The 462159-nt window shown below is 41.6% G+C and overlaps 8 protein-coding genes, 5 long non-coding RNA genes, 4 other non-coding genes and 7 pseudogenes across 52 annotated transcripts, besides 13 other annotated features; 14 read left to right on the top strand and 10 right to left on the bottom strand.

Moving 5' to 3' along the window:
* On the top strand, nucleotides 17331–17799 carry H3C13 (H3 clustered histone 13). Its single transcript, NM_001123375.3, has one exon. It carries the CDS (start codon nucleotides 17343–17345, stop codon nucleotides 17751–17753), a length of 411 nt encoding a protein of 136 aa, NP_001116847.1. The 5' UTR covers nucleotides 17331–17342; the 3' UTR covers nucleotides 17754–17799.
* Nucleotides 17402–17691: an enhancer, noted in NCBI's record as "active region_1654". NCBI's record gives its function as "activates an Ori minimal core promoter by ATAC-STARR-seq in GM12878 lymphoblastoid cells {active_cell/tissue: GM12878}" and the evidence as "EXISTENCE:reporter gene assay evidence [ECO:0000049][PMID:35858748]".
* On the top strand, nucleotides 18654–48335 carry H2BC18 (H2B clustered histone 18). 2 transcript variants are annotated; one of them, NM_001161334.2, is made up of 2 exons: nucleotides 18654–19077; nucleotides 47764–48335. In NM_001161334.2, exons 1-2 carry the CDS (start codon nucleotides 18701–18703, stop codon nucleotides 47789–47791), a joined length of 405 nt encoding a protein of 134 aa, NP_001154806.1. In that variant the 5' UTR covers nucleotides 18654–18700; the 3' UTR covers nucleotides 47792–48335. The 2 variants fall into 2 exon arrangements, with proteins under 2 accessions (NP_001154806.1, NP_001019770.1); NM_001024599.5 differs by lacking the exon at nucleotides 47764–48335 and having other exon boundaries at nucleotides 18654–19145.
* Nucleotides 18915–18994: an enhancer, noted in NCBI's record as "active region_1653". NCBI's record gives its function as "activates an Ori minimal core promoter by ATAC-STARR-seq in GM12878 lymphoblastoid cells {active_cell/tissue: GM12878}" and the evidence as "EXISTENCE:reporter gene assay evidence [ECO:0000049][PMID:35858748]".
* FCGR1A (Fc gamma receptor Ia) lies at nucleotides 30415–48330 on the bottom strand. Of its 12 annotated transcripts, NR_166123.1 has the most exons (8): nucleotides 48250–48330; nucleotides 47834–47854; nucleotides 46767–47021; nucleotides 42407–42658; nucleotides 40686–40970; nucleotides 39394–39787; nucleotides 33504–33551; nucleotides 30415–31156 (listed from the first exon to the last, which is right to left on the bottom strand). NR_166123.1 is itself a non-coding variant. In NM_001378804.1 (6 exons), exons 1-6 carry the CDS (start codon nucleotides 48278–48280, stop codon nucleotides 39507–39509), a joined length of 1128 nt encoding a protein of 375 aa, NP_001365733.1. In that variant the 5' UTR covers nucleotides 48281–48330; the 3' UTR covers nucleotides 39349–39506. The 12 variants fall into 12 exon arrangements, 9 of the variants coding, with proteins under 9 accessions (NP_001365733.1, NP_000557.1, NP_001365735.1 ...); NR_166122.1 differs by lacking the exon at nucleotides 30415–31156 and having other exon boundaries at nucleotides 32539–33551; NR_166121.1 differs by lacking the exons at nucleotides 30415–31156; nucleotides 33504–33551 and having other exon boundaries at nucleotides 39349–39787; nucleotides 40686–40872.
* Nucleotides 37147–37911: an enhancer, noted in NCBI's record as "OCT4-NANOG-H3K27ac-H3K4me1 hESC enhancer chr1:149764669-149765433 (GRCh37/hg19 assembly coordinates)". NCBI's record gives its function as "activates a minimal SCP1, AML or CMV promoter by ChIP-STARR-seq in naive H9 embryonic stem cells {active_cell/tissue: H9 hESC(naive)}" and the evidence as "EXISTENCE:reporter gene assay evidence [ECO:0000049][PMID:30033119]".
* Nucleotides 37147–38080: a biological region, named in NCBI's record as "OCT4-NANOG-H3K27ac-H3K4me1 hESC enhancer GRCh37_chr1:149764669-149765433".
* On the top strand, nucleotides 37804–48134 carry LOC124904411 (uncharacterized). Of its 3 annotated transcripts, XM_047438182.1 has the most exons (3): nucleotides 37804–39066; nucleotides 42886–43402; nucleotides 47764–48134. In XM_047438182.1, exon 1 carries the CDS (start codon nucleotides 37816–37818, stop codon nucleotides 38488–38490), a length of 675 nt encoding a protein of 224 aa, XP_047294138.1. In that variant the 5' UTR covers nucleotides 37804–37815; the 3' UTR covers nucleotides 38491–39066; nucleotides 42886–43402; nucleotides 47764–48134. The 3 variants fall into 3 exon arrangements, with proteins under 3 accessions (XP_047294138.1, XP_047294139.1, XP_047294136.1); XM_047438183.1 differs by lacking the exon at nucleotides 42886–43402; XM_047438180.1 differs by lacking the exon at nucleotides 47764–48134 and having other exon boundaries at nucleotides 42886–45365.
* Nucleotides 37841–38080: a silencer, noted in NCBI's record as "silent region_1289". NCBI's record gives its function as "represses an Ori minimal core promoter by ATAC-STARR-seq in GM12878 lymphoblastoid cells {active_cell/tissue: GM12878}" and the evidence as "EXISTENCE:reporter gene assay evidence [ECO:0000049][PMID:35858748]".
* LOC105371406 (uncharacterized) lies at nucleotides 52281–97409 on the bottom strand. Of its 4 annotated transcripts, XR_007066595.1 has the most exons (4): nucleotides 96493–97409; nucleotides 94929–94991; nucleotides 52967–53015; nucleotides 52281–52348 (listed from the first exon to the last, which is right to left on the bottom strand). It is a non-coding gene; the product is annotated as an uncharacterized LOC105371406 (long non-coding RNA). The 4 variants fall into 4 exon arrangements; XR_007066596.1 differs by lacking the exons at nucleotides 52281–52348; nucleotides 52967–53015 and adding an exon at nucleotides 53303–53393; XR_002958361.2 differs by lacking the exons at nucleotides 52281–52348; nucleotides 52967–53015 and adding an exon at nucleotides 82174–84198.
* Nucleotides 56702–56902: a silencer, noted in NCBI's record as "peak406 fragment used in MPRA reporter construct". NCBI's record gives its function as "represses an SCP1 promoter by STARR-seq MPRAs in K562 erythroleukemia cells {active_cell/tissue: K562}" and the evidence as "EXISTENCE:reporter gene assay evidence [ECO:0000049][PMID:32103011]".
* On the top strand, nucleotides 74233–74303 carry TRR-CCT8-1 (tRNA-Arg (anticodon CCT) 8-1; annotated as a pseudogene).
* On the top strand, nucleotides 76281–76837 carry UBE2D4P1 (UBE2D4 pseudogene 1; annotated as a pseudogene).
* On the top strand, nucleotides 82190–111347 carry PDE4DIPP7 (PDE4DIP pseudogene 7; annotated as a pseudogene). Of its 13 annotated transcripts, none has more exons than XR_007066583.1 (8): nucleotides 82836–83407; nucleotides 83587–84124; nucleotides 101411–101646; nucleotides 102743–102794; nucleotides 103954–104141; nucleotides 107926–108148; nucleotides 109478–109612; nucleotides 110737–111122. The product of XR_007066583.1 is annotated as a PDE4DIP pseudogene 7, transcript variant X4 (transcript). The 13 variants fall into 13 exon arrangements; XR_007066591.1 differs by lacking the exon at nucleotides 109478–109612 and adding an exon at nucleotides 102516–102640 and having other exon boundaries at nucleotides 110912–111122; XR_007066584.1 differs by having other exon boundaries at nucleotides 82190–84124.
* Nucleotides 82555–83495: an enhancer, noted in NCBI's record as "H3K27ac-H3K4me1 hESC enhancer chr1:149719079-149720019 (GRCh37/hg19 assembly coordinates)". NCBI's record gives its function as "activates a minimal SCP1, AML or CMV promoter by ChIP-STARR-seq in primed H9 embryonic stem cells {active_cell/tissue: H9 hESC(primed)}" and the evidence as "EXISTENCE:reporter gene assay evidence [ECO:0000049][PMID:30033119]".
* Nucleotides 89930–90509: an enhancer, noted in NCBI's record as "NANOG-H3K4me1 hESC enhancer chr1:149712065-149712644 (GRCh37/hg19 assembly coordinates)". NCBI's record gives its function as "activates a minimal SCP1, AML or CMV promoter by ChIP-STARR-seq in primed H9 embryonic stem cells {active_cell/tissue: H9 hESC(primed)}" and the evidence as "EXISTENCE:reporter gene assay evidence [ECO:0000049][PMID:30033119]".
* Nucleotides 90510–91090: an enhancer, noted in NCBI's record as "NANOG-H3K4me1 hESC enhancer chr1:149711484-149712064 (GRCh37/hg19 assembly coordinates)". NCBI's record gives its function as "activates a minimal SCP1, AML or CMV promoter by ChIP-STARR-seq in primed H9 embryonic stem cells {active_cell/tissue: H9 hESC(primed)}" and the evidence as "EXISTENCE:reporter gene assay evidence [ECO:0000049][PMID:30033119]".
* Nucleotides 90703–90776, top strand: TRN-GTT8-1 (tRNA-Asn (anticodon GTT) 8-1). Its single transcript has one exon. It is a non-coding gene; the product is annotated as a tRNA-Asn (tRNA).
* Nucleotides 111348–118399: 7052 nt separating the features above from the next.
* TRV-CAC1-7 (tRNA-Val (anticodon CAC) 1-7) lies at nucleotides 118400–118472 on the top strand. Its single transcript has one exon. It is a non-coding gene; the product is annotated as a tRNA-Val (tRNA).
* LOC100189498 (transfer RNA-Gly (CCC) 6-1) lies at nucleotides 122189–122463 on the top strand (annotated as a pseudogene).
* On the bottom strand, nucleotides 125308–128815 carry LOC644634 (uncharacterized). Its single transcript, NR_145442.2, has 2 exons — nucleotides 128011–128815; nucleotides 125308–125846 (listed from the first exon to the last, which is right to left on the bottom strand). It is a non-coding gene; the product is annotated as an uncharacterized LOC644634 (long non-coding RNA).
* Nucleotides 128565–129187: an enhancer, noted in NCBI's record as "H3K4me1 hESC enhancer chr1:149287863-149288485 (GRCh37/hg19 assembly coordinates)". NCBI's record gives its function as "activates a minimal SCP1, AML or CMV promoter by ChIP-STARR-seq in naive H9 embryonic stem cells {active_cell/tissue: H9 hESC(naive)}" and the evidence as "EXISTENCE:reporter gene assay evidence [ECO:0000049][PMID:30033119]".
* RNU1-68P (RNA, U1 small nuclear 68, pseudogene) lies at nucleotides 130728–130873 on the top strand (annotated as a pseudogene).
* On the bottom strand, nucleotides 150543–155884 carry FAM91A2P (family with sequence similarity 91 member A2, pseudogene; annotated as a pseudogene).
* On the bottom strand, nucleotides 151501–224012 carry LINC00869 (long intergenic non-protein coding RNA 869). Of its 4 annotated transcripts, NR_111950.1 has the most exons (9): nucleotides 223470–224012; nucleotides 183960–184425; nucleotides 175116–175325; nucleotides 169935–170170; nucleotides 169605–169722; nucleotides 166378–166503; nucleotides 165891–165942; nucleotides 161714–161835; nucleotides 151501–155693 (listed from the first exon to the last, which is right to left on the bottom strand). It is a non-coding gene; the product is annotated as a long intergenic non-protein coding RNA 869 (long non-coding RNA). The 4 variants fall into 4 exon arrangements; NR_111951.1 differs by lacking the exons at nucleotides 151501–155693; nucleotides 161714–161835; nucleotides 165891–165942; ... (2 more) ...; nucleotides 169935–170170; nucleotides 175116–175325 and adding an exon at nucleotides 183356–183643 and having other exon boundaries at nucleotides 184079–184425; NR_111953.1 differs by lacking the exons at nucleotides 151501–155693; nucleotides 161714–161835; nucleotides 165891–165942; ... (2 more) ...; nucleotides 169935–170170; nucleotides 175116–175325 and adding an exon at nucleotides 183356–183640 and having other exon boundaries at nucleotides 184239–184425.
* Nucleotides 183976–184631: an enhancer, noted in NCBI's record as "H3K4me1 hESC enhancer chr1:144301087-144301742 (GRCh37/hg19 assembly coordinates)". NCBI's record gives its function as "activates a minimal SCP1, AML or CMV promoter by ChIP-STARR-seq in naive and primed H9 embryonic stem cells {active_cell/tissue: H9 hESC(naive and primed)}" and the evidence as "EXISTENCE:reporter gene assay evidence [ECO:0000049][PMID:30033119]".
* RNVU1-30 (RNA, variant U1 small nuclear 30) lies at nucleotides 194011–194264 on the bottom strand. The gene has a single exon (NR_189629.1). It is a non-coding gene; the product is annotated as an RNA, variant U1 small nuclear 30 (small nuclear RNA).
* Nucleotides 194383–194622: an enhancer, noted in NCBI's record as "active region_1652". NCBI's record gives its function as "activates an Ori minimal core promoter by ATAC-STARR-seq in GM12878 lymphoblastoid cells {active_cell/tissue: GM12878}" and the evidence as "EXISTENCE:reporter gene assay evidence [ECO:0000049][PMID:35858748]".
* On the top strand, nucleotides 219427–226449 carry LOC124904409 (uncharacterized). Its single transcript, XM_047438165.1, has 2 exons — nucleotides 219427–223253; nucleotides 223399–226449. Exons 1-2 carry the CDS (start codon nucleotides 222722–222724, stop codon nucleotides 224235–224237), a joined length of 1371 nt encoding a protein of 456 aa, XP_047294121.1. The 5' UTR covers nucleotides 219427–222721; the 3' UTR covers nucleotides 224238–226449.
* Nucleotides 223418–223949: an enhancer, noted in NCBI's record as "NANOG-H3K27ac-H3K4me1 hESC enhancer chr1:147931672-147932203 (GRCh37/hg19 assembly coordinates)". NCBI's record gives its function as "activates a minimal SCP1, AML or CMV promoter by ChIP-STARR-seq in primed H9 embryonic stem cells {active_cell/tissue: H9 hESC(primed)}" and the evidence as "EXISTENCE:reporter gene assay evidence [ECO:0000049][PMID:30033119]".
* LOC124904410 (uncharacterized) lies at nucleotides 224409–266405 on the bottom strand. The gene is made up of 3 exons (XR_007066582.1): nucleotides 262536–266405; nucleotides 227263–227417; nucleotides 224409–224967 (listed from the first exon to the last, which is right to left on the bottom strand). It is a non-coding gene; the product is annotated as an uncharacterized LOC124904410 (long non-coding RNA).
* PPIAL4C (peptidylprolyl isomerase A like 4C) lies at nucleotides 246417–247176 on the bottom strand. Its single transcript, NM_001135789.5, has one exon. The coding sequence runs from the start codon at nucleotides 247124–247126 to the stop codon at nucleotides 246632–246634; it is 495 nt and encodes a 164-aa protein (NP_001129261.2). The 5' UTR covers nucleotides 247127–247176; the 3' UTR covers nucleotides 246417–246631.
* Nucleotides 266406–269984: 3579 nt separating the features above from the next.
* LOC101060227 (uncharacterized) lies at nucleotides 269985–272877 on the top strand (annotated as a pseudogene).
* Nucleotides 272531–272605, top strand: TRN-GTT25-1 (tRNA-Asn (anticodon GTT) 25-1). The gene has a single exon. It is a non-coding gene; the product is annotated as a tRNA-Asn (tRNA).
* A 1785-nt stretch (nucleotides 272878–274662) lies between the features above and the next one.
* NBPF19 (NBPF member 19) lies at nucleotides 274663–355979 on the bottom strand. The gene is made up of 94 exons (NM_001351365.2): nucleotides 355229–355979; nucleotides 354917–355126; nucleotides 352977–353079; nucleotides 351930–352144; nucleotides 350810–350882; nucleotides 350140–350345; nucleotides 348798–348849; nucleotides 344731–344894; nucleotides 343641–343692; nucleotides 342839–343011; nucleotides 342068–342119; nucleotides 341291–341463; nucleotides 340530–340581; nucleotides 339713–339885; nucleotides 338890–338998; nucleotides 338084–338256; nucleotides 337313–337364; nucleotides 336534–336706; nucleotides 335773–335824; nucleotides 334950–335122; nucleotides 334127–334235; nucleotides 333327–333499; nucleotides 332556–332607; nucleotides 331779–331951; nucleotides 331018–331069; nucleotides 330195–330367; nucleotides 329372–329480; nucleotides 328566–328738; nucleotides 327795–327846; nucleotides 327018–327190; nucleotides 326257–326308; nucleotides 325434–325606; nucleotides 324611–324719; nucleotides 323805–323977; nucleotides 323034–323085; nucleotides 322257–322429; nucleotides 321496–321547; nucleotides 320673–320845; nucleotides 319850–319958; nucleotides 319044–319216; nucleotides 318273–318324; nucleotides 317496–317668; nucleotides 316735–316786; nucleotides 315916–316088; nucleotides 315094–315202; nucleotides 314288–314460; nucleotides 313517–313568; nucleotides 312742–312914; nucleotides 311981–312032; nucleotides 311164–311336; nucleotides 310341–310449; nucleotides 309533–309705; nucleotides 308762–308813; nucleotides 307987–308159; nucleotides 307226–307277; nucleotides 306407–306579; nucleotides 305584–305692; nucleotides 304782–304954; nucleotides 304011–304062; nucleotides 303238–303410; nucleotides 302477–302528; nucleotides 301678–301850; nucleotides 300855–300963; nucleotides 300053–300225; nucleotides 299282–299333; nucleotides 298507–298679; nucleotides 297746–297797; nucleotides 296927–297099; nucleotides 296104–296212; nucleotides 295298–295470; nucleotides 294527–294578; nucleotides 293752–293924; nucleotides 292991–293042; nucleotides 292176–292348; nucleotides 291353–291461; nucleotides 290551–290723; nucleotides 289780–289831; nucleotides 288999–289171; nucleotides 288238–288289; nucleotides 287439–287611; nucleotides 286616–286724; nucleotides 285814–285986; nucleotides 285043–285094; nucleotides 284262–284434; nucleotides 283501–283552; nucleotides 282702–282874; nucleotides 281879–281987; nucleotides 281077–281249; nucleotides 280306–280357; nucleotides 279525–279697; nucleotides 278764–278815; nucleotides 277965–278137; nucleotides 277142–277250; nucleotides 274663–276529 (listed from the first exon to the last, which is right to left on the bottom strand). The coding sequence occupies exons 2-94, from the start codon at nucleotides 355089–355091 to the stop codon at nucleotides 276286–276288; spliced, it is 11532 nt and encodes a 3843-aa protein (NP_001338294.1). The 5' UTR covers nucleotides 355092–355126; nucleotides 355229–355979; the 3' UTR covers nucleotides 274663–276285.
* A 3211-nt stretch (nucleotides 355980–359190) lies between these two features.
* NOTCH2NLC (notch 2 N-terminal like C) lies at nucleotides 359191–440403 on the bottom strand. Of its 2 annotated transcripts, none has more exons than NM_001364012.2 (5): nucleotides 440102–440403; nucleotides 400009–400090; nucleotides 375447–375706; nucleotides 367198–367533; nucleotides 359191–366947 (listed from the first exon to the last, which is right to left on the bottom strand). In NM_001364012.2, the coding sequence occupies exons 2-5, from the start codon at nucleotides 400044–400046 to the stop codon at nucleotides 366871–366873; spliced, it is 711 nt and encodes a 236-aa protein (NP_001350941.1). In that variant the 5' UTR covers nucleotides 400047–400090; nucleotides 440102–440403; the 3' UTR covers nucleotides 359191–366870. The 2 variants fall into 2 exon arrangements, with proteins under 2 accessions (NP_001350941.1, NP_001350942.1); NM_001364013.2 differs by having other exon boundaries at nucleotides 400009–400082.
* Nucleotides 440404–440602: 199 nt separating this feature from the next.
* Nucleotides 440603–447845, top strand: LOC105371403 (uncharacterized). Of its 2 annotated transcripts, none has more exons than XR_922106.2 (2): nucleotides 440603–441118; nucleotides 447024–447845. It is a non-coding gene; the product is annotated as an uncharacterized LOC105371403 (long non-coding RNA). The 2 variants fall into 2 exon arrangements; XR_007066564.1 differs by having other exon boundaries at nucleotides 440603–444845.
* Nucleotides 447846–462159: the final 14314 nt, after the last annotated feature.

Raw genomic sequence — 462159 nt, 5'->3', positions numbered from 1 at the left:
TAAACCAACACCCCAGCATTGGCAACAGATATCTTCCTCTCCCTTGGCTGCTTCAGGACAGGGAAGAAACATGCTTGCCCTTTTCTGACTCTTTAGTAACTCTGGCCGAATCTATCACATTATTTTACATCTCTTTACATCTTACTACTCCCCCATCTTGGCTGTGTGTTCCCTACTGGCAGTGATTTTTGTTTATTCATTTTTGTAAACTGACACTTAGTTCAGTGTCCAATATAAGCTCAACAATAGTTTATAAAAGGAAAAGTTCCTGCCTTTGATTGCTTTTAAACACTATTAGAAAAGACATAACCAAATTGCAACATGATAAAACAACCGCAAAACAAGGCTGAGAGAAGTGGTGATTTCTGGTGTCAGAGGGCACAGGACCCTGGGCAGAATCAGAGATACGGTGTCTGTGCAGTTCCCTTTTTAAGGGGATCAGGACATGCTACCTCCAAATGTGCCAGTTTCGACTTAAGAATTATTTTCAGCTGAAACAAACAGCTAAAATCCCTTACCTGTTTAATAGCAGATCCTCCTCGCAAATCTCAAATTTTTAACTCAGTTGTCATAAATCTTCTTCAGCACTAGAAGCAAATCTAACCTCGGAGATGAGAAGTGGTCACCACACCCAAATAGACATTGTCACAAGACTCGAATCTTCCATCTATTCTAAGGGCCCATTTATCTTTTCAAAAGTCATTTGGTTTTCCATATGTCCTTTACTCCTCCTCCTTTTCCCCTGCTGCTAGGTAGATCCCAAATTCTAACCACTCCTTTGAGTTACTCATCACAGAGTGCTCCCATGTATACACTTTTTTTTTTTTTGTTTGACTCAGGGTCTTACTCTGTCACCCAGGCTGGAGTGCAGTGGTGCAATCTCAGTTTAAACCCCCAAGTCTGTGGTATTTTGTTATAGTCCCCCTAGAAATTAATACAGGATTCATGGTCTGCCAAAGTCTCATTCCCTGCTCAGACCGACAATGGATAGTGGGATCCTTTGTGATATGTGCTCTGTGAGTTAGAAGTAGTAACTTAGAGCTGTTGAGGACAATACCTTTGCACCCCATCCACTGAATTTTGTTTTCAAAGATACAGTCTGAAACTCCCAGAGGGTGAGTGCCTTTCCAGTGTGTCAGAGCCATTAGTGGCTGAGCAGACCGCTGAGCATGTAGATTTCTAGGTCAGGGCCCTCTCCCCAAAGAATCATACTCCCTGGTTGAACTGAACCTAAATCAGGTTTAAAACTAGACAGATGCCAACCAACTTAAAATTCCAAAGATATCCAAGACCTGCCCATGGCCCTGGGATTTGAGGACAACGTGTGCATGTCATGGCTATGGCAGTTCAGGGGTCTCTAGCTTAGTGGGAATGTCTATGTCCTACCTTGACCCTTCTGAGTCTTCCGCCCGCATCTGCCCCTCCTATGACAATGGAGTATTCATTCCCCAGATACAGCACCGTGAAAGAGAGGCAGGAACACTGGATAGTCTAAGACCTGGTCTTTCTTGGCTGGTGTGAGACAGTGGAGGCCTCACTACTTGGTCTTTTCTGGTGTACTGTCAAAGGTTGAAGCTGGGGCCTTGTGACTGCCTCCTGTTCTCTGTTCCAGGGATGCTACACAATAGAAGCTCTGGGCCTTGACCATGGAAAGGTCCCATGAATTCTCCACTCAGCCCAACTGAGCCCCCTGCTCTCACACTGGGTGAGGAAACGATAGGCAGTGCGAACAGGTGTATGCACACTCACTGAGGAAGTGCAGCCTGTCTGACCCACTCTCTCTCACCCAGCCTAGGGTCAGGCCATGGCAGGACACTGTTTCCTTAACTATCAGCAGCCATCTTGGGGATTTCCCCACAGGGCCAGGGCAACAGAATCTGCTTCTCACTGTGACCATGGTCTGGAAGGACCATGAGGAATTCTCCAGTGCTGTCGGGGTTTCCGATACTGACACAGACAATTTAGTAACAGCTTTGACACCTTTTGGTAATAGGACAAAGTTAACACTCCTGCCACTATCCTGTGAAGGCCAACCTTCCTAGGCCCCATAGGAAACTTTTGGAATGTCTTTGTTGGGTTGAGAAACTGGGGCAAAGTAGTACCCAATTTTTTCATGTCAATATCAAAATGTAATCATTTCAGGTACACAGAGTTCCGCACTTTCAGATTAGTCTTAAAGAAAAGAAAATCGCCGGGAACGGTGGCTCGTGCCTGAAATCCCGGCACTTTGGGAGGCCGAGGCGGACGGATCACCTGAGGTCAGGAGTTCCAGACCAGCCTGACCAACATGGTGAAACCCCATCTCTACTAAAAATACAAAAAAAAAAAAAAAAAAATTAGCCGGGCTTGGTGGCGGGCGCCTGTAATCCCACCTACCCAGGAGGCTAAGCTGACAGGAGAATCGCTTGAACCCGGGAGGTGGAGGTTGCAGTGAGCTGACATCGCACCATTGCACTCCAGCCTGGGCGACAAAAGCGATACTCCATCTCAAAAAAAAAGAAAATCAAGTAAAGAGCAATTCACATTCTCTTGAAAATTCTCATTATGTCCAGCTGGTTCCGGGGAAAGCCTACCATGAAAGTGGTATTGTTACTTAGACTTAGGGTCCTTTGATCAGAATTGATGATGTCCTCAGCTAAGTCAGTGCTAGGAGTGGGCAGAGATGAAGTGATGGATGTGACAGAGTTGTAGAATATAGATTTAATAAGATTTGGTGTTTTAGGGCGGGGCGTGATGGCTCATGCCTGTAATCTCAGCACTTTGTGAGGCCAAGGTGGGCCGATCACATGAAGTCAGGAGTTCGAGACCAGCCTGGCCAACACAGTGAAACCTCCTCTCTGCTAAAAATACAAAAATTGACCGGGCGTGGTGGCTGACACCTGTAATCCCAGCACTTTGGGAAGCCAACGCGGGTAGATCACGAGGTCAGGAGATCGAGACCATCCTGGCTAACACGGTGAAACCCCGTCTCTACTACATATACAAAAAATTAGCCGGACGTGGTGGCGGGTGCCTGTAGTCCCAGCTACTCAGGAGGCTGAGGCAGGAGAATGGCGTGAACCCGGGAGGCGGTGCTTGCAGTGAGCTGAGATCGCACCACTGCACTCCAGCCTAGGCAACAGAGCAAGACTCCGTATCAAAAAAAAAAAAAAAAAAAAAGAAAGAAGAAAGAAAGAAAGAAAGAAAGAAAGAAAGAAAGAAAAAATTGGTGATTTAGGCATTTGGAGAATGCATGCAATAAAGGAGCTTCTGGCCTGAGGAGCTATGGGGTTGATGTTAGGTTTCAGTAACATGGAGAATGCAGAGAGAAGAAATTGCTTTTATTTTTGTTTTTGTTTTTTTGAGAGAGTCTCTCTCGGTTGCCCAGGCTGGAGTGCAGTGGCGAGATCTCTGCTCACTGCAACCTCCGCCTCTCGGGTTCAAGCGATTCTCCTGCCTCAGCCTCCCAAGTAGCTGGGATCATAGGCGCCTGCCACCACACCCAGCTAATTTTTTGTATTTTTAGTAGAGACGGGGTTTCACCGTGTTGGCTGGGCTGGTCTCGAACTCCTGACTTCAAGTTATTCACCCACCTCGGCCTCCCAAAGTGCTGGGATTACAGGCATCAGCCACCACGCCCAGCCAGAAATTGCTTTTGAAAGCAAAAAGATGCATAAAGTCCCTCCCAACATTAAAAATTGAGATTCCTGTTCTCTACCTAGGAGAACACATCCACCAGTTGTTATTACTCTGATCAGTAAAGGGTCTCAGCTGGAGAAACTTGTGAGTAAGCCCTCAGCAAATCGATAAGGAAAACGAGAGGCAGGGAATTTGATGAGATCTTCCCAGGGGTTAGGGAGAAAAGAAGAGGACTGAGACAGGCACCCTGGGCAAGCAGGAACATTGATGGGAGTTGGTAGATTAGGAGAATACCAAGAGACAGAGGATAGCTGGAAAGGGATGAGGACCACCAGAAGAGAGTATGTCCCAAGGAGGCAAAGGAGGTGTCAACAGGGTCATATTGGGCACTGAAGTTCAGAAATAATGATTATAACTTAACATTCCTTAAGCTCAGTGACTGCTGACTATGCTTGATATTTTGTCTTACACATCACCACAACAATCCTGCAAGGAAGGCAGATGTTTTATCATTCTCACTTTACAGACTGGGAAGCTTTGAGTATTTTGCCCAAGTTCCCCAAACTATTAAGTGTCAGGGCCAGGGACTTTGTCCAAAGTGCTAGGTCTTCCAAAGTTCATGTGCTTGGGCAGAAAACAGCCACCGAGAAGCTTGTACTGGAAACTCAGAGAGGAAATGACAGGAGGCATTGTGACACACAGGGTTGAGGGCCTCACTGCTTCTCCTGACTTCTCTACCTTTTCAGACAGCATTCTTCTCAGGTTCTAACAAGCTTACCCTCTCCTACCTGTTTTAGCAGTTCCTCCCAGATTCATTTATCCTTCCAGTTCCCCGTGAAATTCTGAGTGCCGTCAGAATGGGCATTTTGCCTTGTTCATCTCTTCAAGTCAGCATCCTGGAGCATAGCAGATGATCAGGAAATGCCTGATTGCCCTAATTCCACTGGCCTCTGAATTCTCACTCAAAACGGCATAATACCCAGGCCCCTCCTAGGTTTCAAAGAATTCTCGGGAATTTGCAGGCCAGAAGCAAGTATAGCCTGGACTCTGGAAGGAACTTCCTCCAGGTTGGCCCGAGAAGAGGGAGAGGTAGCTGCCCTGAGCTGTACCCCTTGCCTACAAGTTGCTACAGTCCACCATCAGGATAGTTGTGTAGCCTTAGCTGAAGGCAGAGTTCCCCTCAGTGCTCGAAGATAAATACTTTAGAAAGGAGTGCACATTTGTGGTAGACTGAATAATAGCCCCACAGAGATATCCACATCCCAATCCTTGGAATCTGTGAATATGTTACCTTATATGGCAAAGGGACTTTGCAAATGTGAACAAATTAAGGACCTTGAGATAAAGAACTTATCCTGGATTATTGAGATGAGCCCTTAATATAATCACATGAATCCTTAGAGAGACGAGAGGGTCAATCAGGGAGAAGGGGGTGTGATGACAGAAGCAGACATTAGAGTGATCTGTCCAGGTGCTAAAAAATGCCAGTTTCTAGAAGCTGGAAGAGTCAAAAAGTGGATTATATACCTGGAGCCTCCAGAACAAACCAGTCCTTCAGACATTTGTTTTAGCCCCTTAAAACTTATGTTTGGGCTTCTGACCTCCAGAATGGTAAGAGAATAAATCTGTGTGGTTTTTTTCGTTTTGTTTGGTTTCATGTTTTTTTTTTTTTTTTTTTGAGACGGAGTTTCGCTCTTGTTGCCCAGTCTGGAGTGCAATGGCGTGATGTCGGCTCACTGCATCCTCTGCCTCCCAGGTTCAAGCAATTCTCCCGCCTTAGCTTCCTGAGTAGCTGGGATTACAGGCACGCGTCACCACACCCGACTAATTTTTGTGTTTTTAGTAGAGACGGGTTTTCACCATGTTGGTCAGGCTGGTCTCGAACTCCTGACCTCAGGTGATCCACCCGCCTTGGCCTCCCAAAGTGCTGGGATTACAGGCGTGAGCCACCACACCCGGCAAATTTGTGTTGTTTTAAACCACTAAGTTTATGGTAACTTATTAATGCAACACTAGGAAATGAATACACCGTTCTTACAAAAGTCACTAGGCTCTTTATATTTGATGGGGGCGGGGGGGCGGGGGGAGATCTGAGTGTCATCAGGAGCAGAGTATAAGGTATACTTGGAGGGAAAGAGGAAAGGAAGTGGGCAGCAGAGGTAAAAAGGAGATCAGGAATGGAAAGTCGGGGGCCCCACAGTGAACCTTTCCTTACGGCTGACTAGGCTCCTTCATGGGCCTGACCAGCCTCCTTCACCTGCTCAGCCCAGAATTTGTAGAGAGATCTGTCGTCTTTGCAAGTGGACTGAGCTCTCCTAGACAATTGCTGGCCTCCCCCAGCCATGGACCTCTGTAGAGCTCCCTGGGGTCATCCAGGGCAGGAGGGTGACAGGCTGGCTTCACCGTGGTCATATAGCAGAAGTGGCAAGCTCTTCTTGCTCTTGAGGAAAGCTCACACCTAGATTGTTGCAAGGATGTTGTACAGGTTGAGCATCCCTAATCTGAAGATCCGAAACCCTAGGCTCCAAAATCTGAACAATTTTGAGCACTAATGTGGTGCCTCGGTGGAAAATTCCACACCTGACCTCACACAACGGGTCATACAATGCACAGTATTTCCCCCAAGGAAATAAAAGGCCCTCCCAGCCCCTTTCCGCTGAGATATATCTTTTCTGCACATGCCCGGTTTCCCCAACGTGCACACACCCACAAAGGGTCATAAAATGGCATGTGTGCAGGCCAGTGTCGTCAACAGCACGTTCCCCATAATGCCCCATGTAGGAGCCAAGACCTACGTGCCTTACTCACTGTGGGGTTTTTTTGCTTATTCTCTGCTCTGTGGTATAAAGATATTGTTGAAAATATCAAAAAGGCCTGCAGATACCCCATGAGTAACAGTAATTTTAAAAGAGAAAAAGCAAGGCCAGGCGCGGCGGCTCATGCCTGTAATCCCGGCAATTTGGGAGGCCGAGGCGGCTGGATCACTTGAGGTCAGGAGTTTGAGACCAGCCTAACCAACATGGTGAAACCCCGTCTCTACTAAAAATACAAAAATTAGCCGGCGTGGTGGCACATGCCTGTAGTCCCAGCTACTCGGGAGGCTGAGGCAGAAGACTCACTTGAATCCAGGAGGTTGCAGTGACCCGAGATTGTGCCATTGCACTCCAGCCTGGGCGACAGAGCAAGACTCTGTCTCAAAAAAAAAAAAAAAAAGGGAGAGAAAACATTTATGTTTATCTATAGTACAGAAAGTCAAGTTGTTGGAGAAAATGGGGCATAGTGTAAGTGTGTATAAGGTATTTATGAAACATAGATGGATTTTGTGTTTAGTCTTGGGTCCCATCCCCAATATATCTCATTTTATATATATGCAAATATTCCAAAATCTGAAACCCGAAACAGTCCCAGTCCCAAGCATTTCAGATAAGGGATACTCAACCTGTGTTAGTTTCCTAGGGCTGCCATAGCAAATGACCACAAACTTGGTAGCTTAAAACAACAGAACTGTATTCTTCCACAGTTCTGGAGACCAGAAGTCTGAAATAAAGTACCATGCTCCCTCTAAAGGCTCTCAGGGAGAATCCTTCCTTGCTTCTTTCAGCTTCTGGTGGCTTCTGATGTTCCTTGGCTTGTGGCAGCCTCATTCCAATCTCTCCCTCCATCTTCACATGGCTTCTTACTCATCTCTGTGTGTCCGAATTTCCCTCTCCTTTCTCTTATAAAGATACCAGTCATTGAATTTAAGGCCCATCCTATATCCAGCATGATTTCATCTCAAGATCCTTAACTACTTACGTCTTCAAAGCCCCAGTTTCCAAATGCGTTCACATTTTGAGATGCTGGATAGACACGAACTTTAGGGAACATATTCAACCCACTACAGGTCCTGAGCACTAAGCCTTGTGGGAGGACACTCTGGAAGCAGGTCCAGACTTCCCCGGTCTTGCCTCTTCAGAACCTGCGCACTCTCCACCTCCAAAAGGCCCTTCTATCAGTCACTTACACCTGAGTATAAAACTAAGCATGATAGCTGTGCAATTTTGACCAACCCTCCCATGTTCATGAGTGTAGGTGTTGGGGAACAGGCTGTGTCTCCACTTGGGGAACTCACAGCTTCAGGGGCAGGACAGGAAGATGGTGGTGGTCCTTGGCCAGATGCTTCCTATAATAATGAAAAGCCTGAATGGTTGGACAGCTGGCAGACTGTGGCCTGCATTTACTTGCCTGGGAAAAGCTGGAAGGAAAGAAGACATGAGGCTAAAATAGAGGCTCAGTGTCTTAGTTTCAATATCTGTAAAACAGTAACAATAAATACACATACCTCATAGGATTCGTGCAGGGATAAATTGCTATACAGTCCATACAAAGTACTTAGAGCAGAGTCTCAACATGACAATAAATTAATAGTTATTAGCAATTTCATTATTTTTATGATAAACGTTACTTGATATATATCCTAGATCTTTCCCTTGGAAATATTACCGTCATGCTGGGAAATAAGACAAGCACATGGAAAATAATGGGTAAATTATCTAGTCTCTAGATGCTAATTATGTAGAGATTCTTCTAGACTATGTGGCCAAGGCAGCAGAAATAATTGGGTTCCTAGGAGCTTCATAACTCACAAAAACCTTTCACTAACAGCCTCTCGTTTGAGTCCACAACAACCCTGGAAAGAAGAAAAGGCTTTTTCCCTATGTTAAAGATAAGGAAGTTTCTGGTAAAGATTAGACACCGGGGAACGTGAGTTACTCGGCTAAAACATGGCCAAGGTGGAATTTGAGCCTAGGTTTTGTGTTTTGCTTTTCTTTTTTTGTATTAGATTTGATGCTTTAGGAGAAAGTGATACATGGAATAGATACAAATAATATCAATATGTGTCCAGTACAGCCCACTCTCCTGACCTCAAGTCTACAGTAAGAAATACATTTACATTGGCCGGGCGCTGGGGCTCACGCCTATAATCCCAGCATTTTGGGAGGCCGAGGCGGGCGGATCACGAGGTCAGGAGATCGAGACCATCCTGGTTAACACGGTGAAAACCCGTCTCTACTAAAAATACAAAAAAAAAAAAAAAATTAAAAAAAAGTAGCCAGGCATGGGTGGCGGGCGCCTGTAGTCCCAGCTACTCGGGAGGCTGAGGCAGGAGAATGGCGTGAACCCGGGAGGCGGAGCTTGCAGTGAGCCAAGATCTGCCACTGCACTCCAGCCTGGGCGACAGAGTGAGACTCCGTCTCAACAACAAGAAAAAAGAAATACATTTACATTGCCTCCCAGTCACATTCACAGGAAAATAAAAATTGCAACAAGTTTCACAAAATGATAATTACTATTGGTGATATTTTCCCGTTTTATGATTCTTACAAAAGGGCAAAATGAAAGGAAAAGATGATCTCTACCAAGTAAATTAATTGCACTATGGATTACAACTTATAGTTGTGGTTTTTTGGGAGGTTTTTTTGTTTTTGTTTTTCTGGATTTTTTTTTTTTTTTTTTTTTTTTTTTTTTTTTGAGATGGAGTCTCGCTCTATCGCCCAGGCTGGAGTGCAGTGGCGCAATCTCAGCTCACTGCAAGCTCTGCCTTCTGGGTTCAAGGGATTCTCCTGCCTCAGCCTCCTGAGTATCTGGGACTACAGGCATGCGGCACCACCCCTGGCCAATTTTTGTATTTTTTGGTAGAGACAGGGTTTCATCATATTGGCCAGGCTGGTCTTGAACTCCTGACCTCAGGTAATCCACCCGCCTCAGCCTCCCAAAGTGCTGGGATTACAGGTGTGAGTGACCGCGCCCGGCCTACAACTTACAGTTTTTAAAACTGGCTAGAGAAAACTACAAAGAAGAAAGTTAAAATCATCTCACTGATTTAAAGAAAGTTAAAATCATCTCACTGATTTTAAAAGTCTTCATGTTTCTTCTGAATCTTTCTGTGTATGCACATACAGCCTGTCTGTCTTTGTGAGGAGGTGACCCCCATATCCAGAGCCAGAGTGGAAGGTATCCTGTGACAGATGGTGACTTGAAATGTAGGTTGAGGCCTGGCGCGGTCGCTCACGCCTGTAATCCCAGCACTTCGGGAGGCCGAGGGGGGCGGATCCCCTGAGGTCAGGAGTTTGAGACCAGTCTGGCCAACATGGTGAAACCCCGTCTCTACTAAAAATACAAAAAGTAGTCGGGCATGGTGGCAGGCACCTGTAATCCCAGCTACTCAGGAGGCTGAGGCAGGAGAATCACTTGAACCCGGGAGGCGGAGTTTGCAGTGAGCCAAGATCGTGCCATTGCACTCCAGCCTCGGGGACAAGAGCAAGACTTCGTCTCAAAAAAATAATAAATAAATAAATAAAAAATACATGCAGGTTGAGCTTTGTGGGAGCCAAGAGGGAAAGGCCAAGGCCAGCTGAGCAAATAAAGGAACCCTTCCAGGAGGAGGTGATATCTGAGCTTGGTTCTAAAGAATATTTAGGATTCGGGACATGTTTAGATTGGGGGTTTGGAGAAGATGATGTAATCCAGGCAAGAGGGGACAGCAAAAACAAAGACAGAAGAATTGTTCCTGGACCACATGCAGCATGGGCAAAGGTCAGTCATGAGAAGTAAGCTTTAGCAATGGGGGCCAGTTTAGGGGACCCCAAATGCCAAAGTAGGGAGGGAGTGCTCTATAAACAATGTTGGAGCAAAGGATATGAACAGGCAATACACAGGAGAAGAAATCCGAAAACTATCAAGCTCAGGTAGAGATGCTTGAACTCATGAATACCCGGAACAATGAAAACGAAAGCAATGCTGAGATACCACTTTACACCAGGCAGTCTGGCAAAACTTAGAAAGTTGGATGACCCGAGGACTGGGCCTGGATGTGGGCTCAGAGTCCAGCTACCTTGGTATTGGAAGTCCGGGACAAGCATTCTGGAGGGGAGCCTGACACTCCTTAGTTCAATTAGATGTAAATAAAACTCTGAACAGAACTGCTGGTTTCTGGCTTCTCAGCACTTCTGTTCCTGAGTTTTTATCCAAAAGAAATTCTTATATAGGTCCAAAAGGGAATATATACAACAATGTTCATTGCAGCATTTCTGGTGGTGATGGAGAATTGGCACAAGCCTAGTTGTCCATTGCTGGGAAAGTGGGGAGATAAAATGCGGTGTTGGAGCAACATGAAGTTTAATGCAGATTGACCTCATCTCTACAAAAAAATAAAATATTAGCCAGGCACAGTGGCATGCGCCTGTGGTCCCAATTGCTTGGGAGGCTGAAGTGGGAGGATCACTTGAGCCTGGGAGATTGAGGCTGCAGTGAGCTATGATCATGCCACTGCACTCCAGCCTAGGGGACAGAATGAGGCCCAGTCTCTAAAAAAAAAGAACATGGATGGCAAAGAGATGCAGGTTGAGTTCTATAAGGGTTGAAAATAAAAGGTAATTTTTTTGGGAAATCAATATGAAGTTTATTTAGGTTTCTTGTTTTTCCTGTTTTCCCTGTGAGCCAGATGACTGCCAATTATCCCAAAATTTATATTATCAAAAAATGGATACCTGCTTCCTAGCATTTGGAAAAATAAAATAATATGCCCCTGACATGAATTAATGAATTACCCCTCTAATTACAAAGTACAGAATTCTCTCTCTTTTTTTTTTTTTTTTTTTTTGAGACAGAGTCTCGCTCTGTCTCCCAGGCTGGAGTGCAGTGGGATGATCTCGGCTCACTGCAACCTCCGCCTCCCTGGTTCAAGGGATTCTCCTGCCTCAGCCTCCTGGGTAGCTGGGATTACAGGCACGTGCCACCACGCCCGGCTAATTTTTGTAGTTTTAGTAGAGACGGGGTTTCACCATGTTAGTCAAGCTGGTCTCGAACTCCTGACCTCGTGATCTGCGCGCCTCGGCCTTCCAAAGTGCTGGGATTACAAGCGTGAGCCACGATGCCCGGCCTGGTTTTTTTTTTTTTTTTTTTTTGTCGTTGTTGTTGTTTTGTATGTTTGTTTGTTTTTAACTTTTATTTTAGGTTCAGGGGTACATGGAAGAGTTCAATTTTTAAAATATAGATTAGGCCAGGCGCGGTGTCTCATGCCTGTAATCCCAGCACTTGGGAAGACCGAGGCCGGCAGATTACGAGGTCAGGAGATCAAGACCAGCCTGGCCAACATGGTGAAACCTCGTCTCTACTAAAAATACAAAAATTAGCCAGGCGTAGTGGCGCGCGCCTATAGTCCCAGCTACTCAGGAGGCTGAGGCAGGAGAATGAGGCAGGAGAATCGCTTGAACCCAGGAGACAGAGGTTGCAGTGAGCTGAGATCGCACCACTGCACTCCACCCTGGGGACAGAGCGAGAGTCCGTCTCAAAAAAGTAAAAAATAAATAAAATAAAATATAGATTAAAGGGGGGGGAAATAAGAAATAAAGTAAGATATAAAACACATTACCACTAACATGCACTTCGAGAAGCAGAAATTCGCTAGGACTGAGAAAATCAAAACCTGTTCTGCCATTCATTAGGCTGCACTAACAGAGATAAAGCTAGACTAGAAATGACAGAAAACATTCTTCTCCCAAGGGCATGCTACAGCTATAAAGGCTCATAACTCCCCTCTTTGAGTGACCACTCCTTTCTTATTCACTGAGGAACTTGTACTCAAAATCACAGACTATCAGAACTTTGGCTGCTTGAAATCCTATCAATCAGTAACAATGCAGTATCCCCCTCCTGTCTGGAGGACCTAAGCCACCTTGACACAAAAAACCAGCAGTAATTTTCAACCCAGGTGCAAAAACTTCAAGTAAGGGGTTTCTGAACACAGCATTCCACCTCTATCTCAACGTTGTAGTTTCTGAGGAAACAAGACCCTGGATCCACTGCAAAGTCCCATCCTATGCCTACCCTTTCACACAGCCCTGCTTTGCTTTGAGCCTATGAAAACTACACTCCACTCATCCCCCAAAATCATTGATAACTCTAATTTTCCTCGTTTGGTGAGCACCCTCCTCCCACCACCCTGCCACCAGTTTCTCTGTTGTGTGTTCTCCCTCATTGTAACAAGTCAACAGACTTGGCTTAGGTAGACTAAGTAGTGGTCTTGGGCTAATTGGGATAGGTTGAGTTTTTACTTAGAATTAACATAACTCATTTCAGCATTCCTACGTTGTCGGAGGTGGTTTTGTTTTGTTTTGTTTTTAAGACAGGGTCTCTGTTGCCCAGGCTGGAGTGCAGTGGTGTGATCATAACTCACTGCAGACTGCAGCCTCAATCTCCCAGGCTCAAGCGATCCTCCCACCTCAGCCTCCCAAGTAGCTCAGACTACAGGCGCACACCACCACGCCCAGCTAATTTTTATATTTTTTGTAGAGACAGGGTTTTGCCATGTTGTCAGGCTGGTCTCCAACTCCCAACAAACTTGCCCGCCTCGGGCTCCCAGATGCTGGAATTACAAGCATGGGCCACTACACCCCGGCTCTTGGTTGTTTCTAATCTTTTAAATTACTATCAATGTTGCATCAACATCTTACTTATTTGATATTAGTAGTGTAGTATAGTGACTAAAGGAAGACTCTGGAGTTGAAATCTGGTTTGGCACCGACTGTGTGACTATGAGAAAGTTTCTTAACCGCTCTGTGATTCCTCCATCTCCCAATCTGTAAATGGACATACTTACACTACCTACTTGACAGGGTTTTGTGAGGATAAAATGAGTTAATACATGTAAAGTGTTTAAAACATTCTTGGCACCAAGAAAAAGTATGTAAGTGTTAGAAAAAAATATGCATATATAGGCCGGGCGTGGTGGCTCACGCCTGTAATCCTAGCACTTTGTGAGGCCTAGGCGGGTGGATTGCCTGAGCTCAGGAGTTCGAGACCAGCCTGGGCAACACAGTGAAACCTTGTCTCTACTAAAATCCAAAAAATTAGCCGGGCATGGCAGTGTGCACTTGTAACACCCCAGCGTTGGCAACAGATATCTTCTTCTCCCTTGGCTGCTTCAGGGTAGAGAAGAAACATGCTTGCCCCTTTCTGACTCTGTCATAACTCTTGCAGAATGTATCACATTATTTTACATCTTTCTTTTTTTTTTTTTTTTTTTGGAGGCACAGTCTCGTACTGTCACCCAGGCTGGAGTGCCGTGGCGCGATCTGGGTTCACTTGAAGCTCCGCCTCCCAGGTTAATGCCATTCTCCTGCCTCAGCCTCCCGATTAGCTGGGACTACAGGCGCCCTCCACCACGCCTGGCTAATTTTTTTTAAAAAAATATTTTCAGTGGAGACGGGGTTTCACCGTGTTAGCCAGGATCGTCTCTATCTTCTGACCTCGTGATCTGCCCGCCTAGGCCTCCCAAAGAGCTGGGATTACAGGCGTGAGCCACCGCGCCCGGGCTATTTTACATCTCTTTACATCTTAGTACTTCGTCCTGGCTGTTTGTTCCTTACTGGCAGTGATTTTTTTGGGGGGGCGGGGTGCGGGGGACGGATTATCCCTGGGTGGTCCAGGCTGGAGTGCAGTGGAGCGATGTCAGCTTACTGCAACCTCTGCCTCCGGGGTTCAAATGATCTTGTCTCAGCCTCTGGAGTAGCTGGGATTATAGGCGTGGTCCACCCCCCCACCCCTGTTTAACATATAATCAAGAAATAACCATAAAAATGGGCAACCAGCAGCCCTCAGGGCTGTTCTCTCTATGGAGTAGCCATTCTTTTATTCCTCTACTTTCCTAGTAAACTTGTTTTCACTTTATGGACTGGCCCTGAATTCCTTCTTGCTGGATATCCAAGAACCCTCTCTAGGGGTCTGGATCGGGACCCCTTTCCTGTAACACATATTCCAGTGGAATACGTTACATAATAAAGGCAGAAATTGCAAAAAATTTGAGCTTACAGTACAGGTAGTAAGTATTAGGGACCAGTAGAAAGGAGAAAGGTGCCAAGTTTTATCAAATGAGCAAGATATTTAAGGAATGAGTTTATCTCATAATGGGGTAAGGAAAAAAGCTGAGACTCTCATGGCTTCTTCAACTTGGTCCAGGGCTGCAGACCATTCAAGAGAAATTCAAATCAGGCATAGGGCCTCATCAACCCACAAACCAATTCAGCTGGTCTCAGCTTATGATACTTATAACCCTGAGGATACTTGAAGCCAAAAATGAAACATAAATTATCTTATTGGAACATCTATGTTAACTTAGTCCGTTACTTTTGTATTAAAAGTAAACACATGTACATACAAAACATTATGTGCGTAATAATTCATTTATTAATATTTTCTTTTGCCTTCTTATTTCTTGTTAGGTAAATTTTAATCTTCTCTTGTCTATTCCCCCGTGCTACCTAATGAAATTTCTGTTCTCAGTATTCAAGCTGCACAGCCTTATAATTTCTGCTGAAGGACACTTCAAAAATTTTAGGAGGAATATTCCGTCTTTGTTACAACTGAAGAAAAGCAGAGCTTCTTTTGCACCATAAAGTTGCTTCTGATATAGTGGTGGATTGAGACCTTTCACAGAAATGTCACTCTAGTGTCCAATGTGGGGACTAGGTGAAATTGAACTAACAATTGATCTGAATTCTGTTATTAAAGATGACTTTTAAGGCAACTATACATCTGATTGTTTTATTCTGAGAAATGATACCTATAGCCATTAAAGTCTGATTGAATGCCATTTTCTTATTTAAATGAACACATCCTACATTATGGTCAAGACTGCATACATCATAGAGAAAGTATATTGCAAAGAAATGTGATGCTTGGGTGGGCTGCTTTGGGCTATCATCCAGATTCCATGGGGTAGTTTTCCCTTCTAATGGGAATAGTTGGGTGTAGATGTTTGAGAAATACTAGATGATGTGATTGCTTGATGGGAAAACGCTTTTGTGCTTTAAACTGTGTTGGCTGGGTGCGTGGGGCTCATGCCTGCAACCCAAGCACTTTGGGAGGCCGAGGAGGGTGGATCACCTGAGGTCAGGAGTTCGAGACCAGCCTGACCAATATGGTGAAACCGTGTCTCTACTAAAAATACAAATAAATAAATAAATTAGCTGGGGGTGGTGGCTTGCGCCTATAGTCCCAGCTGCTCAGGAGGCTGAGACAGGAGAATTGCTTGAACACAGGAGGCAGAGGCTGCAGTGAGCAGAGATCCTACCACTGCACTCCAGCCTGGGTGACAGAGTGAGACTCCATCTCAAATGAAAAAAAAAAAAAAAAGGTATCCTCTAAGCCTAATGAAATAGAAAGTTTCATCATTACAGTTTCATTCTTTTGCTTTAGAATATTACACAGGCTTTGTTACTTACCCAGGACAAGCCATAATTTCTCTGAGACTCAGTTTTCTTATCTGTAAAGTGAGAAGAGTAACATCTATTTCACAGAGTAGGGATTAAATGATAAAGTGTATGTAGAAGAACTTTAAACACTGAGTAGTGCCTGCTGTCTGTAAGGCATTATTACAAAACTACCACAGAGAGGGATAACATTTGTTCACATCAGTTACACTTTTGTACATTTTAGATCTCTCGAGAGGAGGATGCTTCTGCCCATGAGAGACTCTTGAAGATATTAATTAAGCTCACAGATTTCTACTTTGTGTTTAGTGTTCAGGAAGTCCCCTTGAAATCACTTTTACTTTACTTTGACTTCAGTAGGAAGATAGTTCATAATGACACCATCAAAGTAAGTTTTAAGCGTTTCGGGCCTGCTTTTCTCAGGTTTGAGTTTTTATAGTTTGTAATGATTTTTTTAGTAAAATAAGGATATGATTAAAAGTTTTATATTAACTACTACAACTTTTAAGTATCAGTTGCTTCTACATAACCACTATGATATTTACTGTTCTGAACAATACATACTTCAAAGCACATGAAATTGAAAAAGCAAAGCATCTTTACTCTCTTCATAGAGAACAGAAAAAAAACTAAACTTTTAAGCATTATAAAATACTTTATTGAATAAAATGTTAGCAAGTCAGCAATTGATGAATAATTTGCTTTGAAACTTGAACTTGTAATCTGGCTAATAAGCACTAATTTACAAACTATTCTACATTGTAAAGGAGAAATGAATTTCTGGTGTTGTCCTTCTTTGATTTAGAAGCTTAACATCTGCAGGACCTAATTGGCCATTGATGTGAGGTTGAGGAAGAAGGAACCACATCGCAGGGAGAAAAGACTAAAGGAAGGCAGAGGCTCTAATATCAGGTCAATATAGGTCAGCACACTACCCACATGAAATGGCTTTGGCTGGGTTCCAAGGTCAAGTAAATAAGATCAATTTTTTCATTCCTTCAATTACATATTTTTTTGCTAAGCTTCGGTCATTCATGGTATACAATGCATCTAACTTGCTGAGCAAAATGCCAGACATGAAATAAATGTTAGCTATGGTAGAAGAGCTACAGTAACAGGTAACCTGAAACAGGCTGATAGCTCATAGAAGGGCATGCTTGAATTCGGGGAAAAAAAAAATCTCTGTTAAAATGGGATGCAAAACACTTTATACATTGCTTTTACAAAAGTTAGACTAATTTAAAGGAAAGTCTTCAAAAACAATCCGTGATCGATAAAATTACAGAAAAAAATCAGGAAAGGGGGAAATAATAAGGGAAGAAAGATTAGCAGAACAATCTTCCGCCCCAGTAAAGAGGATTGAATTTTAACCAATGAGATCACAAGTTTGAAAATTTCCTTTTCAGGCCCAATCAAGAGGAGACTATGTCTATAAATATGACTGCCTAGACCCTCTCCTATCAATGAGACAGCATGGCCCGTACTAAGCAGACTGCCCGCAAGTCGACCGGCGGCAAGGCCCCGAGGAAGCAGCTGGCTACCAAAGCGGCCCGCAAGAGCGCGCCGGCCACGGGCGGGGTGAAGAAGCCGCACCGCTACCGGCCCGGCACCGTGGCTCTGCGGGAGATCCGGCGCTACCAGAAGTCTACGGAGCTGCTGATCCGCAAGCTGCCCTTCCAGCGGCTGGTACGCGAGATCGCGCAGGACTTTAAGACGGACCTGCGCTTCCAGAGCTCGGCCGTGATGGCGCTGCAGGAGGCCAGCGAGGCCTACCTGGTGGGGCTGTTCGAAGACACGAACCTGTGCGCCATCCATGCCAAGCGCGTGACCATCATGCCCAAGGACATCCAGTTGGCCCGCCGCATCCGCGGGGAGCGGGCCTAAGGCATATTTTTAAGTGGTCGATCTAAAGGCTCTTTTCAGAGCCACTGCCGTTTTCATCAAGAGCAGCTGTACCGGCTCTCCATCTGATGTGCGTCTGCCTTGCGCAGCGGTCAGGGGCCAGGGGCACTCGTGGTGGGTGACGTTACAGAACCCAAAGCCCAGCCGTGAGTTGGCCGGCAGTAGAGAAAGCCGCAGAGGCATGGTCCTTGTGGTTCCGGCCGAGCGTTTTCACGCTGGTTTAAGGCTAGAGGTCCGGCTCCCAATTCTGTGGGTAAAGTTTTGCATGGGGGCAAGAGACTATGGGGAGTTTCTAGATGTGGAAGATCCTGAGTGTAAGGGTGGGGCGAGTCCCTTAAAAATTATAAACCCGTTTCCTGGTTTATTTAGGAACTATAAGCTTAATTAAAGCTCAGCATCTTCCTCATTGCATACTACAGGCGGTGTCCAAGCCAGAATAGTAATTTAAGCGGGCGGGAGTAAATATCTGGCGATTTTTAAAAATGGGTGAGGTAGTATTTCAAGGAAGAGAAAAAAATTTCCACAAAGTATAGAATAAAAATGCAAAAACGAGGCAAGAGAGTTAACTTGTCTAGCTGGCGTTAAGATTTCTTCCGTATGCAAGTCTAATGGAAAGTGAAAACCAAGAAAAAACCCCAAGCCGTAGAAACTATCGCTTCACCTAGCTTAAAACTGGTTAGTGTGAAATGGACCATTCTGATAGGATAACAAGACTTTTGTTACAGTGACCATTAAGGAAGCAAGACTAGAATCTATTATTTACATAGACTCCACCCCCTCTGACGACACCGTTGTAAGTTAACCAATGAAAGCGCAGCACTTTGCGAGTCTTCATTTGCATACGGGCTCTATAAGTAGCGCATAACCAGCCCGTTTTGCGGTAGTTCGGATTACTTCTTTAAGTCTCTTTTCTCTTTTTTCGCGCAAAAATGCCGGATCCAGCGAAATCCGCTCCTGCTCCCAAGAAGGGCTCCAAAAAGGCTGTTACGAAAGTGCAGAAGAAGGACGGCAAGAAGCGCAAGCGCAGCCGCAAGGAGAGCTACTCCGTTTACGTGTACAAGGTGCTGAAGCAGGTCCACCCCGACACCGGCATCTCGTCCAAGGCCATGGGCATCATGAACTCCTTCGTCAACGACATCTTCGAGCGCATCGCGGGAGAGGCGTCCCGCCTGGCGCACTACAACAAGCGCTCCACCATCACATCCCGCGAGATCCAGACGGCCGTGCGCCTGCTGCTGCCCGGCGAGCTGGCCAAGCACGCCGTGTCCGAGGGCACCAAGGCGGTCACCAAGTACACCAGCTCGAAGTAAGAGTGTGCAAGGGACGCAATAGATCAACCACCTAACCCCAAAGGCTCTTTTCAGAGCCACTTCAGTAATCGAGAAAGCAGCTGTAAACACTTGTCAGAGCGTTTGATAGCTTTTGGTCAGGTAGGGAGTGTTACCATGGTCACGGATGCATTCGGGTTTAGGACTAAGGAGTTTCCTGTAGTCCTGTAATGAGTTGGCCCTCAGTCATCCCCGTCCAGTCTTACTGAGTTGCTTGTTATCTGTGCTACGAGATTCGAAAGGTTTGACTCGTTCTGGGATATTTGGGAGGGATGGAGGGAAGGAGGCGGGGGGTGGTTCTACACCCCTTCGGCCTTTAACCTGTATCTTTAAAGTCGTTTTCCTTTTTGTTTCTGAAAGTAATGAACGAGATGAGATTTCCCATACAGATGAGAAACCCTCGGTCCGACCTCTTACTATTTCTTAGTGTTTTAATCTGTTTTCCTTACCATATACCTACAGGCGTCTGTCACAAACTTTGTCTAATATAGCCATGTGCTTTCGTCCCTTAGCCTTTTTGCAAGTCCTGACTTAGCCATCCTCCCCTAACTTCCATTCCAGTGACTTCAAACAGGGAGATATATTGCCACCACCCCACCCCCTGTGGAGTATTTGGCAATATCTGTAGATGTTTTGGGTTGTCAGGTGTGTGTGTGTTGCGGGGGAGGTGCTAGAAGTATCCAATGGGCAGAGGCCAGGAGTGCTAAGCATAAGGCACAGGACAGTCCTCTGGGGGGACAAAGAGCTACCTGGCCTGTAATGTCGATCTTTGGTGATTGAGAGACCCCAGCGCCCAAAGACATCCCTAACCTTCAGGATTTAATCCTCTTCAGTCAAACGTTTCCTTAACCCTATCAGCCCATGTTTTTCTTTTCTTGGTGAAAGCTGAGCACTTCATAGGCTGTTTACAGGTCCTTCTCCACAGGAAAATACTTCCTCCAGGACAAGAACCCTGTCTTGGTTCCAAACTTTCCCAATTATAAGAGTCACCTTTGCGCTTGTTAAACCTGCTTCCAGGTGCTTCTCCTGAGGTTTCCTGATTCAGCTAGACTGGAGGTGGGACCTGACGAGGTGGTTGGTTTTTAGTGTTCTCAGGAGTGTGGATGTTTTAATAGGTGTTGGGTCCTCATGTTAATCGACCTGTGGGTGTGTCACAGTCTTTGTGTCACAGATGTCCTGAGAAAGGAAACAATTTGAGGATGAGTGGAGGGGAATTTGTGGTGTAGAGAAGGCCACAGTTAATATGTGGGGTGAATTTCTGAAGACCTCTCAGTTCAAAACTTGAATAACTCAAGACTCATCCTGACAAAAGCCAGTGGATGTTTCTTTTGCCAAATAAAATATACCCTTGGTGCAACTGGAAAATCTTAGCTTATAATTAACTTGACAGCCTTTGAAATTAAGCCATTCTTGATAAATCTTGGGGGAATTAACAACTTTGTGCTTAAAATGAATTTTACTAATTTTTATGATGTTGAAATTCAAATTTACACCCAATTAAAAGATATAAAATGCGGTATACATGATTTTTTTTTTCCACTAGAAAATAAAGATTCCCAGTTTAGTCATCTTTTTCTGATCACCAGACAAGAGGTCAGGGAAAGATAACTGAGAATCCAAAATTTCCGTTGAAAGTAAAGAAATCATATATAGCACATTCTCTGGTAGGAAAGGTTACTCAGTAAGTGAGACGGCCGAGGTGGTCTATTTTCTATACAGTTGGGCCATAAGAGAATTTATCCAATTTCCTCCTAGCTTAGGGTCCTGAAGTCAGGAGTTCCTTTTTTCTTAAGGATTAGGGACCATGTTTTTCAGGGCCTTTTGAAGTTGTTAAAGCATTGTCAACTGGCTCAACTACACAAATGCCATCATTTATTATCCACTGACCAAAAGATTAACTTCCAAATCCTCATCCTGACACTAAAGGCCACCTATTATCTAGCCAAAACTTACCTTCTTCACTTGTTCTCCCCAGTCCTCCAGCTTAGCCTAAATGTTCTACTGTCATGTAAAGCATTTTAACTTTGTCTTCTGTGCTTTTGTTACATTGTTCTGAGTTTTAGTACTCAGTCCTCTGGACTACTTGAAGCTTTTTATCAGTCTGTCAGTTCTTTTAAACTCTTGCTCAAATCTCACTCTGAGAAGCTTTTTCATCTCATTGTAGTTCACAGGGAAGTCTTTCTCTTAAGGCCTCATTCCTTGCATAACGAATAATTGTGTAGCTTTTTAAACTGTAGGCTTATTCCTCAATTTCTTTTTCTTGTTTTTACATTTTCTTGTCTGTCTTCTGCTAGAGACATATGCTTCTCGGTATTTATTCCACAAAGGCTATCCCAATGCCTACTATAAAATAGCTTCTCAATGAAAGTTTGTTGACTGGTTGCCAGTCAACAGAACACTAGAAAATTGATCTGAGAGTGGTGGGTTCTAGTAAATACTCTAGTAAATATTTTTCTCTACTTTTTTTCTAACTTTTTTTCTTACTCCTTTACTATGGATACTCTTTTAATTATTGCCCTTCATAATTATTGGCCCAGTTGAAACAACTGTTATAGATTCAAAAATCCTCAGAGTGGTAAAGTACTACACTTGGCATCTTCCCTTGAGCCGATGTATCTATGTAGCTAAAATGATGAGATTAGAGTGGAGCTTTCTCACCCTGGTTTGAGGTGCTGCAGAAATGGTCTGCTTTTCTAGTGCCTTGAAAAAGGATGAGAAGAGAGGTGCATTCCAGAAGACAAAAGGTGTGTAGTATCAGGATAAGGGGCTTTAAATATCAGATCCAGAGAACACTGCACATGTAGAAATGGGCTTGGCCTGGGTCAGGGCATTGAGATTGGTTACATAATCTTTTCAAGGATTGGTGAATGAGTTGGAGTATGTGTAGAAACCTACAAAGATGACAGTTTAATCTCATGTCATAATTTTTAGACAAATAATGTATTTTAAAACTGGGTGCAGTTCCTAAAGCTGTTCTAAAAGTCAATGCAACTGAATTTGGAATGTAAGCATAGGACAACAGATGGGAAATAAGTACATGACCTCTGTGGGATAAAGTGAGAGTTACCAAAGAATGTCAGTGTTTAACTAGGAACAAGCTTGTTTTGGAGAATTACTAGATATTATGGAAAATTTTTTTCTTTTCTACATTTGATTAACTATAGCTGAACTATAGCAGATCATATGACTTGGCAAAAATAGAAAACTTGATAAAAATCTTCTAGGCCCCACAATGTCAACATGAACAAACTTTTGAAAAGTAAAAGTAGACCGTGTTTTCTCAGTATGTATTATCAAATATATGTTGAACATAAAATTTTTGCCCCTCAGCCAGGTTGTAATATTTTCCTTTAGTTTATCTCTTTAATAATTTTTTATGTTAATCCATTTTATTTTGAAAAAATAATGAGCTAGAGGATACAAAGATGTAAATGAATCTAAAAGAGAGAATTAAACTGGCATAAAGATAAATATAATTCAAGCAAGATATGTTATTCCCAAAAGAAGAGAAAGAAGGAAATGTTATGTGAATGGAGAGTGAAAGGTTGCCTCTGGTTGGAGAGTTCAGGAAAATTCTGTGAGAACTTACATGGTGCCAGCTACTGTGCTAAGTGATGGAGACACAAAGGTATCCATTCCTCAAGTCCATAAGGTTCAACTGGAGTTTTCTGTGTGACGAGTATATCATGTATCCTCTGAAATTATTTTTTAAGTTTTAGTTTTACCCAGTTTTTACTGTAACCTCTTTCAACTTTTTAATTGTCTGATTTGGGTAGATGGAATTCTCATTCCATTTTTATTCTGTGATTAGAGGTTATTAATTCCTCACCCCTCATCCAGGTTGTAACATTTCCATTTACTTTAAAATATTGCTTAAGAAAATTTGTATTTTACTTCAATTGAGATTTTATTTTTTAATATTATTATATTGAACAGCTTTGGCTATCCCACCCTCCTACCTGCAGAGTGCAAAACAATTTATGCACATCATACTCAGTTTACAGCATCAGAACACTCTTGGAGCATTGCTCACCATGGTCCTAGCTTGATTTTCTTGGGGTGTGATTATTCTTTCTTTTCTCTCTTTCTCTCTCTCTCTCTCTTTCTTTCTTCTTTCTTTCGAGATGGAATCTTGCTCTGTCACCTAGGCTGGAGTGCAGTGGCACAATCTCGGCTCACTGCATCCTTTGCCTCTCGGGTTCAAGCGATTCTCCTGCCTCAGCCCCCCGAGTAGCTGGGATTACAGATGCCAGCCATCATGCCCAGCTAATTTTGTATTTTTGTAGAAATGGGGTTTCACCATGTTGGCCAGGCTGGTCTCGAACTCCCAACCTCAGGTGATCTGCCTGCCTCGGCCTCCCAAAGTGCTGGGATTACAGGTGTGTACCACCATGCCCGCCCCCCCCCCCCCCCGCCATGCCTTTTTCTTTTCCCAGACAGGGTCTTGCTCTGTCACCCAGTCTGGAGTGCAGTGGCATGATTACAGTTCATTGCAGCCTTGACCTCCCAGGCTCAAGTGATCATCCCACCTCAGCTTCCTGAGTAGCTGGGACTACAGGTGCATGCCACATGCTTGGCTAATTTTTAGAGTTTTTGTTTTTGTAGAGATGGGGTCTCACTATGTTGCTCAGGTTGGTCTTGAACTCCTGGATTCAAGTGATCCACCTGCCTTGGCTTCCCAAAGTGCTGGGATTATAGATTGGTGTGACTATTAGGCTGGTGAGTGAATAAGCTTTTTCTTATTTTCCAAACGCAATTTATCAGACAATCCTCTTGGCTCAAAATATGTCCAGCATCCAACCACATCTCACCACCTCCACCACTGTTTCCCTGCTCCAAGCTTCCACCTCTCTTGGATATTTGCAATGGCATTTTAAATGGCCTCCTTGATTCTGCTCTCTCCTTCCTATATTTCCCACAAAGCAGCTAGAGTACACTTTTTGAAACATAAGTCAGATCATATCATTCCCATACTCCTCCTCAACAGAAAACCCTCCAATGGCTTCAGCATCAAGGCCCACATTCACTTCTCTGACCCTCTCTCTTACCTGTTTTGCTCCATTTCATCATAATTTTCTCCTTGTACTTCCTTGAATACATCAAGGCCCTTCTATCTCAGGATGTTTGCACTTGCTATTTCCTTTTCTCAAAGGCTCATCCCTAGATACTTGCATGACTGGCTTCCTAATTTCTTGTAAGCTTTTGCTCAGAAGTTACTTTACCAACTGTCATTGAGGTCTTCCCTGAACATCTTAGGTAAGATAACAAGCTCCCCTCCTTTTCTTTCCTCACTTCTTGGTATTCCTTATCTCATAACTTTTTTTTTTTTTGAGACGGAGTCTCGCGTCTCGCTCTGTTGTCCAGGCTGGAGTGCAGTGGTGCAATCTCGGCTCACTGCAACCTCCACCTCCTGGGTTCAAGCGATTCTCCTGCTTCAGCCTCCCGAGTAGCTGGGACTACAGGCAAGTGCCACCATACCCAGCTAATTTTTTGTATTTTTAGTAGAGACGGGGTTTCACTGTGTTAGGATGGTCTCGATCTCCTGACCTTGTGATCCACCCACCTCGGCCTCCCAAAGTGCTGGGATTATAGGTGTGAGCCAGTGCGCCCGGCCTCTCATAACTTTCTTAATTATTCTCCATATACCATCTGAATACTAATGTATTTATTTGTTTATTTCTGAATGAGACTGATATCCATAAAAATGATCTTTCCTTGTATACTCTAACTCCCTGCTTTCTGGGCGCTTGGCTTCTCAATTAAAGGCTAATTTACCAGCTTCTCTTGCATCTGGGTTTGTCCAAAGTTTGGGGCCAATGAGATGTGAATGGAAGTTGCATGTATTATTTCTAGTTTGTGCCCTAAAAAAGAATATGTATGTGTTGCCCTTGCCCTCTTACCCTCTCCACTGGCTGGGGTGCAGATGTGATGGCAGGAATTGGGGCAACTACTTTGGACCCAGAGGCAGAAGCCCTGTGATGAGGATGGCAGAACTGCTCTGTTAGCCCTGGACTGTTACATGAAAGATAAATAAACTTGTATCTTATTCAAGCCACTGTTTTTAAAGACTTATTTGTTGTATTACTCAGATATAGTCTAAGTTATTATATCATTTGTCTCCCCTCCTACCTCCTCAGAATAAGTCCTATGAAGGTAGGTGCTTTGTTTCATACACCGCTCTATCCCTATTATGTAGAACTATATCTGGAATACATTAGGCACTCAATATCTATGGGATGAATGATGGATTCAAGAAACAGAAGTAACTGAGTACATGGGAAATGGGATTGTGTTTATGACAGGTGGAGCTCCAAGAGTTGAATTTAACAAGAAATGATTGAGTTTGAAATCTTTTGCCCTCTAAATTAGGGACAGCACAACACAGAATGAGGATTTGGGTGAAGTTGCAACCACCGAGGTCCACATACCAGTTTAGAAGCCTCAGAGTATAAGTCATTGGGTATTTAAGGACCTTACCTAAGCTAACTCAGAAGCATTATGAAGGGCAGTATTGACATTAACTGCCAGGAATCTCCTAAAAGTCAAGGGATTATACATGAGTCATAGAAGGATACTTGAAGATGGACAATTATAGTCCCATCACTTTATGGAACACTATAAGACCCAAATAAGAGAAATCCCAGTGGTCCACGAACTTAGCTCTGGTAAGTCCCCGATAATTATTTAAATTATTTCAGGTTCAATATCACTGATTGCTGTCACCATTTTCAAGGCTAATATCTAATCTGCTTTGGTTCTGCTAAGATCTCCCTGTTTTTTTGTCGTTGTTTTTTTCCTCTAGAAAAAACAGAAAAGAGAACTATCTCCAGATGGATACAGAAGAGGTGGTAAAAAGAATACACATAACGTGGCTCTCACATGATCACATATCATGCTGAAGGCTCTCAGAGGCAACTGAGGTTGGAGATCATTTTTAGGGTCTTAAGTTCAGAGCTGTATCTGTAATATCAACAACAGATATTCTGGCTCTTACCACCTTGCCCATTTCTCCTCTTAGCACTGTAAGAGTAGTTCTTGCTGAGAAGGCACTAGCCTGTAGTGGCGATGAACATCAGCTTTGAGTATAGCTTCCCCACGTAAGGACTGTATGACCTTGGAAAACTTTCTTTACTTGTTGTGATAAATAAACTTCCTTACAGCAAATTGATCCTCAAGTTATTCCCCTGTAAAGTGGAAAACATAATGGAAACTACCTTCTAGGCTTGATATGAAGATTAAATGAGGTAATGTACCCAAAGCACTTAGTACAGTGGCTGGAACATGGTAAATATTTGATCAGTGTTGTTCTTATTATTGTTATGGTTAGGAAGGCGCTAGCAAGAGCACCATTGTACTTCCAGAGCACATTCCATTTTCCAGCAAGTGGTGCTTTAATAGATTTCTAGTGACTTGAGAGTGACTTCCCTAAGCATCTTGCATTAAGGAAATAAGACCTTCTGTATTCTAAAAACACCATCCAATAAGGGATTTTCACAATTTACTTGTAGGACCTTTGTTATGTAGAACCTTCAGTGTCTGCTATGTGGCCCATTAGGAAAATAATAAATTAGGAAATGAGACTTTATAGTGTCTGTTACTAGTGCTCTATAAAGGCCGATATAACATTTGGCAAGTACCTTCTTTTTCTATCAGATGATGCTTTTAATACTTCATGTCAATACTTTCAGAAAAAAGTGAAATCATTTCATTAAACACTTCTTTCCTATTTCTGATTTTTGAGTTGAAAGCTCTTAATTTTGAGGATTTAACATAAGAACAAGTCAAGGGAATAGAAATTATCTAGAAAACTATTAGCTAGCATAGAGAAAAACAAGACTTACAGCCAAAAGAAGAATGTGCAAATAATTTGGGAAATGTTTAAATAGAAATTTAAAAATGGGGTTGGTGGAGTCATGTTGATGATTTTGGATTTAATCATTTCTGCTTATTAAATTGTTTCCAGCATTTTCTAGCTGAAGTTACTGTTGTTGTCAACTACTCAGCATCCAAAATTTTCACAAGAAAACAAGGTTTTTTCTCTTCAAATTACAGTCCAAAGAGTGGCAAACAAGAAAGATGACAGAGTCCGAAGACCTTAAGATTTCTTTTCTTTGGTCAAGAACTCATTATACAATGGATGATACATCTTAGGTGGTCCTACTAAAAAGAGACACAAGAATCTAGAGACTATCTCACTGTCAACCAATCCAAGGAACTTTGCTTTAGATGGCCAAAGCCAGAAACAGCAAAGTAGAAGAACCACTAGAGCTTTAAGCAGTTCCTTAGTATTTTTCCTTGGTTTATCCAAGCCTGGATACTGGTCCACTTTCCCAAAGTTGGTAAAGAGCTAATACAGCTTGGGATTGATTGGATATTGAGACAGAAAGAGAGGGGGAGAGAGAGATATCTAGGTACTGGAGCAGCACTAGGCACTCAGAAGAAGGAACACTTGGAGCAAAAAATGAAGGATATAGATTAGTGACGTGAGGTCAGGAGCAAATGATCTCAGTTGCTTTACATGATCAAAGGACAATAACTGCAAATTACCAGAGGGTAGGTGAAGCTCCATATCACTTTTTAATATTAGTGTTTTAAACACCTAGGAATAGAATATACCTAAAGATAATAGCTTGATTTCCCCACACCCACCTTTGCAATGTTTTGATTTTGCACAAGTCTTGGTTTCTAGTTTGTGGGATTATCATTTTTCATTGCATTGAAGGAAAATTCTTTAGGCCAGGAGGGAGTCTAAGACTTCAGACACAGCACAGATACGATCCTGGGCAAGGGTCATTCAGTGTTCTTAAGAAAATTCTAAATCCTAGGGTGTGATGGTTAATATTAGGTGTCAACTTGATAGGATTAAAGGATGCCTAGATAGCTAAGTATTGTTTCTGGGTGTGTCTGTGAGGGTGTTACCAGAGGAGATTAACATTTGAGTCAGTGGACTAGGAGAGGAAGACTCACCCTCAATGTGGGTTGGCACCATCCAGTCGGCTGCCAGGGTAGCTACAACAAAGCAGGAGAGAGAAGGTGGGCTAAGCTGGCTTGCAGAGTTCTGGCTTTCATCCCTCTCCTGTGCTGGATGCCTCCATCCATTCCTCCTGCCTTTGGACATCAGACTCCAGGTTCTTTGGCCTTTGGACTCTTGGACTTAACACCAGTGGCTTGCCTGGGGCTTTTGGGCCTTAGGCCACAGACTGAAGGCTGCACTGTGGGCTTCCCTACTCTTGAGGCTTTTGGACTCAGACTGAACCACTACTGGCTTCTTTCTTCCTCAGCTTGCAGACGGCCCACTGTAGGACTTTGCCTTGTAATCATGTGAGCCAATTCTCCTTCATAAACTCCTTTTAATATATCTGTATCTAATCTATTATCATCTATCTATATCTATAGATATATGTCTCCCCTATTAGTTTTGTCCCTCTGGAGAACTCTAATACAAAGGGTTAAGTCTTAAACTACTTATAATTTCTCTCTGGAACTGTATTTCATCTAGTTTGGAATGTTTACTTACTTAAGACCCATATTATATGTAGAATAATGAGCAGGAGAAAGGTATGCTGATTAACTTGTATATATATTAGCCATAGGATTAGTTCCAGCAAAGGAACATACTTGCTTTTTTTGGTTTCTTCAATCTTCTCCCTGTCACATTATGAAAATTTGATGATTTTACTTATTTAAGTGTCTTTGTAGGAGATTTTTCATGGATCTTTTTAAGTGTTTGACCTCTGATTTTCATAATTTTTTTCACATTAGTATCAAGGTATTAGGTAATGGAAATTATTCTTAAATAACTCCCGCCTGCCCCCCTGAAACAGCAAGCATCTATAGAGTAGAAGACAGTTTTCAGATTAGCAGGAGAGTTAACCAAGTAAAACTTGAATTTTGATCCTTAGCCTGGAGAAAAAGGTAAGAAACTTTTTCATTTGTCTAAGAGAAGTTTATTTCATGGTGTTTATGATTGTGGAGATGTGTTTGTGGGGGAAAGTGGCATATTAAATTTTTCTAGACTAGTATGTGCAAATAATTTATAGTGGGGAGGGGGGAATTTGAGTCTCAAAGATAGAAGCGTAATGAAACAGAACTGTGACTGTTCTTCCTGGCATGAGGAAATAACCTATGAATTACAAGCATGCTTGAGTAATGTAGATTGAGTTGATGGGTAGAAATGTGGCCCCTTACAGCACAGAGATGACAAAGTAAATACATTTGGCCCTCCTGGCAGGGTAGAAGTATAATGTGTTCCCAAAATCACCCGGATATGCCATCGTATAGTGTATTAGTAAAGAGTTCAGGCTTCTGAGACGGACCACCTGGAGTGTAACTTGGCTCTGCTCTTTAGGATGTTTTTAATCTGTGTTTTCTCATCTTAAAACTGGGACTATAGTAATGCTTACTTACTTCATAATGTTTTTATGAAGGATAATTGCTTAATGTTTCCTACTAATAAACAATTCAATAAATACTAGTTGGTGATCGTAGGGAAGTCCTGTTAAGTGCTCTGCAAGTTTCCCATCTCTAATGCACAGGTGAAAAATAGCTACTGATTCAAGATTGTGTCCTGAAGATATGTTGCTTTCTTCTCATATTCCACCCCAAATTCCTAGAAATGATAAAAAATTGACAAAGATGGCAGATGGGGTAACAGTGAAGAGTGCCAAGGAGGACTTCTGCAGAAGACAGGAGTGGACCAAAAAATGATCCACATGTTTTGGAACCAGGAGACAAAAGTTGGTCTTGGGGCAACTGACAGGATGACAGTTCAGGTACCACAGTAGGAATATCCACCCATCTCCTTACCTTGGTGACTGAAGTCTTTTTATTTATTTTCTAGAGACCGGGTCTCACTCTATTACCCATGCTGGAGTGCAGTGGCACGATCTCAACTCACTGCAGCCCCAACCTCCTGGGCTCAAGCTCTCCTCCCACCTCAGCCTCCCTAGTAGTTGGGACCACAGGCATGTACCACCACAACCAGCTAATTTTTGTATTTTTTATAGAGATGGGGTTTCACCATTTTGCCCAGGCTGGTCTCAAACTCCTGGGCTCAAGGGATCCACCGACCTTGGCCTCCCAAAGTTCTGGGTTTACAGGTGTGAACCACCATGTCTGGCTGGTGACTGACATCTTTGACCCCAGCAGTGAGTGCGGTCATTTGGTTCAAGGAGGCAGGAAAATGTGCCAAGTAACTGGGCGCTCCCACATCTTGGAAATTTAAAATTTGATTATTGACATAAAAATTCAACAAGGGATAAATCCAGAACAGGATAGATAAAGCCAAGAGAAAATAAATAAGCTGAAAGATTGTGCTATTATGAAATATATATTTGGTCTTCAACCCCATTTCCTGACATACAACTCCTAAAATCCTTAGAAACACCAAAGTGTGATGTCGTTTTGTTTATTAATGAGTTGACTGATGTCTGGCAGCCCCTAGGTAGCTTCAGGATGGGGGCTGGTGACCAGAAAGAACAAGGGGAGGATTAGAGAGTTGGGACTTTCAGCCCACCTCCAACTTCCGGGGAGGGGAGAGGGGCTGAAGGTTAAGCCGATCACCAATGGCCAATGGTTTAATCAGTGATTCCTATGCAATGGAGCCTCCATACAAAGACCCAAAAGGACAGGGCTTGGAGAGCTTCTGGATAGCTGAACATGTAGAGGTTCCTGAAGGGCGGCGCACCCAGTGGAGGTGCATGGAAGCTCCATGCTCCTTCCCCCATACTTTACCTTATGCATCTTTTCATCTGTATTTTTTGTTATAAACCAGTAAACCCAAGTGTTTCTCTGAGTTTCATGAACTGCTCTAGCAAATTAATACAATGCAAAGGAGGAAGCCATGGGAACCCCAGCTTGGAAATGGTTGGTCAGAAGTTCTGGAGGCCCAGACTTGGAACTGGCATTTGAAGTGGGGGCAGTCTGGTAGACTCAGTCCTCAACCTGTGGGATCTCCTGATAAATAGTGTAAAAATTGAATTGGAGTACACTCAGCTGGTGTCCACTGCAGAACTGATTGCTTGCTTGCTGTATGGAGAACCCCCCTCCGCCGTCAGTCTTCTGTGTTGATTGTTGTAGTGTGAAAGCACAGGAAACACATAGTTTGAGTTTCTCCGTCCTCATGATGATCAAGATAAGCCAGAAATTCCTCCACAAAGCCATATAAAAAGATGCATGCAGAGATGAAAGAAAAGTTAAATGATATGAAAAATAGATCCAGATGTTCCAAACTCATGTAACAGGATGAGGAGTTAGAGAGGAGGGGAGAATTGAAAACATGTAAGAAATAAAATACAAATCTACCAAATAAGATTTGCTGATTGTGCACTGCACAATTTCAGGGGCTGTCATTTGAATAGTAAGATTTGCCAATGTGTAGTGTACAACCTACTATTGTGTAGTATGCAACCATAGTCATGAGAAAATAAAGGAATAAAAGGAGGATATTTCACAGGATCTAAATGCATACATACATCCTTAGATTGCAAGGTCCTATTAAATTCTGAGCATACATGATGAGAAGGACCCTCACCTAGATTCACAGTGACAAAATTTGGGAACAAAGAGAAATTTCTAAACACATTCAGGGAAAATGCTTATGAAGAAATGGAAGTCAAATTTACATCCAACTCATTTGGGCTCCACTGGATATAAGAAGACACGAAGCATTATTTTTTAAAATCTAGGGAAAATAATTTTGAATTCAATTAAACTATCATTTAAGTGTGGGTGACTTTTCAGAATTCTATTCCAGCAATAATTTTAAAAAGATCATAAGGGAAGATGTGAGATAATGGAAGCAAAGGTGGTCATGTATTTGGTAAAAGATATTGCTAAACAAAGTGAATTTAGATTCTAGAAAATTAAAAAGAAAACCTGGAATTCAAATTCCAGGTGATGTAGAAGGGTGGTAGGGAAAGCAAGAGTGAAGAGAAGTAAAACAAGCTAAGTAAGATTTATGTTATAAATAAATAGGATATAGATATTATTACTGTAGAAGTTAGAAAAATGTGGGCTTACATGGTGGGTCACACATGTAATCCTGGCACTTTGGGAAGCTGAGGCAGGAGGATCACTTGAAGCCAAGAGTTCAAGATCAGCCTGGGCAACAAAGCAAGACCCCTGTCTCTACAAAAAGTAAAAATATTAGCCAGGCATGGTTACATGCACCTGTAGTCCCAGCTACTTAGGAGGCTGAAGCAGGAGGATTGCTTGAGCCTAGGAGGTCAAGGCTGCAGTGAGCTATGATTGCACCTTTGCACTCTGGCCTGGTGACAGAGCAAGTTCCTCTTTTTTTTTTTTTTTTAAAGTCGGTTTAAAAATACATTTATATATGGCACTAGAAGGGTATATCATATTCATAAAGGTAGTGCTCCATTAAGGAATGACCATGAATTGTTTGCATTTAACAAGGATACATACACATATGTGCATATAAGTCAACAATCACAGTGATAAGTTTAATATACCTTTCTTAGGAATTGACAGATCTAGTTGACTGAAACTTACTGAGGATATGGAGAATTTGAAGAACACGGTTAATAAGATTAATCATAACTATAATTATGCCTATACCATCTTATATTCAAAATAGGAAAGTTACATTATTTTCAAATTCACATAGAATATTGACAAAAATTGGCCATAAGTGAGATGGCAAATTAAGTCTCAACAAGTGCTGAAAAGCTGAAACCATATAGGACCAGGGCATAGTTAACTGATTATAAAACAATAAAATAATCAAACATGCCCTCCTTAAGTTGTACTCTTAGGAAAAAGCACATGGGTTAAAGGGGATATCAGAATAAAAATTATACACTCTTTAGAAATAACAAGAGCACTATAATTCAGCCATACCCTGAGACTTCACAAGCTTTGGTCCCAGTAAGCTAGAATTCAAATCTTAGCCCTATATTTAAATAACTCCTTGAATTGCCATTTCTTATCCCAATTATCTGTCATTCCACTGTGAAATATATTTCATGGCAAATAATATTAAAACCTACATGAAGCAGTCAGGAGAAAATTTGTAGCTTTAAAATGCATTTAAGAGAAAATAATTGGTAGGCAGATCGCCTTGGCCTCCCAATTATTGCCTCTGGAATTGGAGACCAGCCTGGACAACATGGCAGGACCCTGTGTCTCCAACAGATACAAAAATTAGCTGGATGTCGTGGTGCACGCCTATAGTTCGAACTGCTAGGGAGGCCGAGGCAGGAGGATCGTTGAGCCTGGGAGGCGGAGGGTTACAGTGAGTTGAGATCATGCCACTGCACTCCAGCCTGAGCAACAGAGAGAGAATTAAGTTTTTAACTCAAACGCTAACAAAGGAACACAACAAAAACCTGTGGAAAGTAGAAGGCATAAAGTAAGATGAAAGCATAGTCAATGAAACAGATCATACCTTCCTATTCCACCAAAATGGAATTTATAAAACCAAACACCGTGTTCCCTGAAAAGAAAATTAAGAGTTAATCCTTCCGTAAACTTACTATTGAAAAAGCACATAAGTAATACTAGATATAGAAGATATTAAAATGATGTGTATTTTTGATATATATTTGCGAATGTAGACAAAATGTTGACTTTTCCATACAAATTACCAAAGTTGAGCTAAGAAAAGTAAAATACCTGAATAAAGAATTAACAGAATTAAAGAATAAGAGAAACAGAAAAAAAATCAGATATACATATCCTTAAAAATAGCACCAAGGCCAGGTGCGGCAGCTCATGCCTGTAATCCCAGCACTTTGGGAGGGCGAGGTGGGTGAATTATTTGAAGTCAAGAGTTTGAGACCAGCCTAGCCAAGATGGTGAAACCTCGTCTCTACTAAAAATACAAAAATTAGCCGGGTGTGGTGGCGTGTGCCTATAATTCCAGCTACTTGGGAGGCTGAGGCAGGAGAATCACTTGAACCTGGGAGATGGAGGTTGCAGTTAGCTGAGATAGTGCCACTGCACTCCAGCCTGGGTGACACAACGAAACTCTGTCTCAAAAAACAAACAAAAGCAAGCCCAGACAGCTTTACCAAACACTGAGGAGAGAATATATTATACAAATTGATCAAAATAATAGAATAGTATTAAAAGCCACCGACTGAGTGTGAGGCAATGACAACAGATATTATGAAGGCTAAATGAAATAACCCATGAAAGGTAAATAAGCATTTGTTAAAATAATAAAGTTGACTATTAAGTGCCATGATATAGATTTCACAGTGGAATGAAAGGATAAAATAATTGGGATAAGAAATTGCAATTCAAGGAGCTACTTAAGTGCAGGACCAAGATTTTAATTCAGCCATATCCTGAAATTTTACAATCTTTGGTCACAATAAACTAGAATTCAAGGTAGAAAATGATTATTTTCTAAAATAAAGATGGTACTTATAAACCTATATAAATGCTCATTTCTCCTCTTCGAAGTATTTTTCTGCCCTTCCAGAAGAACTGGGCCTTGAAGTCACAGCCAGGCTCCAGAGGACTGCTGTTTCACTGGATATCACGCCATTGCTTCTTCAAAATTATCTTCTCAGAGAATACCACATTTGGGGAATTTAATTTACTTCTCGAGAATCCCTAACCCAATTATTTCTAGTCTTCCTTAGAGATTTTCTTTCTCCATTAACTCCCATATTATGTCTGGGAATCTTTTACTTTCACATATGCTCCCTCTCCACAATTTATTCTTTTTTTAATCTTCTCTAAGTGTTGAGTAGTATACATGTGTGATAGGGAGATGAAGGGGAAAGGCAGAAAACTGAACTTCTTACCCTCATGGAAGTTTTGACCCCACATTTAGAAAAAACAAGAAGTGGAGAATAAAGAGAGAAGGACAGCAAGCAATTTTATTTGTTCCCATTTTCCTGCCAATGTGCATTAACAAAGAAGTCTGTACCTAAAAGACCTTATGCAAGACCAGATTTTCACATTACTAGCTTTGTGTGTGTGTGACATCCTGCTTTCCGTTGCCAAGCTTAATGTATATGTGTCTTAGGGTCTTTCAGTTTTTATACTATTATGGCTATGTTGTGGTAAACTGAGGAAAGGAGAGGCCAATATGGAAAAACAGGAGGATTGTTGTTTATTTTAGGTACGCATGGCTCAGCAGGTTTGCATCTAAAAAGCTGAGCACTGAACAAAGACAGAGTGGGGTTTTTATAAGCGGCCTTACAGACACAAAACAAAAGCAGTTAATCATACAGTGACAGGTCACATAATCTATAGCATAACATAACTTGTGACCTTGCATAGCTGGTGACCTTGTAGTTGCATCGAAAGAAAAACAAAAACTGGCTAAATACAGACATTTGTAAATAATGCTTAAGAGGCCTGGGGAAAGAGTAAGAGTAAAAGAATCTTTCTCTTTTTCTTCCTCCAACCTTGCTCTGGAAGGGAGGGGTGTCTGGAGCCTATTCCTTTGACCTTGGCTATTTGGACAGCGTTATCTTATAACTGTCCTTGAAGTAAGCTTGCTAGGCAGAGGAAAACTTGTTCTCTTCTTTTTAACCCTTGCCTTGCCACATTCTGGGCCTTAGCTTTTACTTTTCTTGGAGTGAATAAATGCAGTACTTATTATTTATTTGTTTTAAATTTCTGCCTCAGCTGTGAGACTGGTAATAATCATTTATTTATTTATTTATTTATTTATTTATTTATTTATTTATTTATTTTTGAGACAGGGTTTCCCTCTGCCACCCAGGCTGAAGTGCAGTGGTGCGATCTTGGCTTACTGCAGCCTCTGCCTCCTGGGCTCAATTGATCCTCCTACTTCAGCCTCCTGAGTAGCTGGGGCTACAGGCGTGTGCCACTGGCTAATTTTTGTATTTTTTATAAAGATGAGGTTTGCCATGTTGCCCAGGCTGGTCTCCAACACCTGGCTCAAGTGTCTGCCTACCTTGGCCTCCCAAAGTGCTAGGATTACAGACATGAACCACCGCACCTGGCCAATAATTACTTCTGAAGATTCTGACAATACCATTTACAATAACACAAAAATGAAGGACCTAAGAATACATCTAACACATCTAGAGAGAATATTATAATATTGTTGTGAGACATTAACAGTGACATAAATAAATGAGAGTTATACCTTGTTTATGGATTGGAAAGTCAGTGTTGGAATGATATCAATCCTCCCTAACCCTCTCCCTCCCGCCCCTGCCCCAAAAAGATCGACAGATTTAGTGCAGTCCCACTCCAAATCCAATAGTTTTCTCAGGAGAATTTGACATAGTTGATCTCTCTTTCTTGAGACGTTTTATTCTCTGTTTTCCCTCCTACCTCACTGGTACTCCTTATCAATATCCTTTGCTACCACCTCTTCTACGCAACCTCTAAAATGTGGCATATTTCATGGCTCAGCCTTAGACCTTTTTCTATCTGTACTTCCCCCTTACATTGTTCTTTCTAGTCCCCTGACTCTAAATACCACATCTATATGATGATTGGCAAATTTGTATCTCTAGTCTAGGATTCTTCATATATCCATTGCTTTTTCAAGAGTTACACTTAAATGTCAAATAGGAATCTTAAAATGTCCAATATGAAACATTCGCTTCTTGCTACCCCGTTCCCCTCCTCCACCAACTTGCTGTCTCAATTCTGTCAATGGAATATTTATTGCTTTGACCCAAAATCTACGTGTTCCCCCCCCTTCTCTTTCTCACATTCCCTACATCTAATCAATAAGAAACTTTGTTGACACTTCCTACAAAACATCTTCCAAATGTGACCACTCTCAATAGCTCCACTGTTACCATGTTAGTCCAGGCTGCCGCTGCCTCTCACCTAGACTCCTAACTGGTCTCTTTGCTTCTACTGTTGTCTCTCTACAGCCCGAGGAATCTGTCTCCAACTAAGCCTGGTGGCAGTGAGGACCGTCAGCCCCCTCCCAGCCAGCTGTCAGCTATACCTCCATTCTGTCTGGTTCTCAGGGCTGGAATCGCTGGGCAGGTCTAGCTAATCCTTGGCCCTCCTAGGAAAATATTCCTAAATCCTGAAGGCATTTAGCTAGGAAAGATCCAGAATGGACCCAACTCTTCCTGTTTTACCCCAAACCGGTTGGTCTGCTTTGGGGATTACTTCTCAGGCTAGGAACCTCTGAGTGTTCTGAAACGGGCCTGAACTCTTACAGAAGCTCTTGTGGCCCTAGGATGAATTTAGAGGTCTCCATACCCAGCCTGGAAGGTGAAGAACGACCCCTAACGACCCACCCTCCCAACCTAATGCCGGTTCTGCTCCACTTGTCCACTCTGGGGAGCTGTGCTTTGGCTTGGAAGCTCTCGGATTGAAGGATGGGCCCAAGACCCTCACAGGTGAAGCCTCGGTAGGTCCCAGGGAGAAGAAAGATTCCTCCACCCCACCACCCCTCTAAGTCCGACCCACCTTTCTCCCCGCCAGCTGCATCAGATCCCTCCAGGGCCTCATTGTCAGTCCTGTAATCTTTTCATCCGTGATAGGATGGGCCGTGGGCCCTTGTGGGTGAAGCTCGGCGGTTCCCGAGTCCATGTGGGGTGGCCCCTGCGGAGCCTGGAGCCTTCTTGCCCGCTGGCTTGCTGATCCCGCCGAGCCAGCTCCCTTCCTGCTTTTGACGGTGAGGGAACCAGCTGGGAGGTCCTCCGAGCTGGACGGGGAGGCGGGCGGCCTCTCCCACTCCCCACCCGCTCCCTCCCTGCCGCCGCCGCCTCCGGCTGCTCTTGCGACAAGCCAAGAAAATGGGGCGCCTGCTGGGAGCCCAGCGCCGTCCTCCCGTTTCCTGTGATCTACCAATCCTCCTCTCCGCGGAGGCTCGGCCGGGCGCACCTGAGGCCGGCAGCATCCCCGGGGCTTGGCGGCAGCTGCAACCTCCACAGACGGCCGCCAGGTGGCGCCGCGCCGGGGCCCGGGAGCTGGCGGGCCCGGGGCGGGGTTGGAGGGACTCAGCTACGCGCCTGGGGAGGCCGCGGGCCCTCGCAGACTACCGAACTTCCATTCTGCCGCCGGGTTTTCACACCTGCCGGCCCCGAGGAAACAATGACGTTGGGATTTTGGGGGGCCGCCCCTTGACTCGGGCGAATGGGACACGAACGGCGACCCCTTGCTCTCTTCCATCCGCCTGCCGCCGTTGCTGCCCACCGACTCCTACAGCTCATTTCTCGCTCCTGCAGCCTCCAGGAATGCAAATAATTTCTCACTGGGTTTTGGCGGGGGCGCGGAGCTGCGGAGAAGCGCGCGCCCAACAGCTTTCGCCGCAGCTGGGTCCCCGGGCGCTGGCGGCTGCGGCCCCCAGATACAGGCGGAGGCTGCAATATGCACATGCGGCCACAGTGTGGCGCCAGGGGCCCGCCGCGGGACACGCTCGGAGCGCGACGCCCCATCCCATCATTTACGGATCAAACCAAATAATCTAGAATCAAGTTGCTGTGTGTGTCATACTCCTCCTGTTTTTTTTCCCTAAACTTTTAGTAGAGTCATTTACATAGTTCAGTTTTTACCTCAGCTATGTTACACAGTGGCAGGAAAATATTTTGTCTCCAAACTACAGCCCAAGTATGAGAGCAGCGTATCCTGAAGCTAATTAGTAACCAGAAAATCAGGAAGGTAAAGCAAATCTCTGGAGGCAAGATCTGGACTCTATGGTATCGCCGCTTCTCCCCACTTGAAGCGTCTCTTTGCAGTGCCGCACTTGGAGATTTGGACTTAATCGTTAAACAAACAGAACAGTTACATTCTGCCTTCCTACAGGGCAGGGGCCTAGGACTGGCAGCATTTTTGTTGTCTCTAGAAATAGAGGGGTTATGAGAGAGCCTCAAAAGAGAGGGCAAGAATAACACATCCATTTCTCATCATGAGTTACCCCCTTGTATGCCTAGAACGCGTATGGAGACATTCTCTTTTAGTAAAGTCAAAGAGAAAAGCCATGAACTAAGTATCCTGAACACAGAGGCGTGAGCCCTCTCAGTCTCACAGTCCCTTAGGAGTCATTTGTAAGTACTATTTCCTTCCTTATTGTCTATACTATTCCCTCTTGTCTCCCTGAAATCTACCCACTCCTGGCTGTGTGTGTGTCTCTTTCTGTCTGTTTCTCTGTCTTAATCTTCTGTACATATGCACCCACTCACCTTTTTACCTTGTTCTGAGAAATAAAATACTATTTTTCAAACTATGTAATAGGATTATCAGGCTAGGCTTGACTTGTAAGTTTTTCAAGAATTCTTTAGAGTAGGCCTCATTTCAAGTCATCTTTGATGACCACATTTCCAAATGTATCCCAGTTGAAGTCAGTTCATTTATTTGCTTTAAGAGTTACATACCATGAGACACACAGTTCTGGTGTTGTTGAACTTTTGGATGTTTGTACGCAGTGCTCACGGGGAGCAAGTGGGCAGGGGACGGTCCAGATCGATGGCCACCCACTGAGCCGCTGCTACGTGGCCCCCTGGGGCTCCTTCCGGTGCACCCCTTCCTGCAGCTGTTCTTCTTTTTGTTCCTGACATTTCAGCTCTTCTTCTAAATGTCTGTCTTCTTGAAGGCTGGAAATTACCTTCTTCTCATGACCAGAATCCAAAGAGATTTCTAAATCCCACTTTTTCTTTCTTTTCAGTTCTTTACGTATTGTCACCCAGAGAACAGTGTTCACTAAAAACATTATTCCCACTGCCAGATAGAAAAGGACATGAAACCAGACAGGAGTTGGTAACTGGAGGCCTGAAACAGAAAAAGACAAAGAGAAGAGATACTATTTAGAGACCAGAGGGGTCTAGCTGAGTTATGTTTGGAAGGGAAGGTTGGCTGAGACCTGATGTGCCTGTCCTCAGGGAGGCACTGGTCATTTCAGGGAGCAGGAAGGAACTGGCGGTAGCTCTAACTGGCTATATGGTGTATAGACAGGGACAGGCTCCTTGGAAGAGCTTAATTGCTGGGCCCTGTCAGTGGACTTACTCCCTAGTTCCAGAGACAACTGATATCTCTGTGCCATTTAATACTTGAAATGAATTTGGGTTGAAGATGAACTTTTTTCCCCCCCAAGGAGACTTTGTTCTAGAGCTCACAATCCCTCTGCCTCAGTTAAATAGAGATACTTGGGGAGGTGGTGATTTGCAGTTTACAAAATCACTGTCTGATAAATCCACCTTGTGAGCTCCTTGAAGCAAGAACTATACTCAAATGTCTTTATATCCCCAGACGTATGACAACAGATAGGAAGAACTTGATAAATTGTTGGTGAGATTGTTGGTGAGGAGGAGGGAGGCAGGGAAGCAGGGAGAGAGAGAGAGAGAAGGGGGGGTCATGGAGTGGAGGGAAGAGTGGGAGGGAGGGGAAAATAAAATGAAGGAGAAAAAAAGAAGGACAGAGGAGAAAATGAAGGAAAGAAATGGAGGAAGGAAAGGCAAAGGAAAAAGAAAAAGAAAGGAAAGGAAATTTAACAGTTTGCGAGGAGAAGAGTGATGTTGTGAATCAAGGATGGAAAGGCCTGCTTGTGGGCTTTTCCTGAAGAGACTTTCCCCTCCTGTCTGGGCCAAAAACCCTTGAACAAACCTCAGTCCCATGGGAGATAAGGGAGTCCCTTCTTCTGTGCCAGTGGCTTCCCGTCATTCTCACTCACCAAGCACTTGAAGCTCCAACTCAGGGCTGCGCTTAAGGACATTTCCATCCTCTGTGGCAGCCTCGCACCAGTATAACCCAGAGTCTTCTCTTCTAGCAGTTAGTATTTGGTATTCAGAGGATGTGTTCCTGCCTCGCAGGGTCTTGCTGCCCATGTAGAAGGAGAAGTAAAGCTGCAAACCAGGCCTCTGCAAGAGCAACTTTGTTTCACAGCTCAGGGTGACCAGATTCCCCTCCAGGAGTGGGGATGTCACAGATGCATTCAGCACTGGAGCTGGAAATAGCTCTAAGGAGAAAGTTGATGGGGGACAAGGTTGCCTGTTTAGCATCCAGGTCCTTTTCACAAAAGACATGCCCTTTACCCCCTTGGGAAACCTGGCCCTAGAAAATGCATCCATAAGGCATTAACCCTTTTTACTTCCAGCAGAGAGCCATTCTTGGGGTGTCCTAATAGACATAATTAGGGTTGCCAGCTTGCTGAGTCCTACTGAGGATACCTCTATACCAGTGGTCCCCAACCTTTTTGGCACTAGGGATGGATTTTGTGGAAGGCAACTTTTCCACAGCCGGGGGGTGAAGTGGGGACAGTTTTGGAAGGTAACTGTTCCACCTCAGATCATCAGGCACGCACAATTCACAATAGGGTTCATGTTTCTGTGAGAATCTAATGTTGCCACTGATTGGACAGGAGGAGGAGCTCAGGCCGTAATGCTGGCTCATGAAGAAGCTCACCTCCTGCTGTGCAGCCCAGTTCCTAACAGGCCACGGACCAGTAAGGGTTGGGAACCCCTGCTCTACAAGGTCCATCCTTCCCTGAATGACCGTGTCATCTGGTCAGTAACCATGCCCTTTTGGCAGTGGTCAACTAGGAGTGAACCCTGACTCACACACTTGCCATTTCAGTGACTTTATTATCATCATTATTATTATTATTATTATTATTATTTGAGACGTAGTCTCGCTCTGTTGCCCAGGCTGGAGTGCAGTGGCGCTATCTCAGCTCACTGCAAGCTCCGCTTCCCGGGTTCATGCTATTCTCCTGCCTCAGCCTCCCGAGTAGCTGGGACTACAGGTGCCCGCCACATTTCAGTGACTCATTATTTTTGTTCCTGACTTTAAAAGATAATCTGGGACAATAATTTCTTTCCCACAGGAGTGAACTTTTTTTTTTCTCAGACAGAGAAAGGTTGCTAGTGATTGTATTAAGAGGAAAGGCCGTGAAAGGGTCAGAACAAGGCCATATGCAAACTGCTTAGCCTGCAGATGCTCAGGAAGAAGTGGCACCACAGAGGCTGCTTTGTCCCTGAGAGGTAGATGGACAGTATAGCCCGTTCTTCATATTTTCCAGGTTTCTCTTTCTATGGGGCTTCCATGAGATTCCATGGTATTATTTTCTAACTCTCCTATCTACCTAGAGTGAGTCTGTATTCTTTACAACTAAAATAATGATGGATGAAATGGATCACCATTATGCCCTGACATTGACATTAGCTCCTGTGATTGTTGATGGGGGTTGCGGTACACTGGAAAGAGTATTGGACTAGGACCCAGAGACCTCAGTTCTGGTTCCAGCTACTGGTCATGGTGTGGCCTTTAGTAATGCAGTTTACCTCTCTGGAGCCCGGTTTCTTCACTTGTAAATTAAAGTGAGGAGTTTAGAATATTTATGATGGTCCCTCAGGGGGAGGGACTATCAGTTCTATGACTATTCCAATACAATACCTTTCACAGTGACAGATATTCCTGCTGATGTGTAGCGATGCTTTCCCATGCCTGAGCAATGGTAGGTGCCATTGTGACTTATGTTGGTTTTCAGAATGGTGAGGTTAGAATTCCAGTGGAAAAACTTAAAGGCTTTGCCATTTCGATAGTAAAGCACATTGTACACCAGCTTATCCTTCCACGCATGACACCTCAAGGCCAGAGGTTCTCCTTCCGTGAAGACTCTGCTGGAGACCTGCAGTAGTAGCCAGCCTGAAAAATATGAACCCAAAATGTATGTATACAGTGGAGGAGGTACAAGGAGGCCCAAGCTTGGCCCTGTGGGCTTCCTATTTTTTCTCCTTGCAACATCCAGCCTCAGAGCTCTGCCAAATCTCAGGCCTATATCCAGTTCCTCAAATATCTTTAGCTTTGGTGGAAAGAAAAGCAATCTTTACTGGCAACTGCGTACACAGCCCTTTCTTATCTTCCCTTTCCAGATCTCAGAAGTTGGTTGAAACAAAAACAGTTCATACAGCATGGTAGGCAGAATTCTAAAATGATCCCAATGACTCACTCCCTTGCATAATCCCCTTGAGTGTGGGTGGAACCTATGACTTGCTTCTAGCCAACAGAATATGACAAGGGTGATGAAATGTCACTCTTGGGATTGCTACATTATGTAAGACTCTATCTTAGCAGTCTGGATGGAAAGTCTCCTCCTGAACTTGAAGAGGTAAGCTGCCATGCCAGGAGAGGGCCTACAAGAGTGCCACAAGGCAAGGGCCTCTAGGAGCTGAGAGTGGCCCCCCACTGATGGGCAGCAAGAAAGCAGGAACCTCAGTCCTACAACCACAAAGAACTGAATTCTGCCAGTGACCTTGTGAGCCTGGAAGAGCTGCAAAAAGAAACACAGCAAAGTCAACACCCTAACTGCAGCCTTGGAAGACTCTCAGCAGAGCACTCAGCTAAGCTGTGATGGGAGTCCTGACCCATGGAAACTGGAAGATCTTAAATGTATGTTGTTGCTAAATTTGTTACACAGCAATAGAAAACAAATACACTCCAACTCTTGACAAATTTGTTAATAGGACCACGCATCCTAAGACAAACACACAGAAGGGCAAACATCCAGATATAAACATCCTACTACATTGATATGAATACTCACATATGTAAGATCAATGATATCACTAGCAAAACAAGCTCCAAGTCAATGGGCTTTTCCTTTCGACATACACCTCTACACATAACCAAAAATGCTTCAACTACTTTTCTTTTCTCCAGAGGCAGTTGGTTTGGCTAAGTAAAAATGGGGTTCTTAGGAGACTAAGGCGGAAAAGAGACAATAGTGCCTTTTCCCCCTCCAGAACTTATCTAAGAATGGAAGGCAGGTGTTTCTATGCTATACATAGCATGAATTTTACAGTCATGGATACTGATATAATGCTTCCAAATAGAATTAATTCTCTTCCCTCCCTTATTCCCACCCACAGCCAGCAGATGCTGAAAGACTGCACTGCCCAAACACTGCCATCTTTGCTTTATATATCCAAAAGAGTGGGAAGTGCTGTCACATCTCCATCAGAAACTGTCAAACACTAGTAATGGTAGAAAATATTTGAATGACACAATTAATAGGCTTGATTTTGTGGATGCTCTACTTTAGAAAGAAAATTCATATGCTTTTCAAACACACATGCAATATTAGAAAAATTAAGTGTGAACTAGGCCACAAAGCAATTTTCAACAAATACTAATGAACTGATACCATGTTTAACACAAATTCTAACCAAAGTGCTATAATATTAGAAATCAATAGCAAAAAACTACCCTCCAAAAAACATCTAAGTAATTCATGAATAAAATAATGTATAATGGAAATTTATGAGTTTTTAAACTTAAATGGTAATGGTAGTATTATATATCAAAACTCACGAGATGCAGCTTTTAGCAGACATTACTAATTTCCTACTCAACAATCATTCCCCTACCTTCATGACTTTGGTGTCAGCCATATGATTAGGGCTCGGGTCCACCAACCAGCTGCATTTTCTTGGTCTTAGCATATACTGATTAAATTGAAATGACTAAGAGTCAGTGAGCTGCAATTGAATTCCCCATGGCTGACTGTGGCAAAACATTTTAAAATAGGGCATAGACGGCACCAACCAAAAATGTTGGTGTATTGTACTGTAGTAAAATTAACAAGTCTTGTTCATTGAAAACAAACAAAACTTTAATATTATAGTGAAAAGAAAAGCCACAGAGTGGGAGAAGATATTTAAGACACTTGAAAAAGGACTTATATCCAGAATATATAAATAACTCCTGTAAGTCAGTAAGAAAAAGACAGACAATAGAAAAATTATCAAAAAGACCTTACAAAAAAGGATACCCAAATAGGTAATAAACGTGAAAAATGGTCAATATCATAGTCATTAGGGAAATGCTTAATTTGCATTTGTATATCCAAAAGAGTGGGAAATTGTAACATACCTCCATCAGATACTGTCAAACATTAGTAATGGTAGAAAATATTTGAAACATGTAAACAAAAATATCCACAGCATTACTATTTGTAAGTGGTCAAAACCAGAAGCAACCCGAGCCCCTCAGCAGAATGGGAAAATATGAAATATACAGTAATAAGAACAAATGAACTTCAATTTACAACATGTATACAGTTCACAATCATAATGTTGAGAAAAATAAACCAGACACAAAAGAGTACATCCTGTCCCATACCGTAGCCCTTTATATGAAGTTCAAAAATAGGCAAAAAACCTATGGTGCTGGAAGTCAGTGTCAGGGGTGGACTAGAAATGGGCAAGAAGGAGTTTCTGAGGTGCTGGAAATGTCTAAAATAGATCTGGATGCTGTTTACTTTGAAAAAATTTACTGTGGCATACATTTATGGCTTGTTGTACATAAGTTATATTTCAATGAAAATTCACATTAAAATGTAATATAAAAAAGATATGATTCTCAGTAAGTCACTGATGCTGAGTGTCCTAGAGTCTGTGTAGAGGTAAAGAAAATGGACTCTTCCCAGCCCTAGTCCTTTTGTTGTCACTTGAACCATGAAACACTTCTGCTTGAATTACCCAAAGTATCTTGTTGAAACAGCTCTGTCAGAGGTTGCAGTGAGCCAAGATCACACCACTGCATTCCAGCCTGGGCAACGGAGTGAGACTCTGTCTCAAAAAAAAAAAAAAAAAAAAAAAAAACGAAACAGCTCTGTCAGCTTCCCTAACCTCTCCATCCTAAGAACTTATTTACAGAGACCTAAGGGACACATGAGGAACATCAAGCCTTCCCTCAGACATTCTCAACATTTCCTTGGCTAAAACACATTTCCTCTAACAGCAACCATGTCTGCATAAAGGCAATTTTGCCTCCAGTGTGGATTGACTTTTGCATTATCATTTTTAACGAAGTTTAAACTCATCACTTCTGAATAACTAAATAATACATTTGGTTATTTTGTCTTGCATATTGAATGAAGCATTTTTCCCTGAAGAATATTGCAGTCTCCATCTCTTGATGAATAGAAACTCCTTACAGGTTTAAGTGGGTGGTGGGCTTTTCTGCTTCCATTTATTAAAATATGACAATAATTCCATGTCCAGAATATTATCTTACAGATACCCTATGAAATGTGCCCCCGGAATGTATGTATAAAGATAATTATTGCAGCAATGCTTGTAAAATCAAAAGAGTGGAAACATCTTATAAATTTGCTAATAGGCAGAATGGTTAAATTAATTCTGGTACAGCTGTGCAGCAGACATTTTAAAGTGGATTTCTATTAATATAAACAGAACTTTAAGGTATTTTAAGTGATAAAAGTAAGATATAGGACAATACTTAGAAAGTGTTCTACCACCCACAGCTTTAAAACTATATATATGTGTGTATATATATATATATATATAGTTTATATATAATAATGCTAATATATACATATATATGCATAATATGTATATATATATTAGCAGTTTTGTTTCTGTGGAAGGTGACTGCAGATCTAGGTTTTGGGTGGGAGGAAGATATTTCATTGTTCATTATTGCTCATTTGTTTGAATTATTATTATTTACTATGTACAGGCATACATTTGGAATAATGATACAATCTTAGGGCCTAAGTCTTACTCTAGACATCCTACTTAGAGCTGGCCTAGCTGAGGTACTGTTGGTACACAGTTTAAGGACCCTGCTGTGATGTTTTGAGTATACTGATTTAGTTTCACCTGGTAGGTACATAGTGCTGAGACCTGCACCCAGATAAATCGACACACACACATCTGGCATCCAGAAAGGAGAGAACGCAGAGGAAGACCTTGTGGTTTCCGGCCCTCCTGGTCCAAGTCATAATTACCTCTGTGGATTTCCAGCTGTATGGGGTCACTTCGCCCTGAGAGACCTCTCTGGCACCTGTATTCACCACTGTCATTGACACTGGCAGAGGTGATTCTGTAGCTGGGGGTCGAGGTCTGAGTGGCTGTGCCATTGAGAAACCACTGTGTAGAGCTGCTCCCAGGCAGATGGAGCACCTCACAGTGCAAGGTTACGGTTTCCTCTTGGAACACGCTGACCCATGGAGGCTGCAAAGTGATCACTGCCTTTGTGGTGTCTACTTGGAGATTACAAGAAGAAAAAGAAAAAGATCAAGTGGAGTAAAGGGGAGGGCTCTGAGCAACTGGTGAGGCTTTTGTGGATAGCACAAGGGAAAAATACATATTTAGATTTATTTGAAAAATAGGCAAGTGGAAACCTACAAAAGCCAGCCTTTAAGAGTGTCCTCCTGCTGCAGAGACCTCTGTTCATTGTTATTAAATCCTCATCTGGGTGTTGGGAATCTGGGGCTCCTGAGGATTAAATTACTGATGTAGGTTTTTCTGTTGGGAGCAATGAAGCAGGGTTTTAGACTTGGGCAAGCCAAGCGGAGCTGTTTTCCTTATCCTCTGAGCTATACTGTCTCTGAGAGTACATTGCAGGGCTTCAGCAGCTTGTACATTGGAAACGGAGGTTCAAACTCCTCTCTTTGAAGCCTTCAGTATTTGCCTGGCTCTTTCTGAGGAGAAAAAACCCACTCTGCTTTCTTGTAAAGGGGACTGGTTTAGGGGATGTTGGGAAACCCAGCAGACTACTTCAGTGTCAGCAGACTACTTTAGTGTTTGTGCAATTCTGGCCCTTTCCTGCTGTTATATATACATTCAGGCATTTCGCTCAGAGGAAAGAGCTCATTCAGAAAACTTTAGAAAGAAAGCTTACAAATCATAGTTTTTATGAAAATCATGCTCTGAATATGGGAGATTTTACATAATTTATAAATCTTTCTTCTTTCTCTGCTTTCCCTATATGCTCTTCTGCAGGTTAATAGGACCCATCCTTTGGAAGTAGGAAAGTGGCATAGAAGGAGAAGCTGAGTTAGAGATCACTCACCCACTTGCCCATCAACTGGAACTGCAAGAGATCAGAGAATAAAGATATCAGTTGGTCCAAGGAAAATAATGAGGAAGAGAGAATTGGGGAGACAGAATTAATGTAGACTCTGAGGGATCAACTCAGATCTCTTGAGTTTCTATTTCTCTTTCTCAAAATCCAGTACTAACAGAACTGAACAAGCTACAGGTGGTTATCAAGGAAACTTCACTGCGGTGCGTCCAGGCTTAATGCTACCTCAGGGTTGCCCTTCCCATCCTTTTCATAAAATAAGCTCTAATAAACCATGGAAGCACAGATACAAGTTGCTTCATACTCATGAGTTCTACCCAGAGTTACCACAGGAAGACAAAACTCTTGACTCACAACAGCCACAGCCTGTACCCTTCTAACTGTCCCCTCTGAGTCCAACTTACCCCAAAGGAGCAGAGTTGTCAAGAACCACATGTTGTCTCCAAGCTGGTGGGAGCAGTGAAATCTGTAACATGCAAGATATTGAAGAGGTTCTGCTGGTGGCTCCAGAGCCAAATTAGAAAAGAGGAAGGAAATTGCCTTTTCTGACCATTTTCATCATGTTGCTTTTCTGGGAAATACATCTCAAATTCTTGAAACATGCTTTTCCCATGCTCATACCTGTTAGCCCATCTCTCCCAGTTTGAATCTCTGATTTTCAGGTTATGAACTCTCAGAATCCAGGGAAAAGGCTAAAGTTGTATTGACATTCTATTCTATTTTTACCCTCTACCGTTTCTGTTTCTTACGGTTAGAATATGGCAAAACCTCACTCTTTATAATTGGTTCAATGCCTGGCTAATGCCTCCAAACAATCATTTGAATCCAGAAGTTTCTATATCAGCCTCTATGAGGCCATGGGAAAAGTTACTCATCTACAAGAGCTGCCCTAATACAAACCAGCCTCTGCTCCTCTAGGGGACACAGACAGGATCAATCTCCCATTTTGGTTAAAAAAGAAAACAAACTCTCTTCCTGAAAGACATCATGAATTTGGAGTGTTTATTTTGGCTAAATCCAAGGTAATTAATTGTTTAATGTGGATGCTATGGAGAAGAAAAATAACTCATGCACATGGATAGCAATATCTTCAAGAAAAGAGTTTCAGAGTACAAGTGGGGAGCTCTGTGCCACCAAACTGAGGTGGCTCCTGAGACAGAGTTGTAACCCCATAAAAAGATTTTTAGGTATTGTGGTAAGAGAGAAAGAGAGCTAAATGGAAACTAAATGAGAGCTAAAAAAAGAGAGCTAAAGAGAGCTAAATGAATTCAATGAGTGCAGAGAGACTTTGGCAATCTTACTAGCAGAGAATGAAAAATGATGACAAATCATGCTGTAAGTTGGTGTACTGGCCCCAGTTTCTCACCGCTCCCTGAATCTACACTCTCTCCACAGCCTCATGAGGGTATGTCTCTGACTCTTGACTGTGGCTCATCATGAGACTTTCATTGGCCAGCGAAATGTGAATGGAAATGACATGGTGCTAATTTCAAACTTAGCACTTAGGAAGCTTCACACATTATCTCTCACCCTCTTGTTCTCCTGTGATTGCTGAGACAAGAACATTTTTTAGCTAGTCAGCCACAGTGCGAAACAGAGCTGTCCTAGACATTGTGGCTTGAGGCAGAGCTGCCTCACCTGCCCTGCAAACTTGTAAGTGAGAACTAAATGCTTACCTTTATATGCTACTGAGATTTGAGGATTGCTATACGAGCAAGAGCTGACTGACACAAATGAAAAGCAAGGAAGAAAGGCCGGGAAGAACTCAGGGTGTTCTGAAGAGACGAGAGAAGCCTCAGCTTGTTAAAATTTATATTCAAAGCCTATATCTGTAACTATTTTACTATTTTGTCTCCAAAGTTTTCTACTGTATGCATGTACCATAATTTATTTCACCAACTTCTCTTCATGAACATGTAGGTTATTTCTAATTTTTTACTGTGTGACCAGTAAAAAAGACTGCTTACTACCAAAATAGTCTTGTGACTACCTTTAAACATTTGACTTATTTTTTCCTTAGGACACATTCCTAGAATCAGTAGTGCTTACTCAAAGGAAATGCGCATTTTTTCCTTTGGATAAGATGCTATCAGATTGTCTATGATCATTATCCTCATCACTGCATAAATTTTAGAGTGCTTATTACATGCCAGACAAATATGCTTGATACATGTTTTCTTATTTAAGCCTCACAATAATCCATGAGTAGACACTAGTATCTCCATTTTACAAATGATAAACCTAGTGAAAGAGGAAATCAGTAATTTGTCCAAGGTTGTAAAAAATAGAAGCAGGATTCAAAATCAGACAGTTTGATTTCCTTTACGTACTCACTGATGGAGTATAACAGTGCCCACCCCATGCCTTGCGATTCCTGCTTTGTAGTAAAATAGCTACTTCTTTGAAAAATAAGTGAAATCATTTCATTGATCAGGATAACATGAGGGAATTAGGATTGTTGTGTAAGAGGAATGTAAGATCTATAGCCTGGAAGGATAAAATACTTTCTTTCTAATAAGTATTGTTGTTTCCAAATGTTGAGGAAATAGCCATTGATGTAGGTTTAAATTCATGTAAGAAGAGCTAGAAAAATGGGGCAAACATAGTAACAAAAGCAGAGTAGTCTTCTAGCATTTGATGGACAATGAAAATCATGATGCTCTGTTCTCACTTATAAGTGGGAGCTGAACGATGAGAAGACACGGACACATGGTGGGGGAACAACACATACTGTGGCCAGTCGGGTGGGGTTGGGGGAGGGAGAATGTCAGGTAGAAGAGCTAATAAATGCTTTGCTTAATACCTAGGTGATGGGTTGATCTGTGCAGCAAATCACTATGGCACACGTTTACCTATGTAATCAAACTGCACATCCCGCGCATGTACCCTGGAACTTAAAATAAAAATTCATGGAAAAAAATCATGATGCTCAGAAGAACAATTAGGAGAATTTACATCTATATATGACATTTGTATTTCCATATATTAATACTTTTTTTTTTTTTGAGATGGAGTCTCGCTCTGTCACCCAGGCTGGAGTGCAGTGGCACGATCTTGGCTCACTGCAACCTCCACCTCCCAGGTTCAAGCAATTCTCCTGCCTCAGCCTGCCCAGTAGCTGGGATCACAGGTGCACACCACCATGCCCAGTTAATTTTTGTATCTCTAGTAGAGACGGGGTTTTACCATGTTGGCCAAGATGGTCTCAATCTCTTGACCTTGTGATCCGCCTGCCTCAGCCTCCCAAAGTGCTGGGATTACAGGCATGAGCCACTGCGCCTGGCCACTGATACTTTTATAATGCCATCATACTCATAGGCTTCATTCTTTTAAAATCACTTTACAAATACAATTTTCTCAAAGGTAGATGCAAAATCTTATTTGCCAATTTTAAGAAAAATTGCTCTCTACTACAGAAAATGATTTATGAACAATTATTTGATATGTTTTTTTTAAAAGATGAGATAGGCTGGGTGCAGTGGCTCATGCCTGTAATCCCAACACTTTGGGAGGCCAAGGTGTGTGGATTGCTTGAGCCCAGGAGTTTGAAACTGACCTGGGTAATATAGTGAGATCCTGTCTCTACTAAAAATAAAAAGAATTAGCTGGGCATGGTAGTTCATGCCTGTGGTCCCAGCTACTTGGGAGGCTGAGGCAGGAGGATTGCTTGAGTCTGGGAGGTTAAGGCTGCAGTGCGCTGTGATTGTGTCACTGCACTGTAGCCTGAGTGACAGAGCAAGACCCTGTCTCAAAAACAAACAAATAAATGCTAAGATAATTTAAATCTCATAAAGAATTGACCAATAATTTATTTTATTTTCATCTCTTTATGAGTAAAAAACAGTAATGCTTTATTTCCTACTCAATTCCTTCTTTGATGATCATGTGTTTTAGAAACTATTCAAATGTATCTGCTAAATTTTAAGTAAAGAATTGCATATAAGTAATTGTCTATAGTACAATTTTGCTTAATATGTTTTGTATACTGTTGTAACAGCTCTTGGACAGGTGAAATGTATAACTTTTATGTAGTTGCTAATGCTTGAGGTGTTTCTCAAATATTCATATAAAGTTTACCCGATTTTTTTCTTCAACTGCCATTCATTATAGAAAGTCCCCCAGTGGTTCAATTTTAAGTTTCCACTAGGAACTCATTAATTTTTTATTCTTAGTTATTCTTACTACTCAATCTTTTATTTTAAAAAATTATCATCTATGATTTTATAGGAATGTTTACAGTTAATTTCTGGAGATATTATAATTTATCTTTTATAAGTTATTTCAATTTGGGATGACCTTGTCCATTTCCTCTTCCCGACTTCACCTTCTTGTGTTGTCATGAATATGTCTATCAAGCCCTTTGCTTATTTTCCTATGTGCCCTTGAGATTCTTTCCTAAGCTTTTAAGGGATCAACTCGTTATAAATCTCAGTCTGTTTGCTTTTGCATATGCAGTTTTCATCTTTCCCCAGATAGCAAGGTCACTCCATTTTGATTTTCTTCCTGTATCACAGCAGCAAGAGGAAAAGGATGGGAAAAGGGTTAAAACATTTATGTAGCTTGTGTTCCTAAAAATAGCTATCATCTGAAATGGAAAAACTCTTCACATGAGCTCATTCCCCAGCTTTTAACTGCCTAATAGTGTGAGTCAGGTGCAGACACTGAAGCGCTATTCTGAAAGACCCTCACTTAGTGTATAAATGTGAGAGGCTACAGTGGCTTGTCAGATCATAAAGTATGAAAGCTCATGATCTTCCCTGTCACCTAACCCAGCACCATTTTTCCTTGACCATCTTGGTGTGTCAGAAAGGCACCTTCAGAGTCATGGTGACAAGGACAGGGGGAGCTGGCTGAGATGGAGGGCTCTAGGTAGAAGAGGTAGAGGGGTCAGAAAGGTACGTGAGTTAAGAGGTTGGCCACAGACTCTTCCTACTTCTTTGCCCTTGTTCCGCCCCAGGGCTCTTCACTTTCTTTTAGAACTTAAAAAAGTTGACTAATATTTTACGCAAATGAAAAAATGTGTAATATATATGTGTATATGGTTAATGATGCAAAATAAGAAAATGAACATTTATAAACCCACAACCCAAATTAACAACAAGAATATTATTAATGATATACCAGATTTCCAGCCAAGATGGAGTAGCAGAGACTGGATTTATCCTCTCACCTGAAACAAAATTAAACAAAATTAAACAAAAGAACAAAATACATGAAACAATGTTTTTTGAAACTGTGGACATCAGGCAACAAAAGACAGTCACCCCTGAGAGATACGGAAGAAAAAAGATGAGCCCTGCAATTGCCTCACCTACTGCATTGAGAGGGTCTCCAGGCTGTGGTACAGGGGAACTCAGGCAGGTCCCAGTGGAGTCCCAGAATTGAGGAGACAGAGCTGAGTCTGGAGAGACCAAGGTGGCTAGAGCTCATGGATCCAAGAAATGGAAATGAAAAAGCTGCACACAGAGAGAATTCCAGAGATCTGCTGAGGGTCCCCACCAAGTATTCAGCAGAGTAGTAATCAGTGTGCTGATCTAGAAGGAAGGGGCTGAAGCACAAGATATAATTTAAAGAGTTTACTTGAGCCAAAGTGAGCACAGCTGCCCAGGACACACTTCCAAGTTAACTCAGGGAGTGCTCAATCAGCTTTTGTTACAAGCAGGTTTTTAAAGGCAAAGGTAAGAAGAAGTGGATGGATACAAAGTTCTTTGATAGAAATTTTCATTGGCTTACAGAGATGACATGGATTAGTTATTGGTTATACACTGTTGAACTATAGGATATGAGTCGTGGTGTCCAGCATATGGTATTTTATGGCTGCTTGGCATCAGTTAGTCTGGAGCCCGTATAGCAAGTGGCTTTACAAGATAATCACTCAAGGGGGAGTGATGTGACTGCAGTTTCATTCCAATGCCTCTCCGAGCCTGATAATTTAAAGGGGCTCACATTCCTCAGATAAAAAGTTTCTTCTTCTTTTTTTTTTTAATTTCACAGGTGCATGTGTGTGAAAAAACTACCCCAGGAAAGAACCACTTGAAAGCATTAGCTAGAACAGTACCCAACAGTCACACAGGGCTGGAAATAGTGCCAGTTCCCAAAAAAGGAGAGCACAATTCACAAGGCATGTGATAGAGAACCCAGAAGGGTCTTACCTCAATTAAGACATGGAAAATAGAAAAACACTAAAAGCCAACTTCTAGAGATGAATACCAGTATGCTGGATGGGATTGAGAGCACATTAGACCACAGAAAACAAGATTAATGAATGCAAAGACAGAGCAATAGAAACAATCCAAAATGAAACAGAGGGTTAAAAAAAAATGAAAAGAGCATCAGTGAGGTGTGGGACAACTTCAAGTGGCCTAATATATGTGTAATTTTGAAAGGAGGGGGCCAGCTGGGCTTCCTGAGTCAAACGGGCTCAGAAAGCTGTAAAACTCACTCATTTTCTGCATCAGAACTTACTTCGGTCCTGAATGAATAATATTAAAGATATATGCTTAAAATATTCCTAACACCAGGATTTGTGCATGTGTTTTCTTCCCAAAAAAAGCTATAAACAGCAAAAATTTTGCTGTAAGCTTCCCTGTGTCCTCTCTCCCTCTCTCCCTTCCCCCTCCCCTAAAACTAAAAGGAATATTAAATGCCTGTTTTTCTATGACCAGCGAACTTTATCTATACTCCCAATTCCAATTCCTTGTAAACATACTTTATAAAGTCCTGTAAGATTGTTTCCTTTGCCATGCTGCTGCAAGGTCATAAAATAAATAAAACCTAAGTTACAATTCTGGTTTTCCTCAAAATCTAAGACATGTCACAAAATAATTTACTGCCTTTGTTTCTCGCTCTGGTAACATCTTCCCTCTACACGTATTTCCCGCCTTAAAGAGTTTCAAAAGCAACTGCATCATCGACCTCTGACTACCCGCTCGAAACCCCTTCCACGCTGAAAAGCTTTGTACTGTCACTCTGCTCAATAAAGCCTACAGCCTTTTTTCTCTTGGTCCGTGTTTCCATCGCCACGGGCAGCCGCCACACCAATTCTTTGGTCTGGCTAAGGCAAAAATCTTTAGCGTTACAATTGGAGTCCTTGAAAAAAGAGGAAGGTGGATATGTCAGAGGCGTTTGAACCAGAGCAACTCCATCTTGAATAGGGGCTGGGTGAAATAAGGCTGAGACCTACTGGGCTGCATTCCCAGGAGGTTAAGGCATTCTTAGTCACAGGATGAGATAGGAGGTCAGCACAAGGAACAGGTCACAAAGACCTTGCTGATAAAAGGATATGGTAAAGAAGCTGGCCAAAAGCCACTAAAACCAAGATGGTGATGAAAGTGACCTTTGATCGTCCTCACTGCTCATTATATGCTAATTATAACCATTAGCATGTTAAAAGACACTCCCACCAGCACCATGACAGTTTACAAGTGCTATGGCAACATCAGGAAATTACACTATATGGTCTAAAAAGAGGAGGAACTGTCAGTTCCTGGAATTGCACCCCCCCTTTCCTGGAAAGGAATAATAATCCAACCCTTGTTTAGCATATAATCAAGAAATAACCACAAAAATAGCCAACCAGTAACCCTTGGGGCTGGTCTGCCTATGGAGTAGTCATTCTTTATTTCTTTACTTTCTTAAATAAACTTGCTTTCACTTTACTCTATGGACTCACTCCAACTTCTTCCTTGCATGAGATCCAAGAACCCTCTCGGAGTCTGGATTGGGACCCCTTCCTGGTAACAGATAGAAAAAATATTTGAACAAAGAATGACCAAAAAGTTTTCAAACTTGATGAAAACTTGTAGGAGACAGGCATGTGCCACCCTAAAATATGACTTTTTGGCATAAGGATTATTTTGAGAAACAGTAGACACAGGAGAATTCTAAAAACACAGTAGAAGTTACCCTTCTGTAAGGGAAATTTACATTTTTAAAAGAAATCTCCATTTCTAAGGCTATCTCCCTCTCTGGGCTGGGAAAAGAAGGAGGACTAAATCACAAAAGGCTCTTACCAATGGAGAAGGCACCAATTTAAATCTGCATAATAAACCTTACTCTTGTTTGATTTTCCTGAACACTTTCCCATAGCTTGCTTTCCCAACACCCTTCTTTCTTTCTTTTAGTTGAAGATGCTACATAAGCCAAAATTCTAGGCCACCTCTTTGAGAGTTACTCATTTTTCCCTGATTATCTGCTTTTCTCTTGTTAATCTATCTTGTTATAAAAGTCCCAGCTGAGAACTCAGAAGGGTAGAAGAAAAATTATTTTTTCTCCCCTACACTATAAATTTATAAATCCAAGATTCTCAATGAACCCCAAGCACAAAAACAAATAAAAACACCCCCCAAACAACAAAAACCATGAAGAAAACAGCATAAAGATTTAATAATCAAATTACTGAAAGTTAGTGAGAGAAAATCTCAAAAGTGATCGGAGATAAAAAGACATGCTACACACAGAGGCACAAAGAAAACATCAGATTTCTTGTTGGAAATAATGCAAGTGAGAAGACAATGTAGCAACAACATCTTTAAAAGGTACTGAAAGAAAAATAAGGTGTTATAGATGTGTAAATTTTTAATTTTATAAGATGATGCCAAGTTAATTTCTACATGGCTATACTACTTTGCCCTGTCATTAATAGGATATAAGGATTTCTATGTCACTAAATCCCTTGTCAACACTTAGTATTTGTCAACAAAAAAGTCAAACTCTGTGAAATATGTGAAGAGATTTATCCTGAGCCAAATATGAGTGACCAATGGCCTGTGACACAGCCCTCAGGAGATCCTGAGAACATGTACTCAAGGTGGTCAGGATGCAGCTTGGTTTTATGCATTTTACAGAGACATAAGACATCAATCAATACATGTAAAAGGTACATTGGTTCAGTTTGGAAAGGCAGGACAACTGGAAGCAGCAGGCAGGGGTGAGGTGGCTTCCAAGTCATAGGCAGATTCAAAGATTTTCTGATTGGCAATTCCTTATTATCAATAGAAAGGAATATCTGGCTTGTGATAAGGGGTTGTGGAGACGAAGGTTTTGTCATTCAGATGAAGCCTCCAGGTATCCAGGCAGCAGACTTCAGAGAGAATAGATTGTAAATGTTTTTTTTTTTTTATCAGACTTAGAGTCTGTTCTACCAGTAATTCCAAAAGGGAGGAGGGTATGATGAGGCATGTTCAGCTCCCCCTTCCCATCATGGCCTGAACTAGTTTTTCAGGTTCACTTTGGAATGCCCTTGGCCAAGAGGAGGGGTCCATTAAGATGCTTGGGGGGTCTTACAATTTTATTTTTGGTTTATATAATGTAAGAAGACTTCTTAGTCCCCATTTCCATTTTTGTAGTTATAAAATAGTACTCTATGGTAGACTTAATTTAGATTTCCCTGATTACTGATGAGGTTGAGTCCTTTTTCATATGTTAATTTACCATTTATGCAGTTTCTTCCATGAAATATCTGTTTGTGGCTTTTATTTTGTTCATAGTGGGCACTTTTGTCTATTTCTTATTGGTTTATAAAGGTTTAAAAATTTAGTCTGATACAAACCCTCATGGCTTACTTCTGTTGAAATTATTTTTTTCTGATTGGCAACTCATTTCCTGACTTTCTTTATGTTGTCTTTTCATGTACAAAAGTTCTTAATTTTGATGAGGTTTAATTTGTCAGTATTTTATTTTATGATTAGTATTTTTGTCTTGCTTATGAAATCTTTGCTGATTCCAAAGTATTTTCTTCTAAAAGTATTAAAGTTTTGCCTTTTACAATTAAGTCTTAAGTCCATGTCTGTAGGTGATGTGAAGCAGGTATCTAATTTCTTTTTTTTCCCTTGTGTATAAGCAGTTGTGTCAGTACCATTTAAAAGACCTAATCATCCTGTTTTTGATATGAACTGACAATTCTATCACAAAGTTTCATATATATGTGTTTTTAGAGCTTAGGCTATTTGACCAGCAATTTGCTTATCTTTGTCTCAATACCACATTGTCTTAATATTATAGCTTTATAATACATCCTTATATATGGTAGTGCACATCTCCTTAATCATCTCAGGATTTTCATAGTTATTCTTGGATTTTTGCTCATTAATGTACACATTGAATCAAGTTGTCAGCTTTCTTAGTATTTGTTGGGATTTAGATGATTTACATTGAATATGTAAACAAATTTGAAGAAAATTTGTACTTAATGACATTGAGTCTTCTAAACCATAAACTTAATGTATCTATTAAATTATGTGGTCTTTCTTAATAACTTCCCATAAATTGCACAGTTTTCTTCATAAATGCCCTGCACAAATCTTACGGGATTTCTTTCTAGGTGTGTGCGTGTGTGTGTGTGTGTGTGTGTGTGTGTGTGTATCTTTGTTAATTCAAATGGTAATTTCTAAAAGTTTATTTTTGATATAATGGAAACACAGCTGATTTAGGGAACACTGATTTTTATATCCAGATACCTTACTAATGTAAGTCCTGGGAGATAGCTATTTGCATGAAAATCTTACACTTTGGGGGATCAGGAGGAGCATGTGCAGTGGTTCTATTCCTTGAAAAAAATTTTTTTTGAGACAGGGTCTTGCTTTGTCTCTCAGGCTGGAGTGCAGTGGCATGATCATGGCTCGCTGCAGGCTTGACCTCCCGTGCTCAAGCGATCGTCCCACCTCCTGAGTGGCTGGGACTACAGGCATGCACTACCAGGCTTGGGTAATTTTTATATTTTTTGTAGAGTCAAGGTCTTCTTATGTTGCCCAGGCTGGCATTGAATTCTTGGGCTCAAGTGATCCTCCCACCTTGGCCTCCCAAAGTGCTGGGATTACAAGTATGAGCAGCTGCGCCTGGCCTGAAAGGTTTTGCACAATGATTTTGTTTCTTAGGGTTTTATCCAGTCTGTAAGGGTAATAGTGATCCTTACTCATAGTCTTGTTCTTTGTCACCACAACTTAGTTTCTCTTCCTCCAGTCACCTCTAGGCTGATTCTTAAGAAGTGAAAACAAGACTTATTGGAAAGACAGAGTAACAGAGAGAGAGAGTGAATGAGTGTGTGTGTGTTTTCCATCTATCTAAACAAGCCTGGAACACTCCAACATTTCAACATTTTACTTAGATGAGAACATCTTACTGTTGTCTCAATTTTGTACATGAGATAAAGCTACAAGAGGTTAAGTTACTTCATCAGGGTCAAAAAATTAGTAAATGGTACAGTGAGACATAAACTAGCTCCATGTCTAGTTCTGTGCAGTAGTGATATAAGAATTATAAGGTTTAACAGAAACAGAATTGTTGCTAATTGTCCCTGAGTATGCTTCCCTCTACACTGTAACTCAGCAGTCTTCTCTCAGGCAATTAGCAGCTTTATCACGTGGAAGAGGAAGAGGCTAAAATTCAGTCAAAATCAGGTCCTCTTTGGGGAAAATTAGTCTTTTGCAGTAGGGGTGTAGAAAGAGAGTCAAGAAATAAAGCATTGTTGGCTGGGCACGGTGGCTTACGCCTGTAATCCCAGCACTTTGGGAGGCCAAGGCAGGTGGATCACGAGGTCAGAAGTTCAAGACCAGCCAATATGGTGAAATCCTGTCTCTACTAAAAAAATACAAAAATTAGCTGGGCGTGGTGTTTTGTGCCTGTAGTCCCAGCTACTTGGGAGGCTGAGGCAGGAGAATTGCTTGAACCCGGGAGGCAGAGGTTGCAGTGAGCTGAGATTGTGCCACTACACTTCAGCCTGGGTGACTCTGTCTCACACACGCACAAAAAAACATAAACATTGCTGAGCCTGGTGGCTCATGCCTATAATCCCAGCTACTTGGGAGGCTGAGGCAGGAGGATCACTTGTGCCCAGGAGTTTGAGGCTGCAGTGAGCCATGATTGCACCACTGCATTCCAGCCTGGGTGACAGAGTGAGACTCTGTCTCTAAATAAATAAATAAATAAATAAATAAAAATAAAGCATTATATCCTCATAGTGGCTTAGCATTTGGTAGGAGTAGCAGATGTTGTACATCTTCTGACTTTTCAGAGGGTGAGCACCGGCTTCTTGTAGTCAAAAGGGACAAAGGGGAGACCATTCTCCTTACAACTATAATTTACCATACTAAGGTAGAACTCAATAAAGACCCTGTTTAAGATACCGTTAGCATTCAAGACTGGATCCTCTGGCCTCCCTTCTTCTCACCTGACTCTATGAAGATGTTGTAATATAGGGTTAATGCGCAGTTTGTGTCAAGGTTTTCTTTTGAACAATTTTCCTAGAAAAAAGGGGGATAGCAATGCTTGTGCCCACTGCTGAGTCACAGAGGCTTGAATCAAATCCCTTCAGCTGCAGCCTAAGTAAACGATGACAAATGCTAACCCAGGAAGGACTGAGGTGGTTTCTAAGTTACGACTAGATTCTTTCCCATTCTACTACTCACTTCTAGATCCAAGTCCTGGCTCTTTTCACTTTAGAGACATCCTGTTTCCTACATGGCAGTCTTCAGTGCTGTCTCTGCAGTTTCAGGAACTATGACCTTTGATGCTGCTGGGGCTCAGAAAACAATACCCCAAAATATGGCACTTTGACATGCTGAACTAAAGAAGCAGCCTCAAGGTATCTCTCTCTGACCTCTCCTCACCCTTACCTACACCTCACCCCCATCCTCTTACTTTCCTGAAGCACTAGCAGGGACTCTCTATGGAATTTCCTCAGCTGACTAAGAAAGATTCCAAAAGAATTGCTGGGCACGGTGGCTAATGCCTGTAATCCTAGCACTTTGGGAGGCTGAGGCAGGAGGATCACTTGAGGCCAGGAGTTCAAGACCAGCCTGGCCAACATGACGAAACCTCATCTCTATTAGAAATACAAAAAATTAGCTGAGTGTGGTGGCATGCATCTGTAGTCCCAGCTACTCAGGAGGCTGAGGCAGGAGAATTGCTTAAACACGGGAGGCAGAGGTTGCAGTGAGTTGAGATTGTGCCACTGCACTCCAGCCTGGGTGATAGAGCAAGACTCCATCTCAAAAAATAAAATAAAATAAAATAAAATAAAATAAAATAAAATAAAATAAAATAAAATAATAAAATAAAATAAAATAAAATAAAATAGAAATGCAATTGTCTTAAAACTCCCTCCCTAGGAATCTCATGAAATAACCAGGAAAGATTAACCACAAGAGAAGAAACTAGGAGTCCTCACCTTGCCCTGACAGACTTTTCATGTATTCCTCCAAGGGCAGCTCAGAGAGAGTACCTGAGAGGCTTTATCTGAATAATAAAACAACCTTTGTTCACAGTAAAGTTCTGTCCTTCACCTTCTGGCCACTGACCCCAGAGCTCAGAGGAACTTTGTCCCAGATCACTGTTCTTTGGGTTCACTCATTCCCCCTGAAAACCATTTACTGCTACACCCTTCATCTCCCCTTTCTCTGTGAGGAAGGGTGTATAACAATTTGGACCTTACTGGGTTGTTGGGTAACCATCCTCCTTTAATTCCCCTGAGCTATACATGTTAAATACATTTTGTATGGCTTTTTCTCCTATTAATTTGTCTATAGTCCATTTTCAGCAAACTTTCAGAGGATAGAAGGGGAAGCTTTTTCTTGGTCCCTACAATGTCAAATTAAACAGATGAGACTAGAAGTCTGGGAGTGCAAGGACTTCTTGGGATCACATCATTGTTTTCCCTGCTTTGGTTAGGAATACTGTCTTACTAGTGCAAATCGATGGCAGTTGGTTCAGTTCAGAAAACTCACATGTGGAAAGGCAATTTCCTGTGTGTCACATTTGTGGGAACTTCACTTCCCCAAACCAGTGAGTTTAAGGGTGATTTCTCTTTCATTCACTTATAGAAGTCATACTCTCTAAAACATCTCCTTTCTCATTTTAGTGATTTCCAAGCTGTCTCTTCAGTCAAATGGACTTATTTCAGTTAAATTACAAATAATTGCTGCTAGGATGAATCCTGACTGAGAGTAATCAGTAATTCTCTTCCTGTCCATCCTCCATCACATTTAGATAAAAATTCAATAATGTTTTTAAATCCCTGTGGGTTGGTTAGGAGAGGTGGGAGAAGATGACAGAGAGATGATGGAAAGGGAATTTAGGTAATGTTGCTGTATTTACTCACGTGCTTCCTTATTCCCTTAGTCAACTCAGTTTCATAAATTTCTTCAGGATCTTTTTCAAGAAGATCTTTCGATTTTTTTTCAGCCTACTCTAATTACTCCTTGTCTATGTTACTGTTCCTATTTGTACAGAGCTCAGACTACCCTATCATGTGTTCCTGCTTTTTCATTTCTTTTTTTTTTTGAGATGGAGTCTCACTCTGTCACCCAGACTGGAGGGCAGTGGTGTGATCTCAGTTCACAGCAACCTCCACCTCCCAGGTTCAGGGGATCCTCCACCTCAGCCTCCCAAGTAGCTGGGATTACAGGCCTGTGCCACCACGCTCGGCTAATTTTTATATTTTTAATAGAGATGGGGTTTCACCACATTGGCCAGGCTAGTCTCAAACTCCTGACCTCAAGTGATCCATCTGCCTTGGCCTCCCAAAGTTCTGGATTGCAGGTATGAGCCGTCGTACCTGCCCCATGTGTTCTTTTTTATAGTCTATTCGTTATATACATGATATATTTACTTCCCCAATTGTGGTGTAAGCATTTTTAGAGGATGCTTACACCACAACTGGGGAAGTAAATATATCACGTTCCTATTCTATTTGTATATTGCTTTACAAAGACATTCAGATAACATATGCTTGATAATGAATACATAAATAAATGTATATTATTTACATTTAGCATCTTCTCTTCCCTCAGTCTTTGTGTATCCTGAAGACAGCTTATATGCAAAATTAGAAGTATGGAAGTTATCAGAGTCTCTCCTGGCAGTTTCTGTATCTGTGTGTCTTGTACACAAACATTTGCTTAATGACTTTATGTTTGAAAATCTTACAACTAAGTGAAAATATGTGAAGTGAATAAAAAGTTTTTGTTATTCTAAACAGAAAAATTAACCCAAGATACCCAAAAGATAGAAAACATATAGATTAAACAAACTAAATTTATGTAAATAATAGATAAAAATAAAATAAATACAGTTTTCACATATGAATTTTTATTGTATTCATCAAAGGAGGAAGAGGAGACTTGGTTATAGGTGATGGTCAATAGAGGAGGACTGGGAGGGGATTATTCTTTCAAAGTCAGTGAAGATTCAGTGCCAGACCAGCATTCAATATCAAATTTAATGTGATTAATAATTTCCTTTACCTTAAGGCTTTGACCAAATAAAAGCTAAACACAAAAAGGCTTTATAGAATATTGAAATGGTGAACATGTACAGCAGATTGAAGAGTCATAGAAGATGCAACCCTCTCATTCACTTTGCTTGGCATGTGTATGAAAAACAGTATTTTGGGTTCATCTAAATATGTCATTGATTTGGTTTGGCTGTGTCCTCACCCAAATCTCATCTTCAACTGTAGCTCCCATAATCCCCACATGTCATGGGAGGGACCCAGTGGGAGGTAGGTGAATCATGGGGCCAGTTACCTTCATGCTGTTCTCATGATAGTGAATGATTCTCACGAGATCTGATGGTTTTATAAGGGGTTTTTCCCCCACTTCGCTCTGTACTTCTTGCTGCTGCCATGTGAAGAAGGACACGTTTGCTTCCCATTCCACCGCGATTGTAAGTTTCCTGGGGTATCCCTGGCCATGCAGAACTGTGAGTCAATTAAACCTCTTTCCTTTATAAATTACCCAGTCTCAGGTATGTCTTTATTAGCAGTGTGAGAATGGACTAATACAGTAAATTGGTACTGGGTAGTGGGGCACTGCTGTAAAGATACTTGAAAATGTAGAAGCAACTTTGGAACTGGGTAACAGGCAGAGGTTGAAACAGTTTGGAGGGCTCAGAAGAAGACAGGAAGATGTGGGAACGTTTGGAACTTCCTAGAGACTTGTTGAATGGCTTTGACCAAAATGCTGATAGTGATATGGACAATAAAGTCCAGGCTGAGGTGGTCTCAGATGGAAATGGTAACTAGTTGGGAACTAGAGGAAAGGTCTCTTGTTATGCTTTAGCAAAGAGACTGGCAGCATTTTACCCCCTGCTCTAGAGATCTGTGGAATTCTGAACTTGAGAGAGATGATTTAGAGTGTCTGGTAGACGAAATTTCTAAGCAGCAAAGCGTTCAAGAGGTGACAGAGCATAAAAATTTGGAAAATTTGCAGCCTATGTGGTAGAAAAGAAAAACCTGTTTTCTAGGGAGAAATTCAAGCTGGCTGCAGAAATTTGCATAAGTAATGAGGAACCAAATGTTAATCGCCAAGACAGTGGGGAAAAGGTCTTCAGGGCATGTCAGAGACCTCCCTGCTGTGTACAGCCTAGGAACTTGGTGCACTGTGTCCCAGCCACTCCAACCATGGCTACAAGGGGCCAAGGTACACCTTGAGTCATGACTTCAGCGGGTGCGAGCCCCAAGCCTTGGCAGCTTTCACATGGTGTTGGTCCTGCAGGTGTGCAGAGGACAAGATCTGAGGTTTGGGAACCTAGATTTCAGGGGATGTGTGGAAATGCCTGGATGCCCAGGCAGAGGTGTGCTGCAAGGGCAGAGCCCTCATGGAGAACCTCTGCTAGGGCAGTGCAGAAGGGATATGTGGGGTTGGAGCCCCGACACAGAGTCCCCACTGGGACACTTCCTAGTAAAGCTGTGAGAAGAGGGCCACCATCCTCTAGACCCCAGGATAGTAAAACCACTGACAGCTTGCACCATGCACCTGGAAAAGACTCAGACACTCAATGCCAGCTGTGAAAGCTGCCAGGAAGAGGGCTGTACCCTGCAAAGTCACAGGGTCAGAGCTGCCCAACATCATGGGAGCCCACCTCTTGCATCAGTGTGATCTGGATTTGAGACATGGAGTCAAAGGATATTATTTTGGAGCTTAAGGATTTAATTACTGCCCTATTGAATTTTGGACTTGCCTGGGGCCTGTAGCTCCTTTGTTTTGGCCAATCTCTCCCATTTGCAGTGGCTGTATTTACCCAATGCCTGTACTCTCATTGTATCAAGGAAGTAACTAACTTGCTTTTGATTTTACAGGCTCATAGACAGAAGGGACTTGCCTTTGGATGAGATTTTGGACTTGGACTTTTGAGCTAATTATGGGATGAGTTAAAATTTTGGGGGACTTTTGGGAAGGTATGATTGTGTTTTAAAATGTGAGGACATGAGATTTGGGAGGGGCCAGGGCAGAATGATATGGTTTTGCTGTGTCCCCACCCAAATCACATTTTGAATTGTAGTTCCCATAATCCCCACATAATGAGAGGGACCCAGTGGGAGGTAATTGAATTGTGGGGGTGGTTTCCCCCATGCTGTTCTCATGATAGTGAGTTCTCACGAGATCTGATGGTTTTATAAGGGACTTTTCCCCGCTTTTGCTCTGCATTTCTCCTTGCTGCTGCCATGTGAAGAGGGATGTATTTGCATCTCCTTCTGTCATGATTGTAAGTTTCCTGAGGGCTCCCCAGCCATGCTGAACTGTGAGTTAATCAAGTCTCTTTTCTTTTTAAATTACCTAGTCTCAGGTATGTCTTTATTAGCAGTGTGAGAACAGACTAATACAGTCATGCAATTCAAAGTTGTTTCACACAATATTCTCTGACTACAAATGGTCATGTCAGGTAAATTGGTGAGTAGTACTGTGTGTCATTCAGGGTCTAAAAGGAAAATGGGCTGGGCATGGTGGCTCACACCTGTAATCTCAACACTTTGAGATGCCAAAATGGGAGGATCACTTGAATCTAGTAGTTTAAGATTAGCCTGGGAAAAAGAGTGAGACACTGTGTCTAAAAAAAATAAAAATTAGCTGGGCATGGTGGCACACTCACTTGAGCCCAGGAGTTTAAGGCTTCAGTGAGCTATGATTGCACCACAGCACTTGAGTCTGGGTAACAGAGCAAGACCCTGTCTCAAAAAAAAAAAAAAAAAAAAAAAATAGAAAATGAACAGTATACCAGAGGGAATTTAACACAAGGAATTATACAGGTATTGGAGGTCTAAGAAGGCAAAAGGGGAACTGATGTAACACAGAGATAGTAAGTGTAGAAAGCGAAGCAGTGATCAACCCTAGGGTTGTAGAAACAAAGGTAAAATGGTTGGGTTGTTAGAACTTGGTAACTTGGATGAAGGGCCACACATAACTGGGAGGATGGCTTCTGAGAAGGAGGTTGCTGGTGGCCTTGGAACTCAGAGGAAGTACCTAGTGTCGCAGGGACTCAGATCTCTGAAGAAGAGGTGTCCACTGGCTGATGCTCATGCCTTTGAGAGGGGGCCATGAGGCTGGCTCCGGGATTGTAAGAAAGGAAAAGAAATGAAACTGGAAACAATGACCACTCTCAGAGTAAAAAATTATGGCTGGGATGATGCTAATTGAAACAAGAAACAAAATAGGAAGCAGCCAGACCTATATCCCTCCTCCAGCCTTTCAGTCTCTTTTTAACACCCCTTACTGACAGAAACTAATAAAGCCAGCAAGCAAAAAAAAGATGTGGTTTGCAGAGTCCTCACCTTAGCATCAAAAAGCAGATTACAGAGGGTGGGCCCCTCTTTGGCCACTTCCCTACATGCTCATTCATACACATCCTCCTACATAGTGTCTGCTTGAAACCATGATGTCAAAATATAATTTCTTATAGCATGTTTATTTATTTTGGGGTGACAAATCATTATAATAAAAAAGGAGTTGTCCAAAAAGTGACATAGCTTTATAATAGCCATTATGGCAAAAAGTCATTAATTGAACAGTCATTACATGAGGGGATCAGGAACTAAAAATCAACGCTCATTATGGTCATAATGTAAAGAAACATCACAGGAAATCATATATATCCACCATTCATGAATAGAGGAAGTCTGATACCTAAGAACAGGAACTGGTCCAAAGGGGTAACCTGGAGCTGTATCTTTTTAAAGACAAAACACCCTCCTCCAGGCTTAACAGAGCTTGAAGTGTGAGAACCAGGAAAAGAGGAGTCAATCTCTGGGAACTTAGCTAATATCTACTTTCATGGACACCCCTACAGTCTAACTTTCATTCATTCATTTAACTATTATATGTTGAGTACATAAAATGTTCTAGGCACTAGAGTGGTGAATGAGACTTAATCCATGCTCTGATGGAACTGATTCTTTTTCTTTTTCCTCGCCCAGGTTGGAGTGCAGTGGTGTGATCTCGGCTTATTGCAACCTCTGCCTCCCTGGTTCAAGCGTTTATTGTGTCTCAGTCTCCTGCGTAGCTGGGATCACAGGTGTGCATCACCATGCCCAGCTAATTTTTTTATTTGTAGTAGAGATGGGGTTTCACCATGTTGGCCAGGCTGGTCTCAAACTCCTGGCCTCAAGTGATCCATTCACCTGGGCCTTCCAAAGTGCTGGGATTATAGGCGTAAGCTACTGTGCCCAGCCAGAATTTACTCTTTAGTGGGTGATTACAACAATTAACAGGTAAAAAGTAAATATATAAAGCTTAAATAAAGATATCAAGAAGTAGTAGGTACTACAAAAGAAAATAAACAGAAAAATGAACGGAGAATAGAAATTTAAACTAACCAGTAATAAGGGAGATGCAAGTCAAGACAATTAAATGTCTTTTTCACTTCCCAGATTGGTAAAAGTATAAATTATTGATAATAGCACCTTGTAAAGGATGAAATAAAATGGATATTTTCATACACTGTCAGTAGGAGTAAATTGGCAAAGCGTTTCGGGGGATATTATTTAGTAGTATAGAAACAAATTTGAATTTGGCACATTAGGTTAATATATTAAGTTGAATCATATGAAATTGCCAATATTTGACAAATTTTGGCCTAAAAAATGAACTTGAAAATAGATCAAATGAAATTATCCACACTGAAACACTAAAAGGAAAAAGAGTAAAATGTTTTCGAAATTTCAAGAACATACTGGTCAAAAGGGAACTGAACCAAACCACAATTTATTTTTCTTTTTGGTAGCTCCAAAATGAAAGAGGCTGTCTGTTATCCACTGGTTAGATAAAGTAAGCATTTCCCTTCTACACAGGCGATGAGGGGATGGGTCAGATAATTTCAGTTGTTCCTTTTATCTGGTTTTTCTATCTCCTGAGAGAGCATCCTTCCTTTTCTGATTCTCAATCCATGTACATAACTCATCTGAGGGATCTTTATAAGCTTGTAAGTCATAGACTTGACTCTTTCCTTTCAAAGTCCAAGTATTTTATTATGTGTGATGTCTCTGGAGTCTATTTGCCACCTAAAAATTGAGAATATGGTCCCAAGCCATCATTTCTGGATATCATTTGAAGCAGGAAATGTGACAACCATTCAAATAGGAAACAATGACAATGACCATTCCCAGAGTCAACATTAGATAATGCATGGACCTGTTGCATGGGATTTATGATGGTCAGGGGTGACCGAAATCAGGTTTCTTGGGTTCCCTCAGTCTAAGATGTCCTTCCAGTTGGAAGGGATCCCCAAATCATTCTACGGTATGGTCACAACCACAAAAGCACCTCTAGGATAAAAAGTGGTGGATAATTTCTCTACACTTCCTCGAAGTTCTGAGTAAGTCTCATCCTGTCCTTTTGAGTTTGAGTCACTTTGGCAGCATAGTCACTTTCCTGTGCTGACTTAGATCCTTTTATTTAAATCCCTGTTCCTGTCACTTGAAGGTGCTTGATGGAAACTGAAGCCCTTTGTTTATTAATTCCATGTGACCTGTTCTTTAGTGGGTAGTTAAACATTTCAAGGACACTGAAAAATACCAAAATACCAAAGAGTGTGCTGTCAGTTGTAGAGGAAACTAGGCTATGCCATCTGATTCAAATAGTTAAAGTTGGCATTGATAGTTCTATGGTAACATTCTTGATTTCCATTTGTGAAAATTTTAGCCCAATTTCCGGCCAATATACACAAATGTATATCTCTATTAGACTATTAAGAAAAATAATAAATGTTTAATTTTATATGATGTGGCTTGATTCTCTTTTACAAAGTAAAATCTGAACATGTGTGAGATTACCAGCTGGGGGTTGTTAGATTTTGAGACCGGAGTTTTTGATCTTGTGGCCTAGAACCGATTGGTCACTGGATGACTTAAGAGGGAAAAGAAAAATTCTGCATTGCTAATAAAATCTGTATTTGTGGTGACCTGACAGTTTCACAGTGGGGGGACTGATTTGTGCTCCAGCTCATGGCCTCATCAACTTAGTTTCAAGTCAGAGCCATAGCAGTAAAATATGACTTTATTTTTTTAAGCATTTAGTATATTTTAAAAGTTGATGATACATTTCTGGTAACACTGACTAAGCTATTTAGGTAATATATAGGAAACAAATATTTTTAAAAGCATCAAGATGATGATTAACACTGAAGAATTACGAGGCCTGAAGTAAAGGAAAAACTGGAACCCAGAGCCGTAAGCAAGCAGAGAAGCCATTTTTTGGCTAAGGACATTTCCTGACCTGCATATTAGGGTTTGACAGCCTTCTGTGACTAATGGGACAGAAATAGAAGACCAGAGTCTGCCCAAGTTGGGGAGTTTATCAGGAGAATAATCCTACAATAAGGTAGGACCTTACATTTCTATAATCTTGGGATAAAAATGAACTATAAAAGAAACATCCCTTATGTTACACAGTTTAAGTTCAGAGCATCTTTCACACCTTTTACTTGATTAAAGGTGGTTCTGGGCTGGAAGTACCCCCAGGTGCTGGGCAAGAAAGCTTTCATTGTAGATCTCAGATTATTCCAAAAATATTTTTCCAGATACAAGATATGGCACATACTCAAAAATAATAATGAACCCAAAGAAACTAAACCAGGTGTGAAAACCAGCAGACATGTCAGGCAGTTGAAATCAAGCCCCCAAATATTAGATATATTAGAAAGACTGCAAAACAATGATGTCTACATTATTCATGAAACAAAAATTTGGAAGAATTTTGCCCACTTGGATGTTTTCTTAGCTTCAAGTTAACGTTCAGGCTCACAAGAATCTCAGAGGCCATACTTGGCACCAGATTAATCCGAGAGATGTAGGATAAGAATTATAGCTTGCTATCAGGGCAGCATCAGGCATGATATTTCTATAGGAGCAGTCCCTGCAGCAGCAGTCCACACAGTACCTAGGAGATAGTCTCTTGACTCTCCACCCCTCATTGTCTACTTGGGGACAGCTGAGGTGCATGTGGCACCATCCTGGAGCCATTATCTCTTGTTAAGAACTTAATAGAGTAGTTTCCAATGCCCATGCCAGGTGTATGCAAGTTATAGGAGTCACTGCATTCAGAGAAGCTCAAAGTCTGGCTTCTTCCAGATACTTAGTTTTCCCAGTCCAAGTGTAGTCCATCAGTTAGGAGTCTTTTTTATGATATGCAATGTTTGCTTAGTAACATAGTTGACATTTTGTCATTAGAAGGCTCTAGGTGGACAGAGCTGGAAAGTTAATTAAGGTCAAATTATCATGCAGAAGGAGAAAAGGGTTTTGTTAACAATTTACACACCAATTGGAAACAACAAAAAAATGACAGAATAGATTTAGAGAGAGGCAAACAGAAATTCGGAAAAAAAAAAACAAAACAAAATTAAGAGCTCAATGGAAGAGTTTAACAGGAGAGCAGTCACAGCTGAAAAGAGAACTAGTAAAGTGGGAGATGAGGAAGAAGAAAAAAATTCAGAATATATAACAAGGAGAAAAAATAATATTTAATACACAAACACAAAAATATAACAAATAGAGTGAGAAAGTCTACTTTATTTTTAGTTAGAGGCTCAAAAGTAGAAGAGAGAGAAAATAGAGGCAATAACTGAAGAGATAATACTTGAGAGTTTTCCAGACAAAATGAAACTCAAAAGTCAACAGATTCTAGAAGGCCTACCAATCAAAGAAGATAAATAAAGGGAACTCCATACCTAAAGACAGAGTAGTAAAACTGCAGACAATAAAAAAAAAAAAACAAAGACAAAAATAGTAAAGACAAAAAACAGAGGAAAAAAAGGAACATTACATTCAAATAAGCAGCAGCGAGACAATTGGCTGCCTTCTGAAAAGAAACAATCAAATGTAAATATCTTCAATATGCTGAAAGAAAATAACTGCCTCCAGAATTACATACTTAGTAAAAATAATCTCCAATAATTAAAGCAAATAAAGACACTTTCAGAGAAAAATAGCTGAAACAGTTTTTCACAAGCAGACCAACACAAAAGGAAATTCTAAATGATGTTTCTCAGGCAGAAGGACCATGATTACATATGGAAATTCAGAGACATAGCAGAAATAAAGAGTAAGATAGCAGCACATATGTTGATAAATCTAAATTAACATTAACTACATAAAATATATGTCTAGTCTTCTGGGGTTTAAAACTATTAATACTTAGACCTAATAAATGATAACAGCATATATATAGAATGAGACTAAATGGAATAAAAGTATTCCAACATCCATATATTGTGCAGGAAGAGGATAACGGTATCAATTATTACTATGTTTAATAAATTAAGGATTAGCTGGGCACGGTGGCTCACGCCTGTAATCCCAATACTTTGGGAGGCCAAGGTGGGCGGATCATGAGGTCAAGAGATGGAGACCATCCTGGCCAACACAGTGAAGCCCTGTCTCTACTAAAAAAATACAAAAATTAGCTGCACCTGTAGTCCCAGCTACTCGGGAGGCTGAGGCAGGAGAATCACTTGAACCCGAGAGGCAGAGGTTGCTGTGAGCCAAGATCGTGGCACAGTACTCCAGCCTGGAGACAGAGTGAGACTCTGTCTCAAAAAAAAAAAAAAAAAAAAAAAATTAAGGATTAAGATTGTAATTTTTAAAGTAACCACAAAAGAATAGAAGCAACTTAAATACAATTAAAGGAAATACAATAAGGAAGAAAGTGAAGCAAAGCATATAAAAAAGTAAAAAAATATAATGTTATAATAGTTAAAAATAACCAATCCAAAACAGACAAGAAAAGACATAGAAACAGAACAAGCAGAACAAACAGAAAAAAATAAAGATGGTAGATTTAAAATTAATATATATCAACAATTACATTAAATGTAAGTGGACCAAATTATCCAGTAAAACAAACCCCCGAAATACTGCTACACTGGATTTTTAAATTAACTATATGATATATTTAGGAGTTGTATCTAAACCAGAAAGTGAGAGAAAGGTTGGAAATGAAAGGCGAGAAAAGGAGCTTGACTGAAAACATTAACAAAAAGGTGGCTATATTAATAGACTCTAAAGCAAAAAACATGACATCAGAATATATCTCTTAGAGAATATAACCATTCCTTTCTAAATACTTTTTATGCTGACTGGTTATCATAGGTGACAATATATGTTAATCTGTCTGCACCATTTTGTTAAGACAAAAAGCTTTGGTATTTTCTTCTTCACTCTCCAACTATAAAGCTATAATAAACTAATAAATCTTTAAATATTCCTTATCTTTAAAATTTTTGTATAAGTGATTATTGTCATGTTATTTAGTGCAGTGGTTTATTTTCATCCTTTCTTCCTAATCTCCAAGTATTGCCAGGTACTTGAGCTTTTCCAATGCACACGTATCAAAGCCAGCATGAGTCCAGAACCTACTGCCTCTGAGAGCTGATCCATGGTAATTCTTTTCCCAACATCCTCTTGGTCTCTAGGACTCTAATGACCAAAGGAAAAGAGATTGCTGTTGCTTGGCTACTATGTTGGTAGATATGATTTAAGGCTACAGGTATGTCCAGATTTACACTGTGGAAAGGTCACTCAGGATACAGTGTGGCAAATGGGTTGGAATAGACAAGACTGGCTGTAGAGAGGCCAGTTTTTGATCTACTTATGTTAATGGAGGTGATGGATGGACCAGCGTAGTAACAAAGTGGGAATGAGTCTGTATAGAGTCCAATAAATTTAAATACTATAATTCTTTGGAAATGAATTGTCGTGTTGGGAGATTGGGAGTGTTTAAAGAAGATATCAAGATCTGATTTGAGGAGCAGGATGCATAGCAGTGAGGATAAGTGTCTAGGCAGGGGTAGAAGCAGGTTTTAGTGATCTGTTGAAACACCCACAGCAACACACTACTCTTTGGGAGATGCTGGCTTGGGGCTGATCATTGAGGTAGAGGGTAGTATATGATGCTGACAGGGAACTCACTGGTGTGTTGAGTTTTAGCATCTGTGACTCTGAGATGCATATGAGGCCTCTTGTAAATTTTGGGGTTGAGAGTAGAAAGTACAGGTTTGTATTTTAGAAAGAGATTTCGGAATAAATGTAGCTCTGGTTGACACAGACAATATGTGAAGGTTTGTTGGCCAGAACTAGTATGTGTCTTGGGTGTTGGGCAGAGAACAGATTGAGCCAAAGCTCTGCAAGGCCAGTGTGAAGGGTGATTTCCTTGTTGGGTTCAAGTTTATGACTCAGCCTGGACCTAGCTTGGCTTCTCAACTAGAGAAGAAGCATGATTCCATGTCATACACAACTCCTGTCTTTGAAAAAATCATAATGACTCCCAGACCCAACATGTGGGGCAAACTTTCCAGATTTTTCTCTTCAGTTTAATCTTTCCAGGGAAAATTGGGGAAAGAAATCTCTCTATTTGAACTTCATCAAAAGACCAATATGTTAATATTTCAGCCATTAATATGTCTTTAAACCATGTTACTCCTTAAACAGCTATTACACGAAAGTGTATTAACTGAGGAAACTGGGTTCTCCCAAACAATGAAACACTGACTGCAAGCATTATTCATCTTTTTATATCATAAATTCCTTCAAATATTTTAGACATTTTAGAAAGCAAATAATAGTATTATAATGATTACAAGACTGATCATTACTCTTTTACAAAAAACGGCCACAAATAACTAACTCCATTAGCATTACCTTCTGTCCTTTCATTTCCTCTTTCTTTGTCTTCTTTTTTTGCCTATGATATTCTGGTATAGCATATTCCCTCTTTCTTCTAATTCTAATTCTGATTCTGCTTCTTATTTCTTCCCTAGATTAAAACTTTACTTACCTATGCTGCCAGTTAGTGCTTCCTTCCCAGAGCCACTAAAGCAACAGTTTGAGGTTGAGGTCCTAAATTGAAGATTTAGGATCAGAAACAAGGAACCTGGATGAATTTCTGATGTTTTTCTATAGGAGTCTGTTACGCAGTTGGAAGGAGCCTTTTTCGGAATTAAAGTTTGATCAAATAAGCTATTTTAATATTTATAGTTTTGTCTAGTAAAAGTATTCTGTAAAAACCTTGGTTTTGGATGTCTACTGTTAGCTTTTAGTCAATACTGCAAAAAGCTTCTTTTGGAACAATTTCTGTCTTTTTCAGTATTGTATTTCAATTGTTTCTCCAGGACCACACATAAGAGCCGGATTTGTGGTCCAGTGGTAGAATTCTCACCGCCTGCATAGGAGACCCTGGTTTAATTCCTGGCCAATGCAACAAGTTTTGTGCTTCACTTCTCTATATTCTTTATACTTCTGCCCTGCACAGGCTATCCCATGTTTAAGGGCCTTGGTTGTGGAGGCTTTTGATTTATGACAATGGTAACCCAAGTGATGGCCAATGCCTGAAGCATAAGATATTCAGGAAATGATCTAATGATCTAGGGACCTTGCAGTTAGAGTCAAGAGCCATTCCTGTAATCCCAGCACTTTGGCAGGTCAAGGCAGGTGGATCACCTGAGGTCAGGAGTTTGAGACTAGCCTGGCCAACATGGTGAAACCCAGTCTCTACTAAAAATACAAAAATTTGCCAGGCATGGTGGCACACACCTGGAGCTACTTAGCATAGTCTATCTTTGAAAGTGGCAAGTGTTTCTGGTAGTTTGATGCAGTTTTGAATATTGGTATGTAAAACTTTTGTTACTTTCATCTATTCTCCAGGTAGATCCCTAGAATCCCAAAGAACCATCACGTCCCTGATTCGCATGCTAGACCTTGGGCTGACCGCTGGGTCACGCCTCACTATGGAGCGAGGAACAAGAAGTGAAGTCCCCTGAAGGAGAGAAGCTGTGGGGAGGAGCAGTCACCTTGGTGGTGTCAGGTGTCGGCAGTCCAAGAAAAGGGGAGGCACGTGGGGAGGAATCCGTGCGGAGATGAGGGGAGCAGTGGAGACGTGGCTTTGGGCAGAGGTGGCGAGTGGACCCTCAGGCCTGTACCCTGGACACCATGAACAGAATTAGTTAACATTGTCACCCACCATGGCCTCCGTGTGTTCCGTGAGCCCATTTGCTTTCCCAAAGGGATTCCTAGCAATGTGTGTCAACAGGTGTTGGCCTGATTTTTTTTTAATTTTTATTTTTTGAGACTGGGCAGTGCAGCAGTGGCTTGGTCTTGACTCACTGCAACTTCCGCCTCTTGGGTTCAAGTCCTTACCTGGCAATACTGTGTTGAAGCCATTGAAACTGTCCCTATAAACTTTATAAAATTAATCAGGGAAGAAGGGAAGGGGAGAAACAAAAATAAACAAGCTTGCAGCAATTTTGCATTACTCTTGAGAGCAGCCTGCTCTTGGACCTGCTTCCTCACAGTTGTTTGGTGCTGTTTGTGCTAGAATCAGGCAGGCCCTAGATTATAGTTCTCCTGAACTGTTCTATAGATAACAACCTGAAGATTATGAAATGTTAAGTTTCCCGTTAGAGATATTCTTTCAGATCCTGTGTACCAGTGAAACTACTGATGTCAGCTGGTCTGAAGGACCCCACTGAGGAACTGACTCAGTATGCAGTTTCCAAATCCTAATGATTTCATCCCCCTTCCCCTGCCCAATCAACAACCTTAATTTTCCAACCCCTCACCCTCCACAATCCCCTTAAAAACCCTAACGCAGAAGTTCTTGAGGAGATGGATTTGAGGGTCTACTCATATCTCTCTCCTTGGCTGCCCTGTGATCATTAAATTCTTTGTTGCAAACTGCTGTCTTAGTGTATTGGTCTATTACTGCACAGTGGGCATATGAACCTACTGCTCTTATAACACCAGAGTTGTTTTCTACTTTGTTTTAACTATTCTGGAAACCTCTGTATTTGTTGAATAAAATTGTAATGCGATATATAATGTTTTGTTTTTTTTGTTGTTTTGTTTTGTTTTTTAGCATTTTTTTCTCTAAAGGAGAATCAGGCTTTCAGGTGAACAATCTAGGAGACTTGATTTACAAAAATGAAAATGACATTACTTATGTGATGAGGCACATTGAAAGAGCCCATAAAGTGGCAGCAAAAATTAAACCAGGATGATCAACTTCAAGACAATATCCTAGTAACATTATTAGATTTTAAAGATAAAACATACTCAGGTCTCCAGGCATCACTGTGGAACAAGTTACAAAAGCAACTGAATTAGATGGGCACTAACATACAAGGCAAGGTAACAGTGAAGCAGCATTTTCAAAAAACTTATATATAGAAAGTGCAGTGTGGCTGGGCCACCCCAGCCCCCAGCAGTGGGGTAGGATGGCACTAAAGTGGATCCAGAAGGAATTAACCAACTTGCAGACGAATCCTCCTGCCCAGTGCTCCACGGGGCCTCTGGGTGATAATTAATGACAGTCCTTGCCAAGGAGGTGTTTTCTTCCTGACCATCCACTTTCCTATGGATTGCCTGTTCAAGCCCCCAAAGGTTGCTTTCACAACCAAAATTTATCACCCCAATATCAATAGCAATGGCAGCATCTGCTTCAACATCCTATGGTCTCAGTGGTCTCCAGCATTGACTGTCAAAAGTTCTCTTGTCCATCTGCTCACTGCCCTGCATCCCCAACCTCAATGATCCTCTGGTGCTAGAGATACCCCACACCTACAAGGCCGACAGAGAGAACTACAACAGACTAGCAAGACAGTGGACAGAAAAATATGCTATGTAAGTGCCTAGGTGATTTTACGGGAGACATTGTCTCCCTTGAATTCAAGGTCTTCCCTTGAAATTCTGGGCTGTGGGCTGGGCCATTCAAAGTGTCATCTGTTCTTCAAACAAATTGATATAGGAGTTAAAAAGAAATTATTTAGGCATTAGGGTAAGGAAGTCCTTGGTAAGGTTCCCTTTTAATGAAAAGCAGCCACCAAATAATTTCTTTTCTAACAAAAAGCAGCCTGTAAAATGGAGCTGCAGACATAGATAAGCAAGCTGGAAGCTTGCACAGGTGACTGCTGGCGGCTGTGCCAATAGGACAAGGCTACCTGGGGGGTAGGCATGTTCAACATGGTGGCTCCATCTTCCCTTTTCCTTTCTAACCACGTGTACAGTAAGGAGCAGACAACATGGTGCGAGTAAAGTAGAAAACCCATTTGCATAAGAAGAAGATTAGGGTTGGGTGGCCAGCTTCTTCCAGCGCTATGTAAATGTCACACCTGGTCCAACCAATCTTTGGGCCCTATGTGAATCAGACACTGCCTCCTCAAGCCAGCCTATAAAACCCTGTGCACTTCACCACAAAACCAGAAGTTCCACTCTGGCAACCCTCTCTCTCTCAGGAGAGAGAGCTATTTTCCTTTCTCTTTCTTTTGCCTAGTAAACCTCCACTCCTAAACCCACTTCTTGTGTGTCCACATCCTCAGTTCCCTTGGTGTGAGGCAACAAACGTTGGGTATTTACCCCAGACAACTATGCCACTTCAAAATGTTGGTCACCCACTCTCTCCAGCTGCAGCATGTTGGTGCCATTCTCAACAATTGTGGCTTTGACAATGCCACATCTTTGATGCCAAATCAGCAGCCATAGTTGTTATGATCTGCAGCCTTCCCGGTTACACTGGAATCTCTCTCTCTGCCCCAGTTTATCTGTTGGTCTTTTGGGGAGCTAGGCCCTGCACCTCTCTCCTACCCAGCCTCTATTGGTGCCACTGCTCACAAAAGTACCACACCAGGTCTTCAGCCAGGCCCCTCACCACATAACCTTTGCTTTTTAGAACTCAGTGCCATCCTGGGTAACCAGGGTTGAGCAGGGTTTCCTCACACCCTGTCTGCTGCACAACCACAGCCTGAGGAGGCTCAGCTCATGCTGGAGGGAATTGGGAACAGTGTCACTGGGAAGTGAAGGCCTTGCCCTGAGGCTTCCACCAGTCTTATTCTCCATTTGCCACATGCTGGCATTTCTCCCCTCAAACCAAGAAGCAGCAAGTGGAAAATGTTAAGATATAAAGTACATAACACCCCATAAGACATGACTATGTTTTTAGAAGCAAGAGGAAAATTATGAAACCTCTAGAGGTTTGGGTTATGTTTATCCATATGATGAGGATTTTCGCCACCCCTGCTCCTCCCACTAGGAGCCTACACTAAGTTCAAGTGTGAGCCATTCACAGACCAGAACACAAGGAGGGAGAGAGACTCCTTGGGTGGATCATGAGGTCAGGAGATCGAGACCATCCTGGCTAACATGGTGAAACCCCGTCTCTATTAAAAATACAAAAAATTAGCCAGGCATGGTGGCGGGTGCCTGTAGTCCCAGCTACTCCAGAGGCTGAGGCAGGAGAATGGCGTGAACCTGGGAGGTGGAGCTTGCAGTGAGCCGAGATAGTGCCACTGCACTCCAGCCTGGGCGACAGAGTGAGACTCCATCTCAAAAAATAAAATAAAATAAAATAAAATAAAATAAAATAAAATAAAATAAAATGCAATTTACTCATTAAAAAGAAGAAAGTGCAAATTAAGGATATTATATCCAATGAAACTCTCTTCAAGGTACAAGGTACAAGGGAATGGCTTTGCTTAAACTTTACATAGGCAAGGCTCAACCATACTATGACTCAAACCTTGACCAAATGCCCTCCTGGACCATGGTAAGGGAAGTAGTCTTGTGAGCCATTATCATAAGACTATTTCTTACTCATCTCTTTTGGGGGCCTCCTTGTCTTGCAGCAGGCTACCAGCAGGCAGTTTCTCACCTGTTTCTGGTAAGCCATGGAAATTTGCATCTTGCCCCGATCCCCTCAATGGTACAGCTACAGACTGTAACTGCCTAGCTGCAATATAAAATTGGCCCCTTCTTGACAGAGCAACCCACCACTTGGGTTGTCATCTAGTAACTCCAGTTTGGTGTCATGCTGTGGAATTATGGGTGTGGGGAGCTGACAACATACTAATCTTTCTTATGCATAGATATCCCCTATTACTTATGCTGTGTGCGTAAGTCCAAGTGTGAGCCATTCACAGATTTGATGCCCAACATGGGACCAGTAAGGTCACAATGCCTTCTAGGAGAAAAAACAGAAAGAACCACATGGGGCCAGGTTAGGGGGCTTGAGAAGGGCCTCCAGGATCTGGTAGCAGATGTTCTCTCCCAAGTAGTAGGTGTGAGAGGAGAGTAACAGTCCTCCTATTGTTCTATGTGTTAGTGAATATTTGGAGGCTGAGCATTGACAGGGAAGACTGAAACCAGCCACCCAAATGGCATTTTTTGTTGTTTAAAGTTCATTGAAACTGAATGGACAGGCTGGGCATGGTGGCTCATGCCTGTAATCCTAGCACTTTGGGAGGCCGAGGCAGGTGGATAACCTGAGGTCAGGGGTTCGAGACCAGCTTGGCCAACATGGTTAAACCTCATCTCTACTAAAAATAGAAAAATTAGCCAGGCATGGTGGCAGGAGCCTGTAATCTCAGCTACTCGGGAGGCTGAGGCAGGAGAATTGCTTGAACCCAGGAGGTGGAGGTTGTAGTGAGCTGAGATCATGCCACTGCACTCCAGCCTGGGCAACTCCGTTTCAAGAAAAGGAAAAAAAAAACCCAAAAAAACTGAATGGACAGCCTCTTAAAACCAAAAGCAATTGCAGAGTTGTGCTTCCTGTGGTGTGCCTGCTCTCTTTGTGCTCCTAATTCTTCTCTTCCCCTCAACCTGACTCAGGTACTTTAACGAAAGAAGTCTCTCTACTGCATCTTGATGGCTGGTCACATCTCCCTGCACTCCTTGAACTCTCAGTCAAGGAGGTAAGATATTCTCCTGGCAGGTGCTGCTGTAACTAAAGTGCATGTGTTAAACTTCTTGATATGTGTTCCTGTAGAGTGTGAATTCAACTGACAGAGTTTGGGTAAAACTTGTAGTAAAGGGGGAAAAAAAGTTAAAGTTATGAGTGAAGCCTCTGAGCCAATTCAGTGTATAGTTGTGAAAATGTGTCATTGAGATTGATGATTTACATGCTTATACAATGAATGGTCTTAAATTGTTAGAGGAGATTCTTCTGTTCAGAGTACCATCATGAGTAAAAAAAGGGCTAATGGGGCAAAAATCCCTTAACATTTGTCACCAATGAATGGGTCAGAATTTAGCCTGAGTGCCTGTAGCCTCTGATGTCTAAGTTTTACCATATAAATAATGTTCTGTTGGTTGGCAAGTCAAAATTTTAAAACTCAACTACTCTGACTGCAGTGTTATCACATCTCTGCTAGTAGGGGTGACTGATAAACACCATCCCACCCCCGCCAAAATCAATAGCTTGCTTGCCAAGTAAAGTTTCTTGGGACTATGCCAATGAATTCACAATGTTCAATTCCTCTGGCAGCCAAAAGGAAGACAAAAAACTAAAAACTCGTGCTCTCACAAAGTAAAAGACTTGATTTCTGATATAGAAGCCACCATTGCATGCCAGATTTGTCACTCCTGCCAAAGTTTGGCCTGTTCGTTTTGGAGAAAATATTGTTGCTTCACTGCTTTCTGGCTTCCATACGTTTTGATAAGAAACCTATGTTATGGTTAAAATTACAAAATTACAGAAATAATACTGAATAATAGTCTTCATTTCCTTTAACCTGAACTCTCCAAAATAAACAATACTTAAAATTTGTTGTATATAATTTCAAAAATGGTGGAATCAGAGTACTAACTGATAGTGTCTGGCCAGAGGACCAGAATTCCCAAACCTCATTCTGCCAATAACCTAGGTTCTCTGGTGGATGTGGGGATTACTGTAAAAGATATATACATAGATAAAACTGACAAGGTATAGATAATCACAATTTACAGCAGGGCTTGTGCCACAGTGGAGGGAATTCCAGTAAACTGTATCAGAGGATAAGGCTCAGTTCAAGACCTTAGGGTTTTTTCTTCTGTCTAAGCGTAAAGTAACCTTTATCAAACTTCTCCAAATGAATCTGATGGCTGCAAGTTCTCTGAGAAGAGAGAACCAGAAAGAAGTCACATGGAGTGGGAATTCAAGGTTAGAAGCTCCCGTTAACACCAGCCAAGTTACCAGTTTTGATGCTCTGGTAGAAAAGGGATAGTAATAGCCACACCCCTTTGTACAATATACTAAGTCCCCATATAGTAACAAACAAGCTCAGTACTTGTCCTGGTATGTAAAGAATAAGAAGAGAAAACCTAACCTGAGTCTAGGTTTCCTCCTTTGTTTATTAAGGATTGGGGGAGAAAGACAGCAGAGAATTTGTCTTTTTTACATTACACAATTACTTCATTCCAATTTTCTGATGTCACTCCAAGTAATGCTAAGGGAGAAGTTTATTAGGCAAGTCCTTCAAAAGGCTATTTTCTTCCCATTTTCACTCCTTTCGCGTATCTTTTTGGGCCAGGAAATGGACAATTTAGTGGGCCAAGGAAATGCCATTTTAATATTACAGCATAGATATCTGAAGTATACAACACCATGCCATAAATTCAGCTATCTTAGCCCTACACTATCTAAGAGGTTACCAACACTGTCCCATTATATTTAATTTACCTTTTGAAATTACATATGGTTATATATATATATACACACACACGTATACATGTATATACACATGTATACGTGTGTGTGTATATGTAGTAATATGTATTACTACATAGTTGAATGTAATTCATCAGGTAGTGTTATACAGTGGGCAACATATTGACAGCACAAGCCAACTAAATCAAAAGTGAGTAATGTAAGATGTGAAACATTATTTATTATAATTTATTATGAAATTATTATTAAATTTTTCTGAGACAAAGATTTATAGGGAAATTGATGATCCAATAAAGAGACTTTCCTCCACTAGTGTCTTTGTCAAAATAAAGTGGCCATCAAAATGAAAATTAAATTATGAAAATTTAAATCAAATTTAAATTTCATCAAAATAAAAATTAAATTATTAAATTATGAACACAAGCCCTCTCTGGTTTTGAAAAATCTGCTTTGGTTTAAACCAGCCTTAGGTCTTCAGGCGCCGTTGCCTTTATTACTGGTGCCTATTTACTCTGCCAACACTTCCAAAGATGGGTTTTGGGACCCTTCTGTGCACCAGGTGTCCCAAGGGCCTAAAGTCTCAAGCATACCCATGAGACTATCCAAGGAACCACATTCACAAAATTTAGACCCAGTGAGAACACTGTGAGCAAAACGTCCAGGCTTACATTTTTATTACATTTATTAATTATTTTTCTATTGTGTCCAATCTTAACTGGAAGAAAAGGGTAGGTGCCAAAACAGGAAAGAACAGAGAGACTATTGAATTCAAGTTTGCTGAAATTCTAGGCAGTTCTTCCAGCTTTGCCATCTCTTGCGGATTTATAGTCTAAGGGGAAATTGACTATGAAGAAATCCTTTGATGATAAATAAGCTTAAAATTATCTCTAAAAGACTGATAATTTCTAGCATTGGTTCCAAATTCTGGGGAAAAGACGCAGTCTCACACACTTTGGGGAATGTAATTGGTGCTTATACGTTGTAGGGCTGTATACATCGGAATCTTAAATTCACAATAAATTTCACCTAGCAGTTCCACTATTTGGAATTTATCCTAGATAAATAGCTTAAATTTTAGGATCGACATTAATTCCATTTCTCCAGCAGTCTTGGAATAATTGAGCCACAGCGGTGGCAGATGGCAAACACAGGAAAGAACAATACCTCACAGTGAGGCCGAGACCCAGTCCCCTGATCTGGAATCAACCAGTCCCGGCGGTGAAAGCGCCAAACTTTAGCCACTAGACTACCAGGGAACCACAAAGCACATACTTTTTTTTTTTTCCTCCTTCAATTGTTTCAGCAGAAATTACGCTGACATTGACCTCTAGAAAGCTCCATCTACCCTTCCTGGTGCCACCCGCCCATCCAAGGAATAGTCCCAAAAGGCTGTCCTCTCCCTGCTTTCTCCAAGTTGCGAGCCCACACGCGACGTGCAGAGCTCTCTCCTTTCCTTCCAGCCAGTGGCCCTCTTCGAACACCTGCCAGGTTTACAAGTCCCGGAGCGAGTTGCAGCGTCCCGGCCGCACCTCACTACCGACCTAAAGATGCGCCTTTGCTAGGCGGCAGCGCGTGGAGAGACTGTCGCTGGTCGGCGGGGCCAGAGCGCACCAGGCTTCCGGGAGGAGGCTGGAGCGGGGAGGCGCCCGGGGTGAGACCGTGGCACCCTCAACATCATAAAGGACTCAGATTCCTGCATTCCCGACATCATAAACGACTCAGACGGATGCGGAAACCGAGACGGCCTGGATGGAAAACTCTTTCAAGGAAGACCCCAGGGCCCTGAACGGAATTCCGGATATTTTCTCTAAAACGTACTACACCTGCCTTTTCCCACGTTAGTTAATGGCAACTCCACCCTCCACACGTTCAGGCCAAAAACTCGACGCAGGTCTTTCTCTCATGACCCACATCCGATTAGTTAGGAAATCATGTTCTTTTTTTGGTTGATTTTTTCATCTTTCTTCCCTCCCTCCATCCTTTCCTCCCTTCCTTCCTTCTTTCCTTCCTTCTTCCTTTTTTCCTAAGTAAGCTAACACAGGATCATGTTTCTTTTTTGGTTAATTGCAGACTTTGATCCACACAACTATTCTCTTTCTTGGTCTGAATTTTGGCAAACGACAAGCAAGGCATAGAGATCGCTTCAACTCGCTACCCGCGGCTCGCCCAGACGTTAGGGTTTTAGGCCGCCGTTAGACTTTGGCCCTGCAGGTCAAAATCAGCTACTCTAGGCCTGTCTTCTCGGAGGCCAGTAGCAGCACCTGGTCCTCTCCGCGCGGCTTCTCCCGCCGGGTACGCAACCCTGCACCTCTTTCCTGTGACCTGCAGCGAAGCTCGGCGGGGGACCGGGTATTCAACTGGCCAGGAGTTCTCGAGGCGCAGGTGCGGGTGTGCAGGGACGCGCGCGGTGAGTTTGCAGTTCCTGCGGGCTCCAGCAACATCCCGGGTCAGTCCGAACTCCGAAGGCGCCAAGGCAGGGAGGGACCGGTAGGTGAAGGGCAGCCGCCCTCTTGCGCCCTGTTTCAGTCCTCCAGTCGCTGTTGAATGGAGTTTCCGTCTCCAGTCTCAGCCAAAGCAGGCAAGGCGGACAACCTCGGCCTGGCAACCAGTGAGTATGCAGTCCCTTCTCCACCCCGTTGGGCACTTGAACTTGTGCCGTTGGATTGTTTCTCCCCAAGCTTTCTGTGAATTCCAAGAATGCAACTGATAACTATTTAAAAACTGCCCTTAACTTGAAGAAAGAATACTTTAAAGTCTTAGCAAAGGAAATGTTCTAGATGGGTTTTAAGTCGAGGACTTTCAAGGGTGGGAGGAACACGAAAATCACTACACCAGGGAACACAAATACTGTTGAGAATGTATCACACACACCAACTACACACTTGAAGCAGGTAGGTTGTACGCTTAGGTTGGGCTCATCCTATTTTAAGTGTACTGTTGGTGGAACTTAACCTGAGTCTAGGATGAATATTTTAATTTTAAGTTTTTAATTTAAATACACATTCCAAAGGATATACAGAAAGCATATAAAGCCCACCTTATATCATTTTAACAAAAACAGCAAAAGAGATAATACGTAAATGACAGCCTCATAAAATGGTCTTTAAGTACTGGTTGTTTCCACTAAAGTTTTTCTTCCTACAAAGAACAGAAATTGCAAACCAAACATTGTACTTCATGCTACTAAGTAACAGAAAAAAAAAGAAATTCTTTGGCAAAAAAAAAAAAAAAAAAACGAAACAAAAAAAACAACTTGAAAATGAACTTTTTTTCAAAGATAATCTAAATTCATTGCTGAATGTTGCAGACATTTTACCTCTAGATCAGCTTTTAAGGTAACTAGAGATTTATTTTCTCCAGAGGGTACAATAGAGGATCTTTGGCTAAGGGGTCAACCGTTATTCATGAGCTCATGTGTCCTCTAGTGAAATGAGAGCGATTAAGTGACAGCATGTCTTGATTTTCATGGTGGCACCATAGGATGTACACATTTCAGGTTTATTGAGCTGTCAAACCTAGAGGACTTACTATTAAGCTGTTTATTACTATAAACAAAACAGTGTGAATGTGGCAAAAGGATACACATATTGATAAATGAAACTGAAGTGAGACACCTAAAACAGATCCTTGTTATATGGTCAATTGATTTTTTTTTTCAAAAAAGGTACTAAAGCAATACAATGGGGAAGAAGTGTCATTTCAACGAGTAGTGCTGGACCAACTAGATATCTACTAGTGAGGAAAAAAATCTCAATCCCTACCTCACAACATACACAAAAGCTAATTTGAGTTGGATCACAGAACAAACCATACAAACTATGAAGTTTTAGAAGAAAATGCATGAAAATGTCTTTAAGACTTGGCAGAAAGCAAATATTTTCTAAATATTACACAGAGAAATAAATAAAACAGAAAAATGATAAATTAGGCTTTGTTGATATGAAATATGTCTTTTCATCCAAAGACACCATTAAGTAACTGAAAAGGCAAGCCATGGACGAGGAGAAAATATTCACAACACATATTTGACCAAGAACCTGTATCCAGAGTATACAATTAGCTCCTACAATTCAGTATTAGAAATGGAAACACCCATTTTTAAAAATGGGCAAAAGCTTAAACAGACATTTCAGAGAAGAAAATATACTAGTGGCCAGTCAGTTCATAAAAGAGTGCTCAATATCATTAGTTGTGAGAGAAATAGACTTAAACAAGATTGAGATACCACTCCGCCATTTTAGCATGGCAAAATTATAAAGTCAGAAACCACCAAATCTTGGTGAAGATGTGGAACACCCAGAACTCATACATTTTTAGAGGGAATGTAAAATGTTATAATCACTTTGGTTTGACAGTCTCCTATACATTTTAACATAAACATTTTTTTTCCTAGCAATTCTTCACCTAGATATTCTTCCAAGAGACTTTAAAACATATGTACACACACACACACACACAAATTATAACAAGAACGTTCATAGCAGTTTTATTCACATACCCAAAACTACAAACAATCTAAGTGTCTATTATCAGGACACTGGCAAATAAACTGTGGTATATTCGTTCAATGGAATACTACTCAGCAATAAAAAGGAATGAACATCTGATATACTCAACAATGTGAATAAAACTCAGAGACTTTATGCAGAAAGAAAGAACTGGACATAACAGTGGGCATACTCCATGAGTCCATCTACTGGAATTCTTAGAAGAAAAACTAATTTAAGATGCAAAACATCAGCATAGTTGCTTTCAAAAATAATGCAGAGGAAAATGACAATGAGGAAGATCATTCTGATTGATTACTAATTAATCGTCAACCATATCCAGACACAGCTAACAATGGCAAACTGAAATAGACTACTTTTTTCTTTTCTTTTTTTTTCTTTCTTTTTTTTTTTGAGATGGAGTCTTGCTCTGTTGCCCAGGCTGGAGTGCAGTGGTGTGATCTCAGCTCACTGCAACCTCCGCCTCCCAGGTTCAAGCAATTCTCCTGCCTCAGCTTCCTGAGTAGCTGAGATTACAGGTGCCTGCCACCATGCCTAGCTAATTTTGGTACTTTTAGTAGAGATGGGGTTTCACCATGTTGGTCAGGCTCATCTTGAACTCCTGACTTCAAGTGATCTGCCTGCCTCGGCCTCCCAAAGTGCTGGGATTATAGGCATGAGCCACCACGCCTGGCCTAAGACTACTCTTATTAGCCCCATTTTACAGAAGAAAGATCGAGGCACATAAAGTTTAAGTTATTTATCCAAGGCCACACAGGGGCAGAACTAGACTTACAAACCAGAATACAGGTGTGGTTTGAGCACAGATCAGACCCAGTCTTTCTTCTTCTTGTGCTCTAATATCTTGAGCACAGATTAGACCAGGTCTTTCTTCTCCTCAGTTTTAGGTCTTTCTGGTTTTCTCACCTTGTAGGGGTGAAAAGAGGAGAGAGAAGGGAGAAGGCAAGGGGGCAGTGGGGTGGAAGCGCAAGGATCTATAGTTGTCAAAGAGCACAGCAGGAAACTACTGTAAATGTTGTTACATCAAGGGTTATACAAGTTTCTGGGAGATTGAACTGTTGGTCTGCAAGTTGTGGATTTTATAGTGGTTAAGCATTGTGCTGAGATCAGGAGATGAAATTAAGAAGAATTATAGATTTAAAAATAAAAATAAAAACACGTTTCTGGAAGAAAATGTAGGAAAATATATTCACAATCATAGGGTAGGAAAGATGTCTTAGAGGTCACAAAAAATAAGAAAATTGGATTTCATCAAAATTAAAAACTGCTTATCAAAAAATTACCACAAGAAAGAAGGTAAGCCTTGTTAAGACTGGGAGAAGATATTTGCAGTATGCTTATTTGAAAAATAACTCAAATATTGAATATTTAGAGAGAACTTTTAGACATTAATAATAAAAGCCAAGCTATTTAAAAATGAGCAAAATACATGAATAGGCTTTCTTCACACACACAAAATTTCTAAATGGCCAAAAGACATAAGAAAAAATGTTCAAAATCATTACTCGTTAGGGAAACACAAATTAAAACTTCAGTGATGAGCTACCTTTATGCACTGCTATGGTCTGAATGTTTGTGTGTCTGCCTCCCCCCACTAAATTTATTTGTTGAACTCCTAATCCCCAAGTTGGTGGTAATAGGAGGTTTAGGCCCTTGGAAGCTGATCAGATCATGAGGACTCTGCCTTCATGCATAGGATTAGTATCTTTATAAAAGAGGCTGGAGGGAGCTTGTTTGCCCTTCCACCATGTGAGGACACATGGAGAAGGCACAGCCTATGAACCAGAGAGTGAGCCCTCATCAGACACAGAGTCTGCTGGCACCTTGAACTTGGATTTCCCAGCCTCTAGAACAGTGAGAAATAAATTTCTGTTGTTTGTAAGCTACTCAGTTTAAGGTATTTTAACAGCTTGAATAGAAGAAATTTGAAAGACAAGAAGTACTGACAAGAATGTGGAGTAACTATACTCTCGTTGCTGGTGAGGAGGTAAAATAGCACAACCATTTTGGACAACTGTTTGGCAGTTTATAATAAAGTTAAATTTAGACCTACTCCATGACCTAGCAACTCCACTTCCAGGTATAAACTGAAGAAAAATGGGTGCATATGTCTACAGAAAGAATTGTACTAGAATATAGCAGCTTTGTTCACGAGAGCCAGAATTGGAAATAACCCAGTCATCCACACAGAAATAACAGTCATCAATAACACCAAAATAATATACTAAAAACATGGATGCATCTCAAAAACATTATGCTGCAGGAAATTAGAAGTCAGACACAAAAAAGTATATTCATTTATGTGAATTTCAGAAGCAGTCAACATTCGTCTGTGAAGATAGAAATCAGAATGGTTTGTCTAAGTGAAAGGAAGGTGGATGGGAATCTAAAGGAGGTTATTGACCTTTCTGGGCTGATGGAAATTTTCTATAACTTGATCTAGGCGATGGTTACGTTTCTATGCCCTTAAGATTTGTGCATGTTACTCTATGTGAATTATACTTCAATAATGTACTATTAGCGCTCCCGTTCCCCCGCCAAATAATTAGGTGGGGGAGGTGGAGGATGGCATCAAGTTTAGGTTCTATTACATTTATTGGGTTTTATATGATCAGATTTTATTGTAAAATACCCTGTTGAATGAGAACTCATACAAAGCTCATTGTCATTGCATCTAAAAAGGCCTTACTGACCTTTGAAATATCTCAGCCAGAAAAATGGTTATTACCACACCATTACGTCAGTTGAAGCTACAGACAAGGCTCCTGAAGAGTCAGGGCTTTACCTTTTGAGATGGTTCCTGCACATGCTCAGACACACGGTCCCTTCTAACCTTCCCCAAAGATTCTGCCGTAGGTTAGTGCACTGTGGGGGTTTCCTTCTCTTGTCCTGACTGCGTCACAGGGAGACACAGTAAACTCTGCTTTCTGACCACAGCTACTGGGTGCAGTTGGTAAGGGGATTTAAAAAGTGAAACTGTAACACATACCAAATCTTGCCAAGAAGGAAGCCAGATGCTACTGTGGCTCCAATTCCAGCCAAGGTTGCTTCGGTCACAATGAAGAGCACTAACTATTATATCATCATGGTGCACCATAAACCTGGGGTTGCCAGTGGGCTGCTTTTAATATTTTTGATGCAAAAATATCCACGATATTTTCCTGTTTTGTTCTTGGATAGCTACAAGTTCTTGTGTTTTTTCTCTTTCATGTCCTTTTTCTATTTCTTCCCATTCAAATACATGACAAAAACAATTCTCATCTCTCAGGATCCAGCCTTTGCCTCTGCACAAGTCTCCTGGGAGGTGTCATTGTCCCTGCTGTTTCCCTCTTCATGTCTCCTTTGGTCCCTGCCCCTTTCCTGATCTTGCCCACTGACCCCAAAAGACGTAGGAAAAATGTTCAAAATCATTACTCGTTAGGGAAACACAAATTAAAACTTCAGTGATGAGCTACCTTTATGCATTGCTATGGTCTGAATGTTTGTGTGTCTGCGTCCCCTCACCAAATTTATTTGTTGAACTCCTAATCCCCAAGTTGGTGGTAATAGGAGGTTTAGGCCCTTGGAAGCTGATCAGATCATGAGGACTTAGATCTCAGTTCTGTTGAGAGCCAGGAGCTGCAGCCGCACAGATGGTGCACTCTAGGCCTCTTTGTGGCCTACCCCATGGGACATTGCACACTTGGAAATCAATTGACTAGAATAAAGCCTTTAAAAAAAGAACTTCCCCCTTTGAAAAATCCTTTCATTTATTTTCCAGTCTCAGAATCCTTCAAAGGGCTAAAAGCTTAAAGATGACAAAGTGTGAAAACGAAGGCCCATCAAATGAAAAAAGCAATGGTTATTTATTCTGACGCAAGGGCGTCAGCCACCGGCATCAGCCACCGGCACTTGCATTTTGACAGAGCTTAGAAGGCAGGTAGAGGAGTGGGACAGCTTTATAGCTGAGGAAAGGGAAGGCTTCAGGTGTGCCCTGATTGGAGACTGCTGGTGTGGGGAAGCTGCCTGTGGGCTAACTAGAAGGGGGACATCCAGTGTGCTTGGTTAGGGGTGCATATTTGGCTTTCCCTGGTTGGTCCTAAGTTGCAAGTGGGAACATAAATTAGGGAAAGTGTCAGTTACTAACCAAGCTCTTGCCATTTGGAGCCGATTGTTATGGATGTTATTGTTTGTTACTACAGATAACTGCCTGGCTCCCTGTGAGTCTGACTTATATAATAGCAGGCTGGCTTCCCCGGTTGTTTATTCGTACATAAGGAAGTTGATTTCTTGGGCAGGTGGCCCCAGGTTGTGGATCAGAGTTATATTTTTACGTATAGTCCGGCCATTGTTCGATTGTATATTCTGTCTCTCAAATGTATTATTAATTCAACAAGTCCTAATTGAGCGCCCTGGGCGTTTCAGCTTCCCTGGGGCCCAAGTCGCTCTAACAGGAGTCGCGATCCCGGCATCTCCGGAAGCGCCGGCTTCTGAGGCAGGCAAGGCGGGGTGCGGGGCGTTTCGGAATCACTCAATGCACAGGTTTCAAACTTGACAAACAAGTAGATTCGTCGCTCTGACTGCTCCGGCTTTCCGAGGCTTTGGAGATTACCCAGTCATTTTGCAAAAGGCGGATGGTGCTAGCTAGCGTTTAGTGACAGCTTACCCTCTTATAGAACGAAATTAGGAGCTCAGCCATGTCTCTGTGGCGCAATCGGCTAGCGCGTTTGGCTGTTAACTAAAAGGTTGGTGGTTCGAACCCACCCAGAGGCGTCGCTGGTCTTTTATAACTCCCACGGTGGTCTGCTCCCTTGAAGACTACATGCCTCACTTCCCCTCCTGTCAACTAGTGGCTGCTTCTCATCCTCCAAGAAGGTCTCTGTTGGAAAGAAATGTAGTTGGAAGGTACAGAAGTTCCTTGGACCAGGGAACAAGAGAAATTTTGTGTGATCTGTTCACGGGTTCTGGGTGAAATCTTGCTTCTCTTTGTGCCTTTGGGCTATTGACAAGCTATTTGTACCTCAATATTTTTTCAACTGTAATATGAGGATGGTAATAATACCGCATTTGCAGGATGTGCCTAGATTTACTAATTGCTCGATCAATAATGTTATCAGTAGACTCAAGATTATTATTATCCTCTGCATTATTTTTGATGAAGGCATTTCTTCTTTTGTTTATTCCATCATCTAACCCTTTACATGTTGTTTTTTAAATTAAGTTTGTTCCATGATTTTACGATTACAAATAATGCTGCAGTCATCATTCTTGTACAAATATCTTTTGCTATTTGTACACGGATTTCTATAGGGTAGAGTTCTGGAAGCGCAACTGCTGTATCATAGTGGTTACAGTACACATTTTTTATTTTAATTAATAAGCCCTGTAAATTTGCCTTCCATAGAAGTGGTACCAATTTATATTCCAATTTGTTTTTTCAACTCAGAGAATCCTTTTCTTCATACTCTTGCTAGCACAATAAACTTTCTATACATCTGTCTGATAAATAGAGGGGCCGAGAGCTGTGGCTCACACCTGTAATCCCAGCACTTTGGAAGGCCGAGGTGGGCGGATCACCTGAGGTCAGGAGTTCGAGACCAGCCTGGCCAAAATAGCGAAGCCCCATCTCTACTAAAAACACAAAAATTACCACAGGTGGTGGCCTGTGCCTGTAATCTTAGCTACTCGGGAGGCTGAAGCACAAGAATCACTTGAACCTGGGAAGCAGGGTTGCAGTGAGCCAAGATCACGCCACTGTACTCCAGCCTGGGCCACAGAGTGAGACTCCATCTCACACACACATACATACAAAATAAAATAAAAAATAAAGGGAGTGTTGCCCTCCTGACTTAACTAAGGGGAGGTACAACAGATGACATGGCGCACATTGAGCAGTAGAGTATCTCCTCATCTCTTCAGCTAAACTTCCAAGATATTTTGTATAGCTATAATTTGTTTCTGTGGTGACCAGGTCTGGAGAAGATATTCTGATATTTATTACTCCACTCTTTCCTCTATAAATGGCAAGGGTGAATTAGTATGCTATCTGTATTAGTCAAGGTTCTCCAGAGAAACAGAATCATCCATCTATCATCTATTTTTATTGATTTATTTTAAGGAATTAGCTCACATGATTGTGAAAGTTCAAGGCAGGCAGACTGGAGACCCAGGGAAGAGTTGTTATTTGAGTCCTAAGATATTCTGTTGGTAGAATTTCCTCTTCTTCCAGGAAGGTCAATCTCATTCCATTCAGGCCTTCAACTGATTGGATGAGGTCCACCCACATGACATGGGGCAACCTGCTCTACTCAAAGTCTACTAATGCAAATGTTACTCTCATCCAAAATACCCTTTCTCAGAAACCTCCAGAATTATATTTGACCACATACCTGGGCACTGTGGTCTAGCCAAGTTAACACATAAAATTAACCATCACACTGTCTCTATATTATTCCTTGACAGTTTTTCTTTTTTCTTGCTATGTCCACAGAGATTTGCCCACCTGAGACATAATCTTAGCTAATAGAATCCTGCACCTTATGGGCATCCCATGCGGACCTGTAATCTCAGAGCTATTGGCATATGTTCCCTCAGTTCATCTGTTGAATCTCATGAGCAGAAATTGAGCTATTTGGCTTTTAGACACTAAATGTAATTCTTAGACAAGTATTTTTTCTCTCTCTCATTTGTACATTGTCAACCATTTTTTTCCATGATCCACATGGAATTCTGTTTTTGACTTTATGAAATGAACATCTGGGGATAGTGGTTAACAGGGATACATTATCTGTTAGGTGGTAGATGACAGCTTATCTAGTCTGTGAGTCTTTTTGGACTGGCTATTTGTTTGTCCTGAGGTTCTTAGTATTTCCTAGTATTTGAGTCTGCAGCGTTGAGAAGTGGTTCACATCTTATCTATCTAATACTAGATAAAATCTTACGGGTCCAACAAATGTCAATATCTGCAAAAGTGGAATATCTTTTGATCTACTATTGATTCACATTTGATCCACAAGGATGATCTCCATACACAATGATTTTCCCTTAGGAACTCTGACTTCAATATGTCGCTCTAGCTAAAGGGATCTTGGAACAGAAAGAAAACTGAATTTCTGGCATCCAATATTCTCCTTTCTTAGACTAAAGTTCCTAAACCCTATACCCATTAATTTCCCATTCTTCCCTCCCTAGCCCCTGGCACAACCACCATTATTTCCTGTCTCTATGACTTTGACTACTCTAGGTATTTCATATAAGCAGAATTATATAGTATTTTTTCCTTTTGTGACTGGTTTATTTCACTTTGCATAATGTCCTCATGTTCATCTATGTTGTAGCATGTGTCAGAATTTCTTTTCTTTTTTAAGGCTGAATAATATTCCATTGCATGTATTTGCCACATTTTGTTTATTCATTTACCTGTTGTTGGACACTTGGGTTGTTTCCCTTCTTTAGCTATTGTAATACTGCTATTGATGTAGGTGCACAAATATCTCTTTGAATCCTTGCTTTCAGTTCTTTTGAGTATATATCCAGAAGTAAATTTGTTGGATCATGTGATAATTATTTTTAATATTTTGAGGAACCACCATATGGGTTTCCACAGTGGCTGTACCATTTTATTAGGTTGGTGCAAAAGTAATTGCGATTTTTGCCATTAAACATAATGACAAAAACCGCAGTTACTTTTGCACCAACCTAATAGATTCCAAACAACAGTGCACAGGGGTTTCAATTTTTCCACATCATCACCAACACTGATAATTTTCTTTCCTTCTTTTTAAAATAATAGCCATCTTGTAGGCCTTACTTTTAATTTCCATTTTGTCCTCGAAATCTTGGAGATTGAGCAAGAAGGAGGGAATGCGCATCTTAGTGAGATCTTCTTAGTTACCACCAAGCCTAATGGCTCAGAGCAAGGGTCTGGATGAGTCCTGGCTCTCACTCTCATAGAGATGATGGGACCTTGGAAAGGTAAGCTCAGCCTTTCAGTGCAATGTTCTCATCTGCAACAAGGGGTTGTAATAATCAACACTATCGGCTGCGCGGGGTGGCTCAGCCTGGAATTCCAGCACTTTGGGAGGCCAAGGTAGGTGGATCACCTGAGATCGGGAGTTTGAGACCAGCCTGACTGACATGGTGAAACCACCCTGCCTCTACTAAAAATGCAATAATTAGCTGGGCATGGTTGTGGGGCCTGTGATCCAGCTGTTCAGGAGGCTGAGGCAGGAGAATCGCTTGAACCCGGGAGGCAGAGGTTGCAGTGAGCTGAGATCACACCACTGCACTCCAGCCTGGATGACAGAGAGAGACTCCATCTCAAACAACAACAACAACAACAACAACAACAACAACCACCAAACAAAAAAATCAACACTATCTTGTAGGGTCGTTATGTGGACTAAATAGGTTACTACACAGTAAAGCACTTAGAAACAATGCCAGTCACATAATAATGCTCTTGAAACAGTTATTATTATTATTACTATTATTATTATGTCTTTGTTTTCATTTCTAACTGTACCAGTGAGAAATTTTAACATTCCCTAAAATAAATTAGAAATATTCAATGGTTTTTTTGACCTCTTCTCCCCATATTAGTGGCCAGGTGTCTGAAAAACTGGTTACTTGAAGTGTCTACTCAAAGTACAGATGTAGAATCCTACAGCAGGATTCTATCCTCCAACAGGATCTCTGTTAGTGCACCAGAGGACTGGATCCAACCTGATCAAATTCTTGGACCTTGGACAGGCCTGATTGTTTAGGTCATGGTAGACAATCTTTGGCACATGATTCTAGCAAGAGCCTTTAATACCCATTCAGACTTACGCAAGTATTACAAGAAAAATGCAAGTATATACTACCAATGGCCTCTTCTCTTTTTTTTGTTTTCTTCAGAAATCAAGGTAGGAAAATTTGATTTACCTGGAATTTGTAGAAGATTTCCTCTTTCAGTTACGATGGAGTTTTGTGGCAAACCAGCACTCCCTTCGAAAAGAAGTAGATAAAATCTGGTTTAAAGGAATTCTGTTTGAAGTCTTTGAAAAGCTAGGACCCACAGGGCCAGCTACAGAAAGCGGGTGGAGAGAGAGAGAGAGAAAGAAGATCATTGGAATGAAACAATTTTTCCCCCTCAGGGTATTTGCTAGTTCTTGGCAAGGGACAAGAGGCTGAGAAGCTGGGGAGAGGGCAGTGGTTAAAAACCAGAGAAAACAGCAGCACTTTAAGTAACCTCATGGGGGTGGGGAGTGGGTAGACGTGTGGAGCTGTCCAGGTATTTTGACTTGAAAAGCCAAGATTCTAGAATGAATTGAGATGTGAACTGAACACTTGGTAAAGGTTTTCCCCTCAAGGCATTTGTGAATTCAGCTCTGTGCTGGTGAGAGGCTAGCAGAGAGTGGCTGAAAGCAGTTTTCATTGGGAAGGATGCAAAGGAGACAGAAATCAAAATTCACTACCCTCCAAAAAAATGGCGCCTCTCAAATTGGGAGTCCTAGAGGTCTATAGCCTAGGAATGTGGGCAAACCAGATATAGACTGAGCCTTCCCATGAGTGCAAGCAAAGGTGGGTGGAATGGGAGTTTGGAAGGCTAAAATCAACCTCATATTAAATGAAATCCCTACACGTTGCTACTGCAAGGGAAAGGAAGCAAGTATCGCATTGGGATATATTATTTATTATGTATTAAAAGGTAATACAACATGAGGCTAAATTTATTAGTCAGACTTAAATGATTATTCTCCAGTTTTAGTCACTATATTCTTGAAAGAATGTAGGAAGTGAAAACCTGGAGAGTTCCTAAAAACGAAGAGTAAGAATCACTAGAAGTTAAAAAAAAATTCATTTAGGAAAAGCCACAAGAATTGTTTTTACTGAAATTGTCTTCAAGAAAATAAAAGCTGCTGAGAAAATGTTTTGATGTTTTCAAGGAGAGGTATACTTAGGTTATTTTGCTGTGGTTAGAAATTGGTTGACAACATAAGCAAAAGGGTAAAAAAGCTGGCTATTGAGGGGGTGGCCTCCCCTGTTATAGAGACCTCCAGGGTGAAATACGCAGCCTTGCATTGAGTGTGGCTATCAGAAGTCAGGGCTTCCTTGGGTTCTGTAGCTACTTCCACATTCTAATTCTGTGATTGTGACTCAAGAGCTGGCACCCTGAGTCTTCCCCATAGCACTATTGTTGATGTCCCAGTGACATGGGATTTGAGCTCTGGCATCTGAAAATGTGTTCCTGCCTTCATGACTCTCAAAACTTGTGGAAGCAAAATGCTTCCTGACCTCTGAAGGGACATTCCCTGGGAACTTCATAAGAACTTTATCTCAGCTATAAGAAACAAAAATACTCATCCCTTAGCTTAGTTTAAACCCCATTTGTTTTCATTCATTTATTGCCTGTTTTTTCTTCTAAACACCTGTGGGACCTCCCCTTCCTTCTCATAACAGCACCCACCCCGACCCCACCCCAGCACTTGCTGCATCTTTCTTTTACCCAGTGGATTGTTGGGTCCTCATGGCTGAGGAAGTTGTAGGCTTCACTCTACTTCCTGGTAGGCTCTGCTCTTGAGATTCTATCGTCCTACAGGATCTCCACTAATAATCTAACCTCTGTAAGCCATAATTTTGTTTCAATTGCTTTAGGTAGTTTTGGAGAAAAGCCTGGCCATTGTGAAGACATAGACATCTTTCTTCTCTGTCCTTCCTTTCAAAGACGGCTGTAAGAGAGCTCTTCATGAGAAAATGTCCCAGCAGAAGGCTGGGATGCATCAGCCCTCAGAGAAGAAGGGACCTGCTGAGAAGGGAGTGAATGAGCAGAAGCCTCGGGTTGAGGAAGAATTCTCTGTATCCTGCAGTGGGCAAGAGACTTCCCACTATCAGCATTAAGTCATTGCTCGTCAGAGTAGCTTTCAGGGCCTGCAGCCAGCCTCCATACCTTAATTGTAGGGCTTTCTCTTAATACCTTCCTGGAAATTTCTTCAGAGAAAAATCTATAAAAGTTTTATTAGTAATGACTTTATATTATTCAGAGAAATTTGGTTTTATTCTAACTAACATTGCATGTATTCACCAAATATATGGCCTTTGTGGTTACCTGAGCTGGAAATCTTCCAGTCATGTGAGTGGTCTCTCTTCTGGATCCCCAGGAGCATGTAGGAATCTCCTGTTTCTTCATATGTTACTCTGGTGAATGCTGAACTGTCCCAGTTCCCGAGGAGGTAGATTTATACAGAGGCCCCTCCATTCTACTCCATCCTCTATGGAAACTCAGGTCCCTGGCTTCTGGAATGGCAGTTTTGATAAGCTGAATTTTAAAAATAAGCTTGCAGAATTGTCAAATAGTGGCTTGTTGGCTAAATTTGTCAGTTTGTTTTTAATGGCCATTTTCCTATAGCTTTTTGGAAGCATTTAAATAATATGGGGTTAATCCATTACGCATTTGCCTGTGAGCGCCAGTTACTGAAATACTAAGTTACTGAAATCAGTAATTTGCCTAAGTGGTTGGTGCACAGCTTTGGAAGTGATTCAAATCCTGCTTCATGCTCCATTAGGTCACTGCCCAATATATTCCACTTAAATTTCACTGACCCAGAGAATAATGTTAGGGCTAAAATAACGCTAGGCCAGGCGCAGTGGCTCACGCCTGTAATCTCAGCACTTTGGGAGGCTGAGGTGGGCAGATCACTTGAGGTCAGGAATTGGAGACAGCCTGGCCAACATGGTGAAACCCCGTCTCTACTAAAAATACAAAAATTAGCTGGGCATGGTGGTGGGCACCTGTAATCCCAGCTACTTGGGAGGCTGAGGCAGGAGAATTGCTTGAACCTGGGAGGTGGAGATTGCAGTGAGCCAAGATAGCGCCACTGCACTTCAGCCTGGATGACAGAGCAAGATTCCATCTCAGACAAAACAAAACAAAACAAAACAAAACAAAACAAAACAAAACACCCAAAAAACTCTAGAGTCAGTTAGTCTCATTACCTCATTTTAGAACTGAGAACACTTAGGCCCTAAGAGATAGTCATTTGATCAAAGTTGCATAATAGCCTCTGGCAGAGATAACATTAGAATCCTGTGCTCTCGATTCACAAAGGCTACACTACACCCACTTCATCAAATATATTTTTAAAAATTATACTTCTGTGATCATTCTTTTTTTTAATGGACTTTTTAAGAGCAGCTTTAAGTTCACAGCAAAATTGAGTGGAAAGTAACAGAGAGTTCCCATATGCCCCCTACCCCTGCACGGACACAGCCTCCCTCACTATCAACATCTTGCCCCCGAGTGATAACATTTGGTACAACTGATGAACCTACATTGACTCATCATCACCCAAAGTCCACAGTTTACAGTGGGGTTCATTCTTGGTGGTGTATATTCTATAGATTTTGACACAAGTATAAATGTATAATGGCATGCATCCACCATTGTAATAAAGAATGACTATTCCCTGCCCTAAAAATTCTCTGTGCTCTGCCTATTCATTCTCCTTTCCCTCCTAACACCTGGCAACCACTGATCTTTTTACTGTCTCCACTGTTTTACCTATCCATAGTGTCATATAGTCAGAGTCATACAGTATGTAGCTTTTTTAGGTTGGCTTCTTTCACTTACACACTTAAGGTTCTTTCATGTCTTTTCATGGCTTCATAACTCATTTCTTTTTAGTACCAAATAATATTCCATTGACTGCATGTACCAAAATTTATCCATTCACCTACTGAAGGACATCTTGGTTGCTTCCAAGTTTTTGCAGTTATGAATAGAGCTGCTATAAACATCATGTGCAGGTTTTTGTGTGAACTTAAGTTTTCAGCTCGCTTGGGAAAATACTGAGGAGCAGATGGTTAGGTCATTTGGTAAGAGTATGTTTAGTTTCACAAGAAAATGCCAAACTGTCTTCCAAAGTGGCTGTACTATTTTGCATTCCCACCGGCAAGGAATGAGAATATCTGTTGTTCCACATCCTTACCAGCATTTGGTGTTATCAGTGTTCTGGATTTTGCCATTCTAATAGGTGTAGAGTGGTATCTTGTTGTTTTAATTTGCAATTCCCTAATGACATATGATGTTGAGCATCTTTTCATATTCTTATTTGCCATCATCTTTGGTGAGGTGTCTGTTCAGGGTTTTTTGCCCATTTTTTATTGTGTGGTTCATTTTCTTATTGTTGAGTTTAAGAGTTCTTTGTGTATTTGGCTTAATAGTCCTTTACCAGATATGTCTTTTGCAAATATTTTCACCCAGTGTGTTGTCTTCTCATTCTCTTGATGTGCCTTTTGCAGAGCAGAAGTTTTTAATTTTAATGAAGTCCAGATTATCAATTATTTCTTTTGTGGATCATGCCTTTTGTGTTATATCTGAAAAGTTATCATATAGCTGGGCTCGGTGGCTCACACCTGCAATCCCAGCACTTTGGAAGGCTGAGGCAAGAGGATCACTTGAGCCCAAGAGTTTGGCTGCAGTGAGCCATAATCACACCATGATCATGCCCAAGGAATGCTTCAGTGAGCCATGATCATGCCCTCCAACAAATAAATAAAATAATTAATTTATTTAGAGACTCTGTCTCTAAATTAAAATTGGTATTGCATTGAATCTTTAGATCAATAAATAAAATAAATAAAAAGTCATCACCAATCCCAAGGTCATCTAGATTTTCAGCTGTTGTTATCTTTTAGGGTTTTTTTTTTTAATCATTTTATGTTTTACATTTAGGCCTATGATCCATTTTGTGTAAGTTTTCATGAAGAATGTGAAGTCTGTGTCTAGATTCACTTTTTTTGCATGTGGATGTCCCGCTGTTCCAGCACCATTTTTTGAAAATACTATCTTTTCTCCATTGTATTGCCCTTGTCCCTTTGTCAAAGATCAATCTGCTATATTTTGGAGTCTTCTGGAATCTCTATTCTGTTCCGCTGACTTATTTGTCTATTCTTTCACAAATCTTATACTGTCCTGATTACTGTAGCTTTACAGTAAGTCTTGAAGTCAGGTCATATCAGCCCTCCGTTCCTTTTCAATATTGTGTTGGCCATTCTGGGTCTTTTGCCTCTCTATGTACACCTTAGCATCTATTAGTTGATATTCACAAAATTTATTTGCTGAGATTTTGATTGGTATTGCATTGAATCTTTAGATCAAGTTGGGAAGAACTGACATCTTGACAATATTTAGTCTTCCTGTCCATGAACACAGAATATCTCTCTGTGTATTTAGTGCTTCTTTGATCTCTCTCAACAGAGTTTTGCAGTTTTCCTCATACAGATCTTGTACATGTTTTGTTAGATTTTACCTTGACATAATCACTTACTAGTTCCAGGAGATTTTTGTTGTCAATTCTTTCAGATTTTCTTTTCTTTTCTTTTTGTTTTTGAGATGGAGTCTCACTGTGTCGCCCAGGTTGGAGTGTAGTGGCTCAATCTCGGCTCACTGCAAGCTTCGCCTCCTGGGTTCAAGCCATTCTCCTGCCTCAGCCTCCTGAGTAGCCTGGCTACTATTTTGTTTTTTTAGTAGAGACGGGGTTTCGCTGTGTTAGCCAGGATGGTCTCGATCTCCTGACCTCATGATCCGCCCACCTCGACCTCCCTAAGTGCTGGAGTTACGGGCATGAGCCACCGCGCCCGGCCTTTTTTTTTTTTTTTTTTTGAGTCAGTGTCTCACTTTGTCACTCAGGGTGGAGTGCAGAGTGGCACGATGTCATCTCACTGCAACCTTTGCTTCCCGGATTCAAGCAATTCTCCTTCCTCAGCCTCCCAAGTAGCTGGATTACAAGCGCATGCCACCACGCCCGGCTAATTTTTGTATTTTTTGTAAAGACGGGGTTTCACCATGTTGGAGATTTTCTATAATACAATAACTGCATCACGTGTGAACAAAGACAGTTTTAGTTCATCTTTTCTAATCTGTATACCATTTATTTCCTTTGCTTATCTTACTGCATTAGCTAGGATTTCCAGTATGATGGTGAAAAGAAGTGGTAAGTGGGGAAATTCTTGCCTTATTGTTGATGTTAGTGAGAAAGCTTCTAGTTTCTAGTATGACATTAGTGTAGAGTTTTTATAGATGTTCTTTATCAAGTTGAGGAAGGTCTCCTCTATTCCCACTTTGTTGAGAGTTTTTATGATGAATGAGTGTTGAATTTTGTCAAATGCTTTTTCTTCATCTATTAATATGATCAAGTGATTTTTCTTCTTTAGCAAGTGGCAGGGAAAATGACAATCTTAGAAGGGATTTTTCACATAAAGATTGTTTTCATTTCCTTCATTCCTTTTACCATATTCAGGACACTAAACATATGCTAGAATTCAGTGTGTGGCCTCCTTTGGTGATACTCTCAAGTTCCTTCTCCTAAATTGCTATAACCTATCAGTTATTCCTATCTACCTTTACTTCTTTTTTTCTACTTTAGGAAGTATCATTCCTTGATTCAGGATCAGGCTCAAGAGTTAACCCACCTACGGCAGAAGATGAAGCTTGGGAGAGTGGCCTCTGCTCTTCTCATCCAGCATGTCAAGAACACACTAAAGACCTTTGAGGAGCTACTCCAGAGCAATAACATTGACCACTATATGGAGCAGCACTACTGCGAGCAGCTGGCCAAAGGAAGCCAGCTGGCAGAGAGCCTTGCCAGAAAATTCAGCACAGGTAAGTTGGCCGCAGAGCTTAGGAAGATTTTCAGTCTCTCCCAAGGTCCTAAGTTCACAGGATCCCACCCCCATTCACATGTCACTTTTCAACCTGGTGTCCTGCTTTGTAATCACCACCTTAAGACCATGACAGAGTCAGGACTGGCTGGAGAGGAGCTCCAAGAAGAAGGGTTGAGGATGCCATGATGATCACCAGCACCTCCATCCCTCATGGAATATGACTGTTAGGGCAGGAGGCATCCCCAGAGATGATGGTATTCATCTGAAACTAATTGGCAGAAAGACAGAAGGAGCAGGGGCAGCTGGTTTTTGTGAAGGGCCCTGAACTGGGAATCCAAAAACCCTACCTCTAGCTTATATGTGTTCCTTACCAGCTCTGGACAGGTTAATATTTATTTTGATTTCTGTTTCTCTACCTAAAAAATTAAGTCAAATAATTCCAGCCCTTGAATGTTGCATGATTGTTCTAGGGATTAAATAAGTAACATTAATCGGCACACTTCAAAAAAATGATAAAGAATCATGCTGACTTTGGCATGGTTCAGGCACTGTGTGTACTAGTACACGGTGGTGAGATAATTAGCTGTTTCAGGAGCATTTTACATGAAATTCCCCCTTGAGAACCCAAGGGCCCATAGTAGCAGAAGGCTTGAGTTCACTGTGCTGTCTCCTGATGGTAGGTGGGACACGGATGTCTATCATCTCCTTGGAGAAGGGAGGAAGTTCTGCATGAAAGCTATGGTGGAACACACAGCCATGGGTTTGGGTGCTGGCCTTGTGCCAGGACTTGGAGGCTTTGGCTGGAGTGGATATGTGTTCCATGATATGTGGGAATAAAGACATTTTTAGCTTTTTGCTGTGACTCAGGGCAAAGCAAGTGGAGATGATGACCTTCATGGTGGGCTCAGGAAAGCCTGCCAGGCAAGCTCTCTAAAGACTCAACCCAAGATCTGAGAAAATTCAGAGTATCCTGGAATCAAGGCAAGCATCAGGTAGTCAAGTCTCTGGTCCCAGATAGACCTCCATGTTTGTTTGCAGTCTGGGAAATGAGACCTGCTTAAAGCATGACTGGCCTTTTTGAATTTTGTTCTCAGATGACTGTACAAGTAAGAAGAATCAAGTAGGACAGGTGTCTTCGACTCTCAGGTAACTCCAAATTTTCAGGGGCTGTCGAAGATGTAATCTGGTGAAGGATCCAGAAGCAAGAGCCAGAAGCTCAAAGAAACAGGAGCATACATGGCCAGTAAAAAACAAATAGCTTATTTATCCATTAAACCATTATGTATCCTTAGTGATAAGGCAGTCTCATTTTTAAAATTTTTTAAAAAATATATTATTCTTTTATTTTCACCAATTAATTCACCAATTTAGTAACATAGAGCTGCTCTAACCTATCCGGGTCTTAGGAGTCTTCTGAACCTCCAGGGATCACCTCTGGTTTCCCTTATTTAAAGACCAGAGTAAGATTATATCTGATTTCTTCAAGGGTGACCCAAGGAGTGCTGGAAGATGTAAAACAGCTACAAATTTTCCTTGCAAACAAAAGTTTATACTGTGTCTCTATACTTAGGGAAGGAGATCTAGAAACTGCAAGACACCAGTGAGGCTACATTGCCTGGGGAATCTGTTTTAAATGGCCTATAGCAAATACTATTTTAAAAATTATGTTCACAGAATGAGTTGAATTCTTTTTTTTTTAACATTTTTAAAATTTTATTTTTGAGATGAGGTCTTGCTCTGTTGCCCAGGCTGGAATGCAGTGGCACGATCACTGCTCACTGCATCCTTGACCTCCTGGGCTCAAGTGATCCTCCTCAGCCTCCTAAATAGTTGGGACTACAGGTGCACACCACCACACCCAGCTCATTTTTTATTTTTATTTTTTGTAGACAGAGGGTCTCACTATGTTTCTCAGTTTGGTCTTGAATTCCTGGACTCAAGCAATTCTCCTGCCTTGGCCTCCCAAATTGCTGGGATTACAGGCATGTACCGCCATGCCCATACCTGGAGTTGAACTCTTATGGGTCTCTGGGTGTTTTGTGAAGGAATCATGAGTGTTATTTAAGGGGCCCATTACGGCTTCGTTTTTCCTTAGGATGTTTGTAGCCAATGCACCGGACAACTGTTGCTCTCTCTGTCCCCGCCTTCCCTCCATACTCTATCCTGAAACAGAAATGATTTGTTTGGCTTCTCCTCTGAAGGAATGATCCTCTTGACCTCCCCTTTACATCTCCTGTGAGCCTCCAGATTAGTACAGCTGTGGCATTAGGTGACCTTTATTTTTTCTTCTTTCTTACCCCACTAGTATCTTGAGGAAGATGCATAATATGAGTAAAGTGACAGAAGTCCTAGAGACCAAGTGGGATGCCCAGTCCCAGACTCAGCCCCAGATCTGGTGCAGCAACCACACCCGGTCTACCCCACATCACTCCCTGAGCAGCACGTCTCCACAGCTTGACAAGGAGGAAGTGCATCCTTCAGTGACTGCAGTCAGTGAGTAGCCACATGGCTCCAGTTTTTGGGGCTCATGCATTGTCTAGGCCAAGAGGTGGCATCTTTGCAGCTGGGCCCTGTAGATCCACCGTGATGTACCTGGTCGGGCACAGCTCCAGGACTCAGTGCTGAGCATAAGCCCCAAGGCTTTCAGGTAGCTTTTCTCCATTCCCAGTCTCACATGTCATCAGTCACTAGATCCCCTCTGGCACATACATGGTGTTGGTCTTGGGGGGCATGGGTTGGGAAGGGGAGAAAGGGGGCAAATAGTTCCTCTTCACTGCACACAGTTATGTCATCTTTCAAACTAGGGACATGAGTGTTGCTAACATTGTGCACCTAATCCTGGAATCCCTGGGGTAAACAGCCACAGTTCCTATTTTTTGTTCATCACTAAATCATCTTTATCATTTATGCATTTACAGATCCCATCCATCATCCTAATAAGTTTGCTGTAACACCCTCTAAACTATCAGTGAATGGGGCCATGCTGTGAGGTTCAAGCTGAGTCCATCACCAACCAGCATGTCCCTCCTGAGAATTTCCCTGAGAGGGTCCTTGGGATAGCCTTGATAGAGACGGGAAGAGGAGATTAAGTTTGAAACCAGACTTTCATTTTTCTCCTGCTCAGTTTTCTCTTTAATTTTCCTCTTGAGAAAAGTGTTTGAAGTTTTAGGCCAGTATGAATCATATCCTAATGTGGACAATACCAAGAAATTATTTTTAGTCCCTGGCTGTATCTGGTGTTTTTTTCTAAATTGGCAATTTTAAGTAATGAGTGAGCCATAATGGTTTTTAGTTGTTGTTGTTGTTTTTGAGACGGAGTTTTGCTGTTGTCGCCCAGACTAGAGTGCAGTGGCACAATCTCAGCTTACTGCAACCTCTGCCTCCCGGGTTCAAGTGATTCTCCTACCTCAGCCTCCCAAGTAGCTGGGATTACAGGTGCTTGCCACCACACCAGGCTAATTTTTATATTTTTAGTAGAGATGGGGTTTGACCGTGTTGGCCAGGCTGGTCTCAAACTCCTGACCTCAGGTGATCCAACTGCCTCAGCCTCCCAAAGTGCTGGGCTTACAGGCATGAGCCACCATGCCCGGCCCATAATGTGTTTTGATCTGGTACTATTCCTGTTTCTCATTTCACAATGAGGAGCAAAGCGGCAAAAAGTTTCCTCTAAGATTATAGCAGCCAAGGAAAGACAGGAACTTCTCATTGATTGAGCACCTATTATGCTCACAATATTGACCACTATACATATATTTCCTCATTTAATTGACACAGTGATCCCCTCAAATAGGTAGTGGTGTTCTGCTTTTATAGTGGAGGACACTGAGGCTCAGCAAAGTTAAGGAACTTACTGAAGACAAAGCAGCTTGGGGTAACGTACACTTTGAGTCTACCTGACTCAAAGCTCAGGTTGTGAGCATTTCACTCTGCAGCCTGAGAAGTCAGGGGCTGCGTACAAAGGGTGCTCACTCCTTCTCAGCACCTCTTTTGCTAGGCTTCTGGAGCCAGGGTTTTTCTCATTCCACTTTTTCTGCTCTGTGCACCCAGCAGAGTTCTGGCCTCTGAACATGGGACAAGACCTTACACATATTACACTTCTATCTAAGAATTTGTAAATAGATGAGCTGCCCTTGATATGTACATCACCTATTCCAAGGGGCCAATGGGACTTTTATGTGCATCCTTGATTCAGTTGCCCAGAGGCACTTGTTTCAACCTCAGCACTGCCCCAAGAGATGGCAGAAGGGCAAGCCCATGCTTCCCTTACCTGCAATCCCTGCCACTGCCTGCAGTGAGGTGTGGCCTCTGGAATGATGCTTCTGGAGAGCACCAGCTTTACTTTTTGCCACAACTGTCTTTCCTGAGGGAGATCGAAGCCCTTCTCTTTCCCACTTGAAGTCACTGTCCTTTCACAGGGGCAACTGTTTATCACCACTTCCTCTTTGGTTTTTGAACCAAAATTTCTAGAACAGTCAACCTGTAGTGCACTGGCATGACAGCTACATTGTGAGGCCAAATTTCCTTCACAAAAGTCTAGTCTCTGTTGCTTTCCATCTGCAGTGTAGGGCATGTTCCCCGTGTGGTATGGCCAGGGAACGTTAAAACACTGATCACTGTTACTGATAAAACTTAGAGCTTCCTATGGCCATGGTTGAGAGTAAACTGATTTTCTGAGATAAAGGAGGTTTGAAAGGGGGTGGTAATCACATTTTGATTGAGTTCCTACTTTAAGTCAGGCATTTATTAAAGACTTAACATAGTTGTCGTTACTCTTTATCTCACAGTGATTCTAATTAGTATCTGATATTTTATAAATTGGAGAAGGAGAGACCTACTGGATACTGATTTAAATATACAGTTCCTAAAAGAACGTGATGTTGTTGAGGGCAAACAGAAACCTCACTCCCACCTGCTCAGAGGAGAAACTTGTCTATTCTTTAGCCCTTGATAATAATCCTTGAAAGGGAAAGACTCTAAAACTTTTCTCTGAATTATGGCCCTGCCACCCCAGCTGGGTTTTTCTCTCAAAGGGAGACAGTGATGAAGGGCCCAGAGGATCTGGCCATGTTCTCATGGCATCATTGAGCTGTAAGATGCCATGTATTTTGTGATTCTACAATCCTCTATGCAAGAGTACACTAGCTATTCTATGGACAGGAGCCAGACAATGTGAGCTGTACTTAAGAATTATTTTTGCAGTGTCAAAAGCCATTCTAGGTGGAATCCAAATCACCACTTGCCTTAGACAGACACCCCCTCAGCTTCACTGCAGGTCCAGAGTCAGCCGAGGCCAGAGAGAGAACCACCAGGAGTGGAAGCAACACTCTCTAGGTTCTCTGCACATTGTCCAGAATTGGAGGCCATTTTCTCCTCCTCCTCCAACAGCCTCAGTGTAGAACAATCCCAGGAAGGAGTAGCTGGTGTGTTTCTGGCAAGGGCATAGAATGTTGAATAAATAGTCACCTGTTTACAGACCAACAAAATGCTTCACCCCTCACTGTCTGAACTCCTAGGATTGGCTGTGAGTCCTGCTATTAGGAGAAACATTTCTGAAGTACCTCCCCAGGATCATTCCAGCATTGGGAATCATAAAGGGAGCTAGGAGAGGGGCCCCATATTTTTCCTGTATGTGCGCTGTGATGCTCAGATATTACAACTAACACTACTGCTTATGTCATAGGCTGAGAAATGCCAGTTACTTTAGGGTGAAATGGGGAGTCCTTGGGAAATGAGTCTGCTGACATCTGCCTTAGTCTTCATTCCGTGGATTGCTTTATTAGCTTTCGAGGGCTTCCAAAACAAAAAAACACAAACCGGGCGTCTTAAAACAGAAATGTATTCTCTCACAGTTCTGGAGATGAAGACGTCTAAAATCAGGGAGTCAGCAGGGCCATGCTCCCTCTGAAGACTCCGGGGAAGGATCCTTCCTTGCCTCTTCCTAGTTTCTGGTGGTTTCTGGGTTGTAGACACATCACCCCAATCTCTGCCTCTCTTGTTACATGGTCTCCTTCTCTGTATGTCTCTTTATCTCTGTGTCTCCTCTCCTCTCATAAGGACATCAGTCATGTTGGATTTAAGACATACCCCCAATTCAGTATCATCTCATCTTAACTTATTATATCTACAAAAAACCCATTTACAAATAAGATCACATTCTGAAGTTCCAAGTGAACTGAATGAATTTTTGGAGGACACTATTCAACTCACTATAATTACCTTTAAAACACTCATTTATGACTTCCCTGTTGGTTTCTCACTCACATTCCTTTCTGGACAGATGCCAGCCCTGCCATTTCTGCTGATTCAGCTGCTTTGCCCAGCAACCAAGGAACCAGGTCTGCCCAGCCCTTCCATCCTTCGAGCGGCACTGGCCCAGCAGAGCAGGACACTAGAACACGGTAGCAGTGGCCCATGGGAAGAGATGAGGCCTCAAAAAATGAATGCATCTGGAGACCTAGCCTCCTTCTCCTCTTTGTACCAACCCAACTCCGAAACCTCTGGTAAAACACAAAGGAGCACTTAGTGAAATCGAGCCCATTGGTAGGAATGACACATTCCTTTCCTGGCCAGAGGATTTTTTGGTTCCTCTGTTAGAACCTGGTTCATAAAAAATGACAGGACAATATGTAGATCAGCCAGACAGTGAGAACCAGCTCAGTGCTTGTTCTTTGAAAGTGCCTTCTCCTAGCCACCCTACCTAGGAACTTACTCTGGGCAGGAGAGTAGGAGAAGTCAGGGACATTCTGAGGTGCTCTACAAGGAGGATAAGTTACCTCACACTTAAATGTTGCCTTCTCTCTGTGCTACAACCTTCTTAGGCCTAGATTAAGACTGTCCTGGAATGCTAAGCTCAGATTTCCATGGGGAAGGTCTTCCTTAGGTCAGGAGCTACTGTCGGATGGGAAACTATTTCTACAGAGTCACCCAGCCCTACACACTCTTTCCACTCTTTCACACACATCTTTCACACACACTGTGCATACAACCACGTGCCAATCCTGCCCCCATAAACATTGCTTTTGGATTTGGAGCCAAACATCCTGGCACCCGGCAGCTAGGAGTGCAGCTATTTAGAGGAATGGCTTGAAGCAGCTCCATTTCTGTGTCCCAGGTAGTGTAACAATAAGACATTTTAAATTCTCAGAGAAAAACCTGACCCTACGCAAAATCTCCCAGTGGGTGAAGCCTATTCTCAGCCTCCTCTCTCTGTGCATCTTTTTCCTTCCTTGGAGATTGTTCCCTTCTCTCCTGTTCCCCCTCTTCAGATCCTGATACCTTCCCAAGCTCTTCCATGTTCCTCTTTGCCAAAACTGGTTAAAGGAGAACATTCACTATCACTCATTATTCACAGCCTGGTTTAATTTCATATGCACTTACCTTGGTCTTTCTCTCTGTGAGTGAGTGAAATCTCAAAGGCTGTTGAGTCGGGATCATCATCGGGGAGAGGGATGAGGTAGAGAGGGAGATTCTCTGGATTGTTTTCCATACCAAGGAGGTAGACAGCCTTTCCCATTACTAGGCCAGTTCTGCCTAGAGGCCTTTAGCAGTTTCTCACCCTGTGTCCATCTCCCTTAGATGTACTTGGTGGTCTCTGTCTGGGAGGAGGCCTGTGGTGTTTCCTTACAGGGGGCCACCCTGTGATTGAAAGCCCAGGACTTTTAAGTAAAGTTGCCTGGTGCTTCCTGAATGCCCAGGAGAGAGGAAGAAGCTGACAGAAGGATAGAGATAGGTAGGGATCTTGCAGAGAGATGCCAGGCAGGCCCCACAGCTGCCCAGGGATGATCAGGCTTCCCTACCTCCTACCTCTCCTATGTCTTGGTGGTTTGCAGTAGGGGCTGACCTGCTGGAAAAGAATCTTGCTGAGATACAGAACCTGCGCCAGCGCCTGGAGGAGTCCATCAGTCTCAATGACCGCCTGAGGGAGAGGCTGGAGCATGTGCTTAGCAATGGTGACCAAGGAAAAGGTAGAAAGGCAGAAATTTTATGTTTCTGTCCACGTCTAAGGAGTCTCAAAAGGGCACATAGCTTCTTGGGGCAGAGTTTTACCGGTTTAAAGCACATTGGTGTGCATGATTTCACTTGTTCCTTACAATTAGCCCAGATAGGGAAGCAGAAGGGTACTATTGCTCCCACTGAGTGGTTTGCCCCAAGCAGGGATAGGTCTAATTCTCAGGACTATCTGAAGTGATGTCATTCTTATATGTCCTTATACTGCCTGGTGCTGTTCTTGGGCTTGTGGCCTGACTGGCGAGTGGTAGCACCAAGGTTTCCATGGTGCCCACTTCAGCAGAATGAGAGCAACGTTCCACCTTTATGCCATTACTACATGCCTTTGATATCACCTGGCTCTTCTCTTGTGCTAATGACCCTTATTTCAACACTCTTCACCCTGGATGCTCTCACTTGGAGACCAGTTCTTCCCCATCCCTTCTTCTCTCGTATTAAAGCCAGAAGAATGATGACCTACAACATCATAACTGAAGCCAATTAGTGGGAAAGACCCTGATCCATACCTGAAGCCACTGCACATGAGAGTGTGTGGCCTACTCTGGTGTGCCCAGCAAAACCTGAGCCTGAGCCATATTGCACTGCTATCCCAGTGCATGAGGTCCGCAGGTTTTCAGATTAGCTGAGACTAAAACTTTAATGGATGCAGGAAAGTACATCTTTGAAAGTATCTGTTACCTAAAGGTATGACTTGTCTGGGTTGTTTTTATTCCCTGTGAAGTATCTACCTCCATCTTCCATGGGTAGGACCTGTAGTCCACACCCTAGTTGTGCAACAGGAAAAGGGCTCAGGGAAGCAAACTGGAGTTTTCAGGCTTCCAGAAGGAAAAAATCAAAGCTGAAGTCACTTCCATATTTCTTCCTTTCTGCAGCAATGCCCAGTTGTAGAAGCAAAGAGAAGTAAGCAGCACAAAAGTTGACCAGATCCACACAGCCTAAAACTATAATAGCTTATTCCCAATCTAGATAAGGCTGCTTCTTAAAAGATCCCACCTACATGTTCGCAGACTCCTGGCTCCAGGAGTAAATATCTCTGGAAAATCTACATGTCATGTTTAAGTTCCTTTCCCAATCTTTGCAGATAATCAGAGAGTCACTAGCTGTCAACTAGAAAGCTTGGTGTCTCTCTTCCTGTCTTTCCCACTTTCACCTGGGTACGGAATAGGAGAGAAGAAATGTAAGTTTTTGTTTGGTACAATCAATGAATCTCCTAAATCCCTCCAGACTTCATTGCAGCCCTGTCTCTCCCTCCCTAGGTACTGCACAGTCCACTGTAGCCCCTCATTCATATACTCAGAGTCACTCTTCTGGCTGTGGCGAGGACATCCTGTGACATGATGCCTAGAGAGTCTGGAAGAATGTTCTCCAGAACTTTTCTAGCCCTATCCAACAGAATTCTTGGGTGGGAACTTGGAGGCATTGGATATTATCTTTAAATGAAGAGATCAAATTAATAAATTATTTTTAAAATTAGTGTTTATATTTATTTATTGAACACCTATAAAGAGTAGAATTTGTGTAGAAAAGAATAAAACCAGAATGGTCTGAAATGTGTGGAAAAGGTTAAAGGAGAAATGAGTTTTCTTTATTAGCTATCTCTGTTTCAGAAGACTAGAATGGGAATTTCACTGCTGTGGGAAGGTAAGAAATATTAATAGATAGTGAGGATGTAGAATTCCTTGACTTCCATTACATGCTTAGGAAGAACAGAAAAACTGTCACATGTGAAAGGATTGCAGAATAAAATCTGAATGTTTTAAAATGAGGACAACTTACCATACCAGGTGAGCTTCACTCAAGAGAATGACAGAACTCGTGAAGAGCACGCTTGCCTCGAGCCTGGAATATAGCCATTCTGACTACTGTGAGATGATATCTCACTGTAGTTTTAATTTGCATTTCTCTGATGATTAGTGATGTGCATTTTTTCATATGTTTGTTGGCCGCTTGTATGTGTTCTTTTGATAAGTGTCTAGCCATGTCCTTTGCCCATTTTTTAAATAGGGTTATTTGGTTTTGTCTTGTTGATTTAAGTTCCTTATAGAGTCTGGATATTAGTCCTTTGTCAGGTGCATAGTTTTCAGATATTTTCTCCCATTCTGTAGGTTGTCTGTTTACTCTGTTGATTATTTCTTTTGCTGTGCAGAAGCTTTTTAAGTTTAAGTCCCATTTGTCAATTTTCGTTTTTGTTGCATTTGCTTTTGAGGTCTTAGTCATAGGCCAATGTCAAGAAGAGGTTTTCCTAGGTTTTCTTCTAGCATTTTTATAGTTTGACGTCCTATATTTAAGTCTGTAAACCATCTGAATTAATTTTTGTATATGGTGGGAGGTAGGGGTCCAGTTTCATTCTTCTGCATTTGGCTAGCCAGTTTTCCCAGCACCATTTATTAAATAGGGTATCATTTTCCTCATTGTTTATTTTTGTCAACTTTGTTAAAGATCAGTTGGTTGTAGGTGTGTGACTTTATTTCTGGGTTCTCTATTCTTATCCATTGATTCATGTGTCTATTTTTGTGTCGGTACCTTGCTGTTTTTGTTGCTATAGCCTTGTAGTATAGTTTGAAGTTAGGTAATGTGATGCCTCTGGATTTGTTCTTTTTGCTTTGGATTGCTTGACTATTCGGGCCGTTTTTTGGTTCCATGGGGATTTTTTTTTTTTTTTTTTTTTTGAGACAGGGTCTCACTCTGTCACCCAGGCTAGAGTGTAGTGGCATGATCTCGGCTCACTTCAACCTCTGCCTCTGGGTTCAAGTGATTCTCCCACCTCAGCCTCTTGAATTAGCTGGGACTATAGGTATGTGCTACCACACCTGCTAACTTTTGTGTGTTTTGGTAGAGATGGGGTTTCACCGTATTGGCCAGGCTGCCCTTGAACTCCTGACCTCAAGTGATCCTCCTGCCTCAGCCTCCCAAAGTGCTGGCATTACAGGTGTGAGCCACAATGTCCAGCCCCATAAGAATTTTATAATTTTTTTTTAAATTCTGTAAAAAATGACATTGGTAACTTGATAGGAATTGCGTTGAATCTTTAGATTGCTTTGGATAGAATGGTCATTTTAACAATATTGATTCTTCCAGTCCACAAGCATGGAATGTTTTCCCATTTGTTTGTGTTGTCTATTATTTCTTTCATCAGTGTTTTGTAGTTCTCCCAGTAGAGATCTTTCACCTCCTTGGTTAAATATATTCCTAGGTGTTTAGTTTATTTGTGTGTGTGTGTGTGTGTGTGTGTGTGGCTATTTTAAATGGGATTAAGTTCTTGACTTGGCTGTCAGCTTGAGCATTTTTAGTGTATAGAAATGCTACTGATTTTTGTATGCTCATGTTGTAACCTGAAACTTTACTGAACTTGTTTTTCAAGTCTAGGAGTATTTTGGAGGAATCTTTAGAGGTTTCTAGATGGAGGATCATGTCTTTGGTGAACAGAGATAATTTGACTTCCCTTTTTCCTATTTGGATTGCTTTTATTTCTCCTGACTGATTACTCTGGCCAGGATTTCCAGTACTGTGTTGAATAGGAGTGGTGAGAGTGGACATCCTTGTCTTGTTCCAGTTATTAGGGGGAATGCTTCCAACTTTTGCCTATTCAGTATGATATTGGCTATGGGTTTGTCATAGATGGCTCTTATTATTTTGAGTTATGTTCCTTTGATGCCTGGTTTGTTGAAGGTGTGTATCATGCAACGGATGTAACATTTTATTGAATGCTTTTTCTGCATCTATTGGGATAATAGTATGGTTTTTGTTTTTAATTCTGTTTATGCAGTGAATAGCATTTTTTTTTGCGTCTGTTGAACCATCCTTGCATCCTAGGAATAAAGCCCACATGATCATGATGAATTATCTTTTTGATGTGCTGCTGGATTCAGTTTGCTAGTATTTTGTTGAGAATTTTTGCATCTGTGTTCATCAGGGATATTGGCCTGTAGTTTTCTTTTTTTATTGTGTCCCTGCCAGATTTTGGTATCAGGATGATACTGGTTTCATAGAATGAGTTAGGAATCCCTCATCCCCAATTTTTTGGAATAGTTTTAGTAAGATTGGTACCAGCTCTTCTTTGCACGTCTGGTGGAATTCAGCTGTAAAATTCTGTCTGGTCCAGGGCTCTTTCAGATTAGTAGAATTTTTATTACTGATTCAATTACATAACTCATTATTGGTCTGTTCAGGATTTCAATTTCTTCCTGGTTCAATCTTAAGAAGCTGTGTGCTTCCAGGAATTTAACTATTTCTTCTAGGTTTTTCTAGTTTGTGCATGTAGAGATGCTCATAGTAGTCTCTGAGGATCTTTTGTATTTCTGTGATATGAGTTGTAATGTCACCTTTGTAATTTCTGATTGTGCTTATTTGGATCTTTTTTTCCTGGTTAATCTAGCTAGTGGTCTATCAATCATCCAAATAACCAACTTTTCATTTCATTGATCCTTTGTATTTTTTTTTTTATCTCTGTTTCATTTAGTTCTGCTCTGATCTTAGTTATTTCTTTCCTTCTCCTAGCTTTGGGTTTTGTTTCTTCTTCTTTTCCTAGTTCTTTAGGTGTGGTATTATGTTGTTAATTTGAGATCTTTCTATCTTTTCAAGGTAGGTATTGAGTGCTATAAACTTTCCTCTTAACACTGCTTTTCTATATTCCAGAGTTTTTGGCACATTGTGTCTCTACTTTCATTTGTTTCAATTTTTTTTATTTCTGCCTTAATTTTATTGTTTACCCAAAAATGATTCTGTTGTTTAGTTTCCATGTATTTGTGTGGTTTTGAGAGTTCCTCTTGGCATTGATTTCTGCTTTTATTCTACTGTTGTCTGAGAAGATGCTTGATATAATTTCATTTTTTAAAAAATTTATTGAGACTTGCTTTATGACTGAGTATGTGGTCAATCTTAGAGAATGTTCTGTGCACAGATGAGAACAATGTATATTCTGTGGTTGTTGGATAGAGTATTCTATAGACATCTATTAGGTTCATTTGGTCAAGAGTCCAATTTAAGTCCAAAGTTTCCTTGTTAGGTTTCTGCCTCAGTGATCTGTCTAGTGCTGTCAGTGGGATGTTGAAGTCCTCCACTAGTATAGCATGGCTGTCTATTTCTTTGCTTAGGTGTAGTTGTATTTGTTTTATAAATTTGGGTGCTTCAATGTTAGGTGCATATATATTTAGGATAGTTAAATCTTCTTGTTGAATTGAATGCTTTCTGATTATGTAATGCCCTTCTTTGTCTTTTTTCTTTTTTTAACTCTTGTTGGTTTAGTCTGTTTTACTTGATACAAGAATAGCAACTCCTGACCTTTCTTGTTTTCCATTTGCATAACAGATCTCTATCACTTTACTTTGAGCCTCTGGGGGCTATAACATGTAAGATAGGTCTCTCTTAAAGGCCATGGAAAGTTTGATTTTTTTTTTTTTCCCAATTTGCCACCCTATGCCTTTTTTTTTTTTTTTGATGAAGTCCCAGGCTGAGTTCAGTGGTGCGATCTTGGCTCACTGCAGCCTCTGCTTCCTGGGTTCAAGTGATTCTCCTGCCTCAGCTTCCCGAGTAGCTGGCATTACAGGCGCCCATCACCACGCCCAGCTAATTTTTGTATTTTAGTGGAGATGAAGTTTCACCATGTTGGCCAGGCTGGTTTCGAACTCCTGACCTCAAGTGATCCACCCACCTTGGCCTCCCAAACCGCAGGGATTACAAGTGTGAGCCACCACACCTGGACTACTCTATGCCCGTTAAGTGGAACTTTCAGGCCATTTACATTCAAGGTTAATATTCATGTGTGAGGTGTTATTTCTGTCATAGTGTTAAGCTAGTTGCTTTGTAGACCCAATTATATATTGCTTTATAAGGTGTACGAGCTTTGTAATTACATGTGCTTTTATGGTAGCAAGTACCATCCATATTTAGAACTCCTTTGAACATTTATTATAGAGACTATCTGGTGTTAATGAATTCCCTTAGCATTTCTCTGTCTGGGAAAAACTATTTCTCCTTCATTTATGAAGCTTAAATTGGCAGAGTATGAAACTTTGACAGGCAGTTTTTTTTTTCTTTTAGGTGGCTAAAAATAGGCCCCAGTTTCTTCTGACTTGTAAGATTTCCGTTGAAAAGTTTGCTGTTAGTCTGATGGGATTTCCTTTATAGATAATCTGGCCCTTTTCTTCAGCTGCCTTTAAGATTTTTTCTTTCACATTTATCTTGGGAAGTCTGATGACTGTATGCTTTTCAATGGTTATCTTGTATAGTATCTTGCAGAAGTTGTCCGAATTTCTTGTATCTGAATATCAATCTCTCTTGAAAGGTTAGGAAAATTCTTTCCTGAATTATTCCTTCAAATATGTTTTCCAGGTTGCTTACTTTTCTTCTTCTCTCTCAGGAATGCCAATAAGTCATAGGTTTGATCGCTTTACATAACCCCATAATTCTCAAAAGCTTTGTTCATTTTTAAAAATTCATTTTTCTTTACTTTTGTCTGACTAGGTGAATTTGAAAGACCAACCTTCAAGCTCTGAAATTCATTCTTCTGCTTGTCTAGTCTATTATTAAAGCTTTCAATGTATTTTGAAATTCCTTTAGTGAATTTTTCAATTATAGAAGTTCTATTTGTATTTTTCTTAATATAGTTTTCTTGTCTTTCATATTCTGTATTGTTTTTCTGATTTCTTTGCATTGGACTTCAACTTTTTCTTGGATCTCATTGAGTTCCCTTGCAATCCGTATTTGGAATTCTTATCTGTCATTTCCGACATTTCAGTCTGGCTAGGATCCATTGCTAGAAACTAGTGTGATCCTTTGGAAGTGTGTAAATACTCTGGGTACACTGGAGTTATTGCACTGATTCTTTCTCATCCGAGGAAGCTGTTGCTTCTTAGTTTTGAATTTGGTATTGTTTGGATGAGGATTTTTAATTTTTTTATTCTTTTTTTCCCTTGATGGTATGACTGTGGTGTATGTTGTGTATGATTGTTTGGCTTCATTTCTGGGTGCTTTCAGGGAGCCCTAGCTTTGTATGGGTTTCTTGGTTGTGGATAGCTTCTGAGCAGTAGCTTTCTCAGATGCTGCTTGTTGTGGTGATGTATTGGAAGTAAAAGCTAACACAGTAACCCTTGTTGGGGGCTGAGGGTACGGAATTCTCAGGAAACTTATCTCATGGACTAGCACTAAGCCCTTTGGTAGCAGGGTTTTTGAATTCAGTGGTCCAGTTTAGGATGCAGTCCAGTAGATGGTGCTTAAGAGTCAGGGCTGTTACGTAGGCTGGTGTCCAGTGGAAAAACCTGCCCTGACAGGATGGTGGGAAAGAGATCATGTCGGGGTGTGCTGAGGTCTCAGGGGAAGGGGCAGAGGTGCACTAGCTCCTCCTCCTGAGTAGGCAAGAATGTGATCCGCTTCCCTATCATGCCCTGTCACAGAGCTCACAACCTTCATTTTATAAAGACTTTGTCCTTTGGTTCCTGGCTGTGGTGCAGCTGAAGTCTGTGGATATGCCACTCTGACAGCTACCACTAAAATGGGGTTTAGGGCAGAGCCTCTTCCCCGAGTCCAGGGCAGGCAACTCCATGGTCTGTCCTCCATTGCCAGGGCACTGCAGCTCTGTATAGGGAGGGAGAGTTGGGCCCGTCCTTCCTGAAAGCCCAAGCAGCACAGGCTCACTTTCAGCCTGGGTGGTGCCACCATGAATAACGTGCATAATGTTCTCTCCTGGTGCACACTCACTGGGTCCTGGAGAAAAGAACCACTGCTATGTCTGCAGCCATATACGGGGTAGGAGAGAGATGATCCCTGCTTTTCCTGCTTTTCCACTCCTGTTCCTGGGTGTCAATGCTGCCCCCTTCTGCGATTGGTGCCATGCCAGTGTTTTCTTCGTCCCTAGGAGGGCTTTGGGACAGTGAGCAAACAACTGTTCTGATAAACGCAATTTAACCCGCGACCCTTGGCTCGCTCAGGTCGTGGGGTTGGGCCGCCTTTGCGCTTTTCCTTTGGATCTGCCCTTCTTCTGGGTTTGTTCTCTCGAGCTAGGGGAAGGCCTGGGTCCCCTCTCTTTGGCTCCTCTTGCCGTATCAGAAACCTCACACTTCTTCCTTTTCCAGAGAAGCTTCAGAGTGCTTTGTTGGGTTTGCTGGAACTCGGCAGGGCGCAGTATGTGGGGATGCGCGCTGTGAGTCTCTGTTTCCTCCGCTGTGACGGCTCTTCCCGCTCCTGTAGGAAAAGGCAATGCCCCTTTTGTCTTGTCTATGTGGGACTCCAAAGGGTCCAGACGAGACAGAAAGGGGGCGAATCCTCTCAGAGTGGGCAGGGGAGGAGATACAATATGGGAATGGGGCGGTAGAGGGGTGGGATTTCATGAAATTTCCTGATTTAAGGCGATCATGAAGTAGGCCTCTTTGGGAGCTTGGCCCTCCAGTCGCTGGTAAGGGTAACAGCCCACCAGTCTCTGGTGAGGTCCAGTCGCGTCCCCCGACTGCATTTAGAGCCAAAAGCAGAACGAGGCCGGCTCTGCGGCCTGGCGTCCAGTGACCCAGCTGTCTGCATATTCCCCAGGGTGGAAGCACTTGGACTTCAGGTGTGAAGGCAATGCGGTCACCACCACAGTAAGAAAAGCAACTAGGGAAAATGGCACCTTCTTCTCCCAACTTTTTTTTGAGACTCTCGCTCTGTCGTCTAGGCTGGAGTGCAGTGGTGCGATCTCGGATTTGGAAACTATAATAGAAACGGCCGATCTAAGATTTTCATGGTTATATTTTGCCGTGCAGGTACTGCTTGTGGTTTCCGTAGTGTAGTGGTTATCACGTTCGCCTCACACGCGAAAGGTCCCCGGTTCGAAACCGGGCGGAAACATAGGTTTTTTTTTTTTTTTGTTTTTGTTTTTGTTAGCCCTTAAATTTAGTGAGTTTACTCGAGGTTGGAAAACAGAAAAGTAGTTGAACCTGTGACTACATTTTAGACCTCATCAATCTATACAGATTGTCGACCAGGCTACAATTTCCACTGGTCTGCCAGGAAGAGGACGTCACAGCAGGCCTGCTTAATATTAACTTTGGTTCCAGCAATTCCTTAAGGTTCTCTTCATTCTCTTTATCGCCTGAATTTTCACAGGCAGACACCGAAAGTGGATGACATGTTAGCGCATTTCCTAAGGGTCCAGCTTGGCTTCGCTTTACTCTGATACAGTTGCAGATCTGGCTGATTTGCGAGACAACAAAAACAAAATGTTTTTTAAAAACGTTCCAAATCTGCATCTGGAACTCATGGAGTCAATATTCCGAAATCACACGAATTATGTACACACATTTGCATGCATACCCCTTCCCCAAATAATCCTCAGAAAACCGGTAAGCGTCCAAACTACTCTCCGGAGGCTTAGGTAATCAACAATTTAATAAATACAATTGCTAATGTATGGTGTACAGATCCTGTATTGCCCACCCTTCTCTATTGCTTTGTCCCCGCGCGCCCTCTGTTTTGCCTAAATGGGTTCCAGGCCATAGCCACCGACTCTCGCTTTGCCTTCTGGCCTCTCGGCAGTGCGCTTCAGCACCATTGCGCCAGGTGACGCTGCTGAGAACAGCTGAGTGGCCGGCACTAGTGCAGCTGGAAGCCAAGGCCCAGAATTCTCAGGAATCTGCACTTTACCCAGGCGAAAAGCCCAAGGGCTCTCCCCACAGCTTCCCAACATCCCTCTACAGAGTTTTTAAATATTAGACTTATTAACCTGTAGAGATGGAGAGAATCAAAGAAATCACAAGGTATCTCTGAGGGAAAAAGAAGAGCACCAGCAGTAAATCACTTAAGAGTATTGAACCAGCAAGCCAGGGATAGGAGAATGGAATGGAAACTGACAGGATGACTGCAGAGGGTGGTACTGAGGGTGGATGCGAACCACTACTTACTATTAATATATTGAGCCAAGCACACTAATGGGGGCATAACCAAAATACTTAATAGGGCACTCTTTTACCCACCATGTGTTTTACAATATAGTTGCTAAAGGATGTATCACCCTACTGGTTCTAGAAGCTTCTGGAGCCAAGGAGCCAGAGCATGAGAGCATAAAAATCCTGTCAATTGAAGCCTTGGGCTCTACACTGCTAAGCCTGGCCCAGAGGCTGGATTGCAAATGCAGGTGCTAGTGTAATGGAATGGATGTTTGTGTTCCCTTCATATTATATATTGAAGCCTTAACCCCCAATGTGAAGGTATTTTGGAGGTAGGGCCTTTGGGAGGTAATCAGGTTTAGATGAGGTCATGACCATGGGATCTCCATGATGAGATCAGTGTCATTATAAGAAACAGAAGAAAGACGAAAGTGCTCTCTTTCTCTCCACCATGCGAGGACAGAAGGAGAATGTAGCAGTCTGCAAGCCAGGGAGAGAGCCCTCACCAAGGAGGTGAATCCGCTGGCAGTTTGATCTTGGACTTCTCAGCCTCTCAAACTGTGAGAAAGAAATTCCTCGTGTTTAAGCCACCCAGTCTGTGGTATTTTGTTATGGAAGCCTGAGTTAAGACAGCTGGTTCACTGGGGAATCCACTGGTGTGAACCTGTGAAAAGTTTGTGACATGTGAAGTAGTTTGCTGCTCCTGGATTTGAGTATTGGCAAGAGCTGTTAGAATGATGAGCATAGAGGGAAGAAGGGTACAGAGAATATGGTATTAATCATTGTACTGAAGAAATAAAGGGACATTATATGGTTCTAGGCTGAAGTTATGTGCAGATTTAAGCTGTGGAAGGGTCACTCAGCATACAGTGTGGCAAGTGAGTGGTGCATACTACACTGGCTGTAGGGAGTCCAGTTTTTTGTTGTTGTTGTTGTTGTTGTTGTTTTTTTTTTTGAGGTGGAGTCTTGCTTTTTCACCCAGGCTGGAGTGCAGTTGTGTGGTCTTGGCTCATTGCAACCTCTGCCTCCTGGGTTCAAGCGATTCTCCTGCTTCAGCCTCTCGAGTAGCTGGGACTACAGATGGGTGCCACCACGCCTGGCTAATTTTTTTTTTTTTGTAGTTTTAGTAGAGATGGGGTTTCACCATGTTAGTCAGGATGGTCTCAATCTTCTGACTTCGTGATCCGCCTGCCTTGGCCTTCCAAAGTGCTGGGGTTACAGGCTTGAGCCACCGCACCTGGCCAGGAGTCCAGTTTTTTGTCTGCTTATGTTAATGGATGCAAGAGCCGATAGATGGAAAAGTGTGGTAATAAAGTGGCAGTAAGCTTGTGGAGTATCCAATAAACTTAAACGCTATTTTTTTTGAATTGAACTGAAATTGTTGTGTTATGAAAATGAGAGAGTTTATCCAAAGAAAGATCTGGCTCGGCAAATAGGATAGATGGTGGTGAGGATAAGTGTGCTAGGCAGGGCTAGAAACAGGTTTTAGTGATCATTGAAACACCCAGGGCAGTGCACTACTCTTTGGGAGATGCTGTGCTTGAGTCTGATCATTGGGTTTTGAGGTAGAGGGTGGTACATATTGCTGACAGGGAACTCACCGGTGTGTTGAGTTTTAGCATCTGTGACTCTGAGATGCATATGAGGCCTTTGTAAATTTAGAAGCTGAGAGTAGAAAGTACAGGTTTGTATTTTAGAAGGAGATTTGGGAATAAATGTAGCTCTGGTTGATATAGATAATATGTTAAGGTTTGTTGGCCAGAGCTGGTGTGTGTCTTGGGTGTTGGGCAAAGAACAGAGAACAGTCAAAGCTCTGTGAGGTCAATGTGAAGGGTGATTTCCTTGTTGGGCTCAAGTTTATGACCCAGCCTGGACCTAGCTTGGCTTCTCAGCTAGAGAAGAAGCATGATTCCATGTCACAGCTCCTGTCTTTGAAAAAGTCATAATGACTCACAGACCCAACATGTGGGGCAAACTCTCTGAATTTTTCTCTTCAGTTTAATCTCTCCAGGGAAAATTGAGAAAAGAAATCTCTCTATTTGAACTTCATCAAAAGACTAATATGTTAATATTTTGACCATCAATATTTCCTTAAACTAGTCTACTCCTTACATAGCTAATACATCAAAGCATATTAACTTAGGAAATTGGATTCTCTCTAACAATGAAATATTGACTGCAGGCATTATTAATCTTTTTATATCACATTTCCTTTAAATGCTTTATACATCTTCAAGCAGACAAATAACAGTATTATGGTTACAAGACCGATCATTACTCTTTTGCCAAAAAAACCAGCGACAAAAGACTAACTCAGTGGACCAACCTTTGTTTCTTCATTATCTCTACCTTGATTCTGTCCTTTTATTTCCTCTTTCCTCTAATTCTAATTCTGCTTCTGCTTCTTATTTCCTCCCTGGATTAGAACTTTACTTACCTAAGCTACCAGTTAGGTTACCTTCTCAGAACCACTAAGGCAGCAGTTTGACGTTGACAATTGAAGATTTAGGATTAGAAAAAAGAAACATGAATGAATTTGTGACGTTTTATTATAGGGGTATGTAATGCAGGTAGAAAGACCTTTTTCAGAGTTAAGAGTTTGATCCGACAAATGAGCTATTTTGATATTTATAACTTTGTTTAGTAAAAGTTTCCTATAAAAACATTTGGTTTGGATGTCTTTGTTAGCTTTGTTTTGAGTCGACACTTGAAAAGGCCGCTTGGAAGTTTCTAAGTCTTTCTGGATACTCTTTTCAATAATTCTCCCAGGGTTGCCAGAGAGAGGCAGTGGTGGTTCAGTGGTAGGGTTCTCGCCTCACACGCGGGAGACCCGGGTTCAATTCCCGGTCAAAGCAAGGGGTTTTTTTGCTCTTCACTATGGCTCTTTACCCTTCTGCCCTGCAGAATTACACTGCATAACCTAATAGTGCATTTAAGGGCTTGGCCACCACAAGCTAAACTGACAACAACGCTGACCAAAGTAGCAGCAAAAGAAATTCAGGAGACTAACCCGGGACCCACGCAGTTGTTGGACTCAACAAACCGCTAAGCAAAGTGGCAAGCACGTAGTGTTTCTGGTGAGTCACTGCAGTTTTGATATTGGTACCTGTTACTTTCATCTGTTCTCTGGGCGGATTCCTGCAAACCCAAGAACCATCAGTTTCCTGATTCGTGTGCTGGACCTTGGGCTTACCGCTGAGCCACTACGGAGAGGAACAAGAAATGAAGCTCCCGGAAGGAGAGAAGCTGCGGGCGGGGCAATCACCTCGGAGGTCCAAGAGGCCTCAGCGGCCCAAAGAAAGGGGAGGTGTGTGCGGGAGAATCTCAATGGAGATGAGGAGAGCAGCGGTGACTGGTCCTTGCGCAGAGTGGTCCTTGCACAGAGGTAGCCAATGGACCCTCGAGGCTGTACCCCAGACACCGCGAACCGAATTTGCTAACATCTTCAGCCACCGTGGCCTCCGCGTGTTTTGTGGGCCCATCGGTGTTCAGTGAGGGATTCCGTGTGTCTGGCAATGTGTGTCAACAGGTGTTGGCCTGAAATTTGGCCGGGCACGGTGGCTCACGCCTGTAATCCCAGCACTTTGTGAGGCCGAGGCGGATGGATCGCTTGAGGTCAAGAGTTCAAGACCAGCCTGGCTAACATGGTGAAATCCCGTCTCTACTAAAAATACAAAAATCAGCCGAATGTGGTGGCGTGCACCTGCTATTCCAGCTACTTGAGAGGCTGAGGCAGGAGAATCGCTTGAACCCGGGAGGCGGAGGTTGCAGTGAGCCAAGATCGCGCTACTGCACTCCAGCCTGGGCGACAGAGCAACTCCGTCAAAAAAAAAAAAAAAAAAAAAAAAAAAAAAAAAAATGGAGCGAAAGAAGGGAGAGGTGTCGATGTCGATGGGACAACGAGACTTCCCAGGAGGCTTGTTGTAGAGGCAGTGGCCAGGTCCTGAGAGATGAGATGTTTTTTAAATTATGTAGCGGAATGGGGAGAGAGTAACGGAGAAGCGCATGAAAGAGAGAAAAGCACGAAAATCTGCAGACGTTCGAGAATAAAGCAGAGAAAATAGTATGAGTGTTTTTACATAAAAAAATATAAGAAGTACAATGGTTGTCAGCAGGCTTTTTGGTCGTGTAGTGGTCAATACTTGCAGCTGTGGTTGCCGCAACCTGGGTTCTAATCTGAGTCACAGTAGTGTTTTCTCTCCTGCGATTGTAGCTAAAAGACCTGTCGTTTGCTTTGCCTTTAATCCTAGCAGCCTCCAGAGAGCGGAGTAAACCGCTGGCCCGGAAGGGCGCCAGCTTCTGGAGTTTAGCCCACAGTGCGTAAACTAGGGGGCGGCCTGGCCAAAATGAAAACTCGGACATGCTCTTTGTCTCACAATGGAGCAGAAAAAATTCCCATAGGTGAAGATGCCGCCTCTCAAGGGCCCTTTGTCTGTAGCTTCCACTGATGAAATAATACGGTTATAGTCTCATCTGGTAGAGAAAACGGCTGTATCAGTGGGATTTTTTAAAAACACAAAACGAGAACGAGCTTTTAATGAGTTTACAATAAAATCTAAACTAGTTGTCATGGTCTACACCGGCTTGCCTCCATTCCCCATCCGCTAATTTTTATGAGAACAGTAAATTATTACTATTACTATTATTTTTGAGATGTAGTCTTGTTCTGTCACCCAGGCTGGAGTGCCATGGCTCAATCTCGGCTCACTGCAACGTCCCGTTTCCCGGGTTCAAGCAATGAGAACAGTAAATAAACTACAGTTCACATAAAGTGCACAAATCTTTAGTGCAGTTCGTTTATTTTTGATGAATGTAATCACCACCCAGCTCAAGTTATAGAAAATTGCCATCATCTGAGAAAGGCCTGTTAGAGCCCCTTTCCAGGCAATTCCCACCCTGTGTCCTCTTAGTTAATCACTATTCTGATGTCTATTCCCATAGGTTACAATTGCCTGTTCTTAAAGTTCACATGAGTGAATGGACATATCTTTTGTATCTGGCCTTTTTTCTGCAGGTATGTTCATTATACTCATGAGATATATCCACGTAGTTTCATAGATCACTTCTCAATTTTGGTGTTATTGAATTCTTGTGATGAATATTCTTCTACAGGTCTTTTTGTGCACTTGAGATTCATGGAAGTACTTCAATTGCTGGGTCACGACCTGAGTACAAGTTTAACATTAGTATAAATTGCCAGTCTTCTAGAATGTTTTTTCACCAGCAATGACAGTTGAAGTGGCACCAAATTCTTGTCAGCATTTGGTGTACTAACTTTTTAAAATGTAGCTATGCTCTCAGACCAAACTGGCCAACATGGCAAAACCCCGTCTCTACTGAAAATATAAAAATTAGCCAGGCATGGTGGCATGCACCTGTAGTCCCAGCTACTCAGGAGGGGGAGGTTGCAGTGACTCAAGATTGCACCAATCGCACCATTGCACTCCAGCTTGGGTGAGAGAGACCCTGTCTCAGAGAAAAAAAAAAAAGTAGCCACACACTGGTGATTGGTTAGTGGTATCTCAGTGTGGAATTAATTTGTACTTGCCTAATGAGCAATACTATGAAGCATATTTTCTTATGGCTTCCAGCATATAAGAAATTCTCCTTTGCAAAGGCCTATTCGAATATTTTGCCCGATTTTATTTGGCTTAGCTCTATATTACTGATTTATGAAAGTTCTCTTATATATTCAGGAGTTGAGTCATTTTTCAAATAAATATATTGCAAATGACTTTTCCCAGTCAATGACTTGACTGACAACTGAAAGCTGTCAACTGAAAAATCACACAATTTATAAATTTAGAAAGGAGATTTTATTTTTTTATAAAGGGTTACAGCCTGCAAGTGGCCATTCTGACAGACTGGGAGGCATAGCTTCCTGCTGAAACCCGAAAAGTAGGTTTCCAGGGAGGGGAGGGCGAATAGTGATTTACGTTGATCTGGCTGGCCACATATACATATTCAACAGGGAATAGGGGGAGCTCTGAATATTTGTGAAGGGATCCTGCTGCATGCATGCTGAGTAAACATGCCTGTTACATGCAACCCATGTTCACTTTGGGGTGGAGACAACATTTAAATACATTATAATTAGGCCCTATGCTTCAAAAGGTGAAGCAGGGACACAAAGGCAATCAAGTGCATAGCTTCTGTAAACTGTCCAGAACCCGCCCACGGCCAGTGGTCTCTTATCAAGAGAAAACTACTGAAATCAGTCTCTTGTCCAATCAAAGCAGTAGTTACGGCTTGTGTAGGGAGGGCTCAGTCAGTTTATGGTAATAGGTGAGCTGCAAGTGCTTCAGCATTGCTTATCTCAAGGCCAGTGCTTGTTTAGCTAGAGAAAAAAAGGAAGAAGAAAAAAAAACTGGCAATTAGAACATAGTGCCTACTGCCACACACATACCACCAAATCCTGCACTCCAAGCTTCTCCTTCTGCACCCTGGACTCCCAACCTCCAGTTAGACAATCCACATCTTCCCACACCTGCCTCAGGCTCCATCAGGCCACTGTGCCTCCCATAGCAACCAGGCCAGGGGGGATCTTGATTCCTATTACGTTTCTGAAGAAGGTGGTCAGGGGGTGTGGAGGATGTAGGTGGGAGGGGGTGAGGTTGAGGGCAGAAGTACACTGTGGTCTTCTGTCTTCTACCTCATTGGCCCAGGTGCTGCTCTCCCTCCGGTTGTCTGCTTTCAGCCCTTCGTGGGAAATCAGGTCTGCACCCTGATCTTCCTGACTCTCATTTTGTGAGGAACCTGAACGGATGAGACGTCGCTCTTGTCCCACAGGTTCTGTCCAAAAGGTGCCCTCCTCTCTGCTTGCTCGGGGGCCTGCCCACTGAGCTCTGGCACTCAGGCTGGGATGCCGCCCAGTACAGAGGCTCTGCAGCCCTGCAGGGGTCTGACTGTTCCACACCAGCAGGATACAGGCCACAGGGCATGCTGTGGTGGAAAAGCATTCAGAGGTGTGGGCTGAAGGCTTCTCTTTCCACAGTCCCTTTGAAGATCCCATGGAAGTAAGCACCCCTTTGAGGAACAAGGTGGCCCAAGGCCTGGCTTCACATGCAGGCTCTTGTGTCCCAGTGGGTCCTCTCTGTGCCTGGTATAGCCGACTGCTTCACACATCTTACCCGGTTTCCTCTCCTCCACCACCCAAGCTCCTCCTCGACCCCCTTGCTCAGCTGTCCTTAGGACAGCAAGATCCCCAGCCCTTGGAAAAGCCCTATCTCCAGTGCTTGGGGAGGGAGTTGGGTTCAGGTCTTCTAACCACAGAAGAACAGAGAACCTGAGGCAGGAGGGAATCCCTTCCCTTGCTGGGTCTCTTGGCACAGCCCATCTAGGGGTCTGGGTCAGGGTCCAGGTATCCTCTACCCTCCTTGAGGACCTGAGTTTTCAGGTCCCCGGGGTTTGTCAACGTAGAGTCTTTCCCACTGTTCATCTGGGAACTGTAGGAATATCCCATGGGGCCCTCTCTTACTCATTAGAGACACCCAGAAAGTACTCCTGCAGAAACTGGGTGCAGTGTACCAGACCACAATAATTCTAATTACAGGATGTGGAGGTCAGATACGTTTTGTGACTATTTTCTCTCTGTCTGTGGCTTGCTTGCCTTTTCACTTTCTTAGTGGTATCTTTTGATGAGAAGGTATGGCTAATGTTGATGAAGTCTAATTTATCATGTCTTTTATATATATTTTTTCAGTGTCCTACTTGTTGGTAGGCTAATCTTTACCTACAGAGTATCCTTGAAATGCTTTATATCTTTAACTTTTAAGTTTTGGTGTATAATGCACCTCAAATTACTTTTGTATGTAGTGTGAGGGAGAATAACATTGTTGGTCTCCCCCACCTCCATATGAAAGTCCATTAATTGAAATGATTTATTTTCTTCTATTGAACTGCTTTCATTGAAAGCTCATTTATTGACTGTATGGCTGTGGATCAGTTTCAGGTCTCTTAACTCAGTCTGTTTATCTATTTGTCCCTCCTGATGCCTTGTCTGTAATAGCTTATAGTAAGCCTTGAAGTCAGATAGTACAAGTCCTTGTTCTTTTGCACACATTGCAATAACTGGGTCTGGATTTAGTCCCGTTAGTCTGAGTGGGACTAATGCCACTATAAAAGGGACCCCAGGGAGCTCTCTCTGCCCCCTGAGGATACAATGAGAAGGTGGCAGTCTACAACCAGAAAAAAGTCTCTCATCATAACCCTACCATGTTGGCACCTTGATCTCGGACTTCCAACCTCCAGAACTGTGAGAAATAAATTTCTGTCGTGAATTAGCCACCCAGTTTATGGTATATAGTTATGGAAGCCCGAACTAAGACAGAGATGGAATCCCATGGAGGGTCTCTAATTTGCTGAGCTGGTCATCAGGTGGGATGTTGCAAGTTAGAAACAAGAAGAGCTGACATTTTGTGCATATGAAAGAAGATAGTGGACAGGCCCATTGTCGTCGGCTTTGTCCGCCTTGGCGAACTGGAGACGGAAGCTAGATTCACCTTCGACAGCCACGGGAGGACCGGGAGGACCTCCAGAGGAGGTTAGGTCGACCTCATGGTAACTTTAGATCCTGAAAACTCACAGGATTTTTCTTGTCTTCCCTTTGATCTCTCTTCCGCCTACTCAACAGGACAGGACTCACCGCCTTTCTTTCCCGTCAGAAAGGGATCCCTTCCGGACAGGACAGAAGTGAGCAGATGGTTTCCCCTACGTGTCTTTCCGGGCCTGGGCGTCTCAGGAGCTCAGGCTGACCTGAGACCTAACTCCTGGCAAGTGGGACCAGCAGGAGCCTGGAAGAGCGCGCGCACCGGGGTGGAGGTTGGGCGCCGGGGGTGGAGAACCGCAGTCAAATCCTCTTCTTCCCCGCGCACCGCGCACCTGCCCCCGGGGATGCCGAACGAATTGGCCCATAAAGCTTCTCTGCAACGGAAAGAAGCCTGAAGCTCCAGGAGGTGCGAGAGGAGCCTCGTTGAGCGAGCCCAGCCCTCTGCCCGGCTGGCCCTGGTCAACAGGCTCGGAAGAGGCCGATTTGGAGGACAGAACGGAAGACAAGACCTAAAGGTTTCGAATCTCATGATGTGGAGATGTTAAAGCCTAAATCCTAAGGTCCGACTGTGAGGGGGAGCGAGGGTGTCTCGAGCTGGATCCACCCTTGAGCCTTCACCTGGAGAGTCCTCTGCACAAGTTCAGAGAGAAGGACTACGCGCAGCAATGGTTCTCAACAGGGGGCAACTTCGCCCTCACATGCCTCTCCCAACCCCGCTGGGACACTAGGCCGCGGCTGGGGGAAGCGGGAGGGAGAATGTTATCCCCCTGGCATGTGTCTAGTCAGCGGAGGAGACAGATGCTGCTAAACACCTTGCAATCCACGGCGGGAGGGCCCCTCCCCCACCCCGAAGTAGCCATTCGGCAGAGGTGGAGAAACTCGCGTGTAGATCAATGCCCACGCACTTGGCCGACGGAAATCACGAATTGGTGACCAATTGGATCTTGGATCTGAGGAAAAAGCTCCAGCTTCAGAGGGAACTCTCGAAGTTTTGCCCAGAGCAAACGGAGGGGTTGCGTTGCCATCGCCTAAAATGGGAAAATGGCAGGCGTCACAGGTTGCAGGGGAAGGTTGGAGACCAGTTGAGTGCCCCGGAGCCTTCCTGGAAAGAGTTTCCTATCCAGCCCGTCTCGGTTTCCGCATCCGTCTGATTCCTTATGATGTTGAGGGTGCCGGGGTCTGGGTCCTTTATGATGCAGAGGGTGCCCCTGTCTCACCTCGGGCGCCTCCCCGCTCCCGCCTCCTCCTGGCAACCTGGTGGGCGGCTCCGGACCCGGCGACCCGCGACCATCTTGTCAGTTGCTGCCGCCTCGCAAAGGGCATCTCTAGGCCAGTGGTGAGCTGCGGCCGCGTGGCCGCAACTCGCTCCAGTACTCAGGACTCCCTCGTGGAGTCCTTGGTGTGTCGCCTGCAGGTTCTTTTTTTGAAGAAAGCAGGGAGTGAACGGCCTTGTGAGACGACTCCAGGAGCAAAGGGCGACTCTCACAAGACCCAAGTCCTCCTAGAGCACAGGAAAGTGTCGCTTCAGGTCGAAGAAGGGAGAGAAAGCAGCTTTCCGCATCTGCATGGTTGTCTAGTGGCTAGGATTCGGTGCTGAAAGCGCCACGGCCCGGGTTCGATTCCCGGTCAGGGAATTGTTTTGCACTGGCCGCCCTCCCGCAGAAATCTTCCTTTACCACGCTGTCAGCCGGCCTGCTCCAAGGGCCAGATGTAGAACAGCCTCCGCAGCGAGGGGCAAACCCGGGCAAAGGAGGGCAAGTCGTGGTGGGCCACCTCTCACGTTTATCTCCGTGTCTGTCATCCGCAGAAGCGGCTTTAGAGAGCGACTGAGCGTCTCGCTCAGGTGTACACAGCCGTGCAGAGAGGCCAGTCCCCGTGGAGCTGCACTTAATAAGCGCACCCTCTTTGCCGTCGCCGCCCCAGAGGTGCCTATCGGGCTGAGCTGTGAATAACTAAGAGAGAGGCCAAGCCAAGTCATGGCGTTTGTGCGTGCCCTGGACGTGGGCACCGGTCAGTCAGCGGAGCCTCCTCACCTCCGTTCGCAGCTAACATGCTCGTTAGGCCTTCGGAAGAGGCGACCGGAGGCGATGCCCGCGAAGTTGGGAGGGGAGTGAGCGGCGGGTGAGGTCCTCAAGGGCGGTCCCTTTTGCTGATTGAGCGGTAGAGGGAGGCGATGTTCGCTGACCCAACAAAGACAGCAGGTGGAGTAGGCACAAACGGAAAACTGTTGCCAGTGCCCTAAGCAGAATGCAGGTGTAAAAATCAGCACTAGGACGTCAAAGCGATGGTACCACAGTCAAATCCCACAATGTCTACACTCTACCAAGCACTTGCGCACGCTCCCCCTTTTCCATTCAGTATTCCCAAGAGGGGTTTGGAAGAACCCCGCGTCCACTGTAAGCTCAGGGGAGAGCGGGAGCCAGGGAGGTGAAGTGCACAGACTGGACAGAGGCGGCGGGCAGAACCGCGGGGGTGAGAGGGCGCGTGGTTGCGGGGCGGGAGCCACTGCTGAAAGGCGGCCTGCGTTGTCGTGTGGGGTGACTGTCGGTGGAATCTTTGGCAGAGAGTGGTTTGGAAGAATGGCGAAGGGGGCAGTGGGTAGGGTGGTGACCCTGAGCGTCCGACCAGGGCGAGGACGCTGTGCTGTCCCTGCAGGGCATGCGCTCATTCCCACTTACCTGGCAGGAAAGAGACCGTGGTCACGAAGGGGGTTCTCCCAGAGTGAAGCTTCTTCATCGCACTCTAGAGTTGCTGATCTCTGTGATTTCTTCAATGTGGGAAACGGTGTTTGTGCTAGAAGAGGGCTGCGCTCTCTACCTAACATAAACGGGGTTCAAAACTGACATCGCCTCACGCCTACCCGAAAACGTTTACGTGGCTTCCTTGTCTCTTTGTTTTTTCTGTCCTAAAGTCGCCTTATCCTCACACCCCCTCATGTTTTTCTTTCACACTCGAGAGTGTCTCTCCGTCTCATTAAAAGCTCCACCAAATATTTGAAATATCTCAACCAGAAAGGCTGCAATGAATACAGTATTTCATTTGTGGAAGCTACAGACCAGCTAGGTTGAGAGTTGCTTGATATTTTCTGCTAAACCGTGAGGCATAGAGCACTTGGAAGGTTTCTCTTTGGGCCTTTGTTTGTGTACTATTGGGTTTCCTTCTTTTCCCCAGACCGTATGGCGCTGTGGGGCCAGCGGTAAACCCTGCTTTCTGGCTGCAGATAAAGGCCGCAGCTGGTGCAGGAATTAAAAGCAAACCAAAAGACTCGTGGGTTCGCCCCAGTGGGTCCAAGATAGAGTCTGACTGTACCAGGATTCAGATTAGAACAGAGGTTGCTGCAGGCACAAGGCAGGGTACTAACCACTATAGAATCCCAATGCGCCCCACACCTACTGCCCGTCGTTTTGCTTCCCCACCCCTCTTTTATTTATTTATGCATTTTTTTTGAGAGACAGAATTTCGCTTTGTCGCCCAGGCTGGAGGGCAGTGGCGCGATCTCGGCTCACTGCCACCTCTGCCTCTCAGGTTCAAGCGATTCTCCTGCCTCAGCCTCCTGAGTAGCTGGGACTACAAGCGTCGCCACCACACCCAGCTAATTTTTGTATTTTTAGTAGAGACGGGCTTTCACCATGTTGGCCCGGCTGGTCTCGAACTCCTGACTTCAAGTGAGTGATCCACCCACCTCGGCCTCCCAAAGTGCTGGGATTACAGGCGTGAGCCACTGCGCCCGGTCCCCCGATTTTTTTTTAATGTAAAAACATTTATGCGATTTTTACGTGTTTATTCTTGGGCAGCTACAGGTTCTTGTGATTTTCCCTCACGTCTTCTCCAGTCCATTCTGATACGTGTCCCATCTTCTCTGCATCCAGCCGCTGCCCTCTGCACCGGCATCCTGGGCTGTCCCATTGTCTCGTCCTGGTCTCCCCTGCTTCTTCTCCCTCCTTCTTTTCAGGTTTTCCCTTTTGACTCCCCTGCCTCTTTCCCGCTCCCGCCCCACCAACCCCATCTACTGAAGCCGAGTTGAGTGAGGGGATAGCAAGCGGAGTAGATGATTGCCTGAAGGCGGCGCAAAAAAACAGAAAGAGCTACCTACCATGAGAGCCGTCGGGGCGTTCAGCTTCCCTTGGGCCCTACTAGGCTCAGGCTGGGGTCGCAGATCCAGGCATTTCCAGAGGCACTGGCTTCTGAAGGAGGCGAGGGTTAATGGAGGGTGAAGGCCATTCGGCCGCCCTTCTGGTTTCAGAGTCAGGCAATGCAAGCGTTTCTAACGTGCAACAACACGATTAGTCGACTCAGCCTCTCCGGTTTTCCGAAGCTTTGTAGTCTGCACAGTTGTCCTGCAGAAAGCGAATGGCAACCCCTAGAGTTTAGTGATTGCTTAATCTATGTTGAGATGAAAGCGACCAACTGAGGTTATCTCCGTGGAGCAATTGGTTAGCGCGTTCGGCTGTTAACCGGAAAGTTGGTGGTTCGAGCCTACCCAGGGACGTGCTTTTAAATGTTGGTTAGTTGTGGTCAGGCGCGGTGGCTCACGCCTATTAATCCCAACACTTTGAGAGGCCGACGTAGGGGAAGCCTCGCCTGAGCTCAGTTCAAGACCAGTGAGAATCCCATCTCATTAAAAAAAAAAAAAAAAAAAAAAATTGCAGTTGTTTCTCCTCAGGCCTATCACTGTATTTAAAAAGTGAGAGATTGTTCCCTTGTGTCTTGTGCATCCTATAAGTACACAAAGCAAAAGGTCCCCCTCCAAGCCTCCTATAAAATAAGATCCCTCCAGATCAAACTAGGTTCCAGATAGGCTGGAGTGCAGTGGAACAATCTTGGCTCACTGCAACCTCTGCTTCCCGGGTTCAAGCGATTGTCCTGACTCAGACTCCTGAGTAGCAGAGATTACAGGCGTGGGCCACCACACCGGACTAATTTTTGTATTTTTAGTAGAGAGAGGGGTTCACCATATTGGCCAAGCTGGTCTCAACCACCTGACCTCAAGTGATCTGCCTGCCTCAGCTTCCCAAAGTGCTGGGATTACAGGCGTGAGCCACCACGCCCAGCTAAACAGTCAGATGTTAAAATTATATATTCGTCTATTAGATGTCATGTCTAGTTTTTTTTTTTTTTTTTTTTTTTTGTACAACCAGATTTTCATCCGATGTCAGTTTCGTTCTGCCTGGAGGACTCCTTCAACTTTTTTTTTTTTTTGTGGTAATGGCTGGTGGTAGTGAATTTTCAGCTTTTGTAGAATTTCACATTGACTTTTCCCCTCAGTGCGGTTTTTTTTTTTTTTTTTTTTTTTTTTTAGAGGGAGTCTTGCTCTGTCGCCCAGGCTGGGGTGCAGTGGCACCATCTCGGCTCACTGCAAGCTCCGCCTCCCGGGTTCATGCCATTCTCCTGCCTCAGGTTCCCGATTAGCTGGGACTACAGGCGCCCGCCACCATGTCCAGCTAATTTATATATATATATTTTTTTTTTGTAAAGACGGGGGTCTCACTGTTTTAGCCAGGATGGGCTCTATCTCTGGACATCGTGATCCACCCGCCTCCGCCTCCCAAAGTGCTGGGATTACAGGCCTGAGCCACGGTGCCCGGCGGCTTTGTGTTTCATAATCTTTTTTTCTGCAGTGTCTAATCTGCTGTTAATTGCATCCAGTGAATTTATTATCTCAGATGTTGTAGTTTTTAATCTCCAAAGTTTGATTCTGACCATTTTTATATGTTTGATACCTCTGCTTAATTCTTTGGACCCATAGAATATTGACATAATAACGGTTTTAAAGTCCTCTGTTTTCTTTTCTTTCTTTCTTTTTTTTTTTTTTAAGACGTAGTCTCACTCTTGCTGCCTAGGCTGGAGTGCAATGGCACAATCTCAGCTCACCGCAACATCTACCTCTTGGAATTAAGCAATTCTCCTGCCTCAGCCTCCCGAGGAGCTGGGATTACAGGCATGCACCACCACGCCTGGCTAATTTTTGTATTTTTACTGGAGACGGGGTTTCATCATGTTGATGATGAAAGGTCCCAAACCTGAGACCTTTCACATGTGAAGCGAACATGTAATCACTACACTACAGAAACCCCTCACAGTTCCTGGCACAAGACATATTCCTGAAATGTTACCATCTGCTGTTTTTAACTACTAGGGTTTCCAATATAACAAATTCGACTGCTTTTCAAAATTTGAGTGATAAATACGCCAGGAAACACAATCCCTCAGGCAGACAGGCTGAACCCTCATTTACGGTTCCACGCCTAGCCCCGAAGCCAAGACCCTAGGGACCCCCAATCTGGCTTCGGGATCCCGCATCTCATGCAGGGTTTCCAGGAACTGAGTGCCCGTGTGTGGGATTCTCCCTGCTGACTCTCTGGCTCCCAGAAGCTTCAGGAGCTGGTGGAGCCATGAGTGTCCCGTGCCACACAGGAGTGTGAACGCCGCCCCTGCAGGGCTGCTGACTGCCCCTCGGGGGCCCTTTCCCCGGCGCTGGCCATTAGGGCTCTTGGCTCTTGACAGGCGATCATGCTTCGGGTCCTCCCAGGAACCATAGGACCCTCCCTGCCTGCTCTTCCACCAGGCTGAAGGGCCTGACCCGCACGCTCTTTCCTTGCTAGCCCTTTGGCCTCAGCACCTCGAATCTTCCAGAGGGCATCCTTCACTGCCACTCTCGCTGAGTCTATTCGATTCAGTGTAAGCTATATTTATCCACACGTTGAAGTTTTAGCAGGTACTATAGCAAAGGCTGTGTCTCAAGGCATTTCACTCTTTGAAAATATAGAGCATCCAACCCAGGCCAAACTGTGCTTCTTGGCCTGCACTGAATTCGTTTGAAGACCAGGGCATGAAGTTCATAAAACACAAGGGTTTCAGAGCCATCACCACTGAAGGACACAGGAGCAGCCTATTCAGATTTCATGATCACAGGATCTCCACCTCCATCTTGAGATTTTTTTCAAAGGCAGTTTTATTGCATTCTTTCATAATACTTGAAACTTTTTATTTGCATTTTTGATGTTCCTACTACTCAACAGATCTTGAAGTGAATTATAACAAAGAGGTAAGGGCAGTTTTCAGAGAAAGGCAGTGTCTGTGAACTTTTCAAGTTTGTCTCACAGCAAAAGATCAACAGGCAGAATTTCCTTTTGCTGAAAGATGTTAATGTGGTTTCTAAGGTGTTCCTTAGACATGAGTGTAAAAACAAATTTGGGGAAGAAAGTGCCATTTTCTCCAGCAGTTGCTTTTCTTACTGCAGTGGTTACCATGTTTCCTTCACATCCAAAGTTCAAATGCTCCCACCCTGGGGAAAGTGACAAAATGTTCATTGGATGCCAGGCTGCAGTGTCCAGCTTTGTTCTGCTTTGGCTCAGACTGGAGACTGGGACTGGACTGGACTATGTCTCCCTCACTAGAGACTGGGAGCCCAGTTCCAGATGAGGCAGGCATCATGGTAACTTTTGATTAGGCAATTTTGTGACATCTTTTTCTGCTTTCTTCCCTCTGAAATCTCTCTCTCTCCCTCCCCACTGACCCAGAGGAGAGGATTCACTGTTTTTCTGACTCAGAACATTCTGGGGTCCTTCCTGGACAGAAAAAAAAAGGCAATTGCCCTTTAACCTACAGGAGCAGAAAGGGCTGCAGGTAACTGGAGACCCACAAACTCACTTCGTGGGCCACTGCACATCTGTGCCTTGTGGGATCCTAGCATACCCAAAACTGTGCGGCTTGAAGCTTCTCTGCCCGCTAAACAGGAAGTATGGGGTTCCTGACTCTTCAAGAAGAGCCACACAGAGAGGTCTTAAGCATGCCTCTGGACCTTGAACACAGGCCAGAAAGAGGCTTGAAGGTGAGGGCAGAGTCAAGAAAGGGTGGAAAGACAGGCCAACCCACTCTCCCAAGGGTACCTTCTTCAGGACAGTGATTTACTCCAATTTAGTGATCAGGAAAGGAGAGGATTGTGTAGAGCAATGTCCGTACTTGAAAACATGAATTCCCACCTAGATGTGGAGTCCGAGTAAAATATCGGCATCAAAAAGAACTCTGGTTGGCTGGGCAAGGTGTCTCATGCCTGTAGTCCCAGCACTTTGGGAAGCCTAGGCAGGCTGATCCCTTGAGCTCAGGAGTTTGAGACCATTCTGGGCAAAATGGCAAAACCCTGCCTCTGTGGTGGCACACCTTTGGTCCCAGCTACACCAGAGGCTGACGTGGGAGAATCACTTGAGCCCGGATGTTCGAGGCTGCAGTGAGCCGTGATCATGCTACTGCACTCCAGCCTGAGTGACAGAGCAATACCCTATCTTCAAACAATCAACAACCTGTGATTTTTTTTTCTCTGCGTATTGCAAGGATGAGAACAAAGAGCTCCAACTAAGATGGAAACGGTACAGATGCGAAAGGATTTAGGGGGAAACCTCTGGTGTTCTGTCAGGGACCACTGGCCTTGCTTGAAAGAAATTTCATCCAGGCTGTCTGGTTTCCTGCATGTGTCTCAGGCCTGCTGTTGGTGGTCCCAGGGGCTGAGTGCTTAGCCCCTTCTCAGCTTGGGTGCCTCCCCTTTTGCCTTCTCCCAGCAACCTGGTCCACTGCCATGGTTCCTGTGGCCATCTCTCCAGAGCCATGCTGTCACCTTGAAAAGGGGCATCTCTAGATCAGTTTTTTTTTCACTAAATTGGAATATGAATATATTTATTAGCATGCTCACAAAATAAATGACACATTAATTAGCACTCTCCTCATATGATAAAGAATACATATGACCCACACTGTGGCAGGAAACAGGGGTAAGGGCTATCAGAGCTGGGACTAAGTGTCCACTGAAGAAATCTTGATTCACCGGAGAGAAGTTGTTTCCTTGGATTCCATCATCTCTGCTCTAGCTACCAGCCAGGTCTCCACAACCTTCCCAGAATCCTTCATTCCAGCACCAGTTCATGTTCTTTGCCCTGGACACTCCTGACTCTTTCAAGACCTGAGTCCACTTTCCCATGTCTCACTCACCCACCTCTGAAATCTTGCAGCACATCTCTTTGGTATGCTGCTGCCTGGCCACCATTGGGGGCACAATTGTCAGGTGGAGGAAGAACATACATACCGAAAGCAAAGAGCAGGGATACATTAGTAAATGGCACTTGGACATAAACTAAACAACCCCACAGAATACATGCTTCCTCCCAAAATGATACATAATCCCCTAGAAGCAAAGGAAACCCTTCGGTCAACATGTATGAATGATTCTGTATGCCAGGCACAGGGGATATATAGTGGGTGGTGTTTACTTCCATTGTGCCCTGCACACAGCAGAAAGTTAGTGACTGGAAGACTGGAAGCTAGAACCAGGTCTATATCCCCACTCCCATCAGGTTCTCCTGGCCCTTCCTGCCTTTGATGGTGCCACCACTCTACTTCCTCTGTTCTGAACATTTGTTCATTTTTCAATAGAGAGTTTAAGAGGATGCAGGATGGCAGAGAAAGGGTGGGCATGGAGAAGGGGGAAAACAACCCTGTAAAACAGAACAAAAACTATACAAAACCCCAGAAACCAGATTTAGTACTATAATATTTTATAGCAATAGAAAGTAGCTGAGAATAACCTCAGGGGGAGGAGTCAGCAGAGATTGTGCAGCAGAGGCCACGGGTTTAGACGCCACAGGTTTAGACTAGGAGCCTTTCAACGGACTGCTGAATGGACTGGATCAGCTGTGAGCCTTCTTTGATGGTGACAGAACAGGTGATGACAGGACTGGAGACCCCACAGGCCCGCCCCAGGGCCCGCCTGGAGTGCGCAAACGTTCCAGGCAGGCCCAGCACATTCTTCTCTTCACACAGCAGTGGGAGTGCAGAATGCTCTCTTGCAGCGTGGTGTCTGCAGCCACCACAATGAACTCACAGATGCCTCTGTTGAGGGTTTTGATGGCCTCATTGGTTCCTGTCTGAAGCTGCTTGTGGTTCCAGTGGCTCCGCACTTCTCAAGGAGCACAGCTACTTCAGAATCTCTAGATCACTTTTGACTTGTGCATCTGGCGGGCTTCGTGAGCATTGCAGACAGGTTCACCTTTTGGAGAAACCTTTGGAAGGCAAGAGGAATGAAAAGTGCTTGCTGTTGTTTCCCCGGTGGTCTAGTGGCTAGGATTCGGCGCTTTCACCGCCTGCAGCTCGAGTTCGATTCCTGGTCAGGGAATACATGCTTTGTAAGGTCTCCAAAAGTGGGCGATCTTAGCCCTTGTTACTGGAACTTGCGATGTGCCCCAAAGCCCACTGCAGGAGAGTTTCTGTAGTCTTGGGTGCCAGAAAACTCTGGTGAAGAAGGGGAGTTAATGGCGACCCTCTCCCTGTTTCTCATGCTGCTGACCGAAAATCTTGTTACCTACTCTTTTCTCCCTTGGGCACCCTAGCACTCCTGTTCTTTTCATATCTCCATTTCTCATACAGCAGTACTGACTTCAGAGGTCGACTAAGCAGCTTGCTCAAGGTTATACAGCCATGCATTGATCCACACCTGGGTGGGGCTCCTGCCCTATTTGCTGGGTTGCCATTACTGACAGAATGAGATCTGCATCTGGTAATGGCTTCTTGCTGCTTTCAGAGTAACTCTCCCACAGATAACGACTATAAACTAGAAAAATTTATTTCATATATATATTATATAATTTGAAGGTGCTGGAAGACTGAACAAAAGCAGGCAGACATATGGAAGAATGGCAGGTAGTGAGTATCCCATTTTGCAAACTTTCAGCAGAGGGCTGTTAACTGAAAAACCATACAATTTGTGAGCTTACAGAGGAGAATTTATTTCTTCTAAAGGGTTACAGCATGTAAGGTGGTCATCCTGACAGGCTGGGAATCGCGGGAAGCCCAGAAGCAGGCACTTTGAGGGAGGGAGGGGCAAGACAGTAATTTAAGTTGAATGGGTGGGCCTAAAATACATATTCAACAAGTTATAGGAGGATTTATGAATATTTATGAAGGGGTCCTGATGCATGCTTATTGAACAAACATTCACGTAATATACAACCTTGTTCACCTTGTTATGGATACTTAGCATTTAAATGCATTACAATTAGGCCCTATACACAAAGGTCTTTTCAGGACACAAAGGCACTCAAATGCACAGATACTGTAAAACTGACAGAACCAGTCCATGGTCGCTGGTCTTCTCATCAGAAGAAAGTTACTGAAATCAGTCTCTTGTCAGTCAAGGCTGTAGTTATGGCTTGTGGAACAGCGGGGTTCGGTATCTGGTGAGGGGTGAGCAGCAAGTGCTTCAACACTCCCTATTCTCAAGGCCAGTGCTTGTTTAGCTGCTAGAGAAAATCCTTGTGGCAGTTAGAACATAGTTTATTCTTTGCATATATGGGGTGTGTGAGTTAATCCTTGCCCGGAATAGTCCTAAGTCCTATTTATAAGTTGGTGTCTTATTGCCATAAAGAGTCTGTTCCGTCAGTCTTATGATCTCTGTGATAACATTAATGTTGGTCAGTTTTGTCTAAATTGCAAAGGGGTGGGAATATAATGAGGCTTGTCTGGCCTCTCGTTCCTTCTTGGCCTGGGACTCAGTTTATAAGGTTTGCCTAGGGTCCCGTTGGCCAACGGGGGGTCCCGTTGGCCAACGGGGGGTCCATTTAGTCAGTTGGGGGACTTAGGATTTTATTTTTAGTTTATAGAACAAACTTTGCTCCCCCTTACTTGGATTAGCTAAATTACAATACAAAACCAAACTGTCTTCCTAGATTAAAGGAACAGAGGACAAAGTTTTAGACAACCACAGCAGTTGGAACATCAAGGGGTTAGGTGGAATCTCAGAAAAGAAACAGCACAGTAGGGTGACTACAGCTACCAGCAGTATATTGTACATTTCAAAGGAGCTAAGAAGACAGAATTTGAAATGTTCCCAACACAAAGAAATGATAAAATGTCTGAGATGATGGATATCCTAAACATCCTGATTTGATCATTACACATCGTAGGCATATATCAAAATATCATCTGTACTCCTATAAACATGTATAATTATTCTGTACCAATTTTTGTATTTTTGGTAGAGATGGAGTTTCACTATGTTAGGCAGGCTGGTATCAAACTCCTGACCTCAAGTGATCCACCAGCCTGGGCCTCCCAAACTGCTGGGATTATAGGTGTGAGCCACTGTGCCCAGCTGAATAGTTTTATTGTATACATTGTGGTGATGATTTTTTTGTTTTTTGAGATGGAGTCTTGCTCTGTTGCCCAAGCTGGAGTGCAGTGGTGCGATCTCCACTCACTGCAAGCTCTGCCTCCCGGGTTCACGCCATTCTCCTGCCTCAGCCTCCCAAGTAGCTGGGACTACAGGCGCCCACCACCACGCCTGGCTAATCTTTTTTTTGTATGTTTTTAGTAGAGACAGGGTTTCACCGTGTTAGCCAGGATGGTCTCAATCTCCTGACCTCGTGATCCACCCACCTCGGCCTCCAAAAGTTCTGGGATTACAGGCGTGAGCCACCGCACCCGGCCTGTGGTGATGATTTAATGTGTCCATACTTATTTCCAATCTCAGAAAATTGTGTTCATTACATATGTACAGCTTTTAGTATACCAGGCATACATCAATAAATTGTTTTAAGAAAAAAATAAAGAAAATAAGAAAATATAGTTATTATAATTGTTCTGCGGTGAATAGATGCCAAATAGAGACAAATACAAAATCTAAGAAAACACAGAATATTTGTTGATAAATAGATTTGTACAATAATATTCATGCACAGCAGCCTTCTTCATAATAGTCCAAACTAGAAATAACCAAATTGTCCATCAACAGTGGTGTATTCACATATTGGATAACACTCACCAGTTACACCCAAATAAACTAGATACATATAATAATATGGATACATTTCAAAGATGTGAAAAAAACGCTAACACAAAAAGTGAATTTATATGAATTTCAAGAAGAGAGCAACATAATCTATGGTGATAAACATCAGAATAGTGATAAACTAAGGGGAGAAGGGTGGGATTGCCTGGAAAGGGACTCTTGGACCTTTTTAAATATTTTTTATTTTTTGAATTTGAAAAAAATTTTTTATAGGGATGGGGGTCTTGCCATGTTGCCCAGGCTGGTCTCAAATTGCTGGGCTCAGTCAATCTTTCCACCTCAGCCTCCCAAGTGCTGGGATTACAAGCATGAGCTACCATGCCTGGCATCCACAGACATTTTTGGGATGATGGAAATTTTCTATAACTTGATCTGGGTGATGATTTCATTTGTCAATATTTAATAACCTGTCCTAGTTAATATATTTGAATTTTACACTGTGTGAATTACATTTCAATAGTCTGCTCTTTAGCATAAACATGGCGGGTGGGGGATGGAAGATGGAGACAAGCCAGTGTAGACCATGGCAAGGAGTTTGGATTTTATTTTAAACTCAGTAAAAGCTCACTTTCATCCCCCCTCACCCCCCACAAAATCCCTCCTAATATCTCAAACAGAAGAACAGCTATGACTCACAATTTCATTAGTGGAAACTGCAGGCAAGCCTCTTTGAGAAGAGGCATTTCACCTTGTGTGGTGGTTCAATGCATGCCCAGATGTAAGGCACCTCCAAAGTTCCCAATGACCTAGTGCAGGTGTGTTTTTGATGGCCCTGGCTGTATCATGCTGGCAATTCAGTGGTAAGCCTTGTTCTCTAGTCACAAATAAGGGTTGCAGCCATTGTAAGGAACAGTAAAAACCAGTTATGACCACACCACTGCATTAGTGGAAGCTACCAACATGGCGGTTTGAAAGGTGACATTTTACCCTTTGGGATATTTTCTGCTCAATGGTGAGACATAGGGCATGTCCTGGGCCCTAGGTATGTGCAATGTGGGGTCTCCTTTTTGCCTGACTGCACTGCATTGCAGGAGTCAGTGGTAAACCCTGCTAAAGGACTCAGTCAGTGCACGGATTGAAAACAAACCAAAAGACAGCTCAGTTTCTCCCCAAAAAGATGCCACACACTGCCATTTTGGATTGGAATCAAGGTTCTGCATTCACAACACAAAGTGCCAATCACTATACCACCGTGGCACGCCATAAACTTGCTGGCAGATGCTGAGTTTTCTTTAACACTTTCGATGTAAACATATTCACAATATTTTGTTCTTGCATCACTTGCTTTCTGACAGGTTGAGTGGTAAGAAGCACAAATTCCTATATTCTGTTCTTTCCAAAAATGTTTAGTTTGATCAGAATGCAGGATGTTGAACAAGATAACTAGCCTATCCACTTCAAAAACTTAGCAACAAGGACAAAGAAATGGAGGGACAGCTCTAGGTAAGTAAAGTGCAATTGAGGAACTTTACTTGGAACCTAGGGAAGCAACATCAGTACCACAAGTCACTTCTCTCTCTCTCTTAAATAAATATTATATATACACATACATATATATATTACATGTGTATATAATATATAATACACACACACACACACACACACAGAGTTTAATTAAGCAAAGAAGAATTCCTGAATCAGAAATTTCCAGAACCAGAATAGGTTCAGAGAGGTTCCAGTGCTACCATGTGGTAGAAGAAGATTTATGGATGGAAAAGGGAAAGTGACTTACAGAAAACAGAAGTGAGGTACAAAAATAATCGGATTGGCTACAGCTCTGAGTTTGTCTTATTTGAACCCAGTTTGAACAGTTGGCCACCTTTGATTGGCTAAAACTCAGTCATTGGCTCAAGAGTAGGTTACAGGTTGTTTACACATCCAGTTAGGTTACAGTTCACTACATATGGAGAAACCTTTAATATATGGATAGAGGCAGCTTCCAGCTAATGATATGTATATATCTTTAAGATATTGATGCATATAAATATTATTAAATTAAAACATTTATGCATATGTAATGTGCATGTGTGTTATATATACACATACATACACACATGCACACACTATGTATGCATAAATATCTATATACATGCACATATATGTGTATAGATGTGACATTTTCTAAACAGAAAATTTCTATCTGGACTGTATATTAGATAATGTTATTGAATAAATGTTAATATCCTTAGGTTTGATAATTGAATTGTATTATAATTATATAGGATAATGTCCTTAATCTCATGAAATACATGCTGAACTATTTAGGGATGAAGTGGAGTTTTTTTGGTCTGCATTTACTATGAAATATGAATGTGTGTGTAGATGTGTGTAGACAGAGAAAAAAGGTAAAGGAATGTTAACTGTTGAACTTGGGTGAATGGTGTAGAGGAGTTCTTTTTTTTTCAATTTTTCTATAGGTTTGAAGTCTTTCAAAGTAAATGATTGTGGAGGAAAATGTAAAACATGGGAGACTGTGAAGAGCTGGCTGAATTCTAGGCTAAAATTTGGCTCTCTCTGGGTCTTGGCCTTGCAGGAGGGGGTGACGGATCTCAGTACCTCTCACTGCTAGAAGAAAGTGTAGGTTGCCAGCCTGGTGTACAAACCTATCTAAAGGATCCCCTCCTGTTACCCAGGATATGGGTGAAGTGTCTTCTTAGTCCTTCTTACATGAATCAGCCTTCTAGCCTGGAAGTCTGGTAGGTAAGTTTGAGGCTAATTTGTATGTTTCAAAGCTTCTGAAGAAGATGTCCCACTTTTACATTGGATTGCAAAAGACAAGTCAGTGTGTGTGAAGAATTTATTTTCAGAAAAAGAAATCCAAAGGAGAGTAAGTTAGTTGAAATCTAACAGTCCCATTGGAGTATACTGTTTTTACTTGTTGGTCCTTCAGAAATCTCAAGGGTGGGAATTTGGCCTATACAGGAAGATTTTTCCAGATGATGAGTAAACAGCAAACTTTCAAGATCATTCTTTGGCAGAGATTCTACTGAGGCAGGAAAGTGGCAGGACTTATTTTGCGGTTGTGGCCCAGTTGATCAGAGCAGGATCTGGTCCAAACAGGGTGCAGTAAAGAAGCTGACCAAAACCAGCAGATGGAGACAAAAGCTACCTCTAGTTGCCCTCACTGCTCATTAGCATAAAGACACTCCTACCAGTGCCATGACAGTTTATAAATGCCATGTCAACATGCCATGGCAATGGCCAGGAAGTTACCTTATATGCTTCTGGAAACTCCTCATCCCTTTTCCAAAAAGTTCTGAATAACCCACTTCCTAATTAGCATCTAATTAAAAGCATCTAAATAAATACAGCTAGCTAGCAACCCACACACTGCCCATGGGTTAGCCTTCCTCCACGAGAAGCAGTACCAGTTTAACAAAAGTTGCTTTCTTTCACCGCTGGGTTGCCCTTGAATTCTTACCTGGGCAAAGCCAAGAACTCTCCTGGGCTAAGCCCCAATTTTGGGGTTGTCCTTCCTTGCATCATCTGGTGACCACAAAGACAAGACAAGATGGGACAGGACATGATATAACACAGGACAGGACAGAGTCAAGAACTGTTTAAGGCAGGACACTTGGTCGTGAAAAGTCCCTTACTGTGCTGACCCTGAGATGCCAAAGTCACATTGTTCAGTGGCCCCTAACTTGGCCTTTGGGGTTCACCATTGCCTCCCCTGCAGTTTCAGCATTCAGTGTGGGGACCATCACTGGCTGATACTTGGGTACTCTGGGTTTTTGGCATTTCGTTGTGGTGAGAGTTCCACTGTCACTGTTGGCCTCTCCCTGGATGCTCTGGGGTTTTCAGCATTGACATTCCCTATAGGATTGTGGATTAGAGCTCCTTCCCTGGAGGAGTGTGGATGTCATCTTCTCCGCCCTTAAATTAAAAGATTAAGATTTTCCATAACAGCCAGTTGTGGGCCCCCTCCTACGTGACTTTGCTCAAGCCCATATTGAACTCTTGGTCAGAGGGACCAGGGGTTCCTGGACCCCTGGCCCAAGTGACAACTACCCATAGTGGCAGACAAGCAGCAGCCACCCAAACATTTTGCCCAAATATTTTTCCTCAGTCTCTGTGGCTGCTGGGTAGATTTTCTGGCACCTCAGTCTGGACAACGCTGTTCATGCTTTCCCTTCCTCCCTTCCATGATCACCTTGTTTCTTTTAACCCCTCTTTGCCCAAACTAAAATGCTTTCTTCACTCTGTGGAATTCAGACCCATCATTTTACTTCGCATTCATATTTCATAATCTACTTTCATAACGCTTGGCTAACTGTACTTACATCTTCTCTGCAGGAGGTGGGAATTTGAAAGGGAAAGTAACTGAGCTTTTGCTAGACTTAGAAAAACTTCTGGGTGTAGTAGAGATCCTTGTTAGACATGGGGACAAAGGCGAGCATCCCAAAGGACTCCCCACTAGGGTGTCTTTAAGGCAATTGGAGCAAATTCAAATGAGATGGCTCAAAGAAAAAGAAACAATTTTCTTGGGAGAACAAGAAATTTGGCCTGAAACTTGTTCTTTACATTATCATACTATTTTACAATTGGACTTATTCAGTAAAAAGGAAGGAAAATGAGGAGAAGTTCCTTACGTACAGGCTTCTATGGCCCCCTACCAGGATTCTGACTTAAGAGTCAACTGCAGGATGTGTCTGGCTCATGTTACTTCCAGGCACCAAGAAACCGCGTGGGATATCCTCGATGCTCCCTTCCTAGCGGCACCCCCTGGAGGGCCCATGCCCTCTCCAGGGTCTTCTCAGTCCCCCAGTTCTGCGAGGGGTCCTGCCAGTTCTCCAGTGTGGGATTTCACCCCAATGTCATCAGAAAACCCTCCCTTTTATTTAGCTAGCTCCAGCCTGTATCCCCCACTGCCCAAGGAAGTAAGCCCAACCAGAACCACCAGGAGTGGAGCTCTCTATCAGCCCCTCAAATTGAATCTGTGTCCATTGCTGGAGTTAGCTGGCAGAGATAGGGGAACAATCAGAGTATATGTGCCATTTCCTTTGTCCAAATTGGCTTTCTTCAAGGAGAAATATGGCTGGTTTTTGAAGGATCCAGGGAAGTTTATAGAGGAGTTTGTCAGGTTGATGATGTCCTTTGATTTAACTTGGCACAACTTGCAAATATTATTGTCCTCTTCCTGTATTATAGAGGAGAAGAGAGGGATTCTGGGTACTGGCCTGTGAATATGCAGTTAGAGTAGCTGCTCATATCCAAGGCCATACCATTTATGTAGGGGGAGATGCAGTTCCACATAGAGACCCTCAGTGGGATTACCAGAAGGGTTCCCAAGAACTTGAACATAGAAATCACATGCTAACTTGTTTAATAGAAAGTATGAAAAGGTGTGTGATTAAGCCAGTTAATTATGACAAGGATAGAGAAGTAACTCAGTGGAAGGATGAAAATCCCATTCTGTTTTAGGGCTGCTTGGTTGAGGCACTCAGGAAATATACTAATGTAGACCCAGACAACCCGGAAGGGCGGGCTCTTCTGGGCATGCGTTGTATTACTCAATCTATCCTTGACATTAGGAGGAAGTTACAAAAGGCAGGAATGGGACCCCAAACTCCATGAGCCAACTCTTAAACATGGCCTTTGGAGTTTACAACAATAGGGACAAGGCAGAGGAAGAGGATAAAACCAAAAGAAATAGCCAAAAAATGCAATTGTTTGCAGCTGCTTTCAGCCTCCTACTGCTTTTGAGCTGCCCATCCTGAGAAAGTGTTGCAAGAGTGGCTTTGGGATGCCCAGACAAAAGCCAGCTCATCATCCCCTAGGCTGGAATCAGTGTGCCTTCTGTAAGCAAGAGGGCCACTGGAGGAAAGACTGCCTCAGTCTCCAAACGGAGTCTGAGCTTCTCGGACCCCTAATGGCTAAGAGAACAGAGGACTGACAGGGCCCAAGATTCCCTACAGCTTCCACCAGACACCTTGCCATCTCTACAGAAGAGCCTCAGGTAATTCTTGACATGGCGGGTAAAAATATTGAGTTATTGGATATGCGAGCCGCCTTCTCAGTTCTGATCTAGTCCTTGGGGCCGCTGTCTTCCCACTCCTGTACTGTAATGAGGATTGATGACCAGCTAAAAGCTAGGAGATTCACCCATTCCTTTAGTTGCACTGTGGGGAACCATGTTTTTCCACAGATTTTTGCTTAGTCTTGAGTGCCTTATTCCTTTACTGGGAAGAGACTTACTTTCCCAATAACAGGCTGCAGTTCCATTTGGAGCACCTCAAGAGAAGGCCACAGGCTGGGAAGGGACACTTCTCCTAGCTCTAAGTTCATGTCTTTACACAGATAAAGAAAAGACGTTCCTTCCATCAAATATTACTTCTCAAGTAGACCCGTCTGCTTGTGACATGGTAGTTCCTGGAAGAACTGCAAATGTTCTCCCAGTCCAGGTTATTTTGAAACCCAGTGTTAATTATCTATGGGAAAAAAAATATCCTTTTAAGTGTGGTGGCCCATGCTTTTAATCTCTGCACTTTCGGAGGCCAAGGTGGGCATATCACTGGAAGCTAGGAGTTTGAGACCAGCCTGGCCAACAAGGCAAAACCCCATCTCTACTAAAAACACAAAAATTAGCTAGGTATGGTGGTGTACATCTGTAATCCCAACTACTCAGAAGGCTGTGGCAGGAGAATTGCTTGAACCCGGAAGGCAGAGGTAGCAGTGAGCCTTGCGCCGCCGCACTCCAGCCTGGATAACAGAGCAAGACTCTGACTCAAAAAAAAAAAAAAGAAAAATCCAGTATCCTTTTAGACCTTTGGCTCCAAGGGCCATCCATCCCCTGATAATGAAGTATGGATTATTACAATCCTGTCAGTCCCAACGTAACACCCCCATTTTTCCTGTTAATAAGCCAAACGGGGAATATAGATTTGTTCAGGATCTTAGGGCAGTTAATGAGGCATTAGTTCCAGTCACCCAATAGTTCCTAATCTTTATACAATAATAACTCAAGTCCCTGAAGATGCTTATTGGTTCATAGTATTAAATTTAAAAGATGTTTTCTTTCACACACCTTTACACCTGGACACCCAATACATTTTTGCATTTGAATGGACTAATCCAGACACTCATGCTGCATCTCAGCTTACCTGGACTGTCCTGTCCCCAAGGTTTTAGGACAATCCCCATCTGTTTGGCAATGCATTGGCAAAAGAGGTATGGGAACTACAGTTAATTAATGGATCCCTCTTACCATATGTGTATCACCTATTAATTTCCAGCCCTACTAGGGGAAGACTCTGAGAAACATACAACTTCAAGTCCTTAATTTTGAAACAAAACAAGGGTATCAGGTATCCCCCCGAAAGGCCCAAATTTCTGTCCAAAGGGTCACGTATTTGGGACACATTCTCACTCCTGGGACCAGGATCTTGACCCAGGGATGAAAAGAGACCATCCTGGCACTCCAGGTCCCTCAAATTCCTTTTTGAGAATAGCTGGATTCTGCTGGGTTTGGATTCCCAGGTTTGGGCTCATAGCAAAACCACTCTACGAACCTCCAAAAGTGAGTGGTTATAAGCCTTTGAATTGCAATGGAGCCTGTCAAAAGGCATTCTTAGCCTTAAAAGAAAAGCCAGGGACAGCCCCTGCTTCAAGACTCTCGAACTTAGAAAAACCTTTCATCCTCTATGTGGATGAATAACAAGGGACAGCTTTGGATGTTCTAACTCGAAGGGTCAGGAATTGCCTCAGACCAGTGGCTTATTTCTCTAAACAGCTAGACCAGGTGGCAGCTGAGTGACCAGGAAGCTTGAGATCTGTGGCTACCATCACTCTATTGGTAGAAGAAGCCAGTAAGTTTACCTTGGGACAACAAGTAGATGCCATACCACCCCCGCCCCCCACCACCCCATGAAGTACAGTACAGAGGGTCCTAGAGGCAAAAGTATACCAATGGCTAATAGGGGGCCAGTTACTTAAATATCAGGCTCTTCTGCTTGACACCCCAGATGTTACCCTTAAAGTATGCTGATTTTTAAACCCTGCTACTCTGTTGCTGGACCTCACATCCCAAGAAACAGATCCCCAACTCATTGACTCCTGGGTGGAAACCATGGAAGAGATCTACTCTAGAAGGTCCAACCTTGAAGACAAGCCCTTGTCTAACCCCAGTGTTGAGTGGTTTAGAGATGGAAATAGCTTTATTCATGAGGGAGTAAGAAAGGAAGGTTAGCTAACAAGAAGTCATTGAGGCCAAGGGTTTACCTTCTCAGAATTCTGCTCAAAAAGCAGAATTAGCTGCTCTAATCAGGACCTTCCAACTGTGAAAAGACTTAAGCCTGGGTTGGATGGCTCACGCCTGTAATCCCAGCACTTTGGCAGGCCGAGGTGGGTGGATCATCTGATGTTGGGAGTTCGAGACCAGCCTGGCCAACATGGCGAAACCCTGTCTCTACTAAAAATACAAAAATTATCCGGGTATGGTGGTGGGCACCTGTAATCCCAGCTACACGGGAGGGTGGGGCACAAGAATCACTTGAAACTGAGAGGCAGAGTTTGCAGTGAGCCAAGATCATGCCACTGCACTCCAGCCTGGGCGACAGAGCAAGACTCTGTTTCAAAAAAGAAAAAAAAAACCCTCAAGAGTCAATGTGTTTACTGACTCTAAGTATGGTTTCCGGGTGCTTCAGGCTCATGCAACCATAGGGAAGGAAAGGGGACTATCAAGAGCCAAGGGATCCCCCATACAACTTTACTCAGATCTTGGAACTTTTAGATGCCATCCAATTCCCAAAGAAATAACAAGTATTCACTGCAGGGGACACCAGAAGGGAGACACTGTTCTTATTAGAGGAAATTCCCTTTTGGAAAGAGCAGCTAAGGCCACAGCTAAGGAAACCCTGGTATTTCAGGCTGCTGCGCTACTACCAGGTCATCCATGTCAGTGGAACCGTACTATACACCCAAGGAAATTAAAGGGACTGAGTAAAAGGCTTCCAGTAAGACCCCTCTAGACGCTTGCTAGAAAAGAACAAACTCTATTCCTGAGGCTGACAAATGGGAAATAATTTAACATTTTCATGATTCCTCACATTTGGGACAGGATTTTCCATTCAAATTAGTTTCCTAAATATTCTTGGGGAAGGGACTGTTCTAATCTATAAAAAGATTTACCAATCAGGAAGCCACCCCATACCCCACTCCCTGCTTAAACTTGTACAACACCACGGAACATACCATAGTGAAGACTGGCAGACAGATTTAACCCAGATGCCACCTTACAGGGGACTACAATATTTGCTAGTATTTATAAACACTTTCACCAGGTGGATAGAAGCTTTCCCCACAAGGACAAGAAAAGTATTGGAAGTGTCTAAATTCTTACTTAAAGAAATCATCCCAAGATTTGGATTACCAAAATGTTTGCAAGGGGATAACTGACCTCCCTTCCCAGCTAAGGTGACCCAGTGAGGTAATGCCTCAGCCTTAAGCATTACCTATCTTCACTCTTCATGGAGATCTCAATCTTCAGATAACATAGAAAGCCAGTTGTGACATTAGCAAAACTCTTTCAGGAGACCTCAGAGGCCTGAGTTTTCCTCCTACTCATAGCCCTTTTGCATATGAGGATGGCTCCAAAGAGAACTTTAAAGCTTAGTCCATTTGAAATGACTTATGGAAGGCCTCCGCCTTTTTTTTAACTTGATCAACACCACAGTTTAATTGTAAACATGTCATATGTGTCAATGATCAAATTGACAACACTTTATAGATTTCATTGTATAATATTAACATCCTAACAGAAAAAGATCCACTGTACTCATTTACAGTTTGGTATTTTAAAATCCTTAAATACAAATTGTATTTGAAACACTGAACACAAAAAAGAAACTTGAATGCCAGAGAAAACTGAAAACATCAAGTAAAAGAAACCAATATTCCGCCCCCCCCAAAAAATATAAAATCATCTGATTACATAATTTAAAAAAGAAATAAAGGAAATCAGATGATCTTATTTTTTAATGATATAAAGTTGCGTTTCTTCAAACCCATTTTAGATGTGAAATGTACCATTTTAAGTTATATGTCTTTTTTGGTATGTGTTCTTCTTTTCCTCTTGGTTTCTAAAGAATGTTTTCCAGGATTTAAATTACATTAAAGAAGTCGGGAAAGAAAGGAAGGAATGTGGTAAAAAGCCAAATTAAATTAACTATTTGGAAAATAATTGGATATAAATTTTTCATGAATCTTCTTTGGCAAGTAACAAAGTCTGCATTTTAAATTTACCTTTTTGTTGAAATGGATCAATACTTGTAAGATTTAAGACATTACATGAGTTAATGTATAAGTAAAAGGAAGCCAAATTCACAAAGCAACGTGCAAACATGAACTTTTCACATTTTTGCTAAAAGCTCTAAAAATGCACTCTCCCTCCTTGAGAGTATGAGAGGTCTTCAGCTCAGAATCAGATGATTACTCTTGCCTCATTCAACACAAGAAACCAGAGGGGACCCCATGGTTTTTCAGTACTTTCCCTAAAATTCATGATTACCATTAGGTTCCATTTCTTCCTCCTTTATCTCTCAAAAGAAATATAGCAGCAAATCACTCCCATATTTTAAGCTTTAAATTCACCAACAACTGGGCTCACTGCCAACAAATACAAATGTTCAATTCTTTATTAGTGTACGTGTCATTACAGTTGGTTTAGATGGTTAATATAGGAATACAGAAAATAACTACAGTTCATTCAAACAAAGGAAATTAAAATGAGATTAAAGAGCCCTGATTAAAAAAAAATACAACTTTCAGCTGAAAAACTGTAAAAGTTACATACATACATACCTAATGGCACTAAGAATGTACAATATCAATTATTGGAAAAATAAGTGAGTGACTCACAGTCATAAGAAATAATTTAATATTAGTATTTTTCTTTTATAGACAAACATAACATACACATGGTTTCTACCTTTTATAAGGCAAAGTAGAAAACTAACCGTTACTGCATTTACCTCAAACACAGCACTGACTGTGCCACAGATAACATGGTCCAAAATATTCAATTCTATACATAGGCCATGGTAGTGGATGTGTGGTTAAGTTTTAGGAAAGGCATATATTTCCAGAAGTAAGTATGTTAAATACACAAATGTCTATAAATAACAAAAAGTTATCAGCAAAAACGCTTAGGTTATAACATTCCCAAACGTTCTAACATTTTAAGTGTTTTAGATATGAGTTGTCTGACCAGTTCATTTGGTTACAGTTTTAAACTAGCAAACCATTGCCCTATAAGAGGAGCTAAACTAAACTGTTAACACTACACAAACTTCCCAAGAAAGGTAACTTGAAAAGTCTAAAAAGTGATTCCAATTATTCTAATTAACATTTGAGATGCTAAAAGAATCAATGACTCAAGAAACACTTTGAAGTAATTCCATTTTTCTTTATCATTTTCTAAAAATGTATTCACATAAATTTAAGATCCAGATTGCTTAAGAGTATGTCTTCAAAGTAGGTTAATCACTAAAGCATTCTGATCCAAAGACATAGTCTTAATGCTTCTAATATGTAATTCTAACCTAAAATCACAATCCTTGGTTTGAAAACATCAAAGGTAAGAAACAAAAAAATAAATCAGGGTGAAAATGTGCAGCAGCTATAGCTACAAGAGTGGAAAATAAATTCTACTTTTTCCATAAAGACTCTGTGAAAATATAAAGCCCAAAGTCAGTGACAACAGAAGTCCACATATAAATGGTGTTTAAAAATAGAAAGTTTTCTAAAGCTTCTCATGAGATGTCAACGAATAGTCATAATCTGAATTAAGACCTTATAAATCAAGGTTAAGTTATACATAACCATGATGATTTACATACCTTCTACAATGTCCAACTGACATACATAATTTAGATACCCATAGGAATTCATAATGCCCTATCATATCATCTCCCAATACTGGATGTTTACTGTTTTATAGTTTTACTACTTTAAGTACCAAGAAGCATTTTCAGAGGAAGAGTTCCATCTCTTCCCTTGATCCCCCAAAGTATAGGTAACAAAATATAAAGTTAAACAAGATTGATGTTTGATAAACTAACATATAAAATTATCATTGCAATTTTCACAGTGACTGCTTTTAAACATAACAGTCATCATAAAGCCTATAAAGTATATACTTAGTTTTATAAAAGAAATGCAGATTGTCTCAAGGTAAAAAAATACAGTGCTGGATGCTAAAAAGCACTTTGTTGCAATAAGATGTGCAATAAGGAGCAAAACTTCAGAAAACATGAATATGTTCCCCAAACTTTTAATATTAGTAAAGCAAGAATTGCTCCGCAGCAGCAGGATGCTTTTTAGTGGCTGACACTATAAAGCTAACGTTAAGAAAGAAAAAAGGCAGAAAGTGTGAGCAGCAAATGGTGTAACCAAATTATTGCAAATGGAGATTAGCAATAAGTGAGGAAGGTGACCATCCACTCCGTTCTGATAAGACACTATCTTTAAATGTTAAATTTTTTGCAGGAAGTGGAACACCCATGTCAGCAAACGATGACTGTGAAAGCAAACTTGAAAAACTGGGCTCTGTGTGAATATCCAATGTTGAAGCACCTTCCTGGAATGAGTGAACAAAGTTAAGGACTTGCAGAGAGAGTTTTCTACTGGAATGTAAGAGGTTTTTGAAGGCTCTCTTTTCTGCAAAGGCCATGTGTAGCAATTTTTCTATATACTTTCCGGTTTAATTCGGAACTGAACAGTGGAATTCCAAAGCACAGCTCGAGAGGAACCCAATCTGCTTCTGTTGTGGCACCAGAGGTTTGCTTTGTTGCTGAATCTATAGTTGCTTCTTCAATGACCATTTCAAATGACTCTGTACTCCCATTTAACATCTGAGCCAGAAGCCAAATCAGGTTTTCCTCTCTCATCAGAAGCATCACTGAGTTTTCTATTTGCAAGTTGGCTGGAAGCATTCAACATGGTGACATATCCGCAGAGATGTTGTAAGTCCACTCTGTTCCTTAGTATCTGCAATGCTTTATGAACACCCATATTGACACGAGTCTTCTTGTAGTTCTGTTTCATCAAATGGAAATGGGACATGGACAGTTTCTCCTATCCCATGCAGACCATGCTCCTGAATTAAAACTGCAGAATGTGTTAAAGCATCATTCAACATCGTGAGCACATTTGAGGTAGGAACTACTCCAGGATCATGACCCCAAGATGTTATTAGCAATCGATCGTAACTCTGAAATATATCTGGCAGTTTTCGAGGTCTTGTACCTTTGGATAATAAAAGGGATGGTGGTCCTTGTCCAGTGATATGATAAACGTAAATGTACTGTTTAAACCAGACAGAGCTGACTTCTGGGATAGCTGGTCCAATATGCTGAGGGGTGCAGCTGCTGACAGGCCGGATTTCATTGGTGAGGGGAGCCATGGAAACAAGCAGTGTGTAATTTTTGTTTAGAACTCTGCTGCCAGTTGCAGGGTCCAGACCAAGAAGGCTTTCACAGCGTAAGAGATCCAGAGGAAAACCATAATTGGGTTGGTCTGGCTGTGCAGTTTGCACAACTAGATCTTTGTTATGACGCAGAAACAGTGTTGTGTTTCTCAGAGTAAGCGCATGCTCAAAATATCTCTGTGCTTCTCTTTCACCAGTGCTCTGAACTGGTGAAAGATTTCCCATCATTAAGAAGGCAGTAAGAGTGGAGTCAAACAGGAATGCGATGTGCTTCGTGTGTCCTGCAGACAGACTCAGGCTTCTTACACTGGCTGTGTCAGCTGGATCTTCTTGACTATTTGTATCAGTGTCAGTTGCCGATGAAGCTTCTTGTACAGGCCTCCTACTTTCCCCTCCACCCCATGACAAGAGCATCTTCTATGGATCTAAGGTACTCTTTAATCTGTTTATGGATGGAACATTCTTCCATGATGAATGAAGTTGATCCAAATTTATTACTTGTCCCTTCTTATGGGCAAAGCCCAATCAGCAATACATTGAAACAGCATTCTTAACCAGGGATAAGTCAATCTCAAGGACATTTGCAAGCTCTGCCACATTTGTGTGCTCATCTACTGAAACAAATATCTTATAGAGTAGAGTTTCAAAATAATCAAAATAAGCACTCGATTCATTACAAAACCTTCAAGGGGTGCAACTGCTATACAACTGTCATCAGACATTGGTACATCCAGATAAATAAATCCTTTTTTATACAAACTATGTACTACATTGTAATCTAGTGATCCAGAGAGTTGAGGGCCTGAATCAACGGTCTTATCAGTAGCACATTTCTCAGGCCAAGTGCATATCTTGATGTCATCTTCTGTGATATATCCAGCCTGCACCACCCACCATGCCTCTATGGCAATTTCCACTGGCTTTATTGGTAGAAGATCACCGGCTGTTTTCCTTCTGAAGAATTTTTTTGATGATCTACACTGAATCATAAGATCAATATACTGGTTTCTTCCTATGCCAAGAAGCCTTAGACAGTCAGCAGCAGTAAAATTGTGCCCACTGTTCATAATATTCTCCATAATCCCAGTGTAATATGAAAATGGTGTTATGCTGAAGCCCTTCACCATAATATCCAATAGACGGTAAGGGTACAGCATGAGATGATCTCGGCTGTAGTTTAGCAGTTCCTCATAGTATCCGCGTTCATCTTTCTTGACATGTTTAAGTTATTTCTGTATCGTAACTGATTGCAGATACTGTACAGGACAACCTGATTTTCATATTCTCTCTGTGAATTTCCAACACGGCTGGGATTTTCTTTCTCCTCTGCCACTCTGAACAGCAGGACCAATACTTCCTGTATTTCCTCCTCCTCAGCCTACTTGATGTGAAGACAAAGATGAAGACCTCCATGATGAGCTATCTCCACTTAATGACTGCCTCACATTGGCCGGCAAATTGTTCCAGGGGTAGTTGTGCCGGATGTGGAACTCCACGTCTATGTTCACGATGCCGCCGCCAGGGCCTGCGGCGGGGGCCGCGACCGCGACCCACCCTAAGCCTCCCGCCTGCCCGCCCGCAGACCGGCGCCTCACACTGCAGAGGCCCTGGCTGCCCCATGACCTGGGCTCCCATGGGCTTAACTGACCTGGGACAGTTAAGCGCGGCCCGGGCCAACCGAGCACTGGGTCGCCTGAGCAGCTCGGAAGGCCCTTTTTAACTTTAGACCTTCTGTTTGATGAAGAGACACATAGATTATCAACTTAGGCCAGGTTCAAAATATGGAAATGAAACGTAACCTCCCACAAGGAAAAGGATTAACTCCCCCATTCAACCAGGAGACTTAGTCTTACTAAAAACTTAGAAAGAAGGATCCCCCAAGAATCAATTACAACCAAAATAGAAAGGGCCCCTATCAGGCATTATTAAACACTCCCACTGCTGTTAAACTCCAAAGTTAATTTTTTTTTTTTTTTTTAAGAAGTCTTGCTCTGTCGCCCAGGCTGGAGTACAATGGCTCGATCTCGGCTCACTGCAACCTCCACCTTCTGGGTTCAAGCAATCCTCCTGTCTCAGCCTCCTGAGTAGCTGGGATTACAGGCACGTGCCACCAGGCTTGGCTAATTTTTTTTTTTGTGTGTGTGTATTTTTAGTAAAGATGAGGTTTCACCATGTTGGCCAAGCTGGTCTTGAACTCCTGACCTTGTGAAATGCCTGCCTCAGCCTCCCAAAGTGCTGCGATTACAGGCATGAGCCACTGTGCCCAGCCTCAAAGATTCTTATGAGTCCTCACAGATGTCAGAGGAAGATACCATGACCTATACTTGCAAACTCCCAGAAGACTTAAAGCTATTGTTTTGCAAATGCACAGATAAATATTAATAACATGATGCTGTGGATGAGCATGAAAGTTTTTCTCTTACTCCTAATTATAATATTTTCTCTCTTACCGCTTTGCCCTGCTGATGGAATTCAATAAAGGAATCTCTACCAGCAGACACTTGATTTTTACCCTTCCTAGGACCTTTAACAGATATCTTGTTATTACTAATCTTTGGTCCTTGCTTGTTTAACCTCCTTGTAAAGTTTGTGTCTTCTAGATTACAATAATTCCATGTAAAGATGATGCTGGCACAAGGCTTTCAACCCATCCCCTCTTCTGACCCAGAAAATAAAGACATCCTGCCTTTGGGTCTTTTAGAACAGGTATCCAGAGATTTTACTTCTCCAGTGCTAGGCAGAGTCTATGCCCATAACATCAGCAGGAAGCAGTTACAGAAGATGAACCTGCACCCTTCTGCAAGCCCCTTAAGATTAAGGAGGAGTATATAATCTCTGATGGGGAAATGAGGTAGGAGACCAGAAAGACTTATTTTCCAGTCACAACCCCATTGAACAGAGCAGGATCTGGTCAAAACAGGGTGCAGTGGAGAAGCCTGCTGAAACCAGCAGATGATGATGAAAGTGACCTCTAGTTGCTCTCACTACTTATGAGCATAAAGACACTACCACTGGGACCATGGCCAGTTTACAAATGTCATGGCAACACACCTTGGCAATGGCCTGGAAGTTACTTTATACGGTTCTAGAAACTCCCTGCCCCTTTTCCAGAAAGTTCTGAATAACCTACCTCTTAATTGGCATGTAATTAAAAGTGGGTCTAAATACAACTAGCTAGCAGCCCACAGGCACCAACTCTGGGCACACTGCCTATGGGTTAGCCCTGCTCTGCAAGTAGCAGCACCAGTTCAATAAAAGTTGCTTTCTTTCACCAGCGGCTTGACCTTGAATTCTTTCCTTGGCAAAGCCAAGGAAACTACAGTCTGGGAGAAATTTCTCAGGCTACAAACCAGTTTTGAGGTTCGCCTGCCCTGCGTCACTACCATTGTTTCCTTGGGTTTCCCAGGAATGTACATGTGTGAGACTGCTGCCCTGCTTATAGATCTGTTTCCCTGCAGGAAACAGGAGTATCTTGCCTGGGGCTTCCAGAGTTGGAGATACATGTAGTTTCACTACTGAGTGCTAACATTTAATTTTGGAATCAAGTGATGCATTCAGACTGGCTGCTATCATTCTGTGGTATACATGTAGTGAACACATTTGTGACTGAGTTTCCTGCTTTTAGCTGGAGCAAGAAAGTTTTGTAATTGTGCTTTGTACAAAAAAATCATAGGCAAGAGAATGTGTGTAAAATAAACTTTATTGTCAGAGGTTTCTAAAGGCTTATCCTTCAAGGAAAATGGACATATGCTGAAGAGCTGATAAACAGTCTACAGCAGTGTTATTCTAACTTAATCTTGATTCCAAGTCCTTGCCATTTTCCTCTAGCTGCTGTTGACTCCAGTTATATATAGGTTGGGGGAAAGGGGATTATTTATGGATCTAGGCATCACTGTCTCTTGGGCAGTTATCACATTTGCAGACTGAAGGGATGTGATTTCTACAATCAAACTATCCATTTGGAATACAAATCTGGAGTGGCTATAAAATTTGCTTCTCAGAGATGGAGCTTTCAGATTTGGACTTTCAATTGTTCTGTTGTTTTAGTTTTTCTCATCAACTGGGGAACTGTTTGTGACTAAGCTTTGTTAAAAGTAGAGAAGAACTTTCCATAGTTCCAACATTAGTTGCTACTTGAAACAAACAAAAACACACACACACATACAACGAAACAATAATCTTTGGTGAGGTCTTGCTGATACCTAACTGAGGCTAGAGTGAGAGCTAAGTGGTGATACAGGCCAGGTGCAAACTGAGTGCAGCTAAGTGGATAATCTCTGGTAGTGAACTACAGTCTAGAAGAAGATAGTAATAATAGATTGAAAAGAAAGTCTCCTGAAATGAACTAGCTGGCCTGTGGTGTAGGACACAGGACCCCAGCCACCTTATGGCTCTAAAAGCCTTGCTCAAAGCCACTGCAGATGAGTTAGCTAGGTCTCTACCACCTCCATAATACTCCTCTGGAGAGAAATAAAGGTCTTTCACACCTCCCAGGAAGGGATTTGCTTAGCCTCAAATGTGCACATTCAGAAATAGCTTGTCATAAGAAAGAGAGGATAGTTTGCAGAGAAATAACCCTTGTAAGTCCACATCCTATTCCTTTTAAATAAGAGAGTGGTGCCAAGGGAAGAGCCCTAGAATGTCAAAGCCAACAGGGTGCTCAGATACCACCCAAGTACAGTTCCATCTTTGGCCATAAGGAGACAATGGTGTCAAGAGGCTAAGGCCATATGATCTGTAGGTGAAAAACCTGGGATGAGAATCAAGGCCTCAAACCTTTTCCACTACATCACAGATTTAGGAGCAGTTAGACGGAAGGCTTCAATCTGGAGAACACTAACAGGTTTTAGAGATTATTGGGTCATGGTGGCTGGGACAGAAATAAGGATTCACAGAAAGATGTTTATAGTCAATGTTCTTTTACAGTAAATGTTCTTTTGGGATTTTCCTTGATAAAAAGGCTGAGCAAAAGTGAAAAAAAATTTTCTTTCTTTCTTACTTTCTTTCTTTGTCTTTTTCTTTCTTTCTTTGTCTTTTTTTTTCTTTCTTTCTTTCTTTTTTTTTTTTTTGAGACAGTTTTGCTCTTGTTGCCCAGGCTGGAGTGCAATGGTACAATCTTGGCTCACCACAACCTCCACCCCCAGGGTTCAAGCAATTCTCCTGCCTCAGCCTCCCAAGTAGCTGTGATTACAGGCAGGTACCACCACACCCAGCTAATTAAAAAAAAATTTTTTTTTTAATTTTTAGTAGAGACAGGGTTCCTCCATGTTGGTCAGGCTGGTCTCAAACTCCCGACCTCAGGTGATCCTCCCAAGGTGCTGGGATTACAGGTGCGAGCCACCACGCCTGGCCAAAATTAAAAATTTTCTAATTGCAATTCTGAACAACTTATGGGTTGTGAAATCAATATAGTGGACTGCTTACTACTACAGGCTTTATTTAAATACCAGGAAGGGTGGATTACACATAATAAAAGATTTTTTAAAAACTGATCACAAAGAATTGTGTATTTCTCACTGTATCTTGTGGTCAGAAAAGTTTGAGAAACTGCTCCACATAGGCAAATTATAGGTTCAATCTATCCATCTACCTCTTTTTCTCTTCTCTTTTTTTCCATGCTATGCAAACAAGACCATGGAGAGAGGAAGGCAAATTCCATCAATGGATGGGGTTAAGCCTTTTCTATGAGGTAGCTGCACATTTGGGACACTCCTATGCTGGCGACTTGACATTCTAGTAGATAGATTGTCCTTTTCATCTTTAGCTACATGTTAAAATTACTTGGGAGCTTTTTAAGACTACTAGTGTCTTCCACCCACCTGGAAGCATTTAAATCAGAATCTCTATGTGTAGAGTCCAGGCACTTGTGTTAGTTAAAACCTTACCAGGCTTTATAATATGACAGAATGGTTTAAAGCTACTGAGTAGACCTATCCTATTTCCCACCATTTTCTTTGTTTCTCTTTCACCATAGGCTTCTTTCCCATGAGAAAGTAAAGATTTTAGTCTCTCTTTTCACAGTCCGAAGTAAATCACTATCTTTCTCAATTGGACTTCCAAGGCAAAGATTTCTCTCCATTTACCTATCTGGATTTTTACAAAGTTGGCCTCTGGATTCCCTTTTCCCAAAGCTAATTCACCACAAACGCACCCCTCAAGTCAAGGAGCTGGGCTTTCATACACCTGCACCTGTCAATCATGGGTAAATACTTTGCAGGCAGGGTTGCATGTGGGATTGACATAAACTGCCAGGTATTGCCAGCTCTGAGCCTCAGGCAAGCTTGTGACTAAGTGACTCCAGTAGTCTGAGGACAGTCCTTACTCAGAAGGGTCTTTGGAAGCAAAAGCAAACATAGGCATGAGAGGGTAAAAAAAAAAAATCCCATGTGATTTTGGCTTATACCTAACAGAACTTGTGCAAGAATGGATATTAAGGTGGGTATTGTACACAACAGAGCTTAGTAAATACCAAGCCTGCAGTTTAAGGGATAGGCTGAAGAGATTTTGCAGGTTTGTAAACATTTTTGCCAATTTGAACATACTTTTGTTTGCGTTTGGTTTTTCTCCTCAGTGGTAAGAGCTAGGCACAATAAGGTAGCTAGGATATTATAATTTCAATCAATAAATTTTTATTTTGCCAAGGACCAAGATGAACTACGATGATTTCAATTATTTAGTACTTTATTTTCATCAGTTTGAAAATTAGGACTTTTGCTCTTTTTTGGCTCATGGCATCTTTTTGGATTTCACACTTTCTCAAAGTCCAGTAACTTAGAATCTAAATTATGATTGCTTATTCTTTCAGTATTCTAGGGGAAAGTTGATTTAATCTTGACAAAATGTATTCAATTAAAATAATTGTTCTCTTAAATCTTTTCTGTCTTTCTTTTCTTTTTTTTTTTGAGATGGAGTCATGCTCTGTCACTTAGGCTAGAATGCAGTGGCGCAAACTTGGCTCGCTGCAACGTCTGCCTCCTGGGTTGAAATGATTCTCCTGCCTCAGCCTCCTGAGTAGCTGGGACTACAGGTGCATGCCACCACGCCCAGCTAAGTTTTGTATTTTTATTAGAGATGGGGTTTCACCCTGTTGTTCTGTTAAATCTTTTCACCTTTTAAGTTTGTCCTTCTCCTCTCCAATTTGCAATAGTGGGGTGTGGCTCACACTGAAATACTGTATTTCTTAGAGCTACTTATTCCTGGAGCCTGGCAGTCTGGGGGCCTGGAGGGGGTGTGTCTAGAAAGCAGCCCTCTCTAAGTTGAGAGTAACTATGAGAATTGTGGGTTATAAGGTTTTGAGCAGCTCTGGCCTCCCCGTCCTCTTTTATTTCTACAGTGGAGTGTGGCAAGAGAAGAGACCCATCTGAGAGTGACTTCATATTGTGGCCTTTCACCACTTACCTCTGGAAATTTGATTCAGGCAAGTCGGGGGAGTCTCCGGTATTCTTCTCTGAGAACTCTGTTTTCATTATACAGCTGGACAATGGAATCTATGATTTGCCTGTAGAGGTTAGAGGTGCATCCTGTTCCAGGAAATAATTACAATTTATGCAAGTTATACACGTTTGCTTAAGAGAATGCTTTCTGCACATTTCATGTTCTTCCTCTCTATCTTAGCCTAGGGAGAAAACCGTGGAGGGCTGGAACGTTAGTGTGATGGGGTGGAAGCTTAATTTTCACATGATTCTCAACAAATGCCAGCACATCACATGTATTATCATGTCCAATGGCTGCAATATGAAGGAGGCTTTTCCAAAATAGTTACTGCTTTGGTATGGGAAGGGACCTGCTTATGGTTATTCTGGCCCAGCACAATGTTATGAAATGATGGCCTCTGTGTGAGAACAATCTAAGAGGAGGGGGGTTGGAGAGAACCACCTTGGGGTGGTAGAATGAAGAGTCACCAAGACATAAGGGAAGCTGATGAGGATGGCAGCAGAGGAGACTCTCATTCTGCTATGTGAGGTGCTCAGAAACCTGGGTTCTACTGAATGCCAATCACATAAGAAGCAGAGAGACAGCAGGCAGTGTACAGCAGCAGACAGAAGACAGCAGACAGCTTAGGAATCACAAGAATGATTTTAGAGGTAGATACCTCTAAGATGAAGGCAAATCTTTAAGCCTATTTATTTACCTATAAATAGGAATGATAGTAGCTGCCCTGCCTCTCTAGCTGGGACATTTGTAATGAATAAGTGAAGTAAAGTATGTCAAAGTGCTTGAAATCTATAAAACTCTGCCCCAGTCACATGCCTTTAGAAAAATACATATTGCCAGAAGCAGGCTGACTTGGGCCTCTCCTACCATTTTCTTCATCAAAGCTGCTGTGATGACGTTCTAGCTTTTCTCACAGGCAGTTGTTGATGAAAAGGGTCTCCTTCAGGTGCTGCCACTGGCTCTGGATCTCATCTTCTGCAGCCATTCCACCAGGACATGGAATGAGATGGGAAGTGAAGATACTGATCACTAAAGGGATAGTCAGGGGTCTCTCGTCAAGATCCCTGCCTTTCACCATTCTTTTGCCAACTTCATCTTCTCATCAGGGAACATAAGGCAACTTCCTTTAAGAGCTTTTAAGGTTTCAAAGAAAGCATGGCCAAGTGCTAAGCAAACTCCACAGGGATGCCTCCCACATGGAGATATGGGAAGTATAAGGCAGGTTGACAGGAGGTGGGAAAACACTGAAGGTCTCTGAGTAGGGCTTTTCTAGCACTAGAAAAGGTATGACCACCTCCTTGAGATGACTTATAGGTACTAGGGAATATCTTCCTCTCTACAAAATATCTCTCCTGAACATATTTTGTTTTTGTTGTTGTTTTTTGACAGAGTCTCATTCTGTCACCCAAGCTGGAGTGCAGAGGCACCATCTTGGCTCAGTGCAACCTCCGTCTCCCAGGTTCAAAGGATTCTCATGCCTCAGCCTCCCAAGTGGCTGAGACTACAGGCGTGCACCACTATGCTTGGCTAATTTTTGCATTTTTAGTAGAGACGGGGTTTCAGCATGTTGGCCAGGCTGGTCTTGAACTCCTGACCTCAAGTGATCCACCCACCTAGGCCTCACAAAGGGCTGGGATTATAGGTGTGCGCCACCGTGCCCGGCCCTGAACATCTTTAACAGATGGTAAAGACCTTCTTCTGCACCTTACTGTGAAATTGGAAAGAGAAATAAGGATGCCTTTGTCAGAAGATGGTATGACTAATTAAAGCCACAAACTTACACCCATCACTGACAGAATGACAAGCCTAATATGGTTTATATTACTGTGAAAGCTCAATGAGTGAATTAATATAATCTCTTTTTATTGCATAGAAGAGTATACAAAGCATATAGTCTCCTAACAATCCAAACTTTTGCCCCCAAAGTAAAGTCAAACATTCAAGTAAGGGAGAGGAGATATAGGTCAAGGTTTTAATCTATACACACACCAGAGAGGCTACCAACCTAAAGGGCTCTTATATACCTAAAGAAGCTCCAATGGCTAGCGTGGAGCTATTCTGGGAAGAGGGCATGCTGGTGGCATTGCTCTTAGATTCAGCCTTTTCTCCAGCAGATAGCCTCGTTGTTTATTTAGATTGAATTACAACACTGAGACGAAACTAACAGACATCTTAAAAATACCTTGGTGCTGCACAAAGATTGAGAACCCTGGCTATTTACCAAAGGGTTGCCAAGATCAAAGTCTTGTCTTTATGGAAATCCCCTGATATTCCAGTAGTCAGATGGAACCTTATGGGAAAGCAAGCACCTGAGGGGAGATGGAGACTGGAGCTTGAAACCCAGGAACCATTATAATTGCACCTCCAAACATATGGACAAGCCTGCCAACATTCTTGGGATGGCTAGAACAGCTTGGGAAAACTGTTCAGGAACTATAATTATCAAGAATATTTCAGGAAGGCTGGGTGCGGTGGCTCACATCTGTAATCCCAGCACTTTGGGAGGCAGGGGTGGGTGAATTGCTTGAGCTCAGGAATTTGAGGCCAGCCTGGGCAAAAAGGCAAGAACCCATCTCTACCAAAAAGGCAAAAAAAATAGCCAGGAGTAGTGGCATGCATCTGTGTTCTCAGCTACTCAGGAGGCTGAGGTGGGAGGGTCATTTGACCCTGGGTTTTAGGTTGTGGTGAGCCAAGATCATGCCACTGCACTCTAGCCTGGGTGACAGAACAAGAGACCCTGTCTCAAAAAATATATATATTTCAGGAAAGATGAGATGTCCCATTTTAAAGAAGAAGATCTGTTAAACAGATTTGTACATGCGCGGCAGTAGTGGCAGAGAGTCTGCCATAATCTCTTCACTCTCTCCATTCTGGCCTGCTTTGAGTATACCGGCTTGCAGATGCCGGTCTGGACCAGAGGGACTGAGGTGAGGACAGGAACAGAGCAAATTACCTGACCCACCAGGGACCTGTACTTGAGAGTTGATCCCAGAGCTGTGTTCAGCCTAATCAGTTTTTTAAAGTGAATGTTTAGGGCCTGCCTGCAGAGAATAACATCTCTCAGTTTAGACAGAGGTGGTGAGCATGTAGAATGTAGGAGCTACTGAGAGATTGATGGAGCTTTATTTTTCTTATCAAAGGAGCACTTACTGGCTATTTCCACAGCCAAGGGGCCTTCCTGTGCATCAAAGAGGAAGGCATTGCTGCTGGGAAGCTGGTGGGAGTCATGGCAGCTGGAATGAGTCAAATACTGTTCATCTAGTGAGTCCTCCAGGACTTCATCCATTTCTTCCTCCTGGACTTCCCTCTTGAGCCAGGTGAAGTAGGCAAGACAAGGGATTAAACCAAGGCAGCCTGGAACCACATAGCTAGTTCTGATCTGAAGCTCATGGAAGAGGCACCAAAACCAAAGGGACCATCACATCAAAGAGGAAGTATACAGTCCACTTTTGACTGGGAGTAAAGTGTGCCTAGAGTTAGTATAGAAGTGAAAAAAGCAAGTGATCAGTGCATTGACCTCATAACACACAGATAAGGCAGCAGACTCAACAACTACTCTACAATACGCTCAGGGCACACAGGACACACAGTGACCCATACTGTCGGCTTCAAAATGCTGTGTTTAAATTTTATTTAATATGATGTGGAGTGGTCCACTGAATACTGGCTCTTGAGACAACACAACCTCCCAGGGCTTTTGCAGATTTTAGACCCCTAGCTCTAAATACTTGGTATGGTTTCAATTTATTTTTCAAGGTTAATTTCTGGCTATAAAATATCTGCCAACATAATTCAGGACAACTGTGCAGAAACCAGATAGGCATCTCACTTTGGTTTGTAACCCTATAGGTTTTAAAGATACAGAAACCAGGGATCCCTGGTTAGTTTACTTTTTGGTAAGACTGACTGGTTAACTAAGTGTGAGAAATTACTAGGAACTAGGAACCAATACAACAACTGCAAAGAGAACAGAGAACCATTTTTAAAAGGACACATTGTATAATCAGTCAACAAAAAAAAGAACAATCAGCAGTTTCTGCTTTTTCTAGATCTGGGACCTTTAACCTCTTGAGTCCTTGCTTCTGGAATTCTCTCTAGATTTGGTCAGTCCATTATCAGCCCCTTCATCATATAGAGTTACCTGGGAGCCAGTGGCTTTTGCCTGTCTTCATTTTTCTTACCATTGTGATTTTCTGCAAACCAAAATTACAAAGACTAGTCAGAAATTAAGCAGGTCCCATTTCACACATTGCACACATGGGCCCTATATGATCAGGGACATAACACCTTACATATATGTTCAGAATACTCTGTGAGATTTATTGCAGGAGGCCTCAGGTGGTGTCTTTAGAGAAGTGGCCTGGCAGGCTTGCCTGAGCCCACTGGACAGGGTGTTCCTGATGTGGTGAATCATCACCAGACGTCAGCTGCCTGAAGCAGAGCAAAAAGTTTAAAATGCCTTTTGTTCCCCAGCTCAAAGAATACTTGCCTGGCTGCCCTTTGGACTTCTCCAGTTGTAACCTTCCTTCCTGCTACAGGCTGGTTGCCAGACCACGACTGTTTGTCCCATTGCTACTCACACACAGAACCTGCTCCAGTCTCTGAGAGGACAAATAGCCCTGTCCTACCTCTACTCCAAAACCAGAGGACTGCCCAGGTGCCTTCAAGTCTGTCCCTGTTGTGCTTCCTCAGATGTTGTTGGGGGTAATTCTTTTTTTTTCTTCTCAGTTTGTTAGTGAGCATTGGGGTTGATTCTGTGAAAAATATTCCAGTATAAATCAACTTTTCTAACACCAGCTTCTACTATATACAGTGCCTGAACTAACCCCAAAAGATTTGGACGGTTTATTGGGACCCAAAAATAAAAAAATAAATAACCCTGAAAGAGAAATACACTCATGAACATTAAGATACTACTTCAACTGATCTGTACAGCAGCTGTGGAATTATGATTTGACCCACTTTACAAATGGGGAAACAGAAATTCAAGAAGGATCAATCACTTGCACAAAGTTAGTAAATACAGTGCTGAGACTAGAGCCTAGGTAATGCTGATTCTTAGCCCATGGGTCTTCCCATTCTAACAAGCTGCCTTCTGTCATACTGTTCTTTCTGACCACAAAGATGGAATGGAGACTTCTGCTTCTGGCCAATTTGGAGTAATGGGGACCTGATTTGTCCTCCACCTTAAACAACTGAGAAACTGGAAAAAGTATTTTAAACTCTACCTTCAACATTGGATATAGTGCAGTACTATAATAAATAAAAGAGGTGAGCCCTATGATTGCTCCAGTTTGCTGCCTGAGATTGTCAACTGTAGAGCAGGGAGGGAGGACCCAGGCAGAGCCTGGTAGTAAGTTTGAAGAAGTCAGGGTGGCTAGACATCACAGGACAGACTAGAGAATAGGTTGCTGCACAGATAGAATGCCTTGGATATCTGTCTTCAATCTTCAGCTAAGTACTGATTAGTACATGTATTTGAGGAAATTATGCAAAGCAGGGCAAAGAACTTCCCAAAAGGAATAATCTCTGTAGCTCACACATAGCTTGCAACACTTGGTGTTTCCATCAGCTAGAGTGAAAATCCCTTTTAATAGAGGGAGCATTGGTTAGAACAGGAGTCCCCAACCCCCAGCACTGGTCCATGGCCTGTTAGGAATGGGACCGCACAGCAGGAGGTGAGCAGCCAGCGAGAAAGCATTACCGCCTGAGCTCAGCCTCCTGTCAGATCAACGATGGCATTAGATTAGCATCGGAGCACAAACCCTATTGTGAACTGTACATGCCAGGGATCTAGGTTGCATGCTCCTTATGAGACTCTAACTAGTGCCTGATGATCTGAGGTGGAACAGTTTCATACTGAAACCACCCAATTCCCAAACCCTACCACCCCACCCCCACCTTGTCTGTGGAAAAATTATCTTTCATGCAACCAGTCCCTGGTGCCAAATCTGTGGGAGATCACTGGCTTAGAATCTTCAAAAGAGTATTGCCCCCAATGTAAACTATGGACTTTGTGTGATAATGACATGTCAATGTAAGTTCATCAACTGTAACAAATGTGCCATTCTGGAGAGAGATGTTGATAGTCTAGGAGGCTATGCATGTGTGGAGGCAGGGGGTGTATGGGAACTTTCTGTACTTCCTGCTCAATTTTGCTGTGAATCTGAAACTACTCTAAAAAATAAGGTCTATTTTCTTAAAGGTCATTTTGCCTCCATAGTGGGAAAAAAAATAGCAGTTGACTAATAGCTGCTCTTATGCTGCCTAAAAAAAATTAAAAAGCCAGCTTGGAAAGATGAAAATTGTTTTTAAGTAACTTTATTGTATACCAAAACAAAGCTCAAAGAATGTTAACACAAAATGCAAAAAAATCCAGCACCCAATAAGTTACAATGCTCAATGTCTAACCCCAAATAAAATAATGTTAGGAATGCAGAGAAACAGAAAACTGTAATCCATGATAAGAAGGGGGAAAAAAATCAATCTACTTAAACTGACTTAGAAAGGACACATCAGGTGAGAATTAAAAAACAATAAAAAGGACACAGATGAGAGAATCTGTAGATAAGCACATTGAAACAAATATAACTGTATACGTTGTATTAAAGAAGCTAGGCCAGTGTGGTGGCTCATGCTTGTAATCCCAGCACTTTGCCAGGCCAATGTGGGTCACATGAGGTCAGGAGTTTGAGATCGGCCTGGCCAATGTGGTGAAACCCCGTCTCTCTGAAAAATATGAAAATTAGCTGGGTGTGGAGGCATGTGCCTGTAATTCCAGCTACTCAGGAGGCTGAGGCACAGGAATCACTTGAACTCAGGAGGTGAAGGTTGCAGTGAGCCAAAATCTCACCACTGCACTTCAGCCTGGGCAACAGAACGAGACTCTGTCTCAAAAAATAGAATAAAATAAAATAAAGAAGCTAGAGGAAAATATGAAATGATGAAGAGATACATAGAAGACCTTAAAAAAAGACATAAATTAAATTCAGATGAAAAATAAAGTCTGAGATGAAAATACACTCGATAGGATTAACAGCAGATTAGATGCTGCTGAAGAAAGATTAATCAATTCCAAGACATGGAAATAGAAAGAAACAGAGAGAAAGAAAAGATACAACAAAAATGAACAGACCATTAGTCAGCTGTGGTAAAATTTCAAAGCAGCTAATACAAATATAACTGGAGTCTTTGAAGGAGAAGATAGAGAGAAAGAATAGAATATACATTATATATATTTGATGTATGTATGCCAAATATAATATATTGTATATGCCATAGGTAAGACTATATATGTCATTATTATTCAAATTTGATGAGAACTATAAGCATGCAGATGCAAGAAACTAAATAAAGTAGAACAATATGTAAAAGAGAAAACTATACAAGGTCTTATCTTAATCAAACTGCTTCAAACCAGTGATAAATAGAAAATCTCAAAAGCATCCAGAGAAAAAAGACATATTATGTACAGAGAAACAGAAATAAGAATTATGGCAGACTTCTTGTTGGAACAGTGTAAGCCAGAAGACAGTGGAATATCACTTTTCAAACACTTTTTTAAAACAAAAACTGTCAACTAGAATCCTACATCCAGTGAAAACATCTTCCAGAAATGAAGGTGAGTTCTTATGCTCATCAAGATGAAGTAATCCACTATACTCTACCTCTCTTACTGATTGAAACTAAGAACTCTCCGGCCAGGCACAGTGGCTCATATCTGTAATCCCAGCACTTTGGGAGGCCAAAGCAGGTGGATTACTCCAGCTCAGTAGTTCAAGACCAGCCTGGACAACAGGGAGAAACCCTATCTCTACAAAAAATACAAACATTAGCCAGGTGTGGTGGCACACACCTGTAGTCCCAGCTACTTGGGAGGCTGAGGTGGGAAGATTGCTTGAGCCCAGGAGGCACAGATTGCAGTCAGCCAAGATCATGTCACTGCACTCCAGCTTGGGTAAGAGAGCAAGACTCTGTCTCAAAATAAAAAACAAAACTTAGAATTCTTGAAAGAATATGAAAAGTGATTACCTGAGTGCTCTAAAGAGAAAACAATAGAATGCAGATTAAGGACCATAGTCAAAACTAAAATAAAATCTATAATGGAGATAAGTTTGCATTTTTTCTCCCCACTTTGGGGCACTTGGGAGGAGCTAAGGGTCTTCAGAGCCTGTAGCCAACTTACCTGTGGCAAGTTTTCTGACAAGGATCTCTGTCAGCTGGCTTCCTTGTACCATTTGCTCACAGAATCTCTGTCTCTGGTAGTAGGCAATGTCAGTGTTCCTGAGAAGGCCCTCAAAAGACTTGACTGTGTTCTTCACATGCTGGGTGAAAAGGTAGCAGACACCTCTCCCTTCCTGTATCTTCTGTCGTAAGTGGGTCAGTTCTTCAGCCTGAGCCTGAATTAAGGGATCATGTATCCTAAGGTGGGAAAGAAGAGTAAAATGTATGAGGGAATGTAGTGAATAATAGGTTATAGAAGTTTCAGAGGAGAGATCTCTTAGAATCCCTGTAAGGAACTCCCAAGTTGAATTCTTTTTTTCTTTTTTTTTGAGACAGGGTCTCACTCTGTTGCCCAAGCTGGAGTGCAGTGATGTGATCTCGGTTCACTGCAACCTCCACCTCTGCCTCCACCTCCCAGGTTCAAGCAATTCTCTTGCCTCAGCCTTCCAAGTAGCTGGGACTACAGATGCCCACCACCATGCCAGGATAATTTATATATTTTTTGTAGAGATGGGGTTTTGCTATGTTGGCCAGGCTAGTCTTGAACTCCTGACCTGAAATGATTCATGCACCTCGGTGTCCCAAACTGCTGGGATTACAGGCATGAGCCACTGCACCTGGCCCAAGATTAATTCTTGTACAAGTTGTGTGACTTGCCTGTGGAAGAAGGAATGAAGAGGCAGCCTTGGGTTTGTCTGTTATTTTACTAAATTTCCTTTAAAAAGATGCCCCTTTGGTTCCCCACTTTAGCCCAAGTACCTTTTCATATGCAGTAACTGGCAGAAAAAAAAAAAAAAAAAGCCAATTTCAAAACTGTTGGGCCGGTATCTCTAGTATTAATTGAAAGTTAAAAAGAAAAATCAGTGAAAAGGTCAAGAGGGGCAGTGTTCTTCTGAATGACATGAAGATAGACTATAATCAGTAAGAAGGCAGTTAAAACTAAAGTTCTGGCCGGGCACAGTGGCTCACGCCTGTAATCTCAGCACTTTGGGAGGCCAAGGCAGGCAGATCACCTTAGGTCAGGAGTTTTGAGACCAGCCTGGCCAACATGGCGAAACCCCATCTCTACTAAAAATACAAAAATTAGCTGGTGTGGTGGTGTGCACCTATACTCTCAACTGCTGGGGAGGCTGACCTAGGAGGATCACTTGAACCTGGGAGGTGGAGGTTGCAGTGAGCTGAGATCACACCACTGCACTCTAGCCTGGGCAACAGGGTAAGACTCCATCTCAAAAAAAGAAAAAAAGTAAAGTTCTGAGTAGTAATTTCATTACTCTGTGGGGATTTATTTTTTTTCTAATTATTGTTTAAATATTTCTCATGGTGATATGGTTTGGCTCTGTGTCCCCACTCAAATCTCATGTTGGATTGTAATCCAACCAGGGACCTGCTGGATAGTGACTGGTCATGGTGGTGGATTTCCCCCTTGCTGTTCTCATGATAGTGAGTGAGTTCTCATGAGGTCTGGTCGTTTGAAAGTGTAGCACCTCCCTCTTTGCTCTCTCTCTCTCTCCTGCTCTGGCCATGTGAAGACCATGCCTCCTTCCCCTTTGACTTCTGCAATGATTGTAAGTTTTCTGATGCCTGCCCAGAAGCAGAAGCCTGTACAGCCCACAGAACCATGAGCCAATTAAACCTCTTTTCTTTATAAATCACCAATCTCAGATATATGTTTATAGCAGTGTCAGAGTGGACTAATACACATGGGTTCCAATGTAGAGTGTGAGCTCTGTGAGTCTAAAGATAGTGCTACCTATTACCCAACTTACAGCACCCGGTAGTATGTACACATACAAGTAGTTATTCAGTTAATGTTTAGAACCATGTAATCCCAGAGCTAGACTGAACATTTACAGTCATCTAACCCATCTAATGCTTGAATTTTCTCCCCACCAGTCTTCTAAGTAGTTATCTGCAGGTCCTCTTTCAAACTCTATTCCTTAGAGTTACTAGAAAGTGTCAGGGGAAGTAAAGACACATACTGGGGAGAAACAGGGGCTCCAGACCTATCCCGCCTTCAATCAAATATCTCTGCTTTGGTGAGTTTTACAAATTTGAGCTTCTATGATTTCATTTCAACAAAGGATTAAAAGAAGTTTCGAATGCTACAATCTACCTTATGTCTGAAACCCTCTAAGGATAGTCAGTGCTGGTCCTGAGCGAATTAATAATTCATTTTCCACACAACAGCTGCTCAATCATCTATCTACCCAATAGCCCTACCAGTTAATACTCCACCTAGTATAATACTTTTTTAAAAAGTTTGGAGGAGAAACATTGTTATCATGAAAGGCACTTTGGAAAGTTTGAAAATATCTCTTATAGAAAATATTAATGACAATCACCACATCTATAAATGGGAACAAATATAATAATTACAGAAAATAGTTGTTCAGAGTTTTATATGTGTTAGAGATGGTTCTAACTACTTGCAATTGTGCATTTAATCTTCATAACCCTCTAAGTAGATACTGTCAGTATTTGCATTTTATAAATGAGGTAGCCTAGGTTAATGACACGCAGAAAAGTGAAGTAAATTTGACCAAGGACACACAAATAGAAGCCACATTGCTAGTATTCCAATGCAGACAGCTGTCTCCATTTTACTAATATGCTATTTAATGGAAAACCCCAGAGACCTAACTAGACCATAGCCTCATTGTGTCTTCGTCTAGTTCTGTGCCTGAGTCATACATTTCTGCCCTTCTCCTTGCACAAATTTGCTCTTTGTTCTACCAGCCTGAGCTGCCCTACTTCAAACAGTATTTATGCACTTCCCACAGAGGTACCTCCTTACCGGAGCCTTGCAGCTGACCTCGGCAATTCGGCCAGCTCCCTCTCCTGAAACTGCACCTCCTCCTCCAGCACAGATTCTATAAGGTCTTTGCACTCTTCACACTCTGAGAAAAGATAGACATGCCTGCATCATGGAAGGCTGGCCATGCTGCTGTGGTCACTGCCTGCAGGGCAGGAGGCAGGGTCTATCTCAAGGATAAAAGTATCCCCAGTACCAGGCTTTACGCTGGGATTTCCATATCTGTATTCCTCAGTCTCTCAACTACTCCCTGTTTTAGAGATGAGGAAAGAAAAGCCTACAGGCTGATAAAGTCACTTGACAAGATGATTCAGCTGGAATGAGGCAGTCAGAATTCACATCCCCTGAGGTCTGACGCCACATCTTTTTCTTTTCTTTTTTTTTTTCTTTTTTGAGATGGAATCTCACTTTTTTGCCCAGGCTGGAGGGCAGTGGCACAATCTCGGCTCACTGCACCTCTGACTCCCGGGTTATTCTCCTGCCTCAGCCTCCCAAGTAGCTGAGATTACAAGTGTGCCCCACCACACCCTGCTAGTTTTTGTATTTTCAGTAGAGACAGGGCTTCACCATGTTGGCCAGGCTGCTCTCAAACTCCTGACTGCAAATGATCCACCCACCTTGGCTTCCCAAAGTACTGGGATTGCAGTAAGTGAGCCAATGCACCCAGCCATGACTTCAAATCTTAAGGCCAATTTACCAAGCCTTACAGCCTCTTAAGTAAAACATGAACATAAGGGCATGAAATAATGACTTCCTGTGTGTTTGGGAAGATACTAAGAATGGTAGGACTGATGGTCCTCCTGTGTCAGGAGTTTCAATAATCCCAAAATATTTCAAAGATTTAAACATTTATCTGTATACAGCTGTGTAAAACTGTATATAGAGGAGAAAGATCCAAATGATATGTGCCCAAAAGCTAATAGGTGGTGTTTTAAAGGGAGAACCAACACATAGTGTTTGTCATGGTACTGTTGCAGTAGGTTTTTAAGAATTATCATCATATGATCATCACCACCATCCAAAGAGGTAGTTCCTATTCTATTACCATTACAGATGAGAAAACTGAGGCACAGTGATGATAAGTTAGATTTGAACCCAGGAAATTTGGCCCTAGGGTATATGCTCTTTAATCACTGCACAATAATACCTTTATACTAGGGTCTTAGGTAATATCTTTCTTCTTCTCTAGCTTGAGAAATTTTTTTCCTACAATTATAATGAGTGAAGGTTTTTTTTTTAAACTAGTTTTTCCACACACCAAAGCTCATCTTTTCACTTCTTTAATAAGAGGGCTTTTGGCTTTACTTTTCTATGACAGTAAGTTACACAGCAACTTTTAGCCACCCCCCCACAATGATGTATTTTAAAATAATTGTAGAAATTGGAAAACAAACTCAATTTCTATGTTAACAAGAATCCTCTTCTAATATCCCTGTTCCTCTCATGCCCTTGTTCCCACGTTTCCTTGTCATTACAGCTTCCCTTCCCTGACTATTAGTAACAGGTTTGGGATTTTACAGTGGATTTAAAAATGTGAGAGCTAACTGTGGAGAGGAAGGGGCCAGCCCCTAACCTGGCCTGGCCTTCTATTGAGAATGGTAGTCTGTTCCACTTGGCCTTGTTCTCATTTTGGCCATATGTCTCATAGCTCTGATCCTGGATGTCCACCTGCAGTTGCTTGCTGTCTGTAAAGTTGATACTCAGAGAGAGACAGAAAGGGTGTTACAAAGTCTCTGATTTTTCTGGAAATACCCTCAATCTAACCAGAGCATGAGGAATGGCTTATCTGAACTTTTGTGGGAAGAGAATCTTGATCCAGGTATCATAAAGACTTTTTTCCGTGTCTGCTATTGAAGTTCACATCTCCACATATCTGTGACTCAGTTGAGAATAGCTAGTTTTAAGTTCCTTCAAGGCAGATAGGGTATACTATTACTTCTATCACCCCTGATGCTGTTGGCACAGTGCTTTGCAAATGGGCGCTCTTAAAAAAGTTTAAATCGAATCCTGAGATGTTTTAACCAACAGTGATGTTACATGTTTGTAGAATCTGATATTCATTGCTGAGAGGGGAAAGACAGTTTCACGCCTAAACCGAGGTTTTAGTCTCTATTCCTCACTACACTCGCCCTGCAAACTTTACACCTTTGTGCCTCAGTTTTTCTGTCCTTGGCAAATTGAGAGTAAAAGGCCCACTTCTACCTTTCTGGGAGTGTAGTTAGCATAAAATTAATTTTGATAGAGAATAAAGTCCGCAGTGTTTCATTTCACAGAGGAAAGATGGGCAATCATTTATCACTTCGGTGACCATGCCCCTTTGGGACCTACTATATTTCTGCAGGTGATTGGCCAGGGAGTAGGCAGTAGCTTTGGATGTCAGGAATTTCTCTGTGAGGTCTTGGAAGTTCTGTTTGCACTTTTCCAGTTCAGAGCGGAAGTACTGATTGGTTTCCAGGATGCTCATTTCTGCCCTTGGACCAAAACAAGTGGTGAGAGATACTGCCATGCTGAAGCTTGTGGAGAAAGTACAATCAGAGCCTAGGGAGAATAAACCCAGACAATTAATAAATTAAAAACAAATGCATGGATTATGGTAATGGTTGCACTACTTGGGTAAATTACTAAAAATTATTGAACTGTACAATTATAATGGGTAAATTTTATAGTATGTAAATTATACCTCAATAAAGTTTCTTTACATTAAATGAAGGGTTTAAACAAGTCAAAAGAAAGCAGATCTGATTCATAAATTACCTTTGGGATAAACTTTGTCAGCATCCTACAACTCTGAGAATCCTTAGCCACAAAAACAAGGCACAAGGTGCCTAAGCTTAGAGTCTAAGGTACTGTCTGTGACTCAGGCTCTGATAGGAATGTCAGAAATCAGACCCGGTGCCAGGTAATGGTCTGGAGTCACAATAACAGAATTAGAAGGTGGGGTGTCATGGAATGTTAGGATCTCTGCCTTCCAGGTGTCTAGGCCATGTGGAAACACAGGTCTCTTCTGAAGGTCACCACCAATGGAGAGCACTGCCTCAGCAGTCATTCTCAGTATTTGTATACCCTTGTGACAATACCACAGGCCTATCTCTTTCTAAAATTTAACCATATTTTCATTGTTTATTATTGCAAATGCATAGAAACATCAAGGAATACATATTTCCCCAAGTTCTATCATTGTCTTAAGAACTGTCATGAAGTCATTTTCTTTCTAATGAAAAATTTAACACTTTTAGATAGTCTTGGTGTTCTTCTTTGGTTCTCCAGTTTTCCACATCATTTATATTATAAGAAAAAAAATCCTGAATATTCTGCTCAGTGCGTGAATAATTGATTTATATGGATTTAGAGGCTAGGTGCAGTGGTTGACACCTGTAATCCCACCACTTTGGGAGACCAAGGTGGTTGGAGCACTTGAGCTCAGGAGTTTGAGACCAACCTGGGGAGCACGGCGAAACCCTGCTTCTACAAAAAATTTTTAAAAATTAGCCAGGCATAGGGCCAGGCACGGTGGCTCATGCCTGTAATCCCAACACTTTGGGAGGCCGAGGCAGGTGGATCATGAGGTCAGGAGATCGAGACCATCCTGGCTAACACGGTGAAATGTCGTCTCTACTGAAAATACAAAAAATTAGCCAGGCGTGGTGGCGGGCGCCTATAGTCCCAGCTACTTGGGAGGCTGAGGCAGGAGAATGGCATGAACCTGGGAGGCAGAGCTTGCAGTGAGCCGTGATTGCGCCACTGCATTCCAGCCTGGGTGACAGAGCAAGACTCCTTCTCAAAAAGAAAAAAAAAGAGAGAGAAAAAAAAACAGAAAATAAAGGTTTTGACTACCTGAGTGGCTTTATTTGTATAACAAGGCCACCTTTGCTAGCCAAACCAAACTAAAAAAGTGATGGTTGTCACCTCATACCCCAGGCTGCAGTTCGGTAGCTAAGGTTCTGCTCCTTTTTTCACCATGACAACCTGGGTTCGGTTCCTAAATCAATTTCTTTCCAGTTTGATATTTGTGTTACTTTTGAACATTTTTTTTCCAGGGAGCTTTCTTAGCAGGATCTTTGTTGGCTTTCACCCCAGCTGTTAGAGAACAGCTTGACTGAATTCAAAATCCAGAAGGTCAGAGGGTATCCTGGGAAGATGGTGGAATGAGAAGCACCTGGAATCTACACAACAACTGCACGGGCAGGATCTGTCAGATGTAAATATTTCAGAACTCTGGAGCCTACTGAAGGCTTGCAACTTCCAGAGGAAGGCCCAGATGGTAAATTGTAGGTAATTTCAGTCAATTTTGGCCCTTAGCACAATAGCAGCTACCCAACACTACCCCCAAGGCAGTCAGCTTGTGTTCCTACAGTAAGCTGCACACATCTTTCAGGATCCAGAATGGGCAAAAAGAATGCTGTCTCCAAACACTGGGGGTCTGGGCCAGGTGCAGTAGCTCATGCCTGTAATCCTAGCACTTTGGGAGACCGAGGTGGGTGGATTACTTGAGGTCAGGAGTTCAAGACCAGCCAGGTCCACATGGTAAAACTCTGTCTCTACTAAAATTAGTCAGGCATGGTGGCAGGCACCTATAATCCCAGCCACTCAGGAGGCTGGGGCACAAGAATCACTTGACCCAGGAGGCGGAGGCTGCAGTGAGCTGAGATCATGCCACTGCACTCTAGCCTGGGTGACAGAGAAAGACTCCATCTCAAAACACACACACACACACACACACACACACACACACACACACACATTGGGGCTCTGTTCTCTAATGTCTGATTGCAGCACAGAGACAAAGAGGCTGGCAGCTACTGCTGTACCTTCCCCCATTGTAGCAAGCTCCTCACCCTAAGCTGAAGCAACTTCCAGAAAGTTTAAAGGGATGGTACCCTTTTTTCACCCTCCCTCAATTTTTCTCTTTTTCCCCTTTTGGGAGCCAGACATTAAAGGATAAAATATTCAAGAATAACTGCATATATAGGTAAAATTAGGGAGTGACCACACACCCAGGGAAAAGTTCAGGCTCAGAAAACATCTGTGAAGACCATAAGTTTATACCTCAGGCTGATCCTTGGCATAGAGACAACCTACAATAATCAAAAAACAAAACAATAACAGAAAAACAGCAAACCCTGAGGAAGGAGGAGAATCTAATTTCTGGAGTTAACCACACTAGTAGATTCAAATGTCCAGTTTTCAACAACAACAATAAAAATAAATAAAAAAAAATGAACCAACAGAAACTCTCACTGAAAAATGCCTGATAGTCAAGTTAAGATTTGGTCATGGGGGAAGAAAATGAAAAGAAAAATAATAAATAATTAAAGAGAGAGAGAAAAAAACAACCTGCTGGATGTGCTACTTGACAGACTTTGAAACAGGTGTCTTAAAGGTACCCAAAGAACTAAAGGAAGATGTAGCATAAGACAAGAAAATAATGCATGAACAAAATGAAAATATAAATAAAGGATAGAAAATCAAAAAAGAAACAAAAAAGAAGTGCTGGATCTGAAAAGTAAAATAGGTGAAATAAAAAATTAACTAGAGGGATTCAAAGTCAAATTTGAAGAAAGCTGAGCAGGCAGAAGAAACAATCAGTGAACCTGAAGATAAGGCAATGGAAATCATCCAGTTTGAGGAACAGAAATAAAAAAAAATTGAAGAAAAGTGAACAGAGCCTAAGTGACCATCAAGTGGACCAACATATGCATTGTGGAATTCCTTTTTTGTTGTTGTTGTTTTGGGGGTGGGGGGTGGGGGGATGGAGTTTCGCTCTTGCTGCCCAGACTGGAATGCAATGGCGTGATCTCGGCTCACCGCAAACTCTGCTTCTTGGGTTCAAGCGATTCTCCCACCTCAGCCTCCCGAGTAGCTGGGATTGCAGGCATGCACCACCATGCCTGGGTAATTTTGTATTTTTAGCAGAGACGGGGTTTCTCCATGTTGGTCAGGCTGGTCTCAAACTCCTGACCTCAGGTGATCCTCCCACCTCGACTTCCCAAAATGCTGAGATTCCAGGCATGAGCCACTATACCCAGCCTTGCATTGTGGAATTTATAAAGAAGAAGGAGAGAGGGGCAAGAGAGAATATTTGAAGAAATAATGGCTGAAAACTTCCCAAATTTGATGAAAGACCTGAATACAAACACAGTAGCCAGGCAAACTCCAAGTAAGATAAACTTAAAGAGACCGACACCAAAACACATTATAATCAAACTTTCAAAAGTCAAAAACAGAGAATCTTTAAATCGGTAAGAGAAAAGCAACTGATCACACGTAAGAAATCTTTAATAAGATTATCAACAGATTTCTCTTCATAAACTTTGGAAGTTGGGAGGACAGGAAATCAAAAGCTGCCAATGGCCAGGAGTGGTGGCTCACATCTATAATCCCAAGACTTTGGGAGGCCAAGGCGGGCAGATCACTTGAGGTCAGGAGCTCAAGACCAGCCTGGCCAACATGGCAAAACCCTGTCTCTACTAATAATACAATACAAAACTTAGCCAGGCATGGTGGTGGGTGGCTGTAATCCCAGCTACTTGAGAGACTGAGGTGGGAGAATCACTTGAACCTGGGAGGCGGAGTTTGCAGTGAGCCGAGATTGCACCACTGCACTCCAGCCTGGGTAATAGAGTGAGAATCTGTCTTAATAAACAAACAAACAAAAAGAACAAAAAAAGCTGCCCATGAACGGGAAAAGGATCAATAAATGGGTATTCCAAAAAGTCAAAAGTCACACAAATATCAAGCCAAAATAAACTGGTTCCCTGACTGGAAATTGAACCCAGGCTATGGCAGCAAAAGCACAGAACTTTAAGTACTAAACTGCAAGGTAGAGCAGACTTTATTGTGAATCCTGGAAGGGATCCAGAGCAGGCAGTTTGAGCTTATGAAGAATTTTAACTTTGTTTTGGATCAAATTTTGCTCTTTAATTTAGTCAAGAGAATTTTTTCCCTACACAAGACAGATAATATTGTCAAGAGAATTTTTAAGGGTAGCTATCACACTAGTATGTGCCTTTCTTTTAATTTGATCTTCCTATCAACTGTTTCAAATAAGAGATCTCTAATTTTTTTTTTTTAATTCAGGTGTCTAATTTAAGGGATCCATCTTCAGGCCATTGGCAACTAGAATATCCAATGGTATAATTATTCCAATAGCAATTCAACCAAATAGCCTCTTTGTGGAAAGCCCAGGATGTCATTTTCCAGGTTAACTTCCTGGGAAGGGCATAGAAGAGGCAATCCCAAAGACTCCCCTCCAAGAAAAAAGTTCAATGTAAGGAGTAGGCCACAGATGGTTAAGGATGATGTTTGCCTCCAGTAACCCACAAATTTGTGGAGGCTTCCAGTCACAGACCTGTGAATCTGTGATACGAGGTAGGCCCTCTTGGGACTGAGCTTTTCTAGGACTAATCAGGCAACAAGAGTTGAGACGGCAAAAGCCTCGAAGGGATGGGACTTCTTAAGACAAACCCCAAGAGCTTGACATAGTTAGAAGAAAAAGTGTACTCGGGTTTCCAGCCATTTTCAGACAGGCCACCTAATATGACCTCAAAATTACCACCTCTTACCCGATAGCGGAAACCAAGAGAAAGTGCTCCCACTTTGTCACAAGTCAAGCTCTCAAGGACATAAAATAAGATAAGAAGGAACCTCAACCAGTACCCCCTTTTATGACAGAATAACACGTAGAGACAAAGACAAAGGAACAGACATTTTCTGGGAAGAAAGGGATTAAACAATATGAATTGGTACCACAAAGTACCAAAAAAGCACACCAGAGTCACTACACCCAAGACTAGTCACACAAATCCTTTTCTCCCATTAATCAAGATTTTGGAGAGGGAAAAGAAACAGTGATTTTTACTGTGCACTTGATCAGATTCCACACAGAGAAGGAGGCTGGGAGCCTGGCTGGTAAAAAATTCTTACCCTTATGACAGCTGATCAGATCCTGGGTTCTTCACTGCAGCTTCCAGAAGAGCAGAGCTTTACTATCCTGCTTACAGCTCCAAAACTGTAGGGGCCAATGGAAACCCTCCCTCTTAACCCTCTGAAGTTTCACTCAAAAATCAACTCGCAAAAGGCAGATTAATTGGAGAAAAGGCATAAAATGTACTAACATGTACATGGGGAGGGCCACAGAGTGATTACCCTACGCTACCCACAATGGGATGCAGAAGCTTATACACCATCTCGAGGTAACAGAATGAATGAGGGCTCAAAGCATGGCCAAAACCAGGTACCATCAGAGTCAGATGTATATCCATTTATTGTGGGCAAGACAGGTTATAGGAGGGAGAGAAGAGGAGGCTTAGCTAGCAAAGGTGGTCTTAATATGTAAATGAAACCTTACAGGTAGCAGCTCTCAGAGACAGTAAACCCTAAAAGTTTCTTTCAGACCTTTACAGCTGTCAGACTCTCAGTTAATCTTTCCTAGATCTGGGCAAAGAAAGACTTGGCTGCATCAATGCAGATTCCCTACAGATGCAAATCTCCCCAACAAAATACAACTTTGCAGGGCTACTTCTGCAGCTGGCTTTCTGAACAGACATCTCAAAATGTGTCAAAGAAATGTATTTTGGGGTGAAATATTTTTAATTCCTTCACATCTACAGCCTGATGCACCTGCCGTTTCAACGCAACATTGTTGGTGGCAATTCCATTCTTCCCTACACTCAAGCCAAAAAAACAGATTCTCCTTGAGGCTAGTCTTTTTCTCAGAGCACACATACAATTTGTCAGAAAAATTACGTTTCCTGTTTGGGTTAATTACAGACTTTGATCTGCCCAATCTTTCTCTTTCTTGGTCTCTGAATTTTGGCAAAGGAGTCTCCGGTCTCCGGATACAGGCGGGATCGATTCTACAGACGAGTCTCAAAACCGTCAGACATTTAAGAGCCTTAATCTCGAGGTCAGGGTTTGGGCCGCCCTTGACACTTTTCTTTGGGCCTACGCGACAAAATCAGCCTGGCCAGGCCTGTTTTCAAGGCCCAGAGGCAGGGCCAGGTCCTCCCGACGCTTCTTGAAGCTTCTCCCGCGTGTCGGCAGCCACCCTCCCCTTCCCTGTGACCTGCAGAGAAGCTTCAGGGATCATTTATTCAATTTGCTAGGAGCCCGCGAGGCGCAGGTGCGCGGTGACTCTGTGGTTCCCACCGCACCCGCCGCCCTCCTTGGTCCTCTCGCTGTCTCCGGAGGGCAGTAACCTTACAGGTGAGCTTGGGCTCCGAAGACACTCAGCCAGGGAGGGACCGTTAGGGAAGGGCATCGGCCCCTTAGGTCCTTCGCAGTAGGGATCCGAAAAAGGTCTTGAAGAAATAGAACGGGAGAGTTAGAAGTAGATCAAAGGGAAAGAAAGAAATTCTAGATTTCCTATCTGAAGGCACCAGGAAGAGAAAGTCCGCCTCCTCTGGGCCGGGTCCTCACGTCGCTAGTGAACCGAGTTCCGACCTCCACTGGAGACCAAATCAGTTGACTTTGGCTGGACTCCTAGTGAAGAAGCCACGCTTTGTCTTCCCTTGTTTAGCTCTTGATCCTGAAGCACTTGATTGTCTCTCCCGGGCTTTCCATGGATTCCAGGGATGCAACTGAGAAGTTTGTTTTTAATGCACTTACTTGAAGTAAGAATATTTGAAAGTATTTTTGCAAAGACAAAGGTTTCCTTTTGTACTGAAGACATTCAGATGTGAGGAAAATCACTCAGCTAGGGAAAGCAAATGCTGTTGAGAATGTCTCACAAACACAAATTACACGTCAGCAGGTAGGTTTGACCCTCAGGTTGGGCACATTTTAAGTGCACTGTTGGTGGAATTTAAGATGAATCTAGGATGTTCATGATTAATATTTTTAGTTTTTTAGTAAAATTTAATATTTTAAATTTAAGTACACATTCTGAAAATTATATAACCACCGCAAGAAACCGGCTTTATGCCATTCTTACAAACACAGGAAAGAAAGATGATATTATAATGGCAATGCTTCATAAATGGTAACATTTTTAAAGTACCCAGAGAAAAAAAGTTAACCTAGAATTCTATGCAAAAATAAAATTTCAAAACTGTGAGTGAAATAAGGACATCGAAAAACATACAAAAGCTAAAACAATTCACCAACCCACGTTACAAGAAATCTTATTAAAAGTCCTCCAGGCAGAAGCAAAAGGATCCCAGATAAAAATCTGGACCTATACAAAAACAAATATTGGAAATGGCATTTAGAAAGCATGTACTACACATTTTCTTATAATTTAAATCTTTTTAAAAATATTTGACATAATAAATGAAAGTAATGATAATCACAAAACTTATAATGCATAAAGTAAAAATACGTAACACTAGGATAAAGGCCAGAAAGGGAGGTATAATTGCACTTGAAAGCAGAATGTGATAAATTAAAGATGTATCCCAGAAACCCTAAAGCTGCCACTGAAATAAGAGAAGGGTTATAGCTAATAAAGCAACAAAGGAAAGAAAACGGAATTAAATAAAAGCTATGTAAACACTATGCTGGAACAACTGCTCTCCAGGCCTCCACCCTATAGAAATACACCAGTGGCCAATGAGAAGTGTACAAGAATGATGACTGCAGCATCGTTTGTAATCATAAAATAATAGAACCAATGTAATTTTAAAGATACATGAAAAGGGTTTTATTTATTTAACAAACAGACAATTGAACAAACAAACAATGGAAGCAAGTCATTTGCCAAAAGGAACACAGAGGGTCATGATGATCTACTCCTCCAAGGATTTCAGGGTTCCCAGACGCCTAGTTTTCTGTCTAGTTCTGGAAGATGTTATTCTTGGGGAGCAATAGGTCCTCGAGTTTGGGGCTCTTTCAGGTTCTCTCTCCATTTCCCCATTCTGCTACAATAGATAAACAAACAAAAACAATTCTCACTTCCAGAAGATCCCGCCTGTACGTCTGCACGAGCCCTTCAGGAGGTCTGGATGTCTGGTTCATAACTCCCCTGCTTCTTTTCCAGCTTTTGCTTTTCCCTTCCCCCGCTCCCGCCCTACCGCCCCACGACCCGACCACCGCCCAGCTGAGCCCCAGAGGCTCCACAGCGCAGAAGGTGCACCGGAGGCCGTGTCAGTTGCCCGCCCCGCGGGGTGCCGAGAAATCAACGCTTTGTAAAAAGAACTTCCCCGTGGAAAAAAATCTCTTGATTTCCACTCTCACCTCTCTTCAAAGGACTAAAAGCTAAAGGCGACAAAGGATTCATTCGACAAGTCCTAGTCGTGCGCCCTTGTGAGTGCCAGACCCTGCTCCCTGCCAGGGGACCCACGAGCGACCCTCACCACCATCCCTGCCCTGGTGGAGCCCCGGGCGGAACACAGGATCCGAAGATGGCAGCGGAAGCTCCGCAGCAGCCCAACAGCGACTGGGCAGGGTGGATACAGGCTCCTTCACTGGGTGAAGGCGGCACAAAGAACCGGAAGAACCATCCCGGGAGCCCACCGGGCGTTCAGCTTCCCTTGGGACCCCAGGCGTCTCGGGCTGGGTCGCCGACCGGGGAGTTTCTGGGGTCTCTCCCTCTGGCTCCAGAATCTCCTAACGCGCAGGTGTCCAACGTGACCAGCGCGATTCACCGCTCTAATATCTCTGGTTTTCCAAGGACTTGCTCAGTCGTCCTGCCAGGCGGGCCCTGGGAATAGAAGGGACGGAGGAAGTTTAGTGAGTGCGCCCTTCCTATATGGCCCAGTGGAGTTAGCAGTGCTTGTCTCTGTGGTGCAATCGGTTAGCGCGTTCCGCTGTTAACCGAAAGCTTGGTGGTTCGAGCCCACCCAGGGATGCTTATTGGAACTTTTAAAGCATGCACGTACTGTCAATCACTACATAAATGGGGAAGAATTAGCCACTAATTTATGACTGATCCATGTCAAGGGCCAGCCAGCTCCCCGACCAGATTCTTAACCGGGTATCTCCTGAAACGGCGGGTTTACACCTGTGTAACTCAGGAATCCTGAAACAGAGACCTAGGAACCCACTTCTGGTGTGATAAAATTCTAATTCAGTCGATTATACGCTTAAATGAGTAACTTACTTGTCTCCGTTTTTTCATATTTTAGTAATAGGAGTCCAGTAGTATCTCCAGGATGTGCCTGGATTTACTGATTGCTCTATCAATAATGTGACCAGTGGAATCATTCATCATCATAGTGATCCTCTCCATCATTTTTGAAAACAGTATTTTTCCTCAGTTTGTGCATTATTTATTTAACCCTTTTCAAAATGTTTTTGTTAGCCAGGCGTGGTGGCACACACCTGTAATCCCAGCTAATCGGGAGGCTGAGGCAGGAGAATCATTTGAACTTGGGAGGTGGAGGCTGCAGTGAGCTGAGATCACTACACTCCAGCCTGGGCAACAGAGTGTGACTCCATCTCAAAAAAAAAAAATGTCTTTGAGATGAGGTTGGTTTCATGGTTTTAGGATTACAAAGAATGCTGCAGTCACCATTCTTGTACACATATCTTTGGTCATTGTGGAAATGTCTACACCGCAGATATTTCTATAGTGTAGAGAACTGGATGCACCATTGCTACATTGTAGTGTTTATATAATGCTTCTAATTTGAGTACATTCTGCAAATGTATCTTTCACGGGAGCAATACCAAATAGTATTCCAATATCAATATTTATAAGAGGAAAAATGTGCAGAAGTGCAATTGAGCTTCGTGCCTCTCCATGGGGCCCATGTTCATAAAATGGTGGCATTAGCAATCATCTGAGAGTGGAGTTTGTGGCCCTCTGACATCAAAAGCTGAAGCAGAGGACATGAAAACCCTCACAGTACATCCTCTGTAGTCTGGCCAGAATCATTCCTAGGTCAGTGGTCTCTTATCAGGAGGGAATGCTGCTTGCTTGTTTTGTCAAAACCACAAAAGGGAGGGAAAGTTTCAGGCCATTGGTTGATAACAGTGGAGAGGCAAGTCTTTCCAAAGGGCTGGTTTGTTAACCCTTAGGAAAAAAAATCCTAATTCTTACCAGATGGTTCCATGAAGTTCCAGGCTTTTGGTGTCCCAAACAAAGAACTGTACATGACACACATAAAGCAGCAAAGCAAAGCAAAAGTTTATTAAGCACAGTAACACTCTCAGAGTGGGGAGAGTCTGGGAGATGAGATCAGTATTAGTTTGGTGTACTTTGGGTCTTTTTATGTGTGTTTTTTTCTTCTCTTCACAGGGATGCCTAATCTTTAGCCAGTGTTTGCCTTTTGATTGACAGGTGGGTTGCTTAGTTACTTTGGCCCTTGTGTGCTTGCACGTTGCCTCCATCCCATACTTTTAAGTACATGCATGATATGTAGTCCATATGCATGAGTTTTAATGAGCTGATTATCATATGAAGTCATGTTAAGCATACTTTTTCTCTCTAATGCACATGCCTGTCTCTGAGGAGCTGCTCCTTTACTGGTTTGGATCTTGCAGGCCATGGAGTCCTTGCTTGCTGTTTTTTGTTTTTTTGTTTGTTTTGTTTTTTGTTTGTTTTGTTTGTTTTTGTTTGTTTTGTTTTGTTTTGTTTTGTTTTGTTTTGAGACAGAGTCTGTCTCTGTTGCCCAGTCTGGAGTGCAGTGGCACAATCTCGGCTACCTACAACCTTCTCCTCCCGGGTTCAAGTGATTCTCCCACTTCAGCCTCCCAAGTAGTTGGGACCACATGCGCACACCACCAACCCCGGCTGATTTTTTTGTATTTTAAGTAGAGATGGGGTTTTACCATATTGGCCAGGCTGGTCTCAAACTCCTGACCTCAGGTGATCCACCCACTTTGGCATCCCAAAGTCCTGGGATTACAGGTTTGAGCCACCAAGCCTGATCCAAAAAAGATTTTTTAAAATTATTCTTTTAGGCCAGGCGAGGTGGCTCACGCCTGTAATCCCAGCACTTTGGGAGGCCGAGGTGGGCTGATCATGAGGTCAGGAGTTTGAGACTAGCCTGGCCAACATGGTGAAACCCCATCTCTACTAAAAATACAAAAATTACCCGGGCATGGTGTCTGGTGCCTGTAATCCCAGCTACTCGGGATGCTGAGGCAGGAGAATCGCTTGAAACCAGAAGGTGGAGGTTGCAGTGAGCAGAGATTGCACCACTGCACTTCAGCCCGGGCAAAAGAGCAAAACTCTGTCTCACAAAATAAAATAAATAAAATAAAATAAAATATAAAATAAAATAAAATAAAATAAATAAAATAAACAATAAAATAAAAATTATTCTTTTAGCCGGGCGTGGTGGCTCACGCCTGTAATCCCGGCACTTTGGGAGGCCCAAGAGGGTGGATCATGAGGTCAAGAGATAGAGACCATCCTGGACAACTTGGTGAAACCCCTTCTCTACTAAAAATACAAAAATTAGCCGGGCGTGGAGGCGGGCGCATGTAATCCCAGCTACTCAGGAGGCTGAGGCAGGAGAATCGCTGGAATCCGGGAGGCGGAGGCTGCAGTGAGCCGAGATGACGCCACTGTACTCCAGCCTGGCAAAAGAGCGAGACTCGTCTGAAACAAACAAAAATATTCTTTTAAACTTGTGTCATGGCCGGGCGCGGTGGCTCACGCCTGTAATCCCAGCACTTTGGGAGGCCGAGGCAGGCAGATCATGAGGTCAGGAGATCCAGATCATCCTGGCTAACACGGTGAAACACCGTCTCTACTAAAAATACAAAAAATTAGCCGGGCGTGGTGGCGGGTGCCTGTAGTCCCAGCTACTAGGGAGGCTGAGGCAGGACAATGGCTAAACCCGGGAAGCAGAGCTTGTAGTGAGCCGAGATGTCGCCACTGCACTCCAGCCTGGGCGACAGAGCAAGACTCCGTCTCAGAAAGAAAAAAAGAAAGAAAGAAAGAAAGAAAAATGAGGAAGCTACTGATAGTCCAGTATGGTATACTGTGACAGATTGAAAAAAAAAGTGGTTATATTTTGCAGCTTCTCTCATCAAGAGAGTCTATTTCTCCTCTCTTTGAATCTTGGATTGGCTATATGACTTGCTTTGGGCAAATGTTGGTGCCTTCGCAAACCTGGCAGAAGAGAGGCTTGCACATGGGAGGATTACCTGCTTTTTTCTTCACTTGAAATCCTGAGGCCATGATCTGAAGATCCCCCAAAGCTAGCCTGCTAGAGAGATCACATGAAGAAAAAGATCCATGCATCCCACTTTTTCCAACCAATCCACCTATACCCCAGATGTGTGAGGCCATCCTAGACCATCCAGCCCCAAATGAACCAGCTTGGACTAGAAGAATTTCCAAGCCAACTCACAGAATCACTAAAAATAATAAATTATTGTTATTCTTTTTTTATTTTTTAAGAGATGAGATCTCAGTCTGTAGCCCAGGCTGGAGTGCAGTGGCATGATCTCGGCTCACTGCAACCTCGGCCTCCCGGGTTCATGCCATTCTCCTGCCTCAGCCTCCCTAGTAGCTGGGACTACAGGCGCCCGCCACCACGCCTGGCTAATTTTTGTATTTTTAGTAGAGACGGGGTTTCACCGTGTTAGCCAGGATCGTCTCAATCTCCTGACCTCGTGACCTGCCCGCCTTGGCCTCCCAAAGTGCTGGGATTACAGGTGTGAGCCACCACGCCCAGCCAATTATTGTTATTCTAAGTCAATAAGCTTGGGATGGTTTATTATACAGCAGAAGTGTATCAAAAGGGTGATGGTAGTTGCAGGAAATAAATATATACCTTTAATTGTATATGCATAAACATCTTTGGAATGATACCTCCAAAATACAAATTCCCATATTGAAAGAGCACACTCAGTACCCAGCATGGTGGATGGAAATAGATCATGAAGTTTCAAACTAATAGGAAGAAGTAGAAGATTCTATAGGCTTTTGGGAGGGGATATGGGAGAAGAGTTTAAGGCAAATAACAAAGAATCAGAACGGCATCCATCTTCTCTATGGTGCTGATGTGCTCCAGTGTATAACCATCAGGAACAAACCTATAGTCAAACCTGAGTATATTGGCTCATTGCAACACAGGAGACAGCAAACACTATGGGGAAATTGTGGGACAATTCTTCCTTTGGGAATCTCGGTATTTTTATCTAGAAAGTGGGAGAAGTGGTTGAAAGACTAAACACATAATTGGTAAAGAATCAACAGTCAATACAAAAGTTAGCCAAGCATGGTTGGGCATGCCTGTAATCCCAGCTACTTGAGAGGCTGAGGGAAGAGAATCACTTGAACGCAGGAGGTGGAGGTTGCAGTGAGCTGAGATGATGCCCCTGCACTCCAGCCTGGGCAACAGAGACTGTCTCAAAAAAAAAAAAAAAAAAAAAAACTGGCCTGGTGCAGTGGCTCACGCCTATAATCCCAACACTTTGGGAAGCTGAGCGGGGCGGGGGTGGATCACAAGGTCAGGAGTTCCAGACCAGCCTGGCCAATATGGTGAAACCCAGTCTCTACTAAAAATACAAAAATTAGCTGGGTGTGGTGGCAGGTGCCTGTAGTCTCAGCTACTCGGAAGGTTGAGGCAGGAGAATTGCTTGAACCCAGGAGGCAGAGGTTGCAGTGAGCTGAGATTGTGCCACTGCACTCCAGTCTGGTGACAGAGCAAGACTCCATCACAAAAAAATAAAAAATAAAATAATTAACCGTCACTATTAGTAGCTGGGATGTTTGATCATATTATGGTTTGAACAGTGTTCTTTTTATGCTCAAATATGATTGTGAAATAGTATTTCTTTCAGTTTAGTGAGAGGGTAACTTTGTCTGATATTGGTGTTGTGAAATTTTTAGTTTTAACCATAGAACACCATGGCCTAGGTGTTTGTCAGACCAGCTCTAGCTCACAGCAGAAAAGGCTTACCTTTTTCTTTCTCAGAAATGACTATGGAAAACAGTAAACAACAAGGGCCGGGAGCCATGGCTCAGGCCTGTAATCCCAGCACTTTGCAGAGCCAAGGGAGGCGGATCACTTGAGGTCAGGAGTTTGAAACTGTAGCAGGAGTCATAGACAAAATCCCTCAGACACCCGATTGTGGAAGGTAAGAGCTTTTTTCAGCTGGGACCATCGGTAGACTCACATCCTAGAAGCTGAGCTCCCCAAATAAGTAATTCTTGTCCCTTTTAAGGGCCCACAACTCTAAAGGGGCTGTGTTGGGGGGGTCATGATCAACTGAGCAAGCGAGGGGTACGTGACTGGGGGCTGCATGTACTGGTAATCAGAATGAAACGGGACAGAAAAGGGAATTTCATAATGCTTTTTTATACAATGTCTGGAATTTATAGACAGCACAATTGGTGAGGTCAGCGGTTGAATTTTAACAACCAGGCCCGAAATGTGGCACCCAGTTGTCTGAGCGTGATTTTCACTTCTGCCCATTCTTTCAACCTCCACTTTTTCAGCAAACAAGAAATTAAGTGTAAGACAATATGAGGAGTGGTCGCTCTCAAAACCAGCTTGGCCAACATGGTGAAACCCCATCTCTACTAAAAATAAAAAAATTAGCTGGGCATGGTGGAGGCACCTGTAGTCCCAGCTACTGGGCAGGCTGAGGCAGGAGAATCGCTTGAACCTGGGAGGTGGAGATTGCAGTGAGCCAAGATCCCACCACCGCACTCCAGCCTGGGCGACAGAGCGAGGCGAGACTCTGTCACAAAAAAAAAAACAGTGCCTTCAAAAATCTCAGAGAGAAATTATTTCCACCTATCTTTTTGTATCTCTATCTAGTAAAATATCAATTAATTTTATGGGTATAAAAGACATTTTCAGACATGCAGTGTCTCAAAAAGTTTATTTCTAAGGTAACCACTTTATAGGAGGTTTTGGAGGATATGCATCATCAAAAGGAAGAAGTGAGTGAGGAATGAACCCCCTTGAGATCCATGAAGCAGGGGATCTAACAAGAGAGAGGCGATGGAAATCCCAAGATGGTGCAGTAAAGAGAGATATTATGATAACAGCTGTGGGATAAGCCTGAAGAGCAAGTCATCCAGAATGGAACATATAGAAATGTGCCAGGAAAAATTTCTTTCTTTCTTTCTTTTTTATTTTTTATTTATTTTTATTTTTTGAGAAGGAGTCTCGTTCTTTTGCCCAGGCTGGAGTGCAATGGCGTGATCTCGGCTCACTGCAACCTCTGCCTCCCGGGTTCAAGTGATTCTCCTGCCTCAGCTTCCCAAGTAGCTGGGAGTACAGGCGCCCGCCACCATGCCTGACTAATTTTTATATTTTTATTAAAGACGGAGTTTCACCACGCTGGCCAGGCTGGTCTCGAACTCCTGACCTCAGGTGATCCACCTGCCTGGGCCTCTCAAAGTGCTGGGATTACAGGCGTGAGCCACCGTGCCCGGCTGCTCTTTTTTATAGACGAAGAAATTGAGGTACAGAAAATCCAGTAACGTTTTAAATTCACGTCATGAATGAACCAAGATTTCAACCCAGAAATTGAGGCTTCACCACAAGTGAAGACTGGGGTTTTCTTGTTTTCAATTATTGGGAGTTTTGGATTTCCAGGAATGTGCAATTGTAAAAACCCAGCTTCAGGAGGTGATGAAATAGGTGCAGTGGCTCTGGCGTAAGCTCTGAAGCCCCAGGCTCAGGCTCTATTGAAAAATTACTTTTGCTGAAATATTCCTGTTTTTAGGAACTTCCATGGAACTTGAGCCTTCACGCAGCATATTTTGGCATCTGATTCAAAGCTAATAGAGGTCCGGAGGATTCCCAGGATTAAAGTCTTTAAACAGAAAGTGTGAATCTTGCCTAAGCAAAAGGTGCCATCCCTGGATGGGCTTGCACCACCAACCTTTCAGTTAACAGTCAAACGCGCTAACCGATTGCACCACAGAGACTCTAATGGCTTGTGTCTTAAACTCACTTGCTGATACCAGAAATGGCTTTTTAACCTCTGGCTGCAGATAATCTCATATATTTGATGCCTGTCCAATCCCGCGCACTCCAGAAACCCAGAATACGGGAGACAATGAAGCCAAGAGTCGAGTCTTTGGGCACTTTGGACGTTCTACCCGGGCAGAGTCAGCTGGGGGACTCCAACGGCCAAAGGGCCACCTGCTCCTCACCGTCTGCTCTTCACTGCTTCCCCCGCCTGCTCTTCACCGTCTCAAAAGTCGCCGGCCCCTCTACAGGTGACAACTGCAGCTTCTCCGGCGAAAGTCACTCGCTTTCCCATTCTTAGCCCCGCTCACACCTTGCGCTCACAGTCATTTCCGCCAGGCCTGGGCCAGCGGATGCGCGCGTGGGAAGGACCAGAACCCGTGGTGTCCTCACTGCGTCCCCCTCGGGCCCTCAGAGGTGGGATCCACAGGAAAGGGACCTGGAGTTTGCACAGGCTGCAGCCCTTCGCCCAGAGCCACCCTAGCACCTAGTAGGTGCCCAATAAATGCTCGGTGAAGGAAGGCATTCCACCGCAGGGTTTAAGGAGAACCGTGAATTCCTGGGTGAACATTAAGAGTTTAGTCCTACTAGGAAGTCTGGAATATAGAGACTTGAACTGTTTCTCAAAGGCAGCTGTTCTTGTATCCCCAGAGCCGGTTTAGAATCCAGCAAAGGCCCCTGCCCGGTGGATCCCACCTCTGGAGACCCAAGGATAGTGCGGTGGGGGGCACCGCGGGTTCTGGTCTTTCCCACGCTCACATCCACTGGCCCAGCCCCAAAGGAAATGGCTGTGAGAGCAAGATGTGAAGATAGTTACAAATACCAGCTAGGGCCAGTGACAGTTGCAGAAATGAGGACTTATAATAGTTAGGAGTATTTCTTCATTATTTTGAGATGAATACATTTAGTTATATATTAACCAATACTTTTCTTGAGAATTCTCATCTTCCATCATCCTCGCTATCATATTCATTAATAATTAACTTTTAGAAATCTCAATATTTAGGTTACAGGATAGCAAATATGGAATGTGATCTAGCTAAAAAAGGAGTGAACATCATTCAAAGACAAAAGACTTTATCCTGTTGGGGAAAGGGTTGGCATATTTTCACTGAATGAGAAAAAGTATGATTTTCCTATTGTCTTTATTTGAACCTTAAGTATGGCTTTACAAGGAGGAAAAAGGAGGAAGAAGAAGAGAAAGAAGAGGATGAGGAAGAGGAGGAAAAGAGAAGGAGGAGGAGGAAGGTGCACATTGATGCCACTTTGAGAAGAAGTGGACTGTGGTGGATTTGTAATGTATCAGTTTTGCCAAGCTGAATGCACATTTCCCAGATTTGCCATCTTTAGATAGCTCTAGGTTAGCCTGGGCAACAGGAGACACTTGGAAGATAGAATTCAAGTGGCTGTTACACGCTTTTGTATACTGGGAAGGGCGTTGTTACAGCTCAGGCATGATCTTCATCTTCCCTGACCCTTGGACTGGTGGGTGTTTTGCTTCTTGATCTAACATTAAGGTTAGAAGTTGCAGGATTCCAGCCGGGTTTTGTTACATCCAATCTGGTTTAAGTTCCCATATTATTAGGAAAGCTTTAGGGTGCTTCAGGAAAACGCTTTTTAAAAAATCAAATTTGGAAAATATCAAATGGAATTACAGGCAATAAGCATAACCCAGTGGAAACATGAATCAAACCCTCTAGAGCAGGGTTGTCTAAATTTTGGCTTCCTTGGGCCACACTGGGAAAAAAAAAAAAAAAGACATTTGTCTTGGGCCAAACATAATATACACTAACTGCAACTGAACCGTGCGTGTAAAGCTTGTAAACAAAATCTGTCTGTAAAGTCTGTAAACAGGCCAGGCGCGGTGGCTCAGGCCTGTAATCCCAACATTTTGGGTGGCCGAGGCGGGCGGATAACTTGAGGTCAGGAGTTTAAGACCAGCCTGGCCAACATGGTAAAACCCTGTCTCTACCAAAAATTCAAAAAATTAGCCGGGCCTAATTTTTTAGTGGCCTGCGCTTGTAATCTCAGTTACTTAGGAGATCGAGTATTCTCTGGCTGAGGCAGGAGAATAGCTTGAAGGCAGGAGGCAGAGGTTGCAGTAAGCCGGGATCCCGCCATGCACTCCAGTGGACTGTTTGCTGTTAATAAATGTTTACAATGGGCTCCCGTAGGGAAAAGAAAAGCTTAGTTTTATTTCTATAGAACAAAAAAAAAAGCTAAGAGATTAGTAGAGACGGGTCCACCATATTTGACCACACTGACATCAAACTCCAGAGCTCGAGCGGTATTAACATAAAGTTATCAATGCATCTCACAGACTACTGAGATTACAAGCGTGAGAACCAACCACTACCTGGCAAAATCTTTACTTTGAAAGTAAGTTACAGATGGGAACAAAGACCTGTTTATTAGTTTATACTAACGCCTTATATATGCTTCCACAGCAAACAAAATCCACTTTTAGAACGACAACAACCCAGGGGAAAACACAGACACAGTTCCCCACTGCCACAAGTTATGTAATGGAGATTCCCACATTCGGGGAAATCACAGGGGTCAGCACATCCACAGCAAAATTGCTAAGCCTTGCTCTGGAAAAACCACCTTCGTGATCATAACATTTCTTCTGTCAGATAAACATAAGTATAAGCTCACGCCCCTCCGCCCCGCCGCAGCCTCATATTCCTCACCCTTTACACGCAAGGTCACTTGCCTCACGCGCATCCCGGAGCCATCCTAGCCCTAACACACAGCTGCGACTCTCCGTTCCGACCAGAGGTCCCAGACTTGCTCCCACGGCACGGGAACTCTTTCGTGGCGAAGCAGCAGGTGGCGAAGCAGCAGCCCCTGCGCTGCCTCATCTACATAGAAATCGCCCTCTCCGTGATGTCACCGACAACGCCTTCCGGATCCCCGTCTGCTCTTCCGCCTCACCCAACGCCCCTCAGCGGACCAACCCGCTGTCGGAGCCGGCGGGGGAAGTGACTTATGCCTGTCTCTTCTTTCTCTCCTGTCCCCGCCCCTCGTCTCCCGCAATGAAGCGGGTATTTAATCTGTGTCCTGTGGAGGTCCCATTTGGCGGCCAGCTGGAAGCCCGTGCACCCTTCTTCAAATAATGGCTTTCAATGAGCAGACTAGAACGTTTAGGATTACAAAGGAAACCGATTCCTTTCAAACCTGGTTATCTTTGTGATGTGGCACTGTGTGCATATCTTCGTTAAAACGCATTGAAGGCCACTGCACTCCACCCTGGGCGACAGGAGGTGACTGTGTCTCAAAAAAACCAAAAACACTCCCCCCTCACCCCAAAGCATTAGACGTCAAGGCTGGCAGGGATGTCTGTTCTCTTGAAAGTTCAATATCAAAATACTTGGAAATTAAACTAAAATAGTAGAAGCAAGAACAAAAATTAAGTTGAAGATAATATCAAGAATATTTCCCACAAACCAAAGTAAGAATGTAAAAACAGGAGAGAAAAGTTCAGGAAGATAGATGTCCAAGGTCCATATGATTAGCATGCGTATCAGAAAGAGGATAGAAAAAAATCAGTACAATAATTCAAAACACTTTCCATACCAATGGATTGAAACTACAGTGAATTTAAAGTATTGAATTGATATTGAACTTTCAAGAGAACAGACATCCCTGCCAGCCTTGATGTCTAATGCTTTGGGGTGAGGGGGGAGTGTTTTTGGTTTTTTTGAGACACAGTCACCTCCTGTCGCCCAGGGTGGAGTGCAGTGGCCTTTAATGCGTTTTAAGGAAGATATGCAAACAGTGCCACATCACAAAGATAACCAGGTTTGAAAGGAATCGGTTTCCTTTGCAATCCTAAATGTTCTAGTCTGCTCATTGAAAGCCATTATTTGAAGGAGGGTGCACGGGCTTCCAGCTGGCTGCCAAAGGGGACCTCCACAGGACACAGATTAAGTACCCGCTTCATTGTGGGAGACGAGGGGCGGGGACAGGAGGGAAAGAAGAGAGAGGCATAAGTCACTTCCCCGCTGGCTCTGGCAGAGGTTTGGTCCCCTGAGTGCTCCTTTCTTGTAAGCAGTTCTTGTTTCATATTTTCACTATCTCTGACACTATTAACTGTACGATTTTTTTTCTTCTGTACACAAAAAAAGTTTGTTTCAATAGTGAAGTATGAGTCAGGGTGGTGGCTCATGCCTATAATCCCAGCACTTTGGGAGGCCAAGGCGGGCAGTTCACCTGAGGTTAGGAGTTCAAGATCAGCCTGGCCAACATGGTGAAACCCTGTCTCTACTAAAAATACAAAAATTAGCCAGGTGTGGTGGTGGGCACCTGTAATCCCAGCTATTTGGGAGGCTGAGGCAGCAGAATTGCTTGAACGCAGGAGGCGGTGGTTGCAGTGAGCCGAGATTGCGCCACTGCACTCCAGCCTGGGCAACAGAGCAAGACTCCATCTCAAAAAAAAAAAAAAAAAAAAAAAGTGAAGTATGTATCTTCTACAGTATACTCTTCCAACTTATCAGATTCTGTCATTGACATACGATGTTGCATCAATACTTGTGTAAGGGGTTTAACACTACTACTATATATAATATATGTAATATATTTTATATATATATGTATATATATATATAACACTAAGGTTTATTAAAACAACTCTCAGTAAACAGATGCCCCTGATGTTCCAACAAAATAACCTACTATTATTAGAAACCAAATAAACTCCTCCTCCTATGAGGAAGAAAGTAAACAACTTCTGGCTTGGCGCGGTGGCTCACGCCTGTAATCCCAGCACTTTGGGAGGCTGAAGCGGGTGCTCATGATCACCTGAGTTTAGGAGTTCAAGACCAGCCTGGCCAACATGGTGAAACCCCGTCTCTGTTAAAAATACAAAAATTACAGCGCGCCTATAATCCCAGCTACTCGGGAGGCTGAGGCAGGAGAATCGCTTGAACCTGGGGGGCAGAGGTTGCAGTGAGCCGAGATCACCCCACTGCACTGCAGCCTGGGCAACAGAGCAAAACTCCGTCTAAAAAAAAAAAAAGTAAACAATTCTGGAACAGTTTGAAAAAGCAATTTAAGTGAAAATGAAACCAAAAAGGGTAAAAAGAAAAAGGAGGGTATAGTAGGAAATAACCTATATGTGATTATCTATTTTCAATTCTAAGTGGCTTGGTATAGGTTTAGGCAGGCTACCTGGAAAGAAAGAAATAAAGAAGCAGAATGTACTGAGCCACCCCCTCCACCTTCCTTCTTTCCCTTTCACCCAGTGGCCAGGCATCTATCGGTGGGGGCCCCCTCATCTACCCCTTCCCCACTCCACAAAGAAATTTAGTTTAAGCTAGCTTGCAACATAGATAATTGTACCCTTATCAGCTAAGTGCAGCCACTAGAGCCGTAAGTCAAATGTTTGAAAAATCCTGAGAGTCATAATGCATCGTGTGCTGCAATAAAATGCAGCAGAAAGACCCTAAATAATGTACTTGAAGAACAATCAATAGGTGATGTCTAGGAAGATTGTGGAAGGCTAGTACTCAGCCTATGAGGAACTGAGGGAGGGACCTGTGCACTAGGGCGTAAATTGCTTGTTGAAACTGTGCTGGGTGTGCCTGCATGCCAGACACACGATCTTGCAAGACCGTCATTAAAAGTCTCACTTTCGCTGTTCTCTGGGTCTCTGAGTTCATTGTTTGGGTTTAGACGGGTGAATTTGTTTCTCACAAATTTGATTGGATTGAAGGATGAAAGTATTGATCCTGGGCGTATCTGTGAGGGTGTTGCCAAAGGAGATTAACATTTGAGTCAATGGGCTGGGGAAAGCAGACCCACCCTAAATCTGGTGGGCACAATATAATCCACTGCCCATGAATATAAAGCAGGCAGAAAAACATGAAAAGGCAAGACTGGCCTATCCTGCCAGCCTACATCTTTCTCCTGTGCTGGATGCTTCCTGCCCTGGAACATCAGACTCCAAGTTCTTCAGTTTTGAGACTTGAACTGACTTTCCTGCTCCTTAAGCTTGCAGACAGCCTATTGCGGGACATTGTGATTGTGTAAGTTAATACTTAATAAACTCCTGGCTGGGTGTGGTGGTTCACACCTGTAATCCCAGCTCTCAGAGACGCAGAGGCGGGAGGATAGCTTGAGCCCAGGAGTTGGAGACCTGCCTGGGCAATATAGCAAGACCCTGTTTTCCACAAAAAGTAAGAAAAAAAAAGACAAAAAAAAAGTAAGTGTAATACTTAATAAACTCCTTTGTATATCTATCCTATTAATTCTGTCTCTCTAGAGAACCCTGACTAATACAGAGTCACATAAAAATATAAGCCTCAGGCCGGGCACAGTGGGTCACGCCTGTAATCCCAGCACTTTGGGAGGCCAAAGCAGGTGGATCCCGATCACCTGAGGTTAGGAGTTCGAGACCAGCCTGACCTACATGGAGAAACCCCGTCTCTACTAAAAATACACAATTAACCAGGTGTGGTGGCACATGCCTGTAATCCCAGCTACTCCGAAGGCTGAGGCAGGAGAATCACTTGAACCTGGCAGGCAGAGGTTGCGGCGAGCTGAGATCACGCCATTGCACTCCAGCCTGGGCAACAAAAGCAAAACTCTGTCTCAAAAAAAAAAAAAAGCCTCAAAGAAGGCCGTATGGTTGAAGTTTATATGCAGCACATAAAGGACTAACTAGGCTTGGAGTTCTTAGGGGGTGGTGGCCACAGGTTATGGGAGGTTGAGGGGAGGAAAGACATGGTGAGCAAAGGCTGTGTTGTGATGCAGATGTGATGCAGATGAAGTCTCTCAAGAAGCAGCCCTCCACCAGATGTGGTGGCTCATGCCTGTAATCCCAGCACTTTGGGAGGCTGAGGTGGGCAGATTACTTGAGGTCAGGAGTTCAAGACCAGCCTGGCCAACATGGCAAACCCCATGTCTACTAAAAATACAGGCCGGGCTCGGTGGCTCATGCCTGTAATCCCAGCACTTTGGGAGGCCAAGGCAGGTGGATCATGAGGTCAAGAGATCAAGACCATCCTGGCTAACACAGTGAAACCCCGTCTCTACTAAAAATACAAAAAAATTAGCCAGGCGTGGTGGCGGGCACCTGTAGTCCCAGCTACTAGGGAGGCTGAGGCAGGAGAATGGCATGAACCTGGGAGGCAGAGTTTGCAGTGAGCTGAGATGGCACCACTGCACTCCAGCCTGGGCGAAAGAGCAAGACTCTGTCTAAAATAAATAAATAAATAAGTAATAAATTAATTAATTAACCTGGTGTGGTGGTGGGCACCTGTAATCCCAGCTGCTCGGGAGGCTGAGGCATGAGAATGGCTTGAACCTGGGAGGCAGAGGTTGCAGTGAGCCAAGATTGCACCACTGCACACTCCAGCCTGGGTGTCAGAGTAAGACCCCGTTTCAAAAAAAAAAACTTTCTCTGTCAGACCTTTAAAAGCATGAGATCTTTTGTTTCCTTTTCCTGTGAGTTAATCTTACCTGGATCCAGATAAAGCAGATAAGAAGGTCTCAGAGAAAGCCATTTGCAGTTGATGTTTACTTCCTCTACACATGCTAATCTCCCTGACAAAAGGACAGCTTTTCATAGGTATTTCTGTGACTGTGTTGCCTATTGCACTGCCTACATGACTTACCTGGAACCCTACCCAGATGTTGTTGGCCATTGCAGTGCCTATGTGACATGGCTGAATTCTTACTCACCTTTAACTCTGCTTATTTTTAAGAAACAGGATGTCTGTGGTCAGAAGTTTCTTCTTGGGACTAAACCAGCTGAAGCTGGTGAAATCCATGATGGCAGCTTACGCAACCTCTGAAAAACATCTAGCTTTATTATAATCCAATTTCCATGCTAAATAGCACTCCCATCAGTGCATGACAGTTGACAATCACTGTGACAATGAACGGAAGAGACCAAGAAAGGACAGAAATGAGGTGACTCCTTGATTCTAGGAAAATCTCCATCCCTTCCTAAGAAAAGCATGAATATTCCTCACCTTGCTCATTCCCTTCCTTAAAGATCCTCTATATTTGTAACTTCCTGGTTCTCAGTAGCTGAGAAGGTGATTTGCAAGCTATACTACTTCTCCAATTCCATGCTATGCTCCTACTTCTCCAATGCCATTGAATAGAGCCTGCACTGCTTGACGCTCACTCTTGGTTTCATACATTGGCTTTGCAATAATAAACAGGAAAGAGTCCCTTTTTGGGGTGAGACCCCTCAGTAACATCTGCAGCCCCTCTAAATAGCCATCTCAAATTATACCAAAGGAGTGTATTTTGGGGTGGCATATTTTGGGCTTCCCACATGGCTAAGCCAACATATAGCATTCTTGCTGAATGCAGGGTGATCAGACATCACCTAGCAGATGGTGAAGGATGAGGAGCCCTATTAGATATTATGAGTGGTCAGCTATTGAAGATGGGGAATTCTGGCTAAATTGACTGAGAAGGATTCTTGCTGAGATTGAACAATGCAGAGACGAACACAGAAGCTCAATAGTTGAGGCCTAGTGAGAAGAGGACTCAGAAGAGCCTGATTAGTTTGGCCAAGGAGATGTCAACCTGAAATAATTGAAAGGTTCAGAATTCAGTGTTAAAATGTTTATTCATTCTGCTTGTGGGAACTAATGGTAAAAATTAAAAAAGAGTTTATTCAAACAAAAATCTGGGAATAGCCAATCAGGGCACACAGACTCCAGAGAAATGGGGTCAGTGCTGCAAAGTCAAAAGTGAAGTTCTTGCTTACATAGAAAGAAAGAAAAAAAATTAATAGGATCACAACATTTTCTATATAAGGCTGCTTTAAGAGTTACAACAAATTAATTAGTTGCAGAATTTTTTGTTTTTTGTTTTTTTTTTTGTTATTGTTGTTGTTCTGAGATGGAGTCTCACTCTGTTGCTAAGGCTGGAGTGCAATGGCATGATCTTGGCTCACTGCAACCTCTGCCTCTTGGTTTCAAGTGATTCTCCTGTCTCAGCCTCCTGAATATCTGGGATTACAGGTGCCCACCACCATGCCCAGGTAATTTTTTGTATTTTTACTAGAGATGGGATTTCACCATGTGAACCAGGCTGGTCTCAAACTCCTGACCTCAAGTGATCCACCCACCTCAGCCTCCCAAAGTGCTGGGATTACAGGCATGAGCCCCACTGTGCCCAACCTTTTTCTCTTTCCATACTACTTGTTTTCTTTCTTTATAGCTGGCTCACATTTCCTTTCCAATTTAAAGGAGTGTATTTAACATTGCATCTTAAGACAATGCAATAGCCATGAAGTCTTTATGAGAGCAAGGTAAGAAGGAAGTTAATCTATAATGAAAGTCAGCAGTGAAGAGGGAAGCAATCTTCCCTGGCACCCTTCAATAATTTATATAACATGTTAGAAAACAATGCGTGTGGCTGGGTGCAGTGGCTCATGCCTGTAATCCCAGCACTTTGGGAGGCTGAGGCAGGTGGATCATGAGGTCAGGAGATGGAGACCACCCTGGCTAACATGGTGAAATCCCGTCTCTACTAAAATACAAAAAATTACCTGGGCATGGTGGTGTGCGCCTATAGTCCCAGCTACTCGGGAGGCTGAGGCAGGAGAATGGCATGAACCCAGGAGGCCAAGGTTGCAGTGAGCCGAGATCATGCCACTGCACTCCAGCCTGGCCCACAGAGCAAGACTCCATCTCAAAAAACAAACAAACAAACAAACAAACAAACAAACAAAAAAAAACAACAATGTATGTAAGGAAGAAGGCCAATCTATAATCAGAGAAACAAAGGTTACAACTGCCTAGTTTACAGGTGCCTCTCATGTGACTTAGGCTCCATACCCACATTTTCTTTTTTCTTTTTTTTTTTTTTTGAGACAGAGTTTTGCTCTTGTTGCCCAGGCTGGAGTGCAATGGTGCAATCTCAGCTCACTGCAACCTCTGCCTCCCAGGTTCAAGTGATTCTCCTGCCTCAGCCTCCCAAGTAGCTGGGATTACAGGCATGCGCCACCACACCTGGTTAATTTTGTATTTTTAGTAGGGATGGGCTTTCTCCATGTTAGTCAGGCTGGTCTTGAACTCCTGATCTCAGGTGATCTGCCTGCCTTGGGCCTCCCGAAGTACTGGGATTACAGGTGTGAACCATGGTGCCTGGCCCATACTCACATTTTTTTAAGGCTCACAGTAATTTGGAATTCCAACAACTTACATTTTAAATTACTTATTTTCACAGAAAGAATCTTTGTCAGTTGTAACTCGCTTATTTCTCCAAAGACCATAGTCCTGTCCAGTGATCCTCCCCAAGACAATAGCTCTCTCTAGTAACTATAGTTTTCCTTTCCCATTTCAATTTCCACTCCAATTGACTGAATTGTGAACACCAACTCCCACACTTAAATGTTGAAGCCCTAACCCCCAGTGTGATGGTTTATGCAGCTGGGGCCTCTGAGAGGTAATCAGGTTTAAAAGAGGTTATGAGAGTGGGGTCCTCATGCTGAGATTAATGCCATTATAAGAAGAGACACTAGAAAGCTTGCTCATCCGCCTTCCCCATGGTGCACAAAGAAATGGTCACATGGGCACACAGTGAAACTACAGCCACTTACAGGCCGTAGGAAGAGATCTTAGAAAGAAATCCGCTTTGCTAGCACCTTTATCTTGGACTTCCCAACTTCTAGAAGTGTGAGAAACACATTTCTATAGTTTAAGCCACTTGGTATATGGTATTTTGTTATGGCAACCTGAACAGACTTATACAACAATTAAGTCCTAGAGGCAATACAACTTCTCTGCTGATTCCAGATCAGATTCTGAGCGCCTCTCAGTCCTTTGTTGGGTTATTTTGATCCTGTCCATATATTTAGAAATATTCTCTTCATAAAACTCTCTGTAGGCTGGGTGCAGTGGCTCATGCCTGCAATCCCAGCACTTTGGGAGGCCGAGGAGGGCAGATCATGAGGTCAAGAGATCGAGACCATCCTGGCCAACACAGTGAAACCCCGTCTCTACTAAAAATACAAAAAATTAGCCAGGTGTGGTGGCGGGCACCTGTAGTCCCAGCTACTCCAGAGGCTGAGGCAGGAGAATGGCATGAACCCAGGAGTCGGAGCTTGCAGTGAGCCGAGATCATGCCACTGCACTCCAGCCTGGGGGACAGAGCGAGACTCCATCTCAAAAAAGAAAAAAAACTCTCTTTAAATCACACATTCGAGTGTGCCCTTTGTTTCTCATCAAAGCCAAGACTGATTTGAGATGATTTCTTAAGGTCAGGTTAATGTCTTAATCCAGTTGTGCTGCTATAACAAAATACCACAGAGTGAGTAACTTATAAACAATAAAAATTTATTGCTCACAGTTGTGGAGGATGGTCAGTCTAAGATCAAGTTGCGAGCAGGTTCAGTGTCTAGTGAAGGCCCATTCCTCTGTCACCCAGGCTGAAGTGCAGTGTTGCAAGCTTGGGTCACTGCAACCTTCACCTCCCAGACTCAAGTAATCCTCCCACCTCAGCCTCCTGAGTAGCTGGGCCACAGGTGCTCACTACCATGCCTGGCTAATTTTTGTTTTGTTTTTTTTTTTTTTTGGTAGAAATGGGGTTTCACCATGTTTCCCAGGCTGGTCTCAAACTCTTGGACTCAGGCAATCTGTCAGCCTCCTGAAGGAGTGCTGGGATTACAGGCATGAGCCACCGTGCCCACCCCCCAAATTCTACTAATATATATGCATAATTAAATAGTTACCAGCCATCATTTTCTGATACTTTGGCAATTGGTTGAAAGAGTTTATCTAAAGACCTGGAATCCATAGAAGGCAGTCTCTGTGTTAAGGGGTTGTTCTTATTATGCAGATGAAGCCTCCAGATAGCAGGCTTCAGACAGAATTGATTGTAAATGTTTCTTATCAGACTTAAAAAGGTGCCTAGATTAGGGAAAAGACCTGGAAAGGGATTCCCTGTAGCATGTAGACTTTCCCCACAAGAGACAACTTTGTAGGGACATTTCAAAATATGATAACAAATATATTTTAGGGTAAAATATTTGTATTTCTTTCAGGGCCTGCTATCTGTCATGTAATGCTACACTAGAGTCAGGCTGGAATTTGGTGTCTTATTGCTACAAAAAGTCTTAAGATCTCTGTTGTAATGCCAGTTGTGCCTGGTCGGATGTGCTGGTCAGTTGTGCCTGAATTCCAAAGGAAGGAGGGTATAATGAGGCATATCTGACCCCTACTTCCCATCATGGTCTGAACCAGTTTTTCAGGTTAACTTTGGAATGACCCTGGCTGAGAGGAGGGGTGCATTCAAATAGTTGAGGGGCTTGGAATTTTATTTGTGGTTTACACTATAGAAAGTATTTTTCCAGTATTACCTGGACAATGTGTCTCCCTGTCAGTATCCAGGGGATGGCACCTGGATCAAGCATTTAGTGTTCAGTTGCTACACTCTCACCTAATCCCTCATTTTCAATATTTTGCCATGTTTTCCAGTGACCCAACTGGCCACCATGTCACAGACTTTATGGTCTCCAAGGGAGACCCCTCCATTTCATGTTTTGTGATTTGAGCAACAGACTGGAATCTACTTGAAATTTGCAAATGGTCTTTGACTTGGGCTTTCCAATTTTGCTCTACTTCACAGTGTTTTCTGGGTTATATACAAGGGAGATGATCCAGTCATTTGTTAAGCGCCTCAAATAAGAAATGCCCTAGATGTTTTTTTGTTTGTTTGTTTTGGGATGGGACATGGAATTTACACCTAAAATAATCAGCGTCTGAAAGGACGTCCCCTCTCTGGATATGGAAAAGGAAGAACTGCAGGAGTTGTATGCAGCTGCCTTGCAATCCCATGGGAAACAATGCTAGCTCACAGGAAGGTAAAGCTGACTGTTGAAAAGAAACCAAGTCCTTGAAGACATTGTTAGGCCCCAAACCAATCAACCCAGAAACCCATTTACCACTGAATCTAGAGTTAAATAAGCAAGAAAATCCCCTTTTATTTAATCCAGTCTGAGTTGGGTATTCTGTCATTAGCAAATGAAGGCATCCTGACATGTGGGAATGTCAAGACACACAAGCTCTTGTGCAGTTTTCCATGCATGGGGACAGTGCCCTGGCATTCCAGAAATCCTGGCTTACTTATCACCACGCTCTAATCAACTGCAAATAACATTTTAAATCTAAGTGCAAAGAGAATGATCAGGAATATCATAAAATCTGCATTTATTTAAAAAAAAAAGGAGCTTACAGTGAAGTAGTCTCAAGCAATTGCTTTTTTTTTTTTCTTTTTTTTCTTTTATTATTATACTTTAAGTTTTAGGGTACATGTCCACAATGTGCAGGTTAGTTACATATGTATACATGTGCCATGCTGGTGCGTTGCACCCACTAACTCGTCATCTAGCATTAGGTATATCTCCCAATGCTCTCCCTCCCCCCTCCCCCCACCCCACAACAGTCCCCAGAGTGTGATGTTCCCCTTCCTGTGTCCATGTGATCTCATTGTTCAATTCCCACCTATGAGTGAGAATATGTGGTGTTTGGTTTTTTGTTCTTGCGATAGTTTACTGAGAATGATGATTTCCAATTTCATCCACGTCCCTACAAAGGACATGAACTCATCATTTTTTATGGCTGCATAGTATTCCACGGGGTATATGTGCCACATTTTCTTAATCCAGTCTATCATTGTTGGACATTTGGGTTGGTTCCAAGTCTTTGCTATTGTGAATAGTGCCGCAATAAACATACGTGTGCATGTGTCTTTATAGCAGCATGATTTATAGTCCTTTGGGTATATACTTCGCAAAAGAAGACATTTATGCAGCCAAAAAACACATGAAAAAATGCTCATCATCACTGGCCATCAGAGAAATGCAAATCAAAACCACAATGAGATACCATCTCACACCGGTTGGAATGGCAATCATTAAAAAGTCAGGAAACAACAGGTTCTGGAGAGGATGTGGAGAAATAGGAACACTTTTACACTGTTGGTGGGACTGTAAACTAGTTCAACCATTGTGGAAGTCAGTGTGGCGATTCCTCAGGGATCTAGAACTAGAAATACCATTTGAGCCAGCCATCCCATTACTGGGTATATACCCAAAGGACTATAAAGCAACTGCTTTCTAAGTGGGATGGCTGAAGCAAGAGACCTTAAATCACTTGACCGTCTTCACAAAACAGAACTGAAGCAGAACCAGAAGTCCCCTGATAGCCTTTCAGGGACACCACCTACAAATACACCGTAATCCCTCATACTCCACACGCCACTTCAGGGAAAGGGACATGAGGCAGGAATACAAATATATACCATCTGTGACACTTCCTAAGCTCCTGGCTTCAGAGTAGCCATCCTGATAATTATTATTTAAAGTCCACATTATAAATGTGCAAGTTAAGTGAGTTATGGAAATCATTCCAGATACTGGTTCACCAGTAACATCAGTTTAGCCCTAAATATTGTCATAAGTTCTCTGATAGGCTCATGTGATTTAAGCTGGTGCTCTGTCAAGACTAGACTTAGGCGTTTTATCCTTTTTATGACATTATGTATGTTGAAGAGAATATATGAATACATTTTATATATATGAATATATATAAAACCTTCATTATCACATTATTCTCAATCCAGCATTTTCTCAGCCCCTGATTTTCATGTTAGTTCAGCATTCTTACATCTTTACAGATTTTCATCTAAGACTACATTTCTACTGTTTTATATAATCAGCCCCCCTAAGATCAACATGTCCACATTTTTTGGCAAAGACAAAGCCTACTGATTTCAGGATCATTATTTTCCTTTTTCAAAAGCACAAACCCAAACTGAGAAATAAATCAAGAGAAATTCTCCTTTTTTCTATGCTAATTTAGAAGTGGAGTCTTTATTTCTTTTCAAACCCAAAGAGAATCAGACATACAATATGAATTTATTTACTTTCGCTTGCTCAGACTGAGAGGAAAGATTAATATTTTCAGGCTGTTAGTCAAAACTGTTCATTCAAATATTATTTAATAAAATCCAAGAACCAGCTAAAAAGTCGCTTAAGCTAAGAAACCTTCACCAGCCTCATGGGAAATTGTGTACAGTTTTCTACTAGAATAGCCTATAAATGCTTACTGAAAATGTCTAAGTTCATATCTTGGTAACTAACATTTTAATTCAATCTGCAGAATAATATATGCTTCTTTAGTGCTAAGATATGAATATTAGAGGCATTCTTTCTTAAAATTTCTATTTAGTTATACTTTCACAAATAACTATATAATATTAAAATTCTGCATGTGGCATAAAACATATTTTAATGGAGAAGGTAATGTGTAGGGAGTTTATTTCTGTTTGCTATTAGAACTTGTGTTTATTCTTGGTTAAAAAAACTGCACTGATTACAACATAGAAAAAAACAAAAGTATGTTGTATATCTCTTACAGTAGAAGATAAAGAGTAGATCTAAATTTAGAAAGGAAAAATAAATATACACAGTGAAAATATGTGTCAGTGAGATGTTAATCAAAGATCAACTATTGCTGAGACCAGCAATATTAAATCCCTGCACAATTACTCATATTATAATGAGAATTTTAAAAAGAAAATATGAACACATAACATAATGAAGGCAGAAGTCACTCTCATCCTTCATCTTTGTATTCCCAATTCAGGAAGCTGGTATAGTATCTTCATTATAATTACTATTCAACAAACATTTGTAAAATGAATGAATAAGGAATGAATGATGAGAAAAATGATAAACATCTCCCTCTGTCTCCTGGGAGTTAACTGCACTACTTTCTTTTAAATTTAATTAATCCTCAATGTCCTTGTAAAATAGCCAAAGGGAAAATGTATTTACATTACTCTAAATATTGATGCAATCTACAAAAAGGGTTAAACAACTTCCTCAAAGTAAATAAAACGTTCACAATCCAGCTAGGATAAAAGGATTTAAATCATTTCCTAGGTAGAGGGCTTTCAATTAGAGCCCCTGCTGCATTAACCATGGGAACTCATCTCACTCTCTTCATGATGGAGCCCTGAGTGTTGCTGCTAATCTGTACTCTACCATTCTAATGCTTTTAAGGTTCCTTTTCAGCCCTTCCTCCTCGTAATCCACAAATACTGAGACCAAGGCATTTTTTGGGTCAGTCCTAATTTCAAGCATTCTATCCTGCCCTCCCCAAATGAACTCACACTTATTAGACCATATGTTCCTATATTAGTTCAGGAAGGGGGAAAAAATGTTCATCACACTTGTATATAAGAGATCATAGAAAAACAGTTTACTAACCTGTGAAAATACCATTCATTCTCTGTTTACCTCTGGTCCACAGCTAAGCAATCAGTAGGATATAAATGTACCCTATGTTCACTATTCAGTATTCATAAGTATACTACTTATGAATTGGAAATCTGACACAACATTTACAAGACCTAATTTTGAAAATTTAAAATAGTGTAAGGCCCCTAGGCTTAATTTTACAGGGGAAAGATTAAAGGGACACAAGCAAACATATAGTCTCTCTCTGTGCTGTGGGACACTGGTAATTTTTTGACTTAAAATATTTGATACTTAAAATGCCAAACTTCTACATTTCTGCAGTAACAAGGCAGTTATCATATTGAATACCATTTCTTTCTCTCCAGTAAGTAGAGTTAATATTAGCACATGAACTGAAAATATTAAGTGATTATAAAAAAGTCCAAATAAATTCATTAAAATTTAGCTTGGCAAAATGTTAGTTTCATGTTCTTGGTAGAAGTCCTTTTATATTTATATTCAAATGAAATGAACAATTAACAAGCAAAGGAAATGGCATCAAATATTTGACACCCTGCCTCCCAAGGTGTATTGATTCATGCTTTTTGCTCAGATCTAGGTTTCTCCACTCAGGAAAAGAGGAGAATGTACCCATACTTGGGAAAACAAGTTTCCGATGGCACAGCTTTGATCAAACAGCAAAATTCTATCCATCTATGTATTGCCATCTGACAGTATGACAAATGGTCCCAAGTGTGATATTCACACTGCATTGCAGTCAAACCTGTAAGTCAAAGGATATGAAATAATAGTAACTATACATTAAGCACAGAAGAAAATGAAACAAACAAAAAGGTTTTAAACCAACCAAAAATATGTCTTATTTTGGATGTTCTATATGTTCTTACATTCTCTCAGGTCTTTTGTGTCATTATGAACACAATTCTAACAAGCTTGATTATTTTATTTCCATTCACATATTACAGGCAACAAGCTGAAAAAGTAGAACGGGGTGTAGAGAGACAGGACAAAGTACAGATTAGGGCTTGAAGTGCCCCTGACCAGTCGACAGCAACCACATGGAATAATGACTCATGTGCATTAATGATCACACTAAATGATATTTGTTTTTTACCTAGTCCTTCAACTGACAGCTTAAAGAACTTCAGGTTGTTCTGATTCTTGAGTCTCCTCTACAGCTTCAGAAAGGACTTTCATTTTATTTTGGATCAAATGCTCCACAACTAGTTGAAACTGGAATTAAATTTTATATGAAGTTCCTAGATGATTTAAAGCTGTAAGAAGAAGAATAATGAATCATAAGAAAACTTGCTGCTACAGATATCAAAAAGGAATGTTACCATCCCTCATGCTAATCCTTTTCATTTTAAATAAACAGGATCTAAAAAAAATAATGCTGGGAAGTCCTAACCACATCAAGAATGCCTCAGATCAGTGACCCAAGGAACCTTCCAGAATGGATGAAATAGACCCAAAGCTGAATTCACCTAATTTTAGGGCCAAAAACCCAAAAAACAAAACAAGACCAAAAAAATCTTCAGATACTGGGAGAACAAATCTCAATTGCTCAATTGTATCTTATGAAAACAATTTTTCAAAATAAAACAAGAGATATTTAAGATTCATTAAGTTCTTGTCATTTCAAATTTTAAGAAAAATATTTTCTAATGGAATTACATATATTTGTATGATTCTTCTAGTTATATCCATGGTAATAAATACTCTTTTCAGTTGGAAATAAAACCCATTTGTGCTATATTATTAGGGAAAATATCTACATAAATTAGTTTTTAATTTAACTAAAGTCTATCTTTTGAATTCATAAGCATAAAATTTTAACCACTTGCAAAATTTATAACACACTTAAGGTAGTCAGATGCCTTGTCAAGTAGTTTAACAAAAGTGATTTTCACCTGTTTGTTTTAATAACAGTGCATCGATTTTATGAAAATCAGGCATGCCCTCGGGTCCTAACAAAGTATACGAAGCTGAATGGATCTATGCCAAATATGCCAGATTTTACTTTCTGAGTCTGATTTTATACTTCTGTCCTCTTTCTTACCACATGGCTTCCAGTATCACTTACAGACTAACCCTTCAAAAGGAGAAGGCTAAGTTACTAACATTTGGAAGGCTTATGAAAGTGAAGCATAGTTATGAGCCAGCAATGTTTTTATTTATGGAATGTGTGCAAACCATACACTTAAGCAAGCTCTGGGGAATGAGAGTTGGGGGGAATCAACTGTTTTATTTGCTAATTGGTATTTCCTTTAAAAGATAGAGTTCTTCCAGATTTTAACTGTGTTAATAGTTACTCTAGAAAAATTGGAGATTTGTGTGCATATATTTTATGTTGTAAACAGACACATACCCAGAGACACTGAGAGAGACAGACAGACAGTAAACAGAGGAGCACTAACCACAAACGGTTTACAAATGACCTCTGTGCTCATTCACCTGTCTGTTCCCCACCTTGCCTTTTATAGCAACTATAGCAACAGCCATGAGAGTCATTGTGGAAAGAAATAAAATAAAATAAAAAAATCCTGGAAGCTTGTAAAGAATGTGAGCAAAGGGGAGGAAGTTGTGAAAAAAATGAATAAAGGGCACTGATCCAGAGTATTGAAGAAGGCAGAGTGGAGAGCCTAGTAATGAGTATCTGGTACCCCAGTATCCTCTCCCACAGAATCTGTACAGCTCTCCGTTTATGACAGTTTAAACTTAATTTAAATTATCAAACAGACACTTTCCTCAAACATATAAATGATGAGGCAGTTCATTCAGGCTGTATGTATAAAGTTGTTCCAGCCACCTTTTTCTAACGGCTTCTCTATATCTTTTACATGGAGACAATGAGAGATTTGCTTAGGACAATTTGACTGTAATTTAGAAGTAGGAAATGGGAAGTATTTGTATCTTCTTTGCCTAACTCACATTAGTTACTCAAGTAAGCATTTCTTCCGTTATTGCATTTTCCTGATTACAAGTTTTATGTTTTCTCTAAAACACATATCAAAAGAAATGTCCTAAGCACTATGCAGGGGGAAGCCATGACATTTATCCACCACTGTCAGCAAAAACATGAACTTAGCCCTCAACAGAATATTTCACTTCATTCTAGTGTTACCTCTGCGTCACCTGCACTGGAGTCACCACTTGCCTGTTGGGTAAGACCAGGATGCACCGCTGAAATAAAAAGGGGTCAGACAATACAAGAAAAGCCAGTAGAAATTGCCAAATGTATCAGAATACACACAGGCTTTCTAAGGATATGGCCCAAGAGGAAGGCTCTAGAGCCCACCCTGAAACAGGATTTTTGACTTCACAGAGAAATTATTTAATTTTCAATAACACAATTCAATTAAAGAAAGGGAAATACAAGGCTAAACAAATAAGAAATGAAGACAAAAACCCAACCTTTCAAATCTAAAGAAAATAATCTGTTTTAAAGACACAGATGAAGATCAGGAACCCAAAACAGAAGAAAGGAAAAGCAATTAACGCTGGCATCTGATAACAATGAAAAGTATGGAGTCTGGAGAATCGCTAGACTCTAAAAATTATAAAGGTTTAGACTTGGACTTTGTACACTGAAGAAAAGAAAACTGCATGCATTTATACTGACCAATGTACAATATTGCTGCTTTTTAACTTTTGTGTATATGTAGGGTAGATTTTTTTTTTAAGTGAAAGCAAGCTTATTAAGAAAGTAAAAGAATAAAAAGGTGGCTTCTCCATAGGCAGAAAACTAGCGTAGTTTTTTAATTAGAAATTGTTATTCAATAATAGTACATGTTACAAATAAATACCATTTTAAACTGAAAAAATTGTAGACTTTCAAATCAGTTAGGGTGGTCACCCTAAAAAAGGGCATTTTTCTCCCCTTAGTCTCCTTGTTCATGTTGCTCACAACAAGAAATGGGCTAATGCTATGAATAATAATAACAAACACTGCCTTCTGTCAGGCCCTGTGCTGAATACCGTCTGCATATGTATAGGAAAGGGTTAACTCAGCAGGTCTTGTTTGCCCAGACTGTGTACATTTCCAAGAAAGGTCTGCCTTTAGTACTGGTCCTTGGCCAGCTCCTGGAGAATGAGCTCTCAGCTTTTAGAAAATTCTATCTGCTGAGAATAGTTTTGCATGTCTCAGGTCTTGGGCCACAAAATATCAGTTTAATCAGATGGTTTATGTTAACAAGTATGATTTATGGCAAACATAGATCTCTAATCTCCATTTCTCTCTCATATATCTATATTTATCTATCCATATATATGTACCTATATATATCAAATATAAAGATATGTTTATAGCAATTGTATATACATAGAGAGATAGTATGTAGTATGAAGAGAGACATAGATATTATTCTTCATTTTAGAATGTTATCTTGGTATGTTTAAAAGGAAAAACTTAAGATGTGTTGCAATTGCAGTATGAGTTTCAGGTATGTACATGTTATGTGTGTGTGTGAGAGACACACACAAACACATTTCAAATATGTTTTATGTTTAAGCTCAATATTCAAACACAGAAATATAACATCTATTCTTAATATGTTTTATGTAAGTACAGCAGCAGCATTATTAAATACTGTATTTCTATGGTGATTGAAAATTAGTAGGCAGAGAATTTTTGTAATGGTTCTTAATAATTTTTGTAATAGTAAATGATTACTTTTTGTTTAGTATAGTTTTATAATCTATACATGAATAAAGTGGATATTTCTATTCATATAGAAATGTGATTTACTCTCATGTACTTATCTACATGCTAAAACCATAAGTTATCAATTTTAGTTCTGTGCCAAGGCACTTTTACTGAATAAAAATAATCAGCTAATTTTATATTTTCCTGATTCAAATTTATATGCCCGTGTAATGTTCCGGGGTTTTTTTTTTTTTAATTTCTGTAAATCAGAATATTCAGATGTTGAAAAAGTCTTTGCCTTCAGATTTAAAAGATACCTTTGAAATGTAGCATATCCCAAAATGCAACCCAGAGGCTGGCAATGTCAACATTTTTCTGTTTTAAAAAACCTCTTATGAAAACTATTGCCATACTAAATTTTTTACTTGCTGATGACTTACAGCTGGAAAGGATTCTGTACATATAAGACATCAAATATTGAGGATACTGGAACTTTTAAATTAATGGCAAAGAAAGTCAACAAAGGAAGTTCATATGAAATCAAACTAGTAATATGATTACAAAAAAAAAAGTTTAAAATTTTTCTTGGCCCCAGTCTTATCATTTCTGAGCCAAATACAATTCTATCGAAATCACCTGAAACTGAAATCACCATTCTAGGCTGGTTTTCCCATAAAGATGGACTGCTCCAAAAAGAGGAATCAAGAAAGAATTTGGCTCACAGTGAATTATTCACTTTGTCTTAGTTAACTAAAAATAAAATCTGACTGTTAACTACAGAAATCATTTCAAATACTGTGGTGATAATAAAGTAATGACTGCTTTTCAGCTGGAGGGACTTTTTTTTTTTTTTTGCTGCATATATAGCTGTGGTACATTTTAATGTGAAATGATGACTGCATCAGCTTATATCCATGGAGCAGATTTTAGCATTCAGCTTGGGTCTCCCAGTCAATATCTACGAGTCTCTTCTTAAGGAGATCGATGACACAGATACATACAGACTAACAAATGTGATACCAATAATCAAGAATTCACTCAGTTAAGATTTTGCCCACTGATTTCCACACAAGAAACCTAGAATTTACTAGATTCTTGTGCCTGTGAGGCTCCACTCGTTTCCCTGAATCACAAAAGCTACAGAGTATTTAGATAGAAATATACCTACTCTTAACATGAACCATTTTAAATATATGTATTACTGTGTCCACAGGAGTACACTTTAAAGCAGGAACTTCACTCTTCAATCTCTCCAATCATGTGTTCCCTAAAGTGGCATGTGGTTCCCTAAAGCTTAATAACTGACATTGCCTTAAAAAAGGGGTTTGCTTCCCGACTAATGTGGAAAAAGTCTGAAAAATGATTTTAAATCTTTCACTAAATTTCTCATTTGGTCACGTGGAGGAAAATGATTTCACCAAATAGATACTCTCATTAATTTTTTAATGTAATTTATCAAAGAAATGAAATATTTAGATAAATTCCAGATTTCCCCCACCATGAGCTTCTCCGAAAGTATACTCCATCACAGACTGCTCACTAAGAAGCTCTACTGCAGTCAAAGTGACCGAATTTAAGGGGACATAATGACTACTTCTGCTACACAGAAACATTATCCATCTCTAACACTTCCCTATGAGACGGAAGACGGACTTCTAATCAGGTACCAGAGAGGGCTCTGCCAACTTCAGGGCTTTGATGAATAAGAATGGTTGAGAGCGCTCATCATAAATGAATTCAGTATAACTGAGTGAGAAAGTGAGAGAACCAGAGAAATAAATCCTCATGTAGAAAATTTAGGGGCATGAAATGCCAAATGCCAGTTAACCAAAGCTTTCTTTGTCATAAAGCAACTTCTATAAAAATTGCTGAAAATAAATTCTTCATGGCTCAATGTGAACCAGTAATTTCCATTTCTATTACACTGTTGTTTACCCAAAAACTATTTTTAATGACTAAGACTCAGAGTTTGCCAGAGTGTTTTCCACAAAACAACTGTTTTGAGATACTCCAGATCTGTAATCAAGTAAGTCTGAAAAACCCCAAATACCTCACTCACCTCTTGGATATGCATAAAGCACACTAATATATAACGTTCTAAAAAGCCAATCATTAAAACTGTTTTATATTGTTTAAGCATTTCCTAGACATATTTGGCTACAAATCTAACATCTAATTAAACAGTTTGGGAAATGCCATCACATAATGTAGGAATATTACTAGTCATTTAAGAAACTAGAAAATATTTACTATATTCTAGGCAGTTGGCTAGCAGTTGGAGTTCTAGTCTCTAAACAAAATACTGACTTATTTCTGTGACTTTTTTCTTTTAAGCAGCTCTGTGCTTCACAATTTTTTTTTCCTGGTTTGTTTTCCACTTTTGTCTGTACTTTATTCCTTCACAGATGTGAAAGGCTAACAAAAGTAAACTAGTTATATTAATCAGCCTCTGCCTCAGTTCTACACTTCAAATACAGTATATACTCTATCAACAATTCTTGGATAATAACAACCTGTACTTGTTTTTCAAACAATAAAACAGGCCGGGCACCGTGGCTGGCTCACGCCCATAATCCCAACACTTTGGGAGGCCGAGGCGGGCGGATCACCTGAGGCCAATATGGTGAATTCTCGTCTCGACTAAAAATACAAAATAATTAGCTGGCCGTGGCGGTGTGTGCCTGTAATCCCAGTTACTTGAGAGACTGAGACGAGAGAATCGCTTGAACCCGGGGGGCAGAGGTTGCAGTGAGCCAAGATCACACCACTGCACTCCAGCCTGGGCAACAAGAGCGAAAACTCCATCTTAAAAATAAAATAAATAATAAAACAATGATGAAAACACAACTAACTACAGCACTTCAGAGTTAGTTGACAAATCCACCTTTTCAATCTACATTTCAAAATGTTCAGAAAGACACCATCCTAGGGGAAGTCAACCAGCAGCAACCTCTCTGCTAATTTTTGTACACAGAAACTTGACCTGACTGCACAAAGATTTCAATAGATGTCTCCCTCTAAAATTAATATTGGATGATTTGTCATCTTCCATTTAATACCAAAAGGGTATCAGCCACAAACTGAAATATCACTCATATGCAAATAAATAACATTCAAGACTTTTATCGTTGTGGTTATTAATCTTGTAATGGATGGACATAAATCTATTTACATTCTCATCCTATCCTCAAATTTCACTATCCTCTCCTCTCATTCTTACTTTGTTCTACTCATATTCTCACTCTATCCTCCTATGCATAAAATATTATGTATTCTAATGAACAGAGATACCATTCGTGGGCAAGGAAAAAACACAATGAACTGCTCTTTATAATAAAAAACCATGATCTTGACACAGATGTTATCAATCAATAAACTTTACACAGCTTTACACTAAATTAATGCAAACTGCTGATGAGTGGGTGGGGGGTGGTCACTAAGCAAACAGAAGCATGTAGGTGTTAGGAAGCACGAGAAACATATATCAGTGGGTAGGGAAGGCAGCTCTCAAAGGCCAAGAATATAAGTTTTAGGTCTATATGGAAAAAGCTGTGGTCACATTCGAAGGCTTCTGAACAGAAGAATGATTAATTTCATGCTTAAAGAGTTCATGTGTAAATAAACTGGATGGATAAGAAACTCAAAATCAAGAATTTTAAGACACTGGGTTAAGGTGATTGAGCTAAGTCAAAGCCAACAGGGCATGGGCTAAATATTGACATGGGATGGGATGAAGAGGCCAACAATGTTTCAAAGCAGAGGTTGCCGGAGCTTCAGGAACCAGAAGAGGAAGACTTGAGGTGAAATCTGAAACTGCAATCCCCATGCCTGGCTCAAAAGATGTGATACTGACTAGGAAAAGGCTGGAGAGAGAAGCTTCTTTTAAAGAGGTAATAAGGGATTGTTTTGATGTGCTGGGTTGAGGTGAAAATGACAAATATTCAGGTGGAAGTGTCCAGCATTCAAGTAGGATAACTTGGAACAGAAAGCCCAAATTATGTCATGGTGAAATGAGGATAATGTCTTATTAATAAAAACACGTCTTACTAGTCTTTCCTGGGGAACATGAAAGATAGAATTTCAGAAATTTAGAGAATGAAAAAGGAAAGATTACAAGGCAATAAGTTGATTAAAATAGACTAAAATAAACTAATCAGTGGCAGCTATCTTAAAGCAAGATATATCTTCTACAGCACGATCTACCCAAATGCAAATCTGGGCAGAGAAATACAAAATATTTTTAGGACTGACAAAATTTCAGCTATATGTCTTTTTAAAAATGCTGCAGAGAGAAATTTAGATGGATTGGACAAATATTCGCATAAGGATTCCACAGCCAACGTACACAATTTTCCAACTACTATGGTTAGCACTGGGCTCAGGCACTACCTTTACCAACCAGCAGATTTTCAGTATTGCCCCTGGCAGACATCCCATTAGCAATCTCTCCCCATTCCCAAACATTCCCAACTATTCTAGTCATGCCAATTCAACCAATGTCCCTTAAGCCTTACATAAACATTGACTTACACCGAAATGTATCCTATGGCTCTTACTAACTGTAACTTACTTAAATCACCCAAGCCTCTGTTTTCCCTGCTATAAAATGTAAAATAGCTGACAAAATACCTATTTGTATTTTTTGGAAACACGGGATAAAGCAAGGCAAGCAAAAAGAACAGCAGAGACAATGCTTAATAAATATCCTAGTAGGATCACCTTAATCCATGAAGAAAATGGAGTTTAATTTTTTTAATACAAAAAAACTCAATGAAGTTATACTTACGTTAAATTGGTGGTTATTTTAGTTCAGTGGTTTTAAAACTCAACAATGAAACTTTTCAAAAAGAGTTGTTATACAGAACAGAAAAAAGCAGCCACAATTTTAAAAAAGATATGAAGACCCAGATTCTCACTAACTCATTCAGCTCCCTTCATACTCCCTCCCCACAGCCACCCCAGCTCCTGAGGCAGGTTCCCAGGGCTCCAAGGAACATACTTTTAAAAAATCAGTATTTTGAATACATAATAAGTGATGTAACTTAAAAGTATGGTGAGAAAGTCCCATTGCCAAGAGAAACATGTTAATTTAATTTTTTATTTAAAAAATCATCACTCGTTTCATTGTGACATCTTGAAGAACGCTGAATGGCTTCAAAATAACTGCATATGCCAAGATTTCTGGAGTGGGCACGTTTGATCTTCTTTCATAATGAAAACTGACAAACCTTTTTAAGGGGATAGTATTGTTTCTTCACTCTCCCCCCTCCTCACCCCTGCACACACATACATTTCTCCTTCCTGGGGAACTCCAAAGAAAACAAAGGCCCTTTAGCAATCAAGTAGATTGTCTCTCTTGATGGCATCCCATGAGTTATGGAATTACATACTGCAGGCCCAGGTGGATTAGGGCCCCTAGAAAGTTTGCTTGATCAACAGAGTGCTGTTGATTTTTTCAACTGAATTAATTACTCTTGGAGTCCAAACTCTCCAGTGTGCCACAGTCCTCATCACTTCCTGTATCTTAAATATTGCATTATCTGTCCCCTAAAAGTATTTGAACATGTGACCCAGAGAAGGGGACTTACAACTTGACTAGGCAACTTCTGTCACACTGGATTCATATGAAATTCCACTGCAAGTGACATCACCAGATTGGGGACCCTGAAGTGTTTGAGTATCTTCTCCACATCTGGTCATTTAGGCTAAGAAATTCCTTCTTGTCTACCAGGTCTTTTAGCATTCATTTTGTAAGTCATTCAACACCTACTTACTGAGAAGGAATACTGGGCTAGACAGTGTGCTAGGGGCTGGGGAAACCGCAATGCATAGGAGAGAATTCCCATCTCCAAGAGGCTCACAGTCAAACAGACATAAATAGGTGATTACAATACACACTAACAACATAGTTTTAGAAACAACTAGCAGAATTATATAGACGAAGATGCCAGGAAATGCTTCTCAGAGAATCTGGCTTGGCAAATATCTCAACAAAGAGGGCTGAGCAGGGATGAGCCGAAGGAGAGGATGGAAAGTAGGTTGTGGGTGAGTTTTCCAGGCAGCATGTGCAAAGGTCCAGGAGAAAGAGGAAGGAGCCTGTACTTGGAGGAATATTCGATTACTATTATCAGTGTCACACTTGCTATTCATCTAGACAGAAGCTCCTGAAACAAAAAGGATACACTTCAAAAGATGCCAATATATCCATGACCACACAAAAGAGTGTCTAGTCATATAATAAAGGGTGTACATATGCAGGCAACTCACATCCTGCCAAATATTAAATTTCTAATTTTATTATAATTTCAAATAAAACATTAGATTTATTATTATACAGAGTCATACTCCTTGACTGGGAAACTCTCAACTCAATAAACATTCTTTAGTCTCATGTCTTTTCTAAAGGAAAGAAATTAATGTTATATTCTTGGGTGAAAAAAAATGTGAGGTCTCAAAAGAGTATAATACAATTTGGGGATGCATATATATTTTACATGTATATAGACACATAAAAATCTAAAAGAATAAATTTTAATATGTTAACAGAAGACAGAAGTCATGTATTTTTTACTTTCTTCTTTTTGGCATATCTCTTTTTCTAACTTTTTTTTTTTCTTTTTACAAAAAACAATTGTTATTTGTGTACTTTTAAAACCTCACAGTAATATTTTCACACTACCTTCTTGGCTGAAAGTTCACACTCGGAATTCCAGAGCAGTCCATGGCCAGGCCCACTGGGCTCCCCTTGCTCTCTCCTTGGCTTTGGTAACCACTGGCCCCAGGGACTCAGCCTGCTTTCCTATCCATCCCCTCAGTAGCTGTCACCATGCAGGTTACCCCTTCTGTTTCTTCTACCACTAACTCCATGTCTGACTGCAAGTGAAAGGAACAGAAGCCCAAACCTTTGGGTTTTAAGGAGTTTATTGCTAATCTGTAAAACAGAAAGAGACAGGAGATAAGCATGACAAAATATAGGGAAGAAATGACTTTTGCCTAAACTTCCAAATTGTGTACAATTGAAGCCTCTGCTTTATAGCTCTTAGCACACCTCTCAAATAAGAAGGCAGTACTGGGAAGGCTCTGAACCTGTGGCAGAACCACTGATAGCTGTGGAGCTATTCCAAGGAGTCTGGGAATCAGGGGGATTATCAAGATCATTGTTAGAATAAATTAATCTTACTGTATATATAGCAGAAGTTTTCAAGCATATGTAAATGCTACTAATAACCAAATAATTACACCTTGTTTTTCTTTAAACTGTAACTCTCAAGTATGTCTCTACATAATTTTTTGATGGTAGTGTCTGCATGCTCAAAAAGCTTGAAAACACTACTGGAGAAGAAGGTCTCGGGAGTGTGATGAAATACGTTTACATGGCAGCTTCATCATTTAATTGGTGAAAGTGACTATGTGTCTTAAACTCTCTGAGCCTCAGTTTGCACATCCAAAAGCAAGGATATAATGCCATGAACCTTTCCACCTCAAGTCCACAAGGCAGAATAGCAAGATGTTAACTGCCACTCTGAGGACCACCAAATAAAAGGACAATTTATTAGGCCACTTGCCAGCATGGACACAATCGACTCTTGGCATTTCTTATTATCCACAGAAAAATTAAAAGTATAAATGTAGAACAAAATTATCGTGTTTTTTTTAATAGTAACATGTAAGATCAATCTTTGTCTTTAAAATACCGTGTATCTCATTCTTGGAAAGCGTCAAAATGAAAATGGTATAGTAAGTTTTACCTACAACTTGAATTAAAATTATTCTTGAAATATGTTCTGAATGGTTAGATGAAATGGTAATTAAATACAAATAGAGATAATCATATACTCTCTCTCCATAAGGCTCCCACCTCCTTCAATGAAGTCTAGTTCACCTAAAATGACACTATTAACATTAATTCAATATTCTAAGTTGATAAGCACATTAAATCAAAACACAGCAAGATTATTTTAAGAGTCTGACTGAAATGTCAGGATGAGAAATAGATTAATAAATATTGGCTTCTAATGTTGGTAATGAAAACAAACACGTTATTTTCAGAAAATAAAAGGTCTTCGCCATTAGGTACAAATCATAAAGGGATTATCTACAGTTACTACACTGTAACAACTTTTTACATATTGTATTATAGAACAAGCTTTTGAGAAGACAAAGCAACACATCAGCAGTTTAACCAATTGTCTTTCTCTTTTAACAGGCTGGTCTACATTAGATTAGATATAAAAGGCCCAGGTATTACTTGTGTTCGATCTTAGCCAAATGGCTGAGAAACATCCAGGTACATTTAAGTCAGTGACAAAAGAAAACACTATCCCTTAGTAAAATTACATAAAATAGGAAACATCTCTTACTTTAAGAGCAACCATGGTACTTGTTCCTATGGTGAAAACTGATGTTATCTCGATTAGTTAATTATTCATCCCAACACCTGGTCTTGCTCCCTTTTCCACCTCTAGCTATGTTAACAATAGAGTTCAGTAATTTGCTGATAAAGAATCTTAACTGCAGTATCTAACAGACCTTAGTGATTAAGCATATGACTTACCCTTTGTACAGAAGTAAACTGAGGCCAAAAGAACTGAGGTATCTTATTAAAAATCAGAGAGCTAGTTAGTTGAAAAGTCCACCTGTCCTTCCTTTCCACATGTCTCACCAGAAAAACAGCAATGGTGAAAAGTCAACTCTGTTTTTAATGGGCCACTTTGTATATTTTAACTGTTAAAATAATCCAAGAGGATAGTAGTCATATACGAAGATCCTTTAGATATAATGTGTAGGACCAGCATTAATTTAATCAACCAAGTCTCCTCTCATTGAATTGTTAATTCATAATTACAAAGATGACATTACAGTAAATTAAGAAATACTGTAATTTCATTCTCTCCAAAAAGTATACATTGAAGTTTGGTGAATACTGTTATATTTTCAACTAATAAATCAATGTGCCAATTCTGGGTCTTAGGCATATTGTATATACTGGAATGATATTCACTTTAATTAAATTTGTTTTGAGATGTAGAATGTAATACAGATCCTACGTGTTTTTAAAAGTTCACATCAATTTCAAGCTTTTAAAAATGTATGTACACAAGAAAGCTTCTTTTGCAATTTATATGTTTACAAATGTTGCCATTAGCTAAGCTATATTTTGGAATGTGATCAAACAATATTGAATGTCAAGTCTTAACAGCAGGGCTGGTCTAAGGAATTCCCTCTAAGCTAAATCTGATCCTTTCATATGTGGCTACTGCTCTTTTAAACTACTGTATCCCTAAAGGGCTAAAAGGAAGAAAATCCTAACTTAATAAGTGAAGGCAGCAAGGCATAGTATTTGAATGGCTACCTTTCATTTTAACTCTACTTCTTAAATTCAAAATTGGATTTGGGTTTGTTTCAAGTTGTTCACAATTTACTAACGAAATGTGCATCTCTCATTCTTCCCCCAAAAGAAAGAAGTCATCCACTCCAGCTACATATAAGTCTCCAATTTCTGTCTTACAACTAAACGTGAAAACCGAAATACCACTCATTGAAAAAAAAAATGTACAGAGAATTGGCAGGCTGCATGTTTATGTGAACCTTCAGAAAACATGGAAACACGCAGCCCCAACTCACCAGGAAAATCAACACTTGTGATCAAACTATTTTGTGACATTTTATGTCTTTTATACATTTCACTTCATATCCAGTATTCCAGTTTTGCACCGGCTTGCCTGTATCAACCCCAAATCGCCTGAGAGCAATCTAGTACTGTAGCAGAACCGTTTCAACATGAAGAGTTCTGCTCATCGCCTGTGGCGTGGTCTTCGAAACACCTGAATCAAACATTGATTCCCCTCTCCCTGCTATTTAAAACCGAGGGACGTCAGGCTTGGGTTGTAGGTAAAGAAAAGCCACAGTAATCAAACAAGCAACCAAAATACCCGAACACGGAACACGCTAAGAACAAAGGAAACACAAGAGTGTGAACAGGAAATGAAGCAACTCTACACCCATAAATACCTTCTGGGGCCGCCAACATAGGTAAAAGTAAAGGTGGAGTCTGAGTATCTGAAATCTGAAACAGAAAGTCCTGTCAAAAGCTACCCCTGGAGTGGATTTGTTTTAACCCCGATCAGGACTTGGGCCCTCCATTTGGTGGAGTCAGGGGAGGCCTGGCCGGGCGGGAGGCGAGGGCTAGAGGGCGGCGAGGTCTCTCCGCGCAGCGTCCGAGGGGATGCGGCGCGCCCCCGACTGGGTGCAGCGGCAGGCCGCCCCCGGCAGCAAGTGCCGGGTGCCATGGCAACGGCGGGAATTTCCCGGTCGGGGAGGCCGGAAGCAGCCCCAGCCGGGCTCGCGGCAGCGAAAGCAAAATCCGATCTCTCTCCCGGGGGAGCAAAATGGACGAAAGGCGACCCCCCAGGCAGGGGCGCTGGGTGCCTTGGGAATCCGAGGAATCCCTTCTCTTTGCCAGTCGGAGGGGACTAGATGGAGCCGAAGGGGCCGGAGATGGGCCGAGCGCTGCCCCCCGGGGGTCCTCGGCGCCGGGCGCAGCTTAGGAGCGCAGCGCAGCAGGCTCCATTCCCGGCCGCCGCCGCTCAGCCCATTACGCAAACCTGGCGGGTCCAACCAACCCCGCTCTGCCGCCGCTGCTGGAACCCAGGAGGCGTGCTTGCAGGCTTCGGGCACTACGCGGGGCTGGAAATACCACGCACTGCCCCTTCGCCTAGACCCCCGCTCGGGCCACGCGGGTTCTGCCCTCAAAGCTGGTAGCTGCCCCATACTTGGGGGTGGGGGGAGGGGAAGGGGCGAGGCTGGCGCCCCCTCCCGCTTTTGGCTCCCGCGTTCGTTGCAGCAGCTGTTGCCAAATGAACCCCGGAATGCGGACGTGCAAACCCTCCACCCCACCCCCAGCCACACACGTCGCGGTCGGAGAACTGAGAAAGGGGCGCTGGGTCCGAGGTTCTGGAAAAGCAAGAACTCACCTGCAAACAGGCAGTCCTCAGCTCTGGACTTCTGGATCACGACGTCGATATCCTTCTGAATTCGGTCTTGCCTTGAACACATCCCCATTAAATAAATCCTTGGAAAAGAAGCAGCCGCTATTTCCACCCCACCCCCCTCGCACGCTTTCAGCTTTCGTAAATATTCAGTTAAAAATGAAACCTCTGGCCGAGGCAGGGGCTGAAGGCCAAGTGGTTTTGGAAGTGATCCTGGGTGAGAGGAGGAGGAGGAGGAGGAGGAGGAGGAGGAGGAGGTGGAGGAGGAGGGGGAGGTCGGCTTTCCATTTCCAGATGTTACCGTCCAGCTGCTGCTCGCCGCTGCTGGATTCCAGTTTCCTCCCCTTCTGGCGATGGATTGGTGATGACACCGAGTCTCACTTTCTCCTTCCCCCGCCCGGACCAACCGCCGTGGGGGGCCGAGGGTGCCGGGGACGGCCGGAGAGCGATCACCGGCTGGGCGGCGGGAGCCGACGAGGGGCGAGCCCCGCTCCGGCTCAAGCGCGCACACCCCTCACGGCCCGCACTCCGGCCTTCCACACCCGTGCACACTCTCGCCCGCGGGCGGCGGCAGCCGTGCCCAGGCTGCTGCAGCGCCACCCGCCCGCCGCGGACCCTCCGCGCCCTCCGCCTAGTCACCCGGCCCGGCCGCGGGCCGCCGGGGCTCGCAGAGTGTCAGCCATCCCGGGCAGGAGTCGCGTCTCCCCACCCCGACCTCCACTCGCGCCGGGAGCTGAGCGGCAGTGTAGGTAGTGAAGACTCCCTGGGGCTCCCAGCCTTCCCTCTCCGCGCTCTCCCCCCGTCACTTTTATGAATTCGACTCCACTTTCTAAAGGAATTATGAGTCTTGTGGCAAACACAAACCGGAGTGGCCGGGAGGGGGAAAAGGGGGGAAAAGAAAATCTTTAAAAATTAAAAAAATAATAAAACGAACAAATCTCTACTTGTTGCCACATCAGATAACACGGAAAAAGCCTTGAAATTACTCCAGATGTGCACCCTCCCCTTCCCTCAGTGCCTGAGTCTTTTTCTTCCAGATCGAAGTATTTCAGCCCTTTTGGGGCGCCGTTTGCGAAACACAGCCCCTTTTGAGGGACTTCCTCCTCTTGAAAAGACTCACCAGTTCTCCCTTCCTAGGTGTTTCTGTTCATGAGAAATTGTCAGAATCAACTGGCACGTTCCAGGGTCTTCCTAAAGGATGGAAACCTGTTTGGCTTGCTTTTTAAAACCACCTCCTTTGACAGTCAGCCCAGGGAAAGCTACAATCCAGGTTTTCAGAAATGAGATACTGCTCTGATTCTCACTTTCTGTTCTGCCTAAGGACACCTCAGGCTGACGTAGCTGCCCCACCTCTATATTGGTTTATGCCCTAGGAGGGGTCTCCAGCAGGCACTTTTCTTGTTGATCTTTTCTCCGCTGAGAAGGCTCCCGCCAGTAGACCATGACTCGTTTTGCTTTGCATTCTCAGTGCCACGTACAGTGCCTGGAATACAGGAGGGTGGCCTAAATGTTGGCTGAATGCATGAATGGTCATTTCTTGCAGCCTCTTTTCATTACCCTGTCTCATCAGCTTTCTTATCAGAATAAGTGCCCAAGAGTGCCAAACGGTTTCAGACCCTTAATCAATTTAGTTCTGATTCTGACCGTGACAACATGATGTTCAGCACGGTAGGAATGACTGCCATCTCTGAAGGAGTCTTAAGATTCTGTAGAATCAGTGAAAGATTCTATGTTCTAACGCCTTTATCTTTCAGGAAAGAAATTACAAAATAGTTTCATTGTCCAGTCATATTCACTATGAGTTATAAGAGGAAACATTCTATCTAGAATTAGAAATACCATTTGACCCAGCCATCCCATTACTGGGTATGTACCCAAAGGACTATAAATCATGCTGCTATAAAGACACATGCACACGTATGTTTATTGCGGCACTATTCACAATAGCAAAGACTTGGAACCAACCCAAATGTCCAACAATGATAGACTGGATTAAGAAAATGTGGCACATATACACCAGGGAATACTATGCAGCCATAAAAAAGGATGAGTTCATGTCCTTTGTAGGGACATAGATGAAATTGGAAATCATCATTCTCAGTAAACTATCGCAAGAACAAAAAACCAAACACCGCATATTCTCACTTATAGGTGGGAATTGAACAATGAGAACACATGGACACAGGAAGGGGAACATCACACTCTGGGGACTGTTGTGGGTTGTGGGGAGGGGGGAGGGATATCACTGGGAGATATACCTAATGCTAGATGACGAGTTAGTGGGTGCAGCGCACCAGCATGGCGCATGTATGCATATGTAACTAACCTGCACATTGTGCACATGTACCCTAAAACTTAAAGTATAATAATAATAAATTTAAAAAAAAGAACAAAACATCACATTGTACCACATAAAAAAAAAAAAGTTGGATTTTGCAAGGAAGATAGACATCTGAATAAAGTTTGGCCAAGCAAGGAATCTTTGTTAGTACTACTTCTTGTTTAAGGAAAGAAGAGACACTCATCTTTCCTTCAAACAATATAAGTCTCTTTTCTTGTTTGATCACCTTTTATTCATTAAGAACCAGTTGAATCATCTGTTGGGACTTGGTAGCAGAGGATATTTCCTGGATAGTGTGAGCTATCAAGCCTTTAATGTGGGAAGTTTAGTTTCTATAAAAATAAAATTAAAAAAGATTAATAGTTGGAACGAACTATAAAGACAGTTTCTGAGCCCAGAGGGCAGCTGATCAATAAGATTTCTAGATGCTGGGCTTGTAGTATCTTCAGCTGGAGTGAGAAGAGGCATTGGATTAGTTTGCAGTTTGAATGCCATAAAGATGGGCCACACACAAGCTGTTGTGGTAATTTTTCTGAAGCTTATGTCAAGTCATCCAGTTTCAGTTTGAAGGACTTCAAGAAATGAAAAGTTTATAATTTTAGTGATTCCAAGCCAGAATAGCAGGAAAAAAATGAAATATTAATTTGGAGTGTTGTAGCTAAATATTGTAGTAAACTAGAAAAATTGAGGATCTATTGCAGATTGCAGGCAGATAATAAAACCTCAGAAAAAAAAAAACAGCTAGAATCTAATATTGGGTGCACTGCAGTTTTCTCCCGAAACATAACTTTTCTCTCTATATTCACTCTCATTTCTGTCAAAGATAATCAAAGTCAGATTGATTTGTTTGCTAAATAAGTTTAATCTCATTAAACTTGTACTGGTTATGTACACAAGTGCAGTTAAGAGTAGTGATTGACCATTTAGGCTCTTCTAAAGGTTGCGTTTGTCAGATAAGAAATCTCAGATTAAACTTTTTGTTTTTGTTTTTTTAGACAGAGTCTCCCTCTGTCTCTCAGGCTGGAGTGCAGTGGTGCGATCTTGGCTCACTGCAACCTCCGCCTCCTGGGTTCAAGCGATTCTTCTGCTCAGCCTCCCGAGTAGCTGGGATTATAGGTGCGTGCCACTATGCCTGGCTCATTTTTTGTATTTTTAGTAGAGACAGGGCTTTCACCATATTGGTCAGGCTGGTCTTGAACTCCTGACCTCGTCATCCACCTGACTTGGCCTCCCAAAGTGCTGGGATTACAGGGGTGAGCCACTGTCTCCAGTCAGATTAAACTTTTAAAAGCCACTTGAGGCTGGGATACAAGCCCAAAACTTGTCATTAGTCTGCACCTGTTACATTTATAGATTTAGATAAATTTCTCTCTTCTTGAGGTCCCTAAAATATCCCAAGGTTTCCAGACCTGCCAAGCAGTGACATTCTTTACTTACCTGTAAGTCTGGGAACCCTAGAGCCAGTTTTTCCAAGATGGTACTTTATTGGTTCCATAAAGCCAACCTTAGTCCCCTAAAGCCTTCTGGTCATATCTGAAAACATGATGTTTCAGTCAAAGCCTTGGTGATATAACCTGTGTTTCCAGTTTGTCCTGTTACAAAGACAACAGATTCTTATTAAACTTATGCAAATAAATACATTGCCATAAAAATAAGAATATGCACAAATAGTTTCCAAATTCTGGAGGGATAAGTTAGGGAGAAAAAGTAAATGTTTCCATTTTGCACAAAAGTATTCTTTACTGAATTGGTGTAAGCTAGAGATAGCTTAAAAGAAAGTTTTCTGAAATCTGGAAAACAAAACATTTAAAGAACTAGCAATGTTTCCAACAAAAAGTCATTTTAAAAATTATTCTCATCAGTTCATTCAGTACCATGTAATTAAATCTTGTTTTGCTTGATCTTGGGTTAGTAGTTACATGAACCCGTCAGTTTTATTAGAGTTCTGGAAATTCTTACCAGTCCAATTGTATGACGTTAAAGTTGTTCAGAAACCTGTATTCCAGAATACTCATAAGAGTATTTTCCATAAATCTCCTTGAAGAAGAAGCCATTTTGGACTGTAGCTAATTTCAAATGCTTTTAGAGAACAATTAAATTAAAACAATAACTGTCTACAGATGACAAGGACTTAAAGTGTCCATGGTTAAAAAATTTAATGAGAGTTCATTACAATGATGCAATTTATAAGAAAATTTGGTTAGCATGGCATACAGCATTTTAACATAATAACCAAAATTATGACTGATAACATACTAGATTTCTAGGAATCTCATACAACTTTTGTACACTTATCCCAATAATATATCCATAAATATAACTTAAAGATGGCTTAGCATCACTTTTTATTTGAATGTTACACATATAATTTAGCATATTAAATAAATCTAATTGGTTTAATCTCTCTTTCATACAAAAAAAAATATACTTTGTGGCTTTCTGAGGGTCCAATATGGAGAATCCTAAGTTAATTTGAGGTCAAAAAGACTTAACTTAGAATGTGATTTTGGGAAGATTGTCAAAAATGTCAAAAAGTTTAAAACATTTAAAACAAATATGACCATAGTTATCTATTTAATAAAAGCTCCATTAAAAGATTTTAAAGGCAAATTCAGATTACATAGTTGTGAACAAGAACTTAGCTCCTTTAATATTGAGAAGACTCACTTTTCTTAAGTAACCAAAAACCTAATAAAACAACATGAAACTCAAGAAATTATCTTGATGAAACAGAGTCTCTGTTTCTGAGGCCAATTACTGAAAAGGAAAAAAATACCCTTTACATTCTCAGACCAACATTCCAAGAAAACTTTACCATTTTAACGGAGAAGATCAAATTCTACTTTTGAATCAATGTATTACTAAAACTAAGTTTTAATAAAACCTTATAAATAAATCTATCCAATCTCAGTCAGCTTAGACCATACAAGATAAGATTTTCACAATCCTTCTAGACATCTTTTCTTATTTACTTTTGCAACAGACATACACCAGACAATTAAGCAATTTACTTTTACTACATATTCTACTCTTAGGTTGAATTTATGGTTTTATGGCCTTAAACATCTAACAGTAACAACACAAACTTGTCTAATCAGCAAAGCCAGGTAAAACAAGTGTATGCTGACAATTCTGAAAATGTTTCTATTTTTATTTTACCAATATTTTTTAAACTAGTTTTCATTTACTAAGGAATATCCCAGATTATGTGAACTTAAAAAAAATTGGGTCAGTTTCTACTTTTCTGAAAATTTTATACATTCTTATTTGTTTGAGTGCTCATTTATCCCTAGCCAATTTGGGTATTTTAGTTTGGTAATAACGTTGGAAGTAGAAAAATATCACATATACATAACATAATAACATAGATACACACATGTACACATACACAAACATATAGACTGATGTAACCAGATCTTATGACTTCTCATTTAAAAAATTTTAACCAGGCCAGGTGCAGTGGCTCATGCCTGTAATCCCAGCACTTTGGGAGGCTGAGGTGGGTGGATCACCTGAGGTCAGGAGTTCGAGACCAGCCTGGCCAATATGGCATAACCCCGTCTCTACTAAAAATACAAAAATTAGCTGGGCGTGGGGCATGGTGGCGCCCGGCTGAGGCACAAGAAGCACTTGAACCCAGGAGGTGGAGGTTGCAGTGAGCCGAGATTGCCCCGCTGCACTCCAGCCTGAGCAATGAAGTGAGACTCTGTCTCAAAAAAAAAAAAAAAAAAAAAAAAAAAAAAAGTTTTTAACCATGAGGCAGTAAAACAGAGTAATACAAAAATACAAACTCACTGGTTTATCTCCGCTTTATATTGTTATCCAAATTGTGTTTCTGGTGAAAAAGGGATAAGTTGAGTTGACCTACATAACAAAGGCTAAAGCTTTTTACCAATATTTTTGGAGGAGGTTTTTTAAGATTTTTTTTTTTTTTTTTACTTTATCAGTTTCCAAACAGTTTCTTTTTTTCTCCTATTATCAGCCCCAGGTGCTTGTTTTTGAGGGGCCTCTGAGTCCCTTGAGAGCCCCCTCAAAGGAGGGTAGGATAGGGGTCCTGAAGTTCAGCAGAAAAGAAACGGGTCTGGCAAGAGTGGACAGAGAAATAGTCAGCAGAGACTTGAGAAGAGGGGTTTCAGGTGACAGAGCTCCCATGGGAGAAGCAGGATCCAATAGAGAGAAGAGAAAGAGCAGAGTGGTTTTATAGAGAGCCAGGAAGAACAATTTGTAGCCCAGGGAATCAGGGAATAACCCCTCACTCAGAAAAAGAGAGCCAGAAAGAAGAGAATTCTAGTCTAGGGACTCAGAGAATAGACCACTCAGAACAAGAAGCCCACACGAAGACCTTCCTGCCCAGAGGATTGCTTTCAAAAGAAGCCTGGGACTCTACCCCAGCTTCAGAGAGAATATTCATCCCTTCAGATTCAAAATCTGTCCTTAGCCATCAACGGGCTTTTGTCTGGAGCAATGGCTCAGGAATATGATTCACCAATGGATCCCTAATCAGTCAGAAATGACAACAAAGACTTCAAAGGCATGCATTTAGGGTTCTGAGTGAGAGGCCCAGGATCCAGTGATGAATCTGTCCTAGTTGAGTTTCAACACCATAATTGTTAAAGAAAAAATTATTCAGTGATACTTCAAATGCACAGTAAAGAAGACTTTATTCAGGACCATCACCATAGATATAGGAACCACTGCAACACAGTCTTGGAGCTGGGGAGAGAGATGGGCTTAACTCTGAATACAGCATGGGGAAGTGGGAATTTATAGCCCAGGAGCAATGCAGGGGTCAGTGAATGGAAAATCACTAAGAGGAAACATCAGGAGTAAGGGAGATTCTGGCTAAACCGACCTAAAAGAATTCTTGCTGAAGACTGGCCAGGGTGATCAGACATCACCTGCAGAATGGTGAAGAATGAAGAACTTGATCAGATATTGAGAATGAGGGGTTCTTTGGTAAACTTGGCAGTGTTCTTTGCTAATGCTGGATTTTGCGAGGAAGTGCACAGTTTAGCCTAGCTGAAGATTTAGAAGCCTGACTAAAGTTGGCCAAGCAAAGAATCTTTGTTATCAACATATTCCATCAAACCTCACATCCCTGCCTTAAATGATCAAACCATCCGCACTCCTGTATGCTACTGTTCTCCATGAAAAGTTACTTCTTCTTTGCCTTAACCAAAATCCAGCCATTCTAGAAAGACACCAGAAGGCTTTCTGCAGCATCTAAAATTCCCCACATTCTAGGCCCAAATCCTTTTCCTTTCCCTGTTGCTTTTAGATCCACATTGTGTAACCCTCATCTAGAAACCTCAGTTTCTTGGAGTCATTTTTTTTGGGGGGACGGAGTTTCCGCTCTTGTTGCCCAGGCTGGAGTGCAGTGGCACGATCTCAGTTCACTGCAACCTCCATCTCCCAGGTTCAAGCGATTCTCCTGCCTCTGCCCCTTGAGTAGCTGGGATTACAGGTGTCTGCCACCATGCCTGGCTAATTTTTTGTATTTTTAGTAGAGACAGGGTTTCATCCTTTTGGCCAGGCTGGTCCCGAACTCCTGATCTCAGATGATCCACCTGCCTCAGCCTCCCAAAGTGCTGGGATTATAGGTGTGAGCCACTGAGCCAGGCCATTCTGTCTTTTTATATAATGTAACTTGTACTTTTATGTAGTAAATTATCACAAAGGTGTCAGACACTCTGAGGAAGAGTATTTTACTGTATCATTCCCATTACCCAATCAGGAAGTCTTAACAGGCAGATTTTAACAAAAATATAAGACACAACTGTGCCCTAGCTTTTCTCACATACTTCCTACCTCACACTTCACACATTTCTTTTTCTCAGCACCCACTCTTAAGTAATAATTTATTTCCCCTGAATATTATTTACCTTCTGTGGGCTACTTTACATATCATCCGAAAGCATGATCAAAACAGTTATATTTGTGAATAATTTTATTTTGGTTTATTTCTTAGCAGAAGGAGGAGTTAATAGTAACATATGTAGGCCGGGCACGGTGGCTCACGCCTGTAATCCCAACACTTTGGGAGGCCGAGGCTTGCGGATCATGAGGTCAGGAGATCGAGACCATCCTGGCTAACACGGTGAAACTCTATCTCTACTAAAATACAAAAAAATTAGCCGGGCGTGGTGGCGGGCACCTGTAGTCCCAGCTACTCGGGAGGCTGAGGCAAGAGAATGGCGTGAACCCAGGAGGTGGAGCTTGCAGTGAGCCGAGATCGCGCCACTGGGCTCCAGCCTGGGAGACAGAGCGAGACTCCATCTCAAAAAAAAAAAAAAAAAAAAAAAAAAGGAACATTTGTAATCTCCCAGAGATTGCCAAGGAAAACATTCTCCTGGCTGAATTTATGTAGAGTTCATCATCTAAGCATAAAATATTTTATAAAGGAATGGGCCAATCAAATAACTGCTATGCAGTTGACACCATAAACCAAGTTAGCTTAGTACCACTCTAAATAGTTGCTGGGAATATAATGATTTTCAAAGACATGATCTCTAGAAATAAATAACTAAAAGAGAAGCACGGTGTCATGCATTTATGCATACACATAAGCAGGGACTAGAGATCAAGAATAGAAATAAAAGAGGTTTTTACGCTTGGGGTGCTAAGGTCGCAATGATTTATTTGGAGAGAAAACGGAAGCCCTTCTTTAGTAAATGCAAAGCACCATGTGTTTAATGAAGATACATGACCTAAGCTTTGAAGATCGTTTAACTAATTCAATAACCTTGCCAAGTATCCATTACTACATCTCAACAATCAAATTTACAGTGACATCTTTGAGTTAAATCTCTCCATAGATGTCTGGAAACAGCTTAATTCTGTTAACTGCTGCCCATTGAATTATGCTTTATTTGGTCGTAGAATTTCATGTCATCTGTTAGTCTCCCTCACAACTTGGGAGATGTTATTCCTGTATTGTCTGTTCTCGTTGATGAAGAGAAGTCTGTGATAAAGTAATTGTCCTTCCTTTGCAGGTAATCTGCCTTCCATCTCTGGTTGATTTGAAAATATTGTATTAGTCTTTAGTATCTTGCATTTTACTGTGGTATGTCTACATATGGATTTATACTTACTGAGTTTGCTCAGAGCTTGGAGTATTTCCTCAGTCTTAAAGGCCCTAGTTGTGAAAATGTTACTACAGAAAAACTTTCTTTTTTTAACTTAAAATCCTTTTTATTGGGAAATAAATGTAAGATTATAGATAAGTTTGAAAATAAAAGAATTGTTAGAACAAAAAATACTCATATGCCTGTTACCCTAATTTGTCTATTATTATTTTATTAAATTTAGGTTACCATTTGTTCTCTCTCTCTCTCTCTCTCTCTCAATATATATCCCAATTTTCAGTCTTTAGATCTAAATCTTTCAGCAACCTGGACTATCATGGCCCCAGTGTAATGCTTGGCTTTGTACCTCATGAGGGAAGAAATTTTTTTTTTTAATCTTAAGTTCTAGGGTACGTGTGCATCACATGCAGGTTTGTTACATAGGTATACATGTGCCATGTTGGTTTGCTGTACCCATCAACTTGTCATTTACATTAGGTATTTCTCCTAATGCTATCTGTCCCCCAACCCCCCACCCCCTGACAGGCCCCAGTGTGTGATGTTCCCCACCCTGTGTCCATGCATTCTCATCGTTCAACTCCCATCTGTGAGTGAGAACATGCGGTGTTTGGTTTTCTGTCCTTGTGATAGTTTGCTGAGAATGATGGTTTCCAGCTTCATCCATGTCCTTGCAAAGGACATGAACTTATCCTTTTTTATGGCTTCATAGTATTCCATGGCACATATGTGCCACATTTTTTTAATCCAGTCTATCATTGATGGACATTTGGGTTGGTTCCAAGTCTTTGCTATTGTGAATAGCACCACAATTAACATACGTGTGCATGTATACATCTTTATAGTAGAATGATGTATAATCCTTCGGGTATACACCCAGTAATGGGATCGCTGGGTCAAATGGTATTTCTAGTTCTAGATCCTTGAGGAATAAACACACTGCTTTCCACAATGGTTGAACTAATTTACGCTCCCACCAGCAGTGTAAAAGCATTCCTATTTCTCCACATCCTCTCCAGTTTCTGTTGTTTCCTGACTTTTTAATGATCATCATTCTAACTGGCATGCGATGGTATCTCATTGTGGTTTTGATATGCATTTCTCTGATGACGAGAGACGATGAGCATTTTTTATGTGTCTGTTGGCTGCATAAATGTCTTCTTTTGAGAAGTGTCTGTTCATATTCTTTGCCCACTTTTTGATGGGGTTGTTTTTTTCTTGTAAATTTGTTGAAGTTCTTTGTAGATTCTGGATATTAGCCCTTTGTTAGACGGGTATATTGCAAAACTTTTCTCCTATTTTTTAGATTGCCTGTTCACTCTGATGAGAGTTTCTTTTGCTGTGCAGAAGCTCTTTAGTTTAATTAGATCGCATTTGTCTATTTTAGCTTTTGTTGCCATTGCTTTTGGTGTTCTGGTCATGAAGTCTTTGCCCGTGCCTATGTCTTGAATGGTATTGCCTAGGTTTTCTTCTAGGGTTTTTTATGGTGTTAGGTCTTTCATTTAAGTCTTTAATCCATCTTGAGTTAATTTTTGTGTATGGTGTAAGAAAGGGATCCAGTTTCAGCTTTCTACATATGGCTAGCCAGTTTTCCCAGCACCGTTTATTAAATAGGGGATCCTTTGAGGGAAGAAAATTATTTCTAATATTTTAATCCAGCTATGTATGTAAAAAGAAGTCTTTTTCATATTTTATCTATTAGTTCTGTATGATTGGAGTATGAGTCAAAACATCTCAATATAAATAAAAAGTTACATTTCAGTAATTTTTTTTTCTAAAATTACAAAACACTAGTGGTCAAAAACACTACTATTTCCAATTCTCTTTACTTTGTTAACATTACTTTTTGTACTTATGAGAGAAGAGTTTGCAATCCAAAAAGAGCAGGAAGGAAGAGAGATTAGAGATTTTTTCTCCCACTTGCTCTATACATATGAGATATTTATACATCTATATATCAACATTTGACGTTTGAATAACACTGGTTTAAACTGTGTGAGTCCACTTATAGGTGGATTTTTTCAGCCAAATACAGATTGAAAATATAGTATTTGTGGGACGTGAAACCCACATATGTGGAGGGCCAACTTTTCATATGCGAGCTCTGCAAGGTTGACTGTGGGACCTGAGTATGTGCAGACTTCGGTATATGCAGGGCTCCTGAATGCAATACCCCACTAATACTGAGGGATGACTGTATATGTCTCTATCTATCTACTCTATCATATATATATATATATATACACACACACACACACACACACACAAATATGTGTGTATATATATGTATGTGTGTATATATATATATATACTTCCTATATTACTTTGCTAGGGTTGTTATAACAATTACTGCAGACTGGATGAGTTAAACAACAGAAATTTATTTTCTCACAGTTCTGGAGGCTAGAAGTGTGAGGTCAAGGCATCAGATGTGTTAATTTTATTCTGAAATTTCTCTCCTTGGCTTTTAGATAGTCATTTTCTCATCTTGTCTTCTCATGGACTTTTTTCTGTGCACATGTATGTCTGTACCTAAATTTCCTCTTCAAATAAGGACACCAGTGATATTGGATTAGGACCCAGACATGTGACCTCATTTTACATTAGTTACCTCTTAAAAGTCTCTATCTCCAAATATAGCCACCTTCTGATATACTGGGATGGCAGGGGGCAGGGTACAGCATATTAATTTGGGGAAAGGACACAATTCAGCCTATAACATATGCAATATATTCTTCTCTGATCTATATTATATAACTTTTACATATAATACATATATAATTTAATATACATTTTAACCCCTTGATTAATTTTCTCACTGCAGAGAAAACAAGAATTAAAGAAAAGCTTCAGGTGATACCGTTTTTGAATGAGTAAGAATTGAGCCTACCCTTAACACAAGAATGAAGTAGAAATAAACTGACTTAGGGAACAGCATAAAAAAGTTCTCTTATGAGTCAAGATTTCAGTGTGATGTCATCATTTTTTCCAGGGATTAAATGTTAGAATATATTGCATGCCCATATTGAGGTGGAATCATAAACTTATTTCAGACTTATTATAATGGCTCATTTTCTTATGCCTTCACCATTGAACTTGTACTTAGCTGGGGATTGAGCTGAAAGTTTGCCTTTTCTGTATCTAGCATAGTTGCACCAAATCTGACCTTAATCCCAAATTTTCCTCTCTGTAATATCTTGTTTCCAAATGAGGCTCACATTGAATTTTCTCTTGTTAGAAATATAACTGGCAAGACCAATCAAAACCATTCATTCCATTCAGTTGCCTGTGAACAAGCTTGATTTGCTTTGTTATGAATACAGCTTCTTGTGGGTTAAGTAGAAAGCTCTTTTGTAAATATCCCTCAGTTTAAGTACATATGGTTTACATTTCCAGGTAAACTATAAATTCTCTGAGAAAGGCCCAGCACGGTGGTTCAAGCCTATAATCCCAGCTCTTTGGGAGTCTGAGATGGGTGGATCACTGGAGGTCAGGAGTTTGAGACCAGCCTGGCCAATGTGGTGAAACCCCATCTCTACCAAAAATACAAAAATTAGCCAGGCGTGGGGGTGCACGCCTGTAATCTCAGCTACTCAGGAGGCCAAGGCAAGTGATTAAACCCAGGAGGTGGAGGTTGCAGTGAGCTGAGATCGCACCACTGCACTCCAGCCTGGGTGACAAGCTGGACTCTGTCTCAAAAAAAAAAAAAAAAAATTCTGTGAAAAGATCTGTGATTTCCATTCTCCTTTATAGTAATTGTTAAGCACTCACAATTCGATGGTTATAACAACTATCAAAGAAAAACAATTATTTTAATAAATATTTTTCATCATTTTCTCCTTTCTAAGCCCTATGCTATGCACTAAAAACTGCAGAGAAAATCAACACATTCTCTACCTCACAGCAGATTTCTTGGAGAGAGATAGGGGTGGGGAGGGGAATAAGGGTTGCTAAATGTTGTCAACTTTGTAATACAACTCACAAAGGGAGATAGTTATTAGGGAGGCAAAGTGCTCAGGCTCAGATTTCAGGTTGCCTAGATTTGAATTCTGTCTTCACTGCTTCTTTTATGATTTGCCCAAATTACTTAAGCTCTTTAAACCACAGTCTCCTCATCCTTAAGATAGGGATAATAAATAGAACTTATCTCATAAAATTACTGTGAGGATTATAAGTGATTATGAAGTTGATTAAATTTCCCCAGTGCTTCATACAAAGAAAGGACTCAAAGGATATGCTAGTTCATAGTAGGGGCATAGAAGAAGATATCCCTTCTCTCCTGGGATATAGGTTATACATAACTGTCCACTATAAAATTGAAGATAGGCTAGAGAAAAGCTAAAAATGAAGAATCTAATAACTCTTTAGCCAAGAGAAAATGAAACATGAGGGAAAGGGAGAAGTTCCAAATGAGGTCCACATTTGTCGTGGGCCACTGAATGGTGGTGCCATTCAGGCAGAGGAAACCCAGAAGGAGGAGTCATTCTGTAGTTAGAGGGCACTTAATGAGATAATATTAGAGATAACTGAGGTTGAGTTGTTGGTACATATCTGGGTGCAAAGTCTCCATAGGTCCGGAATTTTGAATAGTTTTCTGGAGTCATCTGGTTATTGTTAAAGCCAAGAGAATTGGTGAGATCACAGAATACAATAATGATCAATAAGAGGGAAGGGAAGAGAGCCAAGAACGGGAGACTGGGAAGCATACACATTTAATTAAGGTTTGGTAAGGTGAAAGGTGTCAGCAGAGAATGTAAAGGTGAAATAATGAGAGAAAAAGGAGGACATCAAGGAGAAAGTCGTGTTTTGAAAAAAACAAAAAGGACACATTTTCAAGAAAGACATTGTCAATAGTTTAAATGTCAAAAAATAGTAGAGTATAATGCAATTAAAAAAAACAAAATCTATTGCTTTTGTTAATTAAATAACTAGTAACCTCGGCTGCAGCAGTTTCAGTAGAGTGAGGAGAGTTGACACCAAACTGCACCAGTGGAGTGAAAATAAGTGGGAAGAAAGAGTGAGGAAGTGGAGGACAGTCTTTTTTTTTTTTTAATAAAATATTTTCCCAAGCTGTCTTTTCTGGAACTTCCAACATGTCTGCTTAAGAGCTTGTCTAAGTTGAATTCATTCGAACTTCTTGAACCTAATAAGTTTCTTTTTGCTGTTTTTTTTTTTTTTTTTTGAGATGGAGCCTTGCTCTATCACCCAGGCTGGAGTTCAATGGTGCAATTTCGGCTCACTGCAACCTCCTCCTCCTGGGTTCAAGCAGTTCTCCTGCCTCAGCCCAATTAGTTTTAAAGACGCTGCATATATTGGCAGGGAAAACCTAGAACACAAAGTCAAACTTCCAATTATCTCCCTTCAGTGTTCAAATCAAGAGTTCATTTGTTGCAAGGAATGGGGATCTGGACACCAGGGAGAAGAATAGAGTTTTAGGAGGAGAGTTCTCCTAAAACTAAATGGAAGGAGGGTTCTTTGAGATACCAAGGACTTGCAGGACTTTATTTACAATGAAATGTTAGTTTCAGACAGCCCAGGAGGAATAGGTCTATTAAAGGAAAGCAAGAGTAGTTGGCGTAAGGAAACAATTTGCATTGGAGCCTAAGAGTGAGTATAGTAATGACCACATGAGAGACCCATTTGACTCAAGTACTTCAAAGCATTGCCAGTGTTAGTCTTTGCTCCACAATCAAGTGGGGAAAAAGTGAAATGTCTTTGAAGAGCATTTCCTGTAGGTGGCCTTTGAGGAGGTCCTGAAAATTCCAAACCTGCAAGTATTAATGGCAAAGAATAAAAATTTCTTTATGTAAAATACTTTTAAAAATCTTTCTAAATAGCAAGACATTATATATTACCATTGTTAAAAGATAAACGAATTGTGAAATATCATTAGAATTATATGCAGCAGATAAAATGGTCACTTTTTCTTTTGAGACAGAGTCTCGCTCTGTCGCCAGGCTGGAGCACAGTGGCGTGATCTTGGCTCATTACAACCTCCAACTCCCTGGTTCAAGTGATTCTTCTGCTTCAGCCTCCCGAGTAGCTGGGATTACAGGCACGTGTCTCCACCCCAGCCAATTTTTGTATTTTTAGCAGAGACGGGGTTTCACCATGTTGGGCAGGATGGTCTTGATCTCCTGACCTTGTGATCCACCCGCCTTGGCCTCCCAAAGTGTTGGGATTACAGGCGTGAGCCACTGCGCCCAGCCAAAAGGTCACTTTTTAAACTTAAAAATTATTAAGGAAACAGTGAAAACTTAATGTTTAAAAGAGTAGAAATAGGGAAAATTATTACACAGAAAAAGATAAACAACAGAGAAAGATAAATAAATTGCCAGTGAATATGTAAACAGTTGCTCAGCACCAGTGGTAGTTCAAATCCAAGTAGCACTGAGTTAGCATTTGTTAACTAATAAATTGGCAAAAATTATATTTTGATAAAACCCAGTGGTGTTGACATCCCAAGAAAAAGGGCTATGCTCACACAGCCTTGGAGCATGTGCACATTGATGATTTTTTTGGCATAAAAATTAGTGGTTTCTATTAAAATCAGCAGTGTAATTCACAATCGCTAAGACATGGAATCAACCTAGGTGCCCATCAACTGTGGCTTGGATAAAGAAAATATGGTACATATATGTCATGGAATACTTTGCAGCCATAAAAAAGAATAAAATCATGTCCTTTACAGCAACATGGATGCAACTCGATGCCATTATGCTAAGCGAATTAACACAGGAATAGAAAACCAAATACCACATATTCTCACTTATAAGCAGGAGCTAAACATTGAGTACACGTGGACACAAAGATGGGAACAATAGAAACTGGGGACTACTCGAGGGTAGAAGGAGGGAGGGGGTAAAGGTTGAAAAACAACTACTATGTCTAGTACCTGAGTGATCGGATCAATCATGCCGCAAACCTCAGCATTACACAACATACCCATGTAACAAACCTGCACATGTACCCACTGTATCTAAAATCAAAAGTTGAAATTATAAAAAATAAAAAAATAAAATCAACAATGTATATTTCTCTCACACAGCCATCACGATGATGTATTTGGAATAAGATATGCATAAGTATGTTCGTTGCAGTGTTGTCTGCAAGGACAAAGTGAAAACAATCTGAATAACCAACAATATGACACAGAGTAAGTAATTATTGGTACGTCTGTACAATGCCTCATGCAATCACCACTGACAGCGTGGGAAAGAGAGACATCTATTATGAAAAGACCACTAAGACATATGATTACATGATAAGTGCAAGGTTCATGAATAAATAGCATGTATACTAGTATAGCATACTTCTTTCTAAGAAAGAAACCATAACACATACAAGAATGGACAAGAAGTTATTAACAATAGCTAACTTTGGTGATAAGACTGTAGGTTGTAAAAAGCCAGACTTTCATTTCTCATTTTAAACCCAATGAATTATTTAAATCTAACCCTACTGCATTCATTATCTTTATAATAAAATAAATATGTATAACAATGAAACATAGTTTTTAAGTATTTGGGACATAAATTAAACATTAATAGATTACACCTCTTAAACTTGGTACTTTAGTATCCCATCTCTCTGTGAGAACTCTGAAAGCTTCATCTTCCACAGTTTAGGTAATTCTTTGGTGTCTTATTTTGTTATTTTCTTGCCCTGAGATTAGCAATGTCAGATCTCCAAACTGCTAACTCTTCTCTTTGGCAGATCAAATGCTTCTTCTTAAAAAAATTAAGTTTTTAAAATGTATTTCATAGGATTTTTGTTCTCTCTCTCCCTCTTTTTGTGCATATGTGTGTGTGTCTGATTAGTCTTTATTATCTTAAAATGGTTAGTCCTGATAGACCTGTTTCTTCAAAATTTCTCTCAGTTCTTTGGCAGTTTGCTCTTAGCTTATAATTAAAGATCAATTTCTGACTTGTCTTGTTCTAGAAAACCTCAATGGAAATTACAGCAAGCTGAATAGGATATTAATTAAAAACATAAACCTGGTGAAACCCGAACATAGAGGCTCCAGTTCAAAGATGCTTCCAATAGTTGACATGGCCCTTCATTCCTTAAAACCAGCTATTTTTCTTTCGAATTACATTACCTTTAATTCTGTAAATTGGATGTTATATAGTACCATGAAAACTGCTGTGAGTAATTATAATACTCATTGCTGAGTGATGTGACTTCTTTCTCAAGGCTATTTCTGAGGGAAATTGTACAATTAGATCTTTAGGTATTGTGACTTGTTTTGGAAATCATGGTGGCCCTCCAGGGAGCTAATGAATCTTTAATTATTTAGAGGTTCACATGAGACCCCTTACAGATATAAGCACATTAGCTCTGTAGCTAAGGGAACATTTAAAAACAGTAACATGAAATGTGTCAGACATAGAGGAAAGATGAAGAAGCAAGTAGAAGCTAATGCAAACAGAGGAACTGCCAGCTCTCTGTGGCACTCTAGCTCTCTCTGTCAGTATTTGGTTGGCAATGTAGACATAGTGGATGAGTGCAATTACATATGTTAGGCTCATTCTGAAATGCAGGAGCATTTTAGATTTTCATGTAGAAGCCTGACAAGCAAACTACATCTAGGATATACTTTGATAACTTTGAGTTGAGAGCCAAATTTTTTGAAGGTAAACCATCTCCCTGTTTTAAAGTAGTGTTTAAAATTATAAAAATTTTAATACATCTGTAATATAAAATATTTAGCTATAAATACTACAAGTGCAAATGAATCTTTTTTTCTACTTCTGCATTCAACTTTTCTCTTCTCCCTTTAGGGAAAACACTTTTGTGTAAAGGCCTCCAAAATATATGTAGAGGCGTATGTATGTTAAAAACATGTATACATATAATGCATAACCAAACAAATGAAATATCCTAAACATATGGACCTGAAAATTGCTTATAATAAATTTGAACTGAACATATAGGCATAAATGTGGTTCAGAAGTGTCCAGTTGAAGCAACTTCACTTTGTTAGGTCAACAAAAGTTGGGGACACCAAGATCTACTCCTCTGATTTTGTTCTAGCATTATCTTAATGGAAATGTTTACTGAAATGGAAATACATGTAGTGGACATCGTGGTGGTGTCTCAAGCATTCAGTGTTCCCTGCTCTCACACACTCCTAACCAAATAATGAATTTCTCAGCTTCACAATGTTTAAGTGACATGAGTCCCATGCCCAATTCTTGGTCATTGTAATTGGTGCATGAAGGAACCTGTGCCTTCTGCTAATCAAATCAGAATGAAGTACAACTTTTTCATTCCATGATTGAAGGGGTAAATGCCTTCTTTCCAAATGCAGCAGAGGAAGCACGAGGTACTAGGATTGGAAGTTGTCTACTCATGACATGATATTTTAAGCCATAGAATAAAACTGAGACCTAATGTCTTAGTCCTTTCAGGTCGCTATACCAGAATATCACAGCCTGGATGGTTTATGAACAACATAAATTTATTTCTTACAGTTCTAGAGGCCAGGAAGTCCAAGATCAAGGTGTCAACAGATTCAGGGTCTAATGAGGATTTGTTTCCTGGTTCACAGACAGCTGTCTTTTTGCTGTGTCCTCACATGGTGGAAGGGGCTAGGAAGTTCTCTAAGGTCTCTTTTATAAGGGCACTAATCCCATTCATGAGGGCTCTGTCCTCATGACCTAATCACCCCCCGAAGACCCACTGCCAAATATCATCACACTAGGGATTAGATTTAAACATACAAATTTTGGGGGACTACAAACATTCAATCTATATCACTTAAGGTAGAGTGAAGAAACAGGGAGGACAAGAAGCATTTATTTTGTGTCATTATTAAACTTCTGCATTAAACTATCTTGAGCCTATACTATTGTTCAAAATCTCTTTATTATACAAGCCATTTTGAATTTTGATTGTTTGCAACCAAAATTAACCTAATAAGTTAAAATGTACTATAATGTTACATCATAATTTGTCTGTACTAGTAGTATTTGCTAGAGTGTTTAGGGGAATACTTGCTTGTTAACTTTTTAGTAAATATAACACTCCATGTTCAAATACATTTGGGAAATGCTGAGCATTTCACACTTTTAGAGACTCAAAACAGGCAGCACATTTTTAAAAAATAAAAATAAAACCAAATAGCATTGCATTTGGAGAATGGTACAAAAAAAGAGAATTTGATAAACCGGAGTTATCAGAACTCAGTGGATACTATGTGTTAGACATTATTATAAGCCATTAAACATTTTACAAGCTTGATACCTGAGTTAAAAATTAATAACCCAAAGACACATTGGAAGAGAAAAGTTGACATATTTTTATTATATTAATGACCTAAAAATATCATAGCAACTAACGTCATTATAGTCAACAAGTGAATGAACGTAAATAATATTAAATAACTATTAGAAAGTCTCTCTGATTAAGCATGGAAATAAATAGGCAGTGCTTTTGACCAATAAATGGAGGACTTACAATATTTTCCAATACAAAACAAAAACATTCTAAATGTGAAGGTATTAGGCCCAAAATATGTTAGTCAATTCATGACAGCAGAAATTCAGCAGGTCATATTTTTGGGGTAATGTAAATGACAATAGAAATCATGGACTAAAGTGTAACAAATAAGTAATATCTAGGCAGGTGGAAATTTTAAGATCTTTTAAATTAACTTCTGGACTATAGCAAAAATTCAAACTAAAATTCATCAGGGAGTCAGGGAAGGTCAAATGAAGAAGCATGGGGATTGAGGCAAAAACCCTGAATTATACCAATATTATCTTTTTTTTTTTTTTTTTTGAGACAGGATCTTGCTCTGTTACCCAGGCTGGAGTGCAGTGGTGCAATCATAGTTCACTGCAACCGCAACCTCCTAGGCTCAAGGGATCCTCCCACCTCAGCCTCTTGAGTATCTGGGACTACAGACCCTCATCACCAAAACACCCATCTAATTTATTTATTTTTTGTAAAGATGAGGTCTCACTTTGTTGCTCAGGCTGACAAGTATTATCTTAATGTTATAGAAAAAAAGTAATTCTGGCCATATATAGGTATTATTCTTTGCAGTGGAATATCATTTCAGAAATTTGTGCCAAACATAAAATTAGTTTTCTAGTAGTAAAAAGTAATTAAACTCTTTAAATTATTATTACCCCTAGTATACTGGGGAATGGGTGTGTGTTCCAAATGAAAAAACTTGGGATGTCTAATGAGATGCTGTTTTCTGTCGCAGAAAATCTATGTAAAATGTTTTTTCTCACGTGTACACTGTTGATATTTGAGACAGCACATGTTAACACTTCAAGAAGTAAAATAAATGTGTTGATTATATCCACAGTTTTCATATTTATTAACTACATATTTCATTTTTAATGTAATGCCTGTTGAAAAACCTGTAAATAGTTGTTTCTTAAAATTGACATATACTGCCTAAGATTTTTCTGTATATTTTCATATTTCAATTTTCCTGTGAGGTTAGAATGAACACTTTTAGCTAAGACATTTGGGCCTCCAAATCCTAAACCTTTCAGAATGTTAGTTTATTATTTGGTTTTTACCTAAATTATTTTCTGCTTATTCAAGAACCTTAGGTCTATCCAGTTACATTTTTATTTTTTTATTTTTATTTTTTTATTTTGAAACAAAGTCTCACTCTGTTGCCAAAGCTGGAGTGCATTGGCATGATCTCGGCTCACTGCAACCTCTGCCTCCCAGGTTCAAGTGATTCTCCTGCCTCAACCTCCCCAGTAGCTGGGATTACAGGGGCATACCACCACACCCAGCTAATTTTTGCATTTTTAGTAGAGATGGGGTTTCACCATGCTGGCCAGGCTGGTCTCAAACTCCTGACTTCAGGTGATCTGCCCACCTCAGGATCCCAAAGTGCTGGGATTATAGGCGTGAGCCACCATGCCTGGCTGTATCCAGTTACATTTTTAAGACCAGCCAGGCTTAATATATATTTGGTCTTTAGCTCAATTCAATTTGTTGCATTTTGTCCATTGTACTTCATGTGACACAGAATATATCTTAATTTAAAAAGACATATGTTTGTTGAGCTATCTGTTACGCTGGTATATCTTGGAATTTTAAAAAATATAAACCACAGAAGCCAATTATGGCTGACATTAACAATAAATAGGTTTATCACAGAAATAGTGGGGAACTTGTAGAACTGTTGAGAAGGCTAGAGAGCCAGATCAAAGCTAGGCAGCCAGGAAATGTACCCCAAACCATGCTGTAGAACTCATCCAGGGAGGAAACCACTGTCACCACCAGTAAGAAGTAACACCAAAGATGCAGAGAGCAACAATTGCAGCAATTGCTCAATCCTAGGCTAACTGCAAAGCCACCAGCACCACTCCCACTTGTTTGCTTTGCAACAGATATTGTAGCAGCTGCTACATGGCCTCCACCAGAAACAAGAGAAAGCATAACTGAATCTGCTTCTTTTTTTATTAATTCCGAAGTCGAAATTCAGCACTGGCAAACAGATTGGCAAAACCTAAGTCATATGCTTGTACCCTAGCTGCAAAGGAGGCTGAGAAAGCAAGCATTTGGCATTTTAGCTTCTAAAGCAGGAGGTGGTTTCTTGTTTTCATCAAAACTGAGAGGCTGAGGAATTCCTCAAACACAGAAACAAACATCAAATAATAAATATTCATGCTTTAACTTGCTCAATATCAATATAAACTTTCCCTTTTGAAAGTAAACACGAAAGACCCAAGCTTCCTTCTAACAGAGTGCAACTATTTCTCTAATAATTGAACATGTACCTACAATCTCTTGAACAATGAAACAATAAAAAATTCTCAATCACAGCATGTACTCTAAGTCTAAGAATTCTGGGTTATGTCCATTCCTCTACGAAGTTCTTCACTATACTCTCTTGACATTCTGCCATATATCATTTAAAAATTAAGTTAATCACCCTCAATAAGCCCTGTTTTAAAAAGAGGGATAAATGGAGAGGAAGGAAGGAAAGTTGTTAAGATACATAAGTATGCACAGGACAATACAAGAGAAACAATGTGTTTGGATGTCAAGGCTCTCCTTTCTGCAAGTGGCCAGCAGGTCACTATTGGCATCTATGGCCATGTGCCCTCAGCTAACACCTCTGCTAGTCAGGGTTTTGCCTTGTGAGATGACCAAATATTCATTCCTGACAGAGAAATGTCCTTGGTAATCTTTTTGTGTGAGCGTGCCATGGTCATTGTTAATTTCTTTCATTTAACAAAATAATAGACTTTATTTTTTGAGCAGTTTTAGCTTTATGGAAAGATCGAGCAGAAAGTACAGAGTTCTCACATACTGTCACCTTTATCCCACCCCCAGTTTACATTAGGGTTCACTCTTTGTGTGGTACAGGTCTAGGAGTTTTGCAAAACGCATAATGTCATGTACCCATCATTACATTATTACCAACGTATTTTCAATCCCCTAAAAATCGCCTGTTTCAGAACTATTTATCTCCCTACCCATCCCCAAACTCCTGGCAACCACTGAGCTTTTTTGTTGTTGTTGTTGTTACTTAGTTTTTATTTCATAATCATAAACTTAACTCAACTCTGCAATCCAGCTAGGCATGGAAGGGAACAAGGAAAACATGGAACCCAAAGGGAACTGCAGCAAGAGCACAGAGATTCTAGGATATTGCAAGCAAATGTGGTGGAGGGGTGCTCTCCTGAGCTACAGAAGGAATGGGTCTGGTGGTGAAAATAAAACACAAGTCAAACTCATTAGAATTGTCCACAGTCAGCAATGGTGATCTTCTTGCTGGTCTTGCTATTCCTGTACCCAAAGTGCTCCATGGCTTCCACAATATTCACACGTTCTTTCACCTTGCCAAAGGCCACATGCTTGCCATCCAACCACTCAGTCTTGGCAGTGCAGATGAAAAACTGGGAACCATTTGTGTTGGGTCCAGCATTTGCCATGGACAAGATGCCAGAACCTGTATGCTTTCGGATGAGGTTCTCATCATCAAATTTCTCCCCATAGATGGACTTGTCACCGGTGCCATTAGGGCGTGTGAAGTCACCACCCTGACACATAAACCCTGGAATAATTCTGTGAAAGCAGGAACCCTTATAACGAAATCCTTTCTCTCCAGTGCTCAGAGCACGAAAGTTTTCTGCTGTCTTTGGAATCTTGTCTGCAAACAGTTTGATGGAGATGCGGCCCAAGGGCTTGCCGTCGACGGTGATGTCAAAAAAGACGACGGAGTTGACCATGGCTGATAGTACAGGGCTCACAGCGATGGTGGCGTCTGCAAAGATAACCACTGATCTTTTTACTGTCTTTATAGTTTGGCCTTTTCCAGAATGTCGTATAGTTGAAATCACAGTATGTACCCTTTTCAGACTGGCTTCTTTCACTTAGCAAAATGTCTTTGTTTTTTCTGTATCTTTTTGTGGCTTGATAGTTTTTTCCTTTTAGCACTGAATAATATTCCACTGTAGGAATATACCACAGTTTGCTTATGCAGTCACTTATTGAAGGACATCTTGGTTGCTTCCAAGCTTTGGCAGTCTTCATTTCTTTCTTTCTTTCTTTCTTTCTTTCTTTCTTTCTTTCTTTCTTTCTTTCTTTCTTTCTTTCTTTTCTTTCTTTCTTTCTTTCTTTCTTTCTTTCTTTCTTTCTTTCTTTCTTTCTTTCTTTCTTCTTCTTTTTTTTTTTTTTGGAGACAGAGTTTTGCTCTGTCACCCAGGCTGGAGTGAAGTGGTACAATCTCAGCTCATTGCAACCTCCGCCTCCCAGGTTCAAGTGATTCTCTTCCTCAGCCTCTGGAGTAGCTGGGATTACAGGTGTGCACCACCACGCCTGGTTAGTCTTCAGGAATATTTACAGGACTGTATAGAATTAGGAGCCATCAAAGGGGATCCCTGAATTCTTTCTGTTTTTCTTACAAATACCAGTTTTAAGGTCAAGATTTACTACCCCATGCAACAGTGTAGCCGCATTTTAAATTTTAAATTTTTGACTGTTTGTTTAAAGGTCTCAGGCAACCTAAAAGGCTAGATAGAAGTCTCTCATCCTCTAACGAAGGATGGATTGTAAAATGGAATACTGCTAAGACTCTCCCTTTGGGTACTAATTCTGCAAAAACCTAGAATCTCAGAGACAAGAGACAAGTATTTGGAGTGGATCATTAGATGTAATGACAAAAGGAGTCACTTCAACATTCATAACAAATATCAAAGATTGTTGTATTTTTTATATGGGAGACACCAGACAAGCTTATACTTAGTTACTAGTTCAGAGGATACACCACCACATCCTCTAGCATGAGTACAATCTTATAAGCCATTGTCTCCAGCTGGCACTGTGATTGAGTCTTTAATAAAATATTCACCATTCTATAATAATAATAATTTTGGTTAGTGATAGGATAAATGGTGGACCAGGTGAGTCCAATGAATATCTACTCATTTGTTATACAACAAGTTCTTTTAATAGAAGGATGTAGAACAGGATATTATGGCAGTATATATAAGGCATTCAATGTACCCGTGGAGAGTGGCGATCAGAGAAAAATGATGTCAGGTAAAGCAAATGTAATTCAAGGATGAAGGTAGATTCCATTTACAAAATTCCTTGTTGCCTTTATCATAGAGGAGCTCCAATAAAATCAACAAGTCTGACAAAAGGTGACTGATTTATTCACCCAGGATATGTTATTGTGTGCTTAGCCTTGGACTTTGTTGCTTGTGTGTTGGACACCTAATAGTCTTGACAGCTAAATAGGCTTTTGTAAGCGAGAGTGGTAAAGTCCAACATGTTGCTAAACCTATGTGTATTCTCTACTGCTACCACCAATGTTGCTGTTTATTAGCCTTCTGAGCAAGCAATGTAGTGCCTGGTGAAAGAGATTGTTTCATACCTTCATATCTATTTGATAACCTTCCTGATGATAGTTTGGTGAGCATTCGTATTAAGCACAAATATTCTTACACTCTGGCTCATTTTCTGTGGTTCATCTACATATTTTTTCCCCAAAACTCATTGCCACCAATCCTTCAGTCTTTGTCTTTCCGAGTCCCTAATTATCTTTTCTTTTCTTTTCTTTTTTTTTTTTTTTTGAGACAGAGTTTCGCTTTGTTGCCCAGGCTGGAGTGCAGTGGTGCAATCTTGGTTCACTGCAACTTCTTCCTCCTGGATTCAAGAGATTCTCCTGCCTCAGCCTCCCAAGTAGCTAGGATTGCAGGCACACACCACCACATCTGGCTAATTTTTGTATTTTTAGTAGAGACGGAGTTTCACCATGTCAGCCAGGCTGGTTTCGAACTCCTGACCTCAGACAATCCACCTGTCCTGTCCTCCAAAAGTTCTGGGATTACAGGTGTGAGCCATCAGGCCTGGCCCCAAGTCCTTAATTATCTAGACAAATTATTAGCTGCCACATATACATCAATAATATCTCTCCTAGACATCGTGGACAACCAATTACATAGGCTGAATTTCTTTTAAAATTGCATTCACGTAGGTTATAATGCCTAAGCAATCTACTTTTGGCTGCTGCTGTGATGTTGTACAGTGACTTCTGTAAATCAGGCTCAATTTTTCCCTCACTAATCAACTGGCCATAGAGAACTTCCCATGAAGACATAGGTATAGATTCTATTATTCCTACCTGCTGATGAAGCAGGATAGTTAATTGGAAAACACTTATTTCATGATAAGCAGCTCATGTTGTCATATTTTTTTGCATTGATAGGACTTCAGTTTCTACAATGGTCCAGGATCAATCAAGAGTTCTTTAAAGAAAACATTTATTTTGTCAAAGAAAGAAGCATTTTGTTCCAAATCCTAAGAACAATAGTAGTGGTGTGTCAGAGGCTCTATTGCATCTGGATATAAAAACAAAGGGGCACAATATTCCTGACCAGTTGGGAATTATTATCTTGATCTCAATCCCATCAAAAGGTGGCAGCATGACAAGTCATGAAGTAAAAGGACCAGGTGATAAAATGAGGTCTCCAAAATCCAAAGCATCAAAGTTCTCAGTTAGTGGTCAGGGCTGCAAAGTGCCATAATTTTTCACTTTGGAAGGTATATCTTGAGAATATTGAGTGTATGAGACAAGTTAAAAGGTCATGCAGCCAGACGCGGTGGCTCACGCCTGTAATCCCAGCACTTAGGGAAGCTGAGGTGGGCGGATCATGAGGTCAGGAGTTCAAGACCAGTCTGGCCAATATGGTGAAACCCCATCTCTACTAAAAATACAAAAATTAGTGGGGCATCGTGGTGCCCTCCTGCAGTCCCAGCTACTTGGGAGGCTGAGGCAGCAGAATCGCTTGAACCCTGAAGGCGGAGGTTGCAGTGAGCTGAGTTGGCGCCACTGCATCCAGCCTTGGCAACACCGCGAGACTCTGTCTCTTAAAAAAAATAAAAAAATAAAAATAAAAAAATGTAAAAGTTCGTGATTAACACCTCTGTTAGCCTCTGATCTTTATAATAATTATCACACACACACAAACCAAACACCACACATAGAGGAAACAGTAAAAGATTAAAGGACACAGCTAAAAATACATTTGTATTATTACTTCCCAAAGTTCTAAAATTATCAGAAGGGACTAGTGAATCTTTAAAAAATATTGATTATCCAACACTTTTTAATAACCAGTATAATTGCATTGAAGGCTACTGAACATGCACATGTTCCTAAAATTTTTCTGTTATGGTGTCTGGTTTGCGAAAGGAACAAAATTAAACATAGTTCCTTGGCAATTTTTCCCTCTTCCACTCTACTAATTGGCGTATGTGCGATGTGTGTTTATTGTAAAACAGGAATAAGATTCAGAGGTCAAGAATCAAAGTGAGTCAGAGTAGGAAAAGCCAGACTCAAGCATAACAGAAGGGCAGAGCCTGTCAAACCCCAAAATTAAAGGGTAAATTTCAACACAAGTAGAAGTGGTTCAAAAGCTAAGGGCATCCTCATAGTTCATGAAAAGCAAGTATTCACGCAGGTAGCAGACTCTAATCTGCTTCAAGCCAATGTGCTATTCTCTTCGTGTTATTTATATCCCTCAGAATACCTCAAAGTTCCCAAGAGCAGTCAGTATTTAACTCTAAACTATATCATCTATATGATATATTTATTATATATAATATATATATTTATTATATGTATAATACATATTATATATTTATTATATATTATATTTATATTGATTATATAATATATATATATATATATTATTATATATTTTTTTGAGACGGAGTTTTGCTTTTGTTGCCCAGGCTGGAGTGCAATGGCGCTATCTCGGCTCACCACAACCTCTGCCTCCCAGGTTCAAGTGATTCTCCTGCCTCAGCGTCCTGAGTAGCTGGGATTACAGGCATGTGCCACCACGCCTGGTTAATTTTGTATTTTTAATAGAGAAGGGGTTTCTCCATGTTAGTCAGGCTGGTATTGAACTCCCATCCTCAGGTGATCTGCCTGCCTCGGCCTCCCAAAGTGCTGGGATTATAGGTGTGAGCCAACGTGCCCAGCCAACTATGTAATATTTTAATTGTGTAGTGATAACCCTCATCAAAAGAAGTATTCATTATGGTCAGTGTACTCTGCTTATTTACCACTGAAGCTTAACACAAAATTGTTGAAATAAACATGCATATTGAAGTACTTAGCTAGCTATTGAGGCAATACAGGTTTCTAGATTTACTCATTTTTTTCACTGTACACACATGTCATGTGTGTCATGATAAACCCATGTGTGTGCATATATTGATTAAATATTATATTTCTTTTTACTTTTATTATTATTATTGAGAAAAGGTCTCACTCTGTCGCCCAGGCTGGAGTGCAGCGGCACAATCTCGGCTGCCTGCAGCCTTGTCCTCCCAAAGCCCTAGACCCTGTAACATAATGGAATATGTATGTTTCTAATTTGTGCAATATGGAAGCAGGAATACTACATAGAACTGTCATCTTTTCCTATTGCATTTATTTTGGTGTGGAAAAATATAATAATTGGCTTCAGTCAGTAAGTCTATTTCATTCAAGAATATTTAAATATAATCCAAACCATCTTAGGTACATTTTGTGATACAAGAGGATGGTATCTTCTATTTGGAAATATAAAATCCCAGGGTCTCACAGTTTAAGTATACTTTCCAGGGGTATGTATAAAACAAGAATCCCACTTTACAAAGTTAATAGAAAAAATATATGCTAATTGGAAGGAGAGGCTTCTGATTGAGGATAAAGTGGAAATTTTCACATACTGCTAATTACACTTTAATGGAGTAAGAAAAAAAGAATTGGAAATAGTACCCTATAAAACTTCTGAAATGAAATTACAGTTTCTCTCTCTCTCTCTCTTTTTTTTTTTTTCTTGAGACGGAGTTTCGCTCTTGTTGCCCAGGCGAGAGTGCAATGGCGCTATCTCAGCACACTGCAACCTTCACCTCCCAGGTTTAAGTGATTCTTTTGCCTCAGCCTCCCAAGTAGCTGGGATTACAGGCATGCACCACCATGCCCGCTAATTTTTTGTATTTTTAGTGACCCACCACGCCTGGCTGTCTCCTCTTTTTAGAATTAGGAGAACTGATTTTTTTCAGTGCTAAACTGGCACTGTCCTATGTTTTCAAGAAAGCAATATGGTGAAACAGAAGAGTCTGGATAGCATGTTTTGTTAGCTGGCGTCTAGTTCTTTAAGTTCCATGAGTCTATTGTGTCTTCTTTACATCTCAAAAAGAAGAGAGAAGAAACCTGCATCTAATTACTGAAGCAGTTTCATTCAGCAAATGTAATTGCATCGCAGGCACATCTCAAATTAAAAATCTTCATCTTGGTCTCTGTCATTTCCATTTTAAACTGGGACTGAATAACCTGTTTTGCCACTCAAAATAATAGCCAGTGTCTCTTTCTTATTAAAATATGTGATCTTTTGCTTGATTACCTAATTATGTCACCTGCACCTTACGTGAGGCAGATAGAAGAGTCTTCCAGTCTGCCAGAGCAGATCTACCAAACTAGACTGCACATACAAATTACCTGGGGATCCTGATAAATTGCAGATTCTGAGTCTGCCTTCAAACGGCCTCAAGTCAAGCTGATGGTATTAGTCCCAGGATCCCTCACTGAGTAGCAAGGTCTTAGAATTAAAAAGTGTGCAAGTATAAGGCCGGGAGCAGTGGCTCATGCCTGTAATCCCAGCACTTTGGGAGGCCAAGGCGGGTGGATCACCTGAGGTCAGGAGTTCGAGACCAGCCTGGCCAACATGGTGAAACCCCGTCTCTACTAAAAATACAAAAAATTAGCCAGGTGTGGTGGCACGCACCTGTAATCCCAGCTACTCAGAAGGCTGAGGCAGAAGAATTGCTTGAACCTGGGAGGTGGAGGTTGCAGTGAGCCAAGATCACGCCACTACACTCCAGCCTGGGCTCCAGCCTGGGCAACAACAGCAAAACTCCATAAAAAAAAAAAAAAGTGCAAGTTTATAAACATGGAAACGTGGACAATTGTAAGCAATATTAGAGAACTGTAGAAAACAATTTTTTAAGTGATATGTTTAACCTATTTAGAATAAAACCCATTATGGTCCTAGGAATTTCTGGAACTGCCTTACTTGTGAGAAACATGATCCTAAGATGCCCATTTGTTTATCAGTACATCAATTTTCTCCTTCTTAAATTGGTATCATTATTTTCTTCCAAGAAGCCTAGCACACTTTTGTTGTTGTCATTGAAAGAGGGCATATAAGGGTTATGGCTGCTATTTGGAGAAATGCATTAGAAAATAAAAAGCTTGAAAAAGTTGTATTACTGAGAAAAAAGTTGAATGAAAATAAGAAAGATTAAATTGAAATAAATAATGAATCAGTAAGGTATGCACTGTTAAACACTTGATGAGATTTCCCAAGTATCGACATGCTGATAACTTGAAATAAGAATGGGAGAAAAGGTCAATCTGAATTCTTAAAATGTTGAAGGCTGGGAATAAGAAGTAATATATCACAGAATCTGATAGAAAAATTTTTATTTATTTTATGGGAGAAAATGGGAGACTAACATACAATAGGAATAGGAAAGAATTAATAGAAATAGCAAAAAGAAGTGTATCTGCAATTATTAATATAATACAAGAGGACATTGTGTAGAGATATTTAAAGAAAGATTGATGAAATTTAGATTTATGGTGAAATATCCTAATAAAGACATTATTTATAATCAACTGTTCATCATTATTATATAATTCTGACAGTTTTAGGATATAAATGTAAGGCAGAATGATCTAATATAAAATGTATAAATGGGACAACATATAATTTTGCTTAGGAAGTTGAATAAATAAAGTAGTGATTTACAATTTGCATTAATATAAAAAAATTTAAAAAATGGTTTACATTTTGTTTGAAATGGATGATAAACAGGAAAAGAGTAATTTAGTACATTGAGTAATTTAGTACATTGGTCACCAAAGAAATACAAATTGAAACTATAAGATCCCTTCTCCCATCTTTGTCAGATTTGTAGGTATAAAAACAGTAGTAGTTGTATTGGTTGGAGAACAGAAAGATGACACTTTCATATGCGGCTGATTAGAGCACAGATTGGTATATTATTTCTGAGATGCAATTTGAAAATATGTACCATCAGCCTCAAAGATGATTATGACCATGTGTCACTACTTTCTTGGAAATCATTATTAATGCATGTATAGATTGATGTTTACTGTAGTATTACTTAACATAATGAGTTGAGTACAACCTTCACTCCCAAAAAACATGAGGTAGGGGTGAACTAGTTAAATATACAATCACAATGAGCTATGACAAAATGCAGTTACTTAAAAGCACATTTATAAGACTATTAATGGCAATAAACATGATTTGATATAATGTTTTCAAAAATTAGGGGAATTCTATTCCCAGCATTGTGGTAGACTAAATTTGCTGAATCACTATCCTGCTATATGAAATCTACAAATACCAGATAAAATGTACATGTCATTTTTCAAAAGTATATTACTGACTTGAATAGAAACTAAGGTGAACCACATAGGCCAAGCATAAGGAGAATACATAAATCCAGAGAGGTATGCAGACCCCCAAACCAGAAGCTTCCATAAGGACAGTCCTGGCCCTAGTACCCTGAGCTTCAATTTTTATGACCACCTGGGATATGGGAGAGTGTGAGACAAAACCTAGTGCCTGCCCATTATAGCAGTCTTACAGGAGAAAACTGCTGAAAGCCAGAGATACGAAGGACTATAATTTCAGTGAAAGGATAAACTAGATAAAAACCTGTTCCTCAGCGGGAGACAACCAGGAAATTTTCCTGCCTCAAACTCGGTGCCATTTAGAGGAAAAATGAGAAGGCCATCTTCACATGAATTTGTGGTTTAAATTTTCACTGTAAGTATAAGTTAAAAAAAACCCACACATGAAACTGATAATTTATTTTATAGTTATCCCATGTTGGTATTACCACCAAACACAAGACGAAGGCAAAGTGTCTTTGGAGAAACCCACATTCAGCCCATGTCTCAAAGAATGGCCACAGGTAAAATTTCATCCAAAATGAGAAAAAAGTAAGACTCTTACAAAACTCATGAGGAAATAAACATCATGAGCAGAAACAGAATTATGCCCATAAAGATTTCAGATATTAGGATGATTATATAACTATAAAAGCTGTGTTTAATATGTTTAAAAAATCAATGAGGTGTGCCAGGAATATAAATTGAGACAGTGTATGTATCTTATATTAAGCAGATTGAAACTGAATTTAAGAGATCTTTTAGAAATAAAAAATATAATGAAAATTAAAAACTAAATGGACAGGTTAAACACAATATTGGATAGAACCAAAAAGAAAATAAGTGAGTTGGAAGTTAGACTAAACAAATTATGCTGAAGACAGTACAGAGGAGGAAAGGAAAATGGATATGTGAAATAGAGGTTGAAAAATTAGAGTATCTAATCATATCTGCAAAAGAAAAATTGAATCGGGGGAAGGTTATATTTAAGGTTATATTTAATATCTGAGGGCTTTTCGTCATTGGAATTTATTAATGTTCAAGGAAACCTGGAAAGTTTTCTAACACATTAAAGGAGCTTTAATTATAAGTTCCAAATTCTTCTTAGAAGAAGAGAACCAGCAGGCCCAGACATTTTTACTGGTGAGTTCTATCAAATGTTTTCAAGAAATGGATTATTTCCATTTTATAAAAACAACTCCAGAATAAAAAAAGGTCCATTTGTTCGTTCATTTCATGAGGCCAGTACAACCTTGATACCAATATTATATGAGAAATGTGTAAGACAGGAAAATTACATGCCAACTTTCCTCATGAACCTAACGGCAAACATTTTAAATTAAAAGTTAGCAAATTAAGTTTAGAAGTCTATAAAAAAGATAATATAGTATGAAAATTGTGTTTGTTCCATGAATGCAAGGATTTCTAACAATAGAAAAAAAAACTATGTATAATTCATCACATTAACAAGTTAAAGGAGGAAAAGCAAATCATCATTGTAGGAGAGGCAAAAAGTGAATTCAATAAAATAAAATATTTAACTTTGACAAATCTTGTTTAGCAAACAAGAAATAGAAGAGCTTTCAGTGTTTGCTTATAAATCAGAAACTATTCTTCGTCTTTCAAGCAGAGGTGATTTAATACAGGTGATTGATTACACAAGTGATGGAAGCCAAACCAGGCTTGGTGAGTCAGCAGCCCATATTTAATATATTTATATATTAAATATTTAATTATACTTCAAAACTTTTATGTACACTATAATCTCATTATTGTTTTCTATACTATTATATGCAATATACAAATACAGAAATACAGAAATGTACCTCAGTTTGAAAGAGAACTTGAATATGAGGCAAAAAGATACCCCCAAATTATAGTTACATTACAAGAATTGAATTTAAGAAGGAAGAAGCAAATTGCAAGAGATAAGGCCAAGCCTCTTTAGTAATGATCATTCTAAATCCAATTGGTATAAATTTAGGGACGCACAACTGGATTGCAGTGTAACTAAGAAAGTTTGTGTGTCAATAACCATATTTATCCTATGTGAAGAAATAATAGTTTCATAGGAGAAGGTTAATTGGCATGGAGTCTGTAAAAGAGAAGTTTGGATAGATGATTGAGCTATGTATTTGTCAAATAATATCTAAAGGTAAAAAGAGATCTAGTTCACAGAGGCGAATCTCTGATTTTTCAATTTGCATTAACAGAAACAACATTGGAAGGGAGTATATTAAGATTTTAATAGTGACGATTTCTGCCAATGGTTTCTGTTTTATTGTTTACTATTTTCGGTATATTTCCAATGTTTCTTAATAAGTGTTTATTATTTAAAAAATGAGAAAACAGCAATGAGTAATTCAGTAAAATAAAATTTTTCAAAATTGTGACTGCTATGATTATGAGCCAATTATGAAAGAAAGAGACACAGATAGAAATAGGGTGACCAATCTTTCAACTTACTCAGGAATGAAGGATTTTCTGGATGGGGGATTTTTGTTGCTAAAATCGGGACAGTAGGGGACATGTTGGGACTGTGGAAAAACCCTACAGGGATTTATTTCCTAACTATGAATTTCTATCTTGGTCTAGAGACGACTGTTCTCATAAATAGGTAGAGTAGATGTGGTATTTCTGGAATGAGATTTAACATCTTTACATAGCTTGCCCTATTAAAAGTAGACAAATGCTTGTGAGAGAATATCATATACTTTTGAAAGCTAATGTCTTAACTAATTCGCTGTGAGCAAAGCTCTTGAAGACTGTGATGTAACAGAGATTCCTAGGTATCAGTGAAGATACGGAGATGAAAAAAGGGAAGTTGAAAAAAGAAGCTGAGAGATAAGCATGGAAATCATTTTCCAACCTCATTTTTCCAATCTCCATTTTCCTGTATTGAGAAGTGAAAATATGTTTTCTAGAGATAAAGTTCTAGAAATGAACTCTGACATAGATATTTTAAAACCCATTTCAGAAACAAAATAATATGTGAACCTAGAGTAGTTGTAATTTATGTCCTTTTGTCTGTCTTTATCCTGTAGTTAAGTTTCCCTTGGGATCTCTTTGGGAAAATGGAGTACTGCATTTTACAAGGCAGGACTTGAATTTTCTTTCTTTTCCTTCTTTCTCTCTTTCTTTCTTTCTTTCTTTCCTTTTCTTTCTTCTTTCTCTCTTTTTCTTTCTTCCTTTCCTTCCTTCCTTTTTCTTTTCTTTCTTTCTCTCTTTCTTTCTTCCTCTCTCTCTTTTTCTCTTCTTTCTTTCTTTCTTTGTTCCTTTCTTTCTTTCTTCTTTCTGTCTTCTTTTCCTTCCTTCCTTCCTTCCTTCCTCTTCTTCCTTTCTTTCTCCTTTCTTTCTTTTTTTTTTTTTTTTTTGACATGATCTCACTTTGTCACCCAGGCTAGAGTGCAGTGATGTGATCATAGCTTAATGCAGCCTCTCTCTCCTGGGCTCAAGCAATCCTCCCACCTCAGCTTCCAGAGTACCTGGGGCTACAGCTGCGTGCCACCATGCCCAGCTAAAGGACTTGAATTTTCTTACATATCTTGGCCCTATAGAGTGGCTCTCAACCTTGGCTGCACATGTCTATTACCTGAGAAAAGTTTTAAATAACCTAATACTCAGGTCACACCCTAGACTTTAGGGGTGAGACAAGCATTAATATTTTTTAACACTCTTAGAATTAAGAGCCACTAATATTGTAGCACTGCAATTCCTATAAAGAGAACAGATGTGAGTAGATTTGTTACAGTATTGTTGTATTCATCTGTTTTCATGCTGCTGATAAAGACATACCTGAGACCGGGCAATTTACAAAAGAAAGAGGTTTAATGGACTTACAGTTCCACATGGGTGGGGAGGCCTCACAATCATGGTGGAGGACAAAGAGGAGCAAGTCACATCTTACATGGATGGCAGCAGGCAAAGAGACAGCTTGTGCAGGGAAACTCCCATTTTAAAAATGATCAGATCTCATGAGACTTACTCACTAACACAAGAACAGCACAGGAAAGACCCATCCTCATGATTCAGTTATCTCCCACTGGGCCCCTCCCACAACATGTGGGAATTATGGGAGCTACAAGATGAGATTGGGTGTGGACACAGCCAAACCATATCAATTGTCATCACTCAAGGCAGATGAGTATATAGAAAGCTATCAGTTGTAAGGAATTGGACTAAGTTTAAGAGAATAATAATTAAGATAGAACAAATGTTTGGTCCTGCTTAAGGGCTAGGATAGATGAGGCACAATAGAATCATGTGGGGAGCTGTAAAAATGCCCAGGCCCTACTCTGTGTCAATTAAATCAGAATCCAGAATCTCTGCTTGAGTGTGTCTAGAGTATTGGTCAAAGGAAACAGTGATTTTGATGTGCAGCCAGTTAAGAGCTGATATCCTCAAGGATCATGATGTGACACAGCTGTTTCAGAAGGGTAAATCTCCATACTCCCACTTTAGAAGAAAAGAAAAGGCAAAATGACAAAACAATCAAGCAAAAGGGCTGGAAGAGCTGGTAGATAACAGGGTGTCAACTTGAATTAATTCAGCTCTTTGGTAAAGATTAGCTGGAGTAAAGAAATTCCAGTTAGTCAAATGGGATGAATGTCCTTTTATGGAAACCATATCATGCTTTTTGAATGATCTGAGAAAGACTGGAAGCATTAGAGGTGAAGTATATCCATTTGCTCAATGGGAAAAGATTTTGTTTTATTTTATTTACATAATGTGATATGCTTGGCCATCTGCAGTAGTGCCTGAAAGGGGATGTAAAACGGAAAATGTAGTCAGTGAGACTGATTAATAACCATGGGTAGAAAAATAGGCCAAGTGGAAAAACTTATTCATATAGTTGCTTCATTTTGCTGACTGCAAAAGGATTTGTTTTGGAAGTGATTTCTGCTCTTTAACCTAGTGGATTGATAGATCACAGAAAGGTCTTAGAAATGACATTACATAATTTTGTTCATAACATGAAATTAGCTTGAATCAAAAAATGTATACCATTTTTTGTATCTACCTTCTAAGACATTTGTCTTGAGAAATTAATGATTCTACAACATAAATAGTCATTGTGAAAGGAAGGAAAAAGATAACAGAGGGCTTTCATAATAATCATGGACTCAAGATTATCTAATTTAAAAAGACATATCTCATTTTCCTTTACTTAAACATAAAACAAATGAGAGAAAACAGAAATAGCTCATAATTTTATTTATCTGATAAAACATGCTGACATAAAAATATAATTCATGCACCCAGTAAGAAAATCAAAAAATTAAATAAAGGTAAAAATGAAATATAAAATTCTCTTTCCTCTAGTCTCTTACCCCCAGACATCTAGAATCTCTCCTTAAGATAATCACTGTTGACAATTCCTTGAGTATCTTTTTAAAAATGACCTTAATACACATCCCCCGTATAGAATATAGATCTTAAACAAGTTAGAAAATAAAATTTTATCTTTTAGTATTACACAAAAGGATGTTCAGAACTAGGCTTTGTATTTTTTTTTTCTAGAGATGAGGTCTCACTGTGTTGCCCAGGTTGGTCTCAAACTCCTGGGCTCAAGCAATCCTCCCGCCTCAGTCTCCAAAAGTGTTGGGATTATAAGCATGAGATGAAGTCTTGCCTGGCCTAGGCTTTCTATTTTTGTTTAATAATTTACCTTCAAGATATTCTTAACTTTTAACAACTGTATTGTATAAATATATTTTTTATTTAAACAATAGGCTACCAATAACATTAATAACATATCTTGGTTTATGTATTTTACAAGATTCTCCATGTGATAAATTCCAACCTGAGAAGTTGCTATAGAACATATGAATTTAACATTTTTTAATTGCTGCGATCTAATATGATCCTAAAACATGGCCCTAGTTTATATTCCTATGAGAATGTCTAATACCTACACTCTTGCTAACATTGACTGCTATTGCATTTTAAAGACTCATTAATTTGATTGGATTGATGTTGAACATCTTCTGTTACTCTTGGCCATTGCATTTCTTTTTCTACCTATTAATCTCCCTTGTATAATATTGCATTATTTGTCTTTTTTGTCTCATTTATCGACAAAGATTAAAGTTATTGGCAGTAGTGAAAATGGAGAAAAAAATCAAAATTCAAATACTGTAGAGTACAATATTTTGGAGAATAATTTGATTCTATATATTGAAATTTAAATTGTCTTTAATCTTTGACCCAGTTATTCTCTTTCTAGTAATTTTTCTACCCAAATAATAATTCAGGAAGAAAACCTTTACAGAGATTATTCTTATAATGTTTGTGATACAATATTTACGGGCAACATAAATTCTCATCCAGAGATCGGAGTAAATATTATATAGTATATCTGTAGAACGAAATGTACCTTGCTGTTTAAATGAATAAATTAGTTATTATCATAAAATAAATGTCATGTAAAGACATTTATTTTATGGTGTATAAAATTAGAAAAACAAGTTATTAAAAATAACATGATTTTTTGTAAAATGCTTTTATTTTGTTTTTAATTGACATAATAATTGCACATGTTTATGGGGTACAGTGTGGTGCTTTAGTGCATGTGTACATTGCATAATGGTCAAATTTAAAAATTAAATGTATTGATAGAAGAAGTGTTTGGATATTTGTATCCTAAATGCTAACAGTGATGATATCTGGAATGTGGAACTGCTGGTAATTTTTCCCTTTTTCTTTTAGAGATTTTTGTACTTATTTTTAATAATAAACATATACTAATTTTATAATAAAAATAACAATGAAGTCCTTTCCATTTTGAAAAATTAATTCCAATAGAAAAATACTGTACTCGAGCCACTTTCCAGGGTTTTCTTATTCTTAGTGCTGGTATAAGGTACCAGTGATATTATATTTTCAGATATGTTTGGCTTTTCTGCCTTATGGTTGAAGATGAGCTTAGGAAGTATTGCTGCCTAATTTTCAGGCTTTTGAGCCAATGCTTGGTGCACAAAAAGCACCACATCAACTTTAAACAGAATATTCTGCTTCTTTAGACTGTATTTCCTACTTTTTATAGTATTTATTAGCGCCAGAACTCTGTGACTGTTTCCCAAAGAACAAGAGAGAAAGATCAAGGAAAGTGAGAAGCAATGAAACTAGATTTAATTAATACTCTGGCTTGTCAGCAGCTTTCATGAAAGATTTGTTTGTTGAAGAAGTTGAACCTATTAGCTTAAACAGGGATTAACTCTGCCAACTCTGACAGAGCATGGACAATTAAGAGTTTATTGGAAATTAATTGAAAATAATACAGTGTTGTGAGGTGGGATGAAGATGATTTCCTTTAAGGAAATTATGCCAAGTGTTTTGAATCAGCCAAGGATAAACAAATGCAGACTATCATTTGATGGAGGTATTATAAACTGATAACATGATTCGAAGTATAAGAATGGCAAATTGTGAAGAATGAATAAAATTACAGAGATAAATAGCAAAAATGTGAAACTAAAATAAAGAGGAACAGTGAGTAAACGGGGTTAGCTGAGAATATGGTTTAACAGGGCATACTCTATTCATTTATGAAGAAATTTTAATCCTCAAAATGCTACTTGTCTTAGTCTGTGTAGGCTGCTGTAACAAAATACCACAAGCTGAGTAACTTATAAACAACAGAAATTTCTTACAGTTGTGCAGGCTGGGAAGTCCAATATCAAGGCAGATTCAGCATCTGGGGTGAGGTTCACCCTTCTGGCTCATAGATGGCAACTTCCTGCTGTATCCCCATACTTTGGAAGGGGCCAATGAGCTCTCTGGGGTCTCTTTTATGAGGGCTCAAATCCCATTCATGAGAATCTTGTCCTCATGACCTAATCACCTCCCCAAGGCTCTATCTCCTAACACGAGTAGCTTGGGGGTTAGGATTTCAATATACAAATTTGGGGGGACATAAACAGTCAGTCTGTGACATTGCCATTTCATCAGTAAGAATTTTCATGAACTCACTATTAAGATTTATGTTTAGGTTTTTTATGCGGATGTTCTCACTTTATAATATTGTTTGTCTGCATAGTTTAAAGAAAAGGACAATGCCCAATTAGAACAGGAGGTGTCTTTTTTGGCCAGCAAAATATTTTAAGATGCCTTGAGTGTGACCCTACATAGAGATCATCAAGGTAACATCATTTTGTTCTTGTTCTAGATCCACATGTTTCACTCAAGATCCTAGAAAGAAAATGTATGAAAACACATTGGAAGACAATAATCCATCCTTACAATGCTAGCCAATGTTTATTATTGCTTTCTATGTGTGAGGAATTGTGTTAAACACTTAAAAAGATGTTATCCCTCATAATTATCATAACACCTGAAGAAGTAGGTGGGGTGATTTTCTCCAATTTAGATATTATAGGAACTGAAACACTTGCCCACTAAACAGGCAATTGAAAGAGATAGGATTTCTATAGAAAATTGCCAGCTCCACAGCTAGTGTTCCTATTCTCATCATTAGTGTTCCCTTAGTGGTTTTGATATTACACCTAATACTATTTAATACAAAATTAAAGCATCCACCCTATTCTGGGATTTACTGTCAAGAATAGAGCACTGAGCCTGATAAACAGCATCCACTTTGGAATGCATGTTTCTATCCAGCTACTTAATATGACATAAGTTCATTGGACATTAAGGCCAGATTTCTTGACATGCTTTACCCTCAAATTAACAAGTTTGGCTTATTCAATTGTGGACCTTTAACCCTTAGGCCAGATAGTATATGAGGCCTAGAGTAGTGGAAAAAGGTAACTGGATTTACAAAATTTGACTCTTCAAATTCTGTAAGAATTCAATATATTGAGGAAAGTTTAGGTGCATAGTAAAATTATAATTTCATATTGTTGCACAGACTCAGGCAGATGAAAGAGACTCCAATAGTGGTCAGGTAGTACCCACACAGTCAGTTGATTGTCTCTGTGCTGAAAGGATTTAAGAATGAAGAAGAGTTTGCTCCAATGTATGTTTCAATATCTCATTGTTTTACAATAATATTTGAAATAATACCTAGGAACCCAACTTACAAGGGATGTGAAGGACCTATTCAAGGAGAACTACAAACCACTGCTCAAGGAAATAAAAGAGGACACAAACAAATGGAAGAACATTCCATGCTCATGGATAGGAAGAATCAATATCGTGAAAATGGCCATACTGCCCAAGGTAATTTATAGATTCAATGCCATCCCCATCAAGCTACCAATGACTTTCTTTACAGAATTGGAAAAAAACTACTTTAAAGTTCATACGGAAACAAAAAAGAACCCGCATTGCCAAGTCAATCCTAAGCGAAAAGAACAAAGCTGGAGGCATCACGCTACCTGACTTCAAACTAGACTATGAGGCTACAGTAACCAAAACAGCATGGTACTTGTACCAAACAGAGATATAGACCAATGGAACAGAACAGAGCCCTCAGAAATAACACCACACATCTACAACCATCTGATCTTTGACAAACCTGACAAAAGCAAGAAATGGGGAAAGGATTCCCTGTTTAATAAATGGTGCTGGGAAAACTGGCTAGCCATATGTAGAAAGCTGAAACTGGGTCCCTTCCTTACACCTTATACAAAAATTAATTCAAGATGGATTAAAGACTTACATGTTAGACCTAAAACCATAAAAACCCTAGAAGAAAACCTAGGCAATACCATTCAGGACACAGGCATGGCAAGGACTTCATGTCTAAAACACTGAAAGCAATGGCAATAAAAGCCAAAATTGACAAATGGGATCTAATTAAACTAAAGAGCTCCTACACAGCAAAAGAAACTACCATCAGAGTGAACAGGCAGCCTACAGAATGGGAGAACATTTTTGCAATCCACTCATCTGACAAAGGGCTAATATCCAGAATCTACAATGAACTCAAACAAATTTACAAGAAAAAACAAACAACCCCATCAACAAGTGGGTGAAGTATATGAAGAGACACTTCTCAAAAGAAGACATTTATGCAGCCAACAGACACATGAAAAAATGCTCATCATCACTGGCCATCAGAGAAATGCAAATCAAAACCACAATGAGATACCATCTCACACCAGTTAGAATGGCGATCATTAAAAAGTCAGGAAACAACAGGTGCTGGAGAGGATGTGGAGAAATAGGAACACTTTCACACTGTTGGTGGGACTGTAAACTGGTTAAATCATTGTGGAAGACAGTGTGGTGATTCCTCAAGGATCTAGAACTAGAAATACCATTTGACCTAGCCATCCCATTACTGGGTATATACCCAAAGGATTATAAATCATGCTGCTATAAAGACACACGCACACGTATGTTTATTGCGGCACTATTCACAATAGCAAAGACTTGGAACCAACCCAAATGTCCATCAGTGATAGACTGGATTAAGAAAATGTGGCACATATACACCATGGAATACTATGCAGCCATGAAAAAGGATGAGTTCATGTCCTTTGTAGGGACATGGATGAAGCTGGAAACCATCATTCTCAGCAAACTATCACAAGGACAAAAAACCAAACACCGCATGTTCTCACTCACAGGTGGGAATTGAACAATGAGAAGACATGGATACAGGAAAGGGAACATCACACACTGGGGCCTGCTCTGTGGTGGGGGGCTGGGGGAGGGATAGCATTAGGAGATATACCTAATGTAAAAGATGAGTTAATGGGTGCAGCACACCAACATGGCACATGTATACATATGTAACAAACCAGCACGTTGTGCACATGTACCCTAGAACTTAAAGTATAATAAAAAAAATTAAAATATTCTGAAGTCACAGTGACTGTCTTGGCTTCTCTTAATTTATGAGGACCTTTGTCTTATAGACTCTTTTTTTTAAAAAAAGATGGGGTCTTGCTATGTTGTCCATGCTGGAGTGCAGTGGCTATTCACAGGCTTGATCATTGCATACTACAGTCTGGAACTCCTGGACTCAAGTCTCCCAGTGGCTGGGAATACAGGTGAGTGCCTACCACACCTAGCCTGATTTACAGATTTTTGACATCTATTATAGTTAAATGTATTTTCAGCATTTGCATATTAAAGGAATAATATTGATGCTTAACTTCATTAGTGATCAGGGAATTCCAAATTTAAAAAAAATTTTTTCATCTCTTATAGTATATTTAAAAATTCATTGCTGATAAGGATTCAGGGACGCCAACATTGTACATTGGTAGTGAAAATGGAAATTGGAAACTTTCTGTAATCTGACAGTAATTATGTTTTTAAAAATCCTTTTGAACTTGCAGTTCTACTTTTGGGATTTGAATTTATGGAAAGTAAAGTGCCAGTGAGAAAGAATATTGTTGCCCCTTGAACAACATAGGGTTAGGGGAGCTGGCCTCCCACACAGTGAAAAATCCGCATACAACTTTTGATTCCCCCCAAACTACTAATAACCTATTGTTGACCAGAAGGCTTACTGATAACATGCATTACATTTAAGACATATTTTGCATGCTATGTGTATTATATACTGTATTCTTACAATAAACTAAGCTACAGAAAAAAAATTATAATCAAGAAAATTGTAAGGAAGAGAAAATATATGACCCATTCATTAAGTGGAAGTGGATCACCCTAAAGGTCTTCATCATTGTTGTCTTCATGTTGAGTAGGCAGAGGAGGAGGAGGAGGAGCTGGTCTTTGTGTCTTAGGGTAGCAGAGGTGGAAGAGGGTGAAGGGATGGAAGGGGAAGCAAAAGAGGCAAGCACACTTGGTGAAACTTTACAAAAATACATCGTTATTTCTGTCTATTTTGCTTTTTCATTTCTCTAAAAACATTTCAGTGTAGTACCTATCCGTCTTCCACCATTTGCTTTAGTTTCAGTTCCTGTATCATGGAACGGTCTATGTCATAAAAGAAGTCAAAAGTAGTCTTGAATAATCAAAGCTCTTTTGCCAGATTGTTGAATGCCAATTTGTTTTCTGGCACTGCTTTTCCTATGTCTTCTTCCTCATTATCTGGCACTGGTTAGGAAGCACTCATCTCCATGAAGTCATCTTTTGTTAATTCCTCTGGTGTGGTGTGTATTAGCTCTTAAATTCCTCCAAGATCCATATCTTGCAACCCTTCACTCCACACCTTTTTTTCCCTTCATATCCATACTTCTTTCCATGGTTTTCTCTAAATTGGATTTGTCGTAATTCTGTAGCTATGCACAACATCTGGACACAAATTGTACTTTTGTCCAGCACGAATTTATTGTTTTGAGTTTCATGGTTTTCTATATCAACTGATGACATCTTGAAAGGTGTAAGCCTTCCAGACTTCCATGATGTTCTCTCTATTGGGTTTCTCTTTTGCAATGTTGACAAACCTTTCCATAGAGTGCCATATGTAGAGCCTTAAAGGTCCTTATGACTCCCTTATCTAGAGGCTGAAGTAGAGATGTGTTTGGGGGAAAAGGAGAACACTTCAGTGCCTTTGGTGTTGAACTCATGGGGTTCTGGGTGGCCAGGGGGCATTTTCCAATTAAACAACAACAACAAAAAACTTTAAAAAGCAGTCCCTTACTGGCAAGGTACTTCTGACTTCAGGGACAAAGCATTGATGGAACTAATCCAGAAAAAGCATTCTCATAGTCCAGGCCTTCTTGTTGTACAACCAAAAGACTGGCAACTAGTGTTTCTCTTTTCCCTTTCAAGACTCAGGGGTTAGCAGCTTTATAGTTAAGGGCAGCCCTGATCATAAACCCGACTACATTTGCACAAAGCAGTAGAGTTAGCCTATCCCTTCCTGCCTTAAATCTTGGTGCTTGCTTCTCTTCCTTACTAATAAATGACCTTACTAATAAATGATTCTCCTGCCTCAGCCTCCCTAGTAGCTGGGACTACAGGTGCCCGCCATGACGCCCGGCTAATTTTTGTATTTTTATTAGAGACGAGGTTTCACCATGTTGGTCAGGCTGGTCTCAAACTCCTGATCTCAAGTGATCCACCCACCTCAGCCTCCCAGAGTGCTGGGATTACAGGTGTGAGCTACCGCGCCCAGCCCGCACCTGCAGCTTAATCCCATTTCGCTGGTGCAACTTCATCCTTCCGTATGCTCAGGCCAATAAACAGTACTGTAAGCTGGTCGTTCTTTGACCCCCATACATCCTATTGGTCGGAAAATTATGTTTTCTCTTTGGTTAACCGCAGACTTTGATATGCACACTCTTTCTTGGTCTGAAACCCACCCAATAGTCCCATACGTAGATTTTTGGATAAACATAGAAATGGACCCTTCTGATCTGAAAGTTTGAAACTCGATATTTGTTTTATTTGAGTTCTTTCCTTCAGGCCTCTCAAAAAAGATATCAAAGAACTGAAAGTCACCCAGACAATGAGATGTCGGACCCCTCATTCATCCTGATTGCTTCCTTACCCCTCCCTAGTTCCTGTTTTCTTTCTTTTCTTTTTTCTTTTTTTTCTTTTTTCTTTTTGAGACAGAGTCTCCCTCTGCCTCCCAGGCTGGAGTGCAGTGGCGCTATCTTGGCTCACTGCAAGCTCCGCCTCCCGGGTTCACGCCATTCTCCTGCCTCAGCCTCCTGAGTAGCTGGGACTACAGGAGCCCGCCACCACGCCCGGCTAATTTCTTTTCGTATTTCTAGTAGAGATGGGGTTTCACCGTGTTAGCCAGGATGGTCTCGATCTCCTGACCTCGTGATCCGCCCGCCTCGGCCTCCCAAAGTGCTGGGATTACAGGCGTGAGCCACCGTGCCTGGTCTAGTTCCTGTTTTCTTACACATTGTCACATTCTTTCCCTGCCATCTAAGCCTCTAGTTTTGGTTGGTCAGGGAGATGGATTTGAGACTGAGTTCTCATCTCCTCCGCTGCAGCACCCTATTAAAGCCTCTTCCTTGGCAATAACCGTCTCAGTGATTGGTTTTCTGTGTGACAAGCAGCGGGAACCCCAGGTCTCTGAACTTTGGCAAAGGAATCTCCTGATAAAGGCGGGATCGATTTTACTGACCAAGCTGAAAACGATCAGACGTTTGAAAGCCTTAATCTCAGAGCCTGTCGGAGTTTGGTCTGCCCTTGAGGCTTTTCTTTGGGCCTACCAGTCAAAATCAGCCTGGCCAAACCTGTCTTCAAGGACCAGGGGCAGGGCCGGCTTCTCCTGCCGGGTCGGCAGCCACCTTCCCCTTCCCTGTGACTTGAAGAGAAGCTTCAGGGGGCGTTTATTCAATTTGCGAGAAGCCCGCGAGGCGCAGGTGCGCGGTGACTCTGTGGTTCCCACCGCACCCGCTGCCCTCTTTGGTCCTCTCGCTGTCACCGGCGGGCAGTAACGTTCCGGGTGAGCTAGGGCTCCGAAGACACCAGGCAGGGAGGGACCAGTGGGTAAGGGCACCGCCCGTTTAGGTCCTGCGCAGGAGGGATCCGAAAAAGGTCTTGAAGAAATAGAAAGGGAGGGCCAGATGCGGTGGCTCACGCCTGTAATCCCAGCACTTTGGGAGGCCGAGGTGGGTGGATCACGAGGTCACGAGTTCGAGACCAGCCTGGCCAAGATGGTGAAACCCTGTCTCTACTAAAACTACAACAAGTAGCCAGGCACGGTGACGGGCGCCTGTAATCCCAGCTACTCAGGAGGCTGAGGCAGGAGAATCTCTAGAACCCAGGAGGCGGAGGTGCAGTGAGCTGAGACTGCCCCGCTGCACTCTAGCCTGGGCAACACAGCAAGACTCTGTCTCAAATAAATAAATAAATAAATAAATAAATAAATAGGGAGAGTTGGAAGTAGATCAAAGAGAAGAAAAGAAATCCTAGATTTCCTGTCTGAAGGCACCATGAAGATGAAGGCCACCTCTTCTGGGCCAGGTCCTCCCGTTGCAGGTGAACCGAGTTCTGGCCTCCATTGGAGACCAAAGGAGATGACTTTGGCCTGGCTCCTAGTGAGGAAGCCATGCCTAGTCCTGTTCTGTTTGGGCTTGATCCTGTAGCACTTGATTGTCTCTCCTGGACTTTCCATGGATTCCAGGGATGCAACTGAGAAGTTTATTTTTAATGCACTTACTTGAAGTAAGAGTTATTTTAAAACATTTTAGCAAAGGAAATGAATTCTGACAGGTTTTGCACTGAAGACATTCACATGTGAGGAAAACAGGAAAACCACTATGCTAGAAAAAGCAAATGCTGTTGAGATTGTCTCACAAACACAAATTGCGTGCCAGCAGGTAGGTTTGAGCCTCAGGTTGGGCACATTTTACCTTAAGCGCACTGTTGGTGGAACTTAAGGTGACTGTAGGACTCATATATAAATACATACATATAATATATATACATATTTATGTGTATATATATACACACACATACACACACACACACACACACACACACACACACACAGGGTCTTGCTATCTTGCCCAGGGTGGTCTCCAACTCTGGGTCTCAAGCGATCCTCTGCCTCCCCTTCCCAAAGTGCTGGGATTACAGGTGTGAGCCACCTCGCCCAGGCCATTTTAATTTTAATTTAATACTTTTAATTTGAATACACAATCCAAAAATCATATAACAAGTACAGGAAACCCACTTTATGCCAAGTTTACAAAAACAGGAAAGATATGTCAATGACAAAGCGTCAAAGTGGCAACATCCTAAAGTACTGAGAGAAAAAAATTTATTCTAGAATTCTATACCAAATTGAAATATCTTTCAAAAATGTGACTGAAATCAGGACATTTAAAGACATACAAAAAAATGACAGAATTCACCGAACCACACTACAGGAAATATTAAAGGAGTCCTCCAGGCCTAAGGATAAGGATATCAAACAGAAATCTGAACCTACACAAAGAAATGGAGACGACTGAAAATCGCTATGTACGTACTTGGATGTTGGGGTTTATAACATGTCCAAAATCAAATTCCCTGACAACACTAGCATAAAGGCCAGAAGGGGAGGTATAATGTCACTTGATGGCAGACGGATAAAGATGTATTCTAGGGACCCTAAAGCCATCACTGACATAACAAAAGAAAGAGTTACAGCTAATAAGCCAAATAAGGAAAGAAAATAGAATGATATATATTAAAAAAACATGTAATCGCTGGGTGCGGTGGCTCATGCCTGTAATCCTAGCACTTTGAGAGGCCAAGGCAGGCAGATCACTTGAGGTCAGGAGTTTGAGACCGGCCTGGCCAAAACGGTGAAACCCCGTCTCTACTAAAAATACAAAAATTAGCCCGATGTGGTGGCTCGCGCGGACCTGTAATCTCAGCTACTTGGGAGGCTGAAGCAGGAGATTCGCTTGAACCCGGGAGGCGGAGGTTGCAGTGAGAGCTGAGATGGCGCCACTGCACTCCAGCCTGGGTGACAGAGCGAGACTCTGTCTCAAAAATAAATAAATAAATAAACAAACAAACAAACAAAAACTGTGTAATCCCTATGCTGGAGCAACTGCTCTCCAGGCCTCTACCCTATAGAAATACACAAATGGCCAATGAGAAGTGTACAAGAATGATCACTGCCGCATTATTTGCAATCATAAAATAGTAGCGCCAAAGTAATTTCAAAGATACATGAAAATCGTTTTATTTATTTAAGAAACACAAACAATTGAACAAACAATGGAAGCAAGTCCTTTTGCCTAAAGGAACACAGAGGGTCATGCGGATGTTGCTCCTCCAAGGATTTCGGTGTTCCCCAACGGCTAGTTTTGGGTCTAGTTCTTCTGGAAGATCTTATTCTTGGGGAGCTACAGGTTCTGGCGTTTGGGGCTCTTTCAGGTTCTATCTCCATTTTCCCCTCAATTCCTCCCCATTCTGCTATAATAAAAAAAAATTCTCACCTCCGGAAGATCCCGCCTGTGCCTCCCCGCCAGCCTTTCAGGAGGTCTGGACGTCTGGTCCACCGCTCCCCGGCTTCTTTCCCCGCTTTTGCTTTTCCCCTCCCCTGCTCCCGCCCTCCGGCCTCAGGACCCGACCACCGCCCAGCTGAGCCCCCGCGGCTCCACGGCGCAGAAGGTGCACTGGAGGCCCTGCCCGTTGCCGCCCCGCGGGGTGCCAAGAAGTCAACGTAAATAAATGCTTTGTAAAAGGAACTTCCCCATGGAAAAATCTCTCATGATTTCCATTCTCAAGGCTCTTCAAAGGACTAAAAGCTAAAAGGATGGATTCATTCGACAAGTCCTAGTCCTGCGCCCTGGTGAGTGCCAGACCCTGCTCCCCGCGAGGGGGACCCACGAGCCACCCTCACCACGATCCCTGCCCTGGTGGAGCCCCCGTGCGGAACACAGGATCCGAAGATGGCAGCGGAAGCTCCGCAGCGGCCCCAAAAGCGACTGGGCAGGGAGGGCACAGGCTCCCTCACTGGGTGAAGGCGGCGCAAAGAACGGGAAGAGCCATCCCGGGAGCCACCGGGCGTTCAGCCTCCCTAGGGCCCCCAGGCGGCTTGGGCCGCGGTCTCAACCGGGGCGTTTCCGGGGGTTTCTGAAGCAGGCGAGGGGCAGGGCGGGCGAAGGCCATTCGGCTATCCTTCTGGCTCCAGAATCTCCCAACGCGCAGGTGTCCAACGTGACCAGCGCGACTTACCGCTCCAATCTCTCCGGTCTTCCAAGGCCTTGCTCAGTCGTCCTGCTGGGCGGGCCCTGAGGATGCAAGGGACGGAGGAAGTTTCGTGCGTGCGCCCTTCCTATAGCGCCCAGTAGAACTGACAGTACCTGTCTCTGTGGCGCAATTGGTTAGCGCGTTCGGTTGTTAACCGTAAAGGTTGGTGGTTCGAGCCCACCCAGGAACGCTTGTTCGAGCTTTTAAAGTATTAATGCATTGTCAATCACTAGATAAATGGGGAAGATTTTATCTTCCCGGAGTCCTAAGCCACTAATTTGTGACTTATCCATGTCAAGGGCCAGCCTACCTCCCCGACCGGATTCTTAACCGGGTATCTCCTGAAATCCTGGGTTTATACGTGTGTAACTCAGGAATCCTGAAACAGAGACCTAGGAACCCACTTCTGGTGTGATAAAATTCTAATTCAGTCCGTTATACGCTTAAACGAGTAATTTACATGCCTCCATTTTTTCATATTTTAATAATAGGTCAGTAATACCCCGAGGATGTGCCTGGATTTACTGATTGCTCAATAATGTGACCAGTGGAATCATTCATCATCATAGTGATCCTCTCCATCATTTTTGAAAAGAGTATTTTTCCTCAGTTTGTGCATGATTTATTTAACCCTTTTCAAAATGTTTTTGTTAGCCAGGCGTGGTGGCATGTGCCTGTAATCCCAGGTACTTGGGATTCTGAGGCAGGAGAATCATTTGAACCTGGGAGGTGGAGGCTGCAGTGGAGGCTGCACCAGTGGAGGCTGCACCGCTACACTCCCGCCTGGGCAACAGAGCAAGACTCCATCTCAAAAAAAAATAAAAATAAAAAAATAAAGTTTTTGAGATGAGGTAGGTTTCATTGTTTTAGGATTACAAAGAATGCTGCAGCCACCTTTCTTGTACACATATCTTTGGTCATTGTGGAAATGTCTACACCGCAGATGTTTCTATAGTGTAGGGAAGTTGATGCACTATTGCTACATTATAGGGTTTACATGATGCTTCTAATTTGAGTACATTCCGCAAATGTATCTTTCACGGGAGCCATACCAAATAATATTCCAATAGCAATATTTATAGGAGGAAAAATGTGCAGAAGTGCAATTGAGCTTCGTGCCTCTCCATGGGGCCCATGTTCATAAAATGGTGGCATTAGCAATCATCTGAGAGTGGAGTTTGTGGCCCTCTGACATCAAAAGCTGAAGCAGAGGACATGAAAACCCTCACTGTGCATCCTCTCTAGTCTGGCCAGAATCATTCCTAGGTCGGTGGTCTCTTATCAGGAGGGAATGCTGCTTGCTTGTTTTGTCAAAATCACAAAACTGAGGAAAAGCATCAGGCCGTTGGTTGATAACAGTGGTGAAGCAAGTCTTTCCATAGGGCTGGTTTGTTGTTAACCCTTAGGGAAAAAAAAAAGCCTTTTTTTTTTTTTTTTTTTTTTTTTTTGAGACAGAGTCTCTCTCTGTCGCCCAGGCTGGAGTGCAGTGGCGCGATCTCGGCTCACTGCAAGCTCCGCCTCTCGGGTTCAGGCCATTCTCCTGCCTCAGCCTCCCGAGTAGCTGGGACTACAGGCGCCCGCCACCATGCCCGGCTAATTTTTTTTATTTTTAGTAGAGATGGGGTTTTACCGTGTTAGCCAGGATGGTCTCGATTTCCTGACCTCGTGATCCGCCCGCCTTGGCCTCGCAAAGTGCTGGGATTACAGGCATAAGCCACCGCGCCCGGCCAAAAAAGCCTAATTCTTACCAGCTGGTGCCGTGCAGTTCCAGGCTCTTGGTGTCCCAAACAAAGACACCAAGAGCCTGGAACTGCACCAAAAACCAAAACCAAGGTAGGGGCAAGATGATAATCACAGAATGTCACCGGTATATGTTTAGGTTCAAATACTATTATGAGAAGTGGCAGGTAAAGGAGGTAGGAAAAAGAAAACACATCATGTAATTGACTGTTGTATGGAAATATTTGATGCTGAAAGTTATAATTTAAAAGTATAAACCAAATATTAGAAGTGTGTCTAGTTCAAAGGGAGGAAAACCATCAAAAACATTTTTAGTGCAATATTTAACATGAGCTATACAACCCTTCCTAAATGCCAAAGGCACACACAGACACACACACAGACACACACACACACACACTCTCACACTTACGAAGAATACAAATGACTAGAACGAAGAAATGTAAATACATTCTGCTACATATGGTAAACATAGCCTACAATGTGGAAGAGATTAGAAAATAAACATGGAAATGAAATGTTTTTATTAATTCACATCAGTACCCACCAAAACCAATCAGCATAATCAAATATTATAACACTGAATGTAAAAAACAATCCAAAAGTCCAGAGTGATAGGCAAAAGGTTTTAATTGTATAGATTAAAATTAACTTTGGACAAAAATTAAAACTCAGGCAGAGAATGTTTTCTTCTTTTTGCAACAGCAGACACTAGTAAAAACAAAGGCACAGTAAAAATTGAGACCCAAATTTTGCAGCGTAGAGATATGAATATAATAATAGACACAGGCAGGGAGGATTAATAAATGATAAAATGTTTAGAGGATGATCATTAGAATACAGGATATTTATACTCTTGAAAACCGCTTTCCCAAGTACTTCATTATAAGTAAGGTGTCTCTAAAAGGGACAGATCTCCTAGACCCCTCCTTAACCAAGTAACCAGTCCTGATATCATAATGGTGATGGACAAACTAGACCTTCTCTGCCCGCAGATGGGCTGAGGTTGGAAACTCACAGCATTGTCTCTGCAGTGTTCCCGGCAAAACGTTTAGGCTGAATTTAATCATGAAGACATTTTCAGACAACTTCAGAATGTAGATCATTGAGCCAGAGAGCTGACCTGTCCTCTATAAACAAGTCCATGTCACCACCATCCATGACAACAACAAAAAGATGAGGAAATATTTGGGGTTCAAAATAACTAAAGAAATGCAGCTACATTATCTTTTTACTTTTTTTGAACCCAAAATATATCTTCTCCTTTTTGTTGTGTGATTTGTGGTGATATGGACTATGTGAAGGAGACAGGTCAGTTGTCCTGCTCAGTGTTCTACATTCTGCAGTTGTCTGGTGATTACCTCCTATGAAACTCAGGCTAAGCGTTTTCTGCAAGAACATGGCATTGTTCATATTCTGCACCGGCAGAGTCCTGGGTGACATGCTGTCTCCTGCCAGCGGCTCCTGACTCCTGTTCTCTACAGGATGGAATTGAGAGGAGCAGGGCTAAGGCCTCCCAATGCTGTTTGTCCATCTAGCTGTGGTCTTCCTAAGTACTGACACCAATTGGAGGCTGAAGGACTGTGGCTTCTCTAACCAAAGGAGCCTAGCGGGTTAACAATTGTAAAGAGCAGTTGGTGGTTCTGAAATACAATCCTCAGCCAAGGATCCCTCCTGTGTTACAGATGGATCAGCTAAAACAAGCCAACACTGAAGACACAAAGAATGAGGTTAGGTTCATTGAAACCAGGGTAACACCTTTGGATGAGCTAAACACAAAGATGACACTGACCTTGAGCAGGTATAGAAGCTCAGAGACATGCCTGCAAAATGAAATCCCTGAGGAATTTTGTAGCTACCCAAAGATACGTGGTTCAAATTAAAATGTCCGACTGATCACTCCCGGCATGTGCTGCACAGTTATGTGAACGTGTCACACCTAACGTGGGTCCATTGTCTTCAGACTGAGCACAGGTTGCCACTGGCATGGTTTGAGAATAGGAAAAGAGCCATGCCCACTGACCCATCCTATGTCTGGGCTTCCAAATGGAACTGTAGTTTCATTCAAATCTTCACGTGCCTATAGGTCCTGCCTGCAGGAATGACATCTCTCGGCTTAGTAAGGGCTGCCTATTGTGGGAATATGACTAACATCTGGAACACCAGATGGAGACTTGTCACCGTCAAAGTAAAAAACCTATTGTCCAAGTAAAGGGCGAAGCTGATATGCTCTTCCTCAAATGAGTAAAACACACTTCTGTAGTGCTGGAATGAGTCAGGTAGTTCAAAGTACATTGACGGAGTCGAATAACATCCATCCAGTGAGTCCTGTAAGACTTCAGGCTCTTCCACTTCCATCAGCACGCTGTTGAGCCTGGAAAAGGAGACAAAACTAAAGAAGCAGCCAGGGAAAATCAGACACCACAGAGCCCCACTAGATTTCAGAAGTCACATAAGGAAGTGGTTAGAAAAGAAAAAGGATAGATCCATTAATGAGGTAAAAAAAAAAATTTATTGCCTTTATGTTGGGATAGAACAGGGCCAGGTAGAAAACAATGAAAGAGAAAGACAGAGAGAGAGAGACAGAGACAGAGACAGAGAGAAAGTGACCTAGTGAATTGGCCAGGTGACATACTGGTAAGGGAGTAAAAGGACACTCTGAGTTAGTGCCCTCATGACACACAGCAAACTGTGATCATGAAAAGAGTGAGCTCAATAGTTTTCCATAAAATATGCTCAAAATTCGATGCAGTGGCCATGAGAGTACAGCTTTTGAAGTATGGTCAACCTATGGTACGCTAGTAAATGATAAGGGGAGGAAGAAATGGAAACCTAAACATCTACTGCAATGAAAACCAACAGCAATGACAGTAGGAGTAATTCAGCCTTCGTTGAAAACATGACATCAAACACACTCTGGTTTCCCTGAATCTGTTGCCTCCAGGTGTTAACACAGAATTAAGCATCCACAATTGCTGAAAGTCACCTGGGGCATGGTGGGTTTTGATCTTCTTCCCCTTCTTTTCTTCCCCTTCTTCTTTCCTTCTTTGATCTTCTTCCCCTTCTTTTCTTCCCCTTCCCCTTCTTTTCAATTTCTGCAATAAATTCAGACATGGACAGACACATTAAGCTGATTCCCCTACACACATAACAATCCACTGTCTAATCCTCACACAGGGACCTCAGGCTCCTCAGCATAAGAATAGGACACTGTGAGAGATATATTTCAGGAGGCCTGAAGGCTGGTCATGATAGAAATTCCTCGGTTTTTCTCCCAGAAACTGTGGGTAAAATGTCCCTATTCTAGTAGATCGTTATCCCAATATCATTTGTCCCAAGTTTGTGCAAACAGTTATGCCATATTTTTCCAATCAATTTAAAGCAAATACCCTCAAATGATTTCTGGGAGAAAAACTGCAATATTTAGCCCTGTCTCATCAAATACTCAGATTGTTCATGGTTGTGAGGACTTTAGACACTGAAATTAGAGTGAAAAAGGAAATCTACAAACCCTTGAGTCAAAATCATAGTTCTCTGAATTTGTCACATCTGCCCAGGTCCAATGTCATGAGAGTAGAATCAGAGTGCCACAGGTATGGCCTGAGACTAGGAAGAGAGCCATGCTCACTGACCCATCCCATGTCTGGGCTTCCAGGTAGAACTAGAGTTTCATTCAACCTACATGTGCCTATAGGTCCTCACTGCGGCAATGACATCTCTCAGCTCAGTAATGGCCACTTGGAGCAGGAATATGATCTTTATATGGAAGACTCAGTGGATGCTTATCACCTTCATAGAAAGGTACTCACCTCCCACGTCAAGAGAAAAGCCAACATGTTTTTCCTCCAATGCATAAAAGGAACTTCCATAGGGCTGGCAGGAGTCAGGCTGTTCAAGACAACTGGAAGGAGTTGAATAACATCTATCCAGTGAGTCCTGCAAGACTTCAGGCTCTACTACCTCCAGCAGCTCCCTGCTGAGCCTGGAAAAGGAGGAAAAAGTAAAGAATAAGCCAGGGGAAATCACACACAACAGAGCCCCAACTAGGTTTCATGGGTAGCATAAGGAAGTGGTTAAGAAAGTAAAAGGATAGATCCATTAATGAGGTAACAAATTATTGCCTTCATGTTGGGACAGAACAGGGCCAAATGGAAAAGAATGAAAGAGAAAGACAGATAGACACACACACACACACAGACACACACACAGAGAGAGAGAGAACGAGCTCAGTGAATTGTCCAGGTGACACACTGATGAGGGAGTAACAGGACACTCTGAGTTAGTGCCCTCAGGACACACAGCATACAGTGATCATGAAAAGACTGTGCTCAATAATTTTCCATAAAATGTGTTCAAGTTTCCATGCAGTCGCCATGAGAATACAGTTTTTGAAGTCTGGTCCACCTACAGTAGGTTAGTAAATGATAAGGGGAGGAAGAAATGGAAACCTAAATATCTACTGCAATGAAAACCAACAGCAATGTTAGTAGGAATAATTCAGGCTTGCTTGAAAAGATGTAATCGATAATGTCAGCCCGCTCTGTTTTCCCTGAACCAGGAGTCTCCAGATGTCAACACAGAAGTAGCTGTTCACAATTGCTCAGTTACCTGGGGCATGGTGGGCCTTGGTCTTCTTCCTCTTCTTGGTCCTTTTTAATTCCTGCAATACATTCAGACAGGGACAGACAAAATAAGCCAATTCACCTACACCCATAACAGTCCACTGTCTAATCCCCACACAGGGATCTCAGGCTCCTCAGCATGAGAACAGGACAATGTGAGAGATATACTTCAGGAGGCCTGAAAGCTGGTCATGATATTCTTTGGTTTGCATCTCAGAACCAAGGGTGAAATATCCCCATTCTGGAAGATCGTTATCCCAAAATCACTTATCCCAAGTTTGTGCAAACAGTTATGCCTTATTGTTCCCATCAGTTCAAAGAAAATGCCCCAGATGATTTCTAGGAGGAAAACTGCAGTATTCAGCCCTGTCTCATCAAATGCCCAGCTCGTTCATGGATGTAAGAATTTTAGACACTGAAATTAGAATGAAGGAGGAAATCTACAAACCCTTGAGTCCAAATCATAGTTCTGTGAATTTTTTACATCTGCCTGGGTCCAATGTGCTGAGAGCGGGCTCAGGTTGCCACAGGCATGGCTGGAGACTAGGAATAGAGCCTTGCTCACTGACCCATTTCATGTCTAGGCTTCCAACTGAGACTACAGTTTCATTACAACCTATATGCGCCCATAGGTCCTGCCTGCGGCAATGACATCTCTCGGGTCAGTAAGGGCCACTTGGAACAGGAATATCACCCCTATCTGGAAGACCAGGTGGAGGCTTATCACCTTCATAGTAAGGTACTCACTGTCCACGTCAAGAGCCAAGCCAAGGTACTGTTCCTCCAATGAGTAAACAGCACTGCTGTAGGGCTGGCCTAAGTCAGGCAGTTCAAGATAACCTGAAGGAGTCGAATAACATCTATCCAGTGGGTCCTGCAAGACTTCAGGCTCTTTCTCAGCCAGCAGCTCCCTGCTGAGCCTGGAAAAGTAGGAAAAAGTAAAGAATAAGCCAGGGGGAATCAGAAACCACACAGCCCCAGCTAGATTTCATGGCTAACATAAGGAACTGTTTAAAAAGAAAAAGGACAGATCCATTAATGAGGTAATGAATTATTGCCTTTATGTTGGGATAGACCAGGGCCAGGTAGAAAAGAATGAAAGAGAAAGACAGGGAGAGGGAGAGAGAGAGAGAGAGAGAGAGAGAGGAGAAAGTGAGCTCAGCGAGTTGGCCGGGTGACACACTGATGAAGGGGTCAAAGGACACTCTGAGTTAGTGCCCTCGGGACACACAGCGAACAGTGATCATGAAAAGAGTGGGCTCAATAATTTTCCATAAACTTGCTCAAGATTCCATGCAGTTGCCATACAGCCTTTGAGGTATGGTCAACCTATAGTAAGTTAGTAAATGTTAAGGGGAGGAAGAAATGGAAACCTAAACATCTACTGCAATGAAAACCAACAGCCATGTCAGTAGGAGTAATTCAACCTTCGTTGAAAACATGAAATTGAACACACTCTTGTTTTCCCTGGACCTGGCATCTCCAGGTGTCAACACAGAATTAAGCATCCATAATTGCTCAAAGTTACCTGGGGCATGATGGGTCTTGGTCTTCTTCCACTTCTTGGTACTTTTCAATTTCTGCAATAAGTTCAGACATGGACAGACATATGAAGCTGGTTCTCCTACACACATAACAATCCACTGTCTAATCCTCACACAGGGACTTCAGGCTCCTCAGCATGAGAATAGGACACTGTGAGAGATATTCTTCAGGAGGCCTGAAGGCTGATCACCATAGAGATTCCTTGGTTTTTGTCCCAGAAACTGTGGGTAAAATTCCCTATTCTGGTAGATCGTTATCCCAATATCATTTGTCCCAAGTTTGTGCAAATGGTTATGCCATATTTTTCCAATCGATTTAAAGCAAATACCCCCAAATGGTTGCTAGGAGAAAAACTGCACTATTCAGCCCTGTCTCATCAAATACTCAGATTGTTCATGGTAGCGAGGATTTTAGACGCTGAAATTAGAGTGAAGGATGAAATCTACAAGATCTACAAAATTGAGACAAAATCAGAGTTGTGTGAATTTGTCACATCTGCCCAGGTCCAGTGTCATGAGAGTAGGATTAGGGCTCCACAGGCATGGCCTGAGACTAGGGAGAGAGCCTTGCTCACTGACCCATCCCTTGTCTGGGCTGCCAAGTGGAACTAGAGTTTCATTCAACCTACATGTGCCTATAGGTCCTCCCTGTGGCAATGACATCTCTCAGCTCAGTAAGGGCCACTTGCAGTAGGAATATGACCCTAACCAGAAGACTCAGTGGATCCTTATCACCTTCATAGAAAGGTACTCACCATCCATGTCAACAGCCAAGCCAACACACTGTTGCTCCAATATGTAAAAGGCACTTCTGTAGGGCTGGCATGAGTCAGTCAGTTCAAGACAACCTGAAGGAGTTGAATAACATCTATCCAGTGAGTCCTGCAAGACTTCAGGCCCTTTCTCATCCAGCAGCTCCCTGCTGAGCCTGGAAAAGTGGGAAAAAGTAAAGAATAAGCCAGGGGGAATCAGAAACCACACAGCCCCAGCTAGATTTCATGGCTAACGTTAAGGAAGAGTTTGAAAAGAAAAAGGACAGATCCATTAATGAGGTAACAAATTATTGCCTTTATGTTGGGATAGAACAGGGCCAGGTAGAAAACAATGAAAGAGAAAGACAGAGAGAGAGAGAGAGACAGAGACAGAGAGAGAGACAGAGACAGAGACAGAGAGAAAGTGACCTAGTGAATTGGCCAGGTGACATACTGGTAAGGGAGTAAAAGGACACTCTGAGTTAGTGCCCTCATGACACACAGCAAACTGTGATCATGAAAAGAGTGAGCTCAATAGTTTTCCATAAAATATGCTCAAAATTCGATGCAGTGGCCATGAGAGTACAGCTTTTGAAGTATGGTCAACCTATGGTACGCTAGTAAATGATAAGGGGAGGAAGAAATGGAAACCTAAACATCTACTGCAATGAAAACCAACAGCAATGACAGTAGGAGTAATTCAGCCTTCGTTGAAAACATGACATCAAACACACTCTGGTTTCCCTGAATCTGTTGCCTCCAGGTGTTAACACAGAATTAAGCATCCACAATTGCTGAAAGTCACCTGGGGCATGGTGGGTTTTGATCTTCTTCCCCTTCTTTTCTTCCCCTTCTTCTTTCCTTCTTTGATCTTCTTCCCCTTCTTTTCTTCCCCTTCCCCTTCTTTTCAATTTCTGCAATAAATTCAGACATGGACAGACACATTAAGCTGATTCCCCTACACACATAACAATCCACTGTCTAATCCTCACACAGGGACCTCAGGCTCCTCAGCATAAGAATAGGACACTGTGAGAGATATATTTCAGGAGGCCTGAAGGCTGGTCATGATAGAAATTCCTCGGTTTTTCTCCCAGAAACTGTGGGTAAAATGTCCCTATTCTAGTAGATCGTTATCCCAATATCATTTGTCCCAAGTTTGTGCAAACAGTTATGCCATATTTTTCCAATCAATTTAAAGCAAATACCCTCAAATGATTTCTGGGAGAAAAACTGCAATATTTAGCCCTGTCTCATCAAATACTCAGATTGTTCATGGTTGTGAGGACTTTAGACACTGAAATTAGAGTGAAAAAGGAAATCTACAAACCCTTGAGTCAAAATCATAGTTCTCTGAATTTGTCACATCTGCCCAGGTCCAATGTCATGAGAGTAGAATCAGAGTGCCACAGGTATGGCCTGAGACTAGGAAGAGAGCCATGCTCACTGACCCATCCCATGTCTGGGCTTCCAGGTAGAACTAGAGTTTCATTCAACCTACATGTGCCTATAGGTCCTCACTGCGGCAATGACATCTCTCAGCTCAGTAATGGCCACTTGGAGCAGGAATATGATCTTTATATGGAAGACTCAGTGGATGCTTATCACCTTCATAGAAAGGTACTCACCTCCCACGTCAAGAGAAAAGCCAACATGTTTTTCCTCCAATGCATAAAAGGAACTTCCATAGGGCTGGCAGGAGTCAGGCTGTTCAAGACAACTGGAAGGAGTTGAATAACATCTATCCAGTGAGTCCTGCAAGACTTCAGGCTCTACTACCTCCAGCAGCTCCCTGCTGAGCCTGGAAAAGGAGGAAAAAGTAAAGAATAAGCCAGGGGAAATCACACACAACAGAGCCCCAACTAGGTTTCATGGGTAGCATAAGGAAGTGGTTAAGAAAGTAAAAGGATAGATCCATTAATGAGGTAACAAATTATTGCCTTCATGTTGGGACAGAACAGGGCCAAATGGAAAAGAATGAAAGAGAAAGACAGATAGACACACACACACACACAGACACACACACAGAGAGAGAGAGAACGAGCTCAGTGAATTGTCCAGGTGACACACTGATGAGGGAGTAACAGGACACTCTGAGTTAGTGCCCTCAGGACACACAGCATACAGTGATCATGAAAAGACTGTGCTCAATAATTTTCCATAAAATGTGTTCAAGTTTCCATGCAGTCGCCATGAGAATACAGTTTTTGAAGTCTGGTCCACCTACAGTAGGTTAGTAAATGATAAGGGGAGGAAGAAATGGAAACCTAAATATCTACTGCAATGAAAACCAACAGCAATGTTAGTAGGAATAATTCAGGCTTGCTTGAAAAGATGTAATCGATAATGTCAGCCCGCTCTGTTTTCCCTGAACCAGGAGTCTCCAGATGTCAACACAGAAGTAGCTGTTCACAATTGCTCAGTTACCTGGGGCATGGTGGGCCTTGGTCTTCTTCCTCTTCTTGGTCCTTTTTAATTCCTGCAATACATTCAGACAGGGACAGACAAAATAAGCCAATTCACCTACACCCATAACAGTCCACTGTCTAATCCCCACACAGGGATCTCAGGCTCCTCAGCATGAGAACAGGACAATGTGAGAGATATACTTCAGGAGGCCTGAAAGCTGGTCATGATATTCTTTGGTTTGCATCTCAGAACCAAGGGTGAAATATCCCCATTCTGGAAGATCGTTATCCCAAAATCACTTATCCCAAGTTTGTGCAAACAGTTATGCCTTATTGTTCCCATCAGTTCAAAGAAAATGCCCCAGATGATTTCTAGGAGGAAAACTGCAGTATTCAGCCCTGTCTCATCAAATGCCCAGCTCGTTCATGGATGTAAGAATTTTAGACACTGAAATTAGAATGAAGGAGGAAATCTACAAACCCTTGAGTCCAAATCATAGTTCTGTGAATTTTTTACATCTGCCTGGGTCCAATGTGCTGAGAGCGGGCTCAGGTTGCCACAGGCATGGCTGGAGACTAGGAATAGAGCCTTGCTCACTGACCCATTTCATGTCTAGGCTTCCAACTGAGACTACAGTTTCATTACAACCTATATGCGCCCATAGGTCCTGCCTGCGGCAATGACATCTCTCGGGTCAGTAAGGGCCACTTGGAACAGGAATATCACCCCTATCTGGAAGACCAGGTGGAGGCTTATCACCTTCATAGTAAGGTACTCACTGTCCACGTCAAGAGCCAAGCCAAGGTACTGTTCCTCCAATGAGTAAACAGCACTGCTGTAGGGCTGGCCTAAGTCAGGCAGTTCAAGATAACCTGAAGGAGTCGAATAACATCTATCCAGTGGGTCCTGCAAGACTTCAGGCTCTTTCTCAGCCAGCAGCTCCCTGCTGAGCCTGGAAAAGTAGGAAAAAGTAAAGAATAAGCCAGGGGGAATCAGAAACCACACAGCCCCAGCTAGATTTCATGGCTAACATAAGGAACTGTTTAAAAAGAAAAAGGACAGATCCATTAATGAGGTAATGAATTATTGCCTTTATGTTGGGATAGACCAGGGCCAGGTAGAAAAGAATGAAAGAGAAAGACAGGGAGAGGGAGAGAGAGAGAGAGAGAGAGAGAGAGGAGAAAGTGAGCTCAGCGAGTTGGCCGGGTGACACACTGATGAAGGGGTCAAAGGACACTCTGAGTTAGTGCCCTCGGGACACACAGCGAACAGTGATCATGAAAAGAGTGGGCTCAATAATTTTCCATAAACTTGCTCAAGATTCCATGCAGTTGCCATACAGCCTTTGAGGTATGGTCAACCTATAGTAAGTTAGTAAATGTTAAGGGGAGGAAGAAATGGAAACCTAAACATCTACTGCAATGAAAACCAACAGCCATGTCAGTAGGAGTAATTCAACCTTCGTTGAAAACATGAAATTGAACACACTCTTGTTTTCCCTGGACCTGGCATCTCCAGGTGTCAACACAGAATTAAGCATCCATAATTGCTCAAAGTTACCTGGGGCATGATGGGTCTTGGTCTTCTTCCACTTCTTGGTACTTTTCAATTTCTGCAATAAGTTCAGACATGGACAGACATATGAAGCTGGTTCTCCTACACACATAACAATCCACTGTCTAGTCCTCACACAGGGACTTCAGGCTCCTCAGCATGAGAATAGGACACTGTGAGAGATATTCTTCAGGAGGCCTGAAGGCTGATCACCATAGAGATTCCTTGGTTTTTGTCCCAGAAACTGTGGGTAAAATTCCCTATTCTGGTAGATCGTTATCCCAATATCATTTGTCCCAAGTTTGTGCAAATGGTTATGCCATATTTTTCCAATCGATTTAAAGCAAATACCCCCAAATGGTTGCTAGGAGAAAAACTGCACTATTCAGCCCTGTCTCATCAAATACTCAGATTGTTCATGGTAGCGAGGATTTTAGACGCTGAAATTAGAGTGAAGGATGAAATCTACAAGATCTACAAAATTGAGACAAAATCAGAGTTGTGTGAATTTGTCACATCTGCCCAGGTCCAGTGTCATGAGAGTAGGATTAGGGCTCCACAGGCATGGCCTGAGACTAGGGAGAGAGCCTTGCTCACTGACCCATCCCTTGTCTGGGCTGCCAAGTGGAACTAGAGTTTCATTCAACCTACATGTGCCTATAGGTCCTCCCTGTGGCAATGACATCTCTCAGCTCAGTAAGGGCCACTTGCAGTAGGAATATGACCCTAACCAGAAGACTCAGTGGATCCTTATCACCTTCATAGAAAGGTACTCACCATCCATGTCAACAGCCAAGCCAACACACTGTTGCTCCAATATGTAAAAGGCACTTCTGTAGGGCTGGCATGAGTCAGTCAGTTCAAGACAACCTGAAGGAGTTGAATAACATCTATCCAGTGAGTCCTGCAAGACTTCAGGCCCTTTCTCATCCAGCAGCTCCCTGCTGAGCCTGGAAAAGTGGGAAAAAGTAAAGAATAAGCCAGGGGGAATCAGAAACCACACAGCCCCAGCTAGATTTCATGGCTAACGTTAAGGAAGAGTTTGAAAAGAAAAAGGACAGATCCATTAATGAGGTAACAAATTATTGCCTTTATGTTGGGATAGAACAGGGCCAGGTAGAAAACAATGAAAGAGAAAGACAGAGAGAGAGAGAGAGACAGAGACAGAGAGAGAGACAGAGACAGAGACAGAGAGAAAGTGACCTAGTGAATTGGCCAGGTGACATACTGGTAAGGGAGTAAAAGGACACTCTGAGTTAGTGCCCTCATGACACACAGCAAACTGTGATCATGAAAAGAGTGAGCTCAATAGTTTTCCATAAAATATGCTCAAAATTCGATGCAGTGGCCATGAGAGTACAGCTTTTGAAGTATGGTCAACCTATGGTACGTTAGTAAATGATAAGGGGAGGAAGAAATGGAAACCTAAACATCTACTGCAATGAAAACCAACAGCAATGACAGTAGGAGTAATTCAGCCTTCGTTGAAAACATGACATCAAACACAGTCTGGTTTCCCTGAATCTGTTGCCTCCAGGTGTTAACACAGAATTAAGCATCCACAATTGCTGAAAGTCACCTGGGGCATGGTGGGTTTTGATCTTCTTCCCCTTCTTTTCTTCCCCTTCTTCTTTCCTTCTTTGATCTTCTTCCCCTTCTTTTCTTCCCCTTCCCCTTCTTTTCAATTTCTGCAATAAATTCAGACATGGACAGACACATTAAGCTGATTCCCCTACACACATAACAATCCACTGTCTAATCCTCACACAGGGACCTCAGGCTCCTCAGCATAAGAATAGGACACTGTGAGAGATATATTTCAGGAGGCCTGAAGGCTGGTCATGATAGAAATTCCTCGGTTTTTCTCCCAGAAACTGTGGGTAAAATGTCCCTATTCTAGTAGATCGTTATCCCAATATCATTTGTCCCAAGTTTGTGCAAACAGTTATGCCATATTTTTCCAATCAATTTAAAGCAAATACCCTCAAATGATTTCTGGGAGAAAAACTGCAATATTTAGCCCTGTCTCATCAAATACTCAGATTGTTCATGGTTGTGAGGACTTTAGACACTGAAATTAGAGTGAAAAAGGAAATCTGCAAACCCTTGAGTCAAAATCATAGTTCTCTGAATTTGTCACATCTGCCCAGGTCCAATGTCATGAGAGTAGAATCAGAGTGCCACAGGTATGGCCTGAGACTAGGAAGAGAGCCATGCTCACTGACCCATCCCATGTCTGGGCTTCCAGGTAGAACTAGAGTTTCATTCAACCTACATGTGCCTATAGGTCCTCACTGCGGCAATGACATCTCTCAGCTCAGTAATGGCCACTTGGAGCAGGAATATGATCTTTATATGGAAGACTCAGTGGATGCTTATCACCTTCATAGAAAGGTACTCACCTCCCACGTCAAGAGAAAAGCCAACATGTTTTTCCTCCAATGCATAAAAGGAACTTCCATAGGGCTGGCAGGAGTCAGGCTGTTCAAGACAACTGGAAGGAGTTGAATAACATCTATCCAGTGAGTCCTGCAAGACTTCAGGCTCTACTACCTCCAGCAGCTCCCTGCTGAGCCTGGAAAAGGAGGAAAAAGTAAAGAATAAGCCAGGGGAAATCACACACAACAGAGCCCCAACTAGGTTTCATGGGTAGCATAAGGAAGTGGTTAAGAAAGTAAAAGGATAGATCCATTAATGAGGTAACAAATTATTGCCTTCATGTTGGGACAGAACAGGGCCAAATGGAAAAGAATGAAAGAGAAAGACAGATAGACACACACACACACACAGACACACACACAGAGAGAGAGAGAACGAGCTCAGTGAATTGTCCAGGTGACACACTGATGAGGGAGTAACAGGACACTCTGAGTTAGTGCCCTCAGGACACACAGCATACAGTGATCATGAAAAGACTGTGCTCAATAATTTTCCATAAAATGTGTTCAAGTTTCCATGCAGTCGCCATGAGAATACAGTTTTTGAAGTCTGGTCCACCTACAGTAGGTTAGTAAATGATAAGGGGAGGAAGAAATGGAAACCTAAATATCTACTGCAATGAAAACCAACAGCAATGTTAGTAGGAATAATTCAGGCTTGCTTGAAAAGATGTAATCGATAATGTCAGCCCGCTCTGTTTTCCCTGAACCAGGAGTCTCCAGATGTCAACACAGAAGTAGCTGTTCACAATTGCTCAGTTACCTGGGGCATGGTGGGCCTTGGTCTTCTTCCTCTTCTTGGTCCTTTTTAATTCCTGCAATACATTCAGACAGGGACAGACAAAATAAGCCAATTCACCTACACCCATAACAGTCCACTGTCTAATCCCCACACAGGGATCTCAGGCTCCTCAGCATGAGAACAGGACAATGTGAGAGATATACTTCAGGAGGCCTGAAAGCTGGTCATGATATTCTTTGGTTTGCATCTCAGAACCAAGGGTGAAATATCCCCATTCTGGAAGATCGTTATCCCAAAATCACTTATCCCAAGTTTGTGCAAACAGTTATGCCTTATTGTTCCCATCAGTTCAAAGAAAATGCCCCAGATGATTTCTAGGAGGAAAACTGCAGTATTCAGCCCTGTCTCATCAAATGCCCAGCTCGTTCATGGATGTAAGAATTTTAGACACTGAAATTAGAATGAAGGAGGAAATCTACAAACCCTTGAGTCCAAATCATAGTTCTGTGAATTTTTTACATCTGCCTGGGTCCAATGTGCTGAGAGCGGGCTCAGGTTGCCACAGGCATGGCTGGAGACTAGGAATAGAGCCTTGCTCACTGACCCATTTCATGTCTAGGCTTCCAACTGAGACTACAGTTTCATTACAACCTATATGCGCCCATAGGTCCTGCCTGCGGCAATGACATCTCTCGGGTCAGTAAGGGCCACTTGGAACAGGAATATCACCCCTATCTGGAAGACCAGGTGGAGGCTTATCACCTTCATAGTAAGGTACTCACTGTCCACGTCAAGAGCCAAGCCAAGGTACTGTTCCTCCAATGAGTAAACAGCACTGCTGTAGGGCTGGCCTAAGTCAGGCAGTTCAAGATAACCTGAAGGAGTCGAATAACATCTATCCAGTGGGTCCTGCAAGACTTCAGGCTCTTTCTCAGCCAGCAGCTCCCTGCTGAGCCTGGAAAAGTAGGAAAAAGTAAAGAATAAGCCAGGGGGAATCAGAAACCACACAGCCCCAGCTAGATTTCATGGCTAACATAAGGAACTGTTTAAAAAGAAAAAGGACAGATCCATTAATGAGGTAATGAATTATTGCCTTTATGTTGGGATAGACCAGGGCCAGGTAGAAAAGAATGAAAGAGAAAGACAGGGAGAGGGAGAGAGAGAGAGAGAGAGAGAGAGAGGAGAAAGTGAGCTCAGCGAGTTGGCCGGGTGACACACTGATGAAGGGGTCAAAGGACACTCTGAGTTAGTGCCCTCGGGACACACAGCGAACAGTGATCATGAAAAGAGTGGGCTCAATAATTTTCCATAAACTTGCTCAAGATTCCATGCAGTTGCCATACAGCCTTTGAGGTATGGTCAACCTATAGTAAGTTAGTAAATGTTAAGGGGAGGAAGAAATGGAAACCTAAACATCTACTGCAATGAAAACCAACAGCCATGTCAGTAGGAGTAATTCAACCTTCGTTGAAAACATGAAATTGAACACACTCTTGTTTTCCCTGGACCTGGCATCTCCAGGTGTCAACACAGAATTAAGCATCCATAATTGCTCAAAGTTACCTGGGGCATGATGGGTCTTGGTCTTCTTCCACTTCTTGGTACTTTTCAATTTCTGCAATAAGTTCAGACATGGACAGACATATGAAGCTGGTTCTCCTACACACATAACAATCCACTGTCTAATCCTCACACAGGGACTTCAGGCTCCTCAGCATGAGAATAGGACACTGTGAGAGATATTCTTCAGGAGGCCTGAAGGCTGATCACCATAGAGATTCCTTGGTTTTTGTCCCAGAAACTGTGGGTAAAATTCCCTATTCTGGTAGATCGTTATCCCAATATCATTTGTCCCAAGTTTGTGCAAATGGTTATGCCATATTTTTCCAATCGATTTAAAGCAAATACCCCCAAATGGTTGCTAGGAGAAAAACTGCACTATTCAGCCCTGTCTCATCAAATACTCAGATTGTTCATGGTAGCGAGGATTTTAGACGCTGAAATTAGAGTGAAGGATGAAATCTACAAGATCTACAAAATTGAGACAAAATCAGAGTTGTGTGAATTTGTCACATCTGCCCAGGTCCAGTGTCATGAGAGTAGGATTAGGGCTCCACAGGCATGGCCTGAGACTAGGGAGAGAGCCTTGCTCACTGACCCATCCCTTGTCTGGGCTGCCAAGTGGAACTAGAGTTTCATTCAACCTACATGTGCCTATAGGTCCTCCCTGTGGCAATGACATCTCTCAGCTCAGTAAGGGCCACTTGCAGTAGGAATATGACCCTAACCAGAAGACTCAGTGGATCCTTATCACCTTCATAGAAAGGTACTCACCATCCATGTCAACAGCCAAGCCAACACACTGTTGCTCCAATATGTAAAAGGCACTTCTGTAGGGCTGGCATGAGTCAGTCAGTTCAAGACAACCTGAAGGAGTTGAATAACATCTATCCAGTGAGTCCTGCAAGACTTCAGGCCCTTTCTCATCCAGCAGCTCCCTGCTGAGCCTGGAAAAGTGGGAAAAAGTAAAGAATAAGCCAGGGGGAATCAGAAACCACACAGCCCCAGCTAGATTTCATGGCTAACGTTAAGGAAGAGTTTGAAAAGAAAAAGGACAGATCCATTAATGAGGTAACAAATTATTGCCTTTATGTTGGGATAGAACAGGGCCAGGTAGAAAACAATGAAAGAGAAAGACAGAGAGAGAGAGAGAGACAGAGACAGAGAGAGAGACAGAGACAGAGACAGAGAGAAAGTGACCTAGTGAATTGGCCAGGTGACATACTGGTAAGGGAGTAAAAGGACACTGTGAGTTAGTGCCCTCATGACACACAGCAAACTGTGATCATGAAAAGAGTGAGCTCAATAGTTTTCCATAAAATATGCTCAAAATTCGATGCAGTGGCCATGAGAGTACAGCTTTTGAAGTATGGTCAACCTATGGTACGTTAGTAAATGATAAGGGGAGGAAGAAATGGAAACCTAAACATCTACTGCAATGAAAACCAACAGCAATGACAGTAGGAGTAATTCAGCCTTCGTTGAAAACATGACATCAAACACAGTCTGGTTTCTCTGAATCTGTTGCCTCCAGGTGTTAACACAGAATTAAGCATCCACAATTGCTGAAAGTCACCTGGGGCATGGTGGGTTTTGATCTTCTTCCCCTTCTTTTCTTCCCCTTCTTCTTTCCTTCTTTGATCTTCTTCCCCTTCTTTTCTTCCCCTTCCCCTTCTTTTCAATTTCTGCAATAAATTCAGACATGGACAGACACATTAAGCTGATTCCCCTACACACATAACAATCCACTGTCTAATCCTCACACAGGGACCTCAGGCTCCTCAGCATAAGAATAGGACACTGTGAGAGATATATTTCAGGAGGCCTGAAGGCTGGTCATGATAGAAATTCCTCGGTTTTTCTCCCAGAAACTGTGGGTAAAATGTCCCTATTCTAGTAGATCGTTATCCCAATATCATTTGTCCCAAGTTTGTGCAAACAGTTATGCCATATTTTTCCAATCAATTTAAAGCAAATACCCTCAAATGATTTCTGGGAGAAAAACTGCAATATTTAGCCCTGTCTCATCAAATACTCAGATTGTTCATGGTTGTGAGGACTTTAGACACTGAAATTAGAGTGAAAAAGGAAATCTGCAAACCCTTGAGTCAAAATCATAGTTCTCTGAATTTGTCACATCTGCCCAGGTCCAATGTCATGAGAGTAGAATCAGAGTGCCACAGGTATGGCCTGAGACTAGGAAGAGAGCCATGCTCACTGACCCATCCCATGTCTGGGCTTCCAGGTAGAACTAGAGTTTCATTCAACCTACATGTGCCTATAGGTCCTCACTGCGGCAATGACATCTCTCAGCTCAGTAATGGCCACTTGGAGCAGGAATATGATCTTTATATGGAAGACTCAGTGGATGCTTATCACCTTCATAGAAAGGTACTCACCTCCCACGTCAAGAGAAAAGCCAACATGTTTTTCCTCCAATGCATAAAAGGAACTTCCATAGGGCTGGCAGGAGTCAGGCTGTTCAAGACAACTGGAAGGAGTTGAATAACATCTATCCAGTGAGTCCTGCAAGACTTCAGGCTCTACTACCTCCAGCAGCTCCCTGCTGAGCCTGGAAAAGGAGGAAAAAGTAAAGAATAAGCCAGGGGAAATCACACACAACAGAGCCCCAACTAGGTTTCATGGGTAGCATAGGGAAGTGGTTAAGAAACTAAAAGGATAGATCCATTAATGAGGTAACAAATTATTGCCTTCATGTTGGGACAGAACAGGGCCAAATGGAAAAGAATGAAAGAGAAAGACAGATAGACACACACACACACACACACACACACACACACACACACACACAGAGAGAGAGAGAGAACGAGCTCAGTGAATTGTCCAGGTGACACACTGATGAGGGAGTAACAGGACACTCTGAGTTAGTGCCCTCAGGACACACAGCATACAGTGATCATGAAAAGACTGTGCTCAATAATTTTCCATAAAATGTGCTCAAGTTTCCACGCAGTCGCCATGAGAATACAGTTTTTGAAGTCTGGTCCACCTACAGTAGGTTAGTAAATGATAAGGGGAGGAAGAAATGGAAACCTAAATATCTACTGCAATGAAAACCAACAGCAATGTTAGTAGGAATAATTCAGGCTTGCTTGAAAAGATGTAATCGATAATGTCAGCCCGCTCTGTTTTCCCTGAACCAGGAGTCTCCAGATGTCAACACAGAAGTAGCTGTTCACAATTGCTCAGTTACCTGGGGCATGGTGGGCCTTGGTCTTCTTCCTCTTCTTGGTCCTTTTTAATTCCTGCAATACATTCAGACAGGGACAGACAAAATAAGCCAATTCACCTACACCCATAACAGTCCACTGTCTAATCCCCACACAGGGATCTCAGGCTCCTCAGCATGAGAACAGGACAATGTGAGAGATATACTTCAGGAGGCCTGAAAGCTGGTCATGATATTCTTTGGTTTGCATCTCAGAACCAAGGGTGAAATATCCCCATTCTGGTAGATCGTTATCCCAAAATCACTTATCCCAAGTTTGTGCAAACAGTTATGCCTTATTGTTCCCATCAGTTCAAAGAAAATGCCCCAGATGATTTCTAGGAGGAAAACTGCAGTATTCAGCCCTGTCTCATCAAATGCCCAGCTCGTTCATGGATGCAAGAATTTTAGACACTGAAATTAGAATGAAGGAGGAAATCCACAAACCCTTGAGTCCAAATCATAGTTCTGTGAATTTTTTACATCTGCCTGGGTCCAATGTGCTGAGAGCGGGCTCAGGTTGCCACAGGCATGGCTGGAGACTAGGAATAGAGCCTTGCTCACTGACCCATTTCATGTCTAGGCTTCCAACTGAGACTACAGTTTCATTACAACCTATATGCGCCCATAGGTCCTGCCTGCGGCAATGACATCTCTCGGGTCAGTAAGGGCCACTTGGAACAGGAATATCACCCCTATCTGGAAGACCAGGTGGAGGCTTATCACCTTCATAGTAAGGTACTCACTGTCCACGTCAAGAGCCAAGCCAAGGTACTGTTCCTCCAATGAGTAAACAGCACTGCTGTAGGGCTGGCCTAAGTCAGGCAGTTCAAGATAACCTGAAGGAGTCGAATAACATCTATCCAGTGAGTCCTGCAAGACTTCAGGCTCTTTCTCATCCAGCAGCTCCCTGCTGAGCCTGGAAAAGTAGGAAAAAGTAAAGAATAAGCCAGGGGGAATCAGAAACCACACAGCCCCAGCTAGATTTCATGGCTAACATAAGGAACTGTTTAAAAAGAAAAAGGACAGATCCATTAATGAGGTAATGAATTATTGCCTTTATGTTGGGATAGACCAGGGCCAGGTAGAAAAGAATGAAAGAGAAAGACAGGGAGAGGGAGAGAGAGAGAGAGAGAGAGGAGAAAGTGAGCTCAGCGAGTTGGCCGGGTGACACACTGATGAAGGGGTCAAAGGACACTCTGAGTTAGTGCCCTCGGGACACACAGCGAACAGTGATCATGAAAAGAGTGGGCTCAATAATTTTCCATAAACTTGCTCAAGATTCCATGCAGTTGCCATACAGCCTTTGAGGTATGGTCAACCTATAGTAAGTTAGTAAATGTTAAGGGGAGGAAGAAATGGAAACCTAAACATCTACTGCAATGAAAACCAACAGCCATGTCAGTAGGAGTAATTCAACCTTCGTTGAAAACATGAAATTGAACACACTCTTGTTTTCCCTGGACCTGGCATCTCCAGGTGTCAACACAGAATTAAGCATCCATAATTGCTCAAAGTTACCTGGGGCATGATGGGTCTTGGTCTTCTTCCACTTCTTGGTACTTTTCAATTTCTGCAATAAGTTCAGACATGGACAGACATATGAAGCTGGTTCTCCTACACACATAACAATCCACTGTCTAATCCTCACACAGGGACTTCAGGCTCCTCAGCATGAGAATAGGACACTGTGAGAGATATTCTTCAGGAGGCCTGAAGGCTGATCACCATAGAGATTCCTTGGTTTTTGTCCCAGAAACTGTGGGTAAAATTCCCTATTCTGGTAGATCGTTATCCCAATATCATTTGTCCCAAGTTTGTGCAAATGGTTATGCCATATTTTTCCAATCGATTTAAAGCAAATACCCCCAAATGGTTGCTAGGAGAAAAACTGCACTATTCAGCCCTGTCTCATCAAATACTCAGATTGTTCATGGTAGCGAGGATTTTAGACGCTGAAATTAGAGTGAAGGATGAAATCTACAAGATCTACAAAATTGAGACAAAATCAGAGTTGTGTGAATTTGTCACATCTGCCCAGGTCCAGTGTCATGAGAGTAGGATTAGGGCTCCACAGGCATGGCCTGAGACTAGGGAGAGAGCCTTGCTCACTGACCCATCCCTTGTCTGGGCTGCCAAGTGGAACTAGAGTTTCATTCAACCTACATGTGCCTATAGGTCCTCCCTGTGGCAATGACATCTCTCAGCTCAGTAAGGGCCACTTGCAGTAGGAATATGACCCTAACCAGAAGACTCAGTGGATCCTTATCACCTTCATAGAAAGGTACTCACCATCCATGTCAACAGCCAAGCCAACACACTGTTGCTCCAATATGTAAAAGGCACTTCTGTAGGGCTGGCATGAGTCAGTCAGTTCAAGACAACCTGAAGGAGTTGAATAACATCTATCCAGTGAGTCCTGCAAGACTTCAGGCCCTTTCTCATCCAGCAGCTCCCTGCTGAGCCTGGAAAAGTGGGAAAAAGTAAAGAATAAGCCAGGGGGAATCAGAAACCACACAGCCCCAGCTAGATTTCATGGCTAACGTTAAGGAAGAGTTTGAAAAGAAAAAGGACAGATCCATTAATGAGGTAACAAATTATTGCCTTTATGTTGGGATAGAACAGGGCCAGGTAGAAAACAATGAAAGAGAAAGACAGAGAGAGAGAGAGAGAGAGACAGAGACAGAGAGAGAGACAGAGACAGAGACAGAGAGAAAGTGACCTAGTGAATTGGCCAGGTGACATACTGGTAAGGGAGTAAAAGGACACTGTGAGTTAGTGCCCTCATGACACACAGCAAACTGTGATCATGAAAAGAGTGAGCTCAATAGTTTTCCATAAAATATGCTCAAAATTCGATGCAGTGGCCATGAGAGTACAGCTTTTGAAGTATGGTCAACCTATGGTACGTTAGTAAATGATAAGGGGAGGAAGAAATGGAAACCTAAACATCTACTGCAATGAAAACCAACAGCAATGACAGTAGGAGTAATTCAGCCTTCGTTGAAAACATGACATCAAACACAGTCTGGTTTCCCTGAATCTGTTGCCTCCAGGTGTTAACACAGAATTAAGCATCCACAATTGCTGAAAGTCACCTGGGGCATGGTGGGTTTTGATCTTCTTCCCCTTCTTTTCTTCCCCTTCTTCTTTCCTTCTTTGATCTTCTTCCCCTTCTTTTCTTCCCCTTCCCCTTCTTTTCAATTTCTGCAATAAATTCAGACATGGACAGACACATTAAGCTGATTCCCCTACACACATAACAATCCACTGTCTAATCCTCACACAGGGACCTCAGGCTCCTCAGCATAAGAATAGGACACTGTGAGAGATATATTTCAGGAGGCCTGAAGGCTGGTCATGATAGAAATTCCTCGGTTTTTCTCCCAGAAACTGTGGGTAAAATGTCCCTATTCTAGTAGATCGTTATCCCAATATCATTTGTCCCAAGTTTGTGCAAACAGTTATGCCATATTTTTCCAATCAATTTAAAGCAAATACCCTCAAATGATTTCTAGGAGAAAAACTGCAATATTTAGCCCTGTCTCATCAAATACTCAGATTGTTCATGGTTGTGAGGACTTTAGACACTGAAATTAGAGTGAAAAAGGAAATCTACAAACCCTTGAGTCAAAATCATAGTTCTCTGAATTTGTCACATCTGCCCAGGTCCAATGTCATGAGAATAGGATCAGGGCGCCACAGGTATGGCCTGAGACTAGGAAGAGAGTCTTGCTCACTGACCCATCCCTTGTCTGGGCTTCCAGGTAGAACTAGAGTTTCATTCAACCTACATGTGCCTATAGGTCCTCACTGCGGCAACGACATCTCTCAGCTCAGTAATGGCCACTTGGAGCAGGAATATGATCTTTATATGGAAGACTCAGTGGATGCTTATCACCTTCATAGAAAGGTACTCACCTCCCACGTCAAGAGAAAAGCCAACATGTTTTTCCTCCAATGCATAAAAGGAACTTCCATAGGGCTGGCAGGAGTCAGGCTGTTCAAGACAACTGGAAGGAGTTGAATAACATCTATCCAGTGAGTCCTGCAAGACTTCAGGCTCTACTACCTCCAGCAGCTCCCTGCTGAGCCTGGAAAAGGAGGAAAAAGTAAAGAATAAGCCAGGGGAAATCACACACAACAGAGCCCCAACTAGGTTTCATGGGTAGCATAGGGAAGTGGTTAAGAAACTAAAAGGATAGATCCATTAATGAGGTAACAAATTATTGCCTTCATGTTGGGACAGAACAGGGCCAAATGGAAAAGAATGAAAGAGAAAGACAGATAGACACACACACACACACACACACACACACACACACACACACACACACAGAGAGAGAGAGAGAACGAGCTCAGTGAATTGTCCAGGTGACACACTGATGAGGGAGTAACAGGACACTCTGAGTTAGTGCCCTCAGGACACACAGCATACAGTGATCATGAAAAGACTGTGCTCAATAATTTTCCATAAAATGTGCTCAAGTTTCCACGCAGTCGCCATGAGAATACAGTTTTTGAAGTCTGGTCCACCTACAGTAGGTTAGTAAATGATAAGGGGAGGAAGAAATGGAAACCTAAATATCTACTGCAATGAAAACCAACAGCAATGTTAGTAGGAATAATTCAGGCTTGCTTGAAAAGATGTAATCGATAATGTCAGCCCGCTCTGTTTTCCCTGAACCAGGAGTCTCCAGATGTCAACACAGAAGTAGCTGTTCACAACTGCTCAGTTACCTGGGGCATGGTGGGCCTTGGTCTTCTTCCTCTTCTTGGTCCTTTTTAATTCCTGCAATACATTCAGACAGGGACAGACAAAATAAGCCAATTCACCTACACCCATAACAGTCCACTGTCTAATCCCCACACAGGGATCTCAGGCTCCTCAGCATGAGAACAGGACAATGTGAGAGATATACTTCAGGAGGCCTGAAAGCTGGTCATGATATTCTTTGGTTTGCATCTCAGAACCAAGGGTGAAATATCCCCATTCTGGTAGATCGTTATCCCAAAATCACTTATCCCAAGTTTGTGCAAACAGTTATGCCTTATTGTTCCCATCAGTTCAAAGAAAATGCCCCAGATGATTTCTAGGAGGAAAACTGCAGTATTCAGCCCTGTCTCATCAAATGCCCAGCTCGTTCATGGATGCAAGAATTTTAGACACTGAAATTAGAATGAAGGAGGAAATCCACAAACCCTTGAGTCCAAATCATAGTTCTGTGAATTTTTTACATCTGCCTGGGTCCAATGTGCTGAGAGCGGGCTCAGGTTGCCACAGGCATGGCTGGAGACTAGGAATAGAGCCTTGCTCACTGACCCATTTCATGTCTAGGCTTCCAACTGAGACTACAGTTTCATTACAACCTATATGCGCCCATAGGTCCTGCCTGCGGCAATGACATCTCTCGGGTCAGTAAGGGCCACTTGGAACAGGAATATCACCCCTATCTGGAAGACCAGGTGGAGGCTTATCACCTTCATAGTAAGGTACTCACTGTCCACGTCAAGAGCCAAGCCAAGGTACTGTTCCTCCAATGAGTAAACAGCACTGCTGTAGGGCTGGCCTAAGTCAGGCAGTTCAAGATAACCTGAAGGAGTCGAATAACATCTATCCAGTGAGTCCTGCAAGACTTCAGGCTCTTTCTCATCCAGCAGCTCCCTGCTGAGCCTGGAAAAGTAGGAAAAAGTAAAGAATAAGCCAGGGGGAATCAGAAACCACACAGCCCCAGCTAGATTTCATGGCTAACATAAGGAACTGTTTAAAAAGAAAAAGGACAGATCCATTAATGAGGTAATGAATTATTGCCTTTATGTTGGGATAGACCAGGGCCAGGTAGAAAAGAATGAAAGAGAAAGACAGGGAGAGGGAGAGAGAGAGAGAGAGAGAGGAGAAAGTGAGCTCAGCGAGTTGGCCGGGTGACACACTGATGAAGGGGTCAAAGGACACTCTGAGTTAGTGCCCTCGGGACACACAGCGAACAGTGATCATGAAAAGAGTGGGCTCAATAATTTTCCATAAACTTGCTCAAGATTCCATGCAGTTGCCATACAGCCTTTGAGGTATGGTCAACCTATAGTAAGTTAGTAAATGTTAAGGGGAGGAAGAAATGGAAACCTAAACATCTACTGCAATGAAAACCAACAGCCATGTCAGTAGGAGTAATTCAACCTTCGTTGAAAACATGAAATTGAACACACTCTTGTTTTCCCTGGACCTGGCATCTCCAGGTGTCAACACAGAATTAAGCATCCATAATTGCTCAAAGTTACCTGGGGCATGATGGGTCTTGGTCTTCTTCCACTTCTTGGTACTTTTCAATTTCTGCAATAAGTTCAGACATGGACAGACATATGAAGCTGGTTCTCCTACACACATAACAATCCACTGTCTAATCCTCACACAGGGACTTCAGGCTCCTCAGCATGAGAATAGGACACTGTGAGAGATATTCTTCAGGAGGCCTGAAGGCTGATCACCATAGAGATTCCTTGGTTTTTGTCCCAGAAACTGTGGGTAAAATTCCCTATTCTGGTAGATCGTTATCCCAATATCATTTGTCCCAAGTTTGTGCAAATGGTTATGCCATATTTTTCCAATCGATTTAAAGCAAATACCCCCAAATGGTTGCTAGGAGAAAAACTGCACTATTCAGCCCTGTCTCATCAAATACTCAGATTGTTCATGGTAGCGAGGATTTTAGACGCTGAAATTAGAGTGAAGGATGAAATCTACAAGATCTACAAAATTGAGACAAAATCAGAGTTGTGTGAATTTGTCACATCTGCCCAGGTCCAGTGTCATGAGAGTAGGATTAGGGCTCCACAGGCATGGCCTGAGACTAGGGAGAGAGCCTTGCTCACTGACCCATCCCTTGTCTGGGCTGCCAAGTGGAACTAGAGTTTCATTCAACCTACATGTGCCTATAGGTCCTCCCTGTGGCAATGACATCTCTCAGCTCAGTAAGGGCCACTTGCAGTAGGAATATGACCCTAACCAGAAGACTCAGTGGATCCTTATCACCTTCATAGAAAGGTACTCACCATCCATGTCAACAGCCAAGCCAACACACTGTTGCTCCAATATGTAAAAGGCACTTCTGTAGGGCTGGCATGAGTCAGTCAGTTCAAGACAACCTGAAGGAGTTGAATAACATCTATCCAGTGAGTCCTGCAAGACTTCAGGCCCTTTCTCATCCAGCAGCTCCCTGCTGAGCCTGGAAAAGTGGGAAAAAGTAAAGAATAAGCCAGGGGGAATCAGAAACCACACAGCCCCAGCTAGATTTCATGGCTAACGTTAAGGAAGAGTTTGAAAAGAAAAAGGACAGATCCATTAATGAGGTAACAAATTATTGCCTTTATGTTGGGATAGAACAGGGCCAGGTAGAAAACAATGAAAGAGAAAGACAGAGAGAGAGAGAGAGACAGAGACAGAGAGAGAGACAGAGACAGAGACAGAGAGAAAGTGACCTAGTGAATTGGCCAGGTGACATACTGGTAAGGGAGTAAAAGGACACTCTGAGTTAGTGCCCTCATGACACACAGCAAACTGTGATCATGAAAAGAGTGAGCTCAATAGTTTTCCATAAAATATGCTCAAAATTCGATGCAGTGGCCATGAGAGTACAGCTTTTGAAGTATGGTCAACCTATGGTACGTTAGTAAATGATAAGGGGAGGAAGAAATGGAAACCTAAACATCTACTGCAATGAAAACCAACAGCAATGACAGTAGGAGTAATTCAGCCTTCGTTGAAAACATGACATCAAACACACTCTGGTTTCCCTGAATCTGTTGCCTCCAGGTGTTAACACAGAATTAAGCATCCACAATTGCTGAAAGTCACCTGGGGCATGGTGGGTTTTGATCTTCTTCCCCTTCTTTTCTTCCCCTTCTTCTTTCCTTCTTTGATCTTCTTCCCCTTCTTTTCTTCCCCTTCCCCTTCTTTTCAATTTCTGCAATAAATTCAGACATGGACAGACACATTAAGCTGATTCCCCTACACACATAACAATCCACTGTCTAATCCTCACACAGGGACCTCAGGCTCCTCAGCATAAGAATAGGACACTGTGAGAGATATATTTCAGGAGGCCTGAAGGCTGGTCATGATAGAAATTCCTCGGTTTTTCTCCCAGAAACTGTGGGTAAAATGTCCCTATTCTAGTAGATCGTTATCCCAATATCATTTGTCCCAAGTTTGTGCAAACAGTTATGCCATATTTTTCCAATCAATTTAAAGCAAATACCCTCAAATGATTTCTAGGAGAAAAACTGCAATATTTAGCCCTGTCTCATCAAATACTCAGATTGTTCATGGTTGTGAGGACTTTAGACACTGAAATTAGAGTGAAAAAGGAAATCTACAAACCCTTGAGTCAAAATCATAGTTCTCTGAATTTGTCACATCTGCCCAGGTCCAATGTCATGAGAATAGGATCAGGGCGCCACAGGTATGGCCTGAGACTAGGAAGAGAGTCTTGCTCACTGACCCATCCCTTGTCTGGGCTTCCAGGTAGAACTAGAGTTTCATTCAACCTACATGTGCCTATAGGTCCTCACTGCGGCAACGACATCTCTCAGCTCAGTAATGGCCACTTGGAGCAGGAATATGATCTTTATATGGAAGACTCAGTGGATGCTTATCACCTTCATAGAAAGGTACTCACCTCCCACGTCAAGAGAAAAGCCAACATGTTTTTCCTCCAATGCATAAAAGGAACTTCCATAGGGCTGGCAGGAGTCAGGCTGTTCAAGACAACTGGAAGGAGTTGAATAACATCTATCCAGTGAGTCCTGCAAGACTTCAGGCTCTACTACCTCCAGCAGCTCCCTGCTGAGCCTGGAAAAGGAGGAAAAAGTAAAGAATAAGCCAGGGGAAATCACACACAACAGAGCCCCAACTAGGTTTCATGGGTAGCATAGGGAAGTGGTTAAGAAACTAAAAGGATAGATCCATTAATGAGGTAACAAATTATTGCCTTCATGTTGGGACAGAACAGGGCCAAATGGAAAAGAATGAAAGAGAAAGACAGATAGACACACACACACACACACACACACACACACAGAGAGAGAGAACGAGCTCAGTGAATTGTCCAGGTGACACACTGATGAGGGAGTAACAGGACACTCTGAGTTAGTGCCCTCAGGACACACAGCATACAGTGATCATGAAAAGACTGTGCTCAATAATTTTCCATAAAATGTGCTCAAGTTTCCACGCAGTCGCCATGAGAATACAGTTTTTGAAGTCTGGTCCACGTACAGTAGGTTAGTAAATGATAAGGGGAGGAAGAAATGGAAACCTAAATATCTACTGCAATGAAAACCAACAGCAATGTTAGTAGGAATAATTCAGGCTTGCTTGAAAAGATGTAATCGATAATGTCAGCCCGCTCTGTTTTCCCTGAACCAGGAGTCTCCAGATGTCAACACAGAAGTAGCTGTTCACAATTGCTCAGTTACCTGGGGCATGGTGGGCCTTGGTCTTCTTCCTCTTCTTGGTCCTTTTTAATTCCTGCAATACATTCAGACAGGGACAGACAAAATAAGCCAATTCACCTACACCCATAACAGTCCACTGTCTAATCCCCACACAGGGATCTCAGGCTCCTCAGCATGAGAACAGGACAATGTGAGAGATATACTTCAGGAGGCCTGAAAGCTGGTCATGATATTCTTTGGTTTGCATCTCAGAACCAAGGGTGAAATATCCCCATTCTGGTAGATCGTTATCCCAAAATCACTTATCCCAAGTTTGTGCAAACAGTTATGCCTTATTGTTCCCATCAGTTCAAAGAAAATGCCCCAGATGATTTCTAGGAGGAAAACTGCAGTATTCAGCCCTGTCTCATCAAATGCCCAGCTCGTTCATGGATGCAAGAATTTTAGACACTGAAATTAGAATGAAGGAGGAAATCCACAAACCCTTGAGTCCAAATCATAGTTCTGTGAATTTTTTGCATCTGCCTGGGTCCAATGTGCTGAGAGCGGGCTCAGGTTGCCACAGGCATGGCTGGAGACTAGGAATAGAGCCTTGCTCACTGACCCATTTCATGTCTAGGCTTCCAACTGAGACTACAGTTTCATTACAACCTATATGCGCCCATAGGTCCTGCCTGCGGCAATGACATCTCTCGGGTCAGTAAGGGCCACTTGGAACAGGAATATCACCCCTATCTGGAAGACCAGGTGGAGGCTTATCACCTTCATAGTAAGGTACTCACTGTCCACGTCAAGAGCCAAGCCAAGGTACTGTTCCTCCAATGAGTAAACAGCACTGCTGTAGGGCTGGCCTAAGTCAGGCAGTTCAAGATAACCTGAAGGAGTCGAATAACATCTATCCAGTGAGTCCTGCAAGACTTCAGGCTCTTTCTCATCCAGCAGCTCCCTGCTGAGCCTGGAAAAGTAGGAAAAAGTAAAGAATAAGCCAGGGGGAATCAGAAACCACACAGCCCCAGCTAGATTTCATGGCTAACATAAGGAACTGTTTAAAAAGAAAAAGGACAGATCCATTAATGAGGTAATGAATTATTGCCTTTATGTTGGGATAGACCAGGGCCAGGTAGAAAAGAATGAAAGAGAAAGACAGGGAGAGGGAGAGAGAGAGAGAGAGAGGAGAAAGTGAGCTCAGCGAGTTGGCCGGGTGACACACTGATGAAGGGGTCAAAGGACACTCTGAGTTAGTGCCCTCGGGACACACAGCGAACAGTGATCATGAAAAGAGTGGGCTCAATAATTTTCCATAAACTTGCTCAAGATTCCATGCAGTTGCCATACAGCCTTTGAGGTATGGTCAACCTATAGTAAGTTAGTAAATGTTAAGGGGAGGAAGAAATGGAAACCTAAACATCTACTGCAATGAAAACCAACAGCCATGTCAGTAGGAGTAATTCAACCTTCGTTGAAAACATGAAATTGAACACACTCTTGTTTTCCCTGGACCTGGCATCTCCAGGTGTCAACACAGAATTAAGCATCCATAATTGCTCAAAGTTACCTGGGGCATGATGGGTCTTGGTCTTCTTCCACTTCTTGGTACTTTTCAATTTCTGCAATAAGTTCAGACATGGACAGACATATGAAGCTGGTTCTCCTACACACATAACAATCCACTGTCTAATCCTCACACAGGGACTTCAGGCTCCTCAGCATGAGAATAGGACACTGTGAGAGATATTCTTCAGGAGGCCTGAAGGCTGATCACCATAGAGATTCCTTGGTTTTTGTCCCAGAAACTGTGGGTAAAATTCCCTATTCTGGTAGATCGTTATCCCAATATCATTTGTCCCAAGTTTGTGCAAATGGTTATGCCATATTTTTCCAATCGATTTAAAGCAAATACCCCCAAATGGTTGCTAGGAGAAAAACTGCACTATTCAGCCCTGTCTCATCAAATACTCAGATTGTTCATGGTAGCGAGGATTTTAGACGCTGAAATTAGAGTGAAGGATGAAATCTACAAGATCTACAAAATTGAGACAAAATCAGAGTTGTGTGAATTTGTCACATCTGCCCAGGTCCAATGTCATGAGAGTAGGATTAGGGCGCCACAGGCATGGCCTGAGACTAGGGAGAGAGCCTTGCTCACTGACCCATCCCTTGTCTGGGCTGCCAAGTGGAACTAGAGTTTCATTCAACCTACATGTGCCTATAGGTCCTCCCTGTGGCAATGACATCTCTCAGCTCAGTAAGGGCCACTTGCAGTAGGAATATGACCCTAACCAGAAGACTCAGTGGATCCTTATCACCTTCATAGAAAGGTACTCACCATCCATGTCAACAGCCAAGCCAACACACTGTTGCTCCAATATGTAAAAGGCACTTCTGTAGGGCTGGCATGAGTCAGTCAGTTCAAGACAACCTGAAGGAGTTGAATAACATCTATCCAGTGAGTCCTGCAAGACTTCAGGCCCTTTCTCATCCAGCAGCTCCCTGCTGAGCCTGGAAAAGTGGGAAAAAGTAAAGAATAAGCCAGGGGGAATCAGAAACCACACAGCCCCAGCTAGATTTCATGGCTAACGTTAAGGAAGAGTTTGAAAAGAAAAAGGACAGATCCATTAATGAGGTAACAAATTATTGCCTTTATGTTGGGATAGAACAGGGCCAGGTAGAAAACAATGAAAGAGAAAGACAGAGAGAGAGAGAGAGACAGAGACAGAGAGAGAGACAGAGACAGAGACAGAGAGAAAGTGACCTAGTGAATTGGCCAGGTGACATACTGGTAAGGGAGTAAAAGGACACTCTGAGTTAGTGCCCTCATGACACACAGCAAACTGTGATCATGAAAAGAGTGAGCTCAATAGTTTTCCATAAAATATGCTCAAAATTCGATGCAGTGGCCATGAGAGTACAGCTTTTGAAGTATGGTCAACCTATGGTACGTTAGTAAATGATAAGGGGAGGAAGAAATGGAAACCTAAACATCTACTGCAATGAAAACCAACAGCAATGACAGTAGGAGTAATTCAGCCTTCGTTGAAAACATGACATCAAACACACTCTGGTTTCCCTGAATCTGTTGCCTCCAGGTGTTAACACAGAATTAAGCATCCACAATTGCTGAAAGTCACCTGGGGCATGGTGGGTTTTGATCTTCTTCCCCTTCTTTTCTTCCCCTTCTTCTTTCCTTCTTTGATCTTCTTCCCCTTCTTTTCTTCCCCTTCCCCTTCTTTTCAATTTCTGCAATAAATTCAGACATGGACAGACACATTAAGCTGATTCCCCTACACACATAACAATCCACTGTCTAATCCTCACACAGGGACCTCAGGCTCCTCAGCATAAGAATAGGACACTGTGAGAGATATATTTCAGGAGGCCTGAAGGCTGGTCATGATAGAAATTCCTCGGTTTTTCTCCCAGAAACTGTGGGTAAAATGTCCCTATTCTAGTAGATCGTTATCCCAATATCATTTGTCCCAAGTTTGTGCAAACAGTTATGCCATATTTTTCCAATCAATTTAAAGCAAATACCCTCAAATGATTTCTGGGAGAAAAACTGCAATATTTAGCCCTGTCTCATCAAATACTCAGATTGTTCATGGTTGTGAGGACTTTAGACACTGAAATTAGAGTGAAAAAGGAAATCTGCAAACCCTTGAGTCAAAATCATAGTTCTCTGAATTTGTCACATCTGCCCAGGTCCAATGTCATGAGAGTAGAATCAGAGTGCCACAGGTATGGCCTGAGACTAGGAAGAGAGCCATGCTCACTGACCCATCCCATGTCTGGGCTTCCAGGTAGAACTAGAGTTTCATTCAACCTACATGTGCCTATAGGTCCTCACTGCGGCAATGACATCTCTCAGCTCAGTAATGGCCACTTGGAGCAGGAATATGATCTTTATATGGAAGACTCAGTGGATGCTTATCACCTTCATAGAAAGGTACTCACCTCCCACGTCAAGAGAAAAGCCAACATGTTTTTCCTCCAATGCATAAAAGGAACTTCCATAGGGCTGGCAGGAGTCAGGCTGTTCAAGACAACTGGAAGGAGTTGAATAACATCTATCCAGTGAGTCCTGCAAGACTTCAGGCTCTACTACCTCCAGCAGCTCCCTGCTGAGCCTGGAAAAGGAGGAAAAAGTAAAGAATAAGCCAGGGGAAATCACACACAACAGAGCCCCAACTAGGTTTCATGGGTAGCATAGGGAAGTGGTTAAGAAACTAAAAGGATAGATCCATTAATGAGGTAACAAATTATTGCCTTCATGTTGGGACAGAACAGGGCCAAATGGAAAAGAATGAAAGAGAAAGACAGATAGACACACACACACACACACACACACACACACACACACACACACACACAGAGAGAGAGAGAGAACGAGCTCAGTGAATTGTCCAGGTGACACACTGATGAGGGAGTAACAGGACACTCTGAGTTAGTGCCCTCAGGACACACAGCATACAGTGATCATGAAAAGACTGTGCTCAATAATTTTCCATAAAATGTGCTCAAGTTTCCACGCAGTCGCCATGAGAATACAGTTTTTGAAGTCTGGTCCACCTACAGTAGGTTAGTAAATGATAAGGGGAGGAAGAAATGGAAACCTAAATATCTACTGCAATGAAAACCAACAGCAATGTTAGTAGGAATAATTCAGGCTTGCTTGAAAAGATGTAATCGATAATGTCAGCCCGCTCTGTTTTCCCTGAACCAGGAGTCTCCAGATGTCAACACAGAAGTAGCTGTTCACAACTGCTCAGTTACCTGGGGCATGGTGGGCCTTGGTCTTCTTCCTCTTCTTGGTCCTTTTTAATTCCTGCAATACATTCAGACAGGGACAGACAAAATAAGCCAATTCACCTACACCCATAACAGTCCACTGTCTAATCCCCACACAGGGATCTCAGGCTCCTCAGCATGAGAACAGGACAATGTGAGAGATATACTTCAGGAGGCCTGAAAGCTGGTCATGATATTCTTTGGTTTGCATCTCAGAACCAAGGGTGAAATATCCCCATTCTGGTAGATCGTTATCCCAAAATCACTTATCCCAAGTTTGTGCAAACAGTTATGCCTTATTGTTCCCATCAGTTCAAAGAAAATGCCCCAGATGATTTCTAGGAGGAAAACTGCAGTATTCAGCCCTGTCTCATCAAATGCCCAGCTCGTTCATGGATGCAAGAATTTTAGACACTGAAATTAGAATGAAGGAGGAAATCCACAAACCCTTGAGTCCAAATCATAGTTCTGTGAATTTTTTACATCTGCCTGGGTCCAATGTGCTGAGAGCGGGCTCAGGTTGCCACAGGCATGGCTGGAGACTAGGAATAGAGCCTTGCTCACTGACCCATTTCATGTCTAGGCTTCCAACTGAGACTACAGTTTCATTACAACCTATATGCGCCCATAGGTCCTGCCTGCGGCAATGACATCTCTCGGGTCAGTAAGGGCCACTTGGAACAGGAATATCACCCCTATCTGGAAGACCAGGTGGAGGCTTATCACCTTCATAGTAAGGTACTCACTGTCCACGTCAAGAGCCAAGCCAAGGTACTGTTCCTCCAATGAGTAAACAGCACTGCTGTAGGGCTGGCCTAAGTCAGGCAGTTCAAGATAACCTGAAGGAGTCGAATAACATCTATCCAGTGAGTCCTGCAAGACTTCAGGCTCTTTCTCATCCAGCAGCTCCCTGCTGAGCCTGGAAAAGTAGGAAAAAGTAAAGAATAAGCCAGGGGGAATCAGAAACCACACAGCCCCAGCTAGATTTCATGGCTAACATAAGGAACTGTTTAAAAAGAAAAAGGACAGATCCATTAATGAGGTAATGAATTATTGCCTTTATGTTGGGATAGACCAGGGCCAGGTAGAAAAGAATGAAAGAGAAAGACAGGGAGAGGGAGAGAGAGAGAGAGAGAGAGGAGAAAGTGAGCTCAGCGAGTTGGCCGGGTGACACACTGATGAAGGGGTCAAAGGACACTCTGAGTTAGTGCCCTCGGGACACACAGCGAACAGTGATCATGAAAAGAGTGGGCTCAATAATTTTCCATAAACTTGCTCAAGATTCCATGCAGTTGCCATACAGCCTTTGAGGTATGGTCAACCTATAGTAAGTTAGTAAATGTTAAGGGGAGGAAGAAATGGAAACCTAAACATCTACTGCAATGAAAACCAACAGCCATGTCAGTAGGAGTAATTCAACCTTCGTTGAAAACATGAAATTGAACACACTCTTGTTTTCCCTGGACCTGGCATCTCCAGGTGTCAACACAGAATTAAGCATCCATAATTGCTCAAAGTTACCTGGGGCATGATGGGTCTTGGTCTTCTTCCACTTCTTGGTACTTTTCAATTTCTGCAATAAGTTCAGACATGGACAGACATATGAAGCTGGTTCTCCTACACACATAACAATCCACTGTCTAATCCTCACACAGGGACTTCAGGCTCCTCAGCATGAGAATAGGACACTGTGAGAGATATTCTTCAGGAGGCCTGAAGGCTGATCACCATAGAGATTCCTTGGTTTTTGTCCCAGAAACTGTGGGTAAAATTCCCTATTCTGGTAGATCGTTATCCCAATATCATTTGTCCCAAGTTTGTGCAAATGGTTATGCCATATTTTTCCAATCGATTTAAAGCAAATACCCCCAAATGGTTGCTAGGAGAAAAACTGCACTATTCAGCCCTGTCTCATCAAATACTCAGATTGTTCATGGTAGCGAGGATTTTAGACGCTGAAATTAGAGTGAAGGATGAAATCTACAAGATCTACAAAATTGAGACAAAATCAGAGTTGTGTGAATTTGTCACATCTGCCCAGGTCCAGTGTCATGAGAGTAGGATTAGGGCGCCACAGGCATGGCCTGAGACTAGGGAGAGAGCCTTGCTCACTGACCCATCCCTTGTCTGGGCTGCCAAGTGGAACTAGAGTTTCATTCAACCTACATGTGCCTATAGGTCCTCCCTGTGGCAATGACATCTCTCAGCTCAGTAAGGGCCACTTGCAGTAGGAATATGACCCTAACCAGAAGACTCAGTGGATCCTTATCACCTTCATAGAAAGGTACTCACCATCCATGTCAACAGCCAAGCCAACACACTGTTGCTCCAATATGTAAAAGGCACTTCTGTAGGGCTGGCATGAGTCAGTCAGTTCAAGACAACCTGAAGGAGTTGAATAACATCTATCCAGTGAGTCCTGCAAGACTTCAGGCCCTTTCTCATCCAGCAGCTCCCTGCTGAGCCTGGAAAAGTGGGAAAAAGTAAAGAATAAGCCAGGGGGAATCAGAAACCGCACAGCCCCAGCTAGATTTCATGGCTAACGTTAAGGAAGAGTTTGAAAAGAAAAAGGACAGATCCATTAATGAGGTAACAAATTATTGCCTTTATGTTGGGATAGAACAGGGCCAGGTAGAAAACAATGAAAGAGAAAGACAGAGAGAGAGAGAGAGAGAGAGACAGAGACAGAGAGAGAGACAGAGACAGAGACAGAGAGAAAGTGACCTAGTGAATTGGCCAGGTGACATACTGGTAAGGGAGTAAAAGGACACTCTGAGTTAGTGCCCTCATGACACACAGCAAACTGTGATCATGAAAAGAGTGAGCTCAATAGTTTTCCATAAAATATGCTCAAAATTCGATGCAGTGGCCATGAGAGTACAGCTTTTGAAGTATGGTCAACCTATGGTACGTTAGTAAATGATAAGGGGAGGAAGAAATGGAAACCTAAACATCTACTGCAATGAAAACCAACAGCAATGACAGTAGGAGTAATTCAGCCTTCGTTGAAAACATGACATCAAACACACTCTGGTTTCCCTGAATCTGTTGCCTCCAGGTGTTAACACAGAATTAAGCATCCACAATTGCTGAAAGTCACCTGGGGCATGGTGGGTTTTGATCTTCTTCCCCTTCTTTTCTTCCCCTTCTTCTTTCCTTCTTTGATCTTCTTCCCCTTCTTTTCTTCCCCTTCCCCTTCTTTTCAATTTCTGCAATAAATTCAGACATGGACAGACACATTAAGCTGATTCCCCTACACACATAACAATCCACTGTCTAATCCTCACACAGGGACCTCAGGCTCCTCAGCATAAGAATAGGACACTGTGAGAGATATATTTCAGGAGGCCTGAAGGCTGGTCATGATAGAAATTCCTCGGTTTTTCTCCCAGAAACTGTGGGTAAAATGTCCCTATTCTAGTAGATCGTTATCCCAATATCATTTGTCCCAAGTTTGTGCAAACAGTTATGCCATATTTTTCCAATCAATTTAAAGCAAATACCCTCAAATGATTTCTGGGAGAAAAACTGCAATATTTAGCCCTGTCTCATCAAATACTCAGATTGTTCATGGTTGTGAGGACTTTAGACACTGAAATTAGAGTGAAAAAGGAAATCTACAAACCCTTGAGTCAAAATCATAGTTCTCTGAATTTGTCACATCTGCCCAGGTCCAATGTCATGAGAATAGGATCAGGGCGCCACAGGTATGGCCTGAGACTAGGAAGAGAGTCTTGCTCACTGACCCATCCCTTGTCTGGGCTTCCAGGTAGAACTAGAGTTTCATTCAACCTACATGTGCCTATAGGTCCTCACTGCGGCAACGACATCTCTCAGCTCAGTAATGGCCACTTGGAGCAGGAATATGATCTTTATATGGAAGACTCAGTGGATGCTTATCACCTTCATAGAAAGGTACTCACCTCCCACGTCAAGAGAAAAGCCAACATGTTTTTCCTCCAATGCATAAAAGGAACTTCCATAGGGCTGGCAGGAGTCAGGCTGTTCAAGACAACTGGAAGGAGTTGAATAACATCTATCCAGTGAGTCCTGCAAGACTTCAGGCTCTACTACCTCCAGCAGCTCCCTGCTGAGCCTGGAAAAGGAGGAAAAAGTAAAGAATAAGCCAGGGGAAATCACACACAACAGAGCCCCAACTAGGTTTCATGGGTAGCATAGGGAAGTGGTTAAGAAACTAAAAGGATAGATCCATTAATGAGGTAACAAATTATTGCCTTCATGTTGGGACAGAACAGGGCCAAATGGAAAAGAATGAAAGAGAAAGACAGACACACACACACACACACACACACACACACACACACACACACACACACAGAGAGAGAGAGAGAACGAGCTCAGTGAATTGTCCAGGTGACACACTGATGAGGGAGTAACAGGACACTCTGAGTTAGTGCCCTCAGGACACACAGCATACAGTGATCATGAAAAGACTGTGCTCAATAATTTTCCATAAAATGTGCTCAAGTTTCCATGCAGTCGCCATGAGAATACAGTTTTTGAAGTCTGGTCCACCTACAGTAGGTTAGTAAATGATAAGGGGAGGAAGAAATGGAAACCTAAATATCTACTGCAATGAAAACCAACAGCAATGTTAGTAGGAATAATTCAGGCTTGCTTGAAAAGATGTAATCGATAATGTCAGCCCGCTCTGTTTTCCCTGAACCAGGAGTCTCCAGATGTCAACACAGAAGTAGCTGTTCACAATTGCTCAGTTACCTGGGGCATGGTGGGCCTTGGTCTTCTTCCTCTTCTTGGTCCTTTTTAATTCCTGCAATACATTCAGACAGGGACAGACAAAATAAGCCAATTCACCTACACCCATAACAGTCCACTGTCTAATCCCCACACAGGGATCTCAGGCTCCTCAGCATGAGAACAGGACAATGTGAGAGATATACTTCAGGAGGCCTGAAAGCTGGTCATGATATTCTTTGGTTTGCATCTCAGAACCAAGGGTGAAATATCCCCATTCTGGTAGATCGTTATCCCAAAATCACTTATCCCAAGTTTGTGCAAACAGTTATGCCTTATTGTTCCCATCAGTTCAAAGAAAATGCCCCAGATGATTTCTAGGAGGAAAACTGCAGTATTCAGCCCTGTCTCATCAAATGCCCAGCTCGTTCATGGATGCAAGAATTTTAGACACTGAAATTAGAATGAAGGAGGAAATCCACAAACCCTTGAGTCCAAATCATAGTTCTGTGAATTTTTTACATCTGCCTGGGTCCAATGTGCTGAGAGCGGGCTCAGGTTGCCACAGGCATGGCTGGAGACTAGGAATAGAGCCTTGCTCACTGACCCATTTCATGTCTAGGCTTCCAACTGAGACTACAGTTTCATTACAACCTATATGCGCCCATAGGTCCTGCCTGCGGCAATGACATCTCTCGGGTCAGTAAGGGCCACTTGGAACAGGAATATCACCCCTATCTGGAAGACCAGGTGGAGGCTTATCACCTTCATAGTAAGGTACTCACTGTCCACGTCAAGAGCCAAGCCAAGGTACTGTTCCTCCAATGAGTAAACAGCACTGCTGTAGGGCTGGCCTAAGTCAGGCAGTTCAAGATAACCTGAAGGAGTCGAATAACATCTATCCAGTGAGTCCTGCAAGACTTCAGGCTCTTTCTCATCCAGCAGCTCCCTGCTGAGCCTGGAAAAGTAGGAAAAAGTAAAGAATAAGCCAGGGGGAATCAGAAACCACACAGCCCCAGCTAGATTTCATGGCTAACATAAGGAACTGTTTAAAAAGAAAAAGGACAGATCCATTAATGAGGTAATGAATTATTGCCTTTATGTTGGGATAGACCAGGGCCAGGTAGAAAAGAATGAAAGAGAAAGACAGGGAGAGGGAGAGAGAGAGAGAGAGAGAGGAGAAAGTGAGCTCAGCGAGTTGGCCGGGTGACACACTGATGAAGGGGTCAAAGGACACTCTGAGTTAGTGCCCTCGGGACACACAGCGAACAGTGATCATGAAAAGAGTGGGCTCAATAATTTTCCATAAACTTGCTCAAGATTCCATGCAGTTGCCATACAGCCTTTGAGGTATGGTCAACCTATAGTAAGTTAGTAAATGTTAAGGGGAGGAAGAAATGGAAACCTAAACATCTACTGCAATGAAAACCAACAGCCATGTCAGTAGGAGTAATTCAACCTTCGTTGAAAACATGAAATTGAACACACTCTTGTTTTCCCTGGACCTGGCATCTCCAGGTGTCAACACAGAATTAAGCATCCATAATTGCTCAAAGTTACCTGGGGCATGATGGGTCTTGGTCTTCTTCCACTTCTTGGTACTTTTCAATTTCTGCAATAAGTTCAGACATGGACAGACATATGAAGCTGGTTCTCCTACACACATAACAATCCACTGTCTAATCCTCACACAGGAACTTCAGGCTCCTCAGCATGAGAATAGGACACTGTGAGAGATATTCTTCAGGAGGCCTGAAGGCTGATCACCATAGAGATTCCTTGGTTTTTGTCCCAGAAACTGTGGGTAAAATTCCCTATTCTGGTAGATCGTTATCCCAATATCATTTGTCCCAAGTTTGTGCAAATGGTTATGCCATATTTTTCCAATCGATTTAAAGCAAATACCCCCAAATGGTTGCTAGGAGAAAAACTGCACTATTCAGCCCTGTCTCATCAAATACTCAGATTGTTCATGGTAGCGAGGATTTTAGACGCTGAAATTAGAGTGAAGGATGAAATCTACAAGATCTACAAAATTGAGACAAAATCAGAGTTGTGTGAATTTGTCACATCTGCCCAGGTCCAATGTCATGAGAGTAGGATTAGGGCGCCACAGGCATGGCCTGAGACTAGGGAGAGAGCCTTGCTCACTGACCCATCCCTTGTCTGGGCTGCCAAGTGGAACTAGAGTTTCATTCAACCTACATGTGCCTATAGGTCCTCCCTGTGGCAATGACATCTCTCAGCTCAGTAAGGGCCACTTGCAGTAGGAATATGACCCTAACCAGAAGACTCAGTGGATCCTTATCACCTTCATAGAAAGGTACTCACCATCCATGTCAACAGCCAAGCCAACACACTGTTGCTCCAATATGTAAAAGGCACTTCTGTAGGGCTGGCATGAGTCAGTCAGTTCAAGACAACCTGAAGGAGTTGAATAACATCTATCCAGTGAGTCCTGCAAGACTTCAGGCCCTTTCTCATCCAGCAGCTCCCTGCTGAGCCTGGAAAAGTGGGAAAAAGTAAAGAATAAGCCAGGGGGAATCAGAAACCGCACAGCCCCAGCTAGATTTCATGGCTAACGTTAAGGAAGAGTTTGAAAAGAAAAAGGACAGATCCATTAATGAGGGAACAAATTATTGCCTTTATGTTGGGATAGAACAGGGCCAGGTAGAAAACAATGAAAGAGAAAGACAGAGAGAGAGAGAGAGAGAGACAGAGACAGAGAGAGAGACAGAGACAGAGACAGAGAGAAAGTGACCTAGTGAATTGGCCAGGTGACATACTGGTAAGGGAGTAAAAGGACACTCTGAGTTAGTGCCCTCATGACACACAGCAAACTGTGATCATGAAAAGAGTGAGCTCAATAGTTTTCCATAAAATATGCTCAAAATTCGATGCAGTGGCCATGAGAGTACAGCTTTTGAAGTATGGTCAACCTATGGTACGCTAGTAAATGATAAGGGGAGGAAGAAATGGAAACCTAAACATCTACTGCAATGAAAACCAACAGCAATGACAGTAGGAGTAATTCAGCCTTCGTTGAAAACATGACATCAAACACGCTCTGGTTTCCCTGAATCTGTTGCCTCCAGGTGTTAACACAGAATTAAGCATCCACAATTGCTGAAAGTCACCTGGGGCATGGTGGGTTTTGATCTTCTTCCCCTTCTTTTCTTCCCCTTCTTCTTTCCTTCTTTGATCTTCTTCCCCTTCTTTTCTTCCCCTTCCCCTTCTTTTCAATTTCTGCAATAAATTCAGACATGGACAGACACATTAAGCTGATTCCCCTACACACATAACAATCCACTGTCTAATCCTCACACAGGGACCTCAGGCTCCTCAGCATAAGAATAGGACACTGTGAGAGATATATTTCAGGAGGCCTGAAGGCTGGTCATGATAGAAATTCCTCGGTTTTTCTCCCAGAAACTGTGGGTAAAATGTCCCTATTCTAGTAGATCGTTATCCCAATATCATTTGTCCCAAGTTTGTGCAAACAGTTATGCCACATTTTTCCAATCAATTTAAAGCAAATACCCTCAAATGATTTCTAGGAGAAAAACTGCAATATTTAGCCCTGTCTCATCAAATACTCAGATTGTTCATGGTTGTGAGGACTTTAGACACTGAAATTAGAGTGAAAAAGGAAATCTACAAACCCTTGAGTCAAAATCATAGTTCTCTGAATTTGTCACATCTGCCCAGGTCCAATGTCATGAGAATAGGATCAGGGCGCCACAGGTATGGCCTGAGACTAGGAAGAGAGTCTTGCTCACTGACCCATCCCTTGTCTGGGCTTCCAGGTAGAACTAGAGTTTCATTCAACCTACATGTGCCTATAGGTCCTCACTGCGGCAACGACATCTCTCAGCTCAGTAATGGCCACTTGGAGCAGGAATATGATCTTTATATGGAAGACTCAGTGGTGCTTATCACCTTCATAGAAAGGTACTCACCTCCCACGTCAAGAGAAAAGCCAACATGTTTTTCCTCCAATGCATAAAAGGAACTTCCATAGGGCTGGCAGGAGTCAGGCTGTTCAAGACAACTGGAAGGAGTTGAATAACATCTATCCAGTGAGTCCTGCAAGACTTCAGGCTCTACTACCTCCAGCAGCTCCCTGCTGAGCCTGGAAAAGGAGGAAAAAGTAAAGAATAAGCCAGGGGAAATCACACACAACAGAGCCCCAACTAGGTTTCATGGGTAGCATAGGGAAGTGGTTAAGAAACTAAAAGGATAGATCCATTAATGAGGTAACAAATTATTGCCTTCATGTTGGGACAGAACAGGGCCAAATGGAAAAGAATGAAAGAGAAAGACAGATAGACACACACACACACACACACACACACACACACACACACACACACAGAGAGAGAGAGAGAGAACGAGCTCAGTGAATTGTCCAGGTGACACACTGATGAGGGAGTAACAGGACACTCTGAGTTAGTGCCCTCAGGACACACAGCATACAGTGATCATGAAAAGACTGTGCTCAATAATTTTCCATAAAATGTGCTCAAGTTTCCATGCAGTCGCCATGAGAATACAGTTTTTGAAGTCTGGTCCACCTACAGTAGGTTAGTAAATGATAAGGGGAGGAAGAAATGGAAACCTAAATATCTACTGCAATGAAAACCAACAGCAATGTTAGTAGGAATAATTCAGGCTTGCTTGAAAAGATGTAATCGATAATGTCAGCCCGCTCTGTTTTCCCTGAACCAGGAGTCTCCAGATGTCAACACAGAAGTAGCTGTTCACAATTGCTCAGTTACCTGGGGCATGGTGGGTCTTGGTCTTCTTCCTCTTCTTGGTCCTTTTTAATTCCTGCAATACATTCAGACAGGGACAGACAAAATAAGCCAATTCACCTACACCCATAACAGTCCACTGTCTAATCCCCACACAGGGATCTCAGGCTCCTCAGCATGAGAACAGGACAATGTGAGAGATATACTTCAGGAGGCCTGAAAGCTGGTCATGATATTCTTTGGTTTGCATCTCAGAACCAAGGGTGAAATATCCCCATTCTGGTAGATCGTTATCCCAAAATCACTTATCCCAAGTTTGTGCAAACAGTTATGCCTTATTGTTCCCATCAGTTCAAAGAAAATGCCCCAGATGATTTCTAGGAGGAAAACTGCAGTATTCAGCCCTGTCTCATCAAATGCCCAGCTCGTTCATGGATGCAAGAATTTTAGACACTGAAATTAGAATGAAGGAGGAAATCTACAAACCCTTGAGTCCAAATCATAGTTCTGTGAATTTTTTGCATCTGCCTGGGTCCAATGTGCTGAGAGCGGGCTCAGGTTGCCACAGGCATGGCTGGAGACTAGGAATAGAGCCTTGCTCACTGACCCATTTCATGTCTAGGCTTCCAACTGAGACTACAGTTTCATTACAACCTATATGCGCCCATAGGTCCTGCCTGCGGCAATGACATCTCTCGGGTCAGTAAGGGCCACTTGGAACAGGAATATCACCCCTATCTGGAAGACCAGGTGGAGGCTTATCACCTTCATAGTAAGGTACTCACTGTCCACGTCAAGAGCCAAGCCAAGGTACTGTTCCTCCAATGAGTAAACAGCACTGCTGTAGGGCTGGCCTAAGTCAGGCAGTTCAAGATAACCTGAAGGAATCGAATAACATCTATCCAGTGAGTCCTGCAAGACTTCAGGCTCTTTCTCATCCAGCAGCTCCCTGCTGAGCCTGGAAAAGTAGGAAAAAGTAAAGAATAAGCCAGGGGGAATCAGAAACCACACAGCCCCAGCTAGATTTCATGGCTAACATAAGGAACTGTTTAAAAAGAAAAAGGACAGATCCATTAATGAGGTAATGAATTATTGCCTTTATGTTGGGATAGACCAGGGCCAGGTAGAGAAGAATGAAAGAGAAAGACAGGGAGAGGGAGAGAGAGAGAGAGAGAGAGAGGAGAAAGTGAGCTCAGCGAGTTGGCCGGGTGACACACTGATGAAGGGGTCAAAGGACACTCTGAGTTAGTGCCCTCGGGACACACAGCGAACAGTGATCATGAAAAGAGTGGGCTCAATAATTTTCCATAAACTTGCTCAAGATTCCATGCAGTTGCCATACAGCCTTTGAGGTATGGTCAACCTATAGTAAGTTAGTAAATGATAAGGGGAGGAAGAAATGGAAACCTAAACATCTACTGCAATGAAAACCAACAGCCATGTCAGTAGGAGTAATTCAACCTTCGTTGAAAACATGAAATTGAACACACTCTTGTTTTCCCTGGACCTGGCATCTCCAGGTGTCAACACAGAATTAAGCATCCATAATTGCTCAAAGTTACCTGGGGCATGATGGGTCTTGGTCTTCTTCCACTTCTTGGTACTTTTCAATTTCTGCAATAAGTTCAGACATGGACAGACATATGAAGCTGGTTCTCCTACACACATAACAATCCACTGTCTAATCCTCACACAGAGACTTCAGGCTCCTCAGCATGAGAATAGGACACTGTGAGAGATATTCTTCAGGAGGCCTGAAGGCTGATCACCATAGAGATTCCTTGGTTTTTGTCCCAGAAACTGTGGGTAAAATTCCCTATTCTGGTAGATCGTTATCCCAATATCATTTGTCCCAAGTTTGTGCAAATGGTTATGCCATATTTTTCCAATCGATTTAAAGCAAATACCCCCAAATGGTTGCTAGGAGAAAAACTGCACTATTCAGCCCTGTCTCATCAAATACTCAGATTGTTCATGGTAGCGAGGATTTTAGACGCTGAAATTAGAGTGAAGGATGAAATCTACAAGATCTACAAAATTGAGACAAAATCAGAGTTGCGTGAATTTGTCACATCTGCCCAGGTCCAATGTCATGAGAGTAGGATTAGGGCGCCACAGGCATGGCCTGAGACTAGGAAGAGAGCCTTGCTCACTGACCCATCCCTTGTCTGGGCTGCCAAGTGGAACTAGAGTTTCATTCAACCTACATGTGCCTATAGGTCCTCCCTGTGGCAATGACATCTCTCAGCTCAGTAAGGGCCACTTGCAGTAGGAATATGACCCTAACCAGAAGACTCAGTGGATCCTTATCACCTTCATAGAAAGGTACTCACCATCCATGTCAACAGCCAAGCCAACACACTGTTGCTCCAATATGTAAAAGGCACTTCTGTAGGGCTGGCATGAGTCAGTCAGTTCAAGACAACCTGAAGGAGTTGAATAACATCTATCCAGTGAGTCCTGCAAGACTTCAGGCCCTTTCTCATCCAGCAGCTCCCTGCTGAGCCTGGAAAAGTGGGAAAAAGTAAAGAATAAGCCAGGGGGAATCAGAAACCGCACAGCCCCAGCTAGATTTCATGGCTAACGTTAAGGAAGAGTTTGAAAAGAAAAAGGACAGATCCATTAATGAGGTAACAAATTATTGCCTTTATGTTGGGATAGAACAGGGCCAGGTAGAAAACAATGAAAGAGAAAGACAGAGAGAGAGAGAGAGAGAGACAGAGACAGAGAGAGAGACAGAGACAGAGACAGAGAGAAAGTGACCTAGTGAATTGGCCAGGTGACATACTGGTAAGGGAGTAAAAGGACACTCTGAGTTAGTGCCCTCATGACACACAGCAAACTGTGATCATGAAAAGAGTGAGCTCAATAGTTTTCCATAAAATATGCTCAAAATTCGATGCAGTGGCCATGAGAGTACAGCTTTTGAAGTATGGTCAACCTATGGTACGTTAGGAAATGATAAGGGGAGGAAGAAATGGAAACCTAAACATCTACTGCAATGAAAACCAACAGCAATGACAGTAGGAGTAATTCAGCCTTCGTTGAAAACATGACATCAAACACGCTCTGGTTTCCCTGAATCTGTTGCCTCCAGGTGTTAACACAGAATTAAGCATCCACAATTGCTGAAAGTCACCTGGGGCATGGTGGGTTTTGATCTTCTTCCCCTTCTTTTCTTCCCCTTCTTCTTTCCTTCTTTGATCTTCTTCCCCTTCTTTTCTTCCCCTTCCCCTTCTTTTCAATTTCTGCAATAAATTCAGACATGGACAGACACATTAAGCTGATTCCCCTACACACATAACAATCCACTGTCTAATCCTCACACAGGGACCTCAGGCTCCTCAGCATAAGAATAGGACACTGTGAGAGATATATTTCAGGAGGCCTGAAGGCTGGTCATGATAGAAATTCCTCGGTTTTTCTCCCAGAAACTGTGGGTAAAATGTCCCTATTCTAGTAGATCGTTATCCCAATATCATTTGTCCCAAGTTTGTGCAAACAGTTATGCCATATTTTTCCAATCAATTTAAAGCAAATACCCTCAAATGATTTCTAGGAGAAAAACTGCAATATTTAGCCCTGTCTCATCAAATACTCAGATTGTTCATGGTTGTGAGGACTTTAGACACTGAAATTAGAGTGAAAAAGGAAATCTACAAACCCTTGAGTCAAAATCATAGTTCTCTGAATTTGTCACATCTGCCCAGGTCCAATGTCATGAGAATAGGATCAGGGCGCCACAGGTATGGCCTGAGACTAGGAAGAGAGTCTTGCTCACTGACCCATCCCTTGTCTGGGCTTCCAGGTAGAACTAGAGTTTCATTCAACCTACATGTGCCTATAGGTCCTCACTGCGGCAACGACATCTCTCAGCTCAGTAATGGCCACTTGGAGCAGGAATATGATCTTTATATGGAAGACTCAGTGGATGCTTATCACCTTCATAGAAAGGTACTCACCTCCCACGTCAAGAGAAAAGCCAACATGTTTTTCCTCCAATGCATAAAAGGAACTTCCATAGGGCTGGCAGGAGTCAGGCTGTTCAAGACAACTGGAAGGAGTTGAATAACATCTATCCAGTGAGTCCTGCAAGACTTCAGGCTCTACTACCTCCACCAGCTCCCTGCTGAGCCTGGAAAAGGAGGAAAAAGTAAAGAATAAGCCAGGGGAAATCACACACAACAGAGCCCCAACTAGGTTTCATGCGTAGCATAGGGAAGTGGTTAAGAAACTAAAAGGATAGATCCATTAATGAGGTAACAAATTATTGCCTTCATGTTGGGACAGAACAGGGCCAAATGGAAAAGAATGAAAGAGAAAGACAGATGGACACACACACACACACACACACACGCACACACACACACACACACACACAGAGAGAGAGAGAGAGAACGAGCTCAGTGAATTGTCCAGGTGACACACTGATGAGGGAGTAACAGGACACTCTGAGTTAGTGCCCTCAGGACACACAGCATACAGTGATCATGAAAAGACTGTGCTCAATAATTTTCCATAAAATGTGCTCAAGTTTCCATGCAGTCGCCATGAGAATACAGTTTTTGAAGTCTGGTCCACCTACAGTAGGTTAGTAAATGATAAGGGGAGGAAGAAATGGAAACCTAAATATCTACTGCAATGAAAACCAACAGCAATGTTAGTAGGAATAATTCAGGCTTGCTTGAAAAGATGTAATCGATAATGTCAGCCCGCTCTGTTTTCCCTGAACCAGGAGTCTCCAGATGTCAACACAGAAGTAGCTGTTCACAATTGCTCAGTTACCTGGGGCATGGTGGGTCTTGGTCTTCTTCCTCTTCTTGGTCCTTTTTAATTCCTGCAATACATTCAGACAGGGACAGACAAAATAAGCCAATTCACCTACACCCATAACAGTCCACTGTCTAATCCCCACACAGGGATCTCAGGCTCCTCAGCATGAGAACAGGACAATGTGAGAGATATACTTCAGGAGGCCTGAAAGCTGGTCATGATATTCTTTGGTTTGCATCTCAGAACCAAGGGTGAAATATCCCCATTCTGGTAGATCGTTATCCCAAAATCACTTATCCCAAGTTTGTGCAAACAGTTATGCCTTATTGTTCCCATCAGTTCAAAGAAAATGCCCCAGATGATTTCTAGGAGGAAAACTGCAGTATTCAGCCCTGTCTCATCAAATGCCCAGCTCGTTCATGGATGCAAGAATTTTAGACACTGAAATTAGAATGAAGGAGGAAATCTACAAACCCTTGAGTCCAAATCATAGTTCTGTGAATTTTTTGCATCTGCCTGGATCCAATGTGCTGAGAGCGGGCTCAGGTTGCCACAGGCATGGCTGGAGACTAGGAATAGAGCCTTGCTCACTGACCCATTTCATGTCTAGGCTTCCAACTGAGACTACAGTTTCATTACAACCTATATGCGCCCATAGGTCCTGCCTGCGGCAATGACATCTCTCGGGTCAGTAAGGGCCACTTGGAACAGGAATATCACCCCTATCTGGAAGACCAGGTGGAGGCTTATCACCTTCATAGTAAGGTACTCACTGTCCACGTCAAGAGCCAAGCCAAGGTACTGTTCCTCCAATGAGTAAACAGCACTGCTGTAGGGCTGGCCTAAGTCAGGCAGTTCAAGATAACCTGAAGGAATCGAATAACATCTATCCAGTGAGTCCTGCAAGACTTCAGGCTCTTTCTCATCCAGCAGCTCCCTGCTGAGCCTGGAAAAGTAGGAAAAAGTAAAGAATAAGCCAGGGGGAATCAGAAACCACACAGCCCCAGCTAGATTTCATGGCTAACATAAGGAACTGTTTAAAAAGAAAAAGGACAGATCCATTAATGAGGTAATGAATTATTGCCTTTATGTTGGGATAGACCAGGGCCAGGTAGAGAAGAATGAAAGAGAAAGACAGGGAGAGGGAGAGAGAGAGAGAGAGAGAGAGGAGAAAGTGAGCTCAGCGAGTTGGCCGGGTGACACACTGATGAAGGGGTCAAAGGACACTCTGAGTTAGTGCCCTCGGGACACACAGCGAACAGTGATCATGAAAAGAGTGGGCTCAATAATTTTCCATAAACTTGCTCAAGATTCCATGCAGTTGCCATACAGCCTTTGAGGTATGGTCAACCTATAGTAAGTTAGTAAATGATAAGGGGAGGAAGAAATGGAAACCTAAACATCTACTGCAATGAAAACCAACAGCCATGTCAGTAGGAGTAATTCAACCTTCGTTGAAAACATGAAATTGAACACACTCTTGTTTTCCCTGGACCTGGCATCTCCAGGTGTCAACACAGAATTAAGCATCCATAATTGCTCAAAGTTACCTGGGGCATGATGGGTCTTGGTCTTCTTCCACTTCTTGGTACTTTTCAATTTCTGCAATAAGTTCAGACATGGACAGATATATGAAGCTGGTTCTCCTACACACATAACAATCCACTGTCTAATCCTCACACAGAGACTTCAGGCTCCTCAGCATGAGAATAGGACACTGTGAGAGATATTCTTCAGGAGGCCTGAAGGCTGATCACCATAGAGATTCCTTGGTTTTTGTCCCAGAAACTGTGGGTAAAATTCCCTATTCTGGTAGATCGTTATCCCAATATCATTTGTCCCAAGTTTGTGCAAATGGTTATGCCATATTTTTCCAATCGATTTAAAGCAAATACCCCCAAATGGTTGCTAGGAGAAAAACTGCACTATTCAGCCCTGTCTCATCAAATACTCAGATTGTTCATGGTAGCGAGGATTTTAGACGCTGAAATTAGAGTGAAGGATGAAATCTACAAGATCTACAAAATTGAGACAAAATCAGAGTTGCGTGAATTTGTCACATCTGCCCAGGTCCAGTGTCATGAGAGTAGGATTAGGGCGCCACAGGCATGGCCTGAGACTAGGAAGAGAGCCTTGCTCACTGACCCATCCCTTGTCTGGGCTGCCAAGTGGAACTAGAGTTTCATTCAACCTACATGTGCCTATAGGTCCTCCCTGTGGCAATGACATCTCTCAGCTCAGTAAGGGCCACTTGCAGTAGGAATATGACCCTAACCAGAAGACTCAGTGGATCCTTATCACCTTCATAGAAAGGTACTCACCATCCATGTCAACAGCCAAGCCAACACACTGTTGCTCCAATATGTAAAAGGCACTTCTGTAGGGCTGGCATGAGTCAGTCAGTTCAAGACAACCTGAAGGAGTTGAATAACATCTATCCAGTGAGTCCTGCAAGACTTCAGGCCCTTTCTCATCCAGCAGCTCCCTGCTGAGCCTGGAAAAGTGGGAAAAAGTAAAGAATAAGCCAGGGGGAATCAGAAACCGCACAGCCCCAGCTAGATTTCATGGCTAACGTTAAGGAAGAGTTTGAAAAGAAAAAGGACAGATCCATTAATGAGGTAACAAATTATTGCCTTTATGTTGGGATAGAACAGGGCCAGGTAGAAAACAATGAAAGAGAAAGACAGAGAGAGAGAGAGAGAGAGACAGAGACAGAGAGAGAGACAGAGACAGAGACAGAGAGAAAGTGACCTAGTGAATTGGCCAGGTGACATACTGGTAAGGGAGTAAAAGGACACTCTGAGTTAGTGCCCTCATGACACACAGCAAACTGTGATCATGAAAAGAGTGAGCTCAATAGTTTTCCATAAAATATGCTCAAAATTCGATGCAGTGGCCATGAGAGTACAGCTTTTGAAGTATGGTCAACCTATGGTACGTTAGGAAATGATAAGGGGAGGAAGAAATGGAAACCTAAACATCTACTGCAATGAAAACCAACAGCAATGACAGTAGGAGTAATTCAGCCTTCGTTGAAAACATGACATCAAACACACTCTGGTTTCCCTGAATCTGTTGCCTCCAGGTGTTAACACAGAATTAAGCATCCACAATTGCTGAAAGTCACCTGGGGCATGGTGGGTTTTGATCTTCTTCCCCTTCTTTTCTTCCCCTTCTTCTTTCCTTCTTTGATCTTCTTCCCCTTCTTTTCTTCCCCTTCCCCTTCTTTTCAATTTCTGCAATAAATTCAGACATGGACAGACACATTAAGCTGATTCCCCTACACACATAACAATCCACTGTCTAATCCTCACACAGGGACCTCAGGCTCCTCAGCATAAGAATAGGACACTGTGAGAGATATATTTCAGGAGGCCTGAAGGCTGGTCATGATAGAAATTCCTCGGTTTTTCTCCCAGAAACTGTGGGTAAAATGTCCCTATTCTAGTAGATCGTTATCCCAATATCATTTGTCCCAAGTTTGTGCAAACAGTTATGCCATATTTTTCCAATCAATTTAAAGCAAATACCCTCAAATGATTTCTAGGAGAAAAACTGCAATATTTAGCCCTGTCTCATCAAATACTCAGATTGTTCATGGTTGTGAGGACTTTAGACACTGAAATTAGAGTGAAAAAGGAAATCTACAAACCCTTGAGTCAAAATCATAGTTCTCTGAATTTGTCACATCTGCCCAGGTCCAATGTCATGAGAATAGGATCAGGGCGCCACAGGTATGGCCTGAGACTAGGAAGAGAGTCTTGCTCACTGACCCATCCCTTGTCTGGGCTTCCAGGTAGAACTAGAGTTTCATTCAACCTACATGTGCCTATAGGTCCTCACTGCGGCAACGACATCTCTCAGCTCAGTAATGGCCACTTGGAGCAGGAATATGATCTTTATATGGAAGACTCAGTGGATGCTTATCACCTTCATAGAAAGGTACTCACCTCCCACGTCAAGAGAAAAGCCAACATGTTTTTCCTCCAATGCATAAAAGGAACTTCCATAGGGCTGGCAGGAGTCAGGCTGTTCAAGACAACTGGAAGGAGTTGAATAACATCTATCCAGTGAGTCCTGCAAGACTTCAGGCTCTACTACCTCCACCAGCTCCCTGCTGAGCCTGGAAAAGGAGGAAAAAGTAAAGAATAAGCCAGGGGAAATCACACACAACAGAGCCCCAACTAGGTTTCATGGGTAGCATAGGGAAGTGGTTAAGAAAGTAAAAGGATAGATCCATTAATGAGGTAACAAATTATTGCCTTCATGTTGGGACAGAACAGGGCCAAATGGAAAAGAATGAAAGAGAAAGACAGATGGACACACACACACACACACACACACGCACACACACACACACACACACACAGAGAGAGAGAGAGAGAACGAGCTCAGTGAATTGTCCAGGTGACACACTGATGAGGGAGTAACAGGACACTCTGAGTTAGTGCCCTCAGGACACACAGCATACAGTGATCATGAAAAGACTGTGCTCAATAATTTTCCATAAAATGTGCTCAAGTTTCCATGCAGTCGCCATGAGAATACAGTTTTTGAAGTCTGGTCCACCTACAGTAGGTTAGTAAATGATAAGGGGAGGAAGAAATGGAAACCTAAATATCTACTGCAATGAAAACCAACAGCAATGTTAGTAGGAATAATTCAGGCTTGCTTGAAAAGATGTAATCGATAATGTCAGCCCGCTCTGTTTTCCCTGAACCAGGAGTCTCCAGATGTCAACACAGAAGTAGCTGTTCACAATTGCTCAGTTACCTGGGGCATGGTGGGTCTTGGTCTTCTTCCTCTTCTTGGTCCTTTTTAATTCCTGCAATACATTCAGACAGGGACAGACAAAATAAGCCAATTCACCTACACCCATAACAGTCCACTGTCTAATCCCCACACAGGGATCTCAGGCTCCTCAGCATGAGAACAGGACAATGTGAGAGATATACTTCAGGAGGCCTGAAAGCTGGTCATGATATTCTTTGGTTTGCATCTCAGAACCAAGGGTGAAATATCCCCATTCTGGTAGATCGTTATCCCAAAATCACTTATCCCAAGTTTGTGCAAACAGTTATGCCTTATTGTTCCCATCAGTTCAAAGAAAATGCCCCAGATGATTTCTAGGAGGAAAACTGCAGTATTCAGCCCTGTCTCATCAAATGCCCAGCTCGTTCATGGATGCAAGAATTTTAGACACTGAAATTAGAATGAAGGAGGAAATCTACAAACCCTTGAGTCCAAATCATAGTTCTGTGAATTTTTTGCATCTGCCTGGGTCCAATGTGCTGAGAGCGGGCTCAGGTTGCCACAGGCATGGCTGGAGACTAGGAATAGAGCCTTGCTCACTGACCCATTTCATGTCTAGGCTTCCAACTGAGACTACAGTTTCATTACAACCTATATGCGCCCACAGGTCCTGCCTGCGGCAATGACATCTCTCGGGTCAGTAAGGGCCACTTGGAACAGGAATATCACCCCTATCTGGAAGACCAGGTGGAGGCTTATCACCTTCATAGTAAGGTACTCACTGTCCACGTCAAGAGCCAAGCCAAGGTACTGTTCCTCCAATGAGTAAACAGCACTGCTGTAGGGCTGGCCTAAGTCAGGCAGTTCAAGATAACCTGAAGGAATCGAATAACATCTATCCAGTGAGTCCTGCAAGACTTCAGGCTCTTTCTCATCCAGCAGCTCCCTGCTGAGCCTGGAAAAGTAGGAAAAAGTAAAGAATAAGCCAGGGGGAATCAGAAACCACACAGCCCCAGCTAGATTTCATGGCTAACATAAGGAACTGTTTAAAAAGAAAAAGGACAGATCCATTAATGAGGTAATGAATTATTGCCTTTATGTTGGGATAGACCAGGGCCAGGTAGAGAAGAATGAAAGAGAAAGACAGGGAGAGGGAGAGAGAGAGAGAGAGAGAGAGGAGAAAGTGAGCTCAGCGAGTTGGCCGGGTGACACACTGATGAAGGGGTCAAAGGACACTCTGAGTTAGTGCCCTCGGGACACACAGCGAACAGTGATCATGAAAAGAGTGGGCTCAATAATTTTCCATAAACTTGCTCAAGATTCCATGCAGTTGCCATACAGCCTTTGAGGTATGGTCAACCTATAGTAAGTTAGTAAATGATAAGGGGAGGAAGAAATGGAAACCTAAACATCTACTGCAATGAAAACCAACAGCCATGTCAGTAGGAGTAATTCAACCTTCGTTGAAAACATGAAATTGAACACACTCTTGTTTTCCCTGGACCTGGCATCTCCAGGTGTCAACACAGAATTAAGCATCCATAATTGCTCAAAGTTACCTGGGGCATGATGGGTCTTGGTCTTCTTCCACTTCTTGGTACTTTTCAATTTCTGCAATAAGTTCAGACATGGACAGATATATGAAGCTGGTTCTCCTACACACATAACAATCCACTGTCTAATCCTCACACAGAGACTTCAGGCTCCTCAGCATGAGAATAGGACACTGTGAGAGATATTCTTCAGGAGGCCTGAAGGCTGATCACCATAGAGATTCCTTGGTTTTTGTCCCAGAAACTGTGGGTAAAATTCCCTATTCTGGTAGATCGTTATCCCAATATCATTTGTCCCAAGTTTGTGCAAATGGTTATGCCATATTTTTCCAATCGATTTAAAGCAAATACCCCCAAATGGTTGCTAGGAGAAAAACTGCACTATTCAGCCCTGTCTCATCAAATACTCAGATTGTTCATGGTAGCGAGGATTTTAGACGCTGAAATTAGAGTGAAGGATGAAATCTACAAGATCTACAAAATTGAGACAAAATCAGAGTTGCGTGAATTTGTCACATCTGCCCAGGTCCAGTGTCATGAGAGTAGGATTAGGGCGCCACAGGCATGGCCTGAGACTAGGAAGAGAGCCTTGCTCACTGACCCATCCCTTGTCTGGGCTGCCAAGTGGAACTAGAGTTTCATTCAACCTACATGTGCCTATAGGTCCTCCCTGTGGCAATGACATCTCTCAGCTCAGTAAGGGCCACTTGCAGTAGGAATATGACCCTAACCAGAAGACTCAGTGGATCCTTATCACCTTCATAGAAAGGTACTCACCATCCATGTCAACAGCCAAGCCAACACACTGTTGCTCCAATATGTAAAAGGCACTTCTGTAGGGCTGGCATGAGTCAGTCAGTTCAAGACAACCTGAAGGAGTTGAATAACATCTATCCAGTGAGTCCTGCAAGACTTCAGGCCCTTTCTCATCCAGCAGCTCCCTGCTGAGCCTGGAAAAGTGGGAAAAAGTAAAGAATAAGCCAGGGGGAATCAGAAACCGCACAGCCCCAGCTAGATTTCATGGCTAACGTTAAGGAAGAGTTTGAAAAGAAAAAGGACAGATCCATTAATGAGGTAACAAATTATTGCCTTTATGTTGGGATAGAACAGGGCCAGGTAGAAAACAATGAAAGAGAAAGACAGAGAGAGAGAGAGAGAGAGACAGAGACAGAGAGAGAGACAGAGACAGAGACAGAGAGAAAGTGACCTAGTGAATTGGCCAGGTGACATACTGGTAAGGGAGTAAAAGGACACTCTGAGTTAGTGCCCTCATGACACACAGCAAACTGTGATCATGAAAAGAGTGAGCTCAATAGTTTTCCATAAAATATGCTCAAAATTCGATGCAGTGGCCATGAGAGTACAGCTTTTGAAGTATGGTCAACCTATGGTACGTTAGGAAATGATAAGGGGAGGAAGAAATGGAAACCTAAACATCTACTGCAATGAAAACCAACAGCAATGACAGTAGGAGTAATTCAGCCTTCGTTGAAAACATGACATCAAACACACTCTGGTTTCCCTGAATCTGTTGCCTCCAGGTGTTAACACAGAATTAAGCATCCACAATTGCTGAAAGTCACCTGGGGCATGGTGGGTTTTGATCTTCTTCCCCTTCTTTTCTTCCCCTTCTTCTTTCCTTCTTTGATCTTCTTCCCCTTCTTTTCTTCCCCTTCCCCTTCTTTTCAATTTCTGCAATAAATTCAGACATGGACAGACACATTAAGCTGATTCCCCTACACACATAACAATCCACTGTCTAATCCTCACACAGGGACCTCAGGCTCCTCAGCATAAGAATAGGACACTGTGAGAGATATATTTCAGGAGGCCTGAAGGCTGGTCATGATAGAAATTCCTCGGTTTTTCTCCCAGAAACTGTGGGTAAAATGTCCCTATTCTAGTAGATCGTTATCCCAATATCATTTGTCCCAAGTTTGTGCAAACAGTTATGCCATATTTTTCCAATCAATTTAAAGCAAATACCCTCAAATGATTTCTAGGAGAAAAACTGCAATATTTAGCCCTGTCTCATCAAATACTCAGATTGTTCATGGTTGTGAGGACTTTAGACACTGAAATTAGAGTGAAAAAGGAAATCTACAAACCCTTGAGTCAAAATCATAGTTCTCTGAATTTGTCACATCTGCCCAGGTCCAATGTCATGAGAATAGGATCAGGGCGCCACAGGTATGGCCTGAGACTAGGAAGAGAGTCTTGCTCACTGACCCATCCCTTGTCTGGGCTTCCAGGTAGAACTAGAGTTTCATTCAACCTACATGTGCCTATAGGTCCTCACTGCGGCAACGACATCTCTCAGCTCAGTAATGGCCACTTGGAGCAGGAATATGATCTTTATATGGAAGACTCAGTGGATGCTTATCACCTTCATAGAAAGGTACTCACCTCCCACGTCAAGAGAAAAGCCAACATGTTTTTCCTCCAATGCATAAAAGGAACTTCCATAGGGCTGGCAGGAGTCAGGCTGTTCAAGACAACTGGAAGGAGTTGAATAACATCTATCCAGTGAGTCCTGCAAGACTTCAGGCTCTACTACCTCCACCAGCTCCCTGCTGAGCCTGGAAAAGGAGGAAAAAGTAAAGAATAAGCCAGGGGAAATCACACACAACAGAGCCCCAACTAGGTTTCATGGGTAGCATAGGGAAGTGGTTAAGAAAGTAAAAGGATAGATCCATTAATGAGGTAACAAATTATTGCCTTCATGTTGGGACAGAACAGGGCCAAATGGAAAAGAATGAAAGAGAAAGACAGATGGACACACACACACACACACACACACGCACACACACACACACACACACACAGAGAGAGAGAGAGAGAACGAGCTCAGTGAATTGTCCAGGTGACACACTGATGAGGGAGTAACAGGACACTCTGAGTTAGTGCCCTCAGGACACACAGCATACAGTGATCATGAAAAGACTGTGCTCAATAATTTTCCATAAAATGTGCTCAAGTTTCCATGCAGTCGCCATGAGAATACAGTTTTTGAAGTCTGGTCCACCTACAGTAGGTTAGTAAATGATAAGGGGAGGAAGAAATGGAAACCTAAATATCTACTGCAATGAAAACCAACAGCAATGTTAGTAGGAATAATTCAGGCTTGCTTGAAAAGATGTAATCGATAATGTCAGCCCGCTCTGTTTTCCCTGAACCAGGAGTCTCCAGATGTCAACACAGAAGTAGCTGTTCACAATTGCTCAGTTACCTGGGGCATGGTGGGTCTTGGTCTTCTTCCTCTTCTTGGTCCTTTTTAATTCCTGCAATACATTCAGACAGGGACAGACAAAATAAGCCAATTCACCTACACCCATAACAGTCCACTGTCTAATCCCCACACAGGGATCTCAGGCTCCTCAGCATGAGAACAGGACAATGTGAGAGATATACTTCAGGAGGCCTGAAAGCTGGTCATGATATTCTTTGGTTTGCATCTCAGAACCAAGGGTGAAATATCCCCATTCTGGTAGATCGTTATCCCAAAATCACTTATCCCAAGTTTGTGCAAACAGTTATGCCTTATTGTTCCCATCAGTTCAAAGAAAATGCCCCAGATGATTTCTAGGAGGAAAACTGCAGTATTCAGCCCTGTCTCATCAAATGCCCAGCTCGTTCATGGATGCAAGAATTTTAGACACTGAAATTAGAATGAAGGAGGAAATCTACAAACCCTTGAGTCCAAATCATAGTTCTGTGAATTTTTTGCATCTGCCTGGGTCCAATGTGCTGAGAGCGGGCTCAGGTTGCCACAGGCATGGCTGGAGACTAGGAATAGAGCCTTGCTCACTGACCCATTTCATGTCTAGGCTTCCAACTGAGACTACAGTTTCATTACAACCTATATGCGCCCACAGGTCCTGCCTGCGGCAATGACATCTCTCGGGTCAGTAAGGGCCACTTGGAACAGGAATATCACCCCTATCTGGAAGACCAGGTGGAGGCTTATCACCTTCATAGTAAGGTACTCACTGTCCACGTCAAGAGCCAAGCCAAGGTACTGTTCCTCCAATGAGTAAACAGCACTGCTGTAGGGCTGGCCTAAGTCAGGCAGTTCAAGATAACCTGAAGGAATCGAATAACATCTATCCAGTGAGTCCTGCAAGACTTCAGGCTCTTTCTCATCCAGCAGCTCCCTGCTGAGCCTGGAAAAGTAGGAAAAAGTAAAGAATAAGCCAGGGGGAATCAGAAACCACACAGCCCCAGCTAGATTTCATGGCTAACATAAGGAACTGTTTAAAAAGAAAAAGGACAGATCCATTAATGAGGTAATGAATTATTGCCTTTATGTTGGGATAGACCAGGGCCAGGTAGAGAAGAATGAAAGAGAAAGACAGGGAGAGGGAGAGAGAGAGAGAGAGAGAGAGGAGAAAGTGAGCTCAGCGAGTTGGCCGGGTGACACACTGATGAAGGGGTCAAAGGACACTCTGAGTTAGTGCCCTCGGGACACACAGCGAACAGTGATCATGAAAAGAGTGGGCTCAATAATTTTCCATAAACTTGCTCAAGATTCCATGCAGTTGCCATACAGCCTTTGAGGTATGGTCAACCTATAGTAAGTTAGTAAATGATAAGGGGAGGAAGAAATGGAAACCTAAACATCTACTGCAATGAAAACCAACAGCCATGTCAGTAGGAGTAATTCAACCTTCGTTGAAAACATGAAATTGAACACACTCTTGTTTTCCCTGGACCTGGCATCTCCAGGTGTCAACACAGAATTAAGCATCCATAATTGCTCAAAGTTACCTGGGGCATGATGGGTCTTGGTCTTCTTCCACTTCTTGGTACTTTTCAATTTCTGCAATAAGTTCAGACATGGACAGATATATGAAGCTGGTTCTCCTACACACATAACAATCCACTGTCTAATCCTCACACAGAGACTTCAGGCTCCTCAGCATGAGAATAGGACACTGTGAGAGATATTCTTCAGGAGGCCTGAAGGCTGATCACCATAGAGATTCCTTGGTTTTTGTCCCAGAAACTGTGGGTAAAATTCCCTATTCTGGTAGATCGTTATCCCAATATCATTTGTCCCAAGTTTGTGCAAATGGTTATGCCATATTTTTCCAATCGATTTAAAGCAAATACCCCCAAATGGTTGCTAGGAGAAAAACTGCACTATTCAGCCCTGTCTCATCAAATACTCAGATTGTTCATGGTAGCGAGGATTTTAGACGCTGAAATTAGAGTGAAGGATGAAATCTACAAGATCTACAAAATTGAGACAAAATCAGAGTTGTGTGAATTTGTCACATCTGCCCAGGTCCAGTGTCATGAGAGTAGGATTAGGGCTCCACAGGCATGGCCTGAGACTAGGGAGAGAGCCTTGCTCACTGACCCATCCCTTGTCTGGGCTGCCAAGTGGAACTAGAGTTTCATTCAACCTACATGTGCCTATAGGTCCTCCCTGTGGCAATGACATCTCTCAGCTCAGTAAGGGCCACTTGCAGTAGGAATATGACCCTAACCAGAAGACTCAGTGGATCCTTATCACCTTCATAGAAAGGTACTCACCATCCATGTCAATAGCCAAGCCAACACACTGTTGCTCCAATATGTAAAAGGCACTTCTGTAGGGCTGGCATGAGTCAGTCAGTTCAAGACAACCTGAAGGAGTTGAATAACATCTATCCAGTGAGTCCTGCAAGACTTCAGGCCCTTTCTCATCCAGCAGCTCCCTGCTGAGCCTGGAAAAGTGGGAAAAAGTAAAGAATAAGCCAGGGGGAATCAGAAACCACACAGCCCCAGCTAGATTTCATGGCTAACGTTAAGGAAGAGTTTGAAAAGAAAAAGGACAGATCCATTAATGAGGTAACAAATTATTGCCTTTATGTTGGGATAGAACAGGGCCAGGTAGAAAACAATGAAAGAGAAAGACAGAGAGAGAGAGAGACAGAGACAGAGACAGAGAGAGAGACAGAGACAGAGAGAAAGTGACCTAGTGAATTGGCCAGGTGACATACTGGTAAGGGAGTAAAAGGACACTCTGAGTTAGTGCCCTCATGACACACAGCAAACTGTGATCATGAAAAGAGTGAGCTCAATAGTTTTCCATAAAATATGCTCAAAATTCGATGCAGTGGCCATGAGAGTACAGCTTTTGAAGTATGGTCAACCTATGGTACGTTAGGAAATGATAAGGGGAGGAAGAAATGGAAACCTAAACATCTACTGCAATGAAAACCAACAGCAATGACAGTAGGAGTAATTCAGCCTTCGTTGAAAACATGACATCAAACACACTCTGGTTTCCCTGAATCTGTTGCCTCCAGGTGTTAACACAGAATTAAGCATCCACAATTGCTGAAAGTCACCTGGGGCATGGTGGGTTTTGATCTTCTTCCCCTTCTTTTCTTCCCCTTCTTCTTTCCTTCTTTGATCTTCTTCCCCTTCTTTTCTTCCCCTTCCCCTTCTTTTCAATTTCTGCAATAAATTCAGACATGGACAGACACATTAAGCTGATTCCCCTACACACATAACAATCCACTGTCTAATCCTCACACAGGGACCTCAGGCTCCTCAGCATAAGAATAGGACACTGTGAGAGATATATTTCAGGAGGCCTGAAGGCTGGTCATGATAGAAATTCCTCGGTTTTTCTCCCAGAAACTGTGGGTAAAATGTCCCTATTCTAGTAGATCGTTATCCCAATATCATTTGTCCCAAGTTTGTGCAAACAGTTATGCCATATTTTTCCAATCAATTTAAAGCAAATACCCTCAAATGATTTCTAGGAGAAAAACTGCAATATTTAGCCCTGTCTCATCAAATACTCAGATTGTTCATGGTTGTGAGGACTTTAGACACTGAAATTAGAGTGAAAAAGGAAATCTACAAACCCTTGAGTCAAAATCATAGTTCTCTGAATTTGTCACATCTGCCCAGGTCCAATGTCATGAGAATAGGATCAGGGCGCCACAGGTATGGCCTGAGACTAGGAAGAGAGTCTTGCTCACTGACCCATCCCTTGTCTGGGCTTCCAGGTAGAACTAGAGTTTCATTCAACCTACATGTGCCTATAGGTCCTCACTGCGGCAACGACATCTCTCAGCTCAGTAATGGCCACTTGGAGCAGGAATATGATCTTTATATGGAAGACTCAGTGGATGCTTATCACCTTCATAGAAAGGTACTCACCTCCCACGTCAAGAGAAAAGCCAACATGTTTTTCCTCCAATGCATAAAAGGAACTTCCATAGGGCTGGCAGGAGTCAGGCTGTTCAAGACAACTGGAAGGAGTTGAATAACATCTATCCAGTGAGTCCTGCAAGACTTCAGGCTCTACTACCTCCACCAGCTCCCTGCTGAGCCTGGAAAAGGAGGAAAAAGTAAAGAATAAGCCAGGGGAAATCACACACAACAGAGCCCCAACTAGGTTTCATGGGTAGCATAGGGAAGTGGTTAAGAAAGTAAAAGGATAGATCCATTAATGAGGTAACAAATTATTGCCTTCATGTTGGGACAGAACAGGGCCAAATGGAAAAGAATGAAAGAGAAAGACAGATGGACACACACACACACACACACACACGCACACACACACACACACACACACAGAGAGAGAGAGAGAGAACGAGCTCAGTGAATTGTCCAGGTGACACACTGATGAGGGAGTAACAGGACACTCTGAGTTAGTGCCCTCAGGACACACAGCATACAGTGATCATGAAAAGACTGTGCTCAATAATTTTCCATAAAATGTGCTCAAGTTTCCATGCAGTCGCCATGAGAATACAGTTTTTGAAGTCTGGTCCACCTACAGTAGGTTAGTAAATGATAAGGGGAGGAAGAAATGGAAACCTAAATATCTACTGCAATGAAAACCAACAGCAATGTTAGTAGGAATAATTCAGGCTTGCTTGAAAAGATGTAATCGATAATGTCAGCCCGCTCTGTTTTCCCTGAACCAGTAGTCTCCAGATGTCAACACAGAAGTAGCTGTTCACAATTGCTCAGTTACCTGGGGCATGGTGGGTCTTGGTCTTCTTCCTCTTCTTGGTCCTTTTTAATTCCTGCAATACATTCAGACAGGGACAGACAAAATAAGCCAATTCACCTACACCCATAACAGTCCACTGTCTAATCCCCACACAGGGATCTCAGGCTCCTCAGCATGAGAACAGGACAATGTGAGAGATATACTTCAGGAGGCCTGAAAGCTGGTCATGATATTCTTTGGTTTGCATCTCAGAACCAAGGGTGAAATATCCCCATTCTGGTAGATCGTTATCCCAAAATCACTTATCCCAAGTTTGTGCAAACAGTTATGCCTTATTGTTCCCATCAGTTCAAAGAAAATGCCCCAGATGATTTCTAGGAGGAAAACTGCAGTATTCAGCCCTGTCTCATCAAATGCCCAGCTCGTTCATGGATGCAAGAATTTTAGACACTGAAATTAGAATGAAGGAGGAAATCTACAAACCCTTGAGTCCAAATCATAGTTCTGTGAATTTTTTGCATCTGCCTGGGTCCAATGTGCTGAGAGCGGGCTCAGGTTGCCACAGGCATGGCTGGAGACTAGGAATAGAGCCTTGCTCACTGACCCATTTCATGTCTAGGCTTCCAACTGAGACTACAGTTTCATTACAACCTATATGCGCCCACAGGTCCTGCCTGCGGCAATGACATCTCTCGGGTCAGTAAGGGCCACTTGGAACAGGAATATCACCCCTATCTGGAAGACCAGGTGGAGGCTTATCACCTTCATAGTAAGGTACTCACTGTCCACGTCAAGAGCCAAGCCAAGGTACTGTTCCTCCAATGAGTAAACAGCACTGCTGTAGGGCTGGCCTAAGTCAGGCAGTTCAAGATAACCTGAAGGAATCGAATAACATCTATCCAGTGAGTCCTGCAAGACTTCAGGCTCTTTCTCATCCAGCAGCTCCCTGCTGAGCCTGGAAAAGTAGGAAAAAGTAAAGAATAAGCCAGGGGGAATCAGAAACCACACAGCCCCAGCTAGATTTCATGGCTAACATAAGGAACTGTTTAAAAAGAAAAAGGACAGATCCATTAATGAGGTAATGAATTATTGCCTTTATGTTGGGATAGACCAGGGCCAGGTAGAGAAGAATGAAAGAGAAAGACAGGGAGAGGGAGAGAGAGAGAGAGAGAGAGAGAGGAGAAAGTGAGCTCAGCGAGTTGGCCGGGTGACACACTGATGAAGGGGTCAAAGGACACTCTGAGTTAGTGCCCTCGGGACACACAGCGAACAGTGATCATGAAAAGAGTGGGCTCAATAATTTTCCATAAACTTGCTCAAGATTCCATGCAGTTGCCATACAGCCTTTGAGGTATGGTCAACCTATAGTAAGTTAGTAAATGATAAGGGGAGGAAGAAATGGAAACCTAAACATCTACTGCAATGAAAACCAACAGCCATGTCAGTAGGAGTAATTCAACCTTCGTTGAAAACATGAAATTGAACACACTCTTGTTTTCCCTGGACCTGGCATCTCCAGGTGTCAACACAGAATTAAGCATCCATAATTGCTCAAAGTTACCTGGGGCATGATGGGTCTTGGTCTTCTTCCACTTCTTGGTACTTTTCAATTTCTGCAATAAGTTCAGACATGGACAGACATATGAAGCTGGTTCTCCTACACACATAACAATCCACTGTCTAATCCTCACACAGAGACTTCAGGCTCCTCAGCATGAGAATAGGACACTGTGAGAGATATTCTTCAGGAGGCCTGAAGGCTGATCACCATAGAGATTCCTTGGTTTTTGTCCCAGAAACTGTGGGTAAAATTCCCTATTCTGGTAGATCGTTATCCCAATATCATTTGTCCCAAGTTTGTGCAAATGGTTATGCCATATTTTTCCAATCGATTTAAAGCAAATACCCCCAAATGGTTGCTAGGAGAAAAACTGCACTATTCAGCCCTGTCTCATCAAATACTCAGATTGTTCATGGTAGCGAGGATTTTAGACGCTGAAATTAGAGTGAAGGATGAAATCTACAAGATCTACAAAATTGAGACAAAATCAGAGTTGTGTGAATTTGTCACATCTGCCCAGGTCCAATGTCATGAGAGTAGGATTAGGGCGCCACAGGCATGGCCTGAGACTAGGAAGAGAGCCTTGCTCACTGACCCATCCCTTGTCTGGGCTGCCAAGTGGAACTAGAGTTTCATTCAACCTACATGTGCCTATAGGTCCTCCCTGTGGCAATGACATCTCTCAGCTCAGTAAGGGCCACTTGCAGTAGGAATATGACCCTAACCAGAAGACTCAGTGGATCCTTATCACCTTCATAGAAAGGTACTCACCATCCATGTCAACAGCCAAGCCAACACACTGTTGCTCCAATATGTAAAAGGCACTTCTGTAGGGCTGGCATGAGTCAGTCAGTTCAAGACAACCTGAAGGAGTTGAATAACATCTATCCAGTGAGTCCTGCAAGACTTCAGGCCCTTTCTCATCCAGCAGCTCCCTGCTGAGCCTGGAAAAGTGGGAAAAAGTAAAGAATAAGCCAGGGGGAATCAGAAACCGCACAGCCCCAGCTAGATTTCATGGCTAACGTTAAGGAAGAGTTTGAAAAGAAAAAGGACAGATCCATTAATGAGGTAACAAATTACTGCCTTTATGTTGGGATAGAACAGGGCCAGGTAGAAAACAATGAAAGAGAAAGACAGAGAGAGAGAGAGAGAGAGACAGAGACAGAGAGAGAGACAGAGACAGAGACAGAGAGAAAGTGACCTAGTGAATTGGCCAGGTGACATACTGGTAAGGGAGTAAAAGGACACTCTGAGTTAGTGCCCTCATGACACACAGCAAACTGTGATCATGAAAAGAGTGAGCTCAATAGTTTTCCATAAAATATGCTCAAAATTCGATGCAGTGGCCATGAGAGTACAGCTTTTGAAGTATGGTCAACCTATGGTACGTTAGGAAATGATAAGGGGAGGAAGAAATGGAAACCTAAACATCTACTGCAATGAAAACCAACAGCAATGACAGTAGGAGTAATTCAGCCTTCGTTGAAAACATGACATCAAACACGCTCTGGTTTCCCTGAATCTGTTGCCTCCAGGTGTTAACACAGAATTAAGCATCCACAATTGCTGAAAGTCACCTGGGGCATGGTGGGTTTTGATCTTCTTCCCCTTCTTTTCTTCCCCTTCTTCTTTCCTTCTTTGATCTTCTTCCCCTTCTTTTCTTCCCCTTCCCCTTCTTTTCAATTTCTGCAATAAATTCAGACATGGACAGACACATTAAGCTGATTCCCCTACACACATAACAATCCACTGTCTAATCCTCACACAGGGACCTCAGGCTCCTCAGCATAAGAATAGGACACTGTGAGAGATATATTTCAGGAGGCCTGAAGGCTGGTCATGATAGAAATTCCTCGGTTTTTCTCCCAGAAACTGTGGGTAAAATGTCCCTATTCTAGTAGATCGTTATCCCAATATCATTTGTCCCAAGTTTGTGCAAACAGTTATGCCATATTTTTCCAATCAATTTAAAGCAAATACCCTCAAATGATTTCTAGGAGAAAAACTGCAATATTTAGCCCTGTCTCATCAAATACTCAGATTGTTCATGGTTGTGAGGACTTTAGACACTGAAATTAGAGTGAAAAAGGAAATCTACAAACCCTTGAGTCAAAATCATAGTTCTCTGAATTTGTCACATCTGCCCAGGTCCAATGTCATGAGAATAGGATCAGGGCGCCACAGGTATGGCCTGAGACTAGGAAGAGAGTCTTGCTCACTGACCCATCCCTTGTCTGGGCTTCCAGGTAGAACTAGAGTTTCATTCAACCTACATGTGCCTATAGGTCCTCACTGCGGCAACGACATCTCTCAGCTCAGTAATGGCCACTTGGAGCAGGAATATGATCTTTATATGGAAGACTCAGTGGATGCTTATCACCTTCATAGAAAGGTACTCACCTCCCACGTCAAGAGAAAAGCCAACATGTTTTTCCTCCAATGCATAAAAGGAACTTCCATAGGGCTGGCAGGAGTCAGGCTGTTCAAGACAACTGGAAGGAGTTGAATAACATCTATCCAGTGAGTCCTGCAAGACTTCAGGCTCTACTACCTCCACCAGCTCCCTGCTGAGCCTGGAAAAGGAGGAAAAAGTAAAGAATAAGCCAGGGGAAATCACACACAACAGAGCCCCAACTAGGTTTCATGGGTAGCATAGGGAAGTGGTTAAGAAAGTAAAAGGATAGATCCATTAATGAGGTAACAAATTATTGCCTTCATGTTGGGACAGAACAGGGCCAAATGGAAAAGAATGAAAGAGACAGATGGACACACACACACACACACACACACGCACACACACACACACACACACAGAGAGAGAGAGAGAGAACGAGCTCAGTGAATTGTCCAGGTGACACACTGATGAGGGAGTAACAGGACACTCTGAGTTAGTGCCCTCAGGACACACAGCATACAGTGATCATGAAAAGACTGTGCTCAATAATTTTCCATAAAATGTGCTCAAGTTTCCATGCAGTCGCCATGAGAATACAGTTTTTGAAGTCTGGTCCACCTACAGTAGGTTAGTAAATGATAAGGGGAGGAAGAAATGGAAACCTAAATATCTACTGCAATGAAAACCAACAGCAATGTTAGTAGGAATAATTCAGGCTTGCTTGAAAAGATGTAATCGATAATGTCAGCCCGCTCTGTTTTCCCTGAACCAGGAGTCTCCAGATGTCAACACAGAAGTAGCTGTTCACAATTGCTCAGTTACCTGGGGCATGGTGGGTCTTGGTCTTCTTCCTCTTCTTGGTCCTTTTTAATTCCTGCAATACATTCAGACAGGGACAGACAAAATAAGCCAATTCACCTACACCCATAACAGTCCACTGTCTAATCCCCACACAGGGATCTCAGGCTCCTCAGCATGAGAACAGGACAATGTGAGAGATATACTTCAGGAGGCCTGAAAGCTGGTCATGATATTCTTTGGTTTGCATCTCAGAACCAAGGGTGAAATATCCCCATTCTGGTAGATCGTTATCCCAAAATCACTTATCCCAAGTTTGTGCAAACAGTTATGCCTTATTGTTCCCATCAGTTCAAAGAAAATGCCCCAGATGATTTCTAGGAGGAAAACTGCAGTATTCAGCCCTGTCTCATCAAATGCCCAGCTCGTTCATGGATGCAAGAATTTTAGACACTGAAATTAGAATGAAGGAGGAAATCTACAAACCCTTGAGTCCAAATCATAGTTCTGTGAATTTTTTGCATCTGCCTGGGTCCAATGTGCTGAGAGCGGGCTCAGGTTGCCACAGGCATGGCTGGAGACTAGGAATAGAGCCTTGCTCACTGACCCATTTCATGTCTAGGCTTCCAACTGAGACTACAGTTTCATTACAACCTATATGCGCCCATAGGTCCTGCCTGCGGCAATGACATCTCTCGGGTCAGTAAGGGCCACTTGGAACAGGAATATCACCCCTATCTGGAAGACCAGGTGGAGGCTTATCACCTTCATAGTAAGGTACTCACTGTCCACGTCAAGAGCCAAGCCAAGGTACTGTTCCTCCAATGAGTAAACAGCACTGCTGTAGGGCTGGCCTAAGTCAGGCAGTTCAAGATAACCTGAAGGAATCGAATAACATCTATCCAGTGAGTCCTGCAAGACTTCAGGCTCTTTCTCATCCAGCAGCTCCCTGCTGAGCCTGGAAAAGTAGGAAAAAGTAAAGAATAAGCCAGGGGGAATCAGAAACCACACAGCCCCAGCTAGATTTCATGGCTAACATAAGGAACTGTTTAAAAAGAAAAAGGACAGATCCATTAATGAGGTAATGAATTATTGCCTTTATGTTGGGATAGACCAGGGCCAGGTAGAGAAGAATGAAAGAGAAAGACAGGGAGAGGGAGAGAGAGAGAGAGAGAGAGAGGAGAAAGTGAGCTCAGCGAGTTGGCCGGGTGACACACTGATGAAGGGGTCAAAGGACACTCTGAGTTAGTGCCCTCGGGACACACAGCGAACAGTGATCATGAAAAGAGTGGGCTCAATAATTTTCCATAAACTTGCTCAAGATTCCATGCAGTTGCCATACAGCCTTTGAGGTATGGTCAACCTATAGTAAGTTAGTAAATGATAAGGGGAGGAAGAAATGGAAACCTAAACATCTACTGCAATGAAAACCAACAGCCATGTCAGTAGGAGTAATTCAACCTTCGTTGAAAACATGAAATTGAACACACTCTTGTTTTCCCTGGACCTGGCATCTCCAGGTGTCAACACAGAATTAAGCATCCATAATTGCTCAAAGTTACCTGGGGCATGATGGGTCTTGGTCTTCTTCCACTTCTTGGTACTTTTCAATTTCTGCAATAAGTTCAGACATGGACAGACATATGAAGCTGGTTCTCCTACACACATAACAATCCACTGTCTAATCCTCACACAGAGACTTCAGGCTCCTCAGCATGAGAATAGGACACTGTGAGAGATATTCTTCAGGAGGCCTGAAGGCTGATCACCATAGAGATTCCTTGGTTTTTGTCCCAGAAACTGTGGGTAAAATTCCCTATTCTGGTAGATCGTTATCCCAATATCATTTGTCCCAAGTTTGTGCAAATGGTTATGCCATATTTTTCCAATCGATTTAAAGCAAATACCCCCAAATGGTTGCTAGGAGAAAAACTGCACTATTCAGCCCTGTCTCATCAAATACTCAGATTGTTCATGGTAGCGAGGATTTTAGACGCTGAAATTAGAGTGAAGGATGAAATCTACAAGATCTACAAAATTGAGACAAAATCAGAGTTGTGTGAATTTGTCACATCTGCCCAGGTCCAACGTCATGAGAGTAGGATTAGGGCGCCACAGGTATGGCCTGAGACTAGGAAGAGAGCCTTGCTCACTGAACCATCCCTTGTCTGGGCTGCCAAGTGGAACTAGAGTTTCATTCAACCTACATGTGCCTATAGGTCCTCCCTGTGGCAATGACATCTCTCAGCTCAGTAAGGGCCACTTGCAGTAGGAATATGACCCTAACCAGAAGACTCAGTGGATCCTTATCACCTTCATAGAAAGGTACTCACCATCCATGTCAATAGCCAAGCCAACACGCTGTTGCTCCAATACGTAAAAGGCACTTCTGTAGGGCTGGCATGAGTCAGTCAGTTCAAGACAACCTGAAGGAGTTGAATAACATCTATCCAGTGAGTCCTGCAAGACTTCAGGCCCTTTCTCATCCAGCAGCTCCCTGCTGAGCCTGGAAAAGTGGGAAAAAGTAAAGAATAAGCCAGGGGGAATCAGAAACCACACAGCCCCAGCTAGATTTCATGGCTAACATAAGGAAGAGTTTGAAAAGAAAAAGGAGAGATCCATTAGTGAGGTAACAAATTATTGCCTTTATGTTGGGATAGACTAGGGCCAGGTAGAAAAGGATGAACGAGAAAGACACACACACACACACACACACACACACACACACACACACACACACACAGAGCGAGCTCAGTCAATTGGTCAGGTGACACACTGATGAGGGAGTCAAAGGACACTCTGTATTTGTGCTCTCAGGACACACAGTGAACAGTGATCATGAAAAGCATGTCCTCAATAATTTTGCATAAAATGTGCTCAAGTTTCCCTGCAGTTACCATGAGAATACAGCTTTTGAGGTATGGTCAACTTTCACTAGGTTAGTAAATGATAAGGGTAGGAAGAAATGGAAACCTAAACATTTACTCTAATGAGAACAAAAAAGCAATGTATTAGGCATAATTCAGACTTGTCTGACAAGACAAAATCATTATTTTCAGCATGTACTGTTTTCCCTGGACTTGGCATCTCCAGGTGTCAACATCAAATTAACTGTCCACAATTTCTCAGACTCACCTGGGACCTGTTGCCTCTTGGTCCTCCTTTTTCACTTGATCCCAGCGATGTCCTGCAAATAAATTCAGATGGGCCCTCTTACATTAAGTTCTTCCTTGCACACAGAAACATTCCTCTGTCCAATCCTAACACAGGGACATCAGTCTTGTCAGTGTGAGAACAGGAGACTTTGAGAGAAATATTGCAGTAGGCCTGAGGTCAAGTCTTGAGAAAACTGGCTTGGGTTCTTTCATGAGCCTTGGGCAAAATTCCCCTGTGTTGGAATGTTATCTTCCCTATGTGCTCTGTCCTAGGTTTATGTACACAAATGAGCAATTTTTCCCCAATAAATTGTAGGCAAATAGTTCTAACACCTCATAGGAGAGATACTTCAATATTAAGCTTTCTCTCATCAAATACCCAGAATTTGATAGTTTATGAGATTGTGGACACAGAGATTTGATGAAGGGGTGCAATGTACCAGCTCTTGAGTCAAAATGAAACTTGGTTCTACACAGAAGCATCAGCTATTATGGCTTTTGTGGGTGAAAAGTCAGCCATTTATCTAGAAAACATACCAGGAACATGACGGACAGATGAGCTAAAACAAGCGAACTTAGAAGACACAGAAAATGGGAATAAACTCAGTGAAACCTGGGTCACATCTTTCACTGAGAGGTAGACAAGGGTGACACTGGCCTTGGGCAGGTAAAGAACCACACAGACATGCTTTGGGAACAAAACTCATAAGGAATTTTGTAGCTGGCAAAAGACATTTAATTCAGATGAGCTGATCTGACAGACAACTCCTGGGCATGTGCTACATAGTTTGGTGTGAGTTTGCCACACCTGCCTTGAGTTCAATGTCGTGACAGTCAGTCCAGGTTGGCACAGGCATGGCCTGAGACTAGGAAGAGAGTAAAGCTCACTGACCCACCCCATGCCTGTGCTTCAGACTTGACTCCAGAGTGACTGAAATCTACATTGATATATAGGTTCAGCCCACGGTGATGGCAAATCTCAGCCCAACAAGGGGCACAAGGCCCAAAGATTATGGGGTCTACCTGGGCCATGAACTGGAGCTTTATCACCTTCACAATGGAGTACTCACTGCCTATGTCAACAGCCATGCAGACTTGCTGTTCCTCTAATGAGTGAAATGTGCTGCTGTAAGACTGGTACGAGGCCAACATTTCAGGAGGAATTGAGAGAGTCGAATAACCTTCATCCCAGGACTCCTGGGGGACTTCCTCCTCTTCAGACTCCTGCAGATTCCTGATGAGCCAGGCAGGACAGGGATGATAGAAGATTTAACCAACAGACATTAGACAACAAAACCTCCCAGATGATCTGATGGGAGACAGAATGGAGTGGTCACAGAAACCAAAGGCATTTTTCCTTCAAGAGAAATAAAACTATCCTTCTAAATACAGGGTGGAGGGTGACTGCTCTGGGGACAGAGCAAAAATGGGCAGCATGTGCTCAGTACATTTGCCACAGATGAGCCAACTCAGGGCACCCGGACTCTCCCTGTAAACTACCATCATGACTTGCAGCACAGAGAACTGACACAGGGCTTCAACTACTTTGCATAAATTGGGTTGAATTTTACATGCAGCATTCAAGTGAAGAGAGTTCTTGACGCAGTGCAGACACAGATCTTGTGTATTAAGGGCCCCATTTTCCCAATATTTTGATATAATATATTTACTTTTTCAATTTCTTTTCTTGCAAAAATACTAGCCAACATACTACCAACAAATAGGAAGAAAGCATATATACACCTCTCCCTGGATTTAAACACATGGGAGAGAATAGGCAACACCAAGAAATCCCTGTTTGAGGGTCTGGAGTGGACTTCCAGCAAACTCCAACAGACCTGAAGCTGAGGGACCTGACTGTTAGAAGGAAAACTAACACACAGAAAGGAATAGCATCAACATCAACAAAAAAGACATCCACCCCAAAACCCCATCTGTAGGTCGCCATCATCAAAGACCAAGGGTAGATAAAACCACAAAGGTGGGGAGAAACCAGAGCACAAAAGCTGAAAATTCCAAAAACCTGACATCCCTTCTCCTCCAAAGGATCGCAGCTCCTCGCCAGCAATGGAACAAAGCAGGATGGAGAATGACTTTGATGAGATGACAGAAGTAGGCTTCAGAAAGTCGGTAATAACAAACTTCTCTGAGCTAAAGGAGGATGTGCGAACTCATCGCAAGGAAGCTAAAAACCTTGAAAAAAGATTAGACGAATGGCTAACCAGAATGAACAGTGTAGAGAAGACCTTAAATGAGCTGATGGAGCTGAAAACCATGGCACGAGAACTACGTGATGCATGCACAAGCTTCAGTAGCCAATTCGATCAAGTGCAAGAAACGGTATCAGTGATTCAAGATCAAATTAGTGAAATGAAGCGAGAAGAGAAGTTTAGAGAAAAAAGAGTAAAAAGAAATGAACAAGCCTCCAATAAATATGGGACTATGTGGAAAGACCAAATCTACGTTTGATTGGTGTACTGAAAGTGACGGGGAGAATGGAACCAAGCTGGGAAACATTCTTCAGGATATTATCCAGGAGGACTTCCCCAACCTAGCAAGGAAGGCCAACATTCAAATTCAGGAAACACAGAGAACACCATAAAGATACTCCTCGAGAAGAGCAACCCCAAAACACGTAATTGTCAGATTCACCAAGGTTGAAATGAAGGAAAAAATGCTAAGGGCAGCCAGAGAGAAAGGTTGGATTACCCACAAAGGGAAACCCATCAGACTAGCAGCAGATCTCTTGGCACAAACCCTACAAGCCAGAAGAGAGTGGGAGCAATATTCAACATTCTTTTTTTTTTCCATATGTATAGTTTTCCTTTATTATTTTTTGTGTGTATGTATATATATATATATTTTTTTTAATACTTTAAGTCTTAGGGTACATGTGCACAACGTGCAGGTTAGTTACATATGTATACATGTCCACATTGGCGTGCTTCACCCATTAACTCATCATTTAGCATTAGGTATATCTCCTAATGCTACCCCTCCTCCCTCCCCCCACCCTACAACAGGCCCCAGTGTGTGATGTTCCCCTTTCTGTGTCCATGTGTTCTCATTGTTCAATTCCCACCTGTGAGTAAGAACATGCGGTATTTGGTTTTTTGTCCTTGCAATAGTTTGCTGAGAATGATGGTTTCCAGCTTCATCCATGCCCCTACAAAGGACATGAACTCATCATTTTTTATAGCTGCATAGTATTCCATGGTGTATATGTGCCACATTTTCTTAATCCAGTCTATCATTGCTGGATATTTGGCTTGGTTCCAAGTCTTTGCTATTGTGAATAGTGCCGCAATAAACATATGTGTGCATGTGTCTTTACAGCAGCATGATTTATAATCCTTTGGGTATACACCCAGTAATGGGATGGCTGGGTCAAATGGTATTTCTAGTTCTAGATCCCTGAGGAATTGCCACACTGCCTTCCACAATCGTTGAACTAGTTTACAGTCCCACCAACAGTGTAAAAGTGTTCCTATTTCTCCACATCCTCTCCAGCACCTTCAACATTCTTAAAGAAAAGAATTTTCAACCAAGAATTTCATATCCAGCCAAACAAAGCTTCATAAGTGAAGGAGAAATAAATCCTTTACAGAGAAGCAAATGCTGAGAGATTTTGTCACCACCAGGCCTGCCTTACAAGAGCTCCTAAAGGAAGCACTAAACATGGAAAGGAACAACCGGTACCAGCCACTGCAAAAACATGCCAAACTGTAAAGACCATTGACGCTAGGAAGAAACTGCATCAACTAACGGAAGAAATAACCAGCTAACATCATAACGACAGGATCAAATTCACACATAACAATATTAACCTTAAATGTAAATGGGCTAAATGCCCCAGTTAAAAAACACAGAATGGCAAATTGGATAAAGAGTCAAGACCCATCAGTGTGCTGTACTCAGGAAACCCATCTCACATGCAGAGACACACATAGGCTCAAAATAAAGGGATGGAGGAAGATCTACCAAGCAAATGGAAAACAAAAAAAGGCAGGTGTTGCAATCCTAGTCTCTGATAAAACAGACTTTAAACCAACAAAGATCAAAAGAGACAAAGAAGGCCACTACATAATGGTAAAGGGATCAATTCAACAAGAAGAGTTAACTATCCTAAATATATATGCACCCTATACAGGAGCACCCAGATTCATAAAGCAAGTCCTGAGAGACCTACAAAGAGATTTAGACTCCACACAATCATCATGGGAGACTTTAACACCCCACTGTCAATATTAGACAGATCAATGAGACAGAAGCTTAACAAGGATATCCAGGACTTGAACTCAGCTCTCCACCAAGCCGACCTAAAAGACATCTACAGAACTCTCCACCCCAAATCAACAGAATATACATTCTTCTCAGCACCACATCACACTTATTCCAAAATTGACCACATAGTTGGAGGTAAAGCACTCGTCAGCAAATGTAAAAGAATGGAAATCACAACAAACTGTCAGACCACAGTGCAATCAAATTAGAACTCAGGATTAAGAAACTCACTCAAAACCACACAACTACATGGAAACTGAACAACCTGCTCCTGAATGACTACTGGGAAAATAACAAAATGAAGGCAGAAATAAAGATGTTCTTTGAAACCAATGAGAACAAAGACACAACATACCAGAATCTCTGGGACACATTTAAAGCAATGTGTAGAGGGAAAATTATAGCACTAAATGCCCACAAGAGAAAGCAGAAAAGATCTAAAATGGACACCCTAACATCACAATTAAAATAACTAGAGAAGCAAAGCAAACAAATTCAAAAGCTAGCAGAAGACAAGAAGTAACTAAGATCAGAGCAGAACTCAAGGAGATAGAGACACAAAAAACCCTTCAAAAAATCAATGAATCCAGGGCTGGTTTTTTGAAAAGATCAACAAGAAAACCCTGTTTGGCTAGTTCACCTGGCTCATCTGATGGCAAGTTCCTATCTTGAGAGGACTATGAAATTAAAACCAATACAAGTGCCACAAATAACATACAACATTGTAAATCAGCACAATTTGTAGCTGGGTGAATGGAAGAAATAGTTCTATTCATCACTTCCTCATTTTCCCTAAATCTACAATCTCCAGATGTCACTACTGAATTAACAGCCAACAATTCCACAACATTACCTGGGAGACACTGGCCCTTTTTCTTCCTCTTCCTCATCATCACTTTCATTTTCTGTAAATAAATTCAGAGAAGCAGGTCACATTAAGCAATTCATACTTCACATATGAACAAATCACTGTCCAGTCATAGCACAAGGACATAACTATTCTCAGTGCAAGAATAAGGATTCTGACAGGAATATTCTAGGGTGTCCTAGATTAACTTTGGTGAGAATTAGATGACCCTGCTTTCCAGACCCACAGGCCAAAATCTCCCTCTACGTGTAGACCATAATGCCATATTCCCTGCCTGAGTCAAAGTTAAACAAAATTTTTTCCCCAAAAAAATCTCCAAAAATTGGTCAAACAATTTTCTAAGAGTGTTGCTGCGATACGGACTTATATCACCAGGTAACATGGACATTAAATGTTTAGAGGCATCTATACATGAAACACGACTGATAGATAAATTTTAACAACTCTTGCTTTAAAAAGAATCTGTGATTTGGGAGGCCAAGACAGGTGAATCATTTGAGGTCATGAGTTCAGGACTACCCTGGCCAATATGGGGAAACCCTGTCTCTACTAAAAATACAAAAATTAGCCAGATGTGATGTTGTGCACCTGTGGTCCCAGCAACTCAGGAGGCTGAGGCAGGAGAATCACTTGAATCTGGGAGGCAGAGGTTGCACCAAGCCAAGATGGTGCCACTGCACTCCAGCCTGGGTGACAGAGCAAGACTCCATTGCAAAAAAAAAAAAAAAAAAAAAAAAATCCACGATGCTACAAAGAAACATTGGATCAGCCATTGCATTGACAGGGTGGAGAACCAGGGTCCAGCCTTGCTTTATGGAAATATATCAGCAAAGTAAAGAAGAAAAGTTTCCGTCCTGATTTCAGGGTGACTGTGCAGCTAAGCAAGCTGACTTAAAGGAGATCCAGATGAAAGCTGAGAGCAGTGAAGCCTGGGGAACAATATTTCCAAATACAAAGGCAAGGCTGCCAGCTTCCTTAAACAGGCATAGAAACTCCATGGACATTGTTCAGGGACAGATGACTTAATCACAGATGACAAGAGATACTGAATCGAAGATAGGAGGCCTGACAGATACTGCCTGTGCACCTCCTGCACTCAGGTGACTATGAGATTGTCACACTTGCCTGGGGTTGAGTAACTTGATACTGGGGACTGGCAGACAAAGTCATGACATTAGCTGAGAAGGACAAAAAAACTCCCTGATATCTGTTTAGAAACCCATCACAGTTTTTTATTCAAATGAATTTGTGTTTATAGAGCCTGTCTTCAGAGTTTATCTTTCTCAGCCTAGAGAGAGGTATGAGACACAAGGAAAACAGAGGCTACCTGGAATAATGTGTACAGCATCCTCCCATTCAACATGAGAGGATGAGCCAATGAGAGTTGAGTCGACTTTGTCTTCCTCAAATGTGATTTTGGTTTTCCTATGTGGCTGGTTGGAGTCATAAGGGCCATGGCTATTTGAATAAGTGATGGCACATTCCTCCAGTGAGTCCTCAGGGACTTCCTTTTCTTCAGCCTTCTGCATCTCCCTGATGAGCCAGGTGGGACAGAGATGACAGAAGATTAAACACAGAGGGATTGGACCCCAGGGAGTCCTAGCTGGTTTTGACAGGCGGCATTAAGAGAGTGGTCCCAGAAAGCAAAATGGAGGTTCCCATTAAGAGGGAACATGCAATCCTGTTCTCTCTGCAACAGAGCATGGCTGCCATGGGAACCAGAGAGGAAGAGAGCAGCTGCTGTTCATTGCACTGGACAGATAGGAGCTGAGGAGGATGAAGACTCAGCTATCCCTGTAAGGTGCAGACATGACACTCAGCACACATAGAGAAACATGACAGCTACCGCACCCTGTGTCTAAGCTGGATTATATTTCACATACTGTGGCCAAGCGAATGCGGGTTTTTGGCCCATCATAGATGCCAGAGAGGGTGTGCCTCCTAGATATTCCTCATATGTTACCATCCATTAATTGTTCCTGAGTATTCAGTGTTACCTGGGGGCAGACGATTTCTGCACTTTCTCAGCCACCTCAACTTGAACATCTTCATCGTCATCGTTGTCATTTTCTGTAAATACAGAAGTGTTCGTTCAGATATTTCCCACTTCACAGTCTGCAAGCACAGTCAGCCCAATGTGCAACAGAGACATGAACATCTAGGCATGGGTCACCGTTCAACTGAAAACTCTCATGTTTTATCTTTAACAGAATGCCCTGCCATGGTTTCCTGATCCATCAGGCAATGCATTTCTGATCTGGAGGGCCACCATCAAGATGTGGCCAAATATTGAAAAGACCTTTTGCTTCCCATATCACTGGAGGCTTGTGCAGCCTCTCTCTGGACGTTGGCAGCTGTCTCCCCCATCCTGCCAGATCTGATTCCCAGGCACAGGCTTGGTGTCCTGTCACGGTTTGCATTTCAAACCTCATTCTTTCTCTTAGGAGAGGACAAACTTGTCCCACAGTCCTCTATGCGTCATGAGACTGCACAGGCCCTCCATGTGGCTTCTGCTGTGTTATTCAGGGACATTCTATCCATGGGGAGTGCTCCAGTCTGAAGCACTTCCTACCACCAAATGCCCCCACATCAAGTGCCTTCTCCAACACCACATGGAGAGGGGCTTCATCTCATTTTGAAAAGCATTCGTAAGTGTTCCCATATTTGGATGCTTCAGACCCTTGCAAGAGACAATTTGTCTGCCTTTGCAGATGGAGAGAGAGAAACTCTGAAAAGATAAATCACTCACTGACACTTACTAAGAACACTGCCAAAAATACAGCCTGGGAACCTTCATTCTTAGCCCAGAGCTCTTTTCACTCCAACAAGCGCCCTTCCATCACAGCCTCCTTCCTGTCCTTTAAAACTAGATAGATGCTGCCTCTTGCTCCAAAGACCACCTTCCATCAAGGAAGGAGGGACACTTGCAATACTGTGACCTCCAAACCCATGGGTTTCCCATCTCTGTTCTTACCCAGGAAGTCCTGATCATGTCATGGCCACATAGGTGTAGTAGAAAAAAACCCCACTGATATAACTGTCATTGTGAAAGTATGGAGGTCTGGAGCCTCTCATAAGCCTGGGGTTTTGGGTCATCAGGGCCTATGGCCACCTTACCTGGGCTGAGCTTTTGGACAAGGTGCTGTGCCAGTCTACACCCCTCAGCCAGCTGTTCTTGGAGGTCCTGCCCCTGGGACTTGTCCGGCTCATCCGGAGTGAGGAGGGCCTGGAGATGCTCATTCAATGAGCGGGAGGCATCTCTCCCTTCCCGTAACTTCTCCCTTAACTGGGTCAGCTCTCGTTCCTGAGAGTGAAACAGGACTTTATATTGCCTAAGGTGAGACGGTAGAGAAAATTTAAGAGTAGAAAGGGTTGAGTGATCCGTTCAAATATTGCAACAGAGACTTCTGAGACAATGTCCTCAAGGAGACCTCCAAGCAGAAGGTCAGCACATGTTGAAAGGAATGACTGTGGCCAAGAGGAAGAATAGAAAATGGTCTACAGGCTTTCCCTCTATCAGAGAGGGCTCCTGCAAGATCCTCGATGATGTTCCATTCATCTTTCTCTTCTGTAAACAAAAGTAGGTGTCTTCCTAATTCCGTTTCAAAAAGACATCCTTTCAGTTCCTCACTCTGGCCATGGACATTTCCATGTGAAAATACACATAGTGCATCTTGCGGCCACTAAATACAAAGCCATGTACAGAAATGAGGCCAGGTGCAGATGGGGCGAATTGAAAAGATGAAAGAAGAAAAGAAGGACAGGGTCAAGAAGGCAACATTGATTGAGTGAAAGAATGAGAAGACGCAGTCAGTCAGGAGGTGATTCTCACTAAGGGTAAGTGGGGTGGTGATAGCACACCATTTTGATTATACTGAATGCTGCTGGGTGGTTCCCACTCCTTTGGTGAATTTTGTGTTATGTAAATTTCACCTCAACAATTACTTGTTTGAAAAAGAGAAAACAAGGCTCTAAGAAACAACTGCAACACAGAACTTATTATTATCCTTGTTCACTGATAAATATTTGTGTGTCATGAGCCTGTCATGGCAATTTCTGCCCTTCCCCTGGCCCAGCTTCGTTCTTATTTCTCCCCGCCGAGCTGCTGTACTTCAGAGATCTACACACCTACCCGCCTGCCCTCCCCCCACGGGGTCCCCTCACCTGAGCTCCTCAGCTTGCTTCAGCTGCTCTGCAAGCTTCTCCTCCTTGAACTGTCGCTCATTCCTCAGCATAAATTTTATGAGGTCTTTACACTCTTCATACTCTGAGAAAAGACAGACACGCCTGCCTCAGTGGAAGGCTGGACATGCTGCTGTGGTCACTGCCTACAGGGCAGGAGCCAGGTCCATCCCAAGGACAAAACTCTCCCCAGTACCAGGGTCTAGACAGGGATTTCCACATCTTTATTCTTCAGTCTCCTGACTTTCTGGCATCTGATCCTCCAAAATTTAAAGACGAAGAAAGAGAAACTCAAGGGCGCATCAAGGAAGTTGACAAGATGATTCAACCACAACGAAGTGGAGTCAGAACTCACAGCCCCTGAGGTCTGACTCTGAATGCGGGGCCACTTTCCCAAGTCTTGCAGCCTCTCCTCTAAAACACTGCACTGGGGCATGAAGTAGTGATTTCTTGTACAGTCGGGAAGGCCCCTAGGACTATGGGACTGATGGTTTCCCTTTTACTGGGTATTTCAAGGACAAATATGTCAAGGACTTTAAAAATATTTCATTTTTAAATCAATATTCAGATATGGTTTTAAGAATCATATCTGAAGCATAAAGTGTGAGATATAAGACAATAAGGCCATGAAGGAAATATGCCCAAATACTTTATTAGTATGAGAGGCAGCATTAAGATTTAGATTAGTTGTGTTAATTTAGAAACAGCATTAGTTTGTGTTAATTTAGAAACATCAGAATGAAGAACTAATAGATAGTGTTTCCACTGTGCCAATTAATGTTCAAGGAGATTGACAGGAAATACCTCATGTAATTCATTGCAGCAATTTACAGAGGTAGGTATTATTGTAGTACCCTCTGAACAGATGAGGAAACTGAGGGACAGACAAGACAAGCAACTTGGATGGAGCCCAGGAGACAGGCTGAGGGTCCCTGCTTTGCACACTGCACTGCTGCTTCCACACATTCTCCGGTGTGATCTTTCCTCTTTAGGAACAAGAGCCTGTGCACCAGGAAGCAGGACTTCACTCTCACCAAGGTACTCTCTGCTTTTTATTTTTATTTTTGATTTATTTATCTTTTTGTTTGTTTGTTTTTTGACGAGTCTTGCCCCGTCACCCATGCTGGAGTGCAATAGTGCAATCTTGGCTCACTGCAACATCTGCCTGCTGGGTTCAAAGGATTCTTCTGCCTCAGCCTCCCGATTAGTGGTGATTACAGTTGCCCGCCACGATGCCCATCTACTTTTTGTATTTTTAGTGGAGATGGGGTTTCTCCATGTTGCCCAGGCTAGTCTCAAACTGCTGACCTCGTGCTCTGCCCGCCTCAGCCTCCCAAAGTGCTGAGATTATAGGAGTGAGCCACGTTGCACGGCCCCTACTCCCTGCTCTTGATGCTGTCACTTATAGATAGCACAGGTTCTATTAGGAGCAGACTCCCCTTGAAGCCCCTCAGAGCAGGTACTGGCTACTATCACCAAGTTCCCCTCAGAGTCACTAGAACAGAGCTTTGCCTGTTGGGCCTCAACAGAAACTTGAACTGAATAAAAGTTCACTAGTCCTAGACATTTAGAACAACAGACTAGATGTTATTTGTCTGCAGGATCTTATATGGTACAGAGAGGATTCTTAAAAACATGATTGAGCCCCTTGGAGAAAACAGGTCATTCTGTGCCTGTGTTAGAAATCAATAACTGTGAGTTTAACTCTAGTTCCACCCCCATCTGATTGCAAACATGGAAAGTTGCTAAATACTTTGGCACCTCTGTCTTCCAACTTTAACAAAATGTTAAAATACCCATTTCTGTTTTCCTAGAAGTACAGGAAGGATGAAATTATTTTTGATGGAGAGAGCATTTAGTGTCTCAGAGAGAAGACAGGATATCATTCATCACTTTCATGATGGTGAGCCTATAGATCTTACTGTATTTCTTCTGTCGGTTGGCCAGGAAGCCGGCCAGTTGAGTTAGAAAACATTTCTCTTTGAGGTTTCTGAACTGCTGTTTCTTCTCTGCCAGCTGGGGGCGCAATGTCTCGTTGATTTCTAGAATGTTCATCTCTGCCTTCTCACTGGACCAAGGGCCGGCTGATACCACCATGCTGACGTTTGTGGCAGAAGAGGTGGAGTCAGGGACTGGGGAGAAGAAACCCAAACATATGATGGGTTAAAAACTGGTGAAATCAAATCGGTTTAATCAGGACTGAGGGATGTCAGTAACTGAAATTCTTAACTTACTGTTGTGAAAAATGTGATCACTCCCCACAGCACTTTAGGATCCTTCACCACAAAAACAAGGTTCGAGGTGCCTCAACTCAGAGCTGAAAGCACTGCCAGTAGCTCAGACTCTGATAAGAGTGAGGCAGAATGTGGCCAGCGTGCCAGGTAACCGTCTGCAGTTGCAATAACAGAATTAGAAGGTGGGGGTGTCATGGAATCTTAGGAGCTCTGCATTCCAATTGCCCAGGCTTTGCTGAAACACAGGCACCCTACTTTCACCTGAGGGTCACCACCAATGGGGATCATTCCTTCAGCATTCACTCTCAGTATTCGTGTACCCTTGTGACAATGCCACAGACCCATGTCTTTCCCAATACATCTAAGCATATTCCTCACTGTTTATCTCTTGTCTGTACAACATCATCAAGGCAGAAACAGTTTCCCAACAGGTTATATTTTCTTAATGGTAGTCATGAAGTCACCCCACCTGCTCTCAGTTAAAACAGAGCTTAAGGCTTTTCCACAGGTGTAAGATATCAAACTTTTAGCCTGCCCTGATATCCTCTGGGTCTTCTGCAGTTTTTTCTGTATCCACTAGAAAGTGAATGAATAATTCATTTTTTTAAAATATTTTCTTTCCTGTCTCAGTATTCTTGCTGCTGCATCCCATTGTTAGATTGATTTCCTCTTTCTTACTGGGGCACCTTCTTGGGTTTTCATTACATTCTAGACCAGTTTGACATCCCTACGTCCAAAGCTCTTCCTCTATGTGGGTTGATTTGTTTTTTAATGTCACTGAGCACTACATTTTATACTTGTCACTTATAGATGTCATTCTAGTGCCACAAGACCTCTTTTCAAGGTATCAAGTGATCAAAGTCATTTATATAGAGGTCTCCTGAAAACATGTGTGACCATCTATCTTGGGAAGTTTTGTAAACCTGATGCTATTTTGTTGTTTCCATTTTGTTTTCCCATATACTGAAAAGAACAGGGCCACGAGCAGTTCTTATGGAATATGGTTTGATATATATTTTGTTGAGATGACCTAACACCATTGATTTTGGGTTGCATTCCACTAACAGAACATGGCAAGATCAAGGTTATGGTCAGGGTTGGTTGGCGATCCTCAGTGTTGCTGTGCAGTAGAAGGTGAGTTTGAGGTGAGAGGAACAAGTAGGAAAGAGTGATCCCCTGAACCACCTCTTCGCTTTCTCAGCTTTCATCCCCACCTAGGTTTTGTGAGCCTGGAACTTGAGAGACTGTTCTGTAGCCCAGGTCTCCTAAGATTGGCTGCTGGACTTGCCTGAGTTGAGGGTGCAGTGGGTTGACCCTGGGCTGCCCAGCATTCATGTGGAAGTGAAGGAAGGAGGACTGGTTAATCCCATTTGAAAGCATCCCTCTCTGCAGCCCGCACCATCTTCCAGTGACACTGTAAGGATACTGCTTTGAGATGTATCAAAGGCTTTAAGTCAATGTATTTTCTAGGGTCTGGGAGACCTGACATTCTGTGTCAGAATGAAAATCTGTCAAGTTTCTAAATGAAAAAACTGCAGGTTCACAAAGTGTCATGGGTTACTTGAGGTCACAAAGGGATGAGTTTTCAGCACTGCCAATAAAAGCAATCACAATAATTATTCAGTAATTATTCATAGGATCCATACAATCCAGTAAATATTCACATATTTAGTAATTATTCATTGACCAATTCGTACAAGGCATTTTGCTCAAAACTGTGTTTATATTTGGACATTGTATCTTCATCATAATCCTTAAGGTAATGCTATTATCTATAAGTAACAGATAAGAAACCTGAAGATGAGGGACAGCTAATCACGTATTTGGCCATATTTCCATTTTTTGGTTTTTGTGATGCTGGAAGAATGACCAGAATGGGTCACGGGAAGAGTATTCATTCCTGTATTATTTTCCAGGACAGAGGTGTGCCCTTCTAGAGTACTGGGACCAAAATTCAGAAGTGTCTGAAACCTTGCTTTAACAGTATGGGAAATAACCTCTATCACCTGGAATTTCCCTGGAACTTTGGAATATACAAGAGAAGTATGAGACGTGGGTCTTCCCTTGGCTGTGTTTAATTCACTCTTCTATGGAATACCAATGATTCTCACTAAGACTTTTGCCTTTTTATAACCACAATGTATGTCTTATGGAGAAGATTGTACACTTTGCTCTATTTAGAAAGAATAAATATGAGCAATAGTTTTAGGTTTTATGCCCTGGACTTCATATTTTTCTGATTTCTGTTTTGAGATTAAATTCTCATGTAAATAGAAAAATACTTATTATTTCTCATCAGGCCAAGTTTGTTATCAGCTTGAGTTTTTGAAGATGAAGCACAAACTTTTGATTTTATCTTTGTCCTCATCAGCGCCACTCATTGTCTCTCAGTATGACCTGGACTTGCCCCTGCATTTACCCTCATCCTGCTGAGCCATCTCCATGCACTGCCCAATTCCATCAGTGATTCGGGGTCCTCCCAAGGCTCCCTGAAATGTGCACAGGGATCAGGACGTCAGACACATTCCAGACACAAAGGCAACCCACACTGTAGAGTGAGCAGCTGTGTTCCCACTTCCCTAATGTTCCAGTGATGTCCTCAAACTGAAGGGAACACTTTCCCTTTTTAAGGGTCTGTTCTTCATGTCTCAATGCCTCTGATCTAGTGAACACAACTGTCCTGAAACTGAAAGAACCTGCTAAATTTCGAGTTTCTGGTTAGGTGGCTAGAATAGGTTTATAAGACTTCCTTACTTACCTATGACTGCTGAAGTTTGAATTCTTAGCAGTATGATTCCTTTTCTTGTAAGCTGAGCAGCTTAGGAAAGATTGGCCATGTTGCTGTGCAAAAAGAGGTAAACTTAATTTATACTCAAAGCATGCTTGAATTTGGAACTAGGGCTTCCACTCTTCCAAAGCTGGACTGTCACTACCTCAGGCATGTGTCCCAAAGGGCTCATGTCTCTGTTGTACTCAAAGTTCAAATGGAGCCCAGCAAGCCAGATCTCCTTTACTTCTAGGTTCCCTCAACAGTTTCTCCTCTGCTTTAGAGACTGCCTTGAAAATATTCTTGTCCTGCTGTTGTGTTTTGGCTTTGGAATGATGTGATGCAGCTCAATGGGTCCTACCCCCAAGTTGATCAGAGTAAGAAACAGCTGGGAAAGTCAGTGCAAATTCAAGTTCATCGTCCTCCTTACAGGGATTCTGATTCAGAGGGCTCAGGTGGGGCCTGGAATGTGTTTGTTAACATGACTCAGATGTGCAGTCAGTTTGGGGACCCGCTGATACCATCGACCTTATAGTTTATGGGATGATTCTGTTTTGCTGATAAAGAAACTGAGGCATAGACAGTCTGTAACTTGCCCAAGTTCCCCTTGCTGTAAGTCCTGGAGCCAGATCTCAGGTGGAGCAGCCTCTTCCCCATCCCCTTCCCACATTTTCCAATTCAGCTGGGTCAATTCTTTCCAAGTACGTGTTTCTCTCCCCTATACCTCATTTCTGAAAAAAGGAGAACTGGAATTTAACTTCTTTCATCTAATACATTTCCTCACAACATGCTGCCAGCATCATATTCTGGCCTCTTACTATTAAAGTGAGATGCCTTTTTTTTTTTTTTTTTTTTTTTTTGAGACAGGGTCTTGTTCTGTCACCCAGGCTGGAGTGCAGTGGTGATTATAGATCACTGCAACCTTGAACTCCTAGGCTCAAGTGATCCTCTTGCCTCAGCTTTCCAAGTAGTTGGAACTCTAGGCACACATCACCATTTCTGGCTAATTTTTTATTTTTCATGGAGACAAGGTCTTGCTATGTTGCTCAGGCTGGTTTTGAACTTCTGGCCTCAAGCGATCCTCCCACCTAGGCCTCCAAAAGTGCTGGGATTACAGGAGTAAACCACTGAGCCTGGCCCTGAAATGCTTTTTTTTTTTTTTTTTTTTTTTTAATGAAAATACAAGGCATGGAGATGTGGAAAGACACCTTGCTTTATTACTGTTATTATTAGTTCCATAGTATAATTCATATATCACAAAAATCACCATTTTTAAGCATATATTTCAGTGTCTTTTACCATATTCCAAAAGTTCTGCAACCATCACCACTACCTAATTCCAGAATATTTTCATAATGCCAAAAAGCATGCCTGTACCTATGGGCAGTCACTCTCCAATTCCCCACTTCTTGCAGTCTCTGACAACCACTAATCTACTTTCTCTATATATAGATGTACTTGTTCTGGGCACTTAATTCAACAAATGGTCCTGGGACAACTAAATATCCACATGTAAAAGAATCAAGTTAGACTCCCTCCTTGCACATAAAAATTAACTCAAAATGGATCAGAGACCTAAAGGTAGGTGGTAAAATTATAAATCACTTAGAAGTAGTAAATCTTTGTAATGTGGGATAAGCAAAGTTTTCACAAATATGACTGAAAGCACAAGCAACAAAAGAAAAAATAAATTGTATTCCATCAAGTTAAAAACATTTGGGCTGAAAAGTATATCATCAAGAATGTGAAAAGACAGTACATAGAATGACAGAAAATATCTGCAAGTCATATTATCTGATAAGAGACTTGTATTTAGGATATATTTTTTTAAAACTATTACAGTTCAATATTAAAAAGATAAACCAATTATAAAGTAGGTAAAGGATCTGAACAGACATTCTCCAAAGAAGATACATAATGACTAATAAGTATATGAAAAGATGTTGAAAATCATCAACCATCAGGGAAATGTAAATCAAAACCACAATGAGATAAACACTTCACATTACAGATGAATATAATAAAAAAGACAGACAATAACAACTGTTGATGAGGATGTGGATAAACTGGAATTCTCATACACTGCTGGTTGGAATGTAAAATAATGTACCCACTTCAGAACAGTCTGACAGTTCCTGAAAAGGTTAAACAGCATTACCATCTGACGCAGCAATTCTGCTCCTAGGTATATATCCAAGAAATATGAAGATAAATGTCTACCAAAAAATTATACAAGAATGTTCATAACAGAATTATTGATAATACTCAAAAAGTAGAAGCAACTCAAATGTCAATCAACTGATGATGGATAAATAAAATGATAAAATGTGGTAAATCCATATGATAAAATATTATTCAGCCATAAAAAGGCACAGAGTACTGATAAATGCTACCACATCAATGAACTTTGAAAACCTCATGCTAAGTGAAAGAAGCTGTCATAAATTACTACATGCTGCATGTTTCCATTTGTATGAAATGTCCAGAAGAGGCAAATAAAGACAGAAAGTAGACTAGTAGTTGCCTAGGGCTGGGAGGGAGTTAGGAGGAATGGAGAGTAATTGATAATGGGTAAAGGGTTTCTTCTGATGTATAAAAATATTCTAGAATTGACTGTGGTGATGGTTACTCCTATCTATTAAAATTACTGAATTGTGTACTTTTTTAAGAAGTAAATTGTATGGTATATAAATTATATCTCAAAGCTATTGTATTAAGGGAAAAAGCACTAAACACAGTGCCTTACACATATTAGCTAATATTATTATTTGTCAGTGGTATTATAGCATTTGTTAGAGATTGTCTGCTCTAATCCTTTTATGTTACAGATGAGGAAGTTGAGAGCCACATGGCTGACTTGACCAAGATTAAACGGCTAGTAAGTAGGAATAAGTACTGAAACAGAAACTTTACCCAATTGCAGTCCATATGTTTTCTGGGATCCCGGAGTTCCCTTTCAACAATGTAAAATACAAACTTAGGTCAAAAGTTCCCATGTCTGAGAAAACTCAAGCCAAATCAGTTCTCCTCCAAAGTTGACAGGATTTATGCTTTAAAAATAGAGATACAGAATTCTCTTTGGAAAGATCTACCAAATTCCTGTAAGAAACAGTCTACCCAAAGTAGGGGAAAGGCTATATGAAAAGTTACAAGGCACTTCTTAAAAATATATCTTAGGTTTTTAGGGAAAGGTAAACAGACAAGTTTCCAGACCCGTGGGTGGAATGGATGTAGCAGATTCACTGAGAGGCTCACAGCGCCGTACTAAAGGGAGTCTACTGCTTAAAGCCAATTCACATCCTTAAAAGGTCAAATGGAGAGAAATTAAACTTGGGAGAAGCATTTTAAGACTGTGCTGTTACAAAACCTCGGGCCACTTAACTGATTAATCATGGCAATGAGGGCAGGGACCAGAAAAGAGTCTTTAGAACCTGTCATCCCCACACAGAAGAGCAACTTTCAGGGAAACACCCTTATCTTTCCATTTTCAGACCCCGGGAGGTGTGAGGGTGGAAAGGCTAGGTAGAGAAGAGAGCAGAAAGGAGATGAGATGACACAACCAGGATTCTCCGAAGCTGGGCTTGAAGTCCTCAAGAAAAACTCCCATGAACAAGGAAGGAAGAGTGAAGAAAAAAACAGGGATACCTGGAACTGGACAAAAGTAAAAAGATAGAAGGATACTTTTTTTCCCCCAGAAGAAGTCTGTCACAAAAGCAAACCTGCAAATATACGATCAGTATAACACCCAAGAAAATGACACATGCGGCCAGGCATGGTGGCTCATGCCTGGAATCCCAGCACTTTGAGAAGCCGAGGCAGGTGGATCACCTGAGATCAGGAGTTCGAGGCCAACCTGACCAACATGGTGAAACCCCATCTTTACTAAAAATACAAAAATTAGCTGAGCATGGTGGCAGGCACCTGTAGTCCCAGCTACTTGGAAGGCTGAGACATGAGAATAGCTTGAACCCGGGAGGTGGAGGTTGCAGTGAGCCGAGATAGCACCATTGCACTCCAGCCTGGGAGAAAGAGCGATGCTCCGTCTCAAAAAAAAAAAAAAAAAAAAAAAAGAAAAGAAAAGAAAATGACACATGCCCCCAAGTGTGAGAATGCAAGAGGGAATCCCTGACCTATCCCTATCCAACCAGTTTTCTTGGCACACACCTTCCATTCTCTGAATGAGCCCAGATTAACTCACTGACCCCTGTGCCACGTATCTCCCACTCCATCACCCGCCCAGGCTCACTGCTTCCACTTGCGTCCCTTCATATCTCCCTACTGACCTCCACTTTTTTCTAACTTTGTCACCAAAGAAGTCACAGAAATAAATAGGAGGATTCAAAAAGAATAATTTCAGTACATTTAAAAAATTGTAGAATATAGGATTCTCATCTATGTTTATCACGTTCATTCATTTTTCAAATTTTCATTGTGGCACCATTTTATGACAGGCACTATGCTGGGGATGCTGGCGACTAGGGTAGGGAGTTAAAATGAGAGTGTCTACTTGGAAAGATGAACAGATAAATAATCACCGTGGTAAGTGCTGTGCTAGAGATATGCAGATGTCAAAAGACCTTAGAAGGTCTACAATCCACTTGGAGGGTAGGGAATATAGAAGGCATTTCAGTGAAATAGGGTGCCTTTGACAAATCATTAAGAATGAGTTCTACATTAAAAAGGGGAAGAGAGGGTGATAGCTGAGGAGGCAGCATAGGCAAGAACATCCAGCATGAAAGAACAGTGAAGGACATCAGGAACATCTTTCAGGAACATCAGGTAAAACAGACTTAGGGCCCAAGTCAAAGGAGCTAAAATAATACACCCTGGAAAGTGGTATGATCATTTCTGCATCTGCTCCAGAGAAACCTGCCAAAATATGATTAGCATAATACCCAAGAGAACATCACATTCCCCATGTGTGAAAATGCAAGAGGGAGTTATTTCTAATAGTTCATAAGCTCAGCAACAACAGAGTAGACACAAAAGCCACAGAATGTGCTTAGGCTTTACTTTAATGATATAGGGATATCACATATCATCAGCCTGTGGAGTACAGAGGTAGTTTACAAAGGATAAACCTTCATTGTTTGGAAAGGAAAGATCAGAGAGCTCTTTATGAAGTTTAAACAAAATCAGAGAAATAAAGAGATGTGGGAAAGAAAGAAAAAAAAGAAAGTACATTGAGGACAGTCCAATCTAACTGTGAACTCATAAGGGACAGCCAGTAAATTCAAAACAGCCTACTGTTTTTTGATTACTTGTGCTACTCTATTAAAATAGCCACAAACACAAAACTAGTCTACCTCTTTCTCTCCCCATTATTGGCCCTAACCCAAAAATAGTGGGAGTAAATGATTTAATAATTTATTTTCATGCTCCATTTTGTTCTTAAGTTAAAATTACTGTGGTTGGTGCCCCTCCTTTAGCTTCTGCTAAAGACTTTACATAATGAAAGCTCATGAAGTGTCTGGATTACTAACAGTTACTTATCCAAAAAGATGAGACATGGTTCATTGATTTGATTCTATTAGTTCTCTCTTGAAGATATTTTTCTCCTCCCTCTGTGAAGAAACATTTCTTTCTGTGTCATACAAGACGCGTCATTTTTGTAGTTTTAATTCCCTCTTGAGTCCTACAGTAATACTAAAATACTCACAGTGACTACAGTATCCTTTGCAGGGAAAAAATTGTAAATTAACCATTTAAATATAGTCACTAAGTTATGTGGCATTCACTGACTCAGAGTTGAAAAAGACTCCAAAATTCTTATCCAGTATTAGAGTATACAAGGACAAAAGGAGAGGCCAAACTAAGTCTAGGACGCACAATACAAAGAAGAAAATGAGAAGACCAAAGTTACAGTCTCAATACTATGACATGATACTAAACCATACAGTCAGTCAGCCAATATATATTTGCGGGCCTAGTATATACTGGGCACTGTTTGTAGGTGTTTGGGTTACATCAGTAAACAAAAACAAAGATACTAGTTTTCATTCTGGAGAGGGTAAGAGGCAGTAGAATTTGGAAAAGACAGACAATAAACAATAGACATAATGAAGTAAATTATATAGTATAAATTATATAGTAAGAAGATAAGAGTTACAGAAAAAGAAAACAAAAAGTAGACCAGGGTTAGTAATTAAGGGGGTGGGGGACAGTTACAATTTTAAATAGGGTGGTTAGAGTAACCCTCAATTAGAAGTGCCAAGACGTGAAATGCAGTGGAAGCAACCATTTGAAAGTTGCAGAATACTTTAACAAGCTACTTTGCCTCCTGCTGACTTTGTTTCCCCATTTTTAGAACTGAAATAATAATTCTCATCAAATAAGGGTGCTATTTACATTGAGATAGTGACTATTACTATAAGTAACATTTTAGTCTCTTGACAAGCATGGGAAGCAATGGAATGAAGGGCAATGGAAGGAAGGGCACTGCATTATGAAAAGGACTTTTTAAAAGAAAACCATCTCTAGGCACTATTTCCCTTTGTGGAAATGAACTGAATATTTTCTGAACTCCACCTGGGACATACGAACAATGAGCATGAAATCTTACAAACTGTATAAATAACATTTATTCACAGTGTCACTGCATCATCTATTGTTTTGAATTCTCTTTAAATTTCCTTCTATATATTTATCCAAAGCTGAAGTCATCTGGTTTAGATTATGGGACCCTGAAAAGCAAGAACTAGTCTATGTAACTACTTTTAAACATCTGCACAATGCGATATATATATATATACCACACACACACACACACACACACACACACATATTGATATGTAACAAGTACTATTTGATTATAATTAGGAGTGTCTTGGTTTTCTTATAACATGAACATATATTTTTAACCCAAACAGCTTAAAGCATTTAACGAAAAGTTTTACACACCTACAAAGTGCTTTCAGGAAGCAGATGTGCAGTGCAATGTGGCGCAGTAAGATGCACAAAGCAAAGGCTTTGAAAATAAACTGCCTCGGTTTCAGGACCCAGCCTAACCACATATTAGCTGTACAACTTTGGGTGAATCACTTAACATCTCCAAACTTCAGTTACTTCATGTGGGAAGACTTGAAAAATAATACCTGGTCCCAAGATTTTTGTGTAATTGAGCTAATAAGCATGGAAGTACCTGGCACAGTTCCTGAGTCACCAAAAAAATGTTAGTTTTCTCTTCATCAAATCTCCCCATTCCCACCCCTCATGCTAATCTCCCCTCCCACACACACACACACCATCAGTGAGTAAATAAGTGTCTTGCGTTAAACTACAACCAGAGAATAAGAGACAGCCAAGATTTCCTTACTCTATTTCACTAGCCCTGGCAGCCTCTCAGCTGCGGAATCCTTGGTTATTTCCTTTCTCAAGGAGGAGATACTATTCTAGTTTGACAGATCCTTTCCTGGACACACTCTCAGAATTCCCTAAGGTTCTTATCGTGGCTAATGGATAACAATGCAGAGGCTATGGGAGTGAATAATCACTCTCTCTCAGCTAAAAACTTCCTTTATTGACTTCTCTAACTTCCCGTCAACATCTTGCTGCCAAATCAACCTCTTGTTCTAGGCAATTATTAAAAGCAATTTTCTTGAAACTGAAAAACACATTTAGCCTTCAACAATAAATCACACTAACATCAATTACTAGCCAATTAGATTACTAGAATATCAGACCCAGAGATATTTGCAGTGTTGAAATATTTTCAAAATAAAGTTGTTTACATTTCTATTTCTGTCTTTAATCCTTAAAATGCAAACAAATACAGGAGTGAAGACAGATGTATTTTAGTTATTTCTTCTACAAGATAAAGTGGATAGTAATATTATGTTAAGAAAATACTTATTTAGTATCTAGAATGATAGCATTATCTATTCTTTATTAAAAGAGAAACTAAAAGTAATATAATTAAATAGCTTGTTCTTGTGACTTAAATAATATAAAATTTTCATTTCAATTATGTGACAATGCTTTGTATAGCTGTATTCCAAATACACAGCATGGTGCCTAGAACATAGCAGGCAGTCAATACATTTTTACCAAATGAAATGAACAAATTACCAGTTGATTTTATACTGAGGACCAAACTATGACCTTTAATTCCTCCAAAATAAAACACACAATCCCATTATATGTGAACCATATCCACAATACCAGAATCTAAGATTCCCACTCTGAAAGAGTAACTAGAACAACTTCTTTTGGAGGCAATTCTGCTTACTTAGCACATTACTCCCCCCTACAGTTTTCCTTCTTTTGTTTTTGTACTAAGGATATTTGTATAAAAACAGGATCTTTGTTGCTTAGTAATTCATCTGCTTCAGCTGCTTGTATTCTGTTCCCAATCAAAATTCTTGGTTTTCAGCCTCCTCATCATTTTTATAAGGAGTTGAATGAATTGGCCAAGCTTGTTCCTTTCTCCCTCTCCATGGAACACCAGGCCCCAAGCTCCCCGACACTGCTCCTCTTTTTATTTCTATCTTTGGGTTGTGTGTGCACTCTAGAACACTTGTATCAGTGAAGAGTGTAACAAAGTATTGTGCCACGCATAGTCTCTCATATATCATCTATCAGCTCATCAAAAAGTGCTCACTGATTAACAGAGGATCCCCTCCTCAGTTTCAGAATTCTCTAGCTTTAAGTTAGGGGAGGGTTACCCCAAAGTCAGAGAGGGTACATGGGAGAGGGTTGTGAAGGCCAGTAGCCCAGAGAAAATCAAGGGCAGCTGGGTGCATTTAGGTGGATAAGAAAACAATGAATTACTCCATCAAAAGCAAAAGCACAAGCACATAGTAAAGTTGATCACCTACTGTTAATGTCAATTCAGTTTAAAGCACTTTATTAACCACACATACATATTTTCCAGTGTCTAATTCTCATCGTGTTCTTTTCCATTCCAGACTTCCCTGTCTCTTTCCCAGAGCTCTGTTCCTCTTCTCACTGTTTCTACAAAAGGGACAATAAACAATTTTCTAGCCACTCATCATCATAAACCCTGACATGCTAAATTATCCCCTGCTCAGTTTATGGACCACAGTGGGCCCATAAAACTCCTCCCTCACTAGCAACCCACCCCACACAAAATTCTCACTTCCCTTTTTCCTTGCGCTTCCTAAAAAAAGCAATTGAGCCACACCCACTACCTCCTGTGCTAGGGGTTTGTCCCCTAATCCTGGGACACTAGGGAGCTCCTTACCTGGAAGGCAGTTGCACTCAAAAGTGAAGTCACCAGTCTGCCGACAGGTGCCTCCATTGACACAAGGCGAGGGTGCACAGGGCACATACAGGCTGTCACAGTACTGGCCTGTGAAGCCCTGAAGGCACTGGCACTGGTAGGAACCAGGCAGGTTGAGGCAGGTGCCACCATGCTGGCAGTGTCCTGGAATGTCACACTCATTGACATCAGTCTCACACTTCTGCCCTGTGAAGCCTGTGAGGCATTTGCAGGAGAACTGGTTGGCCACAGTGGTACAGGTACTTCCATTTGCACAGGGATGAGACAGGCAGGCATCGGTCCATTGGCACTCCTTACCTAAAGGAAGGATAACAAAACTCAGTACTGGCCACAGAAATAGGAGATGGCCCCATCCTCAATACCTCATTGACATCAGCGAGCTCTTGCGTGGAGAAGACCTCAACTCTTTGCATTTTACTAAAGGCTAAATCAGAGCCTCCTCAAGGTCATCTGACACAGAGCCCTCTCCAGTAACTCTCCAAGGACCTCAGCAGAGACACAAGGACTCAGTGGGTGGAGCACCTGGAGGCAATTGTAGGTTAGTCACATTGAAGCCCAATCCTGCAGGACGCTATCAGCAATAGGAGTCTGGATCCATCTACTCTCTCAGAGCTGTCTTTGCATATGCTGCTCCTGTTTGAATATCAACTTCCGGGCCAGGAGCAGTGGCTCACACCTGTAATTCCAGCACTTTGGGAGGCCGAGGCAGGCAGATCATGAGGTAAGGAGTTCAAGACCAGCCCGGCCAATATGGTGAAACCCTGTCTCTACTAAAAATACAAAAATTAGCTGGGCATGGTGGCGCGCACCTGTAATCCCAGCTACTTGGAAGGCTGAGGCAGAAGAATCACTTGAACCCAGGAGGCGGAGGTTGCAGTGAGCCGAGATTGTACCACTGCACTCCAGCCTGGGCAACACAGCAAGACTCCATTTCAAAAAAAAAAAAAAAAAAAATCAACTTCCCGTCTGTTTTCCTAGTGAACTCTCCCTATCTTGGCAACTCTAAAGTTCCAACCTCTGTAAAGTCATCCTTAGTGCCCCTCACATACATACATGTGCGCAAACACAGATACACCAAGTTTGCTATTTTCTTCTATTATACCACCTGCCACACTGGCAGGGTTGGGTCTCCATGGTATGCTCTCAAATCATGTCTGTTGAATGGATAAAATATATCGATATTTTCCACAAAATATAGTTACTAAATAGACCTCTGGTGATAGAAACAAGTCAATACTACTTCTGTTTCCTCTAAATGTAACACACACATATATTCTGGGAAACATTTTATTAATTGTGGCCTTGCTATAAATATCTGTTGATGTGTTTGAAAATGATGAAGGACCTCTGGGTCCCTATATAACAAATGAAATAGAAGCCATCAGGAGGACAGAGGTCTCGAAGGTATTCCGTGGACTTTCTCAAGTAGGAAAGTACCAGCACTAGCAGGAAGACTCTGACGGGTTGAAAACTAAATCATGATGCCAGGGGAAGCAAAGCAGATTCTTTGAGGCAGAAAGAGAAAGAGAAAAAAATATCCTCACAGAACTAGTAAATTTGGTATTCACATGGCTGGCTTTTTGTTGTCATTAGTCTAAGTCGCTTATTATTTAAACTACAGAGATGAGAACTCCTTGAATTATTATTATTATTATTATTATACTTTAAGTTCTAGGGTACACGTGCACAACATGCAGGTTTGTTACATATGTATATATGTGCCATGTTGGTGTGCTGCACCCATTAACTCGTCATTTACATTAGGTACATCTCCTAATGCTATCCCTCCCCCGTCCCACCACCCCACGACAGGCCCCGGTTTGTGATGTTCCCCTTCCTGTGTCCAAGTGTTCTCATTGTTCAATTCCCACCTATGAGTGAGAACATGCGGTGTTTGGTTTTTTGTCCTTGCAATAGTTTGCTGAGAATGATGGTTTCCAGCTTCATCCATGTCCCTACAAAGGACATGAACTCATCCTTTTTTATGGCTGAATAGTATTCCATGGTGTATATGTGCCACATTTTCTTAATCCAGTCTATCACTGATGGACATTTGGGTTGGTTCCAAGTCTTTGCTATTGTGAATAGTGCCGCAAGAAACATACGTGTGCATGTGTCTTTATAGCAGCACGATTTATAATTCTTTGGGTATATACCCAGTAATGGGATGGCGAGAACTCCTTGAATTTGTTAATACTCCAGTTGACTGTCTAGGAAAGTATCTAAATCTCTGACCTCATAGAAAGGTAAATGGGAGACACAAGAGTTTTTCTATAAGGGAAAAAGATGCGAGATGTGACATATGAGCACAGAAAAGTGCTCTCTGCCTATCAAGGAATGTCAAATCAAAGGAGAAAACTATAACACAAATTTAGGCACAGCATATACATCTCAGGGAGCTAAGACAGAAAATGAAGGAACTGCAATTCTTCTTGTCTTTCCACTCATGTCACTAAGAGGCACTTATTTACAGTGGAGAAGAGATATAAATGCTCACTTCTAGCAAGTGTGATTTTCAGAGTGATGCCCACAACTGAAACGGAAAGATCCCTGGGCCGGAAGTGGTGGCTGATGCCTGTAATCCCAGCACTTTGGGAGGCTGAGGTGGGCAGATCACTTGTGGTTAGGAGTTTGAGACCAGCCTGGCCAACATGGTGAAACGCCATCTTTTCTAAAACTACAAAAATTTGCCGGGCTTCATAGCACATACCTGTAATCCCAGCTACCTGGGAGGCTGAGGCACAAGAATCACTCGAACCCAAGAGGTGGAGGTTGCAGTGAGCCGAGACTGCGCCACTGTACTAAGCAACAGAGTGAGAAGAAAGAAAGACAGAAAGAGAGAGGGAAAGAGAGAGAAAGAGAGAAAGAGAGAGAAAGAAAGAAAGAAAGAAAGAAAGAAAGAAAGAAAGAAAGAAAGAAAGAAAGAAAGAAAGGGAGAAAGAAAGAAAGAATCAACCCTGAATTTGGTTTCCATATACATTATGTATAGGCACTAACTTGCTGCCTATGCTTCTTCATCTCTGAGTGGAGATGAGCTAGTAAGCTGACTGAGGTATAGCGCTATCACAAAAACCAAAAGGATGACCTTGATCTGTGATGATTCCTAAAGTGATAGACAAAAATAGCATATGTATAAAAGATGATCAGAATCGGCCGGGTGTGGTGGCTCACACCTGTAATCCCAGCACTTTGGGAGGCCAAGGCGGGTGGATCATGAGGTCAGGCGATCCAGACCATTCTGGCTAACAAGGTGAAAGCCCATCTCTACTAAAAATACAAAAATTAGCCGGGCATGGCGGTAGGTGCCTGTAGTCCCAGCTACTCAGGAGGCTGAGGCAGAAGAATGGCGTGAACCCGGGAGGTGGAGCTTGCAGTGAACCGAGATTGCGCCCTGCACTCCAGCCTGGATGACAAAGCAATACTCCATCTCAAAAAAAAAAAAAAAAAAAAAAAAGGTGATCAGAATCTTGCAGAACACACCAAAAAGAGATCCTTCTTAATTTGGGACCATTTCAGAGTGACATTTTAATTATGAAGAAGGCATTACTGTCATTTCCACTAGCCAGAATTAAAATATTTTAAGTGGGTATATGCCCCCCTACTTTGCCTCCTAATAGCAAAACAACTCAAAACTGACAATCAGGAAGAAATTATTCTTATAACACCAAATATTTTCAGTGACTTACATCATCAATACCATCATCATCATGATGGAGATCATGGATCATCCTAACTACCCTCTACCCCACCAACACCTTTTGATGAATGATATGGTTTGGTAGTGTCCCCACCCAAATCTCAACTTGAATTGTATCTCCCAGAATTCCCATGTGTTGTGGGAGGGACCCAGTGGGGTAACTGTATCATGGGGGCCAGTCTTTCCTGTGCTATTCTCATGATAGTGAATAAGTCTCATGAGATCTGATGGGTTTCTCAGGGGTTCTGCTTTTGCTTCTTCCTAATTTTCTCTTGCCACCACCATGAAAGAAGTGCCTTTTGCCTCCCACCATAATTCTGAGGCCTCCCCAGCCATATGGAACTGTAAGTCCAATTAAACCTCTTTTCTTCCCGGTCTCGGGGATATCTTTATCAGCAGCGTGAAAATGGACTAATACAGTAAATTGGTACCAAGAGTGGGGTTTTTGCGAGAGTGCCAGCTATCCCGAGGGAAACTTTGGAGGGAACCAGCTACTAGATGGTTCAATTAGTCTTTCGCCCCTACACCCAGGTTGGATGACCGATTTGCACATCAGGACTGCTACGGACCTCCACCAGAGTTTCCTCTGGCTTTGCCCTGCCCAGGCAGAGTTCACCACCTTTCAGGTCCTAACATTTGTGCTCATGCCCCACCTTCCCAGTGCAGAAAACAAGATGGGCCGGTGGAAAGCTGACCTGGCTACTGCCACCGCAGAGTGCCCAATTTGCCAGCAGCAGAAACCAACACTGCGCCTTTGATATGGCACTATTCCTCAGGGTGATCAGCCAGCTACTTGGTGGCAGGTTGATTATGTTGGACTTCTTCCATTGTGAAAAGGGCAGATGTTTGTCTTTACTGGAATAAACACTTACTCTGGATATGGGTTTGCCTATCCTGCATGCAATGGTTCTGCCAAGACTACCATCCGCGGACTCATGGAATGCCTTATCCACTGTCATGGTATTCCACACAGCATTGCCTCTGACCAAGGCATTCACTTTATGGCTAAAGAAGTGCAGCAGTGGGCTCATGCTCATGGAATTCACTGGTCTTACCATGTTCCCCAACATCCTGAAGCAGAACGGTGGAATGGCCTTTTGCAGTCACAATTACAATGCCAACTAGGTGAGAATACTTTGCAGGGTTGGGGCAAAGTTCTCAAGAAGGCTGTGTATGCTCTGAATCAGCGTCCAATATGTGGTACTGTTTCTCCCATAGCCAGGATTCACAGGTCCAGGAATCAAGGGGTGGAAATGGAAGTGGTACCACTCACCATCACCCCTAGTGATCCACTAGCAAAATGTTTGCTTCCTGTTCCCGCAACATTAAGTTCTGCTGGCCTAGAGGTCTTAGTTCCAGAGGGAGGAACGCTGCCACCAGAAGACACAACAACAATTCCATTAAACTGGTAGTTAAGATTGCCACCAGGACACTTTGGGTTCCTACCTTTAAGTAAACAGGCTAAGAAAGGCGTTACAGTGTTGGCTGGGACATCAAGGCTATCAAGACCCAGGCTATCAAGATGAAATCAGTCTACTACTCCAGAACGGAGGTAAGAAAGAGTATTCATGGAATACAGGAGATCCATTAGGGCGTCTCTTAGTATTACCATGCCCTGTGATTAAGGTCAATGGGCAACTACAACAGCCCAATCCAGGCGGGACTACAAATGGTCCCGCCTGGATGAATGAAGGTTTGGGCCTCTCCATCAGGAAAAAAAAAAACACAACCTGCTGAGGTGTTTGCTGAAGGCAAAAGGAATACAAAATGGGTAGAAGAAGGTAGTCATCAATACCAGCTACTACCATGTGACCAGCTGCAGAAATGAGGACTGTAATTGTCCTCAGTATTTCCTCCTTCTTTTATTAAAAACATGTCTGTGCTTGCACACACTTGTACTAAGAAAATATCTTCATTTTATTTCCTTTCTCCTTTATCATGTGACATAAGATTTATTGACTTCACATCAGCATTTAAGTATCGTTAACTTTATGTAAGAGTGTTTCAGTTGGGGACTGGTGTGTTTCCGGATGTACGAAGAATAGTTGTACTACATCAGGTGTAATTATGACCTAATTATTGTCTTTATTTGAAGATTATGTGTGATCTCAGGAGATGTGTATGGGTTCAAGTTGACAAGGGGTAGATTTGTGGTGGTTAAAACTGAGTGTGTCAACTTGATTGAATTGAAGGATACAAAGTATTGATCTTGGGTGTGTCTGTGAAGGTGTTGCCAAAGGAGATTAACATTTGAGTCAGTGGGCTGGGGAAGGCAGACCCACCCTTAATCTGGATGGACACCATTTGATCATCTGTCAGCAAATATAAAGCAGGCAGAAAAACATGAAAAAGCGAGACTGGCCTAGCCTCCCAGCCTACATCTTTTTCCCGTGCTGGATGTTTCCTGCCCTCAAATATCGAACCCCAAGTTCTTCGGTTTTGGAACTCAAGACTGGCTCTCCTTGCTCCTCAGCCTGCAGACAGCCTATTGTGGGACCTCGTGATCATGTGAATTAATACTTAACAAACTCTCCTTTATATATATATAAAGATTGCCAATATATATATATTAAGATTGCCACCAAGACACTTTGGGTTGGAATATATATACATACATATATATTCCATTAGTTCCATCCCTCTAGAGAACCCTAATACAATGAAAAATTAATATAACAGTATTCTACACTAACTGATCCAGTATAGTCTTCTGAGTACATTTTTCACTTTTTTGCTTATTGCATTTATAGAACTCTTGGTTTAGTGCTTAAAGCAGGAGAAAAAATGAAGAATGTTCCTCCTTTTCTCATCTAATTTAATAAACACTTTTGAATAAAGCTCAGACCCACCTAGAAAAACCCACAATCTATTCAGGTGAGATATGTGTAAAAAAAATTACAATAAAATGTGATACATAAAACTAATAAAACTTAGAGACCATTTGCCTAAAGGAATCATGAAAGGGTCACTAAGACACAGTTTTAAATAACATTGGACAATCACCAGTTGTAGAAAAGGGCATTCCAGGCAAAAGGGTGTGTAACTGTATGGAAGCAATAATAAGTACAACATTTTCAGGAAATAAGGAGAATTTGGTGTGACTAGGCCTAGATGCTTGTGGGGAGGCCAGGCTATAAAAAGATGTAAAGTCTAGGCTGTAGAGAGCTATGGAAGTCATGTAAAAGAGTTTGCAGTTTATTCTGCGGATGATGAAAAAATATTAGACATTGTAAGCAGGTGAGATTGTTAGAATATTTGCATTTATAATCAAAGATGTAGTAATATCATGGGTGAATGAGATGGGGAGAGAATAAAGGCAAGAAAACGTATTCAGAAACTACTTCAGAAGCCCAGGTGAGAGATAACATGGCCTTCAGCTACAGGGTAGCAGAGGAAATGGGAGGAATAGACAGGTGAAAGGCAACTCAGAGGTTGGCTTGGGTGACTGAGTTGAAATGAGGTCAGAACAAGGGACAGGGAGTTTCTAGCGTGGGTATTTGGGATGTACATGGTTGCTACGTATTTCTGTCAACAAGGTGAGCTGAAAGTACCTGTAGAATATCTCCAAGGAGAACATACAAAGGATAGCTAGAAACATGAGCCTGAATGTCAGGGTTGGGTGGAGCTAAGGGAATGATGGTGAGATTCATCAGCAAGCTAATGAAGACAGTGGCAGTGGAGGCGAATACAGACAGTGAAATTCCCTAGGGAGAGCTGTGATGTGGCTCAAAAGAGGGCGAAAAACAGTGCTCCAGGGAGCACAAACATTTAATGGATAAGAACAAGGTAATGAAGAAGCAAAAGGAACAGGGTTCAGAAAACCAGAAAAGCCAGTGCCCTGAATGTCTAGGGAGGGAGATTTCTAAAAGCAAATAGTCAATAACATCAGCAACTTTTCCTCTGGTGACAGTGTACTTATTTCTTTTAGTGAAGTAAACTCTGATTCCCCATCCTGGTGTACATATTTTTTTTTTTGAGACAGGGTCTCACTCTGTCACCCAGGCTAGAGTGCAGTGGTGCGATCATAGCTCACTGCAGCCTCAAACTCCTGGGCTCAAGCAATTCTTCCACTTCAGCCTCCCAAGTAGTTAGGACTACAGGTGCACACCACCACACATGACTAATTTTGTTTTATTTTTATTCTTGTTTTTTTGTAGAGATGGGGTCTTGCTATGTTTCCCAGGCTGGTCTCAAACCTCTAGCCTCAAGTGATCCTCCTGCCTTGGCCTGCCAAAATGCTGGGATTGCAAGCGTACGCCACCGCACCTGGCCCTGACATATATACTTTAAGCAGTCAAAGTATTTGGTCCTTTTTCTTTCTCTTTCTCTGCCCCCTGAAACTCTTAAAAGGAAGTTAGGGATAGTTGTCTGGAACATCCCAGTTCCTTATCATAATGTTAAATGTGCACCAGAGCTGGGGGACATTTAAGAGCCAGATACCATGATCTAAAAGATGCTAAATAAAGGTATCTGCTGAAGGTAGGAAAGCACTGGCTTTGGTCTCATTAGTTACCTGTAAACCCGACTTGACAGGTGCACTCATAGGTATCCCGGCTGAGCATATGGCATGTGCCGCCATTCAGGCAAGGTCGAGACACAAAGCATGGATGAGATGTCGAGTACTGGCAGTCCTCTCCTGTAAACCCTGAGGCACATCGGCACGTGGCTTTCCCCAGCATGGCCTGGGCCACACAAGTCCCACCATTCTGGCAGCGGTTCTTCTCACAGGGGTCTCGATGTTGACAATATTCCCCCAAGAAGCCTTCTGGACATCTGTATGGAAAAGAGAAGAGTCCATGAAAACACCTGACTTCTTGTAAGTCCAAAAAATTACAGTAAAACAATACAGTCCAATCAAGAAAGCACGAGATTGTGAATCAACAGACCTACAAGGACCACCTATAAAACTGCTTCCCTTTAGAAGAAAGAGTCCTTAGAGAACTTAACCACATACTCCCATGTCCTTTTGAGTCCTGGCAGGTGACAGAGTATCAGCTGTATGGTCTAGCAGGGTCTGCCATGGCCAGTCAACATGACCCTTATTCAAACGCAAAATGCACCCCAGCTTTTTTTCATGTGTGTACAGGTTGGGATGGTGTAACAGCACCTTTTTTAGAGCACTGTTCGTACTTGTCTGCTTAAATTCATTAACTTTCTCATTTTGACTAAGCCATTTGATAGGATTAAGATGTCCACAATATAATGCATGAACTTGACCCTATTATCCCCTCCAATTTAAAATATGTAAGGTATCATGTGCTTTTCCTCAATTAAGCATTGAGAAATAGTAAGTGCTTCTTTCTCTTATTTCCACTGAAACATCAATTGGCTGATACCTAGTTTTCTGGGTTATGTTCAGGTGGCTGACATTACAACAGAAAAAGGGAAAGGAGGTACAGGAATGGGGAAGAGTTCAAAGGGATATTTAAAAATCTGTTAATATTTAAGTAGGCATTTTTAACCAAATAAAAAGGCACAAAATATAATTAAATAACATAAAATATCTAAGATACCATATAAACACCAAAGTGAAGGAAGGAATCAATTGAAGAATAACATTCTATGATATTTTCCACATTGAGGCACTGAGGAACCTTTTTACATGCCACCCCTTGATTCATAAGATGTACAACCATTTCAAACTGTGTGTATTATTTATGACAATTTTCTCTGAACAATATCAAAAAGGCATGGTAAGTCTCCATTTTCATAATGAAGTTGTTTAAATGGAATCTCTGAGAAGCATTTAAATTAAGAAACACAAACACTTTGATTCTAACTATAAATGCTGCTATATATTTGGCTGGTGCCCCAAATATGTGATTCAACTTATTCCTCGTTTTAGTTTTCAGGGACTAGAAAACTGAATCTAGTAGGCTGTTCCACCATTACCTCAAAGATTACACATTTAAACCAAACTCTAAATCCCCCTCTCAAAAACCAGCTTTTCTGTGCCCAAGCCTTGTTGTCCTGATTTTCCTAATCATTGTGACCTGAAACATTGGGGTCATGAGTGCTTTTGTCTTTGACAGTCATATCCAAGACCTTTCATTAACCATTGGTTGGCAAGGCTAGCTAGCAGGGGTCACAGTTACTGAGAAAAGAAGGAAGGCCAGATACTAGGGAACTAAGACAGAAAATGCCCAGAAGAATTGTGTAGTAGCTAAAATGGCTAAAGGAGAAAACAGGGTGGTGAATAGCTATAGTGGTAGTGAGGTAACTGGCCACAGCCTCTTCACCCCTCCCAGAGCTGCATAAGATAAGCATGGCAGAGCAAGGAGCGGCTAAGGCTCTGGGCATCTTCATGAGTAGGTGTAGCTACAGACCAACAGGCAGTGAAGAAAGTTCATAGCACTGAAACCAAAGATGGCATGCAGGTGACTGTGAGGAGTCTGTATCAAGAAGGTCAGAAGGTCTGGTTTGGAGTTCTGGTGCTGTGACCTTGGACAAGTTACTTATCTTCACTGACTATCCATTTTCTCACATTGTAAATAGTTAATAAGGTCACCTACATCATGAGATTATTCTAAGAACTGAACAAAATCAAGTATGTAAAAAACCTTATAAATGTTAAAAAGTTTTGCAAGTGGGCTGGGCACAGTGGCTCACACCTGTAATTCCAGCACTTTGGGAGGCTGAGGTGTGAGGACCATCTGAGGTCAGGAGTTTGAGAATAGCCCGGCCAACATGGTGAAACCCTGGCTCTACTAAAAATACAAAAATTAGCCAGGGTGGTGGTGCACGCTTGTAATCCCAGCTACTCGGGAGGCTGAGGCATGAGAATTGCTTGAACCCGGGAGGCGGAGGTTGCAGTGAGCCGACGAGATTGTGCCACTACACTCCAGCCTGGGCAACAGAGTGAGATTCCATCTCAAAAAAAAAAGTTTTGCCAAGTGAAAACATCTTTTCTCTCTTCTTTGTGCTTATTGAGGAAAATACAATGCCCCATCCAAATCACAGCTTGATTTGAGAATAGTTTCTTGTGTTGGTTTTTTGAAGTGGAGGAGCAAAAAGTGCCAATGTAGCATAGCTAAAATTAACTCTGAGATATATTATTAAAAGCATTTGCAGCTTATTCAAGAAATGTGTTATGAATGTTAAAAACTGCAACACAATTCTCACTCACAGTGCAGCCCTCTGGGCATTATTAGATGACTCTTCATTCTCCCATATGGGAATTATGCACCTTCTAAATAATGGCAAATTTTTAAACGTGGGTGGGCTTTGCTCAGCTTTGCTCCTGAACTATTACACCACCCTAACACTATCATGTGGCATATGCTAAGAGAATGCAAAGTCATTTAAATGGTAGCATCATAAACATATAATGGAAATATAAGGTTCCCAGGAAAACAAAAATGAAGCAAAATGGAAGTTTCTAAAGCTAAACAGATGTATTTCTGAATTATTTGTTTCTACAGTTTAATTCACATTGTTGCTCCCTATCAAGTATGGAAAAATAAGTTTTAACCTAAGATATATTTAAGAAATCAGTAAAACCAGAGATTGACAAAGTACAGTTTGCAAGTCTAATTTGGACCACTGCCTGTTTTTGTTTGGCCTGTGAATAGTTTTTTACATTTTTAAATGATTAGAAAAAAAGAACAAAAGAAGGATATTTTCTGACATTTCAAAATTATATACAATTCAAATTTCAGTGTCCATAAATAGTCTTACCGGAACACAGCCATGCTCATTCATTTATAGATTGTCTATGGCTGATTTTCCACTACAACAACAGAGTCAAGTAGCTGTAATGAGACCACAAAGCCTGCAAAAATAATTACTCTCTGGCACTTTACAGAAAAAGTTTGCCAACTTCTGAGTAGAGAACATATGAAGGCTAATTCTATAAATACCATCCAATATGCTTATTAATAATGATCGGTTTCTGATAGGAAATCAACCTTATTAGTTTCCACAAAGAATATTAAACTTATAATCGTTCATTCACACAACAATTAGTAAATGCCTATTATGTGCCAGGCATTTTTCCAGTGCTAGAAAAATTCTTACACTCTTGGAGTTTACATTCTAATAGCGGAAGACGAAAACAAAATTACTAAGTAAAAGATGCACAATAGATGGAGTTAAGTGCTGTGAAAAAAAATTAAACAGGAAGGAATGGAGCTGGGGATGAGGGTGTGGGGTGAGCAAAGAGAAGTATCTCAGTTTAGAATAGGAAAATCAGAGAAGACCTTCACTGACAATACTTGAGTTGAGACCTAAATAAGGTGAGAGTAATCATGCAGGTATCTTAGGAAAACACATTCATGAGAAAGGGAACAGCAAATGCAAAGGCCATAACACAGAGAGCAGCCCTAGCGTGTTTGAGAAACAGCAAGAATATCTGGAGCAGCAGAAAATAGATGAGAGCTGTAACTGGGATGTGGATCAATTGGGGCCTTTAAGCCACTGTAAAGAAAGACTTAGGGTTTTCCTCTAAATGGGATAATACTTACATATGAGGTACAACAGACTTACTCTCCTAAAGCCCGTGTACAGAACCACATATTTGCTTTACGTGAAACTAGACCTACTGTATTAATAAAGTTTGATTTCTATTTAAAATGTTTTAGAGGGCTGGACATCAGCTTAGTTCTTTACTTTTACCTTAGAAGATATACAAGTCTCTTTTAACCCACACTTTCATGAGGTCCCATTTCCCTTTCCAAATTATTGTTTCACAGCTAACCTTCTATGACTGTAGCCTAATTTCAGATATTTCTCTTTCTTTTCCATCTACTTCTTACTTATCCCTCTGCAACAAAACTTTAATTCTAATTATTGCTTAGAAACTGTTTTCTAAAAACAATGACTTTCCTCTAGTCAAGTTCAGTGGTCTCATCTGAAACTTCATAAGGAAATTCTCTCTCCTATAGGGAGAATTGCTAACCACTCCATGTACCGTTTTAATCATTTTACCTTGGCTTCTATGACTCCCTCTGTCTAACTCAAAACCCAGTGAAGTCTTAGTCTGGATTGCTGATTTCTCCTTCTTCCCCATCTATTATGGCCACCCTAATGTTTAAGTCTGGACTGCACTGCTCTTTCTCTCAAATGCATTTGTTACTGTTGTTGTTCACTTGGTTTTAAACAACTTCCTTCCTGTAACTGACTCCAAAATACACTGTTCCAGTCCCATATGTTCAGTTTTCTAGAAGTCATCTCTCTATCCTAATATGTGCTGCCACTATTTGAAACTAAACATTTGTAAAAGGAGATCATCTTCCCAAGAAACTTTAATTATTCAATTTTTCTAAGGCTTCCACACACAATTTAAAGTAACTTCATCTCTTTAAGTTGTATATAATTTATTACCACATTCTGACAAGACTTGTTAACTGAATTCCTATAATACTTATCATTCGTGTTCACAGTTTCCTTTTTGATACAAATTCTGATCATCTTAAAAGCCTCAGGCCAGACATCATCTTGTTGCTGGCTTTTCCCCCATTTCCAGCCATCCTTGGAAAAACAGAACCTTCAGATTCAAGAAATTTAATTTCTATCCAATTAAGTAATCATTTCTAAAATATTTCTAAAAGATGATCACCAGCCTCTGCTTGAATACAAGCATGTAGCATGGTGCCGGATAAATCTTGAGAATTTAATAAATGCTTGGAGTTATTATTGTTCTGCTCTTAAGAGTACAGACTCTGGAACCAGACCACCTGGATTTCAATCCCAACTCCACCATTTACTCAATGTGTAATCTTGGGCAAGGTACTAAACTTCCCTGTTGTAAAAGAGATGTAATAACAGTGCCTACTTCATAGGATTTTTAAATAAGGGTAAAGCACTTAGAACACTATCCAGCACATAGTAAACACTATGCATTTGTTAAGTGAAATTACTGGCTGACTACTTCAACAAAAGAACAGTCTTCAATGTGGTGGATTCCACTGTGAGAAAGCTCTTTCTTAATTCTTCAAATTCTGCCTCCCTTCCTAGGTATATACCCGAGATAACTGAAAACATATGCCCACATAATAAAAATGTTCATAGCAGCATTATTCATAATAGCTAAAAAGTAGAAACAACCCAAATGCCTATAAGCTGATGAACAGATAAATAAAATGTGGTATATCCATAAATGAAATATGTGGCCATGAAAAGGAATGACATTCTGATACATGCTACAACATGGATGAACCTTGAAAACATGCTAAGTGAAAGAAGCCACACACAAAAGGCCACATATTATATAATTCCATTTATATGAAATGTCCAGAATATGCAAATCCGTAGAGATAAAAAGTAGATTAGTGTTGCTAGGAGCTGTAAAGAAAGGGAAATAGACAGTGACTACTAAGCAGTAGAGAATTTCTTTCAGGGTGATAAAAATGTTTTGAAATTAGATAATGGTGGTGGTCTCATAACTCTGGAAATACTAAAGTCTACTAAATTAAACACTTTAAAAGGGTAAATTTTATGATACATAAATTATGTCTTAATTTTGAAAAGAACAAACTTTGTCTCTCTACAATTTCCAGGTTATCTCTACCCTCTAGAACAAAAAAGAACAAGCCTTCTGCTTCTCTTACACGTAGCCCTTCAAGAATCTGAAGATAGTTATGTGGGCCTTTTGTTTTCTTTTTTCCAGGATTCAATGGTTTGGCGTATTCCTCAGTATAGGGTTATTTCCAGGCTTCTTCACCTTTTTAGTGGTGCTTCTATGCTTAATAGTAGTAATAATAATCAGAATGACCAAAATTTTCTGCCTCCCTTCCCAGGTATATACCCGAAGTAACTGAAAACATATTTTCTAAGTACTTAACTATGTATTGTATATTTGCTAAGCATTTGATAGCTATTGTCTCTTGTATTACTCGCTCCAGTGCCGTATTATAATCTCCATTTTATATATGAGGAACTCGAAGCTTAGAAAGATTAAGATTTTACAGCTAGGCCAGGTGCGGTGGCTCACACCAGTAATCTCAGCACTTTGGGAGGCCGAGGCAGGCAGATCACCAGGTCAGGAGATCGAGACCATCCTGGCTAACACAGTGAAACCCTGTCTCTACTAAAAATATAAAAAATTAGCCAGGCGTGGTGGCGGGCGCCTGTAGTCCCAGCTACTCGGGAGGCTGAGGCAGGAGAATGGCATGAACCCAGAAGTTGGAGGTTGCAGTGAGCCAAGATCGCGCCACTGCACTCCAGCCTGGGCGACAGAGCGAGACTCCCTCTCAAAAAAAAAAAAAAAAATTCACAGCTAGTAGATGGAAGAGGCAGGATTCAAACCCAAGTAGACTCTAGAGTGCGTGTGCTTCAACACTAGGCTATCCTGCCTCCCCATCACTGGATGACTCCAGTTCATCAAAAACCTCTTTAAAAAGTGAGGCTCAAAATGGAAAAAGGCTTAACACATGTTCTTACCAGTGCAGCACAGAGCTGAACCATGACCTTCTGATCTGGACACTATGCTTTTACTATTTCAGAGTAAGTTCTTAAACTGAGAAGGCATCGTGAGAGCGCAGTTCAAGAAAGAATAATGCTCCGACTCATACCCAATGGATATGTGTACTTTTTTAGAAGCCACAAAATACTACTATGTGCTATGGAATACACACTCAGCTAAAATATTCAGAGCCTTATTTCACATGAACTACTAGTGTACCCTATTTTTCTCATCTTATACTTGTAGCACATGTTTTTTGAACCCAATAATTGGAACTATCATTCATTCCTTTTAAATCCATCATATTGAGTCTTTACTCCAAGTTTCCTTGATTGAGACAACTTTTACATTATACTCATACAATCACAGAATTTCAGCAGTGATCTCAGAAACCAAATGGTCTGAACCCCTATAGCACTGAAAAGGACACCAAAGCTAACTGATCTACCCAAAGTTGGTTATCTGTGAATCTAGCAATTTCCCCAGTTTTACAAATATATCCCTATCTTCACCTAGACCTTGCAATGAAACAGTACTTAACTGAAAGTGTATGACTAAGTCTTGCCCCAAGACTAGCACCTATTCAATCAGCTCTAACATCCTAAATGGACCAGCATCCTATCCATACCTCTCCTCTCCCTAAGGACAGTCTGGAAATTCCTTGCTGAACCTAAGCATATGACTAAAAGAATAATCTTTCCTAAGCATAATTTTCATGTCATTCTTCTGCTCAGAAACTAGCAACAGTATTAATACCAAGCCTTTCAAATCCAAGTTCTTTACAATCTCTGATCTGCTTGTCTGTCCCATTCCAATCATCTAACCATCTTACTCTTTAGTAATCCATAACTCGAACACTCCATATTATTTCCACAATCTTGTTTACTGTCCCCCATATTAAAATCTTTTTAATTTCCAGTGAGAAACATCATGCTTCCCTTCTGGTATATCTCCAACTTAGGTTCCTTTCTTCCACCCTTTTTTCAAAAATCTGCTGTAAACCTGTCCTATAGTAAGCCTTCTACAAATCATCCCACCTGTCTCTGATCCTTCCAACAGCAGATGTAGTGCCATGTCATGCACTACATTGTCTCCACTGGTATGGTTCTTCTTTATTTAAGCCACTGTTATGTCTTTGCTGTACCTTTCTCAAACTCCCATCTAGATAGTTTTTGTGGGGAAGAGCCTGTCTTGAACCCTTGGTGTAGGTTCCCTGAATACCTGAGTACCTAAACCCCACTAAGCAGCTGGTTCCAAAGCAGGCTAAATTTCATGTGATGGATAAAGTCAGTCTCTCAATCCAAATGTTCCACAAAATCCATCTCTACTCTGTGATCTGTCTGGTAGAATAACAGGCCAAATCAACCTAATAGTCATCCTGAGGTATAGAATTATCCTTCACACCCCAGGAAGCTAAGCAGCATTATGGACATGGGAAGAAAGGGGAGTAATAGGTAAGACAGTCAGAAATAACAGACCCTTGTTTCCTAAGGCAGGAGATCTTTCAACTTGCAAATCCCTGTTCAACTGTGGTATAAGGAGAACATATACTCTGTTAGTCTTGGTGGAAAGTAAGGTTCTCTGCTTGAAAACAAGGGCTTAAATAGCTGTCTTCTTGAGATGGCTAAAGTTGAATTTGGTTAGAGAGTGAAAACATGGCTAAACACCCAACATCCCTTACGTATCTATAATTCCATTAAGCTACCCAGCACACATTTTGGAAAATAGTCTACCACTTGAACTAAAGGTGTATATTCTAAAAAATAACCACAAAAATCTAACAGATGCCTTTCATCCGCAAAACTATATGAATGTTTCCCTCCTGTAGGGAGTTTATTAATTATTTTCATAACTGTCTCTTCAATGTCTCTCAGTGACTTCTACTTACTCTCTCTTCTCTAGCATTGGAACTCTGAAAGAACATACTTCGCAGATGAGGTTGTGAATACAGAGAAAGGTTTGGGGAGAATTTTTCCATTTTAAACTCTATAAACTAATCTGAATACTTACCAGGTCCATAAAGATATATTTATGACTTTTTCTTTAAAAGTCTCAGCTGGGCACAGTGGCTCACACCTGTAATCCCAGCACTGTGGGAGGCCAAGGTGAGCAGATTGCTAGAGCGGAAGTTCGAGACCTGCCTAGGCAACACGGGCAACATGGTGAGAACCCCATCTCAAAAAAAAAAAAAGTGTCATTTCTGACATTGAGAGGTCCACATTTCCATTGTTACTGTTCAAACATACGCATGGGGTTGGATGTAGAAAAGCAAAGGAAGGAAGAAAACAGAGAAAAACAAGGGATTCCTCCTAATGGAACTAGAAAACATTCCATTTGAAGGATACCCCTACAGTTTCCTCTCACTTAAGCAGATGAAAACCAGACCCCAACCCTCACATCTCACTAGCAGCCTGGATTAGTTTACATGTAGCCACTTTACAGATTTCAACGAAGCTGGGATCTGAATAGCAATTCCAATCTATCTGGCAATGGCTGCAGTTCAGGATCAGTCTCCCTAGTAATACAGGACAGAAAAATTTGTTCTTTCACGTTTCCTAAGTGAATAGCCACTCGTCTACAGAAAAGCTTAAAACAGTGTAGCAGCTTGTGTCAGCTCCAAGATGACTGAAGTCTGAGCAGGAAATAAGCCCCTTTTCCAAATAAAAGCCAGTGTTCTCTCCCCTTGTTTTCTCCACCGAATGTTCTGTATCAGCAGGGTGAGGCCAAATTGCATCCAGGGCTTTGCTGCAGCTCTGTCTTTAGCTTTTTTTTTTTTTTTTTTTTTTTTAAAACGAGGATTTGGCCATTCAAAAAAAAACAACAACAACAAAGCAAAACCCCACCACATACAAGAAGAAAAAGAGAGGCATGCTTTACAAAACAGCTATTTCAAAGTCATGATTTTTAAAAAAACTATACAGAATGTGGAACGAAGGGGAAAAAAAAGTCTCATGTGGGTTGCGTCGGCACTGCAGCTGCTCCTCATTAAAGTTCCTCTTTACTCCCTCTGGGCTAGTTTCCAGCAGAAAATTCTTTAAACAGAACTCTGCTTTCAACCCACTTTCTTCTTGCCCTGGGCCTCTTGGCCCCCCAATCCGCAGTGGCAGCCTGCCCTAGCTGAGCTCTAGAGGGGGGAGCTGTCGTTAAGGTAAATGAGGTAAGGGCAGGGGAAAAAACTAACAAAACCCAGAAACCAAATTAAGCATCGGTCAGTAACAAAGGTCTGCAGTTTGAAAGGCTCCAAATCAGTCTGTTCTTTCCTGTGACCATAATGCCAGCTTAGTTTCCTGCCCCCCTACTCTGTCCCCCCTGTTAAAGTAGATAAAAATAATTGCTAACAGCCAAGGCTAGCTGGAACCAGTGAAAGTTCCTATGTAACATTCAATTCCCAAGGCTCCGACTACAAACTTGTAGGTACCCCAGAGCCTATAGAATCAAGTCTAAACTTCTAGGCTGGCATTCAGGAGGCCTAACCCACCTATTGGTCTAGACTCACTGGTCTCCCTCCTTTCAGTACCTCCTGGCTGAGGTCTGATGGGCTTGTCAACTTTTTAATTCTGTCACTCTGTGTAAAGGTAACTAACTAGGTTATGCTAATTACCAACTTTGTTTTAAAAACATGCATGAGGACTTCTAGTTAACTTCCTGGTAAAGAGGGGAAAAAAAGAGAAGAAGCTCTGTCATACTACTTCTTGCCATTCCCACTCTACTCTCAACCCCCCCTTTTCTCAAATAAAAAGAAAAAAAAAGGAAATACTATAGCTTACTCAGCAAGAAGGAAAAACAAAAAGAACTTTAAAAAAAAGTATTTGTGTATAGATTGGTGTCCAGAACTGGGACGCTTGTGGTAAAACACACTTTCTAGTGTAGTTTTTCTAGGGCCTTACTAGTTGTATGTGAAGGAAACAAAGACAAGTATACAATCTCTCACTCTCACACACGTACACACACACATACACACTTTTATCACAACTAATACACAAAGACTACCAAATACTGCAGGGCAGCTCATTTTTCTACTATGTAAATTCAGCTTCCTGGACAGAGCATTTCTGCTTTTCTTGTAGAAGTATTTCAGAAAATGTTAATCTTGGTTCCCACATTAGGTTGCATGCTTCCAAATTAAAAGTTTCCCACAGGAAAAGAACTTCATGAGGAATTGTGAGGCTGGGAATTATCTCTGAAACCCCACCTCACTTAGTTTACATGTGTTAGGTTTTTCACCCCCTCATCTGAATAAAGCATTAAATACACACTGATTTTAAGAAACCTAAACCAAAAAGAAGCTGAAGTGGTACGGACTTTAAAGCTGTTGATTCACAGCATCATTCATCTTCACTCAGACTATGAAATCAGTAACCACTGCAATGAGAAACCATGCTTTATTTATACAAGAACTTTACAAACATCCTTATCTTCCAGTTTACAGTCTGGGCTCATTTATCAGAACTCAAAGGCTGAGCTGAGCACCTAGTCTCTTCAATCATCACTTGAAAGATTGGGAAGGGGCACACAGTGTTAAAAGACTTGTGTTGTTGCTATAACAGAAGGTGGTCTTTCCTCTGTGTTCCAGAACACAATCAGGATCTTACCATACTTCACTGCACTGGACCCTGAGAAAATATCTACTTGTGATTAAAACATGGCAAACACATTCTAGACATATGAGTTTACAAAAAACACCCTTCGATGTAATGGACAAAACTGAATGAGTTAGCTCAGTTGTTCCCAAGGTATGGGCTGTGGAGTTATTGCAAGGGATTGCAATCCTTATAAATCACTTTCTAAACTACTAAACAGTATCTTGTCCATATTTAAATATATGTATATGCTTTTATGACTAGTAAAACATAAAGATATATTAAATGATTCTTGAATTCTTAGATTTTGACAGTATACATTGTATTCAAACAACACACTGAGAAATTGTTTCATCTCAAGCTCTCTCCTTTATGCACTATACTCTTGCTAAACGCCTTTCAGCTCCTAGAAAATGCTATAGTACACTACTTCTCACTTCCAGACCTCTGTACACGCTGTTCAGTCAGCCCAAAATGCTTTTCCCCACCTTCTCATGGCTAAGCCCTAAAATTTCATTAAGTCTCAACTTAAATGTTATTTCCTGTGAAAAACAGCCTTGACACCCCCTCTGTTCTTATAACCCTGAGCCTGTGTTACTCATTAGCCCTTATTATGATTATCTGTCAACAGACTAAAATTATTAATTCTCATACTCCCAGTGCCTAACACAATGACTGGCATATAGAAGGCATTCAACTATTCAGTGCAGAAGCAAAAGGTCAAAATGAAGGGCTCTGTGGAATCTTTACCCCTTAAAAAGACCCTATAAATACACTTGAAGTTTGGGAACAACTGGGTTGAGCTATTTACCTAAAGGATTTTCAAAACTAATTAAGATTCCTGATATATAGACTACTTCTTAACCCCCACTCACCCCTATATCAGTCAAATTGGGCCAACTCCATGCAAAGTAGATTATTTTTTAATCACCTTCCCTCCCACCTACCAAATATGAAGTTAACCAACACACACAGAGAGGCATGTGTGCATGTGCAGACATACACACACACAGTCCTCATTCCCTCTTGCACTTTTATTGGTCTTTCATCGGTTGTTGATAAGACTGACTACATAAACCACCAGGGACCTGGAGCCCTGACTAAAAAAAAAAAAAAATCCTACAAAGTGGCCTCAATAGCATGAACTGCTAGATTCTGTAGTGACTGCCATTGAAAATTAAAGAAGATCTCTAGAAAGAAAAGTGTTGGAGCCTTCTTTCCATTCCCCAATGTTGGTGGATGACCACCTTCAAAGTTCTGAAGTCCAAAAAATATCTAAAAGCAGAGTAATTTAAAAAGCTTACTGTTTAGTCTAAAAGGATTTTCCTAGATCAAAAACAACTGTACCTATTTGGATACCAAAAATGAAAAAGAAATAGTGCAGAATCTTTAGATTGCCTAATGGGATCTGGAGAAACAGCTCTTAGTCCCAGTCTACATCCTAATGAGTTATGTAATAAAGGCTAATTCGCTTAGCTGTATTACACCTCAGCCTCCTCACTTATAAAACAAAATGAGTGACAAAGGTGCTTTCCAAAGTCCCTTTGACCTCCTAAGTGTGATGACTCTATAATCTTGGCCTTTGAAGTCCCTTGGCAATACCACCCAAGGATGTAATGATGCTTGCTGATGTTAATGTTTGGGTGTTTGTGGTTGTATATGTCTTGACCACTGTCCCACTCCAAGCAGGGGATCCTAGGGTAAGAACTGTACTGTGTCTCTTTTTTAATATCCCTCACAGTGCCCATCACCCTCTAGGTGCACAGATAATTCAATATACACTTATGTAAAAGAATTGTTCCACAACTCACACTTTCAGCTAGCCCCTCACAGATGCATAAGAAAGCAAAGAACAACCAAAGAGAAGGAACAATATATTTAAACAAGATAAGGGGAATGAAAAAGAATCTTGTGTTTAAAAGGGATAGAAAGGTCTAACCATCTTCTATCCCAAACAACTGGCCAACATGAGAGCCTGTTTTCTTGAGCACAGAATGGAGGTAGGTATTTCAGCCTCGATGGAATCTGACCTGCTGATTAGTTATACAAGGCTAAAACTGACTGAAGTGTGTATGTAAGACAACGGTCTGGGAAGAGAAGCACTAAATTTAAGCTCACAGGGAATCAACCACTTAAAAAGGTAAATTCAGATAGAACTTTATCCAGATTTCATTTTTATGCATCCTCTCTACAAGCATAAACGCTTATCTTACTCACTTCCCATCTCATGATGCTATCATCAATTCTTATAAAATTTAGAAAAGAATAGGTGATGTCTCCTAATTAGAGAGTCTGCTTCTGTCACAAACTGTGACAGTCAGTGTCAGCCTTTGCCTGGAAGAAAATGAGTCACTTTTTCATTAGTAATCAAGTTATGTCTATTTTTTAAGAGTGACCCAGAAATTCAAGGCCATGAGTTTCAGCAATACGAGACAGAGAATCAGACACCACAAACATTGTATACAAATAGAATTAAGACAGAAAAATTAAAGTCAAGGAGGTACAGAGTTACTTTTCAGGATGACTGAGGTTTCAGAAAGGGCAAGTTGCCCCGTAAAATATTCTCAAGATGTGTCTGGCTTACACAACGAGAACCAGTATTTCAAAATCTTAAAGTGACAGGCAGTTAAACGACTAAGGCACTACCATCGTCTAGGCAAGAGAATCTTAACCACCATCAAATGTTTTCCACACAGAATAGGCAGACCTAGTTTATTCTGGAAAATTGAGGGTTTGGATATGTACTATATAATCAGAGGAAACAAGCAGTAAAGGACCTGAGCTAATTTGGGGTAACCAAAGACTTGGCTAACAGATGCTTCCTTACTCTGGATCCCTCATATGAATCAGATCTGGCCAGTGATATGCTGGACAGAAGATATCTGAGGTTGAGATACCTGATTTCTCAACTAAGGGAATGAACTATGCAGTACATGAAAACCAACCCTCTTCTTAGTGCCTCTGTTTTCCTATCACTTCCCCTATCCCAATCCATTCTTGCTCTTGCCTTAGAGATTCTTAGATTCTGATTTTCCTCGCAAAACATGGCCACAAGCCTACCGCCTCTCTGTCTGGTAGAAGTATAAGAATCAAGAGTCAAGGCCAAAAAGGTCTGAGGGAAGGAGCACAATTGCTCCCAGCTGCCCTCTCTTCCTGTCCCCAGGTCCTCTCCTTCACCCTCACTCTAGGCATTCTACCTCCAAACGTTCAAGTTAACATGTGCTAAAGGAATGATTTTCTAAATCACTTACCTGTCACTGTGAAACTAGATTAATCCACATACTGGTTTAGTAAAACCTCACACAAACCAGCATATACACAGAAGACAGCAATCAAGATGAAGAAAACGTTTGAAACTGTGTCATTAAGAAAACGTGATGAAGAAATTGGTAATGATTATTCCAGGAAATAACAGTCCCTTCTAGTCTCCTCAGCTCCCTTCCTCTCACCCTTCTCCTACCTATCCATCTTCTAAGGCACCACTAATATTCAAAGATTTAGGATCTAAGCAGTGCACCAAAAGTCCTCTGATTTTACTCTTTTGTCCCACAGTACTTGTTCCTTTGTCTGAGTGTCCATAGTTATTATCTGTGCCCCTACACTGGGATATTACAAACTGTTTTATTTTACACATCTCTGTATGCTTCATCTCCCCAGCAAGACTTCAGAAGACTGCCACCATGTCTTATGCAGGAGAAACTGCATTCACTGTCAGACAGTCTCTGGGTACGTATACTTGTGAATAAAGAAGTCAGGTAACACAGGCCTCTTGGGCTTTTCTGTCTATTCACAATACCCAGTACAGTGATCAGTTATAGTAGCCTGCTCAATAAATACTAGTGTGATAAAAATTAAACTTTTGTTTGAAAAGTGAGGATTCTATAGTGCTTCAGAGTCCATCTAACTTTCAGTGTTCAGCACACAGGATTATAGACAGTGACTGCAGGAAAATGACCTGAATCTATACAGATTTAATACGCTAAATGCTACCATTCTACATAAATCCTAATCAGATTATTTTCTTATTAACACCTACCTTTCTCCTCATATTTACGTGAAGGCAAAAAAACTGGATAGAATGCTCTAGTTGAATGTGTTTGCTGAATAATATCACCCATCACTTAAATAATGCCTTTCTTAGTCTTTATTTTCACTTTTCTTTCATAAAACTCTTTTCATAAAGATCAAGTAGAAGACTGTTTAGGAGAAGAGCATTTCGAGCAGAAATTAACTGCATTACTTTTTCATAGGAGAAGGCTGATGGAGTCTAAGAATTGGCAATACATTTTTGGACACAGAGGACTAAGTGCTAGTGAAGGTCACTGACAGTGAATAAATAGGATCTAGAAAATGTGTGGAAATCCAATAGAAATTTTAATTTACCTTACGTTGGGTTGTAAGGTAAAACTCAACTAAAAGAAATATGAAAACAAAATGCATAACACAGTCGCATGTGCACACATGTGTGCATACACACATATGACAGGAGGACGGAGAGACACTAAACTTCATTCCTAACTACTGTATGTTGAGAGGAGGCCTAATGAAAACCTCTATCACACCCACATATTTATGCTAGCTTAATAAATTTTAAAGTGCTTGGAAATTTTTAGATGATTACTTTTTCTCATATTCTGATATCCCCCATTCCTTTGCTATCATTCATAAGGGCAGATGTAGACAAAATTAAAGAATTTAATTAAGCCTCTCCATATCCTGAAAGAGAAATATTTCTCATTTTGCTTAGTCACAAAAAAAGGGAGAAAAAAAGAATTCCTGTGTGAAATTAATGGTGCTAACGAGACATGCCTGAATAAGAAACTTCACATAAGATTACGATTGACCTGGAGACTGTGTTGAAAGAAACCTAGCTAAATTCACATCTATTAATGCCAGACTGCAGGCCAAAATTTGTTGATTTAATTTCTTGGCAGTTACCCAAGACAGGTAAAAGGATATAGGCAGAGCCTAAGAACCAGATTCTCCTACTTCTTCACTGAACACTGAAATATATAAAGGTCCCAACTGAAAGAATAAAAATTAGTTGAAAATAGTATGGAAATTATGTTGCTATGTGTTAAGAAGCTACTAACTGGCCAGGCACAGTGGTTCAGGCCTGTAATTCCAGCCCTTTGGGAGGCAGAAGTGGGAGGATCACTTGAGCCCAGGAATTTGAGACCAGCCTGAGCAACATGTGAGACCGTATCTCTATAAAAAGTTTTAAAAATGGGAGACTGAGGCAGGAGGATGGATGGCTTGAGCCTAGGAGGTGGAGGCTGCAGTGATCCATGATTGCTCTACTGCACTCAAGCCTGGGCCACAGATGGAGATGCTAGTAACCAAGACTTCCTTTACAAAAGACCCCTTAGGGAAACATCATATTTGATAAAGGATTTTAATAGGACATAAGTATTAATAAGAATCACTTAGGAATGGTACTGTTAAAGGGTCCAGATCTCAAGTCCTAATACAAGGAAAAGCCTCACAGGACATACTCATATGCATCTGTAACTCACTATGCAAATGTAAGGTGCCATATTCAACAACTTGTGACTTTTGTGCTGGCAACAACATTTATCAAAAATCACTGAATTTAACCTGTCTCAATTTCACAACTGCATAAATCTGTCTGGACTTGCTCCTGTTCCATTAGTAAAAAGAAAGGAGAAGTTTCAAATTAGTTCTCTCTACTGAAGCACACTTTAATAGACAATATCCTCTATCCCCACCTTCACTGCCCTCTTCTTCTATTTCATCCACAGTTATTACATTGAGCTTTCATGTTAAAGGCCATTTCTCAGAAATGCAGTATTCACCAAACCTGGCCCATGTACACTCATGTAACTATATGCAGATTTAGTGTTCTAGAATGATATGAGGTACTCAGGCCTACCTAATGCTACTGTCTTTAAATTTAGAAATTACATAAAGCAGTGTTTTAATCATATTCCTGATCTGAAAAGTCCCCTTTTTGTATACTTTCAAATGTTCCACACTTCCATTTCAGAAGGTTCCATTTGAACTACCAACTTAAAACAGGTAATTCTGTCCCATTTTATTGACAGGCAAACTGAGACTCAACGTGACAGTACATTTTCCACGAGTATATCTCAGGTTAGCTACAGAGTGATGGGATCTTGAGTGAATTATTTAACTTCTCTTAGCTTCCATATAGTCTCTCTCTCACATGAGGACTAAAGTAAATACATGTAAACTACTTGAGAACAGACCCTAATATGCAATAATGTTAGCTAGCATTATAGACTTTAACTTGCCAAAGATCCAATTGTTAATAGGAATCAGGACTCAAACTTAAGTCTATCTGGCATAAAAAAACCTATGTCCTCAGCTGGGCGTGGTGGCTCACGCCTGTAATCCCAGCACTTTGGGAGGCCGAGGCGGGCAGATCATGAGGTCAGGAGATAGAGACCATCCTGGCTAACACAGTGAAACCCCGTCTCTACTAAAAATACAAAAAATTAGCCGGGCGTGGTGGCGGGCGCTTGTAGTCCCGGCTACTTGAGAGGCTGAGGCAGGAGAATGGCATGAACCCGGGAGGCGGAGCTTGCAGTGAGCCAAGAAAGCGCCACTGCACTCCAGCCTGGGCCACAGAGCGAGACTCTGTCTCAAAAAAAAACAACAACAAAAAACTATGTCCTCTTCATGTCACCAGTCAAGGATCTTCCAGGACCCTTACTCCACTCACCAGTGCAGGCTGAACCATACTAGGTCATAAGGCAAAAGAAAAAATCAGTACTACTGATCTCCTTATTTAAAATTTTGATAATTTTCAACTTATTTTGCATTAATTTTGATTTTTTGAACAACTACATACAAACATTATTTTGATTAGTGAGTTTTTTGGCACTCTCTTAAATTTCACAAGAGAGGCCTGTGCCTTACTTGCCTCACCATGGTCCCAGCCCTGCCATTCACTGGCAGCCCCTGTACAGAAGGCCACATTATAGTCAGTTTTTTTCATACTTGGCTTTACTCTGAACCTCTCTAAGAAGCCCAAGTTAATGAACTGGTAATTATTTTATGACTTCCCAAAGAAGTGTGAAATAATATGATAACAATATTGATTAACTGCAACTACTACCACAGACTTGAGTTATCTGTTATATGTGGTACGCATAAATAGCATGCAATAAATAACTCTTGAATTAATAAAACCTGAACATATTACATTTTAAGAAAAGATTACTCTATGAGAGGTATTTAATGAGCCAAAAAAACAGCATTCTTTGTTTTATGTTAAAAAGATAAATGAACTATGGAAAACTGGCCAAGCTTCTGCTATCATTTTCCAGAAAAACTATATACACAATGTTCAGCTAAATAGGCACCGTACTTGAAGGAACTAGGCTGGCAGAACCAGTTTCAGCTGAGAAGAAAGAGAAAGCAATTTAACAGTTGATATTTTTCCCTGTCTATTTCTTTGATCTGACAATGCCCCTGTGCCTCCCTGAATGCACTCACAAGAAGGTGAAGGAAAGGGGGAAATGCTGAGTCAGCCATGACTTCTGAAAACGCCTTTTTGGGGGAGAAGCACCACAACAGAAACATTGCGAATGCATCCTCCATAAAAAGCTAAGTTCTAAGGGATTATGAGTGTCTCTACTCTCTACTTACTATACAGACATTTACCAAGAAGACAAAGAAGGCAATGGCTCTAGTTTTTCTTGGATGGATTCAGGAAATCTGGACCACCAACATGACTGCCTAATCCTGGCAAGGAGAATTGTTAGCTGTTAATGTTTAATGTTTATTACAGCTAGCAGACAAGTTTTAGACAAAATGTGACACAAAGTTATATTTTATAACACTTTATATTTATAATAATTTACCTTAAAGTGTAGTTTTTAGATCAGCACTTTAGCAAAAAGTGGACATTCTCAAATGCAAGCACCCATCTACAGGAACGTATACAACTCACGGTGACTTTCTGCTGTTTTACAAACACTATGTTAGATATTTACCAAGTGGTATGTATGAAATTCTGAAAGGCCCCTTTATATTTCCAATTTTCATCATTAAAAATAATTGCAGAGTAACTTATATCAGACTAGCCCTCTTGCTCTGGACAAAATATCAAAGGCACTGGAGAATCACTGAAAGCAGGCATAAACTAGAAGGGATATAAGCCTCAGAAAAAGCAAAGCAAACTATATGAAACCCACATTTACAGTTTTGTTTTTGTTTTTTTTTATCGTGAAGGTACACCCCAGTTCATGCAGCAGAAGAGGAAGAGTGTGCAAGCAGAAAACGGAAGTCCTGCGATACTGAGGAGTCAGAGGTATCTGGAGCTGTCACAGCAGCTAGAATATGAGGAGAAAAATTCCTGGAAAAGACAGAACCACAGAGTGGGTAGCTTCAAAGTATGCATACAACTCTGCTCAAATCCTTAAATAATTCCTGACTATGCATGAGCAAGATAAGATTCAGAAACCCAAGAGAAAGTAAGAGCTGGACGGCTGAAAAGACTGAGCAGAAGGCTCCTGGGGCTGGGAGGACAAGTTCTGCCTTAGAGGGGCTTAATGAACACCTCAGGGCTTGGTAGGCCCCTCACACTTTCCACTGAACCCCTAGAAGGGTCACATCTTGGGAATAAGAGCCCTATCTCATGACTAAGATTTGTGTCATCGGACTAAGGGCAGAACAGAAGTAGGCCCACCCTAACGTGTCCTAAAACCTAGCATCCATAAGATCAAGATGATCTGCCAATCTTGACAAAATTCAACATTCTTTAGTGGGAGATAAACTTTAAAATCTATCACCCACAATGTCCAGTAAGTAATGTAAAACTACCATACATGTGTAAAGTAAAGGGAAGTCATACCCATGGTCCAAAGAAGGAGCAGTTGATAGAAACAGAAACACATCCATAGACAACCCAGATGTTAAGAACCAGCAGACAAAGATTTTAAATAACTACAATAAATGTCCTTAAAATACATATTTTGTCAATTATACAAATCATAACCTAACCTACCCCCAGAATCCTAGTGAACTTGAGTTGTCCATGATCTTTAATCAAATTGGGATTTAGAATGGTTTATATTTGAAAGTCTGAAGCAAACAACTTGAAAGTGATTAATGACATCAAATTTAATTACATATTTACACCTCCCAGTAGGACAAGGGAAAGAATAAAATATCTTATCTCCCTGTAGTGAGAGGGCTTTATTAAGATTTGACAGTAGTTATTTAACAGCAATAATTGAGTTTTATGCAAGATTATACACGTTCTCCTAATCTGGCATCAAAATCTAATCACAGACTGATAGGGTACTTAGGCTCCTAACAGTGAGAAAAAACAGTGGAGCTGAGTACAAAACTAATCTTCAAAAGTAGTTATCTTCATCTGTCAATGTGATCTTATCAAGGATTTTTATAATTTCTATAAACAATCATTATATTTTAGCTGAATCAGTAGCATTATGCTGTCTAAACAGATAGTCAGATTCCTTCTATTTTAAAACACTTTCTACCAGTTCCCATCCCACCACTCACCACTCACCCCCACGCTGGCCCTGTAAAAGGAATTTGGCTTCAACTTTCTTTTCTTAATCCACTAAGCAATCGCATGAATAAAAAGATAATCACATGCCCTGCATGCCTGATAGAATTTTTATAAATCTTCTAAGTGTTTTAATATTTATTTTCTATTTTGTGAAAATAATATTTACTGAACAAGCTAGATCATTTTCTTTCTCCACAGAAAAAAAGGTAAGGTTGGTGAAAATACACTGAAAGCTCTGCTAGGTACACATTATTTTTGCATAAAATTTTGCTTAAAATTCTGTGGAGGCTGGCAAAGCACTGTAGAATGATTGACATGGCTGCCTTGATATTGTTCTTGCTTTTTCTTTGTCCACTTATGTTGACCCTGCCACTCCTAAATATGCTAATATTACTTTTGCTGAGGTAGGGAATCACTCTCTTTATACAAGTTTTGTTGTTCATCTTGGTCTCCCAAAAGGATGGCCTCACCAAATTTTTTCTTACTCTCTCTCAAGGAGTTTGTTTCCCTCAAAACAGGAAAGACATCTGAGGGACATACCCAGAACTGTATCCATAAGCATTCCATCCTATCAACAATTAACAAGTAGCCAGGGACAGAATTTAGGCAGCTCCATTTTCTTTTTTTTTTTTTTTGGAGACACAGTCTCACTCTGTCGCTCAGGCTGGAGTGCAGTGGTGCAATCTTGGCTCACTGCAAGCTCCGCCTCCTGGGTTCAGGCCATTCTCCTGCCTCAGCCTCCCGAGTAACTGGGATTACAGGTGCGTGCCACCACGCCCAGCTAATCTTTTGCATTTTTAGTAGAGATGGGATTTCACCGTGTTAGCCAGGATGGTCTCCAACCTTGGTTGGAGAGTATGAGACTAGCAGCCCAACAGTCCAACAAAGAACTATTGGACTTCTTCCCAACAGTGACCCTTAGGTGTCCTCTCCTGGTAAGTGCTCAGAGATTAGTCTCCCCTAGAAACCTTCTCTCCCCATGTCAGACCAAAAATATATAGGCGAACACTTAGAACATATTTGAAATTCTCCATATATAAGTCACCAAGTTGAATGATCTTCAAATAGAACCAATTTGCCTCTCTGTATGGTATTACCACCCTGAATGCTATGTGAAGTAAATAAACTTTTTTTAAATTTTGCTTTTAAGTTTTGGGATACATGTGCAGAATGTGCAGGTTTGTTTCATAGGTATACATGTGCCATGGTGGTTTGCTGCACCTATCAACCCGTCATCCAGGTTTTAAGCCCCACGTGCATTAGGTATTCATCCTAATGCTCTCCCTCCCCTTTCCCCCCACCCCCTGACAGGCCCCAGTGTGTGATGTTCCCCTCCCTGTGTCCATGTGTTCTCATTGTTCAACTCCCACTTATGAGTGAGAACATGCCGTGTTTGGTTTTCTGTTCCTGTGTTAGTTTGCTGAGAATGATGGCTTCCAGCTTCATCCATGTCCCTGCAAAGGACATTAACTCATTCTTTTTTATGGCTGCATACTATTCCATCGTGTATACATGCCACATTTTCTTTATCCAGTCTATCACCGTTGGGCATTTGGGTTGGTTCCAAGTCTTTCCTACTGTAAATAGTGCTGAAGTAAACACACATGTGCATGTGTCCTTATAGTAGAATGATTTATAATCCTTTGGGTATATACTCAGTAATGGGATTGCTGGGCCAAATGGTATTTCTGGTTCTAGATCCTTGAGGAATCGCCACACTGAAATTTTTAAAGGAGAGAACCAGTGTCTTCTTATTTAACATAAATAGATAAGAAACATGTGCATGATGGTATCTACTTAGCACCTTTTAGTTTAAGAAACACATTGCTGAACAATAACTACACCAGGCACTGTACTAGGCATTAACTATGCAAAAAATGCATAAGACTAAGACCTCACATTCTAGCAAAAGAAACACATCAACAAATGACCATAATGCAATGGGGTTAACTACCACAAGAGTAGTTAACAGAATAAAGCAAGCAACTAAGGCACCAAATGCCACAAAAAGACTAAACAAGATTTCAGTGGCCTACTCTAAGGTATTAAGTTCCCTCCCTTATTATCTCCAGTTGTATCTCCATTCTTAGAGGAGAATGCACCACATGTTTTTTTTTCCTCCAGCTAGAAAAACTAAATGAGCAGCCCATAATAAGCTACATAAAACCTTTATTTCCAATGTTATCTTTATTCCAATCCAAACAACCTATTGTTAAGCTTTACTGTCATCACAGCTTAAAATATTTTCACTTTAGTGAAGAAAATTATTTCTGACTTGAAAAAAAAATCTTGTTTATAACATTAAAAAACTAAATCCTGGTGTCAGAACAGATCTCACTGGAAAAAAGTTGTAATTACATTCCTGGTAAGAAATAAAAATGTGTTGGATAAACTCACTTAAAATGCTTACTAAGCAAGTACCTCCACCAAAGCAAAGAAGAACTACTCCTCACAAAAATGAAGGAAAAGAAGAGAAATTTCATATTACCAAATTTTATTTCTCCAGCATCTTCCCTGAAATAAACAGAATGGATACATATTCCTCTTAAAAATTTTCAATTGAGGCAGAAGAAAAAAAATTATTTGCAGGAAACCTAGAAAAGCTATTATGAAATTATCTCACAGCCTTCCTCAAACAAACAAAACGTCTTGGCTAGAGTAGATGGTTGGAGAAAAAGGAAAAAAAAATGCTCTTAAGCCAAGAACTAGCCTACATTTTCCTTCATCCTTACTCTTTTATCCCCATATAATAATACACACCCAAAGCCCCTGCTCCCCCTCAATCTACACATATGCACACATCTTCCTCTCTCACTGTCTCACTTTCAGAATTAGATTTTTTACACTAGAAAAAAATATGAATATAATATTCACATATACTGGGCCGAATATTAAAGTTGATATCTATTTGGTTTTACTTAAAAACAAGATAATAGGTAACATGTTAAGGGGAGACTCTAAGAGTATTCCTTAATCTGAAAAACACAAGGGAATCTAATATACATTTTTTTATTTTTTTTTATTTCTTTTTGAGACGGAGTCTTGCTCTGTCACCCAGGCTAGAGTGCAATGATGTGGTCTCAGCTCACTGCAACCTCCGCCTCCTGGGTTCAAGTCATTCTCCTGCCTCAGCCTCCCGAGTAGCTGGGACTCCAGGCATGCGCCACCACACCCGGCTAATTTTTGTATTTTTAGTAGAGATAGGGTTTCACTATGTTGGCCAGGCTGGTCTTGAACTCCTGACCTCGTGATTCGCCCAACTCAGCCTCCTGAAGTGCTGGGATTACCAGCATGAGCCACCATGCCTGGTCTACCCCATATACATTAACTAGCCACTCACTGAAAAGTCTTTTTCATAGTGAGAAAGATAACAGTAAGATAGTAAGAAGTTCTTATTAGCCAATTATCTGGCATCCACATCCTTCCATCCTCACCCCCAACCAAAATCTGTACCAGGAAAGCTCAAGAACCAGTAACATTCCACAGAAGCATTAAAAATAGAGGAGTAGAATCAAATCTTGTCCAGTGTTCTATCGCAAAAAGAAAATATATGAAGAGAAAAACTTACTTGCAGTATCCTGTGCCATTGTGGTAGGTAACACACATTCCTTCATTTACACAGGGTTCATAGCCATCTCGACACTGCAATGCTAAAAATAAAAACAAATGCACATTAGAAGTAAGTCACTAATCATAACCCTCAGACACCAAAGAAGTGTAATCCAATCCAGATCAGCATTCATTCCCACCTAATCTGGGTTTCTTTTTAGAGTTTTAATCAGTTTTTTATGTTTTGGCTTCTAGCACAGAAGCCCATCCCAAAACTATCTTCCAACAATAACCACGTTTGTGGTCTTCAATGATGCTCTTATTTCTCTGTGTTTCAGTATCTCCAGCTGTTACATCTCCATCTCCCAATTAAAAATTAAAGCCATACCATCTATGACATGACACATCATCTTGGGATTTAGATACTTCAGATGAGTATTATAAGGATTCATCAATGAGTGTTTAGGAAAATGCTAGATAAATAATAGATCACCATTATACTGATGAATTACTTAGCCTTCAGGTGAAGTTTTAAAACGGACTGCTTCAAGAAGTAATCAGAAACAGCAATAACAGTAATTCGACAAACTAAAATTGAGAGCCTAGTATGCACCAGGCACAAAATTAGGATCCAGAAAAAAGGAGAAATGGAATACATAAATAAACGAATAAACATAATCTCTAGCTTTAAGGGGCCCATAAAAAGATGGGGAGTAGATCATGAATAGAGACTGCAGAGAGAGTATCAAAAGAAATAAAAGGAGAAGGCAATTTTATACATACAGATAAAACAAAAATTCTCAAACTGTTGATTCCCCCATTCCCTTTAAGAGACAATAAAAAGGCACTTTACCATCTCAGGCCCTCCCAAAAACAGACTTTTCAGAGAAAAGAACAAAAACAACAGCAATAGTAGACATTTTCATTGATTTCAGCCAAGAATGGAAGAAGTCTACTCGAAATCTGCCAATCACTTGCTGGATAATTACAATATCTTGATTGTTTAGCTTTTAGAGTTGAAATTTTCATCACCAAAATACATATCAAGAATCCTAACAACTGGAAAGGTAAGACAGAAAGAAACCTAGTCAAACAATAAATATCAAATTGAAGCTCATGAACTCTTTCTTGGAAGTTATTAAGATGTCCATCTCTTATGATAGTTAATGTATAAATACCTGAAAGCAAAACTGAGAAGTTCCCCCCTCCAAGTTTCCTCTACCCACACCACTCTATGCATAAATTGTGCAAGATCAGAGACGCTAGGCCTGGCCATCCCTGGCCACGAAACCAGTAGCCCAGGTGCAAGCTGGATGTCAGAACAACTCCTCCACCAACAATTACTGCATAAAAGCCTAGTATTGTATCCAGTAGTAGAATCATTTGAGAACATGTTTACAGAAAATGCATCCCATCCTTGAAATAATATTTTTAAATGGTAATAGTAATAATAATAGGCTAACACATAGAACTTACTAAATACCAGGCACTATCCTAAGTACTTTACATAAATTAGCTAACTAATTCAATCTTCACAACAACCCTTAGAAGTAAATTTCATTATACCCATTCTCAGGTGAGAAAACAGGGAGGATAAGTGGCCTGCCTACTGCCATGCCACTGAGTTAGAAAGCTAGAATTTGAATCCAGAGACTCTGCCCTTAACCACCAAGATACACTGCTTCCCACTACCTGAAATTTCTCAGGATTGGCAGGGTGGATATTATTATACCCATTTACCAATAGTAGAGGCCAGAGAGAATAAGTGGCCTCTTTATGGGGCATCGCACCACTAGCTGGTGGCAGTGCTGGGCCTAGGACCCAGGTCTCAGTAAAAGTCCAACCCATCTCTATGACAGCTGTTGGGATCACACAAAGAGTCACCAGGCTGCAGGCCCAAACAGGCAAATTCAGGAAGAGGGTCATCTTGTTGTCCATATCCCACTTCCCTGTAAGGCTCAAATGCTCCCTCTTCCCACACTGATAAGCCCAATGCAACAACTATAATTAAAACAGTTAATGTCAGGTTATTTCCTCCATACCAAAGTTCTCAAACTGATTTTTTCATTCTCTTTAGACACTTTTATTAGTTTCAGTGAGAACTTCCGGGGTTTTTTCTATTTACTTTTTTTCTTTAAATAAAATAATAAATAAATAAAACCGTCACAGTAGGAAAGGAATGCCCTGTAGGCACAGAAAAAGCTGTAGCTCTGTCCCCCTGCAGGAATCCTGGTGCAGTGGAGGGACTCAGGAGACCTGAAATCCTGTCTGTACCCCTAACTGCAAGCAAAGCACAACTTCATGGGGGCTCAATTTCCCTACCTGTACCAAGCTGAGAGCGAACTAAATGTCCCTAAAGGTTCCCTGTGATCCACCAGCGACAGCTCCCTCCTTATAAGTACATGAATGGCATGCCCAGTGCCTGAAGAAACCTGGAGTACATAGTGACCCAGCCACCCATGACTCAGAATGCCATGGGTGCAAAAATCACGGCCTGTTCCTATTAAGTGTCCTGACAAATCATTACAGTGACAGGTTCAGAGAAATACAAACAACCCAAAGTCAATATGTAGCAATCAATCTAGCAAATAACTTTACAGCCTAGCCTTAGTGAACCAATCAAACTCAGTGACTGAAAAGAAGGTGGGCTTACCAGGCTAATAATTAATGCCACTTGGCTGATGTGTGGGATCATGCTACCTTGAACCTTTAGCATTTACTGAGCCACGGTTCTCAAACTTTAGTAAGCATTGGAATCACTTGGAGGGCTTTTTAAAAAAGAGTGTTAGACTCGACCCCCACAATTTCTGACTAAGTCCGCAGGGAGCCTGGGAATCTGCATTCCTAACAAATTCCCAGGTGATGTTGATACCACAGGTCTGAGGAACCACACACTGACTATGACTATATGAACGCTTGAGTGTCCACTTTTAAAAATACTCAAAAGCTATATAATATAGAGGTCTTAGATGATTTAGATGATAACATATCGTCTGAATAAACAGGATGTGGAGAAATGGAACCCTTCTACTCTGTTAATGGGAATGTAAATTAGTACAACCATTGTGAAAAACAGTGCAGACGTTCCTCAAAAAACTGAAAATAGAATCACCACATGATCTGGTAATCCCACTGCTGCGTATTTACCCCAGATATTTTAAATCAGTTTATTGAAAAGATGTCTGTACACCCATACCAAGTTATGGAAGTGTCCATCAACAGATGAATGGATAAATAAAAGGTGGTAGATAGGCCGGGCACAGTGGCTCACGCCTATAATCCCAGCACTTTGGGCGGCTGAGGCGGGTGGATCACGAGGTCAGGAGTTCAAGACCAGCCTGGCCAAGATGATGAAACCCCATCTCTACTAAAAGTACAAAAATTACAGCACGCCAGTAATCGCAGCTACTCAGGAGGCTGAGGCAGGAGAATCACTTGAACCTGGGGGGCGGAGGTTGCAGTGAGCCGAGATTGCTCCACTGCACTCCAGCCTGAGTGACAGAGAGAGACTCCATCTCAAAAAAAAAAAAAAAAAAAAAAAAGCTGTGGTAGATACATACAATGGAATACTATTCAACCTTTAGATATAAATTCTGTCATTTGAGACAACATGGATAGAATTGGAGAACATTATGCTAAGTGAAATAAGGCACAGGAAGACAAATACAGCATGTTCTCACTTATACGTAGAATTGAAAACCATCAAAATCATAGAAGCAGAGAGGAAAATGGTGGTTACGGAAGCTGTGGGCCTGATGATCAATGGGTACAAAAAGCTACAGTTACACAAGAAGAATTTTTTTGTATATGTTTGAGATATATTGCATAGAGTGGTGAATATAGTTAATAATAGGGTATTATACATTTCAAAATTGCTAAGAGAGTAAATTTCAAAAAATGTTAAATATTTGAGATGAAGGATATACTAACTACCTTTTAATTGTTCTACATTGTATTAGCAAATTATAACATCACTTTGTACCCTATAAATGTATACAACTATAAATTGACAATTCTAATTTTTAAAAAAGAAAAATAATCTTGAGACTCGTGGCTTTACTCAGGAGCAAAAATGAATACTATAATTATCTTCCATACAAAGAGAAATTAAAACTTTGATAACCTGAAGCCATGAAAGTGAGACCGGGACAGATCTCATTTCAAAATTCAATTTACTTTTTTCCAATGTAAAACACTTAAATTTAACAATAAAATTGAAGGCAGCTTCATGCTTATAAAGTAAAAAAAGAAACATTAATCATACCATAGAGAATTGATGTTTAAACTGATGCTTTAATAGACTCCAAGAAACTAGTCACTCACAAAGAGTCACATTTAACCCCAATTTTCATGTCAATAAATACTTGCTGGCTGAAATAAATCTTATTTACTGTGTGTGTATCTGCTGTTTGTGCAGGCCCTCCTCTACTCCACCAAAAAAAAAAAAAAAAAAAAAAAGGCAAAAAGAAGTAGTAGATTTCAATCTCATCACTCCATCATTTGGCAATATAATACAAAAATCTAGAAGCCAATTTCCAATTTTCATACACTTTCAGTGCAGTGCATTTGGGAACTAGCTATCTAATATTCAGAACATATTTAGAAAGCATCTACTATCGGCAGGCACAAGCCCTGATGTCAGGGATACCGTAGTATACAGAATAAACTCCCTGTCCTCAGGAACCTTATTTCTATAAGAGAAAGGTGGCTAAAAAATTAATAAATAAAATAATTTAGGACAGTAATAAGCGATAAGTTCCATTGGAAACAAAACCCAGTAATGTATAAAAAGCAATCATGAAGGCTGGGGGTGCAGGAGTGTACCTCAGATAGTGTCTAGGAAAGGCCTCCCTGAGGAGGTATGCTTTGAGCTACAATGTAAATGAACAAGTGTCATGAAGATATGAGGGAATAGCACCCCAGGCAGAGGAAACAACAAGTGTAAAAGCCTTGAAGTGGGAATTAGACTGGTATTCCAGGTTCATATGGCTAGAGGTTATTAAGCAAGGACAGAGGCCAGGGAGGCAGGCTGGGGTTAGATCACAAGAGCCCATGATAAGGATCACAGCTCTAAGTAGGAGAGTAAACTACTCAGCTGTTTTAAATAAGAAAAATGACACAGATTTATGTTTGAAAAAAGTCAAGATTATGAAATGGTCCAGTGAGTAAAAAGGTTTTTCTTTTCTTTCTTATATAAGCTTATTCAAGTCATCCCTTTTTAGACTAGACTGAAGACATCCATTTTCCCAGCTCCCCAAAATGGCAATGATTTTATTCTAACCGCATCTAACCTTCCAGAAGCACTACTTGTAACATGTTGCCCCACTACTTTCTAACCTACAATGGCTGTCAGTTCTTACTTAGTTCTCAGAACTTAGCCTCAGTTTGGCTCTCCTAAGAACCAGTTGGGAGGTCTGTGCAGTACCTTCACACAGTACCAAGTTTGACACTTTTTCTTCCAAGGACAAGCCATTTCTTACTTTAACCAGTCTAGGCTCCCATGCTGGCCTTCCAGATCAGAGCTTACTTTACGTGCCCAGTATTACTCCCCACCACTTCCACTGCATTCTCTGCCCAGTTTATGCCCTCTTTCCTGAACAGATCGTCATTGAACTCAGTTCCATTCCTCCACGCATGTCTGTGCTTCCACTGATTTCTGCCTTCCTCATTACTATCTAAATTCTACCCATTCCTTCAAGGCCCAGTTCACCTCTTGCCTCACCCAGAAAGCTTCCCCTGGAGGGTTCTGGTCCTCACAGGGCCACCACCCCCTATCCTTGTAACACTCATGACTCTCAATTCAGCACTACATGGTCTTCTAGCTCTCTGCTTTTTCACTTTTAAGTTCCTGGGATATGGAAAACATTTCGTCTTTTCTGAGTATTTGAAGCAATGCAGTTAAGCAGTTGAAAGCACGGATGCAGAAATCAGACAAATCTGGGTTTGAATACTAGCTCCACCATTGACTATCTCTGTATCTTCTTTGTGCTTGATACAGTTTGGCTATTTTGTCCCTTCCAAATCTCACGTTGAAACGTAATCCCCAATGTTGAAGGTGGGGCCTACTGGGAGGTGTTCAGGTTATGGGGGCAGATCTCTCATGAATAACTTGGTGCCCACCCACAGTAATGAGTGAGTTCTCGCTACCATGTGAGCTGGTTGTTTGAAAGAGACTGACATCTCTCTTGCTCCCTCCTCTCTTGCCATGTTACATACCTGCTCCCTCTTCACCTTCAGCCATGAAAGTTTTTTGGGCCCTCACCAGAAGCAGATGTTGGCTCTAAACTTCTTGTACAATATGCAAAGCTATTAGCCAAATAAACCTTTTTTCTTTATAAATTATTCAGCCTCAGGTATTCCTTTAGAGCAATGCAAAACAGACTAACATACTTCTTTTAAAAAACTATAGCACTGAAGGCATAAGGAGAAGTGATCCACTAAAGGTAAAATAAACAATATATGTGAGCAAAAACTCAATTTTAATACAGTTCCACTAATATTTGTCAAGAAACTACTGTCAGCATTGTCCCCTACTAGGCACTGCATGAAAATTAAGCACAAATAAAACAAACAATCTCTGTCCTCATGGTCCTTACAATCTAATGAGAAGTTGGGAGTAGGGGCAGAGAGAATGTGACCTAACCAAATGACTCTAAGATAAATACAAACAAAATAAAAATTGCCAATATATACCCTTGGCATACCCTCTTAATACCAATCTTGGAATCACTCCAAAAAGAACTTTTAAGAAATACAATAGGAACCCTTGATGTTTAGCACTAACTGTAACTCAATCCAGACAAGGCTCTTTTATTTATTCAGGTTTATCAGCTCCAATTATACATCAAAACTGCAAACAACAGAACAAGCTGCCATTGATTTTAACCAGTTCCAGCGCCTCAGAAATTTATTCATTTAAGGATAAGGCTAAGGTATCCAGACTTGATGGAATCTTCCTTAAAATTTCCTCTAGGCATTTACCTAGGTTTTCCAATGCTTTTCAGTATCATACCAGCTACATATCACTGGCTTAAAAGCCTCCCTTTGTTTTAGGAATCTCTAACATGAGTAATTAAGTCTGTACTTCAGCCAGTGTAATCTGAGCAGCCTTCAATGTGTTTTACTTGTTGCATTAACATGTAATCGTTTTAAACTGGCATTACTTGTTGCTTTGTAGCTTCTTCAAATAAGCCTCTGTCGTCTATCTCACATGATTTTTTTCATATCCTTCTCCCTATCTGCAGTGTGGTATCTGTGCTTAGACCCACTGCTCAATCGGAAGGTATTTTAATGTCTTGACTGTCTGAGGCTCCTAAAATACATGAAGAGGAGTTATACAGGCTCTTTTAACTTTTTCTTCAACGTTTATGCAAATTTCAAGTAGCAATATTTGAGAGATGAAGTCTGAGTTTACGTCCTAGGATCTTGGCTGTGGTTGGCTGCTGTTGATTCTGGCACATGGCCTCTGGAAGAGGCTCAGTAAAATGAACAAAGCAAAGTTTTCTAAAATGACTGCCTGCATTATTACCAAAAATAGGAGAATTGAGGGCAGACAAAGAGACATCAGGGATTTGCAATAATTCTCATAGCGCCCTGCAATTTCAAACAAAACTTTCTCTAAATTTTGTATTCCATTTTTTGGGACCAAGCCATGAAAAAAAAATCCAAACAAACAGAAGAAGTGCGGAAGCTTCAAATCCCAAGTGGTACATTTAAATAAAAACGAAGCGGAGAAACATCTGTCTTCCTCCTTGAAATTTGTCTTGATTAAAAGGAAAAAAAAAACCCAAAAAAAAGCAATAAGAGATAAATCGATTTTGTTTTCCTAATAGTGTTCCAAGGATTTATGTGCTCTTTACAGATATTATCATATAGAAAGTGTGTTTTCTACCTAAGAGATGCTAGTATCAGATCCAGATATTAAGAACTGGGCTATAGGGTCATAGCAAATTATTACTGCTTTTCAAAAACTGAAAATATACCTTAAGAAAATATAATCAACGATAACAACTTATAAATGAATATTTTTTGTATTACTAATAGACTTTTCATACTATAAAAAAATCATTCCAGTTAGCTGATAAATCTAGAATAATTTTTGGTTTTAAAAATTCCAATTTTGTTCTATTTTATAATATTGAACTCATTGCAAAAAAAATTCATCAGTGTTTGCTGTGCTATATTGAAATCTACTATACACTGTGTAGTTTTTCCTTTTATTTTTCTCTTATTAAAGACTTCAGAAAAAAATTCAATTTATGCATGGGTTAAATTTCAATACCTGGATCTTGGAGATGAGACTAATGCATTCAGCTCTTCTACATGAAATATAAGGTTTGAAAAATCCACAAATACTTACAAATTAGGATGTAGCCAATTTGCTAATAATGATCACCTCTATACCCATGTACATTCTTTTACCTGAAAAATATTTTACCTCCTTTTCCTTTTTCTCTATCTTGCTAAATTCCTACTATATTTCAAATCACAGATAAAGCATTATTTTCCTGAAGAAGCTGTCAGAGACCCACTGATACAGATGTTCCTCTTCTGTGCTCCCATTTTATCCTAGGTAGATGTATTATAAGTGCTGGCTCACTCATCTCTCTCTCTCCCACTTCTAGGCAAATTCCATAGAGGTAGTAACCACAATTGGCTCCTCTTTGTACACCTGGGACCTAAGAAGATGCCTGGACCACAGCAGGTACTCAATACTCAATAAGATATTCAATAAACTAAATATCTATAATTAAGACAAAACCTATGAATAAACCCAACCTTCAGCTTGCATGTTTATGTGTGGAATTTCACTTTGTGTAACAAATTAGAAAAGTAAAATAAGAAAGAAAAAAATGCTGCAAATTTCCAGGCCTTTAACAAGGATGAAAAGTTGAGAAAGTAGAATTGTACTTTTCTAATCTTTGCAAAACTAAAACAGTTTTGAAAGTTCCTTTCTTACCATTTGTTTGAATGAAGATACACTCTCCACTCTTAGCCTCCTATAAATCTTAAGCCATGTGTATTATGGTAAAAACTAGCTGAAATAGGTTGAATGGAAGCCAAAATAATTTACATCTAAATGAAAAACATAGAAAACAGAGTAATAAAAAAATTCCAACTGAATGGGAAAATTCATTGTATAGTATTATCTTCCCCATGAGTAGGTTCACTAATACACATCGGCAGAACAATAAGCACCAACGAGATCCAAATGACACTGACCAACATGATCACAGTTTACATGTCCAAAAGGTTCAGGATCTCAGTGTAATAAAACCCAACAGAGAGGAAGAAGCTGTATCATATCTAGAAATTTAATTATTCTCTACAAAAAGTGCTATATATTTGTGTGCTGCTTAGTGGTCAAAGAAAGTGAATATGAAGTGTTATTCCATGTCTTGTCTTATATCTTGTATTATCTGTTCTGTTCCACTATCTGTATTTGTACTATTATCAAGACAAATTTTGCCTGTCACCAATTTCCTGTGCTTTTAGTAAACTCCCTTTTTAAAGCTTTTTTTTTTTTTTTTTTTTTTGAGATGGAGTCTCGCTCTGTCACCCAGGCTGGAGTGCAGTGGCGCAATCTCAGCTCACTGCAAGCTCCTCCTCCTGGGTTCACGCCATTCTCCTGCCTCAGCCTCCCGAGTAGCTGGGACTATAGGTGCCCGCCACCATATCCGGCTAATTTTTTTTGTATTTTTAGTAGAGACAGGGTTTCACCGTGTTAGCCAGGATGGTCTGGATCTCCTGACCTCGTGATGCTGGGATTACAGGCGTGAGCCACCGCGCCCGGCCTTAAAGCTTTCTAAAGATTATTTTGTTAAGTACAGCTTAGTTTTTTTAAGTCCTTAATTTTAAGTACATGCTTTTAAGTACACTTGCTGGAAAAAAATTTATAAATATATATAATCTTCTTGCTATACACCCAAAAGAAACAACATATTCTTTTAGCTTAAATTGCTCAGGACACTTTTTAAATGGAGTACACAATTTCTCATGTTTGTTAATTTAGAGGTAGACACCCAAACAGAATGAATAACAAAATTATGTTAAAAATGAAAATGGAAAAACCTAAGATTGCTACATATTATTATATAAAATCATGGATACTTCCTAAAACAAAACAGGGAAAATCCAAAGAACAACCTCAGATTTCCCTACATGCATCCTTCCTCATAGCCTTTTTAAAACATCCTTGGGTGGTAGCAATGAAGGCTACTCACAAGGATGGGGACAGAGGTCATCAGGGATACCATAATCAATGTACTGTGCAAAAATAGTGCAGAGGAGATTGGTTAGTCCTACATAAAGTCCAACTACATGTATGGCTAACTATTCTCAAGTCAGGGTTCGCAGAAGCTAAGGTCCTAACATTTGGATTATTTTTATATTATTATCTGGATCAAATAATATGCCTTCAGCCAAAATCAAACTCTGTTCACCTGTGAATAGTATTCCTGTACCCAAATTCCTGTACACATCACTGAGAATTGTCTAAACCTAAGTGCCTCAAAAGGTCCTAAACCCTTGACTCATAGCCAGGATATTTCTTTTTTTTTATTATTATACTTTAAGTTTTAGGGTACATGTGCACAACGTGCAGGTTTGTTACATATGTATACATGTGCCATGTTGGTGTGCTGCACCCATTAACTCGTCATTTAACATTAGGTTCTAATAAGCTCAGAAACTAGCACTGTGAGGGAAATATCTAAATATGGAGATTATAAATGCCTATCATTGCCATTTCCAGAGAACACACCTGAGGCCAAAAACCTTGGAACAGAGGAAAGCAGATAATAGAAAAATATCAAATCTTTATTAAATACCAAAGGGAGAAGAAAACATAAAATATAGCCCTAAACGGCCAGGCACGGTGGCTCATGTCTTTAATCCCAGCACTTTGGGAGGCCGAGGTGGGCGGATCACGAGGTCAGGAGATCGACACCATCCTGGCTAACACGGTGAAACCCCATCTCTACTAAAAGTACAAAAAAAAAATTAGCTGGGCATGGTGGCGGGTGCCTGTAGTCCCAGCTACTAGGGAGTCTGAGGCAGGAGAATGGCATGAACCCGGGAGGCGGAGCTTGCAATGAGCCGAGATTGTGCCACTGCACTCCAGCCTGGGCGACACAGCAAGACTCTGCCTGAGGAAAAAAAAAAAAAAAAAAAAAAAAAATATATATATATATATTCCTGAACTTCAATTTTTATTTATTTTATTCTCCCTTGCTTTGTTTCTTCAGACATACAACTATGTCCCACATCAACACAACCTGGGTCTCCTGGTCAACAGAAAAAAATAATAATGGGTACTTAATGATATTTGATGAGGAGCTGATAATCTCAATGTCCAAATCAGTTCCTCTTAAAAACGCCAGTCCTCCAACTCCATCAGCCTTTTGATTACTCATATTCTTTCTTTATTGTAAATGCAAGCAAGAATTTATCTTCAAGACTACTCAGATTTCTGCAGAGTTGTAGCAGTCATTTTAATAAAAAAGCAGCTCAACACACTAACAGTCACAATTTGGTTTGCAAGTGCTCACAATCATTCTATTTGCTCATCTAGTTGTTGCTGGAATGACAAAGACAGCAAAGACAGAAAATTTTGTATATATTAAGTGACCATATTGGAACTTAAAACTTTCCATGTTTGTGTCTTTAAGCACAGAAGAGAACTCTAGGTTTCTCCATTTGCAGCAACACCTAATTTGGCAAACTCAAAAAGTTACATTGTCTTGATAAAGGCTTTCTTTGTTCTAGAGAGGTCAAAAGATTTCTCTCCAGCTTCAGCCTGAAGATCTCGGATCAAAAGAAACAATATAAATTCCAATATATTAAATTTTAAAATGGGGGGTAAGCCCTAGAAGGGGTATTGGCTTTCTTGAGCCCAGTGCTTCCCTGATTCTCACAAATGAGTAATAAACTGCTAAAGAAAGAGAGAGAGAGAAAAGAAAGAAAAGAAAAGAAAAAAAAGAAAGAAAAAAAGAAAGGAGAGAGAGGAAGGGAAAGGGAAAGAGAGAGGAAGGAAGCAAAAGAAAGAAAGGAGAGAGAGAAAGGAAAGGAAAGAAAAGGAAAGAAAAGGGAAAGAGAGAAAGAGCAAGCGAGCGAGCGAATGAGCAGATGCCCTGGCCTACCTTCCATTTCATCTGCTTTGTTGCCACTCCTGTCTGGAAGCCTAAGGGAATTCCACCAGAAGACAGATTCTGGAGCTAGGCAACACCTAAGTGAGGTCTGCTCCACCTAGCTTCAGCCCAGCTATAATACCATGGTAAGTGCTTGAAAAATGTCAGCCAAGCTAAACTGTTAATGAGCAGGCCCAGTAGTTTTCTATCTTCCTCCGAGAGAGGATAACCAAGTCTTTAATTTCCCATAAGACAAAAAGAAAATCTGCAAAATTACAGTTTATTCTAGTCTTTAATGGTAACAATGACCTGGCACAGGAGATATTTCCATCTCTTTTGTTTATCACTCTTAAAATTCTCTCTTCAATAAAACTCCATTCTACTTTAGGGACATGGGAGTGACACTCATGTTGAACAAGAGGGACTTACAAAGGGAGTTTTACCAGTTTCACCACTTCGGGCCCAGTGGGAATGTCCTTCCCATCATCACCTCATCACATTAACAAGATTAAGTCCTTTGGAAAACCAGTATAAAAGCAAGGAACCCTCAGTTCAAGCAAAGGGACAAAGGATTTAGTAAATGTGGTTATTAGTGTAGTGCTGGTGATTAAATAATATTTCTCCTCCTCCCCACTAAAGCACACATTACCTCACTGAAAATATTAAAACCAATGCATTGTAATCACTTTGGCTATGAGCCTAAATATATGTTACCACATAAAGTTTCAAATACAAAGTTTTATATTAAAAAACACTAAATAAATCTAGTATCCTCCCCTCCCCCAATCCAATGTAATCTGGCTTTAAAATTGTTAAGAAGAACAAGTTTATAAATTTGAGCACAGTGAGTTTTTGTGTGTGCCCACCCACCTCCACGGAAAATACCCCAAAAGCAGCAACCTTCAGAAAATACAAGACTTTACTCTCAAGGAGTAACTCTAATGTGAGTTCCAGAAGATAGCCAGCCATATCCTAAATCAGTTGGCTGGTTAGTTTCTTCAAGTAAAATGAGAGTAACAGGCACCTATGCTACCTGAAGATGAAGCTAATAGGGCATCATGAAGAAAAGCAAGGCATCTGATAGTACTCCATAGAATATATTTAGGATTAACATCTCAGCTTCTAATAGGCAGGGATTTTCAGCTGATTTCCATCTACATTCCTCCACCCAAGCCTACAAAGCATTCTATGGCTTGTGTGAACACCTCAGCCAAACAAATCAGAAAGTCAGCTCACAACCCTCTATTTCTCACTCCTGAGAAGGCTGCTCATAAACAGTGATCTCATTTGATCCCCACAACAACACTATGAGGCATGTAAATTGGTATTAGCACCATTTTACACAAGAAACTGCAACTCAAAGAAATAAGGGCCTTGCCCAAAGTCACACAAATCAAGATGTCTGAACCAGGACCAGAGCACAAGTCTTTTACCTACTGACCCAACATTCCTTTCACTCACTACATCTGTAAATACGCAGTTAGAAAAACCTGATATCCGGCCGGGCGCGGTGGCTCACGCCTGTAATCCCAGCACTTTGGGAGGCCGAGGCAGGCGGATCACGAGGTCAGGAGATCGAGACCATCCTGGCTAACACGGTGAAACCCCGTCTCTACTGAAAATACAAAAAATTAGCGGGCGTGGTGGCGGGCACCTGTAATCCCAGCTACTTGGGAGGCTGAGGCAGGAGAATGGCGTGAACCCGGGAGGCGGAGCTTGCAGTGAGCAGAGATCGCGCCACTGCACTCCAGCCTGGGCGAAAGAGCGAGACTCTGTCTCAAAAAAAAAAAAAAAAAAAAAAAAAAAAAAGGAAAACCTGATATCCACCATAATCTGCAAACTTCCATAATATACATTTGTGACTACAACATTCTCAGGTAGGTAACCACCCACATACCAGCTATGCACATCAAAAACATTTACACGAAAGATCAGCTAATGACCTGCTTATTAAAACAAAACCAGGACTTGCTTATCAAAAACAAAACCAGGGACAAGAGGGGCTGCCAATGCTGTATCTCAGAACTACCACTCATACACATGCCCTAATGACTAACACCCATTGACTAGCATCACCCCTACCTACACAACAAAAGAACCCCACTTTTGAAAACTTGCCAACTCTAGGATTCAACATACTACACTATGCATTATTTCTCCAGGAAAAAAAAAAAAACTACCCTATGACTGAAATTGTTTAGAATTTTTTCTTTGTAAAATTGACACTGACAAGATACCATCTCTTCTCAATAATAGAGTAGCAACACAGGAGCAAAAGGAAATTATGGAGTTAGAGATGGAACCAGATCATAAGTATGATATACCCTATCTTGACAAGATTTTACTCTTAAAAATGACGGCCCTATTAAAAGTAGGTAACCCATCATCATTTTATCCAAGTACCCATAATTCAATTGATTAGAAATAAATCCCTCCAAGAACACATCTGCAGTTAAGTTAGTGAAAACTGAACTACTGAACAGAGAAGCATGGCCTGCTGCTCAGAGAAGACGGGTCATAACTAATGTGGTAAACCAAAAATGCCATAAGAGATAAAGTATTTTCTTCATCTGGTCTGCTTCTCTCCAACTAAAGAAATCAACTCAGAGGGGGAAAAAAGACAAAAACTCACCTTCCCAAACCAACAAATAAACTATCCAGACACATACCCTTCATGATGTTGAATCCCAATTTAGGAAACCTCAGACAGCTCAGAGCACTGTCTTATCCACAAGGCTGAGAATACAAGACTTTTGTCCTCCAAAATTAAAAGTATAAATTTTATCACTAAGTTTGGTATACTGTCCCACAAAATGCCACCTTATTCCATGTCCATACCACTAAAGAACTATAGAAAATAATGACATATTAAAAAAGATCACTCCTCTGTTTTCCTTATGGCATTTTTATCATCTGACACATATAGCAAACATGGATCTTGAAATGGGAGATAAATTAAAGTTTTAAACTATAATAAGTCTATAATAAATAATATACCCTATAAATAAATTATCAAAATTCAGGGTATTTGGTGATAGAAATCTAAGGAGGAAATGAATTTTTGAAATGTCTCAGGCCAAAAGAAAACTAAAAGGCTATAATCAAGAAAGAAAGGAGATGGGCAACTTCTTTTTAGAGCCCCACTTCCGAAAGAACAGCTGTCTTTGCTCAGCTGTAGGAAAACCACAGGACTTGGAATAACTCACTTCATGTACTGTCCTTCTTATGTTAAAATGACACTGTTGACTCACCCTCAGTAGGATATGTGCTTGGTTAAACTTGTTTTTCCAGTAACAGTAATGAACTGAGTTACTCTACTATTGAAATGATTTGTACCCCCACAACTGAAAAAAATATTTGGAAACACCTACATATCTAGTATGCATGTCCTTGAGTAGTAGGTCTGGTTTGACTATGCAGCCAGAGCTTTATCCTTCTTCAGAGTCTCTCCACAAATGATGATCAGTGTAACAAAAGAATCTTTCACTGCATTTGCTCAGTGAATCATTGTCTTAGCTAATAGCTAATCCCCACAGTCCTGGGCTTCCAAAGTCTGAAATGAAATAAACTGTCTAATTTATTTTTCTTACTTTTAGTTACATGTACTGCTCAAATTTGGGTGATACTGCAGAAGGCCCACACCAAATCCACAACCCTTGCATGCAGCAGTAGCATTCAACAAGGTCCTGTAGGACACTCTGGTAGATTCCCCCTTCTACTGCTCTGTCATTTCTAGCTTACTTGCTAGTTAAGGTGGAAAGACTTCAAAAAAAAAAAAAAAAAAAGGAGCCTTTACCAAGCCCTAACTCTAGCTTATGAACCAAACTAATCATCATATGGGTGGGAAGGCTTAATAACTTCAAACAAGGATTTTTACTTATACCAACCCAGACAATGAAAGGGAGGGTTGTTAGTTCTCCTTAGATAAAAAACAGTATTCCCTCTTAAGGAGAGATACAACCTAATTCACATATATCTTCTATCTTTATCTTTTCTACCTCAAGGATACAGTTTTTTAATTGAAAATTTTAACTCAAAAATTATTTTGCAAACGGATATTTGAAACGTGGGGAGTAAAAGATAAGCTACAAACAAAAGAACAAATATCTTAGACATTAAACTCTTCAATTTACATTCTGGACCAGTGGTCTGCAAAATTAGGTGTGTGTACCCCAGAAGTAGGGGAGGTGTAAGACCATCCACTGGGGCACTGGAAGAAATTTTAAAACATCTCCATATTTATGGGCTAAAAAACATATAATAAGCTTTACTTAGAGTTAACATATGCATACATGGTTTAATAGCCAGACATTTATATAATGTATAAATATGTATTTACTTGAGGAACCGTTCATGCTTTAAAAATGTTTTTCTTGGGGTATACATTTTTTAAGGGTGTGAAGGGTCCTGCTTTACCCCCAGATTTCATAAAGTAGGATACATATGCGCTCAAGAGTATACAGTATGCCAGAAAAATGCAAAGAAACTGGATAAACCTGGTATATCTTCCTGGCATCTCTATTTCACTCACTCTAGGGTAAGTGACATTCATTCTTCCCTATAATCAGGTGCTTTGGAAGACACCTCTGGCTAACATGTCATTAGGATAAAAGAGTCCACAAAATGATGGCCTGGATTCTGGGTTCTATGCCTGGCTCTCTATCTTCTAGCCATCTGACCAAGGGCCAATCACTTCGCACTTCCAGGCCTTTCCAGCTCCTTCCTACTCAAATTTTGCGATTCACAAGTTAAGTTTTTCATCCCATCTTTAGTTGCTTCATGGCCCTGCACATGTCATTCTTCTAATTAGAATGTAACAGCCACTCCTCTCCACCAATCTCAGCCTCCTTTCCGCTCTCCAATGAGGCCTTGACTTTGCATTCCCTCAGCTTCCCATGATCTGTTTATATGATGTGAAAGGGCACTTTCTGGAAGGCTCTGTAAGTGTTCTCAGGTTATTACCAGTGTCCCCCAGTACTTCTGGACAGACTGTAGAGCTCCTTTGGCTAAAGTGCTAGAGGCAGCATTCTGCATGGGGGACCAACATGTATCATCACCTCACCATGCTGAAAATCTACAGCCTGGCCCCTGATCCAAATCAGCAATATACTAATATTAAGGAAAAAGTAACAGAAACCAAAATCACCCACCTAATGAAGATATATGATCTAGCAAAAGAAAACGAGGCTGAGAACATCCACAGGTAAGCCAGGCTATGAGGAACATAGCTCTGAACTCAGCAGGAACAAAATGAGGAACCGGGGAGAGTACAGAGAAGTGTTAACTCACACTGGTAGGATGCCCCTTCTCACTCAAAACAGCTGAGTTCATATCCCAGGCATGGCCGCTGTATCAAAATAATTGGTAATTAAACAAGTTAATATATGCAACATGCTTACAGCTTGGCACTGTTAAGATTATTACCCTCTTTCCTTCAAGCACAGCAGAACATGAGAAATGTCACATCTTTATCTGCAGACTTTGGGGGATCCAAGGCAGAATTTTCACCTACTCAGAGCAGGCTGAGATTCAACTTCCCTTTTCAGGTTTCACCGACATCCCTGAAGGGTTCCATAGCATATCTGCCATCATGTGGAAAGATAAAATTCAATTCCCAGGCATTTCCAGGTGCACTTCTAAGGAAGTGGTATGGTGTGAAGAATAAAGCAATGGACCAAGGGCTAAAAAGTCAGACATCTGGCCTGGCACAGTGGCTAACACCTGTAATCCCAGCACTCTGGGAGGCTGAGGCAGGTGGATCATTTGAGGTCAGCAGTTCAAAACCAGCCTGACCAACATGGTGAAACCACGTCTCTACTAAAAATACAAAAAAATTAGCCGGGTGGTAGTGGCACACCCCAGTAATCCCGGCTACTCGGGAGGCTAAGGCAGGAGAATCGCTTGAGCCTGGGAGGTGGAGGTTGTGGTAAGCCAACATCGCACCACTGCCCTCCAGTCTGGGTGACAGAGTGAGGCCCTGTCTCAAAAAAAAAAAAAAAAAAAAAAAAGTCAGTCATCTTGTCTTTGTACTGCCACTGACTATTTTTGTGCTCTTGAAAAATTACTTTACCTTGGTTTTTTTTTTTTTTTTTTTGAGATGCAGTCTCTCTCTATTGCCCAGGTTGGAGTGCAATGGCGTGATCTCAGCTCATGGCAGCCTCCGCCTCCCAGGTTCAAGCGATTCTCCTGCCTCAGCCTCCTGAGTAGCTGGGATTACAGGTGCACGCCACCATGTCCAGCTAATTTTTGCATTTTTTTCAGTAGAGACGGGGTTTTGCCACATTGGCCAGGCTGGTCTTGAACTCCTGATCTCGTGATCCGCCTGCCTTGGCCTCCCAAAGTTCTGGGATTACAGGCATGAGCCACCATGCCCAGCTGAAAAATTACTTACCTTTCTAAGGCCTACAGTTTGTAATCTGTTTTTAAAAAGTGATTAGATGACATATAGTCCCATAGCCAAGAAAATAGTAGCTTACCAACATGTTTTACTGTGACCTACAGTGAGAAATATATCTTGTACCAGACCTCAATATTCACATATATACGTGCATAGCAAAAACAAAAATTTCAAGAAACAATGCTTGTCCATACTATGTGATACTCTCTATTCTACCCTTTTTTCCCCCAAAGTGCTGTTGGAGACCTACCAAATTGGTTTCATGACCCATTCGTGGTCATGATCTGCAGTTTAAAAAACAATGGACTAAAGCATGCAGTAAAGAATGTGGCTTTGCAATTAGACAGGCCCAATACCACTTTTTTTTGTTTTTTTTTTGTTTTTTTTTTTTTTGGAGACAGGATCTTGCTCTGTCACCCAGACAGATGTGCAGTGGCATAATCATGGCTCACTGCAGCCTCAACCTCTGGGGCTCAAGCAATCCTCCTGCCTCAGCCTCCCAAGTAGCTGGGACCACAGGTGTGCACCCCCACTCCTGGCTAATTTTTTTATTTTTCGTAAAGATGGGGTCTTGCTATGTTTCCCAGGTTAGTCTCAAACTCCTGGTGTCAAGCGATCCTCCTGCCTCAGACTCCCAAAGCACTGCGATTACAGGTGTGAGCCACCAAGCCCAGCCCCAGCACCACTTTTAACTAGCTGCATAATCTTGGGTAAACTACTAACCTTTCCAAAGTACATCTTTTAAATTAAGACTAATACACCAGGGTTTTTTCTAAGGATTAGATGAGATAATGTATGTAAAGCACTTAGCCACACTGTGTCTGACATAAAATACACACTCAATAAAAAGTTATAGTGATGACTAATAACATCAATATTATTATTATTAAATTCAAGAATTCCAAAAGAAAGTAAATTAAGTGGAAGAAAGCTAGAAAGAGAAATAGGCTCACCTATAAGCATCAATAAACAGTAGGACTGTTGTCAGGTTAACCCAGGACTATGCTCACTGAAATTCTACAAACAAAGGGGTTTTGCTTACTTTCTTCACAATATCCCCTCGCAACTTAAGCAGTGCCCAGCACACAATAGGTACATATATTAGTTGAATGAATGAAAACATCTGGAGGCTCACCTCTATGCAGTGGAGGTGCTGTGAAGAGATCCCAGCAACGCCTGCACAGCACCCCTGCCCAAAAATCCAAACACCTTGAGATTGCTGTAAGCCAGTGACTCTCAAAGTGTACTTTCCCAAACAGCAGCAGTATTACCTGGACGCTTTTTAGAAATGCAATCTACCAGGTCCCGCTCCAGACCTACCAGATCAGAAACTCTGGGGGTGAGCCCAGCAATCTGTATTCTAACAAGTCCTCCAAAACTTGATGTGCACTCAAGTTTGAAAACCAGCATTACAAACTGATGATTTAGGGACCAATAGCAATTCCAGGGAGCTACATGTACAATCAAACGGACTCCTGCAAAGTTTATTGATTCTAGGAATTAGTTACTTACCTAGTTCAACCCAGACTTTTCAGAGTTAGCTGCAACTTCCAAGGAAGTTACCAAGAATTGCTTCTCCTCTCTGCTTCTCCTTAGTGCACCAATAAAGCCTAATTGCTGCAAACTCTCTGAAACAACCACTCTAATATTCAGCACAAGGCCTGATTGCTAAAAAAATGCAAAACCTATTTGTTAAATGATCTTTTATCTAAGCACATTCCCTGGGCTCACACTATCCATACCAGAACTTCTGGAATGCAGGCTTACGGTGTTTTTTCAAACTCTACATTAGTTCTCAAAAAATGAACAAGGTCCCACAGCCAATCTGCATGCAGCAACTTTGCACCAAAGTTATAACAGTACTGATCTACCAATACCTTGCATTTCACTATTTGCCAAAACAACAAGACCTTATTTAGCATCAATTTTGTGTACATACACTTCAGAAAGAAGATAACCAGATATTAAAGATAACCAGATATTAAAACTCCAAAGTTAAGGTTTGTAATGTGTTGATAAATCAAACAACACATATTTGTATCACTAGATTGAGCCCAGTAATTTCTATAGAACCTTAATTTCCCAAAAGGTACCTTAATCAGACTCTAGTCAAACACAACAAGATTTAGAAAAAAACACACTGTTTTTTATCAAAAGGCAGGAAAATATAACTGTCTTCTTTCTACTCTGGTAAAGGATTTCTAAATATACCTTCCAAGGGCAAAAGGGTGCCTTTGAAAAATAAGAAGATTCCTTATTTCTGTCAACAGAATAATGATCCAGTTATATACCAAAGAGCAGATAGAAGACCTGGCTTTGGAGTCATGTGACTCTGCATTAGATCTCATGGGGTCTCTGTCTCAGTCTCTACAAATAAAAACATGGCCTTTTCTCTATAAAAGATACAATGTACATAGAAGTGTTTTGCAAACTATTATATATTATCTTCTCAACATGCAAATTTATCCCTGTGAACTGATTCTTTCCCTCCCACTCACAGTGGCCAAAATAATTTATATTAGAATGTGTCCATAGGTGGCTTAATAGCAGTTGTGACAAAAGTGCAAACTAGAAAAGATACTGAATATTTACACACACATAAAGCAGCATGAAGCCACAGAAGGCTTCAAATGACAAAGAAATGAATTAGAAAAATCACCCACAGTACACTGGCCCTTCCTGGTTTTGGCAAGGATTTCAGCCAGAAAGACATGGTATTTAAGAAGAAAAATTAATAAAAAGAAAACATAAAATGAATTCTTTCAGAACTTCACAAAAGGTTATGTTTAAAAAGAAGTTTGGGAACAAGGGGATGCAGAGGGCTATGTTTTTTTCAGGTCTGACTTATCCTTTGCTATGGGTACACTGTCTTTTCATGTGGCCTCAAAGAAATAGTTGAGCCATTATTGTTGTTGATAATGACGAGCAGATGCTGATGGGATGATTGCACATCAACAGTTCTCAGACTCAGGTCTTGTATAATTGGGTGTGTCAATCTATGTCACTCCACAGATGGTTATTAAACTAGTTACAACTTCCCTAAATCTTTTCACTAGATCTATGCAGCATTCTGGACAGCTATTCCTTGCCAACTGAGATTAAGCACTATTATAAAAAAAGTTTTGAAAAAACAATTCCAAGGTCTATTCCTCCTCCCAACACACACACACACACACACACATGCACACACACACACAGAGTTAAATCAGAGATACTTAATTCAGATATTCAAATTTTTTAATTTGAAATTTAAAATATTACCAAAGCCATAAATATTCCTTTAATGCAGTGAATGTAAGAAATCTATTAATTTCAACCTGTCTTGAATAAAAATTATAATACATATATAATTTTCTATGAAAAAATTGTATGTATTTTGGATAATCTATGTACCTCAGGAGTAGCCCTTCTATCAAAGCTCTTCTCAGGATGGTGGAGAATGGTGAATCTCAGCTCTCACAACATAAAAGTGCCAAATTCTTCTTAGTGAAAGAGGTGTATAGCCTTGATGTGCTAGACAAAAGTGGCCTTCAGAGAAGAAGCTCTCCACTGACCACGGGGCATGGTCAAATGTCCAGTTGGATTGCTGTGAGAGTCAAAATGATCCACTTGGCATTTTGTTGATATTGAGGTGTCAAACCTTTAACTAGTTGGCCACTCCTTCCAGTAAGCTTCTGTACACTGGACAACTGAAAGAAAGTTTGTTAAGAAGGCTCCCTTAAACAAAAGGTACAACTTATAAAATACACTGTTGTGGAAAGACAAGTATAGCTTCATTATCATATAGATGTAAACAAGGCAGAGACTAGGCTAAAATAAAGTGTAAAATGTGAGTTTGTTAATTTTTCTTTCCCTGTGAACATTTGGCAGAGTTAAAATTTTAGCCATCATACATTTTATTCCCTGAAATGTATCAGTCACAGTTCCCACAGGCTCTAGATACACATTTCCTTGTGGGTGTATGTGTAAAACTACCATAACAAAACATTTTCTATTTCCTCATTTTGATTAAAAGGAAAGAAGAAATGCTAAACTGCACTTACATAAGTGACAGTGCAATAGTGACACACCCATCTGTGTACACAATTTGTATTCTGTTTAAATTTAAAGTTATAATGATAAGGTGAGAAATGCTAAGAGCTAGGAAATAAAAATACACTTAGAAGCAGCCTATGTTGTACGCTCTTGAAAAACCTTAAGGAAGCTTTAAAGAGCAGCAAAATCACTTCAGGCCACTCAGGAAGAACTATGGCTTGAGACATTAAAAATGGCTGAGGAAAAATACTAAGAAATAGACATCAGAAAATTAAAAACGCCTGTAAACGAGGGTGACATTATAGACCCACTAGCAGGACATATGAAAGTTGTGATGAGTTAAGCTGAGTCAGACACATATTCCTGCCTATTTCACATGGATCAACATCCTGTCTAGGAACCAGGGACAACTGATTAACAATGTAAGCACAGAATAGCTTTAAGAAAAGCTAACTGACCCATCTGGGGAAAGAATACTCAAATTCTGCTCCATTTCTGTCATGCTCTGATGCAGCTAACCAAACAGAAATAAAGAGAATCCTTTCACATCATGAGAAATGAAATTCGGATTTAGGGACATTATAAAATTATGCGGTATCATGAAATAAGAACTGCTCTGGAAATCAGAACCTGGGTTCTAGCTCTGGCTTTTCCATATACTAACCATATGGTCTAAAGGAATTCCCTTAAGCTATTTGAGACTGATTATTTTCATCTGTAAAACTAAAATAATGTAACCAGCCCTCCATTCTTACCAGAGTTCATTTGTGGCCCAAATAAATCATGTCTATTAAGGTGATTACAACCTAGATAGCATTATTTAATGTAAAATATTATTTTATAATAGCACAATTCCCAGTCTAAAAATCTGTGAAACAGAAAATCCTTACCATCTAACCCAGAAATGATAAATGATTACATGATTCAAATTAGATCACAAACACCTATATTATTATTAGATCCATTCCTCCAGCCCAAATGGGGGTGGTAAGTATACGTTGTTAGACCAGTGTAACTAACTTCAACAACTTTTTGTTTTGTTCTGTTTTGCAAATCCACCCAAGAATGCATTAACTTCAACAATTTTTTAAAAACAATTTCCACAATCCTCTCCTTGTGTCTCAACCATGCTCAGGAATTACAAGTACAATAATCTCCTCAACCTCCCCTAGCCTTTCCTAGCTCAGAAATCCGACATAGGCCACTTCGCATGCCTGATCAGATAAGCTTTCCCAATGCTGAAAACCAACTGCTTCTAACATTTTAAACCTGATTTCCATGAAAACTCAGGGGTGAAAGAAACAAATAATCCAACCAAATCAGTTCCTTCTTATTGAAAGAGTTCTTCATCTTTCATCTGAAATCCTAAATAATTTTTTCTATGAATCAATTGCTTCTGAGATGAGAGGTACAAGACACTACAAACTATGACCACACAAAAGATTTTTAAAAGCTTTTGATTCACAGTGAGTTAACCTACAAACTTGAAGTTACTAGACAATAGTACTTTTAGTCTACTCTTTAGGTGATCCATAATCTTGCGTTGGCCATGAAGCAGAGCCTAAAGGGAGTCATTAAAAGAAACTGAAACAAGGTCTAGAGACAAATGTTCCCAGGCTATATATTCCAAAGGAGGAATTACCATGAAAGTAATGAACTTTAAAGTTCAGGGGCCCCTACACTCGGGTGCCTATTCTGTGCCCAGAACCACGCAAGCACAATTAAATATGTTGCTTTCAATCTTTACAAACAATCCTGCAAGTTAGATATTACTATTATTCCCATTATATAAATACGGATACTGAGACTTAAAGAAGTTAAGTGGCTTGTCTAATATTCTTAGCTAGTACAAATCAGAGCCCAGTCTCTCTGATTCCAAAACTCACCAGCTATGCTAAAGCAAAAATCAAAAGGTAGTAGGGAAGGGTATCTAAAAGTCATTCTGAGAGATAATTAAAAATAAATAATGTTTGCTGTCACTTATCTCTTTTACCTTCTTTAATATCCCTTGGCATCCTCTCCTTCAACATTCAACTATTGACTAACACAACTAAAACCTAAGGAGGAAGTCCAGTATGTTTGAAAGAACCCACATGTCTGAGCATGCAGGTGAAGGACTGTGTTTTAAAATAGCAGGGATAATCTAAGATTAGGTATTGGTGTCAAACACACTTCTCTTATCTATTAGTACAGATGACCACCAGTTTTCAGTAACAAAAGATATGGTAATAAGAAAAAACAAATCCACAGAAAAGGAAAAAAACAAGCTTGTCTTTATGCTTGTTCTGTAATGATATGTGTAGAAATGCTACCCACAGTTAATTTCATAGTTCCTAAGCCAAGACAGGTTAGTACTGGGTAATTTTAATAATTGGCTATGTGCATTGTTCAGATGCTGAGGCATTCCAATCATTTTACATGGTCTCTTACATCACTTTCAGAATGGTACCATAAGAACACAACTGTACAGTCAAGAAAAAGCTATTTGTAACTAAAACGGCTGGCATCAAACATTTCTGAACATAAATCTGGCTCTGAATTGCTAGTTGCAATCTCTCTCAATTTTTTATTTAAAAAAATCCACACATTCATTCCTGGTCTTAATCTACTAAAGAATTTCTTTTGGGATCAAAAAGTAACAGGAAAGAATGCTAACCAACTTTCCTTGGATTACAACAAACATAATTCCATTCTTCTTCCCAGTTACAAAAAGATTTAAAAGAACTACAACTCTTCAAAATGGAAGTTTGCAATTTAGATCATTCTCCTATTATGCAAATGTTCATTCAGAATTAAAATATTGTTTTAAAAAGTAAAATGTAAGTCAGTTTAGTGCACAAAATGTTTACATTAAATACAAAATTACACTATCTAAGGGACTACAGGATTCCACCAGACAATGGCATTATTTATTATGGTTAAGTATGTTGGCTTTGGATCAGGAAAGAGGGGTTCCAGTGACCGTTCTTTACCACTGACTGGCTAGGTGATCTGGATGAACATTCCTTAACTTTTCTGTAAACAAGAATCCTAACATCTATTTTAAGGACTAAAGGAAACAAGTAAAGTCTTTTGTCCCCAAGCATCTGTCACATAATAAACCCTCAGAATATGGAAGCTACTGATAGTCACATAAACTTCATGAAAACAGAAACATTCATCTGTTTTGTTCACTCTATTAACAAGGAGGCATGACTTGATCAGTATTCATGCAAATACTTCCAGTTCCTCCAAAGTGACATTCATATTTATCTATATTAACTACATCCAAATTCTGCTATCCTTCGTGTATACTTCTCTTTTATTATAAGCAGCTTCAGCTACTTTTATGGAAAGATTTAAATTATTGGAAAATATTTTAAGGGTATTTAAGTTAACATATGGACCATTTACATATTCCATAAACTGTGTGCTTACACATAATTATAAATATCTCAGACTGTAAAAGAAAACCTTCCATAATGTTCCCACAATGGAAAAATAAAGTCTTAGAAATAATTATAGAGGGAGCAGAAGGGAGTGGCAGGTAGAGGATAACTTACTAAATCGGCAAAATAAAATTTGGAATTTTTTCTTAAAACAAAACAAAATAAAAACCTGACAACCACTTGTTCAAGGCTGCCAAAACTTGAGAAGAAGCAAACTGTCAAGGGAAACAAATGTTAAAATATAAAGCCCTTTTCTGAGAAAGTAACTCCACCAGTCCAGGTTAATCCAATTCTGAATCACTAATGACACCAGACCTGCCGGGTTGTCTCAACTACTACAAAGAAGTCCAAAGGGACAGGCAGAGGTTCACAGGCAAATTATTTTCACTGCTGTCATTGAAATTTTAAATATAGCCACACCTCTCCCATCCCAACACCCTTTCTACTCCTCTACTGTTGTTGACTGGCACTAACCCTTTTCAGACCTCAAAAAACAAGGGCCGACATATTGATACATAATTTGAGTACTGAGCATAGTGGAAAAATCACTTGACTAAAAGTCAAGAGATTGAATTCTGGCCCCAACCCTGACCCAGCTCTAGGTACTTGGGCCAGTCACTTTGCTTCTTTGGTTTTCTCTCTTTAAAACAAGGATGGATTAGATGGGTGGTTCCCCACACAAGATCCCAAAATCTCCAGGAGCCCCTGAGGTTGCAATAAAAGACAATGGGATATTTTTATTATTTCAAAATGTCTAACAGAGATAGTTCATTAACTGCTTTAAGGCTAATTAAAACACCAAGTATTTTGGCTTCACATTAGTACTCTGCATGGTGACACTGGATGGCATGTGATTATGTTTGTCATATCATAGGAAATTTGGAAACAAGAGTGTTAGACCTGATACTGTTCTCAAAGCTGTACCTCAGAAAATCACAATATCTTTACTAAACATAACATCCAATCACAAATGTGTGGTTAATAAAAATTGGGAAAATGATTTAACACCTATCAATGCAATTTGCATAATACAAGCATACCTTTGTGATATTGTGGCTTCAGCTCCAGATCACCTCAATAAAGCAAACAGTACAATGAAGCAAGTCAGAAATTTTTTGGTTCCCCAGTGCATACAAAAGTTATGTTTACAGTATACTCTAGTCCATTAAGCATGCAACAGCATTATGTCTAAAGCATAATGCATATACCTGAGTTTAAAAATACTTTATTGCTAAAAAATACTGACACAGGGACATATAGTGAGTATATGCTATTGGAAAAAATGGTGCTGATACATTTGCTCGACATAGGGTTGCCACAAACTTTCAATTTGTAAAAAATAAAACAAAATCTGTGAAGCACAATAAAAGGGAACACAAAATAAAATAAGGTATGCCTATAGATAAAATCTCCCCAAACTGAAAGTGTACCTCATTAAGGGAAAAGACTCAAATATGAAACCCTTAAATAATTATTAGATCACAGGAAACCAGTGAACAATCCACAGGCTGCAAAGATGATGTTCCTATTTCCTCATGAAGGTTCCCAATCACTCATCCACTTTTGATTAAAGAAAAGTGAATGCACCAAGAAGCCAGTCTGTACTGCAACATAAAATAACACCAATACCAACAATAACTACTATTTACTGCACTTTAACTATGTGCCTGGTACTGTCCAATGAATCTAACATTTATTAACTGATATTATCTTCATAACAACTCCAAAATATACTGCTACTATCTTTATTTTTAAAATAATAAAATTGAGGCACACCATGCTTCAGAAACTAGCCCAAAGACACGGGGCTAGTAAATTTAGAGCAAGGCTTGTATGTTTTCCAACCTTCTCCCCACCAAAGCTGGCATCTGCCTTTCAAAAAGATGTCTCCATAAATACAAACAGGAATGCCCCAAGCAGAGCCCAGAGGAGAAGGGCCATTGCTCCTGAGAGCAGTCCTCTGAAGAGTTCATCACTGTGGCCCTTTTCGGCTTAAAGATTCATCCTTAATGGAAACTCCCCTCTTTTCCCTCCAAATTATATTTGCTTGTCCTGGTAATGGAAATCAACTGATAGAAGGTTAAAAGCCATCAATGTATCGGTCAGCTAATGTCCATCCACTTCTTACTTATTCAGAAGATACAAAAGAGTTCTAACTGGCTGACCCTTCAAAGAAGGTAGTTTTTTAAATTAATTTTTACTTATACATATCATAAAAATAGGCATCTGCAGTATCCTGGAATGAGTGAGGGTTATGGAGACAGATCTAGCTCTGAATCTCGACTAAGCCACTTACTAATTGCATTATCCTGTGCAAGTTAGAAGCCCCAGTTTCCCTAAATACCTACCCCTGTCTCTTAGGGTTGTTGCAAAGTGTTAAGTGTATGAATGTACATAAAACACCATGATTTATTGCAGCGGCCCTAGAGCCAGACAGGGGTTTGAATCCTGGCTACACCCCTCACTAACCATAGGCCAACATCCAAAGCTGTGAACCTAAGTTCCAAATTCCTTACCTATAATGTAGAAAAATATTGTCTACTCCAAAGGATAGCCATATGAATTAAATAAAGCAATATTTGCAAAGCCCCTAGCAGAATGACAGACACATAATAATAAAAATCAAAAAAGAAAAAAAAATCTGATGTTTAAAAAATCAAGCTGCAAGGACCAGGCACGGTGGCTCACCTGTAATCCCAGCACTTTGGGAGGCTGAGGTGGGTGGATCACCTGAGGTCAGGAGTACGAGACCAGCCTGCCCAACATAGAGAAACCCCGTCTCTACTAAAACTACAAAAAATTAGCCAGGCGTTGTGGTGCATGCCTGTAATTCCAGCTACTCGGGAGGCTGAGGTAGGAGAATCATTTGAACCCGGGAGGTGGAGGTTGCGGTGAGCCGAGATTGCGCCATTGCACTCCAGCCTGGGCAACAAGAGCAAAACTCCAACTCAAAAAAAAAAAAGAAAAATCAAGCCACAAGTTTAAGTACCAGCTCTGTCACTTATTATGTAGGGGTAAACAATGTATACAAGTCACCTAGCCCCTGTGAGGCTCCATTTCCACCAAGTTTGTGAGGATTAAAGGAGATCATTGTGTAAGAATACTCTATAAACTATAAATTTCCAACAGAAATGTTGGAGGTTGTTTGATTCTACAGAAGCAATTTTTATATTAATTGTATTTACTGGTCCTTCCAAACAATATCTTCATCTTTAAAATGGAAAAAACTGAGGCAGAGAAATGTTGAGCCATAGAGGGAAGGCTACTGGTTTGAAATGTAGGGTGGAGACAAGGGCTGGGCCAAAATAAATTTAGACCAGGACAAAGCAGAAAATTTCTGAAAGCTTCAAAGGAGAAAAATGAGAATACTCATCAACCTATGTTTTTAATCAACAGCTTCACCTGCTGGTTAAGCCTCTCAGTGCACAGTGTGGGCATAATAATTCTCTTACTTCCTCCCAGAAACAGTATTAGACTTCAGAGTGAGAAAGAACTTCACTATCAAATCTCTTTTCCTATTCATAAATTAATTTTGGGATGGGGCACAGAAACAAAGACCAGTGGACATAAATTTGAGTCTCAGTCTAACTGGCGTTTTCTGAACTACACCATTAAAAAAAAAAAAAAAGAAAATATTGTAATCCTTCAAATAGGTTTCCTTCCTTGGTTGATCAGAAATGTCCTCATTCCCCAGGTCTCTTCATGCTAAATATGGTAATAGCTGGCAGACAGCCAGCCCAGTAAATTCCAATGATACTTAAGAAAGCATTCATATGGCCTGAAATTACTCTGAACCAAACACTTGAGACCTGCAGGGCTTCAGCATAGAGCAGTTCAGCTGGAGCAACGAATGTCAAAACCAGCGGGGTGCCTTAAAAACACAAAAGCTTGGAAAAAAAGCAATCTACTCTTCTTTATTGCTACATTCTTTAGCAACAACATTGATCTCCTACCCACTGTGCACACAGCACTGCACTAGGGCAGTGAGAGGCTGGACGGAGGAATGGAAGAAACAGGTGGTGTCCATGGGTTGCCAAAACAACAGGTTGCTTCAGTCAGTTCTGTCCTACAACTAATCAATTTGGTGAGGAAAGGGGGAGAGAATCTTAGTCATCTTGTTCTCTGACCAAGCTAACTGACTAGACCCACTGTACTGGCATTTATCCATTAGGTCAAAGTGTCAGAATTAGCAGTGCATGGTAGACATAGCATTAGTCCTGCCTTTCAGGGATGTTAAATGCTTCAAAAATCTTGGCTATCTAGAAAAGGAGGACAGTAGCCGATTACGTCACCCACCCAAAATCATGTATTTGACTCCAGAACACACTGCTTTTCTCCAACATATTTTTTTATTAAGTATTAAAGTAAATGTCAATTTCCTAGACATATACAGCTGAAAGCATGCTGATTTACGATACAGTCAGATAAGAACTTTCAAGTAGCTACAGAAAATAGCAGTTAACAAATGAATTAACCAATATCATTAGAAACCAAAGGATTAAAAAAAATTAACCTATGAAATGAACAATTTTTATATCAACATTGGTAGCAATTTGATGTTATGTTATATACTGCTAATTATTTCCATACATATTGTGACATATTTAAGACAAAAGACTAACACCCTTAATATTTAAAGAGCTTTTTCAAACCAGTAAGAAAATAATTAAATGAGTAAAAGACACAATTTACCAAAAGAAGTAGAAAAAAAGGCAATACAAACGCCACTGATGATATGAAAAAACATTCAATATCACTGTAATGAGAGAGGCATATTAAGATTAAGTAATATTTACCACTTATCAAATGGTAAAGATTTTTAAAAATAAAACCTAGTGTTGACAATAGTATATTATGTGTGTGTGCATATATATATATGTAGATCTGTTCATAAACTAAAAAAAAAATATATATTATATATATATATATATATAAATAAATCAACAGCTTTTCTAAATCTAAGGGTAAAAAACCAAAGACGTATACCAAAAAATTAATGGCAGCATGATTGTGGACATTTTATTTACGCTTTTCTAGATTCTTCAAACATCCTTAACTACTTTTTCAAACATAATTACTTTTTATATTACAAAAATAAAAAAATCTTGTAAAGGTGCCAGAGAAAATCAGCAAAGTTTAAATATGAGTTAATTATCTGTAAACATAACGAATAATTCTGTTGCTACGTAAACCTACCTTAAACTGTTTCAATGTTTGTTTTTAGTTACAACTATTTTCCTTAACTCTCTTAGAAAGAATATGTCAGAGAAGCCACTACATATTACTTACTTTAAATAGTAACATAATGCCAAAGACTTGCATGAATCTCAGGATACGGTCTTTTACCTAAAATTCCTCATGAAGATTAGAATGCACTTTAAATGTTGTAATAAAGTAAATGCCCTTAATGTTTCTAACTAAAGAAGATCTAGCAAATAAATAAACCCATATTCACAGCAAATAAAAATATAATAAAATAATCGAAATACACATGTCCTCAAACTTCAATGTGTCTTGACAGCGTCTGAACCAAAGCATGTGTAAGGAGAGAATTAAACAAAAATGTCTTTGCTACTTACCACATTTACCATTTAGAGAAGTTAATATATCAGCACTATCTAGTTTTGTGATTATTCATACTTAGAAACTCAACAGAATAGATTAGTGAGTAAACAGTATTCAATTATTCTTATTTGAATGTTGGTTAGGTATACCAATAGAACAACCTCTCCCTGCTAGGTACCCGTTAAAATAGATTATTGAAAATATTTGAGGCTTAAAAACTTCCAGAATCTTCTCACAAAAAAAAAGATGAAAATAAAAAGAGATGAAAAAGAAGCAAACAACAATTTTAAAACATGCCTGCCTCAGAACAAGGCAGTTTATTTTAGAATGTAACCACAGCTTCTTGTACAACACCTTATTCATCAAGCACAACTGTATTTTAAAGGAATGCTATTTGTTAAAAAGACAACATATTTAGGATAAGGTATCTAACTCCAACCACAATATTATCATCATGTTTTCCTTACTTCACAAAATACACACATACATTCATCATATGAATAAACATATATAATAAGGGTGAGAGAGCTACTCTTAACCCAGAAACAGGTTCTGCAACACCCATAGATCCAACCTGTCGTTATGCAACAATGAGTCCATCTTGGCAAGATGTTTGGCTGATGTATTCAAATAACCCAGAGTTCTGCCAGCTGCCAGTATCCTGCAGAAGGAACTGACTCGGAGACCAGAAACTGCCCTAGGCAAGCCTCCAGGGAAAGGTGCTTCAGTCCAATGGAAAGAAAAACCCAGCCCCTCACTGCCTAGCCAGAGGACCCGGGGTACCATGGCTGGAGCGACGTAGCTGGCTGGAAATGCGAGAGGGGCAAGGGACACTAAGGTGAACCCCCAAGAGCTTGTTCAATCATACCTAATAAAGGCCAAACTATTGGGGAGCTAGTAGAACAGGGTTTTGCCAAGACAAGTACAAAAGGGTGAGGGAGATATTAGTATGATTAATCAATGCCACCTGAGGCAGCAACTCTGGGTGTGTCCACACCACACTTCAGTCACTGCCTGGCTGTGACGAGAAGTTCCTTCAGCCACTGCCACTGAGAACTGCATCTTCCAAGGAAGATATTTCCACCATAACTTGTCCTAGTTCAGGCTTGGCATTCGGGACTAAGAACACAGCACTCTCTCTTGCCGCAAACCCACTAACAGACATAATAGACACAACAACATGTGCCAAATTTATATTTACACCCTCACCAGACAAAGGGGTTTTTGTCTTTTCCCCAAGCCAAGTTCTAATACTTCTAAATTACAACAAAGAAAGAGGAAAATGGCAGACAGCTCACGACAGCAGACAAGCCCAGCAAGGGTGAGCTGGAGGTCGCCTTTCCCTGGTGGTATTAAGACCTGAAGTTTACTCCCAAGACCCTATAGATCCGAGTCACCCTGACTGCAGGAAACTGCTTTCAGAGAGCATAGATAAATGATAAAATAACTGTATTTCATATTCCTAATTGTGTGCTTATCTGTCTTGTCTCCATGATGATGTCAGCTCCTTGGGAGCAGGACCATATTTTCTACTTGGTCAATGATTCCCACACATCTAGAAGAGTAGAATACCCTGTACTTGCTACCACATGATGCCAAGGGAAGCACACAAATTAAGTGTGACAACACACCACAATGCTCCCCCAATACACCACTAAGACAGCAGAGCTACAAAGATAGCAAATGTTAGTGCCAAGGGCTAGTGATCCTACCAGTGAATTACATGGAAACCTATGTATTTACATACACAAATTAATACAATAATTCCTTTGCTTTTCTTATTCCAAGCTATGGCTTTATCATCCCCCTTTCTTGGCTTTACTCTCCTTTTTAAGACCACAATGTATGTTCTGCCATACAGATAATATTCTCCTCAAAAAAGAGAGACAGGAGAAAAAACAGATCTACGGCAAACCTCCTACCACTACCAGTGATGCAGTTTGTCCCGTCTCAAGCCTATGAGCATATCCTTTCAGATCTGAAGCCACTTCCTTCTTCCTATCAAGGACAGTATTATCAAGTGTCTTTGTGAGAGGAGCAATCCTGTGCCCCTTCTTGCAGATTGTTTTGTTCTGCTCAAGAAGCCCTAGATTCCTCCTTTATTTTCCTTTCCTTATTTCATTTGCTGCAGCAGCCCAGAAACCCCAAAAGCAGGACCACCAGAAATGAGTGACCTTTATATCTCTCCACACTAACACATCTGAGGGAAACTGCCGACACCAAATATGTGTTCATGAGCTAATGAAGCAGAAATCCTCAAAGGAAGCACCATTTGCAACGGCTGAGGACAGAATTCTTTAGTGGACACCAAAAAGGCTGTGGAACTCCTATGCATTCTAACATCTCAGGTAACATTCTAATGGAGGAATAAGGAGGCTTACAACAAAGTCATACAACACAAACAGAAGTCCGAAAATGCTGGATTTCGCAAATTTCTTTTAAGACAAAACAAACAACTTTACTAACCTTATACCATAGCAGCTTTCTTCTCTGTACTAAGTGAGGCCAGCAAGTAGGAGGCATTTCCAAGGGGGAAAAATGACCACAGGATCTAGCCAAAGCAACCTGTCTCTAATACTCTCAAAAAACAAACAAACAAAAACAAACACTTTGATTTCCCAGATTCACTCTGCAGTGATTCTAAAACTTTCCTAATGTAAGAATCACCTGGCTATTTCTTGAACACACAAATTCCCAGATGACATTCCAGATGCACTGAATCAGAATCTCCATGAGAACACCTGAGCTATTCTTATCATAAGAGAGGTTAGGGAAACACTGCTTGATAAATGTGATTCTCCCACCAGTGCCCACCTGTGCAGGGAGGTATGAAACAAGTAGGGCTAAGATGCTTTACCTGAGCAATCACCCCAGACATGCTCCTCACTGGGTTTGACTCCTTTTATGGAGAGCTGGGTGTCAGCCCAGTAAAGTCTACAGACAAGCATCTCTTTGGGTCCCTATCACCTGCACAGGTCTCAGGACTCTGAGACAAATTTCTGAGTAGATGTCAATGAGGACAAGTCATGAGGAGATGGATTACAGCTGAATATAAGAAGATCTTTCTAAGAATTAGAGCTGGCCAAAGATGGAATAAACTGCTGTGGAGAGCTGTCTACCACAAGAGATGTTCAAGAAGAGAGAAAATATGGTACCTCTTGACTAGAATGTTGTAAACATCAGATCCAGCATGGGATGGACAGAAAGACTAGATGAATTTTAAAGTTCCCGCCAATGCATAAGTCAACAAAGAGGAAAATTTCAGCCACTCCTTAATTAATTAAAAGAGATAGCAAAAAAAGTCTGTGGGTGGGGTCAGCTTTCAACTGATCCTATCTCTTCAAAGGAAAAAAGAACATAGAAACACACTCCAACTCACCATCAGCCTCTCCTATAGAATGTTCTAAAGGTGGGAAAGCAGGAGTCATAGATGCTGTGACTAAGACCTGCCGCTCAGTTGACTCTGAATTTCGGGCACATGCCAGACAAGTTCTGTAGTACAGAGAAGAAATGTGTGTAGCACAGACCTGGCCCTCAAGGATCAAAATCATGTGGCAGAGACAACTCAACACCATGTGATTCTCTCAAATATTTATTCATCATATTTCACCTTTAGTTTTTGTCAGCAGGGTGTTCAGGGGACTCTCTTGGTTCAAAAAAAAAAAAGCAAATATACTTTACTAAATGTACATATTCTCTCAATCCAGTACAAGTTTGCAATATCCAACTCAATGAAAAAAATCTCAAAAAAAATTATCAAAATAAATATAAACTTAGTTAACTCTAATTTTAAAAATAGTATTCCAAAAATGACTAGTCCCCAAAATGATGAAATTACAATAAGGTGTGGCTATTCTGGACAAAATAACAGAAATTGCTGGCCTAGTAATACAGTAATACAGGAAGCAGTGGAAGCAAACTTGAGTGAGAGGCAGGGGGTGGGTGGCAGTGCCTTTGAAGTGAGATTCCAAAGTCAAAGTGACCTTTATAAATTGCAGAAGTGATCAGAAAAAGAAAGAAAGAAACCCCACACACAAAGAAATTCAAAATTACAAGTTTAAATGAAACATCTGGGGAAGGGAAAAATTTGGTTTTTCCCCAAATGTAAGGTAAGCATGACTCCTGCAAATACTATTTTTAAAATGTCTAGGAGTACCACAGTTGTCCAAAATAAGAAAGTGGCTAAAAATAATTGTTCGACTGAACAAGTATTTATTGTGTGCCTATTAGATACCAAGGCATCATGCCAGGTACAGGGGTAGGGTATGGGCATTAGAATAAACACATAAATGAAAATACACGATTCCTTCCTCATGTACGCATTAACAATAAGCACTTGAGGATGTTATAAGAGTTTTTGTGCACATAAGCGCATTTGTACATGAGATGGAAGCAATGTGGACAGTGAATGAGGCACTGGACACCAGAAGAAAGGAATTCTAGTCTCAACTCTAATTGGCTCTGTGACCATGAACAATGAACATCAGAAAATGGAGGACCAAAACAGTGGCTCTCCTACAAGGTCACCAAACCAATTAATAACAGACCTGGAGAAGAATTCTGGTCTTCTGGCTCCTAGTTCAGTGATCTGTCCAAAATACTACACATATGGTAGGCTGACAAAGAAAGAAAAGAAGACCTTTTGGTTTCAAGTCATTTGCAGAGAAAGGGTGGGAAACAAAAACAGGAAAATCAGGAAAGGGTGGAAGGAAAATTAATAGTTCAAATTTAGGCATTCGAACTGAGACATCAAGAAAGGAAGCATGTAACTATGGACTGTGAACACAATATAAAGAAAATGATGTAAAATTTCTTATATCCTTATTCAAATCACGCCTTGCAGTTTTTTACTCTAAAATCATTGCAGACGTATATAGATAAAGGGTCAAAAAACAACATGTATGAATGACATTTAAGGAAAACGAGATAACAGAAGAAAAGGGAAAAGGAGAGGTGGAGAATTTATTATATCATCTAAATATATGAAGCCCTTCTAAAGGGTCAATGCAGACATACTGCACCCAGATAAACAGAAGAAATGACATTATATTCTATATCTCTTACGTCAGCAATTTTAAAATTCTTGAGTCAGAAGTGTTAAACACTGGAATGACTAAGGTTACATTTGTTATGGAAATTTCTTAAATTTAGAAAGACCTCATACACACACCTGAAGGTAAAAAAAAATGTACTTAATCAGTGGGTTGCAACCAAGTTACTTGTCAGAATCACCTGTAAACCTTGAAAAAATATGGATTCTCAAACTTACCTTATCAGAATCCCTGGGTGCTGAGTCCAAGATCCACCCCAACAGATTTTGATGTAGCCAGGACACAGAGTTTTTTTCTACCATAATGGGAGAGGTAGGGAGGAGGATCACTAGGAATGGCAACACAGAGTGGGAACTAGATCAATGCAAATTTTGTGGGCAAAATAGAATTTCTGTGGGTGTGATATTTTTAAAATGTATTGTAAGGCTGCTCTGAACCATCCAAGCATATCCCACTGAATTTAAACATTCTCTAAAGGTCCTGAAGTCAGCAACTACAATCCAGGTGAACCAAAAGTTGCTTCTCTATGTCATAGAAGCCTACAGGAGAGGCAGTAGGGTGGGAATGGAGCAGAGAGATCCCAAGAAGTTATGGGTAAATATTTTTTAAATCTAAACATTCAGAAAAATAAGAGAGACTAGGAATCACTCTCCTCCTCCTCTCCACCACACCAAAAAAAAAAGGAATAATAAGAAAGTGAAAGGAAAAATAGTTTTAGGTTAAATTTCATCACCATCTGAAAGAAAATTACTCCGATTTTGTTTAAGAGAAGAATTCAGCTGAGAAATTATCTAGCAGGCAGCAAAATCAGGGAGTCACTTCCCATTGCAAAGCAAAAGAAAACAAGGAGCAAGAGGATGGTCCTGGATAGCTGTTTAGACAATCAGACATACTGCTAACATCTCCTTGCCTTAGAAACTCCGTGATGTTTAAATTAACAATTGGCCACAAGCCAAACACAGGAGCACTCAAAAGTTTAGAAGGGTGTGCTGTAATTGGTACCTTAGCAAAACACAATAATAAATTAAGAGGATTCAAGAAGCCTTCACTGTAGACTCTAAGAAGATTTAAGATTTGTACCAAGAAACAGGCTTCTAAATCTCTTCTACTGCATTAGTTTAGCATCTAAAGAACACCTGTCTAAAAATCAAAATATCTAAATCCTATCCTTTGAGTCAACTTGACTAACACTCAACTTGACTACCTAAAAGCTAGCTAATAATCGCAGCACCTCAGCAGAGCAGAGGTGGAGGGCATAGTTTTATGCACTGAGATCCTATAATAAAAGAAGCCCTATGTGTCAGAGTAATCCCATTTCTGACATATTATTTAATACTTTTTTTTTTTTTTTTTTTTTTTTTGAGACGGAGTCTCGCTCTGTCGCCCAGGCTGGAGTGCAGTGGCGGGATCTCGGCTCACTGCAAGCTCCGCCTCCCGGGTTCACGCCATTCTCCGCCTTAGCCTCCCAAGTAGCTGGGACTACAGGCGCCCGCCACTACGCCCGGCTAATTTTTTGTATTTTTAGTAGAGACGGGGTTTCACCGTTTTAGCCGGGATGGTCTCGATCTCCTGACCTCGTGATCCGCCCGCCTCGGCCTCCCAAAGTGCTGGGATTACAGGCGTGAGCCACCGCGCCCGGCCAATACTTAATTTTTCAAATCACTTTACAATCATATTTATTATTCCCTACAATTCTCTAAAGCAGGTTATTCCTTTAGTCCTGCTTCATAGGTGAAGAGACTACATATCATGAAGATTAAGTTATTTACCAAAACAAGTTAATGATAGACCAAGGATTATTACCCTCAGACTGTCTCATTGATTATACTCCTCTCTATCCTAAAGCTACACTTAAAGCTTTCATTCAAAGAAAAAGGAAAAGCAAAAACACCATCATATATGCTCTTTATTAAATGCTTCAGAAACAACAGCTCTGCTTCATCACTACAAAGCCTCCTGGTCCACTTCTGAAATTCTTAGTGACCTAGACGTGTACGAAATTTGAACTTTCCAAGAAGTATCTAGTTGGTGCTGAACAACCCAGTACTATTTTCGGGTGATAAATAACCTTGTTCTCTTTTTAAACATCTGCGATTGACATGTCGACTGACTGTTAACAATGAACAAAGACCATATTTTTCTGAAGCTCATCATCTTCCTAACCTTTTCTTTGAAAACAGATGTAGTTCATGTACTAGTTTTTTGGTGAAGGTAAAAATCTTTATTCAGATTAGGCTCAGAAAAAGAAGGGGCTGCTTTCCGTTCAACAAATATGCACAAGACACCATCCCACTGGGAGCATCAATCTCAGAAGCAGTAAAACACAGCCTCGGCCCTCAAAGGACTTTCTGAACACCTTTGGAGTGTCATCCGTTTAATATACATTATTTTAATTAATCCTATTAGCTGGATAATTTCATTCCCATTTTATTGGTGAGTTCATATAGCAGAGCTGGATTTGAATCCAGGATTACAGAGCAGGGCTCCAAAGCCCAAGTTATTTCCACTAAAGGGTCTGAAGAAATGTAGAATCTAAAAGTGTGGGTGGGATGGGGAAGATATGATTTGATTCCCTTTCCTTGGTCCAACCGTGTTAGAAACATCCAACCATAAAGAAGCTTTCTAAGGAAGCCCTTTGAATTGACGTATCCACTTTTTCTCACCCGCCCGTGCCCCACCCCCAGCCATGCCAAAGGAGCAGCAAATGCTGCTGCCAGGTTGGAGGAATTGGTGATCGTCACACCACATTCCTGGGTCTGGACACAGCCTGAAACAGCAGCAGAGCTCCGCGCCTCGGAAAGAATAACAGCAGTTGAGATTTTTAAATCATGTGCCTCAGCATGCAGCCACACCAGTTGCCCTACTTCTCCTGCCTCCACCTTTCAAAGACGCGAGCAGCACACCCGGCTCCTCCGGACTTTCGGTGGGGTTGGAGTGTCAAAACTCAGGCGCGCCGCAAAACCCCGTCCCCATCCAAACCAAGCCCACACACCCGGCCCATGTGCCGCCCCCTGGCAAAGGCGAGGCTGGCTGCGAAGGTGCAGGCCGTTTGGCTTGGCGGCCCTGCCCCCGCTCTCCACGCCAGAATCTGGCACGCCTTCGCTCAGCCCCTCCGAGGCCCGCCGTCGGCTCTCGCTCGACCCCAAGAAACGCGGAACCTGAAGGGCAAAACTGCCCACCTCCCTGCACCCTGGCACTACGAAAAAGGAGTTTCTGAGACTTGCTGCCGGCCTCCCTCCTGCCGAGGAGGCGTGTGAGGGGTCCCGGGCCGCGGGGAGCAGAGGCGGCGGGGAACCCCGGCGGTTGGCGGGGAACCCCGGCGGTTGGCGGGGCACCACGGGAGGGGCCCCCGGCGATGTCCAAACTCTCGGGAACCCAGCGAGTGGCCTCGCTCCGCGCCGGCGGCCGAGCCTGGCCTTCCCACACAGAGAAGGACCGAGGGGGAGAAGGGTCGCCCCAGGTGGCAGCCCCGGGCGCCGCGGACAGCGCCCCTCAGCCCGATACTCACCATGCGCGGGGGTCGCGCAGCACAGCCAGAGCGCCAGCAGCGCCCACAGCAGAGCGGCGCAGGGCGGGCATCTTCTCGGTCGCCGCCTCCTCCGCCGCCGCCGCCGCCGCCGCCGCCGCCTGGGCAGATCCACATGGGGAGGGGGTCCCGATAGAGGAGCCCCACTCTCTCCTCCCCTCCTCCTGCTTCAAAGGCTCAGGCCCTGGCGCTACGGTCCGAAGCACAGGCGCAAATGCCTCGACTCCCCGCGCCCCGAGTCCGCCGCTCCTCGGCCGCCGCCTCAGCCGCCGCCCGAAGTTTGGCTGAAACTTTCTCGGGTGTGCAGCGAAGCAGCCTCGTGTGTCCTTCCGCCTCAGCCGCCTCCTCCCACCGCAAGCCCCGCCCCACTGTCGCCGCGGCCTCGGCCCCGCCGCCTTGGGCACCCAGGGGTTTCCCGCAGGAAGAAGCGCCGGCCCGAGCTCCGCGCGGAGGGATCTACTACGAGTCACTGGCCCCGTCCGCATCCTTCTCCAGCAGCCTTAACTCGATCAGGGCTGCAGCGGCTCGCTGGCTTGACCAGTGCAGAAGGGGCGTGGAGGTGAGGGGGGTGGGGTAGGACTCTGAACTTCAAGCACTGGAGTTTGCCGGGATCGTGAACTTGCAGGGAGAGGCGGTCCTCATCCAGTGAGGTCTGTATCGCCACCTACACCCACACATCCACACACTGCTTTGCTAGCTAGAGGAATGCTCTGGAGTAGGACCAGTGCTGTCAAAGAAGGAAAGTGGGCCAAGGCGCCAAAGTCCATTAAAAAGGAATAGAGCCATCACGGAGTGGTGCTGCCCCATTCATTCATTCATTTGTTCATCCGTGTAGCGAATATTTCTTAAGTGCCTTACTTTGCGTAGCTGTGTGCTTGGCAGTGGGATGATACCAAAGATGCACAAGCAACTTTGAGTACCAAGACTTTGCCGCTGTGGGCTGGGGGATTCAGGGAAGGCTTTCCCAGAGGAGCTGGGATGAAAGCAGGATCTTGAAAGGTCAGTAAAATTTGTATAAGACAAGGAGACCAGCTAAGCTAAGGATATTCGTTGTAACACTGTAATAGCAAAACCTTGAAAACAACATAAATGCCCACCCTTAGAGGAATGGATGAATAATGTATGGTATATTTATAAAATGAAATGCAACACAGTAATTGAAAAGACTATAGCTATTTATGTCAATAGGGATAAATCTTAAAAACTAAATGATAGTGAAAATAATCGCAGAGGGAGACAAAGTATACCATTTATGTATATTTTTTTCAAGACAATACTACACATTATCTGTGGATGCATATATATAGATATAGATATAGATATTAAGAGACTATAACCAGAATAGTAGTTACTTCCAGGGCAGGAGAGTAGGGGGTGTGATCAAACCTGGGTACAAGTGGGCTAAGAAAAGAGCTAAAAGTAAGAACAACAACAATAGTTGTATGGACATATCATTCCAGGAAAGAGCCCTCGTGAAAGCAAAGGTACAGTCAAAAGAGTAAGTAAATGAGTTCTGTCTCTGTTAGCAGTGAGAGGAGTCAAGGACGGAAAGGGGGTTGGGACCAAATTATGCAGCCTTGAATGGCAAGCTGAAAGGGTGGGGAGGCAGCTACCTCTTAGGTCACATAAAACTATTGAAAGTTTTTGAACAGAGTTGAGATTGATGGAAAGGAAGATTGCTCTGATAGTTCTGTAGAAAATTGATTGTTGGGAGCAAGAGGTGAACTGGAGCCCCAGGACCAGTCAAGAGTTGGTGAACAGTCCAGGCACAAATTTAAGAAGACCTGAACTAATAAGGTAGATTTCAGAAGGAATGAATCTGAGACAATGTTAAAGAAACAGAAAAAAAAATGGAGGTGTGACTAATTGGATGTGGGAGTTTACAATCCTGTTGGGATGGGAAATCCTACCCATAGAACCTCTCCCTGACTCCTATAGGATAAAATTCAAACTTCTAAACATGGTACATACAAGGCCTTTTCGTCATTGGGCCCCATCTCCTGTCCTCCCTGCCCCTGTTGTGAACTTCACACAATAACAGTATTGGCTAACTTGAGATTCCCCCAAACATATCTTGCTGTTTCTGTCCCTGTATCTTTTGTTCCTTTGGCTTGGAATGACTCCTGTAGTCCCCTTCCCTCCTCCTCTTAATGAACTTCTAATCATAATTCATCCTTCAGTCCAAAGAAGGCTTTGCCGACACCACAATAAATTCCTCCCTCTAACAGACAGTCCCTCCACTGTCTTCCACTGCCGCTTCTTTATCTTAACACCAATACTTATTTTTCACACAGGACTCTTTGTATTTCTGTGTTCTCAACTAAGTTTTGAGGTCCTCATGGGCAAAGACCACAGCCTATTAATCCCCAGTGTCTATCACATAATAGATGTTGAACTAGAATGTAAAACAACACTAAGCAAGTACAAGTCAGTATGGGCATAGACCTATGAAATTCCAAAACTGCATGTTAACAAGCACTTTAGGTAAGCAAGTATCATTAGTGAAAGTAGTCACATTGAAATACTGGAAACCCTTTTCAAAAATAACGTAGTCAAAATATTTTTGGAATTTGTCTTGTGCAAGTATGTTCAGAGAAAGATAACATTATTTTTCAGTTGTTTACCCACAGTGTTACCAGTTCGATCTTCCTCTTTACTCACTAAAGATAATTCATAGTGACTTGGCTGCATACAAATTTTAAAAATCACCTGCAAAGATAAGTTTTGTCACTATTAAAATATATTCAGAAGAATATAAGATAGTTATCCCCAAAGAGCAACTCTAGAAGCGACTGTAGCTATGACAACATTATTAAAATAAATGTGCAGGCCAGGCGTGGCGGCTTATGTCATAATCCCAGCACTTTGGGAAGCTGAGGTGGGCAGATCACCTGAGGTCAGGAGGTCGAGACCAGCCTGGCCAACATGTTGAAAACCCGTCTCTACTAAAAATACCAAAAATTAGCCGGGCATGGTGGCGAGCACCTGTAATCCCAGCTACTCAGGAGACTGAGGCAGTAGAATCACTTGAACCCAGGAGGCAGAGATTGCAGTGAGCCAAGATCGTGCCACTGTACTCCAGCCTGGACAACAAGAGTGAAACTCCGTCTCAAAAAAAAAAAAAAAAGAAAATAGGTATGCAGTTTCTCAAAGTAACCGTTTTAAAGAAAGCAGCTATTATGTTCACATATAACTTTTGTTGAATGTGTTACAATATGAAAACTTACTGCATACATTCTGGTAAGGACAAGAGAAGTAAAGAGTAAATATGAATGGAAGTAAGGGAAAAATATGACTGAAGACATTTTTTAAAGATAAGTTTTAATGATAGAAAAATATGAATAAGGGCTACCAATTGTTTTAGTTTTAATCAAAACTAAAAATATACATCTATGTCTTTACTGATTTAAACTCACATAAAACTGCCTTCCAAAATAAATGCAGAATTGGGCACTTATTTGTTCTCATGTCTGTCCTCTCAGAGCCAATAAGCTGTAAAAAACTCTCAAAATAAAACTCTGTTTTATTTTCTGTTTTGCCCCGGTTTCTATCACATAAGTGCTCAATAATATATGCTTTACATAAATGCTGAATGAGGAACATATATATCTATATAAACTGGGGAGCAATGCAAGACTGGAAGAATGTCTTGATGTGTTGGAGAAGTTGAAGAAGAGATTGTGGGATAGCTATGACACATAGATTGAGCTACACCACGAATCTCTCCATGTAACCCAGGAACCCAAGGATATGTGATGAGATGTTTGTGGAAGCAGGAATTAAAAGGAAGATTTCTTTTAATAATGCCTTGCAGTTGCGCAGTGATTTAGACCTTCCAAAAACACTTTTAATTATATTATCTCATTTGATCCTCAAAACAATCGTGGGAAATAGGCACCCCAGTCATTATTATCCCCATTTTGCAGATGAAGAAACTGAGATAGAGCTTTAAGTATCTTGCCCAAGGTTAAATAAGTAATTAGTGAGCTGAGACAAACCCCCCACTATTTCTGTCCTCTTACTCAGTCTCACTCCACTGTACCTTTGTGCAACAATGTGAAGCACATCCAAGATGATATTTAGTGTGGGGACCTCTGCGTAGAGGGACACCAGTTTCTTGTCACTTCCATATTAGCACAGAACAAGCTGACCCACTGTAACTAGGAAACATAAGTGAATACATTCTTTTAATTTAAAATTTTTTTGAGAGCCTGTTCTCTACAAAGCACATACTAGGCTCTGCGGCAATGCAGAAATAAATAAAACCTAGTCCCTGTTCTTTGGAGATCACAGAGCAGTGAGGCAGGCCAACATACAAATAACATAACTACAACAGAGATAAAGCACAGGGATATGGGAAAGTAGAGAGCACTGGGATTAATTTTGAGTCCACTTTCCTCTCATCCAGTCCCCAGCCTGAAAGATATGAACTGTGGTGGCCCACACAGCGGGACTGTAAACCATGTGACAAGAGTCATTTCTTACCCCTTATTCATGTTTGTAAACTCCACAGTAGTTGGTTCTTTGCCTTGCATAGAGTATGTGCTCAATAAAGACCTACTTTCTGAAAGGTTCACAGAGTTCAGCCCAACACAGGACAAGTTCTAGAAGGCAAGAAGTTAACCTCAAGATTCAAAGTAGCTCTGAGAATTAAGAACCAGCCAGACCCTTCCACTGAGCCTAGACCCAATTAATTACCTCTGCTCTAATTAAGGGAATCAGTAATGTAAGTAATTGTAATATGGGCGATATAGTTTGCCTGTGTCCCCACCCAATATCTTATTTTGAATTGTAATCCCCATGTGTCAAGGGAGAGACCAGGTGGAGGTAATTGAATCATGGGGGCGGTTTCTCCCATGCTGTTCTCCTGATAATGAGCGAGTTCACGAGATCTGATGGTTTTATGTGTTTGGTAGTTCCTCCTGCATTAATTTTCCTTCATGCTGCCTTATGAAGAAGGTACCTTGCTTCCCCCTTTGCCTTCTGCCATGATTGTTAAGTTTCCTGAGGCCTTCCCAGCCATGCTAAACTGTGAGTCAGTTAACCTGTTTCCTTTATAAATTACCCAGTCTTGGGCAGTTCTTTACAGCACTGTGAAGACAGACTAATACAGTGGGCTTGTTGACATAGTTTTGCCCTTTTATGAATGTGATTATCTCAATTTTATTATGTTAAGGAAGGACACAGTGGCCCACACCTGTAATCCCAACACTTTGGGAGTCCAAGGCAGAAGGATGGCTTGAGCCCAGGAGTTCAAGACCAGGCTGGGCCACAAAGTGAGACCCTGTCTCTACAAAAAATTAAAAAACTAACTGGGCATGGTGATGCATGTCTCTAGTCCCAGCTACTCGGGAGGCTGAGGTGGGAGGACCACTTGATCCCAGGAGGTTGAGGCTGCAGTGAACCATGTTACCACTGCTGCATTTCAGCTCGGGTGACAGAGCAAGACCCTGTCAAAAAAAAAAAAAAAAAAAAACTTACCTAGAAATTTCAAATCTTCTGCTATGCTTGAGATATGCAGGAAAATTCATATAGGAATGCTCACTGTATCACTCCCTTAAAATCTTCTTTTAAGCATTTTATGCTAGGAGGTATTACACTTCAATTCCTAAGTAGGTGTGTACTTTTTGTATATAATGATGTATGAAAGGGTTGACCTGTATGCACCAAGATGTCTCCCCAATTTAACAGTATCATAAATTCACAACTGTGTAATTATCAAACCACAGTATTATTGGATGAGTCTCAGTGCTTTAGTCACTAAAATGGTTATGCAATTTTGAATATTTATTGACGTTGTTCTCAGGGACTGTTGAATTGTTTTTACTCACATTCTTATATTCTTCCTTCATGATTAGCCAAGACATTCTTGACAGCAAGATTCAGGCATACAGAAAGTTTCTACTTCAAAATATGGAAAATCTTCTTACCATCTAGGTGCAGATCATATCTAAGTCCCCCAAAGAAAAAGAAAATGGAAACTTTTCTTACTAAGTGGAATTCAAAATGGTTAACTAAGTATGAGAGAGGGGACATCAAAAGTAAGGAAGAGAAATCCCATTATAAAAAGTGTGCACAGGCCAGGCGCAATGACTCACACCTGTAATCCCAGCACTTTGGGAGGCCAAGACGGGAGGATCGCTTGAGGCTAGGAGTTCAAGACCAGCCTGGGCAACATGTTGAAACCCTAACTCTACAAAAAATACAAAAATTAGCTGGGCATGGTGGTGCACGCCTATGGTCCCAGCCATTCAGGAGTCTGAGGTGGAAGAATCACCTGTGCCTGAGAAGTCAAGACTGCAGTAAGCCGTGATCACACCACTCCACCACTCCAGTCTGGGTGACAAAGTGAGACCCTGTCTCCAAAAAAAAAAAAAAAAAAAAAAAAGCATTAAAAATCTCCTTCTAAGTAAGTAATTCATTGGGAGATAATTAATGGCTGGAAACAGGTATTTATAATGGAAGCATACATGGCCTTAATGATAGGGTTTGCTTCTGAAAACACTCTAATTAAAAAGGGGAAGAGTAATTTTATAGGAAAGTACAAATCAGTGGTGTATATGTCTACCAGTGTGTGCAAAGAGACAGAGGTGGTAATTGCTGGACTCAGACCAGGTATCAGCAACAACTAAACATAATGACCTTATAAATATGCAGATAGGATTTCTGACAAAGCTAAAAGTACATCATTATTATTATTCATCAATGTGGAATGGAATGTGAAATTGGAATCAGCAGGTGAGGGGTGGTTGTACCTGAATATCCTGGATACCAACTTGTTTTTGTTTTTAATCATTCTAATCTCTGTTAAGAATAATGTCACATGACTACTTTATCCTCTTTCTCAGACCACTGATCCAACCATTTTTCTTTCACACTTTTGCCTCCTTTCCTCTTATAACAGGTACTAACAGTCTAAGCAGAAAAAGAAGAACAGATGGTGGTAAGACCTAGAATGTTTACCCCATTAAGATCTATATCTGAATCCAGAAGGAACACCTCATTGCTGAGAAGAGCCCTGCAGACAGTTCACACCTCTGTTTCTTTTGCAAGATATAGCTACCTCAAAAAATCCTTTCTTGATCAAACTCTTATGGCCTGGAATCCTTGCGTTTCTGCTGATGACTGTCATTTTAGAGTACTTACTAAAGACAATGGTTGGGGAAATAGATATTTTAAAAATAAGGGAAGAAGTGGGTAGGGTAAACCCAGGCTTACTTATGTAAACTCTGAGTGCTGAAGTTAGAAGACAACCTTTAAGATTAAAAAAAAAAAAAAAAAAAAAAAAACGGCAAAGTTAGAACACACAAAAGATAGTATAGTTCCTTACCCATCCACCACTTGGTTTTGAGGAGAAAAGGGAAGTAAGAAGAGTTGAAGAGAAGAAAAACAGAACAGAAGAGTGGGAAAGGAAGATGAAAGGGTGCTCTGGAGTACTATGCACCTGTTTAGAAGTGGGGAAGTAGCACAAACACTAGCAAAAGAAGAACCACCATGGAGTTCCTCCTTGCACATCTCTCTCCCCTCCTGAAGGCCTATGGTGAGCCCACAGCATTGTTCCAGCAGTGAGGGAGTCTTCACTGCCCCGAGACTCTCTCATGGCTCTTAAGATACCTCCCTGAAGTCCCTCCAAAGAATTCAATGTGCCCCTAGTCTAAATCACTTTCCTCCATCATAAATACTCATAGATGACGCAACAATAAAGCGTTAATAACGATAATGGCAATTTTGTGTGTCAAACATTGTATTAAGCACTTTACCTGCTTTATTGTTTGTAATGCTTCAACAGCTTATGAGAAGGTATTATTATTTCTACTTCACAGTGCAGAAAATGAAACCTGAGTAAGTTGTCTTAGATCACACAGCTGCTAAGCAGTGGCACAGGGATTTAAGCCCAGGTCCATCTGATCAACTCCGATGGCACATAATTGACCTCTGCATTGTCCCGCCTGCCCACAGGTCACTGCCTCAGTGATCCAGTCCCATCCGTTGTTTAGATAACTGAATAAGTTATCCTCGAATCATTTATTGTAAGCCTAGTCTCTCAAGTTTACTGTGAGTCAAGGGCTAGGTCATATACCTCTTTTGTGCTCTTCTATATCGTGGCATCCAACCTCTTGCTTGTCAGCTTCCAACTCTGGATCAACTTAAGGACTTCTTTTCCTGGCATCTGCCCCTTATATGGGAGGTGTTCTTACAATTCTACTGATTGTTTTCACCTTACAACTTTTTATTTTGAAATACTCTCTTCTAAGTGTTCCTAGTAAATTTTTTAAAGCCAGCAAGGAAAAAAAATTCTATTTATTGCCAACTAATTATAAACATTAAAACATCAATTTAAAATGTAAAGGAAAAATGACCTATAATACCACCACTAATAGCATTTTCATGTGTTTTATTCATTTGTTCTTCATATGTATGTTCTTACAGAGTTGTAATCAAGACATACATATAGTTTTGTTTTGTTTTTTTTTTTAAGATGGAGTCTTGCTCTGTCGCCCAGGCTGGAGTGCAGTGGTGCGATCTCGGCTCACTGCAACCCCCGCCTCCCAGGTTCAAGTGACTCTCCTGCCTCAGCCTCCCTAGTAGCTGGGATTACAGGTGCACGTGACTATGCCTGGCTAATTTTTGTATTTTTAGTAGAGACAGGGTTTCACCATGTTGACCAGGCTGGTCTCGAACTCCTGACCTTAGGTGATCCACCTGCCTTGGCCTCCCAAAGTGCTGGGATTACAGGCGTGAGCCACCATACCTGGCCGACATACATATAGTTTTTATCCAGATTTCTTAGGCAATTCATATACCATAAATATTTTCCTTTGTTGTACATAGTTGCCATACATAGCATTGTTATTGTCTGCAAAATATTCCAGCCTTAATTAATATATAGAGCTAGAATACTTTCTATATTAGTATTGGGATCTGTATCCAGAAGTTGCCCATCTTATTTCAAAGACAGCCTTTGGGGACAATCCCTCCATACTTCTTTTATTGCCAATCACAATTGGATGAATAAGTGGACTCTTTCTTTGTCTTGAATCAGGGAGATGGATCAGCCCAAAAGAATCCCCTGCTGTTGTTCTCCAATCCCCTCCCTAGCATTTACAAGTCTTCACCTCTCTGCTGTAGCCTCTTTCCTTCTTTCTGTTCCCCATTTTCTTCCCAGCAAAAGGCTTCACTTCCTACTTCACTAAAGACATCTCCTAGTTCAAATATCACCTCCCCTGCAAAACCTTCCCTAGCCCTCACCATTTCTACACTGACAGGCCATCTAAGGACTCCCTACCATCTCCCATCTCAACCTCACAACTCATCACTTATGTATCCACCTTTACTTCCTTGGGTTGTATCTCAGAAAAAAAAGAGTCTTTCCTTCTTTCAATGCTAATTCTTCAGCATTGGCCATTGATTTAATTCCCTTCTGCCTTCTCCAGGACCATTTTGCATTCAATACCCACTGATTCCCACTGTCTCATCATTCATCTTTCCCTCTCTACTGGCTTAATCCCTCAGCCAACAGTTTTCTTCCAGACACACACACACACACACACACACACACACACACACACACACACACATTTTCTATTGTATTTCTATTTCAAATTCATCTTTCACTTCCAAACCTCTTAAAACAGTGGTTTGTCCCTTTCTGTTTTTATTTCTGCAATTTATTACAGCTTCCTCTTCTTACATTTATTGAGCACTTAAGATGTAAAAACAATATGGAAATAGAGATCGATAAAGCAGTCCCTACTCCCGAAGAGCTTCTAGTTAGTAGGGAAGATAGTAAACCAAATCAACACAACAAATAAAATACATTTTATGACATAAATATGTGCACAAGTATCCATGGGGGGCTGCCTGGAGGAAATTGGAGAGACTTCCTAGGGAGGTGACATTTGAGTTAGGCCTAGAACAATGAGTTCAATATTACCAGGCAGAGACTGTACATATATTGCACATGACTGACAGGAACAATTTATGCAGATAACTGAGAAACCATATTAATGATTACTTAGGAAATATCAAATAATTGAGGTGTCATCAGAGTAAGGAACGTCTGGGGAAGAGATGAAGAGTCATTTAGGCTAGTTGTTCTCAAACTTTAGCATTTATCAGAATCATCCAGAAGACTTGTAAAAATGCCAATTGCTAGGCTTCATTCCCAAAGTTTTGAAAGGGGTGTGGGTTGAGCCAGATAATTTACATTTATAACATTCTCAAGTGATGCCAGTGCTGCTGATCTAGGGACCACACTTTGAGAACTACTGGCTTAGTAATCCAGCTTCTGCTTCAGTCGTTATAGTGAAATTACTTTTAGATGTCACCAAAGATCTCCAACTGTCAAATGCAATGAACTCATTCTCAGTCTTCATTTTCCTTGATGAGTTTGCAGCATTTGACATCATTGGCAATTTCAGTGAGCTCTTAACTGTCTCCCAGCTTTTAGCCTCTCTTTTAGTCCATTCAGTACTCTGAAGCCCACAGGATTGTCCAAAATACAAGTATAAACCCATCACTTCATACTTAAAACTCACCAATGGCTCCCCATTCTCTACAGTTAAAGCCCAAACTGGACAGACTGGCATGGAAAATCGTTGGCATTCCGACCACATTTACCTCTCCCCCTGCTGCTGCCCAGGATTGCATAGCCTTTGTTCCAGGCACATCAAGCTACCAGCCAGTCCCCAGACATGCTGTGGGCTCATGTCCTCTTCACCTTCATATGTGCACTTCCCTTTGCCTATAATGCCCTTGCTGCCTCCCCTCCCCTATCCCATCCTCCCCTGGATCCATAGTGATACAGTTGACCCATAGTGATATATGGTTTGGATGTGTGTCCCCTCCAAATCACATGTTGAAATGTGATCCCCAATGTGGGAGGTGGGGCCCAATGGGAGGTGTTGGATCTTGAGGGCAGATCCCTCATGGATGGCTTAGCGCCATCCCCTTGGTGATAAGCAAGTTCTCACTCTTTTAGTTCACAGTAGACCTGGTTGTTTACAAGGAGCCTGACACCCTCCCCTCTCTTGCTCCCTCTCTTGCCATATGACACACTGGCTCCCCTTTGCCTTCCAGAATGAATGTAAGCTTCCCAAGGCCCTCACCAGAAGCAGATGCCAGCACTCTGCTTCACCTACAGCCTGCAGAACTGTGAGCCAAACATACCTCTTTTTTTCTTTTTTTCTTTTTTTTCGTGACAAATTCTTGCTCTGTTTCCCAGTCTGGAGTGCCCTGGTGCAAGCTCCGCTCACTGCAACCTCTGCCTCCCAGGTTCAAACAATTCTCATCCCTCAGCCTCCTGGGTAAGTGGGATTACAGGCTTGTGCCACCACACCCAGCTAATTTTTCTATGTTTAGTAGAGACAGGCTCTTGCCATGTTGGGGAGGCTGGTCTCAAACTCCTGACCTCAAGTGATCCACCCGCTTCAGCCTCCCAAAGTTCTGGGATAATAGATGTGAGCCACCAGTCCTGGCCAAAATAAACCCCTTTTCCCCTTAAATTACCCAGTCTCAGGTATTCCTTTATAGCAATGCAAAATGGACCAACACCTATGGAATTTTGGGTGAAGGCCTAGCTCCAATGTCATCTTCTCTCCAAAGCCTTCCTCAGCTTCCTGGCTCCTTTCCCTGAGGTCCTCCACGGTTGGTTTCTATGTATTATATATACCACTTAACAACTAGTTGATCATGTGATTACTATATGCGGACTTGCTTCAGTCTCTGAATCTTACTCTGAATCTATCTTGTTATTTTTGTTATTCTCATAAAAGGCTTTCAATATAGGTGTATTGAATGAATGTTGGGAACATAGTACACATTTGATAAATAATGATTTGAGTAGGCACTTGCTGCTTACCCAGTGGAACAGGCAAGCAGGCAAAGAGGAGGAGGAGGACACAAAGAGAAACTATGTTAATGAGCAAGAATCAAATGTGCCACCTCACAGCCTCCTGACTCCCTGCCTTAGAGGGTGAACCACAGGCTATTTCCCATGATTCCCTCTTCTTTGATGACACAGTGATTTGTCAGCTCTGTGGACTGGAGAGTTATGCAGCTGCCTTTCTCGCTTTCAACAAAGTACTTGCTGGAGGACTTATCCAAAGCTGAGAAGCAACACCTGTGGGGACTGGGCAGGAAACACTTTAGTAGTTTGTCTTGGTGCATGCACCACAAGCAGACAGCCATTTGCCTTCCCTTTAGTTTCTGCAACTGAAGGAATACTGGGGGATTCTCTGCTGCCAGGAAGAAGAGAGCCGCCCCCCCCCCACCATCCATTCTTCCTCTCTCTCTCTTCCTTAGTCTTACCCCTGCACATTCTGATTGTTGTGGTGACCAGATCCTGCGGAAATAAAACAGGCCTGAGTTCCTATGTGGCTGGGCTGTATCCTCCTCCTTCTCTAATAAAGCTATGATGTTAAGGAAGCCCTATCAACTGATGAGCTCAGAATGCCCATGCCTTTTGTCACCTAGCCTTTCCCCATCTCTGTGCAAATGGCTACTAGAACAGCCATTTATAAAGTGACAACTATGTGTTGGGTGTTTTGCATACATGATCTCATTAGATCCATACAACATTCCTGCAAGAAAGATATCTTTATCTCCATTTAACAAATAAAGATACTGATGCTCAAAGAAGTCAAATAACTTATCCAATGTTGACAAGCTAACAAGTGGTAGGGGTCAGATTTGAACCTATGTTGCAACCATTTTAGAGTCCTATATGTTTTCCATTATTTATATCATCTTGGAGAACTAAAAAAGGTGAAAGTTACAGAGTCAGCCAATGTCATAGCAGGAATTAAATTCAAGGTGTTCTGATTTCCAGGGCAGCCTACAAATATCCACCATATTGAAAGAACTGTTTGAATGGATATGTTTAATGTTCCAAGAATTTATGAAACTTAAAAATATATGTTGATACTACAGTTTGAAAAGGACCCAGAATTGGAAAAGCTGCTTGTTCATGAGTGTCCCTTGTCTCTACTGTCCTGTAGTCAGTGCCCCCTCAAAGTTGGATGCATCTGAGTGGAGATGCTTTTCTGTCACCTAAAGTCACACATTTACCTTTGATCCAGACCCTCCCCAGAAGCAGTGCTTTTGAAATCTCTTCTCCTCTTCTTTTTGACAAAATATAAATGATAGTTTATTTCTAGAACGATGCCAAATTCAATAAAGCAATGATGGAGTTGTGTTTCGTTTTCTGGTCAAGTTGACACCATAAAGTGGGTTTTCCTGAATATTTCCCTGTTCCACTGGTGTTCTTGGCATTGTGAATAAACAGAGCTGATGATAACATCCATCATAGAGTTAAGCACATTGAGTGGGTGATAAAGTCAACAAGAAGCTGAAACAAGAATTACCACGGATAAGCTGCCAAGAGTTGGCTGTAGATTCTAAGTGGACACTGTGGCTCATTCATCTTCGCCCTTCAGCTTTCCACCCCAACATCATCCCTGCCTCAGCACTCATGACAAGAGTAGGAAAGTAGGAGAGAAGGAAAGCACAGGGATCAAGTACAGGGGACAAATACATAGCATTGATCTGCCTGAGATAAAATCTAAAGACGCAGTAGTAAATTCTTAATGAGTACTGAGAGAGAACAAAGAAAAATGTTGTGGGTTTTGTTGTTGTTGTTGTTGTTGTTTTTTGAGACAGAGTCTCCCCCTGTCGCCCAGGTTGGAGTGCAGTGGAGCGATCTCGGCTCACTGCAAGCTCCGCCTCCCAGGTTCATGCCATTCTCCTGCCTCAGCCTCCCGAGTAGCTGGGACTACAGGCGCCCGTCAACACACCTGGCTAATTTTTTGTATTTTTAATAGAGGCGGGGTTTCACCATGTTAGCCAGGATGGTCTCGATCTCCTGACCTTGTGATCTGCCCACCTCGGCCTCCCAAAGTGCTGGTATTACAGGTGTGAGCCACCGCACCTGGCCGAAAAACACTTTTTAAGTCAAAATGAACCAACTAACAAACAAAAGTCATCTTCCAGAAGTGCAAGTAGACACAAATGATCACTGGGCTTCTTTTAAGCAACATTCTGTTTTCTTGTCCTAACCTATCTCAAGCTAAGGAAATTCTAGGGTCTACTGTTCAAAGACTTGAAATGTTTTCCTTGGATTATTCCCACTCTTATATTTTTCTTGCCTCTTTCCAAAAGTGCGTTAAAAATGTCCAGGTTTTTTAACTCATTAAGATGCTCATCAAGCATCTTAATGAGTTAGTCACGATTACAACTGCATCTTTTAAATTACCCAAACTGTTGAAAGGCTGCCATGAAAGGAGCTTCTACAAACAAAATCTGGGCTGTATTTCTCATTATCTTATGTTGCAAAAAGTGAATGAGGAGTTACTTCCAAAACAGTAATTAGCATAAAGGCTGCTGAAGCAGAGGAGAGATAGGTGCGCTACTGTCTCAATGGAAAATGTCACTGTTTTTTCTGCAAGGAATATGTACATTACTACTAAAGGAGAAGCTCTTTGCTAACAAATGTGAAAGGGTTTCACACAGTTCATGGCACATAATAAGTGCTCATAATTTGTTTGCTTCATCGGAATTCTCTCTGTAGTCTACTTCTCAGTCAAATAACTGTGACTACCTCCATTTCCTCACAATCCAGTCTCCTTATGTTCCTTCTGTTACAGGAATTGCAGCCTCATCACCTATCACAATATTTCTCAACCCTTTTCTTTTCATTATTGCCTTCCTAAGGAGGCTTTTCAGATGTTTTTAAAAATTGCTCTCCTCTATCAAATTTTCGTACCATAGTGTGATGGTTAATTTTGTGTGTCAACTTTAGCGGGCTACGGATTGCTGAGATCACTGGTAAAACATTATTTGTGGGTGTGTCTGGGAGGGTGTTCTTGGAAAAGGTTAGCATTTGAATTGGTAGAGTGAGTAAAAGATCACCCTTGGCAGTGTGAGTGGGCATCATGCAATCCCTTGAAGGCCTGAATAAAACAGAGAGGTGGAGGAACCACAAGTTCACTCTCTCTTCTGGAGCTGGGACATCCATCTCCTCCTGCCCTTGGATATCAGTAGTGTTTCTGGTTTTGGGGCCTTTGGACTTGGACTGGGACTTACAGGATTGGCTCTCCTGGTTCTCAGGCCTTCTGGCTTGGACTGGAGTTATAATACACCAGTAACTTTCCTGGGCTTCCAATTTGCAGACAGCTGATCATGGGACTTCACAGGTTCCATAATTGCATGAGCCAATCTCTCGTAATAAATCTATTTCTGTGTATCTATATATAATATATGCTATCAGTTCTGTTTCTCTGGAGAGCCCTAATACACGCAGATATATTGTGATATCGGTTTATGCATTGTATGTATATCTGCACTTTGTACATTTAAAAAATTAAGTTGTTTTTTATCCCCCAAGATCAATTCTCACTCCCATTGAGAATGTGCAACCTATCAGACCACAGCAGACTGATTCAGACACAGCAGAAGCAGATCACAGAAATAGATGCTAGACAATTGATTTGGGCAAAAATCAGTGCAGATGTCCGGCATAGAAGTTTGTCTAGATCAGGCTTTGTAAAGGTAAAGACAGACAGTTGGCCATACAGGTTAGCCAAACAAGACACAGGTTGGAGAATACAGCTGACAGCAGTGTTGATGGAAGATAGGAGGGCAAGGTTCAAGGCAGGCAGAGATGTGAGAAATATTTGTCCACTGGGTCAGAGAATGCTTTATATAGAGAAATATCATCATCCAGAAAAGTTCCGTGAAAGAGAAATTATTCTCAGTTCTGAAGCCAGATTTAGACATTTTGCCTTTGTTCCTCAGGAGCCTGGACCACCCAGCCAACTGTGCCCTATTGATGAAAATCTCTGATTATTATAGGGGAATACATTATGTTGGCTTCTGTATTCCCTGAGAACCATCTACATCTCCTAGTACTTTGAAGTCGTGGTATCAGATGAAAGAACCAAGCCTTCCAAACTGACTTGGAGCTGTGCTGAGGTGTTCATGGCCTCAAGCATTCAAGCAGGTTGATCGGATATGAGGTGTGATATTCCTTTTCCTCAAGTCATTTATCCTCTGGAGATCCTAACCTAACCTAATCTCTCCTAACCTAAAAACAGGAGCAGACCCAGGGTCCTGACTGGGCATTCTCATTATGCTTCCTAAAACCATTAGGATCTCTTCGTGGTCACATCCAACAGCCTTTCTCTTTCTCAGGCCTGCAGCTCACTGCATGTGGTGCTGCCTCTCACATTCTCCTCTTTAATTAGAGGTCAGCCACTCTAACTCCAGCCTTCATCACACTCTGCCTCTAGGGTCTTCTGAATGCTGTCTTTGAGGGTCTTCTCAGTCTCTTCCTTCCTCTTTATCTTTTATCAAAGGCACTCTTTTAATCTTTTGGTTCCTTTCTGTTGCCCCTCCATTCTCATCTGTTTATATGTTCGCTTTAAGGTCATAAACATTATTGAGTGCTTGCTATATGCCTAGTACTGATATAAACAAGATATGGCTTTTGTGCATTCTTGTGATGGAACAGATACATATATAAAACCAAGCAAAACACAATGTGAAATATGTAATACAGATCTGTACAAAATGTCTTAGCAACTCAAAAGAGGAAGTGATGAATTCTGTCTTGAGACAAATAAAAGGCATTGCAGAAGGAAAAAGTTTTGATTTGTGCTTTGAGAATGAATTAGGGATTTATGAAAAGAAAAGTTGGAGGAAGGGCATTACAGACAGAGAGATGAGGATGGGATAGGAACAGCATGACCAAGGAAGGTTAGAAAGGCCATGTGACTGGAGGGGAAGCAGACAAGCGTGGGCAGGGAGAGTGGTAGGCAACGACCCTGCAAAGTTAGGAATGCACCGCAACTGTAGTCACCATTTAAACCTACATGTCTAGTTAACATTCAAATGGATCATTGCACTGCCTGGGACATTCATTTTTAAAAAGTATAATTTAGCTCCTACTACTTGCTATATACCATGTAACATGCTTACCGCTGGTAATACAAAGATAAATAAGCTGTCCCCTCAAGAAATCAAAATATAATAGAGAGGTAGATGTGTTTTAAAAGTTATTATGTGCAATACAAGCCAACCCATGCAGTGAAGGTAGTATGTATATGACACAAAATAGAGAGTGATTAGCTCTGAGCAGAACATGTTTCAGAGAAAAAGTGATAGCAGAGCTTTAAGAGATTAATTGGGGTTGGGTGGTGCAGTAAGCAGAATAATGGCTTCTCAGAGATATCCACATCCCAAACTTGTAAATGTTACTGTACATGTCAATGAGGACTTTGCAGATATGACTACATTTAAGGAAGATGGGAAGATTAGATTATTCAGACGAACCTGATGTAATCACAGGGGTCCTTATAGAAAAAGGAGGCAGGAGTGTCAGAGAAAGAGATGTGACAATGAGGGACCATCAGCCAAAAACAAAAACAAACAAACAAAAAACAAAAACTATGGTTAGAAGCTGGAAGAGGCAAAGAACAGTGTCTCTCCTCCAGCTCCAGGAGGTATGAAGGTCTGCCAATGCTTTAATTTTAGCCTCATGAAATAGCCTCATTTCAGACTTCTGACCTCAAAAAGAGTAAGTTTGTGATAGTTTGTTACAGCAGCAACAGGAAATGAATACAGATGGAAAAGCAGCCAGGGTGTTGGGAGTGAGAGCATTTCAGGCAGAAGGAATAGCATAAGCAAAGGCACAGAGGCATGAAATAGCATGGCAAACCCTTGGGGCAGGGGTTACCAGTTGTTTAGTGTTGGTCTGGTTTAAGAACCACCAAGTAAGGAGCAGAAGAATGCACTGGCATGCAAAGCAAGTGCCAGATGACACAAGGCCTGGTAAGGAGCAGCCCTACCATGGAGCTTAGGTATGCTGAAGCTTAGAAGGTAAATCAGGAGCCATTTCATGGTTTCACACAAAAAAGGAAAAACACTGAATTTTCAATTTTGGAAGAAAAGCTTAATGGGGAAGAACCCAGGGCAGGGAGACCATTTAAGGAAGCTATAACAAAGTCCTGGAGGGACGTGGTGGGGCTTGAACTAAAGCAGTGTGAATAGCAGGAGAAGGCAGGGTAGCGATATTTAGGATTCAGAGAGTGACCAAATATGAGGAGCAAGGAGAAAGAGAAGAGTCAAGGATGACCCCACATTTCTGATTTGGACTTTGATGAATGTCCATGTGCTTACTGACATGGGAAAAACTGGAAGTTCCTCCCAATATTTCTTAGATTCATATTTTCTGAATCTCTGTATCCACTAGGCTAATCCACCCATCAACCTATGTCTAGACAGTCTTTAAAGTCTTCCTAGCCACTTTTTCTGATTCTAGCCTTTACCCTTCTCAAGCTATTCTCCACGATGTTGTTAGAACAACTAATTCAATATTCATAAAATATTTATTTAGTGCCTGCCATGTTCCAGGTTCTGATATAGACTCTGTTCATATCATAATGAACAAAACAATTTTAAGAATAAGTTAGCTTGCATTTAATCTAGAAGATCCTTATAGAAGGTAATTTTGGGTAGTTCCATCTCCAATTCGTATCTTCTACAATGGCTTCAAATTTCCCGTCACTTTATATCTAAATTTTTTGGTGTATGCTCAAGCTCTCTGTCAACTTCCTTGCACCAAACGAGCTGTAGGGCCTCTTAACTTACAAATGGGTTGTGATCTAAAGCAGTGATTTTCAAACTATCTGTGTGGTTAATTTTTTTTTAATTTCCAAGCTTGTGGTCTAAGGGTCTTCCTGCGTATGACTAGTGCACAGGTCATGCCACCTGTGACTCACTATGAGAATTCCACAACACCCAGACCAGTCCATACCCTGCTCATTGACATGAGTCCACTGACAATGTGCTTGTATGTTACAGCATTCTCGATTTGCTCTAAAAATTTCTAAATGCTTACTCTCAATTTTAGCACCATCCACATACCACATTTGAAATCTCCATACTTAGTAAGCCCCTTACTAAAACACTTTTGAGGGATTTGGAACACATTTTTTATAAGTGCCTAATTGTATCATGATGGCATTTTTTTACTTTTTTTTTTTCCTTCAACTTTTAAGTTCAGGGGTATATGTGCAGGATGTGGGGGTTTCTTACATAGGTAAATGTGTGCCATGGTGATTTGCTGTACAATTCATCCCATCACCTGCTTATTAAGCCCAGTATCCATTAGCTATTCTTCCCGACACTCTCCCTCCCCTCACACCCCCCTCTGACTGACCCCATCATGTGTTGTTCCCCCTATGTGTCCATGTGTTCTCATCATTCATCTCCCACTTATAAGTGAGAACATGCAGTGTTTGGTTCTCTGTCCCTGCGTTAGTTTGCTGAGGATAATGGCCTCCAGCTCCATCCATGTCCCTGCAAAAGATATGATCTTATTCCTTTTTATGGCTGCGTAGTATTCCATGGTATGTATGTACATTTTCTTTATCCAGTCTGTCATTGATGGAAATTTAGGTTGGTTCCATGTCTTTGCTATCGTGAATGTGCTGCAATGAACATAAACATGCATGTATCTTTATAATATAATGATTTATATTCCTTTGGGTATATACTCAATAGTTGGATTACTAGGTCAAATGTTATTTCAGCCTCTAGCTCTTTGAGGAATTGCCACACTGTCTTCCACAATGGTTGAACTAATTTACACTCCAACCAACAGCATAAAAGCATTCCTTTTTCTCCACAACCTCGCCAGCATCTGTTGTTTTTTGACTTTTTAGTAACAGCCATTCTGACTGGCATGAGATGGTATCTCATTGTGGTTTTGATTTGCATTTCTCTAATGATCAGTGATTTTGAGCTTTTTATCATATGTTTTTGGCCACATGTATGACTTCTTTTGAGAAGTGTCTGTTCATGTCCTTTGCCCATCTTTTAATGGGGTTTTTTTTTCTTGTAAATTTGTTTAAGTTCCTTGTAAACTCTGGATATTAGACCTTTGTCAGATGAATAGATTGCAAAAATATTCTTCCATTCTGTAAATTGTCTGTTCACTCTGATGATAGTTTCATTTGCTGTGCAGAAGCTCATTAGTTTAATTAGATCCCATTTGTCAATTTTTGCTTTTATTGAAATTGCTTTTGGTATTTTTGCCATGAAAGCATTTTTTTTTTTTTTTTGGCTCACCCATTAAAACCTATATTGGCCACGCTAGCTTATGTTTTTCCTGTAAACAGACCTTAGACTATGTGGAGGCAGGAGAAGGAAGAGCTCTGGGACTACTCTTTGGTACACCATTTTCCTTTAAAGAATGAATGCTTCTTATTGTGCCTTCCTTTTCATGTTTTTCTTTTACTTCTCCTTAACCATCCCATTTCATGCAAACGAAGATTAAAATTAACGTGAAAGACTCTCAAATTTTTATCAAGTTCTTGCCAGAGGTATTCCAACCACTTCAATTTTACCAGCCCTAATTAGATAAAGCTATTTAGCATAAATCATAGTTGCAATTCAACCTCAGGCTTATGAACTGGCTGGGACTAAAAAAGAGAAGGAGCCTTTTGTCTCCGATTCACTGGCTCAACTCTGGGGCTGGCTTATGTTGGACTTCCTCCAGCCCCCAATGAGTATGTTTGTAGCCTTATATTACAGTTCTTTCAGGACCTTTTTTTCAATCTATATCCTTTCTTTGATTTTTAACACTACAAACTCTTTCTTCCCTGTGAATAAACTCTTTTTCTATGGCTCTCATGACTCCACATTGGATTTCTTTGTTGTCTCCTTCTCCTCTCTCTCCTCCTTAACCGAGGGCCTCATTCTAGACCTTCTCTCGCCCTCACATGCTCTCAGATGCTCTCATCCTCTCCTATGGAATCAGTTATTACCTAGAGAGACTCATGCCCTCAACTCTTTCCTGAGTATGAGACATGTAATTTCAACTGCTTTCTCAACATTTTCATTTAAGTATCTCGAAAGCATCACAAACTCAACTCGATGTTATTTTTCTGCATTCCATATCAGGACAACGCCATCTGCTTAAACATTCAAGATAAACACTTGGGATCATTTTTGACTCCTCATTTCCCTTTATTCCCCATCTTCAGCTGATTGCCACTCACCATTCCACCACTGCTGTGTTTATTTCTCCAATCATTCTCATTTTCTCCATCTCCACTGCCTTGCCTCAGGCCCTCATCAGTTTTCACCTGGACCATTCTCAGTTCTCTGAACCCTCAGATCAGCAATGCCCCACCCAGACTCTAAGATGCAGTCCCACTCCTCCCTGGAGCAATCTCTCCTGGTCACTGCATTGTCCTTTCTCTCTGACAGGCATATCCAATCATCCCTACTCTTGAATACTGACCTTCAAAACTCTTCTTTCTTTAGCTCTTTGTAATATAATCAAAACTCCTTTCTCAGCATGAATTGCCAGGCCTTTTAACACACAGCCCCTGACTAACTCATAGCCTCTTCTTCTGGTTTAACAATAACAATAATAACAGCAAACCACCACATCCCACAGTGCATCCTCTCAGGTATCCTCAAATTTCCCAAACCTGCCAACCTTTCCACCACTTCTCAGGCCCCTGTACCTTTGAGCATTCTATTCTGGCGACCAGCTATGAACCAACCCTTGCCCTGCCCTGATGTTCCTCTATTTGGTATACATGCTTCAGCTTCCAAGGCAACTCCTCCAAGCACAGTTCACTGCTCCTTCTGTTGCATTCCCATAGCATGATGTAAGGGCCTCTATGGATGGTTCATTCAATGGAGTTGTTCTGAGCCAGGCACTGAGCTAGATTCTAGGGGTACAAAGATAAAGATGGCCCTTACAAAGATGGCTCTTAAGGAGCTTATCTTCAATTAGTAGAGAAAGACATAAGTGTAAATGGCAAGTACATTTATGTATTTTAAAACAATCGGCCGGGCGCGGTGGCTCATGCCTGTAATCCCAGCACTTTGGGAGGCTGAGGCAGGCGGATCACGAGGTCAGGAGATCGAGACCATCCTGGCTAACACGGTGAAACCCCATCTCCACTAAAAATACAAAAAATTAGCCGGGCATGGTGGCGGGCGCCTGTAGTCCCAGCTACTCGGGA

The sequence above is a fragment of the Homo sapiens genome, chromosome 1, assembly GCF_000001405.40.
Source record: "Homo sapiens chromosome 1, GRCh38.p14 Primary Assembly".
Lineage (NCBI taxonomy): Eukaryota > Metazoa > Chordata > Mammalia > Primates > Hominidae > Homo > Homo sapiens.
Note: the sequence above shows the minus strand (reverse complement) of the source record. Positions and strands in the feature narration are given on the sequence as shown.

Coding starts and splice junctions, on each gene's coding strand:
- LOC124904409 (XM_047438165.1), top strand. CDS start 222,722: ATGCGGCGCGCCCCCGACTGGGTGCAGCGGCAGGCCGCCCCCGGCAGC. Junction 223,254..223,398: donor GGGTTCTGCCCTCAAAGCTG/GTAGCTGCCCCA, acceptor CCCCACCCCCAG/CCACACACGTCGCGGTCGGA.
- H2BC18 (NM_001161334.2), top strand. CDS start 18,701: ATGCCGGATCCAGCGAAATCCGCTCCTGCTCCCAAGAAGGGCTCCAAA. Junction 19,078..47,763: donor ACCAAGTACACCAGCTCGAA/GTAAGAGTGTGC, acceptor GCTCTTCTGCAG/GTTAATAGGACCCATCCTTT.
- NOTCH2NLC (NM_001364013.2), bottom strand. CDS start 440,236: ATGTGGATCTGCCCAGGCGGCGGCGGCGGCGGCGGCGGCGGCGGAGGA. Junction 400,083..440,101: donor CTGCGCGACCCCCGCGCATG/GTGAGTATCGGG, acceptor TTAGCATTGCAG/TGTCGAGATGGCTATGAACC. Junction 366,948..367,197: donor TGAGTGCAACTGCCTTCCAG/GTAAGGAGCTCC, acceptor TCCCTTTTGTAG/AAACAGTGAGAAGAGGAACA.
- PPIAL4C (NM_001135789.5), bottom strand. CDS start 247,126: ATGGTCAACTCCGTCGTCTTTTTTGACATCACCGTCGACGGCAAGCCC.
- NBPF19 (NM_001351365.2), bottom strand. CDS start 355,091: ATGGTGGTATCAGCCGGCCCTTGGTCCAGTGAGAAGGCAGAGATGAAC. Junction 322,430..323,033: donor CAAGACCCATCATGCCCCAG/GTAACTTTGAGC, acceptor CTACTTTTCCAG/GCTCAGCAGGGAGCTGCTGG. Junction 306,580..307,225: donor CAAGGCCCACCATGCCCCAG/GTAACTGAGCAG, acceptor CTCCTTTTCCAG/GCTCAGCAGGGAGCTGCTGG.
- H3C13 (NM_001123375.3), top strand. CDS start 17,343: ATGGCCCGTACTAAGCAGACTGCCCGCAAGTCGACCGGCGGCAAGGCC.
- FCGR1A (NM_001378804.1), bottom strand. CDS start 48,280: ATGTGGTTCTTGACAACTCTGCTCCTTTGGG. Junction 47,855..48,249: donor GACAACTCTGCTCCTTTGGG/GTAAGTTGGACT, acceptor GATCTCTTGCAG/TTCCAGTTGATGGGCAAGTG. Junction 39,788..40,685: donor GTTGGAGCTTCAAGTGCTTG/GTGAGTGAGAAT, acceptor TTTCTGTTTCAG/GCCTCCAGTTACCAACTCCT.
- LOC124904411 (XM_047438183.1), top strand. CDS start 37,816: ATGGGGCGCCTGCTGGGAGCCCAGCGCCGTCCTCCCGTTTCCTGTGAT.